The 508,108-nt window shown below is 42.5% G+C and overlaps 11 protein-coding genes across 18 annotated transcripts; 8 read left to right on the forward strand and 3 right to left on the reverse strand.

Annotated features, from left to right (window-relative positions):
• The first annotated feature begins 809 nt into the window (after positions 1-809).
• mov10l1 (Mov10 like RNA helicase 1) lies at positions 810-18,083 on the forward strand. Of its 2 annotated transcripts, XM_058076497.2 has the most exons (27): positions 810-1,202; positions 1,505-1,622; positions 1,685-1,872; positions 2,834-2,993; positions 3,092-3,204; positions 3,296-3,483; positions 4,109-4,249; positions 5,119-5,364; positions 5,453-5,650; positions 6,182-6,296; positions 6,373-6,550; positions 6,623-6,693; positions 6,757-6,848; positions 7,115-7,170; positions 7,937-8,028; positions 9,983-10,055; positions 11,301-11,482; positions 12,502-12,648; positions 12,722-12,843; positions 12,912-13,011; positions 13,106-13,252; positions 13,318-13,491; positions 13,588-13,737; positions 13,984-14,091; positions 15,403-15,543; positions 15,637-15,728; positions 17,876-18,083. In XM_058076497.2, the coding sequence occupies exons 2-27, from the start codon at positions 1,526-1,528 to the stop codon at positions 17,949-17,951; spliced, it is 3,447 nt and encodes a 1,148-aa protein (XP_057932480.2). In that variant the 5' UTR covers positions 810-1,202; positions 1,505-1,525; the 3' UTR covers positions 17,952-18,083. The 2 variants fall into 2 exon arrangements, with proteins under 2 accessions (XP_057932480.2, XP_057932482.2); XM_058076499.2 differs by lacking the exons at positions 810-1,202; positions 1,505-1,622; positions 1,685-1,872; ... (9 more) ...; positions 6,757-6,848; positions 7,115-7,170 and having other exon boundaries at positions 7,916-8,028; positions 9,980-10,055.
• Positions 18,084-21,132: 3,049 nt separating this feature from the next.
• On the forward strand, positions 21,133-22,610 carry szl (sizzled). The gene is made up of 4 exons (XM_058076501.2): positions 21,133-21,572; positions 21,655-21,821; positions 22,122-22,214; positions 22,300-22,610. Exons 1-4 carry the CDS (start codon positions 21,292-21,294, stop codon positions 22,608-22,610), a joined length of 852 nt encoding a protein of 283 aa, XP_057932484.2. The 5' UTR covers positions 21,133-21,291.
• A 507-nt stretch (positions 22,611-23,117) lies between these two features.
• On the forward strand, positions 23,118-27,101 carry LOC131131421 (prolactin-like). The gene is made up of 6 exons (XM_078793774.1): positions 23,118-23,138; positions 23,331-23,388; positions 23,456-23,628; positions 24,923-25,024; positions 25,089-25,271; positions 26,901-27,101. Exons 1-6 carry the CDS (start codon positions 23,118-23,120, stop codon positions 27,099-27,101), a joined length of 738 nt encoding a protein of 245 aa, XP_078649900.1.
• Positions 27,102-27,869: 768 nt separating this feature from the next.
• On the reverse strand, positions 27,870-35,794 carry LOC131131121 (DCN1-like protein 5). 3 transcript variants are annotated; one of them, XM_078793855.1, is made up of 9 exons: positions 35,302-35,794; positions 34,394-34,580; positions 32,687-32,803; positions 32,435-32,582; positions 32,276-32,367; positions 28,922-29,030; positions 28,717-28,821; positions 28,547-28,646; positions 27,870-28,142 (listed from the first exon to the last, which is right to left on the reverse strand). In XM_078793855.1, exons 3-9 carry the CDS (start codon positions 32,752-32,754, stop codon positions 28,087-28,089), a joined length of 678 nt encoding a protein of 225 aa, XP_078649981.1. In that variant the 5' UTR covers positions 32,755-32,803; positions 34,394-34,580; positions 35,302-35,794; the 3' UTR covers positions 27,870-28,086. The 3 variants fall into 3 exon arrangements, with proteins under 3 accessions (XP_078649981.1, XP_057931493.2, XP_057931492.2); XM_058075509.2 differs by having other exon boundaries at positions 27,873-28,142; positions 28,547-28,649; positions 35,302-35,788; XM_058075510.2 differs by lacking the exons at positions 34,394-34,580; positions 35,302-35,794 and having other exon boundaries at positions 27,872-28,142; positions 28,547-28,649; positions 32,435-32,551; positions 32,687-32,809.
• Positions 35,795-40,181: 4,387 nt separating this feature from the next.
• nell2a (neural EGFL like 2a) lies at positions 40,182-158,003 on the forward strand. Its single transcript, XM_058074907.2, has 20 exons — positions 40,182-40,533; positions 40,658-40,786; positions 61,847-61,997; positions 67,405-67,578; positions 68,464-68,560; positions 70,162-70,234; positions 70,738-70,820; positions 73,311-73,439; positions 77,107-77,209; positions 79,853-79,944; positions 81,118-81,223; positions 83,443-83,571; positions 110,365-110,490; positions 128,145-128,267; positions 132,926-133,021; positions 147,712-147,852; positions 150,530-150,723; positions 153,136-153,312; positions 156,668-156,892; positions 157,397-158,003. Exons 1-20 carry the CDS (start codon positions 40,488-40,490, stop codon positions 157,436-157,438), a joined length of 2,436 nt encoding a protein of 811 aa, XP_057930890.2. The 5' UTR covers positions 40,182-40,487; the 3' UTR covers positions 157,439-158,003.
• A 13,966-nt stretch (positions 158,004-171,969) lies between these two features.
• tmem117 (transmembrane protein 117) lies at positions 171,970-217,168 on the reverse strand. Its single transcript, XM_078791711.1, is given in 8 exon segments — positions 171,970-173,007; positions 174,378-174,430; positions 174,432-174,475; positions 177,567-177,726; positions 182,103-182,200; positions 192,460-192,539; positions 214,794-215,109; positions 216,790-217,168. Coding segments are annotated over 6 exon segments (957 nt in total). The 5' UTR covers positions 192,463-192,539; positions 214,794-215,109; positions 216,790-217,168; the 3' UTR covers positions 171,970-172,408.
• A 908-nt stretch (positions 217,169-218,076) lies between these two features.
• Positions 218,077-232,217, forward strand: twf1a (twinfilin actin-binding protein 1a). The gene is made up of 9 exons (XM_058074904.2): positions 218,077-218,226; positions 222,641-222,721; positions 222,794-222,972; positions 224,142-224,237; positions 224,315-224,419; positions 230,209-230,334; positions 230,582-230,732; positions 230,805-230,926; positions 231,214-232,217. Exons 1-9 carry the CDS (start codon positions 218,202-218,204, stop codon positions 231,379-231,381), a joined length of 1,053 nt encoding a protein of 350 aa, XP_057930887.2. The 5' UTR covers positions 218,077-218,201; the 3' UTR covers positions 231,382-232,217.
• A 2,639-nt stretch (positions 232,218-234,856) lies between these two features.
• irak4 (interleukin-1 receptor-associated kinase 4) lies at positions 234,857-240,679 on the reverse strand. Of its 3 annotated transcripts, none has more exons than XM_058074901.2 (11): positions 240,177-240,678; positions 239,355-239,500; positions 238,941-239,114; positions 237,411-237,571; positions 237,277-237,341; positions 237,088-237,202; positions 236,897-237,006; positions 236,363-236,549; positions 235,965-236,027; positions 235,729-235,893; positions 234,857-235,315 (listed from the first exon to the last, which is right to left on the reverse strand). In XM_058074901.2, the coding sequence occupies exons 1-11, from the start codon at positions 240,338-240,340 to the stop codon at positions 235,235-235,237; spliced, it is 1,431 nt and encodes a 476-aa protein (XP_057930884.2). In that variant the 5' UTR covers positions 240,341-240,678; the 3' UTR covers positions 234,857-235,234. The 3 variants fall into 3 exon arrangements, with proteins under 3 accessions (XP_057930884.2, XP_057930885.2, XP_057930886.2); XM_058074902.2 differs by having other exon boundaries at positions 234,857-235,602; positions 240,177-240,671; XM_058074903.2 differs by lacking the exon at positions 238,941-239,114 and having other exon boundaries at positions 240,177-240,679.
• A 41,810-nt stretch (positions 240,680-282,489) lies between these two features.
• On the forward strand, positions 282,490-398,357 carry LOC131130761 (A disintegrin and metalloproteinase with thrombospondin motifs 20). Of its 2 annotated transcripts, none has more exons than XM_058074673.2 (39): positions 282,490-283,075; positions 283,154-283,515; positions 290,084-290,258; positions 309,379-309,632; positions 312,231-312,314; positions 312,752-312,876; positions 312,970-313,010; positions 313,157-313,262; positions 319,353-319,499; positions 322,761-322,902; positions 324,696-324,800; positions 338,269-338,414; positions 338,496-338,677; positions 338,754-338,890; positions 338,983-339,100; positions 339,952-340,047; positions 342,620-342,786; positions 345,261-345,390; positions 347,271-347,397; positions 347,467-347,677; positions 349,757-349,921; positions 350,072-350,242; positions 351,522-351,641; positions 352,699-352,806; positions 355,095-355,259; positions 355,790-356,059; positions 358,027-358,188; positions 359,561-359,737; positions 372,640-372,810; positions 376,281-376,454; positions 383,251-383,421; positions 384,434-384,637; positions 385,387-385,516; positions 386,282-386,376; positions 386,929-387,023; positions 389,579-389,712; positions 393,581-393,672; positions 393,767-393,871; positions 398,124-398,357. In XM_058074673.2, the coding sequence occupies exons 1-39, from the start codon at positions 282,985-282,987 to the stop codon at positions 398,211-398,213; spliced, it is 5,745 nt and encodes a 1,914-aa protein (XP_057930656.2). In that variant the 5' UTR covers positions 282,490-282,984; the 3' UTR covers positions 398,214-398,357. The 2 variants fall into 2 exon arrangements, with proteins under 2 accessions (XP_057930656.2, XP_057930657.2); XM_058074674.2 differs by having other exon boundaries at positions 309,382-309,632.
• A 27,536-nt stretch (positions 398,358-425,893) lies between these two features.
• On the forward strand, positions 425,894-438,143 carry rfwd3 (ring finger and WD repeat domain 3). Of its 2 annotated transcripts, none has more exons than XM_078791712.1 (13): positions 425,894-426,089; positions 430,670-430,857; positions 432,103-432,356; positions 432,438-432,460; positions 433,915-434,103; positions 434,176-434,267; positions 434,430-434,544; positions 434,642-434,867; positions 434,982-435,132; positions 436,484-436,660; positions 436,740-436,954; positions 437,028-437,242; positions 437,317-438,143. In XM_078791712.1, the coding sequence occupies exons 2-13, from the start codon at positions 430,670-430,672 to the stop codon at positions 437,458-437,460; spliced, it is 1,989 nt and encodes a 662-aa protein (XP_078647838.1). In that variant the 5' UTR covers positions 425,894-426,089; the 3' UTR covers positions 437,461-438,143. The 2 variants fall into 2 exon arrangements, with proteins under 2 accessions (XP_078647838.1, XP_057930800.2); XM_058074817.2 differs by having other exon boundaries at positions 425,895-426,089; positions 432,435-432,460.
• Positions 438,144-438,276: 133 nt separating this feature from the next.
• glg1a (golgi glycoprotein 1a) lies at positions 438,277-498,651 on the forward strand. The gene is made up of 25 exons (XM_058074815.2): positions 438,277-438,692; positions 452,546-452,575; positions 452,680-452,766; positions 453,484-453,699; positions 472,370-472,573; positions 472,712-472,783; positions 472,870-473,056; positions 478,213-478,427; positions 478,505-478,626; positions 478,698-478,799; positions 478,864-479,017; positions 483,206-483,430; positions 483,516-483,578; positions 483,714-483,827; positions 483,925-484,013; positions 491,288-491,405; positions 491,504-491,596; positions 491,690-491,827; positions 493,909-494,032; positions 494,123-494,265; positions 494,393-494,494; positions 494,613-494,720; positions 496,757-496,877; positions 496,973-497,079; positions 497,161-498,651. The coding sequence occupies exons 1-25, from the start codon at positions 438,357-438,359 to the stop codon at positions 497,326-497,328; spliced, it is 3,438 nt and encodes a 1,145-aa protein (XP_057930798.2). The 5' UTR covers positions 438,277-438,356; the 3' UTR covers positions 497,329-498,651.
• Positions 498,652-508,108: the final 9,457 nt, after the last annotated feature.

Consider the following 508,108-nt stretch of genomic DNA (forward strand, 5'->3'; position numbering starts at 1 on the left):
ACATGTTTTCACCTGTGACTACATGGTTACAGCATGAATATGAAACCATAAAACCTTGAGGAACAGGCTTAGTCGGCGGAATAGTGTCCCATGTGTTGTCATGAACAGTCAATTTTTATCTTTATAATGCACAGAAAAGAGAAAGACACACAGCGTGTGTTCATGTCTCACTAAAGATTGTGGCTGATTCCAAAAAAGTCCTCCCCCCGCCAATGGCCACATAGTGAAAATGAAAGAATGCAACTTTGCCACTTTCCTACTGTGATGGGTTCAGTTGATGAAGTAGAAAATAATGCTATTTTTTCGAATGTACTGAACACATATTTGCAAATCTTGGTGTTCCAACCTGTGAAATGTGTGTGTGTGTGCGTCTGTGACCCATGTGTGAAATGATATCATCATATATCATCATATATGTGCAAATGCACAATTCATACTTTTCAGCTGATACATGACATGGAGGAGGAGAAACATGGTGTGAGTGTGTGTGTGAGTTTGAGGAATATATCGTAATAAGCTCCCTTTGGTCCACTTCCTTGCTCATGTTCTCAGGAGGAAGGTGAAGCCACGAGACAGTAAGGGCAATATTTCCAGAAGACATTCATCACACGTTGTAATTGAAAACTCGGAAAAATCAGCTGCGTTTATTCTGGTTGGTGAATAGCGCACTCTTGTGTTGAGCGTATGTAATAACAACTGAGAAGGTGGCAGTATACTAGGCTTGGTGCGAGCTCCGCCCTCCCGGCCTCGCGCATCGGAAGCTGATTGGTTCCTGCCGGCTTGAGACCGTATTTGGGCGGGGCGGACCTCTCAACAAGCACCCGGCGTTGCAGTTGGAACACAAAATGCGTACTTCAACTTTTGAGTCTCAAATACCAAAAATCTCCCTAACAACCCCAGAAAAAAGTCGCTAGTCGCTTTTAAGAAAATTTGTCTTCAAAGGGGTTTGGAATGTCACCAGATCATCGTCGTATCTAGCGACAAAATTGACGGCAGCCCCTCCCCTTGCTTTTATGTTGACTCACCGCATTGGAGTAGAGTTGTGAAAAGTTTTGCGTCGGACTATTATTCAACTTTGACCCTTTATTGCCAACATCTGATTCATATTGCGTGGACAGAATCCCTCGCGCACAATCGATAACCGGCTGCATTTATTTTGAAATTCCCTGACATTGTACGCCATCTTTCAAGCTCCTGCTAAGGTAGCATACAATTAGCTAATGGGGGCAAGGTAGCTTTGCGTTATTAACACTATTTTTTCTTGTGTTATTGCTCAGAGCGCCGGTGTATATTAGCAATATTAGTCCTAATATAGTTCGGAAATGTTTATTGAGATAATGTAAGCGTTTAGCAAACGTAATCTTTAGCGTAACAGGTATTGACTTAATTAGGAGTCATTGTAGCTAACAGGTGCAACCGAGCTTTAGCATTTTGTAAACAACTGCGAGTGTCACATACTGTATAGAAATTTGTTTAACAACCAGTTTTTCTTTCTTTTTTACAGGCTTGAATCAACTTTGCAGCCATGTTTTCAACGGTGACGTACCTGTTGTCCAAAATGCTCTCTCCACTGTGGAGAACAGCTCAGGTGGATGCCGACGGCGTTCTACACGGTGTCGCAGGTTGGCAACTAACATTCCTTCCAAGTTTAAGCGTCTGTTCATCCCGTTCCTTGGCTTTCCAGACACTGAGACCATTCGTCACGCTCGCGATGGCGTGGTGACCGAGCTGGGCCTTGACCACGGCCTTATCGACGACGCCATCTACTTCACCAGCGGCGTGGTGCTGGGCGGGGTGCCACTCAAAACCGGGGACGCGGTGACCTGCATAGCCGTGAGAGATGGAGCACAAGGCGGGTGGAAAGCCCTCAGGGTGAGCCCCACTGGCGTGCATCTACAGTATCCCCACTTGCTTACACTAACACGCAAAATACAATCAAGTGCTACCTGCCAGCTGCAATCACTGTAAAATGTTTACATAGAATACAACAAATATAATGTATTTTTTGCAATACTCTTTGTGTATTCACTTCAAGTTGCTGTTTTTAGAGAATCGAGTCTTAAATGTGTTTGACAGTTTCATAATACACATTCACATTTACACTTACATATTCCTTTGAAGCAGGGGTAGGGAACCTATGTCTTGGAAGCCATGACATTTCTTAACACCCATCCAACCACATTCAATCCTGCTTATGCTCACTAGGTCACGGGTATGCTAGAGCCTATCCCAGCTGACTTTGGACAAGGGGTGAGGTACACCCTGGACTCCCAAATGCATGAGAATGCCAGCAAACCCCAAAACTTGATTATGATTGGATGATGCAGTAGCCTACCCCGGGTCAGTGGGAGCAAAGTAAACTTCCCTCCTCTAATCAAACAGTCAGCTAGCAAATTCTGCAGAACAAATTCTTTTAGACTTTATTGATCCACAAGGGAAATTGCTTGCTCACAGAAGCTCAATTGCAGAAGAAAAATACACTCTTAAATTAAATGCAATGCAATATGAATAAAATAAAAATAATATAAGATAAAAAAGAAACAACATTATAAGGTGAAGAAGATGGTGAAAAGAAAGAAAGATGTGGAATACCGAGTTATTCTAATTATTAGTTAACATATTAAACATTCAGAGACCTTCTATATTCTAAAATGGTTGGTCTTGCTTAAAAATGCCCACATTTAGTGGTATTCAGTGTTATTTGGGGCTGGGCTTGGAGAAGGAAGAGGCTGGATAAACTGTAATCCTTGAGGCCTTTTTCAAAAGTTGGCACCCTCTACCATGCTGCATATAGTCACTTTAAACTATAATGCCTTGACCTGCCTTTTTTTAGGTGGCAAAGAGTTTTGATGCCTGGGAAGCCGGAGGCGTTACATCCTTGGAGGACGACTGCGCTCAGTTGCGTCCTCTCATCGGTACCATCACGTCGTGTGACAGAGAGGGTGGCTACATCAACCAAACTACTTACTTCCCACGTGCCAGTCTCTGTGAAGGTACAAATGGTATATGGAGCATACAGTTACTCAAAAGTCTCGGGTGACCATGACCAAGACCATGTATTGAGTACTTTATTGATGTGTTTTGTCTTCAGGTTACGAGCCAATGTCAGGTGACTGGGTCCAAGCCACGTATTTTATCAACCCCACCCAGTGGTCCACCCAGGCTCATTCTGTTGCCCCTTTACGTTATTGCCGTCTTGACCAGGTGGATGCCTCATCTATTGTGTTCCACCCATCATTCCACTGTGTATTGTTTAAATATAGCACCATAAATCAGGGCATGACATGTGACACAGGTGTATGTGACCAGCGTGTATGTCAACAACGGCGTGGTGGAGGACAGTGTGTTCTTCTCCTTGGACTCCCTGCTGGTGCCCGCCCACTACAAGCCTGCACGTGGCCACCTTGTTAACCTGGTGATGGTGGAGAGCAGCCAGTCCTTCTACCGCTGGAGGGCACTCTGCATGTCACCGTGCATGGAAGGGTAGGAGCCTCCACCTGCCTTTCTTTTTAAGCTATGTGCAGGAGTCTAGTTAGGTAGGAGGTTCAGACGAAAAAAGGAAACTTGTACAGGATGGACGTAGGCCAAGGAAGATTTACGCTGCTCTTAATGTACAACAGAGCTTCTAATGTTGAACAGAAGCTGTTGCAGAATGCTGGTGAACATTCAAACTGTTTGTTCAGTGGAACTTGTTTATTGGCAACTTTTTTGTTGACCGACTCACCAAGACCCGCTCCACTGTGTTCGTCCAGAGGCGGGGTACACCCTGGACTGGTCGCCAGCCAATCACAGGGTACATATAGACAAACCATTCATACCTATGGACAATTTGTCATCAGGAAGCAACACTTTTTGATATGTTTTTGGTGTTTGCATACAGTATCTAAGCATGCAGATCAGGTATCGGGATTGGATCATAAGTGGGGAAAAATGTGGGTTGGTGCATCCCTGCAGAGAATGTGCATGCAGTCTGTTATTGGAATAAGAGTTGCAAAACAAGTCGAAGAAAAAGCACAACACATGACATCTGTACAATTATGCAACTGTGCATAATTGTATGCATATTACCAGTGATCGATGCTTCATTTCATGATTCATTTGGTTGCAGTTTGAAGTCCGATCCGGCACACTGGTCCATGGCTGAAATGGAGCACTTATTGGAGAACAAAGGAGGGCTGGATGTGACTTGCTATGGCCAGTTTGGAGATTTGATGATTGGAGAGCACAGACAGCTGGTGCTGTGGATACTGTAAGTCCTCGGTTCCCACAATGGGGTACGCGTAGCCCCAGGGGTGGGCCTATAGTCATGGGGGTACGTGAATAAAAATGAAAAACAATGAGTGCCTAACACTCAAGAGTATGAGTGTGCCCGAATGTATCATGGTGCAAGAAGGATGCAGAGAAGAGACAAAGAAGAAGAAATAATTAGGAATAATAGTTATTTAGTGCATTAAGAGTGTTAAATCTTGGTGAAACAACTGCGGACTCACCTCAAAAATGGGTTGTATGTAGATTTTGCTATTTCAGATGCTGCTTTATCATGATTGTTAAACTTTTGCCTTGAGTTTGGTATTAAACGAATATGCAGGCCTAACCAATAGCCATCATGAGTGAACAAAAAAAAAGTGAAGCTCCAATTTATAATTTAACCCATTTATATGGAAGGATGCCAAAATCAAACTGGATTTTATATACAGTGCATCTCAAAAAATGTTCATGATCAATATTTTTGTTCCACTCATTTGAATGTGAAACCCATATATTATACAGTTCATTACAAATAAAGTGAAACATTTCAAACATTTAAGATTTTGATGATTGTTCCCTTTATAGATAATAAAAACCCAAAATGCAGTGTCTCAGAAAATTTTTATTAGATCAATGGAAACAAGGATATTTTAAACACAAATGTCAGAATTCTGAGAAGTATGTTCCTTTCCATGCACTCAATACTTGGTTGGGCCTCCTTTTGCATGAATTACTGCATCAATGGTGCGTCGCACTGCTGAGGTGCATCAAGAGCCACGATGCACAGACGAATCCATCAAAAGGTTCTTTGGGAAAAAAAAGTCATGGAAACATTTGGCAATTTTTATTCTCCCTCTCCTTTCTGAATAGGAACAAAGGCTCAGAGACACAACGACTCAAATCCTGCAAGTTTGCTGGCTGGGACTCGAAAGAACAGTTTTTTCTCAGTCCAGTCAAGACGGGACACAAAGAGCATCCCCGGTCTGCAGAAGAGCAAGGCGGTGGTGCCAACCAGGCTGACAGCAAGGACGCGTCACCTGGTGTGAGAGGAGAAGAACAAGAGGTGGATATTCCTCCAGGAGAGCGTCAGTCTGTTGCTGTGGTATGCCAAGCAAAGTAAGTTTTAAGACCCTTTTAATGTCACTTAAAAACATATGTTGTCTTACGAGTGTGCTAAATTTCATGTGTCGAATTTTGTGCTCAGGAGCCTTGGAAGCTGCACTGAGCTGCTGTTGTTCCACTTCTCCTCTTTCGTCATCGGGAGGTGCCTGGAGGTCACGGTGCGCAGCGAAGACGAGAGGCTTCTATGTCCCTCAGCGCCTTATAGTCCTGCCCACGGCACGCCTGTACCCGATGCCCCTTCTCATGTGATCACCCTTATTGCGCCTAAGGATACACCCAGGTATTATAGGGCTAATAACACTGGTAAACTGTGCCATTGTACCAAAAAAAACACTGGTACACTGTTGTGTACTTTTATACTTTATTGGTGTGGAATGTATCCCATGATGGAAGGAACATACTACATTCTGAGGGCAACATTTTGAGGAAGCTACCGGGGGAAAACCCACACTAACTTAAACATACCAAATACCACCCAGAAGTGATTACAATTCTACACAAGTTCACAAGCCTGACTTACTTAACCGTTTAAAGCCAATGTGAATGTTTCACTGTCAACAGCTTTAATGTTAAGCTAATGCTAACAGAACGAACAGAAGAACGCCCAACCGCCAAAGTAAATAGCAACTAAATGCAGCGCAACGGAAAAATCTACTGGTCAAAAACAGCATCTGAAACCCAGTTTCAGAAAAATATCTTGTGAAGATGAGAATGGCCATATGTGAATCTGCAGTGTAAATACATGACATGCACCTGCATACCCCAGTTGAGTCTTGCCACATGATGATGCGATTTGCTTCCCCCCCTCAAGATTATCCAAACGGCGACTGCCATGCTTCCTCCCCTCCTACGCCGTGCCGCAGTCATTGAGAGACTGCGTGGCTGCACAGAAAGATGTCCTTGTAGTCCAGCCCTGCTTGGGAGAGGTCAGGTGATGTTCCAGTGGCAATTTCCTTAAGAATACTTCTTGTTAACCATATGTGTTTGCATGTTTGCTCTCAGGTTCTGTCAGCTTCCAATGCCCAGGCCCGTTTCTCCACTCTTCTGTGGTTGGAGGAGCTTCATGCCGAGAGGGAGCTGGCAGAGTTCACAATTTATGGTTCTCTGCTCAGGAAAGGAGCCGTCTACCTTCACTTAGAGGTCCTTGGCTTGGCAGAGGGGAGGCCCAATCTCAACATAGGCCAGTCACCACTGTAGAGGAAAAGAAAAACGGGTTTTTACATCTTTACTCAAGGTGTGCCCATTTCTACAGGTGACAAAATCATATTGAAGAGTCCACAGAGCAATGGCGTGGTCATGGAGTATGTTAGCTGTGTTGCCGAGGTAATGAAAACCTGAGGTAAACTCTCTATAAATGTTTCTAATAATGCTCGATTTGACACCTAGATCAACGACGAAGACGTGAGTCTCAAAGTGAAGTCGGAGTTTCAGCGCTTCTACCTTGGAGAGCCTCTTGATGTGGAGTTCTGCTACAACAGGTGAGAAAGTGCACAGTCACTCAGGACTCTGCCTTTTTAAATCTTACCTGTGTCTCATTAATAGGGGTGTCACAAGATCTCACGAGATTCAAACGTGATAGGATTTCTTGTTCATAAAATAAATGTCTTGTGGGCACAATGATAAATTAATTCATTAATCACACAATAAATGAAAAGGAGCTTATAATATTTCCTTGTTTCCTGCCTCCAAACAGGCAGGAAGAGGGGGTTTCGGTTCATGCATGAACGTTTGTGTTTTTTCTCAGGTTGACCATGAGGCGTTGCCACCACGCACTAGAACAAACCAAGTCCTTTGCAGACAGTAAGTATGAGTGTATTTTATTATTTAATTCATTGATTGGGGTTAAATAATTGTTACTTTTGTTTTCAAATTGAAGGAGACAAAACAAGATAAAAATGAATACAACCACATTCAGAGGAAGTTGTACTTAAGCACTTTAATATGTGTTTATGTATTAACAGCTCCAAATGAACAGAAAACTAAATCAAGCTAGAAAATAGTACACATGAAAATCTTTGCCCAACACTATTTTCTTTAATAGTTTTGAGCTCATTTTTTGTGATTTCCGAGTATAATTAAATGTAGCAAATTATACATCAGCATTGAGAGTTAGAAAGTGAGTGCTCAGAATATCTGCATTTTGTGTTTCTCTCTGTTTATGTAGACCACATGCACACAGATTAAATGGGTTATTGTGATTTTCGGAGTCCCATTCTGAGGTTGAACGGACTCGAGACGTGTTTGAATTGGAGACACACACTGTACATGGTGTTGGAATTGCACTGCTGTTGGTGTTTTCAGGTCAGAATAAAGCTATAGAAGAGAAGCAGACTGCAGGGGAGTGACACTATGCTGTTGGCTGTCGTCATAACAGAAAGGCGTGGCTTGCCAGATGCATTAATTACGCAAAAAAAATGTAACATAATTAATGAAATAAGTGAGTTCCTGCCCTTATTTTTAACAGCCCTAAAAATACATATATATGTTTATTTTCGTCATAAATTATTGTTATGTTAATTATGTTTTATTATTTTATTTTTCTGATAGTAAACCCATTGTTGTGCAGTTTTCTTTCCTTCTAGAGTGACACCTCAGTCGCCTCTGTGGACAGTGAAGTGGGTAGATGATGACCCTAACAAAACGCTGGAAGGAAATGAGGTGTATATGTACACACTCCTGATCAAAATGTTAACACCAGATGAACATTTACAATTTGCACTCGGATCATAAAGAGGTTCTAAGTAGAGCTTCAGAACACAAAAGTGGAAAAAAATGTAGGAAATGTATTGCAAACAAGCATTAAAGTGAAATAGGCTGTTCATGAAAGTTTAAGAACACAAAACCCCCTAAAAGAGCAATGAAATGTTGAAAAAAGCAGTAATGAGTCGCTGTGCCATTCTTGCTAATCAGCTGGTAATTAGGTTTGTGCATGCTTGATGCCAGTGTTTCCAGGATGTTAGTGGGAGTGTTGCTCCAGGTGGTGAAAATGGTTTTACAGAGGGCATCCACGGTCTGTAAATTATGTCAATTTTGTAAACTTCCCTTGCCATCCATTCCCAAATGTTCTTAGTGGGATTTAGATCAGGGGAACACACGGCATGGTCCAAAAGAGTGAGCTTATTCCTTTGGAAGAAGTCTTTTGTCAGGCCAACATTGTGAAGTGCAACATTGTCCAGTTGAAAAAGCCAGTCATTACCACACAGACGAGGGCCTTTCGTCATCTCGACATCGTCAGGTGACGTTTGACACCACTGCCAACCCCAAGCTTTATTGAAGGCTCATGACAGCGCCTAACTGTGCCGTGTGGAAAACATCTCAAGAGGGATCTCCTTGTCGGTAACTTTGGAAGCTATCAGACCCATCAGGGTTGCATTTCTTCTCATTGGAGAATAAAACTTTCTTCCACCTTTCAACATCCCATGTCTGGTGCTCTCGTGCAAATTCCAAATTTTGTGGCCTTGAAAGGAACGAGACCTTTGCAAATATTTTTTTCTTCTTAAATGCCTTCTCTGGCAGATCGTCTGATGATTATTGGATTGCACTCTGCACCAGTAACAACCTTTATTTGGAACAAGGATGGTCTCGTGTCTTGATGGACATCCAATGGCATCCTCTGGCTCTGGTGACATTTTTTTGAGTCTGCCACTTGATGTTTTTGTTCCATAACCCTCTGGATCTCTGAAGAAGACATACTGCATCCAATCTCAACACTAATGTCGCAGGGCGACTGGCCTTGCTTCTGCATCTTATGAAAGCCAGTTGTGCATATGTTCAAGAGCAGACAAGAGTACAAGGGCAGCTACCTCATGACTCTTAGCGCTTGTCAGTGTCCCTGCATCATCAGCATATCATTGAAAGTCCACTTGCTTGGGGAAGGTTGGTGATGTAGAAGCAAAACAGTATGGGCCCCAGGATGGATCCTTGAGGGACCCCAACATGGTATGATGGCACCCCATTACCTGCCTTGCATTGTTTTCTATCCGTCAACTTGAACAATTGAAATGTGTCCGCTTAGGTAGGAGAACCTTGTGAGGCTTTTTGCAGGTCCCAAAATACAGCACTAACACTGCATTTTATTGAATAAGATGTCTTTTCACTTTTTCAACGAACATTATGGCAGACTGAGTTGACAGATTCACTCGAAAACCAAATTGCATTGGTGTGAGCATGTTTGTCCTGAGTTGAGATGTTTTGTGAAGTGCATAGCAACCCATTTTTCAAGCACCCTGGAAAAGATGGCCGGTAATTATTTGAGTCACTTCTGTTTCCTGACTTGAATACTGGGATAACCATAGTGATCTTCACTTCAGTATACATCACAATTTACAATTCCACATATTGACAAAGAGTAGGAAGAAGCAGAGCTGAGCTTATTCAATTATACCTCCTCTTTTTACAGCCTGTTTCACTTTAATGCTTGTTTGCAATAAATGGCTTACTTGTTTTTTATCTCTGTCCCATTCCATCTTTTTGCATTGTGAACCTTGGAACCTCCTTAAGATCCCACAGTACAAAATGTATTCTTGTAGTTTTTTAGTTGGTCTTAAAATTGTTATCAGGAGAGTATTAAAGAGTTTGTGTGCTTTCTGAGTTGGAACATTTTCACCAACAGGCCCCTGAAGAAGAAAAGGGACCGTTTTCCAACATGTCAGTTGACATGAAGTCAAGGGCCACACAGACCAAAGGTACACACACAAACACACAATTGCCCTATAGTAAAGTACACTTACTGTATGTGTACACAGTACGGTTGTATACTGTATATGTCTTCGGCTATCTGTTCATGCACAGACTTGCGGTCTTCCACATCCCTACAGCAGTCTGATCACGCAGGTGTGTGGTCCGGATATAGTGATCCTGTACAAGTGATATTACACGTAGTTGGCCTGATCACGGTCGCTTAAGTGATCAAGAGCCAGATTTGGTCGCCAAAGATCAGGTCTTCCATGCGCCCGTCCTCGCCTGCTTCTGAAAACCATATTCCACGGGGGATGTGGCTTCTTTGCGTTGGGTCCGGCCAGGCCACATAGGAGAAGGCCCGAGCACCGGGCGCTCACCTGCAAGCCCCTACCTGGGGGCATATAGCCCCAGACAACATAGCTCCTCGGATCACTCAGGCATACAAACCCCTCCCCTCCTCCTGGAGGGACTCAAAGTAGAGACGCTACTCCTTAACATCAGGAGAGAATCCAGTTGAGGTGGCTCGGCGGGGATCCAGTCCGATACTTCCAGACACCACCCTGTTCCAGGCATGCCCAGCCTGGAGAAGGCCCCAGGGCAAACCTAGGGACATGCTGGAGGGATTATGTCTCACTGCTGGCCTGGGAACGCCTTGGTGTCGTCCTCGTGGAACTGGAAGAAGTGGCCAGGAGTCTGGTCTATCCTACTGAGACTGCTGATCCCTAACTCAGATGAGAGGAGGAAAATGGATGGATACTGTGTACATGCAATTTGTATTGTGATGTACAAACCAATACAGAGTGATGCTGCAAAGTGGCGCAGCTCCATGGTGGCCAAAGGCCATATAGACATTTCAGGTGTCGACATATCGCCACCCCTATGTGAGTAGTGGTCTCACCTTGGCCATCTCAATGAAACATTGGCTGGCGCAGCCACTGCTGCACATAAAAATGTAAATGGCTACTCTGTTGACTTTTAAAACAAATATCACAGCCTGAGCTTAATGGCAAATATTTATGTTTACATCCACATTGACAAGCTAATTGCTGAGGCTATATCCATTAGCTGAGTTTAGATTAGTTAATTTCCCCCATAGGGGATATGTCATGTTACACATGCTGTATTGGTATCGGCTGCTATCAGTATCGCAAATTCAGTTGGACAATATCAGCTTATCGGCAAAAACAACAATTCAGGACATCCTCAGTTTGCATCCTACCCCAAATAAATGTACACTTTGTTGTTTCCAGATGGTGCAACGCCACTCAAAGCCATCCCCAACCCAGGACACTTCTTCAACCCTGATCTCAACCTTTTGCAGAGGGAGGCAGTGAAGAGGATCTTGGCTGCAGAATGTCGCCCCACCCCTTATGTGCTGTTTGGACCCCCCGGCACTGGAAAGACTATTACGCTCATCGAGACCATACTGCAGGTGATCACAAATCAAGGCTTAGTGTGCGTCACAAAAGTGAGCACATTCCTCACATTTTAGGAAGCATTTTATTACATCTTCTATAGGGTCAATGCTATAGAAATGAAACGTGGGTATACACAGCCTATATAATATCCAAGCCTCTTCATCTTGGACTCTTTCATGTTGGAAAACTGCCATGTGGCCGATTGCTGCTTCACAAAATGACAGTACATTCATCTTTCCCCTCAACAAGAGACAGATGAGCTTATACAAGAATCTCCATTGACTATGATGTTTGCAGATGACATTGTGATTTGTAGTGAGAGTAGGGAACAGGTGGAGGAGATGCTAGAAGAGTGGAGGTTTGCCCTGAAAAGGAGAGGAATTAAGTTTGCGGCAAGACAAAGTATATGTGTGTGAATGAGAGGGACCCAAGTGGAAGAGTGAGGTTGCAGGTAGAAGAGATACAGAAGGAGAATTTTAGGTACTTGGGGTCAACAGTTCAGAACAATGGAGACTCTGAAAAGGAGGTAAAGAAGCGTGTGCAGGCAGGATGGAACGGGTGGAGAAAAGTGTCAGGCGTGATGTGTGATAAAAGAGTTTCAGCTAAAATGAAAGGAAGGGTATACAAAACTGTGGGGAGACTAGCCATGTTGTTTGGTCAAGAGACGGTGCCACTGAGGAAAAGACAGGAAGCAGAACTGGAGGTAGCAGAGATGCGGATGCTGAGGTTCTCATTGGGAGTGACCAGGATGGATAGGATGAGGAACGAGTACATCAGAGGGACATTACATGTTAGAGGCCTTGGAGATAAAGTCAGAGAGGCCAGACTGAGATGGTTTGGACATGTCCAGATGAGAGATAGTAAATGTATTGATAGAAGGATGCTGCGTTTAGATCTTCCAGGTAGGAGGCATAGAGGAAGACCAAAGAGAAGGTTTGTGGATGTAGTGAACGAGGACATGAGGGTAGTTGATGTGACAGATGCAGAAGACGGGGTACGTATATGTGACGCCCAAAATTGTTTCCACTTGCAGATGTACCACTTTCTTCCCAGCAGCCGTGTCCTGGTGTGCACACCCTCCAACAGCGCGGCCGACCTCATCTGCATTCGTCTGCACGACAGTGGCTACTTGCACACTGCCAGCATGGCTCGCGTCAACGCTTCTTGCAGGCAAGAGAAGGTACTGAGGGACGTCGACAATGCATTTGTCTTGCATGGTGCCTGTTATGAGTCTTGTGATTGTTTTCCCACAGTGCATCCCCGAGGTGCTGAGACAGTACTCAAGGGCAGGAGAAGACATCAGTCATGCCTGTTTTCACCGCATTGTGGTCAGCACTTGCTCTAGTGCCGGCATGTTCTTCAATCTAGGCCTGCAGTAAGGTCTACTCTAAAGATGAGCATCTTTTTTTTGTCATCCTGCTTCACACTCTGGTTTTTCCTCAGAGTGGGGCATTTTACTCACGTGTTCCTGGATGAAGCAGGCCAAGCCATGGAACCAGAGTCTCTCATCCCCATTAGCCTCATCTCAGAGAGAGACGGACAGGTATACTAACATACATACAGGCATACAAACCGGAGGAGCAAACCATTCATTACCAAGTAATAGACCAGATTTTTTTCGTTTCCTGCCGGCTCAGCTAGTGTTAGCCGGGGACCCCTGCCAGCTGGGGCCCATTGTGAAGTCCAAGACGGCCACCGCTTTCGGCCTGGGAGTGTCTCTGCTGGAGAGGCTCATGGACAATCCCCTTTATGCCAGGCACGAGTGGGGGTACAACCCAAAGCTGGTGGGTGCCCTCCTCCCTAATGTGAAGATTAAGTTGGAAGGTATCTGAAAGTATCTCTTTCACAGGTGACAAAGCTGACTTACAATTACCGCTCCCATGAGGCCTTGCTGACAATGCCCTCCAGACTTTTCTACCATGGAGAATTGTGTGTCAAAGCCCCGAGACCTGTGGTAGACTCTCTCTGCCAGTGGAAAACGCTGCCCAAAAAAGGCTTTCCTCTCCTCTTCCACGGCATTAGGGTGAGAATGTCAAAGCTTATTTAATCTGTATTATAAATTGATGAAGTGAAGATTTGCGCACCAACGTACACACATGGCATCTATGCCCTCCTTCAGGGCAAAGAAATGAGGGAAGGTAACAACCCGTCATGGTTCAACCCAGTGGAGGCCGTGCAGGTCATGGTCTACTGCTGCCAGTTGGCCAAGAAACCCTACAAACCTGTGGACACCTCAGAGATAGGAATCATTGCTCCCTACAGGAAACAAGTAAGACGGCACCTGATCAATCAACATTTTCCTTTGTCTTCTAGTAGTATTTTAATAAGAGACTGCCATACATATACACATTGAGATAAATATACAGTCCCCATCCACTATTGACGAGCCATGTCATTGAATAACATGAGAAAGCATGGCCATATTTCTGACTGGTATTGTACATATTACTAGTATGTTTCATTAAAGCATTGCCACAGGTTATTCCACATGCTGTCATTGGTTTTCTCCCTCTAGTGCGAAAAGATCCGCATCCTTCTGGCTAAAGTGGGCCTGTCGGACATTAAAGTGGGCTCTGTGGAGGAGTTCCAAGGTCAAGAGTTCCTGGTTATCATCATGTCCACGGTAGGCAAAGGCATTTTATCGCTATCTTTGTTTACAGCGCATTGTGCAACTCTTAATGCAAAGGCGTCCCTGCAGGCACAAAAGAAACAGCTGCCGCTCTAAGCAAAGCAAGCTCCAGAGCTAACTAGTTTGCCTCCAATTTATGTATTCCAAACCAAACAGGTTTTGAAACTGACTAAGGACTAAATATGAAGTCAAAAATGTATCACTTCCATACCACTTTCCACTGTGACAAAAGGCCAAAGGATTTATTCATTTTTGAAAAGGGAGTGATGTTCAAACCGCAAAGTTGTGAGGAACAACTATGTATTTCTTCTCAAGGTCTGTGACTTTCTTGCCTTTTATTTAATGCCCCACTTATTACTTATTATGTATAAGTTACTTATATTCCATTTATTAAGACATTATTCCGATTTGATTTGAGGTTTATGGATGTAGTGAAGGAGGACATGAGGGTAGTTGGTGTGAGAGAGACAGATGCAGAAGACAGGGTTGGATGTAGGCAGTTGATTTGCTGTGGCCACCCTTGAAGGGAAAAGCCCAAAGAGAAAGAAGATGATTCACAAGATGATTCCTTATGTGAAACATGAACACATTTGTTTCCCCTTTCTGTGCATTCTAGTACGAAAAAAACAAGTTTGGTCAGGTACCTTTTGAGTACCACCAGGTCTTGTCAGTGAATGAAGGAGGATGGAACGTGTGATCAACAGGTAAAGTGGTGCGGCATCTGCAGTGATTTGGGACTCGGACATCGGTCTGTTGTGGTTGGGAGCTGAGCTGAATGGCAAAGCTCTCAATATACCGGTTGCTCTAGTGCCTTCCAACTCTCATCTATGGTCATGAGCTTTGGGTAGTGACAGAAAGGACAAGATTGCGGGTGTCTGAGCTCTCCCTTTACAGATAAGGTGAGAAACACTGTCATTCGGGAGAAACTCTTAGTAGAACCGCTGTTCCTCCCTATTGAGAGGAGCCAGATGCGGTGACTCAGACATCTGGTCAGGATGCCTCCCTGGAGAGGTTTTTAGGGCAGCTCTGACCGGTAGGACACGTTGGACAAACTATAGTATGTTTCAACTGGCCTGGGAACACCTCAAGATCCACTGGGGGGAGCGGGATGAAATAGCCAGGGGAAGAGAGAAGTCTGGGCTTCCCTGCTTAGGCTGCTGCTCCTGCAACCTGACCTCAGATATGCAGAAGATGATGGATGAATAGTTTTATGGTCAAGTATTGCAACAGTCAAAGCATGAATGTCATTATCTTTGTATGCAAATGGGTTTTATGAACAGCTCATTTTACATTTGTACCCTGTAGGTGCGCTCAAATGAATTGGCCCAGAGTGACGACTTGCAGAGTGCGCTCGGCTTCCTGGCCAACCCCAAACGCTTCAACGTGGCCATCACGCGCCCCAAAGCCTTGCTGCTGATCATCGGAAACCCCCACATTCTCATCAAGGTGAGACAAAACAATATCTTAAATTCAGTATTAATACAGTAATATTGTTGTATTGAACGGCACACAATACAAGGTTGTTTCTCCGCCCCCCAGGATCAATGTTTTCGGGAGCTGCTTCACTATTCTTTCACCAGTGGGGCATATGTGGGCTGTGATCCCCCTTCCTCCCTGAGAGAGACTCACATGTAAGCCTTTTTTTGTTTGTTTGTTTTGGTTGTTTTTTTGGGACTCACCATCAATCCACAATCCTCACGTGAGACAGGAACACACACCTTTCTCCTTTCTGTGCGTTCAAAAGGATATTAAAGAGAGGATTATTTTGAAGGATTTGCCTCAATGCACCTTTCCTTCATGAAATGTATAAATGAAAATACCTAAAACACAGGGCAATAGTCATAAAACATTTACTAAAAATGGCAAACTCAATGCAAACTCTTTTAATACACATTAAAATACATGGAAATTAATCATTACAATACAGTATATTTCATTACAATACTGTAACTATTAATCACAATCACTATTAATCAAGAAATCACAGTTTTTGAATGTTTAATGCGAGCTGCGATTTGTCCAATGTTTTTGACGGTCATTGAACGCACCATCATTGTTCTCCAATGCACAGAGGGATGTATGGATGTATTTGGATGTATTTTCCCCCTTTTTCTTTCACCTCATATTTGCTAAAAATAATGCTGGTACTATGTGGGAATGCATAAAGGTAAGACTTGATGATGTTATTGAGGTCCAATTTCATAGACCCGCATACCAGGCCTCCATCCCTCCCACTGGCGCATGTGGCATAAAGGGAGGAGAGAAGGTATGAGAGGGTTTAACAGAGACGAGTGTAATCTTAACCAATCAAAAAATAACTATGTATATAAATATATATCTGTGTGTGTGTGTGTATATATGTTTATGTATATGTGTGTGTGTGTGTGTGCGCGTGTATATGTACAAATAGCAGAGAGAGTTGAACACTTACTTTTAGCACCGGAGGCGGGCCGTGGGTGGAATAAATGAAAACAGACCATTTTGGCAGGAAGCCCAATTCAAAACAAATACAGCTGGAATATGTGAAGATTCTGCTAAATTGAAAATGTGCCAGTTGTCGTGTGCTCTATAGGAGGCCACAATTCAATACAATGGGTCAAAAAATGATGATGCAACTGCACAATAGAAGTGATCATGTTTGGTGCAGTTTTAAGCCGTATAAACAGTCACAAGGTGGCAGATGTGCATTTTTCACATATAATGAAGCACTCTGCAGCAAGGTTACGCGTTTAATGTGTGCACTATAGTATACTTGGAAATAAATTATTTTCATGTCAAAACAACTAGGGATGTCTTTTTTACCGAATTGCTGATATTGTCCACTTCTTGATTTATGATTCCGATATCAGCGAATACCCATATGTGTAACGTCTATATTTCATCCTGTGGTATAAATTTTTTTTATAAGAACACATTTGTGTTTCTTGTGCCTTGATTTATTTTTGGAAAGATTCAATTTATTTTTAGTTAAAGGCACTATTTTGTGCTCTACAGATGATGTAATGTGAATTTTTACTACTGTGCTGGATTAAAGTTTTTATCTTATCTTAACCATCTTCTTAGATGGTTGATGGAAGGTAAGAACATCTCGATATTTATTGTTGATATCGATATAGACTGAATTTGTGCTTTAGCTCCCTCATGCCTGCATGAAGGAGGGAGGAGGCTCGGTTGAAGCTAACAGGCTACCGTGTCTGCAGTGGAAGAAGTTGGTAAAGAATAAGCAGTAACTCAGAGAACTGTTGAGTATTTTTTTTAAAAATCATTTTCACCACCTTAAAACTCCAATATGTGGAATGTGTGCGATGTCTGCCGCGCTCCTGTGCATTCCTCATGAATGAAAACCTTATCACATTGCTAATATACGGTCCCCGGTGCAACAGTGGGGAAAACACGGCTTTAAAAACCTGCAGAATACGATGGACTCAAGTCCAGGTTTTCAAGTCAGTTATTTACGTACATGAGCTGTACCACAAATGTACGAGGAACTTAGACAGCTGTTAGTAAGACTGATACAGTCGACATGTTGGTATTCATGGCACAAAATAAGGACATGCTAGTGTCCTAAAATGATTACCAAAAAATACTACTGTTTAATTTCACGTATTTGTGAGTTGCTTTCACCAGGCTATGAAAGCCATCTTAATTTGAACTAAGCTTGCTTCTTGTAGTTATCGTCTAGGATAAACAACTAAATGGTAATGTGAATAAATGAATACAAGAAAATCAATTGTTGGCATCCATAAATCAATTAAATAATGTTTTTTCATATCCACAGAGCTGCATTGGATCCTAGTGCTGCAGATGATGATGATGATGATGATGTTGGACCTCGACCGCTTCCTTGTCTTTAAGTTTTCCAAGCGAGTGGGTGATTGTTCATTATACCACTTACACAAACGTACCTCCCTCTCTTTCCCCCTATTTGAGACAAAGCTCAGCTCATCTTGGGCGGACGCAAATAAAGGATGACATCCAAAAGTTTATGAAGCCGACGAGCTTGACTGTGAGCAAGATGGTCGATTAAACCTGACGCAGATTCTGTCTGCGTCACAGACCGATTCAAACGTCATCTCTTTGTTTCCGGAACGAGGCGTCTGTGACGAGCGCGTGTAATAACCGCTGTGTCGTTGACGTCAGCAGAAGTCTGCCGGGTGGAACTAGAGGGTGACTTGTCTGTGGGCGTGGCAGCGTCTGCCCGCCGAGGCCCGGAGACTGGATGTGACAATTGAGTGTTAGTGACAGTCTGCACCGCCAATGTCAGTCCTACTGGAGCCCAGCAGGATGGGAGGGGGTCAATCTGTGAAGTTAATGAGTCTCTTATATGTTGGGAGGAGACAGCTTTTATCTGAAGCCCCCCCACCAAGACCCCCTACATCAGACACCCCTTCCACCCCTTAATGCTTTCTTCCACAGTACACCTCCTCAGTCTTTGATGTGGCCAATGAAGGAAAATATCGCAATAGACTACGGGAGCTGGACTGTGAAGATGTACACACAAAAAAAAAAACAAAAAACAAATTTTTGTGTACATTTTTGGAAAGTGGGAAGTCTTAAAATAATCAAAACATTTTTGTCAGATGTAAGAAAGTTCATTGAATTATATACTTTATAGGTCACATATTTAGATTTTTTAAAAATAGTTTTTGTTGCCTGCCCTTTTTTACTAGGGTGTGTTTGTTTTCTCTACACTGTAGTGGCCGACGGGGTGGGGAGCAAACACACAGCAAGGCCCAAATGCTCCAAACACAGAAATTATCCAAAAACACCATAAAACCATGCAAGGAAGAAATTATGCACATTCAAAATGCTGCAAAATCAGAAAGAAATGCAAAAGACAAATGCCCGATGTGCTGAGGCCCCTAAACACAACGGCAACTGACAGACGTTCACAGCAGAAACGTTCCCCAAAGGGAAATAGAATTTAGCATTTAAAATCGGTGTTAATCGACTGTGTGGCTGTGAAACAAATTGACTGTGATTCGTGAATTTCCACCAAGTAGAATTAGAAATTTTCACATATGTCATTTTTTGTAGTCACAGCATAGAAACCCCTCTACACAACCTTCTAAATATGATTTTTAACATTAGAGTCCTGTAGACATGAAATAACATCCCTATAGTACACTCCTACTACCCAATGCACAGTAGTGGACATAAGAGAAAACAAGACATCGAGGACAGAATTAAAGCTCCTGCTCATGCGAGGAGGTGACGAAGGAGGTTCAGAGTTGAGTTTTAGCTTAGCGTGGGTTTTGGCTGCAACAGTAGCCATTACCCACACCTAGTGAGCAGTGTCGAATACTACATATCTTTACATCTTTGAATGTGTCTTCTTAACGCCTCATCTTCTGTTTTAGTTCATTTAGCTATTTTAATAAAAAACATGCTTAAATATGCCTATTTCTGGACCAATCATAAGGCTTATTCAACTAGAAATGGCATGATTTAGTAATATACTTTTTCAAAACAGATTGCCATATAGCTTGTAGTATAGCACTTGAAAAACTTTTTTTTAATTTCTTTAATTTATCACTGCATATTTTTTTATGATAAAAAAGGTGTCATTGTGGCCAGAAGTGTATTATTTTTTATCGTATTTCTTAAAAAATGATCTGTTTTTGGCAGGATTACACAAAGACAAACTTTTTGAAGGGTTGGCATCAACTGAGGAGGAACTTTGGTGTAAATTTGGGTACAGATGCAAATATATGTACAATATAGGACTCAATCAGTAATGCATTGTTATGGGCAAAATTAGACATATTTATCTTCTAACCTGCATAATTCAACAGAAAAATGTTGAATAATGTTGGTCAAATGTTGACTTATTGGTCCACTCTTCCTTGCAATGCTGCTCCAACATTGTCAGGTCGCCCTTCAGGTCACCCCTGTTAGCATTTAGCTTCAGTTTTCTGGGTCAAAATGTGTCTCGTGACTTACTGTCTCGGTGTTTGGCAGACAGGTGCCCGTCCATGCCGTTTAGTGTAGGTGAGGCAGGCAGGCAGCACATTAGCAACACAGACAGCGTGTCTACAGGGCGGCCATTAGGCCCAACAACAGACCCCTGCCGGGCTGCCGGCAGGGGGAGTGTGTTAAATATGTGGAGCCATTGTTCTCCCAAATTGGTCTGTGCCTCTAATTGCCCAGTTAGTCCCCTCTTACGGGTCACGCTCGTCTACCCGTAGTGGAACCAGCCAGTAGTCATCAGAAGGGGCTGTAAAAAGTGTCTAAGCTAAACCGGGGCTGCAGGCTGAGCTGGTCCACATCAGGAAGCACACTCTGGATCAAATCCCATCAGGATGCTCACTTTGGATGGAGTCCTGTTGTTGGAAGAGGGAAAAGGCCCAAAGGGCACCTGGGTTTAAGATAGACATCTCCAGTTGGAGACAGACCTCCATCCAAAGATGCTCTATTGTCATTCTAGTGATGAAGTACAGGCACAAAGACTGCTGATCCGTTTGGACCGCCGGGGAGGAGCGTGTGGCGAGTCGCAGCAGACGCCGCTTTGGCGATGAAAGCTCCAATTAGTACGTTCACTGGGTGGATGAGGGAATCTTTCCACTAAAGACATCTGGGAAATTTCTCGTGGAACTTTTTCAAATCTGCCTTTCAAAAAGTGCTTGAAATTCTAGCTAGCCAGATCCTTATCCTTGTATAGCTTACTCATTCAAACCGTCTCGATATGATGACTGTATATTCATATATTTGAATTAGATATTTATTTTTAGAGGATACTTAATAAAAGGAAAATTAAAAAGGAACCACATATACAGTATTTTAGATTTTGTAGTATTTAGTTTTGTACATGATTGACATTTGCATTTTTACAACAAATCTAAGAAATTCAGCCTAGTAACAAGCGCCAATGCAAAAAAGAAAGTAAAACAAAAGCCAAACTGGAGATCTATGAAATTTCTTTGGTCGATGCTGAAGTTGGGACCGACCGACCACTCGGTGAAAGCAGGGCCGTGATTGCAACGCCCCTCCTTCTCGCACAGCCCCTCCTGGTGCCCCCCTTTCTGTCTGCAGCCGTGACAAAGCAAGCCGTTGTCTCCAAACACGTCGTCTCAGAGTCTTTGATAGCTTGATTGATAAGAGCCTGACAGACTGCTCGGGCTGTCTCTCCGCCGTGTATATAAGAGGCCCCTCGGCGGCCCCCTCAGCAGCCACGCTCGTGTCCGTCCTCACATCATGACCTCCGCGCTCGTCCTCGTCCTCGCTCTCTTGGCGGCCCCCCTGGGGGCCTTCGACCTGGGCCAGTCCACCCGATGCGTGGCCATCCCCAACCAGATGAAGGTGTGCAAAGACGTGGGTTACTCCGAGATGCGCCTCCCCAACTTTTTGGGCCACAGCAACCTGGAAGGGGAGGTGGTGCCGCGCTCGGAGGACTGGAGGCCTCTGCTGCAGACGGGCTGCCATCCTCAGGCCCAAGCCTTCCTCTGCTCGCTCATCGCTCCCGTCTGCCTCGACACGTAAGGACGCTTTCCTCTCTCTCGTCACAGGATGGTCTCTCCCGCTTGGCTTCTCACGTTCACACTTTTCCTCTTCCTTCAGGTTCATCCAGCCCTGCCGTAGCCTGTGCGTGGCCGTCAGGGACAGTTGTGCCCCCGTGCTCGCCTGCCAGGGTCACCCTTGGCCCGAAGCGCTTGACTGCGAGCGCTTCCCCGCCGAGGAGGACATGTGCCTGTCGCCTCACGCCAAGTTCACTCACTTCGCTAAAGGTAAAAAGCCGACACTCACGAGTCTGCTAACAAGCAGCGTAGCGAGAACGACGCATGAACGCATCTTCAGTGTTTTTCATCCTGAAATCTTTTTATTGCCATCCTTTTCATTAGTATTTATCATTGGATTTATTTAGTACAAAACATTGCTTCCATCCTAACATTAAAAAGTAGAAAAGTGTATACGTATGTATGCAAACATTTGGCATTACCACCAGGGGGCACACTAACATGCATTTGACTTTTTGTCTTTGATGTCGTCCATGTTCTTGACTTCTATGTTTTCTTTCCATTTTCCAGTTTTGCCCAAAGCGGCGTGTCAGAACTGCCCCACAGTGGATGAAGCCCCCGCATTGAAAACCGTCCTGGATGCTTTTTGCCAGCATGATTTTGGTAAGAACAGGCAGCCAAGCCGTTTTATTACGTTGACATAAACCCCGGATGCCAGATTATCAACTTCCTTCCACCCTTTCCGCAGCCGTGACCGCCAAGCTGCACCGCCGCCGTCTCCTCACCGGTGACCCCCAGTTTGAAGTGGAAGGCCGGGTGGAATTTATCCGCCAGGGCCCCCTTCTGCCTTATGACACCCACCACCTCCTCCACCAATGGCTGCTCATCAACCTACGCTGCGCCAATGCTTTGGTGCGGCCCGGCCGCTCGCAGCTGTACGTGCTGACGGGTACCGTGTGGGCTGACGGCACCCTCGCCATCACACGCCTCTTCCCCTGGCACAAAAAGGATGCAAACATCGCCATGGCAACACGCAAGTGGAAGCATCACAGGTGCTGAGTTTGAGTTTTGGGGGGGGGGAGGATTCTTTGATAGCACACTGGAATAGAATGCACTCAATTTGTACATAATGTGTATATTTTCTCTAGATTCTATTTCCTATTTATCACTTCTGTTTGTTGTGGAAAGTCGACAATAAATTAATCAAGCTGTGACATTATGCGTTTTCTTTGGCTTTATTCACCACAATCGGGGTCATCACTGTTCATTGCCACTTGTTGCTAGGCAGGATTCACAATCATACGTAGCCCAAAACCTGTTCCTGTTCACCTTCTATGTTTGCAGTCTCCTGTTCTTGCTTGTCCAATCACGTGTCCCCAAAAACCTCTTCCTGTTCGCATTGCATGTGGCTGTAGTTACAGTTACTAGGCAGAATTCATGAAGCACGGTAGTTCCTGGCCCAAAACCTCTTCCTGTTCCTGTTCTCAATCCAAAAGTGTGCGTTCCTGTTCACAAGCATCTGCACCAAAAAACGCTTTTTAATAACAATACTAATAATACTCCTAGATGGAATTAGTGGAAGAATATGTGAGGTACTGTGGTCTACTTTGCAATGGCGCAGCATTCAAGCCCGCCTATTAAATCCTAACGTATGCACGTTGTTAGATGTACTTTTTCCGCCTGACTTCTTCACAAAGTCTTGCAATGAGCGAGTCGTGTTTATCAGCCTAAATGAGCGTATAAATACGTTTGAACGTATAAATACGTTTGTGTCAGCAGCATCTCCGCAGTGGTCAAAGCCAGCCGGCCGGCCAGGAGCAAGGCAGCATTATGAGAGGTAGGATTTCAACATACTAATGAGATGTTTTCTAATGAATGAAATCTTCTTCTTTTTGATGTTAAAGGTTATTTTGCAGTGGTCACACTGCTGCAGCTTTTCCCCAAGGTCAACACCGTCCCGATCTGTTCCTACGGACATGCAGGATGTCACATTCCCACGCTGGCCGACCTCTTTGAACGTATCATCCAACAATCATCAAGGATGCATGACATCTCCACTGACCTGCACTCGCAATATGTGAGTCTTATTTTCTTTTGAGGGGAGGGGGGCACAGTCACATGATCTGATTTGGTCTTGAAATTGGATGTCCTTCCTGGCGCAACCCTCCCATTTACCTGGGGATTGGGTAAATGGGTAGGGAGAGAGTAGAAAGAGAGAGAGAGAGTAGAGAGAGAGACAAAAACAGCAGCAACAAGAATTCCCATAAGAGAATGACAAAAGGAGAGGGACTGCCTTCTACCACCCAGTAAACCATCAGAGATCCACCGGCCCCGTGGGTGCGGGCAAAGACAGGGCCAACTCCCCAAGACCCGCCCCCGAAGCATCCCCCCGAGAGAGACCAGCAAGAGGCCATGGATGAGCAATCCCAACCGGCAACAGGGCGCCAGCAGGCCGGAGGAAAGCCACACCCCCGAGACCCTACCCCACTAGGGCAGAAGGGCATCGAGGGCCACACACCTGCAGGTGCAAGGGAGCCCCCGCCAACCGGAAGGGTAACCCCAGGCCCGACACCCGACACAGGACTGCCCTGGCTGGGACAGAAGAGGCCTGGACCAACTGCCCCATGGAGGACCGGGCAGCAGAGATGGAACACCCAGTGCCAGACCCCTGCAGAGCCCCCCTCCCCCCCCCCCCGTGTATCTATATAGCTATACACACACACACACACACACACACACACATATACTATATATGTATATGTGTATGTATATATATATATAGTATATGTGTGTATATATACGTATATAATCATAATAAAACAATAAATACATAAAAATAGCTCAGACACACGCAAGCACACACCGTGGACGTCCCCGGGTGGGGTGTCCGGGGCATTATAGGGCGGGGGACCCAGGGGTTCCAGATCCACAACCAGGCCCCGAGCCCAGGGAGACACAGATCGCCCTCGACCACGGCGTCGGGGCTACATCAGTGAGGCAGACAGGCGGGGGGGGGGGGGGGGGGGGCGGCACATGAGCAAGCTGAGGGGGCGCGCAGGCGAGCAGCAAGGCACCCCATACAATTTATATTGACGTTATTTGTATTTTTATTTGCTTTAAAAGAATGTCAATTTGATCAATTGAATGTCAATTTGATCAATATTTTCTTTCTGTCATATGAACAAGAGCCAACCTTGCAGATGTACGTACGTACGTTTGGACTTCATCATTCCTGCTTAGCAACATCTAACATGAACAAGAAGGGGTTTGTTGTGCCAAAATTGTAAACCCTAAATCCGCCTAAAACAAGTGGCGAGGCAAACAGGAACAAGCGATTGCACTCGATGCCGTGCATGTGTCTCCCCATCCAGGAGCAGTCCTTGGTCCCCAGCAGGAACCACGTAGGAACGTGGAAGTGTCACACCCATGACATCTTGGCACCAGACAACAAGGAGATGGTCCAAAGTCTGGGAGTGAGTATTCTCACGCAGGACTCTAACCACGTGTGCAGTGCAGCAGCTTGTCTCCCGTGTGCAGAGGGACCGGCTGACCCAGGTGGTCCTCAGGCTGCTGGGGGCCTGGGGGGACCCCTTATCACGGCTGCACCAGAGCGTGACACGGCATCGGGACCAAGACTCCAACCACTACAGCTCCAAGGCGCTGCAGATGAGCGACGCCATCCAGGAGCTGAGGGCCGGAGTCCTGAAAATGGCCGAGAAGGTTGACATCTTCACCATTTATTTATTTTGTTAGCAAAACACACGCATGGTCTTTCTTAAAGCTCATCCAACACCTTTCACTTTTAGTCAAAACACAGAATTCACTTTTTGCAGTCGATGGAAGATTTTTTCATGTAAATTTACGATTATTCTTTTTTTTCAATCTCAGATTTTTTGAATGTGGTCCTAATACTCGTACGTACGCAATAGCTCAAATTTTAAGACACAAATTATTAAAATAAATGTTAATGAAATGACACTGGTCAGTGTTGTACGTTTTCTTGATGACATTTTAAAAATATTGTTTTAATTGAAAAAAATGCAGAAATAGGGCATGCTGGGTAAAGTTTGAATAATTATCTATGATGCTTTTTTCCACTTTCCTGACCTATAAATGTAGTTCGAATGTTGTATTCGTGTGTTAAACCAGGCCAAAGTTTCCGATAATGAGGTATGCAGATTTGGAGGTTTGGAGTTTGAATGGCTCTGAATGCTGGGTTTCACAGAGTTTCTACGAACACTGGTCGTCTGTGACATCACAGAGTGCCGGGCTTCCTCATATGGGCATGCCCCCAAGCTCTGCTTCTCTGTTTATGGTGTTAGCATCGTCTTTCAGGAGGTTTTTCTGTGGGTGCAAAGGAATTTGTTTACAATTCCTAATGAGGAAAACACCAGGCACAAGTGGTTGGAGTTCCTGATTCCCTACCAGCAAGAAAAATATTTTAATCTGTCAACGGCATTTCACACTGGACTGTTTTGTAAACATGCGCCAGTATGCAGCTGGACTAGCCAACAAACTTGCTGAAGCCTGGCACCTTTCCAACTTAAGTCATGGAGCAAAAGCACTTGTCTGTGTAGCATTATAGAGTGTGCATACAGGGAGTGGGGTTGCTAATTGCCATTTCCCACTACAATCAGTGGCTCTACCCGAGTAAAATGCGAAAGCTATTTACCATCGAGATATGTCTTGAAATAACCTTTTTCTTGAGAAACTTCGCACTGTCCGAAGCCAACATTTTAAAAAATCACTATTGAAAAATAGAAAAATCACTATTATCAACTCCTAGAAAGTTGGGTCAGGTAGTTATCGTAAAGCCTCCTGAGCACTTGGGACTGGGACCAACCACAGTAGAGTGGGCGTGTCTGGAGGCGGGTCATGGGTGGAATAAATTAAAACAGGCCGCTTTCACAGGAAATCCAAACAAATACAGCTGAATAGGTGCATATTCTGGAAGATCTGGAACGCTTTCTGTGCTGGTTATTGTGTGTTGCTGTTCTATAGGATTCCACAACGCAATACAAAGGGCCGAAAATCAGCATAATAGGTCCCCTTGAACTAATTAAACTTAAATTAATTACTATAAAAAGTATATATGTACATAAGTCAAGCCATATCAACATTTGAGGATAAAATAGATTTATTAGATTAGATATTTATTTATTTATATTTAAATATTCCTTTGGTTAAACTAAAGAATGTAAAGACATTGAGCCATTGAACATGATTAGGGAGAATTGATCATATTTTTCAACTCTCGATGTGCTTAATGTGTCTTGAAATAAATTAAACCCTAAGATATGTGAGATATGTTTTTACGGATTAAACATTCTTCTTCTTTCTTCCCGTCAGATGAAGCTTGTGGGCGTGCCCGGTAGCAACACGGCGGCCCACGTCCCTCCGGAGGGAACGCCCACCTTGGCCTACAAGAGAGGAGCCCCAAGCTCGGTGGACCCCAACGACCTGCTCTACTGCCTCAGCCGCGACGCTGACAAGGTCAAAAATTACCTGCGCATCCTGCAGTGCTCTTCGCTGCCAGGACTGCAGTGTTAAGTTTCATAATCCTCATCTCGTATGATAGCATTGTGTGGAAACGCTTGCAAAAATAAAAAGTTCACGCTCGCGAGTGTTTTGCTCCTGTCTTTTGAAGAGGACACAACTCAGGAGATGCAGAACATCCCTAGAAGGGGAAGAGTTGTCATTGGGGGGAGACCTGAATGGACATGTTGGTGCAGTAAATCGAGATGATGAAGAGATGATGGGAAGGTTTGGTATTCAGGAGAGCAATGCAGAAGGACAGATGGTGGTTGACTTTGCCTGTAGTGAATACTTTCTTCCAGAAGAGAGAGGAACATGGGGTGGCCTCTAAGAGTGGAGGTAGGAGGACACAGGTAGACTGTACAGGTTGGCAAGGCAGAGACATGGAATGACATGGAAAGGAAGTTCAGCAGGTTAGGATGGTCAAGGATGGGAATGGAAGTGTACTGACAGATGCCAATAGTGTGATGGGAAGATGGAAAGAATGAGGAAAACGAGAGCGAAGGAAGAGTAGAAGCGGTGTCTGCTGTTGACCAGGAAGTAGCAAAGATCGGTAAACAGGAAGTGAGAAGAGTGTTGAAAAGGATGAAGAGTGGGAAGATACTTGGTCCTGATGGTTTTTCCTGAATACTAAAAGATGCGTCATTCTGTGCGCCCTGAAATGCTGAAACCATGAAATAGTTTGGGACAGTTTTGGCTGATGTGCTTGTGGACCCCCTGGTGGGGCAGGGGCAACTCAATGTTGACTGGAATAGAACTCTCAAGTATCAGTGATCACATACATTTTTTTTATTATTGTGAATATCTATAAACAAAATGAGGGACCATCAATCAATCAAAAAAAGGCATCCCTAATTGTAAGAACTCTGTTGCACAACAAGTCCATCTTTATGTGTTTGTGTGTGTGTGTGAGAGAGAAAACAATCGTCCATCAGTGCCTCCTTAGTCTGCGATCACATGATTGTTGCTGTCTTCTTTGTCGCTGTTGCATTCAAGTCTGCTACAATGCAGAGCAAGCTTTGTGCCATTCCACAAACTCATCCAGAAGCACCGGCCCTGTCAATCAAACACACCACGGAGGTAAAAAATGTGTAGAAAATATCAGAGGTACAGATAATTTAAATGAGGCTATGACGACATGACTACTTAGCCCAATGCAGCCTCTTTGTATTTGAAAATGGCCAAGTATAGCATCAAATGCTACGCTAATGACCAAAATGCTATTATTTTCATTTACTAGTCTTCTGCTTCTTAGAGTTGGATCTTATTTTGGGTACAATAAGAATTGATGTTGATGTACATTATATATCCTGTGTATATCAATGCTCTTGTTTCATGTTTTGGTGAATATATTGGATATTGGCTTTTTTCAGCCCTCAAAATCCCATATTGGTGGCGCTCTAGAACAAACCTGGAATTCATTGATGATAAAATGGCGCGCCCCCGCCAGTAAAACTTACAAGCTCCATCTTCATCGTAGTTGGTGAGGTCGGTGCGGATGCTTCTGCTGAACTCCAACACGTTGTACCATTGATCCTTGTTCACACCTTTGTATTTGGACTGCTGTGGGACACACGCATACACACGTCTGTGGATGACTAAAACAGCTACACCCCCCCCCACGACTTACTTCTAGGAACTGGAGGAAGACAGGGAAAAGAGGCCAAGATCTGCCTAGCAACAAGTCCAGCATGGATTTTGCAGTGTCCATGTCCAAATTCCTCTGATCTTTATCCTGATCATGGAACACGTGACACGGGAAAACCCACAGTGAGCAGAGATGGTCTCAGATCAGCAGATTTCAAATATAAATAATGAAAAAGTCATAAACTCACCCTGGCAAAGTCAAAAGAATATCTGTAGATGTTTTTAAAGAGGCCCAAGTCGTTGAGCTCACTCTGCAGGTCATCCAGTTTGCTTTGCAACCTCTCTGTGCAGTCACACCTGCAAACACACCAGAATCTTATTTACACAATGTCAGGACGTAGTCAATAAACCCTCAATTATGGCGCTTAACTGCTCAATTTCTATGCAAACCTGTTTATGATCTTCTGGATACAGTTTCTGACTACACATGAACCAACATCCCTGTAGTCACCTTAACACTACAATTCCCTAATATAATGAAATGAACCTGGTGTGTTCAAATGTTTTTTCCAGCGAGTTTTTGCCCCAAAGTGAGAAATGCCAGGATGCAAGTGCTAAGAAGCAAGGTTGTCAAGATATTACAGTAGCATTACAGTCCAGCCGCGTTGGAAAAGGATAAAAGGCTTTGCCTCAGACCTCCATGGCCTCACACCGGCAGCTCGGAGTGTGTGCCTGAATACAGTGCACTTTGCTGGGTCACAGCAGGCGCCTCCCTCCCTCTCTACTCCGGTTCTCCTGATAGTGGTGATGTGGTCGTAGTAGTACTACTAGTAGTAATGTCATGATATGAGTATTTTATTACAAATAATCAGGTACACTTGGTCACATCCTAATTTGTTCCAGTCCTTCTTACTCCTTGGTGTGCATAAACTACAATTACATATACATTTTTAAAAGTAGATATAAATATTGGTCTTGAGATGCACAGTTATAGCTATTGTGTATTTTGATAGCTCCAAATGCACTGAAAATGGAAATGACGCTAAAAGATACAGTAGACATTATTTAGGTTGAATACACATGTACATAAGTATTTTCTGGGATTTACTTAAACGCAGTAAATGGTACTTCTGCATGACAAGTTCCATTGAAACCACACATACACGCACTGTAAAGATGTTTTTGTGATGTTCCGGGTTCCAGTGAATGCATGGGAATGAGAGAGCGTCGTTCCGATGACAAAGGGACTAGAGAAGTGTTCCAGAGTTTGAGATACATACTGTTCTAGGGTCTAGCGGGAGAACCCTGTGACAATGTAATTGCTATATTTATGTCATTTCAAGACTTTATGCTTTGCTACCAACACACAAATGATACCAGTGGTACTTGGCATTGGAGGTGGATGAATGCACCCCAATTGTACATTTACAAAAACCGTCCGCTGCACGGGGGGTCTCTGAGGCTTTCAAACCAGGTGAGGAAACACTTTGAACCGAGCACTACACCTGAGATGCTGAGACTCTGGCTTCAAGGTGTGTCAATTAAATATGTTTACCATCACCCGTGTCAAATCACATGCAATCTGTTATTTGGGCCTTGGAGCCATTTTACTACACTTAGCTTGTAATGCTAGCTCATTCCCTACATGAACAGAGATAGTCAGCTAATCATGTAGCCTTTATGGCTGTCAAAAATAGAGAACTAACAGCAGTATAATTTACTGCTTTATTATTTTTTTGGCATAATTAACGCATTTGCATCATGGCAAGCTAGGCCTCTGTTATGACTACGGACGGAGGTACACTTTAGCATCCCCCACAACACCGCATACGGTGAGGAAAAACCAATGGCCGAGTCAGAAAAATAACGTTCAGAGTGTTTATTGTGCTCTCCAGAGAGTGCAGGCAGTGAAAAAGGTGTACAAATTGTGGACAAAAGTGCAGAAAATAGTGAGGAAAAAATATTTACAGCTCCTCAACAACTACCTTCTGTAGTGTTCTTCACCTCCCAACCAGCTTTGCTGCCATGACGAGTGCCATGTTTGACTGGCACCGCGACCAACCGGGAAAGGTAGTCTGCCAGGCCATTAGATTTGCCTGACCGTTGGTGGACTACACACTTGTAGGGTTGTAGGGACAGATATGTTAATCAGATGTTCTGATCCCTCATCGTGTTGATCCATGTCAGACCACGGTATTCTGTCTCCAAATCAAACTCCCTGCCCAGAAGGTAGTACTTTGATTGCCAGCCCTTCCTTCTCTACCACTGAATACCTGGTCTCCCGTGGTAGAGATAAAAGATAGCTTTCTCCTCCCCTGGGTCTTCCTGCGCGAGGACCGCACCAAGCCCGATTGCTGAGGCATTCACTTGGACCAGAAACCTTCTGTCAACGTCCGGGCTTTGCAGTACCGGGGAGGAATGGCTTCCACTTTGTCCACTTGTGGCCGACCCCCCCCCACCTCTCTGTTTCGGTTTCTTTTTGTCAGGCTGGAGCATCTCATATGTCAGGGCTCATACGGCCAGAACTGTGTAGGGACCTTCCGCTTGGCCAGGCACTTGCTGCTGGACGAGGGAAGTTGTAGGAGAACCTTTGGTCCTGGCTGGAAGTGGCAGTGACATGCTTACTGGTCATACCACAATTTGTTTCTTCTGTGGCTCCTGCAGGTTCTCTCTTACCTCCTCTCGATACCTGGCCAACCTCTACCTTATTTGGAGCACATATTGTACCACTCCCTGCTCACTGGTGTGGGTTTTTGATCCTTCCCAGTTCTTAAGTTTTCCATACAAAAAACAAAGTTCAAAAGGCAAAATCCTGTTGAGGCTTGAGAAATGGAATCCATCCGTCCCGGTCTTTCCTGTCTCATCCAAACTTTTGGAACATTCTTTTCAGTTTGGTTGAATCTTTCCATCAGTCTGTTTGAGGATAAAGTGTACTCTTGATGGAGGTCATTCCTAGCTGCTTATGGAACAACTGCCTCAGTTTGGAAGTGAAATTTGAACCCTGGTCAGTCGGCACCAGAGGAGTAATACTCCTGCAAGACAGTGCTCCAGTCCACAACTTGCATATCGCCCAGACAAGAAGCACACTTGCGGCTATAAAGTTCTTCCGCACACCCCTTGTTCTCCTGACCTGACACCATCTGACTTTCACCTGTTCCCAACCATGAAGTCATTTTTGAAGGGAACATGTTTTCCAGATGATGACACACTGATTACCAAGGTAGAGTCACGGTTTGAGGCTCAACCCACCGATTTTTACCAACAAGGTTTCCAGAGTTGCCTAAAACGGGAAATGGGAAAAGTGCATAACGCTGGGTGTTGCCTATTTAGACGAAGGGTAATACCCGTTCAGAGTTTTGTTTGTGTGTGTTGGAAGTGAGTCAAGGGAAATCTTTAATGAACACCCCTTGTCATATAGGCCAGCGGTCACTAATGTGATGCCACACAGAACACGATTTATTTCATTATTTAATAATTCATATATTTTTGAAAAAACTTAGTTTTGTTGCTTGTGATACATCGTCATGTTTGCAAGTTGTAAGTGAGGTAGCACCACTGCAGGCTAAGATGTGACTGTATTATTATGAAAAGTGGGGTCTTACTGTAAGGACGCCATTCCCCTGAGCCACTCATCTTTGGTGAAGAAGCCCATGTTGGCAGCTTCCAGATGCCAGGCCAACACCAGCATGATGACCTGCAAAGTGGAGAAAATGCATTTCTACACTTGCTAGCATCTCTGCTGCGCATCAGAGACCACTCACGTTCTCGGGGGCCACGCAAAGGTCTTCGCAAAACCTCTCCATGCCCTCGGGGCCGACCACCTCGTCCCGGCCCGCGTACTGGTGGAACCAAGCCAGGCACTTTTTGCTGGAGAAGGGCTTTTTGGCGCAGATGGGATGTTGGGTGAAGCTAAAATTCACCAAGTTCACAACACAACAACCAAGCTAAAGATTCTGAAGTCTCTAACAGCTTTTTCAGCGTGTTTAGCATAAAAAACACATTTAAAAAGTTACCTTGTGATTTTACACTTTTGCTGATGATCATCAGGATCAGGGAGCTTTCTTTTCTTCTTCACGGGCATCACTGAACCTTCAATGGGCTTCACAGCTCGCTGGGCTACATACAAATATCTACACACACACACACACACACACACACACAGGCAGGCAAAGAAAAGGTTGCCACAACATTAGGTTCACAATATTATGAACTCTAATGCAAGAGATGGACCCAAAATTCTGGCCTTTAAAAAGAAGATAATGCAAGTTTTTAGTTATAGTAACCCCTTCACTCCATCTCCGTTCTTCAAAAGTAGATTACTTAAGAAATCATGGCGCTTCGTGGTAAAATATGGCCTATAATTAGCCAAAAGTAGGGCTGTCAGTCCATTAAACAATTTGATTGTGATTAATCACATTTCGTCTGTAGGTAACTCAAAATTAGTTGCATTTAGTCATAGATAGAAATGAGTTTTTACCTATAATAAGTAGGGGAAATCTCTACAACAATAATTACATACTTTTTTTTTTTTTTAAAGGGACAAACATTCAGCAAATACAAAAAGTGAGCTAGTGAGACCTCACACACTGACACAAACATGTTTTTATTGTTAGTGTCAGCTCAAAATAAGATTTAGGATACTGGTTTTAAATTCTAAATGTTTGTCAATAAAAAAAGCCTATTAAAGGACATTCAGAAAGGATTATTATTCAAGAATGTATATATGAAAATACCTAAAACACAAGGCAATGGTCATAAGACATTTAATCAAAATTGCAAAAACAATGTAATTTTATTTCTCTTAAAAAAACACAGAAATTAATAATTATATTACAGTAAATATTGTATTACAATACTGAAACTATTAATTGGAAATCCCACATTTTTTTAAGATTTATACGAGCTGCGATTTGTCCTACTTTTTTTGAATCCATTGAACGCACCATCTACTGTTATCTGATGCCTAGAGGGATGTATGGATGTATTTTCCCCCTTTTTCTTTCACTTCGTATTTGCTCCCAAATGCTGATACTATGTGGGAATGCATAAATGTAAGATTTGATGACTATGAGTGCTAATGGGCATCATTGTGGTACACAATCTCTCTGAAAAACTCTCTGAAATTTTTTTTAGAAATGTCAAATAGCTCGGGGAAAGCATTACTTTGTTCCTCCATGTGTGAGAGACAACTGAATAGCATCCTGTCTGCTCATCCTTGTGCTGATCCAATCACCATTCAGAACTCAGTCAGCATGCATTCATGGTCTCACACAAAGTTGGACTTTTTTAAACTCATGACAAAGACGTTCATTAAAAACAATATTTAAGCATTGCAAAGGGAGCCACAACAAAGAGGGTGAAGAGCCACATGCCGCAGGTTGCTGACCACTACTCTAGACGGACTGCTCAGCCACAGAGGGGTAAGCGGTGCCTCATTAACGTACACGGTGCAATTGGCAAGTTAAAAACGGCTCATGTTGCATTGGTCACACTGCCACCACATTATTAGGTTATGTTCAGCTCGCCTCTATTTCAGTTTGTATCGAAAGTTACTCTATAGACTTGTGATGTGTCAGTCACTTATGCATCACACACACACACACACACACACACACACACACACACACACGAGCCTGTATATATCTGTGTGTGTGTGTGTGTGTGTATGCTTATTGGTGCCAGTTTTCTTTCAGATCAAATATCCAGGATGCAGGTCTTACTTGTGCACTTGTAACTGCTTTTTCCATTCAAATCTTCTAGAACTGATGGGGGAATGGGGAGCGGCGGTCCAAAGTCTTCAAATAAGCCAAATGAAAAAAAACAAACAAAAAGACAACCCACCCAAACGTCCAAACAGAAAACGTGTTCAGATCATCTGTTTGTTCTGTCAGAGTTGGCAGATGTTTCCTGTGGGAAGACAAGAGGGTTAAAGGATGCATTACATGTTTTGTGAAAAACACTAATACAATTACAAAAGGTGGTTACCTTACATACTTTATATATTGTTTTTTTCGTTTGTTTTGAACATGAAAATCACTACAATTAAAGAATCCGGATTGAAAATGAGATCAACAACAGCCATTTTCCAGTCGTTCCGTTACACAGTCTTGCATTGTGTTGTGGGAAGTAGATTTGTTTGTTGACACAATTACTTCTGTGCCCTTACAGTCTATAACCCTCTATGCATGCCCTGTCAACATAAACAGTTCATGCCAAAGGTGCTGGGTGAAGTAGAGGTCATTTCCTGGCTTAAATTAATCACTTTTATTCATTTGATAGTGTTATTATAACTCGTTTTAGCTAGCGTGACAGAGTTCTCAACTGATGACCACGTTAAGAGGTCTCATGTAACATTTCTTCAGTGTTTTACAGTCTAGATTGGCTTCCTAAAGACGTTTAGATTAAATTAAAAACGTCCCATGTGTTTATAATGTGTGAGGCGTCTTTTGTTTGTCATCTTGCAGGCGTGAGAGCTACCCTGCTAGCTTAAATGCTAATTTGTCAACACGTTCGCCAGGTATTTGTAGACTGTTTTATGTGAGAGGGTTTAGTTCATCAAGAGGGTGTATCTTGCCGTCGTTGAAAACCTATAGTCAGGTTATAATATTGATGAGGACTAAATACTCACTTGTTTCAGTAAAACTTCAGCAGACAACCACTTTTCTTCACCGGCTTCTGCTGCACCAGAGCGTGTGGATGAAGCTTCCGGGCTTTGTGGACGATACCACTGTGCTTTTAGGGGGTGGTTCGGAAGCTAACCCTTCAAATGTCAAGAGTACGTCTCGCGAATACATTTAACAACATGGTTAATACTTGAGGTAAATTGTAGATTATGGATGAAATACGAAGATATTAAAGTGCGTAAAAAAGCGCACATGGGACCAAATGCTGTTCACTATCACCCCCGCAGAACAAACAAGCTAAAACGTAATTTCAGGTGGACGTTTTATTTTTGGCAGTCACGTGTATCTCTCACGTTCGTCACAGAATTCCGAGAAAGTTGATGTGTAATTATTGTACGATAACTACATTGTTCTGGGGGTTAACGCAAGGCTGGGTCATAACTACTTCAATCAATGACTGAAAAAATAAAACACAAGCGATGTGTTTGTGTCAGAGATCTCTATGTGACATTGAAGTAAAGCACTTACTGTGGGGACCACAGCGCTGATCCGCCTAGGGCAGGGGTGGGCAAATATTTTGACACGTGGGCCGCACTGAGTTAATAAAATTGTCCGTGGGGCCAAAACATATATTTAACACACACAAACACACTATTTTATGCTTATAATTTTCCTTGAATTATTTGTCTAATTTTATCTGTAGCAGTGTTATACTATCAGTTGTATGTTCTCATGTCCATTTTTTCAGGAGCACTTTAAACATCACACCACATCAAACTATGTAATTTACTTTTACAGTTTTTTTTTTTTTACTAAATAAGGCATCCGACCTGAAAGTCATGATGCCAGTTTGTATGTTAAAAGTTGAAATACTTAGAAAGCAACTGGCGGGCCGGATTCAAACGCTTGGTGGGCCGTATGTGGCCCCCGGGCCGTAGTTTGCCCACCCCTGGCCTAGGGTGTCATTCAAGCCAGAACCACCACGACCACCTGGGTTAGGGAGAATGGGGACACCACTTGATTCTCGTGGGAAGGGCTAAGACAAGGGCCAAGGGCTAGAACTGGGATTCAGTCCCTACAGCAAAAGTGCTTGTTAAAAACCCTCTATATGACAGGAGTGCTGTCATAAACCCATAATTAAACATAACATAAATGCCATGGAGGGCCGAGACATTACAGGTTTTCTTTCCAGCCGGTCACTAAAGCAGGTGATTTTAATGATGAACCCTCCTTTGGTTTGAGGGAAGGAGCTCAATGAAATCACCTGCTGGAGAAACTGGTTGGAAAGAAAACCTGCCGCAAACAGTATATGAATCAAGCCCTCCGCTGTTTTAAAAACTACTGGAAAAATCTTTGTGGAAAATCTTCTATGTGCCAGTTGCTCTCTGCCCTATTGCAGGGGTGTTCAAACATTTTCCCAGATAGGGCCACATAGTGAAAAATGAAAGAATGCAAACTTTGATATTTTGTAAAGCAACACATAGAGACCAAGACGTTTTTTACGTTTTCCAGCATTCAATTTTCCTCTGGTAAATGCTCTTATTGTAATATTATGACATGATACATTGTTATGCAAAGATACTTTGCATATATAACAGAGGTCTGGTGTTTGCAAGATGGGCTCTTGTGTTCCTGCCGTTCACCATCTCCCACGTCACATAGTGGTAAGGGACCAGCAATGGATGAGTTCAATGGCCTCCTGTGTTGATGTGCTTTGTTTCATGTGCCAGTCCTTGGCTTCTCAGTGTAACCTCAGTGTATTTATGTAATACATAACATTTTCAATGTATTGCTCCACTGCAACATCTAGTAAGAGCTTCCACTGTCCCCGCTCATCTCCACATTTTATTACATTCTTGGCTTTTAATTGTTCATATTTTGCTGATGGTCCTTCAGGAAATGACAATTTATGGGCAATCCAGAGTCATTACCTTTGCAATGTGTACCCAGTGGAGAGGCAGAGTAAATGCATTCATTATGTATATGTATCAAGGGCTCTAAGAGGCCTCTGCAGTTTGTCATCTATTTTTAAAGCATTCCCATCCCAGAGCATGTTGTTGGCATCAAGTGAAAACACTGTGGATCAGGATGGAGATCCAACTGTTGGTCATTTGCCGGTCAGCCCAATAAAAGAAATCTGGAAGTGTCCCTGCAAACTCATGTCAAGCGACTCCAACCAGACCCGCATCGCCAGCAAAAAATCTTTCCAAGTCATCCAAGCTTTGGCTCTGACTTTGTCGACAATTCCGTTGATAGCCTCTGAACCGACAGCAAAAGATAATCCATCTGCCAGATAAGTGAATGGCAAACAGTGCATACACTGTATCTTCACAAGCGTACTTTCAAAAAACAGGGTAGGAGGATGCGAATTAAGTGCCGTTCAAAGCATCCCGGCGCTATAAAAAGGACACCATGAGGATGAGTCACAAAGGCATTTGAATGTTTTATTGCCAAAGAAGACAAACGTCAGCTGCCGACAGCTCATCATCCAAGAAGTATGATGGGTTTTTTTTTATGATATTACTGTACACTCCATGGTGGCAGGATCACTGAAGCAGGAAAAGTTGAACCACTGGTGTCTTGACAGTAGTAATACGTTTGTGTCATCACGTAAGACGACACATTTTACACTATGCACTATCTCTGCATATTGGACAACATATGGTGATTGAGGGATTTGATTGCAGCACAAAAACATAATGATAAATCAAATAAGTCACAGACAATACAATATAATATCATGCAATATCATGCGAGTAGTTAGCGTGGAGGCCACAGAGGGTTCGATTCCCCCCGGGTCATCTCTGTGTGTAGTTTGCATGTTTTCTCCCGGTACTCCGGCTTCCTCCCACATTCCAAAAACATGCTAGGTTAATTGGCCACTCCAAATTGTCCATAGGTATGAATGTGAGTGTGAATGGTTGTTTGTCTATATGTGCCCTGTGATTGGCTGGCCACCAGTCCAGGGTGTACCCCGCCTCTCGCCCGAAGACAGCTGGGATAGGCTCCAGCATGCCCAGCGACCCTCGTGAGGATAAGCGGTATAGAAAATGGATGGATGGCAATGCAATACCATACCATGCTGCACCACAATACTACACCATACCATACCATACATACCACTCTATCATACCATAATACCACACCATACCACACTATCATACCACACTATCATACCATAATACCACACCATACCACACTATCATACCACACTATCATACCATAATACCACACCATACCATACCATACATACCACACTATCATACCATAATAACATACCATACCATACATATCACGCCATCATATACTACATATATACTACACTACATATGAAGAGCTTGCAACCAAAAGGCGCTAAATCCATTTTGACTGATTTCGAGAAAATCGATGATTTTTAATTACGCACATATCAATCTATTTGGTCATCAAGTCTATATTGCAAATGAAAGAGCTATCAATATATGTCATAAAAATGCATGCTATAAAAATCCTGCACACACCATGTATTTTATATATTTTTTTAAATTATTATTTTTTTCGGATTTAGCACCTTTTGGCTGAAATGATGGATTTAGTGCCTTTTGGCTGAAATAAATTTGAAGTCACCTTTAACTTCTTCAATGGCATTGTTGTAAAAGATGCTTTAATGTGCTATAAATAAAATAATTACAACACAGAAGCCATTCTCAACATACAATACACCCCCCCCCCCACACACACGTGCACTCGTTCACCTTCAAACATTACAGAAACAAAATGTTATAACCTACCACTAGTACACTGTTACTGATAAAATTTTGTTAAGATATTATAGCACACATTAACATCATCCACATTCCATGATGATCAGCTTTAACACAACTCAACATACCCAATTATACAAGACAATGGTACAAGACATGTCATACATTGCAGGTGCATTCAACCTGTAGGCTGCAGTAGAGCGACACATGAAAAATAACAATTTGCAGACAATAATACAAATTTTATTAAAAGCAGTGCTCATATTTGACTGCACCATGAAGGTGACAGTGACAAAAATCATCTCATTACAAACTCTTTACATTGTATGTTTTTTAGTACAAGTAAAATAATGTTTCTCATGAAAGTTGGAGGTGTCAAGGTAGAGACATGCCTTTTATGGCGTAAAAAAAACTTCCATGTTACAGAATACTGTAAAAACACAATTTGTGTTCTCCTGAATTGCATAACATACTGTAACTATCATACGTGTACTTAATGTACACAAACAAAACAGGATGCACACTGATACTGGCTTTCTGTATGTGCAGTGCCAATTGTATTCTTCTCTCTGATTGGTCAGATTATCAATAGATGGGAAACTTGGGCCAATCAGAATAAAGAATAAAGAAAGGGATTTAGCTCCTTTTATTATTATTATTATTATTATTATTATTATTATTATTATTATTATTATTATTATTATTATTATTATTATTATTATTATTATTATTATTATTATTATTATTATTATTATTATTATTATTATTAATGTTATGTATTTATTTGAAAAAAAGTTGTTAATATTATGAGAAAAGTATATTTGTATTTTTTGTAAAATTCGGTTGGGGAAAAACTTCTCCGGGAATCAAGTCATAATATTATGAGAAGAAAATTGAGTCTGAAATGAAGATTAGTTAAGACAAAACTTGTAATATATGTAATATATGTAGTAACATTGTTCAATGAATAATACATAGGGTGAGCTGTATTAGCACCGGTGAGTGTGAGAGTTGTTTTACGTGTTTTTACCACCAGGAGGCGCGACTCGACCACACGTCCCCTCCGGGGCAGAAGGGAGAGGGGGGAGTTCTCCGTCCCTCCTACCCGCACTCCCCTCCACCCTCCTCGGCCGCAGCTCACTGCCTGCACGCCGCGGCAGGACCGTCTGTTGAGCTGGTCGAGCAGCGTCATCTCCCTTTGTGCATCCTCCGTGCACCCACCTGTGCTGGAGGACGTCGCATCCTACATGGAATAATAACAACATTTGACTTCATCGTCGTTGCGTTTTTGGGGTTTTTAAATTCAGACTCCTTGTCATTGTCGGGGCATGTAAAGTTTGGATGATGCCCCCGCTCAGCATCCGCGATTGCTAATAAACCGAGCGTTGCATTATCTATCAGAAGTGGACAAAATATGGATTGATTTAACAAAAAAACCTACATTCACCATGGGATTCTTCCAGCTATTTCTGGTTGTGTGCATATTTTGCTCAGGTAAGGAGATTGCTATCAGTGTGATCCATCTTGCAGCATCCTTCATGAATTCATATGCTGTTTTCAAGCAGGTCTCCAAATCATCTTACCCCCCCCCCCCTCTTTTTATCTTTCTGCAAATTAGTGCACGCTTTCGGGGTTGACCCAGCTCTCCGCATCAGTGTGTTTGACCAACTAATGGCCGGAGATGGATTTGATGGAGTTACTCAGGTCCAAGGCTTCCACCGGGAGTCCAGAGCGTTCCACTTCCAAGGTAGGGTGACACCGCCGCTCTTGAGACGCCCCAGTCAATCATTGCTATTCTTGCCTGACCCATCCATCCATTTTCCGAGCACACTTGTACCCACTTGCGTCTCGTGTGAGCTGGAGCCTATCCCAGCTGAGTTCCAGGTATATGCCAGACACTACAGACCAGTGGTTCTCAACTGGTGAGTCGGGACACACAAATACGTGTGGAAAGCACTAAACGAGCCACCATCCTCAAGTACAGAGAGGTGCACCAACAAATATGAATATTTGCATTATAAGATCATCAAGTCTTACCTCTATGCATTCCCACAGAGCGTCAGGAATTGGGACCAAATATGAGCTGAAAAAACAGAAAAATACAGTAAAGTAGTCTTATCTCTGCATCTTGGGAGAAGATGCATTGCAAAGTTAAATGGTGCATTCAAAGCGGAACAAGTCGCCACTCGCATTAAACATGCAAATCTTGTGGGATTTCTAACAAATAATTCTATTTGGCATAAAACAATGGGCCATATTCATTTATTAAAGTGTGTAGTTATTTACAAATGTACAAATCATATTGTTTGTACACTATATTGAATTATATAGTTATAGTTATATTTGAATCCACTCCAGCTGTGTATATCTAGATCCGTATGGAAGTATTTATGACATCCTTACTTATTATTAAAGATCAGCTCAATGAAAATGTATGGAGATTTTTCCCTTTAATGAAAGTGGCTAATAAACATAATGCTGAATGGAGCTACTATCTGTTCCTGTATTTTCCAGTGCGCAAATGTTGACCTCGACAAACCGCCTCTCAAGCATGTAAGCTAACGTGGGTGGCTAGCAGCAATCTAGCGCACTCCTTCCATTCCATCCATTCATTTTTCATGTTGCTTATGCTAACTAATAGGAAGGTTACAATTCCCGGAAGTATACGCAACGTAAAAAAGCATAACATCTGACACTATGTGCACACTCGATTAGGAGAGGATCAGAGGATCGAACACACAACCTTCAGGTTGGGAAACCACCTGAGCCATGGCCGCCGTGACTTCACTTTTAGTTAGCTATTTGTGTTAACGTTTAAATAAATTTCCCAGCCTCAGCCTAATGACGAGCATTTCTCAGATGTTGTCCAATGTTGCACATTGTTGTTTACGTTGTATGTACTGTGGGTATTACGTCAGGTTCTGTGATTGGTTTATCGTTGCCAGCATACGTGCTGTACGTATTACATAGTGTTCTGATTGGTTTATCGCTGCCAGTGTATGTATCATACATATTCCGTATTGTTCTCTGATTGGTTTATCGCTGCCAGTGTATTTATAATACATATTCCGTATTGTTCTCTGATTGGTTTATCGCTGAGAGCATTGTACGTACCGTGTGTCATCGGGAAATGGTCGAAGTAGAACCACATTTTTACAGATTTTGGAACTCACACATAAGGCCGACTGGATTATAAAGTACCTGTCGATTTTTGAGAAAATGAAAGAATTTTAAGTGCGCTCTCCTCTGCATGTCCTTCACTGCTCCTGTGATCATTATCCTGCCCTGCCGGAGGATTTTAACTTCAGCTCTGAGTTGTTGTTCAATGTCTTGTCACATCCACTTTTGATTTGGGATGGTCCTCACAGAAAAAAGTCCAGCGCTGTCCGCTGACCTCGGTGTCCGTTCCACTGGGCAGTTCAAAGCCATAACACGGTCAGCCGATCAGTTACAGTTCTTCTCTGGTGTGGTGAAGCACCATCTTGCGCCCACCAAGCATGAGCCAACCAACCGTTTCCTTGAAGACGAAAACACAGCATTCCTCTGAGTGTATGAATGAGATGCTGGTTCAACATTTGGAGATAATCGTCACCGTTTCCGATCAATCTTGTCTGAATAACGTGGGTATGGCAGTGTAGCGACACAGATTATTTGCATCCTCGCTGCCTTTCACCCAAAGACACGACAAGGAGCATTTGGTTTATTGATAACATGGACTTTCTGCTGTTAGCTGCTGGGGGATAACTCATTGTTACAAGCAGCCGTGATGATAACAGACTTTGGTTGAAAACTTTCCAATATCTACCCGAGTTTTCTGATGTGGTTCTAGAAGCTTTTCTGTGCTAATTGTCATCACCTCACCAAGCATATGTAGACCTCACTGCATGTCACCGTTTCACAGGCATCAACAAACAACATTTTTGCATCTGTAGTGACGGGGACATTTAGGCTGAATAAGGCATGTAATTATTGCGGAATTAATGCCAGTTTTTACATTCAGAGTATTAAAAAAAACAGAAAAGGGGTAAAAAATATTGTACAGCTTTCTTCATTTTTTTTTTATTCTTTACAGCGGTACAAGCCTGGGGTTTGTTTTCCAGAAAGAATATTATATGTCACAGTTTGATGTGTGTGGTAACAGGCGGTGTTCTAGCATGAATTAACTTGACGTAGGACGGGGCCATATATTGATATTTAAAAAATATTGATATTTCTTTGGCTGCATGGTGGTCGTGTGGTTAGTGCGCAGACCTCACAGCTAGGAGACCCAGGTTCAATTCCACCCTCGGCCATCTCTGTGTGGAGTTTGCATGTTCTCCCCGTGCATGCGTGGGTTTTCTCCGGGTACTCCGGTTTCCTCCCACATTCCAAAAACATGCTAGGTTAATTGGCCACTCCAAATTGTCCATAGGTATGAATGTGTGTGTGAATGGTTGTTTGTCTATATGTGCCCTGTGATTGGCTGGCCACCAGTCCAGGGTGTACCCCGCCTCTCGCCCGAAGACAGCTGGGATAGGCTCCAGCACCCCCGCGACCCTCGTGAGGATAAGTGGTTGAAAATGAATGAATGAATGATATTTCTTTGCAGCACGATATGAAAAACAAGCATACAGTTCATATGAATATATAATGGCTTTGATGTGGAGGTCTCATATTTCAAAATGGCGCCGCTCATGTGCGAGCTCGTTACTGCCGCTCCATATTTTCCACAGTGTTTTTAGTGTTGAACAGTACTTTATTAGTTCTTTCTTATTGTTTTTTTTAATGCCATATCGACCCCGAAAGCAACACATGTTCATCTTGTTACGATTGTAGCTTACCTCTTGCTCCATTGTTTACACTCGGGAGCAGCTGTTAGCTTTGAGCAGCCCTTTGCTACGTTGACCGACCGGAGATCATCCCGGAGATACGGAGGAGGAGAGGCTGCATAGCGGGAGTGAACATTGAAAAAGACGATATGAACCATGTTTACCATCTGTCATGATGGGGAACGTGAGATGGAAGACGTAACTCCGCTAACCCGGCGGCAGGGAGGCTACCGTGAGTGTAGTATGATTGCACTGAAGATTAAACATTAATTTTAGTTTTTTTATATTTATTTAACAAAGAGAATGTACTATTTTATTTCAGCTGCTATTTTTCCATAGGATTTACATTTGAATAAAACTTGCATGCATATTTAGCTTTGACTTTTGTCTAAACTTACTTTGTGGGGGAAAAAATATTATAGCTGTATGATATTCAATATTCAACTGAAATATATATGAGTGGAAAATAGAAAATGAGGCTATCCTGTTGGTTGGTGGTTCTTTAAGAGTTGAGACACCATGGAAAGATTCCAGTCAGATAATGGTCACTTCACACTCAACAATAATAAAAAATCTTCTTTCAGGAGACTTTGAATGTGAGAGTACATATTTATCTGGCGTTCTCACAGGACTTCCAGATATCGTGCAGCAGTGTTCCAAGTGAGAGAGTAGTCGGGAAAGCCGGTGTCTTCAATTCCTGAGAGAGGGTGATCATCTAGTCCGATGAATTCAATTATTTTTGGGGGTTATTTGCTTTAGACCTTTGACGGTCATGCACATACGAGTGAATTGTCCGGCATTGTTTACATTAGCTGCTGTTTGACTCGAAAGCTCCCCACGCCTGCGCAGTCTCACGAAAGTGAGCGGGAGACGCTATGATGTACAGGCTGCATTCTGCAATAGTACAAGCCACAGATCATTAGTTTTTTACGGAAATTGGACGATTTGGATCGGTGACCAATGGATGAGAGCATCCCTAGTAATTGTGTCTGAGTCAGATGCACAAATTCCTCTTTTGACCATCATGTGGATCTGGGACTGATTGTCCTGCACCAGGTTTCCTTTCGTTGTAAACTGATTTGGCCAGTTTTATAATGGATTGGATGCGTTGCATACCTTTTTGGACCATGATCAAAATTTGGGAATCTTGATTCATATCATTTCATTTTTTTAACACATCTGTGGTGGTCCTGTGTCAATTTCTCGCATGCTATGAATTTGTATGCTCCCAGATGAGTGGATTGATATTGGTCAGGATCCTCACGCATCATTCTAGTGTTAATCCAAATTAGCATTGTTTGGCTTGTGGAGATTTGAATGGCATTCTCATTTTGTGTTTTTTATCACCAACATTTTGTGGTAATATCCTGTGAATGAAACCTAGCCACCCACCCAGAGACCATCACACCAAGGCTAAAGATATCTGTCCACCAAGGAAGACTGCTTTCAGATCAGTGGCATCCTGGTCGCAGACGGTTTAACGCGATGTTGTTTGGGGACAGTCATTTTGTCTTGCGTCTCCCTCTTTGCCGGCTGATGCCATCTAAACTGCAGCCGCTGAGGTAGCGAGCGACCCCAGCAGGGTGGCGCCTCTGTGAAGGTGGGATGTTTGATGTCTCTGCGGAGCCTCAAAAACAGCCACCACGAGTGTTGCATCCGCACAGGTAGCGAGGGGGAACATTAAGCTCGCTGGGCTTTTAGCTGCCACCCTCTCCTATTATTCATCCGCTCCGTTGCTGAACACACCCAGTCAGAGAAGGTGTTATTTATGGCAGCGCTCACCTTTTATTGGGGATGTTTGTGTTTGGTTTCATGGTGCAGGCCTTGTTTGGGATGGAAATAGACGCTGAGCGAACAGGGTGGGAAGTCAAAAGAAAAAGAGTGAGGGATGGAAGGTAGCACTGCTGCCTCCCAGCTACGTTGATTCAACATCTATGGATGCTGGGATGGGCTACCAGCACTGGCACACAGACCCACAATTACATCCAGGCCAACACTGGAACCTTTCCATCACCATGACGCCACACCAGCCACGCATTTTCACTCTTGAATACGCTTGCAAGCGTCACTGCTCTCAAGGCAAAACATTCTCCTCTTGCCGTTTCGAGGTGAGTGTCTGTTTGTAGTGTGATGGAAACCGGCAATGTGGACCTTTGTGATTGGTTGGCATGTAGAACATTATTTCCCAACTTGTTCAGGCGGTGGACAGCCCACCTCCACCAACACCAGATCAGCAATTTTTAAATTACTATAATAACCTTGCTACATAAGAAGCTAACAGGCTAAGTAGTGGATGAAAGTGGTGGTTGCTCACAGAGTTGTCCTGACGAAAAGCTGTAAAAGCAGGGGGGTCCTAAGTGTGGCCCCCGGTGAATTGTAGAAATAAACTAAACAAGCTCTCATGAGCTTCACCTCCTCCCTCTGCCTCCGGTCAAGCCACAGAAGATATCAGCCTTCCTTTTGGCCAGGCGGGCAGCAGACCTACCAACCTTCAATAAATTGTAAAAATGCTCTTTGGGGGGGGGGGGGGTGCCCAGAAGCAAGGCCGATCTCTTCTCTGTTCTGACTGGAGGCAGATGGACTTATACGTATATATGTACTTTTATATCATACTTCCTCCATAAGGTGTGGGGTGTTGTTTTTATCATGATTAATTACATATACGTAAATGTAGTACTAAAGCAGATTTTCTTACTTTTGTTTTTTTTATTTGACAAAAGGTCCTCTCCAAAAAACAAGTGTAAAAATACATAACAGATAAATATTTTTTATGACACAGCCCTGATCAAAATACAAAATGCTAGAATATGCATTTTTCACATTTGGACCTTAATTAGGTTTTAAGTAGAGCTGAAATATGCAAAAGCAAAAAGGGGCAGTGAGACAAACATTTGGAACTTGTAATTAAAAAAACAAACAAAACTGAAATTGTTTGTTTTTCACCTGAAAAATCAAAAACAAAATCAAAATCAATTGGGAAAAAAACAAAATCAGCTGAAAATGTTCATTTTCTGTCAGGCATTGACGGGGTCATGCCCTTCTGATGGCTAAAGCTAAGAAGCTTTATCTTCTTGGTCGTGGTCGGATCGTTGAGCTGCATAAGCAAGGCCTCTCGCAGCGTATCATTGCTGCTGAGGTTGGATGCAGTAAGACAATCATTCTACATTTTTTGAAGGATCCTGAGCATTATGGAACAAAAAAGTCAAGTGGTAGAACCAAAAAAAATTACACCTGCGCTGAGCCAGAGGATCCGATGGGTTGTCCGTCAAGACACAGGGTGGTCCTGGACCCAAATTAAGGATCTTACTGGTCCCGACTGCAGCACAATAACCATCAGACGGCATCTGCGGGAAATGTGTTTCAAAAGCAAAAGAAACAATTCAAAGACCTCGTCTCCTTCAACGCCACAAAACTGCCCGTTTAGACTTTGCCAGGGAGCATCAAACACGGGACATTGGAAGGTGGGAAAAGGTTTTATTCTCTGATGAGAAGAAATGTAACCTTGATGGTCTAGATCAGGGGTGCTCATTAAGTCGATCGCGATCTACCGGTCGATCGCGGCGGTGGTACTGGTCGATCGCTGGTCGATCGCGGCGTGACATTAAAAAAATATCATCCTAGCATCAATGCCGTCACTTGATTGATATATAGGGCAGCCATTCAGATGACAACTGAATGTTGCCCTTCGGGTGACCAATCAAATCAAACAACGTCTCTAAGTGCAGCAGAACTTACGATGTCAGCCTATCATCCATCCCCGTTACTTGATTGACATACAGGACAACCAGTCAGATGACAACTGAATTTTGACCTTTAGGTCACCGCTCATGCGTAAACAACGATGCAAAGTGCTAAGCTAGTCTGTGAATAGCGTCAGATTTTAAGCCCTCGCTAAAGTTTATGGTCACTAAAATAAGTGAAGTAGCTGGACCAAGTAAAAAGGCAAAAACATATCACTTCCATACGGAATGGGAGGTGGACTTTTTTTTCACAATGTCTTTTTCGAAGTGCGTTTGCCTGGCTAACCTGGCTATCAGCAGCTACTGTCCGGACTATGCATCCCTGGCTGATTCAATTCAGTGCAAGTCATCAAAGTAAACTCAGGTAATTACAAAAAATATTAATAGTTAATTATGTGTGTTTTGCAATATTGGCTCATTTGGTTATGTAAGGTACATCAACATACATTGTACGTACAAATAATCCTCAATACATTTGAAAATAAATAGATGTTTTGCATTTTTGTAGCGGGTAGATCATTTTGACTCTGTCATTTTAAAAGTAGCTCGCATATGCTGAAAAAGTGTGAGCACCCCTGGTCTAGATGGCTTCCAACGTTACTGGCATGACAAGGAGATCCCACCTGAGATGTTTTCTACCCGGCACAGTGGAGGGGGAACACTGGTGCAGGGTCGTCAAACGGTGGACGGTTACGTGCACGAGATGTTGTAGTGGACATCCCTCATGACTGAGGGTCCTGGTCTGTGTGGTAACAGCTGGGTTCTTCAACAGTTCCCAATGCTGGCTTGACCTTCTTCAGGGAGAATAACATGACTCTTTTGGACCATCCCATAGAGAACATTTGGGGATGGATGGTAAGCGAAGTTTATAAAAATGGCCATCACTTCCAGACAGTTGATGAAGCCATCTTCACCACTTGGAGAAATGTTCCCAGTAGCCTCCTGGAAACACTCGCATCAAGCATACCCAGACCAGTTTTTGAAGTGATTAACAAGAACGGTGGAGCTCCTCGTTACTGAGAAAGTTTTTGTTCTGCTTTGGAGAGGGTTTTTTTTTTTCAATTTTAATGGTCTTAAACCTTTGATTTCAGTTTAATTTTTTCAATAAATTCCTTTTTCAGAGTGCTTTGTCACACTCCCCCTTTGGCTCTACTTAAACCCTCATTAAGATCCAACCACACCTAACCATCTAACCATCTAACCATCTAACCTGATGATCAACTTACATCAAACCTAACTGTTCAACGAGTAACGTTTAATATCTTTATCATTCAAAGTGCTACACATCCATATAAAGCTGCAGTGTTTTATTTCCTTGTATCTATTCAATGGTTGATGACCTATTAGACGATGTTAGATGGATATAGCATGGCATCCGTAATGGCAAGTTACTGAGCACAGATCGATGTGGTTGGATTATAGGAATATGAATCGATACATTCATGTTATTTATATATCGATGAAATAAATATTTAAAAATCTAGCAAAAACTGAGCTGAAAGGACAAACTAGTCCCAGTGTCTCCCGAGGGTTTAGGGAATGTGGTCCTATATCGGCAACGTTAGGTACAAGAAGGGAATGCCTGCTTAGCTTTTTGCTTTGTTTCAGCATCCAAGTCTGCCCAGGCAGAAGGAGGAAGGTGGGGGGTGGGGGGTGGGGGTTCTTTTGAGCGCACCCCTGCTGATGCTTTTTCAAGTAGCTGTCAGGGCTACAGCGCACGTAGCATTAGGAATAGCTGAACCTCTGGGATGGCCGTCATGAAGAGAAAAAGAAAGTCCCCTCAGGCTACGCCCCCCCCCCAGTGCTATCACATCATCCCATCATTAGCCCCACCCCCCACGCACATACACCATTTAATATATCTTTGTTTGGAGCCACACCCAGAAGCCCCCCCTCCCCCCACGGTACACATTATTATGAAGTCCTCCATGGCTTCAAGCGTGAGGACCAAACTCATTGGAGGTGCAAACATCACAAGAGCATCCTTTCAGTGTTGTCAAGGCTCCTGTGTAGTTGTATCTCAATGTGTGTGCGTGTGTGGGGGTGTGGGGGTTGTGGGGGTGTGCGTGTCCCTGACGGCATCCACTCTGAAGTGCTGCAGAACGGAGGAGACAAATTTATAATAAAGCAGCTCGCTGTGCTTGTGCCAGAACTCCTTCCTTGCTCTTCTGTGAGTGAGACACAAAATGTCTTTTGGTGTCCAATGGCTAAAATCTTTGACAAGAGAAAACCAAGCACAGTTGCTATGAATTTGTCTTGTGTTGTGTTGAAGGAGCCACGGCCAAAGTAAAGCACACAGCAGCAGCGTGTTGGCTTGCTTTAGTGTCTCTTTTGTGTCTTTCAGGAAACAAGACTCTCATCAAAACAAGAATCAAAGTTAGGAACATTATGTTGCTTTTGGTTATTCATTTCTTCCAAAAGGTCCAATATAGGATATGACAACCAAGACAGTCTTTCCTTAATGTTTGACTTAAAAATTAACAATAAAAGCACAAATACTGCAGATTTCAGAAAACAACAGATGGAATGATACAGCACTCTACAAGAAGCAATGAAGTCTGTAAAATTAAATAATGAAAAAAAAAAATCCAAAAATTGTTACAACTATAATGATGAAAATGGTAATATTAATGATGATTATATTACTTGTGATAATAATAATGGTAATAATGATAAAGATTATAACAATAAGGATAATGATAATAACAATAATAATATTACAATTATAATAATAACATGGGAAAACAAGACAGTGGCATGAACATGATTATATCTTGCAAAAAGGGGTAGGCATTTATAAGCTTTTGCTTCTGCCTACTCCTTTTGGGCTTGTGATCAGATACAAATGTAAATAATGGAAAGTTATATTTTGATTGATGTAAGAAATGCGCTGTAATGTTTCATATATTTGCGCAAAAAAACAACAAAATATTGGCTCCAAATATTGGTTATTGGTCTCCTTAACTACTGTTAGTTGGTATCAGTATCGGTCCTGATAAAGCCATATAATTACATAAAATACTTGTCCATTGTACTGCATACCAAATGTATTTTCTGTATGAATCTAATTGCTATTGACATTTTCTTAATTTATTTGCACATTTTCTGATTAAATGTCATCTCTTCTGGACTTAGTGTGCAAGCCCCGCCTACCGTCTTGGCGTACACCAAGTTGGATCACGGTGCCGGACAGTTTGTGTTAGTCAGGATGTCGTTGGTAATGATGTTGCTGATAATATAACGTTTATCATACACCGGGACTTTCATGGAAGTGTGACGTCATTATGAGCTAAACCAGGGGCAATGCACGTCATGCACCGCGTATGCCACCTTGCGGGATATAATATTATTATAATTAATTTTATTTGTATAGTACTTTTCAAAACAGAGTTACAAAGTGCTTTATAACAAAAATGACAATTAATGGAAAATAACATACAAAACATTAAACATAATATATAAATATACAAACAGATAAGCAAATAAATAAGTCAAAAGAAGAATAGGAACAACACAGCATCAGCTAAGAAAAGTCAAGCGATAAAAGTGAGTTTTAAGAAGAGATTTAAAAGCGGATACTGAGTTTGCTCGTCTAAGGTCCTCATGCAGGGAGTTCCATGTCAGTAAACGCAGCATCAGGCTAATCCAGGCATCTTGCTTGTTGTCCACCAGCATTCCTCGACATGGCCCAATAGGAGATGCTATATTCCGCTAGCTCCTCCTCATCCTCCTTGAGAAAAAATGAAAAGTAAAAAAATATCAACCAACTTTATATTAATCATTGTTTTTAGTAGTTGTTAATTATTAGTTGTCTAATGAGTCACTTTCTTTGCTTCCACAAAGTCTGCATAGTGTGTTGGCTAATTACACCTCCTACTTCGGTACGAGGTGCATTATTAAAAAAAAAACCCAAAAAACAACCTTAAACTGTATTATGGAAAGCAGGAAGTGAACAAATGTAACAGTTAGTGATTGTAAAAGTACCAGATGGAGGGGTAGGAATTAATAAGCTTTGCTTCTTCCTACTCCTTTTGGACATGTGGAACTGGGAACTGATTATGGGATGCACTCAATTGGAATCTGATGCATGTTCAAATGAAATCAAACCATTACCATTACCATTACCATTACCATTACCATTACCATTACCATTACCATTTGTTCCCCCTTCTTTGACAAAGTTAGCCAACCTTTCCAAACTGCTGTGTGACATTTTGCCCACCACCCTGAGGTCAGAGTCTGTTTAGCCAGCTGCCCTGGGAGGCGAGTCTAGTCATGCATTCACTGCAAGGGGCCAGAAATATTTCATCCGTGCGGTCAGGGCGACCACCGTGTTGAGCTTTGTGCGTATGAATGTCAAGCAAGGAATGTCGCCGAGGAAGGAGATGCAAGGATTGCTGGCCGAAGCACTCCTGGAGGTGCCCTTGGCTCCGTTTAGTGTTTGTTCCAGGAGAGTGGAGGCACAGTGGGGTAGGACGCCTTGGCACACGCGGACTGGCTCCAAATATTGGCCTTAGACTCTGCATACCCACATCTGTATGTGTTGATGCTAATGAAGGGATGAAGGTGGAACCTTTATCATAACCTTATCATCACTATAATACCTTCAGGCGGATTCGACCCACACGTTTCACACAGAAGAACCAACTGACATAGCATACACACCTATTCCAAAGAAGACACAAGCGTACAAATACATGTATTTAATTGTGTTGTATTCAGATATCTTTTTATCGCTTGCAATAATCACTGTTTTTCATGTGTACATGCTGGCGTTCGTGGTTTCTGCGTTCGTGGAAACCACAAACGCAGTTGGTTCTTCTGTTGCAGGCATGTGTTTGGCCAGCTATGTGGGGCGGGTTGAGCATGACCTGTGAACCAGGAAGTGTGGGAATCGGTGTGTGTGCTGTGCTCTGGTGGTGGAAGTGTGAAAAATAAAGTTGACTGGAAGCAGCCGTTCGCCGTGTTCTTTTTTGGTATTGAAATCCTTAAGCAAAGATTGATTTAAGCTGTTCGACATTGTTCTATACTATAGAACAATGTCGAGTGCATTATTGCCCACTTTTAATGCAGGATCGCATATATCGACAGTCCGGTTATATCGATATTTTTTCCGACTCCCGACAATATCGATATAACAAGACTTTACTGTATATTTTTCTCTTTGGGCAGATTGGGTATTTCTCAGAATTCAACTTTCAAGATTCTCCATTCATTTGTCCTATTGACAAAATGAATGTCGGTAAATGGGACATGTTCACATGGCTTTACCCTGAATTTTATGTAGCAGTGATGGATGTTTGACATACATATAAAGTTTAAACACTTTGTTTTTTATTTTATTTGTATTTTATTGTAAACACAAGGGGCAATAGTAACACATTTAAATAACAATTCATGGCGACCATTGAACTGTTCACCACTTTGTTCCACAAAAACAGATGTATGGGGGCACCCCTAAATAATCATATATTGGAAAAATATTTTGTATGTGTTGTTTCTACATATATTGGAACACTTTTAGTACCCAGCCATATCAAAATCAAAATTGTGTTTTTTGATGCACCCTAATGTATATATATGTACTCTCTCATGCTGTCCCCCTCACCCGTTCTTAAAATGTTATTTTTTGTACATAATTTGTTCATACGTGAAGGAAATGTTGTGAGTTGTTATATTTTTATGTTCTGGAAATGTTGAATTTTAATAAATATTTTATTGTTACATTGATGTCATTATCATTGTAATATATTATTAATAGTGTTAGCATACAATTAAAAAAAAATATATATATATATGGTATATTGGCAACCCAACTTGCTGGGTTGAAATAACCCAGCAGTATAGTAAAAATGAACCCAAGGCTTGGGTCATATGAACAACCCAATGTACAACCCAATTGTTGGGTTAAGAGAACCAACCCAACTTGTTGGGTTAAAATAACCCAACGCGAGGTTGGTCCAATATTTAACCAGCGTTGGGTTGGGAAACAACCCAGATTGGGTTGTTTTTAACCCAGCATTTTTAAGAGTGTAGCATGTAGGCCACACAGTCAGAGATTGGAAAGACCCGGGTATTGTCCATATGTGTGGACAAATATGAATATGAGTGTGAATGGTTGTCTGTTTTTATGTGCCTTGTATAGGCTCCAGCATACTCCCACAACCCTAATGAGGTAAAGCACGATAGAAAATGGATGGGTGTGTTTACTTTGACTCTTCAAGGGCTTTTTGTCATGAAAATTATATCGTTAATAATAACTGTTCCCAATGTTATTTTTACTTTATTTTGTATTGTTTGTTCCTTATAATAATCATGTATTCATTCATTTTCTACCGCCTATCCTCACTGGAGCCTATCCCAGCTGTCTTTAGGCGGGGTGCACCCTGGACTGGTGGCCAGCCAATCACAGGGCACATATAGACAAACAACCATTCACACTCTCATTCATACCTATGGACAATTTGGAGTTGCCTAGCATGTTAACAAAGCTAGCATATTTTTGGAATGTGATTTGGAATGAGAAAACCCACGCATGCACGGGGAGAACATGCAAACTCCACACAGAGATGGCCGAGGGTGGAATTGAACTCCGGTCTCCTAGCTGTGTGGCCTGCACGCTAACCACTCATAATATTATGTGATTAAAAAATATACAGAATATATTTTGTACCCTATACTACGAAAATTACATTTTATTTCCGTATTGCTTGGTTCTCCTAAAATTACCATTTTTTTCTTGTTGGAACATGATTTTTTTTGTCTTCATATTTTGATGTATTCTCTTAAAGTTACAGCTTTACATTTTTTACAGTTTGTTGTTTTTTCTATTTCAACTTTCTTCTTGTAAATTTTCCCTTGGCAATAATTATTTTTATTTGCATAATATTTTGACTTCATTCATGTAACATTATAATTTTTCCATAGTGTAATTTTCCAAAAATTACAATTGTTTTTGTTGTTTTGTGTGTTTATAATAATGCTACAGCTACAACTTTAATATTTCAACTTAATGCTACTACAATTATGTTATTCTCCCAAAATTCTGTTTTTTTGTCTTTAGATTACAATTTTTTTTCTCGTAATAAATTGGCTTTATTTTTTGAAAATTATTGCTGATTAACTCGATTTTACTGCTGTTTGTTTTTGTTTTTAATTTGCCCCATAGCAATGAAGAAACAGCCACAGGACGCAATTTGGACACCCCTGGTCTAACTGTAGTCAAATTTAATTAATTTCAGATTAATCACTGAAGAAAATAATTGTCAGTGTCATTCCTTGTAAAATGTACACTCAAGCAACGAAAACCATAGAGCGGTGCTTTGAAAGTGAAATACATCAATCTATCTGCACCTTGATGCGGATCCTCACCAAAATCACATGGGCTGTTCCACCACCGTTGATCATAGAACCAAGTGGAAAGTTCCCCAAATAATCCACCAAGTTAAATTAAAGACAATTAATGGATGCCAGCATGGCGCTATTTTGTGCATGGTGCCGTGAGCAGAGGACAGTTTAGTACAATAGCACAAGGCCCTGTTCTATCCTTAAATGACGTCTGTGAACATTCCCGGGAAAAATGTTCCCTTCTTTGGACCAAAGCTTGTCTGCTGCAGATAGAGGTAGAGGCAGAAGCAGTGGATGAGAAAGGGATTGTTGCAAAGCCCGATGTATCTGGACTCTCAAGCTGTGCTGCAGGGCACCTGCTCTAAATACCAAAATGTGCCAACCGGCCGTCGAGTGCAGTGCTGCCAACTTAAGGACGCGGGAGGGGAGGAGCAGGATTCCTTGCTGTGCAGCGATACTCGGGATTGGACCAAATAAGAGGGAGGGAAATTGGTGTGTAACGATGAAAGTAATGTACAATGCACACTGAAGATCTTGGTAATGGTAATGGTTTTATTTCATTTGAACATGCATCAGATTACAATTGAGTGCATCCCATAATCAGTTCCCAGTTCCACATGTCCAAAAGGAGTAGGAAGAAGCAAAGCTTATTAAATCCTACCCCTCCATCTGGTACTTTTACAATCACTAACTGTTACATTTGTTCACTTCCTGCTTTCCATAATACAGTTTAAGGTTTTTTTTTTAAATAATGTACCTGGTAGCGAAGTACTCGGTGATATGAGCATCCAATGCCATAATGGGTACCATAGTAAGTGTCAATATAGTGATATATATAGCACATCATGACTGGTTCAAGACTCTTCATCCTTGTATTTAGCAAACATCAACTGCTTGTATTGTTTCTTGAATTGGCTCATCGTTGTGCATTGTTTGATTTCCTTACTCAATCCATTCCATAGTTTGATTCCACATACTGAAATGCTATTGCTAGCATAACGTAGTCCTAGCATAGAAGTGTTTCAAATGTACTTCTTCCCTGAGATCATATTTCTCCTCTCTTGTAGAGAAGTATTGGATGACATTTTTAGCTAATTGCTTATTTTTAGCCTTATGCATTATTTTAGCGGTTTGAAGATGAACTTCAGCAAGTTGAAGTATTTGTCATTTTAGAAATAAGGAGTTAGTATTATGAATTATCCTTACTGACCTTTTTTGCAGTAAATTTAGCGAGTGACGATTGCTTTTATAGTTATTAGCCCATATTTCCACACAATAAGTAAGATATGGTAGAACCAGACAGCAATAGAGTGTGGAGTGATTTCTGATTGAGAACAAATTTTGCTTTGCTAACCATTTTTTCTAAAATGTGCTTCAAAACAGCAAATGCTTCAAATGTTTAGTAGGACATGCTAGCATACGAAGAAGACATTGTGACCATCGACACATTACTTCATTTTACTCTCATCACTCAAACCCATAAAAAATGCTTCTGCCCTTTGACCGCTGTAAGTCCCATTTCAGCCCCCCCCCCCCCGTCTCCCTTCAACCTGCTGATGAGATTCATCCACTTATAGATCAAAGCTTCAGGACTCCGCCCAATACCGCCGCTCCCTCCCTCCCCCCACCTTTGCCTCATCAACCTTCACACGGCGTGGGTCCGCCCTGACACCTGCTCCTGCCGCGCCGGTTCTCCCTCATGTCAGCATCCTCCATGTTTGTTCAACGCACGCGTGTTGTTTTGGTTGTTTCCAAAGCTCTTCAATCAAAATGGTGTCCGTTCGGCACACGAGTGCTTTGCCGTCTATTTTGAGATTAGAGTGACCAGCTGCCATTCGCCTTTAGCTTGTAAGTGTGATCTGTTGATGCACGAGCTCATTGCCAGGCACAACTTCTGTTGCAGTCGTAAGACCATCTGTCCAATCACAGCCAGCGGTACTGCAATGTTGCTGCACGGCTTTTAGAAATGCAGGAAACTGCATTGCTGGTATTTTACACCAATGATTCACTTCCTGGTTTGCATCACCTAATTGCTTTGTTTACGTGCTTTATTCTGTAGTGTGGCTTCATATTCACACATTTGAAATGTTTGGACATGAGCTTGGTCATCCAGTCCAGGGTGTACCCCGCCTCTCGCCCGAAGTCAGCTGGGTTAGGCTCCAGCATACCCCGCAACCCTCTTGAGGATAAGCAGCATAGAAAATGGATGGATGGAGTTCAGTCATCTGGGAGGAGCCAATAGAGGTGGCTTGGGCATTGAGTCCAGATGCCTCCCCTGAAAATGCCTAGTTGAGTAGACCTTGGACACCCAGCTCCTTTTGGGCTCCCATGGTGGAACTGGAATACTGGAAAGTCTGGGCTTCACTCCTGAGAATGCTGGCCCTTAAACCTGGATGGAAAATGGATGGACTGAATGGAACTTCCCCAAAAATTCCTCCTAATGGAAGACTGCATGTTAGGGAAGGATGGATTGTGAGATCGACAAACGGATCGGTGTGGCATCTACAGTGATGCACACTCTGTATTGGAACATCAAAGTTTTCACTGTACCAGTCGATATATGTTCCTATCCTCACCGATGGTTCTGAGCTTTGGGAGGTGACCAAAGGACAAGATGGCTGCTACAAGTGGCCAAAACGAGTTCCCTCAGAAAGGTGGCTGGGCTATCCCTTAAAGATGGTGAGGAGCACTGCTAAATGAGATGTCTCGGGCATTTCCTCAGGATGCCTCCTGACAACGGCCTGATGAGGTGTTCAGGGCAGGTCTGAGGCGGGAAGACCCAAGGAGAGACTCTGTCTTTACCCTGTCCTGGGAACACCATGGTATTCTCCAAGAGGAGCGAGACAGTCGCTAGGGCTAACCCTAACCCTAAATCTAACCCTAACCCGAGACGTTCAGCCAGCCCTGCAATCTGCCTAAATCTCAAGTCAGGGTCCACAGAGTGAAGAGAGTAATCCATCAAGCCAAAATCCCAGACTGTCAACTTGATGTCTATGCTGACTCTTGAGGTGTCGGAGGAGTTTTGCCAAGTTTGTCTGCAGGGCGCCACCAGCTGACATACTAGATCTTGGTTACTAGAGTTGGCCATCGTATGAATCTCAGCGATTCCTCATTTCAATTCTGGTTCCTAACGATTCTTGATTCTGATTCCTTTCCGAAGTTGGGTCATAAAAACTTTCCATTCTTGGATGAAATGTCTGAATGTTTTTTTATATGATAGGACCTTTTTATGAATGACTTATTAATTACCCTGAAAGAGGGGAAGGGAGGCATATCGGCGAGCATCTGGTGGCCGGGCCTATACCTTGGTGGGAGGGGGGGGGGTGACTGTTGTTTGCACTTATGCACCAAACAGCAGGGTGGTTTCAGCGAAAACACCTTAGTTTGATCAAAAAACAGAGAAAACGAGCTTTTTCTGCAGATAATCAATTCAAGCAGAACGGTAACTGACGTCCATATTTTTTGTTTTGTGAACGGAACTTTGATGAAATAACACAATACAGGAGAATAGATTTTGAAGACAAAATAACCACATTTAATCATTGATTTAGAACATAACACAAAACACAACATAAAGTCATCATCTATTTACAGATGTTTGCATGTGTAAACTATAGATGTGTGCGTGTGCGTCTATTTATAGACGAACAACAACGGCATCACCAACGTCACCTCTGTCCTTCACGATCCTTCAGATCCACAGCCATACCAACTCAGTGCCAGTGTAAGCTGCCTGTACTTTTGTCTCTGCTGGATTCATTAGCATTTCCCTCTGTCAGCGCGTATTTCAGCAACTTCCGCCTTCTTCATATCAAAGCTGTAGCTGCCGATTGGAGGAAATCAGACATTTTGCCCACTACTGGGACAGAAATACATTGCCTAGAAGTCTGAAATTCACGCACAAGATGCATAAGACTTTGATCTGTAGCTCCTGCAAAAACAAGCAAGAGACGTCGCTAGATAACGCTAAAGCTAGCATTAACGTTAGGTAAGGACACAGCCTTCTGTTAGCTGGATATCTGAGTTGGCCACCGTATTCACAGTATGGTAATGGTAATGGTAATGGTAATGGTAATGGTAATGGTAATGGTAATGGTAATGGTTTTATTTCATTTGAACATGCATCAGATTCCAATTGAGTGCATCCCATAATCAGTTCCCAGTTCCACATGTCCAAAAGGAGTAGGAAGAAGCAAAGCTTATTAAATCCTACCCCTCCATCTGGTACTTTTACAATCACTAACTGTTACATTTGTTCACTTCCTGCTTTCCATAATACAGTTTAGTTTTTTTTTGGTTTTTTTTAATAATGTACCTCGTAGCGAAGTACTCTGTGATATGAGCATCCAATGCCATAATGGGTACCATAGTAAGTGTCAATATAGTGATATATATAGCACATCATGACTGGTTCAAGACTCTTCATCCTTGTATTTAGCAAACATCAACTGCTTGTATTGTTTCTTGAATTGGCTCATCGTTGTGCATTGTTTGATTTCCTTACTCAATCCATTCCATAGTTTGATTCCACATACTGAAATGCTATGGCTAGCATAACATAGTCCTAGCATAGAAGTGTTTCAAATGTACTTCTTCCCTGAGATCATATTTCTCTTCTCTTGTAGAGAAGTATTGGATGACATTTTTAGCTAATTGCTTATTTTTAGCCTTATGCATTATTTTAGCGGTTTGAAGATGAACTATATCAGCAAGTTGAAGTATTTGTGATTTTAGAAATAAGGGGTTAGTATGTTCTCTGGAGGCGGCATTATGAATTATCCTTACTGACCTTTTTTGCAGTACATTTAGCGAGTGAAGATTGCTTTTATAGTTATTAGCCCATATTTCCACACAATAAGTAAGATATGGTAGAACCAGAGAGCAATAAAGAGTGTGGAGTGATTTCTGATTGAGAACAAATTTTGCTTTGTTCAATATTGAAATATTTCTGGCCACCTTATGTTGTATATTTGTAATATGAGGTTTCCAGCTCATATTTTCATCTATGTGATCCCCAGAAATGTATTTTTCTTCACCCTTTCAATGTCTACACCGTCTATTTGTATTTGCTGGTACGTGTCCTTTCTGCTGTTAAACAGCATGATTTTAGTTTTACTTAGGTTCAAGGACAATCTATTAGAGTAGAGATTCATTGTTTGTGTAAATAGGAAACTTCCAGGTGTTGTGCATGGTATGCAAAACAAAATCAAAAATCCATTCATGATGTTTGCTGGCCCTCAGGCTCAGGCATCTGGTCAGGGTGTCTCCCAGACGCCTAACCTGGGAAGGTGTTCATGGCACGTCTGGCTGGTAGGAGGCCTCAGACCTAAGACCTGGGACATGTTGGAGAGACTCATAGACTCTTCTTGCTTTCTTAAATCTGGCCTCATTCCTCCACAACGGGGTCTTCGTCACCATGTAGTTTGCCGTGTCTTTGTGTTAATTGCTTCCTCTCGTCGTCTTCAAATAAAGCGAATCCACTGAGGACAAGCTGCCAATGACGCCAGCTTCCTGCAGCGCCTAAACCCGCCCACCCCGGCATCTTGCATGCATCTCGTGGCTGCAGTGAACCTGCTGATGTGACCACTTCTGAGAAACGTCATCATTTATTGATGTCTCCATTAAAGCACTGAAGTCGGAATAGATTTGGAGAAGAAGAGCGGGTGGGAATAACGAGCCTACAAGCAAACTGCCCTGAAAACCAACCCATCCACACCAGAACCATCACCCATATTTTCTTTTTAAATCATGAATGTCACAATCAAGTATTGATGAAACGAATTGAAGAAATGGAAACTATGTTCTATAAATTACAGCTTTATTTGTTATGTTGCCAACTTTTCAGTAAGAAGCTATTGGCTGTCCTAGAAGTCACGGTTTAATTTGCATATCATTAGCATATGATGCTGTACAATGCCGCAGGAAAAAAACATAATAACAGCAATAGACTAGCAATAAAATATAAAGACCCCTCCCCTTTTATCCAGATACGATTAAGAAACATTTGCATCATAGATCTTGCTATGTATAACAGTGCGAGCTCCCTCCCCACGGCATCGCCACTCGGAAGCTGATTGGATCCTGCCAGCTTGTGACTGTCTTTGGGTGGGGCGGACCTGTCAACAGCACCCACTGTTGCTGAGTGAGCGTACAAAATGAGTCCCCAAATACCAAAAAACGACACCAGAAAAAGTCACTCCATTTGTCACTGGTCAATTTTGAGAAAATAAGTCGTGATGGGGGGGTGGGAATGTTGCCAGATCTGGTGACAAAATTGCCAACAACATAATGTATTACAACGTCATTCTCATCAAAGTATGACTTTTTCTCACCTGATGACAATGTAAAAAACCAATATATATATTGACTTTATTCCCGAAAATTCTAAAAAATTTTATTCTGTTTTCCCAAATGGGAAAAATAATATATGTGACAGTGTTTGTTTGTGAAATGCATCCAGTGATGTTGTGCTGGTGTCTGAGCATCCACACAAAGGACCCGAGCCTTTCTTGGACCTCTGCGAGCTCCATCGGACACACGCTGTAGTATCACATGCTGTCCAAAACTGAGCACTGAGGTGGTCCAACTTACATTTTGTCATATTTTGTCCATGTGTGGGTTCAAACTTGATGAGTGGATGTAGCACTGCCTGTTAGTTAGCTTTGTCATAATGTCAAATGCTTTGTCAAATCGCTGAATCGCTTATGATTGCCTGGACAGCTTTTGTCATTTTATTTATTTTATTACATGTTGTTCCCGCTGCCTGCCGAATGGGACACAATAAATTGTTACAAGGGGTTGATAACAGGAGGAGCCAATATCTCTAACACAATACATCATTGCACTTCCTGTTGTTGTTGTCATATGGTGAATTCCTCATCTTTATTATTTTTTTTTTCTTTCATTTTTTAGGCTCCTCCAGGGAAGCAAAAGCTTCCGTCGAGGCCTCGGAGCAAATTTTCCAGAAGCTGAGAGGCAAGAAGGAGTTCACCATGCTGGTGACCCTCAAGCAGGAGCGCCTCAACTCGGGGGTCATCCTCTCCATCCATCAGTCGGAGAACAGGTTCACATTAACGTCACACTTTTTAGCACTCAGTATAATGTTGACCAAAGCTCTGCTGTACTTTAAAATCTGTACTTTACCAAATGTCATAAAAATGGTATACAAGTAATACAACACTGTGTTAACATGAGTCAAAGATCCTCTATACGACAGGAGCACTCTGGCACTTACTACCAAAATGTTAGTCCAAGATCCTCCATATTACACCTAAAATCCATCGTCAAAGATCATCTATATGATGTGAGTGCGCTGTTATGCCCTAGTTAAGGCCCTAGTGCCAAAATATTAGTCCAAGCACTCTGCTGATTTGAAGCATCTAGTTCCAAAAACGATAGTCAAAGATCCTCTAAATGACAGGAGTGCTCGGCTGTTTTTAAGAACTGACTGCAAAAATGCTAGACAAAGATTCGCTACATCAGTGCTTGCCAAACCTCTTCAGACGTTTGACTTGACACCATGTACCTCCTACTCCTGCACACTTAAGAAAACAAATCACTTAAATATTTCATGAAATTGAAGTCTGCATGCTAATTTGATGCCAAATTGAAAGACAAACATGATAAAGCAGTCACCAAAGTGCCAAAATACATGCTAGCAGCCATAATGCTTCATTTTCAGGGGAATCCTCGCTCTCTCACCCTGACACACACACACATTGACGGGTTTTCACAGTGCGGGGATTGGAACACCAAAATAAATGAAACACACTCAAGATGAAACACTCTGATGACGCAGAGCAATGAGCAACTTCATGCTGCGTCTCCTCGCTTCTTTCTGCTGTGATGATGCACTCTGTGCTATGAGGCGTTCAGGTGCACTCGTAATTGTGTGTGTTGGGTGGAAATTGTTTTCATTTTTATTTCAGTACCCCACCCCCATGACAATTGGCGTACCCTGTTTTTTTAAAGAATCTATAGACAAAGATCCTCTATACCACATGTGTTAAAGCCAAGGCCTGCGGGCCGAATCTGGCCTGATCTCATTATCTATGGCCCGCAAGCCACAGCAAACCCACCCCCAAGCCACAGCCGCCCGCTAGTGTGTTTCAAGCACCAACACTACATTACCCACACTGCAACAGTAGCCCGCGAAGTTGCTGAGCGGCTTTATTAGCAGTGGGCAACGGTCATTTCAGTGAACCGGATCATTCCGGTTCATTCAGTAAAAAAACCTGTTTGTTTTGTTCATTTCGGTCATGTCGTTCATTTTGGTCAAGCGGTCGTTAGCCTCTGATCTCCTCCTGTGCATAGACCCGGTCAGCCATGTCGAGTCAGTCCGTTCACTCAAGTTCACGTTCGTTCCGACTCAACAGCGCAATGACAAGTGATGACTAGTGGTGTGTCGATCATGAACGAACGAGTCGAAAGAACCAGTTGTTTTTTGTGATGACATGAACGAGGTCACCAATAGTGTCAGTCGGTCTCGGTCTGTCAGTCAGCTAACCCCACCCACAGAGCGAGGAGCAACGATAGGATAAGACAGGCACACAGATAGTCCCGCCCTGCAAAAGAAACGGTGAACTGACTCTGCAGCCAATCAAAAAACAGCATTTGCAACTGAACGGGCTGAACGGGTATTTTAGGGGTGGTGACCTCGTTCATTCCGTTCACAAAAAAGAAGTAGTTCTTTTGACCCGTTCGTTCATGACCGACACACCACTCGGATTTATTAGCAGCAGGCAGAGCAGAATTCAACTCTCATCTCCTCAAAAATGGCCAAGCGTGAGGTGGACGTCGAGAATGGGGGGGTTCAAGCCAGGTGGGGGCAGAGTACATGTTCACGGTAGGGGGACCAGATCCAAACTCACCAGATGTGGGACAGGGAGTATGCTTGTGGGGGACAATGTGGGACGCAGATGACACCAAAAATGCATATATAACATATATGATTAACAAAATAACAACTATAGATCTACAAACAAAAACACAGGACACAGAATTGCAGTTGATATGATGTGCATTAAAAAACAAACACAAAGTGCTAGACATGCATTGCCAATAGGAGCTGCCAATAAAGGCTCCAATTAGTCCGTCTCGTCCTATCTTGAGGTAACCGTGTTGTAACTACATTCCCTTTTCTTTGCAGTCTTCTGACTTTCCTCAGTCCTCCATTTCCATTCATTTCAACTCTCTTTTCAATGTGACGCGGCGCTAAAAGGTTTGCTGTCGCCGTGTGTTCAACTGACTTCCCTGCATGTGAGCCCGGTTGTTTGATTGACAGCAACCTCTGCCTGTCACAGTCGCGCACACAGACAGTCACACCCACCCGCGCACACAGCCCGCGACCCGCCCCCATGATAGCCTCCACTGTGTGTTGTCTACCCTCCTCAGTGCTCAAACAGGCGTTTGATTTTAAAAAATATTTTATTTAGACGCAAGTTCGGTACCTGCTGATCGGAAATGCGGCACAGCGAGTCAATTTGCGGGACGCATTAAAATCATTAAAATGCGGGACAGTCCCACGCAAATCAGGACATATGGTCACCCTAGATCACGGAGGTAAAAGACAAGCTTGTGTGGAGAAAGTTTGGCTATGATGAAAGAATAGTTTCAGTTGAAAATTACAGATAAGAGCCACGAGGAAGAAAACAACTGATTCATTGTTTTATTTTCTCATTTTTTGATGTGAAAGCAGTGATCAGTAGGATCATAGCACAATAATGCATTTTAAGCTTGTAATGCATCCACTTTTATTTATGCATTTATTGTAATATTAAGACAAATATTAACCATATTTTGTTTTTAAATACTTTTTTGCTGTTTGCCTGTTGAAAATGTTTCCCTTGAAGTTACTGCCAGAGCCATAACAAAATAATGCTTTATTCATTTCATCATGAAATAATATACACTGTGTTAGGTTTTGGTTCAATAGGCTATGTGCAATCATTTCAATATGTTTTAATAAACATTGAACCAGTCCGGGCTGCACAGCGGCCGAGTGGTTAGCGCGCAGGCCTCATAGCAAGCTGACCTGAGTTCAATTCTACCCTCTACCCATCTCTGTGTGGAGTTTGCATGTTCTCCCCGTGCATGCGTGGGTTTTCTCCAGGTACTCCGGTTTCCTCCCACATTCCAAAAACATGCTAGGTTAATTGGCCACTCCAAATTGTCCATACGTAGGTATGAATGTGAGTGTGAATGGTTGTTTGTCTATATGTGCCCTGTGATTGGCTGGCCACCAGTCCAGGGTGTACCCCGCCTCTGGCCCGAAGACAGCTGGGATAGGCTCCAGCACCTCTGCGACCCTCGTGAGGATAAGCGGTAGAAAATGAATGAATGAATGAACCAGTCCAACCCTCGGCTTTTAGCAATTTTTTAGCCCTCTGTGTATTTGACTTTGACATCCCTGCTCTATATATATATATATATATATATATATATATATATATATATATATATATATATACAGTGTATATACATCAGTATATATACATCTCTTACCTCAAAATTCTACACAAAATACTCCATTATGACAATGTGAAAAAAGGTTTTTTTTGACATGTTTTGAATTTATTAAAAATAGAAAACAAAAAAAACACATTTATATAAGTATAAGCTTTCGTCTGGCCACTCTACCATACAGGCCTGATTGGTGGATTGCTGCAGAGATGGTTGTCCTTCTGGAAGGCTCTCCTCTCTCCACAGAGGAACGCTGGAGCTCTGACAGAGTGACCATCGGGGCCTTGGTCACCTCCCTGACTAAGGCCCTTCTTCCCCGATCGCTCAGTTTAGAAGGCCGGCCAGCTCTAGGAAGAGTCCTGGTGGTTCCAAACGTCTTCCATTTACGAATAATGGAGGCCACTGTGCTCATTGGGACCTTCAAAGCAGCAGAAATGTTTCTGTATCCTTCCCCAGATTTGTGCCTCAAGACAATCCTGTCTCGCAGGTCTACAGACAGTTCTTTTGACTTAATGCTTTGTGTTTGTGCTCTGACATGCACAGTCAACTGTGGGACCTTATATAGACAGTTATTATATTTCCAAATCATGTCCAATCAACTGAATTTACTGCAGGTGGACTCCAATTAAGCTGTAGAAAGATCTCAAGGATGATCAGTGGAAAAAAGATGCACCTGAGCTCAATTTTGAGCTTCATGGCAAAGGCTGTGAATACTTATGTAAATGTGATTTTTTTGTTTTCTATTTTTAATAAATTCAAAACATGTCAAAAAAAGTATTTTGTGTAGAATTTTGAGGTAAGAGATTAATTTAATTCAGTTTGGAATGAGGCTGTAACATGACAAAATGTAGAAAAAGTGAAGTGCTGTGAATACTTTGCGGATGCACTGTATATATATATATATATATATATATATATATATATATATATATATATATATATATATATACCACACTGCTGTTTTTAAGGACCACTGTCAAAATGTAGAGCTGGGTTGAACGGTTTTTAAGCAAATGAGTCAAAGATCCTCTATACCACAAGAGCGCTCTGCTGTTTTTAGTTACTGCCAAAAAGTTAATTCCTTGAAAGTTTAGACCTGAACCCACGTGGCGAGTGCGACATCATTTGTGTATCCCCGTGCTAATAATAGCTTGTGCACATTACGCGGCCAAACCCAAGTAGAGCGTAATTACAGTAAGGTGGCGCATATCAGCGCAATGTCTCACATATTGATTGGGGTTGGAATATATTCATTCTTCATGCTGTTTTTTTTATGTTCTACACTCCAGCCCGAACAAACAGAGCAGATCCCTCCACCCCCCCGCATGCTGATGTATTATTCACAGTCCATCAAGCAGCCAAACGCAGTGCTCGTAATCGCGGATAGAAAACTGATGAGACCTTAACTGCAGTTAGCGGGCCGATGTTTCCCATTAGAGGAAGGCAGTCAAGCTGCCGGGTGATCACAACATGGCCATCCCGTATAAAGCCCCCCCACCCCCATCGAGCAGTTTCTACATTAAAGTCCAGCCTGAGAAGACGGGGCTCGCCAGGATGTTAATGACCTTCCTCGGTGCTGATTAGCCTTCCCGGGAAAACATTTGCATGCAACAAAATGTGCAAAGAGTAAATCAATCGGCTGTGATTGGCTGGCCACTAGTCCAGGGTGTACCCCGCCCCTCGCCCCAAGACAGCTGGGATAGGCTCCGGCACCCCCGCGACCCTCGTGAGGATAAGCGGTATAAAATGAATCAAAATGAATAAATCAATCATATAAATCAACCTGGTTTTTACGCTGGCGTGTGTGTTTTTCCCCCAGAATCCTTGATGAAGCGTCTCCATTACTGTCACTCATGGCAACCATCAAACCCCACATGAGGTTTTGCTTTTGTTTTGCTGACGGCACACTTACAACAAGCACATTGTTGTGCTAAGCTCGACTACCCTCGCAGATTACAACGTCAACAGCTGCCAGTCTCGGGACGCGTGCTCTGTTCTTATGTTGGCAGATTCCTGGAGCTGGAGAGCAGCGGGCAGCGCAGCGAGGTGCGCCTTCACTACCGCACCAAAGGCCAGCAGGCCCACACCGAGGTGTTCCCCTACAGCCTCGCAGACAACCAGTGGCATAAAGTGTCTGTGGCCGTCAGCGCCTCTCATGTCATCCTGCACGTTGACTGCAACAAGTAAGTTGCCGGGGAATTGGGCACGGGTGCGTGGGTTTTCTCCGGGTACTCCGGCTTCCTCCCGCATTCCAAAAACATGCATGGTCGGTTCAACGGTGCCTCCAAATTGTCCATAGGTATGAAAAATATTCAAAATATATTTTTAACATCATTAGAGCTCTCTTGACATGGAATAACACCCCTATAGCCATCTTTCCTATTACGATCTATACCCAGTATAGTAGACATCCATCTAACCATCCACTTATCCTAACTAGGGTTGCGTAGGTATGCTGGAGCCTATGCCAGCTTACTGTTGGTGAAAGGCGCCCAATGGCAGGGCACATATATGACATAATAATAGAAAATATGATACATAAGACTCTCTCACACACGCTCCTATCTTATGTTTATAGGTCAATTGCTTGTTTATGTTGTAATATTTAGCACTTGTACATTAGTGTTCTGATCAGGGTTTTATGCTACCGATACCGATATTGGCCGATATCGTTTGGTATCCTATTTGGTGGCCGATCGGAGCACTCCTAATTAGAATTATAAGCTTTTTATTCTTGAAAATGCTCAATGCCAGCCAAAAATACATAGAATTTGCTTACAAATTGATCTTTTTGACTAATAATGCACTGTAGTCAACTGCAAGGAATTGTGATATGATTTTTTCATGAATATATTTGGAAAAAAGAGCATAGCGTGAAAGTCAAGAAAATTGAAGAGCAAAGTGGCAAGGAACGACCGTATCACCCCTCAAGCAGATTTTGACATATACTATGTTGAACCAGAGAAACCCTCTTGATGCCCAAAACAGAAACCTGTGGGGAAATAACTTTTGTAGTTGGGTAAAAGCAAGGAAAGCCCAAAGCATCACTTCCTGGATGTGTTTCCCAGGATCTACGAGCGGGTGGTGGAAGCCCCCTTCATGGATATTCCCAAGAACGCCTCCTTCTGGCTCGGACAGAGGAATGCCGCTCATGGATTCTTCAAGGTTAGTGTTTCAATTACGATGCCTGCTGGGATCTTTGGCCAGAAACAAAATGTTGTTTGTGAATTTGTGCTGGCCTTTGCTGTATTTCATAAATCATCCCCGCTCGCCTTCATCGGCTTGTTTTTGTCCATGATGGAGCTGCTGAATTTAATTGCATGCGTTTCTCAAGGCTTAGCCATTTCTAATCTAGCAGTGTTGCTCCGTCGACCATCGCCATTGGCATTTCTTTTATGTTTTTGTTTGTTTCCCGGTCCTAAAGAATGCAGCTCAGCCCAATTATCTCAGCAAAAGCCCTACATGCTGATTTAGGAGAAATCATTGAACGGACTGGGGACCATGCTCATTAGGTTTGTTCTGTATTGTTTATCAATCAAGACGGCATTGACTGCACAAGATGAGGCGCGATGTTGGCCCACGTTTCCCCGGGTCCAGATCTTTGCCCGTGTTCTTGACATGAATCAGCGCTTTCTCTGTCAATTCAGTGAGTTCTGCAGGTGAATAACGATTAGCCAATCAGTACGGCAGACGGAACAGGCGCTACTGTCAAGTCTCAGCTTTCTGGTTTCCTTTTTACGACACTCTGGTGGACTTTTGCAGTGAAAAACAGCAGCCTGGCGTGGGCTTCTTAAAGGATGTTAGATTAAAGCCGAGGCCCGGGTTCTTCCGTGATTGATGAGGGAAAAATGAATGTGGCTCAAGGCTAAGTCGGATGGAAGACGGAAAGAGAGTGGAACGGCGTGACAGATCTGACTGGAATCACAGTGCAGCTTATCAGCAACTAGAACTATTTTAATCTGACAGTGACTGGCAGGCATGACGTCTCTGTGTACTCAGGTGTTGCTTATCTTGTGGGGACCTTTTGGGATAAATACACTAACCTTGGTTTTGGAATGCCATCATTATTTTAAAAGTTGAACGCCACTCTTTTGGTTTTGGGAACTTGACTGAGTCTTATGGACTGCAGCTATTTTCATCTGTCTGTCAGTGCGACCGGCAAGGCATCACATCCTGGTTTGTTCTCAGGTGTTGCTAATCTTGTCGGGACTTTGCTACAATCCAAGCTTGGTTTTCCATGATTCTATTCACAATTTGGCAGTGAAGAGATCATCAATTATACCCAAAAGTAGACGCATCATGGAGTCCCTGCTATTAAACTACTTAAATTACTTTTTTTTGCCTTCTATGACAAATTGGACACAAGCTTTTCCATTGAAGCATCCTGACGATGTCGTATAAAGTGAACATTTCGGCCAATAAATTCTAGTGGCACATGTTTGTGGAGGAAATACAAGCACACATGGAACTGAATGAATTGTGGTTACCATGGAAACACAGCATCAACGCTCCTGTGTGTGGATAGATGTATTTTCAGGGGTGTGGACACACAGGATGGAAAGCAATCAATAGATTCAAAACACGGTGAAATTGAATTTGTGTCCGCTGTTTATACAAGATCGGACGTGAGAAAACTTACCATGGGACAGCGGAAAATGTATTATTATTATTATTATTGTTATTATTATTATCATCTCACAGTCCAGAAGGAAAACAGATTTATTTGTTGTTGACTTTGGTGTGTGTGTGTGTGTGTGTGTGTGCAGGGGGTGATGCAGGACGTGGACATTGTGGTGATGCCGCATGGATACATCTCCCAGTGTCCAGATCTCAACAGAAGTGAGTGCTCTTCTTCTTGTTGGACCCTCAAAGTTGACAATAGACTCATAGATAGTTATAGATGAAGATAGATGTTCTTAACAAAGAAGGACATAAGAAAAAGTAGCATTCAGGGACATTTATAAATGATGATAATACAGTGAATATGGAACATATGGTACACAGTGTGGCAATCATTTGTACATACTGTATGGCCATGTCATGTATGGCTAAAGGTCAGTCTCCAAGACGTGCGATTGTGTACCCGATCCACTGTATTTAATAAAACTTGTGATGAAGAGCAGATTCCCATGCCTAGACACCCAAGGCTATTTGAATCAAGCGCTAAGCATGTGGAGGACAGGAGGCCTCGACCCTCAAGCAGATCATCTTATCCAGTCATTAATCTCTATCTTACCAGAAATACATATCCATGTTTGTGTATAATTATAACTAATGCAGTATTACTTATTTTGTACATCTATTGGGTGATAAATCCATGACGTCTGTCTGTCATTGCACAGCATGCCCAACCTGCAACGATTTCCACGGACTGGTGCAGAAAATCATGGAGCTGCAAGACATCCTCGCTAAAACCTCCAGTAAGGTAATGTCCACCACTAAGTAAGCGTGTTTTCACTTCCAACAGTAATTACCCTTCTCAATTGCTCCCGCTGGGGCCGCAGCCTCGGCCAAAGGCATTACTCTCTCTTTTGTCCACACACTGTTTATTCATTCATTCTTTAATCCCTAGATTTATTTTTTATGTATTTTAAACATTTAAACACAGGAAGTGCACAGACTATCACAGAGCTGTCACAATTGCGGCATAATTAGCTTTTAGGTATTATTATGTTACGACAGAGAATAAAGTCAAAATATTCTGGCGAAATCTTGCAATTTCAGGAGAATAAACGCTGTCGAAACCCGAGTTACCGAGGTGCTGCAAGACCACGCTTCTTCTGGTTCGAGTGCATGCAGACTTTTACGCTGTGCAAAAGGTTACGTCACCCCCTCAAAGGGAAGAGAGCTCAAAGTCGGGGGTGGGGGATATAGAGTAACTGGTTCACACCGGACCCGCCCCTGGATCCTCTACTTTAGTCGCCTTCACCCTAATTGGTTTGTTGCTCTTCTTATGGACCTGCAATAATGTACTCATCCGTTAGCCTTCAGAAGGAACTGTAAGTCTTTATCATAACCAGAATAACTCGTTGTTTGTGATGTTTGGCAGATGATTGTTTATACTTCACTACTTCAATTTCAGTGTCGGAGAAATTCCTCTTCCTCACCTTCTTTGCTATGATTTTGGAGAGGGGAGAAGTCCATTCACGCATTCCGAAAGGGATACAAAAAAAATAGTTTTTGTAAAATTGGGTTGCGGAAAAAACATTGATGTTATTAGAAAATATATATTTTATTAGCTTTAATCGATTGGCCACTGATCAGTAACGGCCGATTTCTGTGAAAAAGTACATGATCATATGCCAATAACCAATAACAATAACAATAATATGCCTTATAACGCCTCTGCCAATCTGCCTCCTACTATTGCAACATCCAGACTGTAACGAGCATCTCCCACCCACTCTCCTTTCACACCATGCAGGCGTTACAAAGCCAAAACAAACATGTCTGCCGCGTGAGACTTACCTGTCGTTGTGAGAGTGATATACTTTTTGCACCCTGCAAAATATGCCAAGAAATGCGCAATGTGATCATTGGTCAGGAGTAGGGCTGGAACGACGCAAGAACTGCACTCAGAATCCCAAAAACTATAAAAGCACTACCGCGATGCACCAGCACCCGGGAGCTGCTTGTGTGGAGGAGATGACACTGTACGTTTTCAACGTTTGCAATGATTAACCCCGTTATTTGTCCAACCCACACCACGTAATTTGTGCTCCAGCCTCGCACACACACACCTGAGCAGACGCACACACACACGGAGTGAGAGTGGTGGTGGAACGGAAGAGGGAAAGATAAAGTGCTCTTGCAGGAACAAACACACACACACTGCTGCTGTTATTTTTTATTTATTTTATTTTATATTTTGATTCAGATTGTTTTTTGCACAATAGTTGTGTTTATTGAAAGAAAGTTTGATTATTTTTATTATAGCATTTCATTGTGAACCTTACTGTTGTATTGTTCAATACAATTTGTTTTTGAACATATGAAAATTGAAAATATATTGGAAAGAAGAAATTTGTGTTTTATCCATGGCGATAAATTAGCATTAATTGTTATATAGGTCAAATTATGGGGAGATAATTGATAATCGCATCGAAATCAAATCAAATCAGATTTAGAAATGAACGTTTTCTAGATTAATCGATTCAAAAAATAATGGTTTAACCCTAGTCAGGAGGTGGTGAATGTAACCAAAACACTGGACGCTCACCCATGTGTTGGAGGCAGTTGGAGGTCTAAGATACTCTGAAAGGTGGTTGGATTCATCTGCGGTGGAGGAAACTGGCTTTGGCGACTACCTGGTTTAAAATGACCCCCCCAGTTTGTAAACCACTGATCTATTTGATCATATATCAGTATCGGTATCGGCCAATTTCCCTCATGGAAGATTGGTATCAGCAGCATAAAACCCCGATCGATGAAGTGAGCTCTGCTTCTTCCAACTCCTTTTAGCCAAATTGAATTGTGCAAGGGTATGACGTTCCTTCCCAAACAAATTCGAGCACGCCTGCTACACTTCCACTTTGTGAGCCCACGCCTGGAGACTGGCTTTCCCAGCGCCTCCTTGTGCTCTAGGAATTGATTAAAGACCACAAGGGGTCAAGGCCACCTTTCCTCATTGCGGAGAACCCCTGCAGGGAATTTCATTACACTCTGCCAGTGATGACATTTATACTCATGAGGTCAAAGGTTGTCTTCACTGCGATATTATAATCTGCTCTTCCTCTTGCTATGGTCATTGTTTCAGTTCAAGCCTTTACTTTTGCACAATTGAACATTCTATACTTTCTCCTCTTCCTGTCTTGAGCTGATTCTGGTGTTTATTATGAATGTTCACATCAAATGAGCCGACCTGAGACATCTTCTCTTTGTCTTGCATGCGTGTACGTGTATGATGCTGGAACAGCTGTCCAGGGCGGAGGAGAAGATGAATGGTTTGGACGGCTGCTATTGTGAGAGGACCTGCAGCGTCAAGGGGGTCGTCTACCGGGAGGACGAAGGTTGGACAGATGGCTGCAGGAACTGCACGTGCATGGTGGGCCTTCAAGCGTTGTCTTTTTGGAGAACCCATGTCTGTGTGTTGACACTGACGGATGTGTTTGAAATATGGCAGGACTTTTATTTCATGAATTCATACTATTCATCTTTATTACATCTTTTATGACATTTTTATTTCATTGTACAAATATATTGTCTGTGAGGACCAGTCAGCTCTTTACTTGACAGGAGCCCATTATGAGCTATGACTAAACCCAGGACGCGCTTGTCAACCCATTGGAATTTGCAGGAACCATTACATGGTTTCATCTTTCCATATTAAACTCATCACACAGCAACTAACACTCAAACGTTATACCTCAGGAATATAGAGACATGTATTTATTTGGAAAAAAAACAACATTCTACAATATTCCCATAATGCATACGCATATTATGGGATGCAGGCATCCCATAATTTCATTTGAGAAAACCATTTTGTTGGCAGAGAGCATAGAAAGCATAGAAAATGCTTCTGTCCACCAGAAGGGAGCCAGATATCCCGGAGACCAAAGCAAAAAGAGGGAAGCTGACGTCACTGGAGCGCCCAAATGAGTTGCTCTGATGCAATACCATATGGGAAAACTTAAGATGTTGGGTTTTTTAATATTAATATTTTTAATAAGTGGCCGAGTGGTGACCAGGTTGGCAACACAGTCAGGAGATCGGGAAGACCTGGGTTCAACGCTTGCACATCTGTGTGGAGTTTGCATGTTCTCCCCGTGCATGCGTGGGATTTCTCCGGGTACTCCGGTTTCCTCCCACATTCCAAAAATGTTAATTGGCCACTCCAAATTGTCCATAGGTATGAATGTGAGTGTGAATGGTTGTTTGTCTATATGTGCCCTGTGATTGGCTGGTGACCAGTCCAGGGTGTACCCCGTCTCTCACCCAAAAACAGCTGGGTTAGGCTCCAGCCTCTAGTATAGTGAAGATGTGGCATAGAAAATGGATGGAACAAAATAAGGGTTGCACGGCGGCCGAGCTAGACAACAGTCCAGGGTGTACCCCGCTTCTCGCCCGAATACAGCTGGGATAGGCTCCAGCACCCCCGTGACTCTTGTGAGGATAAGCGGTAGAAAATGAATGAATGAATATTGGAACATTTTTGAATATTTGTATTTACACATTTCAGCGTTAAGTTGCTGTATGCTGAATTTTTCTTTGGAAGATGACACTGTTAGTCAGATTGTTATGTTATACCATAATTTTTAGTACAATATCTTGGCTATATTGCAAATCACCCCACTACTTCAGTGTACTTAAAGGTTTAGAATACATCAATAATGACAAAGATGTTTTGTATTCTTTATGCTATATATTTGAAATACTGTACACTATTTATGTACACGTTAGGTGGATTTGTACATACTATTGGATCTATATCACTGATACCAGCATGAATTTTTACCCAGCATCAGCTTGGAATGAAATCAATGCCCTATCGACCTCAAATGGCTCCTTTTGATGTGAAGGAGGAGCTGCTCTACTCTGAGGTCCTTCCCGGATGACCAAGCTCCTCATCCTATCTTAGTTCAGCCACACTAAGGAGGAAACGCCTTTCAGCTGCTTGTGTCGTGGATCTGGTTCTTTCAGTCATGAACCAAAGCTCCAGACCAAAGGTGAGGGTGGGAACTTAGATAAATGGAGAGCTTTGTCTTCTTACTTCGCCACGACTGCCTGGTACAGCAACAGCTTTACTGCTGATCCACCTGTTGACCTCACACTACAACCCTCCCTCACTTGTGAACAAGTGCACAATACTTGAACTCCTCCATCTGGGCTAAGTCCTCACTCCCAACTCAGAGGGGAAAATCCACCCTTTCCTAGTGAGAACCATGGCCCCACATTTAGAGGGTAGAAGAGACGTGCCAGCCAAGACAGTCTCCCAACATCCAGAGCCTTGAGGAATTCAGGGCAAAACGCGGTTTTGCCACGATCCCAGGTACCTCAACCACCGTGTTGGGCCTGTTAGCGTTTGTATCGTCAGCCTCTGCTTCCTCTATGGAAGGTATGTCAGTGGGATCAAAAAGGCCTCAAAGTATTCCTTCCACCGTCCGACTATATCCTCAGCCGAGGTCAGCAAGTGTGAATAATGCCCTCGGAAAAAAGGAGACAATTAGAAGCAATTGCAAAGGTGGTGCTGCCAGTCTTTAGATGACGGACGTAGATCACCAAAGTGGCACAAGCGAGGAATGTGCACACGCTTGCCCACCTAATTGCTTTTGACAGATGATAAGCACCATCACGGATGTGTTATGTCTGTGCAGCCAATGAAAATGTGCGGCTGGGCTGCAATTAAGGAATTAGGCAGGATGTGTTCTTTACCTCGCGCCTGGCAATTAGCAGCGACCCTTAAAATTTAAAGGTCATGCAAGAAGATGTTATCAATTATGTGAACGGGCTTCATAGATGTTGCTGTCACAGGGCTTTCAACCGTGGAGGCCACGCTAATTACAGGCAGCAGTCAGAGGAGAGGAGATAGCGTTTAATTCAATTAGATATGCAGGTGACAGCTTAAATCTACTGGAGAGCCGAGTGGCTTATCTTATTTTGAAAGAGTAAGCATGCGTAACATTATTCATGCCGGGACTTGAACTTGTTTGTATGAGAAGCTTTTTAAGATGGAAATAGTTCTGTTAGCTGACTGCATAGAGTGATGCTTTATATACGTACATGGCTTGTCGCTCTGTGAAGCACGTCATCACTCTGCATGCCTGTCTCATTATCAGCTATGATTACCACATGATTCCATATCTCTTTTTTATGCCAATAATATTATCTGATATCCCGATCTAGATCAAAGAAAATGAATCATAACAAAACTGGGGTGTATGACAACCAGGGAAACATTCATTCATTCATTTATTCATTTTCTACCGCTTTTCCTCATGAGGTCATGGGGGTGCTGGAGCCTATCCCAGCTGTCTTGGGGCGAGAGGCGGGTTACACCTTGGACTGGTGGCCAGCCAATCACAGGGCACATATAGACAAACAACCATTCACACTCAAATTCATACCTATGGACAATTTGGAGTGGCCAATTAACCTAGCATGTTTTTGGAATGTGGGAGGAAACCGGAGTACCCGGAGAAAACCCACACATGCACGGGGAGAACATGCAAACTCCTCACAGAGATGGCTGAGGGTGGAATTGAACTCGGGTCTGTGTGAGGCTTGCACGCTAAACACTCGATCGCCGTGCAGCCTTCCAAGGAAACATTTTAGTGAAAATTTTCTAAAAAAAAAATAATGATAGGAACACTGCGGTGTGTGAAAACCAAAACCACCATATGAAAACCAAGGGAAAATATTTGTGAAATGTGAATTACCAAATCATATGAACACTATGGGGTCTATTTTCGTTCACCATTCCCCGCCAACAGGGTGTGGCCACAGCACAATTTTCGGTGCAGTGCGGTGCACCCATGCCTCCTTCCCTTCCACCGCCGCGAGTGGGGAGGAGAGAAGGCGTGAGAGGGTTTACCACAGCCAAGTGTAACTTTAACCAAACAAATGAATTCCTTTCATTTCCTTTAAATGTGCAGGGCCCACTGGACTGCGCATCATCGCTGTCGGGCTTAAAAGATATCAATAGCAGGTCAAGAAGGTTCTCCTAAAATGTTTGTGCTTCATCTCTCCTTTGTTTTCTCTCTCCCCGCTAGAATGGAACGGTGCAATGTGAGGCCATCTCTTGCCCTCCTGCTCAGTGCCCGGCGGGCACGTTGCCGGCCTACGTGAAGGGCGCCTGCTGCAAGGAGTGTCAACGTGAGTGGAGCAAATGGCCGTCACACTCTAACTAACTCTAACCCTGATTTCATTTGCATTTTGCTTCTGAAATAAGTCCATACAAAGTGAATCAAACTAGCCAAATGTTTGCCTGTAAATCTACAATCTCCTACAACTTTCCTTTGTTCACATCGGCAACTCTCACATTGACATTGCACAAGATGTACTTTTAGCTAACTAGCTATATTATTATTAAAAAGGCTTTTTTCATTTGTAATTCAGCTCTGGATTCCCGTACGGCGTGCATTGAATCATGCAATCATGTGTTTGTTTTCGTCATCCATCCATTTTCTATGCCGTTTATCCTCACTAAGGTGACGGGGGCATGCTGGAGCCAAATGAAAACCAGCATGGACACACATTTGTTAACAAGTGCAGCCATTTGTGGACAACATTTTTTATGGGCATGTGAACGGCACATTGTAAAAACAAAATATAAAATAAAATTGGAAGATTAAAACAAAAAACAAAGTAAGTCAGAGAAGAGTTGATATTAAAGTTGATACTAAAAATGAATGAAAGTCTTACAGATGACTTACACACATACACAGTACACTTATAGCTGAATAATGAAGAATAAATATAGCAACTTCTGATCACACTTGAAATAATGTACTGATATACAGTTTATGCCCTGCCCATTCCGAGTACAGCTATGGATACATAACATTTAGATGAGCGAACCAATACATTGACACCGGTGTACTATCTTCTCAAGGGATAATACCAGAACTCCCCAGTACCAGCACCATGCTTACCTGTAGACAAGACACAATGACCTCAGTAAGAGACCAGGAAAAGTTGTTGACAATGTAAGCGTTTCGGATCTACAGGTACTAGGATGTCCCTATGAGGAAGACAATGCATGATATGTTATACTTTGTTATACTGTTATAACAGTTATACTTCATAAGTGTGGAAAAGTGCTTCAAAATGTCACAGTAGAGCAGCTCTATCACAGCGCCAGTCTTTTTTGTTGAGTGCATGTTGAGAAAAGGTGATAAATATGTTTCTTTTGCCGGTGCCTACTTTGATGCCGCCGGAATCATTCCTTTTTATCACATTTCTGCACAAAGGGTCTCTTTTTTTGTGTCCCACTCGGCTGCAAGTTTGGCTATGAACTCTTATTAGCCTCCTTGCCGCCACACGCGCTCCCAATTCCCCTCTCAATAAAAATGGATTTCCAAGGATATTAGCTTTTCCCACCCTTGCATTCTTCTTCTTCTGTTAGCTCAAATTAAAGAGATGTAAAAGCAGTGCAGCACAACCTGCCAGCCTATATAGAATAACTATATAGAATATGAGTGGGATCCAAGTGAACCTCAAAAGTCTACAGTTTCACCCAGCTATTAGCACTGCATTGCATCATCTCTCACAGCCCAAAGGTCGGGACTGTGGCACGAGTAGTCCCAAATATGCTTAAAAAGCGTTGCTCCACCCTCCACGGTCTCTTATCACAATAACAAGGTAGACAAACACACAGCTAATTATGCTCACGCTGACTTTTGCAGAAGGGAGTGTTGTAATGCTTCCTCCACTACAAAGACACGCTTGGTCCTTTATGTTCAAGCCTTATCTGACAGATTCAAGCCTTGCAGGGAGGACGGAGCTTTACCCTTTTTCATGTGTGCGATTAAACTACACAAATGGCTTCATTGCAGTGTGTCGACTGCCATTGTTGTGTTTGCAAACGCTAATGCTATAAAACACAGAGCGAACTATTTATGTCAAATCAGTGAAAACTGAATAACTAGCACATTAAGCAACCACAGCCAACCCCCCCCCTCCCCCGAGCCAACACAATCTGCTGATGTCTAATTATTGTACAGAATATTTAAATAGATGTGTACACACTAATATACATGCAAAACAATACTATTGTACACTAGTTTATAACCTGCAAGGCATGCTGGGTAACTTCCCAGGGGTCCTAAATGCTGAATGGTGACTATGCAGGGGGGATCCGCTTCATTAGTTTACTACCACACATGAGAAACCTGAGCTGCAGATGCGAATCGGTGAAATTCCAACATCATTGTACTCATGAATCAGTCAAACATGAGTCTTTGTCGAGAACCTGTGAGTAAGCGAAATTTGAGTTTTTAGTTCAAGTACTCGTACCGTAAAGTGAACTTGAAGCTAAGTCAGTGAAACTCTGTGAATCACTGAAACTGCTGTCTTCACAAAGCCCCTGAAACCCGAGTCTTTGTCAAGCACTCATGAATCAATGACGCACGTCTTTTTCCAGCACCCACGAGTTGGCGAATCACAAGTCTAAGAAATGTACACAAAAGCAGTTAGAGTAAGTTGCAGAATTAATTACGCATTACCCGCTTTTCTTTTCAAATTTAGCTGGCCCTTGTAGTGTTGGACTGGGACAAACATTTGAGGGATAATTCTTGTTTGTTGCGAGGTTCACTTCCAACAGCCACATTTTCAAATGATTTTTGTGCTTGAAAAGTGCTCAAAATGGAATACGTTGCACCCCAATCTTCCAATCCTCCCACCTTGGTGGAGGTGCCTTTCTGTCCTTAATCGCCATCTCTGTATGCAAGGCGATCTGTGCTGCATTTAAGAATTTATTTCTTGCTGTTCCAGCTAACCTGTCTGTCTCACTAACAGCCGTCTGCCTGTTTGGGGGAAGGGAGCTGGTGGAGGGCGATCACAAGGCTGTGCGTGACTCCTCGGGAAAGTGTCTGCTGTTTGAGTGCAAGGTATGCAACCCCCCAGCCCCCCCCACACACACACACAAAAGATGTTTTATCTCTTCCAGCTTGATAAAAAAAAAGCTACTCGCTTTCCTTCCTCAGAAGATAAATCAAACTATGCAAGGCTGAATTTTATTGATCTTGACTGTCGTTCTTGTCTTTTGTGTTTTTTGCTAATTGGCTTTACATTCAGTCCACAAAGCTGTCAAGCTGTCCATCATAGACAGCCATTGTCTCCTACCTAGCTGGAATTGTGTTACTTTTGCATTTCACACATTTTCTGAACAATACAATAGCAGGTAAAAGGAGGATGTGTAGCCGAAAAGGAAAACTGCACTTTTTGTGGAATTTTGTCCATCATCCACAATCCTTATGTGAGACATGAAAACACATATTTTTCTTTTCTGTGCGTTCTAACGATATAGAAAAAGAGCAGGGAATGCACGTAATATGCACTTGTATATAGCCTTCTGAAAAATGTCGATTGGACCAAATTGGTCCAGAAGTCAAAGATTGTAAGTACAGTGGTAACGTCCGCCAAGTTAGCACGTTTTTCAGTTAACATTATCTTATTCGGTATAATTTCAAACTCAAACACACTGGCTTTTAACATTAGCACATCACCACATTAGCATCAGGTGAGGTTTTGCAGTTAGTTGTAAACATGACCACATGGGATGTCAATTAGAAAACAAAACATTAGTACTGAAAATAGTACTGGAGTAGAACCTTGTGTTTTTAGTAATGTTAGTGTCATTAATCCATTACAGACGATCCGACTCAAACCGAAACAGATGGTAAACCGAATATAATTCTCCCATAAGTTTTGGCTAACTGGAATGTGAAGTTTCTACCGTCTTTTTAGGCTGACTAGCCTGGACACCACAGGATTGATGTTGCAGATGTCAATGGAAAATGAGGTTCAAATTTGTTGTGGTCATGCGGTTTGCATAATAAGGTGATCCAATGTGGATGGGGAGTAGTAGGAAATAAAACCAAAGATTTTGTATCCTGGGAAGAGGCTGAAAAAGAACTCTCTATTGACCAATGACTAATTGGTATTGCAAGGAGGGGCGGAGGGGAATTGAAAGAGGAAACGCAAAAGGATGAATAATTAGAAGCATAATTACATCCGTGCCGAGGAAGCACGGCTCACGTGCACATCTCTGTTCATCACAGGACAGGATCATGCATCGAGTGGTCTCTGGCGAGCCTTGTCCCGAGCTGAAGTGTCCAGAATCGGAGCACATCACCTTGAGTGACAGATGCTGCAAAGTCTGCAGAGGTAAGCGGGAAGCCTCCCGTACGCAGGATGTTGACAGTGGGGATTTTTTCACACGTCTATTCCTAAACTGTCCAAGAGCCAAGACTAATTGAAAAACATGGCCGCCATCAAGCAGAATGGGCGGTTCTATGCGACAAATTGTCCATAAGTCATTGAGCATTTGTTTAATGCAGAAGTATCCAAAGTGCAGCCTAGAGGCCGTTGGTGGTTTTACAAGACTAAATTCAAAATATTAAGAGAAAAAAGTTGTAATTTTTAAGTCAAAACATTCTGAAAATAAAGTTATAATTTCAAGATGAAAATTTACAAGAAGAAAGTTGAATTAGTTGGAAAATTTAAATAAAAAACAGTAGAAGTAAAAAAAACCTGTAATTTTACAAAGACAAGGTGAAAATATTAAGAAAAAAGTTGTATTCCAATGAAAAGTCACAATTTTTACAAAAATAAACTCGTAATATTATGAGGGAAAACAATGCCATTTAAGTAGCATTGCGTTAAAAAATTATATATATATATATATATATATATATATGTTATATATTGTTATATATGTATATACTATGTATATCTATGTAATAATATTTATAATACGATTAAATATTATGAGAAACAAACAAAACAATGGATAAAGTTGGAATTTTTGGAAAATCAGTTTGCGGAAAACATTATGTTACCAGGATAAAATCTAAATATTATGAGAATAAAGTCATGATTATGGGAAGATGTTGAAATAGGAGGGAAATTAAAAAAGAAAAAACCCAGTATAAATTTATGAATAAATTTAAAAAAATGTAAATTTTATGAAAAACAAACAAAACAAAAACGGTGGGAACTAATTTGTTCCAAAATTTAGGTATTTTTTCCCATAGGGAGTAATGTAAATCAAATTCACACACCCCAAATATGACCCCCCCCCCCCCCCGTAGTTTTAGTACGTTCAGAAAATAACATAGAATAAATAAAAGTTATTGTTTAGTGAATGCAAAAGTGTTTCTCACCCTCTTTGTCAAAATTGCTGGCAAATATCTTTGGCCCCATGGCGTGTCATTTATCAATCACACTCAATAACAAGTCGGGTGCTTTGTTTCGCCACTTGATTTCGCAGAGCAATAAGTAAAGACTAGTTTGTCACGTGGAATACGTATTGTACGATAACAAAGTTTTGGCGAAAACAGAATCACACCTAAACTGCGGTATACAAACAAAACGATGTTTGACTGTACCTTGGAACGGGTTTATGACTTTTTATTTGATGGATGGAAGTAAATAGGCAACAGTTGCTTTAAAAGATCATTGCTGGATTGTGAGAGATTAAAGGCTGGAAATGATTGAGCTTTTTCATCAGAGGAGACCATGTGATCCTCACCGATGTCTGTATGTGCTCATTGTTTGCCCTCCACGTTTGATTTCCTGGTACACCTCTTTGAAAGCATCAACAACATCAAGGCGACGAGGCCGACTCCCAAGAGCAGCTCTCCCTTCACAGAGTAAACACCTTTTCACCAACATATATTTATTTATCTATTACTGTGCTACCAGGAAGCTAATTAATAGCAGCGCTTCTATACATTTCAGATGTCACCAGATTCTTAACATTTGCATATAAGAGCGGCTTGCTCTTCTATCTTGTACCTGGGCTGTCCTGGTACCAGGGTTGGGTATCATTTCAATTTGAGTGATTTCGGTGCCGATTCCTCATTGCGATTCTGGTTGTTAACGATTCTTAATTCTGATTCTTTTCAAGTTAGGGTGGTAAAAAAATATGCATGGTTTAAATGAGGGCGCTAACCAAAGTTCTTGGATGAAATGTCTGAATGTCTACATGTGTTTGTCGGTCTGAATGTTTGCATTCAGAATATGAATCGCTTTTTTAAAACCAACTTTTTTCAATGCAACAGTCATTTATTGACGGTATGTGGGTGGGGCTTACATATCAACATCTACAAAACAACCTCTAACAACATGTTAGCGTTTTATATCCATGCAAGAACAAGTACATTGAGGAATACTTAAAGTATTTTTCCATATTTTGATTATTTAAAACATTAAAATGTTCTCTCTCCTTGGGATGGCTGCGTCTTCCAGCACACGAGGTGTGCTCCAGTCCACAGCACTGGTTAGCACTGGTTAGCACTGGTCAGCACTGGTCAGCACTGGTTAGCCCTGGTTAGCACTGGTTATAGATTTAAATGTCTCCCTCTGTGTGTATCTGCTTGCAGGTCATGACTTTTGTTCCGAGGGCCACGAGTGTGTCGAGCACTCGGACTGTGTCAACCTGGAGGCCGGAGACTGCTGCGTTTGCAAGGATGGTTTCCGTCCTTTGCGAGATGACAACGCATACTGCGAAGGTAGTACCTTCAGTAAAGCTGCACATGAACATGTAGAACAGGGAGTTGACACAGTCAGGCTTGTAACGCCGCGTTATGTAATAATGGTGTAGGATGTAATAATGTCATACATTTTCTTATGTAATAAGGCTGCATTGTGTAATACAATTTTTGCAGTATTTTCTAATAAATTTTACTGCACTTTCAATATATTTTGCAATATGTAACAAGTTATTACAAAAGGCCGCTTCTGTCCCTCTCGAATGAATGTTGGCATGGAGATGGGTCAAGGAGTTTGTGTTCCTCTTGCTCTCAAGAGCTGCTGCCAGACTCTTGAGGACCCGAGTGTCTCCAGGTGTCGATCACAACTGGTCAAGATGGGTTTGAGAGTTACTGGGTTTTGGCAGAGGGCGCTGGTTGGGTCTTTTCTTTTGTCAAGGTGGATGAGGGGGAGATCCCCTCAAAGGTTTCCTAATTGGCGATGTAGAGCATCGTGGATCACAAGGAAGATGCTTGGATTAGCCTGCTGCTGTGTTTAATGTAACTGTCAGGAACAGATGACGTGTCCCCACAAGGTGGTGTACGTGGTGCATGGTGCGCCTTGTGGTGTGCCTTTGATGCGCAGTCCAGTGGGGCCTGTGCATTTAAAGGCAATGAGAAGCATTCATTTGATTGCGTAAGATTAAACTCGGCTGTGTTAGAACCCTCTCATGCTTTCTTGGTCTCTCATGGGGGCGTGGGTGCGTTGCGTTGCGCTGCTCTCAAAAATTGCAAAGTGCACTGGTCACACCCTGTTGGTGTGGTGCGCCGTGTCTGCACCTGGTCTACGGAAATAGAGCCCCAAATGTAGCTCTCATGATGAAGCTAATGTTGCTTGCTTCCGTTTTCCAGAGCTGCCTCCAGAAGATTTCTCCTCTCCACGCTTTGCCACCTCATCCATTGTTCCTGCGTGGTGAGAGAGGCAGCCTTTTAGCTCCTTTTAGCCTCCTCCTGACGGCGCATCTTCTCTAGCACCAGGTTCCTCCTTTTTGAGGCTGAAGCTTTACTTCAAGTTGGTTTGTTCACTGCAACGCCAAATCCTCCTCTTCCCTGCTGGATATGTCCCATGATGTCTTTGTACTTCAGGGCTGACGTAGCAAGCTGTACGGTGTCGGATGGTGTCCATTTCCATCCTGTTAACTGTGGTGATGCAACATTGCTGACGGTCTGGTCTCAGTCCTTTACTCTTATTTGTAGTCTCACTTTAGAGCACCTGCACTCTTCGGTGAGGCTCATGATAGGTCATTTAAGGACTCCTTCGCCGTAGATGCTGATGTTGGCGACAGCGAGGGATGCCTAGCAACTTCTACACATACAGTACGGAGATATGGTTCGCTCCATCTTCTCCACATTTGTTTTTGGGACCTCATAGATTGTGAGTAGCCACTTCACTTGAGGGACAAGTCCAAATTTCAGGCACCAGAGTTTGAGCTTCCCTGGCAGTGTTGTCTTGTTGATGGTGTCCAGACTGTTGGTGATGTCCTGCTTGAATACCTGCATCTGGTCTTTGTATTGAGCTGACAAGGAACGTTGGTTTCAGTTTGACACCGGGCGACACCAATCAATGCCGGTGTATTTGATAACTACTTTGTCATACTATTATTATATTATATTATATTATTATATTATCGGTGTTGCATTTTCGTGCATTTTTCTATATACGCTTTGCCCAGCTGTCCGCAGCTAGTAGATTTATCCACATTGCTTCTTGTCTTCAGACTCCAAATATTTTAGCACTTTTTACTACGGATAGTTTGGAGGTCATTTTTGTCCCATGTGGAAGAGGATGTCACAGGTCTAGAAAGCTTTCTGTGCGGGTTTATTTGTGTGTTGTCGTTTATTGAACATTACCTATTCGCCATTGGCACTTACAATTGTCTAATGGTGGCCCATAAATACATTGAAAAATGTACAGTTATTGTATGTGATTGATATTGGTATCGGGACCGATCTCACTCATGGATGATTGCTAGCGTGCGACCCCGATCATCCCGGAGCATCCCTATCTAAAACAATCTGTTTTCGTCAGTGATGTTGCTTTATCTGCTTTATCAAAAAAATGCTAAGCCTTGAGTAAACAATTCAAATAACTTCACCACTTGCCCAGGGAGAAAACAAGCAGACTATAGCCGAACTCGCGCATGTATCTCATAATCCTTTTGAGCGGTGAGGCGGTAATCCTCTGATTATCTGTGCCCGCAACACGCGCTTAGTGCCTTTGCAGAAAGAATTTTAGTAGGCCGCCGTTTGTCCTCTTGCTTCTTGTTGATTAATTTGTGATTTAGAGCCCCTCAGCTTTTTGTTTGCACGCATTATGCCTCACTATGCTGTGGGCGATGGTCCAACATCCATGAAGGGACAGATGTCTCCAGCTGTGTTGTTGTGACATTCATCACTATGGCTGCCCTTGACTGCTTGGTTTTCAATGTCACACGTTACATCACCGTTGCTGTTGCTTTGATTGGGTTTCAGTGTCTAACGTTTCATCACGATAACTGTCCTTTGCTTTGTTTGCGGTGCCTGGCATTACAATCGTATTGTTGCCCCTCGCTTGGTTTAAGGTCTAACATTATCACTGTCGCTGCCTATCACTTCATTTTCAATGTCTACCCTTACGTCCCTATCACTGCCCTTGGCTTGGTTTTCAATGTCTAGCATCATGGCTATGCACAGTGGTGCGCTGGACAAAATTACCACTGTTGCCACCACAAAATTAGAGCCCTATCTCTGCCCTTCATTTGGTTTTCAATGTCTAATATTACATCACTGTCACTGCCTCTGGCTTGGTTTCAGTAGTGGTACTTGCCGGGTACTTGTCTACAACGAGTTATGGATAATGCATTTTTACCGCATAGAAGCATGAATCGAGTACAGATCCTAATTATCCGTAATCATGAGGAAAATCCTCACTCAAACACAGCCACCACCTCGCTCTAGAAATAAACACAAATACACAGCAACTTAACATCTCAGCTATCAGCAGTTAGCAATGCTAACTTAGCTCAGCAGCTCGGCGGCTGAATGCTTGAAGAAGATCAATTATTTTTGACAGAACCTACTAAAAGTGTACTAAAATTCTAATATTTACTCGGTGGACCACTGGTTAGCACCCCCCCCCCCCAAACTAAACATGTAGAAATGGTTATAAACACACTTTTTTTGTTAATTTTGCCCATCATTTACAATCCTTCTGTGAACGATGAACATATATTTTGTTCCCTTTTCTGTGCTTTGAACGTGAGAAAAGGAGTTAATATGAGCTCGCTAACAATGGACGTCACAGGAAGTACCTATTTTGACCTTAAAAGCCCTGACAAAAAACGGCATGAGTGTTCCATTTACATAATGGACTTCTATATTAACCAAGCTACAACAATATTGTTATTGTAGCAGCCAATATGAAAAACAATATTTATCTGGCGCAGTAACACGATGCCTCGCTAGCCGCTAGTCTCAGCATCACTCACACACGAAAGAGTGGATACCTACCCTCAATTTTGCTACGAAAACTCAACAAGATTTGCTGTCAGCATTTTTTACCCGAGGACTGGAGCACACGATGATCACAGCATACGATCAAACGATACAACGATATAACGTTTTTTTAAGAGGGCTTCATAGTTGAAATATAGTTACGTCCCAATGATATGTTTTGGTATCTAGTTCAGGGGTTCTTAACCTTATTCACATCAAGGCCCGTTTTTTTCAGTGCAGACCCCATTAAATATTAAGACTAGAGATTTAATTGATCTCATCAATTAGTTTTTACTAATAAATCAAAAAAATAAGTTGACTATAATCCCAAGTGTGTGTCAGAAGGAATATTACAGCCAACTATTAGACAAGCAATGTTTCTGACAGATGTAACAAAAAAGGAAATCATCGACATTGTCAAAAAGTGTAAAGCAAAAACATCAACTGATTATAATGGAATCGAAATGGACACTAAAAACGATAGTCAACGATATCGTAGAACCGCTGATGTACATCAGTAATTTATCTTTTCAGACCGTAAGATTTCACCAAGAAATGAAAACAGCTAAGTTTGTTCCAATTTTTTAAAATGACAAACATCAATTTACAAACTATCATCCAGTCTCCTTACTACCACAATTCTCCTAAATTATTGAGAAGCTAATGAACAACAGGCTGGATAAATTTATTAATGCAAACGAATTAGAAAGAATCAGAAAGTCAGTATGGATACAGAGCTAATATTTCTACCTCCATGCCACTGATTGAAATTACAGAGGAAATGACGAACGCTATAGATCATAGGAAGTGTGCAGCCAAAGTATTCATGGATCTGACAAAAGCCTTTGATACAATCAATCATGACATCCTAATAACTAAATTAGAAAGGTACGGAATAAGAGGATTAGTTCTGAACTGGGTCAAAAGCTACTTAGCTGACAGGAAGCAATACGTACAGCGAGCAGAATACACTGCAAGTTCATACATTACGTGCGGGGTTCCCCAGGGGTCAATACTGGGACCAAAACTGTTCAACTTGTACATCAATGATATCTCCAAAGTCACGAAAGACTGAAAGCTGGTATTATTTGCGGTTGATACCACTGCTTTTTGTTGTGGAGGGAGTACAGACCAAATCATTACAAAGGTCAGAGAAGAAATGGTCACACTTAAAAGATGGTTTGATGATAATAGATTGTCCTTGAACCTAAGTAAAACTAAAATCATGCTGTTTGGTAATAGCAGAAAGGACACGTACCAGCAAATACAAATAGACGGTGTGGACATTGAAAGGGTGAACAAAAATACATTTCTGGGGATCACATAGATGAAAATATGCGCTGGAAACCTCATATTACAAATATACAACATAAGGTGGCCAGAAATATTTCAATATTGAACAAAGCAAAATTTGTTCTCAATCAGAAATCACTCCACACTCTTTATTGTTCTCTGGTTCTACCATATCTTACTTATTGTGTGGAAATATGGGCTAATAACCAGGGCTCTACATTAAAAACCAAAATGACTTGCCCATGGGGAATCCTTAAGGTGAGAACTACTTGCCCGAACTTGCCCCATGTAAAATGAAAAGACTACCATAATGATATCATGTAATTTTTTGTGGCATCACATGAGAATCTCAAATAAATAAAAGAATAAAATAAATAATACTGTAGCGTTGCGTGTGTGTTGTATTCCGGGCTGTAGTTTCATGCATGGACGCTGGGGGGCAGTCATGTTCAGCTCGCGGTCTTGGAGCGGGCGTTTTGGGACCAAAGAAGAGGAACGAGAGGGGAAAAAGGAGAAGTTCGGTTGCTGTGCGCCCAGCTAGTTAGTTAAGTCTGCAACAGGCCAGTTAGTTGTTTTTCACGCTGCCTTGGAGAATAAAAACCATGCAACGATAGAGGTTCATCACTTTTTGCTGTTTCCTTCAGAATTAGACGATGTTGGCAGCGACGCCATGATGGATGTTTTCGTAGTCAAACGATCGCTGATTGGTTGATCGCGAACAACGGGTGTGGGTAAAACGCGGACTGTGGATTACGGGCCGCGGTCTAAATAAGCGATTCTGATTGGTCCATTGCAAGGATTGCTTTGCAAATTACCACCGGAATTACGCAGTCCGTGTTTTACCAACACCCAACAAGAACCGCTTTAAAAAAAACTCTTGGCAGTATGGCAAAGTGCACTTGCCCGACGGGAATATCACTGATTAGATTTACTTGCCCGAATTTTGTTTTAGCTTGCCCCGGGCCATCGGTACATCGTTATTGTCGAGCCCTGATAACTATAAAAGCAATCTTCACTCGCTAAATGTACTGCAAAAAAGGTCAGTAAGGATAATTCATAATGCCGCCTACAGAGAGCATACTAACTCCTTATTTCTAAAATGACAAATACTTCAACTTGCTGATATAGTTCATCTTCAAACAGCTAAAATAATGCATAAGGCTAAAAATAAGCAATTAGCTAAAAATGTCATCCAATACTTCTCTACAAGAGAGGAGAAATATGATCTCTGGGAAGAAGTACATTTGAAACACTTCTATGCTAGGACTACGTTAAAAAAACAAACAAACAAAAAACCTTAAACTGTATTATGGAAAGCAGGAAGTGAACAAATGTAACAGTTAGTGATTGTACCAAATCAAAGTACCAAATGGTGGGGTAGGATTTAATAAGCTTTGCTTCTTCCTACTCCTTTTGGACATGTGGAACTGGGAACTGATTATGGGATGCACTTGTAATCTGATGCATGTTCAAAAGAAATAAAACCATTACCATTACCATTACCATTACCATTACCATTACCATTACCATTACCAAGTTTGGGCCGCGGCTCTATGGTTAAGAATCACTGATCTAGTTCATCTTAACTTGTTTTTTCGTGTGATAATGCACAGAAAAGGGAAAAGAAATATGTAGTCATATTTTGCATACGGATTGTGAATGACAATTCGTCATTCCAAAAAAAAATCCAGTTCCCCCCTTTAGTTTAACTTATTTTTACACTCTGCTGTGCATCTGTAACTTTGATTGGCCCCTTTTATTTCTTATCACAGTTGAGAAACTTTTTTAAGCGTCTGTTCAATACCTTAATATTTCAGTGTTTAACTTATTTTTCCACTTTAAGTTTACGGGCACAGTCTTAATGACATGTATGTTGATATTCCTAATACAAAATAAATACAAAGTCTGGTAATCATTCCTCACTTCTTTCCAAGTGGGCCTTCATCCACCCCCATCTGGGTGTAGATTTACTGCACCCGCCATTAAAAAAATAATGAGTGTCATCTGCAATCCTGTTTTTTTTTGTTTTTTTTTAAGCAGCATGCTGTAAACATCACGTCACGCCAAATATCTGCTTCTTCACCATTAACAAGAAAACATGGAATCAAAGTATTTGTGGTCCATCGCACACGTGACCTTAACAGCTACCCTCGTCTTGTGTTACTTCCTGCGTTGCATGCGTGGACGCGTTGAGGTATACGACATGAAAAAGGTCTAGTGGAGATAATGAGGGAGTTGTATGAAAATGTGCATCATTGATGTGACGGGTTAGTAAATAGTAAACAGTTTCCTGTTCCATAGTAGATAAACCTCAGCTCCTTATCTCAAGCACAAATTTGCACAGATTACGTTTGATCACGGGGACCGCGTCACCGCATCTCCAGGACGATGCAAAGCTGGAGTCCGTGTGAGGGGAGTCACTGAAGTAGGCCTTCTACAGCCGTGCTCTGCCGAAAAGTAAAATAATGATTAAATGATGATGATGATGCTGTGTTTGCATGAGAGACGAGGAAGAGTATCAACAATTGGATCAGACATTTTGATGAGCGCGTTGAGCATCGTGGAAACAGGGAATCCTGGTTATGTCATAATATGCAAATTAGATGAGCTGATGAGATGAATGATGCTTGATAATGGTTGTTCATCAAACGTTGAATTTCCCGCTCGAAGGCGCCGTAGTTGCTGTGAGCCACAAGTATACTGTCCCTCTGTTGTCATTGTGCACACATGTTTTCTCCCTTCGGTACACAGGTCATTCTGCAAAAAAAAAGAAAAAAACTTTTCTCACAGTACTTTTCTTGATCCAGGAAGAGCAGCAAAGCTTTTTATCCATGATGCAATAGTGTCAAAGTGTTATATGGGGATTTCGGTGCCAGGGCTCAGTTCAAGTATGTAACAGTGCTGGTAATTTTTGAAGAGAGTCTGTGGAGTCGTTCATGCTGCCTGAGCTTATTATTATTCTTACTGGCTGTAGCAATACCTCTATTGAGTGTATAATCGCTGTGGTAGGAAGCAGAAGGGGTTCTACTGTAATTCACCTTTGTGAAAGAAGTAAAGGCTAAAGAAAGGTATCACTTTTAGGAAAACTACTAGAAATTATACATAATTATAGCCATGATGTTTATTAGGATGATTGGCAATTAGAAGGAGGCAATAACTGGAGAGAGGTGCTTATTTCCAAACATGAAAACGCATTATGCAGCAGCAACAGAACCAATGTTGTAGTCGTGGTAAGGAGTGAAACTGCAGTCAGCACAAATACTGTAACACTGCCAAGTTGATTGTAAACAACATAAACAACAGCAAATGTAAGTGATAATGATAATAATAAGAGTAAATAAGTGGTTGAAGATGGTGGATGAGTGGTTAGCGCGCAGGCCTCACAGCTAGGATACTCAAGTTCAATTCCACCCTGAGCCATCTCTGTGTGGAGTTTTCCTTAAATGGAAATTAACTTTAGCTTAGTGGACCGCTTTTCATCAATTCTCTGATGGCAACACCAGGTCCCATAGTTATTGTAAAAAAAAAAAAAAAAAAACATCAGATGTTATTGCACACAGAGGTATTTGTGTACTTTGTGTATTGTCTTCCATGCTATAGACGTCCAGCTTTTCTCACCACACGAAGAACTTGGCCTTCCATTGGCTCTTAGTCCCGCCTGGAAAACAAAGGCTGCCGTAGCCTGCTTTGTTCTGTTTTTTGTTCGACTCTTAAAAACTGCAACATTGGGGGATTCTTTTCCAGCAGTCCTTTCTTGTGCAGATCTGGCAACCCACCCCATTACCAGTATGGGCCTTTAGACCATGCCATTCATCTGGAGAGGCAGCTGAGTGTTGCTCTGAAATAGGCTGCCGCCGCTCGCCGTGATTATTTGCATCAAATACACACACACAAAGAATGTGGAGAATGACTCCATTTGCTACTGGAGTTCCTCGCAAAAACAATTTCTTTCTCAGCAAGTGGTTTTCTGGATGATTGCTGGCTGTCCCGTATGAAATATAGGTTGCTAAAAAGTGAGACATGATTGAAATCCCTCGCTGTCATTTTTTTCGATGAGCACAAGACAAGGAATCCAACTTGAAGGTGATTCTATTTGATTTGATGTGTTTGGGGGCCGCATGGTGGAAAAGTGGTTAGCATGTAGGCCGTACAGCCAATAGATTGGGAAGACCTGGGTTTGAATCTTCGCTTGGACATCTCTGTGTGGAGTTTGCATGTTCTCCCCGTGCATGGGTGGGTTTTCTCCGGGTACTCCGACTTCCTCCCACATTCCACAAACATGCATGTTAGGTCCATTTGCCCACGAATGTTGCTTACCGATATGTGCCCTTCCTCTCAGCTAGGATAGCCTCGGGATGACGCTGGATGATGTTTTGTAGCGATGATAAATGTAGAGATGTGCTTGAGAGGAGACAGGAGTGAAGGAAAAGTTGCAAAAAAAAATTGTTTTTTCTCCACCAAACAACAAATGATTTTAAGAACATTTATGAATGTTTCAGTTGCTAACAACAATCACGTAACCCGGAAATGGAAGTGTCACCAGAGGTGGAATTACCATTAGGCAAACACGGGCAATAGCATGGGGGCCCCTCAATTTAAAGGGCATATTTCTGTTTTAGTCTTAAATCATGTGCTTAAAACTACACTAAAATGCGTAATCTTTCATCAGCGTTTGGAGGGCTTCCCTTCTTTTCTCATGCAAAGAACTATTCCATGTTCATAGTGATTCCATAAGACAAGAGCGAAACGAACTAAAATTATTTCATATTAAATGTTTTTGCCTTTTTGGTATTTATTTAAAATATGTATGTTCCCCTTTCATCATGTTATATAGTTTTAAAATGAACTGTTTAAACTGTTTTACATTTTTCAACAATTTTGTCTCAAATAATCTTTGTAAATTATTATTGTACCATTATGCTGATGCTGATTACATTATAACTTTTTTCCCAACCAAATTGTCCTAAAAACACAAAATAATTTTGTTTTGTGCATTTCCAATAATATTCTGACTTAAAAAAATTACGTATTGTTTTCTTTAATATTAAAATTTTTTGTTTGTAGAATGGTCTGCAGGCCAATAAAAAATCACATTTTGGACACCCCTGATTTAATCGTAAGGGAAAAGGATGAAACAGAGGCAACCTATTTAAACAACAGGCGCATCATGAAAAAGCATAGCAGACACTCCGAGGTCAGATGCAGGCTCAAAATAGCCGATGAGATCACTTTTGTGTAAATTTTTCATACGAGCAGCGGCGAGGGGATGCAAGCAGAGCCAGGAAGTGTGAGTGTGCATGCGTCCAACATAAATGGAGCATGTTCTCTTTCTCCAGGTCACCCTCGCCATGCAGGCTGGCCCTCTGCCGGCTTTTCCTACGTGCATGAGTTGAGCATGGAATTAGACGGAGAGCCAATGAGAGGAGAAGTGACAGCCTGTGTGATTGTGTCTTAATGGAACAATGACTATAGTTCAGCATATTGCCATTACGCCATAAGTCATACTGGCCCTGTCCTCCATTGCTGTGTCCCACATGAAGGTGCTCAAAAGGACATCTTTTTTTTTATACCCAAACATATAAAAACACCACCAGTGGCAAGCGTACAGTATGTGACTATGAATCCGGGAAGTAGGATTCCTTATTCGGCCACCCCAGGGTGTGCCCCGCCTCTTGCCCAGAAGCAACTGGGATAGGCTCCAGGGATAGGCACCATTTCCATCTCATTTTGTCGCCTATTATTTTGTTTGTGTCTTTTGGCTTTTACCTGATTACTATTACTATTTATTACTATAAATTTATTTCCTTGCGTGACCTGTCGGTGTCTACGCCTTTTATTTGTATTCACATATACTAAATATTCTTTCTGCTATTACCAAATACCATTATTTTAGTTTTACTTCAGTTCAGTCATTCTGTTTTTATCATCTCTTTATTAGATATTATTAAATGTATTTACTTTATCTGTGACTGTTTTCTATTATGTCTTGCATACTTTCTCCAGAACAAAATGCACTAGTATCATCTGCAAATAGTATTGGCTTTAAGTGTTTTGTATTTTTACAGATGTCATTTATGTATAGGTTGAACAGTTTTGTCCTCAGTATTGACCCCTGGGGTACGCCACACAATATATTGAAAGGAGACCTATTATGCTCATTTTCATATGCTCATTTGTATTGAGTTATGGACTCCTATAGAGGAGGTGTAACCAACCGGTGGTGTTTGACTCTGCGTTGTGATGAAAGAGTGACGACGAGCACCGGGTTGCTGCAGTTGCTGCACTTTATTCTCGGCTGACGGAGGATAATAAACACGTTGTAGTCACAATGTGGTCGAGTAACGTGCCCCTCTCACATGGAGATCATAAATAAAAAGAAAAGTACAAATTGAAACACAAATAGCATACCTGATGGAGGATAATAAACACGTTGTAGTCACAATGTGGTTGAGTAACGTGCCCCTACACAGATTACAACAGGAGATAAAAATAAGAAACAAAGTTTTAAACCAAAGACATTTGTTAAGCCACACACATGCCTACCTCTCACATGGAGATCATGAATAAAAAGGAAGTAGGAAGGAGTGGCCAACACTGGAGGTGTTACACTAATTAGGAGCAGTAGTGGGTACACGGTGACGTTCTCAGCGTTCCACATCGACATGACAACACAAACACATCAGGTATCACTGAAATTAAACAGACATTTGTGTAATTATAACATGAACATATATACAATATTTACAACAACATTATAACCCTGTTACACGGGTACACACGATAACTCGCTCTGAAAGCTTTCTAGATCTTCCAGAATCTGCACCTATTCCAGCTGTATTTCCTTGGCTTTCCAAAATGGTCTGTTTTAGTTTCATCCACCCTTGGCCCATCTTCAGGCAGGCCCGCTCCGCTGTGATTGGTCACACCCCCAAGAACCCTCAAGGACTTCCAAACTACTCCACTTTAAAATTTTGTCAGTATAGGAATTAATAATAAAGAAATAAACTCTTTGGAGAACTACTTGAAAAGTTATTAGGAGCTACTGGTAGCTCCTGAAGTACTGGTTGGAGACCCCTGACTTACTGAGTATCAACTGAAATAGCAGTCACTTGGGTGTTTTACAACACCAGTAGTAGAAATGTGGTCATTACATGTTTTTTGCAGAATTACGTGTGTTTAAAAACTCAGGTAGACCACTGACTGGTGGTGGGAAAAGCATTTCTACTAGCAACTGCAGATATCGGTGAGATTGTAATTTGCACCCTGCTCTCTGTATGCACGCTCCATAATGCTACACAAACAACTGCTGACTTTACATTTCAATTAGTTGGACCTCAGCAAAGGCCTTTGCTAGATGCTTGGGCTGTGATTGTTGCTCGTAACGTAAACACATACAAAACAAAACATAGCAAGGGTGTGTGAATAGCATCCATCCATCAATTTTCTGGACCGCTCATCCTCATTAGAGTCGCATGGATATGCTGGAGCCTATCCCAGCTGACTTCGGACCAGCCCCCCCCCCCCGGACTGGCCACCAGTGAATCCCAGGGTGTGTGAATAGCATCGCATGCATAAACATATATATATATATATATATGTATATGTATATATATATATATATATATATATGTATACAGTAAAGTCTCGTTATATCGATATTCTCGGGAGTCGGAAAAAATACCGATATAACCGGACTATCCATATATCCCATCCTGCGCCGAACTGCATTAAAAGTGGGCAATAATGCACATTTAAGCTGCTCGACATTGTTCTATACCAGGGGTCGGCAACCTTTACTATGAAAAGAGCCATTTTACCCAATGCCCACTGAAGAAAAATAGCCTGTAGCCGCAAAACATATAGTATGTTTAAAACAACATTGGAGGGAATTTGGGGGTATCAAAGTAGTTCAGATAAGAAAAGATGAGTTGGAGTACTCTTGCTAGTTTTGGAGATAAACTTACATAAATGTATGTGTAAACTACTGTAAACGTAAAAACAAGTTCCCATGCCGCTGTTTTTAAATTATCTCGAATTTATTTTTTAGATTTGTAGGTAAGTATTACTCGTTTTTCTTCATGTACTGAACTGGATAGCAGTCAGAACTCACTCAGGATGCATTCATGGTCTCAGACAAAGTTGGATTTTTTAAAACTCATTACAAAAGACGTGCATTTTCCCCACTCGGGTGTTAAAAATATTCAAGCATCGCAAAGGGAGCCACAATAAAGAGGCTGAAGAGCCACATGCGGCTCTGGAGCCGCAGGTTGCTGACCCCTGTTCTATACTATAGAACAATGTCGAGCAGCTTAAATCAATCTTTGCTTACATGCCTGCAACAGAAGAACCAACTGCGTTCGTGGTTTCTCTCGTGTGTATAGATTCTATACAGGCATGTGTTAGGCCAGCTATGTGGGGCGGGTTGAGCATGACTTGTGAACCAGGAAGTGCGGGAATCGGTGTGTGTGCTGTGCTCTGGTGGTGGAAGTGTGAAAAATAAAGTTGACTGGAAGCAGCCGTTCGCCGTGTTCTTTTTTGGTATTGAAATCCTTAAGCAAAGATTGATTTAAGCTGCTTTTGTATCGATATAAGCAGACCAAATTGGCTGGCGGGAGATGAAAATGACCATAGCCATGGTCATTGCCTCGTCTTTTGAATGTCACAAGTTTGTGCTGGGCTAATTGTTGCACACTGTAGGGCACGGCCAGTTCCAAAACCCAATCACTGTCTAGCCCCCCCCCCCCCCCCCCCCCTTCACCTCACACTCCACACACACACACACACACACACACAAGCTGAAGCAAGTGGTTGACATATGGCGAGTGGTCGGCTTATGTTTGCCTGCACTTCACCTATGTGACCCTACTGAAATGTCACCCAAAAGAGACAATCTCAGCCATTTATCAGCCAGTACCTCAACAACAGCCCCCCCCACACACACACACTCACACTTTGTAAATAACAGTATCTCAAACAATATCCTGCAAATGCCACATGGGGCAACCTCCATGCAAGTGACCTTAATACACTGACTGTCTGTCTTCAACCCCCCCCCCCCCTGCTGTCTTTTGTTATAATAATAACGCTGCATGAAAATACAGTCGTCCCTCGTTTATCGTGATTAATACTTTCCAGACTTAGCCTTCTTCTTTGTTGGTTTTTGTATTTCTTCCTCTGTTTGGTATTTAACCTTTACACAATAAAGTAGATTCATTCATTCATTCATTTTCTACCGCTTATCCTGAAGGTCACGAGGGTGCTGGAGCCTATCCCAACTGTCTGTCTTTGGCGAGAGGCGGGGTACACCCTGGACTGGTGGCCAGCCAATCACAGGGCACATATAGACAAACAACCATTCACACTCACATTCATACCTATGGACAATTTGGAGTGGCCAATTAACCTAGCATGTTTTTGGAATGTGGGAGGAAACCGGAGTACCCGGAGAAAACCCACGCATGCAAACTCCACACAGAGATGGCCGAGGGTGGAATTGAACTCCGGTCTACTAGCTGTGAGGCCTGCGCGCTAACCACTCATAATAAGATATTGAAAAAATATAACAGACATAACAGCCATAATATAATACATACAAAATAATACAATAATAAAATAAGACATGTAAGACATAATAAACCTGTTTCCAACCTTCTAAATATGCTCTTAGAGAATTCTAGACATGACATAACACCCCTATATTCACTTTTACCCTTTCATTACCCAATATAGTAAACATAGGAGAGTATCAGACATAGTTTTTTTGTCGCTGTAAATTTGTTCCAGGGTTCAGAGTGGATTACTTTGGTGTGGGTTAAATATTCAGTAAAAATGGGCCTGTGAAGTCAGTGCCCTTCAGGACTAACTTCGCATGTGTGTGGTCTTTTTTCTTTTGACTTTTGCAGCTGTGTGTTCCAAGCAGTAAAAAGTTATTATCGTGTGTGGTACTATTTCTACGTGTTATTATTACAAGTGGTTCACTTCTTTTTACATTTGTATGACAATTAACAATATTAAAATTATTTTCATCAGGCTTTCAGAACTAAAGATGAGACAAAGTTTTTTTTTTTACACCAATAAATGAAAATAATAAAATAAAAAGAAAAATATACATTTTCAAACTCGGATGGGAAAAAAAGTCATGTAGCGAAGCCTGCCTTTTTTTCATGAATAGGATATTCAGTTTATTATAAACATGACAGTCGTACATACGTCCTCCTCTTACCTTATGCCGATATTATGCATACATCAAAGGTGGATGAAATACACAATAGGAGGTGTGGACAAACTTAGCTCATTAGCATTAAAGCTCCCGACACGCAGTCAGGCGTACCAAACACTTGTCTAGAGGCTAACAATACACAATTCCCAATATCATGGGACCTTTGAGTCTTACAACCAAGCAATGACTAAATCTAAATAGAGACATTTTTCTAAGTCAGCACAATCCCGTGGATAGCCTCCGATGGTCATTCCAACACCTCGTTCCGCATCTGATTGACCCCTGGCCTCCATGGCTGAGTGATGGATGATGATGGTTGTTGGATTAACATGCGGGAGAAAATCTTTCCAAGATTAATGACCGCAGTAATGGAGTGCAGAAGCCCGATTGGGCCCTGAGGCTCGTAGAAATAAGCACATGAGTCTTGACAGAGGCTCTATGGACTGTACTTAATGCTAAATTCATAAATACACATTTACACGCTCGTCTTCTCAGAGCATTGAATCGATGGCAACGGGACTGTTCTGGTTGTCTTAGAACAGGGGTCTCAAACTCAATTTACTTGGGGGCCACTGGAGCTCGGGTCTGGGTGAGACTGGGCCGCATCAGGTTTTCCAAAAAAAAAAAAAAAACAGCATTTATTAAAAACAATTTTTTTTAAAAACTTCACTTTGGTTCCAATTTTCTACAATAAAAGCTGCGATAAAACATTCCACTGTTCTCAAATATCTTACTTTTTATTTTTCTACACAAAATAAGATGAAAAATAAATAAACAAATCAAGAATAAAGAAAATCAATCAATCAGTAATAAATAAATAAATATAATAATAATAATAAAAGGGCAAATAATAAAAACTCAAGAAACCACATATCGTTGGTGGGTAGACAAATAATTTTTTTCAGATTAAAAAAGAACAAAGCATTATTAGAGCCCTGTAGACATGACAAAACACGACTATAGTCACATTTATACTCTTTTTATTCACAACATATTGCACCACTGCAGGTTCTTGAAACACATGCTAACTCGCAAACTAGAGAGCTAGCGACCTAAACGGTAGCCTTCAAGTTATTTCCTTACTTACTTACTTAAATAGCCAAAAGCTTACCACTTCCACACGGATAGGGAGGATAACTATTAACAGTTATTTAGCCTTTAACATGAACATTAATCAAACATAATAATATTTTCTGGGTACATGATATCATACAGCATCCATATCAAACTTGTGCGGGCCGCACTAACATTAAACATTCATATCAAGGCGGGGGCTCAAACTAGTGTCCTGCGGGCCACATTTGGCCCACGGGCCGCGTGTTTGAGACCCCTGTCTTAGAAGACATTCATTCATTTGAGCAGGCGTCCTCAGCTCATGCACGATCCAAAGTATTCAAACCAAGACAGTTTTATGCTGGTGTGGTACACAACGGCAGTCGTTAAGATACAAGAAACAGGACCCAGCCTACGACAGTTGGTTCAATTAGTTAAAATGATGGTCTTGGGTGCACCTGAAACCAATAAAGTCATCCAGTATTGAAAATAAAGTCCTATATTAAGTCAGGAAATCATCAACTGAAACACGTCCACAGCTCTGCTGTTTATCAAACTGGTCAAAGATCCTCTGGAGCTCTACTGTTTTTAAGGCCATACTTGGAAAAAAGGGAGTCAAAGATTGTCTGGATGACAGAAGTTAAGAACCCCTGCAAAAACACTAGACAAAGATCCTCTCTATATGACAGAAACTCTACTGTTTTTAAGGACACACTGCAAAAACACGAGTCAAAAAATCCTCCACATGACTGGAGCGCTTTCCAGGTTTTATGAGACCCACTGCAAAAACAGGAGTCAGAGATCCAATACTTGATAAAATGAAAGAACAGCTGCAAAAACATTAGTCAAAGAGACAATACTGCAAAAAAAAGATTGTCCACACAACAGGAGCCCTCTGCCTGTTGCAAAAATGCTCATCAAAGATCCTCCATATGACAAGAGTGTTTGCTCTTTTTAGGAGCGTGCTGTAAAAAATGCTGTAAAGTCGGGGTCATTCAGGGGCGGCACACAAACAAGCGTCGTACGAGCAACACAACGTTATTTGGCGGGAAAACATTATCTTTTTTTTCACTCACTTGCAGACACACAAACACGCATCGTCTGCCTTTTTCCCATCGCATGTGCCGTCTTCCAAGCATCTGAGTGTTTGTGATCTCAGCAGGCATGAGCGCTATTGTGACATCATGCGCTCAAAGCATTGATTCCCACTCCCACTCACTCATCTTAATTGGCTGCTGCTTTGTCCCCAAATCGGCGCTGACGGTTTTGCATGCTGGGCTTTTGGATAGCGTTCATCTGGGAGTGATTTTCCAATTGACTACACTCGAAACAAACGTCAGAGAAAGTTTATCTTCAGCCGTGGCTTCCCTTCTAATTTGGAGCTCATTTTCACTTTCCTGTTTTTTCTTGAAGAAAATCAATAATTGTTACCAAAGCTACCTGAGATTTCTTGATTTCTGTCTTGATTATTTAAGATTTATTTTACATTTAAAACAATGAAAGAGGTGATTTTGCACATCAAGACGAGACAATAAACCTTTCAGTAATTTAAAAGAACTGGAATTATCAGCAGTCATTTGAAAAGAATAAAGTATAGTTGTAATCCAATGACAAAAGTGTTACTTTTGGGGGAATAATTGATGGTGTGCTTTAATTTTTTTTATGATGTGGTCCTCGCTGGACACAAAATACACAAAATACAGTACTCGTAATAATATAATGAAAGTGTAATAAAATATTGTCCCAGGCTAATCTGGAAGCATAACCGCTTCTCCTCCCAAATCCAAGCTAGCATTCAATTATCGTTTTCCTGAACGCAACCAAAGACACAGTTCTAGATTTTTTTTTTTGACCTGAACGCTCGCTCCCAAAGTTGCTGTACCTTTTTTGCGTTTTTTTGTGCAAGAAGCAAAAAAGGTAATGATGCAAGTGCACAATAGAAGAGACCATGTTTGGTGCAGTTTTAAGCCATGAAAACAGCTACAATCTGTCCCATGTGTGTATGAATGTGGGAGGGAACCGGAGTACCCGGAGAAAACCCGGGGAGAACATGCAAACTCTACACAGAGATGGCCGAAGGTGGGATTGAACTCGGGTCTCCTAGCTGTGAGGTATGCGCGCTAACCACTCGACCGCAGTGCAGCCTTGGCAAAATATATATGGTGGAACTTTTCACAAAAATCTGTTTTTCTCCCTTTTTTGTTGATATTTTCCTGAAACGTACCTACTGTATGTACTACCACTGATTACTGTACCTACTGTATGTACTACCACTGATTACCGTACCTACTGTATGTACTACCACTGATTACCGTACCTACTGTATGTACTATGTCTGATTACTAAAGAATGGCAAAGGTAGAAAGCAACTTTTGTTTTCTGACAATGATAAGATGACAATCTTAATGCTAATCTTGCTTTTGTTATGTTTAGTATTGGTGGGCGGGTCTGTGTTCTTTCTCACTGAGCTTTTTGCTATTTTCACTTCCGTGGTGATGGCTTTCCTTTTCTTTGGCGCACTGCCACTGGGGGTACATAATCAAGTGCAAAAAGTTATGTTATTCAAGGCAGTCGCTACATTATTGTGCAGCATCTCTATTCTTCCCGCATGTGCTGTAACAGACCAAATGGAGGTTTTTCATTCCTGTCCGGGATTTTATGGAAACATATGAAAATGAGACAATTGTTCCCATAGGAAATCATGTGAATCCAATGACTCTGTTCTAGACACTAAAAGGAATGTTTAAAAACCCACATTTGTAGAGATGAGTTGTAGTTTTACATGCACAATATAAAATAATGATTTGATGAATTGATGGAACGGTGCCAGCAACATTTTAGCAACAAAAAAAACGAATCATATGAAAACTTGGGAGTAGGAATGTCTAAAGAATTCATTCAACTTTAAAAAAGAAGGTAACCACAGTAAAACAAGTGTCATAAAAGCGAAAGAAAAATCAAAACCATATACATGTTGCCTTTTGTCCTGAAAACGTTGGTGAAATTGCGGCTCTCCGGACGACAGGTTTTCACGTCCACAGCTGAAGCGCTGCAGTCAGCGATCTTCTTTTGGTTGTTTTTGGCAGGCCCGGTCCTTTGGCCATTCATTGAAAAGCCGTCTGTTTGAGGGTGTAGCTAGCTGAGGAAATATGGAGCGCGAGGCAGAGCACACATCGTGGCGAGTCTTTGTGGGCTATCCAAAGGCAACGGTGGCGTTATCTGCCTCCTGCCAGACTGCCATGGAGTGCGGTATGAAGCACAGATAGGGAGGGCGCTGTGAAGGCGGATAAAGCTGCCTTTCCACATGTCCATCCGTGGTGGGTTCATGAGCCTGAGAGGGAAAAGTGAAAATGTCAGAACAATTCTAATGGTGTAAGATTATGCATTGGTAGTACAAGTACACAAGTACACAAGCTATGAGTGTACGCTTGGCATCATCATTTAGTTTGTCCTACACAGGAGACAGCGTGTTTGTTGAAAATTTGTCCCAAATTGAGCAGGTTGAAACTAAAATATAAGCCACATGTTTATGACAGTCAACCATCCTCCATAAGTCAGGGTTGGTCTTCTGATGGGAGTGAGACGAAAGAAAATGTAGTAATTTTGCAAATATTGCAAACCAGCATTAAAGTGAAATAGGTTGATTTAAAGGGGATATATTATGCTTTTTCCACTTTTCTGACCTATAAATGTAGTTAGAATGTTGTATTCTCGTGTTAAACAATGCCAAAGTTTCAGATAATGAGGTTTGCGTTTTTGGAAGTGAGCCCTGAAAGAAGTTTGGGATGGCTCAAAACACTGGGTTTCAAAAGGCGGGGTAAAAACTGCCCCTTTGTGATGTCATAGAGGGACTGACTTCCTTTGGACGGACGGACGGACAGTACCACTTACTTCACTTTGTTGTGCTCTCAACAACCATCTGCATTTTTCAACGCTATGAAATGAAATAAAGTTTTATAGGCAAAAAAGGTCAATATTACCAGATCTGACCTGCATTCTAATCATTTGGGCCACCACTAGATGAGATCTGCTCTATAGACCAAAGCAATCTGTGATGAACAAATTATGAGTTATTTGTCTGTAATTCACCATAAATATGACTGATGCCATTCCAAATAAATAAATAAAGCCCAAAAGCTTAGAAAATGTAATTACTGTTGAACCAAAATGGCCACGGTTCTTCATTAAGCGGAGTGCCTTGATGGTTCTGAGAGCGCAGCCACCAAAGGTTCCAACATCTGAAGGTATAACTGATTGCTTTCACATTCAACTGAAACGCCAGCTGATCCAGAGCCATCCATCGCGTCCTGGCAGCAGATTGACCCTGATCTCCAACCAGCTCTAAAAGCCGCCTGTTGACTCCCGGCCAACCGTCTCTGGCGTCCATGTGACCAGCCAATCAAGGAAATGGAGTGGCTTAATGGAGGGATGGGGGGGGGTGTACTCATCATCTCACCTCCTAATATATTGTTTTAGTAACCTGGGCCACCACGGGCAAGATGGATGACAGCTTACAGTTAATAGGCTCTAAATCAAAACCAGCAAAATGTTGCGGCCAGTCAGAAGCAGGAGGAAGCTGTCACCTCCACACCTTAGCTGAAGGTTACCGTCGCAGTAGAGGACTGCGAAAATGTTCATTTCTGAGACACGCTTCTCAGTCTGGGCCCCCAAAGCGACACGTTTCCAAATTCGTACGTCTATTTCTCACATTCCCAGCTTTACCATTTTTTGGAGAACAATGAAGCTCTCATCTTTGTCGCTGTTTTTCCCCTCTGGTCGCTTAACTTATCGCTCACCAACTTCCTTAGCTTCAACTCGTAACTCGTCCCTTTGGTCCTTCCTTGTGACCACCCCCCACATACTCTCTAAACCACATTAGGGTGGTCCTTATTTTTCAACTTTTGAAATTTCATGCTCTCACCCCACCAATATGTTAGGATAAATGCAAAAACATTATGGCCAAATTGTATCAATATTGATTAATATCTAGAGGTTGCTCAACAACTTTGAAGTTTGACGTATGCTGTACATATTCAGGAGTTTTGGCACATTATGATAATTTGTGCAAACATGTTTTATTGGTTTAATCATGATCATTAATGTGAGCTTATGACAGCATTGGACTTCCCTGACAATGACACCAATTTGCATTCATTTTTACCACAGGTGCTTTTTATTGTGCTGGTTTTACCTCGTGAACATGCTGAAAATTATCCATGCAAATATATAATACTTATTTGCTGACCTAATCTGCTTGCTAAGCACATGCATGGGGCCCACCTCTGGTCCTGATGTTCAGATCTTCAAAAGGTTTCAGAAGCATTGGGAATATACATGGACAGAGCCAACTTCAAATCAGCCATAACAAGTGATGGTGATCTTGTTGCAGACATCAAAGACGATGCCATTGAATTTTCCATAGAACAGCTTGAATCTTTCTATCCGAGGGATGACTACAGGGAGATTCTGGAACTCGTCATTATCTTCCTTGGTGGTGGTCCTCCTCGAGGCACCAGGAGCTATTCACCATGCTCGATGGATGGCCAAAGCATTGTACGCTCTCAAGATATACCTATTTGGCAATCAGTTCAAACTCACTTCTTACGAAACTAGAGGAATTTGCGACATTTGTGTGTTCGTTGTGGGACTGTTTGCTAAGCTTGGTTCACAGCTGCTGATGCCATCGGTGCCCCTTATAATGATCTTCAATTTCTGCAAAGTCTGAAAAGGTATGAAGAAATTCATCCAGCAATTTCCAAGGCTGCAGTGCAAGTTTTCAGGGCACCTGTGGTATTTGAGTGAGGAGCTGATAGCGTTAGCCCTTTTTGACCCAGCAGTACCAACTGATACAAAATGAGACATAGCACAAGCCATTGTTGGACTGGATGGAGTCGCCAATTCTCCAAAAGGTCCCAAACGCATTAACAATGTCTGTCAAGTCAATCAAGCAAGCATCTCATAACACAGTTTGTGACCAAAACACCATACACTTCTTCAGATGTTTGGACCTAGCTACAGGCTTTCTCCAGGCTGACCCTGACACATGGGACTCCCGAGGCGACTACAAGGCGGCATGTTCAATCACACAACCTTCGCTTGAAGATTGTCAATGATTTGGGAGAGGGGCGTCTCATTAACTAATAACTCCTTGTTGACCAAAGATGAGGAACAGAAACAATACTTACTGCAAGTTGTCCCGGACCATTGAAGCAGACTCGAGAAAAAGCACCTAACTATGAGTGATTAGTTACCACATTGTGTTTGGCAATATTACTATAGTTTTACATTAGAGTTTAATATTCAGTTCAACATATAAGATGTAAGCTTATTGTTTCTTATTATGATGCAGAATATGTGAACTAAATAGTAAATATGAGTGACAACAGTTGCTTATATTATACTATGGTTCTGATTTCATTATTTGAGATACAAGCAAAGAAGTTTGTTTCATCCTTTATTTTAATGATGTCATTTACTTGTATTTTGCTGGTTGCTGGTTCAATAAAGGTAATGTTTTATTTTATATTGCTTTGCGTTCTTAAAATGGTACAATTGCCTCAAAAACGAGCAATTCTGGAAATATTCAGAGGCCTTGAACAACCTCTAAATATTGTTAAAAAATGTCAAAATTTTGCACAGTGAGTTTTTATTGATATCCTAACACATTTAGAGGGTGAGAGTTGAACATTTCCCCCCAAAATATTTGACCCCTCATATAAGGACCACCCTAAAACCACATGGCCCAGTGGCCAAATCAGGCCCTTGGAACTGTTATTGAACTGGTTTCCATCGATGTTCAATGTCTCACCCTAGTGGGGGGTAATGTCTAGTTCAGCCCACAACCTCAAGTAGGCGTTGGGTTTTGGCCCCCCGTGTGATTGAGTTTGACCCCCCTGCTCTAAATGTTCAACTTTTCTGAAGGCCAGTGACAAGGTACTCCATTCATTCCTTTCTTCTATTCTTCGCTATTCCATTCGCTTGTCCTGTTTTATGAACTTCTTTAACTTCCTCTTCCACAACTGGTCTTGGAATTTTGCCCTGTCTGCCTCCCCCCCACCTATCAAACTAAAAACCCTTCCTCAAGGCCAAGACAAGGCTGATTTAGTGAGTTGTTTGTTTTCTTTTTATTGTTAAATCCATAGCTTTGGCCCCTTTTTTGGGGGGGGGGTCTCTTTTGTTCTACTTAATCTCTCACATGAGAGAAACATGACTCTTTGTTCTTGCACTTTTGTCCTTCCTTTTAGTTTCTCCACTCAACAAATTCTTTAACTCCAACTTTCCTCAAGGCCAGTTTGGAATTGGACGTTAGATTTCCTACATTGCTAGCTTTGCCCTTTTCTTTAGGACAAACGCTCTAAACCAGGGGCCGGCCCCGGTAGCTTCTCTCATACCGGTTTTACCGTCTGTGACAAACCTTCTCACCTTCAACTTGTCTCCCTCGTCTTTTGGTTTTGCCTTTTCCAGAACTGCCGTTTCTGCCACAAACGCTCAGCTTTCCTCACGGCCAACATCAGAGTTAACTTTGTCGTCATTCATTTAGCGAAAGACACGTGGCATTTGTATGCCCTGGTCCTTTGTCTGCAGGCAGCATTCATTGCCGAGGCCTTTCAGCAGCGGCGGGATGCTTGTGTTGATGGAACCGTGAAACGAGGGAATGTGAATGGCAGTTGTCGGTAGGTGATGAGATTTTGGTGCAAGGACGGGCGAGCTGAGAGGATGCCGGTGCCAATCTATTGAAATTCAATTGAAGTGCTTGTTGGCAAACGTATCTGACATGGAACGTATTCAAGGGTGAATGTCTTTGTGCACCGAAGCAGGAATTCAGGACTGAATAATAAATTGGTAATGATGAGTAACAAGCAAAGGAGTGAGTGGAGATTGCGTCTCACAAGCCTTCCCCACTATTGACCTGCGGCAGCAACACGGTCCCCGGGGCATGACACCCCACCATGTTTGTTTGTTTGATCCTTATTTGCATGTAATTGCTCTGAGTTGCATCATACTGTTGCTATTAATTGATATAGCCAAACACGTCTGTGGATCTTCCGTCAGAAGTTAAGGCATGCAGTTTTAAAGCTTAGGAATAAGGGTTGCCGTAGCAACAGCTATCATAGATCCAAAAATGGATTCATGAGCGTGAGAAGTAGGAAGCAATAAATAATACGCTTAAAGAACATCAACGTTGTATGTTATGAAATGCAGTTAATCCCATCTTACTTTGAATAGATTGAAAATGGAGCGGTTCTCCATCCCACCTCCAATGAGATCTCTGCATTCCGCGATTTGGCTCACACTGATAAGGACAAGGCGCTTGGGGCCTTAACTTCCGCACGGAGTCCGAAAAAGTGTAGAAAGTAGAAACCACAATTAGGTCATCTTGCGTTGGGGAACGTGATGGTTGACATGATGGGATGGTCTGCTCTTTGATAATTCTATTACCTAAAGGACATCCTAGACGAAAGAAGTGTTTCTCAGCAGGTCCTGGGGGGGGGGGGGGGGGGGGGCAGAGTGTCAGCTGACGTCCCCATCCGCAGTGTAGTGTAGTGTTGTGACTGGGAATGTTACTGGGAAAGTTGTGAAGATGGCTTCAGCAAGGGCATCCACTGTCTGGGACTGAGATCCATTTTTGCATTTTTGTAAACTTCCCCTGCCATCCAACCGCAAATATTCAATATTCAAATATTGATTTCGATTAGAAGAACACACAGCATGGTCCAATAGAGTTTATACCTATGGAAGAAGTTCTTTGTCAGACGGGCATTGTGAAGTGCAGCATCCTGATGGAAAGGCCAGACGTTCCCACACAGATGAGGGCCTTCAGTCATGAGGCAACATGTGGACTTTAATTATTGTTTGCAATAAATGCCTTACTCACTATTTTTTGCTCTCACTCCCATTTCTGTATTGTGCATTTTAAAGACTTGACAGCCATCATACAGTGTAATGTTATGTTGTAGCGCTTTCATTGATAATATGACATTTTTCATTTGCTGCGTACAATGTTACTTGCTGGTTCTTGACAGCCTGTTTCATTGCTTGTAAACGAGGTGCTAATAGGCGGCAACTGATTAGCTAGTCGCTAATTCTTATCTGGGGTGCTGGAACAGCGGAACTCTTCAAAACATGTTTTTTCCTCCATCTCGGGCGTGCAGGAACGTAATTGCCCTCGCTGAAGTGTGCACTATACACACAAAGCCGTTTCAGTCTTGCCACTTCGCTTCCCACTTTATCGCCAATATGGAAAGAAGCCGATGTTGTCCAATAGCGATGTCTGTCACAGAGAAGCTGTGGAATATACAGTATATTCTTTGCACTTGGGGCATCAAGTTCAATGGTGAACAGGAGGAAGAAAAGTAGTTGTCAAGGAACTGGACAAATATTGAAGAAATGCTACACTTTATTAACATTGTTAGATTTGTCTAGACATGAAATAACAACCCTATATCCAATTTTTGCTCGTGCTTTCTTCTTAAATAACCTTTGTAAATTTTCTTCTTGTGATAATTTGACTTAATTCCCACAATATTATATGTTTATTTTATCACAAATTTATTTTGTTTGGTTTGTTTTTCATAATATGATTAAAATATATATTGTATAAATATATATTTTATACTGTATGTATATATATATATATATAAATAAATATATATATATAAATATATATACTGTATGTATTGTGTTTTTCTTCTTTGCTAATTCAACTCTATGCCCCTAATGGCATTATTTTTCCTTGTAATATTATATAATATTAATATAATCATATAATATTAATTAAATAATATTAATAAAGTAGAGTTATAAATTTATTCTTGGAAAATTGAGCATTTTTTTCTTCTTAATATTCTGACTATTATTGTACAATTGCATCTGTTTTTCTATTTCTGACATTTTTTTGTTCTTTTTTTTTTTTCTTCCCATAACATTTTGACATAACCTTTTCACAGCCTATTTTTCCAAAAATGACAACTTTATATGTTGTTTTGTTTGTTTTTCATAATATTATGACTTCAAAAAATAACCTCTTTCATTAATATTTCAACTTTATACTACTAAAATTAGGTCATTTCCCCTCTTATTGTAAAGAGGGTAAAGTTATTTTGGTAAAATTACAACTTTTTCCTCATTTTTTTCTTTTAATATTTTGACTTTGTTCTTTCTTTAAAATTATTGCAGATTTCTCTATTTTTACTATTGTTGTTTTTTTTGTTGTTTTACTGCTAAATTATATTTTTAGAATTAAATCATGGCCCCTGGGCTGCACTATATCTTTAAAGAACTATACGATTGTCGTCTGGGCTGAGTGTTCTTATTGTTTAGTGTTCCAGGTCCCCAGATTGGGAATCATAATAAAGTATACATAATATTGTGTTATAGTGCACGGCATGTACTTTTCCACATTTCCAATGTTAGCAGCACCATCAGCGGCTCGTGTTTTGTGACTAGTTGAAGTTGAAATGAAATCAATCACCGGCCTTGAGCTTTATGCACCAGTCATACCAAATATTGATCAGAATTAAGAGGGGATGTGACCTGGAAATAGGAGCAAGGATGCAATCTCTCACTCAATATTTGGATGAATTTTGACATCAAAGTCAGTTGACAGTGATATGATTAGATCTGTATTGACTGTAAAAGCCAGCAAAACAAAATACAGGTACGTTTGCTGTCTGGACGTTGCTGCAGGATCCATGTTTAACCAAGTGTTTATCGTCTTCTCTCTCCTCGCTCTTTAGATATCGACGAGTGTGCTGAAGGGAAGCACTACTGCAGGGAGAACACCATGTGTGTTAACACCCCCGGATCCTTCATGTGCATCTGCCACACAGGCTACATCCGGATCGATGACTATTCCTGCACAGGTGAGTTGCTTCGAGACAACGCTGGAATGTAATTACATCGCCTCAGTGACATTTTGCTGCAGTGAAGAATTGTATCAGTTAAAGACGGGATGGGAACCTTTTTGCCCAAGAGAGCCATGAAAGCACAATTTTGTCAAATGTATTGCCGTGAGCGCCATATCATATTTTAAACACTGAACACAAACGTGTGCATTCTCAGGAGTCTGATTTTATTATTTTTTTATGATTATACTGAATCAATAATTAAAATCAATAATTGTTAGAGCATAGAACCCCTCTTTACACCTTCTAAATACACTTTTAACATTAGTAGAGCCCTCAAAACATGAAATAACACCCCTATAGTCACCTTTACACTCACATTGCCCAATATAGGAAACATAATAAGAGATAACTAGAAAATTCCCGCGGAAATTTTGATGGACTGGCCACCTGTGCTGTGAACCTCAGGCCCGGTGTGCCAACGGCTACCGCGGTAGCACCTAGCAAGAAAGCCTCAAGTACGGAAAAGGTTGATGCAGTCCCATAGTGTCCCCACATCATGCCAAGTGTGTATTTGCCTTTAAACTTGAGTAAATTAGCTAAAATGCTAAAATGCCAACATGATAACGGCTACGTACTAACACGTAGCAAAACAGCCTCAGGTCCTGAAAAGTTTGGGGCAGTCCTACAGTGTCCCCACATCATGCCATGTGTGTATTTTCCTTTAGACATGAGTAAATTAGGTAAAATGCTAACATGTTAACAGTCATCATGCTAGCACCTAGCAAGAGGGCCTCAAGTTTAGAAAGTACCAAGGTTGTCCTATAACCTCCCCACATCATGACATGTGCTTAGTAGCCTTTAGGCACGAGTAAATTAGCTTAAATGCTAACATGCTAACAGTCATCATGCTAGCACTTAGCAAGAGAGCATCAAGTTGAAAAGTGCCAAGGTTGTCCTATAACCTCCCTACATCATGCCATGTGTGTATTTGCCTTTAGACATGAGTAAATTAGCTTAAATGCTAACATGTTAACGGCTACCATGCTAGCAGCTAGCAAGAGGCCCTCAAGTTTAGAAACTGCCAAGGTTGTCCTATAACCTCCCTGCATCATGCCATGTGTGTATTTGCCTTTAAACATGAGTAAACTACCTTAAATGCTAACATGCTAACAGTCATCATGCTAGCACCAAGCAAGAGAGTCTCAAGTTTAGAAAGTGCCAAGGTTGTCCTATAACCTCTCGACATCATGCCATGTGTGTATTTGCCTTTAGACATGAGTAAATTAGCTTAAATGCTAACATGCTAACGGCTACCATGCTAGCACTTAGCAAGAGAGCCTCAAGTGTAGAAAGTGCCAAGGTTGTCCTATAACCTCCCTACATCATGCCATGTGTGTATTTGCCTTTAGACATGAGTAAATTAGCTTAAATGCTAACATGCTAACGGATACCATGCTAGCACCTAGCAAGAGGGTTTCAAGTTTAGAAACTGCCAAGGTTGTCCTATAACCTCCCTACATCATGCCATGTGTGTATTTGCCTTTAAACGTGAGTAAATTAGCTTAAATGCTAACATGCTAACAGTCATCATGCTAGCACCTAGCAAGAGAGCCTCAACTTTAGAAAGTGCAAAGGTTGTCCTATAACCTCCCTACATCATGCCATGTGTGTATTTGCCTTTAGACATGAGTAAATTAGCTTAAATGCTAACATGCTAACGGGTACCATGCTAGCACTTAGCAAGAGAGCCTCAACTTTAGAAAGTGCCAAGGTTGTCCTATAACCTCCCTGCATCATGCCATGAGTGTATTTGCCTTTAAACATGAGTAAATTAGCTTAAATGCTAACATGCTAGCAGTCGTCATGCTAGCACCTAGCAAGAGGGCCTCAAGTTTAGAAACTGCCAAGGTTGTCCTATAACCTCCCTACATCATGCCATGTGTGTATTTGCCTTTAAATGTGAGTAAATTAGCTTAAATGCTAACATGCTAACAGTTATCATGCTAGCACCTAGCAAGAGAGCCTCAAGTTTGGAAAGGGCCAAGGTTGTCCTATAACCTCCCTACATCATGCCATGTGTGTATTTGCCTTTAGACATAAGTAAATTAGCTTAAATGCTAACATGCTAACAGCTACCATGCTAGCATCTAGCAAGAGAGCCTCAAGTTTAGAAAGTGCCAGGGTTGTCCTATAACCTCCCTACATCATGCCATGTGTGTATTTGCCTTTAGACATGAGTAAATTAGATTAAATGCTAACATGAAAACGGCTAACATGCTAGCACCTAGCAAGACAGCCTCAAGTTTAGAAACTACCAAGGATGTCCTATAACCTCCCTACATCATGTCATGTGTGCATTTGCCTTTAAACGTGAGTTAATTAGCTTAAATGCTAACATGCTAACAATCATTATGCTAGCACCTAGCAAGAGAGCCTCAAGTTCAGAAAGTGCCAAGGTTGTCCTATAACCTCCCTACATCATGCCATGTGTGTATTTGCCTTTAGACATGAGTAAATTAGCTTAAATGCTAACATGCTAACGGCTACCATGCTAGCACCTAGCAAGAGGGTTTCAAGTTTAGAAACTGCCAAGGTTGTCCTATAACCTCCCCACATCATGCCATGTGTGTATTTGCCTTTAAACGTGAGTAAATTAGCTTAAATGCTAACATGCTAATAGTCATCATGCTAGCACCTACCAAGAGAGCCTCAAGTTTAGATAGTGCCAAGGTTGTCCTATAACCTCCCTACACCATGCCGTGTGTGTATTGTTTTTTAGACATGAGTAAATTAGCTTAAATGCTAACATGCTAACGGCTACCATGCTAGCACCTAGCAAGAGAGCCTCAAGTTTAGAAACTGCCAAGGTTGTCCTATGACCTCCCTACATCATGCCATGTGTGTATTTGCCTTTAGACATGAGTAAATTAGCTTAAATGCTAACATGCTAACATGCTAGCAATTAGCATTTAGCCACAGAGAGAGTTCAGAAGTTTATCTAAAAAACGAGCCATCAATCACGTTTCTACGTGGCCGTATGGCTGAGCTACAAGGCTGTGAAAAGTCTGTAAATTCTCGTTTTCTCTGGAATGCGGCTGTTCTAAAAATAGAATGGTGTACCTAATCTAGTGGCCGATTTTTTTTTCTATCGCGAATAGCGTCGCCATGGTTACACGAAACGTTCCAAAAAATAAATACCGCTGTAGTCCCAAGCGTCACGATTCCGACGGTGTAACATGTGTGGGGGATCTTCTTGCGGTTTTGGCCGCATTACACGCGCAAAAATGGGAAGATTAAGATATAATAAGAAAAAAAATAACTAAACACCACAAGGAATAACAATACTGGCTCAGTAGCCAGCCCATAGACTGCTACTTGCAGTAGCAGTCTATGGGCTGGCTACTGAGCCAGTCCATAATAAGACATACTGTACTGTAATTGAGACATAATATATGTGACATAAAACATGTTACCATTCTGAGAGTTCCTTGTTGTTCATAGCATAGCATGAGGGATCAGTGTTTACGATAGTGATTTATCAATATTTAGCGAGCAATCAGACCCCTCTAGATTCTGGTTTTCTCGAAAGTGTGCTACTGCCTACTTGTGGAGTTGCTAAAAAAACAACATCAGTAGGTTGAGGGCTTGTTGACATGTTGCATTACTGCGGCGTTCTACTTATTCTTCAGCGTCACATGGCATTGTGACATGGCGGTAGATTGGTCCTTAACCTGGTCCTTAACCTGGTCCTTAACCTGGTCCTTAACCTGGTCCTTAACCTGGTCCTTAACCTGGTCCTTAACCTGGTGTTTGCTGGTTCCATCATCCGTCCTTGTTCAAAGTATTTTATAGGGTAAAACCCCCTGAATTCTGTGAAATGCTGTGCAATGAGGCTCGGAGTCTCAAAGACTACAATTGAATTGAAACAAGAGCAGATTGCTATGCTAGCTCTGGACTGCTAACAAATATTTAAAGAAGTCCAATTGATCTTCGAAGAGAAACTCTATTCCGCTAGACAGCAGAATTCATGGTTCCATTTATCACAGCATGTCTTCCAAGTCCTGAAGCAGCAAAACAGCCCCAGACCATCACACTACCACCACTGTATTTTATTTTAATGTTATTTCCTCTTTGACATTTTGCTTGAATGGAGGATTTGATTGTCATCCACTATTGGTGGGAATTCATGTTACATTTCACATAACATGTAATACAGTAAAGTCTTGTTATATCGATATTCTCGGGAGTTGGAAAAAATACCGATATAACCGGACTATCCATATATCCGATCCTGTGCCGAACTGCATTAAAAGTGGGCGGATCTTTGATATGGCATGTAATTTTCTCCTTGGATTGCGTATCTAGCATGCTTTTGTACTACAATAAATTTTGTACTACAGTAAATAAAAATAAACTTACGCTGTAGTGATAGGTTACCGGGACATAATTCACCCCGGAACTATCGATAGGGAAGGTGTTGCCACCCGGAGGGGTAGGCGCGAGGGACGGGGGTTTTCCGTTTCCTGTTGTGGCTTTCATGTCTTTCATGCCTTTACGTAGCAAGAGAGCGCAAGTTAATGTTGGCAAGAAAAATAAAGTTTTCTCCCAAATTTGACACTCTACCAGAGGGGAGAATACATTGGACTTGGTTTACACAAACATCAAGAAAGCACTCAAAGCAGTCCCCCGCCCCTACCGTGGCTCCTCACACCATCTCTCTGTTATGCTAATTCCTGCATACCAGACCCTGCTCACCAGAGGAAAGCCTGCTGTGAAGAAGGTGAGGGTGTGGCCAGAGGGAGCTATGTCTGCACTGCAAGACTGTTTTGAGTGCACCGAATGGGACATGTTCAGAGAGGGTGCAGCAGAAAACCAGCAGACCAACCTGGGAAAGTATGCTGCATCTGTAACAGGCTACATATAGTAGCAGGCATGTATTTGGCCAGCTATGTGGGGCGGGTTGAGCATGACCTGTGAACCAGGAAGTGCGGGAATCGGTGTGTGTGCTGCGCTCTGGTGGTGGAAGTGTGAAAAATAAAGTTGACTGGAAGCAGCCGTTCGCCGTGTTCTTTTTTGGTATTGAAATCCTTAAGCAAAGATTGATCTAAGATGCTTTTGTATCGATATAACCAGACCAAATTGGCTGGCGGGAGATGAAAAGGGCATCGGATTATCCGGATTATCATAATAACCGGGTATCGTACTAACGGAACTAATTATATCATAAAAGACTAGAAATTTGCCGGGAAATGAAAATAGTATCGTAATAAGTAGTAATTCGTTATAACCGATATCGATATAACAAGACTTTACTGTATTGTGCTTCCTATGTGCCCGGTGGCATGGCTCAAGTCGTGGAGTGGTTGCTAGTTCCATCCTAGTCGGTGCATAGATTTCAACACGTCTGTTCTACATTCCAGCTTCAGCCTTCACAGACAATTTCTGGTGAAGATGAGGCGAGATGTTCAATGGTGGATTTCTGGTAACGCCTCATGTCGTCATAAACCTTAACGTTTGCGTCCAATTTATGAAGAGTCGTCTTACAGCAATGTTGTTGTAAATCTATTTACCTTTCAGATGCGGCAAATGCTTAGCCATTAAAGGCTACTTGCTACTTGCCTGTTCAAGGAAACAGTCCCCTCGTTGCCTCTAAAAATGAAAGTGCAGGGTCGCGTGTGAAGATAAACCAAACGTGGAGGAAAAGAGATGACTTCAGTTGTCCGGCGTGGTGTCTTTTTTGGAGTGTGTGTACACTCTTCATCTGGTGTGTGAAAATACACTGAAGTGTGTGAGTGTGTGCATGTGTGACGAGAGGAGAGAAATTGAGTGAGAAGTTGTGATGGAGGCGTAAGGCCCATTTGTTCTTGATCAAAGTTGAAGGAAAAGTCCATTTTAATAAACTACAAGCCTCGTACATTACATGGATGATCTACAGTACATGCACAACCGATTTACCCCATGGCCGTGTTGAATCAATGGTATTGATACATTCTGCCATTGGCTGGCAACCAGACCAGGATGTACCCCACCTTTCACCCAAATGATGAAAAACAGTAGCAAAAATGGATGGATTGATGGTATTGACATATCTAACTATGTGTGATATTTCATGTACGTAAATTATGTTCTACTCTATTTTTACACTGGCAACCTACTTTTTAGGATCAGGAAAAAATCGGATCAGATCGGAAGAGTAACCACCTGATTTATGGTATATATTTTTGTATGTCTAATAATGGGGTCTAATAATGTTAAAAAACATATTTAGAAGACAGTAAACAGGTTTTGCATGCCACAACTGTAAACTATTGTATTTATTGATGTATTATGTCTACTGTATTAGGTATACCAATGTATTGGTGACTATAGGGGTGTTTTTTCATGTCTAGACGGCTCTAATAATATAAAAATTGTATTTACAAGATTCTAAACAGGTTTTCTATGCCATAACTACAAAAACATTTAATTTATTGATGTAATATGTCAACTATATTAGGTGATACGAATATAAAGGTGGCTATGGGGAAGTTATTTTATATCTAGAGGGCTCTAATAATGTTAATAACCATATTTACACAATGAGAAACAGGTTTTCTATGCCAAAACTATGAAAATGTTGCATTTATTAATGTATTATGTTTGCTGTATTGGTTAATACCAATGTAGAGGTGATTATACGGGTGTTATTTTATTTACTTTATTTTATTTCCATTTATTAAAGGGATAGTTTGGATTTTTCGACATTGTATGACACCCCCGTAAGCAGTGAAGTCCGTCAACAGCGACTCACTCCACACTTTGTGTCCTGAGCCGAGTTCTAGTTGGATTACGGTGCTGAGGAAAGTAGTAGGAAAGTAGTGTACATTTGCATCACAAAAATGCCTACTATGAAAAAAATCTCACAAATCACTCAGCATTATTTTCACTTTGTGGAAATTCACTCATCACTGTCAAGTCTGGAAGCAGTTAACCACGATAAACGAAGGACAACTGTACAAAAGACTGCCCAAGACTGTCCAAGTCTTCGTGCTGCATTCAGGCAAACATGAACATGTCGGCACGCCATTCATCAAAGACTATAATGTGTCCTTGTGAGGATTTAGCAGGGAAGTGTCTCTTGCTGGACTGTTTCCCTGCAAACTTGAAGCAAAGTTGTCTGCAAAAAATGTGGAATAATGCTGCAAAGTTCTGCTCAAAACAAAATCTGAGAATTCTTTCAAAAAAGGCAATTAGCATCAATGCAAAGGAACTAAGCGGAGAGGCTGGAGATGATGCCTGCACAATTCCTGTAGCATCGCTGTGTTTGACTTCAGAAGACTCCCATTTTCCGCTCCATCTGGGGCGCCCCCTGCTGAGTTTTTCTAGCAGACGTCAATGATAATAACGGGGCACAAGTCAAGGGCTTGCAAAAAAGGGACACAGAAAGACATTGCAAGAAATCAGAGTGAACAATTTGAGGTATTTTGCTTCTTCTGAGTCACTGAACCTGTGACTGCACTCATTTCCCACATTCTCCGGAGAGATTTTTAGGCCTTTTAACCATAATAGACTTATTATGGTTAAACACAGTTTGTTCTGGCCTTCCGTCCACATGCAAAAATATCTTTTTATTCTGAAAAACTGAGACAGTGTGAATAAATAATCCTTTTTTGGTAACTTTGGTAACTTAATATTTGCACTTCCCCCCAACCTATTTTCTTTGAAATTACGACTTTATTTGGTTTTGTTCATTTCTCACAATATTATTATTTTTATATTTTATACTGCTACGATGACATTATCATTCCTTATAATATTATGAGTTCATTCTTGTAAAATTGAGGATTTTTTTTCTATTAATATTGGGACTTTACTCTTGTACAATTACAGCTGTTTTTCAAACATGGTATTCTATTAAACAAAATAATTAGCCTCCAATTTATTCATTCAAAACTTATGAAAGGGTTTCAAACCGAGTGGGGGAGAAAGACATGGTTACACTTCCACAGAGAATAGGAGGATAACTTCTTTTCACTCCAACATGTCATACATGCCTTGGCTGACTACATGCAGGAATGTTATGAAATGTTATTTTTCATCAATGAAACAGAAATATATTTGACTTATGTTAAATGAAAGCTTTTTAACGAGATAGTATTTGTGGCCTGTGTTGGTGGAAATTGGCCGATCTTAAATAAAGTCTTAATTACAAAAGATTTAATAGTTTATAAATAAAAAAGAATGTAATTTTACAAGAATAAAGTCAACATTTTTGTTAAAAAAAAAAAAGAATTTTTTGAATTTTCCGGAAATAAAGTCATAATATAATGAAGAATAATAATGTAATTTTAGAAGCATGGACACTTTTTTACCTACTGTATGTAGTAATGACAAAGCTGAGATGCAGTTTATGTATATATCATTTCTTAGCATATCTTACAAAATATCAAAGTGCCATCCCTTCAGTTTTCAGTATGCTGCCCTCGGTGGAAAAACTTGTCTTCCATATTTGTCATTTAAGCAGGATTGTTGCTGCCATTTTAACACCGAGGGAACCAAACTGAGCCCCGTTTCTGTACTCGCATAGCAAATGTGCCAGAGTTTGTTTGAATGGAGACAACGGACACTTGCATGCATCACCAAGACTGACAGTGAAGGCATCTTTGAACAGCCTCCAATTCATAATGGAGCACCACTGTATGCACGTTGATGCACGTTCTTTACCACCGGTGGCGGTAATTGACAATAAGCGCCGGATGATGTTAAGCTACGGGCAGCGTGGCTTATTCAAAGCCATGGAACATCTGCTTGTGGCGTGAGAAGACCCCACAGGGAGCGCTGATGGCTTCAAATTGAGCACAGAAGAAATATTACAGCTGCGGGAAGAGAAACATTAAGCCGGCCCCTGTGGTCGCTATTGACGTTGTGCATGGGCGTGATGTACGAGCATTTTTATAGACCTCGGTACAGCTTTGGCCAATTACACAATTGCAAAGTCAGCTGAAACAACGTCCCCCGTATTGATGGCCACATTTCCACCGGCCCGCCTCACAAAGAGGATTAAGTTGATGGTCGTTCATTTGGTGGCTCAGTGTTTATGTGCGGAGCGCTGGATTAAAGGGCTGATTCGCATCCCATAATCCCAGCCGAAACAGCACGGAGCCCTGATCTATCGGGTCTGGGCTTGTCAGGCGGAGCCGTACTTTTCCACCACGACCACCTGCATGTATGGAGGTCACGGGTTTGGATCCCAGCTGGTGGTAGACTGGAACACAGGTCCTCAGACGCAGCGGTCAGCCTTTAGCGGGAAGAACAGCCATGATGCTTTCATGCCCTTGATATTGAAGGTCAAGATTCCTGGTCTTCATCTTTTCCCCAAAGTGCCCCGGGTGCTCCTTGCTTGCTGAGATTAGCTGTTAAACCATGAAAAGTAGCGGCTTGCTTGGGCGTCTTTGAATTAAAGGGAAGCTGCAGCAAGATTGTGTGCGTGTGTGTCCTTGTTTAATCCCGGGCATCCATACCCTGGGGAAAAGACACTGAAGGAGGGATGGGTGGGTCACGGATTCTGACCACCACGTGTGGAGACTTTTTGCGCTGAAGGTTGGATATGTGGAGTTTGTGGAAAACTGGGAAATCAGGAAGTTACTATATTGCATGATTTTTCTTTCACTGAATGAAATGTGGGCTGCACTGCTACCGAGTGGTTAGCGCACAGGCCACACAGCTAGAAGACCAGAGTTCAATTCCACCCTCGGCCATCTCTGTGTGGAGTTTGCATGTTCTCCCTGTGCATGCGTGGGTTTTCTCCGGGTACTCCGGTTTCCTCCCACATTCCAGAAACACGGTAGAAGATGAATGAGTGAATGAAGTGTGAAACTACTTGTTTTACTATTACTCGTACACAGCCCTGAAATAAAAGTATTAGCTTGCAAAGTGGAATTACTCAAAAAGTACTTCAACAAAACTTTGTGGAAGTATTAATAATGTTAAAAAGTGTACTGTATTTAGCAAAACGATTTTCTATGCTATAACTATGAAAATGTGCCATTTATAATATACATAAATACAGTATACAGTGAAGAAAATAAGTATTTGAACACCCTGCTATTTTGCTATTTCTCCCACTTAGAAATCATGGAGGGGTCTGAAATTTTCATCGTAGGTGCATGTCCACTGTGAGAGAGATAAACTAAAAAGAAAAATCCAGAAATCACAATGCATGATTTTTTAACAATTTATTTGTGTGATACAGCTGCAAATAAGTATTTGAACACCTGAGAAAATGAATGTTAATATTTGGTACAGTAGCCTTTGTTTGCTATTACAGAGGTCAAACGTTTCCTGTAGTTTTTCACCAGGTTTGCACACACTGCAGGAGGGATCTTGGCCCACTCCTCCACACAGATCTTCTCTAGATCAGTCAGGTTTCTGGGCTGTCGCTGAGAAACACGGAGTTTGAGCTCCCTCCAAAGATTTCCGATTGGGTTCAGGTCTGGAGACTGGCTGGGCCATGCTAGAACCTTGATATGCTTCTTACGGAGCCACTCCTTGGTTTTCCTGGCTGTGTGCTTCGGGTCGTTGTCGTGTTGGAAGACCCAGCCACGACCCATCTTCAATGCTCTGACAGAGGGAAGGAGGTTGTTCCCCAAAAAATACACGGCCCCAGTCATCCTCTCTTTAATGCAGTGCACTCGTCCTGTCCCATGTGCAGAAAAACACCCCCAAAGCATGATGCTACCACCCCCATGCTTCACAGTAGGGATGGTGTTCTTCGGATTGTACTCTTCATTCTTCTTCCTCCAAACACGCTTATTGGAATTATGACCAAAAAGTTCTATTTTGGTCTCATCTGACCATAAAACTTTCTCCCATGACTCCTCTGTATCATCCAAATGGTCATATGCAAACTTAAGACGGGCCTTGACATGTGCTGGTTTAAGCAGGGGAACCTTTCGTGCCATGCATGATTTCACATCATGACGTCTTAGTGTATTACCTACAGTAACCTTGGAAACGGTGGTCCCAGCTCTTTTCAGGTCATTGACCAAGTCCTGTCGTGTAGTTCTGGGCTGATTCCTCACCTTTCTTAGAATCATTGAGACCCCACGAGGTGATATCTTGCATGGGGCTCCACTCCGATTGAGATTGACCGTCATGTTTAGCTTCTTCCATTTTCTAATGATAGCTCCAACAGTGGACCTTTTTTCACCAAGCTGCTTGGTAATTGCTCCGTAGCCCTTTCCAGCCTTGTGGAGGTGTACAATTTTGTCTCTGGTGTCTTTGGACAGCTCTTTGGTCTTCGCCATGTTACAAGTTAAAGTCTTACTGATTGTATGGGGTGGACAGGTGTCTTTATGCAGCTAACGACCTCAAACAGGTGCATCTGATTCAGGATGATACATGGAGTGCAGGTGGACTTCTAATGGGCAGACTAACAGGTCTTTCAGGGTCAGAATTCTAGATGATACACAGGTGTTCAAATACTTATTTGCAGCTGTATCACACAAATAAATTGTTAAAAAATCATGCATTGTGATTTCTGGATTTTTCTTTTTAGTTTATCTCTCTCACAGTGGACATGCACCTACGATGAAAATTTCAGACCCCTCCATGATTTCTAAGTGGGAGAAATAGCAAAATAGCAGGGTGTTCAAATACTTATTTTCTTCACTGTATGTATGTATGTATAAAGCAGTGCCCGCATGTTTGTCACACTTAAATGTGTCAGATCATCAAAGTAAAATATTTGTCAATGATAACCGAACTGAACACAAAATGCAGCTTTTAAATGTAACATTTTAAATATTATTATATAAAAAATACCTAATAGTGGGGCAGATTATCCAAACATTTCATAAGAATCTTTCACTTGGTGATACAAGCACCAAAATTGGCACAGATGACGTTTAGGATACATATTTTAAGAAAAGTACGATATCCAACATAAAATGTAATATGGCTGCCAATTTTCAAGATGGCCGCCAGAGCAAATTTGAAAAACATGTACTTATTGAAGTAGAACTCAAATAAACACAATATTTTTATGGTCAGAATACCAAATTAATGTATTATAATTTATTAAATCCAATAATGAATTCCAAATTCCAATATGGACACCATTGTTCAATATGGAGCCTGATACATTACTATAAATTGGTGTTTTTATCAGAAAAGTTGTATGCTTCTAAGCTACCTGGTCACAAAGTTTACTTGTCCTCTGCTATGTATTTGTTGCATTACTGTAACTTACAAATATTAATGTTGTTGGTTTGTATTACCTCATGAAAGTGATGTCATAGCACAACCAGGGCACACTGATGACATCACTGCTGCGAAACTCAGCATGGGGTTCAACGTCGGCTTGTAGTGTACTAAGTGTAGTTGTTATAATTACTAACTGTTGTAGTATTAAATAGGCAACTTAGTATACATAAGTGTCCCAAATGCTATCTAATAAGCCCCTTATATATCTAGTATAGAAGTATAGTTAGTTGTAGTGTAGTTGTTAGATAGTCGCACCTGAATAGACAGGGTGTGCCAGTGTGGGAAAGCCGAGCCAAGGGTAACGGGGCTTTAGTTACCCGGAAGGTGTACAGATCTCACGGGATCTAAACGGCGTTGGATGAACGATCGGGCTAGGTGTAGGGGACCAAAGGGCAGAAGGTCTTGTCAAACAAACCCATCAACTTTGAAAGCTTACAACCTTGCAATCATGAAGAAGCTGACTCCAGGATTTTCACACATGCCCTCCATGCAGCCAAGCAGCAGACAAAGTCTGTGTTGATCAAAGCATGTGACACAGACATTCTTGTCATAGCAGTTTGGGTCTTTGCGAGTCTTCAAGACGCTGGCTTGGAAATGTTTTGGGTTGAATTCGGCCAGGGGCAGTCCATTAGATGGTTCCCAATTCATGACTTGGTGAGGAACCTCGACCCAGAGAACTCCAGTGGCATGCTCTTCTTTCATGCCTTCACTGGCTGTGATGTTGTGTCAGCATTTCGAGGTAAAGGCAAGACAACAGCATGGGCAGTTTGTCTTGAGGTGAGCCCAGTGTTCAGGAAACTCAGCCAGTACCCACCTACCATAGAAGATGCCGACCTTGACATTCTTGAAAAAATTGTCACTATGTAAGACAAGCACAGCAACACTACAAAGGTTGATGAGGCAAGACTGCACTTGTTTGCTCGGAAACAACGATTCTATGATTCTATCCCACCAACAAGTTCATCGCTTGTTCAGCATGTCAAACGATCAACCTTCCAAGCTGCCTGCATGGGGCCAAGCAACGATCTGCCAAATGCATTCTGAAAGCCCTGGCAACTGGGGCTGGGGAAAGCAAGGGGAATCCTGGGAAGTTTTGTGGTCAACCCTTCCACACATTGATCAGTCCTGCCAGCAGCTGACCAAATGCCGCTGCACTGGTGAATGTCGGGGCCCATGCAAATGTTATCGCTACACTCTGAACTGCACACAACTGTGTTCCTGCAAATGTAAAGAGTAAAACAATGATTCAGGCGAAATTCAGTTCAATCTATTGCACTTCTGTCATGAAGAATTGTGATACCGTATTGGTAACTTCACTGAGACATTTATGCATGTAAAAGTCACATAATTGTCCTTATATGGCTATAGCAATTGATGATATTGAAATTTTGAATACATAATTGGCTTCCTCGTGTCCAAAAACATATATTTTGATGTACAGATTATCACAATGACATTATTTTGTCATTATTTTAGTGCAAATACGATTTCGAACGACTATGAATGGCGGCCATCTTGAAAAATGGCGCCCATTTTGTATTTGAAGTTGGATATTGTACTTTTTTGAAAAAGTAGGTTCTATTGCACAAGTGTGCCAATTTTGGTGCTTGTATCACCAAGTGAAAGATTGTTTCAGCAATATGCCCCACTATAACCAAAATGGCCTTAAATACCCCCCAGCTCCCTGTAAGGAATTGGCTAGCCAAAAAAATGACCCCAAGAGCGCAGTGACGACTCATGCAAAAGGTCCCAAAAGACCCCACAACAACATCCAAAGAACTGCAGGCCTCACTTGCTTCAGTTAAGGTCAGTCTTCATGATGCCACCGTAGTCAAGACACTCGGCAAAAACCTTCCCAGACAAAAACCACTACTGAACAAAAACAACAGAAAAGGGGACCTATTATGCTCATTTTTCGGCCATTTGTATTGAGTTGTGGACTTCTATAGAGCAGCTACACACAATAACCAGCACACAAAGCTTCATAGTTCTTCCAGAATCTGCACCTATTCAGCTGTATTTCTTTGGATTTTGTGGTTCCCGCGAAAACGGTCTGTTTTAATGTATTCCACCCATGACACGCCTGCAGGCACGCCCACTCCCCTGTGATTGGTCACACTCACCTGTGCATAAAAGGACTTCCAGTTTGTGCCACCAGCTACAAACGGTATAGGAGGAAGTCGTGCAGGGGCCGTGGTTACTCCATTTTTGGACACAAATTGCCTGCCAAGTGTGTCATTGATGTGCATTAACAGTTCACAAGCTCGTCTTCACTTTGTCAGGCGTTTCATAAATAAATAAATGCCACGGCAAATTGTGTCCGTTTCCAAGGTTCCGCTGTATATGGTAGATGAAAACCAGTATTGAGCTATTTCTCCAACATCTGAGGTGTTTTCTTGGCTGCTTTTGTTTGCCGCACAGAAGTATAGCAGGAGTTGTTCCTCCTGCTCGTGTCATAAGATGGCAATGATCCCAAAGGTGCCGCCATCATGGAGTTAAAGATAAGAAGTGATGTGTTTTCAGTCCAGTGGCCCAAGGTCGATGTTTTGTCGGAAGGATGGAGCGAGTGGAGCAGGAGAGGACACGTCCCCCGGTGACTGGCTGTACATAATTGATTGTTTGTCTGTCTACGCCCTGAGCAGCAGCAGCAGCATCCAGGGAGCAATTACCTCTGGACTGGCCTGCAGTGCTGACAGTACAGACATGTGACGCCCCGAATAGAAAAATCACTAAAAAGCATGGGCGCCAAACTCCTTTTCACTGGGGGCCACATCGCCTTGATGGTTAACCTCCACGGTATGAAGTACACATCTATTGTATCATTGGAATTACAATCATGAGTGGGAGCTCCTATTTGTATTTTTGTACTTGGTGACTCGTCTGGTTGTGAGTGGGGCTGCTTCTTCTGCTTCTTGCAAACTTCCTCTTGTTGTTCGCACCGTGATAAAAGATTCTTCTTTTACTGCGCCAACTTGTCCCTGAAGCCGAGCTTAGCACAACATGCTCATAGAACAAATCATGACATGAACAGTTTTTGGAGATAAACGAATAATAATAACTAGGTCATTGATTCCACACCTAAATGTGATCAGTGAATTTCCACCAATTGCAATTCTTTACTGATACCGAGTGACCAGTGTAGGATACTACACGTCATCCGTGAATGACCAAGCATTTTTATGGCTGAATATGCTTCATTTCGGCGTGCAATTATGTACAGTTTGCTTTGAGGGGACCTATTGTGTTCATTTTCAGCCCTTGAGTTGAGTATTGAGTTGTGGACTCCTATAGAGCTGCTACACACAATAACCTGCACAGAAAGCTGTCTAATTCTTCCAGAATGTACACCTATTCCAGCTGTATTTCTTTGAATTTCTAAAACGGTCTGTTTTAGGTCTGGCCCGCCTCCGGGCACGCCCACTCCATTTGCTTGGTAATACTCAGCTTGTACAGCTCATAGCTTGTACAGCTCATAGCTTGTACAGTACACCCATGTAAGTCACTGGCTGCGTCAAGCCGGTGTTAGAAAAAAATCTCTGAAACTGAACGTTCAAGACCATCCCAAACATCCCAAACCTAATGATCTGAAACTTTGGCATAGTTTAGCACAATAATACAACATTCTAGCTACATTTGTAGGTCAGCAAAGTGGAAAAAGCTGAAAAGGTCCCCTTTAAATAGTCGAACTTTTTTTTTTTTTTTTACTAATAATAGGCTGTATTCAACCATGAAACAATGATGATTTATTCATTAATATATTTTTGCAAAACTAAAAGTGAAGCGTGAAGTGGCGAGGAGTAATGTATATTCATTAAACTGTACAACAAACATAGTATACTGTATGTAATATTCTATACTATACAAATATATGAAATCTTACACCTTCAATGTAGCTGTAGTAGCTTGAATACCTACTTGTTTCATTCGGATTTTAGCACTGAATTGTTGTGAAATAGGGGCGGCACGACATTCGAGTGGTTAGCGCGCAGACCTCACAGCGAGGAGACCAGGGTTCAATTCCACCCTCGGCCATCTCTGTGTGGGAGTTTGCATGTTCTCCCCGTGCATGCGTGGGTTTTCTCCGGGTACTCCGGTTTCCTCCCACATTCCAAAAACATGCTAGGTTAATTGGCCACTCCAAATTGTCCATAGATATGAATGTGAGTGTGAATGGTTGTTTGTCTATATGTGCCCTGTGATTGGCTGGCCACCAGTCCTGGGTGTACCCTGCCTCTCGCCCAAAGACAGCTGGGATAGGCTCCAGCACCCCCTGCGACCCTCGTGAGGATAAGCAGTAGAAAATGAATGAATGAATGAAAAGTACACGAGGGCTGATGCACCTTTCATGATTTGGCTCATGTCAAACTGACCACATGTCAGTCAAGTCCCAAAAGTTTCCTTCCCTTGAGTTGATATTGTGCTCACCAAGCAGCTACTTATCTCCGAAAGCAATACTTACGTGAATGTCAGAGGAAAGTGGTCTTTGTCCTTTGTGCGTTCAGGGGCACATGAAGGCTATACATTCAAAGTGCTCTTTATCTCAGAAGGATGAACTTGAAACGCTTTCCAATGCTTTCATGCTAAGATGAGCTTCCCAGGTAAGATGTCGCTGCAGCAGGGATTAGAAAGACAACAGAAATATATCACCTTGTAAGCAAACATGTGAGGAGAAGGCAGCCCAATAAATCTATTTAACACGATAACTACAACACCAAAAATGGAAACATCAGCAGTCATTTGACAAGACTAAAGTCAAAATATTCAGAAAAAAAGTTGTAATGCAAAAAAAAACCCAAGTTTAGTAAAAGGCATTTTTTTCATATGATGAGAAACCAAAAGAACGAATTGAGTTGTCATTTTTGGAAAATTAAGTTGGGAAAAAGCTATCATTTTAGGAGAGGGAACAAAGTCAAACTGTGATGGGAATGAAGTCCTAATTACGGATGACGCACAAAGATGTACAAAGTGTGTATCTTTGTTTGTTTGTTTGCAACCTGCAAAAAAAACATAAGCATCCGTAGAGTTAGTCTGACATGACCAAGAACCGGTCCACGTCTCAAAAATCAGCACAATGTTTCTTGCATTTTCTCTGGAGGAGCTCGTACGACTTGATTGTGACCGAGGATTAAGTGGTTGTGATTTCCCAGAAAACACCGGTTGACTGCATTTACTTTTCAATGTCATTTAGGAGATAAAAAGAAACAACACAAAAACCCATTTGCACACATTAAGGAGTTAATTTACATGTTCGAGACACCCAATTTATTCCTCTGTCAGGTCCAAATGACAACAACCAATTGAAGTACAACATCTGAAATAACTCATCCTCCCATCAGATATTTGTGACTAATTTCTTCTTACAACAAGACCAAATAAATGTATTTGTCATGAGGAAACTAAACACGCCTTCTTTGTGTGCTTCCCAGAGCACGACGAGTGCCTGAGTGGAGTCCACGACTGTGACGAGAACGCCTTGTGCTTCAACATGGTAGGAGGGCACAGCTGCTCCTGCAAGCCCGGCTACACCGGCAATGGAACCATCTGCAAAGGTACTACACACCCGACATCTTTTGAAGGCAACATGACCTTTTGACAGACTTTTTGTTGCTTGTATACACTTACCATATTTGGGCCTCTGGAGTGACTGCCCAAGCACACAAACACCCACTGCCCAAACACAGGCGCCCCTAAGCAGGACTGTTTGGTCAAGATACACCTGAACTGCATGTGAAAAAAGAGCTATGGCTCTTTTGGTGACAAACATCTGGCACATCTTTTCAATTAGCCCGCTGCTGTGTTTAATGTGACTGTCAGGAACAGAGGTGGTCGACATGGTGACACGCATTGTGGCCTCTGATGCGCAGTCCAGTAGGCCCTGCACATTTAAAGGCAATGAGAAGCATTCATTTGATTGGTTAAGACTAAACTTGGTGAAAATAGAGCCCATAGAGTAAAACTACTGTGTACGGTATATATTGTATGTTTAATGGGTCACAGACATGATTTTTTAACTTTGCTTGAATATGTTTGATATTGTTTAAATTCGTAAAAATTTCTACGTAGTGGCGGCCACGTTGGTCGGCATTCATCAGAAAATGCCCGTTTCCCAAGTCACGTTTGCAAGGGCGCGGAGTGAAGATGTTTGGGATGATGTTTACAGTGATTGCAGCAAAGACTTGAGGGTTGTTACATCAAATCTGGAAGTGAATTAAAGAACTAAGAATTCAAGAATTAAGCCGTATTAAACAGTATTTATCAATCCCACCCTCGGCCATCTCTGTGTGGAGTTTGCATGTTCTCCCCGTGCGTTGTGTTATGAAGATGCATAGAAATTATTTGTAGTTTGGTCAAAATTTTAAGACCATTTGGCTTTTAAGGCCTGCATTTTTTTTAATTCGCCCAAAGTCCAGCGAACCACAGTCACTATTCCAGTTAAGGTCAACATTCTGGTTTCTGAAACATTCTGAATAACCCGTTTACATGCATGAGCAAACAGGGTTATTCCTGTATATATGGCAATTGTAACCAATCGGGATATCTCATTCAAAGACTCAATCAGCGACGCACGGACAACGTCAAATGACGCATTACGCATCATTTCCCCTTCTTCTTCCTGTATCCAAAAACAACACAACCAAGGCGGATAATTAACAGGGGCTTCATCTATAAAACGGTGTATGGAAAATCTGACTAAAAGTCACCAGAAAAAAAGAGAAAAAATTACCAGTAAAAAATAGATCTTACGGCCAGATTTTAACAACCAACTTTATATTACTTGTTAATTATTGGTTGTCTAATGGGTCACTTTCTCTGTTTCCACAAAGTCTGTGCTGCGTCTTGGCTAATTTGCATAACAAACCAGTGATTGGATGGTTACCTGTGAGGTTTTGGTGACATGTCTGACTGTGCGCCGGTCAGCCAATTTACCACTGCGCAGGGTGCGCCTCGCCTATGCCAAAAATAGACTAGGTCAGAGCTGGCGAACTTTCAGGGCACCTTTAGCGCACCGTTTGTCACAAAATTGTCACTGCGCCAAGCTGAAAATCCACGGCACGGCCATCTCGGTGCAGTCCAGTCTACCAAATTACCAAATCATCTGTGCCCAGTGGTGCGCTGGACCAAATTTAACCACTGCGTGGGCTGCTCTGCACTCCACCACCCTGCGCCACCTCATGCTGTGCCACGAAATTAGAGCCCAGTGACTCAAAACAAGCATGACGTCTTGTTGAAAATCAGGCCAACACCTTTTCACATCACTGTATGTTTAACAATAATGTTAATTATAATAATAACTAGAAAATTCCCGCAGAAATTTTGATGGACTGGCCACCTGTGCTGTGAACCTCGGGCCCGGTGTGCCAACGGCTACCACGGTAGCACCCAGCAAGAAAGCCTCAAGTACGGAAAAGGTTGATGCAGTCCCATAGTGTCCCCACATCATGCCAAGTGTGTATTTGCCTTTAAACTTGAGTAAATTAGCTAAAATGCTAACATGATAACGGCTACCGTGCTAACACGTAGCAAAACAGCCTCAGGTCCTGAAAAGTTTGGGGCAGTCCTACAGTGTCCCCACATCATGTGTGTATTTTCCTTTAGACATGAGTAAATTAGGTAAAATGCTAACATGCTAACAGTCATCCTGCTAGCACCTAGCAAGAGGGCCTCAAGTTTAGAAAGTACCAAGGTTGTCCTATAACCTCCCCACATCATGACATGTGCTTAGTAGCCTTTAGGCATGAGTAAATTAGCTTAAATGCTAACATGCTAACAGTCATCATGCTAGCACTTAGCAAGAGAGCCTTACGTTAAAAAAGTGCCTGGGTTGTCCTGTAACCTCCCTAAATCATGCCATGTGTGTATTATCCTTTAGACATGAGTAAATTAGCTTAAATGCTAACATGCTAACGGCTACCCTGCTAGCACCTAGCAAGATGGCCTCAAGTTTAGAAACTACAAAGGTTGTCCTATAACCTCCCTATATCATGACATATGTGTATTTGCCTTTAGACATGAGTAAATTAGCTTAAATGCTAACATGCTAACGGCTACCACGGTAGCACCTAGCAAGAGAGTCCCAAGTTTAGAAAGTGCCAAGGTTGTCCTATAACCTCCCTACATCATGCCATGTGTGTATTTGCCTTTAGACATGAGTAAATTAGCTTAAATGCTAACATGCTAACGGCTAACATTCTAGCACCTAGCAAGACAGCCTCAAGTTTAGAAACTGCCAAGGTTGTCCTATAACCTCCCTACATCATGACATATGTGTATTTGCCTTTAAACGTGAGTAAATTAGCTTAAATGCTAACATGCTAACAGTCATCCTGCTAGCACCTAGCAAGAGGGCCTCAAGTTTAGAAAGTACCAAGGTTGTCCTATAACCTCCCCACATCATGACATGTGCTTAGTAGCCTTTAGGCATGAGTAAATTAGCTTAAATGCTAACATGCTAACAGTCATCATGCTAGCACTTAGCAAGAGAGCCTTACGTTAAAAAAGTGCCTGGGTTGTCCTGTAACCTCCCTAAATCATGCCATGTGTGTATTATCCTTTAGACATGAGTAAATTAGCTTAAATGCTAACATGCTAACGGCTACCCTGCTAGCACCTAGCAAGATGGCCTCAAGTTTAGAAACTACAAAGGTTGTCCTATAACCTCCCTACATCATGACATATGTGTATTTGCCTTTAGACATGAGTAAATTAGCTTAAATGCTAACATGCTAACGGCTACCACGGTAGCACCTAGCAAGAGAGTCCCAAGTTTAGAAAGTGCCAAGGTTGTCCTATAACCTCCCTACATCATGCCATGTGTGTATTTGCCTTTAGACATGAGTAAATTAGCTTAAATGCTAACATGCTAACGGCTAACATTCTAGCACCTAGCAAGACAGCCTCAAGTTTAGAAACTGCCAAGGTTGTCCTATAACCTCCCTACATCATGACATATGTGTATTTGCCTTTAAACGTGAGTAAATTAGCTTAAATGCTAACATGCTAACAGTCATCATGCTAGCACCTAGCAAGAGAGCCTCAAGTTTAGAAAGTGCCAAGGTTGTCCTATGACCTCCCTACATCATGCCATGTGTGTATTTGCCTTTAGACATGAGTAAATTAGCTTAAATGCTAACATGCTAACATGCTAGCAATTAGCATTTAGCCACAGAGAGAGTTCGGAAGTTTATCTAAAAAATGAGCCATCAATCACGTTTCTACGTGGCCGTATGGCTGAGCTACAAGGGGATGAATAGTCTGTAAATTCTCGTTTTCTCTGGAATGCGGCTGTTCTAAAAATAGAACAGGTATACCTAAACTACTGGCCCATTTTTGAACGTTTCGGTTAATAGCGTCGCCATGGTTACACACAACGTTCCAAAAAATAAATACCGCTGTAGTCCTGAGCGTCACGATTCCGACGGTGTAACATGCGTGGGGGTCCTTCTTGCGGTTTTGGCCGCATTACGCGCGCAAAAATGGGAAGATTAAGATATAATAATAGCTAAACGCCACAAGGAATAACAATATAATACTGCCAGTAGCAGTCTATGGGCTGGCTACTGAGCCAGTCCATAATAATAATGTTTAACTTTCCATCTCATCCCAAATGAAGAGATTTTCTGAATTGAATGTTATGTTATGTTTGGCGGTGTTTTTACTGACATGTTATTACATGTACATTAAGTACATATAAATGTTTTAAAGCATGCAAAAAAAAAACCTAACACTGTGTAGTACATCTCCTTTCATGGAACGTGTGCTCGCTCCGGAAAAAAAGATCATGTTTATGGAGGAGCTGCACTATTTCCACACACAATAAAGCTTGTAGACATATTCACACATGCATATATATATAGTATATACGTGTAAATACATACATATATATATATATATATATATATATACACAGTATTTGGAAGCTGAGACCCAAATGAAGTTTTAATATTTGTTCACTGCTGTTTATCTACTTCATCTGCCAACTTGTGGACACTCATGAACAAACAGCCCGACCGTGGATAATGAACATTTTCTGCATTAACCTTGGTGAGAAGCATTCATCATAATGAATCACGTCAGCAAATTAGCTCTTCTTCTTCATGCAAATACGTACTGGATGCTGCTGCTGCTCTAATTGCATAGTTAATACTCATTCATCTTGTGGAATAATGCTTCTTCTTCTTCTTCTTCATTTATTTATTTATTTTGTTAGCCACGTGTGACGACTTGTGCCAGAACGGCGGGACGTGCTTGTCGCCCAACAACTGCGCCTGCCCGCAAGGATTCACCGGGAAGAGATGTGAGACAGGTATGTGAAGGTTATAATGTTACAATGCCGACATCCATTTGATGATTAAATGCATGCTCCGCTCTGCTTATTGGGCTTGATTTACTGTGTGTGTGTGTGTCTGTGTGTGTGTGTGTGTGTGGATACGCTCCTCTGTGAGTAATGGGCTTGTAGCTCTTTTATTGCCACGATGGAGGATTTGAACTGCTCATGCAGCAGTATGGGAATGCCTCTATATCACGCATTAATCAGTGTGGGGGTTCCGTGCATTGGCCAAATCATCATGGGCCAAACTCCTGTCCTATCCAGCCCGTGTTCATCTCACTGCACTGGTGTAAGCCTCATCCATGCATTTTCTTCGCCGCTTATCCTCACTGGGTTCGCAGGCGTAAGCCTATCCCAGCTGACTTTGGGCGAGAGGCGGCGTACACTCTGGACTGGTCACCAGCCAATCACAGTACACATATAGACAAGCAATCGAGGGTTTTGGATCTCCCCTTGTGGAGTTAGCATGTTCTCCTCGTGTGTACATAGGTTCCCTCCCACATTCCAAAACATGATGTTAATTTAAGACTCCAAGTTGTCCATAGGTGTGAATGTGAGTAGTCGTTTGTACAAACAGTAACCGCTTGCCGATTTGCAGCTTCACTTTATCACAGCTAAATTATTATTAAATGATGTTTTGCCTGACTCATTTTCAAGCATAAAAATGGCCAAATGAAGTAAAATATAGTAATATAAGGCATTCAAGCCAAGCTAAAAGTCATCTCCTGTCCACCACCACTCTCCTCTCCAAGCACCAGGACACATTTACATATATGTTTTTTGCAATTATTAGAGCCATGTGGACATAAAATAACACCCCTATAGTCACCTTTAGACTCCTGTTATTCTTTTTTTCCACCACATTACGCAACAGTCATGTGCAGGCTACAGGATCACTGGGGGGGACACTTGAATCATAGCATGCTACCGAGCAAACTAGTTAGCCTCCTTTTTCCCACTATGTGATGTAATGTACGAAATACACAGCCAGTAGTAGTCTTCATATTTGGTGTCCTTTTATTACTGTTTCCTGTCAATCATTTGTTGTACCCTACACAAGTTGTATACCAAACATGACTGTACCATTTGTTAGACCCAATGATTGTTAAATGAAGTATTGTAATTGATCATGGAAGTACTGTGTGTAAACAACATGGCTGCCCGGTGTGTGCTTTTACTATTGCCGGCGTGAAAGTCGAGAATCTCATCTCGGCCGCCGTGCTCGCACCACAGTACGTCTAATAAGCCTCAGTGCTGTCCTCGTATCCCATTTCAACCTCCACTGGAATGGCCTTCAGGAGACAAACAGCGGCGCTAATAGAAAGTCAAGTCATGCCCCCCCCCCCCAGCCGAGTAGAAGAGCTTTTCTCATTGGCTCAGGTATTGATTGCACATAAAGGTGCTTTTTTTATGAGGCGTTCCACCTTTACTGCTGGTCTTAACGTAAATGAATTTTCTCCCACTGCTGCTGTGAGACGCTGACGACGTCCGTGTGCTGCCGTCTCTCTCCTGTCTTGTAGCAGCGTTATCACCTGATGGCTCGGCCTTCAAATAGTCTCCTAACTCCTAAGACACGAGGCTTCCGTTCAATTTGACTTCATCCGTACAGTAGCTCACAACCAACCACTAGAAAGGAGTCAACTGGACGTGAGCCATTTACTGGTTTTAACGAATACCACCATGGTATGAAAAAGTTGCCATTTCAAAACCTCGAAGATTGTTTGTCGTATCATTTTAGATAATTGATCATTTTGATTGCTGACGTTCGTGATCTCATTTTACATTGTAATTTTATTGCAATAAATGCATTCATTCATTCCTTTTTTGCCGCTTTTTCCTCACAAGGGTCACTGGGGTGCTGGAGCCTATCCCAGCTGTCTTGGGGCGAGAGGCGGGGTACACCCTGGACTGGTGGCCAGCCAATCACAGGGCACATATAGACAAACAACCATTCTTTATTGCAATAAATGAATAAGTTAATTAGGGCTGTCAATTGATTAAAGTATTTGATTGCAATTAATCACATTTTGTGGCTTCACAGTTAACTCATGATTAATCGCATCTCACGGGAAATAGGGGAAATCTCTTTGTATTATTTAATACAATCCGGTCGGTCAGCAAGCATATTTTTATATTACTAGCTTTCTTTATTATTAGCATATCAGCTCTTAAACTCGCCCACAAACGTTCAGCAAATGTGAGCAAGTGAGACCTCACACTAACACAAACATGTTTTGTTTTTTTTATTACAGTGTCAGCTCAAAATAAGATTTGTTTATTTATGATACTGGTTTTAAATTCTTAATGTTTGTGAGTAAAAAGCCCATTTAGGAACATTCAGAAAGGATTATTATTGAAGATCTGCTGGTAGCGGCTTGTCTGTTGTTATCTACCTCTTACGGTGCTGTGTCATGTTTTCCAAGCTCTTTCTTTCAAGACGCTGTGAGTAAAACTGGTAGGTGGAATGTTAACCCCACCACTGATTTCTATGCAGTTGGTAAGGTCACTGTTATTACACAACTTGCCAAGTAAATCCTAACCGCTTCCTCACGGACTTGAACATGGCACAGTACTAACAACATCGTGCAGCAATTTAAGCAATGTTGCAATTTGTGATGTTGGTGCGGAAATCTCAATATCGTTGTGGATTGTAAGGAAAAACAGCTGTTGGCTGTTGGTTGATAGCTGCCTCGTTAGCATTGAGTGGCACCGGTATGGCTGCGCTGTTGTTGGTCGACATATTACTCACAACGAGGGTCACCAAATGTGGGAACATCAGTGGAGGTATAGAGAGTTTCCTCACTGAACAACAAGTAACAACCACCTAAAGGAAAACTGCACTTTTTGGCTCATTTTGGCCACCTTCCACAATCCTTATGTCAGACTTGAACACACATTTTTCTCTTTTCTGTGCATTATAAAGATATAAAAACAGATAAAAAGAGACAGCTGCATTCACATAAAGTGACCTGCATACTAATCAAGCTAAAGAGACATTATTATTGTTATTGTTAACATTGTTACACAGAAGAACTTATTCATTGGCATAGTGGCTCCTCACTGCACCACACTGGCTAACTACAAGCCACTGTGGTGCTAAGTTATTGGAGAAGCCAGTCTGAAATAATAACATAACATTCCACATTTTTTTTTATCATTTATGTTGTGACTTTGGCATGTTGGCCACACAGTCGGGAGACCTGGAAGATCTGGCTTCGATTCTTCGTTGGGTATCACGCATGTTCCTCCCGTGCATTCGCCTATCTTTACATATTGCTTCCTGTCAGCTAAGTAGTTTTTGACCCTGTTCAGAACTAATCCTCTTATTCTGTACCTTTCTAATTTAGTTATTAGGATGTCATGATTGATTGTGTCAAAGGCTTTTGTCAGACCAGGAGACCAGGAGACCAGGTCAATAGTTTGTAAATTGGTGTTTGTCACCATTAAAAAATTGGAACTAGTTTCATTTCATTTTCATTTTCATTTCTTGGGCCAATCTTCCAGTATGAAATGATAAATTATTGATGTCCATCAGCGGTTCTATGATCTTGCTACCATTTTTATAATGTCCATTTCGATTCTATTACAATCAGTTGCTGTTTTTGCTTGAAGTTTTTTTTACAATAGCAATAATTTCCTTTTTTGTTACATCTGTCAGAAACATGTGGCGAAAACATGTACAGGTCCAATTTGCTTAAATATGCAAAATGTTTGGCTAATAACAGGCTATACTCAACAATGATTGATCAATTGACATGTTTTGGAAAAACTGATAGAGCAAAGTCGCCAAATTCAAAGCACGACGTGGCGATGGACGACTGTATTTGTGTTATGCCTGATGGTTGCGTCATGCTATGATTATTATTCAGTTATTAAGGCATCTCTGTCCAAACATTTGCATATTTAACCGAGTATGTTCTTAAAGGAAAAACTAGTGTGCTTGTTTATTCTGTTGCATCTGCTTTATTTACAAGTTTTTTGGACATGTTGCATCATATATAATACATGATGTGTGTCTGTGAGTTGTAAACAACTCCATCAGATGTTTGCCTACTGTTGTTGACATAAATATTTCAAATATATTCAATATTTACATACAAATAGAGAGAACAACTTATTTCATTTTTTTCTTTTTTGATGTGATTTTATTTCCTGGACCACCACCACCAGGGACCCTCACCAGATTTTCAGGCCCAATTTAGTGTGATTGACAAGTTATGTTTTCATTGTTTAGCAGTCTCCTTTCAGTGTGACGAAAGAGATAGACGCTATTTAATGTTGGATGTGGTGAACAGTCCTTTCTGTCATGGATGGAGCTTCAAGGAATCGATGGAGGTGACGACTTCCAGAGGAGCTGAAGTGGAACAGAGGAGACAGAGATGTTCCCAGACTGACAGAAGAGGGTTCTAGGGGATGGGGGGGGGGCTAGCCTGGTTTCCTCCCACGTGTTTGGGTGCTAGTGGGTGAACATGGAAATGCTTTCACTAAAGTCTGAACCGAACCTTCCTTCTTCTCAGAGAAGCCTGGCAGCTTTTAAAGGCCTCCCCTGAGACGGCTGCAGACTTGATGGCCTGTCATAAAACACACCCACACGAACCTAAAACCATGCACACACACACACACACACACACACACACACACAATGTACCAGTTGGCCTATTCAATTGTTGTTTAGTTTGTGTTATAATTATGCACTCATGTGTTCTATATTTGTGCTGTTTTTGTGACTTGTCATTATCATTGTGTGTGTGGTTGGGGGGGGGGGTGTTGGGGGTAGGGGAAGGCAAGCTGACAGACACCAGCGAGCCGAGAAGTGTGACACCTCATGAATTATGCAGGGCACCGCCGAGGCAACACATACACGCACACACACACACACACACACACTGGAGTCATGGATATAAATGTAAGCCGGGGTGGCCATGTAACGTGTGCCCCTGACAAGCTGCACAGTCAATATGGCCGCCTTAGTGTTGTTATACGATGTATAATGACCACATGTTGGAATATTTGGTTTATTTCCTCTGTGTTGTTACTTGACCTTTTTGCATGAATGTACAACATTCAAAGTCGGGCTTTTAGTGTGATGTCTACAAACTCGGGTAACTTTACATTTACGTTTACATTTACATGTGGCATGAACTAGAAATAAACTAAATCATGACCAAGTTATATTTGATATTTATAGGTACAGCTGACATACCCTATCTCTTCAACATTGCATGGATGCTGCAACTCACTGTAGTCCTTATTTACATATAAACATGTCAATGGAAAGTTACAAAAATGGACAAATTAAGGTGCAAAATGTAAAACCTTTTAGCACAGAGTGAATGTCTCAGGCTCGTAGCAAGGGGAAGTTGATCTATCTCATCACCATTGTTTTCTGACCGAACGCTAAAAATACATGAAACCAGACCACGGCTGTAAAATAGTTGTTAGTTCTTACTTAGTTGTTACTATCGGTTTACAATGAAACTAGTTTGCTACCATATAAACAAATGAAAACAAATGAATGGGAGAATGGGAGGGTAGCGACAAGCGAGGCATCATTCATTTGACCATAGCAAGCTAGCGTGCTAACGTTAACCCACAGGCTAGTATTTACACTCAAAATTGTGCTGTGAACATTGAATGAAACAAATACAACTGACAGAAGTCCATACTTTTATAGCCTTGTCTTTTGTAATAGCTTCCTGGATTATGGAAGTACAGCATTCTGGTATTATTCTGGTATTATTCCACCTCGGCAAGCTGACAAGGCTGGTGTTGGTAGCCCAAAACTTTGTCAAGCTCCTCAAAATAAGGCATTGCTCTCCTCTCATTGCTCTCCACGCCTGCTGAGGTCTTTCTTTTGGTCTATGTAGTCTTTCTTTCATTGCTGAGGTTTGATATTTATTTGGCCTGAAAAAAAGTGAAGGAAATCTCGACCTCCCTTACTTCGAGGCGATCTCCTTGTGGGTGTCAAATTGAGGATATGGGCAGACTAAATAACCAAACCGGTATATGAAAACCAGAGTATTTATTCCTGATACAAACAATATCTAATACAGACGTCCGGGCTTAGTTGCATTCCCTGTATGCAAACAGGAAGTTGGGTCTTAGTACAGCGCAGCTGCAAAAAAGCACCCTTTCTTTCCCTGCCCAGCTTTTTATACATTTTAAGATTGTGCAAGACGTGGACCAATCAGCACGCGTCGTCGCCCTGGTTTCAGCATCACCGGCCCATCTCTGTCTTTCTTGTCAGCAAGAACGATGCCAGGACGTCTGGAACGTTCTGCCATTTCTTGTGCTGTAAACAAACCATATTTATAATATAATAAGCCATATCATACATACCAGATATCTCCTGCCTTGGTCATCACTCTACTTCTCTTGTGTGTGTGTGTGTGTGTGTGTGTGTGTGTGTGTGTGTGTGGTGTTAAGGGTCACACTAAGTTTGTCAGTACTTGTGGAACTATGTGTTTGTATTTAACTGTGTTTAAGCTATACGCTGCATCTTCATACGCTATGTGCTTGATTTTAACTTTATTGTTAGCTAGCCAATTTAGCTAGCTAAATTTCCTCGGTCCTCCTTCAAATGGACAATAGACAGTGGTTTTCCTCCGGTGTTCATGTTTTTAGAGTAAAGAATTGAGGTAATTGACTTTTTTAGGTAAGCCCCCCCCCCCACCTCATTATGCAAACAGTTCATCCACTCGGCCCAGGAAGCTTTTGGAGCCTGAGTTGAACCAAAAAAGTCCAATGTGAGTCTACACTTTTAATTTTAACTATGCTGGAGTATCACAATTACACGCCGCATGTTTCTCTTCTTCTGTGATGTCCAACCAATTTTCTACCGTCCTGTCGTGGAACTCCTCCTAGATGACATGTAAAATGGTGACTGGACTCAGGAATGGTGATAATCCATAGTAGGGTTTAATATCATAGTAATTTGGTATATAGATATTTTGTTATTAATAAGCCCACACCAGTTTAGCACCTCTCCCCTGCGGCGACTTCAGAGTACAACGGGTTCCAGCCCATCTCGAGGAGTCTGGTTGCTGGATGCAAACTGTGGTTCGAGGTGAGTCGGACAATGTCTAGTCCAAGGGTCGGGAACCTTTTTGGCTAAGAGAGCCATGAAGGCCAGATATTTTAAAATGTGTATCTGTGAGAGCCATATACATTTTTTTAAACATTGAATGCAATAAAATGTGTGCATTTTTATGTAAGACCAACAGTTTTAGATAATAGGCTCTAATTACGTAGACCAGGCACACTACCCCACGCCAATGGGGTGTGGCCAGCACACTTTCGTGAGCAGCGCAGTGTCTAATAATAAATCAAATACTTGTTGCCATTAATACAACTTCTGCTGCTGCATAGTTTTGCACCGTACTCAGTATATTTCATTCTTTTGACCATCTTTGCCAGAAGGCTTGGTTCTGCAGCTTTAGCTAGGTGACTATTTGACTAAAGGAGAAAAGTTTATATTTACATGTTGACATCTCAATGACCGAGGTAGACTACCGCATTACCCAGTAATAATCGAGTTTTGGTGTTTGACCTGGAAAATATCAGGAAAGATGGATATGGTCGGCCGTATTGCAGTAGAAAATAGATGGACGAATTAAAATGCATAAAAAAGTTGTTGATTTTTAATATTATTTTTAACAGTCATTTCTGTGATGTTTACTTTAAAATGTAAGCAAAAATAATTTTTTATTGTGGTAAGAAATGCTTGAGAGCCAGATACAGTCATCAAAAGAGCCCTACCTGGCTCCCGAGCCATAGGTTCCCTACCTCTGGTCTAGTCGGAATGTCTCAACCTCTCGAACAAGCTTGGGCTCCTTTCCTGTCAGAGAAGGGATTTCCCATGCATGTCCCAAGAACCAGAAAACCTTTGTCGGCCTGTCAGCGAGGACTTGCTTGCCTTGGAAGATTGTACACTGCAAAAAGGGCTGGCCAAAGGAATGGGTGGGGAAAGCAGGGATTGAACCACCAATCTTTTCTCTCCGCGATCAACGTGCTCTACCTCCTGCACCATGACCTTGCAGATCACCAGCAGCGTATCATTGTAAATTAATAAATGTATATCATAAAACATTTTGATAGACCTTGAAATATGATTAAATACATTTTAAATGAAAGAAAGGGTGCCAAAGTACTTAAACAGACTCGATATTTGGAAAAAGTACTTAAAACTAATGAAGTTATCTGTCGATGCAGCTAGTTTATTTTACTTGAAAAAAACAAAGGAAATGACATAGAAGTGCAAAATGAATACGCAGCATCCTGAAACTGTCTGATCTTGAAATAAGCACAAATTCATCTTACAAGTAGGCCAAAAAGTCTTTAGAAAAAGGAGTATGCAACCCGCGACCACTCTACCGCCTGAACCGTGCCACCCGTTGGCAATATTTATTTTCTTGAAGCAGAATACCAAGTTACTCTAGAAAATCTGTCATTTGGTCATTGGTCGGTATTGGTCATCAAAAATAACTGATTTTGAGAGTTATCGGGGGCATGGTTGTGCTCTGCCCCATGGTTCCGGTTCTCCTGTGGTGTCGCACCCTGGGCTGCCATGGTGATGGATGTGTCGCCGGGGCGCTTTCCCTGCTGTTGGGGCGCATGGTTTGTCCGCGGCTCTTGGTGATCTGGGGGTGTCGTAGCTGGTGCAATCTCTGGTGGAGCCCCCTGCATGCGGTGACCGGAGGCCATCACTGGGGGGGTTGGCGGGCCGGACTGGCTGCCATGATGGGCTGGGTGAGGCCTGTGGCCGGTCCTGCAGCCCATGGCTTGCTCCGGGCGGTGCTGTGCTGGCTTGCCCTGCTCGGTTGGTCGGTAGTGCGGGGTAGGCGTGTGTGGGCCCCCGGTCCTGCTGCATTTTGTCCTCGGCATTCCTCTGGCTTGGTCACCCTTCAATTTTAACCACACCTTAGACACTCAGTTCTCAGGGGGATCTGGGCAGGCATGGGACCCACCATTGCTCAGCTTCCCTCCATTTTTAATTACTCCATATGATACATACACACACTTGCTCGAGGTGCCCTGGGCTGCGGGATGATTTGGCCTGGTCTGCCTAGCCTTCCTGGGGGTCCCGCTGGAACCAGCTGACACTGGGGCTTGCCCTAGGGGCGCGGTTGGCGGTACCTCCCTTGGTCTGTCCTGGGTCGCGGCCACCTCCGTGCCCTTGAGGGGGCGTTCAGCAGTCTCTGGGCAGTGGGATCCATGCTGCTGGTGGCCTGAAGTCTGCGGTGGTGGCTTGGGGTTGCTGCGTTGGGATGGGGCCTGATCTCGCTCGTGGGAACGGGGGCCTGAGTGGTGTGTGGGGGGCATGTATCTCGGAGCATGGAATGCTCTCCAGGGCATTTGGGTGTCTGCTACCACTGGTCTGGATGCTCTGCTATGTGCTCTCCTCCTGTTGCTGGTCGGGATTGCTCCTCCATGGTCTCTTTGGTAGGGATGCTTCGGGGGCGGGTCTTGCGGAGTCGGCCCTGGCTTTGCCCACACCCACGGGGCCGAGACAGGACACACAAAAAAAATGTTTACATTTTTGAGCGAAACTAGACCAACTAATCCCTCATTCTAAAATTTAGGCTGCACTATGAAGTCAATAAGTAATTCAGCCTTAAAACCAGGCAAATGATCGGACATGTCTAGAAATGTGATTTTGGCAAGTGGTAAATCATCTGCAGTGTACCAAGGGCATCTAGTCCTTCCAACATGTGGTCGCTCCAATGTTCACAAGGGGCTTTGTGTAGTTTAAAGGTGCTTTTTGGTTGATACAAATTGTCCTGAGCAGACCTCACACAAACTTCTCACAAGAGGATAAGCATTTTGAGTCATCCTCTCACTCCCAAGTTGTTTTTGATCAGCAGCTCTGCTTTGGTAGTTGCTGTGTTTGAAAGGGCAGCACACAGAGAGAACGAGCGATTTGGCTGAGACGCGTGGGCCTCCTACACACTCTTGGAGGCTTGTCAGGCTCCCACTTTCTCACCATTGTGGTCGTTTATCAGCAGTAGTGTTGATTTCACGAGATTGTGTTGGCATGAACATTTTTTCCTGAGTTTTTGGCTCCTGCGTGACGCCAGGACAGAGACGTGTGTTGCTATGAAGGTACAGCTTTGTTCAAATGTTTGCAGTTCCGTGGCCGTCGTCATACTTGTTATTTGTTCAGATGCTCACTGAGCTGAAGTCTCAAGAGATCTATAAAGTTCCGACTTTTGAGGTTCAACTGATGTTGACATGTATGGTAATGAGTAGGAGTTGACTAAAAATAGGAGATGAGGCACAACTTTAAGTGTCCTGGAAAGGAGAAGGCCACTGTGTCCTTGAGGTCATCCAGGGATAGTTTTCTTTGGCCAACGGTTGTTTGTCCTTTGCATAATGCCCAATGCAACAGTAAGATTAGAGGCGTGGCCTTCACAGTACCCATGATGCATGACTGCATATTGCAGCTCACTGGCTGCGTTACAGAGGAGGATGTCAGCTACTGTTTAACCTCAAATGGCTTATTTAAGTGCAATGATTATGTAGCCATTATTTATTTAGAGACAGCCTTACAAAGGGGCTCAATCCATCACTCCTAATTAGTGTGTGTTAATTAGAAGCCCGCTAATGGCGGGAGCTGTCGTTCAGCAAGAGTGCGACCTGCTGCTTCTACCCCAATGGAACGTCTCACCCAGTGAGAAGCTGCTTTGTGCTGCTTGCACGGCTCTCAGACCTGCACGGCTGCGTTTTCCCACACTTCAAGTGTATTTTATTCTGAATATGCAGTACTACAGCAATCAGTGGTGTCAGAGTTGTTTGGGCTCATTATCATGTTGGAAAACTGCTTCCCAATGTTGGAATTCATTTTTTCATATGAACAAGAGTGAAGGCAGTGTCATGCAGCCTAGAACTTGAAACTACCACCACAACGGTACCAGCTTCAGAATGCCACAGGACCACAGGACATCTTGGACTTTTTTTCGGACATCTGCTCCCCAAGTTCCGGCAGAACTCATGCAGCCCCAGACCTCGACACCAGCACCACTAAGGACGCAGAGCTTTAGAATGTCACAGAACATGTTGGACTTCATGTTTCTTCTCAATGAACTGAAGTTGACCTTGGTGCCGACAGCACTCATGCAGCCCCAGACTGGGATGCTACCTCCACCAAGGAAGCAAAGCCTCAGAATGTCACAGAACATGTTGGAGTTCATACGTATATCCCCTCAATGAACCGCAGTTTCCCCACTTCTGTCAGAACTCATTGAGCCTTACCACACGTACCTGGGATGAAGATTTAGATCTGGATGCAAATGTCTTTGTGCATATTACACACGAGTGCCTTTACTACAGTGAAGACCAATACAACTATAATATTATGCCAAACGGCAAGCTATTGATTATTCACTACAATCATAACAGTAGAAGCATGTATGCAAACTACAATAACATAAGTAATATCTGAGTCCTGGTTTCTCCTGGTGAGAAAGGTATAGATATGAGATGAGTATAGGATATGAAATGAAATATATAAACAGGAATCAATCAATCATGGTCAAGATGTTGGCGCCCAAAGGCCTCTACGATTGGAGGTTGACTTCCCGGAAGCGTCGCTGATCTGGGTCTTGAAATATGATTTAATATCTTGGCAAATAATTCAAAAGTCAAATTGGAACCCAGGGATTTTTCCTGGAATTCCTGCTAGACTTTTACCAGGATAATCAGGTGAGCCTCTGCGGGGATGGAAATAAGGCTCCTGGAGGAGGTTGAGAGCAGTGCCGCACGGAATGTTGCACTGCAGCACCGCATCCCGACCTGCAGAGCGATCCCTCCCTCAGAGCACGGCCATCCACAAAGAGAATCTTAACATTCCAGGTGGAGAAAAGGAAAAACGGACAAAAAGTGATGGGGATGATGAAAGGACGAGATAAGGAGAATAGATCAAACCGGCTCCAGAGTCGAGGCACACTGCAGGGTGAGCAGAGGTGATGACAGTTTTTTACTCCTCCATGATTGACAGCGGAGCTAAAACTGGAGCATGTAGAAAGGTGGAAGAAAGGAGAAACAACCATTCGCTTGGTGCTCGTTTTATGCTGCTGTAATAGCGCCCTTGTTGCCGACCTGCCACTCAGCATAACAAGAAAACTCCTCATCCTCCATCGCCTCCATCCTTCCTCCTGCCCATCAAGACCTGAACACCTGTCATTTACTGTGTCAATGCTGAGTTCTGCTCATTCAGGACACCTTGAGATACACCTATAGCTCAAGACTAGAAAAAACTAAAGCCACATTTACTGTGACTAAGATTTTCCCAACCATTGAAAATTAATGGGCAATTTATTTTGGGGGGCCCCTACTGGCGAAAAATGTGTTTGCAATTATTTTCTGTCTTATATTTCAGCCCCCCCCCCTCCAATAAATGGTCAATTTCAATGGAGGAAATGTATTTTACTTTACATGTAGACCTCAGCTGACTCTGCTCACTTAAGTCACCATGCTTACTTACATATGCAAGTGGGCGTGGCTGGGGTCGTAGTAACGTGGTACTCTCATACCCGGATGGTTGCTGGTTTCAACCTCACCTCGGTGAGTGAAACACCTTTCCAAGTTATTTTAACATTTATTCTGCACAGAATTCACACATAATTTCCACTGAAATTGCTTCATTTAGTTATTTTATACATTACCTGTACTTGCTTGAGACACGTTTTATCCAAGAGGAGACTGCGGGTCGGTCAAAAATAGAGACCACTCTCATGGAGGATGGAAGAGACTTAAAAAAAAAAACAACTGGCGAGGATGCAGACCAAAAAGAAAAGGCTTTTTGTGGAGCAGGTGGAATGCTGAAAATATTTTTAGACACTGGGACATAAATAGCGTCTTTGAGGGATGAGGATGAGGTAATACGTTCATGCTGCTGTTTTGTCATGGGACCATAGAACATAGTACAGTACTGTAGTAGTACAGTACTACAGTGGCTGACTGATTGGTGGGACTTGGGTGACATAACTCATAGCAAAATGTGGTCTGCTGGGTTATGTTGATATTCCGCAATATTTAGAATTCATAAGATGATTCTAAAATATACTTTTCCAGAGCTGTACTTGTGTTTGATGCGTTTCGTTGCATCTTTGTTGGCTGTATTATGGTTCTCTGGCGGTATTCTGCTGCCTGTTTCCACCTTCCATGCAAAGAACTTAACCACTTAGGCATAAGACAAATTGAGGTAACTTTTAAATAGATAAAGTCATTTGTGGCACATTTGATTAACACTACATCTGCTGCAGATGTTCTATGAAAAGCCTGGGAGCTCATTAGCCAATAAATCCCATTGCTGGCTAGGCGGCGGGTGGAGGACACTGCAGCCCGCTTTAGCCCCCCCCCCAAACCCACACACACTTGTCACATGGGACAGTCTCTTACTTGAATGAAATACTGGTGCAGCATCATTTCCTGTCGTATGTTCTTGGAAGTGAATGAATGCTTTATATAGAAATGGTATACAGTACAGTGAGTAGTAAACCACGTATATGCTGCATATTATACAGAATACAATACATGAAGTGAAAATATGTGGCAAAATATGCAGTGTACAGTGGTACCTCATAGGAAACCGAGGTCTGGCTGTATTTTGGTGTCAACATCAGTGGGCTCCCAAAGGCCTTCACTGAGTGTTTTGTTCTTACGGAAATAGTTGTTAAATTAGGCCTGTCATGATCATCAATTAACCACATTCATTTTGCTGGCAAAGATATATTGACGTGTAAGCGTGTTTGTTTTCCTTTTCTGTCTGGAGAGTTCAGTCTGTGCATCGGTCTCAACACCCGTGTGTGTTTCCAGCAAAATGAACCGAGTAAGTGAAGCCTCCTGTCAGTCAGTCTAAGTCTCTGTATAAAACGCCATCTTTCGTCAATTCAGCCCATTTGCGCATCGTCCTTTTGTGACAAAGGCAATGAAAATAAATATTACAAAATGGTGGACGATATGTTTCAGCTGCTGTGATTCCTACAGTATAACACCTCATTGTGGGCCCGGGGTTTGGATCCCAACATGCAGAGAGACACTCACATATAACAAAAGAGGCGCAAGAAGAGAACAATGACAGTCCATAAAAGTACAACAAAAAGACCAAAAGACCAAAAACTGAATGCTGTAGAAAGAGAGGAGGTGGAAAACAAACCGTTACACAATCATAGGTAACAGGTAACAGATTTGGCCGGTTGGGATTCAGATGCAACGGACAAACGACAGTTGAAGGAGCCGGCTCTAAAAGCCGTTTCATTGGCAACCTCCCCATCACTGCCCAGTAATAAGGAGACGGGAATTGATGAGTTGGTCGGCGTCAACATGTTTTTTTTGGCTGTGCTTCCAAATGCAGTGACATTTCCGCTACAAATAAAAGAAGAGGGATGAAAGATGGGGAGAGTGAAAACGATGGGGAAACTTGAGAGGATAGCATCCAAGTCAAGTGCTTCTCCAAGTGAAGCTTTGTAGAAGTAAAGCTCTCCCATGCTGTTAGAAGGCTTTTTCCCCTGCAGCTCAAAAACATTTCCAGCATTTTATGAGCGTGTTGGTGGAATTTCATCACATTGACGCCATTTGACGGCATCTGGAGCATAGAAGATTGATAAGCACGCATCGGTTTCAGCCGTACATGCATCATCCCATCACATTCTTCTCCTCCTCCTCAGACATTGACGAGTGTGCGGACGGCTTTGTGGCGTGCGACAGTAGATCCACTTGTGTCAACTTGCCTGGCTGGTACCACTGTGAGTGCCGTGACGGCTACCATGACAACGGCTTGTTTTCTGCCAACGGGGAGTCGTGTGTCGGTGAGTGGACCTTTCCTCTACTTTCCCCTCCTGTCCTGACTAAGATATCACACGTGCAGGCCGGGAAATGCATACGCTTGCTTAGGATATTCAACTGCCGACCCAAAGGCCAAATCAGGCTTGTGAATGACGTCAGACCAGCCTGCAAGTTCACTTTCAAACTTTTTTGAGGTGGGTCCTTCAGAACACAGGTCCAAAATCCTCCATTAACTGGGGTGCTCTGATGTTTTTAAGGGCCTACTCTTTTTAAGTGTCACAATCTAAATCAGCAGTCATCCAACATCTATATGATAAGAGCGCTGTTTTGTAGGATCTACAAAACCGCCAGTTAAAGCTCCTCAGGAGAGCCATACAGTAATGAAGGACCTTCTGCAACAATGCCAGTCAAAGATGATCTACTGTTTGTAACGGGGCTGCTCAGCTCTTTTTAAGAACCTACTGCATAACTGGCCGGCCAAGATCCTCTAAATGATGGAAGTGTTCTGCTGTTATTGAGGATCTACTACAAAAATGCTAATCCAAGTTCCTCTATATGACCTGAGCGCTCGGTTTTTAAGACAGAAGTAAGAGAGAAGTACTCTGCTGGTTTTAAGGACCTGCTGCAAAAATATTTTCAATAAGACAGGAGCACTCTTCTCGCAGTCTGTTCTTAAAAACAACTGAGCACTCCTGCAATATAGAGGATCTTTGACCAGCAGAGGCATATTGCTTGTTTTTTTTGTTACTTCCTGATGATATTATTTATCTTGTGAAGTAAAGGTTTTGAGGTACAGCAGCACTTGCATTGACTTTATTTTCAAAATAATAGTAAAGGGAGAAGTTGTTGTTTATGAAAGCAATGAATGAAAATGATTGGTCTTTTTGAATGTAATATCTTTCTGCTCAACTTTATTACGCTAAATACCCAAACTGTCTTTTGGCCTTCAAAAAGTCAACATGTCAGCTGTCACCACGCGAGCTTCCAACATTCTAGACCAGGGGTCAGCAACCTGCGGCTCCAGAGCCGCATGTGGCTCTTCAGCCTCTTTGTTGTGGCTCCCTTTGCAATGTTTGAATATTTTTTAACACCCGAGTGGGGAAAATGCATGTGTTTGTAATGAGTTTTAAAAAATCCAACTTTGTGTGAGACCATGAATGCATCCTGACTGAGTTCTGACAGCAGACAGGATGCTATTCAGTTCTCTCTCACACAAGTAAACATGAAGGAAAATAAGTAATACTTTACCATGGGCTGCACGGCGTTCGAGTGGTTAGCACGCAGGCCTCACAACTAGAAGACCCGAGTTCAATTCCACCCTGAGTTTGCATGTTCTCCCCGTGCATGTGTGGGTTTTTTTCCGGGTACTCCGGTTTCCTCCCATATTCCAAAAACATGCTAGGTTAATTAGCGACTCCAAATTGTCCATAGGTATGAATGTGAGTGTGAATGGTTGTTTGTCTATATGTGCCCTGTGATTGGCTGGGCACCACTGAATGGTGAAGTAATACTTTCCCAGAACTACTTGATAATTCCAAAAAATATATTAGAGATCATTTTTAAAAAAAACTGGTGCATGGGAACTTGTTTGCGCCAGAGTAAACAAATCAGGTAAGTTTACTGTACTTTACACATATATTTATGTAAGTTTATCTCCAATACTAGCAAGAGTACTCCAACTCGTCTTTTGTTATCTGAACTACTTTGATACTCCCTAATTGTTTTAAACATATGTTTTGCGGCTCCAGGTTAGTTTTCTTTAGTGTGCAAGGGGGTAAAATGGCTCTTTTCATAGTAAAGGTTGCCGACCCCTGTTCTAGACGAACACGTTGTAGACACTTCCTGTAATACTGCTCACCACTCTACTCGTGACTCCATCTTGGCAGTCCCTTTGAGTGACAGGTGCAAGAATAGTGGATGTGAATAGCATTAGCAGCACACTAGCTAGTCACCAGGAGAGTGACACATCATCATTCATCACATCACCCAACACGTCAGCAAAACGTGCATACATTATAGCAATGGCATTGATTGTATTCATTATGTATTGTTGTATGACTATGGAGCCACCATACATCACTATGAACCTGGAGTTTGTTTTCAGAGCGGTTGTGTACCACAAATGTACACATTAGTACTCAATAAGGTCATTCAAATCCTACACTGATGGATTCCCACATAGTATCAGCATTTGGGACCAAATATGAGGTGAAATTCATTAATTCATTCATTCATTTTCTACCGCTTATCCTCACGAGGGTCGCGGGCGGTGCTGGAGCCTATCCCAGCTTTCTGCGGGCGAGAGGCGGGGTATACCCTGGACTGGTGGCCAGCCAATCACAGGGCACATATAGACAAACAACCATTCCCACCGAGGTGAAAGTCAAATGGTAAAAATACAGTATAGAACTCCATAGTACTCAAAGCGTGCAACATTGGATGACGCGTACTTCAAGGACCATCAACCAAAGTGGGACAAAACGCTGTTTGCATTAAACATACAAAAAACTGGGAGATTTTTATCTGTGTATTATTTGTGATTGACATAATGGCTCATATTTCCAATATTAATATCCCTTTACATCAAATTTGATGTAGTTATTGTGTAGTTGCGTATCCAATCCCTAACTTCGAATCCCTAGTCATTCGTACTTCCATTGTGGGCATCAACAGCAACGTCTTCTTTCCCACCGAGTTCAGATATCAATGAGTGCAAGACGGGCAGGAACACCTGCGCCAACGACACCGTGTGCTTCAACCTGGAAGGAGGCTACGACTGCCGCTGCCCCCACGGACACAACTGCACCGGCGATTGTATCCATGACAACAGGGTCAAACACAGCGGGCAGGTGTGGGTGCTGGACAGCGACCGCTGCTCCGTGTGCTCGTGCCAGGTAAGAACGAAGAGAAGGGATTGGGTTGACTTGGGTTGTTGAATGTCCCGCTTTGCAGGTATTTGAGCCATGACATGAGGCAGAGTGCCAGAGGGGAGATGCTTGTGTCTTTGTCTCTCAATGCCAAGCATCTGAACAATGAAGAAGAATGATGTGTTCCCCTGCCGGGCCAATCAGCAGCAAATGTCAACTTGTTTTGTCCCCTCTGTCCCGTCCCCATGAAACAATCAGCGACATTTAGAACAACAACCAGGACAAAAACAACAATGTTAGGGAAAGCGTCTTTTAGTTCCTGATCCATGATGCTACTGCTTCTTCTGTATGTGAGACATACAAGCATGAAGGACCAGGATGAAACCATCAACCTTTCGCTTAACAGCCAAGCACGCTGGCCAATTGCACCACAGGGACACGTCCACAGCTGGAGGTCTCCTCCCCTCAGACAAACACACCAACCCTCAGTCCACTTCTGACCCATAAAGATGAGGAGAGAATTGATGCATAAGCCATTTTTTTAGCAAGTAGCAAAATGTGTGCAGAGTTGATTTCATTTCAAACTGATTGTCATCCTCACGACTGTCCCGTATTTCCCCCAAGCGAATGCCAAGTGGAAGAAGTGGAAGGTGATTACAACAGATTAGCGTCGGTGGTGAACGATCAAGCAGCAAATGATTCATTTGATTACAAAGGAGTGGGGGCACAAGTGGCTCCCTAATGGAAAAGAGGCGCATTAATTGATAGCAGAGATTGAAGAGCTGCCTGTCAAATTAGTGGCATTGAGCGGCTTGACGGAGTCCAGAGGTAAACACGTTATTGTTGGGGAGGCCCCAGCTGGACGCTAAGAGGATGGGGCGACAAAAGGGGGGCGGAAAAGAAGGTCAGACATCAAGGAACTGGACTGAGGACAGATGGAGGCATATGGTGAAGGTGTGCCCCCCCCGTGCCTGGTCTACCAAATTAGAGCCCTAGTTTACATAAACTAATAACTAGCACACAAAGCTTTCTCGTTCTTCCAGAATCTTCACCCATTCATCAGTAGTTTTTGGATGTTGTTGCTCCCTGCAGAAATGATCTGTTTTAATCCCCCCCCCCCATTCCGCTGTGGTTGGTCACACTCCCGAGTGCTGAATGACCTCCCAATGGTACAATTACAAAGTCAATATTATAGGAGTTGATAAACAGTGTAGGAGTTGATCATAAAAGGTGATGTATCTTTTTAAAATGTCAGCTTTAACATTCAGCCATATGTGTTGGATCCCAAATCATCCTTGGACAGGCTCAAGTTTCTCAAGAAAAAAGGTTATTTCAAGACGTCTCTCTAAGTAGCTTTAGCATTTTAGAGTTTGATTTTCTTCAGCATCGGTAACTACCAGTGTGAAAAAACTTGGGTAGAGCCACTAATTGTTGTAAATTGGGAAACGGCTATTAGCAAGCCCAGTCCCTGTGTGCACACTCTATAATGCTACATAGACAAGCACTTTTGCTCCAGGACTTGGACAAAATAAACACAGTTAGGACGCTGATAAATTCTTACTTACTTACTACTTGCCCTTCTGACTCTTCCACATGACCAAGTAACGTTGGAAAGGCGTAGGGCTTCAGCCAGATGTTGGCTAGTCCAGCTGCATAGTGGCCCATGTTCATGGACCTTTCCCTAACGAGCCATTGGTATCGACGTAAACACGGAAGTAGAGCTTGGGGGCAGAGATCTTATCTGGCCTACAGCCACGGCCATATAAGGAAGTCCACTCCTCTGTGACATCACAAAGGGGCAGTTTTACCACACCTTTTGAAACCGAGCATTTTGAGCCACCCCAAACGTCTTTCAGGGCTCACTTCCAAACGTGCAAACCTGAAATTTTCTACCTCTTATCCTCACAAGGGTTGCGGGGGTGCTGGAGCCTATCCCAGCTGTCTTCAGGCGAGACCTGGACTGGTGACCAGCCAATTACAGGGCACATATAGACAAACAACCATTCACACTCACATTCATACCTACGTATGGACAATTTGGAGTGGCCAATTAACCTAGCATGTTTTTGGAATGTGGGAGGAAACCGGAGTACCCGGAGAAAACCCACGCATGCACGGGGAGAACATGCAAACTCCACACAGAGATGGCTGAGCGTGGAATTGAACTCCGGTGTCCTAGCTGTCAGACTTGCGTGCTAACCACTCTCCGCCGTGCAGCCTGGTTTGGAACCAATGAACTGAAATAAAGGAAGGATGTATACACGTACATCAGGGGTGTATACACGTACATCAGCGGTGTATACACGTACACCCCTTACTGTACTGATAAGACTGAGGTGACTGCGTGTATTTTTGAGTGTATGTAAACATGAATATCCTGTTCTCCATTTCCATCCATGTACCCAATACAGCCTTCAACTTTCTCCTCCTCTTCCTCAGGCTGGCCAAGTGATGTGCCGCAGGATGGTGTGTGACTGCGACAACCCCAGCGCCGACCTTTTCTGCTGCCCCGAGTGCGACCCTCGACTGAGCAGCCAGTGCCTGCACCAGAACGGTGCTGTGACTTACGGCAGCGGTGACACTTGGGTGGAGAACTGCCAGCAGTGCCAGTGCCTGGTAAGTAAAATGGAAACATACTGTAGCTGCTCCGACCACATGATCATTTAGTCATAAATGTGTCGCACGACACGGCGGCAACAGAACCATTGTTGTCATGGCGGTAAGGAGCCTTCATTGAGATGATTTGGAATTTTTACAGTTTTTCATATATAGTATCATTCACACACACATTCATACCTATGGACAATTTGGAGTGGCCAATTAACCTAGCATGTTTTTGGAATGTGGGAGGAAACTGGAGTACCCGGAGAAAACCCACGCATGCACGGGGAGAACATGCAAACTCCACACAGAGATGCCCAAGCGGAGATTCAAACCCAAGTCTTCCCAACTGTGTGGCCTACATGCGAACCACTCGTCCACCATGCTGCCCCTCTCATAAAGTTAAGACTTTTGAAAAAAAAATTATCTAATATTTCAGGTCTGTGCTACTAAAATGACATGACTTTTCCTCCTAATCTTATGTAATCCATCCATCTATCGTCTTCTTTTCTATATAATAATAATAATAATAATAACATAGTTTATTCTCATAAATGTTTGACATTTTACCCTTAATAGTTTGACTTTATTCTCATAAGTGTTTATGGGAATTGGCTGATAAAATAGCATCCCTGCTATATTATGATGTAAGATTTTTAAACGCTTTTAATTTAGTTATTTTATTTCTGTTGATCAACTTGCTATACTGGCGGCACGGCGGTCTAGTGGTTAGCGCACAGACCTCACAGCTGGTCCTCAGAGAGGACCAGGGTTCAATTCCACCCTCGGCCATCTCTGTGTGGAGTTTGCATGTTCTCCCCGTGCATGCGTGGGTTTTCTCCGGGTACTCCGGTTTCCTCCCACATTCCAAAAACATGCTAGGTTAATTGGCCACTCCAAATTGTCCATAGGTATGAATGTGAGTGTGAATGGTTGTTTGTCTATATGTGCCCTGTGATTGGCTGGCGACCAGTTCAGGGTGTACCCTGCCTCTCGCCCGAAGACACCTGGGATAGGCTCGTGACCCTCGTGAGGAAAAAGCGGTAGAAAATGAATGAACTTGTTATACTTTTATTGAAGTCAATTTTATTTGTGTTTATTGTTATTTATTTAACTTTGAAGTCATTATGTCTCATGTTTTTAAGTCATTGTTGATTTTTATTAGCTTTTTAGTTTTTGGCTTTCATGTATAGATTTTTAATTATTTTGCTTATTTTTGTGTTTTGTATGTAAGTCATTACTTTTATTAAATTTTATTATTTTTTACATTTTGAAGTTATTTTTGTTTGATTTTTTTTCACATTTTCTTTTAGTCATTTAGATTTGTATTTGCTTTTAGTATTTTTTAGGGTTTTTATTTTTTAATCTTCTAACTAATTCAACTTTATTTGAGTAAATTTTTCATGTGATTCGACTTCTATATTTGGCAACATTTACTGTAACAATTATTTTTACGCAACCAAATTTTCCAAAATTTGTTGCTTTGTTTGTTACTCATAATATTTTATATACTTTTGGCCAAACAACTTTCTTTGTTTTAATATTTTACCTTTATGCTACAAGAATGAACTTGTAATATTATAACCACTTTTTCTCATAAAATAAAAAAAATATTATAATATCTTAACATGTAGACTTTGTTTTTGTAAAACGACATCAGATTTTTCAAGTTTGGATGTTGTTATTTTCTCGGAAATAATATTGTTAGAATGTGCCGCGTACCCACGGGCTGCACACTCCTGCTTTAGGTCCATACTGGAAGAAAAGCTCTGGTTGCGGCAACAAATGCTCTTGGTCTCCAAGGAAATGATTGAATAGGAGAAACGTTGTGAACTGAACAGCGAGTGTTCAAGGAGAAGAAAATAAATACGAGTTTTCATCTCAGCGTCAGAGCGGAAAGAGTAAGTCATTAGTGAGATGTAACAAGAATTCAAATGACCTTCTGTGCTTTGGCTGCTTTGATGGAGCAAGGCATTTTTTTTCCGAGTGATTCTTTCAAGGTCAACAGAGCAAGAAGAACTGTGTGTGTGGGGGAGGTGGGAGGGGGGTTACCTTGTAGTCTATTTCTTCTATATATGAATCTTCCACACATGGATTTCCCTGCATTTGCTTTCAGCTTCTTCTGTTGTTCCAAGAATGTGGAGGCAGCCAATAAGTGATTCCCAATAAATCTGCACATCCTTACATGTCACCACGGAGACATAAATGCCAAAGTCACGCTTTACACGCCACCTTGTCCCGGCTGCGTCTGTTCAATGACGCACGAATCATTTCCACTGTGGGATCGTTTGTTCTTCTTTCAGCGACACCAGGGGATCCAAAGTGCGGCCCATTTGTGGCCCACAGATTGTTTTCCAATGGCCAGCATATTCCACCTATAAGATGAAACACAGCCCATTGGAATTACGCTGGAAAAGACTCACACCACAACACCGCACACCACAATGGCGTCTTCCAGGTTAGGCTTTGAGAGGATTCTCCTTACTGGAGATCAGATTGTTTTGGGACTGAAAGATATAAGGATATATAAAGGATATTCCAATGGGAGGCCTCACCGCAACACACTAGCTCTGACTTTAGCATACATCAGCATTTTGCATTAACTATCAACTATTATAACTATTAAAATGTCTACCGGCTGATGGGCTGTCAAGTGATGGCTGAAGTCCAGTGTTGTGCTAGCATTAGCGATTTAGCTTCAAACTAGCTAGGGGGAGATTTTCAACATCTGAGTAAAACACACGTCCATTATAGTCATGTGATTGATCCCATTTATGACGTCTTGTATAAAACTATGTCAGGAACAACATCAAATGAAAAGCACTCAATGAATACAGAGCTTTTTTCAGAGAGGTTGTGTACCACAATGATGCACATTAGCACTCAAAGTCATCCACTCTTACCTTGATGCATTCCCACATAGTATCAGCATTTGGGAGCAAGTATGAGGTGAAAGTAAAAGGTGGAAAATACATCCAAATACATCCAAATACATCCATACAGCCCTCTTTGGTCGGATGGTACATTCAGTGACTGTCAAAAAGTAGGACAAATCACAGTTAGCATGAAACATTTAAAAAATGTGGGATTTCTAATTAATAGTTACAGTAACTATAACTGTATATATAGTTATAGTTATAACTAGTTATAGTTTTTACACTTTGGAGTGGCGTAGTCAAAGTCCTGACCTGGATCTTATTGAGATATTGAGATACTTTTCTTAATAACAAAAATGTTTCATTTAAAAACTGCATTTTGCATCATCGAGACCCTATCAAAAAGTAGAATAGTACTCACTGGGGCATATTTTCCTCCCCAGGATAAGAAGGGAATGTAAAGAAAGGTGGAGTAATGTTTCAATTCCCAACAGCAGGGGCAGGTGGACTGCTGGCCGCTGTCGTGCCCCCCCGTCGACTGCGAGTTCACGGTGGTACCCGAGGGCGAGTGCTGCCCCCGATGCGTCAGCGACCCCTGCTTGGCCGACACCATCCGCAACGACATCACCAAAACCTGCACGGACGAGCACCACATCTCACGCTTCAGCGGCTCCTCCTGGATCAAGCACGGCACCGAGTGCACCCTGTGCCAGTGCAAGGTACCACTAGAACCCACGGGAACCTCCGAAGTCCAACACACACAGACTTAGTCTGTACCGGGGTCAAACTGTGGCCATCAGAAACTTTGCTTTATGTAACAGGAATTATCATACAAGTTAACAGTGATGTACACATAATAATAATTAAAAAACATAACATTAAAACATCTTTGACTGCTTGTGCAGCCTCAACATATGGTCAACATATGGGAGCCAGGACAGAGCGTGCCACTTAAGTTTCATCATCAAAATGTTCTATGGTTATCATCACTGGTTTCTGCTTTGCATTGACTGTGATGACAGAAAATAATGTACAAATGTCTGCGGTTCAGTATGAGATTTCTGCGTTCCGCCCACCTTTCCCTGTCCTTTCTCCATCGTGTGAAACACAGGAATTCTGCCTAGCAACAAGTGGCCATGGTGTTTGACTTTGGAGGTTCCAGCTATATAACTAGATGAGACGTCCAGCTTTTTGTGCAACGCCATCTGCTTTCTCGTTCACAGAACGGACACATCTGTTGCTCAGTGGACCCCATGTGCCTTTAGGGGGGGGCACCGGTACAGCATTCTCCCTCATGGAAAATACTAAACAAAAAAAAAAAAAAATCAACTCCGCCTCTATTGCCGTCCCCTCACTGATATCATCAAGGTGCGGCTCGTCAGGATTGTTTGGGCCACACGGACGTGTCCTCCTCCTCGTGTTCTTATCAGGATAATTCATCCAGTCATCCTTGATTGTTTTTATTGGAAATGCCAGCAGGTTTGGTCCCATTCATAAAAACACAAGCAGGTTTTTTTCTCATCTTTCTACCAAACATGTAAGATAGCTAATGTGATGATGATGATGATGATGATGGACTTCACTCGCCACCCCACTTGAGCTTGTAACATATGAATATTAACTGGCATGACTGTGCTCCTTTATTTTCCTGATTGGACTGTACAAGACGGTAGTGTTGATGAGTCCCTCTTGGGACCTGTTAGTGTTCCTTTGCCACACTTACCAGTTGACAGTATTATGTGGTGCTTTGTAGCTTTTTAGTCCACTTTTTGCTTTTTCCAAGCTTGTTATTGTGCAATAGTGAAATAAAGTATTTCCATTTACATTTAACACCTTTGTAGGATCTCTTTGTTTATTTGACACATCCTGTTTTGTAGGATTTGGAAGCTTGACGTAACCTTTCTTGTACACTTCTCCTCCATATTTGTTCCCGTTTCTAGCGCTACAATAGTTGCTGCCCCTTTGACTGATAATTGATACCACTGACGATTAAGATAAACACAAACTTGGCCGATTTCCACCAAAATGTGGGGAACGGGTGGAGAAATACGGTAATCTCTCGCCACTTCCCGTTTCTTCACTCATTGCTTTTTCACGGTTGAATACGACCTATTATTTGTCTTACAATTCCCTAAATGAAACATTATCAAGCATAAAAAAATGGCTACAAGAAGTAAAATAGAAATACAGTAGAAGCATTCAGTACAGCATTCAGCAGGCGCATTAAAAGACGTTGGTCACTAGGTGTCAGTAATGTTCCATTAATAGGACATCAGGAAAGTATCCTGTACAGTATCCTCATCCTGTAAAGAACAGGATGTCAAAAATGAACAACAACTTTTCCACTGCTAATAAAAAATGAAATGGATTTCATGGGGCCAAACTTATGCAGCACACAAATAGGCAGATTGTTGCACAGGTCAGCGGTTGGTTCCTGCTTCGACCTTCCGGCCTGTCGCACTCCCTCCGGTGCAGATGCAGGCAGCTGCAGGGTCATCAGCTGGAGGCCACCATTCACAGATGTTTCGCCCCCTATGCCAGTACATCTCCCGGTGGGGGGGGCAGCGGCGTATTGGGACGTCCCCGCCACTCCCTGCAGCTCTCCCTCCCTGTTAGCCCCCGTCCTTTTTCCTTCCTCCGGAGCCACAGCCAGCAGCTTGCTTTCTCAACGTCCTCTCCCAGCTCCTTCACCGCTTTCCGCAGGCTTGTCCCTGTCATCCCAGCACTGTGGAGCAGTTGGACTGCCGTCTTGCCAACAAAGCCCCTGCTTCCGACCTCCACAGGATATACCCTGGCCTTCCAGTCAGCCTCTCTGCTGTATTTGAGGTGTTTCCTCTGATGGGCTGATGTCATGCCCTCTTCCCAGGGGATGGTTAGTTCCATCAAGTGGACTGATCTCTCCACTGCAGACCACATGACAATATCTGGTCTGAGAGTAGTTGTCATGATCTCTCTTGGGAACACCAGTTGTCTTTTCGCCTGGCTTGACGAAAGCAGCAAGCGCCGGCCTTACTATTGTCTGGCTGCGGTTTGCAGCCACCCTGCATCTTTCAAGGTGCTCTGCCAGCTTGAAAGGATGTGCTGGAGGCTCCTTGGTGGTACTGCACAGAGGACAGCCTACCTCACTCCTGAACCACTGAGTGAGGTTCCGGGGGCATGGGAGGCTTTCATAGGCTGCTCTGATCAGGAAGCTTAGTCTGCTCCATGGTGTCCTCCAGATGTCTGCCCAGCTGCGCCTCTGCACACTAGCTTTCAATCATGTCCACGCTCCTTGGCTGCCCTGGGATATCGACTTTATGCGGAAGTGCTCCTGCTCCACCGTGGTGACTTTGTCCACCACCATGGTCTTCCTCTGCCTCATGGTAGCTTTGGACCAGAACTGTTGCGGCACAGCCCAGCCTAGGCCAGTGGGACCTATCTGGTTTGACCCCATCGCCTCTTTGAGCTGCAGGGTGGAGATGGCGTTCTCTACCTCAGCAGGTGCCTTCCATTTATGGCCTGTGCGGATTGGGACTTGCACTCCTTATTAGATGGTCAGCAGAGTCCTTCATCTCAAGTACAAGGCGTGCCTTCTCCTGCTTGCACCTGAGACTGATGGATTTCAAAGGGAGCTCCAGCATGCTCCTTCCAAAGAGGCCTGCATCTGAGAAGCAGCGAGGTAATCCCATCCACATCCTTGAGTTGGCTCTCAACTCCATCGCGCGGACAGAGACATGGAACTTTCCGGCAAAACTAAAGGTGGAGGAATCTGTTTCTATATCAACAGTGGTTGGTGCAACGATGTGACAGTGATCCAGCAGCACTGTTCTCCTGACCTGGAATCTTTCACCATTAACTGCAAGCCTTTTTATTCACCCCGTGAGTTTGCTTCATTCATTCTGGTTGGCGTCTACATCCCGCCGCAGGCCAACGTGCAGGACGTACAGCGCATGCTCGCCGACCAGATACTGTGTGTGGAGCGGACCTACCCGGACTCCTTAGTTATTGTCCTTGGTGACTTTAACAAAGGCAACCTCACCCACGAACTCCCTAAATACAAACAGTTCATCAAATGCCCGACCAGAGAGGAGAATATTCTGGATCACTGCTACACAGTCAGGGATGCTTATCACGCGGTCCCCCGTGCTGCTCTGGGACTCTCTGACCACATCATGGTCCACCTGATTCCCGCGTACAGGCAGAAACTAAAGCTCTGCAAACCTGTAGCGAGGACATCAAGGAAGTGGACCAGTGAGGCTGTGGAGGATCTCCAGGCGTGTTTGGACTCCACTGACTGGGATGTGTTCAGGACTGCTACCAACAGTCTGGATGAGTACACAGACGCTGTGACGTCCTACATCAGCTTCTGTGAGGACTGCTGCGTTCCATCACGCACCAGGGTGAGCTACAACAACGACAAACCCTGGTTCACAGCCAAACTCAGACATTTAAGGTTGGCGAAGGAGGAGGCCTTCAGGAGTGGCGACAAAAACAAGTACAAAGAGTCAAAGTACAAGTTTGGCAAGGCGGTGAAAGAGGCTAAACGACTGTACTCTGAGAAGCTCCAACACCAATTCTCAGCTAACGACTCTGCGTCTGTCTGGAAAGGGCTCAGGCAGATCACCAACTACAAGCCTAAAGCCCCCCACTCCATCAACGATCGACGCCTAGCCAACGACCTGAACGAGTTCTACTGCCGCTTTGAAAGACAAAAGGACAGTCCAGCAACCATCCCCCTCGACACCTTCCAACAGCTCCAGCTCCAGCCATCTCCACCAAGACCTGCCTTAATGGCCCTCCCCTCCCCCTCCTCACCCACCTCAGTGACGACTCTTTCCATCCACGAGAGAGACGTAAACAAACTCTTCAGGAGACAGAACCTCCGGAAAGCAGCTGGACCGGACTCTGTGTCGCATCTGTGTCTGTGTGACTCCACCTGCAGATGGATTACAGACTTCCTGTCTGACAGGAAACAGTGTGTGAAGCTGGGGAAACACTTCTCCGATACAAGAACCATCAGCACCGGATCCCCCCAGGGCTGCGTTCTTTCTCCTCTGCTCTTCTCCCTGTACACGAACAGTTGTACCTCCAGTCACCAGTCTGTCAAGCTCCTGAAGTTTGCGGACGACACCACCCTCATCGGACTCATCTCTGACGGTGACGAGTCCGCCTACAGGTGGGAGGTTGACCATCTGGCGACTTGGTGCAACCTGAACAACCTGGAGCTCAACGCCCTAAAAACAGTGGAGATGGTTGTGGACAACAGGAAGAACTCAGCCTCTCCTGTCCCCATCACCTCTGTGACTCTACAATTGACATTGTGGAGTCCTCCCGCTTCCTGGGTACCATCATCTCCCAGGACCTCAAGTGGGAGCCGAACATCAGCTCCCTCATCAAGAAAGCACAGCAGAGGATGTACTTCCTACGGCAGCTGAAGAAATTCAGCCTGCCAAAGACAATGATGGTGCACTTCTACGCCTCCATCATTGAGTCCATCCTCACCTCCTCCATCACCATCTGGTACGCTGCTGCCACTGCTAAGGACAAAGGCAGGTTGCAGCGTGTCATTCGGTCTGCAGAGAAGGTGATTGGCTGCAATCTCCCGTCCCTCCAGGATCTGCACGCCTCCAGGACCCTGAGGCGTGCAGAAAGGATTGTGGCCGATCCCTGTCACCCCGGACATAGACTCTTTGAGACGCTCCCCTCTGGCAGGAGGCTGCGGTCCATCAGGACCAAAACCTCACGCCACAAGAAAGGTTTCTTCCCGTCTGCTGTCAGCCTCATCAACAAGGCCCGGAACCCCACCTGACACTCCTCACACCCCACCTCTGCCTCATCCTGCCACATTAACGCTCAGTTTGGACTCTTAGGAAAAACAATCAGACTGCGCTTCCGGAATAACAAACAAAAACAGACTGTGTACATATATTTATACTGTTATTCTGTATATTTTGTATTTTCATATTTTGTATTTTTCATTCTTTTTTAATAGATGTGTATGCACCTACTATACCAAAACAAATTCCTAGAATGTGTTTGATCATACATAAATAATAATAAACCATTTCTGATTCTGATTCTGATCCTGATGTATCTGTTGGTTAGGTCGTCCATCTTGCTGACCTCTGAAATGGGGATCTGGCAGATCTTAAGTGGCCACATCACGCATCACATCACGTTGGTATAGCGTGTGCTGGTAGCACCACACCTTGTGCTTCCCTGGCAGCTGGCTTTGTCTATCCTTGCCAGCCCTTCGGCAAGTTTTGTTTAACCTGCCTTCCCATCTGTCTGTCAGACAAGTCCACAGTATACCGCCTCCCCAGGCTCCTGAGTGGCTTTTCAGCGAGCTGTGGAATTGGTTCTCCTCCCACCACAAAGGTGATCTTGACTTGGGGGGCTCCTTTCCTTATTGACAGGCTTCTTTATTTTGTTGCCTTTACCTTCATCCTCGCCCATGTGATCAGCTGGTCAAAACGCTCAAGGAGTTGTGTTGTGCATGGCGCTGTCTGAAGGATGGTTGTGACGTCGTCCATGTAGCTCCTTAGTGGTGGAAGCCTCCCTCCTGACGATAGCCTGATCCCTCCAACGACCTGCCTGGCCCCTCTGAGTTTAACTTGGAAGGCTGTCACAAACAGGATAGGGGAGATGGCGCATCCCATGGCCATTCCTCGTTCTAGCCGTTGCCAACCAGTTGTGCAGCCTTCCAGCGGAACGCACATGTGCAGGTTGTCAAAGTATTGGTGATGATGTTCTTTATGTACTCTGGAACATGGAAGAAGTCCAAGGCCAAGTCTATGAACTTATGTGGCACTGAACCGTATGCATTGGCGACATCTAGCCACACGACATGCAGGTCCCGCTTTTCCCTCTTTGCCTGCTGGATTTGTTCCCAAATCATGGAGGAGTGCTCAATGCATCCAGGGAAACCAGGGATTCCAGCCTTCTGGCAGCTTGTATGGATGTACTCATTTGCCATGATGAAGTTGGTCATCCTCCTTGCCAGGATGAAGAAGAATATCTTCCCCTCCACGGTGAGCAAGGCAATGCTTCTAAATTGGCTAATGGTACTGGAGTTTTCTTCTTTTGGTAGGAATACACCAATTGCTAGCTGCCACTTTGTCGCCACTTGCTGGTTCCTCCAAGCTGTCCTCATGAGTCTCCACATGAGTCAAAACAGGAAGTGATGTTTTGGGCAGGGATTGTTTTAACGGACACAATTTATTACATATATTTAATTCATCACTTTTTTCTCTTTTCATTGACATGACTGAAGTATTTCATTTTTTTATTTTCCTTTTTTAAAAGTACCAATTTGTCCCCGTTATCTGATAACATGGAAATAATACCCAACTGTAGTTTTTACATGACAACGCATGAAAGCCCCTTTTATGCTTGAGCAGAATGGAATGTCTTCCTCATGTTAAAATGACAACATTATTATAAATCTACTTTCAGAGAAAGAATAGTTGATCAGACAATAGCTTCTACCACAGAAATCAGCATTTAATCAGATCAGCATTTAATCAGCTGTCTCCATAAGCTTTCACTCTTGCTGACCACAAAAGGATTAGCTTTTTTTTATTATTGTAATGGGTCCATTTATTACAAAATATTATAGCGTAGTTGTTCACTGAGTATATTGGAATTTAGATAAATGCAAAGGCAAATCCCATTATTGCACTTTTGTCTGTGAGTAATACGGCTGTTATTAAATTACGGCACTCGCTCCTAAAGTGGCGTGCAATTTATGCAAATGCAACTTGGAGCACTCAGCTCAAAAATGAGAAAAGACAATGATTTATTACTCTTAGTAATGCAGTACTTTTGCAGTTACAGTTTGGACTACAAAACATAGGTGTGCATCCATTTGCTGGGGGACAAAAGCTGGTACTACTGTTCATTTCTATCCCAGCTGTCTTTGGGCGAGAGGCGGGGTACACCCTGGACTGGTGGCCAGCCAATCACAGGGCACATATAGACAAACAACCATTCACACTCACATTCATACCTATGGACAATTTGGAGTGGCCAATTAACCTAGCATGTTTTTGGAATGTGGGAGGAAACCGGAGTACCCGGAGAAAACCCACGCATGCACGGGGAGAACATGCAAACTTGGGCCGAGGATGGAATCAAACTTGGGTCTCCTAGCTGTGTGGCGTGCACGCTAACCGTGCATCCAAGTGTAGATTTATGTCAAATGAAATTTGAAATGATTTAAAATCAAATTTCTCGACATGTTAGATAATTTTCCTGGTTTTAAGGCCTAATTACTTCTTGACTTTATAGTATAGCCTTTATTTTAGAACGAGGGGTTACCTTTTAGTCTAGTTTGGTTCAGAAATGTTAAAATTGAGCAAATAACTATCAAAATTTGTTATTTTGGTTTTCCCAACAAATAAAATCTTGTTTAAAGATAAACATAAACTGGAAATGGGTGTGGTTTAATCAGACATGGGAGGGGCTTAAAACGGTACATTATTTTAAGTCTGAAATTGACATGAATTGATTATATGTATTGTTTATTATTCAGCTATGAGTGTGGGTGAGTTCCTTGAGACTTTATTTTTATTTACTAATATATGTTATAATTATTTCATGCATATGAGCTGTGTGAAATTGCAAACATGGAAATAAACGTAATGTGTCAGCCTTGCTGACTGTATTTTTCTCAAAAGCACTGTGTTCAGTACTACAAGCAGTTTTACAACTGACTTTATATCACCAGCCACCACCCGAAACAAGTAGACAAAAAAAAAACCACCGTCAGTGACTGATGCACAATCGTGCCCGTTGTCCTGTTAAAACAATTGTGTATTTTATGAAATAAGTTTTTTTTTTTTTTCGGTCCCGTCCAGCCATTGGGGCAGATAGTATTGTTGATCTAAATGCCCTTACATGCTAGACAGATTTGCTCTGTGTCAGGAAAGGTGTTGGCTACAACTTCCCTGTACCATGAAATTTTATTTGCCGTTATTTGATGTTTTTGTTATGCCATTTGGAGCGACTGGACCGGAGCAAGAAGAAGAACAGAAAAGAAGAGGAGAGAAGAGAAAGGTGGGGTCGGGGGGGGGGGGGGGGGCAGTAGAGGGAGAGACAAAAACAGCAGCAACAACAATTCCCAAAACAACAACAGTGACAAACAGAACAGTTAAATGTCAATGATGGCTAAGGGTCACACTGGAGATGATATCAGTGAAATGAAACAGTCCAACTTACCAGTAGCAATAGTAACAATGAAGACATGAACCGTGATAGTAAACACAATTGCAACCATACGGTTACAGTAATTAAAATCTCACTGCTTGACATCATTATTACTGTAATAATAGCATACAAATACTATATAAACATCAGGGATAAGATAGTAGATTGTATAGAGAAGCACCCATGTGCTGTGAGTGCCCATATGGAGGTGTGTTATGTATGTGAATGCGAGTGTGTGAATGTGTAATTGTCACTGAGAATGACAAAAGGAGAGAGACTGCCTTCTACCACCCAGCAAACCCCGCCCCGCGCAGCCAGGTCAAGCCCCCACCGCCAGAGATCCTCCGGCCCCGTGGGTGTGGGCAAAGCCAGGGCCGACTCCCCAAGACCCGCCCCCGAAGCAACTCCCCGAAGAGACCAGCAAGAGGCCATGGAGGAGCAATCCCAACCGGCAACAGGGCGCCAGCAGGCCGGAGGAGAGCCGCACCCCCGAGACCAGCGGGAGACCATACCCCACTAGGGCAGAAGGGCATCGAAGGCCACACACCCGTGGGCACAGGGGCGCCCCCGCCGGCCGGAAGGGAGCCCGTCCACGGCCGGAGGCACCGCCTCCCGCCCCCCACACACCCCCAGGAAGCAGAACCAGGCCCGCCCCGGCCAGGACAGAAGAGGCCCGGGCACACTGCCCCATGGAGGACCGGGCGGTAGAGATGGAACGCCCTACGCCAGACCCCCGCAGAGCCCCCCCCCCCCCCCGTATATCTATATGGCCATATACCCACATACACACCCACACACACATATACATATATATATATATATATATAATTACAATAAAACTAATCATTATTTATCTAAGTATTTAAAACAATAAATACATAAAATAAACTCAAACACATGCACACCCCATCCACTCAATACACACACATGCAAGCACATGCTGTGGACGTCCCCGGGTGGGGCGTCCGGGGCATCACAGGGCGGGGGACCCAGGGGTCCCAGACCCATAACCAGGCCCCGAGCCCAGGGAGGTACGGACCGCCAAGGCATAGCACCCCCAGACTCCCCTCGACCACGGCATCAGGGCTACGGCAGTGTGGCAGACAAAGGAGCGGGTGAGGGGAGGAGGCCCGCATTTGAGCAAGCGGAGGGGGCGAGCAGGCGAGTGGTGAGGCGCTCCACTGGGCCGGCCGACACCCGCCGGGCAGCTCACCCCCGTGAGGGAGAGCCATAGCTCCAAGTCACGGGGAGGCCAAGCACCAGAGCCGAGGAGTTAAGACCAGCGCAAGGCCACCGACGGACCCCACCATCCACCGGGAGGGCCACCCCCCCCTCGCCCCCAGAACCAGCAGCGCTCCACCCACGTACCGCGACCCAGGACAGACCCAGGGAGGTAGCGCCAACCATGACACCAGGGCAAGCCCCGGCGTCAGCTGGTTCCAGCGGGACCCCCAGGAAGGCCAGGCAGACCAGACCAAAATATCCTGCAGCCCAGGGCACCCCGAGCGAGCCGCCAAGCCCCAGCAGCCAGCGGGCCAATCGCGGGGGTAGGCAGTAGGCTCTCCGGTCCAGCCCGCTACACCTGTGTGTGTGAAGATGGTATTGTGTAGATTGTGCAATTAAAAATAGGCCTGCCCCGTATGGCTGACCTATGTGTGTGGTGTATGTGTATGTGTATGTGTATGTGTATGTGTATGTGTATGTGTGTGTGTGTGTGTGTGTGTGGAGGGAAGCTGAGCAATGGTGGGTCCCATGCCTGCCCAGATCCCCCCCAGAACTGAGTGTCTAAGGTGCGGATAAAATTGAAGGGTGACCAAGCCAGAGGAATGCCGAGGACAAAAGGGCATCCGCAAGGAAACCCTTCGCCCCCGGCAAAACCAGTTGCAGGCCACCCCCCAAAGTCCTACATGTATGTGAGGTGGTGCAGTGCAGCAGGGAGGATCGGGGCCCCACACACGCCCACCCCGCACTACCGGCCAACCGAGCCGGGCAAGCCAGCCGCCCGGAGCAAGCCCCGGGCCACAGGACCAACCACGAGCCCCACCCAGCCCATCGTGGCGGCCAGTCAGCTCCCCCCCGGAGGGCCCCACCAGAGATTGTGCCAGCTACGCCACCCCCGGACCACCAGGAGCCGCGGACAAGCCACACGCCCCGAGGCAGCTCCTACAACCACCAGAACAGCAGGGACCGCACCCCGGCAACACATCCGTCACCATGGCAGCCCAGGGAGTGACACCACAGAGACCGCAGGAGAACCGGGACCCGCATGGGGAAGAGCCCAACCCCGCCCCCCGGGCACGTGAGCCAAGAGTGCCAGGGCGGGACAGAGACACACACACCAGGCAGCAGAGCCCACCAGGTAGACGACACCCCAACAGCCGCAAAAAGTGAATGCCCCCCCCATCCCACCCTCCACCACATCTCCCATCCACCCACGGACCCGCCGAGTAGGACACCCCGGAGGCGGGAAGACCGCCACCAGACCGGAGACAGAAGGGGCCAACCAGACACCGGCAAATAGCAGGGGCCGCCCGTGAGCCACCGGCCAGCCCCACCCCCCAACCCTTGGTCGAGGCCCCCCCACAACCCAGAGCCCACCACCCCGCCCCCCAAGCAAGCCCCCCGCTAATCCCGGCCCGCGCCGCACAGAGCACCACCCCCACCGCTATCCGCCCCGCTACCCACGCACCCACAGCCAGCCCCCCACCCGCCCACCCCACATCCACCACAACCCAGTCATCCCCCTACCGAAGGGAGGGAAGCAGGTAATGCCCCACCCCAGCACCGCACCTCCCCACCCAGAGCCCAAGCTGCACAAACGAGACCCCCCCTCCCGTATGAGCTTATCAGGCGCCCCACCCGGGGCCACACACCTACCATACACAAAAATTAAAATTGAGAATAAAAATAAAATAAAGTAATTGATAATAATAATAATAATAATAATAATAATAATAATAATAATAATAATAATAATATTTATTGATAATAGTTATGTATGTATGTATAATAATGATACTACTATTGATACTTAATATATAATAATTTATAAATAATATATTTTCTAATAATTTAGATCTTTTAGCTATTTTAGATAATAATAAATATATACATGCATACCTACACACACACATATATAGCCATATACATACCTAAGGGGGAAGGCTCTGCAAGGGCAGCGGGGCATAACCACCCGTGCCCACACCAAGGGCAGGGCCAAAGCCTCCCATGCCCCCACCCCACGGTCCCACACAGTAGCCAGGCCAGAGCACCCAGGGCAAACCCGGCCCACCCCCAGGGGCGAGGGAGGCCGCGGAGGAACCAGCGCCACCGGACGCACACAGGCCCCCCCCAGCAGCAGCAGGCGCCCACCACCCACAGGATGCGGCTCCCCGTCTACCCACCACCCCGAGGGACGGCCTGCACCACCCCCGGGACGACCACCACCACCCCACCCACGCCCCATCCCCAGATCCGGACAGCCCCCCACCAACCCCCACCAGAACCTCCAGGGGGTCAGCCCAGCAGGAAGGGACAGAGATACACGGATTGCAAGGTGGACACTGGAATGTATTGCGAGGGGAGCAATATTTTATGCCGCCTTTGTGCGGCATCAAGTGTACCTAATGTTGTGGCCAGTCAATGCAGGTCTGCACAGCGTTTTACGGACCAAGTTTACCAAGTAACTTTAGATACAAACCAAAATAGAGATAAGCTGAAGAAAACCTAATAAAGTGGAGGCATTGTGACCAATGCCGTGCCGTTTTAAACTTCCCAATTGCACCTTGTGAAGCTCCCGCTGAGCTCGTGTCACTGGCCAATCACAGAGCGTGAAGAGTGAATACATAATGAACCTTTTCTAGAAACAGGAATACGGATAATGATGAAATGTGTTTCATACTAGTATCTGCAAAAATACATTATCTGTAATGAATACTCGTTAGAAACGGCTCATCCCTATTTCCCATCGTGAGTGACTTGTTTGATCTGACATCAGATATGATGGGACAATTACTACAAAAATGTACGTACATGCTGGTTCTGTTACATTCAATTGGGGTTGCTGTGATTCTTTAGTGCATTGAAATGTGCCTGACACTGCCTACCTGTGAGGTTTTGGTGACGTGTCTGCACTGTGCACCTGCCAGCCAATTTACCACTGCGCAGCGTGCTCTTCACCTGTACCAAGAATCGACCTGGTCGGAGCTGGCCATTTTTCAGCTCAAATTTGGTGCGCTGTTTTGAAAATTTGAAAATGCGTACACCTCCCTTTGTGCGCCACCTAGCTGCAGCGCAGTCTACCAAATTGGCTGTGCACAGCGATGCGCTGGATGAAATTACCACTGCGTGGGGTGCGCCACGCTCTGCTGCTCTGTGCCACCTTGCCCTGCACCATGAAATTAGAGCCCAAAGTCAATACCAGGTCGATGCACAGTGGGGCTGCTGATCCGGGTGTTGTTCCTGCCAGGTTGTTTCCTGTGATGTACGGCCGGCATGGCAAAAGCAGTCCCGCGGGTGTCCCGGTCATGAGGTGTCACTCTCTCTCGCCCTGGATGCGGTCTATCGTCAACAGTGGTATGGCGTTCGTATAGGTTTCTGATACGCCTGGCTATATCATGGAGGGTCAAACCCGTCTCCATTGTACCCGGTGCCCAGAGACGTGACACGAAAGCCATTCACTGGACTAATAATGCTGGCCTTTTTTGGGCCTTTATATTAGGCCTCCACAACCAATCCTCAAATGTATCCCAAATACAGTAAAGTCTCGTTATATCAATATCGGTTATAACAAATTACTACTTATTATGATACTATTTTCATTTCCTGGCAAATTTCTAGTCTTTTATGATATAATTAGTTCCGTTAGTACGATACCCGGTTATTATGATAATCCGGTTACTACGATGCCCTTTTCATCTCCCGCCAGCCAATTTGGTCTGCTTATATCGATACAAAAGCAGCTTAAATCAATCTTTGCTTAAGGATTTCCATACCAAAAAAGAGCACGACGAACGGCTGCTTCCAGTCAACTTTATTTTTCACACTTCCACCACCAGAGCACAGCACACACACCGATTCCCGCACTTCCTGGTTCACAGGTCATGCTCAACCCACCCCACATAGCTGGCCAAACACATGCCTGCAACAGAAGAACCAACTGACATAGCATACACACCTATTCCAACGAAGACAGAAGCGTACAAATGCATGTATTTAATTGTGTTGTATTCAGATATCTTTTTATCGCTTGCAATAATCACTGTTTTTCATATGTACATGCTGGCATGTGGCATGTGTTTGGCCAGCTATGTGGGGCGGGTTGAGCATGACCTGTGAACCAGGAAGTGCGGGAATCGGTGTGTGTGCTGCGCTCTGGTGGTGGAAGTGTGAAAAATAAAGTTGACTGGAAGCAGCCGTTCGCCGTGTTCTTTTTTGGTATTGAAATCCTTAAGCAAAGATTGATTTAAGCTGCTCGACATTGTTCTATACTATAGAACAATGTCGAGTGCATTATTGCCCACTTTTAATGCAGTTCGGCGCAGGATCGGATATATGGATAGTCCGGTTATATCAGTATTTTTTCCGACTCCCGAGAATATCGATATAACGAGACTTTACTGTATAGTAGATAACAAGAATAATAATAAGAGAAAATAAGACTCACATGATAGCACTGGGAGAGTTTCTTGTTGTTTTTCCTTCAGGTTACTCCAGGTTTCTGTTTTGGTCTCCATGGCAACTGCTGTGCTATCGCGATGACACCCTGCGAACTGAAGCTCCAAGACTTGTCGGGGGAACTTCTTCACACTCATACATCCAAGGACACTCACTTGCACATTCATGGAAAGAATAATAATAATAATACGTGCAAACAATAAGAAATCAGGAAGGGGGCAAACACTTTCACACCACTGTATGCTAAATTAGATGACTGTAATGTATGCATTGCTACTATTTGCATCCATCTCAACACAAGGCCAGGCTCTTGTGGTAAGACTGTTAGCCGGGCGCTAGCCTTGCAATACCCAGTGCATGTCTCTGCAATCAATTCATCTAAAGAGTTATGACTGATTCAACCATGTCACTCTCTCGTCAAACCGGGTATCTGCTCACATCGGTTCATCTTTCACAACCCCAAAACAAAATTCACAGTCTCAGAGGAAGAGTTGCACCACAGGGTCTGCCATCACGGAGACAAACATTGCGCTTCAACACTTCCAGCCTTAACATCCACCTCAAATGTCAGCGTTGCCACGACACCCGAGGCTTGTTCCTATCGTGACAGCGTTTGAAAAGTTCAAAGAGTTTGCCAGAGACGACCCAAGGGGATCCGTGATTTCATGATGGCGCTGGATGACCATCAAAGTTTTGCTGTTAACCCTTTGGAGGCACTTTGTACTATTTTTTTGTTTTGTTAATTGTGGTCAAGTTATACTTGATTAGGAAAAATATAGTAATATATATATGTATATATATTATAGTTAAAACAAATACAACTTTGTTTTGAGTCCTTATCCCTTTAGGTACATTTAAAAAATATGAATTGGTTATCTGTAATGGTATAAAAAAATAATGCATCAATGGAAGACAAGCTAGTTTTATTGATCCATTTATTGATATAAATCCATATCCATTTACAAGTCAATGTTGTTGTATTCAACTCAATCAGACTTTAGGAAATTTAGGAAAAGTCATCATGAAGGAAGAGCTCCCAACATGAACACTGAAGTAGCAACACTACCGAAACACAACATTTCAATCACTGCCAAAACTTTGTTTCCCCATTTTATGGATGTCCTGGTCAAATTTCAACATTTTCTAGAGTGGTCCGCATCCGCATGAAAGTGGTCTGCTTTTATGTCAAACCACGTAAAAATGTACACATTTGTGACATTTCTGATTCACTCTGTCTGGAGGTGAATCTGTCTAGTTGTGAAATTACGAAAAACGAGTTGTGATCGGAATCATTTGCTTGGTATTATCAGAATACTTTTGGTTGGAAAATGTTGGGAATGCTACATGTCTCTCTTGAAGAATCAGGTCAAAAATCAGGAGCGTGTTCTTCCGTGAAAAATGACGTCCACTTCATCCTCTGGATGAGTCTCTTTGGTTTCTGCTCTGATTGCCAACTTCACCATTGGATTCCGATGGTGCGAGGCTGTTGGCCACGGCATCACCCTTGCCCTCAGAGGTGATGTCCATCTCCTTGTTGTATTCTGGGACTTCATCATCATTTTGCAGCACTTGTCCAGCTTTTTTTCCCCCAATCTCTCGCTTTTCTGGAAGCGCCCCAACTGCAGGATGAATGACGCGAAGAGGACAAACACCCCGAGGCTTGGGATGAAGGCCATGGATTTGGTGTTCATGCCAGCACTAACGTAGCGGCTGTACATTACCATGTCTCCGTGGATGTGGGGGGGTTGGGTGGCGGGATCCTTGCTCTTTGAGCGCCAGCCGTAAGTTAGTGTGGTGCTGTTCAACTTCCTGGGTGCGTCAGGGTCATTCACGATGTGGATCTTCTGGTCGGGCGCCACATACTGGCCATACACGAAGGGTGAGTAGAAGATCTGGTTCTTCCACATATTCAGGTCCAGAATAAGAACCAGGAAGATGATGCCTGGCAGGAGAGGCACAGAAAGTTGTCTTCCTGCTCATAGTAATAGTCAAATTGTAGCTGGGTGTATGTTTACCTCAGTGGGGGGATGGGGGGCATTAACTGGAATCAGGCAACAATAATAAGGATTATTACTTATAATTAAAGAGGTTGTTTTTCCTGATAATTAAAAACTGATGATAGGCTCAAAACAACACTTTTTTCTCCCATCCTTCATGAGATGAATTGAAAGATCCAAAGCCTTTTCTATGCACATAAAATGTGGGCCAGTTTCTAAATATTGTTCACAAATCTGTCAATCTGTGTTCGGGAGCACTTCTCCGCCCGAGTCCAGGTCGCAGGGCTAGCAGTTTCAGTTGGGAAGCCCAAATTTCCCGGTCCCCAGCCAACTCTTCTTGTTCCTGCCAACCAAGAGACATAATCCCTCTAGCATGTCCTTGGACTGCCCCAGGGCCTCCTTCCAGTTCCAGGAACAATTTCAGATAATGACTGAGCTATGAAAAAAATTTGGGATGTCTCTGAATGCTCGATTTCAGAGAGTTTTTCCAACACTGGCCCACTGTGGCAATGTGACGTCAGAGTGAGCCGGACTTCCTTACATGGGCATTCCCGAGGACGAGCTGTAGGTTTGCCCTCCACCCACTCTGCTGTTTGTCCAAGAAATTTGTGGAATAAATAAAATCCGACCGAAATACAACTGGAATCGGTACAGATTCTGGAAGATCTAGAAAGCTTTCTGTGGGGGTTATTGTGTGTAGCTGCTCTATAGGAGACCACACCTCAATACAACGGGCCGAAAAATGAGCATAAAAGGTCCCCTTTACCAGTGAGTCCAGCCACCCTAAGGAAGAAACTTATGTTGGCCTCTTGTAGACGTGGTCTAGATCTATCCGTTACGACCCAAAGCTCACGTCCATAGGCGAGTGTCGGGACACTTCTCCCACTGCTAAGTCCGGAGAACGATGGTCCGGTACTGCACACGCTTAGCTGATCCCCTGCCCTCAATTGGGGTAGACCTCCCCCCAACCTGAAGGGTGCAATCCACCCTTGGAACCATGGCGTCAGGTTTAGAGGTCCTGACTCTCATTTATCGTCTGCTGAGATAATCCAGCTACCTCACAGGGGTTGTAGCCACAATCAAGCCTAGCATTTTAGTGGGACAACACAAAACATTTAGTTTGGGGTTTGTTCCCGTTTATGGCACAAAACTTAATTAGTAAATTGGATGTCCAGACTGGCGGTCTACGGCGGCTGATTGGATGGATGGTGGCGGAGGTATGGTCGGGTTAACCGATTTGAGGTATCAATTGGAGCATTTCAAAGGACGTTGATGGTGTCAGATCTACCTCCTGGGCTGTTTATTGTCTAAAGAAATAACATTTGGAAGTAGATGATAAACATACCTGTGACGTGAATGTGGTACTCCTCTTTGAATATGTTTTTGCAGACAGGAAGCTGGCAGATTCAAATCCATGTTATCCATGAAGTGAGGGAATCAGTCCTGCAAACACACACACACGTTTATCGTCAGATTAGTAGGACACAAAACAATCAATCATGATGTTGGAGTAGAACTGTCACCCTCCAGATTAAGAAACTTGGTGCTATTGCTAATTCCCATAATGCATTGTTGCACTGCTCTTTAAATAGTCGCTAATATTTACGTTTTAATGTTATATAATTAGACCAGTCCAGGGTGTACCCCGCCTCTCGCCCCAAGACAGCTGGGATAGGCTCCAGCACCCCCGCGACCCTCGTGAGGATAAGCGGTAGAAAATGAACGAATGAATGTCACATAATTAGCCTTTTCTCGTTCCATTGAGTATTGGTAGATGACCTGTGTGTGTATATATTTACTGTATTTATTTACTAGTCACTTAATGTAAATGTTACATCAATATTTCTGATATAATGTGATAAGATGACAGCAAATTATGTTTGATATAATATCATATTATAATATCAATTTATTTTAATAGCAAAAAGTTGGAATAATAACGCAATATGTTTTTTAATGTTGTAATTGTAAAATACAAAGAAAACAATAACATTGTAATTTGGGGAAAATTGGGTTGAGGAAAAAATCTATGATGTTATAATAATCAAGTAAAAATGTGATAATTACATAAGTAATGATTACGAGAAAAAAAATTACAAGAAGAAAGTTGGAATAGTTTGAAAATGAAAACAGTAATGGAAAAATAGCTGTAATAAAAAAAGTCACAATTTAACCATAATAAACTCGTAATTGTGTCATTTCAAAAATGTCACTTTTAGCAGTATTGATTGGAAGTATTGAAGAAAAATTGCATTATTTATAAATAAACATAGCATGCTACCGCGCTATGGAGTTGGCTTCCAATTAGTTGATTCTTAACTAAAAGGGAACTGCACGTTTTTTGGAATTTTGCCCATCATTCACAATCCTCGTGTGAAACATGAACCCGCGCATTATAACATGAAAAAAGGAGTTAGTACAAGCTAGCTAACAATGCAATTCATTGGGATGCACCTATAAGCCCTGACAAAAAACGGCAACAGTGTCCCATTTACATAATTAACCTGTACACTAACTGAGCTACAGTAATATTGTTATTGTAGCAGCCAACATGAAGCTTCTGCTGCTGAGACGTCACTCATGGTGGGTTGACATTGGTTCTATCGGTGGATTGAACACAGAGAGCGAGCCCTCTTGTCCTCTCAGTCAAACTGTTTGTGGAGGCGGGGCTACTCGTTAGCACACGGCGGATAGAGTTGCTAGCAACAAATTACCTTCATGAGAAAGTAAATGCTAACATGAATGAAGATGTGGAAATGTTTTGGTTTTCCAAACATTGTTTTGCACAGGCGCCCACAATGTCCTGGATTTGAAGTCACACCTGATGATCATACACCAGCTGAGTCGAAAAACACCAGTAAAATCATTTATCAAAAATAAGTTGGGGAATTGTTATATCGATACTAATAATAATAATACATAATAACTATATGACAAAGCTTTTTCTTGAAATACATAACTCGTTGCGCGTTGCCAAAGTTTATCACAATGTGGCTCTCAGTGCGTTATATTTTATGAAGCCAAAATCATTTACCACACCCCCACTATTAGAAGTCCAGAGTGCGTAACTGCAGTGAATTATCGCCACATGGTAAAATTGTCAGAGAGCAGTATAAGAAGTCCCTCCATATTCATGGAGTCCACTGCACTGCACTGCTTTTTCACAGCAACATTTATGAGAGGATTAGTGAATGTAAAGATGTGCAACAACCAGACAATCTGTGCAAATCAGGCCATGCTCTCCACAAGAGATGAAGCCATGGCAACAACATCCAGCAGCCCAGCGACGTTCCCTCTGAGATATTAATTAAGAGCCTCCATGGACTTTGTGTGCCGTGGCGGGCGCTGCCATGCATGGCGCTAACGAGCATGGCATTTAAATATTCCTCTAGCACCATGCCAATGATGGGGAGAGTTCACTCGCTATATTGTCCTAAAAAAGAAAATATGTACACACACCCACACCCACCCACCCACCCACATAGGGCATGTGACATTTAGCCGGGAGCGTAATTACACAAAAAAGTAGAAAAAGTAAAGCCTAGCTCGGAGGCATGAATCCAAACACATCATTAATTAGTTTGAGAACTGAGGCACAGGTCTTTTCTCACAGAGGATTGACAGCAGAATGGAGGTGAACACGAGGGGGCGTGGTGACAGCCCTCCTCCATCCCAAACATTAGACTTGTTGAATGAATGTTATTTCCTTGGAGAAACGGACCATTAAAATGTTCATGAGCCGCCTGGGACACCTTCATTGCATCATGTAAAATCATTTGCACTCAACTGCCCCTTTGTGATGTCACAGAGGGGCAGACTTCCTTATATGGGCGTGTCTGTAAGCCAGATAAGCGCTCTGTTTACTTGCTAGCAAAGCCACATTTGTTTACAATTCCTAACAATGCCATCATCAGGCACAAGAAGTTGGACTTTCTGATTCCCAACCAGCAAAAAAATGCATTTTAATCGGTCAACGGTATTTCACTGGTGGTTTCATAAAAAAAAGGTGACCAAACTGAACTTTTACTCAACTTCTCATAATTCTTGTTTTTGCCCAGACAAAAACATTTGCATATTCATGAGCCACAGCCTTATTGATGTACACTCTTATGGTCCTATGGGAAGCAGTAGTGTATTGTGTGTGTGTGTGTGTGTGTGTGTACATACAGAAAGTGAGAAAAAAATCTTGAGTCATGAAAAGAAATGAAGGCAGCTCATGAGGGAGCATGGAGCTAAGGGTTCATGCATGGTGGAGGTTTTACTGGGTTAGAGCCAAAGACTAACAGTATGTATGCATGTATAAGGAGAACACTGTATATGCAGTGTGTGTGTGTGTGTGTGTGTGTGTTTGTGTCCACGCCAGCTGCAGATCATCAAACACGCCTCTAGCTGTCTCACTGATGAATTGGGAAGGGGGATGGGAGGACAGGAACTGGCAACAAGACAGAGTAAAAAGCCAAGAAGAGCCATCCCAGCTTCCCCTTTATTTCTTTTTTTTGGTTATTTTTAATTGGACACTAGAGAGCGCTCATACCTGCATGACAATGAGCAGGTCGAAGACCAAGATGAAGGAGGCCAGGAAGGCTCTGGAGAGCTCATCGCTGGGCAGGAAGCCTCGGTTCAACATGTCCCGGCTGATCCAGTCTGTGAGGATGACCAGAATCACCACTGGCGTCAGCGAGAAGAGCACCGTCCTGCCGTCCTGCACAACGTTGGGCAGAACAGTCAGACAGACAGAAAGAGAGTTGGAGGAGATTTATGAGTGAATTAGAGCGGAAGCCAACCTTGAAACAAACATTCATTTTCCCCCAAATCCAAAGTAGATGTACATCTATGACGTCCCGGAAGACAAACAACTCATGAAGAAGAATAATGATGGAGTCATTGTAGTGAGGAACAACGTACAGTAAACAAATGAAGTGGAACGGTGTGCACAAATCTAAACACTACATCATCAGGAGCAGATAAATGTCACATTTATATGCACACGCTTGTTTTTACCCATCATATTGTAATAAGGTCCACATTTATCATCTGTGTATTTTGGTCAACTATGTTGGCTAACAGCGTCAAGTCATAATATTGTTGATCATATTTCAACTCTATGAGTTAAGACCACTAAGGCCGAATCTTCGTCATTTGGATCTTAATTTGTGTGGTCTAAATTAACAGAAAGACAAAGAAAAACAATATGTGGATATTTTCTTGGATTATTATTAGTTTAATTCATGTTAATTCATTTAATTTACCAACCCCAATTTAATTAATGTAACCTGTTCTGTGGAAATACAATTAGTTGTATTTCAATCCCAGAAAATGTGTAGTGAATTCCAATTATTTTTCGGCCTTTTTTATTGAGTTGTGGTCTTCTCTAGAGCAGCCACACACAATAACACCACACAGAAAGCTTTATACAGTAAAGTCTCGTTATATCGATATCGGTTATAACGAATTACTACTTATTACGATACTATTTTCATTTCCCGGCAAATTTCTAGTCTTTTATGATATAATTAGTTCCGTTAGTACGATACCCGGTTATTATGATAATCCGGTTACTACGATGCCCTTTTCACCTCCCGCCAGCCAATTTGGTCTGCTTATATCGATACAAAAGCAGCTTAAATCAATCTTCGCTTAAGGATTTCAATACCAAAAAAGAACACGGCGAACGGCTGCTTCCAGTCAACTTTATTTTTCACACTTCCACCACCAGAGCACAGCACACACACCGATTCCCGCACTTCCTGGTTCACAGGTCATGCTCAACCCGCCCCACATAGCTGGCCAAACACATGCCTGCAACAGAAGAACCAACTGACATAGCATACACACCTATTCCAACGAAGACACAAGCGTACAAATACATGTATTTAATTGTGTTGTATTCAGATATCTTTTTATCGCTCGCAATAATCACTGTTTTTCATATGTACATGCTGGCGTTCGTGGCATGTGTTTGGCCAGCTATGTGGGGCGGGTTGAGCATGACCTGTGAACCAGGAAGTGCGGGAATCGGTGTGTGTGCTGTGCTCTGGTGGTGGAAGTGTGAAAGATAAAGTTGACTGGAAGCAGCCGTTCGCCGTGTTCTTTTTTGGTATTGAAATCCTTAAGCAAAGATTGATTTAAGCTGCTCGACATTGTTCTATACTATACAACAATGTATATCGGTATTTTTTCCGACTCCCGAGAATATCGATATAACGAGACTTTACTGTAGTTCCCACGAAAACTGTTTTAATGTATTCCACCCATGGCCCACCTGCAGGCAGGCCCACTCCGCTATGGTTGGTCACACTAGTGAGTCCTTAAAATGACTTCCGGTTTGTGCCGCTGGCTGTCAACGCTATAGGAGTTGATAATAAACCTTGATTTATCTTTTTTAAATGTCAGCTTTTAACATACATATATGTTGGATCCCGAATCCGATCTGGAAGTAGAGACTGGACAGTTACTTCAAAACATCTTTCAATGGTAAGTAACTTTAGCATTTAGCATTTTTCTATTGGCAGAAAAATGAATGTGGCCACTAATTGTGCTGGGAAACGGCTATTAGCAACCCCGCTCCCTGTATGCAAGTGCTTTTGCTCCACGGCTTACACAAAATAAACACAGTACTGCTTCCTCTGTCCACATGACCAAGTAACGTTGGAGAGGTGTCGGCTAGTCCAGCTGCAGACCGGCCCATGTTCACAAAACAATCCAGTGTGAAATACCGTTGACAGATTAAAATCCATTTCTTTTGCTGGTAGAGATCAGGAACTCCACCCACGTTGTTAGGAATTGTAAACGAATGTGGCTTTGCTAGCACGTAAACAGAAGAGCAGCGCTTGGGGAGGGCAGAGCGTTTATCTGCATACAGACATATAACAGTACCCATATAAGGAAGATCGCCCCTCTGTGACATCACAAAAAGGCAGCTTTACCACACCTTTTGAAACCAAGTGTTTTGAGTTATCCCAAACTTCTTTCTGGGCTCACTTCCAAATGAGGAAACCTCTTTATCTCTGGCATCGTTTAGCAAGATAATGCAACATTCTAACAACATTTATAGGTCAGAAAAGTGGAAAAAGCACAATAGGTCCCCTTTAATTACATGGTATCTTTGAACGCACCTCTTCATGGCTTTTAATAACATTTTAAGTGTGTATCAAATGTTGTGCTAATAATAAAAAGACTAGTGTTGGGCAAATACATTTAGTGTGCTATGTTTTAGCTTGATATGATATAGAGTTAATTTAGAGCTGTTCATCCATACAAACACACACACATATCATGGACCATTTTGCCTTTTTTTGACCATTTACCTTTTGCACATTCTGACCTTAATGAGTTTTTAAGTAGAGCTACAATATGCAGAAAGACCAGGGAGTGTAACATAAATAAAAAATGGCACTTCAAAAATTGTTTTGAGTATGCTTGGTGCAAGTGTTTCCAGGAGGCTACTGGGAACATTGTGGTGGCTCCAAGTGGTGAAGATGGCTTCACCAAGGGCAGCAACTTAACTTTTGATCAGATGAAAAACAACCTATTTCAGTTTATTCTTATCAAATGTTTTGTCTCACTCCTCCTTCTTACGTTTGCAGATTTCAGCTGTACTTAAAACCCCATTAAGGTCCAAATGTTCATATTGCATTTTCTAGCAATTTTTCAACTGGTCTTGAGATTTTGATCAGGGCTGTGTGTTAGGGGTGCAACAATATGTTTTGATCTGTATTGAGCCGTTGGATATGGAACAGTATGGAACACAGATGTATGTAACAGAGTCGCTTGAGGTATGCTAAAGCACATTTGATGTCATTTTTCTGTTGGGGTGCCCAAATGTATGCATCTGCCTACTTTTGTTGAAATAACTATATCACACTTTCTGTCCAATATCCAAACTTCATTTCACTTCTCATCTATCCCTGATGCCAACAACTCGTGATTTATAAAAACATCTTCAAAATGACCAGGGGTGCCCAAATTTTAGATAACAGAGCCACACCACAATTTGACAATTTTTGCCTTCCACAAGTTGCGTGGAAATCATGTTGAGTTTTCACAACGTCCTGCTCACCATGAAACACATGAGCATGAAAACAGACCTTGTCCTTGTGGTGAAGTCAGAATTGAAAAAGAAGTGCTGGAGTGTTATCCTCCACACTGTGTACCCTCCACTGTACTGTGTTCTGTGTCCTGTACTTTGACCCAGACATGAACCCCCTGTGGAGAATAGCCAATCACATGAGTCCCGGCCATGATAGACATGCTTTGCCAGCGTTTGTTGAGCAGCTATTTAAAAGGTCACGACAAAAAACTAAAGAAAAACAACATGACCAGGATTTGCCTTGTGACATCGATTTGCCCTGTTGTTCTCTGACACTCTGACTACACCCAACCATATTAAGAACATTTCCACAAAGTATGATTCAATATTAATAAATAGAATATTTGCATAATTACAGCTTAGTTATAAGATTCTAATGCAGGTTTTACTATTCTTAGCGCCTTGTAGACGAGAAATAACACCCTAGTAGCTTTTTGACCTAATATAGTATATGCTCAGCGATAATAAGGCATATTTTGCATTGATAAAATTCCTTGTTGTTGTCATATTTCAAGCATAATGACCCATTGTCGCTATGATTTGTTGCGGCCAGTCTGACATGCATCTGGGATAAACATACAGTACATCTGCAAAACAAAGGACACTACTGCAATACTGCTATCTGTGTGTAAATCACACTCTTACACACAGGCTAAGGGATCCCTGCAAGGACACAAGAGACGATCACCACTTCAAGCACATCAAGGTATGGAGCTAACTCCATAAAATACCACTTCCACACAGGGTGAGATATTTTTTTTTACTCTGCATGCACAAATCTGTGCAGGTCAACATCATGTAATGTAAGGTAATGTCACATCAATTACTGTAGAATACTACATCTGAATTGTCTTTCAATATTTCGTTGACTAGTAATAGGCCAACCCCAAAACAGCGATTCATTTTGAAAAACCGTGGTAGGGCAAGGGACTGATGTTCCGATTGTTGCACTGCATTGTACTTTCACATTTGCCAACTGACCAAAAGAGGACAATCCTATGATTGCCTTGATTCCAGAACCTTCTGGCAGCTTTCCCCCACTCTGGATATTTAGGATCCTGATGCATCATGTCTGTCACCTACAGAAATAAAAGACACAAAATGACAAAACTCTTCAATTCCACAGCTAACCCACAATCTAACCATCCTAGAATGGACAGGGAAGCATCCAACTATCAACTTGTTTCATTGCTAACTAGAATAGACACAGCAGAGCGCAGACCTCCACCAAGCCCCCCAATATCCTATATTAGTGAGGTGATATATTCTACTTTATCACATACTACAGTGTTAATTGGCCCTGTACCCTAGAAACCGCCCATGAATGATACGGGAAAAGGCAGAAATGATACTGTGTCAAAGCCCAGGGCAGTGATACTGATAAACTATAGAGTTTAACCATGTCAGTATCAGCCCCCGTAGCTGTCCAATCAGAGCGCGCTGCTCTGGTATCGTGCCCATGAAACAACCAATCAGAGAACAGCCCACGAGCGTTTGTTTTGCTGCCGTCTGTGCTCTGTCAACATGTCAGCGGTTGACACTCCCGGCGAAAGACAAATAGGGAAAATAGCAAACAGAATATTAGAAATGGAACGTTTTATCACCATTAATGAGGAGGACACTCTTGAAATGATCAAAAAAACTAAAAATGCAAAAATACAAGTCGGAAAACCAAGGGTGACTGCAACTGCAAGAACGAACAAAGACTGGTAGAAAGTATTCTGAGTTAGACAAATACGTGTCTATGTTTATTGTAACGTCGTTGCCGACGCTATGGAAAGGACACGACTGTGATCGCTAACAAGCTTTTATTACACAATAATACTGGCTACTGTCGGCCGTAACCACGCCGTTGCAACCACCGCCAGCAACGCAACAGTGCTTCCTCAACACGACACGCCCCCACCCCTGGTGCATTCACAGTCACGCGGAACAGTCAGACACTCAAGAGCACAACATGTCAACATGAACACGTCAGTGTCGCTACATTATTTTATCAATCAGAAAAGAAAATGGGGATGAATACGAGCCTGATTCTCTCAAATCAAAATTCAACTCTCTGGCACGTTACATGATGGAAAAACGAAAGTACGTGATAATAAGCTCATGATTAAATAGTATGTGATAATAAGAGCATCACATGGTTTGTCTGGTATCAGGCCCAGTATCATGCCCCGCGTGCTAGAATCAGCTAGATTCTGATACTGACACTTTGGGGCATGATACCTGGCCTGATACCAGACAAACCATGTGTTAACCTCTAACTATAATACGAATTAGAAAAGAATGGGTGCTGAGCTTTTTGCCCACAATTAGTCTTCCAGCTACTGGGTGTGGTGGGTGACTGAACCTCAATGCAAGTGGACTGTAACGGCAAAAAGGAGTAGCTGTGCACCAATATTTTCTGGTTTCTTCCATAGAATCATGTGCTGCTTCAAGTCCCGTGAATGTTTTTATGTAGTTTTACTAACCAACTCCGTCGAAGTCATGTACACTCCTGACCAAAATGTTAAGACCAGTAGAAAAAATGCAAGAATGTACATTTACAGGTTTTAGTAAAGCTTCAAAATGCAAAAAGAAGAAATGGAAGTGTTAACTTTTTTCTACTTTTGAAAGCCCCATGTTTGGTGCTCTCCTTCAAATTCCAAATGGGAAATTTAGTGGCGTTGAAGAGACGAGACCTTTGAAGACCTTTTTTCTTCTTAAAAGTCTACTCTGGCAGATGCAGTTTGATGACTATTGGACTGCACTCTGCAAAAGTAACAACCTTTATTTGAGCCCAGGACGGTCCCATGTTTTGACGGACAGCCAAAGCGATCCCCTGATCGAGGACGGTGACATTTTGGGTTTTTTTTTTGGTGCCATAACTCTCTAGATCTTTGACTGACTGTCGTACTGCGCCCAACCTCAATGTCTTGAGTTCTCTGCTTTTTACCGACGTTGTGGTTCGGCTTCATCGGGCTGTGACACTCAGCTGTCCCTGGATCGGTTTGCGGTGTATTTATGTCAGAGTCCATTACTATCGCCTGGAAAAGGTTGGAGTGCCATCTTCGGGTCTGGGTTGAGAGCGTGCCCGAAGTGGAGTAGTTGAAGTAGCTTGGGGTCTTGTACATGAGTGAGGGAAGGATCGATCACGAGGTGGACAGGCGAATTGGTGCGACAACTCCAGTGATGTAGACTTTTCTATTTTGATGAAGGCAAATCTCTAAAGTTAGCAGTCAATCTATTGTCCTCCGCTCACCTATGGTCGTCAGCTTTGGGTAGCAACCAAAGGTACAAAATCAGGGGCACTAGCGCCCGAAGAGATTTCCTTCGTAGGGTGGCCGGGCTTTCCTCCTGAGGAAGCATTGTTATCCAGGAGAAGCTCAGAGCATAGCCACTGCTCTCCGCACTGAGGAGCCAGATGAGGTGGCTCAGGCATCTGGTCAGCAAGCCTCCCTGGGGAGGTGTTCAGGGCGCGTCCGACCAATATGAGGCTCCCGGGAAGACCCAGGACACGTTGGAGAGACAATGTCTCTCCACCAGATCCCTTGGGAGGGGTTGACAAGTAGCTGGGCAAAGGGAATTCTTGTACTGCTGCCCCTGTGACCCGACCCTTGGATAAGCGGAAGATGGACGAATGGAAGGATGGAACAAGCCAGATGTGTGTGGCCATGCGGCACTTTGCAGAGACAGGCGCTTCCTGTCTGATGGCGTTGGGGAGATGCAGAGGTCATGTTTCAAGTGCCCTGATAAATTAATGGCAGTCAGGGTTGGGGACAAGAGAGTCATTTCTGGAATCATCGCTTTGCCACACACTGGCGCTTTCTCCTTCATTCCTGCTGTTCCAACCAGACATCAACGGTTCTTCCAGGGCCTGTCTCTCTGTGCAGTACCCACAGTGGAATACTAATGTATGTATATAGGAAACTTGTCATCATGTCTCTGCTGCATGCATGCTGATGTCAGAGTCCTCCTCCTCTTCTTCTATTTATGTTGACAAACAAAGAGGGATGTTCCCTAGTTTCCTCTCCAAGCATTCCTGACATTGGCATGATGTTTTGCTAGCACACTCAAGTGGACTTGAACGCATACACCTGACCAATGAATTAGGTGGATGCTGAAACCGAAAACCTCAATTTAATATGCTCATAATAATGAATTACTTTTTACTGCATGAAATAAATGATGAAGCGTGCGTCTACACAAGACATGGATTAGCAATAAGTATTAAAATGACAGCAGAAATAACAAAGCTGGACTTTTGTTTGGACTTTTTGATTTATTTACTGTGATACAGTAAATTAATTCCCCAAAGTAGAATTTGTTTAATATACATTTAATATTGTCATAATTATGGCATAGAAATCTGTCTACGAATTTCTAAATATGGTTTGTAACGTTTTTAGAGCCCTCTAAACATGAAATAACACCCCTACAGTCACCTTTACATCACCTGATAAGTGATATTGTGATAAGTGAATTTTCGTGACATAGGATTCGTTCTTTCAAGCACCATATCACATAACATCATATGACAACCTGGCGACAGAGGCAAGGAAAACCCTCTGTGGAAGAAGAGTGAAAATTGAAAGGGTGAATAAAATTCAGCAGCGACAAGACTTTACAATGTGTGGCTCTGTCTTCTAGCACAGACGTGTGCCCCAGTCCTCAGGTAAAAAATGTTGACAGCTAGTCTGCAAGATTTTTCATGCTAGCTGCTACAATAACAATACTGTAGCTTGATTCATATACCAGTCAGTTACAGTGAGGGTCATAAGTATTTAGGGGCCATCCATAATTTTCAACATTTTCACAAGAGTACAAAGAGTACTCTTTTGAGGAACCCCCCTCCCTCCCTAAAAAGAGTACAATCCCAAATGAAAAATGTTGATAGGTCCATGACCAACTGACCCAATACAGCCAGGAAATTCGAACATGTCCAATAGTGTTCTCTGGCTGTATTTTGGGACTCTGGTCAATCAGTCACTGCCCATCAACATTGTATTGAACACGAACAAGATAAAAAATTATATCAAATGCCTCTTTTTTGTATTTTTCTTTCAAGAAAATACAAATGTATTACAAATTTGGTCTTTTTGTATTGTTCTTTCGATCAAATGATACATGTAGAAAAGTCCTGATGCAACAACTGTTTTCCACAGGATTTTTTAAACAAGGGAATACTTCTTGTATACACACATGATTACTCAAGGAGCAGAAGAGTTGCCCCTGGTTTCCAAAAGCCTGAGGAGATAAAATCTTCTTTGAAATGATGGACACAACCCTTGAACTCAACTCTATGCGAAGTATGCAATAAAGATGCCACAACTGTTTTGAAAAGGCTTAACAATCACACCTATAGTCTAGTCAGTGTATCACAGTAAGTGAAAATCACATTGATTGTTACTGCACTGTCCACAAAGTCAAATTCACCACCACAGAGTAATTCAGAAAATGGCAATCACAGCCAGGTCCATGCCCAAATATAGAAAATAAACACAGAGCTGGCGAATAGATTCAGGATGGTCGATTTAGTTTTGATCTTCTCCATTTTCGCAACGGCACTTTGGAACAAATCCGCCCTGCTTGATTCCTTTGATTTGGAACCTTTCCAAGCCGCCTGGCCAGCCGCGACAGCGTCCTTCCGCTTTCTTTCCAAACGCACAAAGCAGTAAACATTGATGTATTGTTCGTATGCATTGCTCGGTGAGCGATGAATGGCAGTAATTCTCTTTTTGATGAACGAAAATAGGTAATCGAAATCACCGGGGTCGGCCATTGTCTGATTATTGTGTTGGAATGCGAAGCATGCAGAGCTACGTGGAGTATCGCGTGGACCGGTACGCTCTCACGCTAGCATACGACGATAGGGGACCAGTCTATTCGCGCTAAAATTTGACTGCGTCCCGCGGTTCGAACATACAGACATCGACATTTTCTGGTTTTCAAAAAAGCGTACATTGATGTCTTAACCCCCTCCCCCCCTCGTACGGTTTGTACGCTCGTGAAAATGTTGAAAACTATGGATGGCCCCTTACACCCCTGAGATTTTGCAAGTTATCCCACTTAGAAAATAGGAAGAGATCTGAAATTTTCATCTTAGATGCATTTCCACTCTTAGAGACATCATCTAAAAGAAATCAAAAAATCACATTCTATGATTTTTTAATGATTTATTTGTAAATTCCTATGATTCATAAGTATTTGCACCCTTGCAGGGCTCTACATTAAAAACAAAAATGACTTGCCCATAGGGAATCCTTAAGGTGAGAACTACTTGCCCGAACTTGCCCCATGTAAAATGAAAAGACTGCCATAATGATATCATGTCATTTTTTGTGGCATTACATGAGAATCTCAAATAAATAAAATAATAAAATAAATAATACCTTACACATCGTAGTCGTAGTAAGCAGTGATATTTATAAGTTGTGCACCACAATGAAACATTATTGAATAGACACATTTGTGTACTAGTAATGTGTTTTTAATCCAGAAAAAAAGCTCAATGGTCAAACAATAATTTGTGAAGCAAAGGTGAGAAAAATCCACAGAGAAATGGAAGCGCTAGATTTTGTAGCTTGTGCAAAATCAGCACTTGGTATTGGATCTAATGGGTGGTGTTTCATTGTGACCACTTCAAATTGTCACAGCAATGTGATTCACTCACCTGTGCCATCATTTGATTTGCTGCCGCTAATAAAATACTTGTTTTGGAGGCACTGGTTCATCACTTTTTGCTGTTTCCTTCAGAATTAGACGATGTTGGCAGCGACGCCATGATGGATGTTTTCGTCGTCAAACGATCGCTGATTGGTTGATCGCGAACAACGGGTGTGGGTAAAACGCGGACTGTGGATTACGGACCGCGGTCTAAATAAACGATTCTGATTGGTCCATTTCAAGATTTGCAAGGATTGGTTTGCAAATTACCACCGGAATTACGCAGTCCGTGTTTTACCAACACCCAACAAGAACCGCTTTAAAAAAAACTCTTGGCAGTATGGCATGCCAAAGTGCACTTGCCCGACGGGAATATCACTGATTAGATTTACTTGCCCGAATTTTGTTGTAACTTGCCCCGGGCCATCGGTACATCGTTATTGTCGAGCCCTGCCTTGAGATAACCAGTACTAATATTTAGTGCAGAAGCCGTTATTTGCAATTCCAGAGGTCAAACGTTTCCTGTTTCCTGTAGTTCCTCACCAGGTTTGCACATCCAGCAACAGGGATGTTGGCCCACTCCTCTACACAAATCCACTCTAGATCTGTCAGGTTTGGGGGCTGTCGCTGGGCAACACAAAGTTTCAGCTCCCTCCAAAGATTTTCTATTGGATTTAGGTGTGGAGACTGGCTAGGCCTTCCAGACCCTTGATAGGCTTCTTATGCAGCCACTCCTTGGTCATCTTGGCTGTGGGCTTGGGATCATTGTCATGTTGGAAGATCCAGCCACGACTCATCTTCAATGCTCTGGCTGAGGGAAGGAGGTTTTTGTTGTGTTGTCCAAAATATGACGATAGAATAGAAGGCCCCATTCATCCTCTTTTTAATACAGTACAGTCGTCCTGTCCCCTTTGCTGAAAAGCACCCCCAGAGCATGATGTTTCCACCTCCAGACTTAACAGTAGGGATGGTGTTCTTGGGATGCAACTCAGCCTTCTTTTTCCTCCACACACCATGGGTGGAGTTTGAACCAAAAAGCTACATTTTTGTCTCATCTGACCACATGACAATCTCCCATGACCCCTCTGGATCATCCAGACGGTCCCTGGCAAACTTTAGACGAGCCCACATGTGCTGACCTCAACAGGAGAACCTTCTATGCAATGCATGGTTTTAAACCTTTACACCGTAGTGTTCTACTGACTACTGACTTTCAAACTGTGGTTCCATCTCCCTTCAGGTCATTGACCTGCTCCTGCCATGTCATTCTGGGCTGATTCATCACTTTTCTAATCATGAGTCCTGCCCCACCAGCAGAGATCCTACATGGAGCCCCAGTCTAAGGTGGACTAGCAGTCATGCTTAGCCTTTTCCATTTTCTAACAATTGCAGCAAGTGTTGATTTATTCTCACCAAGCTGCTTTCCATTTGGTCCATAGCCTTTCCCAGCTTTGTGGAGCTCTCCTATTTGGTCTCTGGTGTCTTTGGAAAGCTCTCCTGTCTTGCCCATGGTAGCAGTTGGATTATGACTGACTGTGGGGGTGCACAGGTCACATTAATGAGCTCAAAGGGGGCATAGGTGGGGGGTTACTCGTGTGGTAAAGCTGGACTTTTTTAGGGTGGGCTGAGAGCTCTTTAAGAGTCAAAATTATTGCTGATTCTCGAGGGTGCAAATACTTATGAACCATAGTCATTTACAAATAAATGATTAAAAAATCATACAATGTGATTTGTTGATTTTTGTTTAGATTATGTCTCTAAGAGTGGAAACGCATCTATGATGAAAGTTTCAGATCTCTTCTTATTTTCTAAGTGGGAAAACTTCTTAAATCTCAGGGGGTGTCAATACTTATGACCCTCACTTATGTCAATGGACCACTGCTGGTGTTTTTTTAGTTTTAGTGTCTAAATAGGTATTTCCTATGATGCCTGTTGTTAGCTAGCTCATATAAACCTCTTTTTGTCGCGCTAGAATGCACAGAAAGGGGAAAGAAATGCATGTTCATGTTTCACATAAGGATTGTGAATGATGGGCACATTTTTTTAAAAAGTGCAGTTCCCCTTTAAAGGTCATTAATGCAGTTAACTTTGACTGCCCTAAAATAAATTAATCACACAATAAATGAAAAAAGAACTGGATAATTTAGCCGGCCTCAATATATTTGCCATGTGAATGTGTTTCTGTTTTCCTCGTCTCTCACCTTCAAAGAGGTCTCACTCTGTGTTGGTTTCAGCACCTTGGTTTGTTTGATCCACAGAACATCAAGAAGGGGTGCCAAACTGCACCAACAAGCGCACAAACTATGTTTTTTTTAAATGAAAAAATGTTATCCCAGAACCGGGGGAGTGTGTCTTTATTCATACCTCTCGTACCATTCGTTTCTATCTTTCTCTGTATGTCATTCTTCCGTGTCACTCGTATTGCTTCTTCCTTTTTTCACCTGTCTCTGTCATATTGAGAGTCACGTGTTTAGCAGCAATGCACAGATGTGATTGACTGACTAGCATCATGTGGGACAGCTTAACTCGCATGCAGTCGGTCGGTGGAGTTCCGGAGCTGAAAGTTTGTAAAGTCTAAAAAAGATAGAAGTGCCACACTAAATAATTTACAGACCATAGGTCCAAGTCCATATTGGACAGCATATGGATCTGTACTCAGACCACGGTCCGCCAGTTAGTGATCCCTGCTCGAGTGTCTCATAAAGGATAGACGGTTGTTTTCAATTGATAAATCCCAGTCAGGCAAAATGGGGGTGGGGCTGTGAGCATGAGAATGCCATTTGCGCTAAACAGTTCATTCAAAGATGGGATTCAACGAGGCTAACATAACGAGTCCAAGTCATCTTCCCAATTAGCCTTGCACGGCCAGACTCTGCTTAACTTTAATCAAGCTAATGTTGCGTTCACATCGTCTCAAGAGACAATAAGATGATGGTTACTGTATGCGACGAAGTCATGCTGCATCACCGTTGAAGACCGATTTTGACTCGTTCGTGCATATTGCATGCTGTATCAGGACATCCCATACCTTGAGCCCTTTTTAAACATATGAAAGAGCTCAGTATGTCTACAGTACAATTGTATACTATACCACTGCAAACTGCAAGAAGAGTCATGAACATCTTGTTTGGATATTGAATGCAGGGCTCGACAATAACAATGTACTGATGGCCCGGGGCAAGTTAAAACAAAATTCGGGAAAGTAAATCCAATCAGTGATATTCCCGTCGGGCAAGTGCACTTTGGCATGCCATACTGCCAAGAGTTTTTTTTAAAAGCGGTTCTTGTTGGGTGTTGGTAAAACACGGACTGCGTAATTCCGCTGGTAATTTGCAAACCAATCCTTGCAAATCTTGAAATGGACCAATCAGAATCGGTTATTTAGACCGCGGTCCGCGGTCCGCGGTCCGCAGTCCACAGTCCACAGTCCGCGTTTTACCCACACCCGTTCTTGTTCACGATCAACCAACCAGCAAGGGTATGACTAGGAAAACAGCTATCATGGCGTCCCTGCCAACATGGTCTAATTCTTCAACAACTTCTGAAGGAAAACAGCAAAAAGTGATGAACCAGTGCCTCCTAAACAAGTATTTTATTAGCGGCAGCAAATCAAATGATGGCACAGGTGAGTGAATCACATTGCTGTGACAATTTGAAGTGGTCACAATGAAACACCACCGATTAGATCCAATACCGAGTGCTGATTTTGCACAAGCTACAAAATCTAGTGCTTCCATTTCTCTGTGGATTTTTCTCACCTTTGCTTCACAAATTATTGTTTGACCATTGAGCATTTTTTTCTGGATTAAAAACACTTTACTAGTACACAAATGTGTCTATTCAATAATGTTTCATTGTGGTGCACAACTTATAAATATCACTGCTTACTACGACTTCGATGTCTAAGGTAGCATGGCTTGCCTTGTTAACATACATCTGCACAATTTTTCAGACATTCTTCCAAATACAATGTATCAGTACTATTATCTGATGAATTATCAGCATATATTGATATATGATATCATTATGGCAGTCTTTTCATTTTACATGGGGCAAGTTCGGGCAAGTAGTTCTCTTAAGGATTCCCCATGGGCAAGTCATTTTTGTTTTTAATGTAGAGCCCTGGAATGGACATGACAAAAAGCACATTCCCCCCACTCCCACGTTAAAAACATCCTGGTTTTGAGGTTTGCTTTATGTTTCGTCCCCAGTTTTTGTGGGGATTGTTTTCAGTTACCCTGGAATGAAATACTTGATTTTCCTTTGACCTACCAGTGTGCTACTTCTCCCGTGCCCGGTATTCCCTTTTTACACTTTTGTTACTTTTTCTTTCTTTTGTTATCCCACCTGTCTTGCTTTGTTTATTATGACTTTACTTATATTATGATAATTGTTTATTATAATTGTTGGAGAGCTGCTGGAAACAGTAAGTTCTATTGTCAAGTATCTATCCATCCTGAGGGCTCTAATAATGTTAAAAGTAGTTTTTAGACAATATTAAATCGCTTTTCTATGCAATACCTTTTGAAAAAATACCATCTAACCTCTTCCGCTTATTCGAAGATAAGATAAATATTCCTTTTATAAATACCCCGGAAAATGATTGTGGTATTGTCTTTTTAACCATTCAGCCATGTCTGCCAAACTCAGCGAAAACAAAGATCAATTAAAAGCGAGACATGTTGATCCTCACCATCCATCCAGGTGCCCACTGCAGCCATCTTCATAAAGGTCTCGTTCCTGACGCCCATCTCTTCAGTTATCATGTACTGCCTACACGACATGAACACACACATGATATGATGTGAGAGGGTAGGAAAGGCGGGAGAAACAGTGGTGCTAAGTATGCGAGCTGTCAGAGGCAATTCATCTCAATATGGGAAAACAATGAGCGACGTCTGGACCTTGTGAGGCTTCAAGAAATGTAAACAATGGAATTGACGAGGTGTCACCACAGTGGTTTTGCCCATGCAGAGTTTGGCAAATGATCTACTAGCCTCATGTTGACACGGTCCATTTATAGAGACAATGGCGTGTTTCTTTGAGGCGCTTGGACTACCCAGCCAAGCGAACTCAAACATACGGCTCCAGGTAAGAGCAGAGCGAGGGGGTGACAGTGGAAGGGAAGTGGGTCAGTTTGACGTCGGTGGGAATGAGGGGCGGAGGGCTGCTTGGTCTCCTTGGCCATCTCCAGACTGGAGTGGAGCAGGTTGGTGCCCAGTCTTCTCCTTCCAAACAGGTCATGGACATAATGGATGGGGCACCAGCGAGGGTTTTAAGGGCTTGTATTGGAGGTCAGTGGCTCCATTCGTCTTGGTTTGCCCCCTACAAATGCCAATAATGGTTTTACCGCATGCCGGACTCGTCTGGACCCTGACTGCTGCATGGTTCATTTGCTGTGTGCACTTAGACAATAAAAACCATGCCTTTGCAAACTAAATGACATACTGGAACTACACAAAGCTGGTCCGTGGTTTACAGCTTTCAGGAGACCACTACCTGAGCTTCTCAGAGCCCAAGATGGTTAATGTGGCTCTAACATGTCAAGAGATGTACTTTGGCGCAAGAAAGTACGAAAGTCTCTTGATGGCAAATACGGGGACTGGGAGGGGAGGCATCCTTGTTTCCCATTCAATCCAACTTGATATGAATTCTATATTATGAATGTTCATGTACCGTTAATGTGTCAAAGATTGTTTATCAAGATGAAGATGTTTGCTCTCCAAAGCAAACATCTTTGTACTTTCAAATGAGTTCTTTCTTCATTTCAATCGTGTTTTCACCTTCTTTATCAAATTGCTGGCAACTTTCTTTGGTCCGATGGCAGACTATTTAGTTGTCACACTCAATTATAAAATGCATGGACAGCGAGTCAGCAATGCCTACAGTGCTTTGTTTGGGCACTTAATTCTGCGGGTCAGTACAGGGCAAACGGACCAGTATGTTAGGTTGCAATATGGTATGATATTGAGATTGTGTCCAAAAAACTTGACAACATTTTGGTCAAAAACCAATATGTGCCTGATAATTGCTTTGGTAGGCTGACCAGATTGCTGTTTATTTGAATCAACATGCTGCAATTCACACTGCTAATTATTATTGTTGTTAGTTTTTTTAACTGCACTAAAAGGTATTTTTTTCTCTATTAATTCTATTTGTACCCTGCCTCTCGCCCGAAGACAACTGGGATAGGCTCCAGCACCCCCCCGACCCTCGTGAGGAAAAGCGGAAGAAAATGAATGAATGAAATCTATTTGTGGCTGCATGGCGGACGAGTGGTTAGCGTACAGGCCACACAGCTAGGAGACCCGAGTTTGAATCCACCCTCGGCCATCTCTGTGTGGAGTTTGCATGTTCTCCCCGTGCATGCGTGCGTTTTCTCCGGGTACTCCGGTTTCCTCCCCCATTCCAAAAACATGCTAGGTTAATTGGCCACTCCAAATTGTCCATAGGTATGAATGAGAGTGTGAATGGTTGTTTGTCTATATCCGCCCTGTGATTGGCTGGCCACCAGTCCAGGGTGTACCCTGCCCCTCGCCCAAAGACAGCTGGGATAGGCTCCAGCACCCCCACGACCCTCGTGAGGATAAGTGGTAGAAAATGAATGAATGAATTCTATTTGCTTATGCCTGACTTACACAAGTCACAACAATTGAATTCCGAGAGGCAAATGAGAACAAACAAGATTAATCATAGCAGGCCTTAAGAGACTCAAAGTGCAGATTGTTTTCATGTTCAGCTATGAAAAAACATCTTAACACAGAAGTCGTCAGCAGCTTCTTGCTTCCAGCAGATTTGAGAGGCTTTTATGAATAACAAAACATCAAGCAGTGACGTATAGCCTCACTAATGTACAAAAATAAAGCAGCCTCGGTTGGGCCGTGCATTACGTCAGTCAGACAGTGAGCTGCACTGCACGGCACAGATCCCATCGGGAGATATTTAAAATTCTAATCGATACCCCAGCAAATGCTGCCTGGCAACACATGCTTGGCTTTAAATCTAAAACAGGCAGTTCCAACCCCTCTGCCCCTTGCGCATATTTAATTGCGCGCTGGAAGAAGCTCCCAAGATGAGTTTAGGGACGCTTTGCACCGCATGATCAGAGGCACAACTCTGACTTATTCATGCTGAGTGAAAATTTAATGGCCTTTTGAGTCGGTTTTTGGCCTAATGAGAGAATCCAGTGTCTTAGAACATTACAGTACAGTAGCGCTGTGAATAATCAGCCACAAAATGGTTTGCTTAATCGAAGCGCCCGTGTCAACGCCGCTGCCATCCGCTGTCTTCTCAGCCAGCTCAGATCCTCTGCGGGGATGTTATCAGGTTTACCACGCTTGTTCTGTCATTATATTCAAGGACGTTTTGGCGGCTTTCAAAGTCTTGCGTGGAAGCAATTAGCATGCACCGTGGAGGCTACTGGCATCTGGAGTTATGAGCACGGACAGAAGCGCCGTTTGATACCCAAATTTATTTGTAGCAATAAAGTGTCTGGCTCCTCCTTCCTGTTTGGCCAACGTCGTCAATCATTACGAACTTTCACATCCCTCCGGTTGGATGGATGTGGAAATGTTTCTGAAGAAGGCCTCGTCTGGCGTTAGAATAAAGTTGACGACTTTATTGTAATGAGCAAGCTGTCACAGGCTGAATGTTTGACAGTTCTTGCGTATTTGGGAAACATGACATCCTGCTCGAAGCAATTACTGATGTACTTGGCTATACTTGAAACTATTGTCTGTTTTTTCTCTGGTGCAAAGTCCAAATATTTGAATTGCTTTGACCAAAAGAATTCATGGGTGGTGACCAGTTTAACCTTCGGTTTTGCATTCCCTTTTGTCGTTAAGTCATCTCTGTAACCTAAATTACCCAAGATCTTTTGGTGTTAGTCATCAAGGAACTTGTATTCTCGTACTCCTATTCTCAAATGCCGGTCTTCCAATCTGAACTTGTGAAGTCAGTACCGTAAGTCTGTACCCCGAAGTCAGTCTGTGCAATTTGAAAGTGAAACACGAAGGAGACACCAATACCAAATGAACAACAGTTACTTTCCTAAGACTGTACAACATTTGCATTTCATTGACATTTGTTACTGGAATTGCTTATCAGTTGCACAAAAGTGCCATTAGGTTCAGTCTACATTTTGTGTCTTGCCCTAAGACCAGAAGACCATTTAAGATCCCTGAAGGCATGTCTTAGTTGAATTTCTCCATTTTATTAGACTGTAAGGACTCAAGGACTTTGAGGCTTGGCACAGAGCAGTACAATAATACTAAGAGCTTTCTGTCCTATGAGTCATCAAAGCCTTTTGATTTCCATTCCAATATTATCATCCACTTTTGAGTTTTATGGACGGGTTTTCACCGTCGGATGGCCAGTGACCGTGACCACACTGGTGACCTCGTGCTGCTGCTGTTGCCGATGCGGCTTCCATAAATGGCACAACTTTCTACGATTGCGACGGTACACCGCACTGAGCGGCGGTTACCAATTGAACATAACGCTTCACTCCAGCAGCAACATCGCTCAAGGCAACCGAAGACCGAGGGCCTCCATAGCGTATGTCACCAAGTGTAGAACGGAACCAAAATAGGAACATTAAAGCAATAGCTCACACACCTTCAAAATATAAAACTATTAGAACAACAGTTACCACGAGCAGGCGTCAAGGTTATGATCGTTATTGTTTGCTCCTGTGTGGGAGTGGCTTACAGTATGAAGTGGACACACCCACCTCCATCCCAAGAAAGCAGCACCGGGATGATACAAAGAGGGACAAAATGCGTCACCTCACAGCCTCGAGTAACGGCTCGTATTCCCGGATGCAATAAATCACCAAAGAAACTAACGCCTTACGCTATTGTTAATATGTAACAAGCAATTGTGTGCGATAGGTAGGAGTGGTAGGAACGTGTAGGGGTGTGAGAGACAGACAGAGATGTGCTTCCTGCGTAATGTGTGTGTGTGTGGCAAGACATTTAGCAAGACCAAGCCAGATGAATTCATCTGAAGTAAGAGCTTTACTCCCAGTGATATTTTAAAATAATATCACATAAATATTTTTCCTGTTTCCCAAACCGTTGCACACAAAAGGGTGAAAATGTGTCATAACGTGCACCCCTACTGTGCTATTATTTTGCTGTTATTTTTCTGACAAATACATCACATGGTGGCGCTGTTATTAAACCCGCCAAAAGTTTGCCCCCCTTGAGGCGGCTAGGCTTGAAATTTTTCCACACGGATCAATGCGCACTTCAAAAACACCCACTGTCATTTTATGACGACTATAAACAGGCTGAACGCAAAATTAGTCTGTAAAATTTGAGATTGTTTAAAAAAACATGGCCGCCATTAAGCAATGATTTATGGTTTAGTGACCAACACTGTCCAGGTGTTACGATATTAGTACCTTTTTGGGGAACATTCATATTTACCCTAGTAGTTTCAAGAACCCCCTGTATTGTTCGACTAAAATCTACCCGGGTAAAAAAGTTCCTCTCGGGCAGAAGTGACAAATCAACCCTGTGTCAATCACACAAGGGGCCAAAAGTCAACGCCTTACATTCGGTTGTGGGCTGAAGTATGCATTCATCCTCCTGACATTTTCCATTGGTGAATGAAGCACACTCTTATGCATCATCAGTGAGGCACACAGATGCTTCTTGGAAGTTGACAACATGACAGGACACGCCCCAATCATCAATCCAGACTGAAAAATACTAATTATGTTCAGCTTTGGATAAACTGTCTTATTAGCACTGATGGGTAGAAAAGTAAGTCAAGTTCTGGTTGGATTTCAGTGATGAGGAACATTTCCGCTATGTTGCTGGGGCCATTTAAGAGTTTGTCTTGTCAAGACAATATGTATTCAATATAGTAATACATTTGCATCACAAAAATGCCTCCTCAAAAACATCAGATGTCTATCTGTTTCCCACCGTATTCCTCCATATTGTCGCCTGTGCATTTCTGTGTATGTGATGGAACTTTTCTTCAATGGCCCCAGTAACTAAGCCAAACGACATTCGGATAGGGATAGGGAATGATTATATTATTAATGTCATACAATTTCATGTCAATAAATCCAAACTATCCTTGTAGTGTTTTCAACAAGGATGTTGGTGACACCAAACCACAAATGAAGACCCTGGAGTTCCACTGCAATGTTTAACTGTCTTCCTTCACAGATATGTCTGTGTGTGTGGTGAAAACTGCAACAGAAAAAGTGCATCTCAACATCTTGAGCGGCTGCTACATTATCAAATGCCCCAAGCCCAATCAATCACACCAACCAATATCCAAATATATCAAAATAAACCACAATACAGTCAAACTCACGGCATTCCTGCGTGACAACTCAACGTGGGTGGCATCCACCACGTTTCCGTGCAGTCTCCATGAGCGATCCCCACCCCGGCGACATCCGGAAGTGAACCGGAAGCGCATCTCCGGAAACCGGAAGTGGACCCCAGCGATACAATTTTTTAATACAAATTTGTATAAACCATGAATTACTTATCTAAACAACTTTTAATCATTTTTAGCAAAATACACACCCTTAGCATTGCTTATTCAAACCCATTAACTTATTTATTATCATTTGCAAAAATGATGGCGCCTCTACGCTTCTCGAGGTAGATCGTCGAATTGGTTCAGTATATTTTTCACTATAGAGTATCGTATTTTCCGCATTATAAGGCACACTTCAATTTTCTCAAAAATGGACCGTGCGCCCATCTCTCCGCTATTTTGAAAAACCAAGTAAAGCAAATTAATTCTGAGCTTGATTAGCAAAAGAACTCCAACCGCTGGACATTGGTGTAAACAGGGCATTAAAGAACACACCTTTACTACGACTGGAGGCCAGCGCCGGGCGAGTTACGCCCCCATATGCGAATGGATTGTGGATGCTTGGGCTAAGGTATCTGTGGTCTGAGGATAGGCGAAGGCCAGCATCATTGCTCAACTATGTAAGGTAAGTAAGTCAAATATGTTTTTTGTCAAAATTTGATGCTTCCCATTTCACCATTTTCACCATGTATGTTGGTGACCCCAGGGAGCCCGTGGTCACCATGTATGTTGGTGACTCACGTAGAGGGGAGCCCCCTCTACGTGAGTTGCCTGCAAGCCTGATTTTCTTAAGGCCAAAAGTTCTGCTAGTTCTCTTTCATCTGCAAATCTTCCTCTTTGAAAATGATTGACACATTGCTCAAATCTTCATTATAATCCCAGTAAACATCCTGTCTCGTACGCCGCCATGTATGGCATCACTTCCACAAAAATCAAAACAATGTAGAATGTTCAAAAATCAAACAATGTAGAAGATATTACAAACAATATATAGTAACATATTGAAGCAAAGTTGAGAATCATGTCAGGGACCTTTCATGTTGACGGGATCGCCACCCCGTCGAAGTAATATGACTGGAAGTGAGCTTTGAAGACAAGCAAATATAATAAATGAAATGGCATGACTCACACCGGTCGACATTCTTTTGATATTTTGACTTCAACTCCAAAATGACTCACAGAAGTAATTCCACTTGGTCGGGAGTCTGAACCAGCCTTTGAAAGTGGAAGATGGCAGACTTATACACATACGTTCTTTCTTCTTCTCTTCTCCAGTCATGTGGTTCCGTGTGTGTGCCTTGTGTATTGCATTCTTTTGACCCAGCGATTTGTTCCCATCTGGATGCAACTTTTTATTAATTTGAGCCCTGGTGGATGGAAAAATTCCAGGAACGTTTCTGTATGGACGCTGCCTAAAACTTTGAGGCTACGTGTAGAACATGTACGCTAGCATGTCTTCTAAAACATTTCCAACACAACCCATTGGGGGCAATGGTGAAGGAATGAGGACACCTCATGACTATCACCAATCGCAGAGGTGACTGAAGCCATAAAGCTGTCCAGCACTAAGGGTAAGCTAATGTTACCTCTACTTTGTGTGTATGCCTATACTTTGTAGCCGCGTATATTATAACCCAAATCTGCTCAAATCGAGAATGACCTGCAGTGGTTTACGTCACACCATCTCTCCTGCCTCAGTGCCATTGAGTCAAAATGAAGGGGCTGCTCAGGTTATTCATTGAAGTTAGCCAAGAGGAAAATGGTTCAAGGGTAAAACATCGTTACTATAAAGCTATAATGGAACAGTTAGAACTAAAAGAATCCAGCACTGAAACAATAAACTGCAGTCTCCTCTGGCAAAGTCCCGCCTTCTTCCTTCTGACATTGTGGCTTTATGATTACAATCTCTCTGCGTCTTATTAAGGCCATAATTCCTGCAGTCGCGAGATTTGGATTAGAGCTTCACGCAGAGGACGCAGGGATCAGAGAAGCATGCGTATGACAGCATACAACAGGCTGGATCCACATACGGCAACATCCTATTTATTCAGCCATTTAAATCCATTAGCCTGTGCATTAGCCCGGCTTAGCGCATGAACAGCATGTGTGCACACAAAGGATCACAGCTAACGGCAAATACCATGGTGGCTTCTAATCCTGTTGAGGGTATCGCTGTTGTCAACCCCCCCGCCCACCCATAGACATATCCCTCCCCTCACTTTAAATGCTCATTCAAGCATTTTCATGATAGGTGCTGTAGTCTATCCTAGCAGGCCCACTGGACCGGGCGCCAGTCAATCACAGAGTGACCAGGAAGTGATCCCTTCCAGCTGTGTGAACCACTACATAATACCTGGCCAGTTTAAATCTGAAGTGCTTTACCAGTTTTCAGTGTCTTGGTCTCACAACAGCTGCCACCTTCATTCCTAGCACAGCCACATACTGCGGCTCAGCATCCCCTCCCTCCAAATTAGTCCTGATTAATGTGTGTGCCGTCTTAATTAAATAACACCGTCTAATTAGGGGCTGATTTGGGCTGGTAATGATGTTATAAAATGGCAGGAATGGGATTTTGCAAGAAACAGAACGTTTGTAAAGCCCATCACAGGGCGGTCACACTGGCCTGGTTTCACACACAAACACCCCCCCCCCCCCCCCCCCACCACCAAAACCAGCTTCTTCCCAATTTGACAGTCACATTAAAATGCAAATAGCCTTCACGTGGATTACAGCACCCGGGGAGCCGCCACTGGCAGGCTTTTGCCTTCTGATATGACACGAGGCAGGTAACAGGTTGATTGCTGTTGACCCAGAGGTGGCTGTTAATAATGTTGGTTAACATGCTGCGTTGACGTGCCGCACGCAGCCTGGAGGACTGTCGGGCGGAGTAATCCATCTTATGTGACAAATTATGAATAAATACACCAAAGGTTTTAATGTTGCTCCACTACTGTCCTGAGGGATGCTGACTTACTCCGCTTATCTACAGGTGTATCGTAACCTGACAGGGCAAAGCGGTTTGCTTTACAACCGTGTCAGAATGAGACGATAGAAACTGTTTGGAAAAGGCGAGAACTTCGGTCAGTTGGGAGAAAGTTGAAAAAAGAGATTTTCCATCATTTCAGTCCAAAAGTTCAGCTTAAACGGCTACCATACCAAGTGTGTATTTTGCATGGTGATATTAGGATGAAGCACCGATGGATAAGTTATAAACGCCCTGGATTTGAATCTCCACTGGTAAGCATCATTGGTATTCGTCAGGAAGGGCATCTGGAATATAAAGTGCTCAAGCCAAAATTCGTATGCGGATCAAAAGATCCGCTGTGGCGACTCCGAAATCAGGAATAAGCTGAAAGAAACAAACAAACCGATAGATAAGATATCATCCTACATATCTTTTATTCCACTCTGTGGTTGGCATCCTTCCCTTTCAATACGTTTCATTCCAATGGACATTTAGCCTCACTTTTTGTCCACTCAGGATGGTTTAAGTCTTAAGTCTATTAACTTCATAGCAAATAGAAAGGCAAAGTTGAACAATCATGATGAAGCAGTATCCGTGCCAAGGTTTAACTTTGATGTCTGTTAGAAGTACAACGTTTGGTAACATTGTTGTATGAGCAACAAGTGCTTGCTTTTGTAAATATCACCTACTTTGGGCTGCATGTGCATGTGTGGCTGTGTTTTCCGTGATTTATAAGTGTCCCTGAATGTAGCAGCAGCTTGTGTCCCTGGAGTTACGTGATGTACCTGAATACAACATTTCAAAAAAGCTGGAGGTGCACTGCCAAGAGTTTGCTAGGTTTGATCCTGCTTGTTTAGTATGAAGTGTCCATTATACCTGACTGTTATGAATATTTCCATGGTATTCCATCTCTAAAAGAACTACCCCATTCTTAATAGTATCTAACATACAAAATACTTAGAACCAACAATTATGCCATCAGGTCTTGGGATCAGCAGGATATTAGCAATACATCCTTCCCAAAATTGGGAAAAAAAGATGGCATTTCTGTGCTCTACTTCGAGTACTTTGCCTGTAAAACCTGGTATGTTTCTGCCTTTTACTTCATGTATGTATAAGCAGTACTGACGGATGGGAGGATGAGGTAGTCCCACCAATATTCCACATTTGCAGGCAGGATCAGAGGTGGGACAACAACTGTTTGTCAGGAAATGTTTAATTTGAGCTGCAATTGTTACCATTTTATTCAGTTCTTGAATGCACCTTCTCACACCTTCTCCCAAATTGCTACAGACTATGATACTGTGTTTTTGTTTGGTCTTTCACCTCATATTTGGTCCCAAATGCTGGTACTATGTGGGAATGCAAAAATGTAAGATTTGATTATGGAGTGATAATGTGTCTATTTGTGCTACTCAACCTCTGTGAAAAACAAAGTCCAAGAAAACAAAAGTCCAGGCTCGTATTGGTGGATGCTGGTTCTGGATTCACTTCTTGCTTTTAATTTGATGTTGTTCCTGTCATAGTTTTAGACAATACATAAGAAATATAATGGTGTGACAATGTGTTGCTTTCTTTGTGATTTTATTTTTGCACTTAAATCTTCATTTATCAAACAAATTGAAATATGGCTCAATGGTAACACAACCGAATACAAAATGCAGATTTTTATCTGGTGTAAAAGTAACGCATTTCAGAAAATCATACCAAGAGTAAATTATGGTGGTGGTAGTATGATGGTCGGGAGCTGTTTTGCTGCTTCAGGACCTGGACTTGCTGTGATAAATGGAACCATGAATTGTGCTGTCTACTAAAACATCCTGAAGGAGAATATTCAGCCATCTGTTGGTGACCTCAAACTGAAACCAACTTGGATTTTGCAGCAGGACAATGATCCAAAACACACCAGCAAGTCCACCTCTGAATGGCAGAAGAAAACCAAAATGAGGACTTTGGAGTGGCCTAGTCAAAGTCCTGACCTGAATCCTAATGAGATGCTGTGGCGTGTCCTTAAAAAGGTGCTTCATGCTGGAAAAGCCTCCAATATGACAACAATTCTGCAAAGATCAAAATCCCTGACAGCGCTCATTGCTAGTTATCACAAATGCTTTATTGCAGTTGCTGCAATGTGTTAACCAGTTATTAGATGTGGGGATAATTTTTCACACAGGGCCATGAAGCTTTGGATGTTTTCTCCCTTAATAATAAAAAGTCTCATTTATAACCAGCATTTTGTGTTCAGTTGTGTTGTCATTGACTAACATTGAGATTTGTTTGATGACCTGAAACATTTAAGTGTGACAAACATGCAAAAAAGGAAGCACTCCACGGTACTCCTGTAACTTCTTGCTTCTCTTCAGCAGGCGACGTAATCAGTGACAACTCAAATCCCAGCCAAAGTAGATACAAATCATTTTGGCCGTCTGCCGGGTCTTTGAAGCTAAATTTACCCATCAAAATACCCTAGTCCACTTCCCTTCCACCCATCCACTTCTGCCCAATATTTGTTCCCGCTTGTGGACAGTCGCCACTGTGTTTGCTGAAACTATGGTGTGGGCTGAGGGTCAAACACAACATGTGCACGTTAATCGTGCATTAAAAGAAACTTCTGTTAACTTTGACAGCCTGAGTTTATACGTATTGTGCAATCCTTCCTTGCTGGGTTCTGTGTAAAAGGCACAGGTGGATCAATAGTGGCTGCTGCTGATGCACAATTTTACATTTCTATTTTTTACAAGCCTCAAGGGGCTTCCTCCGTCCCCCAGATGCTGTCTGCCTCCTACAAAGTTCACTGATAGATCGGTTCAGTTTTTTGCAGTGTGACGTATTTGCAATGGACCTCACCTGCATAAAGTCAACACGAGCTCTGCACCAACTGTCAGGTCCAAGAAAACCCACGCATACTAATGAGAAAGGGCACAGGTGGCGTGCAGCCTGAGGTCACACCAGCTTGTTCCCAGGGTTACCTTGAGCGAGGTGCGAGACATGGGCATGATGTGGTTGGCAGTGCGGCATCCCCCTGCCCCCCCTGCAGTGCACCGTCCTGGCTCTGCCACTGATCCCCTGCCAAAAAAGAAGCCATCCTTTCAAAGCCCTCACTGCAGCTTGTTCACGGCGTACAAACGCAAAGGAAAACCCACTCCCACAGTGGGGGCCTCCGGCAGCCATAAAAGGGATGTTGAACTTTTTCTTTGTGCTATGGCGGCCCCGCTGCAGGCTCAGGGAGTGGTTGGGGGGCTGGGGGAGCTGGGGGGATGCAAATAAGGTTTTAGTGTAGATCAAAAGACCTCCGCTTCGAGTCATCCTCCTCTTTTTTACGCTCTGCTTCCATCACCTTTTTTAGTCACTCTGCCGCATTCGCGCCACCACGGGTCTGAGCTCATCTTCTGAGGGCATCCCGGCAAGGCGTGAATGCCGCTCTTACATGTCGGCGTGGAACAGAGATGAGAACGCTAATGGTTTTTGGCAGGGGCCCGGTCCTCAGCGGACACTCTGCTGGTGCGGAGAGCAAAACAGTTGCTGACGTCTTTACCACAGCACCCCCCGCTGGTGGACGTGGAGCTCCACAGCATTCCAAAATGTGGAAAAGCATGGGGGGAGGGGGGGTTAGTTGTATTGGCCACATTCATCTGCTATTTTTGTTGATCATTTTTATTGCTGAGGACATCTGATGATATCTGGAGTGTGTTGGAGTGGTCGTGTTGATTGTTTTAAGTATGAATTAACTATAATAATTAATAATAACAATTATTAATGAATAATATCAATTATTATTTTATATTTTATTATTATTGTTAATTATTAATTATGTTCTAGATTGTTTGATTTTTTAAAGCAAAAGGTAAACCAACAAAAATGAAATGTATTTATATTGTGTCTTGCAGTACAGCCTTATTTCATGATATTTTATAACATCCAGCAGCAGCACAACGTGTAGCATGACTACTATTTTGCTGAATAATACACTGAAACAAGTCGAGGCGCTACCTCGACAAAGGTTTGTTTACCTGCTTGATCTGAAAGGCGTCACCCCGATGGCATTCATTCTGGAAATAAGGCTGAGCTGAGAGAGCCAGCTTGTCATGGCTGCTGCCATAAACTGCTGTAGAAATGTATATGCTGTCTTCTCGGCCAATGGAAGACAACAAACAAGATGGGCCGCAATGTCACTCCAGGCAACCAGGGCCAAAGGACACCTCGCAAATGCAAAAATGGATTCCTGTCAGCTGTTTGAGACGATGGTGTCAAGCCCTACCGTGGTGGGACGTCTGAGCGTTTTACTGATTATTTAGATGGAAAGGTGGTAAAGAAAAGGCAGGATCATGGAGGAAAAGCCTTGCATGATCAGGCGATACAGTCATGATAGGGTGAGATGTTGGGAAAGGGTGGGAAACTCCATGCTCCCACCCGACAGCAGGATGAGGTTGTAGAGATTGGCGAATATGCAGAGAGAGAGGATGGTGCTGAAGAACATGGTCATCCAGGAGCCGTGATCATCATGGAACGTTTTCAGGCGCAGGTATCGACCTGAAGGCCCAAACACGCACGAATGCGTCAAAAACAGCTTGTCGACGGCAAACACGCACTATCATGGAGATGAAACGAAATAAACTGGCCGCTTGGATCAATAACGTAGCAGTCTGTTGGACATGTGCCCTTTGGGATCCAAATGAAGATGAAGGACCACTTTGAGGTGTCGCTTCCACAACCTGAGAGCGATTGTCTTTCAATATCCCAGCCATCATCATCAATCCCGGCGAGAAAACATCCACCTCGCACTTAGTTTCAGCCACGGGGTTTGAACCGTACCACTTCTGCGCCATTAGAGGAATCATTCAAACGCTTGTGATCTGTGGCGTTTATTTCTATTTATTTTGTGCTTTTTGCAGCTTCTGCTTGGAATGAAGCTGTGGAGGAATACAGTATCTCTCTGGCAGACATGCCATTGATTGGGATGCGAGGCCGTCTGAGCTGAATACGTAATGAAGCAGCCGCGTTCTCTGGTGGCTCCGCTGCTGGCAACTGGGGACGACGCTTAGCTTGTCGGCTTACCCTCGGTGCCTCTGGGGTTTGAGTCAAGCACAACACGGCCATTTTCACTTGTCAGATCCCGATTACATCTGTAATTAAGGTTTTTCGAGTTAAAATGAAATGAAAACAAAAGCAACAACTCGGAACATATTAGAAGGAGACAGTAGGTAGTTAAATATGAATAATATTTAATTACTAATATGAATATGATTCATGGGATTCTCTAATAGAAGGCCCTCCTCAACAGATGGGGGATACATTTAAGTTTATGATAAATACAGTATATTGTACTTTTTGGATTTCAAGAACAGACTACCAAAAGCACGAGCAAATTCAGCCTTCTTAAATCCTGTGGATCTTCATAACTAGCAGAGTAGATCATTGTAGGATTCATTCATATTCATTGATTTAATAGCAGTTCAACCAGATGATGTTGCATCCGTCATACACAGTGCATGGTCTACTACTCGTTAGCGTCCAGTTTAGCAACCACTAAAGAAAACACTAAAAACAAACAACACCCGAAACCAAGCGATTCTTCAAAGTTGATTGTAGAAGAAATTGAATTGTTTTTGTAATTGAGGTACTCAAACTATTGTCATAATCATTGTAGCCCTAGTATATGACCATATTTTGGTCATGGAAAACCAGGACCTTGGATCAAATGCTTGTGGTGTTTTGGAATGTAATCAAAATTGGGACTTTTACCACACTGTTGCCCATGCATCCCATTTTACAAGACCTCAATCCTGCAAGCGTCGGAGCATTAATGCCATGCAAATGTTTGCTTATACATATATATATATATATATATACAGTGAAGAAAATAAGTATTTGAACACCCTGCTATTTTGCTATTTCTCCCACTTAGAAATCATGGAGGGGTCTGAAATTTTCATCGTAGGTGCATGTCCACTGTGAGAGAGATAAACTAAAAAGAAAAATCCAGAAATCACAATGCATGATTTTTTAACAATTTATTTGTGTGATACAGCTGCTAATAAGTATTTGAACACCTGAGAAAATGAATGTTAATATTTGGTACAGTAGCCTTTGTTTGCTATTACAGAGGTCAAACGTTTCCTGTAGTTTTTCACCAGGTTTGCACACACTGCAGGAGGGATCTTGGCCCACTCCTCCACACAGATCTTCTCTAGATCAGTCAGGTTTCTGGGCTGTCGCTGAGAAACACGGAGTTTGAGCTCCCTCCAAAGATTTTCGATTGGGTTCAGGTCTGGAGACTGGCTGGGCCATGCTAGAACCTTGATATGCTTCTTACGGAGCCACTCCTTGGTTTTCCTGGCTGTGTGCTTCGGGTCGTTGTCGTGTTGGAAGACCCAGCCACGACCCATCTTCAATGCTCTGACAGAGGGAAGGAGGTTGTTCCCCAAAATCTCACAATACACGGTCCCAGTCATCCTCTCTTTAATGCAGTGCACTCGTCCTGTCCCATGTGCAGAAAAACACCCCCAAAGCATGATGCTACCACCCCCATGCTTCACAGTAGGGATGGTGTTCTTCGGATTGTACTCTTCATTCTTCTTCCTCCAAACACGCTTATTGGAATTATGACCAAAAAGTTCTATTTTGGTCTCATCTGACCATAAAACTTTCTCCCATGACTCCTCTGTATCATCCAAATGGTCATATGCAAACTTAAGACGGGCCTTGACATGTGCTGGTTTAAGCAGGGGAACCTTTCGTGCCATGCATGATTTCACATCATGACGTCTTAGTGTATTACCTACAGTAACCTTGGAAACGGTGGTCCCAGCTCTTTTCAGGTCATTGACCAAGTCCTGTCGTGTAGTTCTGGGCTGATTCCTCACCTTTCTTAGAATCATTGAGACCCCACGAGGTGATATCTTGCATGGGGCTCCACTCCGATTGAGATTGACCGTCATGTTTAGCTTCTTCCATTTTCTAATGATAGCTCCAACAGTGGACCTTTTTTCACCAAGCTGCTTGGTAATTGCTCCGTAGCCCTTTCCAGCCTTGTGGAGGTGTACAATTTTGTCTCTGGTGTCTTTGGACAGCTCTTTGGTCTTCGCCATGTTACAAGTTAAAGTCTTACTGATTGTATGGGGTGGACAGGTGTCTTTATGCAGCTAACGACCTCAAACAGGTGCATCTGATTCAGGATGATACATGGAGTGCAGGTGGACTTCTAATGGGCAGACTAACAGGTCTTTCAGGGTCAGAATTCTAGATGATACACAGGTGTTCAAATACTTATTTGCAGCTGTATCACACAAATAAATTGTTAAAAAATCATGCATTGGGATTTCTGGATTTTTCTTTTTAGTTTATCTCTCTCACAGTGGACATGCACCTACGATGAAAATTTCAGACCCCTCCATGATTTCTAAGTGGGAGAAATAGCAAAATAGCAGGGTGTTCAAATACTTATTTTCTTCACTGTATATATATATATATATACGTATATATATATATATGTATATATATATACATACATATATATAACGTCATGGAAACTCTTCTGAAACAACAACAACAGAAATGACTCAGGTTGGGCATCAAACATCGATTGGAACAGGTTCTGACATTCAGATTCACCCGGATTGAACCCGGACTGAACCCGAATCCTTGCACAAAGGATTGCGCAAAAAAGGATGAAAGAATGATTTATGACACGCTACAACGGACTTTTCACCCCGTTTTTGACTACGCCAGACTTCTTTCAACCAATCAGGTAAGCGAAACAACGAATGAGGTTGATCTTATACCAGCATTGAAGCAGCAAACAAATACTTGATACTGTGAATACGGTGGCCAATTCAAATATCCAGCTACTAAATGTTAGCTTTAGCCAGGAAGTTGACCAGACGCCGTGTTACTCTATTCACTTTATTTTGGTAATTCGCTTTACCATGGTCAAGTTAATGTTTCACGTTGGGTGCTGGATGTTCAACTCCATCACTGTTCATTTCAAGTTGGCAGTCGGATATATGGCTCCCTAGCAACAACGATAGCGCTGTTGCTATGTAGGACCCACTGACACTCGGGAAAGTCAATAAATGTGTCAGGAGTGTGAGTTAGGTGAATGGATCCCAGGATGCAGACACGGACGGGGAGAGTTCAAGCAGTTCAACAGGTTTTAATGGCGATGAGCACCAGGGGGACAAAACAAGAACAGAGGGCCACGGTGCGAGAGAAAAAACAGGACACAAAGTGAACCAATTGAGGTCACTACCGTGGAAGCTGGATGGGCGACTGGACTGAAAACAGAGGTGAGTAAAACAGTAGCAAACTAACATGCGGTTAGCAGAGGCCAAGAAAGGGAATAAGCCAACTTTTTATGACCATCCCTCTGAAAAGCATCGGAATTGAGAATTGTAAGGAAACTGACTCAAAACGAGCAATCAGAATTGCTCAAATTCAAACGATGCCCAACCCTGGAAATGACCCTCCAGCACGGCTTGTTCATGAATAAGCCCTCCATCTCCCCTGCAGCAACTCCAGAGTAAAACAAGGTCCAGCCCCTCTTGAGGAGTTTGGTTCCAGAACCCGAACTGTGGCTCGAGGCGATTCAGACTGTCGTCGGAATGTCCAACCTCTTACCTATTAGAGAAGTGGCATTCCATGTCCCAAGAACCAGACTCCGCCACTGAAGACCAGGTTGCCCAGGCGCCCGCCCTCAACCACCACCCAAAACACATTTCACCAGAACCATGCGCGTGTCCATGCAGGTGGTGGGTCTATGGGGGGAGATCCCGCATGGCTTTTCGGGCTAGGACCGTCTGGGCCCCATGGATGAAGGCCCGACCATCAGGCATTCGCCTGTCATCCCTCCTCTTGAGGAGACCATACCAGGGGCATATAGACCCGGACAACCTAGTTCCAAGGATCACTCGAGGCCCTCCACCACAATAAGATGATGGTATTTTCTGGAAATGTATATATTTACTAAATATCCTCCTTTCATTTTTCACAATGTGGCCCTGGCTGTAAAAACGTTTGGACGCCCCAGGTGTAAACGTTTTAAATGACCTCATTCCGCCCTCGCTGACAATGTTCTACTGCCATTTGCATGAGTTAATAATCAGCATAGCGAGTCCGACGCTTCAAGGTTATTCATTCCACCAAGCTCAGCTGTTCAACTATTTTACATATTGCATCCATACACATCTTTGAGGCTTTGATGCCAAAAGCAGCCATCTTTGTCGTAGCTGGCGGCCTTGTTGTTCCACCCATTTAAGTATATATATGTTTTTTTTGTTGCTGTCATTTGCCACAGGCAGGATTGGCCGGCGTTGAGCCCGGACCATACGTCTTCCACCGTGGTATTTCAGGGCTCATCACAGTTACATAATTGAATTCACTTGCATGGATGAACTTAATTGCTTCCGCTGCCAATGAGCCTTTGCTTTGGTCAGAGGTATGTGCATGGTGTACATCTGCAGATGCGACTGTATTTTATTTTATTTTTTAAATCAATGGATGTCTCCTGTATCCTCATGCCTTTCAAGACAGCAAGTAGTCTGATCATTCCTGGCTGCTATCCAAACTGGAGGATCAGTCATTCCTGGGCACCTAACGTGTGAGAAAGGTGACCACAGACGAAAAACACATCGTTCTTTTCCTTGCCTTTTAGTCACTTTAGTCAAAAAACACTGTAAAGACCGAGCAAGGTCGCCATCTAGTGGTGAGAACACGCACCATACACCAATAAGATGCTGTAACAACCTAGTAACTCCTAATTGGGGGAGTCACCCTGCTGGAATCCACACACGGCCATTTTTGATCACTTTCTAATCACATTTTAAATGGCTGACTGACGCCCCACATTTTAATTAACTGACAGCATTAAAAGCCTCCCGCTGAGTCTGAAATTGTCTGCTGCTCACAATTATGTCTTCTTTCCATCTTCACGCCATGATAACCGATTTTAATTCCTCCCTTCTTCATAATTGATGTATTTTACTTTCTTCTCATGTCTCTGTAATTTGAGAAATACATTGCTGTTCTGCCAGTCTCTTTTTATTATATACTGTAGCATCATTCTAACCACAAATATCTACATGAATGATGTCTACAAATGTCGACATGAATGACCACCTGATGCTGAAATCGCAAAGAAAGCATGTGACCTGAGAAAGCAGGAAAGGATCCAAGCTACTTGGGGTTCCAAGTTTATTCTTTATTCTGATTGGCCCAAGTTTCCCATCAATTGATAATCTGACCAATCAGAGAGAAGAATACAATTGGCACTGCACATACAGAAAGCCAGTATCAGTGCGCATCCTGTTTTGTTTGTGTACATTAAGTACACGTATGATATTTAGAGTATGTTATGCAATTCAGGAGAACACAAATTGTGTTTTTACAGTATTCTGTAACATGGAAGTTTTTTTTACGCCATAAAAGGCATGTCTCTACCTTGACACCTCCAACTTTCATGAGAAACATTATTTTACTTGTACTAAAGAACATACAATGTAAAGAGTTTGTAATGAGATGATTTTTGTCACTGTCACCTTCATGGTGCAGTCAAATATGAGCACTGCTTTTAATAAAATTTGTATTATTGTCTGCAAATTGTTATTTTTCATGTGTCGCTCTACTGCAGCCTACAGGTTGAATGCACCTGCAATGTATGACATGTCTTGTACCATTGTCTTGTATAATTGGGTATGTTGAGTTGTGTTAAAGCTGATCATCATGGAATGTGGATGATGTTAATGTGTGCTATAATATCTTAACAAAATTTTATCAGTAACAGTGTACTAGTGGTAGGTTATAACATTTTGTTTCTGTAGTGTGTGTAGTGTGAAGGTGAACGAGTGCGCGTGTGTGTGTGTGGGTGGGGGGGGTGTATTGTATGTTGAGAATGGCTTCTGTGTTGTAATTATTTTATTAGCATAGCACATTAAAGCACCTTACATTATTTTACAACAATGCCATTGAAGAAGTTAAAGGTGACTTCTAATTTATTTCAGCCAAAAGGTGCTAAATCCATCATTTCAGCCAAAAGGTGCTAAATCCATCATTTCAGCCAAAAGGCGCTAAATTCAAAAATATATATAGAATACATGGTGTGTGCAGGATTTTTATAGCATGCATTTTATGACCTATATTGATAGCTCTTTCATTTGCAATATAGACTTGATGACCAAATAGATTGATATGTGCGTAGTTAAAAATCATTGATTTTCTCGAAATCAGTCAAAATGGATTTAGCGCCTTTTGGTTGCAAGCTCTTCATATATAAACTGCAGAAGCATGTATGCAAACTATGACAACATCAAACAATATTTGAATGTGTTCAAGGAACCTTTCAAAGTAATGGCAATCTGGGAAACCTGGCTGAACGAGGATAAAGGCACGGACTTTGAGTTGGAAGGTTATGAGATGACCTGCATCAACAGGAACAACACGAGGGGAGGAGGAGTGGCCCTGTATGTGGACAAACAACTACATTACAAAGTGGTAAAGAATATGGCAATTGCTATTGACAATATTTAGAATGTATAACTATTAAAATCTGTAAAGAACAAAGCAAAAACGTGTACATAAGTTGTTTATACAGAACGCCACACTCAAGGATAGAAATGTTAGAGGATTGGATCAAAACAACCTTTTTAGATAATAATCAAAAAACTATTTTCATATGTGGAGACTTCGATATTGATCTGCTGAATCCACACAAGAACAAGGTAATTGATGATTTTATAGATACAATGTACAGCTTGAGTTTCTTCCCAAAATGACCAGATCAAGTAGAATACCAGACCATTGTGCCACCTTAATTGACAATATATTCACCAATGATTTTGATAGCAAAACCACTAGTGGCCTGCTAATCAAAGTGATCATCTTCCAGTGTTCACAATTTACAAATATCATTATAACAAAACGACCAACGGAAAGACTGACCAAAGACTACGTTCAGAGGACAGAGTCAACACTTTCAAGAAGGATCTAGAAGAACAAAAATGGGAGTGTGCGTACAGTGCCAAAGTTTATGTCATTATATGTTCATATGTGTCACATACATGTGTATGTGTCCAAAAAAATACATAAATAAAAAAATTCCAAAAAAAAGAAATGAAATCAGAAAGGCAGGTAACAGTTAGTGATTGTAAAAGTACCAGATGGAGGGGTAGGATTTAATAAGCTTTGCTTCTTCCTACTCCTTTTGGACATGTGGAACTGGGAACTGATTATGGGATGCACTCAATTGGAATCTGATGCATGTTCAAATGAAATTTGAACTCCGGCTTTCTTTGGCATCTTAATGACCATCTCCCCCAACAAAACACAGGCTAGCCTCCCCTGCGTCTTAGCATGCACACATCGCATTCATCATGCACTCTTTAGGATTCTCTCGGGGAGGTTTGGTTCATACCGCATATCCTCCTCGTGTCCCTGGAGATGTGCAGTTGGGAATTTAAGAGCACACAGGTTGCAAGTTTAATATCCTGGATGTTGGAAATGAATACTTGGTATATTGGGGTGAATTTGAGCCCTACAAGAGATGGCCAGACTGAAAGATTCATCACGTTTGCTTAAATACCTTTAACTGTACATTGTTTGCAATTATTATTTTTATTGTATTGTTATTGTATTTAATATGATTGATTGATTATTGAATGTAAATTTCATGCCATTTATAGTTCAAGGCACCAGTATTATTCAACCGGCAGAATAGCATTCTTTTTCAAAATGAGTTTACACCGTACTTTCAAGACAAATACTTCCTGTAAAGGTATTCCTTCGAAGCAGTCATCAGTGAAATCATCACGACTCAAAAAAGGGGTGTCTCCACACCCACTGTGTACACACACACACTCCACTTGAGCATTACATGACCTAACAGAGGCCATCTTTGCATGGCACACTAACACACGACAGAACACAGATGGCATCCTGTGGGCTATAACCATCTCCGGCAAGGTGTCCCTGGTGTCCCAACTTTTCCAGCAAGGGCCACATAGTGAAAAAGGAAAGGATGCAACTTGGCCACTTTCATATTTAGCAACACATGTAGATATTCTAAGATGTTATACATACTTCAAGAAAACAATGCATCTCAGCTTTGTCATAAGTGAATCAGACTATTATTAGTACCAACTTCGTTCTTTGCTCTTTTTTCCCCATTTTGGCTGTTGTTTTATTATTAGTATATGAACTTTCTTCGTAAATATTTTTTTGTCCAAGACCAAAACCACTGCTGAACAAAAAGAACATCAAAGGGGACCTGCTATGCTCCTTTTCATTGCCTTTTCCAAATCGTCACTGTCACTATTATCAATTACTTGTATTTATATGATGATAATATGATATGAGAGTGCTCTGGTGTTTGTGGTACCCAAAAAAAAGACCCCAAATGGATTCTTTCAGACAGAGCTGCACTACACAGATCAGGTGTGAGCCGACACCAGGTTAGTCCGGGGTTCCACTTTGTCTATCCTGCATCATAAGACACTCTCCAACACATAACATCAGGATACGTGCCATTTTTTTTTTAGCTTTTCAAAAATACAAATCATTTGACCTTCACTGGGAAACGTTTTGGACACCCCTGTATTGGGACATGTGTATTGTTTTTTTTGGTGTAATGCAGTAAATTCTACATGATTGACCATTTGCTGTCATGAAAACGTTTGCACTTTTGAAAACTTCTCTTTGTACATTCCACTGAATTGCTGCGCATGACTTACCAAAGAGGAGTTGGTGGAACATGAACTTCCTGGCTGGGAGGCCCGTGACAAGTGCCAGGATGCAGCATGTCACCTTGAGGACGCCCCATCCGCCCCCTGGGTGCTTGTTTAAGAGGAAGGAGAAGCAGTGGCCCACCACGGCTATGCGCGCCTCTGTCTGACTGTGGGACACAGGGCCCTCGGCGAAGATGAGGTTGAAGAAGAAGTTGAAGAAGATGACGAGGTAGGCCAGGGGGAGGCGTGACCACGGATGCTGGAAGTGGTGGCGGAAGCGACCGTTTGCCTCCATCCTGCAGAGTGCTGGCCACCGCCACATCTGGGAGGCAGAGAGACCATCTCACAGTCAGATTAGTGACGGCGGAAACATGGCTTAGTGTGAGATTACAACATTACAACACCATGAATTCTGTTGAGGATTGATTTTGGGATTATGCTAAATTCAGTCAGGTTCCTCAGCGACGAATCACATGGATCACAAACATGGAATCTTAGTGATGGCTTGTCTAGCTGTGAGCTCTGAGATGCCCTCAAAAGCTGCAACAGCACCAGTCTGATTCCATTTATGACCCCCTCACTCCCACACCACTACCCTGATTCCCAGAAATAACACTAGATATACCCAGCAAACACAGCATCGCACATTTCATATTTCACGCCTCACCCCTGGTACTGTTTTATCCTTTCAGTAGGGGTGTCACGAGATCTCGTTTTATGAGATTAAAATACAACAAAATTTCTTGTTAGAAGTAAATCTGTTTAGTTAGAACAGGGCAGCCAGAAGCCAATCTCACCGTGAGCTATGGCATCACAATATGAATGATAATACAGTAATATGGAAGTGATTGTTGGAACCACACATTAAGGGCCTTTACGCACACTGCAATCCTTGACTCCTTTGGAGTTACCAGCGTCAGCAGCCAAGGAGACGTTGTAAGTAATTCTACATTTGATGAAAGTTACTTGAGATTTGTCAGATCAAAACAAGTAGATGTTCAGACCTGTCTGCACCTTTAATCACCAAGCGGTTCTATTTACGCTTGTTTATGTTCGACACTTCACAACACACCTCACATGTAGACATGGTCGTTATATTTATCAAGTACTACTTGATATATTTATCAAGTAGAGGTGTTTCTTGCTTTACGTATCTTCTGCGTGCTCCTCCGATTGTACATAAGTATTGCCATGCAATGCCAGTCTGAAAGCTGCATAAGCTCCTCCACAGTGCAGCTTGATAGAGCCAAGATGGCAGAGTTTGGACACACTCCACCATCGCCCGGCAACACCTCAGCTTCCTGGCGACCACATTTTACCCAACCTAATATTCCCCAGCTTCCTTTTGTTTTGTTTCTCATGCCACAACTTTAAAAAAAATACTGAATTTCTTTAATATTTAAAGTGCATGCTACTAAGATGACATTTTCCCTCGAAATATAAAACTTTTTTATTTAGATTAGGTTATTCTTATAAAATGAGAGCAGTTTTTTCCATTTGTGCTATTGTTTTTTTTAGGTTATTCCAATTATATTTTTGCTTTATTCTCGTAGCATAACGTTTTCTGCAAACAAATGCAAAAATTACAGCTTTGTCGTTTAGTTTCTCATTATATTTTTTATGTACTTTTTCTTTAACAGTTCAACTTTATGCTTCTGAAATGATGACTTGCAATGTTCTTTTAATATTTTGACTTTCTTTTGACTTTATTCGTGTAAATTTAACAAAAAATAGCTGTGGACCATAAATGGCCCCCAGGCCGCACTTTGGACGTCTTGCATTAGCGGTTTTGGCATGACAACAAAGGTTCATTATTATCATGTAGGTAAGGCCATCACATCACTGTGAAGGTGCACCTAATGACCTGTCCCTTTGGCCATGCTCCACCACTCACACAACAGTGATGACGTCACAACTAAACTGCCATGTGTTACAAACCTTTAAAAGTCGATGCCTCCATTGGAAGTCAAAGAGGCGGAGAGGGATGAGAGAAACTTCCTACCTGAGCCGGCCGGCGGCCACCTCGCAGAAGCGCACGTGCAGCAAACCTTCCCCGTCCGACGCACCTCGCTGACGCCGCCCCCTACTGGGTTTCTCGGACACATGAAACCGCCAACGGAGCGCCCATCCTGCTCAAGAGTAGATGGTGATGCAGCAGCGGGGACGTGTTGGAATTATCCATGCGCGACCTGCTGGGGCTACACGGCAGCAGGACCACCAACGAAACATCCGCCATTGCGAACGAGCGTCCATGAGTGCAGGCGGGCTGGATCGGCGGGGCGGTGATTCGTGTAAAAGGAGGCCGACGGAGGGTGCTGGTTTGGGTATGTGGAAGGGGCGCTGGTTCTGTGGTGGAGGACCGGAACCAACCATAGCATCAATATAACCTACACGTTGACTGTAGAGCGAATTTTGTGGTGGTGCAGCAACCCCGCTTCCGCCTTCGTTTTCAAAATAAAACGACAGGCATGCCGTGTACAATACCTGTCAAAAGTTTGGAGATACGATGTCATGTTATTGTGTGAGAAAGTGTCTCCAAACTTTTGACTGGTAGTGTAGGTTATACAGAAAAAGTCAACCTCAGAGTCCACTTCAATAATGCACATCTGCCTTTAAACACAGCATCGGGGGCACCACCAGAAATCCTGGGCCCCTAAAAAATCACCTTGCCTCACTTGTTTCTTCTTCTCTTTCAGTTTCAGTGTTCCTATAGGTTCGGTTGAACAATAGATACATATCAAAAACGTTAATTGCTCACATTGGTAAACCAATGTGTGACATGCAATATATTAGACAAATGAGCTAAAGAGCTAATCATGTCTTACCTGCATATTTGGAATGATGTGTTGTAAACCACTGAAGAGCCCCACACTCCTCTTTATCAACTGTCATCGGTTTTTGTCGCCTAATTTGTCTTTTTTGTGATTATTACACATTTTGGGGCGTTATCCACACAGAGTAGCTGTACTGGCTGTGACGTCATTGACGTTTATTGCGATGTGCTCTCATGTTCATGTAATTTCGGTTGTCTTAACCCGTTGACGCCGTGTGTGTTTATAACAAAATGTTTTAGTCTGTAAAAGTTTTAGATGTAATAAGATAACTATAGGAAATTGTTTTGTTTTGACGGTTTGTGGTGGTTACACTTCATTCGCTTCGTTTACTGTGTATACTGAATTCGTATTTTTGATACTAGAGACACGTTTTTCGAAGCATTTGAATTATTTTTGTTACTCCTTTAAAAATGTCGGTCGGTTACTTATTTTTTCGGAAACTATTTTTCTTGGATTCGTTTTGGATGGTGACGTCACCACAGAGGCGTGGCATACTGGTGTCATTCACTTCCTGCTTCTTTGCGACCCTTCCATCGCCTGATCAGCTGCTGAAGCTTCCCTCTGACGAAAGTCGCTCATCATGTCACATCAGACGGGCATTCAAGGTACATTTGATAACATCTGTCAGACTGGACTTTTCCGTATGTGACGTAATTTATCCCCCCTCGTCAATGAAAGCAACGGAGTAAGAGAACGCGAGAGTCAACTTTGCTAATCGCCGCTAGCTAGCTTTAGCTAGTCTGATGTGTGATGACATGTTTGTCGGTAGGCGCTTTGTGAGAGCCCTAAATCATGACTGTCGGGTGTATTATGCCCTAATCATGTCTCCGAGTCGATTCAATCCCTCGGTGAGATAGTATAATGTTGACGTTATCCCGTTGAATGAACGGGTAACGCCTTAATTTAGATGTTACTGACTGGCCTGTTCATCCAGCCGCTTGATCAATCAGGATGAGCGCGTCTCTGTGTGGTTTATTTGACTTAAACACGACTTTCTCCTAGATATTTGGATCAGATTGCATCTTCACAAGGTTCAAGTTGTTTTCGTAGATGCTTGTCTGTTTTGGTTGGGATTCAAATGTGTTGCATATTAATCTTTAGTTTATTAACAGCGTGTAGGACAACATTGTGCTCCTTCATTTGGCAGCATTTTTCCCCTTGTTTGAACTTATGCACTCAAATGTAGAGACTAGAGAGGACCATGCATCTTATTAGGAAGTTGGCCTTTTGTCAGTTTTCTATACAATTCATTAATTGCAGTTAATTGTTTCCAGACTAAGGGTGGGTGATATGGACCTTCGCATATGTCACAATATTTTTGGGATGTATCACACTATGACGATATGAAATTTAAAGTCATCAGATTCTGAGCTACAAACCTTAAGCCATATAATGAAATACACTTGTCTCAAATTGCAAAGCACATTTATTTATTAGTAACAACTTTTCTAATGATATGTCAGCCTCTGCACACTACTAAATCTTCAACACACTCCAATACCTGTGCTTGTGATTAAGGAAGATGTAGTCACCCATGCAATTCCAACTGCATGAAGATATTTTCATGACACTCTTGTTTTGTTTATGCAGACATGAGCCAAAAACGGCACTCTTTGAAGTGTGTTCCCTTGTGGAGAATGTGTATGTTCAAAAATTAACCTGCTCCTCGAATTTTTTCACTGAGCAACTGCATGTTGCTCAGACACTGTGAAATGTTCCTTACATGAAAGCCGTAAAACACAATGTGGTGAAAATATAATCATCGAGCCTGAGTCGTGCACACACAACCACACAAGCTAACCCTTGCTAGCTTCCACTCATACTCTGTAAGACTAAGAAGCGATTCAGCCAACTTTCGCCAGCGTTTATAGCCATTTCAACCCGTTTAGGTTGCAAGGGTTAGTGCCATGATTGAGCGGTTTGCTGAGTAAATACTTGCACACATGAACGTTCCTTCTCCTCACGATGACAGCATTTCATTCATCTTCTATATTCGCCACGGCACGCAGTTATCAACCCTTTACTTTTTTTTCCCATTTATACCGGTATAAGTCATTTTCCTATCATGGTATATATAGCGGTATACCGGTACATAAAATATATCGCTCAACCATATTCCAGACAATTTTTTGAATTTAGCAAGATATAGGATTCAGTGTTAATAAATCTAATATTTAAACCCCATTTGACTTCTTAAATATGGGTTTTAAAGAAAAACAGTGTTTCTAAAGATATAAATACAGATAAAAAGAAGCCGATACGAATGCATGTAATGAGGCACCTATTGCCCTTCTGATAAACCCTCCAACAATCCTCCAAGAACGCACCATTTGCATAATGTGACCAGCATATTGACAAGGCTACAGCTCGCCACACCACACCGGCTCGCTTCAACTCACAATAGCTCACAATGCCTCAGGCCACTACGGAAAGGTACATAGCTACAGCATTAGTTCCCCCTCACTATGCCCCGACTGCTGTGTCATGGTGCTGTAAGCTCGTACGGGAAGTGGCACTCTCGCCACTGGTTAATACTAGGCACCGTCAATACAGAGAGTGTAACCGAGCAGGTGAGTGTTCCCATAATATAACGGAAATGCAGTGTGCGAGGGCTGAACCTTGAAGGAAACCATGAGTGATAGGTGAGCATGAAGATTTAACAATTTGACCTTGAATAAATTGCAAACGGTTGGACGTGTAGGAATAGAACCACTGTAAAGCTGTGCCAGAGACCCCAATGCAGGCTAAATCATCCAGGAGGACAGTGAGATATGGTATCAAAAGCTGCACTAAGGTCAAGTACAAGAATGGAAAGAAGGCCGGAGTCTGCTGCAAGGAACAGGTCTTGGTGTTTAAGAATAAGAACTGTTTCAGTACTGTGATTGGGCCAAAAGCCAGACTTGAAGAGCTCAAAAAGATTGTAAGTCGATGGTCCCGGAGTTGAGTGGCCACTATCTCCTCAAGTAACTTAGAAATAAACAGAAAGTTTCATATGGGTCAGCAGTTATTAAGATCAAGGAGGTCCACACGGAGTTTTTGGAATATTTGTGTAACTGAGGCGGTTTTGCTAGGAGGAGGAGGAGGAATGGTGCCAGTATACAAGGATGTGTGAACAATTTAAGTGATAAGATGGGAGAGTGTTGGTAAACACTCCTTAACTAATACAGTTGGAAGGGGTTCAAGTTAGCAGGTGGAAGACTTAGAGTACCTGATCAGATCAATGATCTGTTGACTGGGAGGTAGGAGGAACGCTGGCACCGTAACGGTGGGAGCCAAGTCAATAATGGGATTGAGCCAGTGGGAATTAAGTGGAGGTGAACAGGGAGTTTTCAAGTTCTGATGAATAGAGCTGACCTTATCCTGCATGTAATCTAGATATTGTTGACATTATGATACTGATGAAAATGGGAGGTAGAGGGTTGAGTCGTTTCTTAATAGTTGAGAATAAAGTTCTTGTAGTATTTCCATCATGGTGGAAAATGTTGGCGTAGTAGGCGGATTTGGCAGCATTAAGATCAGATTTGTAGGATATATTGTGTTTAAGTACATTTAGAGATGTGAAGGCATTCCTGGCGGCGGCCTATAGTTTTGAGTTGGCGGAGTTCAGGATTGAACCAAGGTTCAGATCTGAGGAGGGAGATGAGTTTTTAGCTGGGCCAGGCAGTCAAATGGCGAATGGACAGTAGAATTGTAAAGGTCAACCAGCTCATTAGCAGCGAGAGAGGGCAACACAGCAGCTGAAGGGGCGAAAGTAAAGGAAACGGCATGGCACCGCGGTTTGGGACTGAAACTGAACGGGAAGAGATTGCAGTTTAGTTGAGTGGAGGTCGCCAAGGAGTTTGGTATACCCCCCTCCTTGAACTGGGTGCCAGCAGCATTGGGAACTGCTGGAACGACCACAGGAGAAGCATCTGTCTGATCAGGAGTGGCGTTGAGCTCTAGTGGGAGTGGACTTTCAACAGAGACGGTGGGGGAGGCTGGATGAGTGGTTTATTCGGATAGTGGTGATGGAGGATGGAAGCTGATGGAGTCCATTAGGAGTTCAGCCTCATGGATAGTGCAGATTGTGGAAATGCGTTGCTTCAGTTTGTGGATTTTTTTTCTCAGAGGGCTGCACAGTCAGGGCAGCCGGAAGCAGTGAGGCGATGGTGGGTGGAGTAGCTGAAAGCAGAGTGGGCAGAGGGCAGACACCGGACTAAAAGTGCATGATTCTGTTTATGGCAGGCAGCGGTGGAGTAATTGTCATGTGGAGAGGGACTTGCATACAAGAGCCTCAGTGAAGCCCTCAATGTAGAAAAGGTGTAGCGTTAGCGACAGTCGAATAGAATAGTTATACACAAGCACCATACTCAATTGCTGGAACAACAGATGTTTAGTGCAGGTTTGAATGATTTCAGAACAGCCACAGTAATCCCCAACACGGGCTACTGTAGCGGCCATAACCCATGCTAAAATAAGACTCAACCCCTGATGTCACTTTGTCTGCACACCACTCAGCTCCCCTAGCTCTGGAACACATTTACATAAACACACACAAGCACAATAACATGAACATAATCAAAATGAAAGGAACTCTCCAAATGATAAATTCTATATATTTTTTCTTATTATGTCTACTGTAGTGGGTAATAGGAGTGTTACAGTTACTATGGGGTGTTATTTCATGTCTAGAGGGCTCTAATAATGTTGTATTGATCAAATTATCTTTCTTATTATTACTTAACATTTTGGAGGACGGTGCCAGTGCTGTAATGTTTTGCAATGTTTTGCTCCAAATTAAACACTAAACATAAAGGTCAGCTTTCCATATGCCGGGTCTGCTCTGTAAGCAGTGTGTGTTCATTGGTCATGACCACATTACACGGGTGGTATTTATTTGAGGTGAAGCATTTATTTATTGAAGTGGGCGATACACCTAATGGAAGCATAGTGTTTATTTGAACGAGGGCCACTATTTGAAGGAATATGGTATTATTTTGTGAAAATGATACAATGCTGACATTTTCATGTATTTCCTAGCGGGCAATGATGTGAAGGACATTTTTGCCAGTGCCAAGAGTGGAGACGAGTACCGAGTATTGAAGATCATCATTGAGCATGGTAAATATATATAAGCCGTATCAGTCCAGCAAGTAAGTTTCTATGTGACAGGAAATTGCGTTGCTTTTCCAGAGCAGCTGACTTTGGCCACCACCAAGAAGGCGTCAATGAAGTGGGACCATGAGTATGACTCCTTAGTGCTGCCCCTCCTGGAGGATTGCATGCCCTGCTACATCCTCTACAGGCTGGACTCCAGCAACAACCAGGGCTTCGAGTGGATCTTCCTGGCCTGGACTCCTGACCACGCTACTGTAAGCAGACGGGAATGAAAGGCTTCTTTCTTTCTGGGTGGGGTTTTCCACCTCAGTGCTTCAGTTCATTTCATTCCTCCTGGGAAAATGAGTTTGGTTCAGTATGGCCCGCCTTATTTAGTGATATTGTTGTCTGGCTCTAGTGAAACCTGAACAACCAGTTGCAGTGCAATAGATAAATGAATAGACAAATGTTTATGTGAACTCAGGAATGTTACGAGGAAAATTCGCTGCCAGTTGAAAGTAGGCTGGGATTGACTGCTGCAGGACGTGGCAAAGTTTAACATTCTTGTTGTCTCACTCAAAAAAAAGCAAAAGATAATAATACAGGCTCAGGCTTGTCTGGAACTTGCAGAACCGTTTCATAACATGGACATAAAGGCTTGAATGAATACCTGAATGAGTCTGCTCTATTTTTCTAGAGATTAAACAGATTGAATAAAAAATATACAATGATATGGATCGATAGCTACCAAAGTAGCACAACAACATTGTAACAGATTTTGGAACTCGTAAAGGGATTATAAGGCGCCTCGTCGATTTTTTTAGAAAATTAAAGACTTTTAAGTGTGCCTTAAAGTGTGGAAAATACGATAATCATAATCACATTTAATTGCATAAGGTCAATTATTTTTTTCCCAAGTAAGTGAACTTTAGATAATCTTGTAATTTTTACTACAAAACTGTGCTAAATAAAATCAACATAAAAGAGCAAACTGTGTATAGGTTGTCTGAATGAGTCAAACAACCGTTTGATACTTTAAGTAGCTTTTGACATGCAGCGATCCATACAACTACCTCACCCATGGTGCCAGACAAACACAAGTCAACAAATCGGTGGATATTGTGAGGGTTTAGCAGTAGCTTTGGCTTTTTGGCAACATAACAAGGATGTGGTACCTTCTGTGCACAATGGAAAGGATGTGAATTAAGAAAACTCACAGTCAGGCTCCAGAAGTGCTTCACTTCTTTTTACATTTCAAGAATGTTGAAATGTTGCATTAAAAGGACTGTTTAACAATTTGACACAAGGACAGATGATTTCTGTTTCCTTTGCTTTCTATGGGACGACCATGGGGCAAAGTCCAAATCAATTGGAACCAATGCAAGTAAACGGTGAGATGCATAATAACTGAATATCTACATCAGTATTGTATTTGTTTTACCAGGTGAGAAACAAAATGCTGTTTGCTGCTACCAGAGCCACACTGAAGAAAGAGTTTGGGGGCGGACATATCAAGGATGAGATTTTTGGGACCACAAAGGTTGGCCGACACACTGAGCAGTTACCTCGTAAAATTGTATCCCTGGTAACTCCGCTAATCAGTACTTTGTCCTCCAGGATGACCTGAACCTCAGCGGATACAGGAAATATCTGACCTCGCAGGCGGCACCGCAGCCCCTCACCGCTGCTGAGGAGGAACTGAGACAGATCAAACTACACGAGGTACACACTCATCTCCCAGGATGGTCATTATTCTTTTAAAATAACTATATTAAATTGGCCATTAGGAAGGCTGAATTTAATTGATAGCTCTAATGCAGGGGTGTCCAAACGTTTTTCCAGCGACGGCCACATAGTGAAAAATGAAAAGCATGCAGCTTTACCACTCTGGGTTCTATTTTTGTGGCGCAGCGCAGGGTGGCAGAGGCGCACCCCGTGCAGTGATAATTTCATGCAGGCCACCACAGTGCGCAGCCAATTTCGTAATCTGATTGACTGGGCGACGCTGAGATGGGTGTGACGGCTGAAAAATATGATGTTAACTAAGGATCGACCGATATATCGGGACGATATTTCCGTTATTTACTTGAATCGGTATCGGCCGATACATGCGTGGGTTCGCCGATGTATTTACAGACAGGCATCCGCCAGGCAGCTTAGTGTTGCCGGAGGACACGCAGTCACGGTACCCCTCCCACACTGCAACAGTGGTGAATCCCAACAAGGGTATGTTTTCAACTTTTAATAATATGTACAGCTGTTACCAACACCGCTTTAATGGCAACCTTGGCAATTCAGTCCCATGGTGTTTGGAGGAGTTTAATTCAGCCAACGCCGGGCTGAGGTTAAATGCGTGTTGTGTTATGTGTGTGCGGTCTCTCCGAGCACGCGCACACACACACACACACACACACACACACATAGAACGAATTGGAGCAGCCGTGTCTATCAGAGGTCTTTAGCGTACACAACACAAACTTTAACAGAAATGTTTTATACAGTAAACCTCGGATATATCGGACTCGGATATATCGGAAATTCGCTCACAACGGACAGATAAAAAAGAACCAATTTTTCTGTAATGCATTTCCAATAAAAATTCATTGCATATATCGGATTTTTTATAATGGATTTTGCCAATTTCGGCCCAAATTCCGTTCCAATGCATTTCCATTAAATTTCCCTCTCATATATCGGATGGCCGCATCGTGGCGCTCCGATTCGCCGAATCGTGACAGGCCGCTATACGACGTCATTTGCAGCGTTTGCAGCGTTGCCTGCGCATCCAGGTACATTGGAAACATAGTCAAGGAAGTGCCTTTTTATAACGGATAAAATCCGATTTACGCATATACCGGATATAAATCCGATATATGCGTAAAACGGACATTTTCCGGTATACGCATATAACGGATTTCGCTTATATCGGACAAAACCAGTGGAACAATTTAATCCGATATATCCGAGGTTTACTGTATATCATACTAAATTGGCGGGGGGGGGGTCATTACAGTCAGTCATTACATCGATGCTAGATAAAACTTAAACTACGACAGAAATGTTTTGCACATGGTTGAATATTTATTCCTTTTAAAGGTGATAATGTTGTTTAAATGTGTGTTTAAGAAAGCTGAATCCTACTGTCTTCAGTGTTTACATTTCAATAAATATTTGTTTAAACTTGAGACCTAGAATTTTTGTTATCTGTCAGGTCTAAGCACCTTTAACAATGAAACAGAAGAAAGAAGGCAACAGTTATCAATTTTACTCGCCAGGAGAACAGTTGAGATGTACTCGGACTCGCGAGGAGAACGGTTGAGATGTACTCGGCACACAATCTCCAACCGCACTGAGTACACTCTCCGTTGCCTCCCTTTTTATTTTCTTGGGGTCTTCCCTAAGTTACAAAGTTCACAATGCAGCCCTAAAGGACAGGGAAGTGGCTGTTGCAATGTGATGTGATCAAGCTTACACAACAGTTGATGGCATTTAGATGTATGATAAGAATACAATTGGTGGACTTTGTCGTGCCGCTGTGGTCAGATGTTTTCTGTTTCCTCTTCACAATCTTGAGTGTCTTGTAGTCTTTTATTCCATAGGCACACTCACCCGAAGGTCAGCAGTATACAGGGCACATGCATATAATATTTAAATGTGTTCACAGTCAAATATATGATAACTTCAATGAACATTAACCTATCATTATCATTGTCATTTTTTCATGTAAATTGAGGGAGCAATAGCAGTATCGGCCACAAATATCAGCCCAAGCAAAATTGGTCATCGGCTAATGGTGATGGGAAAAAAAATCGGCATCGGCCTGAAAGAAACCATATTGGTCAATCCCAAATGTCAACTAATGAGTTCACATCTCAGCCACAACATCCGATACTGAGGCTATATTCAGCTTTTCTCATCTCCTGAATGTCATTCAAAGAGAAAAAAAGAGAAAGACGCTCATTGAATAAATGTAAGTCAGTCGGTGTCTTAAGGATTTACTTGTGATTGCCCATATTTCTCAGTTTTAATCTTTATTCTTAACGTGATCTGAAAAGATGGGGTACATTAAAATAAGAATGATGAGGAGATACCGGGAGAGTATAAACCATCCAAGGGTCTCCTCTGATGCGCAGTCCTGTGGGCCCTGCACATTTAAAGGCGATGAGACGTGTTAATTTCATTGGTTAAGATTACACTCGGCTGTGTTAAACCTTCTCAAACCTTCTCTCCTCCCTCTTTGGCCTTGAATGTATACAGCCAGATTTTGAATTCAATTCTGGATGTGACAGAGAGCCAATGGAGTTGCTGCAACACAGGAAATAATGAAAAAAGGCAGGTGCTGTGTTTGTTGATCTCACAGCAGCCATGATACCGTATGGCAAGCTTGTATGCTTACTGCCAGACAGGCACATGATCATGGTGTTTTAACCTCACCATTGGTTATAGCCCAAAGAGCAGGTGCATCGCCTCAGAAATGGCGTCCCACAGGGATCAGTCCTGGCTCCCCTCATTTTCAACATGTATATATTGCCAGCAACCATCGCCAAAAAAATTGCGTACGTGGCTAATTTGGCGATCATGCATTCTGCGAGAAACTGGCAGGTATTAGAGGGGTCTATTACTCAGTACACCGGCAGCTTAAATCGAGAGACCCATTTGTCCCGGCTGCACTGGAATTGCTAAATGACCTAACACAGATCGGACCACAAATAGAACATGGAGTGGCTCGAAAGTTCTTCCATTCTCTGTTTACATTACTGACAACACCAGCGGGACTATGCTTTGCCAGGCCCACTTGGGTCAGGATCAACTGCCTTCCAACAGCCGTTGGTCTCTTCTGCTCTGTGGCCTGTGAGTGTGGTGCAGAGGAGCAGACTGCGGATAACATGATAACATCTTGGCCTATTGATCGTCACCCCAACGGGGCTGGTGGTTTGACAACTGTGGACGAGAACTTGGTCACCTGGCTGACGGATAAATGTCTATACATGTAACGGGTTTGCGTCCTTTGGGTCAACATTTGGCTCCACATGAAAAAGCAGGTGGCGGTTCCTGTGTGCTGGAGCGTCTGATACCGGGGTACAAGGGAATCCCTTGGGCCACTGCAAGGCGTGTCCTCCTCTGTCTCATTGTAGTACGTCTCTAGTATGAACCATTTAATTTGACTAATACCCATTACACGCTACTGTGTAAGTCGACTATTGAAGTAGTAGTCAACTACTTTTTTTACGTCCCCAACTCAATCTTGGTGAAATTCTAAGAAAGGGCAGTGTTACATCACCCTTTGAAACCGAGCGTTTTGAGCCATCCCAAAATGCACAAACCTCATTATCTGTAATTTTGGCATCGTTAACATGAGAATACCACATTCTAACTACATACAGTTATATGTCAGAAAAGGGCAGAAAGCATAATAGGTCTCCTTTAAACACTAAAAACGGTGTTTAAAGTAGATACGGAGGTGCTGGAACTCGCTTGCAATCTTGAAAAATGAAACCTTATTGTATCAAATCCAGTCTATATGGATATGAACAATATGCTTGTTTTTGATAAAAATACCAATATATTACCCAGCCCTAGCCTTGACATGAGGTGATGTTGTGTAGTTGTTGTCTGGAAGCAATCCAGAGGGACGTTAGGCCAAGCGGACTAAATGAGCTCCCAACGCTGTTCTTTCTCATCTGCATTGCATGCAGGGAACACTGTGTGTGTGCGTGTGTGTGTGTGTGTGCGCGCGCACATGTGCATGCATGTATTCGTTTGAAATGAAAAGCGAGCACCGCGTCCTTGCGTCCTTGCAGTGCCAGGTCAGCGGCAGTGTGCTTGTGCTTGCCCGGCAGTACAACCTCAGTCCAAAAGATGCTGACTCATTAGAATGGTAGGAGGTGGAGTCTCGGGGGCTTATGCGGGTCAAACCCATTCCTCCTCTGAAAGCAGACATAAAGTTTAGACCTGCGCAGCGAGAGAGAGCTTTGTGCATACGTTGACCACATGACCAAGATCTGTACACTCACAAGACATGGACATTGTTGCTTCATTTTGTCTTGTGACCATATATGGTCATGTTTAGAGATGTGGACCCACTCTTCCGTCAGATCGTACTATGATGATGATGATGATGATGAAGAAACTTTGAAATATTCATCAACCAAAGCAGATGGACGAAAAACCTGCAGTCTGGCATTGTGGCATTAATATGCAAGGTCGTCTCCTCAGGAGCTCAGTGATGTTTGCGTTTGCCTTCATGCATTTTCAAGATACCTTCATCTTATTGGTCATCATCTTGTCATTTGCCTGTTTATTTGTGGTGATGACAAACAGAAGAATATTGGTAATATTGAAAGAGAGATAATGTATTTGTAACCCCATAGACCAGGGTGGCCATCATGTTGATCTCAAACTGCTAGTCGATTGCCAAGGTAGTTTGGGTTGATCCCGTAAACGTCACTTTGCATATGTCATGTGACATCTGTCAGCTGACATTAAGCTCCCCACCTGATTTGCTGTGGCTTCCCCACAGATAATGTTTGAGGGAAAATAACTTCTAATAGCAGAGAGAGCAGAGTGGTGTTGAAGATCCCACTGTAAATGATGATGATGATAGCTGTGTTGGCGTGAGAGATGACAAAGAGTAGGTGAGCTTGTTGGGTATGGTGACAAGGATATGGATGTAACCCTTTCTGAGCCTGGTGATGTCAGAATGCGCACATTAGGTGAGTGAATTGAATTTATTTTCATGATTTGAAACACAACACTTACACGTAAATATTTCAGACCATCAAACTAATTTAAATATTAGTCAATGACGACCCAAATGAACACAAAATCTGGCTTTCAAATTAAAGTTTAAAGTTAAAGGGAGAAGAAAACAAATTCAAAGCCATTTCTAAAGCTGTAGGACTTCAGCCAACCAAAGTGAGAGCCATTATCCACAAATGGCAAAAACATGGAACAGTGGTGAACCTTATCAGGAATGGCTGGCCAACCAAAATGACCCCAAGACCCCAGCAACGACTGATCCAAGAAGTCACAAGAGACCCCACAACAATACAACCCCACAACACATATGGACAACCAACCATTCACACTCACATTCATACCTATGGACAATTTGGCGTGGCCAATTAACCTAGCATGTTTTTGGAATGTGGGAGGAAACCAGAGTACCCGGAGAAAACCCATGCATGCATGGGGAGAACATGCAAACAGAGATGGCCAAGGGTGGAATTGAACTCCGGTCTCCTAGCTGTGAGGCCCGCACGCTAACCATTCTGCGACCGTGCAGCGGGTGTGAAATGGTCAACTATGAATTATTTGACCAAATTATTAACTGGACACAGGCTGCTTCATAACCATGCAATTTATCCCAGCCAATAGAAAGAAAAATGCTAGCGATGATATACCGCAAAAGTTATAATGAAATATTTGCTACAATTCTCCATTATTTATGACATCGAGGGGAAAATCATTTCAATGAGCATCTTGATGACGTGTCTGTATGGTGTGTTCAGGTGCAGACGGACATCAGCGTGGACTCCAAGCACCAGACGCTCCAAGGTGTGGCCTTCCCCATCCACAAAGATGCGGTGGCAGCACTTGAGCGTTTCAGGCAGCGGCAAATCAACTACGTACAGCTGGTGAGTGCTGGGGGACTTAGAGGGAGAGCAGGCGGCTTGTTTGACAGACAGGAAGAAGAAGACAATCCATCATGTGTCTTTTGTCAGCGGCGGACACAATGGCTTGTTCATGTGGCCTAAAAGGCCTTTGTGAGGCTTTCAAAGCATCACACCATGGTATTAATGCTCCGCACAAAAACAGAACTGTGTTTCAGTTGCATCTATCAACATACATTTGAACATCCATTTCCTTTCCTTGGTCAACAAGCAAGTGGACGCCGAACAGGAGCTCATCTGTTTGTGCAGCACCGAGCAAACAGAGTTGAGGGACCTGCCGTCCAGGATCCCCAAAGACTCTGCACGCTACCACTTCTTCCTCTACAAACACTCCCACGAGGGCGACTACCTGGAGTCCACAGGTGAGTTCAGTGTCGCCAGGGCTTCCTCTGTCTTTACCTGCTCTGATGGGTTCTTCTTCTCCTTCTTTGCAGTGTTCATTTATTCCATGCCTGGGTACAAGTGCAGCATCCGAGAGAGGATGCTCTACTCCAGCTGCAAAAACCCTCTGGTTGACATGGTGGAAAACCAGCTGAACATGGAAATTGAGAAAAAGGTGAAGTAACCATCCATTAACTATCCATGAAGCACAAAACCTAAAAAGGTGAGCCCCTGTGGATTCGGTTAATGAAATGATTCTTTCCAAGCACGTAAGCAAGTATGTACACGCTAGGGATGTATGTGAGTGAAATTGGTGGCCCCCTATTTGTGTAATGCATTATGGGGACGCCTTTTGCCATTTTGATTTTACTATAAATTGCCAACCCTGTGAAATATTTTGTCGTAGTAGTCGTAGTATCATCGGTGTGAAACAGAATTTCTGTTATGTATCTTCTCTCTTAGTTGGAAATCGACAGCGGCGACGACCTGACCAGCGACTTCATGTACGACGAGGTGCACCCCAAGCAGCACGCACACAAGCAGGCCTTCGCCAAGCCCAAAGGCCCGCAAGGCAAACGTGGCGGGCGCCGCATGACCCGACCCCCCACAGATGAACAGGAGAACATTTAAGAACGGACCATCTTGACACCTCGTGCACGTTCCATAGTGGAACATTCCAGAGATGTTGCTTGTTTTAAAAAGAATAGGATTCCCAAGCAGGTTTCTTTCACCCACAGTCAGCTATGCACGCCCATGTGACCTGAGCAACGCCACGTCTCCGTTTAGTGCATTCCCAGTGATTCATGTACCGATCACAATAACACCCCCCCCTTTTTAAGTTGCTCAAATTCTTTATTTGCATTCCTTAAGTCACTTCCTATGTGTAGTATGTATGTACGTGTGTGTGTGTGTGTGTGTGTGTGTGTGTGCAAGACTGGTGCTCCAAGGCAGAGATGATGATCCCACTCATAAGTGCATTTTATATTGCATTTTTTTTTTTACTGTGGTTTACATGGAGCGGAGAGAGAAAACACAAAAATCATCTGCTGAGAAACGTATTTTTCTATGCAAGTGCTGTAAATGTACATATGGTAGCCGTGTGTGTGTGTGTGTGTGTGTGTGTGTGTGTGTGTGTGTGTGTGTGTGATGTGGTAGTGATGCTGCTGAGGATCACGGTGGAATTGAACAAGGGGCTTCCAGAAATATTTCATCCATGTAAACTCTGTACAGCAGAGGAAGCTGTTAGAATCCCGGCCGAGAGGAAGAAAGCGTGAGAGCGAGCTTAGAGTAAGAAAGGGAATTTATGAAAAATGTCGTTGCAGCCACTCATCTACTGATTCCAATTATTAGACGAACTACCAAGCTCACCTCATCATGTTGTCAATGTCACTAGAAGTAGAGAAGCAAAAAAAAATTGTTTTCTTACAGATCTTTCTTTTTAAGGAGAATAAAATATTGAAATTGCACATCACGTGTTCTGGGTCATTTTATATGGATTTCATTCATTCATTCATTTTCTACCGCTTGTCCTCACAAGGGTGGCAGGCGTGCTGGAGCCTATCCCAGTTCTCCTCGGGCGGGAGGCGGGGTACACCCTGGACTGGTGGCCAGCCAATCACAGGGCACATATAGACAAACAACCATTCACACTCACATTCATACCTATGGATAATTTGGAGTGGCCAATTAACCTAGCATGTTTTTGGAATGTGGGAGGAAACCGGAGTACCCGGAGAAAACCCACGCATGCACTGGGAGAACATGCAAACTCCACACAGAAATGGCAGAGGGTGGAATTGAACCCTAGCTGTGAGGTCTGCGCGCTAACCACTCGACCGCCATGCCGCCAACATGCATACAAGTTAATGGAATCAATTTACAGTTACACCCTGGCAAATTTCCAAATGTTTTCTTTAAAAAATAAAATTAATATTTTTCCCCATAAATGAACACAATGGATCCTGATACATTTCCAATTCAATTTCAGCACGTTTTCCTCTAAAAATAGGCATTTATTTTGTCTCAGTAAATGATCTTAGTGCAGGGGTGGGCAAACTACGGCCCGGGGGCCACATCCGGCCCGCCAAGTGTTTGAATACGGCCCGCCCGTTCTTTCCAAAGTATTTCATTTAAAGTCAACATACAAGCTGGCATCATGGCTTGAGCCGACATTTTCATGGTTTGGCGGTTTTATCAATTTTGTTATTTCATGCGGTCTGTTGTTTACAAAGTGAAAAAAGGGACACAAGCACATAATAATAATAATATTAAATAATAAATGTATTCTTATTATTATAAATTTATAACGGACTTTACATCAAATAAATGATCTCAAAGTGCACATATAGCAGATTGCATGACACTTTTACAGATACAATAATTTCGTTATTTGATGCGGTCTGTTGTTTACAAAGTGCTCCTGAAAAAAGGGACACAGGCACATAATAATAATAATAATAGAAAATAATAACAAATAATAAAAAATAATACTAAATTTATTCTTCTTATTATAAATTTACATAACAGTAATAATAATAAAAATAATAATATAAAATAATAACAAATAATAATAATTTATTCTTATTATAAATTTATAACGCACTTTACATCAAATAAATTATCTTAAAGTGCACATATAGCAGATTGCATAACACTTTATGCGGTCTGTTGTTTACAAAGTGCTCCTGAAAAAAGGGACACAGGCATATAATAATAATAATAATAATAATAATAATAATAATAATAATAATAATAATAATAATAATAATAATAATACATTTATTATTATAAATTTATAACGCACTTTACATGAAATAAATGATCTCAAAGTGCCCATAAAGCAGATTGCATGACACTTTTACAGATACAATAATTCCAGCTGGACTGTTTCGTGTAAAATATCGAGTGTGGCCCCCCCGTTAATTTTGTTAAATCAATGCGGCCCGCCAGTCAAAAAAGTTTGCCCACCCCTGTCTTAGTGGCTCCCCACACACGTCACGTTCATCATTCAAGCCTCTGCAAATTTGCTGATTTTTGGACAAAAATGTAAATGTTTTTTCCCCCTTATGAATAATTATTATTTTTCCCCCTTATGAATAATGCAGTGGATCCCCACACAATGCAGTGGATCCCCACACATTGGCGCTTCAGCATCCACACCCCCCATATTTCTGGGTAAAAAAAAGTGTATTTTTTTTGTCACATAAAATGGGCATTCCACACAAACATCAATTCTACTGCAGTGGATCCCACTACATTTGCAATTGCAAAAAATAGCTGTGACTGGCCCCACCATGGCTCCACCATGGCTCCACCATGGCTCCACCATGGCTCCACCATGGCTCCACCATGGCTCCACCATGGCTCCACCATGGCGCCACCATGGCTCCACCATGGCGCCACCATGGCTCCACCATGGCGCCACCATGGCTCCACCATGGCGCCACCATGGCTCCACCATGGCGCCACCATGGCTCCACCATGGCTCCACCATGGCGCCACCATGGCTCCACCATGGCGCCACCATGGCTCCACCATGGCTCCACCATGGCGCCACCATGGCTCCCATTCCATGGATCGTCTTACATTGGCATTGGCGCCCTCCACAGCGGGATACCTGCAACCCCAGCCCTCGGGTTAATTACAAGGTTTTTTTTTATTACATCAATTGCTGAAAAATAAAATATTTCACTCTTAATATTCTGTTATATTGCAGAGCAGATTCAAGTAAGCACCACCAAGGAACTTTCCCACTGCTAAAGCATCAGTCTAGATTACGTCTTACTTACCGCACTTTTATGTCTACTGTATCTACTGGGTAATAGGAGTGTAAAAGTGACTATGGTGATATTTCATGCCTTGAGGGCTCTAATAATGTCAGCAACTGTATTTAGAAAGTCTTAACAGGTTTTCTATATTCTAACTAGCAAATTTTCAACAATTATTAATTACAAAAAATATTTTTGTAAATATTTCTATTAAAATTATTACTAAATTATTTAATTAAACATTTTTATTATTTTATTATAACATTTTTACTAAATTACTAAAAATGTGTTTTTCATGAATTGAACTTTTTTTTTATTAAAAACATTTTGTACCCCAATTCAACATTTGTGGAGGAATTGTGAGGAGGATAGGTACAAATAGTACATACAGTACATACAGTGCATCCATACTGTACTGCAGGGGTAGTTTTTATTGCACAAACACACGACTCACTTAAAAAAAATTAAAAAGTTGAACTGTTAATATTCCATACCTTAATAATAATAATATACTGTGTTGCCTGTAGTACAAAATTACATGCATGCTGTTTTTCTTTAAATACAGTATACTATATACATAAATGACAATGTCATTTTCAAAGTGTCTGAGCAGACTCACAAACATCCTGATATTCTTTGGACATGCTGGAACCATCTCATCTGCTCCATCATCTCCATCTTTCTTTTCTTCATTTCTTTTCTTGATTCTGCATACTTTAGTTTCCTTTCTGTTTTGCAGCATCTTGTTCTGGAACTATTTCATTCTGGAAGTGATGCCACGTTTGTTGTATGTTTGTCTAAATAAAAAAATGTACATTAAGAAATCTGAACAGAACAAAACAACCACCGGCATCACTCGGGCAAACTTGGCGTAAAACTTCCTGTATTCGATTTATTTTGTTGCGCAACAAGGATATGACAAGATGCCCACGCATGCAGTTTATAGGGAACTGTCCGGTGTATATTTCTCTTCTCTCTGGGATTAATAAAGTATATCAATCAATCGTATTCATCTTGTGTTTGAGTCCTAGGCACACGATTCCAGCGAGATAGTCTTGACCACTCCTTTCAGCTCAGACACCACCTGTTGACAAAAACGTCATTTGCTACCAAAGCTGAACATACAGTGTTTTTTCCTTTTTTTTCCTTCCGTTTTTTCCTCCGCCCACCTTCCATCAATAGCTGTGGAAAGGTAGTCTAGCGTCAGTACCTGCGAGACGAGCGGTCGCCTGTTCTTCCTCTCGTGGAGACAGCTGCTGGCCAAGCAGTAGATGCTCTCCGCCATGCTCAGGTCCCAGTCGCTCATCCTCTTGTCCATGAAGGCCTCCAGGGTGAGGTCCTCGTCTTCGTCATCGATGTCATGCCTCATGTCCATCTGCCGTAGCGAAGCGGGGACTTATTTTCATCCACAGGTTCATGGTGCAACTGACACAAAGCCGATCTTACCAAAAACTGCGGCTCGCGGTTTTCATCTGCCGGGGCGAGTCCAGATAGGATTTCTAACAGCACCTGAAGATGACACATTTATTCTTCTTAATCCCCAATGGATTTACTTGTGTTTATTCATGTTATAAAAGGGTGTCCAAAGTGCGGCCTGGCAAGCATTTATGGCCCACAGAACATCAAAACAAATATTTAACTTGAAATCAAACAGCAAAAATTGAAAAATGGGAAGAAAAAAAATTATAATATTATAAACAAACATAATATATATTATATATATACAAATATATTATAAAATATATAATATTTTTATAAAAATCTAATGTATAAAATAAAGACAGAAATGTTCAATAAATATGATATTGATATATATGCTATAATGTATAAATATAGCAGCCTACCACTCCAAAGCTGAAGATGTCAGATTTGGGTGTGATTTCCCCTCTGAGTGCCTCGGGGGCCATGTATGCGCAGGTACCCACGATCATCTCCGTCATCACCGTTGTCGCCGTCCGCTTAGCAGAGGCTCTCGTCAGTCCAAAGTCTGAGATTTTGGCCACCAGGTTTTCATCTAGCAGGATATTTGCACTGCCACAACGCAAATTGTTTTGAACTGTTTTGCAATTTAACATGGTGTTGATTAATCATGATTAATCACACCTGAGTAACATGATTAATGTTTTTAATCAGCACTAATACATTACAAAATAAGTTTTTGACAAAATGGATCTGGCTGGAGAAGGTTGGACAGCCCTGCCAGAGGCAGACCTGATCTAAGGTGGCCGTGTCGTGTTTATTGGTTGGAGATGTTAAAGTGTGTGTGTGTGGCAGTAAGAAAAGCTCTGGACTGGCTTGGGAAGAAGTTGTTTGGCGCCACCTGTCGGTTTGCACATATACATGTCTCCACCCGTCTCATACTGGAATACTGGATGTACCTTTTGACATCTCTGTGGACGTGATGGTTGCTGTGTAAATAATCCAAACCTCTCGCTGTGCCATCAGCGATCAAGCATCTCTCCTTCCAGGACAGGGGAGGACTTCCTTCCTGAAAGAAGAAGCAACAAAACGGACAGAAAAGGTGAGTAGGACTAATAGGACAGAACCTCTGTGACGAGATGGTGCTCACCCAGCAAGCTAGTCTGTCCAGCAGAGACCCGTTAGCCATGAAGGCGTAGACCACACACGGGTGCGGCCCATCACGGGAGTAGCCCACCATGTCCACCAGGTTGTCATGTTTCAAGCTGATGAAATACAAAAATTGGACCTTCATGCTTTCTTATCTTACATTTTTTACATACAAACACCCGAGACTTACACTTTAAGCGTTTGCACCTCCTGCTTGAACTGAATTTGCAGCTCGTCGGGCGATACGTCATCTACCTGAACACGCCACGTGAGTCCCTCCAGCAACACCGTTTATGACCTTGCAGAAGCTGACGTTTTACTCACCGGGTTGAGCTTCTTCACCGCCACAGCTGTGTTGCACAGAACACCTTTGAAGACGGTCCCGAAGCCCCCCTCCCCGAGCCTGCAGCCGCCGGCAGACACGGGACGCTCGTCAAAGTTTCTGGTCATGTTCCTCAGCTCGTCGTAGGAGAAACTGGTGAAACCTGGGGGGAAAAACACTTTAGAATGTCGGCCTCTCTACTGCCACCTGCTGATCGAGCACCTCAAACTGTCATGGCTGCAAAACGCTTGTGCAGACGTCAAAGCCGGAACAGAAATATCGATCAAGAAAAAGTGCGCTTTTGGGGAATTTTGTCCATCATCCACAATCCTGATGTGAGACATGAACAGACTACTCAAAGTCACACACTGATGCCGTCTAAAGAGCCTAAACAGGGGTCCCCAACCGCCGGGCCGGGGACTGGTACCAGTCCGTAGTGTTTTGCTACCGAGCCACACAGAAATAATATATAATTTATTAACGAGTCACTGTCTCCCATCACACCCAGATGGGACCATCTCGTCTCTACAAAACAAGCTCTTGCCTCCCACTGATTGAACGGCTGAGTTATATTTTCCCTGCACTTAACATTTGCTTTTAGCCCCGTCGTGTTATTTTATATTTGCTGTATTTGTCTGCCACACATTGCCGGTCTGTGAAAAAAAGACCCAAATCACAAAACAGGTTGGGGACCCCTGGCCTAAAGCACCTCCAAAAGGTTCTATGCGCATATATTAGGGCCGTCAACAGATGAAAAGACTTAATCCTGATTATTCACACCTTTCGTCCAAAATTAACTCACAATTAATCACAGATAGAAATGTTTTTAATCTCTAATAAGTAGCAATGTAAATCTCTGTGCTAAACGATTTGATACGCAACAACATCAAATTTTTTGTAAAGTGATATCAATTTTGGAAATATGGGCCATCATTTTATTAAAAAAATATACAGTTAGAAAGTCTAAATTCTAACCGAAACAGTAATATGTACAGGTACATGACGTGTACACGACGCAACACTCAAATAATGGACCAAAAATAGCATAGAGTTAAAGGGGACCTATTATACTATTATACTCATTTTATTCGGGCCCTGGTATTGAGTTGTGGACTCCTATAGAGCAGCACCAGACCATAACTCGCAGAAAGCTTTCGAGATCTTCCATACTGTGTGCCTCTTCCAGCAGTGCCTTTTTCCCGCTCAAAATGTCTGTGTAATTTACCCCACCGTTGGACCTCTTCCCGCCGAGCCCACTCGACTGTGATTGGCCACACTCCCAAGTGATCCGGAGGACTTCCGGAAACGTAGTTCCGTGTTTACTGAGTGCAGGCAATCTGCAGCCCGTATGAGGACGTCAGTAGAACTTGCCGTTATACACAACTCTGTAAAACCGAGCTGTCAAGGCTCACTTCCAAATGCGCAAACCTCATTATCTGACGCCTTGGCAGGGTTTAACACGAGAATCCAACATGGTAACTGGATTTATAGGTCAGGAAAAAGCATGATAGGTGAAATTCCCAAACAGCAACCTTGTGTGTGGTTTGGTTTGCTCTTCTCTTCTTGGATGCACGGTTGAAGCTGAGCAGGAGCTAATTTTGTCTTCTCTGTCTCATCCAGCTTCCAGGTTGGAGACGTTGGCAGGCTGCTGCATGCTTGTGCTGCAGGACAAGGATGGGGCGTCTCCATGGAAACGTCCTCATCCGCTGTGAGTGGATGGAAAAATCCTGTTAGCAATGTGCTATAGACAGTGATGCAGGCCAGCCTGCTTCAATGCTAGTTCATCAGCACCATAACCAAGTTCACTACCTTAAGTGGCCTGAAACCACAAGATATGATGATACGATTTGTAGAAGACCACAACGTGTCCCACGTGGCATCGTCCAATTTTTTTCTTTGTGTAAGTACAAAGAAATGTGCAGATTTTACTTAGAAATGATTCATACCAGGTAAGAGCAGGCTAGCGGCTGCCAATAATTTGTGGCTCTTGAGGATGTCTACAAGTTCTCCCACTGTGGAGTTGGACACACCCCAGTCCTGCAGCAGCTCCACCGTGGGACTCTTCCCCTGCCTGACCAGGGTCTCAAACCGCCTGCAAATAAACACACACACATTCAGAAGATAGAATGCATGCTAAAATACACAGCAGGACAGGATTAGAGGCACAAACTTGTGGGAGGAAAGCTGTAATTTGTCAAGAAAAGGTCAAACAGAAAAAAAGGAAAATATGTCATGCTGATTAGAATTTTGCTAGAATCAAAGTAAAACATCTTAAATAATAGTGAGTATATACTGTATATTTTTGAAATTACCATATAGGGTGTAAATCTGGGTAAAGTGCAAAAGGGGATTGTAAAAAAGAACAAAAACGTATGATGGCACTGAAATCCCATAACGTTTCTTTTTTTTTTAATTAGCAACTGAGCAATTAGCAAACTGACTGAGTACTGTCCGAATATTTCAATATTATGACACATTGATTTTTGGGTTTTCTTAAGATGTATACCATAATAATCCAAATTAAGACAAACAAATTGTGGAATAGTTCACTGCATGCAAAATGAATCTAGAATATATGACGGTTTCAAAATTTGAATGAACTTTTTGACACGGCCCTGTATAGGTTTACATTAAAAGTTTGGATGCTTTGTTTTTTTCTATAGTATTTCTTACAATATTTGGTCATTTCGTGTTTTCTGATTGCACGTTTTTCGCACAGTATATACACCACACGGGTAAGAGGACCATAATAATAAGTGATGACATACTTAACATGCTGCTGAGAGTACTTCAAGTCGCCGTCTGACTTCCGGATAGATGTGATGACGTCTTTCCATCTGTCCTGCGGGTCTAAAAAGTCGGCCAACCTACAAAGCAGACTGTAGCCTAGCTTACGAATATAAGTAGAGGGAGTCACCGAGTTTTTTGACATTCTGTGACCAACACCAAATAGCTGAATGAGGATTTACGTCTTCTTTCTACGCTGACATGTTTGGAGCCGTCCTTAACAAATGTGGGATTTTCCTATATTGAGTAACTTCCTCAAATGCAACACTCCCCCCTCCCCTTCCTGTTTCTGTTTCTACTCCAATGCGGAACTTCAAAAAAGGTTGAAAAAGTACCGTAAAAAGGCAATACTACCCATTTTATTGCCCCCACGGTGACTGCACGGAGAGCTTCATCACCAAAACTTAGTGTTTTGGTAGAAATGAGCCCGAAACCTCGAAGCTTGTGTCAGACGTCCTGAATCACACCGCTTCACCTGGGACCTGAGCTGCCAATATCACGTGACCGAAGCTTCATACGTTCCAAACGGACTGGCGGCTGCCATGCTTTCACTGGTTATTTTGGCATTAAACATTAAACAATGTTGGCTTGTAACGACAGCACTGTCGAGTTTATTTGTGCATTTGTGATGGCGACCTGTGTTTGATTCCTTTTAGTGACATAGATTGTGTTGACATCACGCTTCCATCAGATGTCGCCAATGTTGCTTTTCACTGTAGCGTCAAAGCTCCGAATCTGTTCCGGTGACGTAAGTATGTTTCGGAAACTGGCTACGAGTGTATCTTAACAGTTTTTCTTAAACTTCCAAACTTGGGGCCTCCAGCGCCACCTATAGGGCCGCAAAAAACTTTTCAGTTTTGCACCAGTGGGGCAGCCGAGGGCTGTGGGCCTGCGTAGTAGCTTATCAACTGGAGACACCAGAGATAGGCTAGCCGCTATGCTACTGTATGTTAGCCATGAGACTCTCAGTTACAGTGCAGCTTCCGACCAGATAGTGGCGGTAATGTGTCAGTCAGTTGTTTAACAAGCTCACAGAAGATCAGAAGAAGACATTCAACTACAACTACAACGTAGAAGTAGGAGTGGTGCCAGCCCCCCCACCCCCACCCCACCACCAAATACAACATATTTACGTAAGTACAATCCTGACTTTTGTGAATGGAGGAAGCGAGGCAGAACCGCGAGCTATTGTGAGCAGTGCGGTCTGACGCTAACTAACACTTTAAAAGTATTTAGATCTGCCTTCACATTTTTCTTGCTTGATTTGTTCCATGAATGAACAGCAAAAGTTAAGATAGGTTTAATCATCTTTGTGATTATCGTATTTTATCATGTCATGTTATTATTAAATAAACTTTATTCAGGTTTTAGCTTGTTAAACTGTGAGTGGATTTGATTTATTAGTGAAAACAAATGAATGAGTTCAATGAAATCTATGGTGTTAGTATTTAATGGCCCCGGGCCACTCTGTACTGAAAACATCGGCATCGACGTCAAAAAGGTTAAAAACCCCCGTCTTAAGACCTCAGAGAGGAAAATTTTGCCATAATAATATTGTTAATAACTACTTTATCATCTCTAATTTACGATTATATTATTCACTTATATCATAACCGGACAAAGGTTTCACAATTACCTTTATTGGGCAAGTCAGACTATTTTAACACGCTTTTTATTTAATAGTTATGCTATGTTTATAGAGGATTTATTTTGTACTTAGCTTGTGAATGATGACTGTCTTATGAATTTGTGTTTCTATAAAAGTCTCAGTAGCATATTAACAGGAAATAATGTTTGCAAGCTGACTTGATAGATGATGTGCTGGGCAAACACCCTCACAAACATGCTGGTTTCACTTCAGTTGATGATGACAGACACAAGTCATCATGGTCCTTGTTGTTGGACAACAACTAATGGTAATACTAATGATTGTTTTCTATATATATTTCAGTATATGTTTACGGAACCAGTTCAGGCAGAAGTTATTATATTTAGTGATTCCCAGCAAGAGAAACGGCATTTCACACGATATGTGATGTTTATGTGAACATGAACGTGAAATATCCTCCAAACTGTGTAACTTACTGTTCCATGGTAAGTTTAGGGTGACCGTCCAGTAGCTCCGAAATACTTTTCAATTAGACTTTATTCGTTTTATTCAATCAGATGTTATTTATGATCAACTCCATACTTTATTCATTTTTTTCAATTAGACTTTATTTATTATCAACTCCATACTTTATTCATTTTATTCAATTAGACTTTATTTTTTATCAACTCCATACCCAGTATGGCGTTCATTCATAGATAGGAAGCACTTTGGGCATGTGACCAATCACAGCAGAGTGGGCATGCCTGGAGGCAAGCTGTGGGTGGAATAAATTTTAAAAAGCACAAATCCAAGACAGGCTGCACACCGGCCAAGTGGTTAGCGTACAGGCCACACAGCTTGGAGACCCGACTCCAAATTTTGATTTGTGAATGGTTGTTTGTCTATATGTACCCTGTGATTGGATGGCAACCAGCCCAGGGTGTAACCCGCCTCTCATCCGAAGACAGCTTGGATAGGCTCCAGCATACCCGCGACCCTCATGAGTGTAAGCGGTAGAAAATGAATGAATGGAAATGGAAATGGAAGAAATACAGCTTGAATGGGTGCATGAAGGTCTAGAAAGTTTTCTGTGCGGGTTATTGTGCCCAACTCAATACAAAGGGTCGAAAAATGACCATAATAGCCTTTAAAGGCCTTTAAAGTGAGGAAGGCTAGATCGTCATAGGAGGCTCGAGAAGGAGCCCACAAAAGCCCACAAAAATATTTGAAGTGTGAATGTTTGTTATCTACTAACAAGTGTTCATATGAGAAAATTGTCACTCACAAGAAGAAGAAAATGCCAACATGCAGACGTTAGTTTTACGTTGGACATTGGATGTTAGGCTTTATAGCTACAGCAGTAGTTCCCCCTCAATGTGCCCATACTGCTATGTCATGGTACGGGGAGATTGCACTGGAAGTGCCGCTCTAACCACTTGTTTATGCTACTGACCGCCCGTCTTCCGGCCTTCACAATAACAGTGGATTCTGTGGGGGTACAAAATAAGGGCGTCACAAAAAACAGCTTATAGGAGTTTGTTGAAGAAAAATAAGTCGTGTATTCGAAATCACACGACAAATAGATCTATAACCATGTACAATGGTTAGTCCTATCCTAAAAGTACAGTATTTTGCAAACTGATTTTTCCAATTTTAGCTTTTATTATATAGTGCAAAGACAAACAATGTTGTTTGTGAGACCTAATTTGGCCCTAGAAATGGAACGCGGACCAATAATTAAGCCTAGCTATGTGTATATTCTTACAAAGTGCGGCTCCTGGTTCTCCCAAGCAAGAAGGTGGTAGCAGGATGGAGCAAGGAAGGAGAAAGAAAAAGAAGTCTCCAGCAGCTTGGGATCAGGGGCAGAGGGAGGAGTAAGTGTCATAGTTGCTTAAATCAGCTCTGGAGGCTCTTGGCAGGAGGAGGAAGTGATCAGAGGAAGTCATGGAGAACAATTATGGACAATCGACACGCTCCTTGTAAGAAGGCCGGAGCTCTCTGTTCTCCAACCAGAACATCAGCTCCGTTCTGTTGCAAAATATATTATCACTTACTAACCTTACACTATATTTTAACGGCCCGTGTAGTCCCCTGTGCTACCCACAGAGGGCAGCAGCTCCCCATGATTACTCACTGCAATCAACACGTGCTTAATATATTGCATATAACAAGAAATCCCACTGTGATTTCACAAAGTTAGGGATTCCATTGAAGTGCCTTCAAAGAAAACCATCGGTGGTATGTGGCTGTGTGTTTTGCGGGGGGTTTCACAAATAGCTGTGGTTTATTTTTTTAAATGAGGCAACAGAACCAGAAATTGGGATAAATATGAAAGACTTCCAAGCTTCTTTCCCCCTTTTGGCTTGTAGCACATTCTATTCAGGGAATGTTTGTTGGCTTTTTTGCTTGCTGTTGCAATGCATTGCACTCCAGTGGGCAGCAACACTGCCATCACATTTAAAGTCTCATGGCCACAATCCCAAATGCTGTGTGAGTAGAGATGTGCGTTTCATGTCATTGTCATTGGATTTTTTTTTGTGCAACTGCTTTTGTATAAATGGATTAACCCCGTGGAAAAAGCAACACATCTGTTCCTTCCATCGAATCAACTCTGCTTTCTCCTTCTGACTTCTGACTCACGGGTGCTTGACATCTCCTCGAGTTTGACTCACAGGTGCTCGGCAAAGATTCAAGTTACACTGACTCACAGGTGCTGGATGAAGAGTTGACTTTCGCTGACTTGCAGGCGCTTGACAAAGATTCAAGTCTCACCGGAGACTTGACTTGATTTTCGCTAACTCCCAGTGAGTTTTACAGACTAATGGTTACATGACAAAGACTCGAGTGACTCATGTGCTTGAAGAAAAGTTGAACTTCACTGAGTCATGGCTAGTTGACGAAGACTTCAGTTTCACAGAGTCTCAGGTAATCGACGAAGATTCGAGTTTCAAAAGCATAAACTGCAGATGTCTCTATTTAGTAAAGAAACAAATATTGGCATTAACAGCTGTGGCTGTAGGTAACCGCCTGATGTATTTTTTTAATTAACCCCACTAGTATCATGAGTTGACAGCATCCAGGAGCTTTAGATGTAGCTCTGCAAATTGAAAATCGTGAATGTTGCTTGTGGTACTTTTGTTTGCAATGCAGTCATCACCAATAATGCTGTTTCAGCAGTTTACTCCTGAGCGCTGCGTACTACAACATTGGTTCTGTTGCCGCTGTATGCCGTTGTGCATAAATGATCATGTGTCAAAGACCGCTTGGTTTTCTTTTCTACGTTTTCTTTTCTCCTTGACTAGGAGCTTGATTGAGACGTTCTTCTTCCACATGTGGAGATGTTTCCTCAAGCCCAGATGGGCTCTTGATGCTAACCTCCTCGTGTACAATAACACATTTTGATGCGTCCTAATTTGTTTTGAGGCATCCTGATCTAAGGTTTCCCCCTTTATCATCTTCTTGTATTGTCATCTTGTAAAACCTTTGGAAAAACCTTACAAGTCATTTTGTCCACCCGGGGGCAGATTGGAAGGCTGACTGGAATCGCTTACAATGAGCTTCACAGGGACTTCAAAGGAAAATGTATGTATTCCACCCAGGTGGTTTGGTCATCTGGTAGAAAACAATGCCCCACCTGGTAGAGTATTACTTCATTCGTGGGGCAGGGTGGTTGGGGGGGCTGACAAGACATGTACTGTAGATTGGGGATGACCTGTATACAGTATGTTTGTGTAAAGCAGTGCTTTGCAATTATTTTCTGTCATGACCCCAGAGGGGGAAATACTGTAAATGTTTTCGGGTCCCCCTGAAATATTAAATAATAGAGAAATAATAATATCTCTTTATTTATCTGTGCAGTACAGACTGAACGATTTGTATTTGCTCATACATGTCTTTTGTACAATTACCAAACAGCATGATTTCAGTTTTACTCAGGTTTAAGGATTTAAGGATTATCTGTTATTATCAAATCATCGTTTTATTAAGAACATTTCATCTCTGACCTTTTTAATGACCTTCGTGCTTTATGGTGGCATCATCCGCAAATAATCCCAACTTCAAGTCTGTCGTAACTTTGCAGATGTCCTTGATAGACAGCTTGAAAAGTTTTGGTCCTAGTATTGACCCCTGGGGTATGCCGCACGTGATAATTTAAACTTGCAGATGTGTGTTCTCCTATATTTACATATAGCTTCCTGTCAGCTTTTGACCCAGTTCAGAACTAATCCTCTGATTTCGTACCTTTTAATTTAGTTATTAGGATGTTATGATTGATTGTATCAAAATCAATCCATGAATACTGCAGTTGCAAACTTTCTATGATCGATAGCGTTAGTGATTTCCTCTGTAATTTCAATCAGTGGCATGGCGGTAGAAATGTTAGCTCTGTGTCCGTGCTGACTTTCTGCAAGTAATTCTCTCGTATTAATACACTTGTCCAACCTGTTGAATATTAATTCATTTTCTACCACTTACCCTCACAATATCCCTATCCTTGCGGGGGTGCTGGAGCCTATCCCAGCTGTCCTCGGCCGGGGTGCACCCTGGACGATAGATAGATGGATATAGACAAACACACCACGCCAAACTCACATTATACTTGTGCTCGCCAATTAACCCAACATGTTTTTGGAATGTGGGAGGAAACTGCAGCACCTGGAGAAAACCCACACACGCACAGGGAGAACATGGAAACTCCACACAGAGATGCCTAAGAGGGGAATCAAACTCAGGTCTCCTAGCTGTGTGGCCTGTGCGCTAACCACTCGACCTCCGTGCAGCCATGTTGTTGAATAGCTTCTCTGTAATTTTAGAGAACTGTGGTCATGAGGAGACTGGCCGGTTTCTAAAGTTAGTTTCTAAATTGATGTTCATCTTCAGTTTTAAAAATTGGATTTTCCAATCTGAAATGAAAAATTACTGATGCATGTCAGCGGTCCTAGGATCCCATTGATTACCCTTTTTATAGTTTCCATTTCGATTCCATTACAGTCAACTGATATTTTTGCTTTGCAATTATTGACAATATCAATGATTTAGTTTCTGTCACATCAGTGAGAAACATGGAATTAGGATTCCTCTTTATTGTCTCATTCCTTTCCTCCCTTGTCCTGAATTTTGGAATTCCTTCTTCCAGTTTTGGACCAATATTTACAAAGTATTTGTTGAATTCTTCAACTATCTCATTCATATCATCATTATAGGTGTTTCCAACCATGAAATAATGAATACATAAATAATGCCATTACATAATACAAACATTAATGAATAAAAATGGCCTTAAATAATAACAAAATAGATCGTTTTGTTATTAAGTAATACAATACAATACAATACATGTGATTGATTGGGTGAAAATGAGTTCTGCACATAAAATCTTTTTTTACAGAACAAAAGGTGTTTCTTGACAAAGGGAGCAGAGTTTGTGTGTGTCAACGATGAGTGTATCCTTTTAACTTCAACCACAGTTTTTGGGACGGGGAGCTGATTGCTCCACACTGTGATTGCAGAGTAGATCAAACGCTGCGTGAGCGTCATGAGGCTGAGGACACAGGGTGAGCATGTCCAGACCATGCTTCTGGTGACATGCCAATGTTTGAGATTATCATAAGGATACACAAGAAGGAGCTACAAACCCACTGAAATACATTTGTAGCCTGGAGGTAATATTAGATAATATAAAAATAATATCACAGATACAGTGTTACTTGAGTAAGTTGGTGGTTAATACATACAGTGAAGAAAATAAGTATTTGAACACCCTGCTATTTTGCTATTTCTCCCACTTAGAAATCATGGAGGGGTCTGAAATTTTCATCGTAGGTGCATGTCCACTGTGAGAGAGATAAACTAAAAAGAAAAATCCAGAAATCACAATGCATGATTTTTTAACAATTTATTTGTGTGATACAGCTGCTAATAAGTATTTGAACACCTGAGAAAATGAATGTTAATATTTGGTACAGTAGCCTTTGTTTGCTATTACAGAGGTCAAACGTTTCCTGTAGTTTTTCACCAGGTTTGCACACACTGCAGGAGGGATCTTGGCCCACTCCTCCACACAGATCTTCTCTAGATCAGTCAGGTTTCTGGGCTGTCGCTGAGAAACACGGAGTTTGAGCTCCCTCCAAAGATTTTCGATTGGGTTCAGGTCTGGAGACTGGCTGGGCCATGCTAGAACCTTGATATGCTTCTTACGGAGCCACTCCTTGGTTTTCCTGGCTGTGTGCTTCGGGTCGTTGTCGTGTTGGAAGACCCAGCCACGACCCATCTTCAATGCTCTGACAGAGGGAAGGAGGTTGTTCCCCAAAATCTCACAATACACGGCCCCAGTCATCCTCTCTTTAATGCAGTGCACTCGTCCTGTCCCATGTGCAGAAAAACACCCCCAAAGCATGATGCTACCACCCCCATGCTTCACAGTAGGGATGGTGTTCTTCGGATTGTACTCTTCATTCTTCTTCCTCCAAACACGCTTATTGGAATTATGACCAAAAAGTTCTATTTTGGTCTCATCTGACCATAAAACTTTCTCCCATGACTCCTCTGTATCATCCAAATGGTCATATGCAAACTTAAGACGGGCCTTGACATGTGCTGGTTTAAGCAGGGGAACCTTTCGTGCCATGCATGATTTCACATCATGACGTCTTAGTGTATTACCTACAGTAACCTTGGAAACGGTGGTCCCAGCTCTTTTCAGGTCATTGACCAAGTCCTGTCGTGTAGTTCTGGGCTGATTCCTCACCTTTCTTAGAATCATTGAGACCCCACGAGGTGATATCTTGCATGGGGCTCCACTCCGATTGAGATTGACCGTCATGTTTAGCTTCTTCCATTTTCTAATGATAGCTCCAACAGTGGACCTTTTTTCACCAAGCTGCTTGGTAATTGCTCCTTTTGCTTGTGTGAAACTCCGTCCAATATTTGTATTTGGAAAAGTTTTGAAGAACTATATACTGTAAAAAAATAATTTCAATGTTTATCATTAATGTGGTGTTAGTGACAATAACTGGTTTTGGAGAATTTAATTGGTTCTCACCGTTATCACTCTGTGATTGTTAATATCACTCTGTGATTGTTAACTCTTATTGGTAGCTAGGAGGGTTGGGGTGGGGCCAGTGGCAGAGGAGGAAGGAAGCTGGAAGAACGGGAGATCGGTAGGAGGAGGAGGAAGTAACGAAAATTTGTGAGTGTATGACCCATTGACTTGACTATTCTGTTTGATTATAGCGGCGCATGTAAACAAGAGATTGGAATATTGCTATATATACCATTGTTTTCATTCCACCCTCGGCCATCTCTGTGTGGAGTTCGCATGTTCTCCCCGTGCATGCATGGGTTTTCTCCGGGTACTCCGGTTTCCTCCCACATTCTAAAAACATGCTAGGTTAATTAGCCACTCCAAATTATCCATAGGTATGAATGTGAGTGTGAATGGTTGTTTGTCTATATGTGCCCTGTGATTGGCTGGCGACCAGTCCAGGGTGTACCCCGCCTCTCTCCCGAAGACAACTGGGATAGGCTCCAGCACCCCGCGACCCTCGTGAGGAAAAAGCGGTAGAAAATGAATGAATGAATGAATGAATACCATTGTTTTCCGAAAAATGTCATTCGTAAAGAGGAAAAACTCCCCATGTAAACGTGGCTAATGTTTTGCAAGACCCACTGGAACAGGCCTGCAACGTTACTACGAACTAAAGGATCCGTGAATACAGTTGACAATGTATGTGTGTGTGGGAGAGAAAAATAGATGCCATTTTGTGGGACGATGACTCTTACGGTGAAAAAGGAGAAACTGCTGCTATTTTGTGTGATCCCCATTTAGACTGTAAATATTATTAGGTGTTGGCATACTGTTAGTTCATGTACGTTTTGCCCTACAGGTGTGTTTTAATACAGGATCGCTATGGGTTTAAACATTACCTTGGGCTTTTGAGTGTCTTATGCTGCAAGTCAGCGTTGCACTCATTAAGAGTCAGCAACTTATTAGGTGCACCGTTGTGGTCTCCACCTGTGTTTGAAGGAACCCAGCCACCCGTCATTTTCATTTGAGTGGCAATTGGGGTGCTACACATTCATGCCTCATACGAGTTATATGTTGAAATGCCTCTTTTATGCAGGATTGTACATGTCACAATAGAGCCTGACCGATATATCGGCGTATGATATATGGGACCGGTTATGACCACAGAGCCTCTTTAGGGACGCGGGGGTATGCTGGAGCCTATCGCAACTGACTTTGAGTTAGAGGCGGTATACACCCTGCCAATCACAACCATTCACACTCACATTCATACCTATGGACAATTTGGAGTGGCCACTTAACCGAACCTGCATGCTTTTGGAAGCCCAGGCACGCACAGGAAGAACATGCAAACTCCACACAGGGATGCCTAAGCCAAGATTTGAACGCAGGTCTTCCCGATCTCCTGACTGTGTGGCCAACATGCTAACCAGTCAGCCATAGTGCGAGCACCTTAATCAATGTTAATAATCAATGATCAATATTGCTTCCTATACCCAGCCCCTCTCTCTCTCTCACACACAACAACACGCTGTCTAAAAAAAATTGCCAACCTGGCAATTTTCTGGCTAGATCATCATTTTCTAGAGAGTGTTAGGAAGTTCCCTAACAGTTCCCTAACAGTTCCCTAACAGTCTCCACAAGTCCCTACCATTTGTGGAGTTTTTTTTATCATGTTACATCCCTGCTCCTGTTTGCTAAAAGTCCAAAGAGAAGGTGAACTGGCGTATCTAGTCATTTGGGGGCCCACGGCAAACCCAGGCATTGCAGCCCTCAAGCGTCCTTGTACTGCCCTGAAATTTTTTGATTAATTCACTGTGAATATATTTTTTTCCGTTTGACATCTATTAATCTGTCAGTTTAAAGGAAAACCTTTGGGGCATTTTGCCAATCACCCACAATTTTTATGTGAGAAATGAACACATATGTCTTTCTCTTTTCCGTGAGTTGTAAAGATATCAAAACTAGGGATGTCCAATATGGGGGGGGGGGGTTGACAATATAGACACCTAAAGTCACCGAAGGAGACATTAAGAACTTATAGATGAGGGAGTAGGCTGCATCTGCACTTCAGAAGGCAGTACAGTATATACAGTGCATCTGGAAAGTATTCACAGCGCTTCACTTTTTCTACATTTTGTCATGTTACAGCCTCATTCCAAACTGAATTAAATTAATCTCTTACCTCAAAATTCTACACAAAATACTCCATTATGACAATGTGAAAAAAGGTTTTTTTGACATGTTTTGAATTTAAAATAGAAAACAAAACAATCACATTTACATAAGTATTCACAGCCTTTGCCATGAAGCTCAAAATTGAGCTCAGGTGCATCTTTTTTCCACTGATCATCCTTGAGATCTTTCTACAGCTTAATTGGAGTCCACCTGCAGTAAATTCAGTTGATTGGACATGATTTGGAAATATAATAACTGTCTATATAAGGTCCCACAGTTGACTGTGCATGTCAGAGCACAAACACCAAGCATGAAGTCAAAAGAACTGTCTGTAGACCTGCGAGACAGGATTGTCTTGAGACACAAATCTGGGGAAGGATACAGAAACATTTCTGCTGCTTTGAAGGTCCCAATGAGCACAGTGGCCTCCATTATTCGTAAATGGAAGACGTTTGGAACCACCAGGACTCTTCCTAGAGCTGGCCGGCCTTCTAAACTGAGCGATCGGGGAAGAAGGGCCTTAGTCAGGGAGGTGACCAAGGCCCCGATGGTCACTCTGTCAGAGCTCCAGCGTTCCTCTGTGGAGAGAGGAGAGCCTTCCAGAAGGACAACCATCTCTGCAGCAATCCACCAATCCGGCCTGTATGGTAGAGTGGCCAGACGAAAGCCACTCCTTAGTAAAAGGAACATGGCAGCCCGTCTGGAATTTGCCAGAAAGCACCTGAATGACTCAGACCATGAGAAACAAAATTCTCAGGTCTGATGAGACAAAGATTGAACTCTTTGGTGTGAATGCCAGGCGCCATGTTTGGAGGAAACCAGGCACTGCTCATCACCAGGCCAATACCATCCCTACAGTGAAGCATGGTGGTGGCAGCATCATGCTGTGGGGATGTTTTTCAGCAGCAGGAACTGGCAGACTAGTCAGGATAGAAGGAAAAATGAATGCAGCAATATATAGAGATATCCTGGATGAAAACCTGCTCCAGAGCGCTCTTGACCTCAGGCTGGGGCGAAGGTTCATTTTTCAGCAGGACAACGACCTGAAGCACACAGCCAAGATCTCAAAAGATTGGCTTCAGAACCACTCCGTGAATGTCCTTGAATCCGATCGAACATCTCTGGAGAGATCTGAAAATGGCTTCGCACAGACGTCTCCCATCCAACCTGATGGAGCTTGAGACTTATTGCAAAGAAGAATGGGCAAAACTGCCTAAAGAGAGGTGTGCTAAACTTGTGGGATCACATTCAAAAAGACTTGAGGCTGTAATTGCTGCCAAAGGTGGATCAACAAAGTATTAAGCAAAGGCTGTGAATACTTATGTAAATGTGATTTTTTTGTTTTCTATTTTTAATAAATTCAAAACATGTCCAAAAAAACTTTTTTCACATTGTCATAATGGAGTATTTTGTGTAGAATTTTGAGGTAAGAGATTAATTTAATACAGTTTGGAAGCGCTGTGAATACTTTCCGGATGCACTGTACATATACACTGTATATGTATATAGCCATATATCCATGATATTATTATTCAGATATTGATTCATCACCTGAAGAAGCTATTTTTATTGAGCTAATATCTATATGGGAGAGTAATAACGTCAAGGGAGGGATAAAAAAGTGGATGAAAGAAATGATAAATATGATACAAATTTCTTCTGTTGATTTCTGTTTTTACTGCTTTTAATTTATTTAAAGTCAGTTTTTCCACACTAAAATAAATCACATAATTTTCTAGAGATTGATATCATGGAATTATCCGGTCCTTTTTGACTGAATGTTGAAGGTATGGGGACGTGGTTGCATGGAACTGCCACGGCTGAGTCTCACCATGCTGCATCTGCATTTTTTTTTTTGTGAAATATTTTAATAAAGTCACAAAAATTGTTAATGTTTTTCAGCACATTTGGATCTTAATGATGTCTTAAGTAGAGCTACAATATGCAAAAGCAAGAAGGTTGAGTGTGACAAAAAGTAATTTATTGAAAAACAACAATTAATCTGAAATAGGTTGTTTTAAGACCATCGCTCAAAAAACTCTCCAAACCAGAACAAACCAAATCTCAGTAGGACTCAGTAATAAGGGCACCAACTGTCTGGAAGTGATGGCCATTTTTATAAACTTCTCTTGCCATCCATCCCCAAATGTTCTCTATGGGATGGACCAACAGAGTGATGTTATTCTCCCTGAAGAAGTCCTTGGTCAAGCCAGCATTGGGAACTGTTGAAGAACCTAGCTGTTACCACACAGACCAGGGCCCTCAGTCATGAGGGATGTCCACTACAACATCTGCACGTAACCGTCCACCGTTTGACAACCCTGCACCACCTGAAGCGCCAGTGTTCCACTGAATGAAAAAGCACCCCAGATCATGATGGACCCCCCTCCACCGGGTAGAAAACATCTCAGGTGGGATCTCCTTGACATTCTCGCAATGTTCAACTGGTCTTGGAATTTTGATCAGGTCTGTCTTCAACTTACTGGTGGAGACTCCTGTGATGGCATCACTATCTTAAAACGATTTTTCGGCCTTTTGAATTGAACAGCAACACATGATAACCAGCACAGAAAGTGATTGGCTGAATGTGATATTGATCATGATATACGTATGCTATAGGTCCATATCGCCCACTCCTATTTTCTATTATTTATTTGTTTCAATAAAATCCTGGTATTTGGTTTATACCAGGATTTTACCAATCCGACCCACTTGGACTCCATGCGGCCCCTGAGCGAAAATGACATTTTAGATGGGCAACATGGTGTCCTCACAACAGCTGTCAAATGACCGGAAAACATAGCATGTTCTACATCAGGGGCCTCAAACTTGCGGCCCGCGGGCCAAATGCGAAGGTTTCATTAATGTTCATGTTAAAGGTTAAATAACTGTTAATACTGTTCATTTGAATCTGAAAAAAACATTTCTCTCTAACTCTATGTGGTTTGTCTTGTTTTCTGTTTTATTATTATTTTATTTATTTATTACTGATTGATTTATTTTCTTTATTATTGATTTGTTTATTTATTCTTCATCTTATTTTGTGTAGAAAAATAAAAATTAAGATGGAATGTTTTATCAGAGGTTTTCTTGTGGAAAACCGGAACCAAAGCACTAAAAAGTGTCGGATATAGCAGAAGCAAAAGCATTGAAGAAATTTTTTCTATTTATTTTTTTTCAGTTTTTAATGAAAGCTATTTTTTTTTTAAACCTGATGCGACCCAGCCTCACCCAGACCCTAGCTCCAGTGCCCCCCAGGTAAATTGAGTTTGAGACCCCTGTTCTACATCATGGGTTTATGCGAAGGCTACAAAAAGCCTTCTCCGAGATTTCAGCTATTAGTTTCCATCGTGAGGAACATCATGAGGGAAGGGTTTCTGTAAAGGCCAGAAGTGATAAGTCAGGAAAAATATCAGACAGGCCAAGGATGTTGAGACCTGTCAAAAACAACACACAGGCCACCAAAGAACGACAACATCAACACAAACGGAAAAGAACATTTGGACAAGCCAGCTTCATTTTGGATTGATTTTGTGGTGTATAATAATAATTTCACTCCTGAAATATTGCTCTATCCATCAGTTTCTTGATTTATTCAAATGAAATTGTAGATTAATTCTATTAACACCCAGTAATTAGTAAAAAATACCACTGTCAGTCGTCCGGAGCAATGTGCCCCTGGTGGGGGCTGGGAAGAATAATACATCATATTTATTGAGTTAATGATAAATGACTGTGGCTTTTAGCTACGTATAATATGTGAATGTATTTATTTCTAAGGTGATTTGATTATGCAGGGTCCCTAATAAAGTGACCTTGGGTGTGTTTATTCAATTGTTCGTGGAGAAATGCCGTAAAACAATCCCATCGTTTTAAATGTGATTTATGGTGCACATGACTTTTTTGTAGGAGACTACGACCACTCAGCATTAAGTGGATTGCCTCTAAATGTGACCCCCCCCCCCCCCCCCCACACACACAGAGTGTAATCTTTGTGTGTTTGGCAGCGCTGAGATGCTTTGTTGAACTTGATGGGGGTTTCTTGCTTTTCTTGATTAGCTTTCAGTTTGCTGGCTGTTCTCCGGGCAAACAGCGTTTAGGGTCTCATTGACTCGTGCATTCTTCTGTCCTCACCATAACCTTGTTGGAGGAAGCAGCAGGGTGGGGGTGGGGTGTTTTGAGGTAATTAAAAGAAGGGTAAGGCTTGGCTAAAAGCTCCAATGACAACTCAAAGGCTTTAATTTAAAGACGCTTGCGGTTGCAAATTGCCTCACTAAACTCATGACTTTACAACCTGAATGCAAACTTTAGGATTCAAGGGGGGTGACGGGCCTTTGAAAACGTTGCTTGCCCCACTCTGATGTTGGTGTAAAAGTGCATTTGTTGCACTTTTGTTTACAATCCCATCCCCAGCATCCTCACCATTGTGTGTTTCTTTGGATTCTCCTGTTTTTTTTCCTGCCAAAAAATTTTCATATACTCCAGTTTTCGGATAATTATTTTGTTTTGGTCAAAAATTCTCCTTAAAATTTGCCTGTTTTGTTCCCGAAAATATTGCCTCCTCGGTTTTTGTATGATTCATTTTTAGTCAAAAAATTTCCATGAAATATGCCTTAGTTTTCATATACCTTGTTTTTTGTATGATTACTTCTTCATTGAAAATGTTCCCTAAATTTTGGCACGGTTTTCATATGCCTCAGTTTTTGTACGATTTGTTTTTTTGAAAATGTAAAATGTTGCCTTGATATTCGAGCACCCCAGTTTTGGATGCATTCCTTTGGGCATTTGGTGTTTAGTATGAAGGCTACCAATTAATAGGTGTGATGATAATCATAGAATGAAAACTTTATATAACGGCACTGTGTGACAGTATCGCTCTGCAGTCACCTTTTTCTTCCTTTTTCATTGCATGTGGGTCATTTTAGATTATTTTGGCTTTTTACTGAATGCAGCTGGCTCAATATTTGTAACAATTATGAATTAATATTCCCCCAAAAAATGTTAAATTGTTGTTTGGCCCAAAAGAGATGATTCATGGCTGTCTGGTATTTCCGTAGTGTGTAAATACATTGGCAAGGTGGTCACAGTTTGACCCTGGAACAGATCATTTAGTAAGCACACGACATAATAACATATTTTGGCATCAGAACATGTTCAGCTATGGAGGTTGTGCAGTAAAAGCTGTCTGGTACGACTTCCTGACACAATCCAGCTGGGGGAGTGGTTTTGAATTCAGGCCCACTCGGAATGTGATTGAAATCCAAATGCACTCGGCAAATGGCAGAAGAAGAATAGTGGAGATTTAATGAAGTCTCTCGGGTATAGAAAGCATTCCAGCAGCTGCCAGCAGACTACTTTTGTTGATCAACTTTGGGAGCTTTTAGCTGACGACCTGAATGAGGAGGTAGGTCGCCCCGTCCAAAACAATCTGTCTCGAAGAAGGCGGGTGTCCAAACATGCTTCTTTATCGTGGTCACCTGCAACGAGTGGGGGCGCCGCTCTATTTTGATTTGGCAGCACGAGGAGGTGGGGTGACATCAGCGAGGCCCCTGCGACCCTGGGAAGTTGAGCATGTAAGCTTCCCCAGGTCATTAAGAGGAGGCTTGAAAAGACTGTCACCAGGAAGGAGATAAGCCGCGAGGGGCGCAGTAATAAGGCCCCGCAATAATAGCCCCTCTGTGGACGGCCACGGAGGACACAGCCACGGATTAAAGGCAGGCTGAAAAGGAGAAAGTCAATGGACCCCCACAAAAATATGAACCAGGGTAGTGCTCGTGAATAGCCTGGAGGGGAGGAAGGGAAGAAGGAGGTGGTTCTCGCCATTCTAAGGAGTGGGAGTCAAGCTCAAGGAGAAGGGAGCTGCAGTCTCAACACGTGACACTGCTGCTGTGCTTCAATGACGATACCATAAGATAAGATTAGATTAGATCCGATACGGTTGGCCTTTATTTGTCCCACAAGGGGAGATTTCAGTTTGACAGCAGCAAAAGTATCGGAGCACACCAGAGTACAACAGAGTACAACACAAAGCACTCAAGAGCAGATAAAGTGCAAAAACGGTAATAGAAACCAGTATATGTCCAGTATATCTGCTACGTATATACAGATACTGTACATACTACATGTTGAGCAAGGCACCAGGTTTCTCGCACGTTTATTATGTGTTCTGCTAGATGCAGCATGTCTACCTCACAGCAGGAAGAGGTCCTGGATCAAATCTGACCTCTCTGTGTGCGTTGGCTCTTGGTACAAGTCAACCTTGGTTTTTGTACACATCAGTTTTCATATGATTCGGTTTTTGCCAAATGTTTTCCCTATAATTCCCGTTTTCCTTTGATTCTGTTTTTGTCCACAACTTTTGTCTCAGTATTTGCACACCGCAGTTTTGTTATGATTCGTTTTTTTTGTCTAAAATTGTCACAAAACGTTTTTGTACAGCGTGATTCAGTTTTCATGTAAAATTTTCAATTGAACTTTTATGATTCGGTCATCATCAAAGTTTTTGCTAAATTTTAGCCTCGATGCCACAGTTTTGGTATGATTTGGTTTTCGGCAGAGATTTAGCCTGGGTTTTAACACACCAATTGTATGATTAAGTTTTAGTACGTTTAGTACAGTTTGTAGTTTCATGTGATATGGATATTGACAGACAAATAGACAAGAATTTTGTGTCAGTTTTATATCAATCGTTTGATAACTTTTGCAATTGAAATACGCATGACTTTCACACCAACAGCTCAGTAGCGTAATCAACATTTGAAAGTGCATGCAGAGCCACATAAAACACCACAAGATGTAGACCAATCAAGATACTTCAGATGGAGATTTATTTTTTTTAAAAAGGTGGTTGCTTACAATTGCCGCTGATGCCAGAGCATTTTGACCCAGCGCTAATTAGAGACCCCATCAATTAATTGCTTGTGTAACCATGCACCCAGCGGCGAGGAGACTGTGATTAATTGTGAATGGAGGTGTTTTTACAAGGTAGGTATGTCTAATGGTATGCATGATGAGCAGCGGACTCACAAACCTGAAGGTGCGTTGGGCTTCCTGCCAAGTATAAAAATACACAATGCTCTCTAATCTGTCACTTGTCAGGGTACACAACAAAATACACCAGGACATAGAGAAGTAGAGTGGGGGATGGGTGTGTACATTTATGGGGTTTTTGGGGGGGTGCGTCAACTGATGAGCTGCCAAGTGATGAGGTCATTATGTTTGACGTACAGCATTGCAACGTGTTGGCAGTCTGGTCACTCGTGCTGTACAGATTGCCTTAACATGAGCACCGTGTTGCCAGACGCAAATATGAAGCAGGCCAGGGAACTCAGGTGGGCCCCATCCCATCTGTGTGTGTCTGTGTGTGTGTGTGTGTGTGTGTGTGTGCGTATATGGGGGAGCTTACAGTACTTAGTACTAATGTGACTGTATATATATATATGTGATGTATATATATGTATATGTGTGTATATAGATAGATAGATTGATTGATTGACGGGCTGTCAATGGGATGACCGTGGCTGAAGTCCAGTGTTTTGCTAGCGTTAGCGATTTAGCTCTCTGTGTATCGGAGAACAGTGCGTCGGTGCGTTCAATGACCATCAAAAAAGTAAGACAAATCGTAAATCACATCAAAATCACATTCAAAAACTGTGGAAATAGAGTATTGTAATAAAATACTATTTGTGTAATATAACGATTCATTTCTATGTATTTCAATGTGTTTTAAAAGAGAAATGAAATGACATTAGGTTTGCAATTTGGACGAAATGTTTTATAACATTTGTCCTATGTTTCAGGTATTTTCTTTTGTACATTTCATGAAGGTGCATTGAGGCAATTCTTTAATAATATTAATGGGCTTTTTTACTCACAAACATTTAGAATTTAAAACCAGTATCATGAATAAACAAATCTTATTTTGAGCTGACACAAATTTAAACAAAAAACGTGTTAGTGTGAGAGGTCTCACTTGCTCACAAAAAAAACCTTAAAACTGTATTATGGAAAGCAGGAAGTGAACAAATGTAACAGTTAGTGATTGCAATCTGGGAAACCTGGCTGAACGAGGATAAAGGCACGGACTTTGAGTTGGAAGGTTATGAGATGACCTGCATCAACAGGAACAACACGAGGGGAGGAGGAGTGGCCCTGTATGTGGACAAACAACTACATTACGAAGTGGTAAAGAATATGGCAATTGCTATTGACAATATTTAGAATGTATAACTATTAAAATCTGTAAAGAACAAAGCAAAAGGATTGGATCAAAACAACCTTTTTAGATAATAATCAAAAAACTATTTTCATATGTGGAGACTTCGATATTGATCTGCTGAATCCACACAAGAACAAGGTAATTGATGATTTTATAGATACAATGTACAGCTTGAGTTTCTTCCCAAAATGACCAGATCAAGTCGAATACCAGACCATTGTGCCACCTTAATTGACAATACATTCACCAATGATTTTGATAGCAAAACCACTAGTGGCCTGCTAATCAAAGTGATCATCTTCCAGTGTTCACAATTTACAAATATCATTATAACAAAACGACCAACGGAAAGACTGACCAAAGACTACGTTCAGAGGACAGAATCAACACTTTCAAGAAGGATCTAGAAGAACAAAAATGGGAGTGTGCGTACAGTGCCAAAGTTTATGTCATTATATGTTCATATGTGTCACATACATGTGTATGTGTCCAAAAAAATACATAAATAAAAAAATTCCAAAAAAAAAGAAATGAAATCAGAAAGGCAGGTAACAGTTAGTGATTGTAAAAGTACCAGATGGAGGGGTAGGATTTAATAAGCTTTGCTTCTTCCTACTCCTTTTGGACATGTGGAACTGGGAACTGATTATGGGATGCACTCAATTGGAATCTGATGCATGTTCAAATGAAATAAAACCATTACCATTTTGTATTTGCTGAACATTTAGCTAATATGCTAATAATAAAGAAAAATAAAACAAAAATATACTGTATTTTTGAAAATAATGACCCAAAGTTCCCAAATTGATATCCCTTTACATAAAATTGAATGTAATTATCGTTGTAGTTGCACATCAGGTGCACATCATTTACCACAAAGAGATACCTCCCCCACTTCTTATTATAGATAAAAACTTATTTCCATCTGTGATTAAATGTGATTAATTGTGAGTTAACTATGGACAAAAAATGTGATTCATTGCAATCAAATATTTAAATCAATTGATAGCCCCAATATACAGTGAAGAAAATAAGTATTTGAACACCCTGCTATTTTGCTATTTCTCCCACTTAGAAATCATGGATGGGTCTGAAATTTTCATCGTAGGTGCATGTCCACTGTGAGAGAGATAAACTAAAAAGAAAAATCCAGAAATCACAATGCATAATTTTTTAACAATTTATTTGTGTGATACAGCTGCAAATAAGTATTTGAACACCTGTGTATCATCTAGAATTCTGACCCTGAAAGACCTGTTAGTCTGCCCATTAGAAGTCCACCTGCACTCCATGTATCATCCTGAATCAGATGCACCTGTTTGAGGTCGTTAGCTGCATAAAGACACCTGTCCACCCCATACAATCAGTAAGACTTTAACTTGTAACATGGCGAAGACCAAAGAGCTGTCCAAAGACACCAGAGACAAAATTGTACACCTCCACAAGGCTGGAAAGGGCTACGGAGCAATTACCAAGCAGCTTGGTGAAAAAAGGTCCACTGTTGGAGCTATCATTAGAAAATGGAAGAAGCTAAACATGACGGTCAATCTCAATCGGAGTGGAGCCCCATGCAAGATATCACCTCGTGGGGTCTCAATGATTCTAAGAAAGGTGAGGAATCAGCCCAGAACTACACGACAGGACTTGGTCAATGACCTGAAAAGAGCTGGGACCACCGTTTCCAAGGTTACTGTAGGTAATACACTAAGACGTCATGATGTGAAATCATGCATGGCACGAAAGGTTCCCCTGCTTAAACCAGCACATGTCAAGGCCCGTCTTAAGTTTGCATATGACCATTTGGATGATACAGAGGAGTCATGGGAGAAAGTTTTATGGTCAGATGAGACCAAAATAGAACTTTTTGGTCATAATTCCAATAAGCGTGTTTGGAGGAAGAAGAATGAAGAGTACAATCCGAAGAACACCATCCCTACTGTGAAGCATGGGGGTGGTAGCATCATGCTTTGGGGGTGTTTTTCTGCACATGGGACAGGACGAGTGCACTGCATTAAAGAGAGGATGACTGGGGCCGTGTATTGTGAGATTTTGGGGAACAACCTCCTTCCCTCTGTCAGAGCATTGAAGATGGGTCGTGGCTGGGTCTTCCAACACGACAACGACCCGAAGCACACAGCCAGGAAAACCAAGGAGTGGCTCCGTAAGAAGCATATCAAGGTTCTAGCATGGCCCAGCCAGTCTCCAGACCTGAACCCAATCGAAAATCTTTGGAGGGAGCTCAAACTCCGTGTTTCTCAGCGACAGCCCAGAAACCTGACTGATCTAGAGAAGATCTGTGTGGAGGAGTGGGCCAAGATCCCTCCTGCAGTGTGTGCAAACCTGGTGAAAAACTACAGGAAACGTTTGACCTCTGTAATAGCAAACAAAGGCTACTGTACCAAATATTAACATTCATTTTCTCAGGTGTTCAAATACTTATTTGCAGCTGTATCACACAAATAAATTGTTAAAAAATCATGCATTGTGATTTCTGGATTTTTCTTTTTAGTTTATCTCTCTCACAGTGGACATGCACCTACGATGAAAATTTCAGACCCCTCCATGATTTCTAAGTGGGAGAAATAGCAAAATAGCAGGGTGTTCAAATACTTATTTTCTTCACTGTATATATATATATTATTTATATATACATATATATGTATATATTCAGAAAGGATTATATACACATTTACACGACCTTTGGGAAAATAGATTGTGGTACCCAGGGATTGACACTTGCTGAGGATGCACCCCCTTGTGCCAAATGGCGCCGCCCATGGACCGTGGGCGTGTTCTGTGGCCCCGTCGACTATCAACCTGTCCTCGCCTCCCACACAGCAGCATCTTTGAGCATCTTAGTCCCCCCGTCACTGTCATGTGACATTGGCATTGACATTGACCATGCACGACGTGCTGCAACCTTCCTGGGGGTCTTATCCTGCCACTCCGTGAAACTGACTGGCAAATCAAATCCTCTCTGCGGCGGCAGGAGACCTCCTGGAAGCCGCCTTGTCCGGACCCTTCCCAGACCGCCATTCCCCTGACATCTACTTTTTGAGGACTGCTACTTGCACCACTGGCCCCGCCCCCTCATTCGGCCCCCAGGAGCAGTGAGTCAGGCAGCTTGTGAAAAGGTGCAAGAGAATGAATGAGCATTGATGGGTGGTCCCTCCATCTTGGGATACATAGAAGCAGCATCACTAACAGCATTCTCATGCAGCGTCACCCCCCCCCACCTCCCACAATAATCAACGCAAAGACTTCCTGGAAGTTGGACATTTCCTTCCTGTCAAAGGCTTTTCTTTTACTGTCCTCTGCGTTTCCCTCCTGCCTAAGAAAATAAATGTTCTGTGTACAAGGGGGAGAATTTGCAGGTTTTTTTTGCTCCCTTCCTACCCTACTGTAAATTGGGTAATTGCTGGTGTGCAACCTGAGAAGAGGTCACATGATGCTGCGTGACGAAGGGGCCAGGTGAGCTCTCATTGACGGCTTGTTGTGCAAACATGGCCTGTTGAATACCCAAGAAAAGTGGGGGGTGGGGGGCCTCTGAAGCGACCGCACCAGACAGATCTGTGTCTGTCATCTCCTTGTAGGACACACTCACACACACACACACGCACACACACACGCACACAGTTACGCAGATTTCATGTGAAGGCGCCTTTGATCAGAGCAGTTGTCAGATGTTCAAGCAGCGTCTCCGCCATTTCAAAGTGTTTACACAACTCAGCAGTGCAGCTTGAGAACGGACGATGAGAGCGCCCCCTATGTGAGGTGACGTTACCATGGCACCACGGCTCCCACACTTGGGTGCGACCTCTGATTTTGACGTCTGCTTTTGAATACGCCTTGCCGTTCTGTATAAACGGCACAGACCCATCCGAACCGTAATGGAGACGGGATGACGCCTGTGTAAAAGGGAATGAGTACATGGCCGGGAAGTTTCACACCTCCAGTTTCCAAGGTGGTAGAAGAGCTGTAACAGAGGGCGCCTATAAGTGAAAGGGTATGCAGCAATATACGCATGCAAAGTTGGAATTGATTCCTACAAGCCGTGTTCTGTGTGACAGGCACTGACATAGCAATTAGAGATGAAGTCCATCCACCAATTTTCCGCCTCTGGTGGTCGCTTGGGGTCTCAAGCATCTTAAGCGATCCCAGAACCATGTGAAGACCCAACGCTCACTTCTCCCTCTTGCTTGTGTTTTCACGCGGACCTTGAAAAATGGCTTTTCCCCAGCTTTTTGCCATGTACGCTATGATTCTGCGTGAAAAGCACAAACACTAAAAAGGAGGAACATAGTTAACCTGATCATTTTCTGTGCTCAGAAGTTATATTGGTGGAGTCGTAACTTCTACCCTACCGCTCTTAAAAGGGTTGAACCCCACAGCTATTTTCCATGTTGCTGTGCTGTGGTACGGCAAGATCTGTGGAAACAGGAAGAAAGTCACTGCAATGCCAAGTATTTTAGAAATCACATGACATATGATCATTATTACTATTCTCTTATATTGTAACTGCGGGATGCTGTGTGTGTTGCTGTGCGAAAGGGTGGAAATATCTTGCTTTTGTTCTGTGTGAAAAGCAAGTATGGCTTATTGTCTGTTTCATACAGAACATTTATTTTTGCATATTGTTGTGAATTCCGGTTGCTGTCTACACTGCATTGTAAGCAGCTATCATTGCTTTGTGTTTTTTCCAAGTATGAAACTCTGGATGACAAAAACTTTTGAAATGATAAACTGGTTAAAGCTGGGTTGTTGGATTTTGTCATTATTTACAGGTGTACATATTGTTATTATGTATGTACAGGGTACATATTTATTTATCAGGTGTGGTTATTTTTCAGTCAGGGCCACACAGTCAAACATTTTATTTTTAAATGCATTGTAATAATAATAATACACTTAATATCAACATCTTTCTTTGATTTTCTCCATGCATTGTCTACTGACAGTCCTGGGTCTTCCCTGAGGCCTCCCCAGGGAGGCGTCCAGGAGGCATCCTGACCAGATGCTCATCTGGCTCCTCTCAATGTGGAAGAGTAGCGATTCCACTTGGAGTCGCTTCCAGATGAGGTGCTGCTCACCTAATCTCGAAGTGGGCGCCCAGACACTCTCCGGAGAAAACTCTTTTGGGCCGCTTGTACCTGTGATCTTGTTCTTTCGGGCACTACCCAAAGCCCATGACCATAGTTAGGTCCATAGGAACATCGATGGACGATGTTGAGTCTGGATCACTGCAGATGCCACGCCAATTCCCCTGGCGATCTCACGGGTAAAACCCTCTCACGCCTTCACTCCTCCCTCTTTGCCACTTGCACTGATGGGAGGGATGGAGGCGTGGGTGCGCGGCTGTGTGCCAGACTGCACTGCTTACAAAATTTGCAAAGTGCGCTGGCTCTAATTTCAAAATGTACTTATCTTTACTTATCTCATGTCTTGTGGCACCCCTAAAAATGACACCATTTTTCCTCATGATATGATAAATAAGTTTTTTAAAATGTGTCTTTTTATTGTTAGAATGACTTCAATCATATACAAATGTAACATTTTCCAGAAGTTGTTTTGTTTGTTTCTAATAATACTACGACTTTTTAAAAATGTTTTTTCTTTGATATTTCAACTTTGTGCTACAAAATAAACCTTAATTGAAATAGTTTGTTAGTTTGTTAGTTTTCTTGTTAAATTCTAGGGGTGTCACAAGAGCTTGCAAGATTTGATGATATTCCGTTTGTCAGTATGCTGCCACCACGATGTGTCAGTTTTACCCGTCTCTCGCCTCCAACTCGGCAGGAGGATGAATGAAAAGCACTTAGCAGTCATGGCAAGCCGCATATTTACTACATGAATGTGAAACTGGACATTCGGAGTGAACAAGCATTGTAGCTATATACAATACGATGCAATGTGAGAGGTCACATTTTTCTGCCAAAATCAACCGATTTAGTATGAATTTTTGGTGGTCAGGACTATGAAGATTTGCTGCACCCACAGCAGGCTGGTTCGTAAGTGCAACATCTCGAGCCGTCTTATCTGCCAACACTAATTTTAGCCATCTTGCAATCACTCCGCCCAGATTATCTGCGGCGACAAGATCCTTCGGGCCGACACCAGCAAACATCTTTCACTCTGAGAGAAGCAGGTCTTCATCAGGTGACACCTCAGACAAGCTGACGGCCCGCTTTGACAGAGTGCTCTTATGCGAGAGACTGAACAGAGTGTCCCTTTGTGTCCTCGCAAGTCAGTAAGGACCGACCCCCCTTCAGGAGCCACGTTTATCTCGGTCAGGCGGTATTTTTAGAGGTGGGAAGTGTGCTGCCTTCTTGTATCCTACGAGGACCAACTTAAACAAAGAGCAGGTGAGACAAAACTGATTGGAGTCTAAAATAAATGTTTAGTCTTAACCAGACAGAATCAAATAACGTGGGCCACCTTTGGGTGGGCTACAAGACCCTCATCCCGCTGCAAGGGAAGGAAGTAAGGCAAAAAGTTGTGTTTTATATATTTGATTTATTTTATATTTTTATACTTAATTAAGAGTGCTGTTTCAAAAGTGGATTTGTCCCATAGACGTTACAAACAGGTTTTTTATAAGGAATGACAAATGATTTTATTACCGCTTAAGATAATTGCCATATAAAATATTAAATTCTGTCACACACTGGTTGGTATTTTGGGTCATATTAAAGTTTGATTTCCTTGGCATTGTCGGATTATGTTCTTGAGCTGCAAGAGAAGCAATAAAAGACGTGTGCTCGTACTCGTTTTGCCTTTGCTTACTGGGATCCACACACGTGAGCCACAAGCCCTCACAAATTCAAGGAAAAATTAAACAAAAAAGAAAAATGTCTACGAGTTACAGGCCCTTTTCTTAATCCAAAATCTTACTCATTTCTAGTCAGGACAGCGTTCAGAGATACTCTTACTGTCATGAAGAAAACAAAACTGTACTTAAAACTGTTATGTTATTATAAACATAAATAAACATATATACATACATAAACATGTTAATATAAACATAAACACAGTTGGACACCTTTTGTGTTCATGTTTATTTTCCATGTAGCTGAATAAGCATTGTGTTAGCATATCTTACACATATTCAGCCTTCTATTTCTTTTATGAATGTTAGAACTTGCCTTACTGATGTAATGTCTCTTTTCGTCAAGTAGTTTGTCAAATCAATTACCCACAAACTGCAGTGCGACTTATGTATGTTTTTTTCGACCAAATTATGCATTTTTGGCCTTATACTCTGGAGCGACTTATAGTCCAGAAAATACGGTACATTATTGTGCAAAATCACAAACATTTTTTGATGAGACACAGAAAAACAATGAGAGAAAAACATAATTTCATAATGTAAAGGCAGTTGGAGTCGGGGTGGGTCAACTACGGCCCGGAGGCCGCATGTGGCCCACAAATTGAATTAAAACTTTAAACGTACAAGCTGGCAAGATGCAGTCAATGTGGTTTTAGTAGCTTTTCACATGCAGTGATGAGAAACTGCTTCACCCTGGTTCCACACAAAAGTCATCAAATATGAAATACTAGACAACACTAGATAATGGCAGATAATGTTTATTCATTGAAACTTAGCAGGAATTCAGCAAAATGGAGAGAATGCAAGCGTATTCAGCAGTCAAATGGCATGTTGAGTATGGTACTATTAAAACCATTCGCGCCCCCACAGTTCCCTATCCCGCCACCCCAGCAGCCCGTCCAAATATTTGAGAAGCACTGTTGTAAAGTAACAATACTCTTAAATGAGTACAGTTGTTTTGTTGGCTACTCCACCCATATCTGAGTAGATAATTCATGTATTATATATTTTATAGAAGAATACATTTGGGTTTTTGTGCCTTGATTTATCCATTCATTCATTTTCTACCGTTTATCCTCACGAGGGACAGCCAAGCTGGAGCCTATTCCAGCTGTCTTCGGGCGAGAGGCGGGTTATTTTAACAATTTTAACCTAGCATGTTTTTGGAATGTGGGTGGAAGCTGGACTGCCCAGAGAAAAACCCATGCAAGGGGAGAACATGCAAACCCCACACAGAGATGCCCAAGCGGGGAATCGAACCCAGGTCTCCTCGCTGTGTGGCCTGCATGCTGACCACTCGGTCGCCGTGCAACCTGCTCACTGTTGTTGTAAAGAGTGAATAAATGACATGTTTAGAACTCACATAGTTGTTGGTTATTCTGCATTATTCGTGGATATTGTCTTGTCTGTTGTAATCTACATACATTGCTGTGTTATGTTTTAGCACTTTCTTAAGACACCGTGAATAAGAGTGGTAGGTGGAATATTAACCCACTTGCGATTTTTGGAAGGCTACATCAGTTATCATAGAGATGAAACAGATCCACCGACATCAGATTTTTAGGCCGTTATCGGGCTGATCATTATCGGTGGTCGATATTAATGGACATCCCTAGTTACAATATCCTTAACATGGAAAAACAACCAAAATATCAAATCTTTAAAAATGTAATCGTGTAGTAAAAGTATGAAAAATATGAAAAACACTTAAGTTTTCCACTAATTTCTGTGGATTTTTTGATGACGTCAACATTCTTGTATTGCCTGTTTACACAAGAACAACAAGGCCTTTTCATATTTTCCCACTCTGGAAGCTGTTTTTAAAAAATTGCGTTTCAGTTCACCCAGAATGCAGCTCCCCTGTGGAGGAGAGGCTGGCGCGATGAAATATCATAATATTCGTGTGGATAGCCCCGAAGATGAACCATTTCAAGAAGTGGCCTTGTCTAAGCTTTTGAATGCAAACATCCAACTGTTGAATGGTTGAGTGTTTTTTACAGAAGCTGCAGTTCTTAAGGAGAAGCTGAATGGCTGAATCCAAAGTGATGAAAATGATTGGTTCGTGAGCAGGATCATCCAACATCAGTGCGCTGCCATGAAATCTCCTAATGGCCGCCAGTCTAACAGCTGCTGATATCCCAAACAGGGGGCAGCTGTCAGCGGCGTGGGCCACCATGTGTTACTTAACACGGCTAAATCAGTCCATGCACCAAAGTACACAAAGTAAAACAGTTGCCGCTTTTGCTCCGACTTAAATTAAACATTAGTGCAGCTATCAGGTGACCAATTCATGTCACTCATGGGGGGAGAGCACACATTTCATGGCTGCTGAAGTCAAGACGGAATTCCATGAGGACAAAAACACCAATATGCATTCACGGCTACTTCACTTGAATCCTTTGAAGGGGACGATGGACGTCCACATTTGTTGAAGTGTGCACACTATTTGTATCATGGGAACTAGATTGTCTCCAGAGGAAAATAACAGTGAAACCTAACCACTGGGATGCAGTCACATGACTTTTTATGCTGTAATATTCCCTGCATAAAACTCACAGCGGCTGCTTGTGTCATCCTCCACTCATTTATGGGTCTTTTTTGGGTTTATGACCTGTCTTTCCAAAGTATCACAGCGCCATTGATACAGTCATGTAATACATCAATTACCATACCAATTACCATACACTCGTTCAACGTTCAACAAACTTAATGATGGTAATACATTAATAATAACTGATGAAGTAGTTGTCAGAGTGAGTGAGTACGGACCTTGTAGTCACCAAAAGTGAGCCAATCTTCAATTAGGCCAAACAGACTACTTTGTTACGTGCAAAAACTGGGATGGTGTACAAAAACGAATCAAAAATGAAAACGAGGGCATAGGAAAACTGGTGTTAGACTGTAATTGGCTCCAGTGGGGTCACCATTGTTTTAATTGTGATATTTATTATATCTACACAGATGTGTAAACATGGTAACGTACAGGAAGTTGAATTGGTAGTCTTATGGTCCAGTAGCTGATTGTTAAGAACTTTATTGGTCTCTGTAGGTCAGACTATGTGAAACATGGAGTCTCTGTAATGTGGTGTCCTGCAGATTTCTTCTCTCAGTCTCATGTTTTATTATTTCTACTTCCCTTTAGGCTGGCTTATTAAACTCCCGGTGACATGAGATTTGCTCACGGTCTGCTCTTTTTTGTCAGCTACAATTTACTTTATGATCTCAAAATATGCACAACACAGATGCTTTCAATGCTTTCAAATGAACGTTCTTAAGCTTTTGGGAAGCTAGCTAGCTATCAAGCTTGTCATTTGTAGCTTATTAGGAATTCTGAGCAGCACATTTATTTTTGAACGTTGCTCGTCTTCGCTGTAAATACAAATTCTTCACACAGAACACACTTCAAAATAAGAGCGCCGTTTTGCCAATATTTGCGTGAAGAAAAATATAAAAATACAGTAAAGTCTCGTTATATCGATATTGTCAGGAGTCGGAAAAAATATCGATATAACCGGACTGTCGATATATCCGATCCTGCGCCGAACTGCATTAAAAGTGGGCAATAATGCACTCGACATTGTTCTATAGTATAGAACAATGTCGAGCAGCTTAAATCAGTCTTTGCTTAAGGATTTCAATACCAAAAAAGAACATGACGAATGGCTGCTTCCAGTCAACTTTATTTTTCACACTTCCACCACCAGAGCACAGCACACACACCGATTCCCGCACTTCCTGGTTCACAGGTCATGCTCAACCGCCCCACATAGCGGGCCAAACACATGCCTGCAACAGAACCACGAACGCCAGCATGTACATATGAAAAACAGTGATTATTGCAAGCAATAAAAAGATATCTGAATACAACACAATTAAATACATGTATTTGTACGCTTGTGTCTTCGTTGGAACAGGTGTGTATGCTATGTCAGTTGGTTCTTCTGTTGCAGGCATGTGTTTGGCCAGCTATGTGGGGCGGGTTGAGCATGACCTGTGAACCAGGAAGTGCGGGAATCGGTGTGTGTGCTGTGCTCTAGTGGTGGAAGTGTGACAAATAAAGTTGACTGGAAGCAGCCGTTCGCCGTGTTCTTTTTTGGTATTGAAATCCTTAAGCAAAGATTGATTTAAGCTGCTTTTGTATCTATATAAGCAGACCAAATTGGCTGGCGGGAGATGAAAAGGGCATCGTAGTAACCGGATTATCATAATAACCGGGTATCGTACTAACGGAACTAATTATATCATAAAAGACTAGAAATTTGCCGGGAAATGAAAATAGTATCGTAATAAGCAGTACTTCGATATAACTGATATTGATATAACGAGACTTTACTGTATCTTCCATGTGCAGTTGGAATTATGCAGTTTGATAGCCCTGTCCTAACGCATCCATTCTCTAAAACGGCTCTTGTGACTGTTCCCAATTCCCTCATCAAGACTCAGCAGGTTATGATGTCATGGACTCAGAAGCAAAAGAATAAACACCATGTCGGCCATGAAAGTCAAAAGTTTAAATGAGTATTTGACAGAACTATTTATAGTATTTACAACTGCTATTCCTTTGTTCCGTTCTTCTCAGTGAACTGTCATCTTCGAAATGATTTTGTCATAATGTGATGATTCATCAGTGGCTGCTGCTTTGACCGTGTTTGAGAGCAGTCTGCAGGACCCAACACACACAATGCCTCTCAATGGGAGCAGGAAAAGGGCTTGACAGACCACTGGGTTTAAAGACCACGAAAGAATTTGGTGGCTTATGAAGCTTCATTGCGGCAATGGTTGGGGGGGTTGCGGAAGTGTCTTTTGGGGGGGGCTTAATCTGCAATGCAAGCCAACACAAGTCTCAGGTGGCTGAACTCCTTGATCACTGCACCATGAGAGCCACCTGAACGGACTGTGGATGGTGAGGGGGAGGGTGGGAGTCAACCCTAGGATGGAAGTCAGGGGTGTTGGGCTCAGTTTGTTATGGTAACTTCCAGAGCAAGCTATCAACCGGGTCCATGTGAATGACATCAGACCGAGGATTGTGTTACCATCTCCAGAACATACAAATATCCAAGAGGCTGAGCAACGTTGCTCAGGTGGCTGTTGGAAGCCAGGCTCTGATGTGTATCAGGAGGTATAGATCCCTGTTGTGACTGAATCCCATCAGACCGTGACAGGGAGAGTTACTCAGGAGTGGCTTGAATTCTTCTTCTGATTGGGGAAGAAGCAAAAGGGGTCCCGGATGATGACCATCCACAACATCACTAAAACATGACAAAACCAAGCTTCAAGACGCAAACAGAGAAGAGACCATGTCATACAGACCATCATTTATTTGACAGTTAGGTCCAGTCTTGCAAAGGTTTTCATTCCTTTGGTGTCGTCGGTACTGTTGTACTGTTGTGGTTTGTCTGTAATTGACTGGCAACCAGTCCATGGTATGCAGTAACTCGGTTTTTGAATGCCCCGGATTTTGTATGAGGCGTTCTTCAATGAAAATGTCCCTAAAACCTTAGCTACACTGTCTTGGTTAGTCTAGTCTAGTCTGTTTGCTCTGTACAGTAAAGTCTTGTTATATCGATATTCTCGGGAGTCCGAAAAAATATCGACATAACCGGACTATCAATATATATACGATCCTGCGCCGAACTGCATTAAAAGTGGGCGTTAAATGGGGGATCTTTGATATGGCATGTAATTTTCTCCTTGAGTTCATGGATTGCGTATCTAGCATGCTTTTGTACTGTAGTGAAGTGAAAAATAAACTTATGCATTAAATAAAAACGTCTTTACACTTTTTTAATGACTATTTTTTTTCTAAAATTCAACCAATGCAAAATCCTCACGCTTCAGCAGACAAAACCATAAACATTGTTGCAAAAAATGATTGCATTCATATACATAACACAATTCGGTTAAAGTCAGATGGGTCACATTTTTTTCAACATTTATTATTTTCATAACGCACTCTTGCAATAGTGACTCTGAGTAAATATTCAATAATGCACTCGACATTGTTCTATACACACGAGAGAAACCATGAACGCCAGCATGTACATATGAAAAACAATGATTATTGCAAGCGATAAAAAGATATCTGAATACAACACAATTAAATACATGTATGGAAAACAAAGACTGCAACGTTTACATTACTTATTCTGCAATACTTAAAAAAAATCTTCCATCTTCTTCTGCTTCCCCTTTTCACTTTTTAACACAAAAGATTCAATATTGTTTAACATTTCTGAACAATCTGATGCATTGATTTAAACATTCATTTCACATTCATTTAAACAACATTCAAACAACAAGAGATTGCTTCTTTGATCAAGCAATACCGTAAGTTTACTTTCATAATTTATCAGTAAAGCTAGTGCCAAGAATATTGAACACATGTGAAAACACTAAGTCTATTCACTGAATCTTCCCTCTAAATTATACAAATATTTACTCCTTTACTTCAAAAGATTGTTTAATACTTACCTCATATTAATTACCTGTAATCCTCTAATTACCGTCCGTCGGTGGAAAAGCCGAAACAGTGTTAGCCGAAAATCAAACAATATGCCGTTTACAGATTTCGTTAATGGTGGTATTGAAATCCTTAAGCAAATATTGATTCAGCTTTAAGCTGCTTTTGTATCGATATAAGCAAACCAAATTGGCTGGCGGGAGATGAAAAGGGCATCCTAGTAACCGGATTATCGTAATAACCGGGTATCGTACTAACCGGAAGTAATTATATCATAAAAGACTAGAAATTTGCCGGGAAATGAAAATAGTATCGTAATAAGCAGTACTATCGATATAACCGATATCGATATAACGAGACTTTACTGTACTTATCAACATATCATGTATGATACGTACGTGTTGCTGACTCACTTCTCATTCTCTGCTCCTTGCTGTCTGTTTTTTTCAGAGTCATCAATAAAGGTAAACTTAATCCATTCATTTTCTACTGCTTTTTCCTCACGAGGGTCGCGGGGGTGCTGGAGCCTATCCCAGCTGTCTTCGGGCGAGAGGCGGGGTACACCCTGGACTGGTCGCCAGCCAATCACAAGGCACATATAGACAAACAACCATTCACACTCACATTCATACCTATGGACAATTTGGAGTCGCCAATCAACCTAGCATGTTTTTGGAATGTGGGAGGAGTACCCGGAGAAAACCCACGCATGCATGGGGAGAACATGCAAACCGATGGCCGAGGGTGGAATTGAACCCTGGTCTCCTCGCTGTGAGGTCTGCGCGCTAACCACTAGACCGCCGTGCCACCTCTTTAAATATTATGACTTAAAAAAAAATATTTCATAGTTTGACATATTACATTATTCTTGTAAAATTGTAACCTTTTCTCCTTAGATTACAACTTAATGGGCTCCAGTTTTGTAGACCAGGTGCAGGCGTGGCGCAAGGCAGGTGCGTCGCGCCAACGGGAGGGCGGCGCTTCCGGCTGTGGGCGGGCTCCCTTCTGGTTGGTGGGGGCGCCCTTGCGCCTGCAGGTGTGTGGCCCTCGATGCCCTTCTGCCCTAGTGGGGTATGGTCTCCCGCTGGTCTCGGGGGTGTGCTGGCGCCCTGTTGCTGGTTGGGATTGCTCCTCCATGGCCTCTTGCTGGTCTCTACGGGGGGATGCTTGGGGGGCGGGTCTTGGGGAGTCGGCCCTGGCTTTGCCCGCACCCACGGGGCCGGTGGATCCCTGGCGGTGAGAGCTTGACCTGGCTGCGCGGGGCGGGGTTTACTGGGTGGTAGAAGGCAGTCCCTCTCCTTTTGTCATTCTCAGTGACAATTACACATTCACACACATGCATTCACACATATGAGCACACTTACACACACATATATGAATATACACACCAACAGAAGTACACACCTCCATATGCACACTCACAGCACATGGGTGCTTCTCTACACAATCTACCCTCTTATCCCTGATGTTTATATGCTATTGGTATGCTATTATTACAGTAATAATGATGTCAAGCAGTGAGATTGTAATTACTGTAACCGTATGGCTGTAATTGTGTTTACTATCACGGTTCATGTCTTCATTGTTACTATTGCTACTGGTAAGTTGGACTGTTTCATTACACTGATATCATCTCCATTGTGACCCTTAGCCATCATTGACTTTTAACTAAATGCAGTCCTGTTTGTCACTCTTGTTCTTATGGGAATTGTTGTTGCTGCTGTTTTTGTCTCTCTCTCTACTGCCCCCCCCAATCAAATAACAGCAAATAAAATTTCATAGTACAGGGAAGTTGTAGCCAACACCTTTCCTGACAGAGCAAATTAGCATGTAAGGGCATTTAGATCAACAATACTATCTGCCCCAATGGCTGGACGGGACACAAAAAAAAAATGCGCCGATCAGAGGCCACCACGCACGTCATTCCCCATATACACCACCTGGTGGGACACGTCATCTGTTCCTGACAGTTCCAATAAACACAAAAAATGAACAGTAAAAAAATAGATCCTACAGCCACATTTTAACAACCAACTTTATATTAATCGTTTTAGTTGTTCATCATTAGTTGTCTAACGGGTCACTTTCTCTGTTTCCATAAAGTACGGAGATGTGAGTGGAACTGTCTTGTGCTTTTTTTTCTGGCTGAGTTTTCACTTCTAAAAAGTTGATTTTGGGGCACAAGCCATTTATTTATGAGGGCATCCCCCCTTGCTTAACCCCCCCCCCCACACACACAAAGGGTAGAGTTACCCCCAGTTGGCATCATACTTTCAGCTGCCGTCAGGTTGAGTTAATGCGTGATGTCTCAGATGTGATGGGACAATTAATTACCAAAAAATCCTGCTGGTTCAAATGTGCGCCACATTCAGAAAATTCTGCCTGTGAGGTTTTGGCTGCGCTTCAGGCTGCGCTTCGCCTGCACCACAAATAGACCAGGTCTGAGCTGGTGAGCTTTGTCCGCACATTTTGGCAGGCTGTTTTGTCATGAAATTGTCATCACGCCCATCTCGACACAGTCCAGTCTACCAAATTACCAAATTGGCTGCGCACAGTGGTGCACTGGACCAAATGCGTGGGCTGCGTCACGCTTCGCCACGTTGCGCTGCACCATGAAATTAGAGCCCAATATGTTGACTTTATTCTTGTAATATTGGTTGTTGACAGTAGTTTGTTTGAAAAAGTGTTGAGTTGATGCTTACATCATGTAAAATATGCTGAGAATATCTCTTATAATGGATCTTATAAACAAGAGTCGCAAGGAATCGGGTACTCAGCCAGAAGGTTTTTGTAATTCTACTTACCCTGGCTGTTTAACTCTGTGGGCCAGACTTAGAAGATTATTGCAGAGTATACTGTTACATATTGGAGCTGTTTAACACATGAGGCAATGCGCAAAAGAACCTTGTCCTGCCATTTCATCATTAGAAATGTGATCTTTCCAAGTGATGACCTCAGCTTGTGGATTGTGATGCACTAAAAGCACCCGTGTTTGACACATCTTCGTGAGAAATGGCAACAAGCCCTATTTGCACAACTCTTGAATCCATATGACCAAAAGCTTTTTTGGAACAGGAGTCCTGTGCCAATTTGAGGATTCCAAGAAGGTAGCAATCAACACACAAAATGCAGACATTGTGTCAAGACCCCGACTTGAAAAATCCGGACAAAGCCGGACATTTTTCTTACACTCGTAGACTGCAGATGACTGTGCTGTAAGCAACACTAATCCAAACAATGCACTCACATGGTTCACTTTAAAGTGTGCCACAGGGGGATGTGAACTATACTTGGTCAAAATGATGGTTCCCATCCTTGGCACCTGTGTGCTGTACACCATCCAAAAAGTGGAGCTCCCTGCCGTGCTGATTATGCTCTACATGCTGCACATGTGGAACAGCCCTTCGACCGCAGCCTTTAATTACTATAAAACCTAGCAGGGAACTTGGAGAACTCAAGTTTATTACAGAAAATAACTGCTGAATCTATTGAGGAATTTAATGGGAGCTTGTCTTCTTGTTAGAAGAAGGTAAACGACTTTTGTTTCCTGGAGGTAAGCCAACACCTTGTCAAGATAAGTAAGCAAATTATTACTTCTTACATAATCTGAGAAATTGATGGCTATGATTTAGTAGGTATGTATATTCATTTAAAGGGGACCCATTATGCTAATTTTTCGACCATTGGTATTGAGTTGTGGACTCCGATAGAGCAGCTACACACAATAACCCGCAGAGAAAGCTTTTTAGATTTTGCAGAATCTGCACCTATTCTAGCCATATTTCCTTTGATTTGTGCTTCCTGACAAAACGGTCTGTTTTCATTTGTTGCATTTTCATTCATTAACAGTTTTACCACGCCTTGTTTTGAGCCATGCCAAACTTCTTTCTTTCAGGGCTCACCTCCAAATGCGTAAATCTCATTATCTGAAACTTTGGCATTGTTTAACACAGGAATACAACAATCTAACTACATTTATGGGTCAGAAAAGTGGGAAAAGCATAATAGGTCCCGTTTAACAACCACAATAAAGCAATAGCCAAAGTAGAAAAATACATACAACCAATGATAAAAGCCAATTTTTGTGAGAATCCCCACTCAGTGACAGGTTTTCACCGCTGGGCCATGCAGTGATTGAAACACAATACAAAATTAAATCTTCAACATGAAGCAACCTTAATGGACAAAATAATCATCAAACTTACTTATTTGTTCATATGATTCACACAGAGCAATGAACGACTTCATGCTGTCTCCTTTCAAGTGCATTCATAATTGTGAGTTGTTTTTCATTTTTGTTCATGTATCCCCATGATGATTTACGTACCACTGAGTGTATGTGTACCATACTGTGGGTCAAAAGCGTGTTTTATTTTCTCTAATTGTATTTACTATATTGGGTAATACAAATGTAAAGGTGACTGTAAGGGTGTGGGGGCTCCAATAATGTTAGAAATTGTATTTAGAAGGTTGTACACAGGTTTTCTATATTATAACTATGGAAACATTCCATTTATTTACATTGAATCCTGCTTATTGTGGTCGGATCTGGAACCAAATAACTGCCTAAACGAGGGACGACAGTACTTCAAAAGCAAGCGTGCCTCTGCTTTCAAAAGTGGAGCAAACAAGTGAGGGAGTTTTTTTCTGTCGGGACACATTTTATTGTTAGATTATAATCAAAAAGTCACTTTTGCATCATAGCGTATCTTCAAAAAGTTCTAATGATTATAAAGTAGAGATACAGGGTTTTTGCCAGGCGGTGACAACATGCATTTCTGCAGCAGTCTGTCCTAATTGTCTCAAAATGGAAGACAACAATCAGTTTGGTGAGATGAAAAGCTTCACAGGAGATCTGGAGATGAAATGACACACGAGGGGAGCATCAGGAGTTGCAGTGAAGAGGGATTTAATGAAAAACAATAGCTTTATTCAAGAAAGCTGTGCAAATTCAAATGTGATTCAGTGGGATCTTTGAACCATTACCAGGTGTGTTTCTTCCGTCTATCAAAGTGGGGAATTATGTTTAGAAACAGATGTTGGTGTCTTTTTATGAAAAATAAAAATCAAAAATATCAAACTGGTCTGATTGTAAGACCAAAATGATGGAAGCTATTTCATTGATCAGCAAGCCCAAACAAGTGTTGTTGTGGCAAAAAGTCCCAGACGGAACAGTGAATACTTTTGCAGATCCATTGTCTGCCTAAAACCTTATTGTTTGAAACTGCATCAATTTTCCCAATTGGAAACAATGTAAATCCAATTAAGCCCTCCCAGACACGTGCAAATGTTAACTTGGTGAGAACCAACACTGTCATCATTGCCAACTACCACCTTTTGCCAACCCCCCTAGGCAGCTATAGTGAAAAACTAAGGCATTCTCATAGCATTCTCATACAGTACTAGGGCTAAAAAAATATCATGGACAAAATAGCAGTATATTGAAAACTAGGGATGCTCCGAATCCATCTGTAATCGATCAGTATCAACTGATTGACACATGCTTTTTAACGTTGATCACCGTTGCTTCCATTGCAGCATCCAGCCAATAGCGCCCGTCTCCCGCCCACTTTCCTTTCAAAAAGCCAAAACAAGCATGTCTGCTGTGTGGGACTTCCTGCCGTTGTGACAGAGATACGTATACGTTTTGCAGCATAAAAAGGGTCTAAGGTCATTGGGTCTAAGTTGAGACCACTGCTTCAGGCTGTCCTATTAAAGGTAGCATGTAAAATCTCAAAGTTGAACAACTTTTCGGCTTATTGCCACAACCTTGATCTATACTTGTACTAGGCATGATTTATAACGCGCATTAACTTTTCCAAACTCACAAACAACACATCGGCAGCTGCTGTAGGTGGTGGCTGATTGCTGATCTGCAGCACCTGGGAGGACGCTCCCAGGAAATGTAAAAGGGCTCCACCTCCAAATGCTCGCTCTCTTCTCTCCTGGACTATTGGCCGCACCATGCCTGTTATTTGTTTGGTTAATGCAGTTCATTCCTCTCTTATGTTATGTTAAAATAAATAATCTAACTACTTTAGCTCATGGCCTCGACCGTCTTTGTCATAACCCATGAGCCAGGTTGTGACAAATGGGGGCTTCTCTGGGACCTCTCCCACCCAAAGCAAGAATCGTACCCCTAGACCAACAAAAACAGTCATAATGAAAGTCACAACGTTGTGAAAGAGTAACATACGGGACTTGCGGAGACAACATGCTTTGTGCCACAGGAAGCTTTGGATACCAAAAGTGTCCTTTCCATTAGCCCCCCAATGAGTCACAATGCTGCAATATGGCTCTTTACAGGATGTGCAAAAATAAGAGCTCTTTTCATGTCCATCAACTTTGTTGAAGACTTCAGCATGATCAAATGATTCACCAGGAGCTAAATGTTAATAGTGACAACAGTGGGGAATGGATTGTTTCACCATCTTTGGGATCATGCTGTTGTGTGTGTGTGTGTGTGTGTGTGTGTGTAGATTTAATGCTAATGAGCTGTGTTTGTCTCTGACAGAATGTATAGCGCTATTGTGTATGTTATCCACTGCACTTGTCCAATGTAACAGATGCCATATATCATATACAACAAGGTGGTAATATTAAGGAGTGGGGTACATTTGTAAAACCACTGTCATTACACAATTTGTCCCGGAAACGAAACACAATCGGACCATACTGTGGTAGTTATTTTCTTTAATGTATGAACATAAATGGTCAAACACCATACTTGGTATGTCATGTACCGGTGGTTATTTTATTATTGACTCTTTTTAAAAGACTCTGTGGAATGCTAAAATCGATGTTTCTTTTGTCAGTGACACTGAGCTCCATAAAAACGTATGCAATGCAAATAGTGCAGACGGAAATGTCATATCTGGTTACGTATAACGTAAATAAATCAGCAGAATAAAGCACATAAATTGCAGTGATATTTGAATGTGCACAACCATAAGCAGACTGCAATGATGGATTAATATAGAGCATGGGTCGGCAACCTTTACGACCAAAAAAAGCCATTTTACCCCTTTGCCCACAAAAAAGTCTGCAGCCACAAAAGATGTTTCAAACATCTTTTTTAATTTTACTAGTTTAAACAGAATACAACAAATAGAAGTGCAGTGGGTGTGCCTGTGTAATGTGCATGCCAACTCGTACGGTTATGATAGTATCATCTTGGGTAAACCTCACGACCTGATGCTTGAACAAATGTGCAGCACAGTACAGTGAACTGATATCCCGTTTCTTTTAGCTTGTTAGCTATGGCGACGAACAGCTGTGATGAGCTCACAACCAGAGCGAATTATGGGTGTTATGAGAGGGAATTTTGGGCAAAGTACTTCAGATAAGTAAGGATGAGTTGATTGAGTACTCTTGTTAGTATTGAAGATAAACGTAGGGATAACATAATGTAAACTTGTGTATATGTTTACTTTTCTGATATGTTTGCCCAGGAGGTTCCCATGCTGCTACTTTTTTCTTTATCTCTAATTTCTTTTTTAGAAATGTCAAATAGCGCCAGGAAATCTGACACGGCAAGAATTACCATGTTTACCTATTGGAGAGCGAACTGACCAGCATCCTGTCTGCTCATTGGTCGGTCAATAAAACTTCGCTGATCACATCAAGCGGGCAGTGGCAGTGGGCGTTCGAGCCTGTCGTGTGTGGGGCTGAACTGCAGGGATGACCACTGTTGCGTATATAGATCTACTTTGAAGTAAATGACAGGAAGTTCAATGACACAGTTGTTGAGTGCTTGTGTTGAAAATGTCTTTCAGCGTTTTATGTTGTTTCTCGCCACATAAGCATAAATATAAGCCAGCATAGTTTGGCAGAGAAGACAAAGGCATACAGTGCATCCGGAAAGTATTCACAGCGCTTCACTTTTTCTACATTTTGTCATGTTACAGCCTCATTCAAAACTGAATTAAATTAATCTCTTACCTCAAAATTCTACACAAAATACTCCATTATGACAATGTGAAAAAAGGTTTTTTTGACATGTTTTGAATTTATTAAAAATAGAAAACAAAAAAATCACATTTACATAAGTATTCACAGCCTTTGCCATGAAGCTCAAAATTGAGCTCAGGTGCATCTTTTTTCCACTGATCATCCTTGAGATCTTTCGACAGCTTAATCGGAGTCCACCTGCAGTAAATTCAGTTGATTGGACATGATTTGGAAATATAATAACTGTCTATATAAGGTCCCACAGTTGACTGTTCATGTCAGAGTACGAACACCAAGCATGAAGTCAAAAGAACTGTCTGTAGACCTACGAGACAGGATTGTCTTGAGGCACAAATCTGGGGAAGGATACAGAAAAATTTCTGCTGCTTTGAAGGTGAGCACAGTGGCCTCCATTATTCGTAAATGGAAGATTTAGAATTCTCTGGTCTGATGGCTTTCGTCTGGAAGGCTCTCCTCTCTCCACAGAGGAACGCTGGAGCTCTGACAGAGTGACCATCGGGGCCTTGGTCACCTCCCTGACTAAGGCCCTTCTTCCCCGATCGCTCAGTTTAGAAGGCCGGCCAGCTCTAGGAAGAGTCCTGGTGGTTCCAAATGTCTTCCATTTACGAATAATGGAGGCCACTGTGCTCATTGGGACCTTCAAAGCAGCAGAAATTTTTCTGTATCCTTCCCCAGATTTGTGCCTCAAGACAATCCTGTCTCGCAGGTCTACAGACAGTTCTTTTGACTTCATGCTTGGTGTTTGTGCTCTGACATGCACAGTCAACTGTGGGACCTTATATAGACAGTTATTATATTTCCAAATCATGTCCAATCAACTGAATTTACTGCAGGTGGACTCCAATTAAGCTGTAGAAAGATCTCAAGGATGATCAGTGGAAAAAAGATGCACCTGAGCTCAATTTTGAGCTTCATGGCAAAGGCTGTGAATACTTATGTAAATGTGATTTTTTCGTTTTCTATTTTTAATAAATTCAAAAATTGTCAAAAAAAACTTTTTTCACATTGTCATAATGGAGTATTTTGTGTAGAATTTTGAGGTAAGAGATTAATTTAATTCAGTTTGGAATGAGGCTGTAACATGACAAAATGTAGAAAAAGTGAAGCGCTGTGAATACTTTCCGGATGCACTGTATATCTGTGCAAAATTAAAAACTCCCCTTTCTTCTGAGATGTTTCTTATTGAGGAGATATATTGACGGCTACTTTACCGCCTTGGGGGAATGCATGTCATGTCAGCGCCGTGCTCATCCAATTACCAGTCAGAACTCGGCCAGGGCGCATTCAAGGTCTCACAGAAAGTCTGTGCATTTTCCACACTAGTGTGTTAAAAATATTCAAGCATTGCGAAGAGGCTGAACGGTGGATTGCTGACCGCCGATCTAGAGGATTCAGCTAGAGTTTTGAAATGTCTGGCTGTTTTTGAGAACTAAAATACCTGTATTTTAGGTTAGGTCTGATGGTGGCACAACCCAATTAACCTGTATACGCAGTAGGGTCGAGCAATAATGCAAATTTTGGAATTGGTCTGATACCAAGTAAATACAGGTGCAATGTTGCTAATACCATAATACCAATGCTGATAATTTCAACTTTACATTTGTTTAAACTCATGGAATTATTTTGCGATTTTGCATTTACTCAATTGATATGTTTTAGAATAGAATGATTACAATGTTGACAAATCGAATGAAGTAATAGGACAAAGATTTTTGCCCCCCAACAAACATAGAAGACGTGAATAATATCAAACTCATCATGCTTGCATCGATTATGGGTATGGAATATAAACAAAATGAAAGGAGAGGACACTAACCAATTTAAGTACTCACTACTGGCACCGCCCTACAGTGACGGCTGTGTTAATTTAAATGCTTGTCATTAGCCGTTATGCTAGCGATAGCTATGTGCTAGTGACGTTAGCTTGGTGAAACTTATTTGTTTTATGTTAAGGGCATTGAATTTTTGTTTTTTTAATTATTCCAGTGGTTGTCTTTTTGTTACAATGACTTTAATTTCGGGTCGTTTGGTTTCCACTGGTAGCTACAGTATTGAGTTAAACTTTAGCTAGAAACCTAACTGGAGAGCTAAAGCTAGCTTGCAGACGCTGCTTGAAATGCTGGAAGGCGCCCTCTCTCTATTGGTTCTACAGCCTCGGGGGCGGTGGTTTCCCCGGCTTTTAGTGTGTGTGCGTACGCGCGCCTTGGGTTTGCACAGGGTGGTCGAGGAGGGGATGGCTGAGGGGAAGCATACTTGGCACGGCTCCCTCCTTTCTGCTTAGTTTATACCGGGCGGCGAGAAGGAGGAAAAAAAGTGTGTTTATGTAGGGGGGATGAGATGCATGTGTCAGAAATAAATAGTACGGGCAGCTTCGTGCGTGTTTTTTAGATTTTTGTGTGCAATGAGGCGCTTGCACGTCGCCCTGCGAAAAGCCTCCGTCGATCCGGCGACCTGCTACTGACAAGCGGGGAGACGAGGGACTAGGGGCCGCCTTGTGGAGAGCACCGCCGTGGAAACCATGCAGTTTGCAACCTGGCTGATTGCACTCATGTGTCAACTCCCAGCACTCGTCCGGGTCACCGTGCAGCACCGCTTGCATCCAAAACAAGGTTGAACTTTTTTACTTTGAATTTCTGTCCACTTTTGAAAACCATCTGTTGCGACTTTGCTCTCCCTTTTCCCTGCAGAAGCCTTCATCAAGCAGCTGTCATCCTATGAAATCACCAGCCCTCTGCGGGTCAACGACTTCGGGGAGTCCTTCCCGCACACTCTGCACTACAGGCGGAGACGTAGGAGTTTAAATGACGACCTCTCCGCCGCCCTGCGGGTCCACTACCGAATCGACGCGTTCGGCCAACGTTTTCACCTCAACCTTAGCGGGTACTCGGACTTTATCGCGCCCGCCTACACCGTCACACACTTGGGAGCGGAGCGGAGCGACTCAACTGGAGGAGAGCAGAAGGAGGCCGATATGCGCCACTGCTTCTTCCGAGGTCACGTCAACTCCAGGAACGAGCAGCCGGCGGTGGTCAGCCTGTGCACTGGCTTGGTGAGTTCCACCTCCATTTCCTGTCAGAAAACTGTAGCTCCACTCCAGTGTGCAGACTTTTAGGATGTCACTGCAGCTAAATGGTCTTGTTCAATATTTGGTCCTTCTTATTGTAGACTGTGGTGGTGTAGATCTCCAATGCATCAGCAGTCTCATATATTTTGATTGATGAAAGGCAAAATATATCACAGCAACAGATATTGGCAAGATATAAGTGTAAATACATGTATTTAGTCCGTTTTTATCTTGGGGATTGGGCACACATGCAAAATCGAAAAAGACCCAATACTGGAGTTGCATCTAAAACTCTGCCTTTTTAGAGACGATTATGCTAATTTTTGCTGTTTTGCATGTAAAATGCTATGTGTAATGGTTAACAAGACTGAGCGTAATCATTTTATTGTAAGACTGTTTTATTAGTGCATTGGGTAGCACTGGATTGGTCAGAGTAGTCAGTGTGCAGCTGTACCCGATGAGGTGTCCTGTGTTAATTACACTAGTTAATAGGCTTGTTCAAAAGCAGGTGTCAGCTTTCTTATTGCAGTGATGATGATGAAGTCGTGGGTCACATGATGTCACTGGTTCAGGGACAGGGGCTCAACCTCCGCTGCCGTGCCCACCACAGCTTCTGGCATGGAGGCTGTCATGCAGACAGACTGAGCACAACAGGATATCTCTATATTCAGTCAGGCAATCCTTATTTTAGACGGCCGCACCTTGTCCTGTAACTGGGGTAGCATGACACGGACTAGTTCATTTAACATTGTACTAGAAGCTCACTGTCCCTAAAAAACGATACTGAGGTCATACATTATGGAATCAGGACAAATACGCAGAATATGTAGGACTCTGGCACAATACACCAGCTTTGCCAGCCATTTAGCTTTTTTATGCAACACTCGACAAAGGGTGTTTAGAGAGTGAGGGCCAGTCCCAAAAATGAAAAGAAAAATAATTGTTAATATTTGCCATGGTGGGGTTTAGAACCACAGCCACCCTTGTAAAATACAAGCCACCTTGACACTTCACCATACAGGCATTTAGAGAGTGATAGGGTTGGGCAATATACGTATTTTATGCAGATGTATAAGATAAATGAAATGCTGTCTTCGTTATGATAACGTTCGTGTGTGGAAGTATTTACTCGCAGACCGCCCAATCATTGCACAAAATCATTCCATGCTAAGGTCCATGTTGCCCAACCCTGGAGAATGGGGTGCACATTAAGTAAAATAGCTGTGAATGCAGTGGGATTGCCACGGTACCAATGCATACTAATAATGTCAGTCCAAGTATCTTCAACTACAAAATCACTCATACACCAGACTTCCATCACTGCTAATAACTCCAGTTAGTGACTCATTTTCAACGGTGGAAAGTTGCCGCTCAGCCAAACGTAAAAGGGCATAAATAGAAGGGTTTTGTGGTTAAAGGTTCAGACAACCTCAATCATCTACACCATAACATAATCTGAAGCAGTTCAACATATTTGTCTAATAACAAATTATAAAACCAGTTAAGTCAAATACATCTACTCACAGAAATATTTTTTTCCTCCTCAGTCAGCCACTGTGAGTGTAAGTTGACTAGTTGAACAGTTTTGCTCTGATTAACCAATTAGAGGACAGAAAAGTGCTGATGTCTATTCTGAAGTCTGATTGGTTAAAGAAACAGTCCCACTGCTAATATTGTGTACGTGAGATTGGCCAGAAATCCAGATTTTGAAGCCCGGGCAGGGCAGATAACACTGATATGCCAACATATAGAAGCTGAAATCTGATTGGACCGAAATATATACATATATAATGTACACATACATCACTGGAAATGGTGCATCCAAGAAACACACTACCAAATAAAGATACGCAGTCGCGTATGTCTGAGACAGACATGCCATTGCCATTGCCATTGCAAGTGGTAAGTTTTTGCCTTCTTTGTCCTTCTTCCTAACTCTGTTTTAAATGGTATATTGATACTGATTATTAAAATATCAGGGTGGGGTCTGGAACCAATGAACTGCAATAAACGAGGGATTACTGTAAATAAAGCAACTGACAACAAATAGACTTTTGGACAGTCTGACATGAAAGCACATGTCGCTGTTCCCAACGAGCAATGGGTATCGCTGTAGGCCCATGCCCATTTAGAAGCACTCACAGAAAGGTCATTAATAGTTTGCATTATTTTTGTTTTGCCTTTCATGGTTTGTTTTTTTTTCCATGTGAGGCGCTTTTGAGCCAGTCTCAACTAATTTGCTGCTCTTGAAATTAAGGTATTTTGTGCAGAAAACATACTTTCCCGAATAAGGAAAAATAACATTTATTACACATGATATTTTCTGCAATTGGCAAAAATATAATTTACAAAGAAAACAATGCCATGCAATTGTATGGCTGGAAAATAGTAGTTTAATTGATCAGATGTTCCAAATAGTCAAAGAAGGACAGGAAATCCTCAGTTTTATAACGGTTAAGGAGATGAAAACTTCTTTAAACATTGACACTGGAACATACTATTTCTATTTACAAGATTTCCCATGCCAAACTCCCATTCTGGAATGCCTCCTGTTGGAAATTAGAGGTTCTACTTTAGTTGTGTGGAGAGGAAAGAGTGTTTTCCAAATGCTTGTAAACCAAGAATGAGGTATACTAAATTGATCAGGCTAATCAGTCTTTAATTACCCTCTGCCCAACTTTGATGAATGCCTCGCTTATCCAAACATGTTTGCATCCTTTTTCAAGCAATCTCTGTTGGTTATCCGCATCATCACTCATTGAGAATGACAGCACAATGGAGACAGCGCCAGAGGCTATTGGGTCATAAATGTGTCCGTATCTGATCACTGGGGCTTAATGGCCGGCCTGCATTTTGTGGGGATGAGGTCATTAAGGAATAATTAAGCCCTAAAACAAAGGAGTCATTCTGGGAAAAAAGCAGGTTCCTTGTCTTTCTCAGAGTTACTCAAAGCTGCGTGTAAGGAGCATTTGGCCTTTTCACAGCGAGCCCAAAAGCAGAAGAAACGATGTGAAGGAAGACGAGACAACTGCCAATAAAAGCCTGCTGGGGAACTTGAGTCTTGTTTGCACCGTGGGAAACGGAGGAACTCAAAGAAGTGTGTGGTGAATCATGCCTGCAGCGCCATACCTCTGTGCCGAGACCAGGCCACCCCAGCCGCCCACCACTTCGTGCCACCTCTGGCTGAGTCAGCGCCAAATGGGATGTGAACGCCGCCTTTGTGGGCTTTGATGAAGTAAGCCAACAGTCGTTCCGGCCGTGTCACGGCGATGGCCCGACTTCAAATGGGACTCCTCACTCCCCACCTCACCTCATCTCCAATTCAGCACCCACTGCTGAACAGCAACCATTGTGTCTTAACACAACTTTGCCAGCTGATCTAATGCTGGGAAACGTCCAATCTCTGCCCTCTGTTTGTCCAGGACACAAGACCCTTTTTCTGTGAGGCTAATCATCGGATCAAACTTAACTGCCATAGAGAGCATTTTACCACATCCAAAGAGACTTCCCCCACTATCAATCATTGATGCTGTTTAGATCTCTACTGACGCGATATGGAACCAATTTCACCCATAGAAATATTGGGAACCAGACATGACCATCTGCAGTCACTTCCTGTTGTACGGAAAACGGCAATCAGAGGTTGTTAACAGAGTTTTAAACTTTTTGGGAACTTTTACTGTATATATATATATATATATATATATATATATATATATAATTATTTATTTATTTATTTATTTATTTATTTATTTATTTATTATATGCTAGGTTATATTTTCACAAGCTTCAACAGGGAAACATGCAGCACTGGAGGCATGCGATGCTTTTGAGGATCCCCGTGGCTATCCCTGACTTCCCCCACTAATCCTTGTCTGTAAAAGAAAGACCGTGCTTTGGAAAGATACACAACGCCGCCTTTTCCATATCCTCCTGTGAAGTGCCTGTCACTCTTGAGGATGGCTGCATGGAATAACATGGCTAAGGAAACATTCCATTGTGTGCTATCCTGTTTAAGCGTGCGCATGATTTGATCGTGCAAACAGCTGAGTGAGCTAAGCAGCTTCGTCAAATCAACTTTAGCATTCTCTCTGTCTGATGATGTCACTCCTCCCTAATGCAGTACTAACTCCCAGAACACGTCTTGGCATTACTGCTTACAGTATCAAGACTTTTATGAGTCTGCATGTCAATCATATGAGCCCTCACAAAAGTGATCCCTTAGAGTACTAGAGTACTCTTCTCGTGAGCACAGTCTGTTCAGGGACGATGTTAAGTGTGGCAGTTGGGCAATTTGCAGCCCTTGTCTGATTTTTTTTTATTGACGCAGGGCACATTATAAAAATATGATTTAACAAAACTAAAAAAAAAAACCAACTCCGAGGTCATACACGCAGGGCTCGACAATAACGATGTACCGATGGCCCGGGGCAAGTTAAAACAAAATTCGGGCAAGTAAATCTAATCAGTGATATTCCCGTCGGGCAAGCGCACTTCGGCATGCCATACTGCCAAGAGTTTTTTTTAAAGCGGTTCTTGTTGGGTGTTGGTAAAACACGGACTGTGTAATTCCGGTGGTAATTTGCAAAGCAATCCTTGCAATGGACCAATCAGAATCGTTTATTTAGACCGCTGTCCGTAATCCACAGTCCGCGTTTTACCCACACCCGTTGTTCGCGATCAACCAATCAGCGATCGTTTGACTACGAAAAAATCCATCATGGCGTCGCTGCCAACATCGTCTAATTCTGAAGGAAACAGCAAAAAGTGATGAACCTCTATCGTTGCATGGTTTTTATTTCCAAGGCAGCGTGAAAAACAACTTACTGGCCCGTTGCAGACTTAACTAACTAGCTGGGCGCACGGCAACCGAACTTCTCCTTTTTTCCCTCTCGTTCCCTCTTCTTTGGTCCCAAAACGCCCGCTCCAAGACCGCGAGCTGAACATGACTGCCCCCCAGCGTCCATGCATGAAACTACAGCCCGGAATACAACACACACGCAACGCTACAGTATTATTTATTTTATTCTTTTATTTATTTGAGATTCTCATGTGATGCCACAAAAAATTACATGATATCATTATGGCAGTCTTTTCATTACATGGGGCAAGTTCGGGCAAGTAGTTCTCACCTTAAGGATTCCCCATGGGCAAGTCATTTTGGTTTTTAATGTAGAGCCCTGACACGGTAAGTCAGGTGTCTCCAGCTAGCCTGAGCTACCTGTAGCTTCTAACACTTTTCAATTAGCTCTCCGAAGGGTTTATTCACTTATCAACTCCTATACTGCCTAAATTAGACTGTGGGGTTTGACAGGAGTCCAAGATAGTTTTGGGGAACGCTTGGGAGAGTGACCAGTCACAGCAGAGTGGGTGTGCCTGGTGGCGGGCTTTGGATGGAATAAATTAAAACAGACCGTTTTGGAAATCCAAGGAAATACAGCTGGAATACATAGGTGCAGATCCTGGAAAATCTGGAAAGCTTTGGACTGCACTCAGTAAACACGGAAATACGTTTCCGGGAGTCCTCGGGATCACTTGGAAGTGGGACCAATCACAGTCGAGCGGGCTCGGCGGGAAGAGGAGGGGTACAGGGGGGTAAATTACACAGACCTTTTGGGCTTTTGGAATAAATTAAAACAGACTGTTTTGGCTGCATGGCTGTCGAGTGGTTAGTGCGCAGACCTTACAGCTAGGAGACCTGAGTTCAATTCCTCCCTCGGCCATATCTGTGTGGAGTTTGTATGTTCTGCCCGTGCATGCGTGGGTTTTCTCCAGGTACTCCGGTTTCCTCCCAATTGGCCACTACAAATTGTCCATAGGTGTGAATGTGAGTGTAAAAGGTTGTTTGTCTATTTGTGCCCTGTGATTGGCTGGCGACCAGTCCAGGGTGTGCCCCGCCTCTCGCCCGAAGACAACTGGGATAGGCTCCAGCACCCCCGTGACCCTCGTGAGAATAAGCGGTAGAAAATGAATGAATGTTTTGGCAGGAAGCATAAATCAAAGGAAATACAGCTCTAATAGGTGCAGTTTCTGCAAAATGTAAAAAGCTTTCTGTTTTCTGTGTAGTTATTGTGTGTAGCTGCTCTATAGGAGACCACAACTCAATACAAAGAGTTGAAAATGACCATAGTAGGTCCCCTTTAAGTGTGACAAATATGCAAAAGAAATAAATCTAGCAGTGTGGTGAGGGGGAGATTTGTGCAGGTTCACGGCCGAGACCATAGGTTTTGGGCTCCAAAAAGAATGTTTTTTTTTTTTTTGCACCCCTCCTGTGTCACCTGTCTTGTTTAGCTGTATCGTCTTAATGTTGTTTTGTCTTCTAAGGGACTGAAAAGTCTGTGTGTCAAATTTGAAGCAGATTGGTAAAACGGGCGGGACTTAGCAATTAATTGTCCATAGGTCATTGAGGATACTATATCTAATGATGATCAAACCTTGAGGATATCTGCATTACATGTACCCTAGCTTGTCTGCCAATGCTTACAATCAATGTCATTCTCATGTGAAGAAACACACTCGACCTGAACCATCACTGTCTTTTAAAATGTCCTAGATCGGCACTTTCACAACAACAGATGGCGAGTACTTTTTGGAGCCACTCCTGAGCGTCAAGGGAGAGGAGTACGACGACGAGCACCACAAACCTCACCTGGTCTATCGACACGAGAGGAAGCGAAATACCTGGAGCATGAGCGACACCAGCCAACCAGAGCCTTGTTTGGCCTCAGGTAACAGACTGCAGACCGTCTAACAATGATGTTATAACCCTGTCTGATTTTTATGCTTACCGCCACATAACCGAGGCAAATTAAAGGCCAATTATACCCAATCAATCACAATGTCAGTCTCAATGACGGGGTTTTCCACTGAAATCATTTCAAATAAAGGCTTTAGTCTTGTGTTTTGTTCGATGGCTCTTAGGTTTAAGGTGTGACAGCACTTGAATGTTTTCATGTTTATGGTTGCATTTGGGAAGGTGAAGAGCACTTGAAGAAAGTCCACTGAGATGGAGGCCATTCAGTGTAATTCTGTGGAGGAGCTCGGTGGGCGGCCTTTTTGGGGGGCTGGACATGCGCTGTAAATCTTTCATGTGGGAGCAGCTTCATTTGCTCTTTGTCGTGCGGCGGTGGCTGCTATTGTGGGCCAGGGCAATTCAAAGAACTGGGATTGACCTGTGGAACCTGACCACTGCCCGTTTCATCTGCTTTGGCTATTCAGTTGCTCAGTCTGTGTGTGGTAAACATGTTGAGGGTCTCTCTCAGTCCATTACAGCAAGTAGGAATGGGTGAGATACAGTAAATGCAAAGACAATAGCAATTTGGCCGATGTTGGAGATTGCAATTAGGGCTCGAGCGATTAATCATCAATCATGAGCAAATACATTTCTGCAGATGCGAACACTTATATTTCACTAATAACATGCAGGTGTTTTTCTTAGAAATGAATATTATGGTCCGACTGATGAAATTAGATTTATAATTTTGTTTAATGATATTTGGGTTCGATTCCACCCTCAGGCATCTCTGTGTGGAGTTTGCATGTTCTCCCTGTGTGTGTGTGGGTTTTCTCCGGGTACTCCGGTTTCCTCCCACATTCCAAAAACATGCTAGGTTAATTGGCCACTCCAAATGGTCCATAGGTATGAATGTGAGTGTGAATGGTTGTTTGTCTATACTATGTGCCCTGTGATTGGCTGGCCACCAGTCCAGGGTGTACCCCGCCTCTCGCCTGAAGACAGCTGGGATAGGCTCCAGCACCCCCGCGACCCTCGTGAGGATAAGTAGAAAATCAATGAATGAATGAATATTTTAATTAGTATTTTAATATTTTCATTGGATTTAATTAGCCATTTATGGCCATTAGATGTTTCCTAAAAGTTTTACTTTTTGCACTACAGCCTACCTCCAGATATTATATATCGGATTTGATAAAACATAGTATATACTGCTAAACAAGCTGTACACTGACACTAGTTTTGTCTCCTGAGAAGTCTCTAAACAATGATTTATGGCTAGCAATTTAAACTACATGTTTCCACAAGTCATCGTTGATATTTTACATTGAAATTTGCACAATTCATATTGTAATGGTTTATTAGCCCACCATGTACCTACACGCCTACACCTGTACTGTAGTACTGTACTGGTCTTCATGTAAAAGCAGCAGTTGGACAATGCGCAATGAAGATTAAAGTCTACAAGAGTCAAGTATCCTAGATGTGACTCCTCCGTCTTATCAGATGGGGGTGGGGTGGTGGTGGTGGTGGTGGTGGTGGTGGTCCTGTCTGATCTCCAGATGAGGTGATTAAAGCAAGCTCTTTGAAGGCCATGCTATCCAAGAGCAGCAGGCCCCTCCTGTCTTTGTGAGCTAAGGAGCGTGGTGCACATCACCACTGGCAGGCCAACATGTAAACACTGGCTTTACTGCGCTGTTTGTCCTTTGGCTTACGCTTACTTCTCATTGCTTGTCCTACTTTCCTTCAGAATCCTTTTAGCACTTGTCAATGCTGAACACTAACACAACATGCTGGCATTATAGTGCCGTGTCCTGGGATAAACACGGATCATATTCGCATGCTGTGTTGTTCGTGGAAATGTTAATGATTCTGTGCCATGATTTCATTCATATCATATATCCGCAGTAGGGATATCATCAATGACGTCGATGCACGTCAAGTAGCGAGTCTGGGGAGAAGAAAAGATCTTGTAATAGGATGTCAAAAGTATGTGAGTACTTTACACTTAAAGGTAACGATTCGGTGGACTATGACCTGTGCAAAATGGAGACAGCGTACCATAAAAGCACTACCGCGATGCATCAGCACACGGGAGCTGTTTGTGGACACTGTAAGTTTTCAACTGTCTTTCTTGTTTGCAATGATTAACCCAGTCATTAATCCAAACCGCACCACGTAATTTGTGCTCCAGCCTCACACACACACACCTGAGCAAAGGCGCACACGCATGGAGTGAGAGTGGCGGTGGAAAACAAGAGGGAAAGATAAAGTGCTCTTGCAGGATCGCACACACACACTGCTGCTGTTATTTTTTATTTATTTTATGTTTATATTTTGATTCAGATTGTGATTTTTGCACAATAGTTTTATTTATTGAAAGAACGTTTAATTGATTATTTTTGTTATTATAGGATTCAATTGTGAACTTTATTGTTGTATTGTTCAATACGGTTCATTCTTGTTAAGAAAAATACATTGGAAAGAAGAAATTTGTGTTTTTTTTAATGCCGATAAATTAGCATTCATTGCTATATAGATCAAATTATGGGTCAAATCGGATTTAAAAATGAATCGTTAGATTAATCGATGCATTGAAAAACTTTTTTGTAGATTAATCGATTTACAAAAATAATCATTTAACCCAGCCTTAATTCGCAGTGGCGCGCAGTCATCAAGTTGGCTTGTTTACGTTTATCATTTATACTGGTGTAAGTCATTTTCTTGTCATTGGAAAAATCTATACCATTTTTTAAAAAATGAATCCAGTTATGCATCCATTCCATTATCAGCACCAGTGATAAGTATTGATATTTCTGGGTCTGCCTCATTGAAATATTCTACCAGACACTATCTTAACCGCAGATTTAGTTTTTTGTTGCAATTCAGCTTTGCACATTTCCATCTTCAGTATCTGCCTTTTTTCATTGTAAGCAGAGAAACAAAAGTTTCAGATTTATCTCTGCTCATGAATGATGCGCCAAAGCAGTGATGGTGGTAGGGCAGATTCCTTTCCTAGTATCTCTTCTTTTTGAGCGGCTATAAAAGCACTCTTTGTCGCAGGTCAGGCTCTTTACATTCTATGATCCTGTGAGGAGGACCCTCATCTCTTAAATTAAAACTGGTAGCTGCCGTGTGAAAGCTGAATGCTTTGGCGGCGTTTGGACTTTGAAGTGTTTTTAAGAAGAGTCTAGAATAGGCCAGCTATGTGAAATATGGATAACAATGCCTTCCTGCAGGGTCGGGGGGTGGGCGTCCGTCTTTTTCTGCTGCATTCACTGTGATGATTTCTTCCATGCATCTTTCTTTTTAATGTTCCCTGCAGGCTGCAGGGAATCATGCTTTTGAATCAGACAAAGGTGAAATTGGTTGCTTTTTATCCATACAAACAACAACTTCATCAGCATGTGGGGAAAGATAAGCTTGTTTTACTGAGATGTGACGGCTCCTGACATTCTGTAACAACGAGGACTTCTGTATCTGCAAGTTTCCACAGTTGGTACTGTCGCTGTGTGTCTTTGCAAAAATGTGTTGAAAGCTGAGGAAGTTTCCATGAACTCTTTCCGACACGTGCAAACACTTGCATGTGCACTAACTATCTATGAGTGATAAGGGCTTTTAAAGTGTTAACCTGGCTTGTTATTTCAGCAGTCAGGACACGGCTCTTTACTTATCTGCTGATGCTTTTCTGCACTGTTGACTGCTGGGGTGTTTCCAATGCTGATCTGCTTGCGGACAACCATGCTGGGGAAACTTTGCAACTTACATATGAGTCGGGAACAAAACCTTACGGTTCCAGAATGGCTAGGCAATATGGTGGAAGCTTTGTGGTTCCAAACTGTTGGCAAATATGAGTACAGTCAAGCCTACATAAAGTACTTAAACACAGGTTCTCATATGATTGACTTTTTGTACAAATCTTTTGCTGAAATATTTTGCCTTTTCTCTGCCATATTACACATAAAAAACAGTCCATTTCCCCTGTACTGTATCATTCCATGAAATTCAGTACTCAAACAAAGCACCCCTCGTATGGCTCACTCACATGTGACGAAACCTCAGAACCTCTTTGCTGTTTTTTCCAGCAGGGTGCTCCCACTACCTTTTGGTCTCTGCTGGTGCGGTGGAGCAGCCTACCAGCATGGGATGCTACTAAGACAAGGATAGACATACGTAGTATGCTGGTAAGACCAGCAAGACCAACATACTATATACCGTTTGGATGCTGGTATGTTGGCGATTGGACTAACCTGTGACTAACCTGTGATCACCATGGTGGGATGCTGGTCTGATGATAAAAGCCAAAGCACATGAAAATGGAAATGAAAAAAAAACAATGAATATTGCAATTTTTCCCTTGTGTCATGTGTCATGATACCAACTACTAGAATGAAGAAAACAAAGTTTTAATATCCGTGAGTTAGCCAAAATTGAATAAATACACATAACAAATACATACATTAAGAATGTGATAATGAAACAAAAAGAAACAGGATGCAATTAAAATAAAATCATTTACTTGACTTTACTTTTTCTTCTTCTTCTGTTGTTTATTGGCAGTTGGCAAGCAGCTTTCGGTGTGCATTAGCCAATAGTTTGGCTAATCTCAAAAACTACATCTTGTTTGGATTCTGAATCCATATTTCTAATGCTGGCAGGGGCACCACTGGAATCTGATGCTACAGCATCCCAAAGGCATCTGATCTCTTCTTAACTGAAGTGGCATCTCATTCATTTCTACAAGAACTGCCACAAGTGGAGTAGAGCTAACTATTTTCCTACAATAGAACTATATGTTTTAATAAGGCGACAAAAACACTTCAGCGGAGCGGCGCCAGGATGAAGAGGCAAAGTTTTTTAATTTTAACTTTTTGAGTGTTCAAACAAAGAGAAATGTGAGAACATTTTTATGCCTCTCTGAGTCTATAAATTGTATGGTGAGGGGTTTGACAGCCCTAAAACATATGTAATAATGGTAAAAAAAATTATGTTTGGTACATTGTGGATTTTACTTATTGACGGCTACTTTGGGAACCTATCCACAGAGATAACTGAGGGAACACTGTATTGCTTCTATAAAAGTATGCATTTTTGTATTACTTTATGGACATTTTATTCACAAACCCAAATACACTCTACTTTGATAGAAAAATTAGTGTAAAATGTAAAAAAAAAATGCTCCAAAAAATTTACACAGAATTTGGAAAAAAAAACAGATTTCAAAGAGTCCTACTTTTATATTTTTCAGCACTCATGGCCTGCCAAAGCTCATTCTTGTGACAGCCTTAAGTTGCTTGTCGACAAATTAGTCACGACTAACTTGATTCTGGATTGCATACTTGCTAGTGCCCAGCCACACCCGGGCTCTACCAGTTATGTTGAGTTTGAGTTTTTTTTAGACACAATATTGTACCATAACCAAGATGATATACGAGAACCAAAGCAATATTTTAGAAAAACGTCAAAAACTAAACCTTAACCAAGGCTTATCTGTATTCTGGTCCAATTCCAACTAGTACAACCTCATCTGCGTTCAACTTTGGAAGTGCCTTTGTATCTTCCATTTGAGCTTGCTTGTGAATCCTGGCATCACTCGCTAGAGAGTCACAAGAACGAGGGTGTTGCACATGGGGGTAGATTCTTCTCTCCTTAAAATCCATTTTTGATGGAAGACATCCAAGAGACAGAAGCGGAGCCTCTTTCCGTTTTTGTCTGCCTGTCTGGCTTACCACACGCTGACTAAATTAGAAACAATAAAGGATAAATGGACAATGGATACGGATAATAAAAGGACATTTTAACGGTAAACATTAGCAGCTGAATAGCCAAACACTCATGTCCCAGTGTTACGATACTCGTCCCACATGACATCCGTGGCCCCCTGAACACCAACATAATCAGTGTATAGGATTCCGCGCTCTGTGCCCACTGTGTGTACATGCTGGTTCAAATGGCAGCATCAGGTTTTTGGTCAGTGGGTTTATTTCCATAGAAAAAGGCCCCTTCCTCGCCTGGGCTTGGTTTGAAGCAGCCGCCTTGAATGACTGCCCGCTCTCTTCTTGCGCTTTCATGTATGTGAATGGAGCCACTTGTTGTTGGTAACCTCGCTTCCCTCTTTGTTTGTCACTCACAGGACGGGTTGACATGACCTTGAATTGTCTTTTTTTGGGGCCCTCACTGATGTAGTCACTGCTTGTTTACCATGCATTAAGTCCTTTCAGAGGTCAGAGAAAGTGTCTCCTCACGGAGTGATGGACAGACGGTGAACACGCTGACATACTCACCCTTTAGCCTCTGGCCTCAGGAGGTGTGTGGCTGCTAAAATGTCAGCTAAGCCCTTTTTCTACCCCCTTGAGACTGAAACTCCTTTATTTTCAGCAAACACTTCTTGTTAATGACGGCCAAATGTTTGTTGTGGGGGACTTTAGCTTGCATGCAAACATGTGTTTAGCTTTTCTGTCTGTGACAGCCTTAAGCATCCTTCTGAAGTGTGTCATCTGGAAAGCACATTCACAAGCAGAAGTACCAATGTACCTTTTTTCCCAATAATAATAAGCTTTTGTAACAAACGTGAATTTGTGGAATTGACTATGGTTATGAAAAGAGCTTTGCAAAGCATTAAAAATAATGCAACCAAAGTATTTGCTGAAATTAGTTTTTATTATACAGTATATAAATTCTTTTTAACAGACCAATATAGTTCTTTTTCTTGCGTGACAGTTTCGACTGCTTGCTAGCAGACAAACATCCACATAAATCTGCTGGCATGACACGTCACAGGAACATCTCGTGACCACGCTGATGAAGACTGTTAGCAAGCAGTCGAAACTGTCAGGTATGAAAAAGAACTGTCTTGCTCTGTTAAAAAGAATTGTTTAAGAATATAACAATGTTAGACCAAATGAACCTCATTGGACTATGACCATTATTGTTTGGCTTTTGTAACAAACCTCTGTGAGTCAGACCCCTCATCCAATAAAAGATCAAATTGGCCTGGCCAAATACTATACTATTGTATACACCCTGTGATTGGCTGGCGACCAGTTCAGGGTGTACACCTCCTTACTTTAACCAGTTGCATTTTGTGAACGACCCATAAAAAATGTAATTTGAACAAAAGATCTGAATTGGACATCAAACGCTCCATTAGGCCTGGTTGAGATGACGACAACTTGACTAAGAGTTTCTGACAACATTGTCAAAAATGGTCGCCATTCACATAAAAATGACTAAAAAGGCTGTAAAAGGACATTTGCCATTCCTGTTGTCTTTGTGACACACTTGTGCATTCCCGGACTGAGCACTTAACAAGCATGCACATGTCCTACGCTGTATGCCAATAAGTGCTTTTTCAGTCTTCAAAGCACTGTTGTCGCTTAAACAAGCAAAAAATGCAGTAAATAAGGTAAAAGAAGTCATAGTACAATAATAGATCTTTACTTTACTTCATTGCATCCCTTCACCAGTGTTTGTTGACAAGTGGACATTAAATCCATTCAAATATGATTGAAAATTCACATCTCCATTGCAGCCCAACACAATGTCATTTTGTCTGTACTCGATGTGTTTGGTTTCTCCAACTGGGCGCGTCCGCTTTGATCCATTGAGCCCATGCAGAGCTGATTTGTGGGTAATAGATATACCAGACAGATCTGAACATGGCTTTGGCAGCTCTAGTTTACAGTCTCAAACTTAAATGGCTACCATGTGTCAGCCCTGTTTGACCTGGGGTTCTATTTTCTGCCACTGTCTACTGTCTGGGCATTCTTTAACAGATGGCGGAATGGTTTTGCGTCTTGAGTAACAGTGACTGACAGTAGGGCGGTCAAAAGTGAAAAGGGGTGACAGGTGAGCGAAAGTTCCCCAACTTGTGGTGATAGCTGTTCAGTAGGACATCATTGCACACTGGTTGGTTTTCATTTCATCCATCCATCCAACCGTCCATCCATCCATCAATGTTCTACTAATGTTTTCCTGCTCAGGGTCATGGGTGGGATGGAGAGCCTATCCCAGCTGACTTTGGGGGAAGAAGCGGGATATACCCAGGACTGGTTGCCAGCCAATCACTGGACAGGAAAAAAATTGTATGTAGGAAAAATGTATGTTTTTGTACAATGGAAGGAAAATACCTGAATTAGTTGATGTGCTAACATGCAACAATGCATGGAACAATTAGTAGTCTACCAAAAGAGTTATTGGTAAAAGCCTGTAGTGTGCATAGAAATGATTGTGAACCACTCATCCAAGCGGCACCAGGATGGTCAAAAATATGGTATGAGTCTTCTGATAGCTTTTGCCCGCATTGAGCGCACAAAAGTCCGTTATGAGCCTCAAACCCTTCTTTTACTAGGAGTGTAACAGTAAACCAAAGTCACGGTATACCTTGGGTTTAAGGTCACGGTTTGGTTAATTTTGGGTTACTGATTTTGCTATAAATGGCTGTCATTCAATTACAATATTTAATTACGATTAATCACATTTTGTCTATTTAACTCATATAATCACAATATAATCTAATCACAGACGGAAACTTGCTCCTTCCATCCATCAATTTTCTAGATATGCCACCTATCCTCATTAGGAATGTAACAAACTTTATTGTGTGCGATAAGTGGTTAAATTAAAACGCTGTTAACATGATTCCAGTCCCCACTAATATGATCAAACGAGTTATTATTTTTCATACAGATATTGAACAATTGGGCACCAGATATATCTACACTCTGTCATCATAAGAAAACTTGCCCCTTAAGAAATCATATAAATGAGCCGTGATATCACTTTATAATTTCCCCAATGGAGGAAACACCAGTGAACATTCAGGGGAATGGACATTGAGATGGTGACATCCTACAAGTACCTAGGTGTTCATCTCAACAATAGACTGGACTGGACTCATCACACGGAAGCACTTTACAGGAAGGGCATGAGCAGACTCTATCTGCTCAGGAGACTGAGGTCTGAGGAGTGCAAGGGGCACTCCTCAAGATGTTCTATGACTCTGTTGTGGCTTCAGCCATTTTCCAGGGAGTGGTCTGCTGGGGCAGCAGCATTTCGGCTGCGAAGAGATATCACCATTCCTATCACCATCTGATAGGAAGAGACTGGATATGATCATCAGGAAGGCCAGCTCTGCCCTGGGTTGCCCCCTTGACTCAGTGGAGGTGGTGGGAGAGAGGAGGATGTTGGCTAAGCTATCATCCATGTTGGAGAACGACTCCCACCCCCTGCAGGACACTTTGACAGCACTAGAGAGCTCCTTCAGCGATAGACTGCTCACCCCAAGAGTGTGAAGGAGCGATATCGCAGGTCCTTTCTTCCTGCAGCTGTCAGGCTGTACAACCAGCACTGCTCCCAATAGACTTGTACACCACTATGTACATCTGTGTAATACTTGCTTTTATAGTCAGTATAGTTACTCCAGACCCCAGTCACTGTGCAATATCTGATCAACCTCCATGTGCAATATTAAGGGCTCTAAATGCAATATACTAAGTTCTATGTGAAGTATTTCCATAATGCCTCATATTAACTCTCTAACAAGATCTCAGACTATAGACTGGTCATATATCTCATCTCGGTTCCTATTATTTACATACCGTATTGTATATAACTCTGGGAAAAACTGTTGATTTTGTTAATACTTGGGTTGTTTATATTGTTTATTTTTCTATATTGTGTATTTTGTACTGCTTTAACTGACTCTGTACTCTGAGGGACGAATAAAGGCATATCTTAATCTTAAATAAACATCTGCTACCTACAAGTAGTCACACTTATACCTTTTATTCAGCATATTATGTTTGTAGTGAGATGGTGTCAAGCTTAACATGTCCATCCTGTCATGGGCAAATAATATTTATTATAATCACTTTTCAAAAATGTGACATATTTATTAAAGAGTACACAGTCATCATGCTGATAGAATGCGGTAGCTAGCTGAAGACCCCCCCATATGGTCATTGAATGACCACCGGATCATCCCACCCTTTGGTAATGGCAGGAAAGAAGGTGGTGGTTTTAACTTCATTAGGGTCATCAGGTGGGCACCTTCCATTGAAGTTTCGATGATAGGCCCACTGAGGGGGGGCCAAATAAGCCACCATCAGAAACATCAGAAGCCAAATACCACTTTTTTTCCTCTGACTTCATGTAGTGTTAATGTAATGTAAGGTAAGGTAATGTCTCCATATTTTGTGACCTTTTGTAGCCTTGTGATCAGAATGTTACATATCAATAGTCAATAACTATTGTCCATTAGTTCCATCTTGTCGGAACTAAGCAATGTTGGCACACTGCTCATGGAAGCAGTGTCCACTTGTCTTTGTCCATTTGTTTTTATCCACTCGTCTTTGTCTGTTTATGTATTTCACTGGGAAGGCCAAGTGTTCCCACACATAAAACGTATTTGTTCATGGCTATATTATGTTATACTTTTATACTGTTATACTACACTCGTCTTTGTCTGTTTATGTATTTCACTGGGAAGGCCAAGTGTTCCCAAACATGAAACGTATTTGTTCATGGCTATATTATGTTATACTTTCTGTCCCTTACTTAATGTTTTCTGTGTCCTTACTGTATTTAAAAATCACATATCAAATACATGGACTTTTACGCCCCTAATTCTTACCCAGAGACTCAGCTGGAATGAGTTTCTTAAATCTCAATGTCAAATGAGTTCCAAATTGCAAATGACACCAGAAAGAAAGACATGGCCTGGGACCCTGGCCAACGTTTGGTGTCAACATTCATCAAGAATATTGGGTCTGATGGGGGAGCTCTCCGGCTCCAAACACATCAGACCACCACCAAGCTTAGCAGACAGAATATTAAAACTACTACGACTGTACTACTGTTACTGCACACAAAGCCCTTTGCCCTCCGATGGGGGTGCTGGGGGGGCAAAAGGCGCTTTTTTAATAAACCTCTTCAGCAGCAACAATTGGCAGCCCGACCACGACAATTGCACGTAATCGTCTTCTGTCTGCGGGAGTCAGTGTTTTCTTTCTCGTGTAACCAGAGTATCTGTACTTGTATAAGCACTACAGCAGTACCTATGCCCACAGTAAGGTACACTGTCCACGTAATTGGCACCCTGGGACCGCAGCGCTTCAACTCTCAGCGGGCCATTGTAAAAGAATGTTAATTAGTTCAACAATGAAATGTGTGTTTCCTCATTGTTGGTCTCTTGGCATTGATACTTTTGACTCACAACCGAGGGGGGGTCAAAGAGCAAGGCTTTGATCCAGATGGGAAACCACAGTGAGATCATTTAGGAAGGACGGCTAGGATGTTACGACTGACCTGCACCGCGTGGAAAGTGCATAATCCATTTAATCATTTTGTTTATTGGCTTCTTGAGCTTGTTTTGGCACACAAATGAAGTTTTTGCAAGTGGAGCAGAAGAGTGGGGTCAGAGTGGAGCTACTTGCCGAGCCACCGAGCCAAGCAAATGACATGTTTAGAAAAGGATGCACGCTGTGCTGGGCTCTTGTTGTTCTTCTGTGTTGTGGAGAACATGTTGGCTTTACTGGCTAATTTCAAACGCTTTTTCTTTGGTTAATAGGAACACAAGTGTCTGTCAAAGGCGAATGAATTAATTTGGAGTCTTTCTATCCATTTCCTTTCCAAAATGTTCCAAATGTTATCTTATAGGTCAGGTCTTTACAGGTCTTTACTGCAGTCTGTTATTGCGCATAACAGGCGAGGAGCATTCATTATGTCTCAGGTCTTTACTCGAGTGAGCGTGCTGCAAGTTTTGACTCCCTGCATTATTTTAGAGGATTTGTTGTGATTTATGTTATAAACTGGTGAAATTCATGTATAACTGGTGAGGAGCCAGTGAATCAAATATACAAAACTTCTACTTGAGCCAGCATTTGACTTTTCCCGGGTTATGTTACAGTCGTTCTATTGATTGACTTTAGAAAATGTCATTTTGTTATATAGAACTCAATTATATGACTTTATTTATCAGGGTTATCATATTTCAGCTAGCATGTAGCAGGTTTTGACCTTCTTTCTGTTGATTTATTTTTTGATAACGTTATGAAATGTGATGTGAACTGGTCAGAATCGATCAAACTCATTTTTTTAAGTGAGCATGATGTGGGTTTTGACTTTCTGGATCATTGTTGGAGTCTTTCTATCATAAAATGTAACGTTATCATGCACAACAGACGAGGAGCGATTGTTTAACTATACGACAAGTCTATTTGGCGAGCCTGCCATAAGGGTTTTGACTTTTGATTATGTTGGAGTCATTCTGTTGATGAACCTGAAAAAAAATGTGTTATCATATATATCTGTCAAGGAGCAGTCGCCTTCAAGTCAAGTTCAAAATGAGACATTTTGCAGTGGGATTTGTACCGATAAACAAATGAAGCACAGAGAAACATTCATTGAGCGTTTCATGGCTTTCAGTGGTCATGAGCCCCGCATAGTTCGGAGTCCATCGACCTCAGCAACCTCCTCAACTTTCAACAAGAAGATCACAGTGTCAAAGTGTCCCTTTGTCTTGTCCTCGGTCACTCTTTCCAGACAGTTGGACAGAGAGAGATTGTGTCAAACTGTTAGCTCAGTGAAAAAAAAAAAAGAACTTGTTGAGTGCACTGAGATTATTCAAGCGATGCCCCCAGCGGGCACGCGAGGCAGAGCGTGACTCCCTGGCACAATGGCGTACAGGCCTTTGCTGCCGTGAGGCCGAGCCCCATGCCAGCGTTTCACTGTTTTCAGAGGCGGCGCCAAGCCCGCCTGTACCCGGCGTACACAGCCAGAGCACATCTTTGTATTTTTTTCAGGAAGGAAAACTCTTTCTTTCTGTGGAGGCCATAGCCTTTGCTTAAACAGACTCATCACTGCACATCAAAGGGGGATTAGCCGAACTTGTAAAAGATAAAAATAAGAGGTGCAGGAGGTGAAAATATGGTCAGTTGCAATAGCCTCAGAATGAGTGCAGATTAGCCAAATGCAAGCTCTCCAAAATCGCATTAGGGCCAAATCTGCCTCTCGCTGGGTACTTACTGCTACTTACACCGTGACAAGACAGGGGTGACTGCCCTGACCCGCTCCAAGACTGCTTCATTCACAATCAATGCCTAGACTAGTGCTCCTTTAGATTCCTGCATTTTTCCAAAGCTCCCATTTTATTATACCTTACTTCATACTTCTGCATCATACATCTTATATAGTGGTGGCCCATCAGGGCCTGCAAGGTTGTCTCTTTGGCCTAAGCACATCGGAGGCAATGACCTACATTTACTTCAATTCGAGCATTTATTCCAAGAAATGGAATAAATACCCAGGAGACTCACAAGAGTTTTATTATCTTCATTTAATAGCAAGTAGCACTTGGTTGCATTGCCAGTACTTCCAGTGATATTGTTAGATTGTTACATATTCAGATTTCAGCTTCTGTGTGTTGCCATGTCAGTATAATCTGCCCAGGGCCTTCACAATCGCTCTTTGGGTTCAAAGTTGGGTGAATCTCCTCTTAGAGAGAGTGAACGCAAGCTAGCAGGGGTTAGCTTAGTTTAGCAGTAGTTGTGGTTTCGTGTGTGCAACTCGGTCGGTCCCGATGAGTATATTTTCACCACGTTTTGTTTTAAGGCTTTAATATAAGGAACGTTTTACAATGTGTCAATCAAGACGTGCAAATTCAGAGTGAAAAAATACAGGACACACTTTATTTTTGAACGCAGCTCATCTTAGCTATAAATACACATTCTCCACACACAGAGAGGTATAAATATGTATTTATCATGTATTTATTTTTTATAACGCTGTGACTATTGAGTGATTATTGGTTGTTGGTGTCAATATTTCAGCCTTGTTCAGGGCTCGACAATAACGATGTACCGATGGCCCGGGGCAAGTTAAAACAAAATTCGGGCAAGTAAATCCAATCATTAATATTCCCGTCGGGCAAGTGCACTTTGGCATGCCATACTGCCAAGAGTTTTTTTAAAGCGGTTCTTGTTGGGTGTTGGTAAAACACGGACTTCGTAATTCCGGTGGTAATTTGCAAACCAATCCTTGCAAATCTTGAAATGGACCAATCAGAATCGTTTATTTAGACCGCGGTCTGTAATCCACAATCCGAGTTTTACCCACACCCGTTCTTGTTCGCGATCAACCAATCAGCGATGGTTTGACTAGGAAAACATCTATCATGGCGTCCCTGCCAACATGGTCTAATTCTTCAACAACTTGTGAAGGAAAACAGCAAAAAGTGATGAAACAGTGCCTCCTAAACAAGTATTTTATTAGTGGCAGCAAATCAAATGATGGCACAGGTGAGTGAATCACATTGCTGTGACAATTTGAAGTGGTCACAATCAAACACCACCGATTAGATCCAATACCAAGTGCTGATTTTGCACAAGCTACAAAATCTAGCGGTTCAATTTCTCTGTGTATTTTTCTCACCTTTGTTTCACAAATTATTGTTTGACCATTGAGCATTTTTTCTGGATTAAAAACACTTTACTAGTACACAAATGTGTCAAATGTTTTATTGTGGTGCACAACTTATAAATATCACTGCTTACTACGACTACAATGTGTAAGGTAGCATGGCTTGCCATGTTAACATACATCTCCACAATTTTTCAGACATTCTTCCAAATACAATGCATCAGTACTATTATCTGATGAATTATCAGCATATATTGATATATGATATCATTATGGCAGTCTTTTCATTTTACATGGGGCAAGTTCGGGCAAGTAGTTCTCACCTTAAGGATTTCCCATGGGCAAGTAATTTTTGTTTTTAACGTAGAGCCCTGCTTGTTTATTGGACATTTTTTCTGTGTTTTAAATTGTATTTAATTTCTGCAGTGATGTAATGACAAATGAGCCATGGTCCACAGATGAACTCTTGCACTTTGGTTTTGGCACTCTGGCCACTTTAACGTAAAGAAATATTACGGTAGTTACTCTTGTATGTTCTACACTTTAGTATATTGTCATTACACTGCTTGCTTTTTTGGTCAAAGTCCATCATCATCAAGTTGTTTTTTCATCTCCCCTAACAGGATTGTGGGCATTCTGTGGGGGGCTTTTACCCACTATGGTTTTGTGTTAGTTGGTGATTTGCTGGCCCATAACAAGCATCTGGTTCTGGCTATAGAGCGGCTCCCTTTGCATACTGAGTACAGTAATGCCCGCCTTTGCAGTAGTCACCCTCCAAGACCACCAGCCAATGCTGAATAATAAGCGTAATTAGCCACGTATACAAGGACCCAAATATTCCAATTGCATTCGGTTTATTTGCTCAAACGGAAAGAATTTAACCTTTAACTTTAACTTAAATTAACACCTCATTCCGAGAGAAAAGTGCCAATCCGAATGAATATATAAACAGATTCCCAGGGGTGGAATATTCCTTTCCCCAATCCGATTGAGGTATCTTGTACCCGCTCAAACGGAAAGTTGTCAGGGTGTGTTCTTGTTCGAAGTTCTTCTGTTGTTCATTGATGGTTGGCAAGCAGCTTTCGTGTGCCTTAGCGCCATCTGTGGAACAGAATCTAAACTGTCACGATGTGGGCGTCACCCTCTCGTGACAGCTCCTTTAGTTTCCTTCCTTGCCTCTGTTCATGCCCTTATTTTGATACTACTTCCTTTCTTGTTCCCTTCTGCTTTGTCTGACTCAATTCACACACCTGTCTCTAATTTCCACTCTCCCTATTTAGTTCAGGTGTGTGCTCTTTCGTTTGTGGCTTCATTGTCTTTGTTTTTGGTTTGCTGTAGTTGCTATCTACATTACTTAAACACCATTAAATCCCTTGTACCTACATTTTTGGTCCTGCTCTCTGCATCCTGGGGTCGCATCGCTAAGCTCGCAAGCCAGCTCGTGACAGAATGAAGCCACCACAAGACGACCTCGCGGAGAGCGATTTTGATTTTCATTGGCAGATCTTCAAGGCCTTGGAGAAGGAATCAGCCATGTTTACCCCGGAGGAGCTGGAGGATATGGTTTGGGGGCCGGACGGCACGCTCATCCCCATGGCGTGGGTGTATTCGGGACCCGCAATGGACAAGCCGATCCGACCACGACGCCGACGCACGTCTCGGCCGACCTCTGCAAAGGGTTTGTGTGGCTGTAAGGTGAGGGCACCCCCTTCCTCCACGCCATGCCACGTCAAGGTGGAATTAACCCCCCACGCTGTCGCTGAGTGCCGGCCCATCACACCACTAGTGATGGTGCCCCCGTTACGACAGCCCGCTGAGCCCCAGCCGCCTACCTTTTCAGATTCCCTGTTGCCCCCCATGCAACACGAAGAGGAGTACGGCACACTGTCCCCTCCTGTGCCCGAACCACGCAGCCTCAAGGGTTCCCAAACCCCGGCTCCCGTGCCAAGCTGCGTGACGGCCCAGATTCCTCCTGTCCCCAAACCACGCAGCCCCAAGGGTTCCCAAACCCCGGCTCCCGTGCCAAGCTGCGTGGCTCCACAGATTCCTGCAGCGCCAAGGTTTCCCAAGACCCAGCTCCCGTGCCATGCTGCGTGACGCCCCGGATTCCTCCTGTGCCCAAGCCGCGCAGTCTCAAGGGTTCCCAAACCCCGGCTCCCGTGCCAAGCTGCGTGACTTCCCGGATTCCTCCTGTGCCCAAGCCACGCAGCCTCAAGCCGCAGCATCCCCTGGCTCTCCTGTCCAGCGGCTTGATGCTCCAGACCCCTCCCGAGCCCAAACCCCGCCTGAGGTCCGGGCAGCAGAGCGGGCTGAACTCAAGACCCTCCTCCAGGTCCCCCTCCTCCCGTCCCTGGTTCCACATCCAGCAGCATACAGCGTCTGGAATCCGCCTTCGGAAGGGGGGGCTAGTATGACCAGCTGTGCGTTGGAGGACGCACATCACACCCTGTCCGAGGGGTGTGGGGATGATGCCCTCAGCTGGTCGTCTGATGAGGAACAGCCCGCCGGACCGCCAGCGCAACCGGTTCTTCCAGCTGGCCGGGATGTGCTGTCCGGTAGGTTACCTCTCGGCCAAGACTCACTGTGCTGTTCCTCTGCTCCACAGTCAAGCCAAGACCGAGAGTCCGTTCCTCGTGTTCCGGCGCCACCTCTTCCACGGCGGGACGGCCACGCCTCCGGCGCCACCTCTTCCACGGCGGGACGGCCACGCCTCCGGCGCCACCTCTTCCACGGCGGGACGGCCACGCCGCCGCCGCAGCCGCCTCCTCCGGCGCCACCTCTTCCACAGCGGGACACCACGCCGTCGCCGCAGCCGCCTCCTCCGGCGGCACCTCTTCCACGGCGGGACGCCACGCCGTCGCCGCAGCCGCCTCCTCCGGCGCCACCTCTTCCACGGCGGGACGCCACGCCACGCCGTCGCCGCAGCCGCCTCCTCCGGCGCCACCTCTTCCACGGCGGGACGCCACGGCGGGACGCCACGCCGTCGCCGCAGCCGCCTCCTCCGGCACCTCCTCCTCCACGGCGGGACGCCACGCCGTCGCCGCAGCCGCCTCCTCCGGCGCCTCCTCCGGCGCCTCCTCCGGCGCCGCCTCCTCCACGGCGGGACGCCACGCCGTCGCCGCAGCCGCCTCCTCCTCCGCGGCGGGACGCCACGCCGTCGCCGCCTCCTCCGGCGCCACCTCTTCCACGGCGGGCGGGCCTCCCCTGCCAGGCCCACCACCCTGACCGGCCCCCAGAGGGGTCCACCCATGGCTTCTGCTGGGCCTGCCGTCATGGCCGTCCTCCAGAGGAGCCTGGTTCCCTTCGGGCTGCTCACCCTGCGGGCCGCCCTCCTGTGTGGCCTTGCCACCCTGGCCGACCTCCGGAGAGGTCCGGCCAGCAACCCACCTCTGGTCCCCCCGCCTCCCATCCCTCTTTGTCTGTGGACTTTTTGGACGTCTGGGATCCGTCCTTGAGGGGGGGGTACTGTCACGATGTGGGCGTCACCCTCTCGTGACAGCTCCTTTAGTTTCCTTCCTTGCCTCTGTTCATGCCCTTATTTTGATACTACTTCCTTTCTTGTTCCCTTCTGCTTTCTCTGACTCAGTTCACACACCTGTCTCTAATTTCCACTCTCCCTATTTAGTTCAGGTGTGTGCTCTTTCGTTTGTGGCTTCATTGTCTTTGTTTTTGGTTTGCTGTAGTTGCTATCTACATTGCTTAAACACCATTAAATCCCTTGTACCTACATTTTTGGTCCTGCTCTCTGCATCCTGGGGTCGCATCGCGAAGCTCGCAAGCCAGCTCGTGACACTAAACCCTTCTATACGCCATTCACAAGTCCAGTTTTTCTTTTAAAAATTAAATATATATCTATATAAAACATGTCCTGAGTTTAATTATAAAATATTAGCAAGATTGAATTTGATCTTTTCTTGTTTAAATTTATCCCGGGTGCGTTCTTTCAGCGCATGCTCAGATATGACGTAACACGCAGATCCAGATGTTCTTCACTTTTAAAAATGTCAGCACTGGACTGCTGCGGAAAGTTGGTTTTTGATCCAAACTAGACTCAAGACTGAACGACAATACGGAGTTATTCCAACAAGTTAAAGAAAAACTCAGGGAAGTCGGCATCACGTGATGTTGATGTTTACGCTTTACTGGGCATGCCCCATTGACTATTCTGTTTGATTATAGTGGCGCATGTAGACAAGAGATTGGAATCTTCCTTTCCATGTATACCATTGTTTTCGGAAAGGTCATTCGGAAAGATTCCATTCGGAAAGAGAAAAACCCCTCATGTAAACGTGGCTACTGATACACCCATAAAAATGTCTATTTTTGACACACAGCTCTCCAATCCCCGACCCTTCCACGGGGTTTACATTGTTGTCCTACATTTTTTGGATCAACATTTGCAATTAAAGTGAAGAACGTGTGCACTTGAGCTAAAAGAATGCCAGCCGTATGATGTTGAAGGTGTTCCCTCGCTAGCTTCTAAATTGGACAATTAAGCTGTGTCATTAAACTTCTGTAACGTATTGCCTTTCAGTGCATGGTTTTAAAATGATGTATAAGCCAAGGGGGTAACTTGATCAGTCAGTGTGAAGGCCACTCGGCAGTGGATAAAACGTCATCACAGGATTTGGAAAAGCAATCTGTTGTCTCAAATGATGGAAGATGCTAAGCTTGTTTATCTTCCCTGTGTCTCCAAGCAGACGCCTCCAAGCAGCCGGACTCCTTGGAGGCTCGAGAGAACTTGGGCGGGGAGCCGGACTCTCTGAGAGCCACCACCAATGACAGCGGTGACACGAGCCATTCCAACGGAACGCAGCACAGAACCCCGCGCAGACGGAAGCGCTTCCTTTCCTACCCGCGCTACGTTGAGCTGATGGTGACGGCCGACGCCAAAATGGCCCGACACCACGGACGAAACCTGGAGCACTACATCCTCACAATCATGTCAGTAGTAAGTAAAATAATGTTTCTCAGAATCATTACTGTTTTTCTTTATTGTGGGCAAGCTACAACCTGGCCAATTTGGGATCCACGGACTGTTGTACCGCTTTGATTAGTTCCAGCTGCATCAACGCTCTCCTTCTCTCTTTAATTACCATTGTTAGCTCGCTACCAAGGAAGCTTACAAGCTAGACAGTCAACAAGCGCTGCGCTTGCTCACCGAGTTGACTTCACACCACACGCTCAACCCGAAGAAAAAGCAGGTTTATCCAAACTGCAGCCCAGGGGCCATTGGTGGCCTCTAGCTCATTTCATTGTTGAAATACAGCATGGCCCTCCTGTCATTAGAAGCATCTTTGGCTGGCGTTTTTGCAAAACATCCTAAAAAAACAGCTCTTTAGTCATATAGAGGATCTTTGACAAGAAGTTTTGCTTCAAAGCCTTAAAAAAGAATCCAGATCTTTGCTGTCACAATGAGGATCTCTGACTTGTGTTTTTGGAGGCAAGTCCTTAAAAACAACACAGTGCTCCTCTCATATAGAAGATCTTTGATTAGTGTCTTTTCCAGTCAGTCCTTAAAAACAACGCAGTGCTCCTCTCATATAGAAGATCTTTGATTAGTGTCTTTTCCAGGCAGTCCTTAAAAACAACGCAGTGCACCTCTCATATAGAAGATCTTTGATTAGTGTCTTTTCCAGTCAGTCCTTAAAAACAACACAGTGCTCCTCTCATATAGAAGATCTTTGATTAGTGTCTTTTCCAGTCAGTCCTTAAAAACAACACAGTGCTCCTCTCATATAGATCTTTGATTAGTGATTTCTTAAAAAATATAGAATAGAAATAGAAAATATAGAAATACAATTTGACACAACAAACCTAATTTTCATTTTTAAGGTATTAGGTAAATAGAAAATACAAATAAGCAAAAAATATATGAAAAAAAGTAAAATACAAAAATATAAAACAAGATAAATAATGTAATTATTTTTCAAAAACATTTTATTGAATTAAGAAAATATTAAGAAAAACATAAGTTAAGGTTAGATTTTTTTACACTCTTACAGTTAAGAAAGCTGTTAAGAAAGCCAAGTTAAGAAATCAATAAAATCAATATAAAAATAAGAATAATAATTAAGCAATCAATAAAAATATAATGAAAATATCACAGTGCCCCCAAACTTTGACTTTTGGGTGGTTGGGGGGCTGTTGGGGTGGGTGAGTACTTTTAAAATGTTTTCAAGGTTGGCACATCTGATGTAGAACAGTACGTCATGAAAGACGATGTTAGTTAACTTCTCGTTATACTTCCACTGAGGAATCCTCCACTGCACGGAACTACACACTACACACAACTACTGTGTGTGTATTTGGACTTTAGGAACTGTAATGACGTTTCTGGCCATTTTGGAGGAACCAATTTAGAGCCACCTAGGTGGAGTTTGTAGTGCTGAACATTAGGGCTACAATTTACGATTATTTTAATAATCAACTAAATCTGTAATTTTTTGTTTTTTGACTAATCGATGAATCAGATTAAAAAAAAACATTTTGAATTTTCGCCATGTGCAGCAATCCCTTTAAGAATGAATGAATGGACTTTTCCCCTCCCCAAGTCATAGGAAAGAGTGCGAAAAAGCTGACTTTCTCAGACACCGAATAGGAGTGGAGAATTATCAACAATCAACTGACTGACATCACAAACTATGGATGTCCTGATCCGATCTTCAGGATTGGCATCAGGGGCCGATTTGCTGTATTTTTGAAGATCAGATAAGATCGGCTTTCGCCACAAGATCGGGCCAAACCGGTTGCTGTATTGGGTTCATAACAAAGGGCTACACACCAACTTGCTAGATGCTCCTCAAAGCTGGTTTCCACTCCACTCCCAACATCCACCTGAAGAAGAAAACGCAACACCACCATTCGGACATGACACAGCTTTAGAGTTTGTTTGCATTAGGGCCTCCTGTTAAAACAAACAAAACATCAGGCGACAAAAGGGTCTGTAATTAGCAATGGATCAAAAAACAACTGTGGCTGTAGACAACCTCCTGATGTAGTTTTTTAAATTAATGGCAAATCAATTCTGTATTTGGCATCATGCCAAGATTGCGTGTATTGTTTGTAAATCTTTTGTGGCGATCACAGCTTGAGACTAGAAGGAATCATTTCATTTCCAGGTTTTCTTATGGGAATTGCTTTGAACGGCATCTTGTCATGGCCTCCACGGTATATGTGGGGTCACACAAAGGTGCTTGTCGTCTAGTCGGTCCAAGAGCAAGTGGAGACAGACCCGGGTCGTGTTTACGTCCCCCCCTCAGGACAGAGACAAGCTAAATGTTTATAGCGGACTAATGAGTTCCTGTCAGGAGGCTGCGGCCTCAAGAAGACGCTTGCCGACTGTGACGGGGGTGCACGAGGACACGGAGGGGAATGTTTGTCCGCCCTCACAGAAAAGAGGACTGCACCGCTTTAAGAGTATGTTTATGAAACCTGAGGGGACTTGGTGTGTGAAGTGTTGCCACAATAACAAAATCATCTTTTCACCATCCACGCGCACCTTTGTGGAGGTTTGCATCTTTTTGTCTGTGCCTGGTCTTTGTTACAGGTAGCGGCCGTGTACCGCGACCCCAGCGTAGGAAACCTAATCAACATCATGATTGTCAAGCTGCTCGTCATCCACGATGAACAGGTACAGATGCCGCAGGTGCTTTCGTTTTTGCAAAGGATCCTAAAAAGATGGCATATCCCTCCTGTCTTTAGGAGCATCTTTGACTGGCAAAAGGTTTTTGCTCTTGTCATATGGAGGATCTTGGCCAAGCACTTTTGCAACAGAGCCTTAAAAAAGCAACACATTGCTCCTGTCACATTGATGATCTTCAAACTGTTTTTGGCAGTGTGTCCTTAAAAACAGCACACTGCTCCTGTCAGTTTGAAAATCTTTTGTTTTTGCAGTAGGTGCTTAAAAATTGCACTACATGCCTGGTGAAAGGGACGATCTTTGAGTAATGTTTTTGCAGTACTTAAAAACAGCACAGCGCTCCTTTTTTAAAGTATGTCCTGAAAAGGAGCCAGTAACTGCTGCTATATAGATGATCTTTGACTAGCATTGTCTTCCTTGATTAACAGCAAGGTCCTGCAGTGAGTTTCAACGCTGCCACCACTTTACACAACTTCTGTACATGGCAGCAGAAACAAAACGTGCAGGATGACAGCCACCCCTCCCACCACGACACAGCCCTCCTCATCACCAGGTATATTCATCTGTACTCATGTATCCTCCTCTGGGTATAGGCTATATATATAGGTATATAAGGCATAGACTCATATCTATTTTTTTCCCCCAGGGAAGATATCTGCCGGGCAAAAGACAAGTGTGACACTCTTGGTAAGACTTTTTTCACCAAATCAACTTTCTACTTGAAGCTCCTAAACGCTGCAGTAGTAATACTTTTACATAATAATATTATTGTGACAGAGCAAAACTAAAAGAAAACATGCTTATGCCATATGTGCATGTGTGTGCGTCTACAGGGCTTGCAGAACTGGGGACGATGTGCGACCAGTACCGCAGCTGTTCTATCAGCGAAGAAAACGGAATTAGTGCCTCCTTCACCATCGCTCACGAGCTGGGCCATGTGTAAGTCACGGGCACTTACACACTAGCGCACAGTATACAATATGAACACAGACAACTGCCAACAAAAAGCCCTCTTATTGAGAGTGCCGCAGCTGCAAAAAATAATAAATACAACTTTGAATTAAATGTATGTGCCAGCAGCTCAGCAAGCTAACTCTTCTTACAGGTTACATGTTACAGTATTTAATAACAATTGGGCTAGATAGTCAATAAATGGATGATTAAAAACATAAACAGGTCAACAATTATGACACCCTTGATAAATTGACATGGATGCGTGTGTGTTTCATCTGCTTGTCTCTCGGCCTATACTCTACAGGCTGGATGACAGGAGGGTTCACTCTGCATCGGTTTGTGCACATTGGTTCTGTAATGGATTTAACAGAGAGAGTGAACCCGCCTCTCATTCAGCATATTTGTGGAGGCGGGGCTAGAAAGTGTGAGCACCAAATGAGCTTCATGAGAAAGCATATGCTATTATGAATAAAGGCACAGAGGTGTTGCTTTCTAAGGCGAAGGCAACAGCCCCAGTTTATGAATATTTTGGTTTTAAAAAGAATGAACAAGGTGATTGGACAGTTTTCTCAATTTGGGAAAAAAAAACTTTCAATGAAGGTGCCTCGAGCAGCCAAGCCTTCGTCCCGACAGTCAATAGCTATTGGGCTTTTGGTTGGCAATGTAAATCTAAATAAAACAAAATGTGCAAAATGCTGCACGCTCATAATGCCTGAATGCAGGCCTGGGAAAGCCAGTGTCAGGTTGTGGGAGCGACGTCACAGTATGGTGGATTAAAGAAGCATTTAGACTAATGGGGGGGGGGGGGGGGGATCGTAATGTTTTGGATCGTAAATAGAAAATATTGACAAGAGGCACACCTCTTTATCAATGTATTAGGATGGGAGACGATGGATTTATGATTTTATGATTGGATGGCCGTTTGTGTCATGGAGTTGAAGGATTGATTGACTTGATTGCGTTTTCTTTTACTTGCATATTGAAAGAGGCCCCCTGGGACACATTGTGGTTGTCTACTGTCCATTTAATCAGGGTCTGGACAATACTGTGAAGAATTCAGAATCAGAATCGCCTTTATTGTCATTGTATTGAATACAACGAAATAGCAGTTGTTTGAGCTGCAAATGGTTTTCTGTTTCCTGTTGGTGTGATGGCTAGGCGTGCAAATGCTTTTGTCTATATGGTAGGGCTGGGCGATATGGACCAAAACTCATATCCCAATATATTGGAGTAGAAAATCGATACACAATATACTATATCCTGATATTCTTTCCATAAACTGAATTTAGACAAAAGTCAAAGCCAAATATGTGTGCAAAGTTTTATTAAAATGTAAACATTATTAGAGAAAAATGGCCACTGAAATGAAATAGTATACTCTATTTTTAAAATAAATGTAGAAAAAGTTAAATATAATGTTCAATCTTGAGTGCAATTATGCTGCACTCATGGTCGCCTCTGCAGCCAGGTTAGCACCGTTAGCACTTCCATCTCACATTCAAGCGCACTGAGACACTTCGATGTGCTACTTTGGTTCACACCAAGCTTCGGATAACCAGATTTTTTTGAAATGATCTGTTCGAGTGTGAACTCCCTCTTGAAGTATACACTTTCAGACATTTCATCTGGTCTGTGATCATTTCAGCAGCATACTTGTTTAAGTGTTGCTTATCAGCCAAGACGTGAGTCGCTGGAATTGATTCCTCTGTTGATGCACCGCCGCTGGGGGTGCAGCAAAGCCACTGATTTATTTCCTCATTACGGTAACAGCCTCTTATCTCCTCAAATACTCAAACAATGCAGAACGATGAGCCAATTCAAGAAATAATACAAGCAGTTGATGTTTGCTAAATACAAGGATGAAGAGTCTTTAACCAGTCATGACGTGCTATATATATCACTATATTGACACTTACTATGGTACCCATTATGGCATTGGATGCTCATATCACCTCCTACTTCGCTACGTGACAAAAAAAAAATAATAATAATAAAAAATAATAATGAAAAAAAACTATATTAGGAAAGCAGGAAGTGAACAAATGTAACAGTTAGTGATTGTAAAAGTACCAGATGGAGGGGTAGGATTTAATAAGCTTTGCTTCTTCCTACTCCTTTTGGACATGTGGAACTGGGAACTGATTATGGAATGCACTCAATTGTAATCTGATGCATGTTCAAATGAAATAAAACCCTTACCATTACCATTATCAAATACTTGAAGACTGTATGCTATACTTGCGCTATAAATGTGCACCAGGTAATAAATCGTCCTGAGGAGGATCACAGGGTATCATTATAATCATTCATGAAAGATTTGAGTGGTTATAAGTCTGCCTTCTGCAAAGTTGCAGTCAAGCCAAGCTGGTGGAGATGACGTTGTCCGAATCAGCCAGAAGTATCGTTATATTACGTATGTCTGCTGAACTTTCATTTGGTGTGTGTGTCAGGTGTGTGTTTGTGTGTGTGTGAGACAGTGAGACCCTGCGGCCAGCCTTGACCCACATCCTGTTGTAAACATTGCCAACATCATACAGCTGTGTGTAAATACACACATACGTGCGTGCGCTCGTCCGCAGGCGCCAGAGCGCGCCTGTTGACTGCATGGTTCCGATTCTGCACATCATCAAGAAGATGGTCTTTATGGGCTTGCCAAATGCAAACAAGAGCAACAAGAGGTCTTCATTTGCAGATGCTTTCATTGAATACAACAGGTTGGGTTTTGTATTCATCTTTTTTTGGAGGCATCTTCATTTGATGTTTTTTTTTTCTTGGAGGTCATTGGAATGTGGGTTAAAGGTCTCTCTGCCATTTTTTGTATTTTGAGGTCTTTTAACCCAGGCTGGATTAGTCGGCATTAGTGGTGCAGCAGGAAACTACCTCATAATGTGTTCATTATGCAAGATTATATGATGTATGAACCAGTGGCGTCATTAGGCCTATTTTAGGGGGGCTTCAGCAATATAATAATGATTATTATACAATTGATCACTGTCCACTGGACAGAATGGTTGCAGAGCTTGAGCAGCGGTTTTGCAGTGTAGATTGTGTAGATTGTGTGTACTTGTGTACATTTAATGGTGGCCTCAAACAATTGAGTATCTCTACTAAATCTGTCCAAAAGTGGGAATGTTATATTCTCTTCTTGTTCCTTATTTGTTTTTTGGTTTTATTTTTTTATTTTTTTGAACGTCTACTACATTCATTCATATTCTGTACATCTAAGCCCCCCGTGTCCTCAGAACATAGTGACGCCCTGGGCCAGACTAAGAAGAACTAAGAGTAATTCAGACGACCAAACAAACACAAGGGACTCACCCTGGAGCCAGGCCCGGGCGAGGGCTTTGCAGGCGAGCACCTGGCGATTCACCCATGGGAGTCTCTCCCCCGGAGACCCACTCCCTGTGGCAGCATGCATAAGGGTCTGGTGCAATCGAGGGCGAGCGCTTGGACGACCTGGTCTTCGGCAGCCAAATCTGGTTCTTGGGAGATGGAATGTCACTTTTCGGGTGGGGAAGGACCCCAAACTTGTGCGAGAGGTTGAGACATTCTGATTAAACATACTCACTTCACAGGTTGGGTTCTGGAACCAAACTCATTAAGTGGAGCTGGACCTCGTTCTGCGTTGGAGCTGCTGCAGTGGAGAGGCTGAGCGCTGGTGCAGGCTTATCGTATTGGCTCTCGTTCGTTGAGTCTTCTCCTGCAGAGCAAGGGAGAACAAGGATATTGAGTCCAAATGCACTGTATTCCATGCCTGCATTGCTGAGGCAACCAATTAGAACTGCAGCTGCAAGGTGGTTTGCGCCAGTCGTGGAGGCAAGCCCAGAACCCGATTATGGGCACCAAACTTCAGAGCTGCCGTCAAGCTGAAGAAGGAGTCCAGTCGAGCATGGATGACTTGTAGGATTCCCGAAGCAGCTGACAAGCAAGTCCTGGCATGCCAAGCAGCACACGGCTTCGACGTGGTCAAGACAAAAACTTGGGTGATGGAGTTTGCTGAGGCCATTGAGCAGGACTTTCAGTTGGCCACAAAGAGGCTCTGGCAAACCATCTGACACCTCAGTGCTGCTGACATTAACTGAGGATATAGTCTGAATACTCTGAGGTCCTTCTCAATCCCACTGGCACAAACGCAAACAGTTCTAGTGTCAAAGCTGGGGACTGGATGAGGGGGTGGTCGAGTTTTTCCCCTGAATCATGTTTATAATACAATCTTACAAGGAGTTCTAAAACGACAACAATATTTATTCTAATACAATAACAAATGCCCTTTTAGTGTTTTGCTCACTGAATATTATTCAACCCCTTAAAGACGACCACTCATAAGAAGAGAGGTTTCAATCAGGTGTTTTCAAGTCAGGTGTTAAACACCTGTAGATGTGGATAGAACCATAAGAAACAAAAATCCAGCAGATTTAAAACAACTGTGATGCTCAGCTCCTTCTCAGTGGTGTCCATGGCAATGGTCAAAGAAGTCAAGAGAGAAGGTCATTTTTTTACAGCAGCAAGGACCCGGATATAAAAACATAGCAAAGGAATTCAACGTTTCAAAAGACACAATCTGAATGAAGCATTATTTGCAGATTTAAAGCTCAAGGCACAGTGGAAACGCAAACTGGGCGCAGCAGAAAGAGGATGCTGTCAGCGAAGCAAAGGTGGAGGAAAATCCTCGTGTGACAGCTCAGGAAATACAACAGGACTTAGCAGAGGGAGGTACCGAGGTTTCAGCCCAGACCACAAGGCGCACACTGCGAGATGAAGGTCTCCATGCTAGAACTCGCACCCCTCTGCTGACTCCAAATCACAAGAAGTGTTGACTCCAGTAGGCCAAACAACACGTAGACAAACCACAAGGGTTTCGGGATACTGGTCTATGGAGCGACAAGACAAAACTGGAACTCTTTGGGCCTATGGCTCAACGATATGTTTGGAGGAGGAAGAAGGATGCCTTTGAAAGAAGAGAACACCTTGCCTGCAGTGAAGCATGGTGGGGTGTCAGTCGTGCTCTGGGGCTGTTTTGCTTCTTCAGGTACAGGAAATCTTCAGTGTGTGCGAGGTACCATGAATTCAGTCAACTACCAGGAAATCTTGGGTGTAAATTTCATGTAGTCAGGGACAAAACTAAGCTTGGGAGACGTTGGACCTTCCAACAGGACAACAATCCCTAGCATATGACTTAAATTCGATAGAGAATCTGTGGTGGGACTTAAAGAAGGCAGTTGCAGCATGAAAGCCCAAAAATGCCAGTCAACTGGGGGCCTTTTCCCATGAGTCCTGTAGATCGCTGCAAGAAAATAGTGTCAAACTATGTATCAGGTCTGAAGGACGTTATTATTGCCAAGGTGTTTTACTAAGTATTAAAGAGGCATGTGACCAAGGGGTGAATAATTTTGTCAAAGTGGTAATCACAGAAAGGACATTTGTTGATATATTAAGAAAAGTATTGTTGTGATTTAAGTTGCATTTGTCTTATTTCTCTTATTTATCAAAGTCCCTTATTCTGATTATAAACAAGATTAAAAAATGAAAGGCAAACTTGCTAAAACGCATTATTGCAGTGGGGGTTGAATAATTTTGATAGTGTATTGCACATACATATCAGTGACACTTGAGATTTTGCATTGAGATTGCACTTTGAGATTTCTGTAATGTAAAGTGCAATATAAATACAATTTATTATTGTTATTATTGACAAGTTTGGTTATGAGAATGTTAGGTAGTGTACATACATACAGTATGCCTCTTCATCGTCACGTCCGTGGAATGAAAGCACCATGTTATGAGTGTGGATGGTGGATAGCGGGCGCACCTTTCCTCTCTTAAGCCGTTTGAGAATGTGAGATGGTGACCTTTGGTCTTTTTGAGGGGTGAGCTGGAGGTGGTTCTCATCAGCAGACCTGACGGACAAACCTGTCTTGTTGTTTGACACCCAGTATAAAGTGGAAAAGAGGTGTCCACGCCACCGTGGCATTAAAAGGTGCTGAGCATACGTTTTGTTACGCTTAATCTTGTGGGACCATGACTGAGACATCAAGCAGCCCATAATCATGTTATGTGTATTTCTTTGTCCGCCAGGTTCAACATGCCTCACGACGACAACCCCAAATGTCGGGAGGCCGGCATGAAGCACCAGTATCATGTCATGGCTCCCACCCTCAACTACGACACCAACCCCTGGTCCTGGTCAAAGTGCAGCCGCAAGTACATCACAGAGTTCCTTGAGTAAGTACCTTCACACTTGACCTCAAGAGTCCCATTAGGGTTTCAACTTTGAGAGGTTATTGTTCTATGCCACATGGTTCCCTTGGGTTTTTTCAGGGAATCTGAGTTAGGATGGGTGAATTTGCTGGGCAGATGTTTGCGGTAAAGCGGCATTGTAGTTTAAAAAAATCTCATCTGAAACCCAGTTGAGGTGAAAGGTCGTGTGTTTACAAAGCAAAAAAAAATGAGTGGTGCCTATTTTTTGATTTTTATCTAAATTGCTGTGTGATGTTTTGGTACTTTTTCTAAGACACCGTGGGTAAGAATGGTAGGGAATATTAACCCACTCGTGATTTCAATGTAGGTCATTATGAGCCCTGATGTTGCTCTCCTTGTTAAAGTAAGGCTTAACAGCCTTTTGAGCAACACTTAAATGCATTTAGCTACAATATCCGCAAAGGCAATGCTAATGCTACGTGTGCTACATCGCTTCTCATAAAGGGAAAATCTCAATACCGAATATTAGATTTTTTAGCTGATATCAGTTTGATAGAATCGGACATGTCTAATTATTATTTATACTTGAAATATTACATACATAGATAAATAGTATTATGCAATAAATAATTATTGTTATTATCAACGGTTATTACTATTGGTATTATTATAATTATAATTACAGTATAATTGCTATTAATATTACACAATTATTATTCTTTTTGTAATTGCCATTTTATTATATATTATACAGTTACATCAGTAATTGTTGTTACTAAATTAATAAATAGTATTACAAAAAAAGTCTAAATATTGGTATTTCTTATAGTAATTTTATTCAACTTGTTCCAAGTATCATACAACCTTAATTAGCTATACGGGCAATAGTTGCCTAGTTGACATATGTAGTAATCTATGTCTTCCTTAAACTTCCTGATTGCGACACTCCCGTCACCAACGCCACCCTTGACCTTTGCCATCTCAACAGAGCCACAGATGTATGTATGTATGTGTTGTCAGACTAGATATTGGGAAAAGAACATAAAACAAAAGAAATTATCTGTCTATGCAGCTAGTTCATTTTAGTTGACAAAAAATCCTAAATTAAGATTTCTGTACAATTAAACAGGACCTTTAAACTGACAACACTTATTTTTAGAATCAAATACTTCATACCAACAAAAATTGCTGGACACACAACCAACAACCAATGCATTGAACAAAACACTTTTTGTGTATGAATGTATTAAGCCCCGTTAACATTGTGCAAAGGCACACAACCCCACATGGAATGACAAAAAACCTAATCCAAAACATTAAACACATAATAACAACTGTTTAAAAAGCAGTACCGCAAAGCATGATGGGAGGACACCAAGTACATAAACCCTCCAGCATGTCCTAGGTCTGCCCAGGGGCCTTCCCTCGGCTGGGCATGGCCGGAACACGTCACCAGAGAGGCGTCCGGGAGGCATTCAGTGAAGCATAAAGACATTAACATGGAAAAATTGTGGGATTGTTTTAACGGTGGTACATGTATGCTCTACATTTTTACCTGTATTTCATTATTATGAACACAGGTATGGTGAATGAGATGAGATGAATGAGTGTTTTTTGCGGGGAAAAAATATTTTGATCAAAAATCTGAAAAATGACTTTCTTTTTCAACTAGTATTCCTCCCTCCTAAGTCATCTCATGAATAAAAGCGCTTTCATGTCTTCTGACAACTACCAGGTGTGGATTTTCCCCCAGGACCAGCTGAGCTCACACACCGCACCTCCAAATTGCAGATAGCCTTAAAAAAAACAAGTTTCCATTAAAAAGCCAGTTGGACAGATGAACAGCTGCTGAGAGATGCTTGAATAAGGGAGCGTCTGTCTGTATGACGTCTGTTCCTGACATTAATACTTCAGCATACTCACAGTATATTGTTTTTCAGAACTGAATGCCATACAATCCCAATTTGAAACTGAAAAATGATTTGTATATCATAAGTCTTTGCGTTTATTATTTTTATTAATGTTGTTATAATGAAGCTGGTCAATAAATAAAATGCTTCTTACCACTAGTAACTTCTGGTGATGCAAAGTCCTTAAAAAGGACTTTTTTGCCACATCCAGCAATAGAGTTTTGGCAGATTCGCCATTTCTGAAAGGCTTTTTGTTCCTCACTATTTCTAAAGTAGCAGCAAAGTTGTTGGCTCCATGCACGGACTTACTGACTAGCTCGCATTTTGGAAGGTATCTTTTGGCATGCCTTCTTCCGACTGTTGCCCGCTGGATATTCAAATTCAGTTGTAGCATGGCGTGTGTGCCACATTATGATGATCTTGTTGAAATGCAATATTAGAACTTTTGCTCACCTAGCAATATGCAAGTGATGCTAACCTTGGGGGGCCTCCCACTGATTTCAAATAGTTGAAAAGTTGAACTTTAAACATGACACACATCCACAAATATGTTAATTGTGACATGCCAAGAGGGATGCAGTATATCCTGCTTGTCTATGACCACGTATTTGTTGTTGAGGTATAAAAACTCAAACCAAAGCCCCGAGTTTTAATGGAAAGCGCTTGAGTAATTTTGTTGTTATCCTGCAAACTCCAGCCTTCCTTGGCAGAAGTAATTGGGCCTGGAAATGAAAGGGGAGTGACACAAAGCGCTGTTAAGCGAGGATAATCCTGTGTAATCATGGCGCTGTCTGTTGCTTTGTGCCGGCAGGTGTTGCAGCTCCTGCGTCCAGGATGTCGGCCACATTGTGTCATAATAACACAACCCGGTTTCCTTTTTTTGATGTCAAAAAGCCGAGATCCTCGCCCTGTTTGACGTGTTTGACTTTGTGTGTGAAGCTAGGATTTTTTTCATTCAAGCCAGCTGTGTTTGCACGCTGGTGGTTTGAGGGGAGGGGCGGTCTGTCATGACAACGTAATCCAGCCACTGTTAGGGAATTAGGGGACTTCATCAAGGAGCTTTATGTGTATGTATAGCACACGCAATAAAAACTCTAACTGGTACTTCATATCCTTTTCTGCCCACTGTCACGCCTTTGTATTCAAATCAAACTTTATTTGTATAGCACCTTACAACATCTCAATGGCGTCCAAGGTCCTTTTCAAGAGTAAAACCAGGTTAGAGCAAATAATGCCTAGAGTGCCTACAATAGTCATCATGTCATCATAAACTGATATCTCTGTAATAGGCCGTATTATTCACCCTTTTACATCTGACCCAGTCCTCACGTATGCTTCTTGAATGACATTATTTTATGATTTATGCGTAACACAGCACCGGCTATGGGGAGTGCCTTCTAGACGAGCCAGTCGGACGAACGTATGAGCTGCCCACCCTCCTGCCTGGTCAAATTTACAACGCCAACAGACAGTGTGAACTCATGTTTGGACCTGGGTCCCAAATTTGCCCCTATATGGTAAGTGAGCTTGCTATCAATACCAGCAAAATACAATACAAACCTCAAATAGAGAGGTGCTCACATACTGGTGCACTGCAGGTATCATTTATTGTTCTTCATACGGTGCTACATTGGCATACGTGTCTCAACTAACAAGTGTTTTTTTTACATGCGAGCCGTCTCTCTGCTGCTATTTTGCTATGAACTGTGAGCTAAAATGTGTAAAGGTGCTTACGTGCACCTGGTTAGCGGCAGGCATAGCCCAGAATAGTTATTTTGGGCTTCTTCACATAGCGCTCAGACATGGTAGTGAATGCTGGCAAGGGAATTGTTTAGCGTTATCATTATTCATTAGCGATTTGTTAGCTTTTGTGCTTCAACTGCTGTTTGACAAAGGTGACAAAATAAAAGTAGCATAGTGTAGATAAGCCACATGGAAAATGGATGGATTGTGCCGTTCCGAATACCATCTTCAGGTTCGACCCCACCCCTATTAGGAACATTCAGGAAAGATAATGATTTGAAGACTGTAAGTTATCTAGTATATCCGCTGCCTTAGCACCTACCTGGGTGTGGACTGGGCACTATTGACCACCCATTGGTTCCTCTAGCTGCCCCCACCTAGCTTTTAGCCAGTGATTTAGACCTAGAATTATTTATCATGCTTTTCTTCATTGCAGTTTGAGTGTCCTCCCCTTTTTTGCCAGTCCACTCAAGTTTCTCATCCATTCCAAACTTACTTTTTTTGCTTGATTACCGTTTTTAGCTGCATATTTGACTACTTGGAGCTTCCAATCATAATATGATGTTCTTTTGGGGGGTATTTCTGTTCTGTCTTTTTGCACCTATATGTGGTGCTTTGAACCGGTGCAAAGAGAACCATGTGACACTCCAAACCATAGAAGATGAAAGAAACAATGAATATGTCTGTTGTCTTCCACTTCCACTGAGTATTCATTCATTCATTTATTTTCTACCGCATGTCTTCAAGAGGGTCGCAGGGGTGCTGGAGCCTATCCCAGCTGTCTTTGGGCGAGAGGCGGGGTACACCCTGGACTGGTGGCCAGCCAATCACAGGGCACATATAGACAAACAACCATTCACACTCACATTCATACCTATGGACAATTTGGAGTGGCCAATTAACCTAGCATGTTTTTGGAATGTGGGAGGAAACCGGAGTACCCGGAGAAAACCCACGCATGCCCGAGGGTGGAATTGAGGCCTGCGTGCTAACATGCAGAGTATAACAAAATATCAGGAAAATGTTGACTGAGGTGAGTCAAAATATTCAGATATGATATTTGACCTCAACTTATGTTGGCTTGTCGTCAAAGCTCACTTTTGGTCACATGGCGGCGACAAGGCGATGGAGCATCGGTAACGTCATCATGCTTGTATTGCCTGTATAAACATTCCACTCTGGAATGTTTTCAAAAATCTCTGCGGGTGAGAGGCTGAAATGATAAATGATAATGATAAGATACTTGATGTTTCAGTGGTCCAGGAGTCATAGAGTACCAGATACTGGCACAGAAGCCTAGAGCTTATGAGGTTTTCAGTGTGGGGAAAAAACATGTGCAAGTCGCTCCAGAGTACAAGTTGCCGGACCAACCAAACCATGAAAAAAAGGTGCATCTTATAGTCCGGAGGCCACGGTTTGACTGTTGTGCCTGTGATTTTTAATTAAAAACATCTAATCCTGGATGAAGTGTTCTTTGCTTGTATAGGAAACCTGAAACCTGATGTTGAAACCTGAAACCTGATGTTGAAACCTCAAACCTGATGACTGTTGTGTTGTTTGAACGTAGAAACAATGCAAGCGGCTGTGGTGCACGAGTGCCGAGGGGGACCATAAAGGATGTCGGACACAACACATGCCGCTGGCTGATGGGACGGAATGCGGGCACGAAATGGTGAGTGCTTAAATCCATCCAAGGGATTAGTGTCCTAAGCTTGGCCTGGGGGCCATCTGTGGTACGCAGCCAGGTTCTTATTGGCCCATGGCCTATTCTAAAAATACCATTAAAGGTTTAAAATCACATTGGGACATCATAAAAAGGGCCAAAAAAATGAAAAAACTTTGCATGAAATGCATATAGGAGGTATGGTTTGCATTTCCGTGTGAAAGAGGCTTATGTAAACGAGTCAGGTGATTTTCACTTGTTAGAAGCTGGAGTCTTTCCCCTTCTGTGTGTAATTGGGGCCCTTCCAACCCCCATTAGCCTTCATGTTCTCCTCGCCCTGGGATGCTATGCTAATTAGGGCTGAGGCGGCAGGTCAGTTGCTGAGGTTACGTGAAAAAGAGAGCCTGGGGAGGTGGGGTTGGAGGACTGGGTGGCTGCGGGAAGAAAAACGGGAACAAAAAGAAAGGTGAAGACACGAGGCCCTTTGAAAGAGGACGCCCTTACTTAGTCGAGTCACCTTGTTGTGAACCCGTGACCCTAAAACCTCTTTAAACATTGGCTGAGTGGGCAGCGGTCACAGGCGGAAGAGAACCAGCCACCTTGTTTACAATTGCACAATTTAGTATTCAGACCATGCTGGAAAGAGGGAGTGGAGTGGAGGTTATTTTCCTTTCCAGTAAAGATTGGCGTGTCGTATCCGCCTCCTTCTCCATGCATCTCCTGGCTGGTCATGTTTTGATGGGTTGATGGCTAACATCTTAATCCAAGCACAACATCTGCATTAAAGAGTAATGGAGCCTCAATCTGCACACTTGCTCTCACGATTCAACCCCCGATACGAGAAACCCTCGACCTGCACTCACGTCCTCCAATAGATGATTAAACCTGATTGCAACAATGGAAACATTGATTTCGACACATGGCCGCTTCCACATGGCTGTGTCATATTAGTTTTGTTCTGGATGCCATTCGGGTCGGGCTATAATTTTTATATTTTTATATTAATGTATACCAGTACAAATTCTTCCAATGACAAGAAAATTAACTTATTCCAGTATAAATGATCATTAAAAATTGAAAAAAACTAAATGAATGACCTTGAGCTGGTGAACTAAACATATTGGCACTAAAAATTGGCGGAACATCATCTTGCGCAGTGTCCCCCTCACGCCTTCTCTCCACCCTCTTTGCCACTTGTGCCTGTGGGAAGGATGGAGGCGTGGGTGTGCTGTGCTGCGCCGTAATGCACTACTCACAAAAATTGTAAAGTGCGCTGGCCACACCGCGTTGGCACAGGGTAGGTGCGCCTGTTCTAAATAAATAGAGCCCTAGGTGTCAGTAATGTTACACTGATGAGACAATAGCCACGGCAGGGAGTTCTGCACAGAAACCGGAAGTAAAACATGTCTTATTTATGTCTATGTGTCTTATTTATTTATTATGTCTACTGTATTGGTTAGTAGGAATGTAAAGTGACTACAAGGATATTTCATGTTGAGGGAGCTCTAATAATGTTTTAAACATTCATTCATTCATTTTCTCCCGCTTATCCTCACAAGGGTCGCGGGGGTGCTGGAGCCTATCCCAGCTGTCCCAGGCGAGATGCGGGGTACACCCTGGACTGGTGGCCAGCCAATCACAGGGCAGATATAGACAAACTAGCTGTGTTTTATGCAATCCTAAAATTATATTGCATAACCCAGACCAATAAAAATTGAGCAGCAGGCTGCTGGTTGTGGGTAAAACCTTGGACACCACTGTTTTCAGTCGTGAATATATTCTCCGTGTGTGAAAGTCTTTCTCGTGTCCGTGATGAAGAGCACACCTTCTGGGAATTCCCTCATACAGTGAGCGAATTACCATCAGATTGGTGAAGGTTACACTGACATCAACATCATGCGAGTCAAAAATTCCTACTTTTTTAATTATAAATTAACACTTCACGGGTGTGACAGAAAGGAGTAAAAAAAATAAAAATACAATGATGACCTTGTTGTAGGTACAAAGCAGACTTTTCGGGCTGTGAGCGAGTGAGCGAGCGCCACCCTTTTTTTCAGCGCAGAGGTTTCATCTTTATGCAGTGGGAGCGTTTGAACAACACATAGAGAGCTTTTATGTGGTGTTTTACAGTGCACTGCAAAACGCTTATCCACATTTCAGGCTTGAAGGTCTTATTATTTTAGCTTCTTTCTTCGTGTTTTCCAGCATTTTTCATATCATGTTAGCTGCATTGAGGGAAGCTCAAGTGTTTCTTCTGCATTCAGTGTCCACACAAAGCTGGACATTCAAATGCCCTGAGCTCAGTTGCTGTACCTTCTGCTTTACATGACTGCCCTCACTCTGCACCATACCCGCCCCGCTGCACGTTTTCCCATCAGGACAAAGAATGGGTGCAACGCTAACTTGAGGAAGCAAGTTGCATGTGAAGCTAATCTGAAATGTTCAACAAATGTTGACATATTCTACAAATGTATTGAAATTAGGGCTGTCAATCAATTAAAACATTTTCATTTTATCCATAGTTAACTCACAATTAAACACATTTAATCGCAGATGGAAATACGTTTTTATCTTTTATCAGTAGGGGAAATATCTTTGTGCTAAACGATTCGATGTGCAACTACAACGATGATTACATCAAATTTTATGTAAAGGGATATCAATTTGGGAACTTTGGCCCATTATTTTAAGAAAATACAGTCGGCATGCATGTATTTGTATTACTATTTTTATTTATTATTAGCATATTAGCCCATAAACCCGGCCACAAACGTTCAGCAAATACAAAATGTGAGCAAGTGAGACGTGTCACACTAACATGTTTTTGTTTATTTGTGTCAGCTCAAAATAAGATTTGTTTATTTATGATACTGGTTTTAAATTCTAAATGTTTGTTAGTAAAAATGCGCCTTTCCTTCATGAAATATACTCATGAAAATACACAATTTATATTTTTGCAGGACAATTGTCACAAAACATTTAGCAAAAATTGCAAAACCAGTCATTACAATACATAGATATTCATAATTGTATCACAATAAATATTATTGATTACAATACTGGAAGTATTAGTTGGAAATCCCCCAGTTTTTAAATGTTTAATGTGAGCGAAAATGTATCCTACTTTGTTTGATGATCCTTGAACACACCATTATCCCATGCACAGATGTGCTACGCTGTACTAGCCGCCTTTTTATTTGACCTCATTTTGCTCCCAAATGCTGATACTATGTGGGAATGCATGAAGGTAAGATGTGATGACCTTACTTGAGTGCTAATGTGCATCATTGTGGGACACAACCTCTCTGAAAACCAGGTCCAAGTCCACCAAGTGGGATTGAGGCTCTGTATTCATTTACTGCTTTCCATTTGATGTTACTCCCACATCATAAATAAGATCAATCAGATCACAATAAAGTACATATGTTTTACTGAGGTGTTAAAAATCTTTCCCTGGCTAGTCAATGCCAGTAGTAATAGTCAACTTTTTTACTATTAAAAAAAAAAATCACATAGCTAGCATCGCATCAATAGCTGTGGCATTGTACTGCAATAAACAGTGCTTTTAGGCATTCATTCATTCATTGTGTTGTAGTCACTCATTGTTCATTGTTTTCTTCAGGTAACATACTGGTCGCTCTACCAGCCATTAAAATGAACAAGAAATTGAAGAAACAATAATAGTTCTTTCTATGACGGCCTGCGTTTAACTTCATTAACATATCTTAACCTTCATTGCAAATGGAATGGGTATTTCTCCCCCGTTCCCTTCCACGCTTTTCCTCACTCCCTCATCAGGCCTGCTCCCCCACCCCACCCCTCAGTGGGTGCTGGGGTAAATAATGTGGTCACATGACCTCTTAGCGGCATGTGTGTCATCTAGCTCAGTGGGCCGTGCATTAATGAGGGCATCACATCACTTGTTGTCTATAAATACCACCCTCACCCCCTCCGCACCACTCCCTTCATCTTCTCTCGCACTCTGCGCTCTCCCCTTCGTTGGCGCTTCAAAGAATTTGACCTGTATGTCTGTTTTGATGTTTTTTTGCATGTAGATGCCTGTGGTGGCTGTCTTTACATTAGTGTGTCTGTACATGTGTGCGTGCGTGGACTTTAACGAGGGCCAGCTAGCATGCTCAATGGTGGCCTGTCAAGACAAAGCTGAGGTCCGCTCGGCCCCCCTCCGTCCTCATCCCGCAGCTTTTGAAGGTCCCGCTTCTCACCACGTCGCCACTCAGTGGGTGGCACAGGGAGAGACGGTGGCGCTTTAAACCAGCGAGTGTGATGGCTTTGTGCTCCAAAGTTGTGTTGTAATGGCAGAAACTGGAGCATTTGGAGGCGTTGGTTCCACTCCTGATGGCTGCTCAATTGAGTGGTGAGTGTCAACGCTTGAGTTTGTTTGATTTCCACAGCATTCCTCGCAAAAGGAGTGACAAACCTGCTTTTGTTTGAGCCAATTAGAGTGAGACGGCCTTGGTCTTGAAGAGTGAAGCCGGGCCAGAATGGAGTTTGTTGGCGGAAGTAGAGAGTGTTGGCCCGAGTTCCCTGGCAGCCCGACAAACTAGTTGTGGAAGTGCGTGTGTGTGTGTGTGTTTGTGTGTGTACTGTAACTTGGTATTGTGACAGTGTTGTACAAATCTCTGGATACTTTCAGGAGTTTTTGTCTATGACGTGTCATCATTAAAAGTTGCTTTGTTTTAAAGGTCCCTTTGAGCAAAAGGATTTATTTTAATGAAGTTCTAGCAGGAATGTGTTCATAGAGTGTGATTATGAGGACAGTTGCTCAAGTTGTTTTTCAAGTTTTCAAGACCATGATAAGTGCGGAAAGTCACTTATCACGGCTGGGTCTGGAACCGATTACCCCCCATAAATGAGGAATTACTGTAACATGTGAAAAATGACAGGCGGTCCTTGTGTTAAAACTTATAAACAAAAAACTTGAACTAGTTCTGCGTAGTGCGGAAAAATACGCGGAAATGCTAGCTACACTGAGAAAGGACAAGGTCACTTGTGTTTTTAGTTAGCTTTTTAACTTTACCCTCCATTATGTCTCCCGAGTGTGAGGCATACTCTTCTGGGGTCAGTGTGTCAAACAAAAGCAAAAACAATAAGTGAAGTGAAATTAGACACGGTCAAATGTTTAGAAAGTGGAGAAATCTAAAATTGGTTGCATGCATATTCATTCATAGCCATGGCAAAAGTTCAAATTAGCAAAGGAAAGGTTTCAGAAACGTACACTTTTAGACACTTTCTAATATTTACAAGGGTTTTGATAAACGATGACTGATGTTCCTTTTATTACTCTACATTATTCCCACCTCTTGGACAGAAGAGGGTTCAGCTGTCTGCTGTCTAATGCCCTTTCTCCTCTTTTGTCTCCACATCCTTTCATTGCGGCGGAAAGAGGAGATGTCCAAGATGGGGAAAATTATGCACTGGCTGCAAAATAAAGTCTTTAGCCGCCCTTCATTGTGTCTCACCGTGGGGTCAGTGCATTGGAAGAGCAATAACAGAATACCTTATTGAGAATCTACAGCGGTGGTCTAGACAAGTGGCTCCAGATGCTTTTGCATTTTTCCCTGGTCTTTCTGTCGTAAGCGTACATTGTTGCAAACCGTTTCTTGACTGCAGGGCCTCAGAGACGAGAGTCATCCAAATTGAACTCAAAACCAAAGAGTCATGAGAAGAGACGGCTGCGACATGAAAGTTGAAACCTTGTTGACCAAATGAAAGAGAGGAGGGCTTTTTAAATCAATCGGCTGCCTTCTCATTCCTGCAGTGATGTATGGCTTGGCTTCACAAATGAGGTGCTCCCTGCAACAATTTCCTGCCAATTACAGGGCACTTGCATCCAAAGCAGCCACTCCATGAGCTCCGAGCAGATGCTGCTGTCGCCGCTGTCCGGGGCTTTGCGGCACGTTTTCATTCAGCATTCGCAGCAAGAGGGCTATGCACGTGATTTTGAAACATTGAGGGGGTGGTTGCCTGGAGTTGTCATTGAGTCGAGTGAGTCTTGGTGAAATTCCCAATTTGAAACACATGCTTGTCACTGCTGGATGGGCTCCTCTCACAGGGCCTTCAAATGTCTCACCGTGTTACCGACTGAAGGCTAATTTGACAGTCCTTTGAGGAAAGGCAACGTTTACCAAGGACGTCTTTCACCTTTTGCATGTTTTTTTTTTTAAACACAAATTGGAATAGACGTGCCACCCCCAATTGCAGATAGTCAGAAATTAGTCGCTAGATATTTTCACATGTGCAATCAAATCAGTGCTTTGTCTTATCGATGGAAACATGGAAATGCACCATCTTTGCTCCTTTTGCTCATGGCATATGATAGACTCCTCTAGAGGCATTGATTCATTTGGTTGATTCATTTTGTCCCCCTTCTGAGATAAACAGCGCCACTAGTGACACACTTACAGTGCATCCGGAAAGTATTCACAGCGCTTCACTTTTTCTACATTTTGTCATGTTACAGCCTCATTCCAAACTGAATTAAATTAATCTCTTACTCCAAAATTCTACACAAAATACTCCATTATGACAATGTGAAAAAAGGTTATTTTGACATGTTTTGAATTTATTAAAAATAGAAAACAAAAAAATCACATTTACATAAGTATTCACAGCCTTTGCCATGAAGCTCAAAATTGAGCTCAGGTGCATCTTTTTTCCACTGATCATACTTGAGATCTTTCTACAGCTTAATTGGAGTCCACCTGCAGTAAATTCAGTTGATTGGACATGATTTGGAAATATAATAACTGTCTATATAAGGTCCCACAGTTGACTGTGCATGTCAGAGCACAAACACCAAGCATGAAGTCAAAAGAACTGTCTGTAGACCTGCGAGACAGGATTGTCTTGAGGCACAAATCTGGGGAAGGATACAGAAACATTTCTGCTGCTTTGAAGGTCCCAATGAGCACAGTGGCCTCCATTATTCGTAAATGGAAGACGTTTGGAACCACCAGGACTCTTCCTAGAGCTGGCCGGCCTTCTAAACTGAGCGATCAGGGAAGAAGGGCCTTAGTCAGGGAGGTGACCAAGGCCCCGATGGTCACTCTGTCAGAGCTCCAGCGTTCCTCTGTGGAGAGAGGAGAGCCTTCCAGAAGGACAACCATCTCTGCAGCAATCCACCAATCAGGCCTGTATGGTAGAGTGGCCAGACGAAAGCCATCAGACCAGAGAATTTTGTTTCTCATGGTCTGAGAGTCATTCAGGTGCTTTTTGGCAAATTCCAGACGGGCTGCCATGTTCCTTTTACTAAGGAGTGGCTTTCGTCTGGCCACTCTACCATACAGGCCTGATTGGTGGATTGCTGCAGAGATGGTTGTCCTTCTGGAAGGCTCTCCTCTCTCCACAGAGGAACGCTGGAGCTCTGACAGAGTGACCATCAGGGCCTTGGTCACCTCCCTGACTAAGGCCCTTCTTCCCCGATCGCTCAGTTTAGAAGGCCGGCCAGCTCTAGGAAGAGTCCTGGTGGTTCCAAACGTCTTCCATTTACGAATAATGGAGGCCACTGTGCTCATTGGGACCTTCAAAGCAGCAGAAATGTTTCTGTATCCTTCCCCAGATTTGTGTCTCAAGACAATCCTGTCTCGCAGGTCTACAGACAGTTCTTTTGACTTCATGCTTGGTGTTTGTGCTCTGACATGCACAGTCAACTGTGGGACCTTATATAGACAGTTATTATATTTCCAAATCATGTCCAATCAACTGAATTTACTGCAGGTGGACTCCAATTAAGCTGTAGAAAGATCTCAAGGATGATCAGTGGAAAAAAGATGCACCTGAGCTCGATTTTGAGCTTCATGGCAAAGGCTGTGAATACTTATGTAAATGTGATTTTTTTGTTTTCTATTTTTAATAAATTCAAAAAAAGTCAAAAAAAACTTTTTCACATTGTCATAATGGAGTATTTTGTGTAGAATTTTGAGGTAAGAGATTAATTTAATTCAGTTTGGAATGAGGCTGTAACATGACAAAATGTAGAAAAAGTGAAGCGCTGTGAATACTTTCCGGATGCACTGTAGATATACCAGAATGGTCTAACCGCGGGCTCACACTGACTCTGGTCGACACAGTGGCACACTCCTGCGGCGTCTGCAGAAACCCACAGCTTGACCAGGGAGTGGTCTAAACGGACCCCAAACGGATTCTCTCCATTGTGCCGTACAGAGCTTGTGTGAACCTACACAGGGATATAGAAACCCTAACCTCCGCAACAGAGCCCGAGTTATAGCCTAGGTTCCCATAGTGGGCTACACCAATTGTCTCAGGGTTACGTGACTAAAAATGAAAAACTGTTAGCCCCTAACACTCACAATTACGAATGCACATGAACGGCTCATAGCGCAGAGCGCACAGTCAGAGCACAAAGAAAGAAGGAGACACAGCATGATTGTCAGTTATGTGAATATGTAAGTTTGATGATTATGTTGTGTATTGGTTTTCCATTCCCTGCACTGTGAAAACCTGTCGACGTATGACAGAGTGAGGATTCCCCTGACTGTATTGCTTTAAATAATGGCACATAGTTCCGAAATTGATATGCTTTTACATAAAACTTGATTATAGTTGTTGTTGCACATCGAATTGTTTGCCTTTACTGATGAAAGATAAAAACTTTTCTATCTGTGATTAAATGTTTTGATTGACAGCCCAAGTAAATATTATTAATTCATTTGGGATCCTGCTTCTGACACCATATACAGCACCATTTTGTGCTGCACTGGTGCCCCAACATGTCACAATGGTCTATTTTGGCTGTGGCCAACTAAAATGCAACTAGCTGGTTAAGACGTTTACATTTAATAGTGCATTGACTAATTGCATTTTCTCTGGAGAATTGGATTCATGTGGGATCCTGCTTTTGACAACGTGTTTTGGTGTTTATTGTTTAGGTCACAATTTTCCTCTGCGGGCTTGAATGAAGTTGGTTTCCTGCTTCTGACACTACAGAGCACCAGCAAGTGGTGCACTGTTGCTCCTAATACATGTCAGGTTGATTTAAGGCACTGCATGTAGGTTGCTGTTTTCTCAGGAGGCTTCGATTCATTTGCGATCCCACTTCTTACACTAAATCCAGCACCATTGTGTGGTGCACTGTGGCATCGTAGATATGTCAGAATGAGTTGAGGTTGCACTTGACTGGGGTGTCAAACTCGTGCCATGGAGGGTGAGACATTACAGGTTTTCTTTCCAACCAGTTTCTTCAGCAGGTGATTTAATTAATGACAGCTTTTTCCCTCAAACCAAAGGAGGGTCAATCACCTGTTTTAGTGACCGGCTGGGAAGAAAACCTGAAGCGTCTCAGCCCTTTGTGGCTGAGACTTTTTTGAGTTTGACACCCCTGCTCTAGAGGCTGGGATTTATTCGGGATAACACATCTGGCACCATGTAATGCACTGTATTGCAGTTGGCACACATCATGAAAACTTAATGTGCGTCCCAAGCTAAATCGTGCAACATTATTTTTAAAATTCTACTGTCTTCCTGTCTCTTTAAAATAAGTCAGCAGAAAACACAAGCAGACGGGGTGGAAGGATTGAGGTTCTCACAAGCTTTGGTGCTTTTTATGACCACCGCTGTGGCAGCAGTGTTTGTTTATGTCAGACTTTTCCATTCATTTGATCTTTGTAATTACATTTGCATTTTTCTGTGAATGTAAACGTATAGTTATTGTCTATAAAATGTTTTGTGTTCACATGTTTGGATGTCTGAAATGTATTAATTAGATTTTTAATTGTATTTATCATTTTTTATGGGGAAATTTTGCTTTGGTTAGAGTCCGTTTTGGTTTGAGTTGGACCTTCTCTAGCGGATTAATGATGCTAACCAAGGCACGTGTCTTGGCATTTATCGTTTCTGCCCATAAAATACAGCAAAAAAAATGGCATATTTCACACGTAATGGCAAATGGAGAAGAATCAAGATTAATTAATTTGAAAAGTTAGATTAATTAGATTAAAACGTATAATAATTGAGCCCTAACGTTCACCACAGTTTTAGTGTGTAGTGCAGGGGTGGGCAAATACTTTCACTCGTGGGCCGCATTGAGGAAACAAAATTGTCCGGGGGGGCCAGAACATATATATATATATATATATATATATATATATATTTAACACACACACTATTTTATACTTGTAATTTTTCTTGAATTTTTTTTTGTCTAATTTTATCTGTAAGTGTTATATACTATCAGCTGTATGTTTTCATGTCCCTTTTTTTCAGGAGCACTTTAAACATCACACCACATCTAACTACGTCATTTAATTTGACAGTTTTGTTGTTTTTTTTTTACTAAATAAGACTTGCAAGTCATGTTGCCAGTTTGTATGTTAAAAGTTGAAATACTTAGAAAGCAACTGGCGGGCCGGATTCAAACGCTTGGTGGGCCGCATGTGGCCCCCGGGCCGTAGTTTGCCCACCCCTGGTGTAGTGTATACTTAACAAAGAGTGCCACATCTCCCAAGAGGCAACGCCTGCTTCCCTTATCGTCCTCACTGCTCTCCTTTATTTTGTGGTAGTTGTGGCTACGTGGCAGTCGCCATGCCACAGCCAGGATTATGGAATTGTTTGTGTGTTGTTGAGTCGGTACCTTACAGCTGTTAACGCCTGTCTGTCATTGTGCGCTGACGCTGCACTCTATCATTAAGGCCCGCTAGTGTGGAAAAGAAACGCAAGCAAAGATTTTGTTTTGCAGGTGTTTGCTTTTTGTAACGGCTGCAGATTTATATTAAAGCAAATTAGACACAGGCCTGGAGATTACTTTGAATTATAGCCTCCCTCTGGCTCTTTTTTTCCCAGTGTAATCACGGGAATGTTGTGGTTTTGTGCTGTGCAAAGCCAGGGCTTGATTGTCTTCACATCATCACTGCTCTGATGATGATAGCTGCAGTCCATTCGTCATCTGGGAAAAGAGCCGGGCCTCCAAGTACAAGATTGTCTTTGAGAAAAGAACTTAAGTTTCTCTTCTTAGATTTCCTTATCGAGGTGCTGCCCGTGTACAGACCGATGCCGTCTCGTCCCACATTCTTTAAGCGAACCCAACCGCTGATATGAATGGAGAAAGAATGGAGTTTGGTTACGCTCTTAAAGGTGACCTATTATGCCTTTTCCATTTTGGTCTATAACTGTAGTTAGATAGTTTGGATGTGAGCCCTGAAAGACGTTTGGGATGGCTCAAAATGCTTGGTTTCAAAAGGCGTGGTGAAACTTACCCTTTGTGATGTCACAGAGGGGCTGACTTCCTTATGTGTGCGTGGCTGTAAGCGCTCTGCCCTCCCCCAAGCTCTGATATTCCTTTTACGAAACAATCTCAGCAGGCAGGTAGCAATGATTCTATTTGGTAATTCCCAGCAAGAGAAAAATATTTTCATCTGTCAACAGCATTTCACACGGGACTGTTTTTGTGTCATGAATGTGAAATATCCGCCAAACTGTTGCTGGAGCCAGAGGCAGTGTGCTCTCGGGAAAGGTGCATTAATTTTGGACACGCTGTGCATCCATGCGCCGCCCTCATGTCTGGCTTCTGAGCTCCACAGCACCAACGGCGCCTTTGACAAAGTGTGTGGGACAATGAGCAGGGTTTGTGTCTGAAATCAGGAAAAAGCAGAAAAACAAAAAATCATAGCATAAAGACTACAAGACATCATATGGCGTTATTTATTGATTTATTTTAAGTATACAGAAATCTACAATTTAGCCAAGCTAATATACAACATCAGAAAAAACAAAAGTATCACTATTTTGATTTCAGAATGGACTTTACACCATGAAGGGACCGGTATCAAACTATCAATTTGCATATTCATCAGCCCATTACTACTGTGCTCTCCTTAAAGGGGAACTGCGCTTCTTTGGAATTTTGCCTATCATTCATAAACGTTATGTGAAACATGAACACACTTTTTTTTTCCCCTTTCTCTGCATTATAACACAAAAAGCAAGTTAATTCCAACTAGCTTAGTGCTCAAACAACATTGCACCATTTGATATACATTCTGTGATCATGCATTAACATGTACACTGATGATAACATGTAAGAGTTGCAGTATCTTGCCATATTTTGATGATTTAAAGTACTAACAAAACTTCGAAAATTTCTGTAAAAAATTTTGGGGAAAAGTCATATTTTGTCAACAAAAAAAGTCAGAATGTCATGAGAACAAAATTTACAAAGATTATTTCAGAAGAAAGCTGAAATATTTAGTAAATGTAAACAAAGTGATTTGATAGTAATAATTATAGTAAATAATAATATAGTTTATTTTACCTCGTATATGAGAAAGCTTTTCTTTTAAATATTAATGTGGCAATTTTGCATTCGTTCATTTTTCATTGTGGTCCTTGCTGGAATAATAAGGTAAATAAGGTTAATGACAACCAGAAATATGAACAAAAAATAAATGTTATGAATAATTATAGTTTCACATGCAGAGAACAATATGATATAATGCCAATTGAGGAATGGCTGGAACTTATTGTTGATGCAGACTTCCAAGCATCCTGGACAGATGGAATAGTGTTTCTCAACCTCTTTATTCACTTGCTGACATTCAAAACTTTCTGTGGACCCATGGTGAGTTATTAGAAGACATACTCAATAAAAAAACAAACAGATGGTAATTTAGCAATGCATAGGATGCTATGTTTGGTCAGTGGATTCCACTGTACTAAAGTACAGTAGTTTGTTGTGCGGTGCACAGAAACCAAAGCATAATTTTCAACAAAAACTTGTGCGAATGAAAACATGCCTGTACAGTATACGCTGCCTCCATCTGAGTCGACACTCAGTGATACCATCATTAGAGTTTCTAAGAAGACCTGTACTACACTTGTATCCTAAATTCATCCACACCTGAGTAAAAAAAAAACAAAACTCAGGTCATCTACAATAAATGTCACGGCTCGTCATGCGGGTGTTGCGATGCGACCCCAGGATGCAGAGAAGGAGCAAATGGTGCAGGAAAAAGCTTAGCTTTTATTTCTTTGAAAAAACGGCGAATGCAGCACTGGCATACGACACGTTGCAAAGGACAAACAATGAACCAACAAAAAACAGACGCACCCGGCTGAACTAAATAAGACGATCAAATTAGAAACAGGTGCGCGTAGAAAGGGAAAGTAAAAGTGACGGAACAGACCAACACAGGAAATACTACAAAATAAAAGCATGAAAACCGGAACTAAGGCAAACAACGTGAAACACAAAAACTGTCACACAGGAGGCGATGCAGATTGTGACAATAAATCCTCCTCTTCCCTTTAGACAGCTGGAGGAACATGGGTGCATTCCTCCAAAGGGAATAAACCGAATGAGGGGGTTACTTTTCAAATATAGGTTCATGTAAAGGGAGGATTAAGAAGTCAAAGAGACACCTGTCATCTCCACCTCAGGTGTGTTTTCACTCTTTTTTGTTGTTTTTTTAATGTGATCCGCATGTGTTTGTGATGGTACTTGCAGTATTGCAGGCACGGCATGTGTGTCAACAAGGAGCTGTACCTGCAGCCTGTGGATGGGGAATGGGGGCCCTGGGGACCCTACAGCACTTGCTCCAGGTCCTGTGGCGGAGGGACGAAGAGCACCACCAGAGAATGCAACAAGCCAGAGTAAGAACGACAAAAAGACTTGAAAACAATCAATGTGTATGATTTATAAAGTGGACCTTTTGTCCTGTGGTGTCACCCCAGGCCGAGGAACGGCGGGAAATTCTGCGTGGGACGCAGGATGAAGTTCCGCTCTTGCAACACTGAGCCATGTCCGCGAGGGCGCAAGGATTTCCGGGATGAGCAGTGCTCTCAGTTCGATGGCAAGCACTTCAACATCAACGGTCTACCTCCCAACGTCCGCTGGGTGCCCAAATATAGTGGCAGTACGTCCACACCGTGGCAGGTGTCTTCACAAGAGAAGGAATCCAGTCACAGAACGTCCTTGTTTTTCCATCGTAGTACTATTGAAGGATCGCTGCAAGCTCTTCTGCCGGGTTGCCGGTGCGACGGCGTATTATCCACTGAAGGACCGTGTCATCGACGGCACGCCATGTGGCACCGACACCTACGATATCTGCGTTCAAGGCCTCTGCAGGGTACGTCGGTGCCTTTGCCCTCACCAGTCGCATAAGTCGTCTTGACTGTGCTCAATGTTTGTACACGCCATAGCCGTTTTTTCTTTCTGCAGCAAGCTGGCTGCGATCACGTCCTGAACTCAAAGGCTCGGAATGACAAGTGTGGCGTGTGTGGCGGCGACAACTCTTCATGCAAAACGCTGGAAGGGATGTTCAATGATGCCCAGTATGGTGAGTCCTGATCGTCATGTTATTCCCATCAGTCTTATCACTCACCTGGACCGGATCATGAAGGGTGTAACGGTATTCCGAATTGGATTTTTCACAACAGAACATTTGCTATAAACAAATACTACAGTACATTGCAACCTTTGGCTAGCGGGAGTCATGGTGCCAAGGAGAAGCCAGAACTTGTGCTCCCTGGTACATACCTGAACCAGGAGTTTACAAACATACTGAAATACAAAGGACGGATGAACCTCTTTGATATTTTAGATTTTGGAAAAGAACCCATGTAGATACATACGCAAGATAAAACTGCATCTCTGCATCTCATATAAGTGAATAAAGGACTTGAAACTGTTAATATTTGCAGATGGTACAACTGCACACTGGAACTAATAAATCAAATCACAGAGGAATTACCTATGCTAAAGAGATGGTTTGATAATAATCGACTATCCTTGAACTTAAAGGGGACCTATTATGCTTTTTTCCCATTTTCTGACTTATAACTATAGTTACATGTTTTATTCTCATGTTACGAGATGCAAAAGTTTCAGATAATGAGGTTTGCACATTTGGAAGTAAGCGCTGAAAATGCAAAAAAAAAAAAAAAAAAAAAAGCTTATTTAGAGAGTTATTTGCTCAATTTTTATGTTTCTGAATTTGGTTTACAAAATGTCAAAGTCCACTATGTGGACCCTTGAAATAAATGAAAGAACTGAGAATGACGTTTACCTCATCTTAGTTACTATGACTGACTTATTTTTTTCATTGTATTTTTCTAACAATCAAAATGTGTTTGATGTCACGCTTTCATTCATTTTAAGACTCAGCCGTTGTCTGTTTTCCTTCCTCAGGCTACAACACAGTGGTCCGCATCCCAGCTGGAGCGACCAACATCGACATCAAGCAGGTCAGCTACTCGGGAAAGCCAGAGGATGACAACTACCTCGGTGAGTTAGAACAAGGATATGGTTTGAGTTTTTTGTTTTTTTTACCAATGGCAGGTTAGTTTCACTCCCACAAAATGAAATTGTGCTGCTTTTGCTAATTTATTCGAAGCAAAGCAAGATCAAATGCAAATGCAACAGATCCTCCCCATGAAGATCAAATTGACTTGTCTTGGATTCATTTCAGACAAAAGAAGTTGCAATATTGCCTCCTTGTAATTTTATGAAAGTTGATACATATGCTCGGTAGGGTTACGTCACAAGACCACCCACAAATGGAGAAAAACACGAGTAACTGATAACCTCCACCACACACACACAAGCACACTCCTTTGCTAGCTTCACGTACGGTCGCTCTCTTGCTTTATGGCCATTTTTTTCTTATTAATTAATCAATGATCGCCGTTTTATGGTTGAATATGGTCTATCATGACTGCATAATTAGTATGTGTAATGTTAAAATCCCATTAGCTTAGCATTAGGTTAACATACAACCCCTGGCAAAGATGTTAAAATTACCAGTCTCGGCGGATGTTCAAGTCGTGTTCTTCATCAAAGTGGCTTCATCAAACCTTGTCTGATTGCTGCTGGACGCCACACAGACACCACCTTCCGGTTTTGCTCTGAATTAGTTTTTAAATTCAATCGTGTTTCTCACTTTCTCTATCATTTATCAATTATTATTTATTTAGCAATTATTTTATTGATAGTGAAGATTATTGCATCTCACATACATAAATTTCTAAAACACACAAACACCAGTCCAATGTAAATGAAAATCTACATAGCGTACAGTATTTTTAAAAAGCTGTGGCGAGGGACGGCTGTATATTAAAACAGGTGCATCTCAACAAATTATTAAATCATTTATATAATAATGTGTTATTTATCTTTTGAAACAAATAAATAACTTTGGGCTGCAAATGGTCCTGTGCCCAACAGATATTGTTCTGGTCCTCACATTAGGAGGATTTATCCAGTTCTATCTGGGACTAGCTGATAAATAAGCAGGCCAGTACATTTACATTTGCTTCCTAGCAGTTAGCTTCACATGTTGTCTCTCTCTCTCGCTCTCTCTCACACACACACACACACACATACACACACACGTAGCGGAGGAGACAAGCTGTCAGGTGAAGGAGACATAAACTGTTCCCTAATTGTCACTTGTGCTGAGTGCATGTGAAGGAAACACGACTGGTGAGGCAATGATGGCGATCTTGGGCAAGCAAATGAAGTGATGGCCTCCCTCCCCATGTTCAGAAAGATAAATGAGGCAGCACCGGGTGCTAATTAGAAGCATGTGGGTGAAAGTCGATATCTCGGCACAGAACAAGAAAATTAAGATGTTAGTTTTCCAGCGAGGTTCAAGTTTTTACTCCTCCTCTTCCTCCAGTGGGGGCTAACACATGTGGCCGACAAACACATGCTGGCCATTTGTCTGTGAAAGCCCCCCCCCCCCCCCCCCCCCCTTCGGAAAAAACAGACCAACAATGTGCTGATCAGCGTAGAGCTGCTTATTCTTCATGTGGAGTAGGCAATGGAGACAAACCCGGCCATTTGTCTGTCAACCAGCTGACCGAGTTCTCATCCACATCTGTCAAATCATGAACCCCGTTGGGGCAAATGGGGCACGATGTCATCACGTGGTGTTCATCCTCAGCACCACACTCACAGGCCACAGTAGAAGCCATACCCTGGCTGTACATGGATGAGCGGAAGAGACCAACGTCAGTTGGAAGGTGGTTAGCCTGACCCAAGTAGGCCTGTGAAAGTATATCCCCGATGGTGTTGTACTGACAAATTTCCTTGCTACTCCGTGTTCCATGTGTCGTCCGCCCAGTGTGCGGCATTGCTGCTTGACTGATTAAGCTCATTTAGCAATTCCAGTCCAGTCAACAGAGAACATGCTGCATGTGTACAATACATACAAATCATAGATAATCAACAATAACAGGCTTTTTTTCCTTTTTCTTGTCGAGGTCACCAAAATGGGTCGAGTTAGTTTTTGACAAGGACTGCCTTCTGACATGGCCCAAATATTAATATACAGTACATTTGTGGGTGACCATCATCTCATATTCTCATGTTTTCATTTCTGTGTGTGTCTGTACATTTGCATATCTGCTTCCAAAGCCCACATTCATCTCTGGGTTTAAAAACGACATCTTGGGTCTTACTGGACCATCTTGGGTCCAATAATGTGCAAACACCAATGTAAACAAAGTGAACACCCCCTTTTTGCGTGCAGATGTTGTAATTAGCTGCATGTGGAAGTGGCAGAAAAGAGTATGTTGTGTTTGTGGTGAAGTGTGTGTTCTTTGTGTGTGTGCATGCGGTTGTTGCATTTCGCAGTCATTGTTTGCACTGCAGCACCCATCATCCGCAGAGAGTCACGCAGTCTTCACTCCAAATGAATGCTATCTATGACCGACGCCGCTATTTTCCATAACAATAGGTTGGCAACACAAAGACTGTTTACTTAGCGCAATGCTTGAAATGCTTAACATCTCACAAGAACCTTAAAACATATTCGGGTGAAATTGATTGCAGGGTTGTTGTTTTTTTTTTCCAGCCTTATCCGATGGACAGTCTAACTTTCTGCTGAATGGGAACTTTGTGGTGGCCATGTTCAAAAGGGAGATCACCTTCAAGGGGACGGTCATCGAGTACAGCGGCTCCGACACCACAGTCGAACGCATCAACTGCACTGAACGCATCGAGGAGGAGCTCGTTCTACAGGTGGCCAAAAAACCTCTTTCACACAGCACGTTAATCACTGGACAAGTCTTGATGAGGGGAGTATGCTCATTAAATCTGATAACATAACCTTGGGGACGTCATTGACATAATTGAAAATAGGTCAGTTGATTAGCAACCCCCTCCTTTAGCCTACACCATAGAAAGAACCCCATCTCATGTTATGTCCCGTTTAGGGCTCAATCAATGGAAGCATGCGCTTTATATTTGATTACATTTTTTATAACCGTGGCAACATCGTTGATGAGCAAAGCTTAATGGCCCGCTTGATTAGGAACCCCCCTTGAGCCCATACCATGGACAGAACCCCAGCACATGTTATATCAGTGTATTGTTTATGTTCAGTGTGAGCGAAAGTGAGATTGGTAAGATTCTGTGTAACTATGGCGATGTCATTGACGAACAAAGTTGAAGAGTACATTTTAAAGAAAAGTCAGAATATTCTTAGAAACGAAAATAGTGAATAGTAAAGTTGATACTCATATTAGGCTTTTTCACCTACGGTGGTCAAACGTCTTTGTCTCCTTCCCGATTTCAAATTTTTTGCATGTTTGTCACACTTCATTGCTGACCTCGTAGTGTTTCTTTGCCTCTGCTCTTCAAAGTGAAGCAATTCTGAGGGCATCCATGTTGTTTCTGATGTAAACACAGGTCACGCGTGTGACGTCACAGCATGCGTTATCGAAGGTAGCGACCTTGGGAAACGTAAAACTTAAAATCAGGAAGGAGTACATCAGAGGAACATTACATGTTAGAGGCCTTGGAGATAAAGTCAGAGAGGTCAGACTGAGATGGTTCGAACATGTCCAGAGGAGAGATAGTGAATATATTATTATTATAGAGGGATGCTGCGTTTAGATCTTCCAGATAGGAGGCATAGAGGAAGACCAAAGAGGAGGTTAATGGATGTAGTGAAGGAGGACATGAGGGTAGTTGGTGTGAGAGAGACAGATGCGGAAGATGGGATGGTTGGAGGCGGTTGATTTGCTGTGGCGACCCCTGACGGGAAAAGTGAAAGAGAAAGAAGAAGAAGAATATGAAAGAGCAGCATTTTAACAGACATCCCCACAGACTCATCTAATCGAGCGTGCGCGCACACACACACACACACACACACACACACACACAGTGTGTGTCAGTGTGTCAGATTTCATTGTGCTTACTTCCGGGGATTGTTACATTCCTACTGTGGTTCGGCGGGATATCTAGAAAATTGATGGATGGCGGTTTGACAAGGTCGTCTTTTGCACGCCGGGAGACCATTTTTGTAGCGCTGCTGGGAATGTGAATTTCTCTTGGAGCGTAATAAACTATGTATGTATGTTTGTTTGTAGTGGAATGAACACAGCCACCAAGAGTGTCTGCCTTTCAAGCAGCTCAGGTTGTTCATTCAAGCATGTTATTTCATGCCATGAGAGCCTCCATCCATCAAGGGTGTGATTCCGTCTCCCCATTGATATCGAGGCGTCAGCACCGCAGCTTAGATGAAAGTCAAGCAGCTAGCAAGGAAGTAGAGATTCAAGCCTCCTGACATGTTATTTGTCATCATAATATTTTACAGCAGTTTTGGTTCAGTTGTTTTTAATTTACTAAAATTTCTTCTCCTGATTATGACTATTTTCCCCATAATATTTTGACTTCTCATTCTCGTAACATGATTTTTACAGTGAGCTAATTTTCCAAAAATGAAAACTTTATTCGTGCTTTTGGTTGATTCACATATAATATTATACCTTTTTAAAAAAGAATGTCTTTCTTTAATATTTTAGATTTCTGCTACTAAAATTACTGTCATGAGCTGCACCCTTCTTTGAACTGCTGCCCTCTGCTGTGTGTTTGCAGTCTTGCAGAGGACTCCTCCTCTGGACCGCAAACATGCAGTCAATCTACCATTAGAACATCTTAAGCCAACAGTCATTATTCCTTGCCAGATTGTTGCCTCGTCTTGCCTGCCTTGTCCATGCTTCGTTTGCTCCAGCCATTTTTTTCAAATATACCTCGTGTATTCGTATTCCCTGCCACCTACTTTTCAGTTTCAAGTCCAGTCTGTACAGTACAGATAAATGCATAAATACAGGGATGACTCAAAAAAACATGAACCTTTGAAGTGCGTATTGGCAGACATTTTTAGAAAATGAAAAGTACATCATTGTTTTTTAAATGGCATGTTTTAAGGCCCCAATTACTATGAAGAAAATATAATGTATTTTTCTTCCATCACGCTTCATATTATTGGATTCTTAGGTTACATTTTTTTGTGTCCCCTTATATTATCAGTTTCTTGGGGGGGGCGAGCAGGACGATGGTACGGTTGAGTGGAAAGGTGGCTTATTGAGTGGCGCCTTCGCTAATGTTTACGTCCCGATTATCAACATATACTGATGTTGCTTTTAAAGGTTGAATTTCAGGGAAGACTAAATAAACGTTTTTTTTTTTCCTCTTGACCTTGTTTGCAGGTTTTGTGTGTGGGAAACCTCTACAACCCTGACGTGCGTTACTCCTTCAACATCCCCATCGAGGAGCACATGGAGGAGTTTGTGTGGGCGCCTTCAGGCTTTTGGCTGGAGTGCAACCGCATCTGTCAGGGTATGGCCGCAACAAAGTGGCAAACATTCAGTGGATTTTGTGAATGAACTGCAACATGAAAAAGAAGCTCAAAATAAGGCCATGTGGCTACAGCAGAGTTAGTTAGCTCCGCCAAGGGTCTGTGGTCATTATCTCTGCCAAAAGCTTGAGGGTAGCTGGATTTATTCAAAAAAAATACCCAAGTTGATTTCCAACTTGCATATATGCCATACAAGTGGCATTGACGTAAAACTCCAACCTTTTTGGTGTGAAAGAACTGATGCAAATTCTCATACAATTATGATCAAATTAGTGAGCTAAAACTAACACATACCTTTTATCTTGCCCTTAATCTCCGATCCATCAGTTTGAAAGGCTTAAAGTTGGACTTAACATTCACAGCTGCCGTATGACTCGAGGTTTACACATTACACTTACACATTTAATACGACTGAAAATACACCCGTTTATACATATGATAAAGCAGCATTTTTCACAGATGCCCCCACTGACTTCCTAATCGAGCGCTCACAGCGAACTGTTGCATTCCTACTGAGGATAGGTGGCATATCGGGAAATGGATGGATGGAAGGCGCTGAGCTAATCTGCTACTGGCTACACATTGTTCCTGTAAAATCATTACCTATTTGTGTCAAACTATTTTTGTGAAATTACAACCTTTGTTCATAAAAATGCTTTTTTTTTTTACCTTGCAAAATTTTTTTAATGGAAAACTTCTATTTTATTCTTGTAAAATGACATTTTTGATCTGTTATCACTTTTTTTCTGAACGCTACGGGTCAAAACATCATGACCATTTTTGCGGGAAACTACCACTTTATTGTCCTAAAATTGCATACTTTGCCATTCTCATAAAATGACCACTTTTTTAAAGAAAAACTACTACTTTAAGGCTGCATGGCGTACAAGTGGTTAGCACACAGGCCTCACAGCTAGGAGACCCGAGTTCAGTTCCACACTCAGCCATCTCTGTGTGGAGTTTGCATGTTCTCCCTGTGCATGCGTGGGATAGACAGCTGGGATAGGCTCCAGAACCCCCTCGCCCTTGTGAGGATAAACAGTAGAAAATGAATGAATGAATGAACTACCACTTTATTGTTGTGAAATAACAACTTGTTTCATGTAAAATTCCAACCTTTTTGATTTCTGAAAATGACAACCCATCTGATGTAAAACTAAAACTAGATAGTTTCAAATGATTGACTTATTATGGTCGACCAACGCAGCAATTGTATCAACGTATCACTGTGAGAAAACAAGCAATGGCAGTCTACTGCCTGGTACTTGGCAGAGCCCACACTGGTGATTACAGAAATGGATGATGCTAAGAAATGACCAAGCAGAGACACAGATTTGACAACATTTTAGCACACCACTGGATTCATTTGCTAAAAATTCAATCAATCAAGTTGACCCAACCCCATCCCATCACATTTTCTTCCGGCATCGCTCAACACCTTGACACCATGTGACCTCAACACCATGTGGACAGAGGGCCAAAGCACGGCAGGTTTTCTTTCCAACCAGTTTCTCCAGCAGGTGATTTCATTGAGGAGCTCCTTCCCTCAAACCAAAGGAGGGTTCATCATTAAAATCACCTGCTTTAGTGACCGGCTGGAAATAAAACCTGTAGCGTGTCGGCCCTCTATGGCATGAGTTTGACACCCCCACTTTAGGCTTTAGCTTTTCAAACGTTAAGCTCGTCAAAGTTCACCTATAAAGCAGGGTGCTTAGTCTGGTTTCCTGTGGGTCAAAGTTGACTGGGGGCTGCACTAAAGAGTTGCAATTATGAAGCCCCTTCCCTCCCGCCAAGGCTTGAAAATGAAGAAATGTGATATTGTGCCGAGTGAATTTCCACTTCTTGTGTTCTGCGTGCACAGGTGAGCGTCGTCAAAAGACGGCGTGTGCACGAAAGAGCGATCACATGGAGGTGTCGGAGCAGCGATGTGAACAACTACCTCATCCGGCTGCTGTCACTGAGCCCTGCAACACGGACTGTGAAGTCAGGTAAGACACAGCTTGAGGAGACTCCTGCACTGTTGTGATCATGAACATTTTCCCCCTCACACACAAAAGGTGGCATGTCACCGGGAAGAGCGACTGTTCAGCCAAGTGTGGACCAGGCTATCGCAGCCTGGAAGTTCAGTGCATGAAGTACAACCTGATGAAAAGGCAGAGCCATCCGGTGGCGGCCAGCACCTGCGCCGACATCGCCAAACCTGCCACCCGAGAGTCCTGTCATGGCGACTGTCTCCTCAAGAGCTGGCAGTACAGTGCCTGGTCACAGGTAGAGCACATCTACATCATCATCACATCACATCATCCATTCATCCATTTTCTGTCCTCTGGCTGTCAGAATGTTTTCCAGGGAGGCCACACAGTGAAAACTGAAATTATGCAACTTTACCACTTTGATTTTGTAAAGCTATGAAGTTATATTCGCTATCTCAAGGGGAATTCATCTGAAAATGCATGATCACAATAGAAAGATCTACAGCCAATCAGGACGCACGGACCCGGCTTGGCCTGTAACAGCAAATTGTTTTTACTGCTGACACTAAAATTGCATTTAAATTCCACGAATCTTGATGGAACTTGATTTCCATACTGGCACTTTTTACCCAACCGAATATTCTAAAAATGACTTTTTATTTTGTCTGTTTCTCATAAATTACTAGTATAGTAATAGTGTAGTAGTATCATATAATACTTTTAAAAAATGTGTTTTTCTTTAACATTTCAACTTTATTTTGCTAAAATGACATTATTTTTTGTTTATTATTTATGTATACTGTTATAGTTTTATTTTAGTAAATGTTCATTTCGTAATGTGATTTTCTTCCCATATTTGGACTATTTCCATAATGAATAACAAATAATTATTTCCCCAACCTAATTTCCAAAAATTACTTAATTTTGATTTATTTTGTCCCTGATGATATTACGTTTTAAAAAATGTTTTGTTTCTGTTATATTTCATCTTTCATCTCATATTGTTGGTGTATCTTGTAAAATTGTGATTAGAATATGAGCTTTTCTCATAATATTTATTCTCATCAATTCCAGCTGTTTGATTGCATTTCTGATGTTTTTCCCCAGCTATTTCCACTTTCTTCATATACATTTTTATGAACATTATTCCTATAATATTTTCACTTTTCTTGTAACATAACATTTTCCTCAAACAAATTTTCCAGAAATGACAACTTAATTTCCTTAAGTTCCTTGTATTAGGATTTTTTTGTAAATGCTTTGTTTCTTTCATATTTAAACTTGATTTTACTAAAATGACATTATTTGTCCTCATATTAGGGTTTGTTTGGAAAATTGCAGCTTTTTTCTCATTAGAATATGACTTATTTTTCTCAATATTACAGTTATTTTATTCAATTTCTGCTGTTTTTCCTCCCGCTATTTCCACTTTCCATCCATCCATTTTCTATACCGCTTATCATCACGAGGGTCACAGGCATGCTGGAGCCTATCCCAGCTGTCTTCGGGCAAGAGGTGGGGTACACTGATCGCCAGCCAATCACAGGGCTCTTAAAATTAAATTGTATTCCCATAATATTTTGACTTCATTTTTGTAAAGAATTCTTGTTCTTGAAAGAATTCTTTTGCAACATACATTTCCCCAAATTTGTATTTGTTTTGTCTTTCACTGTTTTGTGTTTCTCATAATTTTATGATTTTTCTTTTGTAAAGAAAAATAACACATATAACACATTTGAGAAACGTTTGGTTTGCCGCCTGTTGTTGAGAATGATTTGGATCCCACAGCCAAACCAGTTAAGAACCATTGTATTATGTAAGGATTTTTGTTAGATTTATCTAAAAATCCATTATATTTTTCTATGTAATTTTTAAAATTTAATTTATATCCAGCTGCACGGTGGATGAGTGGTTAGTGTGCACGCCACACAACGTGGAGACCCGCTTGGGTTTTCTCCGGGTACTCCGGTTTCCTCCCACATTCCAAAAACATGCTAGGTTAATTGGCCACTCCAAATTGTCCATAAGTATGAATGTGAGTGTGAATGGTTGTTTGTCTATATGTGCCCTGTGATTGGCTGGCCACCAGTCCAGGGTGTACCCCGCCTCTCGCCCGAAGACGGCTGGGATAGGCTCCAGCACCCCCGCGACCCTAGTGAGAATAAGCGTTAGAAAATGAATGAATAAATGAATAAATAAATACATGTATTTTTTTCTGATATGATATATTGTGTGTGCGCGTGTGTGCGCTTGCATGGGGAAAAATAGTAGTAGTAATGAATGCTTCAATCTTTTGTGTACATAATAATAACTGCAGCAGTAATAATGTGCATAGAATACCCAACAAAAGTGATGTTTTGTGTATTTTGCACAGTGTTCCAAGACGTGCGGCCGAGGGAGTCGTAGCAGAGAGTCGTACTGCATGAGCAACCTGGGCCGTCACCTGGTGGACAGGGAGTGTGGTGAATACCAGCGGGTCCTCACAGAAGTCTGCAATGAGCAACCATGTCCCAAATGGCGTGCCAGCGACTGGAGTGAGGTGGGAATGTCCCCCTGGGCCACACCTTGGACTGTACCAAATAGAAACAAGATATTTGTACATGTTGAATTTTTCATGCACGTCTCGTGCGCACACTCAACCACACTCTAGTGACGTTTATTTTCTTCTTCCACTTCATGACGCACGCAGTGCCAGGTCACCTGTGGCAAGGGCGTGAGACACAGGCAGGTGTGGTGCACGCAAGCTAACACAGACCAAAAGCTGAGGGAGCATTCATGCAACCCTTCCAGCAAACCCGCTTCCGTCGGGACCTGCGAGCTGCCTGACTGTGCTTCCTGGCAGGCTGGCGTGTGGGGTGCAGTGAGTACACGTACACGTACACGTACACGTACACGTACACGTACACGTACACGTACACGTACACGTACACGTACACGTACATGTACACGTACACGTACACGTACACGTACACGTACACGTACTTCCATACATTACAAACAAACATGCCAAGCTTCCGCACTGCAGGGAATGGGACCTGCATGAGTCACTGTTTTAAGTCATTGCTGTGCTTGCCTACATCTATCCATCACACATCCAGCCGACCCTTGTTTATGATGGTTAATTGGTTCCAGACCTGACTGCAGTAAGTTTATTCATAAACAGACTATTCTTGATGTTGGAGCATAGAAAATCTGACAAAGCTCAGATGCAGATTTTACTAGATTTATTTTATATAGGGGACATCATTCATTCATTCATTCATTTTCTACCGCTTATCCTCACGGGGCTTGCAGGGGTGCTGGAGCCTATCCCAGCAGTCTTCAGGCGAGAGCCGCGGTACACCCTGGACTGGTGGCCAGCCAATCACAGGGCACATATAGACAAACAACCATTCACACTCACATTCATACCTATGGACAATTTGGAGTGGCCAATTAACCTAGCATGTTTTTGGAATGTGGGAGGAAACCGGAGTACCCGCGGAAAATCCAACTCGGGTCTCCAAGCTTTGTGGCCTGCGTGCTTCATTTTTTGACCCTTTGTATTGGGTTGTGGTCTCCTATAGAGCAGCTACACACAATAACCAGCACAGAAAACTTTTTAATTTTAGCAGAATCTGCACCTATTCCATCCGTATTTCATTTGATTTGTGCTTCCTGCCAAAATGGTCTGTTTTTGATTTATTCCACTCACGGCCCACCTTTGGGCACGCCCACTGCGCTATGATTGGTCACACGCCCAAAGTGCTTCCTTACTAAGTGCTTCCTTACTATGAACCATACAAGGAAGCCCACCCCTCTGTGACATCACTGAGGGACAGTTTTTACCACGCCTTTTGAAACCCAGCATTGTGAGCCATCCCAAACTTCTTTCAGGGCTCACTTCCAAATGCTCAAACCTCATTATTTCAAACTTTGGCATAGTTCAACACGAGAACATTCTACATTTATAGCTCAGAAAAGTGAAACATCATAATAGGTCCACTTGAAATTGTTGCATCCTTTGATTTTTCATGTGGACCTCAGTGGAAAATGGTTGGACACCCCGGGTGTAAATACATTGATGTTTGCTGAGTGTCTAACATACAATTCCTACCTTGACGTCCTGGGATAACATTTGTTTGTTTGTGTGTAACCAGTGTTCTGTGACGTGTGGTCATGGATACCAGGTGAGAGCGGTGCGGTGTGTGTCGGGCAACTACGGCAACACGGTGAATGACAGGGAGTGCAATGCTGCAGCCAGGCCCCGAGACAGTCAGGTACAACAGCAACATTTTATATCCAGAACATTTTGTCACCCGGGGCAGCAGATAAGCAGCAAACATGTACTACATGTACTACAGTAAAGTCTCGTTATATCGATATTGTCGGGAGTCGGAAAAAATATCGATATAACCGGACTGTCGATATATCCGATCCTGCGCCGAACTGCATTAAAAGTGGGCAATAATGCACTCGACATTGTTCTATACTATAGAACAATGTTGAGCAGCTTAAATCAATCTTTGCTTAAGGATTTCAATACCAAAAAAGAACACGGCGAACGGCTGCTTCCAGTCAACTTTATTTTTCACACTTCCACCACCAGAGCACAGCACACACACCGATTCCCGCACTTCCTGGTTCACAGGTCATGCTCAACCCGCCCCACATAGCTGGCCAAACACATGCATGCAACAGAAGAACCAACTGACATAGCATACACACCTATTCCAACGAAGACACAAGCGTACAAATACATGTATTTAATTGTGTTGTATTCAGATATCTTTTTATCGCTGGCAATAATCACTGTTTTTCATATGTACATGCTGGCGTTCGTGGTTTCTCTCGTGTGTATAGATTCTATACAGAAAACCACGAACGCAGTTGGTTCTTCTGTTGCAGGCATGTGTTTGGCCAGCTATGTGGGGCGGGTTGAGCATGACCTGTGAACCAGGAAGTGCGGGAATCGGTGTGTGTGCTGTGCTCTAGTGGTGGAAGTGTGAAAAATAAAGTTGACTGGAAGCAGCCGTTCGCCGTGTTCTTTTTTGGTATTGAAATCCTTAAGCAAAGATTGATTTAAGCTGCTTTTGTATCGATATAAGCAGACCAAATTGGCTGGCGGGAGATGAAAAGGGCATCGTAACCGGATTATCATAATAACCAGGTATCGTACTAACGAAACTAATTATATCATAAAAGACTAGAAATTTGCCGGGAAATGAAAATAGTATCGTAATAAGCAGTACTTTGATATAACCGATATCGATATAACGAGACTTTACTGTATTTGAAAATAGTAACACAATAATAATACTTGGTGTATGTTGGCAGGACTGTGAGATGCCGGCATGTCCGTGGGCCTCTCCCGTCCAAAGCACGCCTTGGCCTGATAACTCTGCTCAGCTCCTGATGCAATGGCGATATGGCTCCTGGACAGCGGTAAGGAGACAAATCATCCATCCATCCATTTTCTCTACCGCTTGTCTTTGTGGGTGTGCTCATCTGGGTATGCTGGAGCCTATCTCAGCTGTAGGAAAAAACATGCTTTCCCACTGAGGGAAACATTCGAAATTGAAATAATCCATTCCAGAGTCAAACTAGCACCATCATTTATTGACCACACAGGCCATGTTTTAACTGTCAATACAAAGTATGGAAATACAGAACTTACAACTACAAAACCTGAGCTTTGTTTGTTTTTTCACCGAATAAATGGCTGAAAAAGCCCCCAAAAAACGTTTGATCTTAATGTATGTCACAGTTTCTTGAAATAACACCATCTCATAAAACTGTTACTGTGACTATAATAATAATCACATTGTAGTGGATGATTATTTATTACAGTTAAAAATTAACTCATAGATAAAAATAATGCACAAGTTTACACAATTGTTTTATTTCTATAATCGTATATATGATTATTTCAGACAGTTAATTCCATTTAACATGACAATCTGTAAAAATATGAAATGCAAGTTATTATTTATTACAGTTTGTTTGACATTTCTTTAAACCTTTTTAAATAATAACCTGTAATAAATAATAGTAACAATACATAATATTTAGTACAGTTTTTTGACTGTAAAAATTGTAAGAACGGTTTACATCAAAACAAACTGGGCTAAATGATCTGTAATAATAAGTAACAATGATGATTTATAAGATTTATTTTGTTGTGTGCCCCGCCACTCGCCCAAAGTCAACTGGGATAGGCTCCAGCATACCCGTGATTCTAATGAGGACAATGATGGAAATAATAATGTAATTATAATGTATAATGCATGTATCGTGTCTGAATATTAAAACAAATCAACAGTGTACATATACAAAAATAAAATGTTAAATTATGTAAGATATTATTATTCATAATGTAATGTAATGTAATAATGAAAAGTTAATAGTAGTTTGCATCTCAGCAGCAGATGTTACCTTTGCACTCTGTAGTGGCTTTATTGTGTCAGTAAACATACAGTATGCACTAAGGATCGACCGATACATCGGCCGGCCCATATATCGGGCCGATATTTGCGTTCTTTACTTGAATCGGTATCAGCCGATACGCGCGTGGTTTCGCCGATGTATTTTTACATAAACAAAAGGGAATCAGAATGACATGAAAATGCCATGACAGCCTTTATTTTCAAAATATTTGACAATGCAAGGAGCAAGATAGGCAAGCATCGTGGTACTGGCAGTACGATGGTCTTGAGCAGGGGTTCTTTACCTTTTTGACGTTGAGGCATGATTTTTTTCAGTGCAGAGTGGCCCGGGGCCCATAGATTGAACTCATTAATTTGTTTTCACTAATAAATCAAATCCACTGACAGTTCAACAAGCTAAAACCTGAATAAAGTTTAATGAATAATAACATGACATGATAAAATACGATAATCACAAAGATTTTTATTAAACCTATCTTAACTTTTGCTAATAATTCATGGAACAAATCAAGCAAGAAAAAATGTCAGGCTTATTAATAAAAAAAGACCAATATTTAGATTTTACTAAGATTTTACTTTTACTAAGAAAAAAGTGAGTGAGAATAAAAATCAATAAAGTCAATTTAAAAAAAGAAGGTAGTGATAACTACTAAGTGGCACCACAGGGTCTTCATTTTTTGTTTTAAAAACCTCTATTGCTAGTTGGAGTTGAATGTCTTCTTCTGATCTTCTGTGAGCTTGTTAAACAACTGACACATTACCACCACTATCTGGTCGGAAGCTGCACTGTAACTGAGAGTCTCATGGATAGCATACAGTAGCATAGCGGCTAGCCTATCTCTGGTGTCTTCAGTTGATAAGCAGCGCGCTCTGAGTGGACAGCTACGGGGGCTGATACTGGACATGGTTAAACTCTATATTTTATCAGTATCACTGCCCTGGGCTTTGACACAGTATAATTTCGGCCTTTTCCCGTATCATTCATGGGCGGTTTCTAGGGTACAGGGCCATTTAATACTGTAGTATGTGATAATACGCAGTCCCACAGCCCTCGCTGCCCACTGGTGCAAAACTCAAAGTTTTTGCGGCCCTATAGGTGGCGCTGCAAGCCCAAGTTTGGTTAAGAATGACTGGTCTAGAGCTGTACACGTGCTGACGTTACTGCATCTATGCTGTGATGCGAGCTGTACGTTGACTACTCTAGAGTGTATCCAAGTTGCTTTTCTCTAGTATTGCCACCTGAGAAGACATCATAAAATTAACGTAAGGACGAAATCTTGCTTCCAGTGCTCTGCAACCTGTGGCAAAGGAACGCGAGCACGCTACGTCAGCTGCCGAGACGCCCATGGAGGTGTCGCTGATGAGTCTCATTGCGCCCACCTGCCCCGCCCCCCAGAGACTTCCGATTGTTTCAGTCCCTGTGGCCAGTGGCGCTCCGGGGAGTGGTCTACTGTGAGTGACTTTTTATTTATTTCGTTTTATGTAATGATTACAAGTGGAAATGTGCAAATTGTAATCCAAAATTCAGTAAAATGAGGGAAAAATACATTTCTGAAACATATTTAAGCATGTGTATGGATATATGTGTGTATATTTTCCACACCATAAGTTGCAATTGTGACTTTTTTTTGCTTGTTTCGGGTGGTGGCTGCTCGGCGGTCCGAGTGGTTAGCACGCATGCCACACCGCTAGGAGACCAGAGTTTGATTCCACCCTTGGCCATCTCTGTGTGGAGTTTGCATGTTCTCCCCGTGCATGCGTGGGTTTTCTCCGGGTACTCCGGCTTCCTCCAACATTCCAAAAACATGCTAGGTTAATTGGTGACTCCTAATGTGAGTGTGAATGGTTGTTATATGTGCCCGGTGATTGGCTGGCCACCAGTCCAGGGTGTACAGCTTGAGCTGTCTTGCCACATTTTCACCATTTTGTGACAGTCACTTTTGGAGTTTTTGGCATGACTATTGATGCTCTTCTGTTGGCAGTGTTCAGTGACGTGTGGTGCCGGGCGCTCCACCCGACAAGTCCTTTGCTCCAACTACCACCAGCCTGTGGACCAGTCCTTCTGCGACCCAGACGAGAGGCCGACGACAGAGCAGGACTGCAGCGCAGCAGCCTGCTCCTCATCCTCCCGCCACCAGCGCATCAACGACCAGCCCTACGGATCCCCCAAAGATCCTGGGCGCCATCCCGGCCACAACAGCTGGAATGTGCCGTCCACAGACAACCAATGGAGGACGGGACCCTGGAGCGCAGTATGTACAAAACACGTTGGGGTTCGCTCATTCCTTGTGGGAGTTGTTGCATTATTAGTTTGGGATTTTGTTTGTTTGCAAAAAGATCAGCAATAATTCATTTATATTTAATAGATGCTACATAGCTCATACACATGGTAAGCTAGGCTTTGCTTTTATGGTCATGGTTTCATTTTATTTGAACAAGTTGGAATACATCACATCATTCAATTCACAGTTTAAAGGACTAGGAAAGAGTAGACCCCCCCCCCCCCCATCTGCTTCTATTGCACTACATTTATTCACTTCCTGGATTCCAGATGTCATTTTTAATATATGAAGAAGTTTAAGGTGGTGTGACCATACAATGATGTAATGGTGTTTTTTCAGAACTACAATAAATATTATTATAACCATAACAATCAAAATGGTGATATATAATAATAGAGACCCCAAATCCCCACCCAATAAGTTAGATATGGTAGAACCAGAGAGCAAGCTCTTCGTCCAATTCCATCGATCCGCTTCCAAGTTCCTGGTGAAGAAACTGAACACCGGCCTTCTGCATGCGACTCATCAAGCACAATTGTTATGAACCGCCTTCAAAGCTGATAGGCCCTCCTCCGCCGTGCCAGCAGTCGGATCCGGGTGCCGGACACGGCAACCATGCCTGAGGACGGGTCAATGCGTCATTGCATGTTTCCACGCGTCGAACAGGCCATGTGACATTCTGAACGTCGACTCGACCACCCTTGTAAAGAACCGCCCTGGAGCCGGAACGGTGGCCTCACCCCCGTGCCAGCGGCCCGATCTGAAACCGGACTCGTTCAACTGGCTCCAAGGAGGGTTGGCTGCGCCACCAGCACACATACGGTCACTGAACACCTCTTTCAACGGCCGACATAGCAAACACCTTGAACCGCCTTCCAGGCCTGATGGCCTTTCTTGTGGTCCCACCCTCGTGCCAGTGGTTGAATCCGGAAGCCGGACACACCAACTGGTCTGAGGAGGCGTGAGTGCGTATCGCCCATTTACTTGTGATGAACAGCCCATGTACCTCATTGAACGCTGCCCTTCCACGGCTTAACAAGCACCCTTGTAATGAACCACCTTTAGGACCAAACAGACCTTCCAGCTGATCCTCTTCTTTTGTATTTTGACTTGACATTGTTGTGGTTGCTAAGCAACACTCATGTCAACGCCATCTGTTGATTACACCATTAGTTTGGCTTAACAACTTAACTTCGGTGTTTAATATTTGTTGTTATGGCGAGTTTTGTTTCTCACCAGTCGTTCCAGCCCAGGATATATCTCTTCAAGAAGATTCCGAGATATTATTAAACTTGGGCTCGCTTGCTAGCTATGGCTGGGTTAAACGATTATTTTTCATTGTCCGTTGTGTCCGCCGCCATATTTTGATTCAGAGTGACGGCGCATCGACTTGCAGTTCTTGGTAGTGCTCCCCATTGCCTGCTAGTCTTGTAACGGCTATCGGCTCCTTACTGTTTGTTTGTTATGGAGACTTGTGCGAATTAAGACAATTTTAGAGTTGTCACAAATTGTGGTTCGGAATTTTCCCAAAAAGTTTAAAAGTCCAGTCGCAAAATCTGAGCTCTTTCTCCATAAACAGGAAGTGATTTTACGACATTTTACGATGTGTAGTGTAGCCTGTTTTGACTTTGATTTCAATTTTACTCTTTTCCAAAATGTTCCACATATTTCATAACCAACTGAAAAGTGTAATTTAGACCCATTGAAATCCTTTCATTTTCCAGCGTATCACATGGAAATAGAATACGTTCAAGAAAGATTAGCATCCCAGAAAAAGGCCCGTGCATAGATAACAAAACATTTGTGGCGCTATTTCCTGTGTGAATGAGGCAGTCAAATAGGCAGACGAAGACGCGTTTATCCACATGTAGCCTCCAACTACTTGGAATGGGTAGTAGAGGAGTACACATCAAGTATTTGCTCTGTGTGCTCTGCAGTGTTCCAGCACATGTGCAGGCGGATTCCAGAGGCGCGTGGTGGTCTGTCAGGATGGTGACGGCCGTAGTAACAGCTTCTGCGATGAGCGTGTCAAACCGGCCGCGTCCAAGAGCTGCAATGCGGGGGCCTGCCCCCTGTGGAACTACGGCATCTGGGCACAGGTGAGCTTTGTGTTTCTCAGTACTCAACTTTCATCCTTGTTGTGTCTGTGCGATGCCGGCTGATGATCTCCTCCCAAGGGACAATACTACTGAAATAAACTTGGACATATTTTAGAGGAGTCAGTGTACAGCTTGTTTTGGCTGTTGCAAAGGAGGTTACTTGTTACTTGGAGGTGTGTGTGTGTTTGTGTGTGTGTGTGTGTGTGTGTGTGTGTGTGTGTGTGTGTGTGTGCTCTTTATCTTTAACCAGGTTTCTGCTTCAGAAGGTCACAGGCTTTTCAGGTTTCCTTCATGAACCACAATTTGGCGGTGCCAGGCAGCACTCATGCAGACTACAACGGTACCGCCACCGTGCTAAATAGTTCTGTACATAAGAATAAGAATAAGAATATTAATATATCATGTTGCTATACACATTTTTGAGGTACTCAAAGAATGAATAAATCATAAATCAAGTTTGTGTTGTAATAGATTCAAATATTAGTTAATCAATAATCATAAGTCTAGTATATATTTTAATAGAATAAAAAATATATTTGAAATGTATTATGAATATTGTCATTTGTGGGAATCAAGTTGTCATTTTGAGGGATAAAAATAAGTAATTTTACAAGATTAGAAAGGTTTAATTAGTAATTTTGTAAGAAAGAAGTCTCAGTTTGACAAGAATAAAACCAAAAATGTGATTATTTTTTGTAAGAAAAAGTCCTATTACAAGAAATATTGTCATTTTTTAAAGTAATGACATAATATTACAATAAATATTATGTCATTAACAAAATAACATAATGTTATGACAAAGAAAGTCAAAATATTACCTAAAATATGATGTAATTTTTTTGATTACAATTTTAAGAGTAATTTTACAAAAATATTACTGAATACAAATAACACCACAATATTGTGACAAAATAGTCAGGCTATAATTTTATATTAAGAAAATGTCATAATTTTATGACTAAAATAATGAGTATTTTTATTTTTTCATAAGTATATCCAAGTTCCTTTCTATGGCAAATGTACTGTAATGGTGTATACGATACGATATGGTAGTACTTGTACTTGATATCCATTGTAAATGACGAATACTTGGAACGTATTGTTGGTCCGGATGTTCTCAACATCCTTCAGTTGTGTTTCTCACCCTTCTTAATCAAATTGCTGCCACTGGCAACGTTCTTTGGCCCCACGGGGGGTCGTTTTGCAGTTGCACGCAATAAACAAACGAACATTCATTGAGTCAGAAATGCATATGCCACTCTGTCTGGATACTCGATTCCACATCACGTTGAAAACTCCGATGAAAAGCCAGTCTTACACATGGTGTCATTTGGGTAGTGTCACTCAACTTTCTTGGGATGGATTCCCTCAGTGCACTCAGAGCTGCGGCGGCGGCAGGAGGACTCGTCTGGTCGTGTGTCAGAGGCCCAGCGGCGAGAGGCTCAGCGACTACAACTGCGACGTCCTCAACAAGCCTCCCGACACAGAACAGTGTAACCTCCAGCCCTGCCCAGGCTCCGCCTCCTGGCACCGCAGACCATGGAAGCCGGTACGATGATAGCGCTTACTTAAAAAACAAAATCTCACCTCCTTGCTGGTGCTGTTGCGTCGCTGTGTGTGTGCGTGTGTTTACACATGGTGCTATAACACACACACACACTTTAAAACTACTTTTAAAATACACATGCACACACGGCCTATTTTTGACTCAATGTGTGTGTGTGTTGTTCTGTATCATGAGTACGCAAGTGTATATTTGTGTATAAGACTTTATTGTGGCTTTGAAATTCAGCAGCTGGCAGAAAGGTGTTTGTGTTTTGAATATGGAACGTTTTGTACAGTACTTTTTTTGTTGTTGTCGCCAATTTTACAGATTATTTAAGGTTTGCCGCCGGTGCCGCCGCTCAGGACGCTTTCATCCATTTCATTCCATTCCATTCATTTCATCCATCCATTTCCTATGCCGTTTATCATCTATTTGTATTTCATATTTCTACAATTTAACAAACAATATTCACACTCCAGATTTTTACAACAAAAAAAATCGAAAAGCATTTTAAAATAGCTATTGTTAAGCCATGAAATGCTCAATAAATTCTCAATATATGAATTTGTATAATTGCAGTTTGTCATTGGGCTAAATAATATTAAATAAGGGTGTCCAAAGTGCAGCCTTTTCTTCTTGTTTTTTGGCCTGTGGCAGAATAATAATAAGTAAAATGATATAAGTAATAATTTAAAATAATAAAATAGAATAAAGTCCAATGATGAAGACAAAAAAAATTGCAAAAAAATCCAAGAACACGTCATATGTATTTTTAAGAGAATGTTATGAGGGAAAATAACCTAATTTTGGTAACATAACTTTGAAATATGAAGGAAAAAGCATAGAATATTGTGTGAACAAAGTCAATTATTAAAAATAATTGACGAGGAGAAAGTTGAAATAGCAAACAATACAAAAACATCGTTTTACAAGAATAAAGTCGAAATATGAAAATATATAATTTTCTGAGAATAAATGAAATAAATTATATGAGGAAAAAACTATGTTTTAACAAATATTAAAGAAAAAAAAAATTTTTTTAAAGTCGTAATATCAAGACAAACAAAACAAACTAAAGTGGTATTTTTAATTTAAAAAAATTATAGGTAAAAAAGTCAAAATAGCACGAGAAGATTATTTAAGACGGAATATTTGGAAAATTTGGAAGTTAAAAAGGAAAAGCAAAAAAAAGTACAAAGAGTGAATGATGGCAATAATAATACATGACAAAGCTGACATGCATATTTTTCTAGAAATATATATAACTTCTCAGCATATTACATGTGTTGTTTTACAAAATAATATGATTTTAATTTTCACTGTGTGGCCCTGGCTGGACAAACCTTTGGACACCCCTGCTCTCCACAATGCTTATATCATGTCAACGAGCCGATTTATTGTTGGAATTACATTTCTATTCATTCATCGTAGCAAATCATTTTGAAGGACTAACAGCAGCAGACAGATACCTCTTCTTCATTTTCATTTCATATGTGTTCATATGTGTTTTATATATATTTATTTGCTAATGCCTTTTGCAGCTTTTAATTTCTGTTTAAAACACTTGAATAATTGTTTTTAAAATCAACAAACAATGCAATGTTTTGAACCTGGTGCTACCATTGGTTTACTACAAGAATGAAGCTGTAAGTCCAATACAGGAAATAGTCACAATTTTATTAGAATAAAGTCAGAATTTTACCATAATAAAGCAGAACTATCACAGAGATTCAGGTTCAGGTATAATTTTTTATGTGAATATTGTAAGTGAAAAAGTGCTGATTTCACAAACGCACACAACTACATGCTGTATACATATACGTGTGTGCGTGTGTGTGTGTGTGTGTGTGCGCGCACACGTGCATGCATAACCTTTGGGGGACAAAATGTGTTGCATAAAAATAAAACCAAAATATGATAATGCAAGTCATAATGTCAGAAAATCCTATTGAAATAAATATGATTTAATTAAAAACATGACATCAATATTCTATGACAAAAGTTTGCCCCCTTTCCAGATTTTTTTTTTTTTTGCATGTTTATTTTATTGCACTTTGCCGCATGCCCATATGCCGCTGATCCTCATTAGGGTGGCGGGGGTTTGCTGGAGCCTATACCAGCTGACTTTGGGCGAGAGGCGGAGTCCATGCTGGAGCGGTGGCAGCACACCTCACATTCATACCTATGGACAATTTAGAGTCACCAATAAACCTTAACATCCATGTTTTTGGAATGTGGAAAGAAACCTGGAGAAAACCCACACAAGCACAGGTACAACATGCAAACTCCATACAGAGATGCCCAAAGGAGATTCAAACCCAGGTCTTCCTCGTGATCTCACTGTGTGGCCAACACTAACCACTTTCCACTTTCCACATGTCAAATCAAACAAATTAATTTCATTAGTAGTTGATGACAACATAACTAACACAATGTAGTTTTTAAATGAACTTTTTATTGTTTAAAAAAAACAAAAACAAATCTGATCCAAACCTACATGGCTGTGTGTGAAAATGTGATTGCCCCCTAAATGAGATTACCTGAGATCTATCAGTGTGGAAAAGGTTGTAAAGCCATTTCTAGACCTTTGGGACTCCAGCCAACCACAGTGAGAGCCACTCTCCACAAATGGCCAAAACATGGAACAGTGGTGAACCTTTCTAGTAGAGGCCAGCCAACCAGAATGAGCCCAACAGTGCAGCAACGACTCATGCAAGAGGTCACAAAAGACCCCACAACAACATCCAAAGAACTGCAGGCCTCACTTGCCTCAGTTAAGGTCAGCGTTCATGACTCCTCCATAAGAATGAACAGCCAGCATGGCAAAGATCAAAACCACTGCTGAACTAAAAAAAAACATTAAAGGAAAACTGCACTTTTTGTTGTGGACTTTTTGGAAGATGTGTATGATGTGAAAAAGAACATCATATTTCCATCAAAAAAAGAAAAACATCAAACCAAGAGTAAAATGTGGTGGTGGTGGTGTGATGGTCTTGGGCTGTTTTGCTGCTTCATGACCTGGAAGACTTACTGTGATCAATGGAACCATGAATCGTGATCCAAAACACACCTATCTCCCCCAGTTGGACCTGTGAGTCCAGTCAAGTGACCTATCTCCCCATGGGGACCCGTGAATCCAGTCCATTGACCTATCTCCCCCAGTTGGACCCGTGAGTCCAGTCCATTGACCTATCTCCCCCAGTTGGACCCGTGAGTCCAGTCAAGTGGCCTATCTCCCCCAGTGGGACCTGTGAGTCCAGTTCTGGTCAGATTTTAGTGATGAGAAGCGCAGTCAGGCTTCTCAACACAAGATTGGTTCAAACGAGTAAAAGCCTGCTCAAAATAGCAGACCTCACAAAAGGCTCAGCCATAACCTCATCGATCGCTGAACCAAAAACTAAAAAAATAACATTGTGAACATGAACCCCACCACTCGACCCCCCACTAACTTAAAGGTACCAAATACCACCCAGAAGTGCATACAATTCAACACGAGTTCCCTAGCCTTACTTACTTAACCGTTTAAAGCCAATGTGCACGTTTCACTGTCAACAGTCTTAACGTTAGCGAGCTAATGCTAACAGAGCCAACAGGAGAACGCCCAACCGTAGATGTAAATAGAAACTAAATGCAGTGGAAGGGAATAATCTCCCGGTCAAACTCCGCCATTACTGATAATTGAAAACAGCATCTGAAACCCAGTTGAGGTGAAATGTTTACAAAGCAAATTACGGATGCAGCTAAGTTGAACTTCCTCCTCCGTTGCTATGAGGGGCAGCCAGCCAACGTCAAGGCGAGCAGTCTGTCACCCTGTCCCCGCCCCGACTGTTGAACACCAGTCAGTCATTACATTGGCTGATCCGGGCATGCACTGGGGTCTCACATGCAAGAACTCGGGTAGACTGATCAGAAACTTTGGCATGGATTAACATGATAATACAGCATTCTAATGTATAGGTCAGAAAATTGATCAATGATAAATGACTAATAAAATATATATAATATAATATATTTACATTTCATTTATATTTATATATTTATATTTTAGACTAATATACGTATATATTTTGCATTGTCAGTATTACAATAATAAAATCTAAAATGTGATCATCATTTTGGTTTTATAAAGACATTTTCTGGCCCCCATGGAAGGCAATTTACATAAGTATACTGTAAACACTCTACAGCAGGGGTGGCCAAACTACGGCCCGGGGCCACATGCTGCCCACCAAGTGTTTGAATCCGGCCCGCCAGTTGCTTTCTAAGTATTTCAACTTTTAACATACAAACTGGCATCATGACTTGCAAGTCTTATTTAGTAAAAAAAAAAAACAACACAACTGTAAAATTAAATGACATAGTTTGATGTGGTCTGATGTTTAGTGATCCTGAAAAAAGGGACATGAGAACATACAGGTGATAGTATAACACTTTTACAGATAACATTAGACAAATAATTCAAGAAAAATTATAAGCATAAAATAGTGTGTGTGTGTGTGTGTGTTAAATATATGTTCTGGACAATTTTGTTAACTCAATGCGGCCAGGAGTCCAAATATTTGCCCACCCCTGCTCTATGGTATATATGTACTGTATTGTCGATGATGGGCTTCTATTGTGACAGAAGCTTGCGCTTTATTGATCTATGCTACAAAGTCAAACGAAAAGACCCAAAACTGCTGGTGTTTATTTCATGGTACCTTCAAAGCCGCCAGCATGTCTCCTTGCTTGTATGTGATCAATTGTCAGGGAAAAGATCAATTTGAGTCATTTAGTGCTGGTAATAAAACCACGGTGTTTCCAGAGGAGCCGCTTCCCATGGAGCTGACTGATCCTGAGGGTAGACCGAGGTTGTCATCTGGGGTCAGATGCTCATGACATCAGCAGCCTCACGTTTCCTTACCCATCTTTGCGTCTTGTCGTGGCTTGAATTCCTGGAGATGGTGTTGCATTGGGCTTTTAGAGCAACAACATGCGCTTTTTGTGTAAAAGCCATGTCGGCCTCCCAAAGCAGATGATGCGTGATCTTGTCCATCCTTCAGCTTTTTGCCTCAGGACTTCTTCTCAAACATGATTGTCTTGTGCTGCTCAATGGATGATGGGAATTTTTTAAGTCACCGGCCCTGTGAAGGTCTGCAAGTGTTTAGCTGCTTCTTTGTGGACCAGCACCAGGATTCTGTCTTTGACAGGAAGGGGACTTTATTTGGAAACATTCCCAATCCTTATGTGAAACATGAACACATATTTTTTTTCCTTTTCTGTGCATTAAAAAAAGTTTATTTCAGCTAACTTGTGTTTATAATCATCAAAATACGGCAAGATACTGCAACTATTACATATTATCATCAGTGTACGTGTTAATGCATGATCAGAGTGTGTACATGAAATGATGCAATGTTGTTAGAAGTTTTTTTTAGAGGGATTCATAGTCGAAATAGGTGTATCCCAATGACAGCATTGTAAGCTAGCTGAAATTAACTTGTTTTCTTGCACAGAAAAGGAAAAGAAATATGTGTTCCTGTTTCACATAAGGATTGTGAATGATTAAAAAAAAGTGCAGTTCCCCTTTAAAACGTACCGGAAAAATGCCTGTCAAAGATCCTCTGTACAACAGGAATAGTCTGCTGGAAAATATGTCAAAGATCCTCTGTGAGAGGAGCCCTCTGTTGTTTTTAAGGACAGACCACAAAAACGTTAGAGACGGGGCAGGACACATTTGTGTACACAGCAGCTCTATGCTGCTGTTAAGCACAAATGGCAGAAATCTCATCTCAATGATCATCATCTATATGAGAGGAGCATTCTGCTGTGTTTAAAGATAAACCAGCTATTCAAAGATCATACAGTATATGACAGGAGTGTGCTGCTGCTTTGCAAATTTCCCCCGTGGGGATGAATGTATCTCCCTACCTACCTACCTACCTACCTACCTACCTACCTACCTACCTACCTACCTACCTTTATACAAGGCTAGTTATCGCATGAATATCTGCTCTCAGCAGTTTCTGCATCCAGAGTGGACGCTCACAGTAAAAATGATATAATGATATAATATTCCAATAAGTATTATTGAATTAAAATTGTCATAATTTGAAGGCAAAAAAGTCAAAACTATTACAAGTCAGAGTTAATGAAAAGAAAATTTTTCAACAAACATTTATCATTTACCAGAAACCCTTCAAAAAATGCTCTATCATTATGTTTTTGAGACAATAAGCTGCATTACGAAAATGTTAAAACGAGGACTTTCATCATCTAATATTAAAAGGTTTTTCAAAAAAGAAAGAATTTTTACCATTTTTTTGTATCTTCATTCAAAAGAAAGAATTTCCCTCTATTGAAATGTAAGATAAAATGTACGATGTAAAATGGATATTAAAGGCTTGTCTTGATGTTATATTTCTTTCTAAATGCTTGCTATTTTTCAGACCTGCGGCAAAGGCAAACAAACTTGGATGTTCAATGACACAAAAGAACATTTGACCAAATAAGTCGACATGCATCCTTCTTCTCTTGTGTCAGCTTCTTGGGGAACGTTGGCTCCAGATCTTCTTTGAGGTTGTTGGCTGACATTAAAAGTTGGAGCACTTTTTCTTACTTGACTGCCATGGGGAATATGACTCAAATAAATAACGTCACAGGACATGTGCGACAACAGAAAGGCCCCATTGTGGAATGTTTAGTCCGGAACGTCTGCTTGGTATGTCTTTGCTGAGTGCTATTGACTTAAAAAGGAAATAGCGTGGAAGAAACCGTATACTCGGACCATGCAAGGTTTAGTTGGACAGGACACAGTAAAGCAAAACTACAGTATGTCAGAATTTCCCGCTATTTGCTTTTATCTTTCTCTTGACATTCCTGTCCTTCCTCCCCTTGACGACATTCTTACCAGCTCTTTCCGTGTGTTTTGTTTTGACTCTCTCTGTGGACGTAAGCATACAAAGAAGGAACACACAGACTCGCATGTTCTGTGATTCTTTATCGTCTGTCCTTGTCGAGTTTCCTCTTGAAGTTTCTTGACGTGCTGATACTGGTGAGACAAGAGACATGAGATACAGATGTGCTCTTAGTTCGCCTCTTGCTTGATTTGGACTGTGAGCGACTTAAATATAGTAGAATGTGGAAGGTGAGGGTAAAATGTCATAACTAAGAAAGTGATACCATATTTGTCTATGTTGAGATCCTAAATATTAGAACAGACAGACACTCACAATTTGAACACGACCTGAGTAAAAAAGGACATACTGTGTTTGTTTCTTCCACACGGCAGACAACATTCTTAAGCAAATTAAGTAGAAAATCATTTTTAAAAAGGCTTAAAAATGCTACAAATCCCAGTTTGGAAAAACCTCCACCAGCAACTCATTCTGCATTGAAAATATTGTTTAATTCTAAAAAAAAAAAATAACAATGCAAAAAAGTACCATGTCTTTCACTGATGTCAATGCATTATTTTTCATTCAAAATGTGAAATACTGATACTTTTGATACAAAATTATCGAAACAAAAGGCTGCAGAGCCTCAATTTGTGGTAAATGCAAAAAAAAATGCCATAACTGGAATTACAAATTGTCCACGTATTCTTAAAAACATGCACAGATTGAAAGCCATCCGAATACAAATGACATGATTTGATTTCATGAAAGCTGGCAAGACTAACATTGCAAAGCGGATTGAGAGGCAAACATCAATGCTCTTTTTAAAAATAAATAATAATAAAAAAATATAAACTTGTTGAATTTGTGTGACATGTTACAGGAATATTGTCCAAAAAAATGGACTTACCACCCATTTTGGCCCCCACCCTCAGTTTGTAATAGGAGTAGATTCTTTTACCAAAAAGTTAGCATCTTTACTTTGAGCACTGCTAACTGGCTGAGGGTCGTAATTTGCATGTGTCCGATTCCCTTACCTGCGACAGGGTAATTTCTGGGTTGCCAGTATGAAAGTAGAGCAGCTACACACGATAACCAGCACAGAAAGCTTTCTAGTTCTTCCAGAATCTGCACCCATTCAGCTGTATTATTCGTGATTCCCCGCGAAAACGACCTGTTTTAATGTATTCGCCCACAGCACGCTTACTCCGCTGTGGTTGGTCACACTCCCAAGTGCTGAGAAGGACTTCCGGTTTGTGCTGCTAGCTGCGAACCCAACTTTATAGGAGTTGATAATAAACGGCGATGTATCTTTTTAAATTGTTAGCTTGTAACATACAGCCACATGTGTTGGATCCCAAATTCGATCCGGAAGTAGAGACTGTACAGTCCCAAGTTTCTCAAGAAAAGAGGTTACTTCTCTCAAGTAGCTTTAGCATTTTAGTGTTTTCTACAGCATCGGTAATGTATGATTTTTTTGCAGCACTACCAGTGGAGAGCCACTAATTGTGGTGGGAAATGACTATTAGCAACCCTGCTCCCTGTATGCACACTCTATAATGCTACATAGACAAGCGCTTTTGCTCCAGGACTTGGACAAAATAAACACAGTTAGGACGCTGATAAATTGTTACTTACTACTTGCCCTTCTGACTCTTCCACACGACCAAGTAACGTTGGAAAGGCGTAGGGCTTCAGCAAGTGTTGGCTAGTCCAGCTGCATACTGGCCCATGTTCATATAACAGTCCAGTGTGAAATGCTGTTGACAGATTAAAATGCATTTCTTTTGCTGGTAGGGAATCAGGAACTCCAACTGCTTGTGCCCGATGATGGCGTCTTTAGGAATTGTCAACAAATGTGGCATTCCCTTACGAGCCATTGCATTTTTTTTTCAAATTCCTGTCCAATATTCGCAAAGCATTCATTAGATTTTACTTACTTTTGGCATCTCCATCTATGAAATGAGAGTGGTCTGCTTTCTTAACGCCATTCCTTATAATACTATTTAAGATGCCCCATGTTGCTCTAATGTTGTTTTTGTACTTGTTTAGTAATTGACTGTAATATTCCGTCCCACAAACTCTCAAAACTTATTTTTATATATTCTGTTTTTTTCTGCTTCTTTAGTTTTTGCATTATAAATCAACACAAATTGTTTTTTGTTCTTACAGGCATTTTGCAATCATTTTGTCATCCATGGATGATTTCCCTTTGTTTTTATTATTATTCGATACTTCTCTCTGTGGATGTCTCCTATCTTTGTTTTTCCAAAACTTTCGTCTGCTTGTAGTCTTCTGAATATCCTTGTATCTTCGCTCTTTCTCTTTTTATAGTTTTCATTGGAAATCGAATGCACTGGAAGATGGTCACTAATATCATTAAATAGCAGTCCACTAGTTGTATTGTTATCAAGGTCATTCATGAATATGTTATTAATTAGTGATGATCTGTAATTCTACTTGGTCTGGTGATTTTGAGATATAAACTCTGTCTATAAACATTATTGATAAGTAATCTATTCTGTTTTGCTTATTTGAATTCATAAGGTCAATATTGAAATCCCCACATAAAAATATTACTTTTTGGCAAATGTCAATTTTTGCTTTGATCCAATCCTCAAATATTTAAATGCTAGACTCTATAGATACAACTTATTAATACATGTTTTCTTTTTGCTGATGTGAAAGTTTCCATGTATTGTTTGCGTGTATAGTAATAGCAGTAATTTCTGATAAGAGATAAGAAGTTGGTGTTTGGGTGTACTTTTTCTTGTCCTTCTTGTTTGTATTTGTTGTAAAATTTAGCCTTTTTTTTTTACTAATATGTTGAATTCAACCACAAAACATTGATCATTTATTAATTGATCATTTGTTAAAAAATGCTACAGAGTGAGTCTGCAATGTCGGAATGATGACAGTATTGCCTCATGGGCCAGCCGGCTCTCATAAGAGCTTTTTTCGCTTGCCTCTTGACAATCACCACACCTGTTCACTGTTTGTAAATTAAGTGGTTTTGCACTCAATTATGTAATTTACTCTGCAATCGTGAAACTGTCGCTGAGGAATGTCGCTCTGGAGCTACCTCATGGCTGGATTGTTCCCTCTCGCTCCATTACATGCAGCTGTATTGCTCGTGTCTGTGCTTTTCTTTCCTGAAACGTCCAAAAGCTTTTTCCTCTCCCTTGGCTTGGTTCATGTATGCAAATTGGATGAGTAGATTCCAGTGTAATCCTTCCAGAAATCCCCTCTACACCTCCTCCTCGTCCGGATTAACTGGGCTAACCATGTGAAATTAATTTCTGTGACAACATGGGTGGTCAAAAGCATCACAAGCGTGTTTCCCATGCGAGCCATGCTTAAATTCTCAGAATACGAGCAGCATGAGCATAAGTCAAGCGCAGTATTGGGTAGTAAAGAAGGGTGCTCCTACCTGTTGTCTTCAATATATATATGCCCTCATCTTTGTCTGCGAAGTTGTAGTCGTCCAGTGGTCCGCTAACGCTGCGGTGCTGTGCCAGCTCTCTTGATGAACTGACCCTCATGAACTGACATATGAAACGAAGGAGGAGCACTTTTTTTTCCTCCCCCAGATAAAGTTCAGCCAGAGGAGCGTCCGTCCCCATGCAGCTACAATTTTCTTTCTTCCTGCCTCTTTCATGATGTAGAGGAGGGGCCGACTCCTCAACTCAACACCCCACCTCCCACCCACCCACCACCAGCACCGCCACCACAAGCCTCTCAAAAAGCTGAGCTGGTGGAGGGAGTTATCTTCTATTTTGGCGTGCATGTGAAACCACCACGCTCTGGACCCGGCTTTGATGCTGCCGCCCTGTCTTTAAAATGTTTGGGTAATTACAATGTGTGGCACAGCATGTGTCTGCAGTGTCAACTCCGCTGTTGGGGGAAAACAACAAGCGTTAGGGTCCTGCTTTTCCGTGGTTACTCCAGTCTTGTTTGTTGTTCTGAGATGTGGGGTTATCATAAAGAGAACAATGCCATATTATGTCCTTCATGTGAAATGGAAAATGTGCATTTCTACAGTGTCTTACGTATTTGAAGCCCATGAAGCAAAACATAGCCTAATTGTTCATTGTCTGTCATCCCCCATCTCTGAACCAGTGCTTTCATCAGGGTGTCTGGTTTATAACTGGTTTTCTCCCCCTCCCTCTCTCACGGTTGCGTTCCTGAAGTTCTTCATAGTTCATTATTGGTACCAGATGATGGTCTCGTCGCCATACGTCTTGCCTCTGCAGTTGACAGCAGGCCCCCTGGCTAAGTCATTGGTTTGTTTACAGTTTAAATAGCCTGGCCAGCATTCCTTGAGCGTGAGCGTTCCATTTCGGTTGTTTAGCCAAGATGTTTGGAGTACACTCGCTTGGCCGTGAAATGCAGACAGGAAGCAGGGTCAATGTATCTATTTAAAAGAAGGAGAGAAATCTTGGGAGTCTGTCTTCTGGCGGGGCTGTAGTGGAGGTGGCCGGGCCGGTTGGCTTTGGATGCAGGCTTTTGTGCATCGTGTGCAGGCCTCAGGCAACCACGTTTTTTTCCCTCTTCCCTTCATTGATGACGTTACTAGCAGTTTGAGTTTTGCTAATAGTGTGTGGTGAATTATTAATTGTAGTGACCTTCCAGTGTGCTGGAAGGTCCATTAACTGTTTTAATGGTAGTGATTTATTTTATATGTAACACAAACAACATTGTAGCAGCAGAAAAATCTATACCCAAGAGTAAAGGCAAGAGTAGGAAGAAGTCTGTACCATGTTGGACAGAGGAGTGTCATCAGGCTATAAAACAAATGAGCAGGCATTCAGATTGGTTAAAAGAACTCACAACATACCGAATTTAATTCTCTATGAAAAGACTCAAGCAGCAGTCAGAAGAACAATCAGGCAAGCAAAAAAAGAAAGACGCAGTTCGGTTGAAAGAACAACGCTGGTGGGAGAAATATGGGGAATGATCAGGAGAACGGGAGGGGCAGGAGAGAGCAAAGATGCACAGCTCAGAAAACCTGTCCAAAGAAGGTAAAATGAAAAAGAAGAGGTCAACATGCAGGAGTTTTAGACACCCTTTGGATGACACACTTGAAGAGATGCTGAGTGCTATTAGCACCCAGACCCAAACCACCTACTCCAGGGAAGCTTTCAAGAGACTGTTAGAACTCTATGATAATGTCTGGGAAGAGGGTCGACTGTGAGCAAAGTGGAAAGAGGCGGTGGTTATTCCAATCAGGAAGCCAAGGAAAGATCCAGTAAAAGCATCGAGCTAACTCCCAAAAGCAGAGGATGGATTCGTGGTATGCACAGTAGACATTGTTGTAGTGTTGGTGGCAGTAAAATGAGTGGAGTTAAAATGACGCAAGAGTACATCTTCCGTATCCTTTCAAAGACATCAGTCAGTTATATAGATTATTATGACTATATCATCTATATATGACAGGCAAGGTGTATCTTACATTTTCTCTGGCAGAGCAAATCTGTCTACAGGTAAGGGCATTTACATCGATAATACTATCTGCCCCAATGGCTGGACAGGACAACAAAAAGCATCACAGTGTTTCACTCGGATGTCAGATAAGGTATTCTATATAGTATACAGTATACAGTATACTAACAGTGTACACACAGTCACAAAGATAAACAACAGAAGGGCCAAGACACATTTCTTTGGTTGCCAGCACAGTTGGTAAAGAGGGAACTGCCAACATTGAAAGTTGAAAGTTCTGTTTTTTGGAAGGATGTGGTTTGACTATTGAAGACACACGGTTGTTCAATAGAATATGAGGGATGGTCGACTCAGGGTGTGAATGTTTCCGTATGGCTGTGGTAAGGCTGTGGTAAGGCTGTGGCTGCAGCTAAGTTATGTGCAAGTAATGGATGCTAACCGCCTAAAAACCGAAGAAGAAGTGCTACGTTTTGTTAGCTCAAACTGTCTAAAAGAGTTCATATCAAGCTAAAGATGCTGGAGTTATAATTGAATGCTCCTTGTGTCATCTTCAGTCATTAAATGATCCTAATTTACCTTCCCATGTAGTGTTCGGTGACTTGTGGCCGCGGCACCAAACACCGGGAGATCACCTGCGTTGACCACAAGAACCAAAGCAAACTGGAGGAGCAGCACTGCCGTCACCTTCCTCGGCCACGGGCACAGAAGACTTGTCGGGGCCGAGGGTGTCCCACTTGGAAGGCCAACAGGTGGAGCAAGGTATGAATCAACTATGTTACATCCAGTTGTAATTAATCAGACTTTACTTTGGAAAGTTTTAGCAGGTCACTGGAGGTTTACATCCGGGAGTGAAAAATTATTTTAATTTCAAACATAATATATCATAACTGAATTTGTTCACCAGACAAACCAGAGCAAAGCATATCAAATTACTGTAGCAACTTTTAATGGCACTGCAATGTTGATCAAAAGTTGAAATATTATGGGACAAGGAAAGAGGAAAGTTAAAATATTTTGAACATTTGAAAATAGCACCAAAATGGGGGGTTTTAATTTCTTGAAAATGTGGTTGGGAAATTACTCTTGGTCTGTCCCGTCACCTTGGACCTGTTTGCCTTGGGAGACCCTACCAGGGGCATATAGCCCCAGACAACATAGCTCCTCGGATCACTTGGGCACTCAAACCTCTCCACCACGATAAGGTGGTGATTCATGGAGGGGAATAAGATGGAGTGATCCAGAAGACCTTTATGATGACAACAAAGACGAGAATGTTTTTAACATAGGGATGTCCGTAAGTGTACTAGGCACCAGGACACCCGAGGCCGCAGGTCTATGATCGACTTTGTAGTCGTATCATCAGACCTTCGTCCGCATGTTCTGGACACACGGGTGAAGGGAGGGGCTGAGCTGTCAACTGATGACCACCTGGTGATTAGTTGGATTAGATGGCGGGGGAGGATGCTGGACAGACCTGGGAGACCCAAACGAGTAGTTAGGGTCTGCTGGGAATGTCTGGCAAAGTCTCCCGTTTGTCGAGTCTTCAACTCTTACCGCCGCAGAACTCCACCTGCATCCCGGGGGAGGACCGGGATAGTGAGTCAGAATGGGCCACATTGCTGAGGCAGTTGGTTGGAGCTGCAGCTGAAAGGCGGTCGGCGCCACTCATGGCAGCAGGCCCCAACCCCGATGGTGGACATCAGAGGTCAGGGCCGCCGTCAAGCTGAAGAAGGAGTCCTATCGAGCATTGATGGCTTGTGGGACTCCGGAAGAAGCTGACAGGTACCGACAGGTTCCATAGAGGAAGCAGAGGACTCCCTGGTGAAGTGTTCTGGGCATGCCCAGCCAGGAAAAGGCCCCAGGGCAGACCGAGGACACGCTGGAGGGATTATGTCTCACCGTTGACCTGGGAACGCCTTGGTGTCCTTCCGGTGGAGTTGGAGGAGGTGGCCGGGGACCAGGAAGTCTGGGCTTCCCTACTGAGACTGCTGCCCCCGTGACCCAGACCTGGATAAGCGGAGGAAAATGGATGGATGGATGGAGGTTGGGAAATGTATACAGTGTATATTAAGGGAATAACGTCAAAATATTATAGGAATCTGGTGTCGTACTGCTGCTGCAACTGCATTTTGTTGCCTGAATTATTTAGTCCAAAAAAGTGTTCTTATGATGCATTTGAGAAAAAACATTTCATTGGAGGAGAGCATAGAAAATGACTGCAATGCAATTTTGTCCGACAGAGAGAGCCAGAAGCAAAAATAGGGAAGATGATGTCATTTCATTGTTGGCATTGTTCAGGCCCAATGCAAAATGTTTGCATATACAATATTGAGTTTGAAGTTTTATTCATACCGTAGTGAATGTCAGTCCTGCTCCAGCCACGAAAATTCAGACGGTCTAGCCTTCCTCACACTTCCTGGTTTTGTCACGTGTTCTCATGTTTACCCTGACATCCTGACAGAATATCTGCCTTCAATCGCGACAGTAAAGTAACAAAATTATTAGTTTTTTAAATTAGGTGTTACAGGACAGATAAGAAATTTGATCTTTTTACAAATGTATTTCCAGCTCACAGCTCAACCTGATATATTAAACCAGGGCTCTATGTACATTAAAAACAACAATTACTTGTCCATGGGGAATCCTTAAGGTGAGAACTACTTGCCCGAACTTGCCCCATGTAAAATGAAAAGACTGCCACAATGATATCATCTAATTCATCAGTGTTTAATATATTTAGCATCAATATATGCTGATAATTCATCAGATAATAGTACTGACGCATTGTATTTGGAGGAATGTCTGAAAAATAGTGTAGATGTATGTTAACATGGCATGCCATACTACCTTACACATGGTAGTCGTAGTAAGCAGTGATATTTATAAGTTGTGCACCACAATGAAACATTATTGAATAGACACATTTGTGCACTAGTAAAGTGTTTTTAATCCAGAAAAAAATGCTCAATGGTCAAACAATAATTTGTGAAGCAAAGGTGAGAAAAATACACAGAGAAATGGAAGCGCTAGATTTTGTAGCTTGAGCCCTGTTAAACAGTAGTAATATTCATAGCTAATTTATGTAGTTATTACGTTTTGGCTATTTCCTTCATTTCTACAGCAATGATTAGCAGCAACACAAGTTTTAAGTTTTATATTCATAAAAGTTAACACACAGAATGCAGTCTACAAATACGCACTTTTAGGATGCAGATCCCAAATTCAAACACAGCTATTAATTAGTGGGTGTAGGAGTTAATAAATGAATAAAGAGCTAATGGAAAAGTGTTTAGGAGCTACTGGAAGCTCATGAGCTCCTGGCTGGAGACCACTGACTTAGCTTGCCTGAACTCAGAGTAGGCACCACTGGTGGTCCTCCACCCTCGTCTGCCCGAGGAGGAGCACTCATTGTTGCACACACTTTGCACCGCTGGTGCCGTGGAGCTCAGAAGCCAGACATGAGGGTGCAGCGAATCGTGGCACAACATTGGTAGTGGAAAAGTGGTCATGAAACTTTTTGGGGGGGAGAGAGTTGGCTACTTTGCTGATTTCACTTGTTGCGGGTTATTTTGCTAACCTAGTATTGCCTGTGGTAAACAAGAGAAAAAAATTCCTAGAGAACCATCAACTCCCTCCACTCTCTTTCTTCTCATCGTGATTTCTGGAAGCAATCATCCTTTGTCTACAAGCCACCAGCAACCAATGAAATCTGGATATCTTCACGTCCATGCATTGACACCTTTTAAAAAATGTATGCACCAACTGCAGATCCCCTCCTTTGAGCCACATCATGACGGTGTTATTGGGTTTCTCGCATGCACGACTGCACACTTCTCAAGTGTCGTGGCATGATGTTTCAAGCAGTGTCACGCTTATGATTTTGTTAGCTTTTCCAGGGCAAGGAACCATGTATTGTAACTATAAATATGCATACATATATACTGTTTGAAATTGTTTTCCTTATTCTGGCTCGGTTCTTTGAGTACAAACACAAATCATCTGGGTGAGGTCGTAGTGGTTCCTCACTATGCATCTTACAGACTATCAAGGACACAAGGTTCAACCTCAGAACTGTAGTCTCTCCATGTATTTGTGGAAGTCTGGTAGCAGGAAAGCCAATGACATCCTGTCTGACTCACTGACTGACGTCTAAATATTATTCCTACACTCCTAACACGGAGCCTTGTTTTGTGTCTGTGTGTGTGCGTGTGTCCGTGTGTGTGTCCCAGTGCTCGGTTACATGTGGAGTGGGACTCCAGAGCCGAGACATCTACTGCAGGCTGAAAGGGAGCGGAAAAGTCAGAGAAGATCTATGTGACACTTCATCACGACCCCATGATGTCCAGCGGTGCCAAACTACAGAATGCACCCGTTACAGTTGGATAGCTGCTCCATGGAAGGAAGTGAGTTCTTTTGCTGCTTTTTATGTTCTCAAATGTGTTGTAGCTACCACTTTGTATTTCAAGGGAAACTGCACTTTTGGGGAATTTAAAAAAAATACACATACTGTATTTCTTTCCCTTTTCTGTGTATTATAAAACGAGAAGTTACGAGTTAATATGAGCTAGCTTACAATGCTGTCATTGGGATACACCTATTGAGTATGAAGGCATGTAAGAAAACAAAATCCTGCATAATTTAATTTACATGCTGTGATCATCCATTAACATGTACACTGATGATAACAGCGCTAAGCTAAAGGCTAAGCAGCTAGCAAAAAAGTGGCGATTTAAACCGTCCCTTCCATGCTGGCTGTGCTGGTGAAGAATGTAAAGACCTACAGGGAGTGCAGTTTGTTGTGCTTTTCTGAATCGTGGCTCACATCGCGCGTCCCAGATGCTAACGCGGAACTACCCAGCTTCAGCACAGTCAGGGCGGACAGATACACAAAAGCCTGTGGGAAGCGGAAAGGAGGAGGACTTGCAATGTACGTGAACATAAGGTGGTGTAACCAGGGACATGTAAACCTTAAGACCTCCATATGCTGCAGGGACATTGAACTCTTGGCAGTAAGCTTGCGTCCCTAATACCTGCCCAGAAAGTTTGGACACGCCATTGTTGTCATCGTTTACATCCCGGCGTGAGCTGCCGAGGAAGTAGCATGGGACGTCATCCACTCCGCCATTGCTAAGCTACAATCAGCACTCTGAAGCTCTTGTGTTCTCTGGGGACTTCAATCACGTTACTCAGGACACAACACTACCTGCTGTCACCCAGGATGTGGATTGTAAAACCAGGGGAAATACAACTATTGACCCGTTGGATGCAAACGTCAAGGATGCGTACACCGCCACACCACTGCCTGAACTGGGAAAGCAGATCACAACCTGAGTCTACTTCAGCCTCACCACAAACCAAGAGTGAGGAGGCTACCCACAACAACACACTCATTCAGGAAGTGGTCTCTTGAGGCAGAGCAGGCTCTGAGGGACTGCTTCGAGAACACGAACACTGACTGGGATGTACTGCTCCGCCCCAGCAAAGCAGCGGATCCAGATGGAGTATCCCCACGACTGCTAAAGGCTTGCGCGCTGGAGCTAGGGGACCCTCTACAGCGCATCTTCAACCTGAGCCTGGAGCAGAGGAGGGTCCCCCAGCAATGGAAAACATCCTGCATCATCAGGCCACAGGTCCGCCATGCCCTCAACCCGCTGCAGTTTGCGTATCAGGAGAAGGCGGGAGTACAGGATGCTATCCTCTACCTGACACAGCGATCCCTCTCTCAACTGGACGGGGCAGTGGTGCTGTGAGAATAACGTTCCTGGATTTCTCCAGCGCCTTCAATACTGTCCAGCCCCAGCTCCTAGGAGACAAACTGCAGAATATGGGAGTAGGTTCACACCTGGTGCCGTGGATCACGGACTACCTGACGAACAGACCTGAGTATGTGAGACTGGGGGATTGCAGGTCTGACACCATGGCCACAGCACTGGAGCACCAGAGGGGACTGCGCTCTCTCCAGTCCTTTTCAGACGCACACATACTAGGGGTGCAGCTGGACGACAAACTGGACTTGTCTGCCAACACAGAGGTTCTGTGCAGGAAAGGACAGAGTCGACAGGCTGGCATCCATCAACATCTGCAAAAAATGCTGGAGATTTTTTACCAGATCATGGTGGCGAGTGTCCTCTTCTCTGCGGTGGTGTGCTGGGGAGGCAGCATCAAGAAGAGAGATGCCTCATGTCTGGATAAACTGGTGAGGAAGGCAGGCACTGTGGTGGGCATAGAGCTGGACAGCTTAACAACAGTGGCAGAAGGACAGGCGCTGAGTAGGCCCCTGTCAATCATGGACAATCCACTGCACCCACTGCACAGCACCATCAACAGGCAGAGAAGCAGTTTCAGCAACAGGCTGCTGTCGCTGTCCTGCTCTACCGACAGACTGAGGAAATGCCCCCCCCCCCCATGCCATGCATGCATGCTACAACCTCACAAAGAACAAACACTAACACGGACATTGTGCTTTACACAGGAACACGGCACCTCCTCACTGCTCAAGACAGCTGACAGCTTATGGCAACTTACACTGTTTTTTTCAATTTGGCTGTGTACTTAAGTACTTACTGCACCTTAAACTGTGTCTTCTAATCATGTTGTGCTTTTTTAAAGATATTCAACTTCTACGAAGTATGCTGGAACATGCAAATTTTCCCATGGAGATGAATAAAGTATCTACCTACATACCTACCTAACATGTAATAGTTAGTACTTTGATGATTTAAAACACTACGCTTTTCTCTGTACATTGATACACATACTTATGCTACTTCTGTCAGTAACAGCAGTATAGATACAGCAACAACACTTACGATGTCTGCTCTCCAGGATCTTCTTGAGTTCTTGAGTCTTGTTAGTTCACCAAATGAAAATAGGTGCTACATAATATCGCTGGAGCTTGGTTGACATACAAGTCAGTTATGTAAACGGAACGCTGTTAGCGTTTCTTTGAGTGTTTTTTTGGGAGAGCTTTAGCATCAAAATAGGTATTACCCATTACGTCCATTGTTAGCTGGCTCATATTGACTCATTTTCTCACACCAGAATTATGGGCAAAATTCCCCCAAAAAGTGCAGTTCCCCTTTAAATGTGACATATTTCCACTTTATGAATGCTTAATTCCCTGCATTGCTCAGTTCTTCATTGTCACCTATGCCAAGATTCTGTTGTTGGTTGTTAGTTTCGGTCTCAGTTTGTTTGTTACTGTGCTAGTCCGTGAGTTTTGTAGTTTGTTAGCCCGTATGTTAGGTTCTTACTTTGTTAGTTGGTAGGTTTGTTTTTTGTTTGTAAGTCAGTTTGTTCGTAAGTAGGCCTGCTGCTGTTGGATAGACATGTTGGCTAGACTGTGGAATGGAGATTGGCGAGTTTAGATGCAGGGCGATATTGTTAAGGGTGCTGGCAGTGCCTCCACTCCTGCAGCACAAGAACGATCGCCAACACTTCCTGGTTACCCTTATCATAATTCCTTCCTGCTATTATGAAACAACATTAGAAGAATGCAGATGGTTGAAGCTTCTGGTTCACTGGGGGCCACTGGGATACTACCACTTCCACGAAAAATTGGAGAGCAGGGTTAGTATGCATAAGAACCAAAGCACTGCTAAATAGTTGTTTGAGTAACGAAAAAGCACTTTCCACTTCTGGAGTGCAAATAAAAGGAACATTAACAGATGTGCGCCTTATCACAGGTGCATACTGTAGTCACAAATGAACTGCCTGTAAAATTGAGCAAAGCCCAGAAACCTCAGGAATGCTTCCTAACCCTTCCTATGTGGAAGAAACAAGACAGAAGAGTGGAACTTATAAAGAGACTGTTCTCCTCTGCTGGACCAGACACATGTATTGTGTATGTTCCTGGAAAAAATCAACATATCATCCAGGGACATGAGGCAGAAACAATTTATTTATTTATTTATTTATTATATATTTATTATTTATTCGATTTTTTAACAGCTGCTTTTGAAAAACTGCAGAGGTGCCATCAAAAATAAGAAAAATACTGGCTCAGAAAAATGATCCTCATGATACAGAATCAGCAGGCAAATTGTCTCCTAACTGCCAAAAATGTTAACCCTCTTTATTCTTAATTGTCTACACTGAATCATTTGGTTAATATAATAAATAAATATATAATATTGGGGGTCCAGTTGCACAAAAAGGACAGCACACTAGTAATGATTTCATCGATACTGAAATATATATATATATGTATATACAGTGCATCCGGAAAGTATTCACAGCGCTTCACTTTTTCTACATTTTGTCATGTTACAGCCTCATTCCAAATTGTATTAAATTAATCTGTTACCTCAAAATTCTACACAAAATACTCCATTATGACAATGTGAAAAAAAATTTTTTTGACTTTTTTTGAATTTATTAAAAATAGAAAACAAAAAAATCACATTTACATAAGTATTCACAGCCTTTACCATGAAGCTGAAAATTGAGCTCAGGTGCATCTTTTTTCCACTGATCATCCTTGAGATCTTTCTACAGCTTAATTGGAGTCCACCTGCAGTAAATTCAGTTGATTGGACATGATTTGGAAATATAATAACTGTCTATATAAGGTCCCACAGTTGACTGTGCATGTCAGAGCACAAACACCAAGCATGAAGTCCAAAGAACTGTCTGTAGACCTGCGAGACAGGATTGTCTTGAGGCACAAATCTGGGGAAGGATACAGAAACATTTCTGCTGCTTTGAAGGTCCCAATGAGCACAGTGGCCTCCATTATTCGTAAATGGAAGACGTTTGGAACCACCAGGACTCTTCCTAGAGCTGGCCGGCCTTCTAAACTGAGCGATGGGGGAAGAAGGGCCTTAGTCAGGGAGGTGACCAAGGCCCCGATGGTCACTCTGTCAGAGCTCCAGCGTTCCTCTATGGAGAGAGGAGAGCCTTCCAGAAGGACAACCATCTCTGCAGCAATCCACCAATCAGGCCTGTATGGTAGAGTGGCCAGACGAAAGCCATCAGACCAGAGAATTTGGTTTCTCATGGTCTGAGAGTCATTCAGGTGCTTTTTGGCAAATTCCAGATGGGCTGCCATGTTCCTTTTACTAAGGAGTGGCTTTCGTCTGGCCACTCTACCATACAGGCCTGATTGGTGGACAGCTCTAGGAAGAGTCCTGGTGGTTCCAAACGTCTTCCATTTACGAATAATGGAGGCCACTGTGCTCATTGGGACCTTCAAAGCAGCAGAAATGTTTCTGTATCCTTCCCCAGATTTGTGCCTCAAGACAATCCTGTCTCGCAGGTCTACAGACAGTTCTTTTGACTTCATGCTTGGTGTTTGTGCTCTGACATGCACAGTCAACTGTGGGACCTTATATAGACAGTTATTATATTTCCAAATCATGTCCAATCAACTGAATTTACTGCAGGTGGACTCCAATTAAGCTGTAGAAAGATCTCAAGGATGATCAGTGGAAAAAAGATGCACCTGAGCTCAATTTTGAGCTTCATGGTAAAGGCTGTGAATACTTATGTAAATGTGATTTTTTTGTTTTCTATTTTTAATAAATTCAAAAAAGTAAAAAAAAAAACCTTTTCACATTGTCATAATGGAGTATTTTGTGTAGAATTTTGAGGTAAGAGATTAATTTAATACAATTTGGAATGAGGCTGTAACATGACAAAATGTAGAAAAAGTGAAGCGCTGTGAATACTTTCCGGATGCACTGTATGTGTGTATATATATATATATATATATATATATATATACGTATAATAAATATACCAGCTCCTTCATGCCCTAAAGTCGATTCTGAAATCAAGATAGTAATACTTTTGATACGTCAGCAATATGATTGTGTCTTTTCCTTAGCTTGGTTATACGGCAAATCACCCAACTACCTCAATATACTTAAGGGTTTCAAATACATCATGATCATCATCATGATTTCTGACATTCGTTGCTATGATTTGAAATACTGTACACTACTAATTTATCAAACACAGTAGGTGAATTTGCACAGAGAATCAGATTGGCATCGCTGATACCAGCCTACATTTTTACCCAGTATCGGCTCAGAAATTAAATCAATGGTATCGCACATCACTAGCCTTCACACTGCAGCAATGGTTACTTCCGTAAACACAGGGAAATGCAAGCGAGGTCATGCTAGTGCATATTGCTTTTCAGACGCTTTGCGTTCATATTAACATTTCACATTTGTGTGGAAATGTGAATGACCACATAAAAAATTGAATTGAAACAAAAAGTCTGAATTCTGCATCCTACCCTGCAGTATGAACTGCGCCTTAGGTTGTATTTTGGTTTCTTCATTGCTTACGTCATATGTTACATATTGGTGTGTTCATTCTTAACTTCCATCCGTAACTTGGTTAGTACTTAGTTTCTTAGTTTGTTCATTCAGAAATACGCAAACAAGTTTGTTATTCTTGGTTTGTAAGTTTGGCATGATGTTAAGTTTAGGACTGTTTCGTTCTTCGTGGCCATCTGTGTGCTCTTCTAGTTTTCTTTTTTGGACATGACTTACTTCAGGCTTCAAATTGGCTAAAAGTCGTTTACAGCCAAACGCATTATCTGTAGCGTTGGTATGTACAAGAATGCATTTTTTATTGCCTCAATCTCTTCCTTTGTAACTTCAAGCAACATTCTTGCTCATCACCCCCACTGTGCTCAGGCAGATGTACGGATCTTCTAGCATGTCATTATGGTTTTATGGCCACTTTCTCTGCATCATTAAAGAAGGCAACATGAAGGTGCTCTCCTCAACCAACTCTGATAAACATCAGTCTGGATATCATGTTATTCTGTTTTGCATCACCAATGCAGACCTTTTCATGTCCCCTCTGTCCTCTGTCTGTCCTTCACGCTCAGGCATAGAAGATACTTTGCACAATCCTGCCTATGTTGCCTCAAAATTTTTATTTTGCAGCAACTGGGCCTTGGCCGCTAACCAAACCTGCACTAGCTGTGTCAAACCAGTGTGTGTTTAAAACAAGTGGAAAACTAATGATTTTTATGAATTCATGTTTATAGTCCATAAACAGCCCTTTAAATCATCACTGGTGGTGCAGGAACTTTTATAGTACCACATGTTGCATCCTTGAAAAGTGCAGGCAGTCTTCAAGCACCTCCACACACTCAGCACTGCTGGAAGTACAACACTGCCCCCCCCCCCTCCCTGCCAGCCTCCACTCTCAGCCTAATGTGCTTCCTGTTGCTTCCAGTGTAACGCCACCTGTGGCCCCGGCATGAGGACCAGGCTGGTGGACTGCACAGACCACGGGAAGACACCCGTGCAGGCCGATTACTGCGAGCCATCACTCCGACCGCCGTCGCATCAGCCTTGTAACGGAGCGCCATGCCACTATGTGTGGGCCACAGGGGAATGGTCCCAGGTTAGAACCCCGTCTTATGACATGTACTACACAGTTGTGGAGAAAATTCTACCTTTGCAAAGGTAATGACACTAGCAGAGACATAGAATAATTGTTTTGTACTGACAAGTGATTGTTCCCATAGAAATAAATAGGAGCTGAAATAATCTGTTCTAGGGTCAAACTGAGGCCATCAACGGCCATAGCGGTATTTTTAGTAACTGACATTACTGTCACACAAGTGTAAAAATAAGATAACCACTGGTAAAGTTCTTGCATAAAAAGAATAAAACAGGGATGTTTTTAACTGAATGATGAATGACAGACGTGGTTAATTGGTTCCAGACCCGACACCATAACACTCCATAGTCATAGTCCTTTACACTCCAACTACCCAATATAGTAGACCAAATAAGAGAAAGTAAGACATATACGAGATAAATAAGACTTGTGCTTTTGTGTGTTGCTGTAATTGTGTTCCGGTGCTCGGGGAGCTGAACTGACATACGACAGGAAGTGACATTGAGCGTTAGTTGACTTTTAGCTTGGCACAGCTTGGGTTGTGGAATTATTCTGCCTGTTGTGAGACCATTCAAACCTGCAATAAAAGACTGATGCTCCGGCCATCAAGTATGATGCTTGTGTGCCTCACCCAACATCACAGTAACATTACTGCCACCAAGTAAGCAGTGTGGAATACGACATATCACGTTGCCTTTGAATGTGTCCTCTGAAAGCGAACAAAAAGTTTGGGAACCACTGATTTAGGCAAACAAATACATCAAATCAATTCATATTTTAATGAATTATTGTCCATATGCAACCATGAAAGAGCATGATTCATTCGTACAGGTATTTCTGAAAAATCTTCAGAGAGTGAATCTGCAAAATGAAAAGTGTTATGTGCAAGTGCAACGTAAAGTAGAGTCACCAGTTAGCCACTGCTAATGTTAAGACTTAAAAATATCAAATCAAGTTCATGTGGGCCAGATTCAGAATTGCTGTGCTAACAGTAAACCCTTTTGTCAATCAGTGCTCCGCAAACTGTGGCATGGGCTACCAGCAGCGTGTCGTCTCCTGCTCCACGATGCTCTCCTCCCAGGCTCAGCCTCTTTACTCCGCCCAGTCACCCACCGCCGCCACCCACTGCCCGGAACCCCGCCCTCCCAGCAGCAGACCCTGCCTCCTCAAGGAATGTCCGCAAGCATCCTATTGGAAAGTTGGACCTTGGAGTAAGGTGAGCCCCACCTGGGTGTGTGTGTGGCTATATACGTAGATATACAGGGGATGGGCTCTGCGGGAGTGTCCCATCTCTGCCGCCTGGTCCTCCATGGGGTAGTGGGTCCGGGCCTCTTCTATCCCGGCCGGGGAGGTCCTGTGACGGTGGTCGGACCTGAGGTTACCTGGGGCGGGCCGGGTTCCGCTTCCTGTGGGTGTGGGGGACGGCGGGGGACGGCGCCTCCGGCCGTGGGCGGGCTCCCTTCCCTGCTTGTGCCGCAGGTGTGTGGCCCTCGATGCCCTTCTGCCCGAGTGGGGTATGGTCTCCCGCCGGTCTCAGGGTTGTGGCTGGCTATGCTTTGGGGAGTCGCCCTGGCTTTCCCAGTCTGAGTGGCCCTTTGTGGCAAGATGGATAGGACCAGGATCAATTGTGAGCGCAAGGTTATACTTGTACCATATTTTAATTTTGGATTATTTTGCCATTTTTATGCTTGAAAATTGTTAATTTTGACAAAAAAAAATACATACAATTATCTTAAATGTGCATATTTTTAAATAAAAACAGGCAGTAGTCAAACAGTGATGATTTATAAATTTTTCAAAAACTGCAAGCATACAAGCATCAAAGTGCATGTTAAGTACAAAAAATGTGTACATATTGGCAGGTCTACACTACCATTGAAAGCACTCCCAGCCTCTTGTTCCCCTGCTCTCCACCTGCCAATCAAACATGACAAACGTCTACACGCACTTCTGTTTTTATCCCAGTGCTCTCAAACCTGCGGAGCAGGAGTATTGGAGCGCAGTGTGGAGTGTGTGACTTCCAAAGGACAATTGTCCAAGCATTGCCGTCCCTTGGAAAGACCAGAGTCTCAAGCTGCGTGTCAGGACAGTGAATGTAAGTGTCCTCCATGCCCTAACCCTATCCCGAACCCTAACCCTAACCCCAACCCCAAGCCGAACCCGAACCCTAACCCTAACCCTCATGATATCAAATTGACTGTGTGTGTATGTTGGCCACCACCGTATCTGATTGTGTTTACAGAGAGGTTTTTTTTCCACTTGCTTTTAACACATTATCTGGAACACATTCTACCCTAAAAGCCTCTTGAAATGATTACCTCTTGGAAAGATGCACTTTTTCTACAAACTCTGCCTGTCAAAATGCCTCAGGAGCATACATACGTCAAAGCTGCCTTCATTGTGAATTTGCAAGCCCTGCAACAGTCGGCAAGCGACCAGACTTTGCAGGTTTGCCAAGCCTCTGTCAAGTATTAAACTGATATGCTCAGATGGTAGCCAGTACCACGGTCAAGTATTAATGCTAATCGGCACGACATGGCCACTGAAGGACTCTGGGCAGAGAAGAAATACCATGATTCTTATCATGTGGTTTATTTTAGTCATGTTAAAAAGAAGCATTTCAATGTCAGGCCGTGGCTGGGCTCATGTGACCTCTTCTTGCATATTAAACACCATTTATTGTAGGAAACAGGAATGAACCAGTACAAATGCTATATATTTATTATACACTTGTCATCTACATTATGTTGAATGAGGGTTAGTTTGATGCCTTGTTCAGATAAAAGCAAAAAAAACAACCAACACTTACAAACCAACCGCCCACCCACCCACTCACCACTCTTCTGTTGTTTCCTCCAAGGCCAATCCTTCACTTCCTGCCGTGAAATCCAGATGCATCAGGGCATGAGGATGGATGGAGAGTATTACCTCAAAGTCAGGTCCCGCACCCTCCAGGTGTGTGTCAGACATCCTTTGTTAGAGTTGGACATCGATTCCTTGTTTTGATTCCGATTCCTAGTGATTCTCCATTCTTTTCAGAGGTGGGGTCATAAAGGTTTTTATGTTTTAAATGAGGGTGCCAACCAAAGTTCTTGGATGACATGTCTGAATGTCTCTGTGATTTTGTTTTTTTAAAGGATTGGACTTTTTATGAATGATTTTTATAATGAATTTCTCACAGGGCTATTTTCAACCAGTATTTAAAAATCAAACCATTGAACTTCCTGGCTGAAGGTCGTGTTATCATCGGGCGGCATTTGTCTTTTGAGAAACTACACAGCTAGGGATGTCCAATATCGGCCACCGATGATTAATATCCGAAATCACTTGCTCTATTGCTCCATGTGCTCATTTCCCAAAAATTGCAAAATTTTAAAACATGAACCATTCCAGGATAATCAGAATGTTAGTCCCGTTTCCTGTCAATGCTCCATGCCCAACCCTATTTGTGAGTAACTTCCTTCAAGTGTGCTTATCCATTGTCCTTCACTTTGTCTTCCTGCTCAGATATATTGCACAGAAATGGATACCAACTTACCCAAGGAGTATGTTACGCTACGCAGTGGCCAGACGGACAACTACTCTGAGGTGTACAGCTACAGGTACACGATGGATTCTTGGTTTCATTCACACATGTTGGCACTTAGGTTTGGTTAAAAGGAGTACTAACAGTATGACAACTGCATGTTCCAGTGGTAAAACTGCAGTGAAAATCATAGGCGGATCAATTACAAAACTGCAGATACCACCAGACATTTATTTGAGAAATTATTGTTATATTCATTTGAGGTTTATCATCATGTAACCCAGATAGAAAACCAAGTTTATTATGGTTGTTGTTATATTTCTATTATTATTATTATTATTATTATCACATGACGGTGCGGCACCAATCAGTGTCTTATATAATCCGGAAGGGATTACACATCGGTAGCCGTGAGGGACACGCATGGAAAAAGTTGTCGTCGTTGTCACTTCACCATCTAAAAGTCTAAACTTTATGCATTAGTGGTCGGAGTTTAGGGTCCGTCCACTGGCGCAACGCCGCATTGAAAGGAACAGTGTTTGATAGAACTACGGAATTGGTTTTTATTGGCGTTGAATTGGCGTTTTACTAGTTACCGTTTGATATCAGCCTGTTCTCTCTCATGTTCCATGGAATTATAAAGAAACTTATTGTGGTCTAAGCCATTTTTGTGCAATAGTTGGTACCATTTTACTGATACACTCCATGCACTTTAAGTTTTGATTGCTGCTAAACTTTGTCTGCCATACACTGTTGTTGATTGCACTTTTGATTATTATAATATAATAATTATTATAATGAATAATATCATATGGCAAATTATTTAAGTGATAACATATATGTACGATACTGAAGTTATGATACGCCGTTCATATATATATATATATATATATATATATATGATTAAATTATTTTGTGTGTGCACATTGATTGATTTATACTGGTCCTATTTTATATAGACCAGGTTTAGATGGCGAGCTAGGAACTCTGCACTAAGGCAAACAGCCTGATTGCAGCCCGGATTCAAGCCGCTAGGAGGCTTTGCAGCCGTGCCTCTTGTTGCTCAATGCTCACTGGCCTTCCATATAAACTCAAGTCCCTTCCTTGACCCTCTGGACACTCAATTGCTGGTCAATTGAACTATTGTAGTATGCCTTGGGACTCTTTAGTCCCCAGCTTTCTTTTGTATATCTAACGAATGCACTGCTTTGTATTTTTATCTCACTAGAATTGTTATTGTAAATTAATGTTGTGAATGACCATTCCTATTTAAATGTTGTTGAAATATTGTTCTATGTTTGTTGCACATCATAATATACGGTACCGCCACAGCTTCATTTGTGTGTTTTGCCTCTTTACTCTCACTCCCAGAGCTGAAATTTAGATTTTCTGATTCTAGCCCAGATCTTGCAATTACCCGTTTGTCAATGAGAACATTTAGGGGTGCACGCTGAAATCAACTTGCAAAGTAAATATTGACGTTTCTTCTAATTTGTATTACTGATAAATACTTGAACAAACAACGGCAACTGTCTTCTCTAACCACCCTGTTTCTGTCTGGAGTGCCTCTTGGGGGCATCATATACATTAGAACTCCAATACTGCATATACACATACCACAAATACACAAAGCTATGTGTTCATGTTAAACAGCTTGTAGACACACAAGTAGTGTTTTGAAGAAAGGTTATAATAACACTTAGTGCTAATGACAATCAATCTCATGAGTGATTTCCACTTGTAACTTCTTTTATCTGTGTTATTTTATCTGCATACAATGTCTCAAACGTTACTGCCCAAATGTGACCGTTTCGTTGCAGTCAGGAGCCCTGCTGGTGCCATGACTTGAATATCATAACACAGTCATGGCTTCTTTGTCGTGGTTGATCTGTTGCAGACCGTGTTAAGTTGCTTTTTGTGAAGTAGGATTTATGTATTGAGAGAATTTGTAGTTGGAGCATAAAAAAACACTTTCTAAATATTTTTTTAACATTAGAGCCCTCCATACATGAAATGAAAACCTCTACAGTCACCTTTACACTCCTATTGACCAAAAGACATAAGTGAAAATAAGACATGTTGGCATTGGGAGAGTTCCTTTTTTTTAACTTTTGGTTTCTGTACAGTGCTTGCAGTAGTGCAGTGACTATTGTCTCATCAATGCAAAATTACTGACTTATCTAGTGACCAGTGTAGAATACTAGTGTATATATCTCATTATGTCAGTGAATGTGTCTTCTGAATGCCCTTCTGAATATGTATTTTAGTTGATTTTGCCATTTTTCTGCTTAAAAATGCATAATTTAAGACCAAAATACATACAATTTGCTGAAATACTAGACGATAGACGTAGTCTATCATCATATCAAACAGTGATGAAAGTGGAGATATGTGGCGATAATGGAGATATGTCTATATATATATATATATATATATAACCAAGAGCTATTTTTTTTCCCCAGCGTTTTCAACCCAGACAAAGCAAATATGCTTGTTTTATCAGAACATTTGCAAAATGGGACAACTGTTCTTCTGTGGTTCAGTGTTGGAGATGGCAGTGTAGCGGCCTAAATGAGTGCGTGCGCTATGGCTGAGTCATTATTTTGGTTTCTCATTGTCTTTGCCACACAGGTTGCTCAATCCCTTCGAATGCCCCTACAATGGCAGCCGAAGACAGGACTGCAGCTGCAGGAAGGACTACTCCTCTGCGGGGTACACCCTTTTCCACAAGGTCCGCCTTGACCTGAGCACCCTGAGGATACTGAGTGAGTAAACGATGTGGCAATTGCCACAGTGAGACCACACATGGGCTCCACAGTGTGTCACCATTAGGGTTGGGCGATGATGATTGGACCTTAGCATACATACGTATATCATGATACTTTGGGGAAGTCTAACAATATAAAACGATATAACTTTTAAATTTGGTGGAGTCTTAAAAAGCTACAAAGCTTCAGGAAGCCATATAATGAAATAAACGTGTTTCAAATTGTACATTTATTTATTGGTAACAAACTAGCTAACTTTTCTAATCGTATGTCAGCCTCTGCACACATTGTACAAAATCTTTAAGAAACGTAATGCTTGTGATTAGGTAGGTAGGTAGGTAAATACTTTATTCATCCCAATGGGGAAATTTGTATGTTCCAGCATTACTACATTACTAGTACTACTACTACTACTATTACTAGTACTACAGCATTACTAACCCTAACCCTAACGCAGCCAAAAACTCGGCTTAATAATTTATATCAGTAGAAGTCATTTTCTTATCATTGGAAGAATCTATACCAGTATGTAAAAAAAATATGGACCAACCCTCACCGGGGCCCCTCTTTCCTCATTACACGTCAGAACAAAAATGATCCACTCACCAGCGCACACACACAGACTGTGTGCGATGCAGCACAGACATGAAGACACAGCCGTGCATGCACTCGCATCACGACCAAACACTGGAGCGATATTCCTCTGCTCCCCTCTGCATGCTGCATTTGCTTTTGGCTGCTGTAGGGGTAATCGCTTCAAGATGACGGCTGAAGAGGTCATCATGCTGAAAGCCTGGTGTCCAAGGACTTTTCTCACCAAGGCAACCAATCAGGCAATTTATTTTCACTGCTGTCTGACACTGCAAGCCTCGATAGATGAGGTCGAACAAGTGGCAATTTGTTTCGCCATAATTTAATACCTCACTGACTCCAAACGGCACTTACTTCAAATAGGGCCCTGTGATTCTCGTGTTCACGGAATTGCAGACAGAATTACGGAATTGGCCAATAAAAAGAGAATTTTTGTTTACCACAGAATCTTGCAGAAATTGACATAATGTGAATGAACGTTGTGGTCATGAGGAGAAGGAATGTTTGTGTAGGGAAATATTTACCCGGCGGATGGTTTAATCGTGACGGATGCAACCACTAAACTGCCCCCTCCTGACCTAAAAGGTGGAAATGGTGGTAAACACCAGCGAAAGCTAGAAGCTAGCAAGGGTTAGCTTAGTTTAGCATGTTTGTGTGGTTGAGTGTGTCACTTGGGCGCATGTGAATGGATGTTGGCGCTGTGAGGAGAAGGAACATTTTGGGGGGGGGGGGGGGGGGATTTCACTAAAGGATAGCTCAATTGTGACGAATACACTAAATGGCCCCCTCCCAACCTTAACCTGACCTGAATGGAAGCTAGCGAGGGTTCCATTAGTTTAGCACCAAAGTACGACAAAATGCTGTAAGTGTACTGTAGTATCATGCTATGAATGTACCTGTTATTACTCTGTCACAGCTTGTATACAATCCCATAAAACCTTGTTGGAGGTTTTTGGATGTGTTTTAATTGTGGGCTTTCTAGACACAATAGGTGTGTCCCACTACATACATTGTTGAGCTGACTCTTTTTTAGCTGTTTTTACACATTTTTGCAGAGAAAAGAGACATGTTTATGAACATGTCACTCGGGCTGCAATTAACAATTTTAATAATTGATTAATCAGTCGATTATTTTTTGGATTAATCGATACATCTTTTATTTTTAACACATTTTTAATGTCCATCTCTTTATTCAAAAATAGCTTATTTGAACTGAGAGTAAATAACACCAGGTTGCTGCTGGAAAGCCTGGTGCGGGGCTGACTCGAAGGCATCACTCTAGGTGGGCTTCAGCAGCCCCTTCACAAGTGGACGTATGGCAGATATTGTTATGTACTGTTATTGTTATGTCCACTCATGAACACAGTGGCACATTAAAACGGCTTGAGAGCTCTTGTAGCAGGCTCCACTGCTGTGGTTTCAAATACAGCTGCCTTTAGCCTCTCTGTGTGACAGAGCTGTCAGACAATGTTGCTGTTAAAGGCCACATTTGCTCAAGCAGTCAGTTTTTCATACAGAATGTATTATTGAATTATGCCACCTGGTTGTAGATAACAAATGTGTTCAACAAGGCTAAGGCTCACTCTTCTTAAAATGCTCCCCCTCCCCTCTACTCAGTAAACACTTGTCCAACCACCGTATGCCAATGAGCCAATACGCACACTGCTGTAAGGTTTCCAGACAGTGTGGACTTTGCGGAAACAGAAAAAACGGACCCATTAGACAACTAATAATTAACGACAACTAAAAACAAAGATTAATATGATGTTGGTTGGTTGTTAGAATCTGGATAAAGAGATTATATTTAATTTTTGTTTAATTGTTTGCATGCCTTAGTGAAACTCAGATCGATAACAGCAGGAACTGAGTCTTCAGGTGGTACAAGAAGAACTCCCGGACTATGAGAAACAAGATTCTCTGGTCTGATGAGACCAAGATCTAAATTTTTGGCCTTAATTCTAAGCAGAATGTGTGGAGAAAACCAGGCACTACTTGCCCACAACCCCGATAGTGAAGCATGGTGGTGGCAAGATATATCCTGGAACAAAATATTTCCCAGAGTGCTCAGGACATCAGACTGGGCTGAAGGTACGCCTTCCAACAAGACAATGACCCAAAGTTTGATTGATGTCTTATTTTTTTAGAAATGTCAAATAGCTGTGGGAAATCTCATTACTCATGACTTGATGCATTTTCCCCACTCTGGTCTTAAAAAAATATTCAAGCATTGCTAAGGAAGCCACAACAAGGAGGCTGAAAAGCTGTATGCAGCTTTAGAGCCGCAGGTTGCCGACCCCTGACCCAGAGCAAGAAAATACATTCCATAGTGAGATTTGGTCTTTTTATTTCAGGTCCTTATATGTGGATTAAATGAGGCAATTAAAGGCAAAAACACAATCAAAAACCACCAATGTGAATAAAACGATAGCCTAACTGACAGCATAGTACTTCACAGGCCTTCACAGCCTTGCCCGGTGGGGCAAGGCTGCTTTTTTGCAACTTGTATCCAAGTACTAAAGTTGGGAATGGGCCGCTGGTTGAAGGGAAGTGCAAAGCGTCACTGCAGATAGCTGGATGGAGGGCCACAGGTTTGACCCAATTTACAGTAGAGCCGTGGTTCCATCTAATGCAGTTGTACAGCCATGTTGGCGCCAGTTCTTGTCTGAAAGTCACTCGTCTTTGGGAGACTAAGTAAAATTATGGTGAATGGGACTTTTCTGTGTATGGTACTGTACCTGGGCCATTTATAGGGAGAATCTGTGTTAAGGGAAGATCATGCTGGTGGCATGTAGCAAGATTATTACTAGAAAGTGGCTCAATCCAAGACCGCAGCATGGACGACTGGTTCGGTATTATGGACACAATATATAATATGGAACTACTGACATACAGATTTAAAACAGAAGAGGACATATGTCGAGAAAAATGGGCAAAATGGACACTGTTCACCGATGGAACTCAAGGAAAGGACTCATAAAACCACAACATGGATAAATGTGGCATTTTTTTTATTCTTTTTAAAAACTAGTGCCTCTTTTGTTTTGTTTGTTTGTATTCCTGCTAAAAAAAAGAAACAATTAAAAAAACAAAGTTAAAAAAAGACAAGTTGAAGTATCACATGTAGATTGTAAATGAAGGCAATATTCCAAAAACACTTTTCCTTTAAAGTGACACCTTTAAAGAGCACCTAACATTCTCCATTTGTCTTTTTTTCTTCAATCAGACCCTTTGAATGCTGCAAACTGATTATCAAATGTTTGGCTTGATTTAACAGTCACCGACCTCCGCTTTTCCCACACGCCTGTCGGTCGGCCTGTGCCCTTCGCCACAGCGGGAGACTGTTACAGCGCTGCCAAGTGTCCGCAGGTTGGTAAAGCTCTCACTTCACAGATAGTATGCTGCAATGAGTGTCCTTCCTGTCATGTCGTCAACCAACGACCAACTTTTGTGATGCTCTTAGGGCCAGTTCAGCATCAATCTGATCGGCACCGGCCTCAGAGTGGCCGAGGCCACCAAATGGACATCTCAGGGCAACTATGTCTCAGTCAAGGTGCACAGGTCGGAGGTAAGAAAGTGTCACTCATGCTTTGGAAATTTCAAATCGGTAAAAAAATATATACAGTGAAGAAAATAAGTATTTGAACACCCTGCTATTTTGCTATTTCTCCCACTTAGAAATCATGGAGGGGTCTGAAATTTTCATCGTAGGTGCATGTCCACTGTGAGAGAGATAAACTAAAAAGAAAAATCCAGAAATCACAATGCATGATTTTTTAACAATTTATTTGTGTGATACAGCTGCAAATAAGTATTTGAACACCTGTGTATCATCTAGAATTCTGACCCTGAAAGACCTGTTAGTCTGCCCATTAGAAGTCCACCTGCACTCCATGTATCATCCTGAATCAGATGCACCTGTTTGAGGTCGTTAGCTGCATAAAGACACCTGTCCACCCCATACAATCAGTAAGACTTTAACTTGTAACATGGCGAAGACCAAAGAGCTGTCCAAAGACACCAGAGACAAAATTGTACACCTCCACAAGGCTGGAAAGGGCTACGGAGCAATTACCAAGCAGCTTGGTGAAAAAAGGTCCACTGTTGGAGCTATCATTAGAAAATGGAAGAAGCTAAACATGACGGTCAATCTCAATCGGAGTGGAGCCCCATGCAAGATATCACCTCGTGGGGTCTCAATGATTCTAAGAAAGGTGAGGAATCAGCCCAGAACTACACGACAGGACTTGGTCAATGACCTGAAAAGAGCTGGGACCACCGTTTCCAAGGTTACTGTAGGTAATACACTAAGACGTCATGATGTGAAATCATGCATGGCACGAAAGGTTCCCCTGCTTAAACCAGCACATGTCAAGGCCCGTCTTAAGTTTGCATATGACCATTTGGATGATACAGAGGAGTCATGGGAGAAAGTTTTATGGTCAGATGAGACCAAAATAGAACTTTTTGGTCATAATTCCAATAAGCGTGTTTGGAGGAAGAAGAATGAAGAGTACAATCCGAAGAACACCATCCCTACTGTGAAGCATGGGGGTGGTAGCATCATGCTTTGGGGGTGTTTTTCTGCACATGGGACAGGACGAGTGCACTGCATTAAAGAGAGGATGACTGGGGCCGTGTATTGTGAGATTTTGGGGAACAACCTCCTTCCCTCTGTCAGAGCATTGAAGATGGGTCGTGGCTGGGTCTTCCAACACGACAACGACCCGAAGCACACAGCCAGGAAAACCAAGGAGTGGCTCCGTAAGAAGCATATCAAGGTTCTAGCATGGCCCAGCCAGTCTCCAGACCTGAACCCAATCGAAAATCTTTGGAGGGAGCTCAAACTCCGTGTTTCTCAGCGACAGCCCAGAAACCTGACTGATCTAGAGAAGATCTGTGTGGAGGAGTGGGCCAAGATCCCTCCTGCAGTGTGTGCAAACCTGGTGAAAAACTACAGGAAACGTTTGACCTCTGTAATAGCAAACAAAGGCTACTGTACCAAATATTAACATTCATTTTCTCAGGTGTTCAAATACTTATTTGCAGCTGTATCACACAAATAAATTGTTAAAAAATCATGCATTGTGATTTCTGGATTTTTCTTTTTAGTTTATCTCTCTCACAGTGGACATGCACCTACGATGAAAATTTCAGACCCCTCCATGATTTCTAAGTGGGAGAAATAGCAAAATAGCAGGGTGTTCAAATACTTATTTTCTTCACTGTACATGTCATTGTTGGATTTTTAAAATGTCATTATACAGTTTGTACTCATACATTTTATTATGTTGTAATGCATTTTATATTATGATATTATTAAATTATATTAATATATTAATATATATTATATTAATATTATATTAATATAATTAATCAATTTCAAACCAGTTAAAATGTTTTTTATTATGGAGACTATATTTTTTATTTCATTTTCATTCATAACTTTTATTATGTTGTAATTAGCACTGTCTAAACTTGAAAAAACTAAACTTAAAATACCTATCTACAAGAGTGGTTAAAATTATGGATAGTTTGTAGAATCAAACTATGGAAGGGATTGCATAAAGAACTCAAACAATACACCTAGATGAGCGACTTCAAGAAACAATACAAACAGTTGATGTTTGTAAAATACAAGAAGATTATTGTGGTGTATGTATTTATTATACTATTACATATGATTATTATTACTATGATTGTGGAAAAACTACATTACCACATTGTTGCATTACTTTATCACTTCATATATGAAAAAAAAAATGAAATACAGCAAGTGAATAAATGTACTGCGGTACATGTGAAACAGATGGGGTTATGATTAGCTTTGAATAAGCTTTTCATTATTAACCTACATGTTACATGTTTGTAGATAATTGCATACTTTAAATGAGAAAAATCACCAGTATGTCTCTAAGTTTGTGGTGGGAGTAAATTCATTCATCTAATTTGCTTGATGTCGTCACCAGGCTCAGAAATGGTCAGATCCCTGTCTCAATGATACCCAACAAGCTCATCAAAATGCCTGATTCATTTGTCATAATCTTTGTTGTCTCTCATGCAAACATCATAATCATCTATAGGAGGATATTCAACACTGCTGCTTTCTACAAAATTATACGTTTATTTTCTGCAGCGCATTCTCCCACACTTCTGCGTTTTTTTCCCCATTCCCGCTGTCCCCCCTCACCATAACGGTCTTTTGGGACTCTGGGCATCCCTTCCTGCGACCCAGAACACGGTTAAGCTCCAAAAATGTGCTGCTTTGTGGTCATTGTGTTTAGACTAGGGCTGTGAATCTCGGCACTGAGGACGATTCGATACACATCTCGATGCACTGCTGAGCGACACCATACTTTAACGATACATGGCATTTTATGGCGATACGATGCGATACGATTCACCCTCTTCACGATGTGATATGATGCGATAATCATTTAGTTCAAATCAATGCGATCCGATATGGTGCAATTTCTTGCGATATGATGCAATTCATATGATGCAAATAAGTAAAGGGAAAAAATGGAATTCAGTATGGTCTACAAAAAGAATTTGGCTTTATTCCTTTTAGGCACTTGGCAATAAATTCAACTAAAGTTCTGTTTGTCTTTTTTACTATGCACCACTTCATCATTCTTTTTGCCATCTTAAAACAGCAACAACTTTCCTCCCACTTTCACATCTTCATGTAATTACAATAGCAGTGGTTCAGTGGTGGAGTAAAACAATTAACAATAATTACTGCTGTAAAAAATACAGTGCAGCAACAACAAAGTTAAGTGACACTTTCAACAGTGCAATCAATGTTTGTTTATAGTCCTGTCTTTCAAACATACTGCTAATATGAATGCACCAGCAGCTAGGCTAATACAGTCGTGGGGAGAAGAAAGTGGAAAACAACTTCTACCCTTTTAAAATTGTTTCCAAATTCAGGAAGAAGCCAACTGCTCTGCTGTTCTAATGTCACCTGCTGTGCTGAACACTTGTTCAGGGATGGGGGGGGGGCACTTGTTGCAGGGACGGACAAATAGCTCCTGGACAATTTTGATATCAGTGGAAGATCCACTTGTTCTGACCTGATTTGCTTGGTTTTTGTTGGTGTCTGATGGGGAACTAGACGGGGAGGCAGCGGTAGACTTGTCCGTGTTGTGGTGTCCCCTTTTTAAGGGGGTCTGCATGTTTGTCGTGCTGTCGTTGTACGGCTTCTTAACGCGGCATTCTTTGCTAATGACGGACGTTTTGTCGAGCTTTCCAGCCTTCTTTGCAAATCCGTAGTGTTTCCAAACATACCATTTAAACATTGCGGGGGGGTTAAATATAGAAACTTCCTCGCTGCTGCTTGCGTGCGAACGTTCTTGCTGTTTTACTAGACTAGTAGTTGTATGTGCCTCACAGCTTCCGTCCGTATTCAATTCAGAACGTGGAAGAATGATGGTGCATTCATTGCACCTGGGGAACAGCATATGGGGTGAAGTTGAACATTAATAAAACGGCGCTTGCATTTGATTTTACAGATACCCACAAATGCATCAAGATGAATAAAGATTTGACCCGTCAATTACAGCCATACACAGTGAACGAGCTGATGCACTCGCATCGTGCACAGGCGAATCTATTTTATATGATACGTATATATATATATATATATATAATATTAATATTGTTTATTTTCCACACCCTTAGTGTAGCGGCAGCAGGCAGCCGTGCGGTACTTTCTGCAACTGAGCAATATGGAACTGTGGCATCTTTGTGTCAGTTGTCATATTCTTAATTGGCAGCTGACATTCACCCCGCTCTGACTTTGTTCCTGTCGTCTGTAGGATGGTAAAAGACTCTACGGGCGTTGTGGAGGTTTCTGCGGGAAGTGCATTCCTCAGGTGCACAATGGCCTGCTCCTTGAAGTCGACTGAGCATCCTGAAGACAGCTGACCAGAAAACAAGCAAGCAGCCATACTGGTTAGTTGGACCTCATCACATGACCTCCTTAAAACAAAACGTGGTGCTTCTCCAAGCTGCCTTATTCAAACTTTAGTGGAAGGAGCAATGTTTGCGAGATGAGTGATGATCAAAGAAGACAAAGGGACACCTAAAAAGGACGAGGAATGCAACCAAAAACATGGGAGTTATCATTTTTATTACATAAATACACAGCACAGTGTGTATTGTCTTCAAGGAATAACTCAACATTTTTTAATGCTTGTTTGTTGTGTTTCTTTATGCCTGAAATAAGAAAATGCAATGAGGGCCAGCAGCATAGCCTCATCTAGCTTAGCCCACCTTAGCTGCTCTCTGTTAACATTTTAGCTTAGCTTAGGTTGGTATAGTTTAGCTTGTCTTACCATGTCTCAGCTTATCTTAGCGTAGACTTGCTTTGCTTCTGATATAAATGTCTGGAACATTTGGGATCAATTTCTCTAATGTGACTACAAAGAGTAGTGATCAAAATTATTTTAGCAGCAGCCAGTGTACCTGACATCCAACTCAACATCACAGAAATACTCTAAATGCGCTAATGATAATATTTATTTAGCAACTGGAAGTAGACAATAATTGTGAGTATGCCATGTCCAAAATGCGAACTCATTATACATAACTTAATGATTTGGAGTGCATGACAAAAGTGAAAACAAGACTGCTCTTTTTGACCACACGGTCATGATCAAGTATACTACTCCAACACAGCAGCAACAGAACCAAAAGAATATCAGCAAAGGTAGCTGTTTCAGAAGTCTTAACTTCCTGGTTGATACACGCTCGGCCCCATCCCCAAGGTGTAAGAGTTGACTGGAAACAACAGTATGGCAAGTGTAACATGCATTACTTTCACACCAATATCGGACTAGTAATATTTTAAAGTGGACGCGGGGCAACATACAGCTGCTGGATTCTTCAAATGCCACTACTGCCATCTTGTGTATATCAGGTAACCTCCTGATGCTGTGGCCTGGCGGTTTATTGAATAGAGGTGTAAATTGGCACATTTACGGTACACAATGTCAGAAATGATGAAATACACTCCTGATCATAATGTTAAGACGTACTGTTGGACCTTCAGGAGGTTCTTTACAGTCCCCTTTAATGACTTCAAAAATGGGTTAGGGCATGCTTGATGCCAGTGGAGGCTAGTGGGAAAGTTGAAGATGGCTTCATGGAGGGTATCCACAGTTGATGTCCATTTTTATACTGCCATCCATCCCCAAATGTTCTCAATTGGATTTGGATAAGGCGAACATATTCCTGTGGAAGAAGTCCTTTGCCAGGCGGGCATTGTGACCTGCAGTGTTGTCCTGTTGTCATGTCATGTTTGTCGTCATGCCAGTAACCATCAGGACCATCAAGGTTACATTCTTTCTCATCAGAGGATATCCTCAACCTTTCAATGTCCCATGAATCGTGCTCTCCTGCAAATTCCAAATTAGTGGTTTGATGGCCTTGAAGGTGATGAAGTCTTTGAAGACATTGTTTTCTTCTTAAAAGCCTTTTCTGGCAGATGGCGGCTGATGGTCATTGGACTGCAACAAACTTCATTTTGGCCGAGGATGGTCCCGTGTCTTGACAGACAGCCAGTGGGATCCTCCAGCTCAGGGCTGGACTTTTTTTGCTCCATAACCCTCAGGATCTTGAATAAGTCTTACCACGTCCATCCTCAGCTGTCATGGCTAGGTGAGATACAGCTCAACAATCCCACTGCATTCAAGAGAGAAAGCTTTTTTGCCTTTCTTTTCCTCTTTGAAAATATCCCCCTGAAGTCTCAGGCACTTTCCCAGCCTTCCCTGCCATGTTTTGATGCAGTCAGTTAGGAAGCAACCGAGTTAGGAAGTACATGGCGCAGTTAAGTTATTTTTGGACAGTAACGGTGGGATGCTAAGAGCATTATGAGCAGGCTTGTTATCACGGTGAAGCATCCACGAGTTCTCACGCACTAAATGAAGCATACGCCGCAGAATCTCTTTGGAGGCGTGCTGGCTGATTGCATCCCGTGGAAGAATGAAATAAACAGTCCTGGAACTTTTCTGACACATGTTGTATAGACAAACGACCATTCACTTTCAAAATCACACCAATTAACCGAGCATGCATATTGTTTGGAATGTGGGAGGAAGCTGGAGCCCTCGGAGGAAACGCACGCAAGCATGTTGAGAACATACAAACTAAACACAGAGACAATCAAACGGAGACACAAACTCCTTAAGATGCAACAGTGCATCAATGTAAATTCTTGCAATTTTTCAACTAACATTTTGATCAGGAGTGTATGTCATGTCTCGTCGGATGATATGAACTACTGATGTGCTTTTTATACAGTATCAAAGGCTGATGCATTAGAGAAGACAGAGGATATATTTTATCTTTGATTATATAGTGTGTTCTGTCTACTGTAAGATGTCTTTCAAAACTTCAAAGAAACAGGCCATTGATGGACCTTGGAGGACTACACTAGCTTATATGTGGTTGACTTGTCTCATTTTAATGTTTGTTTTGTTTTTCATTTGAACAAGTTCTCTCTCACTGTCAGTTGTTACCTGCATCCCCTACCTCTCAGAAACACGAGTACTTTACAGTCGACTATTTATTGTGGAACCACCTTTGTGCAGGAGCCATGGTCTTGCTGCTTATCCTATCCTGCTTCATGTTGCTCTCTGCGTTAGGATAACCACTTTGAACCTCTTGGATGGTGCTGTTTGGAACGACTACTATTCTCATTGCCTCGCATCTTGACCTTTGAACCACTGGCTGTCAGGGTTTGGCTTGCAAATCTAGGATTGTTCATGTATTGTCGTAATGGTTGGCAGTTATGCAATATTTGGGCAAAAGAGTTGGGACACACTGCAAAATTGAGAGGACTTACTATATTCATACCAAAGATGGTTGAGCAGCACAAGCCCACATACCAGACTCGTTTTCACCAAGGGTCACATCACAGTTATGCTTACCCCCACTGTGATATCATATAAATTGGCAATCACCTCATGATATGACTACACATTTTGCAATGTTTTACCAATACACGTACATTGAAATGTACTGGCGCAAGCAAAAATCGGGGCATACGATCGGCCCTTGTTTATTGTAGTTAATTGGTTCCAGATCCTGTAGACATGAAATAGCATCCCAACAGTCTCCATTTACACTCGTATTTTTTTTTTTTACTATTAATTCACACCACATTGCGCATGCAAGCTATCGAGATGATGAGTTAGCCTCCTATTTAATTATTTTAAACTTAAGTGTTGAAAACAAACTGGCAACAAAGGACAAATTGAAGTACAAAAAACCTACCTCTTCCACACGGAATGGAGAGACAATCTTTTTTTACTCCCATCATGTCGGACATGCCATGGCCAACTTCATGCATTGTGAGATAATGTAATCTAATGTCATGTCTCAGTGTAATATTACTGACGCCTCGTGACCACAATAGTGCATATAAATTGTCTGTCAATATATTTTCACTAATAGGCCATAGAAACAGTGATCATGTCATAATTTTTTTCAAAAACCACAATACAGGAGAGATTTTCGAGCAAGTGGAGCAAGGGATGGCTTTCGGCACTCCCTTATTTATGGAGAGTAATTGGTTTTCGACCCGAAAGTGAATTTCCACAAATTAGGATTCCTTATTTATAAATGAAATATTTTGGTACTTAAAACATAAAAGACCTTCAAAATGTGCTTTTTAAAGGGGACATATATATGTGCTTTTTTCCACTTTTCTGACCTGTTGAAGTGGAATACAACACTCTAACATGCGGTTTTGTAGCATTATAGAGTGTGCATCAAGGAGCGGTGTGTAAGTTACAAGCTCACTGATGTCTGGAGTTGCTAATAGTCCTTTTTCCACCACCAGTCAGTGGTCTACCCAAGTTAGCCCCGCAAAAACAACCAGTGGCTCCTAACCACTTTGCAAATAGCTCTCCAAAGGGTTTGTTTATTTATTATCAACTCCTATACAAACAAAATTAGAAAGTGGGATTTGACAGTAGGAGTCCACAACTCAATACAAAGGGACGGAACATGACCATAATGGTTCCCCTTTAACAATAATATTACAAAATTGAGAAATAGACTCGCACATGTTAGCATTGGAAGCGTTCCTTGTTCTTTTTTCCTGTTTCTACACAATCCTTACACAATGTAACATTACTGGTATCTAGTGACTAATGTACAATACTACCTAGCACAGAGTGCCTTTGAATGTGTTTTCTGAATATCCTTATATATGTATTTCAGTTCATTCAGCCTTCTTATTAGAAGTGCACAAAGTTGATATGAGGAATTATGACGATCCTTTAACCGCTATTTTTTTTTAAATCCAATGGAGATTACCCATACAGATCTGGTGAACAAATCAAGTGTTCCTTTTTCTCCTCCTGCCTGCGACGTTAACAGCCTGTGGTAACTTCCCTTGAGCTGATCATTTCAGGAATTTCATATGCTCGTTGCACCAAATGCTCCACGATGAGGGGAAAAAAACATCTCGCTTCAACAGCATCGCTACGACACCCGGGGCTTGTCCCTATCGCCACAGCATTTTGAAAGTGCAAAAAGTCAACCAGTTTGCCAGAAAAGACCCAAGGGCTTCCAAATGATCTGTGAGTTCATCATGCAAATGATGGTACTGAATGAATAGCCCTTTACCATCATTGAAGAAACCAGCTTTTGTCAGCTAGTAAACCCTTTGTAGTCATGCTTTATACTTCTGAGCTGTGATGTCATGATACAGTATTTGATTAGGACAAATCTTCGAATACTGATAAATCAAAACCAACTTTGTTGTGTTTAACTGCAGTTAAATCAAAATTAAAATAGATGTATAAAAGTTATCAGTTATTGTTATCAGTTGTTGAGAACCAGAAAATTATTGGCTTGAAAAAAGATTAGACGGTATACATCAGTATACATCAGAATCAGCTTTATTGGCTATGTGTGTTACCGCACTAGGAATACCGCAAGACGTCAACTTGCCAGAGAGACCCGGAAAAGTAGTGAAGCATGTTAATTGACATGTATACAGTGGTACCTTGTCATATGACTGTCCCAACTAACGACCTCTCTGGACTGATTGTTGCTTTTTTTTGCTTGGAAATGAGAGCTGAAATCTGGGTACAAGCTACTAGTTAATGGCAGGCATAGCCGAGGACAGCAATGTTGGGCCTTTTGTCATTTCGCCGCTAGCATTAGCGAGCCAGCAGTTCACTAACTAGTCATTGACACATCAGTAAAACATGCGTACATGATAGCAATCTAATCTATTTTATTTGTTATGGATTGTGTAAAACTATGATAGGAACATAAAATTAAAACCACCAAAAAACACTCAATAAAGTCAACGTTTATGCATTCCCACACAGTATCAACACTTGGAATCAAACATGAAGAAAATACAGTATAGTCGTCGTCTGTGTGAATTTGTCTTGGAGATAAAGTATCTCTTTATGCAGTGTGTGAACGGGAGAAGGTGCATTCAAGGATGGTCAAAGAAAGTGGGACAAATATCCGCTCGCATTAAGCATTCAAAAACTGTGGGATTTCTAATTGCATATTATTTTTGAAGTCACCAGTACGGGCCTTTCAGAGAGGTTGTGTACCAAACAAATGTGTACATTAGCACTATATGGTCATCTAATATTACCTTTTTACATTACCACATAGGATCAGCATTTGGGGTGAGGTGCAAAAAGGGCAGATACAGTATCGTAATAGTAGTACTGTCATAGTACTGTGCAGTGTGGGACAAAGTATAAAGTGCATTCAAGTACTGCCAAGCAAACTGGGACAAAACACTGCTTGCCTTAAACTGTTCTAACTGTATTTTAAATTGTAAATAATACTAATAAAATTTCATTTTGATATCGTTGTAGTTGCATATCAAGTAGTTTACCACAAAGGGATTGACATCTCTACATACTTCTTCCATCTGTCATTAAGTGTAATTCATTATGAGTTAACACAGACAAAATGTATTAAGTGATTGACAACCCTGGTTATAATATATACATATTCCATCATCCACAATCCTTGCATCAAACATGAACACGTCTCTCGTTTCTGTGTAGGGAACTTGTTCAATGCACACTCATTTTGACTATACAGTCCTCGAAATACGTATGTCCAACAAGATTTTATGATTTTATATACACATGCTGTAACTCAATTCCTGATAATATTTTCATCATTTTAAACCTTGTGTGAACCTCCTTCCTGGGAGCTTTGATTTCACATAGATGGGACCTTTTTTGGGCTTTATAGTTAAAATAGGCGTGTTCTATCGCATGCAGTATTTCATGCTCACCGTTCTTCTCTCTCAAGGCACTTTGAATGTGACACTTGATGTCTTGGCCATTGCCCAAGTATTTACAAGCAGTGTGATAAATCTACAAGGCATTTATGACACACGCCTGCCTTTTGTTTTTGGAAAAGTGGCAAATCTGTCCTTTTTGATAGTCAATTGGGTACAATTTATAGCTGAACAATGTGCAGAGGACATTGATGTACGGGGATCCTGCTTACTAAAATGGCTGCCAAGCTCGACCATTGTCTACTTTGATATATAGCTCCACAAATCGGCGCTCTGCCATCTTTGGTACATATTACATGATATATTGTCCACAACACATGCACCAATGACAAATCCTACATAATATATTGTCAAGTATGATAAAGAATATTCATGTACCACCATTCAAAAATGTCTGCTCAATGATGAATTAGTCTAGCTTGCAGTGTCCTTGCAGTGTCAGAGGTTTGCCTGCAGAAAACAATGCGAAATCATTATGAATGAGGAATGAAGGGGATAAATGAACATTTAACAGCACTTTGCCCAATGTTGTTGGTGAATACGCCATTGTTGTTCTTGGTGATGAGTTCCTTCTTGGATTTCTAATAGTGTTTACCTTCTTTGTCAGATTGCTGGTAAATGTACTTACTCAATACAAAATGCATGGCATAGCTACACGGTGGGTGTTTTGTTTGTGCACTGGATTCCGTGGAAGCATACAGTACAGGGCAAGAGGTTCTCTGGTTATGTTAAATTAACTCCAAAGTCACACAGTAAAATTGTAATACATAATAGTAACAAAACACTAAATGCCATCATTAAATGAAAGAGTAATGAAAAAATAATAAAAGCCAAAGAACTAGCAATATTTCATGTAAATCATAAAACTACAGTAAGACCAGATTCTACATTCATAAGGTCAGCACATGTGTAGCGCTAAAGACGAACTGTCACGCGTCCTGACTGTGGCTGCGTGAGTTTGCTGATGTTGCTTTGGCTTGGTTGGTCCGGCTGCATCAAACTGAGGACCACCTGCCGTTTTCTTCGCAATATACAATATTGCACAATAGCTGAGACAAAAACCAGGGCGAAAATTTTCAGGGGTGTTGGAAAACTGAGGTTTGACTGTTTTGGGCGTTTCCTTGTCTTTTGAATGTTCTAAAATGTATCTTGCATGAGACAGGTGGTCTTATTTTGGGCAAAACTCTTTAGTTTAGTCTTGGTGGGATGTTTTGGACAATTCTATGCTTGGGAATATTTTCCCCACATTCCAGCATGATTGGTGTGGTGTGGAGGTTTTTTTGTTTTTCCAGAAGGTTTTCCCAGAATTTCCGCTTCCTGTCAGCGTGGCCTTGTCCCATTACTTTTGCCCACCCAGTGTAGCGCAAAACAGTAAAATTGCAGCGCACGGTGCAGACTAACACTCCCACCTCCCTTTTAGTTCTTAAAGCTTTAACCAAAAAGTTAGTAGTCATAAACGGTTTGTTTTGATTCTCAATAGAAGAAGTCAATGAGCAGCTAGAAAGCCTTCCTTCGTATGCGTATATGAAGGGCTACGTGTGCTATGAGATCTGTATCAGAAATGGAAAGAATATGTGACGCACTATGTGCCAAACCTTTTGTAGAAATGTATTCCTCTTTTCTTGTACTTGTTTTATTTGTATTGTAATAACCGTGAAGCATTGTAACTTATATGTTATGTTATTTTGGGTAATATCCCTACTTGAATTGCAGGCTAATGAACTCTGTAAGATTTGGGCATTGAACAGAAGCATGGCATTATCCAAAGATGTTACTATGCAGTTTATATCAAAACAAAGGATTTACTGTACACTGGTGCAATGTTACTAACTATACCATGACTTTACGTCTTGCTAACTAACACTAACATTTTTTGGAACACAAGGAATAAAAGCCCTCCAACTGCCTTTTATGTTTCGTTTTCTTCGCTTGCTGTTAGATTCCTTTTTGCGTGGCAGTACTTTCTGTTGGTTCAAAACAGGGGTGTCCAAATATTTTTACAATGATAGGATGATGTTTTGTAAAGCAACACATGCAGATCTGCTAAGAAGTTATATTCCGGTATATTTTGAGAAGAAACTGCATCTCAGCGTAGCATAGTTGTTCATTGTTTCCAGACCAATTGCAGTCAATGAATTTCCGAGCTACAGGATACAATATTAAGATATTGAATATTCACCATGTCAGATTTCCTGGACCTGTTTGACATTTCTAAAAAAAAAAGAATATAGAGATACAAAGTAAAAAGCTGCAGTGCCAGAATAAACATATTGGGTAAGTTTAGATTCATTTATGCAAACATTTATATTCAATACTAGCACGATGTGGCACAAGCAATAGTGAACAAAAGGACATCACCGGCTGCTTTTCCTCCTCTGAACTACTTTGATATCCCCAAATTCCCTTCACACCTGTCAGCCAAGCAAAACAGTGGCAAAGCGCTGCGCACCCACGCCTCAATCCCTCCCATCGGCGCACGTTGCCAAGAGGGAGGACAGCAGGTGTGAGAGGGTTTAACACAGCTGAGTGTAATCGTAACCAATCAAATCAATGCCTCTCTTTGCCATTAAATGCGCAGGACTGGACAGCGCATCAGAGGCCACCATGCGCGTCATCACCACGCTCGCCACCTTGTTCCTGACAGTTACATTAAACACAGCATCAGGCTAATCCAGGCATCTTTTCTTCCACAAGCTTTCCTGCTCTACTTCGCCAAATAGGAGAACCTTTGATGGTATATTCGCCGTACCTCCTCCTCATCCTCTTGAGGAAAAAGGAACTGGAAAAATTATATCCTACAGCCAGATTTTAACCAACCAACTTTATATTAATCGTTGTTTTTAGTTGTCATTACTTATTAGTTGTCTAATGGGTCACTTTCTCTTTGCACAAAGTCCGCGCTGCATGTTGGTTCATTTGTGATTGGACAGTTACTAAGGGGAAGGGAGGGAGGGGCTATCTAGGGTGAGTGGAATTGTCTTGTGCTTTTTTTTCTGGCTGAGTTTTCACTTCTAAAATGTTGATTTGGGGGGACAAGCCATTTATTTAGGGGGGTATTGTTACCCAACCCCAGTGTAGAGTCGGCCCCAGTCGGCATCATACTTTCAGGTTTAATTCCTATCACACGTCTTTGATCTGACATCAGATGTGATGGGACAATTAATACTAAAAGGACATGCTGGCTCAGACGCTTACATTAAATAGTGGTTGCTGTCATTGTTTTTTTCACTGAAATGTGCGTGACACTCTGAAAAGCTACCTGTGAGGTTTTGGTGACGTGTGTGCACTGTGCACCTTTCGCCTACACCCAGAATAGACCGGGTTGGAGCTGGCAAACTTTCAGCGCACCATTGCTGCGCTGTTTTCTCACAAAATTGTCACTGCGCCTGGCTGAAAATGTGGACACCTTCCCTGGTGTGCCACTATGGCCATCGACGCAGTCCAGTCAACCAAATGACCAAATTGGCTGCACATAGTGGTGCACTGGACCAAATTATCTCTGTGTGGGGTGCGCAACACACCACCCTGCACCACCTTGCGCTGCACCACGGAATTAGAGTCCAAGAACTTTATTCATCCCACACAGCAGTGATCATTCACAATGCATCAGCGATAGAGCAAAATATTGCCTTGAACTAAAATATAAATTCAGTTTTTCCGTAAATCAAGGCACAATAAACACAAATGTATTATTATATAAATATATAATACATGAATTATCTACTCAGATATGGGTGGAGTAGCCAAAACAACTGTACTCCTTTAAGAGTATTGTTACTTTACAAGAGTAACTCTCGAACATTTGGACACCACCTGGGGTGTTGGGGCTGGGAACTATCAGGGAGGGTGTGAGAGGTTTTCATTTTAATGCAGGCCTACCAACATGTACAAATTTATAGTACCTTGCTCAACATGCAATTTTGACTCCTGAATACGCTTGTATGCTTGCTATGTTTTTGAGGTATTTAATAATTGGAACATTTTAAAAGACAACAGAATTTTTTTTAATGGCTGTAATTTTTAAAGAATAAAGTGGAAGAGACAAAAGATGTATTCTAATGCGGAAAAAGCGAAAATATTAAAGAAAAACCCCAATATATATATATATATATATATATATATATATATATATTTTTTTTTTTTAAGTTGTAATACGAGAAACCAACCAAATAAAGTTGTATTTTTGACAAATTAGCTTGGGGGAAAGTTATATTATGGCAATAAAGTTAATATGAAAAAAATGTACAAAGATGATTTAAGAAGAAAGTTGAAATATTTGAAAATTAAGCAAAAATGGGGACAAAGACAACAAAGTTCCATCCATCCATTTTCTATACTGCTTATCCTCACTGGGGTCACGGGGTATGCTGGAGCCTGTCCCAGCTAGGACAGCAAAGTTATTAAGACTTTTCACCTACAGTATATGACAATGCTGAGATGCACTTTTTACTTGAAATATACATAATTTCTTAGCATATTGCTTTAGAAAATAGTGGCAAAAAAAAAAGTGGCAAAGTTGCATCCTTTCCTTTCAACATTTGAACACACCTGACCAATATATTATATTGTATATACATACAGATATAAATGTATATATACTGTACAGTCTATACATCTGTGGCATTGTACTGTGTGATAAAACGTTTGAAGTGGCCTTTTATTGTGGCCAGCCCAAGGCACACCTGTGCAGCCATCATGCTGTCTCAGCAGCATATTGACATGCCACACCTGTGAGGTGGATGATTGTGAATGCTTTGTGTGTGAAATGAAAACAGATCCTCGTCTGCTCTCTCAAGAGTTTGCTTTGATTTCCTGCCAGGGAGCTCCTAAAATGTAATATGAAGGAGTTTGGGACCTGAAGCATGACAGCAAGAAGCACTTATCTTCTCGTCTGTGTTGGAATAAAGCAACCATGTTTTTTGAAATTCTCATAAAAGGGACTAATGGCAGCTGTTTCCCATGAAATGCAGTCTGCACATTCCTGCAGCGCACTACCAACCTAAAAACTATGTGTATTCATTATGTTATTCTGTAAAATGGCCGAATTTGGCCATTTTAAAGGCTTTGTGAAATGAAACAAAACAGATCTTAAAGGTGCCATTTTGGTGAAGTATTTATTTGGTTGGAATCCTCTCCAGTGTGTGGTCATCTTGCACCTCGTGACCCAAAGAAACATGATGCTCCATAGGCAAACAGCGACCCCGAGTGTATGAAGTCAAGTATTGCAGCCGGCGCGATGACGCAAGCAGTGTGAGAAAATAATACCCAAGTATAAGTACTTATTAAAAAATAATATAACTATTTTATTCAGAGAGGTCTCCAGGTTAAAACGCCCAAAATAACAAATGAATACATAATTAATAAAAACAACACAATTATAATAACATACAAATAGATTTAAGGGCTGCACGTTAGCACGCAGGCCTCACAGCTAGGAGACCCCAGTTCAATTCCACCCTTGACCATCTCTGTGTGGAGTTTGCATGTTCTCCCCGTGCATGTGTGGGTTTTCTCCAGGGACTCCGGCTTCTAGCGTCGTAAAAGGGAGCTGCGTTTAATCACGTGTTAACTTAAAACAGCAAAAGAGAATGGGCACTAGTAAAAAAGTGTACAAATGTTTAAGAATTTATTAAAATATATTGCTATTTTCAGTATTTACATGTAATGTGATTTAAACAAGAATAACAACGAAAAAATTTTTGCAGCTAGCAATGAGCTCGTGGTGCTATTTGGACTATTTTTAGAACAGGCTGGCAGGAGGCTGGGGTGGTCTTAGAAGCGACCTGGTGCAAGAGGGCACGGTGTGGGCGACCCCAGATTTATACCACACATAATCAAGATGTTGCTGTGATGTTCGGGGTGTCCATAAAAGCATTGTGTAGTGAGGAAGAACGACGAGCCCTTGTATAATGTTGAAAAAAAATTCCATTGATTATGTTGCGGGTCATTTTGACCCATACTGTGTAAATCCCCTCAAAATAGTCAAAAAATCCGGTTAACCAATAACAACTTTATTTTAGATCATATAAGCATTTAGAAAAGAGATATACAATACATTTTTAATACCAACACTATGTTTAAGAACTATTTAGTTCAAGTTTTTCCCTTTTCACAAACACTTTTTTTTCCATTTAACTTGCCCCATTTTCTCAGCTCTTCAATGTTCAACAGTTTCAGTGTTCTCCACATGATGGACAGAATGTAACTGTATGCTTTCTGCAGATGTAATTTTTGCATTTCACACAAGAGGTACTTGTTTTACTGTCCTCTCGGGAGGGCTGGCATCTTTTCCGTTTCTTTACCCCTGGATCCACTGGATCCTTTGCAGATTGGTCAGATGACCTGAGCTTGACCTTTTCAATGACAGCTGCAGCTGCTGGGGATTGAGGTGGCCTGGCTCGCCTCTGGGTCTTGGTTAGAGCTTACTGCATAAAGTATAATAGTGTGAAAATAAACTGGCTAATTTGTGGTGTGTTTTAATTTTCAGTCTTGATGATATATTGCAAAGCCTTGCTGAAGAAGACATTTTCTGTTTGTGTCACAAGATTTAACTTCCCTCACTATGCTTTGAAGCAGTGGCAAGGACAAAAGACATCCACTCCAAAATGTTTTTTTGGATGAAGCATCTGTAGATACAGGTGCCTTGAGAACAGAGTTCCTTACCCGTAACAGTCAATTGAATCAATTATAGTTTTGCTGTTTCATTTGTTATTTACGATATTCTGTGATGATGCTGCTTTACCTATGCGCAGTGTTTCATTTTGGCAGACCTAATGTCTAGAATTGAAGTCTGCTACTTTGAGCCTGGTAATAACAACAGAAAGAATCCTATATACTCAATGATTGCTCTGGAGGAAAACTACTTCAACATTGTTCTTAAAATAATAATTTGCTTTCATTTGGTCCATGTATACTAAATTATTGTATATATGAAAGTTTATCTTCTCACACCTTTAGGAGCCTTGGGAAGATCATTGCTGTAAGCTTGGCTCAAGGTGGTCCAACATCGGACTTTATGCGAAACTGGTTCTATACGATATGGAGAGTTTCATGGCAACACCTGAAGATGTCACAGAAAAAGAAGCAGTAGCATTGATTGAAAAGATAAATACCGTCATTTATGATTTAAAATATATGAATAAAAAATATGCATTTCTACTCCGAGCATTCATCAAATCATGTATGTGACTTTAATACGACTTAAAAGGTCGAAAGAGCCACTGCTGAAGAACTGCAGTCTTGCTAATGATCTGCTTGACTGTGGATATACAAGTGTCATCAGGGCAGACAAAAGGGACTCAATGATAAGGTATGTAATGACATCTCAATCAAAATATACTGAATTATCAAGCTGCACAATATGGTTTTCTTAAATGCTACAAAAGTACGACTGGATTTGCCCCTCAGAACAATTGTTTTACACTCCAACTCGACTTCTACCCATGCTTGAGCAACTGCGAAAAGCTGTACAACATTCCAGATGTGATCAAATGTAACGTGATCATTGACCTCTGTCGACCTTTGTTTGTGCCGCTTGGAGATAATAAGGTAAATGCATGCAGCCATATTTTAATTATTATAAATTATTATTGCATTGCAGACATAACTATATTTGGTAATTCTGTCTTTACTAGCCTGACACAAACTTCATCATGGCAAGCTGCAAACCCCACTTGAGTGAGAGAAGGGTACCCCAAGATACAGCCTGGAACAAAATGTCCTGAGCCACTTCCAAGATTTTTTTCAGGAGCTTGAAGATGCAGGTAAAAAGCTATCACAGCACTTTTCAGTAACAAGTTATTATTCATTTAAAGCTTATTCGTTTGTATTCATTATTTTTAAGTTGTATATCACTACAAAAAAAATTTTGAAAGTGTATGTCATTACGATCTGAGCCAAATTAACTGAAAACAGAAGAGTCAGAGCCTGAAGCCTCTAAATGTTCAAACTGTCCTACAATGGATAACTGATCCGGCTCACAAGCTATTACTTCCAAATGAGAAAAACTGTTTAAACACAATTTACATCGAGTTTAATCATGACTGCCAACCAGAAATACATTAGATGTTTCCCAATTGTCAGTGCATGCGCAAGATCCATATCCTTTCCAGTTGCACACATGAAATCATATGCTGATTTTAAACATGTGATAGCTCTGGCCCTATGCTTTGGAAATGGAAAGTTATTACCAGGGTTTAAAACTATTTAGTGTCACATTCATGTTCAGTGTCACATTTATATTTGATCAAACCTAAGAATTGTATTTCATGTGCACTGTAAATGGTTTGTTTTTTTAAGTTTGAAAAAAAATAGAATTTCATGTTACTTGTGCTAATTTGTCTTCCAAAACCCAGAGGGTGTTCATCAGCAAGCATTCAGTGACAGAGTTGTGTGGTCAGATACTTTATTTCAAAGAGAAATTCCCTTTTCCAGTTCCTATGCAAAATGTCATTAGGCACTACATCACTCAAAAGGTGGTGTGCGTACTGTACAGCATTCAAATAAATATATTTGCCAAAGCACTGTGATTGTCCTCTTGGGTTAATAGTAGCACTAAGATGGTCCATTTCTTCATAACCAAATGAATGGACAGGAAATCTCTGGGACTTCAATTCCAGAATGCGACTCCTGCAGACTCCCAACACCTTCTCAGTTGTTATCCTCAACAAGCTGCAAAAACATTCAACACAATTTATGTTGTGAGTGAAAGCTTTCAGAAAGCTACTTGAATGCCCCTTAACTATTGCATTTGTACCTGTTCAAGATTGTCTGACTGGATTATTTTATGTATTTATTGTTTTAAATACTTAGATAAATAATGATTAGTTTTATTATAATGATATATATACGTATATATGTGGGTGTGCGTGTGTGTATATGGCTATATAGATATACGGGGGGGGGCTCTGTGGGGGTCTGGCGCAGGGCGTTCCATCTTTACCGCCCGGTCCTCCATGGGGCAGTGTGCCCGGGCCTCTTCTGTCCCGGCTGGGGCGGTCCTATGTCGGTGGTCAGGCCTGGGGTTACCCGGGGCGGGCCGGGTTCTGCTTTCTGGGGGTGTGTGGGGGGCGGGAGGGCGGCGCCTCCGGCCGTGGGCGGATATCCCTTCCGGTTGGGGGGGGCGCCCCTGTGCCCACAGGTGTGTGGCCTTCGATGCCCTTCTGCCCTAGTGGGGTATGGTCTCCCGCTGGTCTCGGGGGTGCGGCTCTCCTCCGGCCTGCTGGCGCCCTGTTGCCGGTTGGGATTGCTCCTCCATGACCCCTTGTTGGTCTCTTCGGGGAGTTGCTTCGGGGGCGGGTCTTGGGGAGTCGGCCCTGGCTTTGCCCGCACCCACGGGGCTGGTGGATCCCTGGTGGTGAGAGCTTGACCTGGCTGTGCGGGGCAGGGTTTACTGGGTGGTAGAAGGCAGTCCCTCTCCTTTTGTCATTCTCAGTGACAATTACACATTCACACACATGCATTCATATACACGAGCACACTTACACACACCTATATGAATATACACACCAACAGAAGTACACACCTCCATATGGACACTCACAGCACATGGGTGCTTCTCTACACAATCTACCATCTTATCCCTGATGTTTATATGCTATTGGTATGCTATTATTACAGTAATAATGATGTCAAGCAGTGAGATTGTAATTACTGTAACTGTATGGCTGTAATTGTGTTTACTATCACGGTTCATGTCTTCATTGTTGCTATTGCTACTGGTAAGTTGGACTGTTTCATTTCACTGATCATCTCCATTGTGACCCTTAGCCATCATTGACTTTGAAGGATTTCATATATGTTTGTCTCCTATTTTTTGTGTCTCATGTATGTTTGTCTCCTATTTCTTGTGTCTCACTCATATAACTATGCACTACATTTAATCAAGTAGAACCAAGCAGCCTTGGGCAAATCAAAGGACACATAATCGCTTTCAGGCACATACAGTTCCGGAGCTCTCCTACACATCCACAATTTTGACTAACAACACATAACGGGGGAGCATGACGTCGGCAGCCATGGCCTGTCGATAACGGCTGGCTCCACCGCTCCACCCCGCCTGCCCTGCGTTGGTGAGAAGACATCGGCCGAGGAGAGGAGGGGGGCCACCTGTGATACGCCAGAGATCTACCGACATTTCTTAGCATAATAAAAGCCGGGCAGGGACAGTTAGCTGTACTCATTTGTTCCGACCTGTAAGTAAAGCCTACGTCTCTGCAGGTGTTAGGGGAAGACTTATGGGCCCGGAGCTCCGTGTAATCTGACTGGTCTGAGAGTAAACCATATAACTGACAAGTTCATTGTCATCTCTTGCCTCCAACACAACACCCACAGGAATCACTGACCTAAGAACAGGTGGTCAAATTCCAACAATTGGCGCCCAACGTGGTTGGAGGGGGAGTTGTGTTGTGTGGTTTGGTCTTACTTTAGGCTGCAGTTCGATGCTCTGGGCTTCCACTACAGGCGCGCCTCTACAGATAATAAGGTAAGCAGAAACCTGTTTATTCAAATTCTGCTATTGGTCAATAACAAATTTGGTGGAAACCTGGTAGCATTGTGTCTGTGTGTCTGAGAATATTATTACGCTAGCAGGTGTGTTGACACAGTGTGTGTTTTGTGACATTATTGTGAAGTTTTGAGAAAACCGGTGTGTGTTCCAGTATACTGCGTGGTCCGGGACCACTAAGGGTCGGCGTACCCAACTGGGTGGAGGGCCGTAAATGTAACGCTCCATTCGGGTCCAGTGAAGGGCAGTACACTAAGCGCGGTGAGGGGAACGCTTCACTTGGATGCTTAACAATAGACAGGGTCTATTGCGCTAATTTTACTGGGTGGAGGGCCGTAAATGTAACGCTCCATTCCAGGTCCTGTGAAGGGCAGTACACCAGCTGGCGGTGAGGGGAACGCTTCACATGGATGCTTAAATAGACAGGGTCTATTTGATAACTTTCATTATTGCTCAAAATCCTTGCAACTATCAGTTTTGTATTTGTTTTTTTTGTTTTAATTGTTGTGGGAATAGAATGGAAGGTGAGTTGGACCGAGAATGTGAGGAGTGGGAAATGTGTGGGGGTCCCCCGAGGGTGTCAGAAAGTGAGTTGTTTGGTCTTGTGGAAGGTCAGGTTATGAGTAGCTTGGTAAGTCAGGATAAGAATAAAGATAGACAGATGGTACGTAAAACATGGGAAGTGTGTGATGGACAGAGTTGGGATAATATTGTGAAGGTTCAGAGTAAGTTCAGACAGGAGGAGGAAAAGATTATGAAATAAATAAGACAGGTGGAGGAGAAAATTGAGCAGGCGTCATTCTGGCAGAAGTCAGAACTTAAGAAGACGCTGAAAAAATTGGAAGATTCCAGGCGAATGATTCATTCGATGGGGATGGCAAGCTTGGCTTTGGCCGCCCCGTACATGACGCGGGAAAATCAGTCAAAGGCGAGAAGGGCCCTAGTGGTCACGCCATCGGCACCACCGCCCGATTCAAACCCTCCCAGTGGAGTCAATCCTACTCTAAGATTCCAGGGAGAAGTCGACATTAATGGGGAGGAGTTAAATAGACACGTTCCGACCCTACAACAAGCAAGGCGCCATCCCCCAACAGACATGGGCGACCCCGTGCCACAGGTTGGCGACCCGTCAGTGGAGACAGGCGGTGCGACTTCCTGCACGGGTGCGGCACAAAACATGTCCCTCATAGATTCGGCCAGACACAGTAAAAGCGTATCTAAGATTTTTAAAACGAATTGACATGTCTAATGTGTTGCCAGAAGGCAGTACCAGGCGCCGATATACTGCTGAGACGGATTACGGCAGGCGCTGGCGGAACGGGATACCCAATCGGAAGATGACATATCCCTAACGCCGTCTTCACCAGCCCCTGTGAGACGGGACAACACAGGGGCTCGATCTAAAACAGTTATGCCTTTAAAAGTTGACGTGGCGGGCCAGCACACGGTATACACACCTTTTACCATAACAGACATTGACGGCATGTGTCGTAAGTTGCCTCCACTAGCCCGTGGAGCAGACCCATGGATTGACGAGGTCTTGCGCCTCACAGCTGGCCTCAGTTTGGCCTGGGGAGACGTCCGCTGCCTGCTATCGGCATCTGCTTTGCCAGGTTGATTCAGCCAAATTATAGCGAGAGCTAGGTTGGGAAATGTGGCTGTACAGGAACCCTTTGGCCCCTATGCGCGAGTTTTGTTTGCTGTACTTCGTGAAGAGTATCCATCCGAAAACGCTACTGTGCCCTCCGCGTTGCCGTGGTCCGGCACAACCGATCCATCCATGTATTATGAGGATTGCGTCAGATGGTGGACGGAGGCCACGGGCGTAAACTTCCAAGACAATATTCCCATGACCACATTGTTTCGAGCAGCAGTGCTTGCTGGAATGCCACCATCAGTGGCAAAGAAATTAAAAGATGTTCCTAATCTGTCAGTCGAAACAGAAAAATCATACAAAGCGATCTTGTTGCACCACATGGGCAGGCACCGTGAGGAGGAGGACGAAAAAGATAAAACACAAAAGGATTTAGCAGCACAACTGTTGAAATTACAATTGGCTAAAGAACGAGAATTAACCACAGCTAAAAAGAAAGAGAAAAACATAATGTGGCAGGGGCGTGGTGGCATATCTAACCGAGGTGGGAGAAGGGGTGGACCGTCTCAGGGCTACACTGGCTGTTTCGTGTGCGGCGCTCTTGACCACTGGGCACGGGATTGCCTCACCTGCACTGGACAGTGGCCACCATCAGGACCACCGCAGTCGCTCCCACAACAACAGCAGCAGCAACCATGGGCTTATCAACCACCAGGCATGCAGTCACAAGGAGGCTCAAGTGGGCGGGTCGGCCCATTCCACCGACCTCAGCAACAGCAAGCGGCTTCTCAACCTCCCCTTGGTCAATACCACCAAGACCAGGACGGCGGTGCCAACTGGTTTGAACTTGATTGGTCGTGACATATTGACTGCTTCTAATGCTACTATTTTGTGCACAGACTCTGGTTTAACCCTGACGTTGCCAGATGGCACGACAGTGGACTGCAACAACCAAAGTACAGGAGGACAATACCTGCTCAAAGAACTGCCGGCAACCACAACAGCCGACATTTATTGGTGCCTTCTGACTCAGACTTCTTCACCGAGCAGTGTGGTGTCAGTCTATGAGACGTGGAAACCATGGATCCTGTCCAAGGCCACGTATATGCCCCCCACCACCCCGTTACATTGCACATTGTTTTACGACACACAACAGGATATGACATATCAGGAAGGTATGGAGTAGTGGTTAAATTCTTCTTGTCTTTTCGCAGGTCCTGAGGGGGTGGCGGCCAGCGTCTATTTTGTTAAGTTGGAACAGGCCTGGTACAAAGGCACCCCTGATTCGGCCACACATCTCTTTGGCTGTGGCCCCAGGACATGAACAACGGTCCTTGGGTCCCATGGTGAAACGGTTGTTGGCAGCTAAAGACTGGACGCCGCTCCCTGAGGTACCGCAGGTACAACACTCTCCCTCGGAGTCGGCGTATCATGTGGTGTGCCAATGCACAGACGTGTCCGTTGTTCAACATCGCTTGATTGACAGGTACAAGCTAAAAACACTGACAGATCACGAACTCTCCGGACCCATGTTGGACACTATCCCGGAGGGGGTGTGGTCCAACGGTCCATTTGACGTAGGTTTTTGTGAGTTGAAAGTATTTTGCTTTCACCTATCATGGCCAACGGTTCCAGTACACCCGCATGCCCCAAGGTTTCAAGAACATCCCTGGTTTGTACAATCATCATTTGGGCCAGGTGTTGTCAGTTTTGCAGCTTCCAGATGGATGGACGATCTCCTCCTCGCCACTGACTCTGCTGATTGTTGTTTGCAGGCCACAGAAGCCGTGCTGCTGTGCTTGTACGAATTGGGCTTCAAAGTCTCACGCAAAAAGCTACAATGCTGGAGGAAAACTGTCACCTTTCTGGGTCGTGTTCTCTCAGCTGCTGGCTACGCCATGTCGGACACCCATCGTGCGTCCATCCTCAGGCATCCCAAGCCTTCCACGGTGGGTGAAATGCTGTCCTTTTTGGGACTGTGTGGTTACAGTTGACAGTACATCCCCTGCTACGCGGAACGCACTGCACCCTTGAGCGCGTTAGTGCGTGCCAAGGGCTCTAAGCATGCCAACGCCAGGCTGGACTGGGACTCGGGGACTTCACTAGCCTTCGTGACCCTAGTTCAGTCGTTGGCCTCTGCTTTGGCTTCGCAGACAACCGTTGTGTACTCGTTACACCGCGGGGGTCGCGACTCTCATCCAAAAGACCACCCGGCCCCGGAGGATGTCTCATCTCTTTGGTCGCCTCGGCCTGCATTGGATGCAGCCCGTGAGGGGGGAGGAGGTGGTGAAGATGTCGCTGCCCTTGGCGATATCCCGAGCCCTGGGGGCTCCTCCTCCCCAACCAACAACTGAGGCGATTTCTGGATTAACTAACGCACACACACACACACACACACACTGATAGTTCAGCACCTGATTACACTGATACTGCACAACATACATGCAAGCGGCAAACTATATTACATGCCACTTAGGATAAGCTTCCTGGCTTTGTTTTGACATTTTTGTCATTAGCTATACTTCTTTATCTCACTCTGTGTTCTTTTTCGTCTGTAGGTGTGGTCGGAGGCCGAATAACTGCCACGGCGGTCCCAGACGGAATGGTGTCCACCAGTGCTTCTAAACGTTACAAGAGAGAGTTCCAGACGATTATAAATTAGTCAATCAGATTGCGGCAGGTTTTGAGTCAATTATCCCTTGGATCACCGTTAATAAAAATGTGGATTGCATCAAGTATGTGCATTACAATCTACAACGCCTCTCCAATCAGACCGAAGAAGGCTTCAAGGTGGTAAGTGAACAGTTGCGGGCCATGTCTTTGATGTCCTTTCAAAATCGTATCGCTCTCGATATGTTATTGGCAGGAAAACATGGCGTGTGTGCAATGATTGGTACGGAATGTACTTTCCACTTTCATCCCAAACATTACGGCACCGGGTGGTCGTTTGTCTCGTGCAATTGAAGGTCTCACAGCTTTGAATAAATGTATGAAATCATATGTCGATGTGGACACCAGCCCGTGGGACTCGTTGATGAGCTACTTTGGTAAGGGGAAAGAGTTGGCCTCCGGCATTATTATTACAGTTTTAGTGTTTCTTGTTTTGGCTGGTCTTTTCGTTTGTTCGTTGTCAGTTTGCTGTTGTCTCCCGTGTTCCAAGTGCCTTTTCCAGCTCATCCTGTCCAGGGTGATGGCGGCCGATGGGCGAGGTCAATACCAGTTGGCCCGCCTGCATCCACCGCCCCCACAGGGTGACCGGGTGCTTCTTCCCTAACTCTGATCCGGTATTTCACCTTGTGGCCTCTGTTGAGGCCATGAGGGGGATTGAAGGATTTCATATATGATCAAGTAGAACCAAGCAGCCTTGGGCAAATCAAAGGACACATAATCGCTTTCAGGCACATACAGTTCCGGAGCTCTCCTACACATCCACAATTTTGACTAACAACAGATAACGGGGGAGCATGACGTCGGCAGCCATGGCCTGTCGATAACGGCTGGCTCCACCGCTCCACCCTGCCTGCCCTGCGTTGGTGAGAAGACATCGGCCGAGGAGAGGAGGGGGGCCACCTGTGATACGCCAGAGATCTACCGACATTTCTTAGCATAATAAAAGCCGGGCAGGGACAGTTAGCTGTACTCATTTGTTCCGACCTGTAAGTAAAGCCTACGTCTCTGCAGGTGTTAGGGGAAGACTTCTGGGCCCGGAGCTCCGTGTAATCTGACTGGTCTGAGAGTAAACCATATAACTGACAAGTTCATTGTCATCTCTTGCCTCCAACACAACACCCACAGGAATCACTGACCTAAGAACAGGTGGTCAAATTCCAACAACTTTTAACTGTTTTGTTTGTCACTGTTGTTGTTATGGGAATTCTTGTTGCTGCTGTTTTTGTCTCTCTCTCTACTGCCCCACCCCCCCACCCCACCTTTCTCTTCTTCTTTTCTGTTGTTCTTCTTGCTCCGGTCCGGTCGCTCCAAATGCGCATAAAAAAAACATCAAATAACGGCAAAAAAAAATAAAAGATTGTCTGGCTCTCTGGTGTGGGTTTTCATAAGGCCCATGACCCACAGTTGGTTCAGTGTTCAATTTTCTTCAGTGCATAATGGGTGGTTGTCCAACCATTGGAGAACTTTGCCAGGTCATCCTTGAGGCGGGGCAGGAAGGCGTAGTGGAGGCAAAACAAGTGGACACTGTTGGAGATGTCAAGTAATCCATCTTCTTCCAGGTCATGTAGAACTTTATAGTTGACTTGAATCACAGCCATCCACACAGCTCTCTACAAACGCTCAATTCAGAAATGTTCAATAAAAATGTTAATCTTTAATCTATACGTAAATACTAGTACAAGTACAAGTTAGTAGGTTACACACTATTGCATTACTTTACGCCTTTTGTAGAGCTTCAACTCTTGCATCCAAGCACATACTGCTGTCCCTTCAAGGATGGTGGCACAGCAGGAGGCTATCTGTAACCTGGGTTTACGAACGGTGTCGGAGGAAGTCATTCTTGATCAAAGCTCCCCCTTCATGGGACAGGAGACATCAGGAGTTCCCACCAAATGGTTGACCCTCGGAGGTTATCTAGCATGGGTGCGATAAACCATGCCAGAAGAATGTAGGTTAGGTTAGTGTAGGTTAACCCCCATACATGAGGGCGGCATCGGGGGAGTGGCAAGAATTTCTCCTTTCTCTTGTAAGGTAATTAATTTGCGTGCTATCGAGTATAAGAGTTCCCGCCAAAAGGCCACTCTTGGCCAGACACCTACAGACCGCCACGCATACGTGTGTTGTCTGACCCCTTTGGTTTGCAAAGGTAATAAAAACTGCCAGAGTTCTGTATTTATTTCAGGCATTCCATTTCCTACTCATGATGATCGAATTTTTTTCCGCAACACCATCCCCACCACCAAATATGACAATGTTGTACCTGTTGTAAAAAAACACTAAGCAATCAGAGACGTAAACTGTGCGTTGTGTTAGATATTAAACATTCTCTGAATAATCCTGAACTACATTAAATACACTGGTGAGCAGTATACAACTGTATGCAAAAATAACTACTACACATTCAAGTCAGAAATCACACTAACCTTTTTAGTTTGTGATTGCTGTCTTTTTGGACAAGTGACAATGGTCCTTTGACAGAATAACTTCATCGCACTGTACACCCCATACGTGTCAGTCGTGACAGTACACCAACAGAGTCAATTCTGTACATACAGCCCTTAATTCTGTGCTACTGTGATGGCCCTCAGATTGCAGGAGTGCTTTGATAAGTCTGTATCCTGCATGAGGGAATCTGACTTTAATACCAGCAACTTTATAGTCCAGGTTTTCATCTGACATTGAGCTAAACAATGTTTTTGTTGAAATGCCATTTTCCTTCATTCTTCAGAAGACTGTAGCCTCGCTAACTCCAAATAGGCTGGCTACACATTTTATTGGAAGAGGTATTTCCAAAAGACAAGAAAATCAACAGATAACTTTCATTTCTCCTTGTACAACAGTGTACAAAATTGGACATTGATCCGCTTCAATTGCAACACGTGCAAGTCTCTCTAATTCCGTAAGACCCTGTGTTATGGCGGTAGGTATATCCAGGATTTGGGATGCTGCATCAATTAGGACGTATTGTTGATTGCAGACATATTCCAAGTAGTCAAAGTCAAGAGAAGATTTTCCAAGTAGCCTCTGTAGTCTGTTTTTAAGACATTCAAGTATGCTATGTCGTAGAGTTTCCTAGAATGTCAAAAACATTGACATTGTATTAATACAATATATTAATACATGTGGTGTCTGTGCACTAGACAGTAACCACAACCTGTCGGATGCTGACGTCACTATTTAACTTCCCCCAACACCATTTATATTAATCGTTACACTCCAAGCCTTAAAGGAACAGTAACCCCTCACAATCCACACACTCATGTATGAACATAACATTTTGCCCCTCCCCTGGAACAAACATCAATGACCCCGCCCACTCAATTACCCATGACATAGTCACCCTGCGAGATTGGTGGGCCCTGGCTCGCTGTGGGCGCACTGGCTGGTCATTCACACCCAGTGGCTCCCCACCACCCTTGTGGTGACATTCAGGTCCAGTCTGACACTCAAGAACTGCTGCTGGAGTTGGACATGGAGAAGGGTTCACTGGAGCTGGAACATGTTTTAGGCGATTTACATGCCAACGGCACCCATCTGCCAATTGGAAGGTTGTTGCGCCCAGTTGTCGATCCACCCGACGTGGCTCCGACCAAGTAGGTTCCCAGCTTGTTCTGGCGGTTGGGGTATTTTACCCGCATTCAGTCCCCTGCTGACAGAGAGGGAGGCTGAACTCTTTTGTACAGGATCTGGCCCCGCCCTCAAACAGTCAAGCGGTTGCCTCAGTTCCCGGCCAATCATGAGCAAAGCTGGAAACTCCCCTGTCGTGGTGTGCTTGGATGCCCAGATGTTCAGAAGGGTTTGGTTTAGCGCTTCGCTGAATGTCAGCCCCTGCCCCAGACAGGCCCTGATTCTATTCTTCAGTGTTTTATTTAGCCTTTCCACCCCGCCATTGCTTTCAGGGTGGTACACGGCCGTTCTAATGTGCCTGATGGATCATTTTGTCAGGAACTCTGCAAACTCGGCTGAGGTGATCTGGAGACCGTTGTCCGTTGTGATGACCCTGGGCAAGCCCCAACGACAACAGCTTATCCAGTCGGCCTGTAATGGTGGGCGTGGTGGTGGAGCTTAGTTCAAACTTAGTTTAGTAGTTAGTTCACTTTGAGTGCAAGTTTGAGTTCAGGCGCTCCATGAAGCTCCCCGCAAAGGTCGACCTGAATGTGCTCACATGGCGCTGCAGGCCATGGAATTGGAGTGAGCGGTGCTGTGGCAAGCTGCCCTGTTTTCCCACTCAAAAGGCAAAAGGGGTAGGAGTCCTTTTTGGTGACCTTGTTCAGGGGCCTGTAATCCACACAAAAGTGCATGCTTGAGCTGTTCTTCTTGAGCACCTTCACAACAGCGGAGGCCCACAGGCTGTCGGAGGGCTCTATTATGGGCTTTGAGCATCTCGTCCAGCTCTCTGTCTGCCGCCTCCTGACGGGCTAGTGGCATGCGGCGAGGGCGCACTTTAACGGGCTGAGCATCACCCGTGTCAATGGTGTGCTCCACCAGGTGAGTTATGCCCACATTGTTGTCCTCCAGTGCAAAAATGTCCTTATAGTCCAGCAGCAACTGCCATAGCCTCTGCTTATTGGCCCAGATGTCTCTTACTGCAGTGGTCTGCTTGTCCTCCCCTTGCCGCAGTTCCTGTGGTGGTGCTACTGCTGTCTTTATGGTGCTGGCTGTCACAGTCGAGCGTGCCATGGATGATGTCAGCTTCACCACTCCTTCACCCCGTCCACACTTAGCATCTCTCTTTTTCATGCCAGCTCCAGAGCCTCACTCAGTGTGCCGGGTTGCTCCAGCTGGGTCTGGATACATAGCTCTTTGGCTTTTGGCTCTTTTTTATTAAGGTCCAAAGAACAAGGATTCCTAACAAGGGCTAATGTCGCAGCCATAACCGATGCCTACAACTACCTAACATGCAGGTTCTGCCTCACTTCCTGTCCGTCACCCCTTTTCCTTCCCAACTATCTCTCCATGGCAACACATGCGCAAATACAACACATAACACATAATCCCCCTAAGGGTCATTACAATACAATCATGCACGATGTTTACACTTTTAAGAAATAAAGTACCACTACTTTTATTAAATGTATTTATTTAGAATATGTACAACCAGCTATAATTTATTGGAAGACGCTTTTAGCAGCCAGTACAATGACTGACGTGATTGATTGTTAGCTAGTTAAAGCTACCGCTACGTCTTTTAGCTTCTTAGCCACACCACTTAATGCTTCACCAAAATAACATTATCCAATTGCAAATGAGTTGAAATGTTGCCCAAGTTCTCATATTCATTGTACATAAGCATCCACATTTGCTAATTGATTGAATAAAAGTCTCACAACTTCTACGGACGCCATGTCTGCCCGCTTTGCTCACCCTCCAAATGTAGTTTGGTCTAAAGATGCCGTTGAACCCAGGTCCCAGGTAGCGATCGGCGATTGTCTCAGATCTATTTGGAATACATTTACATTTTAAAATGGCAAAACTTGCACAACTTGGATTTAGTAATATATTTTGACATATAGGACTCTCTTATGAACAAATTCATAATAACCGATACAAATTGCAAGATGATAATAAATACATAAGTTTAAAAAAAAGCAAAATAAATACATAACGGAATAAAAAACAATAAACAAACCCATATTGGATGTTGTTGCACTTTAATATCCCTAGATGGCATTAGTGTTTTATATGACACAAAGAGACAAGTTCATCTCTTCAAAGAGCGATCTTTGGCTGGTGACGTAAAAGTAGAATGGTCGGGAAGTGTGCGCTCCCACCAAGGACTGTAAAGTTAAGGTAGGATTAATTTTCTTCACCTTCACCGCAAACCATTTGAACAGCATGGAGTTGAAAGTCCGCCAGAGTGCAAAAGAGGTGGCCACACACACACATATATACGTATATATATATATATATATATATATATATATATATATATATATATATATATATATATATATATATATATACACAAATATTTACAAATCTGGTTATTTTTCAAGACCATTAAGAACAATATAAATTTGATTTAAAAGTATTTATATTATATGTACGTATATTTGAAGAATTTGCAATTTGCACAATGCAACGTTTATGTCAGCAATGGCATTGTTAATACATTTTCAACCATTCATTTTCCACGCTGCTTATCCTCACTAGGGTATGCTGAGGCCTATCCCAGCTGTATTAACCCTGGACTGGGTTAATACATTTGAAAGACTATAATCATCACTGACTTTTCAGCTAATCACCTAGAGAAACAAATTAGTTTAAAGATATACTGTGCGGGAGTCCCATACAATAAACACACAAGTCCAATATTCTGTTTATTTACAACAACCGGTGTTATGAATCAATAACATTTTTATCACACATACCTGTCTTTGTTATGGGGGAACGTCAAAAATGACAAATCTGGTCTTTTGAACCGACTATTTGAGCAATTAATGACTGAGCAATGTGCAGAGGGGATGTTTTTAATGTAAATTTTCTGGATTCTGCACTCTAAAATGGCGGCCAAACCCACCCGTGGAATAATACGGAAGCTGTTTCCAGGTGGTCTCTCTTATTGTATAATCTCCTTGCTCTTCACCGGGAGATTCGACGGACAGCCTTGTCCTGGCCCGGTTATCCGTCAGTCCATTGCAAGTTGTCCACAGGACCGGATTCTTCGAGACATGACGCAAAATTTGCTGAACGACTGAAACGTGCGAACTTCATGTTCGGTAAGTTTGCAGCAGCTTGGCGGTTAGCAGCGAGTACAGTATTGAGTGAGACGCTATGAGTTAGCAACCAGCGCGGGTGTTTTTGTTAGCAGCTGACTACTTGCTAAAGCAGTTAGCATTTCGTAAGCAGTTAGAAACAAGTTGCTGTTCAGCCACAAGTCAAAACTTGCTGACTATAGCGAGGCTTGCGTATTTCCGACCAATGTCGCTGGCGTTAGTTTCCGATTCGACTGGATTAATCTACAGACCTCAAGGGGATTTTCTGCGGAGCGATTTTAGTGGGTTAGCTAGCTGTATTCAGTAGGAAGACTTGCGTGTTCAGCGAGGGTAGTTTTCTTTTAAAGCAACTGCATCACCATGGTAACTTAGGCGAAGAACTATGTTCTAGCCTTGACTAGGTTGTGTCCGGCTTTCATTTTAAAATGGACTACGAAAGAGCCACCGTTTATTGATAATAGGGACATGGATGAAAAAAGAGCGTTCTCTGATATTAACCAATCTATAGGTGAGATGAAATTTCAGCCGAGGGAATACATTAGATATGGTCATTCCAGCACCAGAAATAAAATATTTATTTCTCTTTCGGCTTTTCCCTTCAGGGGTCGCCCTGCAAATAAATCGCTTCCATCCAACCCTGTCATCTGTCTCTTTCACACTAACTACCCTCATGTCCTCCTTCACTACATCCATAAACCTCCTCTTTGGTCTTCCTTTATGCCTCCACCTGGCAGCTCTAAACGCAGTATCCTTCTATAATTATAATATGTTCACTATCTCTCTTCTGGACATGTCCAAACCATCTCAGTCTGGCTTCTCTGACTTTATTTCCAAGGCTTCTCATGTGTAATGTCCCTCTGATGTACTCGTTCCTTATCCTATCCATCCTGGTCACTCCCAATGAGAACCTCAGCATCCTCATCTCTGCTACCTCCAGTTATGCTTCCTGCCTTTTCCTCAGTAGCACTAGACCAAACAACAAAGGGCGGAATCACCACAGTTTTGTATACCCTTCCTTTCATTTTAGCTGAAACTCTTCTATCACACATCCCGTCTGACATACTTGTCCACCCGTTCCACCCTGCCTGTACACGCTTCTTTACCTCCTTTTCAGAGTCTCCATTGTTCTGAACTGTTGACCCACAGTACTTAAAATTCTCCACCTTCTGTATCTCTTCTCCCTGTAACCTCACTCTTCCACTTTGTCCCTCTCATTCACACACATATAGCCCAGCTAATCTTCATTCTTCATTCTTTTCCAGGGCAAACCTCAACTCTCACTACAAATCACAATGTCATCTGCTATCATCATAGTCCATGGAGATTCTTGTCTAACCTCATCTATCAGTGCCTTCATCCTTTTCAATGCTCTTCTCACTTCCTGTTGCTACTTCCTGGTCCTCAACACCTCTTATACTCTTCCTCCTCTCTTGTTTTCCTCATACATCAACTCTTTAAAGCACTCTTTCCATCACCCTATTGACATCTGTCAGTACACTTCCATTCCTATCCTTGACCACCCTAACCTTTCCATCTCTGTCTCTCTGCCTTGTCAACCTATATAGATCTATTTCTCCCTCCTTCCTGTTCAACCTAGCGTACAAGTCATCATAGACCTCTTTTTTGGCCTTTGCCACCTGTACCTTCACCTTCGGATTCATCTCTCTGTACTCTTGTCTACTCTCTTCAGTCCTGTCCATGTCCCACTTTTTCCGCTGTATTTATGCTCCTCCTCATTCCACCACCAAGTCTTGTCTGCTTTCTTTCCAGATGACACACCAAGTACTCTCCTACCTGTCTCCCTGATCACATTTGCTGTAGTTTTCCAGTCATCTGGAAGCACCCCCTGACCATCTAGAGCCTGTTTCAACTCCTGCCTAAAAATCCTACAACACTCTTCTTGTTTCAGCTTCTACCATTTGGCCCTCTGCTTTGCCTTTGCCCTCTTCATCTTCCTCACCACGAGGGTCATTCTACACACCACCATCCTATGCTGTCTGGCTACACTTTCACCTACCACTACTTTGCAGCCACTGATCTCCCTCAAATTACAGCGTCTACAAAAGATTTACTCTAGCTGTGTACTCCTACCTCCACTCTCATAGCTCTCATGTCCTTCTCTCTTCTGGAAGAAAGTATTCACTACAGCCATTTCCATCCTTTTGGCAAAGTCAACCACCATCTGTCCTTCTGCGTCCCTCTCCAGAATACCAAACATTACCATCACCCCTTCATCATCTCTATTTCAATTAAACCAGAAATAAAATTCAATATGAAATATTAATCATTTATGTTTGCAGATTTAAATGTCACAGCTAGGAGTCTTTGCCTGAATACTCAGCCTGTTAGTCTGCTTATATTGCAATATTTGCTGGAGGAATAAACACTCTCAGGCATTAATCACCTGCATTTAAACCCTTGTTTTATTATATAATGGAGGAAAAAAGTCGCCATGCAAATACTGCCATTTAGTGGTCACAACATGATACAAATCATGAAAACCAAAAGTTGTTGCTTCAATTTATTTATTTTATTTTATCTTTTATTTTTATTTAAGTGTTAATGTGTCAGGTGTGCAGTGTCAACCATTGAAAAATGAAAAGTTGAGTAGGGAGGTATATACAGGGTAGTTAATATAATATATAATAGTCAGTACACATTCACATGTTGAATTTCCAGCGGTCACCCCACGCCCTAGTGCAGGGGTGCTCATTAAGTCGATCGTGATCTACCGGTTGATCGCGGAGGTGGTACTGGTCGATCGCTGGTCGATCGCGGCGTGACATTAAAAAAATATCATCCTAGCATCAATGCTGTCACTTGATTGATATATAGGGCAGCCATTCAGATGACAACTGAATGTTGCCCTTCGGGTGACCAATCAAATCAAACAACGTCTCTAAGTGCAGCAGAACTTACGATGTCAGCCTATCATCCATCCCCGTTACTTGATTGACATACAGGACAACCAGTCAGATGACAACTGAATTTTGACCTTTAGGTCACCGCTCATGCGTAAACAACGATGCAAAGTGCTAAGCTAGTCTGCGAATAGCGTCAGATTTTAAGCCCTCGCTAAAGTTTATGGTCACTAAAATGAGTGAAGTAGCTGGACCAAGTAAAAAGGCAAAAACATATCACTTCCATACGGAATGGGAGGTGGACTTTTTTTTCACAATGTCTTTTTCGAAGTGCGTTTGCCTGGCTAACCTGGCTATCAGCAGCTACTGTCCGGACTATGCATCCCTGGCTGATTCAATTCAGTGCAAGTCATCAAAGTAAACTCAGGTAATTACAAAAAATGTTAATAGTTAATTATGTGTGTTTTGCAATATTGGCTCATTTGGTTATGTAAGGTACATCAACATACATTGTACGTACAAATAATCCTCAATACATTTGAAAATAGATGTTTTGCATTTTTGTAGTGGGTAGATCATTTTGACTCGGTCATTTTAAAAGTAGCTCGCATGCTGAAAAAGTGTGAGCACCTCTGCCCTGGTGGATGCTTTTAGCAGTCATAATCTTGAGGGAACTCCTCATAGCGCTCCATAATAAATACATACTGATTTTTGTAAAATATACCAGTCAAGATGGCTAAAATTTTTACCAGAAGTAGAAAAATGAGGTGAAACGGCAACTTTCTTTTTAACACACACTTAGCACAATGCCAAAAGCCGCACTTGACAAAGTAAGTTGATAACCATCGTTGCAGGACCAATTGAGTCTGATTGAGGTTTTGCCTGGGTTTGGAAGCACTTTCGCCGTATATGATTTGTGATTTCTGTTTGTGATCGTGCAATTAAGGTACAACATACAGAAATTAATACCTTTTTATAACATTTTCACAACAAAGTGCTTTTATGAAGATTGCTAGTGGTTTTGTAACAGCACCAGGTCTAACATGGAATAGGGACCAACGAAAAAAGTCTACATGTGCCTTTATGGCATTTCCACAAATAACATAAAGGTTTCAGAAAATGCAATAATTCGTGTCAGTGTCTTACCGAAAATATCTCACAATTGTTCACATGAAGAAGTGTCACAGAAAACGGCAAGTTGGAAGCCAACTTCAGCGTCGTGTAGCACCACTCGTCAACAGCGTCCAACTCAAATGGCCATAACTGTTATTTTTATCAGCCAAAATTCAGGATCGGCGGCCGATCCCATATTTATGTAGATTGGATAATGTCGTCTTCCGCCACAACATCGGGCCAATCCATTTGTCAGGGTTACACACCAACGTGCTGGGTGCTGCAATGGGCCTCAAAGTTGGTTTCCACTGGACTTGTGCCACCAGCATGAATTGGCTTTGTAGGTACAGCGGTATTACCCCCTCATTCTGCCTGGGCGGTCATGTTGCAGGGAGCTTGCATAGGAAGTGCTGCTCAAACCGCTAATTCTGTGGAGCGGCAATAAATTACTATTGCGTTGAAGAAACTATTTTATTATTTTTAAAATCCCTTCTTGTATAATTTTCTAAAGTTTGACAGTGAAGATGAATAGCTGCAAGGGTAGCGCAGGTTGTGTTGACATGGGTAAATCATGCAAGCTGCACTCCATCGCTTGATATTGAACTGCAGATGGAGTCCATGGAGATTGATACCCCGGAAGAGATCATCTCAGATTCTGGCAGCAGCACTGAAGTGGACGAAGATGATGACAGTGATGAGAGAGCGCTGGCGGCGTCTCGTCAGCAGCCGAGACTTCCTGCCACTTGGGCTTTCAGTCACAGAAGGACAGGCCGTGGTGCCTCACGCAGAAGGCTCAGGTATGGTGAAGTCCTTCAGCATGCTACAAAAATCTATAATGCCGATTATAGATAACATATAAACCCTTTGTTCCTAAAATTGCAATTATTAACTTTGGCTGATCTGGTAAAATATCCATCCATCCATCCATTTACTACCACTTATCGTCACTAGGGTCGCGGGCGTGCTGGAGCCTATCCCAGCTGTCTTTGGCGAGAGGCGGGGTTCACCCTGGACTAGTAGCCAGCTCAGGATCATCACAGGACACATATAGACAAACAACCATTCACACTCACATTCATACCTTTGGACAATTTGGAGTCGCCCAATTAACCTAGCATGTTATTGGAATGTGGGAGGAAACCGGAGTACCCGGAGAAAACCCATGCATGAACGGGAAGAACATGCAAATTCCACACAGAGATGCCAGACGGTGGAATTTAACTCGGGTGTCCTAGCTGTGTGGCCTGCACGCTAACCACTAGCTCACCGTCCAGCTTTCAAACAGCTAAAATTATGTTTAAAGCAAACATTAACCTGCTATTCCAAAATGCAATACAATTCTTCTCAAGAGAGGGGGAATCTGACCAGAGGGGGAAAATAGTAATTTTAGACAAGTAAGGAACCAGAACCTTCTCTTTTGAGCCTAAATATATTGAGGATGAGCAACAGGTTGTCAGGCGCAGGTTATCAGGTTCCCCTTCACCCCCTTAGCGCTGGTGCTAAATGTTTCTCGGATAACCGTATAATGAAAAAAGGCACTTACAATGTCCACGAGAGTTGGGTGATATGGACCTGATGATATTATTGGAATGTATCACGATATGATGATAAAAACAATAAAAAATTTTAATTCAGTGGAGTCTTGTATGAAGAGTTACAAACCTTACGCCATATAATGAAATACATTTTGTCTGAAATTGTAAAGCGCATTTATTTATTGGTAAAAAAACGTTTCTAACGGGATGTCAGCCTCTGCACACATTGCTACTAAATCTGCAACAAACTGTTAATGCCTGTGTTTGTGATGAAGGAAGATGTAGTCACCCATGCAATTCCAACACAGGCATGGGGCAAATGGTGCTCTTATTTTGAAGGATGGTCATAGAAGTGTGTGTGTGGAGAATGTGTGTTTACAGCTAAGACGAACTGCTTAAAAAAAACAAACATGCTTCTCTTAATTTTTTTCACTCCCAATCTGCACAAATTTCAAAATAAAATTACAGTTGTCTTTTAACACCCCACCGCTTGTTTTGCTGTGCCAGACAGGGCCTCCGAGTGCACTATTCCAGCCAGACTGCATCGCCCTCCAGGGGGTTTCCAGACTTCCGGTTGCGAGCACCTGCCGCCACTGTAGTCGACTCACAGTCCAGCAGCACGGAGGTCAGCGAGTCAGAGGAAGAAAGACCAGCCATGCAAGCCGCTCCTGTGGAGACCGTGGAACCTGAGCCCCCCATGAACCCTCACCTCAACAACGCTAATGACACACATGTACAAGAAGGAACAGATTCCAACCGTTGTGAGTGAGACCGCCAGTGCCTTTTTTATTTCAACATGGCATCACATCAACTTTCATTCTTGTTCTTTTTGTCTTCAGCAGCAGAACAACCTCGCAGCATCCAGGTAATGCCACTTGATCAGATCAGATTCAATCTTTTATTGAGGGATATGAGTTTGGAATGCAAATCTCTCTGCAAGTCTATCAGCAGATAGTCTGTAAGTAACTACTTCAATTAATCATTGAATCAGTCTCCTGCAGTGATGGTGTACAAAAGCAAATAACCACTGGTGCCTCTATAAAAAAAAATCAATGCCATCTAGGAATGAGCAGTTTCCTGGTCTCAAGGTATGCCATGGTATGAAAAAGTCACGGTTTTAAAAATGCTAAAATAGTCCGTCATACAATCGTGCGGTATGAGAGAAAGTGGCAGTTAGGGTTGTCACGATAACACATTTTGCTGGATGATAATTGTCCAACAAATTATTGCAGATGAACAATAGTATTGTCAAATTTAAATAAAGGGCCCATCCCATTGCCAACGAGTTTTTTTCCAACGAGTTTGATTCCTCGGTCATCTCTGTGGAGTTTGCATGTTCTCCCCGTGCATGTGTCGGTTTTCTCTGGGTACTCCAGTTTCCACCCACATTCCAAAAACATGTATGCTCGGTTAATTGGCGACTCCAAATTGTCCATGTGTGCCCTGTGATTGGCTGGCAACCAGTCCAGGGTGTAGCCCACCTCTTGTCTGAAGACAGCTGGGATAGGCTCCAGCACCCCCATGACCCTTGCGAGGATGAGCGGTAGAAAGTGAATGAATGTTCGAATTAATTATTTGTATAAAAAAAAAAAGTAATTATTCGTGCCGTTCTGAATAACATTCGTGTTCGGCCCCACCACCACTGCGGTGACTGTTTTCTCATTTATGTAACTTTACTGACACCTAGTAACCAGTGTAGAATACTACATATCACAATTACGAATAGTCTGATTATGCTGTCAATGTGTGAAATCACCCGATACCAATACAGATCACATGGATTAACTGTCAAATTTTAATTTGTTTTGTGATGAGGTGCCCTATGGCAGTGGTCAGCAACCCACTGCTCCAGAGCCGCATGTGGCTGCCTTTGTAAGGCTCAAGTAACACCCGAATGGGAAAAATACGCAGTTTTATAATGAGTTTTTTAAAAATCAGACTTTCTGTGAGACCCTAAAGGAATCCTGACTAACTAGTGATTGGATGAGCTCGAGAAATTGAGGCAAAGCGGGTGTTTGGCTGCTTGCTTCGGTTGGGATGTTACAGGTCTTCCCCCAACACGGTAAACTAACCATGAATATATATACCCCCCGCCCCCCTTCAGACGTCAGGTTATGTTTTGCGGCTCCAGTCTGTCCTTTAGTGAGCATTGGGGGTGAAATGGCTCTTTTAATATTAAAGGTTGCCGACCCCTGCCATATGGGGAGAGGCTCTGACTACCAGGGTGATTATTGTTGCCCATTCAGTTTTGTGGCCTTGTTGTTGAACCAATGTTGGAAACCACCTTCCAGTCGTTCACTGTCATGGTCTCTCTGTCAGCCACCTGTCCTGCCTCACCCACCGTCCTACAGTGAGGAGGGCGAAGGTGACACCTGCAGCATCTGCTTCGAGGCGTGGACTGCGGCAGGAGACCACCGCATCGCTGCTCTGCGCTGCGGACACCTCTTTGGCTTTACCTGTATCCAGCGGTGGCTGACTGCCCAGCGCTCTGCCGCCAAATGCCCGCAGGTCTGTCAGGTGGCAACTTGACGTCACACATGTCTGCACATTCTTCACTCTCTTGTACTTTTTAATGTGCAGTGCAACAAGAAGGCCAAGCGCTCCGACATCTTGCTGCTCTACGCTCCAAAGCTGAGAGCCATGGACAACAGTGAGCATGAGAGCCTAAAGAAGTGAGTAGACCTATTTTAACGTTTTTTCCAGACTATAAGTCACACTTTTTTCATAGGTTGGCTGTTCCTGCACTTATAGTTCAGAAAATACGGTATATGCTTCACAAGTTAACTTTGTTTTTTTGTTTTTTTTACTTGATGTGCATGTGTGTCTACGTGCAGGTCCCTGGAAGAGGAGCAGTCTCTGAGGAGGAAGGCTGAACTGGAATCAGCTCAATACAAACTCAAACTACAGGTGGTTAGCAACAAGTATGGACAAGCACAACAGGAACTCCAGGTTTTCTTCCAGGACTCCCTGCAGCCTCATTTCACATGTCTCTACAAATGTTAGGAAACCACTCATGGACACATTGTGGTCATTCCTTGTTTTGTAGGAGCTCAGAGCTCAGATGGCACCAGCTGGGCGGGGCTCAGCTGCCGTCTCCTACCCTTCCTCCTCCTCGCTCCACTGTGGCCCTGACCGTCCCAAGGTGCCGCTGTACAGCTTCTTCGATGCAGTTCTGGTGTCTCAGAATGGAGGCTGCAGAGTTTTGTCTTACTGCGAAGCCCTGAGCGGCCTGCTGGCCTCGCAGCCTTCGCCTCACGCAGCACTCGTGCCTGGTGAGATCCCCGGTCTGGTCTAACTGGCTGTCAATGGAACGTTAACAAGATTGGGAGTTGAGGTCCCGGTCCCTTTTTAGACTAACACAGGAACCCTTGTATGCTTTTCATCAGGCTGGGGCGTGAAGAAAGTTAGCCTGGCCAACCTTAAATCCAGCCAGTACATTCCCATCCACAGCAATCAGATCAGAGGTCTGTGTTTCAGCAGAAAGAACGACAGCCTGCTGTTGTCGGCCGCTCAGGACTGCACCATCAAACTCACCAGGTGATGACCTACACTAGCAGCCTCTAGTACTAATGGTCCAACACATTTGAAAATGTGTTGCCCAATGATTTAATGATTTAAACAGAAAACTAAATTTAAAAACCAGCAATGGAAAAATCAGTACTAATTGTAAAAAAAAAAAGTCAAAATATGAATAGAAAAAGTTGTTAGCCAAACAACGTAGTTTTACAATAACATAATTTTATGAGGAAAAATAATGCTTAGATTGGAGAAAAAGTTGGGTTATGAGAATAAGGTAAAAATATTGAAAATTCAGTAGGAATGCTCTGATCAGGGTTTTATGCTGCCGATTCAGATACTGATCACCCATGAGTGAAATCGGCTGATAGTGATACTGATCACATGGACTAACTGTACATTTTGAATTTATTTATGTTTGGTGCTATTGGCCAGGGGTGCCGTATAAGGGGGAAAAGTTATGACAATTCCAAGGTCACCTGGATGCCAGGGAGCCCACAAAAAAAAAAAAAAAAGGGGGGGGGGCCTAACAGGCATGCGGCGATCCGCATATCGACCTTGTGTTCTGGCTTTCCCTCACTTGTGACCCCGACCTACTACACCTGGGGCAGGACTTCATTCCTAACCCAGAGGGAGCACTCCACCCTTTTGAATATGCACCAAAGCTCTGCCGGAGGCGAGAGTTGAAGACTTGACGAACTGCCAGATGTTCCCACCACACTCTCACTACATGTTCGGGTCTACCGGGTATGTCCCCCTTCCGCCCTCACTATCTAGTCCAATTCATTACCAGGTGGTGATCCGTTCAGCTCAGCCCCTCTCTTCACCTCTGTGTCCAGAACATGCGAACGCAGGTCTGATGATACGACTACAAAGTCATTATAGACCTGCAGCCTCGGGTGTCCTGGTGCCAAGTGCACTTACGGACAGACATTCTTGTGTTCGAACATGGTGTTTAGTTATGGATAAACATTGGTTCGCACAGATCGGGGAGGCCATTCCTCCCAATCATGCCCCTCCAAGTTGCATCATTATCATTATCACTATCACCAGTTGAGGTGCTCTCCAGCATCGCCCTTATGGACTCCAGCAGAGTAACAGTGTTTACATACTGTAATAAGGAAAAAAAATCTGCGAACACTATCTGTCAAAATGAAATAATAGACCCATATATTAATTATTTATCAATGAAAATGGTGGGAATTATCAGGGGTGGCCAAACCTGTGCATACAACTGTATAACTTCTGAGTATACCTACATGTTGCTTTGCAAAATCAAAATGGCATCTTTTTTTTCTCACTATGTGGTGCTCGCTTGGGAAAGTCTGGGCACCCTTGCATGTACTTCACTTTGTCATTGCCTGTGTCGCAGCCTGCTGACCAGCACAGTGGTTCAGACTTACAATGCCGGCAAACCCGTGTGGAGCTGCTGCTGGTGTTTGGATAACACCAATTATATCTACGCCGGTCTGAGCAATGGGTCGGTTCTGGTCTACGACATAAGAGACACCAGCATGCATGTCCAGGAGCTTGAGCCGCTCCGCTCCAGGTCCGTGCATTGTTTAACATCGAACAATGGATGTCTGGCATCATACCCCCACCCCCAAACATCTTTCAATATTTCTTAGGACTCCAGTTGCATCTCTCTGCTACATCCCTAAGGCAGCGTCCAGCTCTTTCCCGTGTGGTGGCCTGATCGCTGGCTCCCCAGGAGGCGGCTGCTTCTGGGAACAGGTTGGCGAGAGCACGTACAAGCCGCACATGCTGCCGCTGGAGCCAGGAGGCTGCACCGACATCCAGGTGGATACGGAAAGCAGGCACTGCCTGGTCACCTACCGACCCGGTGAGAACCCTGCACCATCGCACAGCCTCTTATCTTTATATCTCTTAACGGTGTTTATGCTGACTGTCTACAGGACGCTTCAACCCAACTCTGCGCTGCGTCCTAATGGCTTTGACCCGAGCACCCCAGGAGGACCTCAACCAGCCGCCCAGCTGCTCCTGCTCACCCGTGCAGACGTTCAGCGCTGGCACATCATGCAAATTTCTCACCAAGAACGCCATCTTCAACAGTCCGGATGGAGGCGGAGCCCTGGTGTGTGCTGGAGATGAGGCATCCAACTCCATGATGGTACAAATTGTGCGTGTGTGCGTGCGTGTGTGCGTGCGTGTCCTAAAACTTCACCTCCTGAACTTCCCCCTCAGGTGTGGGAGGCAGCCAGTGGCACTCTGCTCCAGAAGCTTTCGGCCGACCTCCCGGTGTTAGACATCACTCCGTTCCAGGTGAATGGCGAGCACTTCCTGGTGGCGCTAACAGAGAAGATGATGAAGCTCTACAAGTGGAAGTGAAGGAAGGCGGCTCGCGGGAACAGAATGTCGCTAAACTGTTTACATAGCAGAAGTCATAGAATATTTTCAAGTATTTTTCAGTTATTTTATTTTGAAATAACCTGGGGACCTTTGACCATCATAGCAGTTTTGCCTGAAACTACAAATTGCCAAAAACAGTCGCTGATTGTTTTTGTGTACAGGGCTTCTATACTTATTATGTTATGTGAGATGAGGCGCCAGGTCTACTGGGTTCATCACAACACATGTACATTTACCTTTTACAGTTTTTAGTGCGAGAGAGAGATTTTCATTGTGCTTCTGCAGACACACAACTGAATTGTCAGATTCAGTGGCCTTGAACTCACCACCAACAACCAGCTGGATTCATTTAATCTGGCCAGAAATCTTAGTGTTTGTACAGTAAAACATACTCTTTCATATTTACAGACAGTATTTTATGTTTGTGTGTTTGGATGTGTCAGTCATTGTTTTTTCTTTAAATTAATAAAATACAAAGTTTTTAAGTCTGTCTTGGCTTCTCACCAAACAAAACAGCCAAGCATGTTGAGTGAGAATTTTTAAGGTCTTAAAGATTTGTTTGCAGATCACAGTTAAGGAACATTGTGAGATTACTCAAACCGAGCCTGCAGTCTATTCGTGAAATAAACCACATGTTTCTTATCTCACAATAAAAACACAATGTTAGCCTAATTTTCTTATATCTCTTCACATTACTGAAATCATATTGACGCATGCGCGAAAACATTTCCATCGGGATTCTGCGATTGGGTGACCCATACCCTGAACCCGCACGTGCTTATTAATTATTCATGACAGTCAGCTATAGACAAAACTTTACTCCTGGTAGCCCGAATCACCGACAGTCCCTGAACGCAGCAGCTGGCTAAGTGAAGATGGCGAACTGTATACGTGTTCCTCGACTCCTGCTTTTCATGTGCTCCTTGTCGGTTTTCCACCCGTCCCTGGCAGACAACAACGGTTTCGCCAAAGCTAGACCCAATGCCGCTAACCCACAGAACCAGAAGCCAGGTGTCGCGGGTCCGGCAGCGATGAATGTGGCAGCCGCTGAGAGGAACCTTGGCGCCGGGGCCTCGGCGCAGAGGAAGCGTTCTGCCGGCTGGAAGTTGTCTGAGGAGGCGGTATGCAGGGACGACCTGACTCGGCTGTGTTCGAAGGAGTCCTGGGACAACAACCTGGAGCTGCTTGTGTGCCTCCAGGACAAGAAAGAGGTAAATCAGCGCAGTGAGGTGGTGAGAGTTCAGGAATTGTGACAGGGTGTGCCAGCTAACCTTAGCTGTCTTAGTTAGCCACCTGCTAGCCCACGTACACGGAGAACGTCACGCGGAACCCCGAGCATTAATCCAACAACTGCTACATCTACAAATATAAAGCATATTTGAGCGAATTACCCGACCGCTATATTCGGTTGTTCAGTTCGGCGTTGTTGTCTCTGTTTTCGACGTGTCCCTTCAGGAATATTCTCGATTGTATCGGTCGTTTTGGAAAGCGCCACAGTAACAGACAGTTAACGAAAATGGATGCTTACATGTGAAATATTCGTCAGCAAATACACCAAAATACTAGATTTTCATCCACATTCTCAATCGATGGGCTCTCTCTGTTCGGCGATTTTATAACAACCTAATAAAGTGGCAGGTCAGCGGTGGAATCCGGTGACGTTGACGTTTTGTACAAGATAGCAGCCACAAGTACAAGTGGAACCCTGGACAGCGTCATTAATTTGTTCCAGAAGGGCCGATTCTAACCGAAACGGACGCTAACTGGATCAAAATGCCCTAAAAAATAAGCAAAATCATATTCACAAAGCCTAAAATGTTAACACAAGTTTTACAGTTTTTATAGTTTTACATGCAGAAAACAATTATACATTAAAAGACATATAAATATACACATGAACATTAAGTTACTTTTATCATCACTGAAGTCTTGATTCTTAACGTGACTGTTCCCATAACTCAATGTGGCAGTGAGACAATACACGGACACTAGGGGTTGAAATCTCAGCACTGAGGACGAGTCGATACACATTGCGATGCAATGCCAATGATACATGGAATTTTCTGGCGATGCGATACGATGCTTTAATCATTTGAATGGGTGGATGGATGGATGGGTGCTTTATTCATCTCCTAGAGAAATTCACAGATCCAGCAGCTTACAGATTTGGAAAACATGCAGGGTTCACGAAAATAAGGGGATGGAACTATGTAAAGTAGTATAGTAAAATAAAATAATAATAAATAATAAAATAAGGTACAAGTAGCAAATACAGTAGAGCAAAAATATAATGGCAAAATATAATGCAAAAAAACTTTGTTTTGAACAGCATATACATGTGCATATTGATGCAGTAAGTCCCAGGCTTAGTGTGTGTTTATCGCTTTACCCCAGTGGCGTTGGAACAATTTCCTCAGTCTGTCAGTGGAGCAGGTGAGTGACAGCAGACTGTCACTGAAGCTGCAACACTGCTAGGAGATGGTGCTGTGCAGTGGATGGTATGGATTGTCTATGGGCATGAGTTTGTTCAGTGACCGTCGCTCTGCCACAGATGTCAGGCTGTCCAGCTCTGAGCCAACGACAGACCCTGCCTTCCTCACTAGTTTGTCCAGGCGTGCAGTGTCCTTCTTGAGGCTGCTCCCCCAGCACACCACTGATACATCGGCCGGCCGATATTTGCGTTCTTTACTTGAATTGGTATCGGCCAATACGAGCGTGGGTTCGCCGATGTATTTTTCCGCCGCATGATTTACAGACAGGCATCCGCCGGGCAGCTTTGTGTTGCCGGAGGACCCGGCACGAACTTTAATGATGAGAGAAATGTTTTATATATCGGACTAAATTATGTCAGTGTGATGTGTTTGTGTGTGGAGACGGGCGGGGGGTGGGGGGGGTTACACTGCGGAGGAGCAGTCAGCACATCGATGCTAGATAAACTATGACAGAAATGTTTTGCACATTTTAGAATTGATAATACTGTTTAAATGTGTGTTTAAGAAAGCTGAATCCTACTGTGTTCAGTGTTGACATTACAATAAATATTTGTTTAAACTTGAGACCTGTAATATTTGTTATCATTGTCATTTTTTCATATAAATTGAGGGCGCAAAAGCAGTATCGGCCACAAATAAAGGCCCAAGCAAAATCGGCCATCGGCTAAGGGTGATGGAAAAAAATCAGTATCGGCATCGGCCGAAAAAAAAACATATCGGTCGATCCCTACTCGCTACCGCAGACTGGTAGAAGATCTGTAGCAGTTTTCTTGGAGATGTTGAAGGACGCCAGCCTTCTGAGGAAGTACAGGTGACTCTTTCCCCTCTTGCAGAGGGCATCCGTGTTGGCAGTGATTAGTTCAAATCCATGCGATCCGATATGATATGGTGCAATTTCTTGCGATATGATGCCATTCAACATGATGCAAATAAGCAAAGGGGAAAAAATGGAAAATTGTTTTCAAAAGTAAGGAAGAAGCCAACTGCTCTGCTGTTCTAATGTCACCTGCTGTGCTGAACACTCGTTCAGGGGGGACACTTGTTGCAGGGATGGACAAATAGCTCCTGGCTTGAAAGTGGCTGAAGATCCACTGACCTGATTTGCTTGGTTTTTCCTCGGTGTCCGACGAGGAACTAGACGGGTAGCCGGGGGAGGTGGCGGTCGATGTGTCCGTGTTGTGGTGTACCCTTTTAGGGGGTCTGCATGTTTGTCGTACTGCCATTGTATGGCTTCTTAACACGGCATTCTTTGCAAATGACAGATGTTTTGTCGCGCTTTCCACCGTTTTTTTTCGAATCCATAGTGTTTCCAAACATACAATTTTAAAAGTTGCGAGTGAGATAAATATAGAAACTTCCTGCGTGCGAACGTCCATGCTTTTTTACTCATAGATGTATGTGCCTCATGGCTTGCGTCCGTATTAAATACAAAATGCGTGTAGGAGCCACGAATGAATTTGGATTGATTCTTTGTAGGTGCACGATAGTTTAAACTTGAATAGTGGTGTTTGTTATTGTTTATGATATTATTTAGATTCGTTGTGATCACATGGACACGGGAAGTAGGTCAAATGGTTATGAGCGCTGACGTTTCGTTAATATAGGCACCTGTTCACTTGTGTGGCCAGAGAGAGACAAAGAGAGAGGGTGAGCAGGGTTGCCGTATTTTTTGTTGACCGCTAATTCCTTTTAATCTCTGTGATTACTTTGATTATGAGTTTGTGCACGGTATCATAAGTTGATCATTAATTTTCTTTAATAAAAGGTTGAACTCATTTTTTTGTATCTCGGAGATTTTTTGTGTGCGGCGCGTCAGACAAAGTAAAGGCCCGGCTTCAGCCTCTCAGCGACTCTTTTGTATGAAGTCGCTATAACGCGAAATAATGATGGTGCATTCATTGCACCTGGGGAACAGCATATGGGGTGAAGTTTAACATAAATAAAACGGCACTTGCATCAGATTTTACCGATACCCACAAACGCATCGGGATGAATCTAGATTTCACCCGTCAATTACATCTATATCCAGTGAACGAGCCAATGCACTCGCATCGCGCACATGCGCATGGATGTATGCATTAATATCGATTATTTTTACACACGCTTGCACTTACAAAATGTACTTCTTCGACCTTGTAATTCCTGCCACCTTGCAATATTATGAGCAAAAATAACATAGTTTTAGTAGGATTTGGTTGAAATTTTAAAGAAAATTGTGCAATACAATCAGGGCAAAGTCGTAGATCTTCCACAATGTGCACCAATTCCAGCTGTATTTCTTCGGCTCTGTGTTTCTTGCCAAAACGGGCTGTTTTAATTTATTCCACCCATGGCCCCCCTCCAGACACTCCGCTCCCACTCCGCTGTATTGGTCACACTTCCAAACTACTACTTCTTGACTACTGCGATCAACACTTTCTAATTTAGTGGGTATAGGAGGTGATAAGCTAAAGCACTAATTGAAAAGTGTTTAGGAGCTACTGGATCCTAAAGGAGGAGCACTCATTGTCGGACACAGAAGCACCTTTCTCTCCATGGCGCTCTGGAGAATCTGGACGCGAGGGCGCCGTGCCCACCTATTATTTTTTTATTTTATTATAGTGTTTTTTTAATTATTATTATAAAACTGTGTTTTATGTTAACATAAAAGAGTCACAGGGAAAGTAGCTGACTTCCGGTTCCAGTAGCGCGGTGTCGTGGTAATGCAGAAAGACGCGTGCCCTGTTATACATTTAACTGAACGTTTTCAATGTTTAATAACATGCAAACCAATGTTCCACTGACTACTTATTTAACATAATTCACTGTATGTTTGAGGAGGCTCGGTCACCACGACGACCGAAGACTTCCAATTGACATTTTAGATGACATCATAATGACCTTTGAAGGTCAAGGCAGTTTGTCTGTCACCATTGACATCATTGTGTGAATGCTGACAATTTTTCATCAGTTAATTACGAGCATATAAAATTATGCAACTGTTTTATTTATTGTGCGAAACCTATAAAATTCTTTCTTATTCCACCATCCTCTAATGCCTCCTCCATTTTTCAACGGATTCAACCCATTTCCACATGAAATCGTTGAGCTCATTCCCAGATTTTCCAGACATTTCCAACATTTTTGTGTATGTTTTGTGAATGTATTAATTGAATGTATTAATTCATTTTCTACCGCGGGGGGTGCTGGAGCCTATCCCAGCTGTCTTCCGGCGAGAGGCGGGTACACCCCGGACCGGCCGCCCCGGACAGGGCACACACAGACAAACACTCACATTCATACCTAGGGACAATCTGGAGTCGCCAATTAACCTTTGGAATGTGGGAGGAAGAAAACCCACGCTTGCACGGGGAGAACATGCAAACTCCACACAGAGATGGCCGAGAGTGGAATTGAACCCTGGTCTCCTAGTTGTGAGGTCTGCGCGCTAACAACTGGACCGCCATGCCGCCCTGTATGTATTATGTATTTTAAAATATTGATATTTTTTTAAGCACGATATCAAAAACAAGGATATCGTCCATATCGATATAGACTGGATTTGATGCGGAGGTCTCATGTTTCAAGATGCCGCCACCCGAGGGCCATCAATTTAAGGAAGCTCTCTCCTGCGCCGACTACTGTGAGTGCAGCATGATTGCACTGATGAGTGAACATTATAGTTAACATTTTCTATATTTCTTTAAGAAAGAGAATATACTATTTTATTTCAGTGGCTATTTTTCTATAAGATTTACCACAAATATTCGGCTTTGACTTTTGGCTAAATTCAGTTTAAGCAAAAAATATGGAGAAATATATTGTATATCAATATTCTACGAGTTTTGGTCCATATCGGCCAGCCCTGGTATTAACATACAGTGCATCCGGAAAGTATTCACAGCGCTTCACTTTTTCTACATTTTGTCATGTTACAGCCTCATTCCAAACTGTATTAAATTAATCTCTTACCTCAAAATTCTACACAAAATACTCCATTATGACAATGTGAAAAAGTTTTTTTTTTGACATGTTTTGAATTTATTAAAAATAGAAAACAAAAAAATCACATTTACACAAGTATTCACAGCCTTTGCTTAATACTTTGTTGATCCACCTTTGGCAGCAATTACAGCCTCAAGTCTTTTTGAATATGATCCCACAAGTTTAGCACACCTATCTTTAGGCAGTTTTGCCCATTCTTCTTTGCAATAAGTCTAAAGCTCCATCAGGTTGGATGGGAGACGTCTGTGCACAGCCATTTTCCTAGCTGTGAGGTCTGCGCGCTACCCACTAGACCGCCGTGCCGCCCCTGCAGCAACAATTAGCTGTCTTAATTATGGGCATGCACTGCAATGCAGATTAGCCCATCTTAAGATTCATGTTTAGTTTTTCTTATTATTATGGGCATGCACTGCAATGCAGAGCAGCCCATCTTAAGATTCATATTTAGTTTTTCTTATTATTATGGGCATGCACTGCAATGCAGGCCCCCCACAGACACCTGCAAAGCAGATTGGCTAGCAGTGCAGCCCATCTTAATATTCCTCATGTTTAGTTATACTTCTTCTTGTTCTTATATGTTAATCTTCCCATTTTCTTGCACTTAATGTAGCCAAAACCGCAAAAAGGACCCCCCACACATGTTACACCACTGGAATTGTGGCGCTCAAGACTAGAGCGCTATTTATTTTTTGGAACATTTCCTGTAACCAAGGCAATGCAATTAGCGATAGAAAAAAATGAGCGACTATATAGGTACACCCAAATCTATTTTTAGAACAGCACATGCCAGAGAAAACAGGAGAATTTACAGACTTTTCACAGCATTGTAGCTCAGCCATACGGTCACGTAGAAATGTGATTAATGGCTCAGTTTTGTGACTAATTTGTTTTTTGGATGTTTAGTTTTGGCTCTATCTTCATCAGAAGGAGGTGTGCGCAGGGCCAAAAGCCACCTTGTCTCTCACTCTGATGCTAGAGCACAGTAGGCTGAAAAAATTTGTTTTTTTTTGTAAACAATTCCTCCTCCTGGCCACACCATTTTAGCTAGCTAAATTTATTTCAGTGAAAACGTAGGAATCTCCGTGCCCTTTCCAAAAATGTTCCTCCTATGGCTGACAGATGTACGAATTGCCTGCTGGGGCCCCCGGAAGCGACAAAAGTCAATAATTTCTCCCATTGACTTACATGTTAAAGATGCCTTCTTTTTTTTCTCCAGCTCTTCAATTTTCTATGTTTTCGACTCATCCTCTGTGGTCATTTCTCAATCGGTTTGCAAAACGAGCAGATCTATGCGAAGCCCCAACCCTCACCACTCACAGTTGTCTTGTGCTGTCAATATCTCTAATTGTTTGGCCGTAGGAAGCATCTGTTTGACATGAGGCATTCAGCCTTTTCAGTGATTTGTGCTCATTCATTGTCAATATGGCCGCCACCTGCTGCAGTAGAATGGAGTTTACACCTTTTCTCCTCCTCCCAGCCCTTCCCTTTTAAAACGACTGTGTGTAGTAATGTGTGATTACAATGATTCCCTACCCAGCTGATACCATACATCTCATGGATCTGGTAGATTTTAAAAGTTGTATCTTTCTAATTAAGCATCAAAATGTCAACATTTTCATAGAATCCATGATACAGCATTAAGCTGTGTTATCATGTAAAGAATCGATAATTTGGTATCGACCTGCACCTCACTGCCTTTCTGCTTTTTAGTACTGAATGACAATGCAAGTGCTACATGCAATTGTAAAACAACACATCATGTCTGCACATGGCATGGACCACAGCAGTGCCTGGCCACTTTCATTACTTGATGCTATGTTGCTAGGTGCTGGCATGTTAATTGTTAGCATGTTCGCATTTAAGCTAATGTACTCATGTCTAAAGGCAAATACACGCATGGCATTATGCAGGGAGGTTATAGGAGAGCCTTGGCACTTTCAATGCTTGAGGCTTTCTTGCCAGGTGCTATAGCATGATAACCGTGAGCATTGTAGCCTTTTAGCTAATTTACTCATGTCTAAAGGCAAATACACACATGGCATGATGTAGGGACACTATGGGACTGCATTAACACTATTGGGAGTTGGTGCTCTCTTGCTAGATGCTACCATGCTAATTTTTAGCATTTTAGCTTATTTACTCATGTCTAAAGTCAAATACACACATGCCATTATGCAGGAATGTTATGGAACTGCCTTAACACTTTTGGGACTTGGTGCTTTCTTGTTAGCATTTTTTTGTTTTTTTTATGTATATCTAAATGAAAATACACACATGGCATGATGTACGGACATTATGGAACTGCCTTGGCACTTCGCCACTTAATGCTATCTTGCTAGGTGACACCATGCTAACTGTTATTTGGTTATGTAGGAATGCTTTCTCTGTACTTTTGGTGCTAGCATGCTAACTGTTAGCATGTTAACATTTTAGCTGCATTCCTCTCGCCTAAAGGCTAATGCAGACATGGCATGGTGCAGGGATATTGTAGGACCGCCTTGACACTATGGAGTTCTTGGCGGCATGGCACAGCAGACACCGAGCACGAGGTTCACAGCACAGGTTGCATGTCCATCAAAAGTTCTGCAGGAATTTTGTAGTTAATCTTTAGTTGCACAGTTACCAAAGCAAGCTGTGATACTGTATCTGATTAGGCTTTCTGATACTGCTCTGTAAAAGATCAACATGAATTTTTTTATCAACTTCTTATTTTGAAGGGCAGTCATTGAAGTATGTTCTGTGTGTATGGAGTAGGGGTGTGCAACGCAGCCTGAATTTGTATTTGTACATAAAAAAATTGCCCAACCCTCTGAATTAATCATGAACCAATCACAATCAGGAAATGACATTTCACATCTGTCCCTGATTGCATGAAAGCCAGCAAGATGATCATGGTGCAGTCAATTGGAGGGTGCAAACATGAGTACCAGAGGTAGGGAACCTATGGCTCGGGAGCCAGGTAGGGCTCTTTTGATGACTGTATCTGGCTCTCAAGCATTTCTCACCACAATAAAAAATTATTTTTGCTAACATTTTAAAGTAAACCATCACAGAAATGACTGTTAAAAATAATATTCAAAATCAACAACTTTCTTATGCATTTTAATTCGTCCATCTATATTCTGCTGCAATACGGCCAACCATATCCATCTTTCCTGATGATATTTTCCAGGTCAAACACCAAAACTTGATTATTACTGGGTAATGCTGTAGTCTACCTCGGTCATTGAGATGTCAAAAAAACATGTAAATGTAAACTTTCCTCCTTTAGTCAAATAGCTGAAGCTGCAGAACCAAGCCTTCTGACGAAGATGGCCAAAAGAATGAAATACGTCTACGGAGTACGGTGCAAAACTATGCAGCAGCAGAAGTTGTATTAATGGCAACAAGTATTTGATTTATTATTAGACACTGTGCTGCTAAAGTGTGCTGGCCACACCCCATTGGCGTGGGGTAGTGTGCCTGGTCTACGTAATTAGAGCCCATTATCTAAAACTGTTGGTCTTACATAAAAATGCACACATTTTATTGCATTCAATGTTTAAAAAAATGTATATGGCTCTCACAGATACACATTTTAAAATATCTGGCCTTCATGGCTCTCTTCGCCAAAAAGGTTCCCGACCCCTGATGAGTACTCATATACTACTAGTTGCACTGACAAGGCAGTTGTTGAACCAAGAGAGCATATCTGTTTGAACAAGGCATCAGTTATGAAGTGGATTCTTTGTTCAAGTGGAAGAGTTGCCAGTGTGTTTTTTCTATCAAGAGGTTGTTACCAGCATGATTTGATGACAAGATATCCCATACGCTCGCACATTGCCCGCGACCCTTGTGAGGATAAGCGGTAGAAAATGAATGAATGAATATTCATTAATACAGATATAATACATATACAATGAATGAATATTCATTAATACACATACAATACATATACAGTAAACCTCGGATATATCGGATTCAATTGTTCCCACTGGTTTTGTCCGATATAAGCGAAATCCGTTATATGCGTACCGGAAAATGTCCGTTTTACGCATATATCAGATTTATATCCGGTATATGCGTAAATCGTTATTAAAAGGCACTTCCTTGACTATGTTTCCAATGTACCTGAACTGGGCAATGAAAAGAGACGTAAGGTAATGAGAATTTAACTTTATTGGACTCTGAGCATAACAAATTGTTAATTAAGCTAGGCCCTGTTACGCCCGTCAGGCCTACGTTATTTCCAATAGTGAGGTTAAGATCTCATTCACTGCTGTGCTAGTATTATTGACGTCACTCACTTTTATATTTGTCCTAAATCTGGAGCCAGGAGAACGACACGTTCAGGACTGAAATGCTGTGGAAATATGCTAAAACGTAGAACGAAAGTAAGAGAAATCGGGAATTAAACCAACCATCTCTGGTTCTGGATCCAAGCAATAGTAGCTTCTCGAAACAACTTTTACTAATTTACCACAATCAAGCAGTAGCGTATGTCAAATAAGTCTGGTGCAGGGGTGTCAAACTCCCACATGTGGGCCACATAGTGGCACATAGTGGGGCACATATGTGGCCCACGGTAGATGCCAAGTGGGCCGGACCATTAAAATTATACCATATAAATCTGCTATAAATAACTAAAATATCACGTCTTTCCTTTGTTTTGGTATAAAGAAGCACAAGAACATTAGGAAAATGTTGAAATTTAATGAACACATCTTTTACAAAACATTTCATGAAACACCTTAGATTTCCTTAGACAAATGTGCAACTTACCTTTATCGTTAACATATATGAAAAGAGAGGAAATTTTAAACCATTTACGCATGTGAAGAGCTTGCAACCAAAAGGCGCTAAATCCAATTTTCACTAAGTTGCATGTTTTTCATGAGTTTGATAGACCTCTGTCATGTGTATCCAAATCACATATTTTGGTCTTGAAATCATTTTTATGATTTATTCTGATTGGCCCAAGTTTCCCATCTATTGATCATCTGACCAATCAGAGAGAAGAATACAATTGGCACTGCACATACAGAAAGCCAGTATCAGTGCGCATCCTGTTTTGTTTGTGTACATTAAGTACATGTATGATAGTTACAGTATGTTATGCAATTCAGGAGAACACAAATTGTTTTTACAGTATTCTGTAACATGGAAGTTTTTTTTTACGCCATAAAAGCCATGTCTCTACCTTCTACAGGTTGAATGCACCTGCAATGTATGACATGTCTTGTACCATTGTCTTGTATAATTGGGTATGTTGAGTTGTGTTAAAGCTGATCATCATGGAATGTGGATGATGTTAATGTGTGCTATAATATCTTAACAGTGTCAGTAATATCAGTAACAGTGTACTAGTGGTAGGTTATAACATTTTGTTTCTGTAGTGTGTGAAGGTGAACGAGTGCATGTGTGTGTGGGTGGGGGGGGTGTATTGTATGTTGTATGTATGAGAATGGCTTCTGTGTTGTAATTATTTTATTAGCATAGCACATTAAAGCACCTTACATTCTTTTACAACAATGCCATTGAAGAAGTTAAAGGTGACTTCAAATTTATTTCAGCCAATAGGCGCTAAATCCATCATTTCAGCCAAAAGGCGCTAAATCCGAAATTTTTTTTTTGAAATATATAAAATACATGGTGTGTGCAGGATTTTTATAGCATACATTTTTATGACCTATATTGATAGCTTTTTCATTTGCAATATAGACTTGATGACCAAATGGATTGATATGTGCGTAATTAAAAATCATTGATTTTCTCGAAATCAGTCAAAATGGATTTAGCGCCTTTTGGTTGCAAGCTCTTCATGTGCATTAAGGGTGCGGAAAATAATCGATATTAATCAATACATCAATGTGCATGCACGCGTTGCGAGTGCATCGGCTCATTCACTGGGTATGGATGCAATTGACGGGTGAAATCTAGATTAGTTTAAGTTGTTTAAATGGTATGTTTGGAAACTCTACGGATTCTCAAAGAACGGTGGATAGCTCGGCAAAACGTCCGTCATTTGCAAAGAATGCCGCGTTAAGAAGCTATCCAACAGCAGCAGACAAACATGCAGACCCCCCTTAAAAGGGGGACACCAAAACACGGACAAGTCTACCGCCACCTCCCCGTCTAGTTCCTCATTGGACACTGGGGAAAAACCAAGCAAATCAGGTCAGAACAAGTGGATCTTTTTTTTGTCCAGGAGCTATTTATCCATCCCGGCAACAAGTGCTGCCCCCCTTTTTCTCTTTCATGTATAGTTAAACTATCGTATCGCTGGCAGTGTATCGAGATGTGTATCGAATCGTCCTCAGTGCTGAGATTCACACCACTAATGTGATATATAAAATCAAAATGTAATCCCTTCCGACACCTTACAAACTAAGGTGCGCCGTCTGTAGCCAGGCTGATAGCACGGGACCAGTCCACTCCAGCTCTGTCCAGTGCAGCAATGACGGAGCTGAAAATGTGGCACCAACTCAAGAAACTCTTCAGTAACAGTCAATGTCTCGTCAACTCCAGTGTGACTTATGTATTTTTTTTCCTACCTAATTATGCATTTTTGTGCGACTTATAGTCCAGAAAATACGGTATATTCCTTCAATACCAAAACTTGTTGCAAACACACCAAGCACAGAGGTTTTCCGTGCATTTCTATAAATAAATAGGATGTGGTCCATTTTTTCTTAGAAAATTCCACACTCTATCTACTTTTCTCTGTTTGGCTAATGAGGGTGTACGGGAGGGGTAGAGAGTAGGGTTAGCTGATATGCTAATGATAAAGAAAAATACTAATACAAAAATATGCTTGCTGACTGTATTGTTTTAAATGTTCCGAAATTGATAACCTTTTGCATAAAATTTGATGTCATTATCGTTGTAGTAGCACATTGAATTGTTGAGCCCCAAACCATCACTGACGAGGTCCCAGAGTCTGGAGGAAGAGAGGAGAGGCACAGGATCCACGTTGCTTGAAGTCTAGTGTGAAGTTTCCACCATCAGTGATGGTTTGGGGTGCCATGTCATCTGCTGGTGTCGGTCCACTCTGTTTCCTGAGATCCAAGGTCAACGCAGCTGTCTACCAGCAAGTTTTAGAGCACTTCATGCTTCCTGCTGCTGACCTGCTTTATGGAGATGGAGATTTTACGTTCCAACAGGACTTGGCGCCTGCACACAGCGCCAAATCTACCAGTGCCTGGTTTAAGGACCATGATACTTCTGTTCTCAATTGGCCAGCCAACTCGCCTGACCTTAGCCCCATCGAAAATCTGTGGGGTATTGTTAAGAGGAAGATGCAGAATGCCAGACCCAAAAATGCAGAAGAGCTGAAGGCCACTATCAAAGCAACCTGGGCTCTCATAACACCTGAGCAGTGCCAGAAACTGATCGACTCCATGCCACGCCGCATTAATGCAGTCATTGAGGCAAAAGGAGCTCCAACCAAGTATTGAGTACTGTACATTCTCATATTTTTCACGTTCATACTTTTCAGTTGGGCAACATTTCTAAAAATCCTTTTTTTGTATTGGCCTTAGGTAATCTAATTTTCTGACCCATGGAATTTCAGATTTTCATTTGTTGCCACCTATAATCATCAAAATTAAAGAAATAAACATTTGAAATGCATCAGTCTGTGTGCAATGATTAAATATAATGTAAAAGTTATACCTTTTGAACACAATGACTGAAATAAATCAAGTTTATGAAAATATTCTAATTTTCTGGCCCTTACCTGTATATAATGAAATTTACTTGTCTCAAATGGTAATGCGCATGTATTTATTGGTAAGAAACTTTCCAATGGGATGTCAGCCTCTGTAGACATTGCTACTAAATCTTCAACCAAATATAATGCCTGTTCTTGTCATTAAAGAAGATGTAGTCACCCATGAAATTCCAGCTGCATATAGAAGATATTTTTATGACACTCTTGTTTTTACGCAGACATAGGACAAACGGCGCTTTTATTTGAAGGACAGTCGCGGAAGTGTGATCCCTGAGTGGAGAATGTCTATTTACATCTAAGACGAGCTGCGTTCAAAATAAATGTGCTTCTCATATTTTTTTCCACTCAGAATCTGCACATTTTCATCTGACATTGTAAAAAGTTCCCCACATTAAAGAACACAACGTGGTGACTCGAGCCTGAGTCGCGCGCACACACACACAAACACACACAAGCTAACCCCTGCTTGATTTTATTCACGCTCTGTATTGTCAGCTTTTACCGGCGTTTGTCGGGAGGTCCGCTGAGTAAATACTTCCCCACTTGAATGTTCCTTCTCACCATGACAGCATTTGATTCATCTTATGTATCCACCACGACGTGCAGCCATCAACTTTATAATTTCTACTGTAAGTCATTTTCGTATCATTGGAAGGATCTATACTGCTATACAAAAGACGATACCGCCCAAACCTGGATCTTGTGCAGGTTCACTGCCAAGATCAGGGACCTTGGACTCAAAGGTTGGTGATCACTGAACTAGACCATTTCGCAGTTACGTTGCTGTTATGGAATTTTGAGCTTTTCCCTGAGCACACAGCTCTAAAGAACATATAAAGAAAGGTCCAATCATTGTTGTCTTTATGTTCTCTTTCAGGACACTGAGATTGCTCCTGAATGCAACCATGTAAGTGTTTTCTCTGTCAATAAGCGTAAACAGGAGCATAAAAAAGGAATCATGTTGACATGTTGCTGCAGTCAAGCGTCTTGTGTTTTGTTTTATTCTGACAGCTGCTGTGGAACTACAAGTACAATTTGACCACTGACCCGAAGTTTGAGTCTGTTGCTGTGGAGGTCTGCAGGTCCACCATCTCTGAGGTAAGTCACTAACACGTCTTTATGGACTATCATTTCTGAACACTATTTTTTTTATTTTGAAACCTGCGGTTTACACAGCGGTGTGGCTAATTTCTGACCTTGCTCCAATCCATGCCTCAGAACTACTACTAATCGTTGAAATACTGTGCTGCTCGAGAGGCAGTACGGAAACGGCCTCTCTTTTGCAGGTGAACTCACAATAGCTTATCATTCCCGCTAGGTGAGGTTTAATTTTCAACCTAATATTTTTTTCTCATAGTACAACTTTAACAGTATTTTTGCTTTAATTGTTTTTACTGCAAAAAGTTTTCCTTACATTTATTGTTGAAAAATTTTGACTTTTTTTTCTTGTGAGAGGACAATTTCTTTCTTACTATATTTTGACTTTGTTTTTGTAAAATTACAGCCTTTTTTTCTTCATTTGTCCTGTTTTTTTCTCCCCAACTTTTTCAGGTTTGCTCTTTTAATTGTGACTTTATTCCCATTAAAAATAATTTTAAAAATGGTTAAGTTTTGTTGTTAAATTATATTGTTAGAATGTGCAACGAGTTAAAAAAAAAAAAAAAAGAGCATTGGGCTGCACTTTGGATACCACTAGTTTATGTTCATCATGAACATCGCGCTCGTGTGCCAACAAGGAATGGTCACATTCTTCACAACAGGTTTCCAGTAAGGTCCACAACATGAGGAAGTTGTTGTTTTGTGTTGCTACTGCAGATTAAAGAATGTGCAGCGGAGGAGTTGGGGAAGGGGTACCTTGTGTCCTGCCTGGTGGATCACCGCAGCAACATCAGTGACTACCAGTGCAACCAGTACATCACCAAGATGGCCACCATCGTCTTCAGTGACTACCGCCTCCTTTGCGGCTTCATGGACAAGTGTCGCGAAGACATTGATGCTTTGCGATGTGGCAGCATCAGCACTGGAGAGAAGGTTCAACACATACACCATACATAAAGTATTCTCTAACAATCCCATAACAGAGTGTATTTCCCAGGGATAACCCTACTTGAAAGTTGATATCGATTTGGGGTGTCACGATTCAATTCGTATCACGGTTTGCAGTTGCCGATAGAATTCAAGGATGATATTGCTAACTTTCAGCAATGCCAAAAATTCAATCAGTGTGACTGTGAAATGGTATTATTATTTCCTTACAGGTTCATTGGTAGATTTATGAAAAAAAACATCGGTTAATTTATTCCTAGTTAAAAAATATTATATTTTTTATTTTATTCAATTATTATTTTTAATATTTTTAAAATAATTGTTATATTCAAATATATATTTTACTAAAACGGGTTGCATTGTGCACCACTAGTATTCTACTAGCGGCAAAAAAGTACTCCACCGCCATGACAGAGATGCTGGACATAAAGGCGCTCAACGTGCGCACACATGTAAATTGTTTTGCGTTATTCTAAATCTGTGAATAAATGTAGTTTACAGTCGTAGTCATAAATGATGAGTTAATAACGGCAACAAACAAACTAACTTAAGAATAAATTGTCAATGAGTACAAAAAGAATTATAATTGCAATTCAAAACAACATAAACAGAGGGTGGTGTAGATTAATCACTACCTCACCCACAATTCCTACTCCTGGTGTCAAAAGAACTACACACACAGCAACGTATTTTCAAACGTATTTTGCGCTGTTTCGCTAAATATTTACTCCGCCGATCAAAAGCCTCCGCAAGTGTTGCCTGTCGTGAGAGTGGCTGCACTGCACATTCACACTGGAACTGTGTCATTCGGCTAAAAACTACCGCCTTTGTATAGGGCTGGACCAACCTGGACCGATATGGACCAAAAGCTCATAACTAGGTATGTTTAGGTTGAATATTGATTTGCGATATATATCCACTGTTTTTGTTTTTTCCACAAAATGAGACAAAATCAAAGCCAAATGTGCATGTCAAGTTGTTTTGTTAAAATAAATCTTTAACATAAGTATTTTTATTTTGAAACTTCATACAAGCTTCATAAAAATAGCCACTACAATAAAGTGGGGCATTTTTTTCTAAATAAATATAGAAAGTCAAATATAACCTCTTTATAACAAACCTTACAGATGGTGCAGAGACACATACAGTTACATGTCAATTTGTCGAGGGCTCATAATTACAACCTACTATATTTTTAATAGTTTGATAAATCCATATATCCATTATCGTGACCAGCCTCATGAGGGACATTATGCAAATTCCTCAGCAAATTAATGTGGTATGGTATCTTCAATTAGGTGTTAAAATATCTCACCTGTATGGGCCGATGGCAGCAGGGTCTGTTTTTGTGCTCATAATCCTCCTGATCAGAGAAGCCATTAGAAAAGAACGGTGCAGCAACTAGCAAGAATACACAAATGACGAAAGTTCTGCTGCGCACGCATGTTTCAGTTGGACATACTGCATTGGATGACAACGTCGCTAAGCATCACTGTTACTGGACCATCAACTACAATCCAGAGACGTTCTTACTTTGCGTAATAGCACCATAATACATAATACTGAGTGAAGTGAATCAACTGACCAAAAGGGGAAGCGGGTCTGCTACAACTCCCATGACCACCACGTACTCAGAAGACGATGACGTCACAGACGGGCAGAATGAATTGATTAACATTTAACATCTTTATCATTAAAAGTGCTGAAAAAAATCACCCATTCATATAAAGCCTGCTCTGCTAATTAATTGATAGCTGATTTCCTTACAAAAAAAGAAGGGGAATCTGTAAAAATGTTGTTGTGCTACTTCAGGTAGCATTTCCCACTGACACAGGGTTTATGCTGGCAACGATAAACCAATCAGAAAACAACGTTTAATGCGTACCGTATGTACGGTAACGTCCGTCACACCTTCAGGGCTGCAAAACAACATTATGCCCATCTCACCACTACTGTGGAAAAACTAAGTGAAGCAAATGGATTTGGAGCTTGCCATTATTCCAGGAGGATTAACAAAAGAACTCCTGATGTCAACAGGGCATTCAACGTGAAATTGCGAGTGGCATGAATGAATGAATGAGAGCAATGGATGAAAGGCGGCAAATGGAGGCAACACTGGGCGAGCTACGCAATCAAATGTGAATGGATTGAGGATGCTTGGGCTAAGGTGGAGCTGGGGTGTTGATACATACAGTAATTCATCCCAGAACTATTCAAGTTGAGGGCGTTGTTAGGAGTTTGAGTCCATGTTGAACAAGAAAATAAAGTTTGCTTCTGCATTCGACACTCCACCACAGACTCCTGTTGTGCGACGCTTCAACTGTATGTTTTAGCATGCGCCTTATTGTACGGTGCACTTATGTACAGAAATAGACTCCGTAATTGAGACTACGCCTTGTCATCGGGTCTGCTTTATGGTGCGGAAAATACAATAGTTTTGGAGCGTATTGTTCTAAATGAATCAATGTTGTCCTTGAGTCATATTGGCAACCACAAATCATGGTACAAATTTAATTAGTAAAATGAATCATTACACCCCTAAAAAAAAAATTATAAATAATAATTCATGTATTAATTTATAAATTAATAGTCTATGGGCTGGTATAAATTAATACCATAGACTGCTACTTGCAGTAGCAGTCTATGGGCTGGCTACTGAGCCAGCCCATATTGTTATTCCTTGTGGTGTTTAGTTATTTTTATGGACTGGCCCAGTAGCCAGCCCATAGACTGCTACTTGCAGTAGCAGTCTATGGGCTGGCTACTGAGCCAGCCCATATTGTTATTGCTGTTTAGTTATTATTATTCCGTATATCTTAATCTTCCCTTTTGTGCGCGCGTAATGCGGCCAAAACCGCAAGAAGGACCCCCACACATGTTACACCGCCGGAATCGTGGCGCTCGGGACTACAGCGGTATTTAGTTTTTGGAACATTTTGTGTAACCATGGCGACGCTATTAACCAAAACGTTCAAAAATGGGCCACTAGATTAGGTTTTCACCTGTTCTATTTTTAGAACAGTACAAGGCAGAGAAAAAAACGAGAATCTACACATTTTTCACAGCCTTGTAGCTCAGCCATACGGCCACGTAGAAACGTGATTAACGGCTCATTTTTGAGATAAACTTCTCTACTCTCTCTGTGGCTAATTAGTTTTATCGTAGGATGTTTAGTTTTCGCTCTATCTTCGTCAGAAGGAGGTGTGCGCTTCGCCAGCGTCTCCCACTCTGACTCCACTGTGGCAGGGGAGACGAAAAGAAAACTTTTTGGCTTTGCAAACAACTCCTCTTCCTGGCCACACCGTTTTAGCCAGCTCGATTTAATTTGGTGAAAACGTAGGAAATCTTGTCCCCTTTCCAAAAATGTCACTCTTATGTCTGAGAGATGTACGGATTGCCTTCTGGGCCCTCAGAAGCGAGAAGAGCGCCGGCATGTCTCCCATTCACTCCCATGTTAAAGACGCCGTCTTTTCTTTCTCCAAATCTTTAATTTTCTGTGTTTTCAACTCGTCATCCTGCGGTCATTTCTCAACCGATATGCAAAACGAGCAAATCTATGCAAAGCCCCGACCCTCGGGCCGCTCACGGTCGTCTCGTGGTGTCCATATCTCTAATCGTTTGGCCGTAAGAAGCTTCTGTTCGACATGAGCGATTCAGCCCTCTGTGCTCATTCACTGCCATGGCCACCACCTCCTCCTCCTCCTCACAGCCCCTCCCTTCAAAAACCCCCTTCTCTTGACATGTGGATTACAATGATTCCCTTCCCAGCTGATACCATACAGCTCATTTATTATGTAGATTTTAAAAGTTAGATTTTTCTAATTAAGCACAGTGACTCCAGGCACCTCAAAGACCAAAGTATCAAAATATCAACATTTTTATAGAATCCATGATACAGCAATGAGCTGTGTTATCATCATGTCAGGAATCGATAGTTCAGTATCGACTCTCCACTCTCCACTACCACTCTCTGCTCTTTAGTCCTCCATGGCAATGCAAGTGCTGCTTTCAATTGGAAAACATCACATGACATGTACAGACACCACAGCAGTGCCTGGCAACTTTCAAGACTTGATGCTATGTTGCTCGGCCCTCTTGCTAGGTGCTAGCATGGTAGCCGTTAGCATGTTAGCATTTAAGCTAATTTACTCATGTCTAAAGGCAAATACACACATGGCATGATGTAGGGAGGTTATAGGACAACCTTGGCACTTTCTAAACTTGAGGCTCTCTTGCTAGGTGCTAGCATGACGACTGTTAGCATGTTAGCATTTAAGCTAATTTACTCAGATTTCAAGGCAAATACACACATGGCATGATGTAGGGAGGTTATAGGACATCCTTGGCACTTTCTAAACTTGAGGCCCTCTTGCTAGGTGCTAGCATGGTAGCCGTTAGCATGTTAGCATTTAAGCTAATTTACTCATGTCTAAAGGCAAATACACACATGGCATGATGTAGGGAGGTTATAGGACATCCTTGGCACTTTCCAAACTTGAGGCTCTCTTGCTAGGTGCTAGCCGTTAGCATGTTAGCATTTAAGCTAATTTACTCATGTCTAAAGGCAAATACAAACATGGCATGATGCAGGGAGGTTATAGGACAACCATGGGACTTTCTAATCTTGAGGCTCTCTTGCTAGGTGCTAGCATGGTAGCCGTTAGCATGTTAGCATTTAAGCTAATTTACTCATGTCTAAAGGCAAATACACACATGGCATGATGTAGGGAGGTTATAGGACAACCTTGGCACTTTCCAAACTTGAGGCTCCCTTGCTAGGTGCTAGCATGACGACTATTAGCATGTTAGCATTTAAGCTAATTTACTCACATTTAAAGGCAAATACACACATGGCATGATGTAGGGAGGTTATAGGACATCCTTGGCACTTTCTAAACTTGAGGCCCTCTTGCTAGGTGCTAGCATGGTAGCCGTTAGCATGTTAGCATTTAAGCTAATTTACTCATGTCTAAAGGCAAATACACACATGGCATGATGTAGGGAGGTTATAGGACATCCTTGGCACTTTCCAAACTTGAGGCTCTCTTGCTAGGTGCTAGCATAACCACTGTTAGCATGTTAGCATTTAAGCTAATTTACTCACGTTTAAAGGCAAATACACCCATGGCATGATGCAGGGAGGTTATAGGACAACCTTGGCACTTTCTAAAGTTGAGGCTCTCTTGCTAGGTGCTAGCATGGAACCCGTTAGCATGTTAGCATTTAAGCTAATTTACTCATGTCTAAAGGATAATACACACATGGCATGTTGCGGGGAGGTTATAGGACAGCCTTGGCACTTTCTAAAGTTGAGGCACTCTTGCTAGGTGCTAGCATGGTACCCGTTAGCATGTTAGCATTTAAGCTAATTTACTCATGTCTAAAGGATAATACACACATGGCATGTTGTGGGGAGGTTATAGGACAACCTTGGTACTTTCTAAACTTAAGGCCCTCTTGCTAGGTGCTAGAATGATGACTGTTAGCATTTTACCTAATTTACTCATGTCTAAACGAAAATACACACATGGCATGATGTGGGGACACTGTAGGACTGCCCCAAACTTTTCAGGACCTGAGGCTGTTTTGCTACGTGTTAGCACGGTAGCCGTTATCATGTTAGCATTTTAGCATTTTAGCTAATTTACTCAAGTTTAAAGGCAAATACACACTTGGCATGATGTGGGGACACTATGGGACTGCATCAACCTTTTCCGTACTTGAGGCTTTCTTGCTAGGTGCTACGGCGGGCCCGAGGTTCACAGCACAGGTGGCCAGTCCATCAAAATTTCCGCGGGAATTTTCTAGTTATGGACTGGCCCAGTAGCCAGCCCATAGACTGCTACTTGCAGTAGCAGTCTATGGGCTGGCTACTGAGCCAGCCCATATTGTTATTGCTGTTTAGTTATTATTATGGACTGGCCCAGTAGCCAGCCCATAGACTGCTACTTGCAGTAGCAGTCTATGGGCTGGCTACTGAGCCAGCCCATATTGTTATTGCTGTTTAGTTATTATTATTCCGTATATCTTAATCTTCCCTTTTTTGCGCGCGTAATGCGGCCAAAACCGCAAGAAGGACCCCCACACATGTTACACCGCCGGAATCGTGGCGCTCGGGACTACAGCGGTATTTAGGTTTTGGAACATTTTGTGTAACCATGGCGACGCTATTAACCGAAACGTTAAAAAATGGGCCACTAGATTAGGTATACCCTTTCTATTTTTAGAACAGCACATGGCAGAGAAAAACTGAGAATTTACAGACATTTCACAGCCTTGTAGCTCAGCCATACGGCCGCGCAGAAACGTGATTGATGGCTAATTTTTTAGATAAACTTCTGAACTCTCTGTGTGGCTAAATGCTAATTGCTAGCATGTTAGCATGTTAACAATTAAGCTAATTTACTCATGTCTAAAGGCAAATACACACATGACATGATGTGGGGAGGTTATAGGACAACCTTGGCACTTTCTAAACTTGAGGCTCTCTTACTAGGTGCTAGCATGATGACTGTTAGCATGTTAGCATTTAAGCTAATTTACTCATGTCTAAAGGCAAATACACACATGGCATGATGTTGGGAGGTTATAGGACAACCTTGGCACTTTCTAAACTAGAGGCTTTCTTGCTAGGTGCTAGTATAATGACTTTTAGCATGTTAGCGTTTAAGCTAATTTACTCATGTCTAAAGGCAAATACACACATGGCATGATGCAGGAAGGTTATAGGACAACCTCGGCAGTTTCTTAACTTGAAGCCCTCTTGCTAGGTGCTAGCATGGTAGCCGTTAGCATGTTAGCATTTAAGCTAATTTACTCATGTCTAAAGGATAATACACACATGGCATGGTGTAGGGAGGTTATAGGACAACCTTGGCACTTTCTAACCTCGAGGCTCTCTTGCTAGGAGCTAGCATAACTGTTAGCATGTTAGCATTTAAGCTAATTTACTCATGTCTAAAGCCAAATGCACACATTGTATGATGTAGGGAGGTTATAGGACAACCATGGTACGTTCTAAACGTGAGGCCCTCTTGCTAGGTGCTAGCATGATGACTGTTAGCATGTTAGCATTTAAGCTAAATTACTCATGTTTAAAGGCAAATACACCCATGGCATGATGCAGGGAGGTTATAGGACAACCATGGCACTTTCTAAACTTGGGAATTTCTTGCTAGGTGCTAGCATGTTAGCCGTTAGCATGTCAGCATTTTAGCCAATTTACTCATGTCTAAAGGCAAATACACACATGGCATGATGTAGGGAGGTTATAGGACAACCTTGGCACTTTCCAAACTTGAGGCCCTCTTGCTAGGTGCTAGCATGACGACTGTTAGCATGTTAGCATTTAAGCTAATTTACTCATGTTTAAAGGCAAATACACCCATGACATGATGCAGGGAGGTTATAGGACAACCTTGGCACTTTCTAAAGTTGAGGCTCTCTTGCTAGGTGCTAGCATGGTAGCCGTTAGCATGTTAGCATTTAAGCTAATTTACTCATGTCTAAAGGCATATACACACATGGCATGATGTAGGGAGGTTATAGGACAACCTTGGCACTTTCTAAAGTTGAGGCTCTCTTGCTAGGTGCTAGCATGATGACTGTCCCCATGTTAGCATTTAAGCTAATTTACTCACGTTTAAAGGCAAATACACACATGGCATGATGTAGGGAGGTTATAGGACAACCTTGGCACTTTCTAAACTTGAGGCTCTCTTGTTAGGTGCTAGCATGGTAGCCGTTAGCATGTTAACATTTAAGCTAATTTACTCATGTATAAAAGGCAAATACACACATGGCATGATGTCGGGAGGTTATAGGACAACCTTGGCACTTTCCAAACTTGAGGCTCTCTTGCTAGGTGCTAGCATGACGACTGTTAGCATGTTAGCATTTAAGCTAATTTACTCACATTTAAAGGCAAATACACACATGGCATGATGTAGGGAGGTTATAGGACAACCTTGGCAGTTTCTAAACTTGAGGCCCTCTTGCTAGGTGCTAGCATGATGACTGTTAGCATGTTAACATTTAAGCTTATTTACTCATGTCTAAAGGCAAATACACCCATGGCATGATGCAGGGAGGTTATAGGACAACCTTGGCACTTTCTAAAGTTGAGGCTCTCTTGCTAGGTGCTAGCATGGTACCTGTTAGCATGTTAGCATTTAAGCTAATTTACTCATGTCTAAAGGCAAATACACACATGGCATGATGTCGGGAGGTTATAGGACAACCTTGGCACTTTCTAAAGTTGAAGCTCTCTTGCTAGGTTCTAGCATGATGATTGTTAGCATGTTAGCATTTACGCTAATTTACTCACATTTAAAGGCAAATACACACATGGCATGATGTAGGGAGGTTATAGGACAACCTTGGCACTTTCTAAACTTGAGGCTCTCTTGCTAGGTGCTAGCAAAATGATTGTTAGCATGTTAGCATTTCAGCTAATTTACTCACATTTAAAGGCAAAAACACACATGACATGATGTAGGGAGGTTATAGGACAACCTTGGCACTTTCTAAACTTGAGGCTGACTTGCTAGGTGCTAGCCTGATGACTGTTAGCATGTTAGCATTTAAGCTAATTTACTCATGTGTAAAGGCAAATACACACATGGCATGATGCAGGAAGGTTATAGGACAACCATGGCAGTTTCTGAACTTGAGGGCCTCTTGCTAGGTGCTAGCATGGTAGCCGTTAGCATGTTAGCATTTAAGCTAATTTACTTATGTCTAAAGGCAAATACACACATGGCATGATGTAGGGAGGTTATAGGACAACCTTGGTACTTTGTAAACTTGAGGCCCTCTTGCTAGGTGCGAGCATGCTAATTGCTAGCATGTTAGCATTCATGCTATTTACTCATGTTTAAAGGCAAATACACACATGGCATAATGCAGGGAGGTTATAGGACAACCTTGGCACTTTCTAAACTTGAGGCTCTCTTGCTAGGTGCTAGCATGGTAGCCATTAGCATGTTAGCATTTAAGCTAATTTACTCATGTCTAAAGGCAAATACACACATGGCATGATGTAGGGAGGTTATAGGACAACCTTGGCACTTTCTAAACTTGGGACTCTCTTGCTAGGTGCTAGCATGGTACCCGTTAGCATGATAGCATTTAAGCTAATTTACTCATGTCTAAAGGCAAATACACACATGGCATGATGTAGGGAGGTTATAGGACAACCTTGGCACTTTTTCAACTTGATGCTCTCTTGCTAGGTGCTAGCATGATGGCTGTTAGCATGTTAGCATTTAAGCTAATTTACTCATGTTTAAAGGCAAATACACATATGGCATGATGTAGGGAGGTTATAGGACAACCTTGGCAGTTTCTAAACTTGAGGCCCTCTTGCTAGGTGCTAGCATGGTAGCCGTTAGCATGTTAGCATTTAAGCTAATTTAGTCATGTATAAAGGCAAATACACACATGGCATGATGTAGGGAGGTTATAGGACAACCATGGCAGTTTCTGAACTTGAGGCCCTCTTGCTAGGTGCTAGCATGATGACTGTTAGCATGTTAGCATTTAAGCTAGTTTACTCATGTTTAAAGGCAAATACACCCATGGCATGATGCAGGGAGGTTATAGGACAACCTTGGCACTTTCTAAAGTTGACGCTCTCTTGCTAGGTGCTAGCATGGTACCCGTTAGCATGTTAGCATTTTACCTAATTTACTTAAGTTTAAAGACAAATACACACTTGGCATGATGCGGTGACACTATGGGACTGCATCAACCTTTTCCGTACTTGAGGCTTTCTTGCTAGGTGCTACCGCGGTAGCCGTTGGCACACCGGGCCCGAGGTTCACAGCACAGGTGGCCAGTCCATCAAAATTTCCGCGGGAATTTTCTAGTTATTCCGTATATCTTAATCTTCCCTTTTTTGCGCGCGTAATGCGGCCAAAACCGCAAGAAGGACCCCCACACATGTTACACCGCCGGAATCGTGGCGCTCGGGACTACAGCGGTATTTAGTTTTTGGAACATTTTGTGTAACCATGGCGACGCTATTAACCGAAACGTTAAAAAATGGGCCACTAGATTAGGTATACCCTTTCTATTTTTAGAACAGCACATGGCAGAGAAAAACTGAGAATTTACAGACATTTCACAGCCTTGTAGCTCAGCCATACGGCCGCGCAGAAACGTGATTGATGGCTAATTTTTTAGATAAACTTCTGAACTCTCTGTGTGGCTAAATGCTAATTGCTAGCATGTTAGCATGTTAACAATTAAGCTAATTTACTCATGTCTAAAGGCAAATACACACATGACAGGATGTGGGGAGGTTATAGGACAACCTTGGCACTTTCTAAACTTGAGGCTCTCTTGCTAGGTGCTAGCATGATGACTGTTAGCATGTTAGCATTTAAGCTAATTTACTCATGTCTAAAGGCAAATACACACATGGCATGATGTTGGGAGGTTATAGGACAACCTTGGCACTTTCTAAACTAGAGGCTTTCTTGCTAGGTGCTAGTATAATGACTGTTAGCATGTTAGCGTTTAAGCTAATTTACTCATGTCTAAAGGCAAATACACACATGGCATGATGCAGGAAGGTTATAGGACAACCTCGGCAGTTTCTGAACTTGAAGCCCTCTTGCTAGGTGCTAGCATGGTAGCCGTTAGCATGTTAGCATTTAAGCTAATTTACTCATGTCTAAAGGATAATACACACATGGCATGGTGTAGGGAGGTTATAGGACAACCTTGGCACTTTCTAACCTCGAGGCTCTCTTGCTAGGAGCTAGCATGACTGTTAGCATGTTAGCATTTAAGCTAATTTACTCATGTCTAAAGCCAAATGCACACATTGTATGATGTAGGGAGGTTATAGGACAACCATGGCACTTTCTAAACTTGAGGCCCTCTTGCTAGGTGCTAGCATGATGACTGTTAGCATGTTAGCATTTAAGCTAAATTACTCATGTTTAAAGGCAAATACACCCATGGCATGATGCAGGGAGGTTATAGGACAACCATGGCACTTTCTAAACTTGGGAATTTCTTGCTAGGTGCTAGCATGGTAGCCGTTAGCATGTTAGCATTTAAGCTAATTTACTCATGTCTAAAGGCAAATACACACATGGCATGATGTAGGGAGGTTATAGGACAACCTTGGCACTTTCTAAAGTTGAGGCTCTCTTGCTAGGTGCTAGCATGATGACTGTTCCCATGTTAGCATTTAAGCTAATTTACTCACGTTTAAAGGCAAATACACACATGGCATGATGTAGGGAGGTTATAGGACAACCTTGGCACTTTCTAAACTTGAGGCTCTCTTGCTAGGTGCTAGCATGGTAGCCGTTAGCATGTTAACATTTAAGCTAATTTACTCATGTATAAAAGGCAAATACACACATGGCATGATGTAGGGAGGTTATAGGACAACCTTGGCACTTTCCAAACTTGAGGCTCTCTTGCTAGGTGCTAGCATGACGACTGTTAGCATGTTAGCATTTAAGCTAATTTACTCACATTTAAAGGCAAATACACACATGGCCTGATGTAGGGAGGTTATAGGACAACCTTGGCAGTTTCTAAACTTGAGGCCCTCTTGCTAGGTGCTAGCATGATGACTGTTAGCATGTTAACATTTAAGCTTATTTACTCATGTCTAAAGGCAAATACACCCATGGCATGATGCAGGGAGGTTATAGGACAACCTTGGCACTTTCTAAAGTTGAGGCTCTCTTGCTAGGTGCTAGCATGGTACCTGTTAGCATGTTAGCATTTAAGCTAATTTACTCATGTCTAAAGGCAAATACACACATGGCATGATGTCGGGAGGTTATAGGACAACCTTGGCACTTTCTAAAGTTGAAGCTCTCTTGCTAGGTTCTAGCATGATGATTGTTAGCATGTTAGCATTTACGCTAATTTACTCACATTTAAAGGCAAATACACACATGGCATGATGTAGGGAGGTTATAGGACAACCTTGGCACTTTCTAAACTTGAGGCTCTCTTGCTAGGTGCTAGCAAAATGATTGTTAGCATGTTAGCATTTCAGCTAATTTACTCACATTTAAAGGCAAAAACACACATGACATGATGTAGGGAGGTTATAGGACAACCTTGGCACTTTCTAAACTTGAGGCTGACTTGCTAGGTGCTAGCCTGATGACTGTTAGCATGTTAGCATTTAAGCTAATTTACTCATGTGTAAAGGCAAATACACACATGGCATGATGCAGGAAGGTTATAGGACAACCATGGCAGTTTCTGAACTTGAGAGCCTCTTGCTAGTTGCTAGCATGGTAGCCGTTAGCATGTTAGCATTTAAGCTAATTTACTTATGTCTAAAGGCAAATACACACATGGCATGATGTAGGGAGGTTATAGGACAACCTTGGTACTTTGTAAACTTGAGGCCCTCTTGCTAGGTGCGAGCATGCTAATTGCTAGCATGTTAGCATTCATGCTATTTACTCATGTTTAAAGGCAAATACACACATGGCATAATGCAGGGAGGTTATAGGACAACCTTGGCACTTTCTAAACTTGAGGCTCTCTTGCTAGGTGCTAGCATGGTAGCCATTAGCATGTTAGCATTTAAGCTAATTTACTCATGTCTAAAGGCAAATACACACATGGCATGATGTAGGGAGGTTATAGGACAACCTTGGCACTTTCTAAAGTTGAGGCTCTCTTGCTAGGTGCTAGCATGGTACCCGTTAGCATGATAGCATTTAAGCTAATTTACTCATGTCTAAAGGCAAATACACACATGGCATGATGTAGGGAGGTTATAGGACAACCTTGGCACTTTTTCAACTTGATGCTCTCTTGCTAGGTGCTAGCATGATGGCTGTTAGCATGTTAGCATTTAAGCTAATTTACTCACATTTAAAGGCAAATACACATATGGCATGATGTAGGGAGGTTATAGGACAACCTTGGCAGTTTCTAAACTTGAGGCCCTCTTGCTAGGTGCTAGCATGGTAGCCGTTAGCATGTTAGCATTTAAGCTAATTTACTCATGTATAAAGGCAAATACACACATGGCATGATGTAGGGAGGTTATAGGACAACCATGGCAGTTTCTGAACTTGAGGCCCTCTTGCTAGGTGCTAGCATGATGACTGTTAGCATGTTAGCATTTAAGCTAGTTTACTCATGTTTAAAGGCAAATACACCCATGGCATGATGCAGGGAGGTTATAGGACAACCTTGGCACTTTCTAAAGTTGACGCTCTCTTGCTAGGTGCTACCATGGTACCCGTTAGCATGTTAGCATTTTACCTAATTTACTTAAGTTTAAAGACAAATACACACTTGGCATGATGCGGTGACACTATGGGACTGCATCAACCTTTTCCGTACTTGAGGCTTTCTTGCTAGGTGCTACCGCGGTAGCCGTTGGCACACCGGGCCCGAGGTTCACAGCACAGGTGGCCAGTCCATCAAAATTTCCGCTGGAATTTTCTAGTTATTATTATATCTTAATCTTCCGCTTTTTGCGCGCGTAATGCGGCCAAAACCGCAAGAAGGACCCCCACACATGTTACACCGCCGGAATCGTGACGCTCGCGACTACAGCGGTATTTATTTTTTGGAACGTTTCGTGTAACCATGGCGACGCTATTAACCGAAACGTTCAAAAATGGGCCAGTAGATTAGGTACAGAATTCTATTTTTAGAACAGCCGCATTCCAGAGAAAACGAGAATTTACAGACTTTTTTCAGCCTTGTAGCTCAGCCATACGGCCACGTAGAAACGTGACTGATGGCTCATTTTTTAGATAAACTTCTGAACTCTCTCTGTGGCGAAATGCTAATTGCTAGCATGTTAGCATGTTAGCATTTAAGCTAATTTACTCACATCTAAAGGCAAATACACACATGGCATGATGTAGGGAGGTTATAGGACACCCTTGGCAGTTTCTAAACTTGAGGCCCTCTTGCTAGGTGCTAGCATAATGATTGTTAGCATGTTAGCATTTAAGCTAATTTGCTTATGTTTAAAGGCAAATACACACATGCATGATGCAGGGACGTTATAGGACAACTTTGGCAGTTTCTAAACTTGAAGCTGTCTTGCTAGGTGCTAGCATGTTAGCCGTTAGCATGTTAGCATTTAAGCTAATTTACTCATGTATAAAGGCAAATACACACATGGCATGATGTAGGGAGGTTATAGGACAACCTTGGCACTTTCTAAACTTGGGACTCTCTTGTTAGGTGCTAGCATGATGACTGTTAGCATGTTAGCATTTAAGCTACTTTGCTTATGTTTAAAGGCAAATACACACATGCATGATGCAGGGACGTTATAGGACAACCTTGGCAGTTTCTAAACTTGAGGCTGTCTTGCTAGGTGCTAGCATGTTAGCCGTTAGCATGTTAGCATTTAAGCTAATTTGCTCATGTCTAAAGGCAAATACACACATGGCATGATGTAGGGCGGTTATAGGGCAACCTTGGCACTTTCCAAACTTGGGACTCTCTTGTTAGGTGCTAGCATGATGACTGTTAGCATGTTAGCATTTAAGCTAATTTACTCACGTTTAAAGGCAAATACACATATGGCATGATGTAGGGAGGTTATAGGACAACCTGGGCAGTTTCTAAACTTGAAACCCTCTTGGTAGGTGCTAGCATGGTAGCCGTTAGCAAGTTAGCATTTAAGCTAATTTACTCATGTCTAAAGCCAAATCCACACATTGTATGATGTAGGGAGGTTATAGGACAACCATGGTACGTTCTAAACTTGAGGGCCTCTTGCTAGGTGCTAGCATGATGACTGTTAGCATGTTAGCATTTAAGCTAATTCACTCATGTTTAGAGACAAATACACACATGGCATGATGCAGGGAGGTTATAGGACAACCTTGGCACTTTCTAAAGTTGAAGCTCTCTTGCTAGGTTCTAGCATGATGATTGTTAGCATGTTAGCATTTACGCTAATTTACGCACATTTAAAGGCAAATACACACATGGCATGATGTAGGGAGGTTATAGGACAACCTTGGCACTTTCTAAACTTGAGGCTCTCTTGCTAGGTGCTAGCAAAATGATTGTTAGCATGTTAGCATTTCAGCTAATTTACTCACATTTAAAGGCAAATACACACATGACATGATGTAGGGAGGTTATAGGACAACCTTGGCACTTTCTAAACTTGAGGCTGACTTGCTAGGTGCTAGCATGATGACTGTTAGCATGTTAGCATTTAAGCTAATTTACTCATGTGTAAAGGCAAATACACACATGGCATGATGCAGGAAGGTTATAGGACAACCATGGCAGTTTCTGAACTTGAGGGCCTCTTGCTAGGTGCTAGCATGGTAGCCGTTAGCATGTTAGCATTTAAGCTAATTTACTTATGTCTAAAGGCAAATACACACAGGGCATGATGTAGGGAGGTTATAGGACAACCTTGGTACTTTGTAAACTTGAGGCCCTCTTGCTAGGTGCGAGCATGCTAATTGCTAGCCTGTTAGCATTCATGCTATTTACTCATGTTTAAAGGCAAATACACACATGGCATAATGCAGGGAGGTTATAGGACAACCTTGGCACTTTCTAAACTTGAGGCTCTCTTGCTAGGTGCTAGCATGGTAGCCGTTAGCATGTTAGCATTTAAGCTAATTTACTCATGTCTAAAGGCAAATACACACATGGCATGATGTAGGGAGGTTATAGGACAACCTTGGCACTTTCTAAACTTGGGACTCTCTTGCTAGGTGCTAGCATGATGGCTGTAAACATGTTAGCATTTAAGCTAATTTACTCACGTTTAAAGGCAAATACACATATGGCATGATGTAGGGAGGTTATAGGACAACCTTGGCAGTTTCTAAACTTGAGGCCCTCTTGCTAGGTGCTAGCATGGTAGCCGTTAGCATGTTAGCATTTAAGCTAATTTACTCATGTATAAAGGCAAATACACACATGGCATGATGTAGGGAGGTTATAGGACAACCATGGCAGTTTCTGAACTTGAGGCCCTCTTGCTAGGTGCTAGCATGATGACTGTTAGCATGTTAGCATTTAAGCTAGTTTACTCATGTTTAAAGGCAAATACACCCATGGCATGATGCAGGGAGGTTATAGGACAACCTTGGCACTTTCTAAAGTTGACGCTCTTTTGCTAGGTGCTAGCATGGTACCCGTTAGCATGTTAGCATTTTACCTAATTTACTTAAGTTTAAAGGCAAATACACACTTGGCATGATGCGGTGACACTATGGGACTGCATCAACCTTTTCCGTACTTGAGGCTTTCTTGCTAGGTGCTACCGCGGTAGCCGTTGGCACACCGGGCCCGAGGTTCACAGCACGGGTGGCCAGTCCATCAAAATTTCCGCGGGAATTTTCTAGTTATTATATCTTAATCTTCCGCTTTTTGCGCGCGTAATGCGGCCAAAACCGCAAGAAGGACCCCCACACATGTTACACGGTCGGAATCGTGACGCTCGGGACGACAGCGGTATTTATTTTTTGGAACGTTTCGTGTAACCATGGCGACGCTATTAACCGAAACGTTCAAAAATGGGCCAGTAGATTAGGTACAGAATTCTATTTTTAGAACAGCCGCATTCCAGAGAAAACGAGAATTTACAGACTTTTTTCAGCCTTGTAGCTCAGCCATACGGCCACGTAGAAATGTGATTGATGGCTCGTTTTTTAGATAAACTTCTGAACTCTCTCTGTGGCGAAATGCTAATTGCTAGCATGTCAGCATGTTAGCATTTAAGCTAATTTACTCACATATATAGGCAAATACACACATGGCATGATGTGGGGAGGTTATAGGACAACCTTGGTACTTTCTAAACTTGAGGCCCTCTTGCTTGGTGCTAGCATGATGACTGTTAACATGTTAGCATTTTACCTAATTTACTCATGTCTAAAGGAAAATACACACATGGCATGATGTGGGGACACTGTAGGACTGCCCCAAACTTTTCAGGACCTGAGGCTGTTTTGCTACGTGTTAGCACGTAGCCATTATCATGTTAGCATTTTAGCATTTTAGCTAATTTACTCAAGTTTAAAGGCAAATACACACTTGGCATGATGTGGGGACACTATGGGACTGCATCAGCCTTTTCCGTACTTGAGGCTTTCTTGCTAGGTGCTACCGCGGTAGCCGTTGGCACACCGGGCCCGAGGTTCACAGCACAGGTGGCCAGTCCATCAAAATTTCCGTGGGAATTTTCTAGTTCTTCTTATTATATCTTAATCTTCCCATTTTTGCGCGCGTAATGCGGCCAAAACCGCAAGAAGGACCCACACATGTTACACCGTCGGAATCGTGACGCTTGGGACTACAGCGGTATTTCTTTTTTGGAACGTTTTGTGTAACCATGGCGACGCTATAACCGAAACGTTCAAAAATGGGCCAGTAGATTAGGTACACCCCTTCTATTTTTACAACAGCCGCATTCCAGAGAAAACGAGAATTTACAGACTTTTCACAGCCTTGTAGCTCAGCCATACGGCCACGTAGAAACGTGATTGATGGCTCATTTTTTAGATAAACTTCTGAACTTTCTCTGTGGCTAAATTGTAATTGCTCGCATGTTAGCATGTTAGCATTTAAGCTAATTTACTCATGTCTCAAGGCAAATACACACATGGCATGATGTAGGGAGGTTATAGGACAACCTTGGCACTTTCTAAACTTGAAACCCTCTTGCTAGGTAATAGCATGGTAGCCGTTAGCATGTTAGCATTTTAGCTAATTTACTCAAGTTTAAAGGCAAATACACACTTGGCATGATGTGGGGACACTATTGGACTGCATCAACCTTTTCCGTACTTGAGGCTTTCTTGCTGGGTGCTACCATGGTAGCCGTTGGCACACCGGGCCCGAGGTTCACAGCACAGGTGGCCAGTCCATCAAAATTTCCGCGGGAATTTTCTAGTTTATACTTATAATACATATAACATGAGAAACAACAAAAAACAGTTTTGTCAGCTACAGTATAGTATGGGGATAAAGTACAAATCAATATTTAAAAATATGAAAAATATGTTAATATTTATTAAAAATATGAAAATAAAATATGCAAAGATTAGGTTATTTTAGAATAATATTTCAATATTTTGACAATGGGGCAAAAAGCAAAGATGGAAGTTGATTTTTGCTCAAAGACGTATTTATACGTTTTGTTCAACCCAACCACTCACTCTTGGTGACGTGTTTTTGAGAGGCACAAATAGGTAATGATGCAATTCCACTTGACAAGAGAGCACGTTTGGTGCAGTTTTAAGTATACTGTTGATTACTGTAGAACGGAAAAAGGTAGCAGCAAGCTTTTTTTTCTGATGAAAGATAAGTCTTTTTTTTCTTCTGGTAAAGACCATGTCTATGTAGGCCAAGAACACAATAGTCTGTGTGCCTTGAAAAATCAGTCAAAATCCTTGAAAATGGCCGGTACCGAAAGGAACAGCTTTTGAAAAATTACTGGGATTAAATTAGTTAATTATAGGCTTTTCCAGCAATATAACAAAGCTGAGTTGCAGGTTTTTCTTGAAATATACGTATATGACTTCTACCATATCCATGTGTTGCTTTAATATCTAAGTGGCTCTTAGAGATCCATTCATTTGTCTGTATACATTGTTGACCCTCCCACCACACCCTCATCTGGCCTGCTGTGACATTTACCTTTTTATTTGTGTAGGACATCCACTCACAGGGCGAGGTCATTGCCTGTCTGGAGAAAGGTTTGGTGCGGGAGGCAGAAGAACAGCCGGGGGCACATCCCATCAAGGACGAGTGCAAAAAGTCCATCATGAGGGTGGCAGAGCTCTCCTCTGATGACTTCCACCTGGATCGCTACCTGTACTTCGCCTGCCGCGAGGACCGTGAGCGCCTCTGTGAAAACGTGAGTGTCATTGTTGATTATTGGATTACTATTTTACTATTTTACTATTACTATTTTACTATTTTTGGATTACTACTATTTTATTTTGTCAAGGAGTTAGCATCTGTTCATGCAGATGTTTGTTTTTTATTGGTGCAGACTTTGGCGGGCGAGGGGCGAGTTTACAAGTGTCTCTTCAATCACAAGTTTGAGGAGGTCATGTCTGAGAGGGTGAGTATGCACATGTGTGTTTGTATTGTTTTTCCTGCACCGGCTGGTGCAAAAGTGACACTAATGATGTTCATGTATTCCTAAAGTGTCGTGAGGCACTGACCACCAGGCAGAAGCTGATCGCTCAGGACTACAAAGTAAGCTACTCGCTGGCCAAAGCTTGCAAGTCAGACCTGAGGAAGTACCGCTGCAGCATGGACAGCGGCATGCCTCGAGCCAGAGAGGCTCGTCTGTCCTACCTGCTGCTCTGCCTTGAGTCGGCCGTGCATCGCGGTAGGGCCCGCCTGTCTCCCGCACTCATATCCTCACCCCTTAAAGGGGACCTATTATGCTTTTTCCACTTTTCTGACCAATAACTGTAGTTAGGCTGTTATATTCTTGTGTTAAACAAATACAAATTTCCCCACTGAGGGACGAATAAAGGCATATCTTAATCTTAATCTTAAACAATGCCAAAGTTTCAGATAATGAGATTTGTGCATTTGGAAGTGAGCCCTAAAGGTTGGGATGGCTGAAATGCTCGAGTTCAAAAGGCGTGGTAAATCTGCCCCTTTGTGATGTCACAGATGAGCAGACTTCCCTATATGGATGTGGCTGTAAGCCAGATAAGCTCTCTGCCCTCCCTAAGTTCTGCTACCCCTGTGCTCCCCCAAGCTCACTTCTCTGTTTACGTGGCAAGCAGTGGCTCGTACGGGAAAGCCACATTTATTTACAATTCCTAAAGGCGCCCACCACAGTCAGGCACAAGTAGTTGGGGTTCCTGATACCCTACCAGCAAAAGAAATGCATTTTAATCTGTCAACGGCATTTCACACTGGACTGTTTTTGAATATGGGTCAGTATGAAGCTGGACTAGCCGACTAACTTGTTGAAACTCGACGGCTTTCCAACGTCACTTTGTCGTGTGGAAGAGTCACAGCAAGCAGTAAGTAACAATTTATCAGCGTCCTAACTGAACTAAGTGAAGGAGCATGTTTGATACGATGCCGAAATTGACACGATGACTGGCGCTGCCGGGAGGACTACCTAACAACAACAACAACAGACTCCGACAATAATAAGACAGAATCCCGCATGGATTACAATTGAAGCGCAGGGCGAGTTACACACCACAAGTTGAATGGACTATCTAATGATAGTCTCCAAAAATAATGAGAGAGAACCGGCATGTTTGATGGCGAAATTGACATGATCATGACCAGCCAATCACAGGGCACAACAACCATTCACACGCTCCAATGGACAATTTGGAGTCGCCAATTAACCTAGCATGTTTTTGGAATGTGGGAGGAAACAGGAGTACCCGGAGAAAACCCACGCACATGGAATCGAGGTCTCGGATCTCCTAGCTTTTGTTTTTTATATGCTTTATTGTATTTGCATGTTTTTTTTAACAGCATATGAAGATGTGTTGTGTTCTGCGTCCTTACGGTGTCTTAGACCGATCTTTCAGTGCTCTTTTGGATTAGTCTTTTATTGTGTTTACTACAGCTATCAGTAGAGGGTCTTGTATACTAGTGTTGGGCGTGAATTTTTATATACCGGTATAGATTCTTGTCTAAGATTGTTTGTCTGTATGTGCCATCAGCAATTTGAAGCCCATAAACTTTGAAAGCCTTGATCTGCTACGCCAGTTAGGAATAACAGATCACAGTACAGACCGCCTGTGGAGACATCGAAGGCGATGCGAGAGGAAGCAGAAGCGGGGTTGTCGTGGTGGACTTACAGCTAAGCTAAAAGTGAACCCGTTCTGACCAGCGCTTCCATCAGTCTTGCTCGCCAACGTACGCTCCCTGGAAAACAAATTGGACTACCTGAAATTGGACTTAAGCACCAAACGGGAGACAAGAAACTGCTGCATCCTCATCCTCACCGAGACATGGCTCAACTCATCTGTCCCGGATTCCGCCATTAGCCTGGACGGGCTCACAACATTCAGGTCTGACAGGAGCCATGCACTCACGGGTAAAACCCGGGGGGGGGCGGTGTTTGCATCTATACTAATAACAGTTGGTGTAACAACGCTACCCTGGTCTCCAGTCACTGGTGTGGACATTGAGTTCATGATTGTGAGATGCAGACCTTTCTACCTTCCCCGAGAATTCACCAGCGTCACCATTGTTGCCGTCTACATTCCACCTGATGCTAACTGCAAGCAAGCCCTGAATGTACTCTACCTTGCCATCAGCGACATGCAAACCACACACCCGGACAGCGTGTTTATTGTTGCTGGAGACTTTAACCAGGCCAACATGAAGACGGTGCTTCCGAATTTCTACCAACATGTGGATTTTGCTACTAGAGGTGAGAATACTTTGGACTTGGCTTACACAAACATCAAGGAAGCATTCAAAGCCGTCCCCCGCCCACACCTTGGCTCCTCAGATCACAGATCTGTTATGCTAATCCCAGCATACCAGCCCTGCTCACCAGGGGAAAGCCTGCTGTGAAGAAGGTGAGGGTGTGGCCAGAGGGAGCTACTATGTCTGCACTGCAAGACTGTTTTGAGTGCACCGAATGGGACATGTTCAGAGAAGCTGCAACATACAACCAACACACCAATGTGGAGGAGTATGCTGCATCTGTAACAGGCTACATACAGTGGTGCATGGAGGAGGTTACAGTCACCAAGACGACCATCACACGGGCCAACCAGAAACATTGGATGACTCAGGAGGTGTGCGAAAGACTAAGAGAACGCAATGCTGCGTTTAAATCTGGTGATGTGATGGCACTCAGATCAGCAAGGGCAAATCTGAACCGTGCCATCAGAGTGGCAAAGCGTGCCCACAGCCGGAAGATCCAAAGCTTCTTCCAGGACCCGGCAACACCAGACAACTGTGGCAGGGCATCCAGACTGTCACTGACTACAAAGCCAGACCTGCACCCTGCCAGAATGACATCAGCTTCCTCAATGAGCTAAATAATTTCTTTGGAAGGTTTGAGGCTCTGAACAATAACCCTGCGAGGAAGGCTACCCCCCACCCCGATGAACAGGCAGTCAAGTTTGATACTGCTGCTGTGTGGAGAGTCCTGAGGAAGGTCAACGTGCGGAAAGCTGCAGGCCCAGACGCCATTCCAGGACGGGTGATCAAGGAATGTGCAGACCAGCTGGCCCACGTGCTCACAGACATCTTCAACACCTCACTGGCCCAAGCTGTAGTCCCCCCGTGTTTCAAGACCGCCACAATAATTCCAGTGCCCAAGAAACCATCTATGACATGTCTGAACGACTTTCGGCCCGTTGCACTCACATCAACTATTTTGAAATGTTTCGAGAGGGTGGTTAAGGACCATATCACCTTCATACTCCCCTCATCACTCGATCCCTTCCAATTCGCGTACCAGCCAAACCGCTCCACTGAAGACGCCATCTCCACTGCTCTCCACCTGAGCCTGGAGCACCTGGAGAAGAAAAACACCCATGTACGGATGCTGTTCCTAGACTTCAGCTCAGCATTCAACACGATCATCCCCCAGGACCTGGTACGCAAGTTGGAGCCACTGGGCCTCAAGACCTCCCTGTGCAACTGGCTGCTTGACTTCCTCACAGATAGAACCCAGTATGTCAGAGTGGGCAACAACACATCCAGTGTCATCTCCCTGAACACCGGCTCACCCCAGGGATGTGTTCTGAGCCCCCTGTTGTTTACCCTAATGACCCATGACTGTCGCCCCAAGTACAGCAGCAACCATATCCTGAAGTACGCGGACGACACAACAGTTGTGGGCCTCATTCAGGACAACAACGAACTGGCTTACAGGGAGGAAGTGCGACACCTTGTGGATTGGTGCAAGGCGAACAACCTGATCCTGAATGTTGACAAAACAGAGGAGCTCATCGTCGACTTCAGGAGATCCAGACCCAGCCACACTCCACTCAGCATCAACGGCACAGCCGTAGAAGTTGTGAACACAACCAAGTACTTGGGGGTGCATATCACGGACAACCTCGGCTGGTCACTCCACACCTCCGCTCTGGCGAAGAAGGCACAGCAGCGACTGCACTTCCTGCGGCGGATGAGAAGAGCCTCCCTCTCCCCTCCTATCCTTACCACCTTCTACAGAGGGACCATCGAGAGCCTGCTGACCAACTGCATCTCCGTCTGGTCTGGGAGCTGCAAGGCCTCAGACTGGACGTTACTGCAGAGAGTGGTGAGGACAGCGGAGAAGATCATCGGGACCCAGCTCCCCCCCATTAAGGACATAGCAAACAGCCGGTGTGTATCTAGAGCCCATCGGATCTGCTCTGACCCCACACACCCCCAGCATGGACTGTTCTCTCGCCTGGCATCGGGAAGAAGGCTCTGCAGCATCCGCTGTAGGACGACCAGGTTCAGAGACAGCTACTTCCCCCTGGCCATCAGACTACTGAATGCCAAATAAGCCCCTCTACCTTTACTTACATTATTATTATTTATTTAAATTATTTAAATTATTTGGGCAATTTACTGTTCACGCTGCACTTTACATTATGTTGTTCATATTTGGTGTCTATTCTATCTATTTATTCTCCACATTATTATTATTATTATTTATTATTACTTATCTTCTTTTGTGTCTGTTATTATATGGGAGCCAGGCAACGACATTTCGTTGGCAATTTCACTACTGTGTTTTTGTGCAATGACAATAAAGGGAGTCTATGTCTATGTCTATGTCTATGGTGACCAGTCCAAAAGGCTCTTGCATAAAGTCAGCTGGGATAGGCTCCAGCATACCTGCGATCCTAGTGAGTATAAGCGGCATAGACGATGAATGGGTGAATGGACATCACTGTCGCGCCTCCGCAACATCATTGCTGCCAGTGGTTGTCTGTTTTTTGGTGTGAGTCGGGCCTTCTGGAATGCATTAATGAGGTTAACCAAGGAACCACTGTACTTTTAATTTTTTATTGTTTTTTTTCCCAAATTTTTATGCTGCCATGAGCACTTTACGGAACTCCAGGCAGATGTCATCAACCCTGATCTCATCCACCCAGAGGGACCTGCCACTGAGGAGTTTCTTGACCACCTCGGCAACCTCAGTTTCTCATTAGAAGACATTTTGGTGGCATTTGAAGTATTTTTCCCACCGGCCCACAACATCTCAGCCATGTCACCCTGTAGAATAAAACAGTGTTACCTTAATACAGTTATTTTCTGTGTCTTGAAGGAGCTGAACATTTTGACATGCAAGGAGGTGGAAGTAGCAGTAGAGGGATGAATAGATTAAAAAATGGTGTACAATTTTACCGAGCATTCACACAATTAAAGCATGTATGTATAAATTGACAATGCCAAAAGCCAGGGAAAGGTTCTGGCCCTTTTTAAAGGTGTGTTTGGCAGAATCTACTATAACGATGTCCTCAAGGCACTGTTCAATATGTTTGTTCCTTACGGACAGGAACTTGTGATCTGTCCTTGATCAACAACTGCTGTGTGTTTAAGGTCGCATGGTCAGTGGCGAGTGCCAGGGCGAGATGATGGACTATAGGAGGATGCTGATGGAGGACTTCTCTCTCAGCCCAGAGATCGTCCTCCACTGTCGCAGCGAGATCGAGGGTCACTGCTCTGGTCTGCACCGCAAAGGTCGAACACTGCACTGCCTGATGAGGGTGGGCCGAGGAGACATGGGCACCATTGATACCAACTGTCAGAGGGCGGTCGGTGTCCTCATTTCACTTCTCCTCATAAGTCTTTCTCCATGGATATTGTTAACACTGTGGATTGTGGTCCTCAGCTCCAGAATTTGATCCAGGAGGCAGACCCAGGAGCAGATTACCGCATTGATCGTGCTTTAAACGAAGCCTGTGAGTCTGTCATCCAGACAGCCTGCAAACACATCCGAAATGGAGACCCCATGTGAGTGTCAGTACCATTGCGTCAGCATGGATACGTTGATCTGACGGTGCTGACTTTGTTTTTCTCTACAGGATCCTGTCATGTCTGATGGAGCATCTGTACACAGACAAGATGGTGGAGGACTGTGAGCACAGGCTACTGGAGCTGCAGTACTTCATCGCACGAGACTGGAAGTAAGTACTGTACGCCTTATTCATCTGTCCTCATAGCCCCCCCCTAATCCTTGCTGGATCCCAGGCTAGACCCGATCCTCTTCAAGAAGTGTCAGGGCGACGCAGCGCGACTCTGCCACACACAAGGCTGGAACGAGACCAGTGAGATGATGCCGCCCGGCGCCATCTTCTCCTGCTTGTACCGCCACGCCTACCGCTCAGTGGAGCAGGGGCGCAGGGTGAGTCTATTCACTGTTTGTGAAGTGTTGCTAAAAGATGCTAAAAGAAAAACACACAGCCTAATAACTGCTGTGTGTTCACTGACTGCACAATTCAGTGGCCCTCCATGATGGAAACACAGAGACAGGAAGCATTACTTGAACTGTGGTATGCTTGAACTGTGCTTGAGGTATGCTCAAGCAACTGGGGCTGTGTGGCCAGTGCAGGTACTAGAAATCTTGTTAAAGTTGAAGGCCGTAATAATAATAATAATGCATTTTATTTATATTGCACTTTACATTACAGAAATCTCAAAGTGCTACAAAGAAAGCATAAAACCTACAGTGAAGCAATAAAACAACACAACAAAATGCATATATTTAAAAAAAAAAAGGCTAAGGAAAGGCTTTTGTAAAAAGGCAAGTCTTTAGGCTCCGTTTAAAGGAATCCACAGTCTGTGGCGCTCTCAGATGGTCGGGAAGAGCATTCCACAGACTGGGAGCAGCTGAGCAGAAGGCTCGATTGCTCATGCTGTGCAGCTTGGTTCTGTGGACCCTGAGGAGGTTGGCTGTGCTAGAGTGGAGGGTGCGTGAGGAGGTCTGTGGGAGGAGGAGTTCCTTTAAGTAGGCTGGAGCGTCACCGTGTACACACTGGTGGGTGAGGAGGGCGATCTTGTATTCAATCCTCAGTTCCACAGGGAACTGGATTGCAGTCAATATCAGTGGATTCTTGCCAACAGTGCTCAAGAATCAGTGACAAAGTTGAAGTTGTGCCGGGGCTGGATAGTTCCAACAAGACAATGACCCTGAACACTGCTCAAATTCTACTAAGGTATTCATGGAGAGGAACAAGTACAACGTTCTGGAATGGTCATCCCTTTGCAAAAAATATACGTAAAGTTCTTTTTATTAAGTATATTTCAGTATAAGTACAAAAGTATACTGCAGACCAAGTACTTTTAGCATACTAGAAAGTATATGAATACTGTATAATACTACTTTGGACTAAATTGGAACATTTTAAGTTGATAAAACGTATACTAAAGACCATGTACTTTTACTGCACTAGAAAGTATACTAATTTAATACTTCTTCAGATTAAATTGGAGCATTTTAAGTTTAAAAGTATACTCTAATATACTCTAATAAGTAAACCTCAAGTACGAACAACTCGTCCGCTGTGCAGCTTCAATCAATCATATTAAAATTCAGCTAACAATTTTTCAACCTGTGATGGTTTTTCAAAAATATATTCATAAATAATGTTGTTGAGTTTTTGAATACAGCCAATTGTTGGTTACAAATATGCATATTTAAACAAAATTCAAGGTTGTTGTTTTTTCTTCCAAAAATCAATAATTTTAAAGCAAAATATGGTCTAAAAAGACTTGTTTAAATATGATGTGATGGTGTGAAATTCTGGCTAGACCTTGATGAAGTGATGCAGATCATCCCTAGAAGGGAAAGAGTTGGCAGTGGGGCAGACTTAAATGGACATGTTGGAAATCGAGATGATGAAGAAAGGATGGGAAGGTTTGGTATTCAGGAAAGGAACGCAGAAGGACATATGGGTGGTTGACTTTGCCAAAAGGATGGAAATGGCTGTAGTGAATACTTTCTTCCAGAATAGAGAGGAACATAGGTTGACCTACAGTGCATCCGGAAAGTATTCACAGCGCTTCACTTTTTCTACATTTTGTCATGTTACAGCCTCATTCCAAACTGTATTAAATTAATCTCTTACCTCAAAATTCTACACAAAATACTCCATTATGACAATGTGAAAAGTTTTTTTTTTACTTGTTTTGAATTTATTAAAAATAGAAAACAAAACAATCACATTTACATAAGTATTCACAGCCTTTGCCATGAAGCTCAATATTGAGCTCAGGTGCATCTTTTTTCCACTGATCATCCTTGAGATCTTTCTACAGCTTAATTGGAGTCCACCTGCAGTAAATTCAGTTGATTGGACATGATTTGGAAATATAATAACTGTCTATATAAGGTCCCACAGTTGACTGTGCATGTCAGAGCACAAACACCAAGCATGAAGTCAAAAGAACTGTCTGTAGACCTGCGAGACAGGATTGTCTTGAGGCACAAATCTGGGGAAGGATACAGAAAAATTTCTGCTGCTTTGAAGGTCCCAATGAGCACAGTGGCCTCCATTATTCGTAAATGGAAGACGTTTGGAACCACCAGGACTCTTCCTAGAGCTGGCCGGCCTTCTAAACTGAGCGATCGGGGAAGAAGGGCCTTAGTCAGGGAGGTGACCAAGGCCCCGATGGTCACTCTGTCAGAACTCCAGCGTTCCTCTGTGGAGAGAGGAGAGCCTTCCAGAAGGACAACCATCTCTGCAGCAATCCACCAATCCGGCCTGTATGGTAGAGTGGCCAGACGAAAGCCACTCCTTAGTAAAAGGAACATGGCAGCCCGTCTGGAATTTGCCAAAAAGCACCTGAATGACTCTCAGACCATGAGAAACAAAATTCTCAGGTCTGATGAGACAAAGAATGAACTCTTTGGTGTGAATGCCAGGCGCCATGTTTGGAGGAAACCAGGCACTGCTCATCACCAGGCCAATACCATCCCTACAGTGAAGCATGGTGGTGGCAGCATCATGCTGTGGGGATGTTTTTCAGCAGCAGGAACTGGCAGACTAGTCAGGATAGAAGGAACAATGAATGCAGCAATATATCGAGATATCCTGGATGAAAACCTACTCCAGAGCGCTCTTGACCTCAGGCTGGGGTGAAGGTTCATTTTTCAGCAGGACAACGACCTGAAGCACACAGCCAAGATCTCAAAAGATTGTCTTCAGAACCACTCCGTGAATGTCCTGGAGTGGCCCAGCCAGAGTCCAGACTTAAATCCGATCAAACATCTCTGGAGAGATCTGAAAATGGCTGTGCACAGACGTCTCCCATCCAACCTGATGGAGCTTGAGACTTATTGCAAAGAAGAATGGGCAAAACTGCCTAAAGAGAGGTGTGCTAAACTTGTGGGATCATATTCAAAAAGACTTGAGGCTGTAATTGTTGAGGAGTGTGTTTTTTGGAATTTTTGACCATTCTTCCAAAAGCACATTGGTGAGGTCACACACTGATGTTGGTGGAGAAGGCCTGGCGCTAAGTCTCTGCTCTAATTCACGCCAAAGGTGTTCTATCGGGTTCAGGTCAGAACTCTGTGCAGGCCAGTGAAGTTCATCCACACCAGACTCTGTCATCAATGTCTGTATAGACCTTGCTTTCACACTTGGCACAATGCAGTCCCAAATGTACCATTCTCCTGGCATCCTCCAAACCCAGGCTTGTCCATCAGCTTGCCAGATGGAAAAGAGTGATTCATCACTGCAGACAACGCGTCTCCACTGCTCCATGGTCCAGTGGCGTGCTTTACAACACTACATCCAGTGCTTTGCATTGCCTTGGTGATGCATGGCTTGGATGCAGCTGCTCAGCCATGGAAACCCATTCCATGAAGCTCTCTGTGTACTGTACTTGGGCTAAGCTGAAGGCCACATGCCCACTGTCCCGGAAGTCTGCAACCTCTTTGCACTATGCGCCTCTGTATCCTCTGACCCCCTTCATCAGTTTACATGACCTACCACTTTGTGGTTGAGTTGCTGTTGTCCCCAAAGTCTTCCATTTTCTTATATTAAAGCTGACAGTTGATTGTGGAATATCTATGAGCAAGGAAATGTCACAACTGGATTTGTTGCACAGATGACAGTTCTACGCTGGAATTGACTGAGCTCCTGAGAGCGGCCAATTCTTTCACAAATGTTTGTAGAAACCTGATTCTGAACCTTTGGCTGGGTGAGCAAATACTTTTGGTAATATAGTGTAGATGCTGGGAAGGGAAAAGCCGAAAGAGAAAGAAGAGTTATGTCTGCTATATTGAGTAAAAGCAGTGTGAAGGTGAAATTAGGGGTGTTATTTCATGTCTAGAAGGCTATAGTAAAAACAGTCTTTTTGATATAGACTTTTCGCGGTCACATTTATAACAAGTTACTGCAACAAACAAGGGAATACTGTATATCACATGTAGTGAAGCCTCGCTTGAGTTTGAGGTGATCCACACACAGAAATCAGTTCTCAGGCCTCTGCCAGTTGAGGCTAGACCAGTCTTATTATTATTATTATTATTATTGTCATTATTGTTATGACTTTACAATGATGTAACTGGTCTGATGCTGGACTGTAGTTGTCCCGGGACTGCAAGGTGGAGGTGCATAGGATCCTCCACCAGAGGGCGCTGGATGTGAAGCTGGACCCTGAGTTGCAGAGACGCTGCATGACCGACCTGGGCAAGTGGTGCAGCGAGAAGACTGAGGCGGGACAGGAACTTGAGTGTCTTCAGGACCACCTGGAGGATCTGGTGTCAGACTGTCGGAACGTAGTGGGCAATCTGACGGAGCTGGAGTCTGAGGTAACTTTGAAACCATGGTGTGATGCACTTGTAAGTGCTAGTCAGCACACAAGTGTGTGACTTGTGTGTGTGTGTGTGTTGTCAGGACATCCAAATCGAGGCACTGCTCATGCGAGCCTGTGAACCCGTCATCCAGGCCTATTGTCATGTAAGCGACGAAGTCCATGCAGACACAATGTAATTAAGTAGACATTCAAACCGATCCAATAATGGTATCTGGTTACGACACTAGCACAATTCGCAAAAAAATGGTGCAGCCATACATTTAACTTTTTCATATTAGGAGGTGGCTGACAACCAGATTGACTCAGGTGACCTGATGGAGTGTTTGGCACAGAACAAACACCAGAAGGAGATGAATGAAAAGTGCTCAGTGGGAGTGACACACTTCCAACTGGTGAGTAGAAACCGAAGAACACAGTCACTTCCTCTGCTGAGGCCACTAATGATGTTATGGTGTGTGTGTGTGTGTGTGTGTGTGTGTGTGCATGTAGATTCAGATTAAAGACTTCCGCTTTTCCTACAAATTCAAGACGGCCTGCAAGGAAGACGTTCTCAAACTGTGTCCCAACATCAAAAAGAAGTAAGGAACTGCCTCACATAAATATACGCCAGTCGGACATACGACTGGGAAGAGTCAAAAAACATTCTAATAGCAGTCTACATCGTTGAATGGTCCACACTTTTCTCCTGCCTGTGACGTGTGCACACTCACTTAGAAGCAAATATGGCATCAGCGGAATGGGTTGAATGCTTTTACCAAGGACATTTCTCATGCTAGTGGCTACAAATGCTGTGCAAACATTGGGCGGGAAAAAACATGGAGCTTCAACACTATAAAAGCTTATCAGCCACCTGATTAACCAAATTATAACCAAAAACTATAAAAATAGACAATACAAGATAAAAAACACAAATAAAAGCCACCACAACAATAAATAAAATCTCTGTTGACAAAATTGCAAATAATTAAGATTGTGTATTAGGCTTAGCGGTCATCACTTGTGCACCATTTTGCGCCTTTTGTGTATATTTACTTTGCTGACCAAATACCTCAGTAAATGTTGACTGTCAGGACGATGGCTCTGCTGCACCTCGAGCAAAATGTTGAAGACTGGACAGGATGGTTATGTTTGCACATGCAAGTTCGTCACCACTACTTGCCAACGAACGACATATCGGCTCAACTTATTCATTGTTTAAAACCCAAATATTCCCACACTCGGGCTGTGGCATTGAGCTGAGAAAAAACATAGCTTTCGTGCATTTTGAATTTTGTCCCCTTTCCAAAAATGTCACTCTTATGTCTGAGAGATGTACGGATTGCCTTCTGGGCCCCTAGAAGCGAGAAGAGCGCAAACATTTCTCCCATTCACTCCCATGTTAAAGACGCCGTTTTTTTTTTTCTCCAAATCTTTAATTTTCTATGTTTTCGTCTCATCCTCTTGCGGTCATTTCTCAACCGATATGCAAAACGATAAGATCTATGCAAAGCCCCGACCCTCGGGCCGCTCATGGTTGTCTCGTGGTGTCGATATCTCTAATCGTTTGGCCGTAAGAAGCTTCTGTTCGACATGAGCGTTTCAGCCTTTTTAGTCCTTTGTGCTGATTCACTGTCATGTCATCTCTTCCTCCTCACAGCTCCTCCCTTCAAAAACCACCGTGTGTCGACATGTGCGATTACAATGATTCTCTTCCCAGCGGATACCATACAGCCCATGTATTTTGCAGATTTTAAAAGTTTTATTTTTCTAATTAAGCACTGTGTCTCTAGGTATCTCAAATAACTGGAGCATCAAAATAATCAACATTTTCATAGAATCCATGATATAGTATTAAGTTATGTCAGGAATCGATAGTTTGGTACCGACCCACATGTCACTACCTCTCTGCCCTTTAGTACTCCATGACAAGGCAAGTCCGGCATGCAACTGTAAAACAACACATGACATCATGTGCAGACACCACAGCAGTGCCTGGCAACTTTCATTACTTGATGCTATGTTGCTAGGTGCTAGCATGCTAATTGCTAACACACACATGGCATGATGCGGGGACAATATGGGACTTAACGCTCCTTAACACTTTTGGGACTTGAGGCTGTTTTGCTAGGTGCTAGCATGTTAGCATTTAGGCTAATCTACTAATGTCTAAAGGCAAATACACATAAGATGTGGGGACACTATGGGACTGCCTTAACACTTTTGGGACTTGACGCTCTCTTGCAATGTACTAGCATGATGACCGTTAGCATTTTAGCTAATTTACTCATGTTTAAAGGCAAATACACACATGGCATGATGTGGGGACACTGTGGGACTGCCTTAACACTTTTTGGACTTGGTGCTTTTTTGTTAGCTACCATGCTAACTCTTAGCATGTCAGCTTTGTTGCTAAATTTCTGATGTAATGTACACACGGCATTGCTTGGGGGCGTGCCACAGCAGACACCAGGCCCAAGGTTCACAGCACAGGTTGCAAGCCCATCAAAATGTCTGCGGGAATTTTCTAGTTATACAGTAAAGTCTCGTTATATCGATATCGGTTATAACGAATTACTACTTATTACAATACTATTTTCATTTCCCGGCAAATTTCTAGTCTTTTATGATATAATTAGTTCCGTTAGTACGATACCTGGTTATTATGATAATCCGGTTACTACGATTATCATCTCCCGCCAGCCAATTTGGTCTGCTTATATCGATACAAAAGCAGCTTAAATCAATCTTTGCTTAAGGATTTCAATACCAAAAAAGAACACGGCGAACGGCTGCTTCCAGTCAACTTTATTTTTCACACTTCCACTACCAGAGCGCAGCACACACACAGATTCCCGCACTTCCTGGTTCACAGGTCATGCTCAACCCGCCCCACATAGCTGGCCAAACACATGCCTGCAACAGAAGAACCAACTGACATAGCATACACACCTATTCCAATGAAGACACAAGCGTACAAATACATGTATTTAATTGTGTTGTATTCAGATATCTTTTTATCGCTTGCAATAATCACTGTTTTTCATATGTACATGCTGGCGTTCATGGTTTCTCTCGTGTGTATAGATTCTATACAGGCATGTGTTTGGCCAGCTATGTGGGGCGGGTTGATATATTTTCAAACACGTATATTGCATGCACTTGGCATCTTGCTAGCACCTAGCAAGAGAGCCTCAAGTTCAGAAAGTGCCAAGGCGTTCCTACAGTTAGGTCCATATATGTATTTGGACACTGACACAAGTTTTGCTTTTTTACCGTTTTACTGAAACATACTCCAAAGATAGTGATATAATGGATATAAAGTGTAGACTCTCAGCTTTCATTTGAGGGTATCCACATTCAAATTGGATGAAGGGTTTAGGAGTTTCAACTCTTTAACATTGGCCATCCTCTTTTTAAAGGGACAAAAAGTAATTGGACAATTGACCAAAAGGTTATTTCATGGGCAGGTTTGGGCAATTCATTCATTACATCACTATAAATTAAGCAGATATAAGGCCTGGAATTGATATGAGGTGTGGTGTTTGCATTCAGAAGATTTTGCTGTCCAGACAATATGCGGTCAAAGGAGCGCTCCATGCAGGTGAAGCAAGCCATCTTTAGGCTGTGAGAAGAGAAAACCCATCAGAGAAATGGCTACAATATTAGGAGTGGTAAAATGTACAGTTTGGTACATCCTGAAAAAGAAAGCAGGCACCGGTCAACTCAGCAACGCAAAAAGACCTGGACATCCATGGAAGACAATGGTGGTAGATGATGGCAGAATCATTTCCATAGTGAAGAGAAACCCCTTCACAAAAGCCAGTGAGGTGAACACCACTCTCCAGGAGGTAGGCCTATCAATACCCAAGTCTGCCATAAAGAGAAGACTGCACAAAGTAAATACAGAAGGTTCATGGCAAGGTACAGGCCACTCATAAGTCTGACGAATAGAAAAGGTAGATTGGACTTTGCTGAGAAGGATCTAAAAAAGCCAGAATGTTTCTGGAAGAACATTATTTGGACAGATGAAGATTAACCTCTACTAGAATGATCTCAAGAAACAAGTATGGCGAAAGCTTGGAACAACTCATGATCCACAGCACACTACATCCTCTGTAAAACACAGGGGAAGCAAGGGATGGCTTGGGCCTGCATGGCTGCCAGTGGCACTAGTGTTAAACTAGTGTTTATTGATAATGTGACACAGGACAGAAGCAGCCAGATGAATCCTGTGGTGTTCAGAGACATTCTATGTGCTCACATCCAGTCAAATTCAGCCAAATTGATTGAGTGGGTTTCATAATACAGATGGACAATGACCCAAAACATACAGCAAAAGCAACCCAGGAGTTTATTAAAGCAAAGAAGTGGAATATTCTTGAATGGCAAAGCCAGTCGCCTGATCTCAACCCAAAACCTCATTCCGAAAGAAAAGTGCCAATCCGAATGAATATACGTATAATCGGATTCACGCTCAAACGGAAAGTTGTTAGGGTGCGTTCTTCTTCGTCGTGTTTTTCTTCTTCTTTTGTTTATTGGCGGTTGGCAAGCAGCTTTCGTATGCATTACTGCCACCTGTGGAACAGAATCTAAACACTTCTATACGTTATTCACAAGTCCAGTTTTATTTAAGAAAGAAAATATATATCTGTATAAAACATGTCCCGAAAACATCTTTTCCTCTTTAAATTTATCCCTGGTGCGTTCTATCAGCGCATGCTCAGATATGACGTAACACGCAGCTCGAGATGTTCTTCATTTTTAAAAATGGAGGCGAGCAATCAGCACTGGACTGCTGCGGAAAGTTTGTTTTTGATCCAAACTCATTTCAAGACTGGACGAACGAAAAACTTGCAATACTTGCAGTATCATGTGATGTTGATGTTTACGTTTTACTGCGCATGCCCCATTGACTATTCTGTTTGATTATAGTGGCGCATGTAGACAAGATATAGGAATATTCCTTTCCATGTATACCATTGTTTTCGCAAAGGTCACTCGGAAAGAGAAAAACTCATGTAAACGTGGCTACTGTAATCGCACATTACTACACACAGTCCTTTTAAAAGGGAAGGTCTGGGAGGAGGAGGCGAAAAGGTGTAACCTTCATTCTACTGCAGCAGGTGGCAGCCATATTGACAATGAATGAGCACAAATCACTGCTCACTGCACTGCACTGTGAGCCTGAATGCCTCACGTCCAACAAGAGCTTCTTGCGGCCAAACGATTCGCCAAGATGACTGTGAGTGGCCCGAGGGTTGGGGCTTTGCATAGATGTGCTCGTTTTGCAAACCAGTTGAGAAATGACCACAAGAGGACAAGTTGAAAACATAGAAAATTGAAGAGCTGGAGGAAAAAAAAGACTGCGTCTTTAACATGGAAGTCAATGGGAGAAGTTGGGAGAATTTTGTCACTTGTAGGGGCCACAGAAGGCAATCTGTACATCTGTCAGCCATAAGAGTGACATTTTTGGAAAGGGGCCAAAGATCCCTACATTTTCTTTAAAACTAAACATCAAACAAAAAACAAATTAGCCACAGAGAGAGAAGTTGAGAAGTTTCTCAAAAATGAGCTATTAATCACGTTCCTACGTGACCGTATGGCTGAGCTACAAGGCTTTGAAAAGTACATTCTCTTGTTTTCTCTGGCAAGTGGTGTTTCTGAAAAAATAGAACAGGTGTACCTAATCTAGTGGCCCATTGTTTTTTCTATCGCAAGCGTCGCTATGGTTACATTAAACGTTCCAAAAAATAAATACCGATGTAGTCCCGAGGGCCACAATTCCTTGTGGTTTTGGCCACATTACGCGCACAATAATGGGAGGATTAAGATAGAAGAATAAGAAGTATAACTAGAAAATTCCCGCAGACATTTTGATGGGCTTGCAACCTGTGCTGTGAACCTCGGGCCTGGTGGCTGCTGTGGCACGCCCCCAAGCAATGCCGTGTGTACATTACATCAGAAATTTAGCAACAAAGCTGACATGCTAACAGTTAGCATGGTAGCAGCTAACAAGAAATCCCCAAGTCCCAAGAGTGTTGAGCCAGACCCATAGTGTCGCTACATCATGCCATGTGTGTATTTGCCTTTGGACATGAGTAAATTAGCTAAAATGCTAACGGTCATCATGCTAGCACCCAAGAGAGCGTCAAGTCCCAAAAGTGTTAAGGCAGTTTCATAGTGTCCCCACATCTTATGTGTATTTGCCTTTAGACATTAGTAGATTAGCCTAAATGGTAACATGCTAGCACCTAGCAAAACATATAAACACATATATATAGGTGTGTGTGTGTGTGTATATATATATATATATATATATATATATATATATATATATATATATACACAGTGCATCCGGAAAGTATTCACAGCGCTTCACTTTTTCTACATTTTGTCATGTTACAGCCTCATTCCAAACTGTATTAATTTAATCTCTTACCTCAAAATACTCCATTATGACAATGTGAAAAAAGTTTTTTTGGACATGTTTTGAATTTATTAAAAATAGAAAACAAAAAAATCACATTTACATAAGTATTCACAGCCTTTGCCATGAAGCTCAAAATTGAGCTCAGGTGCATCTTTTTTCCACTGATCATCCTTGAGATCTTTCTACAGCTTAATTGGAGTCCACCTGCAGTAAATTCAGTTGATTGGACATGATTTGGAAATATAGTAACTGTCTATATAAGGTCCCACAGTTGACTATGCATGTCAGAGCACAAACACCAAGCATGAAGTCAAAAGAACTGTCTGTAGACCTGCGAGACAGGATTGTCTTGAGGCACAAATCTGGGGAAGAAAGCCTCTCCTTAGTAAAAGGAACATGGCAGCCCATCTGGAATTTGCCAAAAAGCACCTGAATGACTCTCAGACCATGAGAAACAAAATTCTCTGGTCTGATGGCTTTCGTCTGGCCACTCTACCATACAGGCCTGATTGGTGGATTGCTGCAGAGATGGTTGTCCTTCTGGAAGGCTCTCCTCTCTCCACAGAGGAACGCTGGAGCTCTGACAGAGTGACCATCGGGGCCTTGGTCACCTCCCTGACTAAGGCCCTTCTTCCCCGATCGCTCAGTTTAGAAGGCCGGCCAGCTCTAGGAAGAGTCCTGGTGGTTCCAAACGTCTTCCATTTACGAATAATGGAGGCCACTGTGCTCATTGGGACCTTCAAAGCAGCAGAAATTTTTCTGTATCCTTCCCCAGATTTGTGCCTCAAGACAATCCTGTCTCGCAGGTCTACAGACAGTTCTTTTGACTTCATGCTTGGTGTTTGTGCTCTGACATGCACAGTCAACTGTGGGACCTTATATAGACAATTATTATATTTCCAAATCATGTCCAATCAACTGAATTTACTGCAGGTGGACTCCAATTAAGCTGTAGAAAGATCTCAAGGATGATCAGTGGAAAAAAGATGCACCTGCGCTCAATTTTGAGCTTCATGGCAAAGGCTGTGAACACTTATGTAAATGTGATTTTTTTTTTGTTGTCTATTTTTAATAAATTCAAAACAAGTAAAAAAAACTTTTTTCACATTGTCATAATGGAGTATTTTGTGTAGAATTTTGAGGTAAGAGATTAATTTAATACAGTTTGGAATGAGGCTGTAACATGACAAAATGTAGAAAAAGTGAAGCGCTGTGAATACTTTCCGGATGCACTGTATATATATAATGTGTGTGTGTGTATATATATATATATGTATATGTGTATATATGAATGAATGCAACACACACATATACGTATATATACACCTATGTGTCTGTGTGTGTGTGTATATGACGAGGGATGACTGAACAGGAAGTTGTTTACAAGCATGTCATCCCCGTGTAGTGTTTCCGTGTTTGATGTTTTTCATGCATGCTGCTCAGGGTGGACGTAGTGATCTGCCTCAGCACCACAGTGAGGAACGACACCCTGCAGGACACTAAGGAGCAGCGTGTGTCAGTCAAATGTCGCAAACAGCTGCGTGTGGAGGAGGTGGAGATGGTACGTGAGCCATAAAAAATGCAGAGGGAGGCGCTCGCTCTCAGACGCACACGGTGACTTTCCTCTTGTTTTTTTTTTTTTTTGTCTGTTGTGTTAAGTCTGAGGACATCCGTCTGGAACCAGAACTGTACGAGTCCTGTAAGCAGGACATCAGCCACCTGTGTCAAAATGTGGCCTTTGGCAATGCACAGGTCAGCTACACACACACGCATGCACACAATTAAACACATACCCACTCAGGACGACTCCACACAGGCTGTTATGTGACATTTTCTCTCTGAAAGGTCATCGAGTGTCTGAAGGAGAACAAACGGCAGCTGACTCAACGTTGTCATCAGAAGATCTTCAAACTTCAGGAAGTGGAGATGGTGGATCCCGAACTCGACTATCAGCTGATGAGAGTCTGCAAGCACATGATCAGGGTAGGCTAGCCAAACACAGTCATGTGACCGCTGATTTTGAGCTCTTGCATTTTCTACATCAGGGGTGTGTAATTTTCTTCCACTAACGATTGTTAGTAATGCAATATTTTACACTCCTAGTCTAACTAATAACGTGCTTCTTTCAACAGGAAAAGATGTGCACACAGCAAAAAGTCCCATGTCTAATTAACATTTGATATAGTTCAACAGTTAAGACTGTGGAAGAGTTCCTTCATTAATTCATTAAACAGTGTTAAATTAACACTAAACGAGCTTATGGTAACACTGCTGAGATCTACATTTTTTTTTTACACCCTGGTCAGTGTTACCTTTACTTGCTGAAGTGTCATGCTATGTACACTAAAACCTGTTTAAAATTGTAAGAATGAATGCCATTAACATTTTTTTAATCAGTTGGTTTTTTTTCGCAGTGGACATGAAAACATATGAACTTTGAATATCAAACAGTTTATAAAACTTAAGCTCAGACTTACTCTTGTTAAACCTTTGGAAAATAAACCTTTGGAAAATTCTGCATGATGGTCTTCAAAACATTCAGTGAATAGTTTGTCAAATGTGCTCCTCAACCAAAAGATTGTTACTTATTACTTATTCCATTGCACTGCAATTAAGTTCTACTTTGTGCTCTACATCATCCCAAGTAGCTGAAAAAAACTTTTGGCAAGATCATTTTGTGCATTATATTCTTGACCACATTCTCATCTCTGTGGACGAAATATCTAACTAGCCTGTCATTTGTTTGAGAGTGAATGTTTCCCAGTGATGATGAAAAATGATCAGATGCTTTTTGGCAAGTGATTTGGTTATGTTTTTTTAATTGTTTGAAAGAATCTTAATAGGTAAAAGGAGGCAATATTTATTGCAGAAGATGGTCGACCGTCTCACTCAAGTGTTTTAAGAATTTGTGATAGTCAGTCACCAAATGCGGTGTTGAACTGATGCGCTTGGCTAATTTGATGACATTCCGCCTGAAGAACACATCCCATTTGTGAAGACGCCTGGAGGATGTGTCCTCATCAAACAGGAAATCTGGCCAATCTTTTTAAAAAGAAGATGGTAAAGAACTGCTACTAAAAATGTCAAACTATTCAAAACTCACTTCCTAACTTACCAGTCTTTTTGTATCCAGCAATCTTGGAAATGTAGAACGCACACCATGAATGTTGCGGGGGTCTTTGATGAGCTTCTGAGAATGCTGAAATATCTTTGACCTTCTGTAAAATTAGAGTTGTCCATTGTATGGTTGAGCAAGTACATGGCAAGCACCCCCATCAAACTGTCTTCCAACATACTTTGGAGATTTGGGCTCCTACAGAACTGTCCACAGGGCTATTTGGTGGCAGTGGAGAGCCACAACAAATCTTCGTTTGGACAGTTTTGATATGCCAAGAAATATATCTTGTGCGGCTTGCAGCATTATAGAGGTCTTCCTGAAATAAAACAAAAATAATACATGTGTAATTAAATTAAACTAAAGTCTGAGATAATTCAAAAGTAAATATTATACACACAGCTTTGTATGTATAATATTGCCATCTTTGGGGAAAACTGTCACCTGGTTGCCCTGACTGTGAGGTTGACCATTCACACTCTCATTCATACCTATGGAGTCGCCAATTAACCAAACATGCATGTTTTTGGAATGTGGGAGGAAACTGGAATACCCAGAGAAAACCCATGTACGCATGGGGAGAACATGCAAACTCGGGTCTTCCCAATCTCCTGACTGTGGCCGACGTGCTAACCACTGGCCACCGTTTTAGTTTTATATCTTATTTTATTTTATATTTTTTTATTTTATTATATCGATTTTACCCTGTTTTTATTTGCTTATTATTTGTATTGTGAAACACCTTCAGCACCATTTGATTACTGTATTTCAACGTTTTCCTTTTTCAGTAATGCCCTAAACTGCCTTTTTTAAATGTTTCATTTAAAAAAAATTCCATGTAATATTCCCCGGACTGAGGGGATCTTAGCCGTGGGCCACAAATGTCCCCCAGGCCTGCATTTAGGACACCCCTGGTCTTAACTTGTTTGTGTGTCTGTTTGCGTCACAGCGGTTTTGCACAGAATCAGAGAGCAAGAACGTTCTTCAGTGTCTAAAACAGAATAAGAACAGCGAGATGATGGATCCAAAGTGCAAACAGATGATCACTAAGCGTCAGATCACGCAGAACACAGGTACACGTTTGTTTGTTACATAGCAACACAACAGAGTAGACTTTGTGGTGCCATGTGGTCATATTTGTGTGTGCGTGCATGTGAGCTCAGACTACAGGCTGAACCCGGTTCTGAGGAAGGCCTGCAAAGCCGACATTCCTAAGTTCTGCCAGCCCATTTTGAACAAGGCGACAGCAGACAGCGAGCTGGAGGGGCAGGTCATCGCGTGCCTCAAACTCAAATATGCAGACCAGGTAAGCACCAAGCAAAAGGTGTTTGTGGAATGGATCTCCATCAAGTACAGTGTTTGTTTTTGTTTGTTTTTTAATGTGCATTAATAAGTGAGAAATGTGCTTTAATAAGTGTGACAACGATTCACAGCGTCTGTCATCAGACTGCGAAGATCAGATCCGGGTCATCTTGCAGGAATCAGCACTGGACTACCGACTGGACCCTCAACTGCAGATCTACTGCACTCAAGAGGTTTCTGCATCATTCTCTTTTTTTCTTTTAACTTTACAACAGTCTTGCACTGTGCTAAGTGTCTGTGTGTGTGTGTGTGTGTGTGTGTGTGTGTGTGTGCACGCACACGTGTGTCTAGATCGCGCGGCTGTGTCCGGAGGAGGCAGCAGCACAGGAGCAGACAGGACAGGTGGAGGAGTGTCTGAAGCTCAACCTGCTCAAAATCAAAAAGGAAGACTGCAAAAAGGTGTTGCATTCATTGCCGAAAATATATAATATATATATAAATATTTCTATATATATAGAAAAATATATAAATATTTCAAAAATATATCAATTCATAAATCATTGCATGTTTCGTGGTTGAATTGGTCAAAACATGTTCAAATTTGAGCAAAATTTATGGATTTTTGTCTAAATTAAGCATTTTAGTGCCTAAAAACTATAATAAAAATTCAGGTATATAAAAAAAAAATTCAGGTAAATAAAGGTATTCAGAAGACTCAATCAAAGACATTGCAGTGTGTAGTAGGGCTGGATGATATGGACCAAAACTCATATCCAGATATTTTTAGGTAGAGTATCAATGTACGATATAGATCTCAATATTTTTTCCATAAATTGAATTTACTTATTTTTTAATTTAATTTAGACCAAAATCAAAGCCAAATATGTGTGCAAAGTTTTATTAAAATGTAAACGATCTTACAGAAAAATAGCCGCTGAAATAAAATGGTATAGTCTCTTTATTTAAATAAAGTTAAAAAGTTAAATATAGTGCAATCATGCTGCACTCACCGTGGTCTCTGCAGCCGTTAGCGCTTCCATCTCACGTTGCCCATGTTTACAGACGGTCGTTGATACCATCTTTAATACAGCAATTTCACCTTTCGTCTTTTTCGCTGGTCACTCCGCAAGGATATCCTATCATTCGCCGTAGCGAGGGGATGCTCAAAGTTAACAGCTGCTCCCGAGTGCAAGCAGCAAGCTTGCACACTTGCTTAAGGGGTCTGTATGGCACAAAAACAATAAGGAAGTAAAAAAATAAAGCACTGAGCTACCTTAAACAGCTTGCACTCTGATGCCGCCATCTTGAAACATAAGCCCTCCGCATCAAATACAGTCTATCAATATGAGCGATAATGCTTCTTTTTGATATCATGCTTAAAATAAATATCAATATTTCAAACAATATCAATATATTGTCCCTCACTCAGCTCCCAGCACTGAAACACATTTCTAGTAAGGGTGCGGAAAATAATCAATATTAATCGATACATTGATGCGTATGTGCTAGTGCATCGGCTCATTCACTGGGTATGGTTGCAATTGACTGGTGAAATCTAGATTCATCTTGATGCGTTTGTGGGTATCGTTAAAATCCGATGTAAGTGCGGTTTTATTAAGGTTAAACTTCACCCCAGGTGCAATGAATGCACCATCATTATTTCGCGTTTTGTATTGAATACCGACGGAAGCCAGGAGGGCACATACAACTACTAGTAAAACAGCATGGACGTTCGCATGCAAGCAGCAGCGAGGAAGTTTCTATATTTAACCCACCTGCAACGTTTAAATTGTATGTTTGGAAACACTACGGATTCACAAAGAACGTCAGAAAGCGCAACAAAATGCATTAAGAAGCCGTACAAAGGCAGCACGACAAACATGCAGAACCACACCCCCGTCTAGTTTCTCGTCGGACACCGGGGAAAAAAATCAGGTCAGAACAAGTGGATCTTCAGCTGCTTTCAAATTGGCCAGGAGCTATTTGTCCATCCCTGCAACAAGTGCCCCCGCCCCCCCCCCCCCCCCCCCCCCCCCAAACGAGTGCTCAGCACAGCAGGTGACATTAGAACAGCAGAGCAGTTGGCTTCTTCCTGAATTTTGAAACAATTTTAAAAGGTTTTACACTTTCTGCTCCTCACTACTGTATTAGCCTAGCTTCTAGTGCATTCATATTAGCAGTATGTTTTGCAGACAGGAATATTAACAAACATTGATTGCAGATGGGCATGTAAAAGATGGGAGTGTATAGGGACGTTATTTCACATCCAGAGGGCGTTAATAGGCATGTTAACATAGGCATGTTTGGAAGGTCGTTAACAGGTTGTCTGTGTTCTAACTACTAAAATAAAATATTTTATATATTTTCATATATATATATATGCAGAGTCATACTACATGGAAATTCACTTATCCAGGTCAGGTATTAACCCCAATAAACAAGCGATTATTGTATACACTTTCTTTCTCCTCACCAATGACGTGTTCATCCTGCAGGAGGTGTTAAACATGCTGAAGGAGAGCAAGGCAGACATATTTGTTGACCCGGTCCTGCACACAGCCTGCGCCCTTGACATCAAGCACCACTGTGCTGCTATCCCACCCGGCAGGGGGCGCCGTGAGTCCACAGGCACACAAACTGTCATATCATACCCAGGTCCCGTTTTGCTGCTAGTCCGCATGCACTCAGTCTCTTTTTCCACATTTGCTCAGAGATGTCGTGCTTAATGGAGGCGCTGCAAGACAAGCGTGTGCGTCTTCAGCCTGAGTGCAAGAAGAGGCTTCAGGACCGCATTGACATGTGGAGCTTCGCTGCTAAGGTACATAACTAGCCACACAGGCTAACAATGCCACGCAGTGGCGAGAGACGAAGCTAAAGTGCAGTCACTTCCTCCTCACAGGTGGCTCCCGCTGAGGGCTTCTCAGACCTGGCCATGCAGGTGATGACGTCGCCGTCCAAGAACTACATCCTGACCATGATCGGCGCTGTTGTGACACTGCTCTTCCTGATGGGGATCCTCTGTGGCAGAATCACCAAGCGCGTCACTCAGGAGCTGAAGGACAGGTAGACCATGCCCACTCCGGGGTTTGGACATGCACACAGGAGAATTGACCGCCGCCATTGACCCCAAGTCCTCCACGCGGCTGCCCATGTTGACGCAACTCCCCAACCCCCCACCCTCCTGGATGGCAAACCACTGTCTCTGTTAGCCCTGCCTGCTGTTAAGGAGGCCCCGCCCCCTACTACAGCATTGTTTTGTCCTTCAGTAGAGACCCCCCCTTTAACCCCCTCTGCTAGGGAGTCTAGGGCTGGGGTCTTGGGGTCAGAGGTCAAGACGTGAGAGTGTAAATGTGTAGAAAGTGTGACATGAAAAGCTCATCTTTAGAACGCTTTAATGACTCCAGTGTTTTTGTGTGTAAGTGAGAAAAATGTGCATCATTGTTTTCTCCTTTGTCCAACTTAAGGTCAGAGGTCATTTGTTTGTTTTTGTGGCTGTTTTGATTTTAACGCTATGTGACTGAACCAGCCCCCATTCACTGTGACGCCGGATCTAGCCCCTCCATCCTCATTGTGTCACAGCTTTACTTATGCACTCCTTTTTGTTCTACGCCCCCACCAGTGCCATAAACACAGTACATGCCCTGCTCTCTGCTTGGCGACATCAGTGCATACATCGTATGTGTCGTCATGTTAGACAGGCGGGACTGCGGGATGTGTCATCTCGTTTTGAAGGTAAGAAACCTGTTGGGCTTTCCTATGAGATCCTTAGTGCAGTGCAGAAATTGCGGGGGTCCTTATTGTAGCGATGCAAAGATTAAGAGGAATCACTGCACAGTTAGGTTTTTCTCTAACTATTATATATCGCTCATAGCCTTATTTATTTGTTTGCGAATGTTCCCTGGTGGCCTTTTATCAGTGAGTGAGGCACAGTGATGGCAGGCGATTGGGTCTTCTGGCACCATTGTTCAAATGTTAAATGACTTTTGATGTCAGAGAATGCCATCTTGCCATTTTAGTTGAGAATCAATGCTTCACTGATGGCATTCACTTTCTGGCAATTTCCTGCTCTTATGTCCTTTTTTTTTATGCTGTCGTAATGCCGCACACCTACTCTCCAATCCCACGGCCAAACATCAGGCTGCAGTAACCTCCCAGAACCCTTGGTGTGGACAGATGAAAGTTTGAGTGTGACTTCTATTTGTACTTGTCCAGTGACGACTAGATGAGATTTATTTGGTGTGAAAGAAAATGTGTTTGTAAACATTTTTGTTTTGTGTCCGAATGATGGAGCTTTTGTCCACTTTTTTCATTTTTTTTATTTCTGCTCTTTTTGTTGTGTACAGATGAAAATTTGGGCAGTTTGTTGATAATAAAGTCTGCAAGGTTTCTACACAGTCGTCATCTTTGTGTCATCTGAGGTACAAAGTTGTAAATCCACAAGCGCGATGGTGTGCAGAACGTTTCTACATCAAGTCTGCCTATTCTTCTCTTCGGCAGTCATGCAGGCAAGCTAGGGGATCAGGATTTGATTTGATTGATGATGTGACGGGAAGTCCCACACACAGCCATGGTTGACATGGTTGTTCTGGATTCAGGGGATCAACGTTATAAAGTGGATATTGGCCAATATCGGTAATGTAATTTTTCCACTGATATCGGCTGACACCGTTCAGAGGCCAATTGATTGGAGCACCCTAGTATTCACATCCCTTCCCTCATCCGCCTCAATGGCTTCGCCGCTGTATCTCCCCAGTGCTGGGGGCTACAGCTTGTGCCAATTATGGCTGTTTGTAGCTGGCTGCACTAAATGGAGCTCGAAAGATGCATACACAACTTCGTACGCACAACTTCGTGATGACAGCAGTGACAAGGGGGGATGGACCGGACAGTTTGAAGGCAGTGAATTCGAAGGAGTGAACATTTTGGACGAAGATTGGAGTGTGCCATATATGGAGAAAATTTTGACCACAAAATGCATTATTACAGCGAGGAAAACGCTTTGTGTCATTTTCGCTCTAACTCCACAGCGATGATTCTCAGCCACATGAACCTGCTGCACATATGAGGGGAGGCGAGTCTGTGTCAGGCACACTTGGAATGAGCCTCCTGGCACCTTCCCCTGGCCCACAATGAGCCACCGTATCATCCTTTGCTCACAATGTGTGAGAGTGAATAAAGTGCATTTCCGAACAATGGTTGTGTGTGCCAAGCAAAAAAGCACACCACACTAAATGTGTTCCATAAGTGCCAAAACGCTCTTCGGAGGCCTTCTCTGAGCGAGTGGAGGGCTTTTTAGGACGTGACACACATTTGCCATATAAAGAATTTTTTTTACCACAAACCTGTAGCTTGCTTGAAATACATTATCACAGCGAGTGAAACACTTTGTCTCATTTTCGCTCTAACTCCACAGCAGTGCTTCTCAGCCACGTCAAACGGTTGCACATAGTAGAGGATGTGAGGCTGCGTCAGGCCCACTTGGAATGACCCGCTGTGTCATCCTTTGCTCACAATGTGTTTGAGAATGAATAAAGTGCATTTTCGAACAATGGTTGTGTGTGCCAAGCAATAAAGCACATCACACTAAATGTGTTCCATAAGTGCCAAAACCCTAACCCTAACCCTTCTCTTAACGAGTGGAGTGCTTTTTTTGACGTGGCACACATGTGCCATATACAAGATATTTACCACAAAGCCTATAGATTGCTTGAAATACATTATCACAGCGAGTGAAACACTTTTTCTCATTTTTGCTCTAACTCCACAGCAGTGCTTCTCAGCCACATGAAACTGTGGCAGATAGAACGGGATGCGAAGCTGCGTCAGGCACACTTGGAATGAGCCTCCTGGCACCTTCCGCTGGCTCACAATGACCCGCCGTATCATCCTTTGCGCACAATGTGTTTGAGAGGGAATAAAGTGCATTTTCGAACAATGGTTGTGTGTGCCAAGCAATAAAGCACATCACACTAAATGTGTTCCATAAGTGCCAAAACCCTAACCCTAACCCTAACACTTAACCTAACCCTAACCCTAACCCTAACCCTAACCCTAACCTTTAACCTAACCCTAACCCTAACCCTTCTTCTCTGAGCGAGTGGAGTGCTTTTTTTGGACGTGGCACACATGTGCCATATATGGAGAAGATTTTTACCACAAAGCCTATAGATTGCTTGAAATACATTATCACAGCGAGTGAAACACTTTTTCTCAGTTTCGCTCTACCTCCACAACAGTGCTTCTCAGCCACATGAAACTGTTGCAGATAGAACGGGATGCGAAGCTGCGTCAGGCACACTTGGAATGAGCCTCCTGGCACCTTCCGCTGGCTCACAATGACCCGCCATATCATCCTTTGCGCACAATGTGTTTGAGAGGGAATAAAGTGCATTTTCGAACAATGGTTGTGTGTGCCAAGCAATAAAGCACATTACACTAAATGTGTTCCATAAGTGCCAAAACGCTCTTCGGAGGCCTTTTCTGAGCGAGTGGAGTGCTTTTTTGGACGTGGCACACATGTGCCATATATGGAGAAAATTTTTTACCACAAAGCCTATAGGTTGCATGGAATACATTATCACAGCGAGTGAAACACTTTTTCTCATTTTCGCTTTAACTCCACAGCAGTGCTTCTCAGCCACATGAAACTGTGGCAGATAGAACGGGATGCGAAGCTGCGTCAGGCACACTTGGAATGAGCCTCCTGGCACCTTCCGCTGGCTCACAATGACCTGCCCTATCATCCTTTGCGCACAATGTGTTTGAAAGCGAATAAAGTGCATTTTCGAACAATGGTTGTGTATGCCAAGCAATAAAGCACATCACAGTAAATGTGTTCCATAAGTGCCAAAACGCTCTTCGGAGGCCTTCTCTGAGCGAGTGGAGTGCTGTTTTGGACGTGGCACACATTTGCCATATATGAAGAAATTTTTTCTTACCACAAAGCCTATAGGTTGCTTGAAATACATTATCACAGCGAGTGAAACACTTTGTCTAATTTTCGCTCTAACTCCACAGCAGTGCTTCTCAGCCACGTCACACGGTTGCACATAGTAGAGGATGCGAGGCTGCGTCAGGCACACTTGGAATGAGCCTCTTGGCACCTTCCCCTGGCCCACAATGAGCCACCGTATCATCCTTTGCTCACAATGTGTTTGTGTTAGAATAAAATGTAGATACAAGTATTAATTTGTTAGTTATCACCCTTATATCCATTTGCTTAGACAATACAAAGTGTTTGAATATGCTGAAGAAGGAATGTTCCTGTGACCCTGATCAGAGACCCTCAGTGACCCCCAGGTCCTGGAGGTGCCTGGATGCGCCAACAGCAACCTGCATATGCTCATGTTAATCCTGCAAGTATGTGTCAAGATAAGAACTCATAAAACATTAAAAGTAATTGCTCTCACATACACAAACGCACATAGACAAACAAATACAGCTCGTGCAACTGCCTTCTCCACCCCCCCTTAGAGTTGCACGACCATGTAGTAGGGACCCCTGAAAGAGAATAAAAAGAGAGGAGTATTATATATTGGCACACACTGCATAGTCAGAGTGGAGTGGCATGTCACTGGGTATGTGGTTTCACTCTCCGCGCTGCGAGTAGCTTTGAATATTGTTGTCTGTCTCTTCTGTATTTCTATATTTAAGTGTTTTTACAAGTGTCACAAGAGTTTGAACCTGACATTTACTTGGTCCTTCGAGCCGGATCCCAAGATACCTGAGGAGTCCAGTTGTGGAGCGGACAAGACAGAAAGACTGTGGCCACGGCAGACAAAACCCTTTGATGGGCTGTCTTCTCAGCTCAACAACTGGAAGCTGAAGGTTGACAGGATACCGACGGAAGAGAAGACAACAATCAGTAAGACACTTTTGATCAGAGTGTAGAGTAAAAGGGCGCCGTCCCTTTGTGTTGTGAGTGAAAGGGTGTCATCCCTTTGTGTTCAAGCAGGGGTGGGCAAACTGAGACCTGGGGTCCACATGCAGCCCGCTAAGGGTTTTTGACCCCTAGAGCTGAGTGCGGCCCGCGAGTCAATAAGGTTTGTCACCCGGTGCTAAAGCCTTGTGTATACTAGTCGCTGGCAAGCAAAGAGACGGACTCGACAGTCTTCTGTAGGAAGACGAGCTGGCAGTCTTGTGTAATAAGATGGACCCACAGTGTTACGGAGTTGGCGGTCTTTCACAATAAGACAGAGTTGGCAGTGTTTTGTACAAAGACGGAGTTGGCGGTCATGTTAGGCTAGAAAAGGAGTGCCTTCGCGGTGAAAGGCCTTTTTGGGGTTTGAATGTGAAAATGTTTTCAAAGTACGAATGAGTGTGTGAATGGGAGATTATGTCACTAGACAGGTCTTCATATTAAAGGGTGAGAAAAAGAGTTAGTCTTTGAGGAAGCAGAGGCAAGAATTCTCCACCCTCACCGGGGTAGAAGCTTGAGAATTACCTCAAAGAAAAGTTCATTACTCTCTCACTGACAAACAACCCTGTTGTTAGTTTTCCCTAGGAAGCTCATCACAACAGGGACCAAATTATTCCCAAGATGGGAAATAAAAGTGGAAAACCACAATTTAAAAAAGAAGTACTAAAGTGCAAGGATTGGGGTTACGTCTTTCAGCACCAACCAACCAAAATAAAACATCTACAAATATGGATTAACAAGTATGGTTTTGACGGACAATTATCGATCCCCAAATTAATACAATTGCAACAGGAATTGCAAAAAGGAACAAGAATCAAACCAATAAAATGCAGAAGGATGGGTATGATGACCTATCATATTGGAAGGAGTTGGGCTAAAGAGCTAAACCTTTTTCTGTTGAGTGGTCAAAACAGATGGGAGAAGTATCTTCTCCTAAATCACCACCGAGTGTTTCACCGGAAACCGATTAACAAAAATAAGATGCAAAAAATAGACACCTTTGTTACAGATAACGGAGAAATCCTCTTTCAAAGTCAATTAAGATTCAGAGGAAAAGGTAGAGGAAGGGGAAGAGGTAGAGGAACAGGTAGACAGAATGTGCGAAGCTGCCCCAAAACTACTGGATGTTGGAATTGCGGTGAGGAAGGTCACTTCTCCCGGAGAATGATACAGGACAAGTTGTAAATCAAGCTGTGGTGGCAAGAGCACCTTGTGTGCCTGACCCACACAAAATCTTTACGAACAGATGTCACATAGTTCACCATAGTAGAAATGCATTCTTCTCCATTCCAATAGAGAAAGAAGGTTTTGGTTCGCATTTACGTTCAGGAAAAAGATATACATACACACGCCTACCGCAAGGACATTGTGAAAGCCCGATAATTTCTTCACAAGCAATGATAGCAATTATGTCTGTGTTGAAACCCCAAATGAAAGCCAGATACTGTTATATGTAGATGACATCCTACTAGCGTCACCAGGTAAGAAGTCATGTGAGGAAGACACAATAGTCTTATTGCATCAATTAGCAAAAGAAGGCCATAAAAGTGGGTAAAACAAATGATGTCCTTTTTAGGATTCACTAATTAGATGTAGATGTTGGATTCCAAACTATGCACAAATAGTGTCACCATTAACAAACTTAATGTATAAAAATGACGTCACTCTTACAGTGGAATGAGGAGGCAGAAAAAGCATTCTGTGAAAAAGAGTACTGGTAAGAAGTACGATTCTAGCACTGCCTGATTACAGCAAAACATTTAAACAAACAGTAGATTATAAAGGTGTGAAGTGAGACTGAGGTCATGTACTCAGTCTTACTACAAGAGTATGGTGCAAAGAAACGACCAATAGTGCACTACTCTTGTAAGCTAGATGCAGTAGCATGCGCCATCTTACATTGTGTGCGGGCTGTAATAGCAGCATCTATGGCCGTGGAAACAAGTGCAACCATTGTATTGTTCCATTCACTAGTACTGAAAGTACCTAATGCGGTTTCCACCCTGCTATTGCAGACTAGCATGACATCTTTGTCTCCTGCTAGGTCACTGAATGAATGAAGGAACACTGGTGTTGACACTGAGATGTTTGGTGACTGGTGGAGAGCATTTTGGAGACAATGGTCTCCTTACGTGATGTCCGTGCTTATTGCACTCGCTGTTGCCCTTCTTTTGTGCGACTTATGTGGATGTTGTTGTATCTCTATCTTGAAGGTTAGAATCACATGGGCTGTGGATTTAACCATGGCACCAATGACAACAAGGTAAATGAAATATACCCCCTACTGGTGGCAGGTGGCAGAGATGACAGTGATGATGACTAGGACAGCCATTATAGATATGCTCCTGACTTGTTTCTGACAAGTACTTTGACTCAGATGACGAGAACACTTCCGTTTAAATGTAATCATATTTTCTGACAAAGATGTTAGAATAAAATGTAGATACAAGTATTATTTTGTTAGTTATCACCCTTATATCCATTTTCTTAGACAATAGAAAGTGTTTGAATGTGCTGAAGAAGGAATGTTCCTGTGACCCTGATCAGAGACTCTCAGCGACCCCCAGGTCCTGGAGGACCCTGCAGATGCTCATGTTAATCCTGCAAGAATGTGTCAAGATAAGAACTCATAAAACATTAACAGTAATTGCTCTCACATTATTCCCCGAAAAAGAATAAAAAGAGAGGAGTGTGAACTGCATATTCAGAGTGGAGCGGCATGTCACTGGGTATGTGGTTTCACTCTCCTCGCTGTGAGTAGCTTTGAATATTGTTGTCTGTCTCTTCTGTATTTAAGTGTTTTTACAAGTGTCACAGGAGTTTGAACCTGACAGTTTGAGAGTGAATAAAGTGCATTTTCGAACAATGGTTGTGTGTTGTAAGCAATAAAGCACATCACACTAAATGTGTTCCATAAGTGCCAAAACGCTCTTCAGAGGCCTTCTCTGAGCGAGTGGAGTGCTTTTTTGGACGTGGCACACATTTGCTATATATGAAGAAATTTTTTTTTTACCACAAAGCCCATAGCTTGCTTGAAATACATTATCACAGCGAGTGAAACACTTTGTCTCATTTTCGCTCTAACTCCACAGCAGTGCTTCTCAGCCTCGTCAAACGGTTGCACATAGTAGAGGATGCGAGGCTGCGTCGGGCACACTTGGAATGAGCCTCCTGGCACCTTCCCCTGGCCCACAATGACCCGCCGTATCATCCTTTGCTCACAATGTGTTTGAGAGTGAATAAAGTGCATTTTGTTGCCACTAGTAGGGCAACAAATGTACCTGTATAGATCCACACGCTGTCACCAAGGTTTTTAGATCTATTGTTGGAATTTGACCTCCTGTTCTTAGGTCAGTGATTCCTGTGGGTGTTGTGTTGGAGGCAAGAGATGACAACGAACTTGTCAGTTATATGGTTTACTCTCAGACCAGTCAGATTACACGGAGCTCCGGGCTCATAAGTCTTCCGCTAACACCTGCAGAGACTTAGGCTTTACTTACAGGTCAGAACAAATGAGTACAGCTAACTGTCCCGGCCCGGCTTTTATTATGCTAAGAAATGTTGGTAGATCTCTGGCGCATCACAGGTGACCCCCCCCCCCCCTTTCCTCGTCCGACGTCTTCTCACCAACGCAGGGTGGGTGGGGTGGAGCGGTGGAGCCAGCCGTTATCAACAATATAAAACAGGCATCATACAAATACCTGGACATTCACATAGACAGTGACCTGAGCTGGCAGACACAAGTCGCCACTGTCTGTGCTAAAATCCATCAGCGCCTTCACTTCCTGCAGAGACTGGATTTACATGGTTTTACTATGTCTGTCATGTACTGTATGTCTCTGTTGGTAGTGTGCAACTGTACCCTGCCTCTAAACCAAATTTCTCCCAAGGGAGACAAATAAATTGAACTGAACTGAACACACCTTCAGAGATCGAGCACATATCGTTGTTTTCTTCTCTGGCTCTCAACGAAGGTGGTCGCATCTTTCCCCTCTCCTCCCTATCCCTTATCTTCCCTGCTTAGCGTCTTTGTCTTGCCTAGTCTCGTCTTATACTTCCGCAAGAGCCTCTCACTGCACTGCTCTCCAAAAGCCTAAATCATGGAATTGATCAACTGGTCTCTCCACGCAATTGACACGATCTTCTCGACGAGAAGCTCAGGTACGGGGGAACCTGCCTGCCCTGACGGAACGTTCACCGCTGGGTACGTGAAGGACAGTTGGGGGAAGTGGAAGGTCATGTGCCTGGCGATTCTTTCCGTGGAGGACATCGAAGACGTCTACCTATTCGGGACCATGATAACAGGTCTGTTGCTGATTGGATTGGGCACTTTCCTGGTGTATCGCAAAATTCGTATGATGATGAAGCTAGCGGATCGAGTTGGCCCACAGCTGCCCATCGTGAATGATTTGGTGGGCAAAGCCGTTCACACACTGACTGTGACTGCCAATCACAACAAGGATGCCATCTTGGTGAAGATTTCGGCTTTGCAAAAGCAGTTGGATCAATTGGGAGGCCAGAATGGACAATAGGGTGGTCCAATCTATTGGAATGTGGCTGCCCGACCTAAACCAAACATTCTTAATCTGGATTTCGGCGTCCCCACCACGGCTAACCAAGGTCGCGTTGTGAAAACAACTTCTCCCAAGAGATTGCTGCAGCGGGACGCTCTGACCCTCCTTCATTCCTTCATGGACACCTGGTGTTTCTCTTCTCTGGCCCACCACAGACTTCTCCATGGCAACTGCTATGTGTCGCAATGACACCCTGCGAACTGAACTCCGGGTGGGTGGTGGAAGCGTCGCGGGCATACACCCCCCCACCCCCCACCAAAAGCCTTCGTCGCTAATTCCCCGGTGCGGGCATGACGGACCACGGCTTGTGCCGTAAGTGGCTGCAGGTAGCCGGGCTGGCCGCTGCTCGTATCGGCTATTTATGTGTGTGAACAATGTCTTTTACCTGCCGATTTGAATGCCAAGGTTTTTTTAACGGTCCCACACTGTACTCCTTCATCTAAGAGTCTAGTTTGGAGTTGTTGTTTTTTCCCCTCCCCTCTCCTCGTGTTGTCCCCCAATCCTTCTCCCCCCACTTCATGCAAATTTCCCCACTGAGGGACGAATAAAGGCATATCATTCATTCATTCATTCATTCATTCATTATTCATTCATTCATTCATTCATATCATTCATTCAGTCTAACGCTCTCACAAGTTAGCTATTTCAGCTGCGACAGTGGTGTTCCGCTTTTTCAGTTGTCGCTACAAGTGGGGGCAGGGTGAAGCTGTGTCTGTGCCACGTACTATGTCGCTGTGTACCTGGCGCAGTGTGTTCTCATCTTGGGTTGGAATGTCCCCATGCTGGTAACGGGTGGGGAAAACAGTCCGTTGATGAGGATAAGTGGTACAGAAAATGGATGGATTTCACTGGTTGAAGTCTCCAGATACCATAAAAACGGTCATGGTCCATGAGTCTGTTCTGAATTCCTCTTTGGCCAATCGACACCACATCACCTCAACAGCACTGCTTGTTAGTATAGTGGACAGTATCTCTTCCTGTTATGTGGAAGACCGGGGTTCGATTCCCCAACGGGGAGTACCAGTTTTGTATCTCACAATGTCATGTTGAACCTTGAGCAGGGTTGCGGTTGCAACAACCAGTCGGGTAAAACAAACCCTTCTCACTAGAACAAGACCTTTCTTAATCTTCTTCTCAAAGTGCTCAGCTGTGTTCTACAATCTGACAGTCCTTTCCTGCTAAATCATTCCAGTCGTAGATAATGGACCTGACCAGGAAAATGCCAACTGTGGGATTTCAAGCAATGCCTCCTGAGCGAAAGGAGCCTTAATCTGGCGCTTTAGACCACTCATCCACAAGACCAACAACGGTGCCCTGATCAGGAAAAAAACTGTGACCTTGCGAGGTTGGCTGAC

The sequence above is a fragment of the Doryrhamphus excisus genome, linkage group LG1, assembly GCF_037039965.1.
Source record: "Doryrhamphus excisus strain RoL-2023G ecotype Guam linkage group LG1, RoL_Dexc_Guam_v1.1, whole genome shotgun sequence".
Lineage (NCBI taxonomy): Eukaryota > Metazoa > Chordata > Actinopteri > Syngnathiformes > Syngnathidae > Doryrhamphus > Doryrhamphus excisus.

What these genes read in the sequence shown, in the direction of transcription:
- mov10l1 (XM_058076497.2), top strand. Translation starts at nt 1,526, where the DNA reads ATGTTTTCAACGGTGACGTACCTGTTGTCCAAAATGCTCTCTCCACTG. An exon ending in GCGGGTGGAAAGCCCTCAGG is followed by an intron (nt 1,873 to 2,833) that starts GTGAGCCCCACT and finishes GCCTTTTTTTAG; the next exon opens with GTGGCAAAGAGTTTTGATGC. An exon ending in ACGTGCCAGTCTCTGTGAAG is followed by an intron (nt 2,994 to 3,091) that starts GTACAAATGGTA and finishes TTTTGTCTTCAG; the next exon opens with GTTACGAGCCAATGTCAGGT.
- szl (XM_058076501.2), top strand. Translation starts at nt 21,292, where the DNA reads ATGACCTCCGCGCTCGTCCTCGTCCTCGCTCTCTTGGCGGCCCCCCTG. An exon ending in GTTCACTCACTTCGCTAAAG is followed by an intron (nt 21,822 to 22,121) that starts GTAAAAAGCCGA and finishes TCCATTTTCCAG; the next exon opens with TTTTGCCCAAAGCGGCGTGT. An exon ending in TTTTTGCCAGCATGATTTTG is followed by an intron (nt 22,215 to 22,299) that starts GTAAGAACAGGC and finishes CCCTTTCCGCAG; the next exon opens with CCGTGACCGCCAAGCTGCAC.
- irak4 (XM_058074901.2), bottom strand. Translation starts at nt 240,340, where the DNA reads ATGTCAAAAAACTCGGTGACTCCCTCTACTTATATTCGTAAGCTAGGC. An exon ending in TGGACAGACTAGCTTGCTGG is followed by an intron (nt 237,007 to 237,087) that starts GTGAGCACCATC and finishes TTCTTCTTTCAG; the next exon opens with GAAGGAAGTCCTCCCCTGTC. An exon ending in GGCGACCGCTCGTCTCGCAG is followed by an intron (nt 235,316 to 235,728) that starts GTACTGACGCTA and finishes TTTTTTATTTAG; the next exon opens with ACAAACATACAACAAACGTG.
- LOC131130761 (XM_058074673.2), top strand. Translation starts at nt 282,985, where the DNA reads ATGCAGTTTGCAACCTGGCTGATTGCACTCATGTGTCAACTCCCAGCA. An exon ending in AGAGCCTTGTTTGGCCTCAG is followed by an intron (nt 290,259 to 309,378) that starts GTAACAGACTGC and finishes TGTGTCTCCAAG; the next exon opens with CAGACGCCTCCAAGCAGCCG. An exon ending in GGACGGGACCCTGGAGCGCA is followed by an intron (nt 356,060 to 358,026) that starts GTATGTACAAAA and finishes TGTGCTCTGCAG; the next exon opens with TGTTCCAGCACATGTGCAGG.
- rfwd3 (XM_058074817.2), top strand. Translation starts at nt 430,670, where the DNA reads ATGGAGTCCATGGAGATTGATACCCCGGAAGAGATCATCTCAGATTCT. An exon ending in AGGAACAGATTCCAACCGTT is followed by an intron (nt 432,357 to 432,434) that starts GTGAGTGAGACC and finishes TTTTGTCTTCAG; the next exon opens with CAGCAGAACAACCTCGCAGC. An exon ending in CTGCCGCCAAATGCCCGCAG is followed by an intron (nt 434,104 to 434,175) that starts GTCTGTCAGGTG and finishes TTTAATGTGCAG; the next exon opens with TGCAACAAGAAGGCCAAGCG.
- LOC131131421 (XM_078793774.1), top strand. Translation starts at nt 23,118, where the DNA reads ATGGAATTAGTGGAAGAATAT. An exon ending in TGGAATTAGTGGAAGAATAT is followed by an intron (nt 23,139 to 23,330) that starts GTGAGGTACTGT and finishes TTGTGTCAGCAG; the next exon opens with CATCTCCGCAGTGGTCAAAG. An exon ending in AGATGGTCCAAAGTCTGGGA is followed by an intron (nt 25,025 to 25,088) that starts GTGAGTATTCTC and finishes TCCCGTGTGCAG; the next exon opens with AGGGACCGGCTGACCCAGGT.
- glg1a (XM_058074815.2), top strand. Translation starts at nt 438,357, where the DNA reads ATGGCGAACTGTATACGTGTTCCTCGACTCCTGCTTTTCATGTGCTCC. An exon ending in ATCCGAAATGGAGACCCCAT is followed by an intron (nt 478,627 to 478,697) that starts GTGAGTGTCAGT and finishes TTTTCTCTACAG; the next exon opens with GATCCTGTCATGTCTGATGG. An exon ending in CCCACCCGGCAGGGGGCGCC is followed by an intron (nt 496,878 to 496,972) that starts GTGAGTCCACAG and finishes ACATTTGCTCAG; the next exon opens with AGATGTCGTGCTTAATGGAG.
- LOC131131121 (XM_058075509.2), bottom strand. Translation starts at nt 32,754, where the DNA reads ATGCCCGTGAAGAAGAAAAGAAAGCTCCCTGATCCTGATGATCATCAG. An exon ending in TTTGCGTGGCCCCCGAGAAC is followed by an intron (nt 32,368 to 32,434) that starts GTGAGTGGTCTC and finishes TCCACTTTGCAG; the next exon opens with GTCATCATGCTGGTGTTGGC. An exon ending in ATTCTTTTGACTTTGCCAGG is followed by an intron (nt 28,822 to 28,921) that starts GTGAGTTTATGA and finishes TTCCATGATCAG; the next exon opens with GATAAAGATCAGAGGAATTT.
- twf1a (XM_058074904.2), top strand. Translation starts at nt 218,202, where the DNA reads ATGTCACATCAGACGGGCATTCAAG. An exon ending in AGATTTTTGGGACCACAAAG is followed by an intron (nt 224,238 to 224,314) that starts GTTGGCCGACAC and finishes TTTGTCCTCCAG; the next exon opens with GATGACCTGAACCTCAGCGG. An exon ending in GACAGATCAAACTACACGAG is followed by an intron (nt 224,420 to 230,208) that starts GTACACACTCAT and finishes TGGTGTGTTCAG; the next exon opens with GTGCAGACGGACATCAGCGT.
- nell2a (XM_058074907.2), top strand. Translation starts at nt 40,488, where the DNA reads ATGGGATTCTTCCAGCTATTTCTGGTTGTGTGCATATTTTGCTCAG. An exon ending in CGATGACTATTCCTGCACAG is followed by an intron (nt 110,491 to 128,144) that starts GTGAGTTGCTTC and finishes TGTGCTTCCCAG; the next exon opens with AGCACGACGAGTGCCTGAGT. An exon ending in CAATGGAACCATCTGCAAAG is followed by an intron (nt 128,268 to 132,925) that starts GTACTACACACC and finishes TTATTTTGTTAG; the next exon opens with CCACGTGTGACGACTTGTGC.